The sequence below is a fragment of the Schistocerca nitens genome, chromosome 6 (assembly GCF_023898315.1).
Source record: "Schistocerca nitens isolate TAMUIC-IGC-003100 chromosome 6, iqSchNite1.1, whole genome shotgun sequence".
In the NCBI taxonomy this organism is placed as follows: Eukaryota; Metazoa; Arthropoda; class Insecta; order Orthoptera; family Acrididae; genus Schistocerca; species Schistocerca nitens.
The window spans coordinates 537868741-538445456 of NC_064619.1; the positions used below are offsets into that span (position 1 = coordinate 537868741).

The window sequence follows — 576716 nt, forward strand, 5'->3', positions numbered from 1 at the left end:
GCAAGCAGAACACATTATTATAACAAAATCTGACAAACGTCCTCACGAAAACAAAAGAATACATAGAAGAAACAGTAGAATTCACCAGCAAAAACAACATAAAAACTTAAAATCAAGCCCAACTAACAAATTTCTAAAAGATGTTAAAAACACTCAAAAACATGGAGTATTGATTTACGGACAGAGAGAAGCAGAGACTTGTAGAAAAATATCATCAAGCCCGTAACATGAGGGGTCGACCATAGGTCCAGAAAGAAAATCATCTGGTGCGTCTGATAGTGGATTTCAGAGCAGCTCCTAGACGCCTGCTAGCAAAACAAATGCAGTCACAACTGAACCAGTACTACAAACTAGAAAATGATGGAACAATAAGGCATGCCTCTCAACTAACAGAACATATAAGAGACATTAAAATCCCTGCGCTCCTTTGATGTAGAAAATAAGTACAGTTCCGTTCCTGTGAACAAATCCATAAAAATAATTGAAGAAAACCTGAAAACACACAATGAGCTACATCTTGAACACACGTATAAAACAATAAAATTATTACAGCGTTAATAACACAACTACATTATTTTTACTTCAGTCAAGAATACAACATACAAGAAGAAGGTGTAACCATGGGTTAACTTATGTCAGGAACATTAACCAACATTTTCATTAATCAAATTGAGAAATTAATATTTGAAGGCCTAATAACAATGAAAAGCTAATTATCATCTATTGGAGCGCATACATAGATGACGTAGTATGCATGGTAGATGAACCCAAAAACAGAATAAAGCAACTACACTGTACACGAAAACATAATGTTCACAATAGAAGAAGAACAAGAAAACTCACTCAAGCAGTACCATCAGCGAATCTTATCATTGATATAATTTCACCTTGAATTTTAGTCCCTATCGTGAACGTTACTTTCCGTCATTGCTTCTTAGGTGTGTAGCCTGAACAGTTGGGGCGAAAGACTATATTCGTCTTTATGTTCTTTTTAACCCGAGCACTTCGATCTTAGCCTTCTATTCTCTTTGTTAAGTCTGAGTTATTATACAGCCTATATATCAGCCGTTTGTGCCTAATCATGCGCATGTTAGGACTGTGTGTCTGGTGCCTTTACCTCTCATAAAGTCAAACTGATTGTCAGCTAACATCTCACTGATTTTCTTTTCTATTCTTGTATATATTGTTTCTGTCTGCAGAGATTGCAGCATAAGACGTTAATCTGACTGTGCGAAGATTCACTTACCTGTTCTTGTTTTCTTCAAGATTGTGTGGATTATATTTCTCCAGAAGCGTGACGGCTTGTCATTAGTATCATATATTCTACACACCATCTTATATAGTCGCTTCGTTTCCACTCCCACCAATGATTAAGTATTCCAAATGAATATTATCTATCCTCGTTACCTTCTCTATTTACTGTTATAGTAGATCCCCTGTATCTTCCGTCTCGAATCGCTGTCAGATAATTCGTCCCCCTTGTGAAAGTCTTCAGTGTAATGTTTCCATGTATCAGCTCTCTCCTCCACGGCTAATAGCGAAATTATCACTGCTCTTTAATGTTGACTCTCGCTTTAAACTTCTCCGCAGATTGAGTTTTTTGTGTGCTGAATCAGGTTCTCCGATGAGCATTCCCTTTCCAATTGCTTCATATTTTTCTTGCAGCCATTTCTCCTTGGCTTCTCTGTACTTCACATTTATTTTATTGCTAACCAAGTTATATACGAGGTTCATCCGGAAAGTAAGTAACATTTGTCAGCAATTTAAAAGGCAACTGCATAGGCTGAAAACCACAACATTGACGATTAATTTATGACTATTCAACATAATCTCCGTTCATTTCCACAGCTTTGGTCCAGCTTTTGACAAGTGCATGTATTCCAATATGGTGAAACACATGGTCCCGATTCCGAAGCCATTGATGCACAGACGTTTTTACGGCCTCCACATCTTCAATGTGAATCACACTATGAGCTTCTTTTTAGCGACCCAACGTATGGAAGAGTGACCGTGCCAGGTCAGGCCGTATAGTCGATGAGGCAAGGCTTCCGATCCCATTTTCACAATCTCTTCAGCGGTGTTTCACACACATTCGGTGTCTGAGTTCGTGAATAATGGTCATCACACTACTTTTAATTGAGGGAGAGAGAGCGACAGAGATAATCTGCAGTCTCCCTGTAGCCTCCGGGTGTGACCTCATCGACTTGCTGAATGTTGTGTGGAGGCACTGCAGTCACCATCCTGACACTCCGCATTTTGTCAGCCAACGGTGTTTGTCCTTCAGCTTCGTTACAACGACGAACCCATCGTGCTGATATCCAGTGCTGCATCACCGTACACATTTTTTCAGACATTCGTGAATCCACCTGGGAATTTCGTCTCCTGCCTTTAAGTATTCTAAGACAGAATGGTATCTAATACGAACATTCATGTCGTCCACTTTGCAAGCGACTACAGAACTGGCATCCAGTGACACAGAAAGCTACTGCTGCAGTCGAGTGCAGAAGAAGCTACGCGGAATAGAACCAAATTAAAATTTTTCACTTAACAAACCGTATTTAAGGAGAAAAAATAGCACACATTACTTTCTGATTGACCCTCGGGTAAAACTTATAAAATTCCACATATCGACTCGCAGAATGTTACCTTTTCCTTGGTTATTCAATCTCTTTCACTTAATTATCTCTCCAAAGACCTGGATGGGGTGCTAATATGTGATCTATTGTCAATGTAGAGGCAAACATGGCACTTTTTTCTATTAAAGGCCACATCTCATGTGGATACACCTTATGTAGTGGCTTCCACTGCCCTCTGCATCCACATATCGTTGATTATTGCCGATTCTTCTGTCTCTTATGGACAGCTTCCCACCAAAAAGTAAGAGGTTTCGCTGGAACTCTGTCCGCTACTACGCAATCATTTACTGCTTATGGTTTTTATTCAGATTTCAGGTAGTCGCTGAGTTCAAAATTGGAACCTAGTGCGTTTCGATTACTAGTCAAACTAGACCATACCTAGACTGAAATAAACAGACTATTAAATTAAGCCCTCCCTTGTATAAACAACCACACTTCATGTAATAGCACTGAAATGAATGGTAAAACTCGCTTAAAGTTTTCAACTATTACTGGTTATTAGGCTACAAGACACTGATGTTGCATTAGATTCGAAAATGTGGGCGGGTGAGAGATAGTCTGTCAAATTATACTAAAAAGACTGTAGATTTCTCTTGGATTGGTAGCAGAATCCTTACTAATCGAGTTTACCTGAGCAGCAGCGTGTATGACTTTGAGGTTTGGTTGCAGTCTTTCTTGCGAGTTATTATGGTAATAATTAGTAACCGAGCTATTTGAAAAGAGCGGTTTGCTCGTCGAAGCAAAGAAGCCTTCCCTAAACATCTGAGGCGCCCAAACTGTCGAACCGTGTTGCCCAGAAACTGACTGTGCCTGTCGCGAAAAAGCATCTTGTCTTCCCCATGGCGGTCCGAAAAAGCAGAGCTGCAGGTCACTTTGGGCGTTATTCAAAACTTCAGCTCCCAAAGAAAACAGACAATAGGTCGAGGGGTGGCACTAGTATGTCTCTCATACTCTCTCTGGAAGGGCCTCTCTGAAACTTTAAGTCTAACACACCGTTTCCAGTCAGATCACAGGTTAGCAACGTCGGATGTGGCCGTTACTTGCTTTAGTAGATGCGCGGGCATGCCACGAACTGTTGGTAGCTTTCTCTGTGCCTTCACGGCAAAGGCGAGGAGGGGTGGTGATGCACAGTTCCTCATCACCTGTCTTTGCATAAATGCCCGGGATTATGTTCCAAACCAGTCCACAGCGCCTCATGAAGAGAGGGAATGTGACTCTGTTGGTGGTGATCCGTAAGTCGGATGGGGACGTAAGGCCCGTGGCCCCGTTGATGCGATTCGAGACGAGTGAGCTATGTGCCGGCACTCTCTTCTCTCGTCATATTTCAACACAAACCTGAAACTACACTACACATGCTCACCTGTCATACATACCTACACTTAAAAATTACACTTAAACACAAAACTCTCACACTTCGCGAAGGTAGATGCCGAAGGAAACGAAAACATCTTGAAGTTAGACGGTTCAACGTGTCCTTTGGGCCCTAATTGCTAACCATGCCACAAGGCTTTACTTCGTTTTACCTTGCAGACATATCTTTGCGCCTGAAAGTATTCAGATACATATAAAGACTTGGTTTTATTGAAAACTACCAACTTGGCGATAGTGACTTATTAACCCCACTGGGAATCGACACTCTAAAATCATTTTACCTATTTATCAAATCTCGCACAAGTACAGTATGTCTCGCACAGTCTTTTATGGTACACGAACTGAAATGCTAGTTCGGACTCTCATAAATTACCGTTGTCTCTGACTTAATGTATGGCCTCTATTGCGTGTCTAAGTTAATTTTTAGCTTCAATTGCCAATTTTTTTTTGAAAGAAATAATTGTAAAATGTTATGGAGATCCCTTGAGGGTGTTCCATCGAACAGTTCACGTCCATACCGCTGAAGATTGTAATGCAAGGAAAAGTCAGAGGAGGCGATCCCCCAGGAGTGGATACCAAATATTTTAGAAGAGTGATGAAGATGAAGAGAAAGGAGGCAGCGGCTAAAGTATTTACATTTAAAGCAGATGCTGCTAACTAATGCTATTCACTTTAATAAATGAATCATGTTCGCTGTATTATATGTTGCTTATTTACCTCATAAAAAATGGTTCAAATGGCTCTGAGCACTATGGGACTCAACATCTGTGGTCATCAGTCCCCTAGAACTTAGAACTACTTAAACCTAACTAACCTAAGGACATCACAGGCCGGCCGAAGTGGCCGTGCGGTTAAAGGCGCTGCAGTCTGGAACCGCAAGACCGCTACGGTCGCAGGTTCGAATCCTGCCTCGGGCATGGATGTTTGTGATGTCCTTAGGTTAGTTAGGTTTAACTAGTTCTAAGTTCTAGGGGACTAATGACCTCAGCAGTTGAGTCCCATAGTGCTCAGAGCCATTTGACATCACAAACATCCATGCCCTAGGCAGGATTCGAACCTGCGACCGTAGCAGTTGCGCGGTTCCGGACTGAGCGCCTAGAACCGCTAGACCACCGCGGCCGGCATTTACCTCATACACAGAGTCCTCTTTGCTCTCTTCATAATAGCTTTTACCTGCCTCGATACTGCAACCATCTGACAAACGTGTTTTCTTCCATCACCCGTCCTCTCTTACATAATCCAAAAGAAATCTACAGTATTTTATAACAAACTTGTATTTTAGTTCTCTCGGAGTTTCTGATAGATACGTACCTGGATTTATGCTTCCGTACGTCGTAGATAATCGGACATCGGTTAACATATGAAATTATATATTCATCTCTTGTAGGAGAAACTCTCTCTCCTTTCAGAAATTGTTGCCACGTATACTAATCATCAACAGCTACTGGATTACGATGAGCACCCAGGACCGGACGTCTTGCCAGAACTGAGAGTCAGCTGTTGATTCACTTAACTTCGGTCAATCTTTATAGCTTATAAAAATGTATTGTGTCCATGAATGTTCAACATCTCTTCTTGAACTATTGCACTGACGTCATCCAAACCTGGTACATGTGTCACTTCCCATGTGGAAAGAAGCGTTGTGAATTTAAGAACCACCTACCTCTCAAAGAAGCATGGATGAAAAAAGGAGCATAACACACAGCTCGCAAATACCTGGATCATAATCATGCAGTATTTGAGAATGAGAGCATTTAGTGACTGGCAACAAACTTTACTCATAATTTCAAACCTTTACGAAATTTTTCTCCCGAACGCCCCATGCCCCTCTCTCACTAATGATGAAAAAAACTAATCCCTTACTACAAATATGTTGTTCATGCTGTAAAACTGCCGCAAAAGGCATAAGGCAGTATTTGAGAATGACAGCATTTAGTGACTGGCAACAAACTTTACTCATAATTTCAAACCTTTACGAAATTTTTCTCCCGAACGCCCCATGCCCCTCTCTCACTAATGATGAAAAAAACTAATCCCTTACTACAAATATGTTGTTCATGCTGTAAAACTGCCGCAAAAGGCATAACGTTCTAATGTATTACTTCTTAACTATTAACTCTGTTCGCAATACATTTTCGAGATACTATCGACATATAGCACTGAAAGTACCAGTAAAATTATATCGCTGTACCGATACAAGCTTCAGACGATTCGACGTTAACAACACTGTCATACGTGAAAAACTAAGTTTCCTTAAAACGGGATGAGAATTACCCACTCTATACTCCCGCACAGCTTGATAAAGAGAGCATTTAGCGACTTCCAGACAGAATTTGTCTACTGTTTTTCGCCATTACTTGCTCACTATCAAATATTTTACACTTAAATCATTTGTAATTTAATCAGAAATTTGCTTATTGCACAGGAGTTAGAGTCTTCAAAAAGTCGGGGGTTTATTGGTTACTTTCTGTCTTCAAAGATGCACTGGGGAATTAAGAACGGTCTGTATCTCATAGATTTTAAAGTGTTTGGAGAGGGTGACAATGACGTATAACTCAGGAACACCTGGAGGAATTTGTTAGGTCTATGACTGATTATTTCTATGAAAATACTAGATTTCCCGCTGTCCCTATGGGTAGGGCTGTGGACACGAAATGGTGACGTGAAAATATTCTGAAACGTCTTGCTGGTAGTTGTTTCCTATATCTATTGAATTGGGAAACTTTCAAAAACATGAAGAGTAGTTTGTTAGTTATTTGAGCTGTTCAGTGCGTCAACCTTATCGCGAGAGTGAACACAGCAGAGAGCCAATAATTTTGTCAGCGTGTTTCGGATGTCTGGGTGTATGGATAGATGTATACATTTTAAAATTGTTGGGTGCTAAACAGCTTGGTCATCAGCTCTCTTTCACGAGAGCCTAGTACCGTTGAATTAAGGTTACTCTTGTTAAAACTGTTGGATAAGCTGATACAAAGCCACAGCAATCGAAATTGCCCCATACAAGTGCCAATTGATCTAGCCTAGTCATGCCATTGTACATGTTAAAAGAAGTAATAAAGGAGTGAGTAGGAATGCTGGTTGATCGTGTAACTAAAAAGATAAGACATCCACTAACAACCATATCAAAAGCTCCTAAACTGAGCAGGAGCCCAGGCGCTACACAAAATGTCAGTAATTACCGTGCTACTGGTTTTTCATTGCCTAAAATAGCTGTTACGAAAAACCATCTCACCTATCAGCTATTTCTGGACCTAAAATCAAGTTAAGAGAATGAACATCACAAAAAAATTTGACGTCCTCTCTGGAGTCGTATAGATTAAAGCAGCATGGAATCAGACAGATATGTGTACAATATATGTCTATGTCACATCTGCCCATAGCCAAAGAACCGATTTCAACCAAACTTGATACAAATATCATTAATCATCCGGAAATAAATACTGTGGAGACAGAAACTAACTATCTCGTAGTGGGAGTGACAATGGTATGATGGACAGAGAGATGGGGGTGGGCGGGAGAAGATGGACAGAGAAAGTGAGATGAGATGTACAGACAGGGAGGAAGGAGATGGAGAGTGAACGGGAGGAGAAAGGGGGAAGGTGGAGGAGGAGATAGAGTAACAGAGGTCTGGAATAAAGAAACACCTGAGCTTTGCCGGTTTTCTCCGCTATTAGGTAAATAAAGGAAAGATTCATTGAAACAATACTAAGAACTCATTTGTTTTTTTGAGAACAGCTGAGTCTCAACCAAGCTTCCACGGTAGCCTCAGTTTTCAGAGTAAGATGAATAATATGGTTTTTAAATCAGTTCTTTTTGTATGTTTTGAACTTTGCACACATTTCTGGAAGTGGTTGTTGTTAGCATAACAAGAAATTATAATGTTATTCATGTTCAGAACATTATTTTGTGTCATTTGGAACAGTACATTTACCACTGGTAAAGTCTTCAGCTATTGACAGTTACATAATGCACCAAAAATTGTTTTCAGTCCTACAGTCGTCTGCGTGAGTCATGAGCTAAACCGCAAACAGCTCATTACAATATACCTAAAACTAAGTGTTGTGCAAAGCTTTTCACTTACCTCCGTGATGCAAGTACAAATCGTAGGCGGTTGTGTATAGTTGCTTCATCCTTTCTTGAGCATCAGCTTCCAGACGGTATTGTACTTACTTACTTTATACACAGGGTGGGGAAAATAAAAGTGGTCCGGACAACTGGACACAATTGGACGTGATTGTATGCGTATAACCACACCCAAACGAGATGGAGCAACTGTCCATACGGCCGGTCGAATCTTGTAGCACATTTACACAGTCTTTATGCCTGACATATTTGTTTCTTGAGGTCAGTCTAGTCGAGAGCCTAGCTGGCAACTCAGGTTACCGGTCAGTGTGCAGTTACTTTGTCTGGGGAGCCCTCCAATCTAAGATGTATCGCTACAACCCTCATAATCTTCAAGATCTGCGGTAAAACATTTCGGATGAGACTGCAGTAATTCCAAGAGTCCTGCTTCGATTCGCTTTCAGCAACTTGCTGACAGGGTTCCAAAGGCGCCAAGAAAGGAATGGTGGGCACTTTTAACATCTGCTGTAGTCAGGTTAGTACTGTATTTGGTTCCCTCTGCCGTGCTTCTTTGTACCTTGGAACTATACTCCCTGGGCCACTTTTATTTCCTCCTACCCTGTATTAATAGCTTGTATGAAAATGTACTTCTAAAATTGACGTTAATATGTGAAGGCTAGTAAGGCAACAGTGCGTTGTAAGTACGTAGACTACCCCAAAAGAAACTAGGAACGTAGGAACAATTCCCCAAAGAAAAATAAAAAATAGAATAACTGCATCTGCAGGTGAATTAATATGGAACACAGATCATAAGTGTGGACTCTCTGGTGGGTGAAAATCGACTTGAGACAAGATGTGGATCCTTTACAAAAATGCTGGAACCAAACACAGTATGCAGGAAAACTATTCTTTATCCTGAGTTACAACACTGCTGGACAGTAAATGCAGTGCACTGAAAATGTTCTTAAATCACTTAATAATCCTGTCGCAAATGGAAATATTTATAAATACTATTTAACATAAATGTTTCGTATAATGTAGAATCTGTGCTACTAACTGAACGAGAGGTAACATACTGTCTGTGTGGTTTTTTCTGGTGTATCACAAGAAACATTGTAGCAATGGCATTTACAACGGTTCTTATTCTGGGTGTCAGTTATAGGAGGATAATATTTATTGATCTATTCATTACTATATTATTCCACCTGTGTATGAAATATGCATGTTAGTAGTAACGAAAAGGGTTAACTGCGCCAACTGCAGCAATGTAAGTGCTCATTACAAAAATTTATTTTCAGTAACACAACATATTTGTACCATGTCTATCAACGTAAGTTACTGTTTTCAAATCACTGTCGTTAAATAATTAATGTCTTTTCGTCATTAGTTACGAAATAAGATAATAACAAGATCTTCCTCGTCAGTGTCCAGTGGTTAAAATGGCTCTGAGCACAATGGGACTTAACATCTGAGGTGATAAGTCCCCTAGAACATAGAACTACTTAAACCTAACTAACTTGAGGACATCACACACATCCATGCCCGAGGTAGGATTCGAACTTGCGACCGTAGCCGTCTCGTGGTTCCAGACTGAAGCGCCTAGAACCGCTCGGCCACACCGGCCGGCTTGTCAGTGTCAATGGTGTTTCAATTACTGTTGCTACGAGACAAATTCAACATTGGCAGGCCTACGACTGGAATGCATTATTGAGTGTCACTTCCAGGGGGTGTGTATGGTGTGATCATGGTGAGGACTAATAAATCCGCATGCCCGGGGCAATGGCTGGGCGGTGAGGTAGTGTTCAGCGGTGGCGGTGTGGTGCGTGTGCGACTGGTGGGGCGTACATCTCGGCTGTAGCCAGAGCTAGACGTCTGGTGTCAGGGGCAGTACGACAGTACTGTGCAATCTCAGAGTTGACTCCTCAAGGCTTGCACTGCAATTGCTGTCGAGCAATCTGAAACATCCCCTTAGATTAATTTATGAATTACTGTGCTGATAAGTCTCTTACATTATTTGGTTTTCAAACAGCTGAGAGCAGAACTGAACGTACTCAGACATTTCGCTCTTTACCTGTTCTGATCAACACTAAACTGACACACAATATTTTTAGCGCAACGCAATCTGACTTTCAATAATCTCTACAAAAGCATAGCCCTGACTAACAATAACCTATACCTTTCATGAATCAATTACCTCACAAAAATCTTCGTTACTCGAACTACTGCAATACAGTGAGCGCTAATACTGCCAGCTAAATAAAAGAATCTAACTACTGAAGGCACTAACTACTGAGAGGCATACTTAACAAATGAAAGATTTTGATAGAGAACAAACAATTTATTTACCTTAATAGTGAATAATGTTCAAAAGTCATTATATATATATATATATATATATATATATATATATATATATATATATACACTCCTGGAAATTGAAATAAGAACACCGTGAATTCATTGTCCCTGGAAGGGGAAACTTTATTGACACATTCCTGGGGTCAGATACATCACATGATCACACTGACAGAACCACAGGCAGATAGACACAGGCAACAGAGCATGCACAATGTCGGCACTAGTACAGTGTATATCCACCTTTTGCAGCAATGTAGGCTGCTATTCTCCCATGGAAACGATCGTAGAGATGCTGGATGTAGTCCTGTGGAACGGCTTGCCATGCCATTTCCACCTGGCGCCTCAGTTGGACCAGCGTTCGTGCTGGACGTGCAGACCGCGTGAGACGACGCTTCATCCAGTCCCAAACATGCTCAATGGGGGACAGATCCGGAGATCTTGCTGGCCAGGGTAGTTGACTTACACCTTCTAGAGCACGTTTGGTGGCACGAGATACATGCGGACGTGCATTGTCCTGTTGGAACAGCAAGTTCCCTTGCCGGTCTAGGAATGGTAGAACGATGGGTTCGATGACGGTTTGGATGTACCGTGCACTATTCAGTGTCCCCTCGACGATCACCAGTGGTGTACGGCCAGTGTAGGAGATCGCTCCCCACACCTAGATGCCGGGTGTTGGCCCTGTGTGCCTCGGTCGTATGCAGTCCTGATTGTGGCGCTCACCTGCATGGCGCCAAACACGCATACGACCATCATTGGCACCAAGGCAGAAGCGACTCTCATCGCTGAAGACGACACGTCTCCATTCGTCCCTCCATTCACGCCTGTCGCGACACCACTGGAGGCGGGCTGCACGATGTTGGGGCGTGAGCGGAAGACGGCCTAACGGTGTGCGGGACCGTAGCCCAGCTTCATGGAGACGGTTGCTAATGGTCCTCGCCGATACCCCAGGAGCAACAGTGTCCCTAATTTGCTGGGAAGTGGCGGTGCGGTCCCCTACGGCACTGCGTAAGATCCTACGGTCTTGGCGTGCATCCGTGCGTCGCTGCGGTCCGGTCCCAGGTCGACGGGCACGTGCACCTTCCGCCGACCACTGGCGACAACATCGATGTACTGTGGAGACCTCACGCCCCACGTGTTGAGCAATTCGGCGGTACGTCCACCCGGCCTCCCGCATGCCCACTATACGCCCTCGCTCAAAGTCCGTCAACTGCACATACGGTTCACGTACACGCTGTTGCGGCATGCTACAAGTGTTAAAGACTGCGATGGAGCTCCGTATGCCACGGCAAACTGGCTGACACTGACGGCGGCGGTGCACAAATGCTGCGCAGCTAGCGCCATTCGACGGCCAACACCGCGGTTCCTGGTGTGTCCGCTGTGCCGTGCGTGTGATCATTGCTTGTACAGCCCTCTCGCAGTGTCCGGAGCAAGTATGGTGGGTCTGACACACCGGTGTCAATGTGTTCTTTTTTCCATTTCCAGGAGGATATATATATATATATATATATATATATATATATATATATATATGCATTTGATATATTTGTTAGCGTTAATATAAATTTTTTTAACAAATATATATATATATATATATATATATATATATATATATATATATATATATATATATATCAGTTCATGATATACAGTATTACAAATTTACTCTTTCTGATGGACACACGTCCAGATCGTCCGCTCTAAAAATTCTGCCATCTCTCTCCCCACATCCACCACTGCTGGCGGCTCACCTCCAACTGTGCAACGCTATGCGCTGTTCACATCCAACTGCCCAACACTACAATAGCGAATATTACAACAATGCCTACCTCCCACAGACTGCACACAGCACAGTCAGTGATTTTCATACAGAGCGCTACGTGGCGTTACCAATATAAAAACCTAAACAGCCTACTTACATAGCCCCCATGCTCTCCACAAAAAATTTTACAAATTGTTTTGGGCACTGGCTAATACATATTTGTTAAAAAAAAATTTTTATATTAACGCTAACAAATATATCAAATGCACACACTTATCGATACAATGTTGGTCAAAAGCTAAAATTTTCTCACAGTCCATAAAGACAGCCATAATCATTCATCACAGTATTAATTACAATTTTATGTAACTCTGAGCAGTAAAAGAAAATGCACACGGATATAGTGGATTTCCATGCAGTATTGAAAAAGTAGTGTTGGCCTTCCAACGGACGACGGTGCTGACTCTTGACATGCAGACAGGTAATGGGCCACAACAGAGCAAACCCACACCAGAGTCAGTCGAAGTTTTGAAGAATATTGGTAGGTAGGTCATCACAGAGCAGACCCACTGTAGTCCTGGTAGAGAGTATGGTATTGGTGGGCCACCAGAGGTGCAGACCCACTGCAGTCCTTGTAGAAATAATGGTATAGGTGAGTCATCAAAGGTGTAGACCCACTGTAGTCCTTGTAGAAATTGTGATATTGGTGGGCCATCAAAGGTAGTAGTAGTAGTAGAAGGGTTTGGTGGGCGCACGACAGCAAGGTCTTCAGCGCCCTTGCAATAGCATAATGAGACGGGTGTCAAGAAAAAAAAGACTCAAAACATTTACATTAAACGGAACATAAAACACGGGGAACAATCATTGAAAAATATGTGCTCACCCACACCGAATCGTGTGATGAAGCAGGGCGTCAGCAGTAAAACATGGACAACACAGGAAGAAAAAGGTAGAGGGAGCTAAAACAATGTAGCAGATGGAAGTGGCTGTCTGACCGCAAGAAAAAAAGGGGAGGAGTCAGCCACTCTGCAATACACTAAAACCTCCAGCCTAAAAGTTTAGGCCAGAGTCCAGACACATCACAAAACTTAAAAACCCTAGACACACACGTCTCATCGTTAGCTAAAACACAAGGCAGATCCCCATAAACTTGTGCTTCTGCCCTTGCATCACGGTATAAAATGCAGTCTGTTAAAATGTGCCGGACAGAGATTGGCACACCACAAGCATCACAAAACGGAGGATCCTCCCGCCGTAATAAATAGCTATGCGTCAGAGGACAGTGCCCGATCCGAAGACGTATGAGGGCCACCTCTTCCCGCCTGAGCAGCCGGCAGGAGGAACGCCACGGCCGAGTGGTTGACTTTACCGACCGCAGTTTATTGGCCGTCACCGCCAGCCATTCGTCCTCCCACATCTCCATGCACTTCCTGTGGAGTGCAGCGATGACTGACTGCAAGGGGATAGGACACTGGACCACATCCTGCTCTCTGCAGGCCTCCTTGGCAGCCCGATCGGCCATCAAAGGTGTAGACCAACTATAGTCCTTGTAGAGATGGCCAGCAGCCATCTGTTGCAACTGTGCAGGTGCACAATCACCATCGAAGAGTCTTGTGGACAATATAGCAAGTCCATGAACCACCAATTGTGCACTTACAAAAATTTTTTTCGAAATGTCCTTAGAACCAGCAATGCTGTTTACCAGTCCCTTGCTGAATTATCAACACATGTGCGAGCACAAACAGTCCTCTTTTTTTGCACATATCGTGCATATACTATGACCAACAGAAATGTGTGCAGTGAAATGAATGCTTACAAGGTACTTAATTTGATGAACTGGTGTCAATTACAATTTTGTAACATGAGAATACAATAACAAATGTACAAAATACATCATTAAAGAACATAACAATACAGATAACATTTGTAGTAATACGGGCTTTACAAAAGAATCGAAATAACATATACATCAGTGTTACAGGAATTATGACATAAGTACGTACATAAAAGATCAGAATAACTTTTGAAACATCAACTTCACCCATGAGCATTAAAACAAAACAGAATAAATAATGTCTAAACATCTTTACAAAGTAAATAACATATTATTAGAAAAATTCTACAATATAACTCTTATCAGATAAACACATAAAGACAGAAAGAACACACATACACAAGGGTACACAAACGCATAGCGGAATAACACAAAAGGGAAGGACAGGGTTTATTTTCCTACAGTATTTTGCAAAACAAAACTTTCTTTACTTTTTGGAAATCTCCCTTCGTTCATCATTATTCCCAAAAAGTCCTATCTATATGTGCTTTCTGTAATCTATTCATATCCTCTTCCAAAAAAATTATTCTTCATTGTACAGTATCCTTTTTTTAAAAAATAATCTTTTTTCGTATGACTTCTCAATGAATTTCTTCCAATTCATTGCAACTCATTCTCTTATATAGCCTACTCCCTCTTAACCTAACTTAAATCTACTGAGCTCAGATGTATAAACTAAGGGACAAGGCAATGCAACAGCACAAAACAATTAAAACACACAGCAATGACAAAAATGCAAATTGACAAAGCAAGCAGCAGTATATCTAAATTAGCAAAGCAAATGCAACATTACAAACTCATTAGCACTATGCCTGGCTAACAGCAACAGTAAATGCAATAACTTATATCTAATCATGACATAGCTCAAGCAGAAAAATAGCACACTAAAGACACGAATGCAGATAAGGGAAACATCTATTCACATCTTAGTATGTATGTCATTAAAGTGGTGCACCATAACAACTTATTCTATCAAAAAAATTACCAAGTAGTTGAAAAGAATTATGCTTTTTCTGTTATTAGTCCCTTCTTATAGTTCTTTCCTTTCCAAGTGCTCCTTTCTCGAAGAATGTGGATCATGAAATTATTATTTAATAGATCTGTTGACAAAGTGTTCACATTAGCAAATGCATTTAATTTTATTTTACAAAACCAATGCTGCAACACAGCTGGAAACGAGATATCAAATGAAATAAGCAACTATGTAAAGCAAAGCATAAAAATATCATTCAGTAGTCTTGTGGCATTTCATAAGTTAGCAGAAATTCTCTCAACTCTCGTAGAAAGACACTTGTCATAATCAGGTGTGCAGATGTAAGAATATTTCCCATCAGTTTATAAGCATTTCAGTAACTAGCACAAACACGCGCTCCACAATATAATCATATGTTTCCAAGTGATGAGCGTGTCGTATTGGCGATGCCTTCTGTAAAGGAATGTCAATAGCAAGGTTAATGGCATCTTTTGTCTCCACCTAATGGCTTTTTCTCCAGGCGACTGGCACAGCTGGGTGCCCACAACACATTACATCAAGGTCACTTAGCTTTCTTACCGAAATATTTACGACAGCAGTTTGCACTACAGAGATAGTCCGATATAAAAAAATTTCACAGGTCGAGAATTTGCGTTACAAATGTGTAGAAACAAAATCTTATAAATATAACAGTGTCCACAAACTTTTCGGTGACATTGTGATACATTCACGCATGTACACACATTTCATAACTCTTAAAGTACGATTCTTGGTTTCCAACATCCTTTTCCACGTATGAGAGACCCTAACCACTATTCATTACTCCTTACCATATTACACATATACATATTCGTCGACACTTCTTCAACATTTCATCATAATAAATCAAATTCCTCATATAGCATCAGCTTATTGATCATAAACATACCTCAACAGCATAATACACATCATCGTCGGAATAATAACATCATAACACCACAGTCAAATCTCAAAAACGTCGTAGCTTTCTGCAATAATTTCGAAACCTAAAAAAAATTCTCTTCTCGTTTCAATACCTGAAACGTACTTCAAAAATCATGATCCCATACCAAACACATCATTCAAAGCTCTCATAGTATCACAATGGTTCTGAAAAAATATGGACAGTTCACAAAGTACAGACAAAATACAATTTCATAAGTGTGAAGTTATCCAGCTGTGTAATTACGTTAACATCTGTCATTGATGTTGTAAAAAAAATGTTTGTCTCTCTCAGTTAAATGATCAGATAGTTGTGTAATTATGTGTTAGAGAAATATGGTACCGATGTGTAATGTTGTATAAGCAAATACCATATTAGCTAGGGCTCCTAGCGCTCGCTACACACTTAGTACACAAAGTAGGCGTGTACGCTCCTGAGGATTAATGTAATTATACCCTCAGGTGTTACAGATTACAGCAATGGAATGAAATGTATCACGGAAAACCTTTGTTTCTTTTTGATTCAAAAATCTTTAAAAATAAATGTTTTAAGTACAAAAATAAACACTCAAATACATGTACTGCAGCGCTAAACTCTGCGTCTTGATGTAACATAATATCTGTAATTATTTAACGGTAAAAATGTGCCAAGTGTCGTAATTATCGTCGTCCATAAGCGAAGTTCTGTGTATGTCAATGTACTTACCTCGTAATAAACAAAAGTGAAATGCTATGCGTATAGGTATCGTAGTTATTACCTACAGTACCGTGATCAAGAAAGTACTATAGTGTAATGTATTGTTGTGCTACGAAAAAGGCTGTCTCATTGTAGCTATACCACAAAAGTTACTACTAAAACATGTTTTCCTTTCCAGAAGAATTCAGAAAAACTGTGCAGATATAAAACAGATACACTGCAAAAGCTACAATGTAAACTGTGTCACACATTAGTAGCGTCGTGATATAACAGTGTAGCTGTCAAATAAACTAACCACTGTGTCATCTGTTATCTCTCAGAAAGTACTTTAAATCCAAAATATATTTTCAAGTAAATCAAAATGTAGCATTAAAATCTCATTAGCAGTATATGTTATAAGTACGTAAGCCATATATTCGTTACGTAATCGTGCAACTAACAAGCAAGAATGTACAAATAACAACACTGTGTTGTCTGTTTACTATAACAATGCATTCGTAATTTCTGTTTAAGTAAGTTCTCTTGGTTCTTGACTGGATATTTAACTTCAAAACATTGGTGCATGTTAACAGTTTCTAAGTCTGACAAGGCGTACTAGCAGCGTCAAGTGAAAAATTTTATAGCAAAGACTAAGTTACAAAACAGATTATCTCTCAATAAACGGTTTTACATGTGAAATATAGCGTAAACCTTTACTCTTCCTAGTACTCAGAGTTTCAAATCGAACGCAATTATCTTGCGGTATACGTCCGTAAAGAATTTTGGAATTTTTCTCAAGGTTAGCTTACGTTATTTTTCTCAAGCCCAGCTGGCGCACGTGGCCGCCTGCGGTGGGGTCATTGTTTGTTACCTTTGTTGTCGCGCATCATTATTGAGATTTGGAGATCTAACTTCCACATATTCTCCTTGCTGAGAGGGCCCTGCCCTGCTTGAATCCTGCCAGTTCTGATGACATTTAGGTCTGTCGTTATGTCGGTAGTATCCACAGTTTATTTTTTGTCGGTCATATGGTGGAGAATTTCTCCGAGAATTGTAAGTGCGTGGTGGACAGTTGCGTCTGAAGTTATTCTGTCTCCCTTGATAATAATTAATTTGGTTCCCATATTGTCTGTTTCTCTGATTGTCTCTTTCATAGTCATTACACCGGAGAGGTGATATTTCCCTGTGATTATTATTACTCTACCAGTAGTTGTCATATAGGTGTTTTGGTCACGATTTACGTTGTAAGAATAACCTTGTCGTGTCCATTTATTATTTCTTTCATCGCGGAATTGTGACAGATGTGACCTGTATTTGTTGTGTTCCTGTTTTCGCGTCCCGCGATTGTCAGTTTCAATATCCAATTCATGTAACAGTCCCTGAAAAGCTTCAATGTCGTCTTTGCAACGTCCTGCCAAAATAATATGTTGTAAATGTCCAGGTAATTTGATTAAGCAAATGCGGATGAGTTCTGAGGGGCTGTATGTGTTTGACAGGTACTGATTCTTGTGCAACATGTCTTCAAAATATTTCACAATACTGGAAAATTCAGATTGTTTGCAATATTTCATCATTATGATGCTATGTTTTACTCGGTCTTGTGTAGCTTGACACAATATGTTGAGAGGAAGGCATGATAAAATTCTCCTTCACTGTGACAATCGTGAATGACCGATCGCAATCTTATAGCTGGTTCATTCTCTAAATAGCCACACATAAATTCTAATCTGTGCTCTAATGACCAGCTGGGAGGAAAAAAATGAGAGAATTGATGAAGCCACGCTTTTGGATGAATGTCGTTGCCGGAATTCTTAAATGTTTTGAATTTACGTGTAGTAATAAACAGCTTATAGTCAAAATCATCATGTCGGCGAGTCACATGTCGTTCATTGTTACGTCGTTTCGGCGGTTCCATCTCAAAATTCGGTGTACCTTGCCAATTTCTTTCATAATTTCCGAAGTGGTCTATGTTATTATTTTGTGGCTGTTCCGTATTTCTATGTCCCTCTTCCCGTATTGGAGCAAAAGTGTCCTCTGAAATTTGTCATTCTTGTATTACCTGTGTCAACTGATCTTGTACTTCCCGGATTTCTCTTTTGGACTGTGTATTGATTTGATTTTGATTTTGTTTGAATTTCCTAATTTGTTCGTACTCTTCTGTGTCATTAAGAACTACTGGTCTTGTGTCATTCAGATTATCATCTACCATCGTAGATAAATTATTTAGCTGATCCGAAAGTTCGACTACTTTCTCTGATAATGAACTAATTTCCTCCATGTCACTTTCTGAACCAATTTTCAGAGTATCTACTGTGTCCTTTAGTTTTCCTGAGATTTTGCAAGTTGTGTAACCGAATCGGTAGATGCAACTAGTCAGTTTTAGCTGGCAAGGTCTCGTGATCTTCATGAACAATAGTTTGCAGTTCTTTTATAGCTGCTTCTTGATTCTGTAATGCTTTATCATGACGGAAAAAATAGGTTGAAAATGCTGACAAATTTGTGTTTTTACGTCATTACAGACTTTTTGACATTTAGATTCGATTTTAAGTAACTCAGCAGTTAAACCTTCACGTGTTTATTCAAGCGTGGTGTCTAACTTTTGAAGATTTTGTTCCATTGTGTCTCAATTTTGAAGATTTTGTTCCAGTGTGTCTAACTTTTGAAAATTTTTTTCCATTGTGTCTATCTTTTGAAGATTTTGTTCCATTGTGTCTAACTTTTGAAGCTTTGTCCCATTTGTTTCTGATTTAGTTCAAGTGTTGTATCTAACTTTTGAAGTCTTTGTCCCATTTGTTGTAATAATTGTAATAACAATGCACTGGTGCCTGAATGATGTTCCTCAGTGCTATTCGGCAGTGCATTTGAACCGGCAATATTGGCATTTTGAAAGGCAGAAAATGTGTCTTGACTTATTTGAGGAAACGGTTAGGACGCAAAACCTGAATCTACAGTATTTGCGAGATTGTGTCCTGTCATTTCGGATTCCTGAGGCGAGCTGTTTTCGACCGATCGAACGATAATGCTTCCCTGTTCACTAATTCTTTCACTGTCTACACCAATATCTGCCGCCCACTCCATTTCCCTATGCACAATTACCAAATTACTACTTTGAATGTCTGTTAATTCATTACACGGTGGTGCTGATAAGCTACGCTCGTCGTCACTATCATTTCTCAATTTACTTTGGAGCCTAGTGTTACGTTCCATAACTATCAAGTATTTCACACTATAACAAGAAAAGCACAATTTGAAGAGAAAAAACAAGAAAACACATTAGAATAGCACTGAAAATAATATCTCGTAATTACACTCGCAGCTGCGAAATACTTGGTGCAAACCTATATGCATGCCACAACTGTTACTGTACAACAATGAAAAAGTGCAACTACAAAGGAAACTCTCTCTACAATTACGCTCTAGCAATAAACAATAGCTACAATAATTACACAAACTACAAGAAAAAATCTGAATTTCGAGTGAGGTATCCTCGGCTAAGGGTCGACATATGAAACGTACCCATAGAAAAATTTATGAATTACTGTGCTGATAAACCTCTTACATTATTTGATTTTCAAACAGCTGAGCAGAACTGAACGTACTCAGACATTTCGCTCTTTACCTATTCTGATCAACACTAAACTGGCACACAATATTTTTTAGCGCAACGCACTCTGACTTTCAATAATATCGACAAAAGCGTAGCCGTGACTGACAATAACCTATACCTTTCATGAATCAATTACCTCACAAAAATCTTCGTTACTCGAACTACTGCAATACAGCGAGCTCCAATACTGTCAGCTAAATAAAAGATTCTAACTACTGAAGGCACTAACTACTGACAGGCATACTTAGCAAATGAAAGATTTTGATAGAGAACAAAAATGTATTTACCTTAATAGTGTTCAAAAGTCATATATATATCACTTCATGATATACAGTATTACAAATTTACTTTTTTATCAGTTCATGATATACAGTATTACAAATTTACTTTTTCTGATGGACACACGTCCAGATCGTCAGCTCTCAAAATTCTGCCATCTCTCTCCCACATCCACCACTGCTGGCGGCTCACCTCCAACTGCGCAACGCTACGCGCTCTTCACATCCATCTGCCCAGCACTACAATAGCGAATATTACAACAATGCCAACCTGCCACAGTCTGCACACAGCACAGTCAGTGATTTTCATACAGAGGCAGAGCGCTACTTGGCGTTACCAACACAAAAACCTAAACAGCCTACTTACAAATGTAGCAGTGAAAAGTCTATTTTGGAATCTCGATGTGAGGTGGAGCACGTGCATGGTCTCTCTCCTAGTGCTCTGCAGGTCCATACACCCGACTGATCTCCTCAGATTCTTCATCATTCAAGCCGAAAGTTTCACATTTTTATAGTTGCCAGATTCTGCTTTCATTGCCACGGTATAAAGATTATACACGCTCGCCAGACAAGGTTTTACTGGAAGGCATACATTCGTTTGGTAAGTTGCGCATTCTCTGACACCTGCAAACCACTCTCCTTTTGTCATCTTCATCGACGATGGATTCTTAATTCTGCATTATCTTCATTCACTCCAGTCTAACAATATATGTAGGGTTCACGTCGAGACGACCCTTGTTAGGACATAGAATAGTCTGTGGTAAACTTTGTGTCTTTTTCGTGCTCTCGCTCTAAGCCCCTATTCTCTTCGGATGATGGATGTTTCGTTCATTCCACTGAATGGTCTTCTTACGTTTACTTGCCGGTATTTTCATACACAGGCATTCGGCAGGACATCTAGACTCTCCCTGTACTATTTTATATTACTGTGCAATTCATTTCTGAATGATTTGTCTCACTATGTCTAATTTGCGTCTCACACTATTTACAGCGTCGTGATTTAAATCGTTATCATCGAAAGAACCTGTTCATCTGGTAACGCATTATATTATTTAGAGAAGTATTCTCATATCATTAAAGGTAAGCTTGATGTTATTACGAGGACGGATGCTGAAAGTTTTTGGACGTGCTATCTTTATAATACTCATTGTTATGACTATTCATATTATTCGTGAATAAAAATCTCTCGGTGTACATGCCGCGTCAATTCAGGATAAAACTCCAAGCTTTCGACCACTACCTCCATGGTCGTCGTCAGGGCTAAAACTGACTGTCGTGAACTATTTTTTTTTTCTTTATTGATTTTCAATTCCCCCCGAAGGGGGCGGGCTGGCAGCAGCTTACTACGCTGCTCTACAGCCTACAGACTTGTTTAAAAAAGGAAGAAGAAAGAAACAAGGAAAAACAGGCGATAAAATGGTGATTTAAAGTGTAAAATGGCGTAAAAAGTCTGTTCGGTGATCTAACATCGTGTTAATGTATTGTAGTCTAATTTATGTTGAGCAATCAACTGCTGCTTCACAACACTCCCAAAAACTTATCAACTTGTTGGTCTGAAGTTTGTTACACTCAACAGCTCCCTCTAATACTGTCGAAATTATTCCATTATGTCTTAACAGATGTCCTACAATCCAGTCCCTTATTCTTGTCAGTGTTTTCCATATATCAGTTTCCTCGCCGATTCTCCAGTGAACCTACTCATTCCAAACCTTATCAGTTCACGTAATTTTCAACATTCTTCTGTAACACAATATTTCAAATCCTCATACACTTTCTTTGCCTCCTTATGTTTTCTTTCGACGAAGGCATGTATATCTATTACTGTTCGCGTCGGTTTGCTGTCAAATGTGATGAGAACAGCCCTATGACTGTAGTATTCACAGTAACTCACTCTCTGCCCTGTCTTCCTTTTCATAACGAACACCATTTCCTGGTGCTGTTGATATTACGCTATACTCATCTGTCCATAAATCCTTGTCTTCTTTTCATTTCGCTTCACTAATTGCCACTATGTCTAAGTCGAGCCTTAGCATTTCCCGTTTCAGATATTCTAGCTAACCTATTACATTCAATCTTCTGACATTGCACGCCCCGACTCGTTGGTTATTCCATCCTTTTCTCATCGTCACCTGGGCAGTCCCCTCCCGGAGATCCTAATGGGGATATAGTCCGGAAAATATTGCCAATGGAGAAATCACCACAACACTTTTTCAATTGCGGGCCACATGTCCAGTGAGTACAAATTATGTGTCTTTAATGCAGTGCTTCCCATTGCCTTCGCAGCCTCATACCGTACGTCATTGCTGATTCTTCCGTCCATAGGTGCAATTCTACCCAAAGGGCAAGAAAGTGCCCTGAATATCTACCGGCTCTTCCGCCATCTTCTGACAAGACCGTTTGCTACAAGAGGATGACATCACATGCTGAAAGTCTTTGGCTGCCGTTGCTGATGATTTTGATTCCAAAATTAAGCAGGGGCTCGATCCCGAAACTGAGGATAATTTTATTACGAACCAAAGGCGCTACTCCGAGACCACCGAATGATTATTCAGACGTTAGCCTGAAGTGATTTAGAGCAACTACGTAAAATTCCAAGGCCGACAGTAGTTCTAATGGAATGTTGTCTACTCCCGAGGCAGTCCTTCTGGTGAGCAAGATGTACGAGACAGGCGAAATACCCTCAGAATTCAAGAAGAATATAATAATTCCAAATCAGTTTAATAAACCACAGCTGCAAAATACTAACGCGAATTATTTACAGGCGAATGGAAAAACTGGTAGAAGCCGACCTCGGGGAAGATCAGTTTGGATTCCGTAGAAATGTTGGAACACGTGAGGCAATACTGACCTTACGACTTATCTTAGAAGAAAGATTAAGGAAAGGCAAACCTACGTTTCTAGCATTTGTAGACTTAGAGAAAGCTTTTGACAATGTTGACTGGAATACTCTCTTTCAAATTCTAAGGTGACAGGGGTAAATTACAGGGAGCGAAGGCCTATTTACAATTTGTACAGAAACCAGATGGCAGTTATAAGAGTCGAGGGGCATGAAAGGGAAGCAGTGGTTGGGAAAGGAGTGAGACAGGGTTGTAGCCTCTCCCCGATGTTATTCAATCTGTATATTGAGCAAGCAGTAAAGGAAACAAAAGAAAAATTTAGAGTAGGTATTAAAATCCAGGGAGAAGAAATAAAAACTTTGAGGTTCGCCGATGACATTGTAATTCTGTCAGAGACAACAAAGGACTTGGAGGAGCAGTTTAACGGAATGGACAGTGTCTTGAAAGGATGATATAAGACGAAGATCAACAAAAGCAAAACGAGGATAATGGAATGTAGTCGAATTAAGTCGGGTGAAGCTGAGGGAATTAGATAAGGAAAAGAGACACTTAAAGTAGTGAAGGAGTTTTGCTATTTGGGGAGCAAACTAACTGATGATGGTCGAAGTGGAGAGGATATAAAATGTAGACTAGCTATGGCAAGGAAAGCGTTTCTGAAGAAGAGAAATTTGCTAACATCGAGTATAGATTTAAGTGTCAAGATGTCGATTCTGAAAGTATTTGTATGGAGTGTAGCCATGTATGGAATTGAAACATGGACGATAAATAGTTTGGACAAGAAGAGAATAGAAGCTTTCAAAATGTGGTGCTACAGTAAAATGTTGAAGATTAGGTGGATGGATCACGTAACTAATGAGGAGGTATTGAATAGGACTGGGGAGAAGAGAAGTTTGTGGCACAACTTGACTAGAAGAAGGGATCGGTTGGTAGGACATGTCCTGAGGCATCAAGGGATAACAAATTTAGGATTGGAGGGCAGTGTGGAGGGTAAAAATCGTAGAGGGAGACCAAGAGATGAATACACTAAGCAGATTCAGAAGGATGTAGGTTGCAGTAGGTACTGGGAGATTGCAGAGCCGTAGTTACTGTAAAAATACTACCAAAATTTCCACTGTTGCTCGAAGGAACTCATTACGAGGAATAGTTTCAAATTACATGAAGTAAAAGGTATTTCGTTATTTTATTCATAACCAGCATGGAATATAACTTCTTCGTGATTGACCATTGAAATCTGTCTGCCTCCTTTTTTTTCCCCTAATGTCGCACATAGAAATTTTGAAAATACTTTGAAAGTCACAAGTAAGGAATAATTTTAGTTGATTACTGTCATTCCTCGAAACAACTCACGTGGTGAATAAGAAACTTCCACAAAATGTCTTGTACCTTGATGCAAAAGATTGTGTGTATGGAACCACTGTTCCGCTCATGCAAGGAGAAAACATGATAAGTCGGCAGTAATCGTCTATATAGCCCAAAATTAATAATTAGCAACATATTTGACTTAAAAGCCACAATGAAAAAGACTTGGAACTATCGTCAGGTGAAAAATGTTTGGTTTCGTCACCAGAAAAGCCTACTTCACTTTTACTGTGTAGATAAGATAATGATGAAGACCCTAGAAAAGGTGTAGCGTCGTCGGCTGGCTGAAAGGTACCATTTAAAGTGCAGAGTGTCTTTTTTGCATGACGTTTGATAGCATATTAAGCTGGACGTTACGAACAGCATGCAATGTTTTCGTGTGATCACACAGTGAGCGCCGGCCGTAGCGGCCATGCGGTTCTAGGCGCTTCAGTCTGGAACCGCGCGACGGCTACGGTCTCAGGTTCGAATCCTGCCTCAGGCTTGGATGTGTGTGATGTCCTTAGGTTAGTTAGGTTTAATTAGTTCTAAGTTCTAGGGGACTGATGACCTCAGATGTTAAGTCCCATAATGCTCAGAGCCATTTGAACCATTTTTTAACACAGTGAGCGTTACACGATTTCTCACGACGGTTTGATGCGGAGCCCATTCTACGACATTTTTGGTTCTGTACAAATGTCTAGTCAGATCCTGGGCAGATTACGATTGCTGTTTATTCGATGATTGCAACATCAGATATTTGAAAAGATAGGCTACATTACCGTTCCCTCTTCATGTGCATGTTTACAGTGAAAATAACGACTATAAGTGCTCTTCATCATATGTGCATGAATATGAGAACATAAATATTAGTAAATTGTCAAGTTACACAGAGAATTCTTGCAGTTGACGAATTGCTCTATGAATCTCGTACATACCTCAATAACACATTCAACGGGAATATAGTTGCTCGTGGGAACACGTTGAAGAACATGCATTGTAGTCTGTTGTAAGCGCACACGCTATAAAGGCTCATGTCTCGCCATTTTAATGTTCGATGGACAATCGGGAACCGCGGTGACTTCATTGTAATTGTTGTCTTTGAACACAAGTTTCATTTCTGTTGTTCTCAATGTGTATTTCTTTCAGTTACCTACTGCTCGTACACCGTAGTAATTCTTTGTATGTATTGTCAGACCTTTCATCGAGCTGTATTACTTAACAGCGACACATCATGTAACAGCTAGGCATATCAGTGTATTACCACGATATCGATCCTATAGTCTTCTCACAGCCACGATTCGCCTACCACAACTGCCACAAAAAAGAAATATCCAGTACCCTGAGGACTAGAGGAGTCCACAGCAGTTTGCCTATCCATCTGCTCAGAAACCATTCGTTTAATTTTCCATATTGAGATTGCGACAGTAACTCGCTAAGAGATGCTAATCGTATTAGCTTCGCCTAAAGGCAATACAACACACACAGAGTGTATGCAGGCTGATGATGACTGACATTCCTCAACGAACTTCCATCGAGTAGCAATAATCCAGAAATGTGTGATGGTTTCTTCTTTTCGGATGTCTCTTTCTGCAACAAATATTTCGCTGTGACTGTGCCAAACTATTGTGCATTATTTTCATTTGTTTCAGAGGAGCTGGATGTATAATTGGGTGTATTTATATTTTAAGTGTTATTGTGGTTGTGCGGCATGTTATTTGCAAATGCTTATTATTCCAGAAGATATGGGTTGTGTGCAATGTTTGTGGCGCAATTGAGGGTTGAGCGAGACCACATAATCGTAAAAATTGTATCATTTTGTAGATGCAAAAAAAAAGCATTTATTGTAATAAGAAAATGGTATTTATTTTCTACATTGGAACATACAATCATTAATCGCCGTCTTCACAGAGAGAGACATTACAATTCTGAACCACAATATAGACGGCATTAAAGGAGTACAGGTACACTTCACACCTTGACGCCCTTAGCCCTCAAGGCTTCTGCGTGCTTGGCGCGGTATTCTCCGGTAGGGTCGTACTTTGCCTGGAGCTTCGGCACGTACTCCGGTTTGCTGTTGGTGATGTGCACCATGAACTTCGTCATAGCCGTTTTCTGAGGTTCGGCACAGTCCGCGCAGTCATTTTTTATTGTCTCCTCAACCAACCCTGCGTCAAAAGATGAGATTCACATAGCCACTTAAATAATATTCTAATATTACCAAGCACAAGCATAAGTGAAATGACAGTTTGATGAAATGACAAACGTCTCTGCAACATACACATTAACTTTTATACTTTCCTTCTTGGGAAATAAAGCACGAACATGTTACCTCTTAAGTATTCAACAGACAGTGAAAATGATATTAACAGTATTATAGAACGAAATTGTTTAAAGCCAGGTACCTAACTTTGCATTTGCATTCATTGCTCTCCAATCATTTTCGATCAATATTAAATCATTAACAACCGCTGTGCAGTCAGATCACATACATACTTACTAGTACCACCTTCCGCAGCTCTAACTAGACATACATACAGAAGTGAAATAGTTTTTATCAATTTCCCAGCACAATGCACTAACTTATTTAGATTCAATGAGCACATTACAGTCACATCTTGATAGTTTCTTGTAATTTCTTCGGTTTCGTGACGAGGAGTTACGAATAATGTTTGGTGGACGATCAATAAGTGGATATCTTATAAAGTTGCTAAATAAAGAGTAATTCTAGAAATTACATCAGCAAAAGTAAGTGTCGTATTAAAAATGTTCCCTATGCATTAACAGCAGTTGAAAATGGATGTAGATCGGTAGATCGCAATAGCTATTCGGAGAGGAACAAGACAAGCACAGGAGAGACTAGCGCGGAGAGCCACTTCGAACCAGTCTTTGGACTGAAGATCACGACTAAAACACTTGTTATTTACCGAGGACTCCGCATAGCAAACTGTGACTGTTTTCTTTTTATTATTCGTGATATAACTGTGTAAATATTGCGTTTATGGCAAATAAGGAACACACAAACTAGCAACACGTCCATTTACATGAAGCATGTTGTGTGTATTGTATCTGAAGTAGTAATTGCCAATGATGCCTCAACACAATTAGCACTGATATCCTTAAGTGCGCATGATTAAGTTTGTTGAGAGTGTTTCACCTTCTAACTGGCAAATCTACAACCATTCTGCTCCTCTAGTAACCTTGACTGCTCTTCCTGCTTGAAGATACTCTCACTTTTTAGTAAGTTTGATAACCCGTTATGCTATCTGTAAATGTGTCATTCGACTTCCAAGTAGAGTATACAGAGATGTGTACGTGCTAGGTGTAAATCGCCGGCTATTGAAGAAGAAGTTTGAACACGAACATAATGTTGCAGTACAACTCAGAAGATTTTACATTCAAGGAAGTAACATGTCTCATTATGTAAAATATTCTTTGTTTTCGAGACGCCTTATCTCGAACAAAATTCTCGAGCTTACCGACAGCTGTCCTCACATGTAGGTCTTCGGAGTGAACACTACAGGGATGCGTTGAAGTGTAGCTTCTAGTACGATAGTGGCAAGGAAGGACACTACACAGATCTTTCTCACGACAAGAGTCCGATGACAAATTACCTCCTGAACCGGTTCCAGCCTACCATGTTGCTATCGGGCACCTGAGTCACAAACTGGTAATTTCACCGACTATTTTCTTGTAGCAAAAGAGATTCTCCAGTTTTGTAACTGTTTTTAAGCCTGTTGGTTGACAGCTGAACTAAGTAAACGTTTGGAACATTACCATAAGTCCAGCATCTTGTAATTAGGATTTACCTTTAGATAGTCCTTCCAACAATCTGTTCAGGAACAACACCTTCACGCCTAATACTTCGACATGGTTGTACTCGTCTGTCATTAAGTGAGCATGATTTGGTTTACGAAACAACACAATGGATGATTATTGAGGTACTCATATAAATAAGTAAAATGGCATCAACTCACTCTCTGTTGCCTTCTGGAGCTCTTGAAGGAAAACACTTAGCCTGAACTGAGCCATCGTTGTTGGTGGAATCGGCGATGATTCATACAGAGGCTCTTCCCTCCAAAGAGGAAATTATGTGCAAGCACAAAACAAATTCCATAACTTCGAGAAAAATTATTGTGGTGTTGATTGCAATGCGTCCCTGATTCTAGAACGGGCCACCACAGTGCACACTACTGAAAGAATGGGAAAATGGTTTGTCTTATTTGTGAGATTAATGTAAAGGTACTATTTGTATTCAAAATCTCGTTGTACACGAAGTCGTTCGAGACGAGGCACCAGTCAAACTGGAAAAGGACAGCAAACAAAATTTATCGTTCCGCTTATAAGGAACCATCCCATTATTAACTATAATCGATTTAAGTACATCACAGAAAGACTTAATCCGGATGGCCAAATGGGCTTTAGAATTCCGCTCTTTCCCCATGTCAGTCAGTTCCCTTAAAAGGTACACAATGTTTATCCTGTTGCAGCATTTTGTACGATACTCCGTCATAATGCTTGAGAACCATTTACCACAATTATCCATTCGATAGTTGTTTCGAATTAACATTTGGCTGAAGATTTTGAAAAAAAAACAATTTCAAGTTACCTTCCCCCACAAGCAGAACCGTTCACTGTCGCAAACTTGAGGGTTAGCAATGATTTGAAAGCATTATTTACACCGACCGAGGACCTCCAGCGGAGTCTGATACAAAAATTTTCACACATGAGGGCCACTCTAACACTCATCGGGATGTAAGTGAACTGTTCACTCTCAGATTTTTCTATTTCTGCATTTGTAGGAGACTTACTTTCTGTATTCGTGATAAAATTACGAGACAAAGAGACTCACAATGTCAAGCCGGAAGTAAATTCTATGGGCTATAGCCTGTATCACATTGTAAAAAATACCAACATTTCAGCCTCTACAGTCCAAAAGAATTATATGGAATCTCACTCCGGCCAGAAAAGCCTACAAAAATACGAAAAAGTGTGTTCAGCAGCCTGAAACGAAAGAATATGAAAATAAAAGAAGGGTAAAAGAACTGACGCACAGAATTACAGACCAATATCCCTCACTTCTTTAATACAGAATCCTTGAACATATTCTCAGTTCTAATACAACAAATTTTCTTGAGACCTAGAAGCTTATTTCCACGAATCAGCATGGTTTTAGAAAGAATCTCTCTTGTGAAACTCAGCCTTGTCTTTTCTCATTTGATATACTCCGAGCTAAGGAAGATTCTGGATTTCCGGAAGACATTTCACATACTATCCCACTGCAGACTGTTAAGGTAAGTTCATATGGAATCGGTTGCCAGATATCTGAGTAGCTCTAAGACTCTTAAGGGATAGAACCTAGCATGTTGCCCTCGACGGTCACTATTCATCAGAGACGAGGATAGCCCAGCAAGGTATGCTAGGACCGCTACTATTTTCTAAATACGTAAGTGATACGGCGATCTGCAGTTGTTTGCTCATCGTGTTGTGGTGTATTGTAAGGTGTCGAAGTTGAGTGACTGTGAGATACAAGATGACTTAGACAAAATTTCTAGTTGGTGAGTTGAATGGCAGCTCTATATGTAGGAAAATGTGAGTTAAAGCGGATAAGTAGGAAAAGCAAACCCACAATGTACGGATGCAGCGTTAGTATTGTCCTGCTTGACTCATTCACATTTTTTAAACATGTCGGCTTAATGATGCAAAACGATATGAAACGGAACGAGCATGCGACGGAGTCTTATCTGTGAAGAAGACCGTAAATTGGACGCTAGTGCGACCTATTCTTGAGTAGTATTCGAATGTTTGTGATCTGTACCAGGTCGGATTACAGGAAGATATCGAAGCAATCCAAAGGCGGGCTGCTAGATTTGTTACCAGTGGGTTGGAACAACACTTAAGTGTTATGTAGATACTTCGGCAACTCAAATAGAAATGCCTTGAAAGAAGACAGCGTTCTCAGACACTATTGAGAAAATTTTGAGAAACGGTATTTAAGGCTGACTGTAGAGCGCCTTTTCTGCCACCATCATAAATTTCGCGTAGAGACCACGAAGATAAGATACGAGGAATTGGTACTGATACAAGGCTTATAGACAGTCGTTTTACCCTCGTTTTCTTTGCGAGTGTAACAGGAAAGGTAATAAGTAATAGTGGTACAGGATACCCTCCACCCTGCATCATACGGTGAATTGCGATGTATGTATGCAGATGTAGATGTAGAAAAAGATGGGCGAATAACGACCATTACTCACAATATCAAGGTGGAAACAGAGAAAGATACATTAGTGTTATGAGGTGTATAAAGCAGGGTTCCATCCTATCCCTAACGAAGCTTATATTTTATGTTGTTGTAGGAATTAAACAAGTGAAATCATGTTTCAGACAAGGAGTGAAATCCAATAGAGCATTAATACAAGAAGCAAAGAGTTGGAGAAGACGTAGCCCTCCTGTCAGAAATAAACAGAAATGCAGAAGGACTGTTAACTGGAATGTATAGAACATTGGTAATGTAGAAACTAAACCATGGTTAAAGTGAGGAAGAGTATTCGGACGAAAAATAGGGAGTAATCAGCGTTGAATTTGAGAACGATATAGCAGAAGAACACTGTGTAACAACACGCAGCATGATAACATGGTGTGAACAAATCAAAGAAAAAGGAGAAGTCACATGCTTCAGCGATGAATCGTTTTTTGATATAAAACTGCTCCTAAAGCTAGATATTGTGTTGGTTTTTACGAAAACGATCGTAAAAGTGTAGAAGAACAGTATTGCATGGTAGTTAAGAAAAATGGGAAATACCGAAAAAAGTGCTGCAAGAATTTTTAAATTGACACTATAAAAAAGCGTTGCAAGTTAAGTAATAAAAAGCAAGATGATGTATTAGAAATAATTGTACAGGAAGTAAATCTAGCGCGAATCGTTATCGTAGGTAGGCAGATTATGGTGCCAACCAGGACTGGTTGATTAGTCGTCCAGACGGTGACAGGTGTAGGGAAGAGTGGTGTACCGTGGCACACTTTTCAGACTTTCTCCTCTAGCCAGCCCTGAAACAGGAGTTTAAGATATTTTCTTATTCTATTCTGAAATGATGGAATTCGTTTTATGTGTGATACAGTCTATTTCTGAGATCACAAAAATTACTCTGGAAAAGTAAGTTTTTTCCAAATATAGACATGTTCCAAGAGCTAGTACAAAATATTCTATTGTAATTTAAAAGTGTTACAATCGATAACACGTTGTTTATACGGTATTTGATTGTCTGTGTGTTAGGTTATTACTCTACTACACAATAACCAGTTAATGAAATCGAAATAAAGCAAAATATAGTCAGAAACTGATTACAAGCAATAAAATTTTTGAAATAGAAGCTTTCGGCAAGTAACACAGATTTTGATTTTCAAGATAGCGAAAATTTCTAAGACTGTAAAGAAGCCGGCCGGGTTGGCCGAGCGTTTCTAGGCGCTACAGTCTGGAACCGCGCGACCGCTACGGTCGCAGGTTCGAATCCTGCCTCGGGCATGGATGTGTCTGATGTCCTTAGGTTAGTTAGGTTTAAGTAGTTCTAAGTTCTAGGGGACTGATGACCTCAGAAATTAAGTCCCATAGTGCTCAGAGCCATTTGAACTAACTGTAAAGAAGCTCAGTTCATTTGCAAATGCGACATATTTCGTGGTAGACGAGCTCGTTCTGTTTTAGGTACAAGATGGTGCACGACGTACGAAGTGTGGCGTAACCGACCAGACGTAATATAACTAGATTAAAAAATATACAGAGCATGACTCACCATAAATCTGTGTAGTTGAAGAATTAAAAATATCCTCCAAATAGCTATAATATGTTATACAGCACTTAAACATGTACAACTCGTAATAGTTACAAGTACTCCACAAAACACAGACTCATGTCTCAAAACAAAAGAACAGTAGGAAATGCAGAAAATTTCATGTGTGCCTAGATACACTGCCCTCCAGGTGCAACAATGTCTCCTGCTCCTAGCTCCTAAACCAATATTAGAATATGAAAATGTTGAGTAAAGTACAACAAAAATATTGGTCCATGAAAGGAAGAGGTCAAATACGATGTCAGATCTGTCTAAGGACGACTCAGTAATAAATGCAAAATATGGGTGCAACCTCTCTCCATCTATAGAGGAACAATATCGGTGGCATCAGGTGACAAAGAAAACTGTGAAGTCAGAGACTGGTCTTTCGCAAACGACAGTCACCAGTAGTGATCAAGACATTGAAGATCAAGCTGGCACGGTACCTCCATGGTACACAATATCTGTGGACAAATCTCTATAAAAACACCGACGACTGCTTAATGTCTGTAAAGCAACAAACAGGGCTACAGATGCAGGTATACTGAATGAAACGCGTTTGGCTGTCGAAAGGACAATGCGTGAGATCTTCAGTGACTACAATAGAAGAAACCGAATGAAATTTTGGCCTTATGTAATGTCCAGGCTATTAGTGCCCGGACCAATAAAGCGAAAATGAGGGTAACATAGGGCATGCAGAAAGGATGAACTTTGTTATCATATACAAAGAAAGACACATTACTACTGCACCACTTTAATTCCAGCTCCACTGCAAAGATAGCTGATGTAGGTGTCACTATCAGTGGCGCTAAGAAACAACTGAAAACGCTAAAATTAAACAAGAAACGAGGGCTGAATGGACTACCAGGCAGATTGTATACAGAATTTTTTCCTGAGTAAGCTCGTAGAATAATTATAAAATACAGTATATCTCTAAAGCCAGAATCTGTGACTACTTATTGGAAGACAGCACAAGTCATAAGCGTCTATCAGAAGGGTAGCAGAGGTGATATACATAATTACTGTCTAGTCAAATTAAGGTCCATCTTTTGTACAATCGTAGAACATACTAGGTCTTGAAACACAATAAGGTATCTCGAAAAGAATGATCTCCTCCATGTCAGCAAGCATGGAGTACTAAAATGTCAGTCGTACGGCGCCCAACTCGTGCTTTTATCATGTGTTATGCCGAAAGCCATTTATAAAGGGCCGAGTGGATGCAGCAAGAGGTTTGACTTTTCAAAATCATTTGAGTCGGCACATTTATTAAGAAAAATAGCATCATATGGCGTAATAAAGAGAACTGTAACTGAATTAAGGTTTTCTTGGTAGGTAAGACATAGCATGTCTTGGATGGAGAGTTAACGACGGAGGTAGAAGTGTGCCCAGGAAGTGTACATTGACACTCGTTGTGCAGGTTGTATATTAATGATCAGGCAGGCAATATTAATAACTTATTCATGAATATGATACAGTTACCTACATTGAAGTACTGTCTGCAGAAATATCCAATCAGATCTTCATAAGATTTCAAAGCAGTGCATAAATTTGCATTTGCTTTAAACGTAGAGAAATGTTAAATTGCGCACTTCACAAAACTTGGCAAACTTGCATTCTATGTATACAACATGAATGAGTTACGTTTGTTATCAGCCATCTCATACAAGTAGCTGGATGTAACATTTTTTGTGCATATATTGTAGATGTATCACATAATTTCAGTCATATGTAAGGCAGGTGTCACATTTCTGATCATTGGTATGATAGTCGAAAATGCTTACAACTACCTGTATGTTGCATTTTGCAGTAATTCTCAAGCACGTTATAATTTACACATGCTGTTGGGGCGATCTACTGTTGTAATTTATAATACTAGAAACGAAGATTTCTTCAGGTGAAATAGTTTACTTAACGACCAGTCTTACAGTAAGTAGTGTCAGAGTCTTAGATCTCCCAGAAACACAATTATACACCCATCTCGTCCATATCCTGAGAAAATGCTCCAACTATAATAACACAGCTACACATTGGTCTGTGAAATTAATAAAACTTGCGTTATTAAATATCCATAGCACCAATAAGGAGAACATGAGCAAAAATCAGTGCATCAGTAAACATGATGAGTCTTCCTGAGCTGACATCAAAGCATCATCGTTACTGATGTACCTGTTTTTAGTCTTGTACTCTTTGTTGGTGTTATGGATACTTTTCTTTTGCAAGTTTTGTATATTTGACAAAATACTGTGGAACTGTATTATTATATTTAGAGCATGTTCCCAGTACATCGAAGAGACTGATATGTTATTATATTACCGGGAGACCTAATTATCTGAGAATGACAGGTAGTTACTATCGAAACTGGTCACGAAATAAACTACTTCACAAACTGCATGTTGGCTTCTAATATTATAAACTACAATTATGGATAGCAAGTAATACGAAACGTACTCAAAGAAGAAGAGCATTAATGTTCACAGGTATACTTGATTCATTGCAGATACTTCAATTATCCCGCGAATATCTACTTACACAGTTTGAACGCGACTCGAACAGGATGAAGTGGTACCATGCCGAGTGGCCTTTTCCAAGCACTTCACAGTGGTGTCGAGAGTATGTATTTGTAGATGTAGATGTATGCAGGGTGTCCCAAGAGGAATGGTCAGTAATCAGGAATATGAAAGGAACGATATTTACGATAATTCAGAGCAAAAAAGTCCAGTTAGCATGCACACCTAGAGACGTATGACCGCATACCTCATCTGCAATACTCTCTCTACTGCAAGCTGTTTGCATTCCATGTTTCGAGAGCTGGTAGCATGGAACAAAATAAGAAAGCAAAGCCTTGTAAACATGGGCTGTCGGAGTACTTACCTTAAGAGTAGTTGTTCATCTCTGCTACTGTGAAGAACAGGTGTTCACAACTTTTAAGGTAAGCATTACAGAGTCCATGCTTACCGGCAATTTTTGACTCGTTTTGATTCATAATACCTCCCTTACAGCAGAATCTTCACTTATCAAAGATAAAGAAGTGTTCATAGCTCTTCAGGGATGTATTTTAGAGTCCATGTTTACCAGACATTTTTTGCTTCGAATGAGCGTTACAGTCATATTTCTATATAGTGCCACGATTCCTCCCGTATGTAGATGGAGGTCCGCTTCAGAGAATGCTCTGGCTCACAGCACTATCTGCTCTGCTGTTAGCACGACTCCTATCAGCGTTTAATTGGTTAACAAATTTATTGCTTCGCACTTACGTCTCACAATTTTTCCATCGGCGGTACAAGAGCTGTCCGAGTCGTCGATGAGGCACTTCATAAGCGCCTCCAGCTTGGCGGAGTCGGCCAGCAGCGCGTCCATGTCGACGCTGCCCAGCTGCGACAGTGGCGTCTGGGTGGCCACCAGCGCCAGGAAGGCGAGCACGACCAAGAGAGTCAGGCGGGACATGGCGTGATGGAGGCTTCGTTGCGTCTGCACTGCCCGCGGCTGGCGCCAGCTCTTATACTCGCACGGACCCAACGACCTTGTTTAGTCAACGTGACACAGCAACTGCTGGTCTACTGTTGCTATTTTATTTTCATCGCATCCCAGTCCACGTTAATCACCTGTAGGTGATTTGCAAAGTAAGGGCCAAGGAGCATTCGCTCTCACTGTAAACAATAAAACAAAGTTAGTAGTGAAGTTTTTCTCTGTGAGATGAGTCACCCATCATCTGTCTTCTCTGTACTGAAGCCCGATGACCGAGAAAATTTCTGAGGAGATGGACTTTATTTTATTTTATTTTATTTATTTATTTGATGCATCAATCTTCTGACTGCGGTCCGCCATGAATTCCTCTCCAGCCCACTCTTTTCATTCCAGAATGGCAATTAGAACCAGCGTCCTCAGTCGTTGCTGGATATATTTCTATCGCTGTCCTCTACAGTTTTTATCCTCTATAGCTCCAACTACTACCATGGAGGTTATTGATTAATATCTTAATATGTGTCCTATCAACCTGTCCCTTCTTCTTGTCAGTATTTTGTATTTTCCTTTCCTTGCAGTGCGATGTCTTTTCATGTGTATCAACTCCTTTCCTTGCCTGCATGCTGGCATGTTCTGGCAGCCAGTTGCGATGCATCGCCGGCCGAAGTGGCCGCGAGGTTTTGGGCGCTGCAGTCTGGAACCGCGAAACCGCTGCGGTCGCAGGTTCTAATCGTGCCTCGGGCATGGAGGTGTGTGTTGTCCTTAGGTTAGTTAGGTTTAACTAGTTCTAAGTTGTAGGGGACTAATGACCTCAGAAGTTGAGTCCCATAGTGCTCAGAGCCATTTGAACCATTTGGTATGCATCTTTCACATCATTGTCCACCAGCCATGTATATTGATAACCTCACTCCATTTATGCCATCTCCATGGAAGCCAGCCGGCCGGGATGGCCAAGGGTTCTAGGCGCTACAGTCTGGAACCGCGTGACCGCTACAGTCACAGGTTCGAATCGTGCCTCGGGCATGGATGTGTGTGATGTCCTTAGGTTAGTTAGGTTTAAGTAGTTCTAAGTTCTAGGGGACTGATGACCTCAGCTGTTAAGTCCCACTGTGCTCAGAGCCATTTGAGCCATGGAAGCAAATGGCGTCACATAACTTCGTCTTTGCTATGATTACACTTTGTAAGTTTTCTTCAATTGCCCATAGAGGGTTATCTGCGTATAGACAGCCAATCTCAAGTCGCTATTCTCCTGCATCTACTTGATATAGCAGATATTTTTGTAATGTTGTTTAACGTATGACAAGATCTTTTCGGGTTATCAGCCGCGTCAAGGCGTCGTTCTGCAGCAACGTTTTGACAAGTTTCCTACTCGTCATCGTCAGGCGAAATGACAGGTTCATGTCCAGTTCGTACCTCTACAGCCACTGGACTGCAAGCTACCCTGTCTTGTCTGGAACAGTTTGACCAATGGACACGCGTCCGGATCGGGTGTCGCGGTCAGTGTTCGTGGTAGGGCAGGAGGGCGGTGTTGGGAGGGGGTAGGGATGGAGGGGGATCACCGACGGTGGCGATGGAAAGTGGGAGGGGCAGGGGGCCTCTCAACATGTTGAAAACTTCTGGTGTCCAATGCCTATTACAACGGCTGCATTCAACGCTTTCACGTAAGAGTGTTCAAGAACTTGCTAGCTCTACATCCCATTTGGAGCTCAGCTAGAAGTTCCTTCCCCAGTTTACAGGATCATCGTGCACCTGCATCTCCAACGCACAATACCTCTATATGTTCAAAATCACACGTATGAATTTCTTTGAGGCAGTGGTCTGCTTTTGGAGATTTGTCCATTTGGCTTAGGCGAAAGCTTCTCTTAAGTTGTGAGTGGCGCTTCGAAATACACCGCTGTGTCTGGCCGATATTTTGCTTGCCACATTCGCAACTGATTCTGTAGAACCCCAGTCTCTGCTGTGCTGGTTAGTTTATCATTCAGCAGACTTAGTGATTATTTTAGCCAACAAGCAGAAAATAGTTTTAATGTTGTTATTCTCCAATAACCTGGCAATCTTGGCAGTGGGTGTACCAGCACATGGAAGGAACGCCAGACGACTTACGTCCTCTTACGGATTATATTCTTTCTTCTTCTTGCCCGGCTGGAGAGCGTGTTTTATCTGTGTCTCCTAGTAGCCGTTCTTGCTAAAGGTTTCCCTGAGATGCTGCAACTCGGTGGGTAGACTCTCCTCGCGTATGTGTCGTGCTATATGGACCAGGCCTATGAGCTCAGGTTACCGCATCGCTGCAGGGTGACAGCTATTGACGTTTAGGAACATGTCCGCGTGTGTGTTTTTCTGACAGACAGAATGTCTCAGCGTGCCGTCAGTTTCTTTGTTATTAAGATAACGAGGAAACGCACATATCGCTTTCTTCTAACTCCTTCGTGAACTTTCATTGTCGTCTACGCTATTAAGGTCGTCAAAAAATTTCTGTAGGTTTTCTTCACCACGCGGAGACACAACAAATGCGTCGCCCAAGTATCGGTAGAATGTCTTTGGTTCCAGACGCGTGGCTTCGAGAGCTGTTAACTCTAAGTGTTCCATATACAGGTTCCCGATGCCTGGCGCAGGTGATCCCATAACTACGCCGTCTACCAGTTGGTAGAACTTCCATCGCATAGCAAGCAGATGGTAGTGAGCGCGTGGCGGAACGTTTGCACGTTGTATTCGACGAAATGGCTGCCTAGCATTGTGAAGGATCCTACCCGTGTAAAAAAGACATGACGTCAGAACTGACCACGAAATCACTCTTGTCCAGATGATGTGTCTCCTGAAGCACCTTAACAAACTCAGTTGGACTTTTGATATGGTGAGTAAAATGAGATGCAAGAGGGTTTAGTAGCTGTGGCAGATGTTTAGCTATTCCATGTCATGGTGAATTTATCGTGTACGTTGTTGGACGTAGTGGAAGTCCTTTTTTGTGTATCTGGTGCATAACCAAGGTGGTACTGGTGGTCTTGGGTAGAGCTTTTTGATCATCTCCGTGTACATTCCGGATTTGGTTAGGAATGAGGTGTTATTGGCTGTCTCTGTGGTGCAGGATCCTTTCCTACAGGCAAGTAACCCAGGTCGTGTATTTGCATGTCAATCATCTGCTAATAGCCAGTCGATTTTAGCAGCACCGTCGCATTGTCTTTGGCAACTGCTATGACGACTGATCTTCATCTTTTCGGAGGTCGCGTATCGCCCTTCTTCTTGCCCAGAGATATTGTTTTTTCGGCATTCTTGCTTGGTGAAGAACCCTGCAGGTCTCTATCACACATCTTCGGACCCCCAAATGGCTTGTTAGATGCTGCCCATGATCTCCAGTCTGGGAAATGAATTTGGACAGATTAAAGACGTAATCATTTTGACATTACGGATGTTGGCACCTCGTCCATTTCGATCGCACTAATAATTTTTCTCGGATTCTTAGTGTGGTTTTGCTTCATGTAAACCCTCGGAAGTAGTGGAACTTCTTGCGTAGTTTAAAGGCGTCTTTGCGCTTGAAAAGTGAAAGGGCGAGAGATTGTATGGCAGTCGCTGGTGGCCCGCAAGTAGAGTACGTCAAGTTTTGTCTAGTTCAAGCGTCGTGATGCTTGTGTGCTCCGTCGGTATGACCAAGTTCGTCAGGAAATTGGAGACAAAAAAAGCAACATTGAAACAAGGTTCGCTCATCGGCTAAAACAAAAAAATACACTTATTTCAGTGCAAAACTAGGACAGTGAACACCTGTAATCGACAGCATCAGTTGCGAAAGGACAAGCAATATATCGGCCAGACGATACAGCGCAGCTCAGAACATTTGAGAAGTGTTTGCTTCGGGCAAACGGCCAAATCTGCAGTGGCAGAGTACTGCATCAGCGAAGGTCATATGTAAGCCGCACTCTTTTCCCATCATTCAGGGCTAATCTCAATGCAAGAGATTCTCAATAAACAGGAGTTGGATACGAGTTAATTTCGCTGCGTTTTCAGTGTAATACATAGCGGGAATTCGCTTTTTAAACCATTGTTTTTCATTAGAGGGAGTGCTAATATCAATGTCTCTGACTTGTGAGTCTGTGCAGCGGTCGACATTGGTATGGTAGTATCCACACGCGTAAACACATTTAAACGCTAAATTTTATATCTCCCTTTCCTGTCTGCTGCCTATCACTTAAATTTTTTCTTGACCTAAAATTTACCAACTGTATCCGAAATAAACTTATCATCATGTTAAAATGGTAGCAAATGAATCAGCAGGATGATTCTTGAGTTAGTTGTTGTTTGACATACAATAAATTATACATATTCAGCATTGTCTGCATCTAAGCTATAAACCGCCCTTTCTTTCAAGATTTGTGTTAGTCTTGGTTCTATCTTGATATTTCGCTACGGCGATACAGCGTACCCTCCCAGTTCACTCTAAGCAAAATTAACATCGATCAGCCAAAACCATCACCTCAGGGATGATTTCCCAAAATACACAGATAATTACATATTCTGTGTCTTAGACAATGATAGATCTTAAGAATTTCAGTGTGATATTTATTACACATACTGTGTCAACTTGTCTTTGCTTTGATTTCCTTAACTACACTCGTAGTCGTTGATAAGGCTCTCCGTAGAGGGTCTGACAACTAAGTCATCAACATCATCCTCCGCTTTGGAGTCAGTTTGTGGTTGTTTTTGGTGTCCTCCAGATCATTACTAACAATGGTTTCATGCATCTCTCCGTGGTAGCAAATTTTCTGCTGCTATTTTCATTGGTACATAATTACTGCACTCTCCATCCATATTAACCAACTTACTGTAATCAAGTATTGGTCTCCATCTAGATTTATAGTCCTCGCATTTCCTTCCATTACCAGATTTATTTCACCATGCCCCTGGATGTGTTCTATCAACCTAGCTCTTTTCCAACTTGATTCAGTTACCCTTCAGTAGTGGTTTGCGCTACTACTCTGATCTTCAGTATTCTTCTGTAGCACGTCGTTGCAATAACTTTCATTCCTTTCTCGTTTGTAGCGATTATCGTTTACATTTTACTTCCACATCAAACTATTCGTCAGACAAATATTTAAGATTTAATGCTTATTTTCTTTTTCGATGTTGATGTATCACTGTTTTCCAAGAAAGATTTTATTTCTATCGCCAGTCTTCATTTCATACCCTCTTCACTTCTCTTGTCATCAGTCATTTTACTGCCCAAAAATCGCAAAATTCTTCAACCACTTTGGGTTTCTCATGTCGTAATTCAGTACCCCAGAATAACCACATTTAATTCGACTGTGTTCCTTTGCCATTATTTTTCATTATCGACGTTCATCTTATAAACTTTTTTTCAAAACTATTAATTCCGATCAGTAGGTCTGCCGTCCTTCACGGAATTACTATGTTACTGACAGGCAAACAATTTATTCCACCCTCTTCACACTTACCGTCGTCCTTCCACACTTCACTCTGATTCCTATTGTGTAACATTCCGCTCTAGAAATCACAGAGAAAACCGTTCACATTTGAAATGTAGAGTTTCTAAGTAATTTACTTTGTTGTTGCACAGCTGTCTATACGTTTGATGGAAATTAGAAGATAAATTTTAAATACTGATTGACCCACAAGTAATTTTGTCATATTTTCCCATAAAACTAAGGACACGATATAAAAGATTTCTCCACCGTAAAAGTAACAACAGATATTGTTGACACTGCGGAATTCGAAAAATGAGAAATTCTTTAAAAATGGCACATGATGTAAGCGAATTTAGTTCATAAATCAAAAGTCCGCTACTTTGCGTATGTCACCAGAACGTCACGCAGTGGGATAAGACTGTAGTTGAAACAGATTTGAAACATAACAGCTAATGTCGTTATTTATAAAGGATGACATAGAAAACGATATTCCATTCTCAAATTGGCAAACATTGGCTAGGGATAATCAAGTATAAAATAGCGTCTGAGGCAACAGGAGAAAAGAACAATGGGATTAGTGAAACATTTCCTGGAACTGATTCATAAAAAATAGTCCGCGCGAGGTGGATTTTGGTTCAGGCACTGGACCTGTTGTGTGAAGGAAATCACGTCTAACGCTTCCGATTTAAAGTTTTGAGGGTTTCCCTAATCAGTCACTAATTGCCTTTGATTTGTTGATCACCTTTATACGTCGGACTGTACAGTAAATAAGAAGCAACAAGATCGTAGAATTAACACAGTTGCAAGCGTTTTCATATCGTGTGGCCACCATAGCAGTGGGAGTGTGGTAGATCTCCCTTAACCTGATACCATTAAATATTTCAGCCACGGTTCGTACGTCAAAGTAAAGAACTCGGAACATATACAAAGGAAAAGTATTTCCTGGACGGTTAATATTTGTCCGTTTATCTACAGAAATACTGAAACAAACTGCTGTTTGAGTGACTTCAGATGGAAGCAACATATGTCTGAAGGTACGTTTACTTCACACACATTCAGATGACATAACTTCTGGTAACTTGGAAGGAAAATGAAATATTCATTTTCCAAGACGTTCAGTCACCTTTTGGCAAAGCTTAAAAATAACGAAGAAACCTCACATTTAGAATCTTTTGCAGAAGTTGAAAACTGCTATATTTTCTGTAAAAATAGTCTCGGTAACTTTGTACACTTTCGCTGTATTATTTCTTACGGCATCATTATTTAGGGGTCACACTGTGTATTTACAAGAAATATATTACTATCCTAAAAAGGAGATGTCAACGACCTGCTGAGTCTGTTCACCTTGGATGACGATGTTCAAGAGATTCGAAAAACTCACTGTGCATGCAGTTTCTTGCGAGGTCAATTCTTGCTAATAACACTCGTTCAAAATAACCTGGCCGGTTTATTCAGTTAACAAAAGACGGCGAAGGTTTGAATATGGGTAACACTTCGTATCGTAACTACACTGCCAACGTATTTATTTATAATAAAGATGAGTTTTCATGAAATCATTGCCTAGAATCATCACTATGGAAAAGTTCAGTATTAGCAAAAAGTTCCACTCCAAGGTACTGCCTTGACACACGAATTCCAGTCAGACTTAATGCCGCACTTCCGTCCTCTTGCTCGTAAGTGCACTTTTTACTTTTTTATTCCATAGATTTAACGAGGGCTATTTGTTGCCTTGCTTACATCGTCATAATGTGTTGTCCGCCACTGGCAAAATTTGGCTACCTTTGTCGAGAATGGCCTCTAAACCTGTTTCACCGACTAGAAAGTTGGCTATTGGATGTGTACTCTGCGTCTCCATAACCTCTCTCCTCCCCAACAACACTTCTCGTACCACCCTTCATACAACCTTAATAAAACGGAAGAGAGGACGACAGCCGATATAAATATAACTAGCATTAAATAAACAAACAGCTGTATTTTCATCTCTGATTTATTCCAGAGGCAACCGGATTCGGTATTTCATTATTCCATGAGATTGTTTACGTGTGTACAACCATGTTAATACGCTGGTGCGGATACTAGTTCACTTTTGCGTGATGTTTTGTCTAGAAATGTTCAAATGGTCAGCCCGCATCTCGTGTAGTGCGGTAGCGTTCTCGCTTCCCACGCCCGGGTTCCCGGGTTCCATTCCCGGCGGGGTCAGGGATTTTCTCTGCCTCGTGATGGCTGGGTGTTGTGTGCTGTCCTTAGGTTAGTTAGGTTTAAGTATTTCTGTTCTAGGGGACTTATAACCACAGCAGTTGAGTCCCATAGTGCTCAGAGCCATTTGAACCATTCAAATGGTCAAATGTGTGTGAAATCTTATGGGACTTAACTCCTAAGGTCATCAGTCCCTAAGCTTACACACTACTTAACCTAAATTATCCTAAGGACAACCACACACACCCATGCCCGAGGGAGGATTCGAACCTCCGCCGGGATCAGCCGCACAGTCCATGACTGCACCGCCTCAGACCGCTCGGCTAAGTCAACGCGGCTTTTGTCTAGAAATACTAGTTCACCACCATGTTATCAGACAGGGCCTAATAAGGGCGTCATGGAATACCGAAACCGGTTGCCTCTGGAATAAATCAGAGACGAAATTGGTGTATTTATTACTGGTTGCACTTCCCGTAAGTCTTCATATCTGATGTAGTCTCTCTCTTCTATTCTGTGTCCAGCCAAGGGTATCTCCTTTCTTTTATCGGTGTATCTCATGAGCCATTGTGATGATGATGGCACTGCAATTGCGTTCTTCATAGGTCGGGTCGGCTTAGTTCCGTGATCTCGGCTTGTTGCCATGGCTGCACATGCTCACTCCCCTCGAAGCTGTAGCTAGTATTACCATTATTCTAATGACCATTGTAGTCATAACTTTTCGATCATTCATATTATTCCATCGTCCGTCTTACAGGTGACACCGCCTAAAATGTCTACCACCATTATAATGCGATCTGTTGTTTCACCCATTGTCATGCCGTCTGTGAGGACCATTATAGTTAGAAACTAACGTTAGGGACTGATTCATTCTCTAATCGCCGTAGTGTGCTAATCCCATGTATTGCAGCATGTCCTTGAACCCATCCATATCGTAGCGACAGCATCTGATAGTTCGTGTTAGTGCTGCTGGGGTAACTTTTGAAAGCAGAACCTGACCATCTCTTGCGCACCGTATGGTATATCTAAGAACTGCTTCTTCTTCAACTTTTTCTCTACAAATTTCGCGGGACGAAGCCATGGCTCTTGGGAATCGTGACCCATAATTATTTCATGTTTCTCCCATGCATGCTTTTATCTTAGCCAGTAGTTGGCTAAAAATGCTTCTTTAAGACGTGCACTTGCACTTCATTTCTCTTGGTCCTATCTCCACTGCGGGTTCACCTTCAAATGAACTGCATTGTGCATTAATGAATACAATGGTTGGCTCAGATTATCTGACTGCTCAGTGCAAGAAAGCGGTTGAGCATATTTTAGTTCTCCTGAAACACATGGTACTTGTGTACTGACATATAGTGCTTGTAACTGACTTGCTCAGTCCTACGCCTTTCTGTCTGACTGAATGATTCCGTTCCACATGCCTCACAATATCCTTGCGATTCTGTTATGACCACTTTTCCTGCACCTTCACGTTCTAACCTAAGGACAGCACACAACACCCAGCCATCACGAGGCAGAGAAAATCCCTGACCCCGCCGGGAATGGAACCCGGGAACCCGGGCGTGGGAAGCGAGAACGCTACCGCACTACCACGAGATGCGGGCTGACCATTTGAACATTTCTAGACAAAACATCACGCAAAAGTGAACTAGTATCCGCACCAGCGTATTAACATGGTTGTACACACGTAAACAATCTCATGGAATAATGAAATACCGAATCCGGTTGCCTCTGGAATAAATCAGAGATGAAAATACAGCTGTTTGTTTATTTAATGCTAGTTATATTTATATCGGCTGTCGTCCTCTCTTCCGTTTTATTAAGGTTGTATGAAGGGTGGTACGAGAAGTGTTGTTGGGGAGGAGAGAGGTTATGGAGACGCAGAGTACACATCCAATAGCCAACTTTCTAGTCGGTGAAACAGGTTTAGAGGCCATTCTCGACAAAGGTAGCCAAATTTTGCCAGTGGCGGACAACACATTATGACGATGTAAGCAAGGCAACAAATAACCCTCGTTAAATCTATGGAATAAAAAAGTAAAAAGTGCACTTACGGGCAAGAGGACGGAAGTGCGGCATTAAGTCTGACTGGAATTCGTGTGTCAAGGCAGTACCTTGGAGTGGAACTTTTTGCTAATACTGAACTTTTCCATAGTGATGATTCTAGGCAATGATTTCATGAAAACTCATCTTTATTATAAATAAATACGTTGGCAGTGTAGTTACGATACGAAGTGTTACCCATATTCAAACCTTCGCCGTCTTTTGTTAACTGAATAAACCGGCCAGGTTATTTTGAACGAGTGTTATTAGCAAGAATTGACCTCGCAAGAAACTGCATGCACAGTGAGTTTTTCGAATCTCTTGAACATCGTCATCCAAGGTGAACAGACTCAGCAGGTCGTTGACATCTCCTTTTTAGGATAGTAATATATTTCTTGTAAATACACAGTGTGACCCCTAAATAATGATGCCGTAAGAAATAATACAGCGAAAGTGTACAAAGTTACCGAGACTATTTTTACAGAAAATATAGCAGTTTTCAACTTCTGCAAAAGATTCTAAATGTGAGGTTTCTTCGTTATTTTTAAGCTTTGCCAAAAGGTGACTGAACGTCTTGGAAAATGAATATTTCATTTTCCTTCCAAGTTACCAGAAGTTATGTCATCTGAATGTGTGTGAAGTAAACGTACCTTCAGACATATGTTGCTTCCATCTGAAGTCACTCAAACAGCAGTTTGTTTCAGTATTTCTGTAGATAAACGGACAAATATTAACCGTCCAGGAAATACTTTTCCTTTGTATATGTTCCGAGTTCTTTACTTTGACGTACGAACCGTGGCTGAAATATTTAATGGTATCAGGTTAAGGGAGATCTACCACACTCCCACTGCTATGGTGGCCACACGATATGAAAACGCTTGCAACTGTGTTAATTCTACGATCTTGTTGCTTCTTATTTACTGTACAGTCCGACGTATAAAGGTGATCAACAAATCAAAGGCAATTAGTGACTGATTAGGGAAACCCTCAAAACTTTAAATCGGAAGCGTTAGACGTGATTTCCTTCACACAACAGGTCCAGTGCCTGAACCAAAATCCACCTCGCGCGGACTATTTTTTATGAATCAGTTCCAGGAAATGTTTCACTAATCCCATTGTTCTTTTCTCCTGTTGCCTCAGACGCTATTTTATACTTGATTATCCCTAGCCAATGTTTGCCAATTTGAGAATGGAATATCGTTTTCTATGTCATCCTTTATAAATAACGACATTAGCTGTTATGTTTCAAATCTGTTTCAACTACAGTCTTATCCCACTGCGTGACGTTCTGGTGACATACGCAAAGTAGCGGACTTTTGATTTATGAACTAAATTCGCTTACATCATGTGCCATTTTTAAAGAATTTCTCATTTTTCGAATTCCGCAGTGTCAACAATATCTGTTGTTACTTTTACGGTGGAGAAATCTTTTATATCGTGTCCTTAGTTTTATGGGAAAATATGACAAAATTACTTGTGGGTCAATCAGTATTTAAAATTTATCTTCTAATTTCCATCAAACGTATAGACAGCTGTGCAACAACAAAGTAAATTACTTAGAAACTCTACATTTCAAATGTGAACGGTTTTCTCTGTGATTTCTAGAGCGGAATGTTACACAATAGGAATCAGAGTGAAGTGTGGAAGGACGACGGTAAGTGTGAAGAGGGTGGAATAAATTGTTTGTCTGTCAGTAACATAGTAATTCCGTGAAGGACGGCAGACCTACTGATCGGAATTAATAGTTTTGAAAAAAAGTTTATAAGATGAACGTCGATAATGAAAAATAATGGCAAAGGAACACAGTCGAATTAAATGTGGTTATTCTGGGGTACTGAATTACGACATGAGAAACCCAAAGTGGTTGAAGAATTTTGCGATTTTTGGGCAGTAAAATGATTGATGACAGGGGAAGTGAAGAGGGTATGAAATGAAGACTGGCGATAGAAATAAAATCTTTCTTGGAAAACAATGATACATCAACATCGAAAAAGAAAATAAGCATTAAATCTTAAATATTTGTCTGACGAATAGTTTGATGTGGAAGTAAAATGTAAACGATAATCGCTACAAACGAGAAAGGAATGAAAGTTTTTGCAACGACGTGCTACAGAAGAATACTGAAGATCAGAGTAGTAGCGCAAACCACTACTGAAGGGTAACTGAATCAAGTTGGAAAAGAGCTAGGTTGATAGAACACATCCAGGGGCATGGTGAAATAAATCTGGTAATGGAAGGAAATGCGAGGACTATAAATCTAGATGAGGACCAATACTTGATTACAGTAAGTTGGTTAATATGGATGGAGAGTGCAGTAATTATGTACCAATGAAAATAGCAGCAGAAAATTTGCTACCACGGAGAGATGCATGAAACCATTGTTAGTAATGATCTGGAGGACACCAAAAACAACCACAAACTGACTCCAAAGCGGAGGATGATGTTGATGACTTAGTTGTCAAACCCTCTACGGAGAGCCTTATCAACGGCTACGAGTGTAGTTAAGGAAATCAAAGCAAAAACAAGTTGACACAGTATGTGTAATAAATAACACACTGAAATTCTTAAGATCTATCATTGTCTAAGACACAGAATATGTAATTATCTGTGTATTTTGGGAAATCATCCCTGAGGTGATAGTTTTGGCTGATCGATGTTAATTTTGCTTAGAGTGAACTGGGAGGGTACGCTGTATCGCCGTAGCGAAATATCAAGATAGAACCAAGACTAACACAAATCTTGAAAGAAAGGGCGGTTTATAGCTTAGATGCAGACAATGCTGAATATGTATAATTTATGGTATGTCAAGCAACAACTAACTCAAGAATCATCCTGCTGATTCATTTGCTACCATATTAACATGATGATAAGTTTATTTCGGATACAGTTGGTAAATTTTAGGTCAAGAAAAAATTTAAGTGATAGGCAGCAGACAGGAAAGGGAGATATAAAATTTAGCGTTTAAATGTGTTTACGCGTGTGGATACTACCATACCAATGTCGACCGCTGCACAGACTCACAAGTCAGAGACATTGATATTAGCACTCCCTCTAATGAAAAACAATGGTTTAAAAAGCGAATTCCCGCTATGTAATCCACTGAAAACGCAGCGAAATTAACTCGTATCCTGTGGTGTCACTGCCAGACACCACACTTGCTAGGTGGTAGCTTAAATCGGCCGCAGTCCATTAGTACATGTCGGACCCGCGTGTCGCCACTGTGTGATCGCAGACCGAGCGCCACCACACGGCGGGTCTCGAGAGACGTACGAGAACTTGCCCCAGTTGTACGACGACGTTGCTAGCGACTATACTGACGAAGCCTTTGCTCTCATTTGCCGAGAGACAGTTAGAATAGCCTTCAGCTAAGTTAATGGCTACGACTTAGCAAGGCGCCAATTGTAACAGTGCATGTATCTTACGAGTCTCATTTGTATAGTCAAGAGAGATCTACCAAAGGAAGCATTAAAAGTTAAGTATATTCCAAAGCTACGTATTTTCTTTATAGCAGTCATTACGTATCCTGTTCCAGACTTGACGCCAGTCGGCGTGTGTGTACGCGTGCCTTTCGGCTTCCTTCTCAGTGTGGCGTAGCTACCTTGTTACGCCACAACATATCCAACTCCTGTTTATTGAGAATCTCTTGCATTGAGATTAGCCCTGAATGATGGGTAAAGAGTGCGGCTTACATATGACCTTCGCTGAGGCAGTACTCTGCTACTGCAGATTTGGCCGTTTGCCCGAAGCAAACACTTCTCACATGTTCTGAGCTGCGCTGTATCGTCTGGCCGATATATTGCTTGTCCATTCGCAACTGATGCTGTCGATTCCAGGTGTTCACTGTCCTAGTTTTCCACTGAGCTAAGTGTATTTTTTTGTTTTAGCCGATGAGCGAACCTTGTTTCAATGTTGCTTTTTTTGTCTCCAATTTCCTGACAAACTTGGTCATACCGACGGAGCACACAAGCATCACGACGCTTGAACTAGACAAAACTTGACGCACTCTACTTGCGTGCCATTTGGTGGTCCGAAGTTGTGAGATAGAGACCTGCAGGGTTATTCACCAAGCAAGAATGCCGAAAAAACCATATCTCTGGGCAAGAAGCAGGGCGATACGCGACCTCCGAAAAGATGAAGGTCAGTCGCCATAGCAGTTGCCAAAGGCAATGCGACGGTGCTGCTAAAATCGACTAGCTATTAGCAGATGATTGACATGCTATTACACGACCTGGGTTACTTGCCTGTAGGAAAGGATCCTGCACCACAGAGACAGCCAATAACACCTCATTCCTAACCAAATCCGGAATGTACACGGAGATGATCAAAAAGCTCTACCCAAGACCACCAGTACCACCTTGGTTATGCACAAGATACACAAGAAAGGACTTCCACTACGTCCATCAACGTACACGATAAATTCACCATGACATGGAATAGCTAAACATCTGCCACAGCTACTAAACCCTCTTGCATCTCATTTTACTCACCATATCAAAAGTCCAACTGAGTTTGTTAAGGTGCTTCAGGAGACACATCTGGACAAGAGTGATTTCGTGGTCAGTTCTGACGTCATGTCTTTTTTACACGGGTAGGATCCTTCACAATGCTAGGGAGCAATTTCGTCGAATACAACGTGCAAACGTTCCGCCACGCGCTCACTACCATCTGCTTGCTATGCGATGGAAGTTCTACCAACTGGTAGACGGCGTAGTTATGGGATCACCTGCGCCAGGCATCGGGAACCTGTATATGGAACACTTAGAGGTAACAGCTCTCGAAGCCACGCGTCTGGAACCACAGACGTTCTACCGATACTTGGGCGACGCATTTGTTGTGTCTCCGCGTGGTGAAGAAAACCTGCAGGAATTTTTTGACGACCTTAATAGCATAGACGACAATGAAAGTTCACGAAGGAGTTAGAAGAAAGCGATACGTGCGTTTCCTCGTTATTCTAATAACAAAGAAACTGACGGCACGCTGAGACATTCTGTCTGTCAGAAAAACACACACGCGGACATGTTCCTAAACGTCAATAGCTGTCACCCTGCAGCGATGCGGTAACCTGAGCTCATAGGCCTGGTCCATATAGCACGACACATACGCGAGGAGAGTCTACCCACCGAGTTGCAGCATCTCAGGGAAACCTTTAGCAAGAACGGCTACTAGGAGACACAGATAAAACACACTCTCCAGCCGGGCAAGAAGAAGAAAGAATATAATCCGTAAGAGGACGTAAGTCGTCTGGCGTTCCTTCCATGTGCTGGTACACCCACTGCCAAGATTGCCAGGTTATTGGAGAATAACAACATTAAAACTATTTTCTGCTTATTGGCTAAAATAATCACTAAGTCTGCTGAATGATAAACTAACCAGCACAGCAGAGACTGGGGTTCTACAGAATCAGTTGCGAATGTGGCAAGCAAAATATCGGCCAGACACAGCGGTGTATTTCGAAGCGCCACTCAGAACGTAACAGAAGCTTTCGCCTAAGCCAAATGGACAAATCTCCAAAAGCAGACCACTGCCTCAGAGAAATTCATACGTGCGATTTTGAACATATAGAGGTATTGTGCGTTGGAGATGCAGGTGCACGATGATCCTGTAAACTGGGGAAGGAACTTCTAGCTGAGCTCCAAATGGGATGTAGAGCTAGCAAGTTCTTGAACACTCTTACGTGAAAGCGTTGAATGCAGCCGTTGTAATAGGCATTGGACACCAGAAGTTTTCAACATGTTGAGAGGCCCCCTGCCCCTCCCACTTTCCATCGCCACCGTCGGTGATCCCCCTCCATCCCTACCCCCTCCCAACACCGCCCTCCTGCCCTACCACGAACACTGACCGCGACACCCGATCCGGACGCGTGTCCATTGGTCAAACTGTTCCAGACAAGACAGGGTAGCTTGCAGTCCAGTGGCTGTAGAGATACGAACTGGACATGAACCTGTCATTTCGCCTGACGATGACGAGTAGGAAACTTGTCAAAACGTTGCTGCAGAACGACGCCTTGACGCGGCTGATAACCCGAAAAGATCTTGTCATACGTTAAACAACATTACAAAAATATCTGCTATATCAAGTAGATGCAGGAGAATAGCGACTTGAGATTGGCTGTCTATACGCAGATAACCCTCTATGGGCAATTGAAGAAAACTTACAAAGTGTAATCATAGCAAAGACGAAGTTACGTGACGCCATTTGCTTCCATGGCTCAAATGGCTCTGAGCACAGTGGGACTTAACAGCTGAGGTCATCAGTCCCCTAGAACTTAGAACTACTTAAACCTAACTAACCTAAGGACATCACACACATCCATGCCCGAGGCACGATTCGAACCTGTGACTGTAGCGGTCACGCGGTTCCAGACTGTAGCGCCTAGAACCGCTCGGCCACCCCGGCCGGCTGGCTTCCATGGAGATGGCATAAATGGAGTGAGGTTATCAATATACATGGCTGGTGGACAATGATGTGAAAGATGCATACCAAATGGTTCAAATGGCTCTGAGCACTATGGGACTCAACTTCTGAGGTCATTAGTCCCCTACAACTTAGAACTAGTTAAACCTAACTAACCTAAGGACAACATACACATCCATGCCCGAGGCACGATTAGAACCTGCGACCGCAGCGGTCTCGCGGTTCCAGACTGCAGCGCCCAGAACCTCGTGGCCACTTCGGCCGGCGATGCATGGCAACTGGCTGCCAGAACATGCCAGCATGCAGGCAAGGAAAGCAGTTGATACACATGAAAAGATATCGCACTGCAAGGAAAGGAAAATATAAAATACTGACAAGAAGAAGGGACAGGTTGATAGGACATACTTTATATTAAGATATTAATCAATAACCTCCATGGTAGTAGATGGAGCTATAGAGGATAAAAACTGTAGAGGACAGCGATAGAAATATATCCAGCAAACGACTGAGGACGTTGGTTCTAATTGCCATTCTGGAATGAACAGAGTGGGCTGGAGAGGAATTCATGGCGGACCGCAGTCAGAAGATTGATGCATCAAATAAATAAATAAAGTAAAATAAAATAAAGTCCATCTCCTCAGAAATTTTCTCGGACATAGGGCTTCAGTACAGAGAAGACAGATGATGGGTGACTCATCTCACAGAGAAAAACTTCACTACTAACTTTGTCTTATTGTTAACATTGACAGCGAATGCTCCTTGGCCCGTACTTTGCAAATCGCCTACAGGTGATTAACATGCACTGGGATACGATGAAAATAAAATAGCAACAGTAGATCAGCAGTTGCTGTCTCACGTTTACTAAACAAGGCCGTTGGGTCCGTGCGAGTATAAGAGCTGGTGCCAGCCGCGGGCAGTGCAGACGCAACGAAGCCTCCATCACGCCATGTCCCGCCTGACTCTCTTGGTCGTGCTCGCCTTCCTGGCGCTGGTGGCCACCCAGACGCCACTGTCGCAGCTGGGCAGCGTCGACATGGACGCGCTGCTGGCCGACTCCGCCAAGCTGGAGGCGCTTATGAAGTGCCTCCTCGACGACTCGGACAGCTCTTGTACCGCCGACGGAAAAATTGTGAGACGTAAGTGCGAAGCAATAAATTTTTTAACCAATTAAACGCTGATAGGAGTCGTGCTAACAGCAGAGCAGATAGTGCTGTGAGCCAGAGCATTCTCTGAAGCGGACCTCCATCTACATACGGGAGGAATCGTGGCACTATATAGAAATATGACTGTAACGCTCATTCGAAGCAAAAAATGTCTGGTAAACATGGACTCTAAAATACATCCCTGAAGAGCTGTGAACACTTCTTTATCTTTGATAAGTGAAGATTCTGCTGTAAGGGAGGTATTATGAATCAAAACGAGAAAACAATTGCCGGTAAGCTTGGACTCTGTAATGGTTACCTTAAAAGTTGTGAACACCTGTTCTTCACAGTAGCAGAGATGAACAACTGTTCTTAAAGTAAGTACTCCGACAGCCCATGTTTACAAGGCTTTGCTTTCTTATTTTGTTCCATGCTACCAGCTCTCGAAATGTGGAATGCAAACAGCTTGCAGTAGAGAGAGTATTGCAGATGAGGTATGCGGTCATACTTCTCTAGGTGTGCATGCTTACTGGATGTTTTTTGCTCTGAATTATCGTAAATATCGTTCCTTTCATATTCCTGATTACTGACCATTCCTCTTGGGACACCCTGCATACATCTACATCTACAAATACATACTCTCGACACCACTGTGAAGTGCTTGGAAAAGGCCACTCGGCATGGTACCACTTCATCCTGTTCGAGTCGCGTTCAAACTGTGTAAGTAGATATTCGCGGGATAAGTGAAGTATCTGCAATGAATCAAGTATACCTGTGAACATTAATGCTCTTCTTCTTTGAGTACGTTTCGTATTACTTGCTATCCATAATTGTAGTTTATAATATTAGAAGCCAACATGCAGTTTGTGAAGTAGTTTATTTCGTGACCAGTTTCGATAGTAACTACCTGTCATTCTCAGATAATTAGGTCTCCCGGTAATATAATAACATATCAGTCTCTTCGATGTACTGGGAACATGCTCTAAATATAATAATACAGTTCCACAGTATTTTGTCAAATATACAAAACTTGCAAAAGAAAAGTATCCATAACACCAACAAAGATTACAAGACTAAAAACAGGTACATCAGTAACGATGATGCTTTGATGTCAGCTCAGGAAGACTCATCATGTTTACTGATGCACTGATTTTTGCTCATGTTCTCCTTATTGGTGCTATGGGTATTTAATAACGCAAGTTTTATTAATTTCACAGACCAGTGTGTAGCTGTGTTATTATAGTTGGAGCATTTTCTCAGGATATGGACGAGATGGGTGTATAATTGTGTTTCTGGGAGATCTGAGACTCTGACAGCTACTTACTGTAAGACTGGTGATTAAGTAAACTATTTCACCTGAAGAAATCTTCGTTTCTAGTATTATAAATTACAACGGTAGATCGCCCCAACAGCATGTGTAAATTATAACGTGCTTGAGCATTACTGCAAAATGCAACATACAGGTAGTTGTAAGCATTTTCGACTATCATACCAATGATCAGAAATGTGACACCTGCCTTACCTATGACTGAAATTATGTGATACATCTACAATATATGCACAAAAAATATTACATCCAGCTACTTGTATGAGATGGCTGATAACAAACGTAACTCATTCATGTTGTATACATAGAATGCAAGTTTGCCAAGTTTTGTGAAGTGCGCAATTTAACATTTCTCTACGTTTAAAGCAAATGCAAATTTATGCACTGCTTTGAAATCTTATGAAGATCTGATTGGATATTTCTGCAGACAGTACTTCAATGTAGGTAACTGTATCATATCCATGAATAAGTTATTAATATTGCCTGCCTGATCATTAATATACAACCTGCACAACAAGTGCAATGTACACTTCCTGGGCACACTTCTACCTCCGTCGTTAACTCTCCATCCAAGACATGCTATGTCTTACCTACCAAGAAAATCTTAATTCAGTTACAGTTCTCTTTGTTACGCCATATGATGCTATTTTTCTTAATAAATGTGCCGACTCAAATGATTTTGAAAAGTCAAACCTCTTGCTGCATCCACTCGGCCCTTTATAAATGGCTTTCGGCATAACACATGATAAAAGCACGAGTTTGGCGCCGTACGACTGACATTTTAGTACTCCATGCTTGCTGACATGGAGGAGATCATTCTTTTCGAGATACCTTATTGTGTTTCAAGACCTAGTATGTTCAACGATTGTACAAAAGATGGACCTTAATTTGACTAGACAGTAATTATGTATATCACCTCTGCTACCCTTCTGATAGACGCTTATGACTTGTGCTGTCTTCCAATAAGTAGTCACAGATTCTGGCTTTAGAGATATACTGTATTTTATAATTATTCTACGAGCTTACTCAGGAAAAAATTCTGTATACAATCTGCCTGGTAGTCAATTCAGCCCTCGTTTCTTGTTTAATTTTAGCGTTTTCGGTTGTTCCTTAGCGCCACTGATAGTGACACCTACATCAGCTATCTTTGCAGTGGAGCTGGAATTAAAGTGGTGCAGTAGTAATGTGTCTTTCTTTGTATATGATAACAAAGTTCATCCTTTCTGCATGCCCTATGTTACCCTCATTTTCGCTTTATTGGTCCGGGCACTAATAGCCTGGACATTACATAAGGCCAAAATTTCATTCGGTTTCTTCTATTGCAGTCACTGAAGATCTCACGCATTGTCCTTTCGACAGCCAAACGCGTTTCATTCAGTATACCTGCATCTGTAGCCCTGTTTGTTGCTTTACAGACATTAAGCAGTCGTCGGTGTTTTTATAGAGATTTGTCCACAGATATTGTGTACCATGGAGGTACCGTGCCAGCTTGATCTTCAATGTCTTGATCACTACTGGTGACTGTCGTTTGCGAAAGACCAGTCTCTGACTTCACGGTTTTCTTTGTCACCTGATGCCACCGGTATTGTTCCTCTATAGATGGAGAGAGGTTGCACCCATAAACATTCGAATACTACTCAAGAATAGGTCGCACTAGCGTCCAATTTACGGTCTTCTTCACAGATAAGACTCCGTCACATGCTCGTTCCGTTTCATATCGTTTTGCATCATTAAGCCGACATGTTTCAAAAATGTGAATGTGTCAAGCAGGACAATACTAACGCTGCATCCGTACATTGTGGGTTTGCTTTTCCTACTTATCCGCTTTAACTCACATTTTCCTACGTATAGAGCTGCCATTCAACTCACCAACTAGAAATTTTGTCTAAGTCATCTTGTATCTCACAGTCACTCAACTTCGACACCTTACAATACACCACAACACGTTGAGCAAACAACTGCAGATCGCCGTATCACTTACGTATTTAGAAAATAGTAGCGGTCCTAGCATACCCTGCTGGGCTATCCTCGTCTCTGATGAATAGTGACCGTCGAGGGCAACATGCTAGGTTCTATCCCTTAAGAGTCTTAGAGCTACTCAGATATCTGGCAACCGATTCCATATGAACTTACCTTAACAGTCTGCAGTGGGATAGTATGTGAAATGTCTTCCGGAAATCCAGAATCTTCCTTAGCTCGGAGTATATCAAATGAGAAAAGACAAAGCTGAGTTTCACAAGAGAGATTCTTTCTAAAACCATGCTGATTCGTGGAAATAAGCTTCTAGGTTTCAAGAAAACTTGTTGTATTAGAGCTGAGAATATGTTCAAGGATTCTGTATTAAAGAAGTGAGGGATATTGGTCTGTAATTTTGTGCGTCAGTTCTTTTACCCTTCTTTTATTTGATATTCCTTCGTTTCAGGCTGCTGAACACACTTTTTCGTATTTTCGTAGGCTTTTGTGGCCGGAGTGAGATTCCATATAATTCTTTTGGACTGTAGAGGCTGAAATGTTGGTATTTTTTACAATATGATACAGGCTATAGCCCATAAGAATTTATTTCCGCCTTGACATTGTGAGTCTCTTTGTCTCGTAATTTTATCACGAATACAGAAAGTAAGTCTCCTACAACTGCAGAAATAGAAAAATATGAGAGTGAACAGTTCACTTACTTCCCGATGAGTGTTAGAGTGGCCCTCATGTGTGAAAATTTTTGTATCAGAGTCCGCTGGAGGTCCTCGGTCGGTGTAAATAATGCTTTCAAATCATTGCTAACCCTCAAGTTTGCGACAGTGAACGGTTCTGCTTGTGGGGGAAGGTAACTTGAAATTGTTTTTTTTTTCAAAATCTTCAGCCAAATGGTAATTCGAAACAACTATCGAATGGATAATTGTGGTAAATGGTTCTCAAGCATTATGACGGAGTATCGTACAAAATGCTGCAACAGGATAAACCTTGTGTACCTTTTAAGGGAACTGACTGACATGGGGAAAGAGCGGAATTCAAAAGCCAATTTGGCCATCCGGATTAAGTCTTTCTGTGATTTACTTAAATCCATTATAGTTAATAATGAGATGGCTCCTTATAAGCGGAACGATAGATTTTGTTTTGGAGGGAAGAGCCTCTGTATGAATCATCGCCGATTCCACCAACAACGATGGCTCAGTTCAGGCTAAGTGTTTTCCTTCCAGAGCTCCAGAAGGCAACAGAGAGTGAGTTGATGCCATTTTACTTATTTATATGAGTACCTCAATAATCATCCATTGTGTTGTTTCGTAAACCAAATCATGCTCACTTAATGACAGACAAGTACAACCATGTCGAAGTATTAGGCGCGAAGGTGTTGTTCCTGAACAGATTGTTGGAAGGACTATCTAAAGGTAAATCCTAATTACAAGATGCTGGACTTATGGTAATGTTCCAAACGTTTTCTTAGTTCAGCTGTCAACCAACAGGCTTAAAAACAGTTACAAAACTGGAGAATCTCTTTTGCTACAAGAAAATAGTCGGTGAAATTACCAGTTTATGACTCACGTGCCTGATAGCAACATGGTAGGCTGGAACCGGTTCAGGAGGTAATTTGTCATCGGACTCTTGTCGTGAGAAAGATCTGTGTAGTGTCCTTCCTTGCCACTATCGTACTAGAAGCTACACTTCAACGCATCCCTGTAGTGTTCACTCCGAAGACCTACATGTGAGGACAACTGTCGGTAAGCTCGAGAATTTTGTTCGAGATAAGGCGTCTCGAAAACAAAGAATATTTTACATAATGAGACATGTTACTTCCTTGAATGTAAAATCTTCTGAGTTGTACTGCAACATTATGTTCGTGTTCAAACTTTTTCTACAATAACCGGCGATTTACACCTAGCACGTACACATCTCTGTATACTCTACTTGGAAGTCGAATGACACGAAACACATTTACAGATAGCATAACGGGTTATCAAACTTACTAAAAAGTGAGAGTATCTTCAAGCAGGAAGAGCAGTCAAGGTTACTAGACGAGCAGAATGGTTGTAGATTTGCCAGTTAGAAGGTGAAACACTCTCAACAAACTTAATCATGCCCACTTAAGGATTTCAGTGCTAATTGTGTTGAGGCATCATTGGCAATTACTACTTCAGATACAATACACACAACATGCTTCATGTAAATGGACGTGTTGCTATTTTGTGTGTTCCTTATTTGCCATAAACGCAATATTTACACAGTTATATCACGAATAATAAAAAGAAAACAGTCACAGTTTGCTATGCGGAGTCCTCGGTAAATAACAAGTGTTTTAGTCGTGATCTTCAGTCCAAAGACTGGTTCGAAGTGGCTCTCCGCGCTAGTCTCTCCTGTGCTTGTCTTGTTCCTCTCCGAATAGCTATTGCGATCTACCGATCTACATCCATTTTCAACTGCTGTTAATGCATAGGGAACATTTTTAATACGACACTTACTTTTGCTGATGTAATTTCTAGAATTACTCTTTATTTAGCAACTTTATAAGATATCCACTTATTGATCGTCCACCAAACATTATTCGTAACTCCTCGTGACGAAACCGAAGAAATTACAAGAAACTATCAAGATGTGACTGTAATGTGCTTATTGAATCTAAGTAAGTTAGTGCATTGTGCTGGGAAATTGATAAAAACTATTTCACTTCTGTATGTATGTCTAGTTAGAGCTGCGGAAGGTGGTACTAGTAAGTATGTATGTGATCTGACTGCACAGCGGTTGTTAATGATTTAATATTGATCGAAAATGATTGGAGAGCAATGAATGCAAATGCAAATTTAGGTACCTGGCTTTAAACAATTTCGTTCTATAATACTGTTAATATCATTTTCACTGTCTGTTGAATACTTAAGAGGTAACATGTTGGTGCTTTATTTCCCAAGAAGGAAAGTATAAAAGTTAATGTGTATGTTGCAGAGATGTTTGTCATTTCATCAAACTGTCATTTCACTTATGCTTGTGCTTGGTAATATTAGAATATTATTTAAGTGGCTATGTGAATCTCATCTTTTGACGCAGGGTTGGTTGAGGAGACAATAAAAAATGACTGCGCGGACTGTGCCGAACCTCAGAAAACGGCTATGACGAAGTTCATGGTGCACATCACCAACAGCAAACCGGAGTACGTGCCGAAGCTCCAGGCAAAGTACGACCCTACCGGAGAATACCGCGCCAAGCACGCAGAAGCCTTGAGGGCTAAGGGCGTCAAGGTGTGAAGTGTACCTGTACTCCTTTAATGCCGTCTATATTGTGGTTCAGAATTGTAATGTCTCTCTCTGTGAAGACGGCGATTAATGATTGTATGTTCCAATGTAGAAAAGAAGTACCATTTTCTTCTTACAATAAATGCTTTTTTTTTGCATCTACAAAGTGATACAATTTTTACGATTATGTGGTCTCGCTCAACCCTCAATTGCGCCACAAACATTGCACACAAACCATATCTTCTGGAATAATAAGCATTTGCAAATAACATGCCGCACAACCACAATAACACTTAAAATATAAATACACCCAATTATACATCCAGCTCCTCCGAAACAAATGAAAATAATGCACAATAGTTTGGCACAGTCACAGCGAAATATTTGTTGCAGAAAGAGACATCTGAAAAGAGGAAACCATCGCACATTTCTGGATTATTGCTACTCGATGGAAGTTCGTTGAGGAATGTCAGTCATCATCAGCCTGCATACACTCTGTGTGTGTTGTATTGCCTTTAGGCGAAGCTAATACGATTAGCATCTCTTAGCGAGGTACTGTCGCAATCTCAATATGGAAAATTAAACGAATGGTTTCTGAGCAGATAGGCAAACTGCTGTAGACTCCTCTAGTCCTCAGGGTACTGGATATTTCTTTTTTGTGGCAGTTGTGGTATGCGAATCGTGGCTGTGAGAAGACTAGGATCGATATCGTGGTAATACACTGATATGCCTAGCTGTTACATGATGTGTCGCTGTTAAGTAATACAGCTCGATGAAAGGTCTGACAATACATACAAAGAATTACTACGGTGTACGAGCAGTAGGTAACTGAAAGAAATACACATTGAGGACAACAGAAATGAAACTTGTGTTCAAAGACAACAATTACAATGAAGTCACCGCGGTTCCCGATTGTCCATCGAACATTAAAATGGCGAGACATGAGCCTTTATAGCGTGTGCGCTTACAACAGACTACAATGCATGTTCTTCAACGTGTTCCCACGAGCAACTATATTCCCGTTGAATGTGTTATTGTGGTATGTACGAGATTCATAGAGCAATTCGTCGACTGCAAGAATTCTCTGTGTAACTTGACAATTTACTAATATTTATGTTCTCATATTCAGGCACATATGATGAGTTTCTACTTGAAGACACTTATAGTCGTTATTTTCACTGTAAACAAGCACATGAAGAGGGAACGGTAATGTAGCCTATCTTTTCAAATATCTGATGTTGCAATCATAGAATAAACAGCAATCGTAATCTGCCCAGGATCTGACTAGACATTTGTACAGAACCAAAAATGTCGTAGAATGGGCTCCGCATCAAACCGTCGTGAGAAATGGTGTAACGTTCACTCTGTTAAAAAATGGTTCAAATGCCTCTGAGCATTATGGGACTTAACATCTGAGGTGATCGTTCCCCTAGAACTTAGAACTAATTAAACCTAACTAACCTAAGGACATCGCACACATCCAAGCCTGAGGCAGGATTCGAACCTGCGACCGTAGCGGTCGCGCGGTTCCAGACTGAAGCGCCTAGAACCGCATGGCCACTGCGGCCGGCGCTCACTGTGTGATCACACGAAAACATTGCATGCTGTTCGTAACGTCCAGCTTAATGTGCTATCATATGTCATGCCAAAAAAGACACTCTGCACTTTAAATGGTACCATTCAGCCAGCCGACGAGGCTACCCGTTTTCTAGGGTCGTCATCATTATCTTATCATCACAGTATAAGTGAAGTAGACTTTTCTGGGGACGAAACCAAACATTTTTCACCTGACGATAGTTCCAAGTCTTTTTCATTGTGGCTTTTAAGTCAAATATGTTACCGGCTTACTTTAGTACACAGAGCCAGGACTATTTCCGACAAGGACCACCTCGGTCCCGAGATTAACCATTTGACGACTGTTTTCAAAAGGAATGGTTATTCTGCCGGTGAAATTAAATCAGTATTGTCCAAGAAAGTAATACACGATGCCGGCCACATACAAGAAGAGGACCAACACATAGCCCGGCTTCCTTTTTGCGGTGCTACAACGAGCAAGATAGCCAGAGTCCTGAAGAGGCAACGAATAAAATCAGTTTTCCGACCACCTAGGAAAATTAAGGAAATGTTGAGACCAGTCAAAGATAGTCTCGGCTTAAGAGTGCCGGGAATTTATACTATTCCTAGCGAATGCGGCAAGAATTACGTGGGCCAGTCTGTAAGAACCGTTGCCGACCGCTGCATCGAGCACCAGCGCCACCTAAAATACAGGTATTTGGAAAAATCTGTGGTGGCTGATCATAGCCTGCTTAACAAGCATAAGATTTTATTTGAGAAACCAGAGTAATAGCCCACGCATGGAATTACTGGGGCTCTGTGATCCGGGAAGCAGTCGAAATTAGACTTAGCGATAATAACTTTAACACAGACAACGGCTATGCACTTAGCAACACTTGGAAGAGTGCACTGGATAAAGAAAAATCGCAGAGAAAAATTTCCCGCACTTTACCTCCTGTTTCAAGGGATGGCGCTGCAAGCAACGCAGGATAGAAACTACATCTAAGGAAGTAGAGGGCACCACTTCACTACGCGCCATATCGCTGTTGCTATGACGTATTCCAGCCAATCAGAAGCCGTCCTTGGCATATAAAAGTGGGAACCTCGCTAGTTCACGCGACGTCCGCCAACCTTCACCGCTGTGATCACGAAGCTTAGCCCCGTGATCGCGGAGGCTGAGGTGTTGGCGGAACTCAACTCCCGGCCCGACATTGAAATCCGCTCGGCCCGTCGCATCTTCAATGATGCCGGGCCGACTTTTCTCGTGCGGATATTCACCGAATCCACCTCCTCCATTGACCGCCTCCTCACCGAGGGAGCCCTCATCTACAATTGCCGTCATAAGGTGGACCCCTCCCGTTCCCCAGTCCAATCCTACCGCTGCTAACGCTGTCTCACCTACAACGACCACGTTACCTCTGCCTGCAAGAACCCCCCTACTTTTCCCCACTGCAAAGCTTCACACTTCCTCAAGAATTGCCCCAACCTCACCTCTCCCCCCTCCTGCAACACTTGCAACGAACCACATCCTACCTACTCCTCAAAGTGTAAAGCGAAACCTCCACCAGTCACCCCTGAGCTCACCGTCCCTGTCCGTCCTGTTGATGACACCATCCACCCCAACAACTCGCTCCGCCCTCCCCCTACTGCTGAGGACATCATCCGTTTCACCACCATTGTGCTCCAAAACATCCACCCCTTCCAGCACTCGCACACACTTTCCCAAATCGCCCTCGCTGCCCGTTCCATCTTCCATCTTACCACCTATGCCACATACTCCCACAATCAGGCCCACTTCACCTTCACCCCCCTCACCACCCTCGTCTAACTCTCCCCTCCTATGGTACACGAACCCTACCGTCTCCTGTACCACAACATTCGCTCCCTGCCCACCCACAAACTCCTCTTCCTCCACACCCTCCGTCAGCACCGCGTGGATGCCTTCGTCCTAAATGAAACCTTCCTTCAATTACGTATCTCCGTCTCCATGGCTCCATACACCCTACACCGCACCGATAACCCGTACCCTCTGGCGCGTGGCGGAGTTGCCAGAGGCCACCTCAAGCACCTCCCTGTCTGGCCCCAACCTCTCCTTAACAATCCTGCCGAGCATCTCACCCTCAGCCTCTTCTTCCCCACCCTTACCATCACCTGTGCCACCATTTATGTCCGCCCTCGCACCCCCAACTCGTACGATTTCCTGGCCCACATTGACCGCACCTTCTCCACCTACGTGATTGCCGCCGACCTCAATATCCACAGCCATGATCCTGCTGACCTCCAGCGGTGGCATCAGTTTCTCACCACTCTCCAGGGCGACTTGGTTCCCCTGCATCAGCACACCAGACCCGAATCCAACACCACTCCTGATGTGGTCTTTGCCTCTCCCAACCTCCTTGGGCGCATCACCGCAGATGTCCTTGACCTCATTGGCAGTGACCATGCTCTTGTTCTCCTCACTATCTATACTGGTCGCCATCCCCGCAACGCTCCTCGCCCTGACGTCCCTCCTAAACTTGTCCATGATTACTCCCGTGCCAACTGGGATGCCTACTGGGACTCCATTCACACCCAGGTTGACGGCCACGACCTTACCCTCCAATCTCCTGATGACATCTCTGGTGCTGCTGCCTTCCTGCACCAGACCTTGTCTGACGCCGTCGCCACCCATATCCCCACCAAAGCCATCCACCCTCACTGCCCCGCCCTCCCTCCACAGACCATCCTTCTCCTTCGAGAGTCCCGCCGCCTCTACCGCTCTTTTCTTCGCACTCGTGACCGGGATACACTTACTCGCCACCGGCAATTACAACGTCACATCTGCAACCTGCTTACTGCGAAGAAACGCCGTGCCTGGCGCCAGACATGTACACAACTCAACACCACGCTCCCCATAAACTCTTCCAAGTATTGGTCTGCTTTCCACCACCTTACTGGGAACCGCCCCACCCCCCAGTACCCTCTCCTCTTTAATGACCGTATCTTTCCTGACAACCTCAGTAAGGCCAACCACTTTGCCTCCAACCTCTCTGATGTTTTTTCCATCCCAGTTCCCCACTTTGGTTATTCCCTCTTCCCTGACGTCATGGACCGTACGAATACCTCTGTTCCTCCCCTTGCTCCTAGCTTCCAGTACTTTGGCCACACACCACCATCTGAACTTACTACTCCCATCACTACCCAGGACATCAGCCTCACACTCCGCACCAAACGCAACACTGCTCCCGGCCACGACTGCATTACCTACTACCACCTCAAACACTGCCCTCCCTCGTTCCTTTCAATCCTTGCCACCCTCTACAATGTCATCCTTGCCACTGGCTTCTATCCCGATCTGTGGAAAACCTCCCGTATCCTGATGTTCTCCAAACCCAACAAGCCTCCATCTGATGCCTCTTCCTATCGTCCTATCTGTCTCACATCGGTGATCAGCAAGCTCTTGGAATCCATCCTTTCCCGGCGCATCCATCACCACCTCCGCCAACACCACCCCCTCCCAAATACCCAATGTGCCTTTCGACCTTCCTTCTCTGCTGATGACCAACTCCTCCGCCTCACTCATCTCCTCTCCCTCCAGCTTAACTCCTGTCGCTCCGCCATTTTTGTCTCCCTTGACCTCGAAAAGGCCTACGAACGAGTCTGGCATCCCGGTCTCCTGTTTAAACTCCAAACCTACGCCCTTCCTATCAACTACATCCGTCTGGTGGCCTCCTTCCTCTCCCACCGCCCCTCCTATGTTACTATCCATAATGCCACTTCCTACACCTTCTACCCCTCTGCAGGTGTGCCCCAGGGCTCTGTCCTCTCCCCTCTCCTCTACCTCCTGTACACGGCAGATATGCCCCAATCCCCCCCAACCAGTACACCTCTTGTAATATGCTGATGACACCGCATTCCTCGCCCTCGCTCCTACCCTCCAACGGTCCCAACACCTTCTCCAGAATCACCTTGACCTTTCTGCTGCATGGTGTAACTAGTGGCTCCTGAAACTCAACCCTTCCAAGACCCAGGCAATCATCGTAGGTCATACCACTCGCTCCTTCCGGCTCCTGGATTTCTCCCTTACTGTCTGCGCCCGTCCTGTCCGCCTCACCCCCACCCTCACCTACCTTGGCCTCACCATTGACCGTCACCTCACCTGGATCCCTCATCTCCGCTCCATCCAATCCAAAGCCCACAACCGCCTCCGACTTCTCAAACTCCTCTCCGGCCGGACATGGGGGTTGCACCCCTCTACCATCCTCCACACCTACAAATCCTTAACCCGTCCCATCCTCTGTTAAGCCAGTCCTGCCTGGATATCTGCCCCCCCCCCCCAAATTCTATAAATCCCTCCAGATCCTTGAGCGTCATGCACTCCGCCTTGCCTTCCATATACGCCTCCCGTCCCCCACGCGGATCCTCTATGATCTCATTCCTTTCCCCCATCTGCTCCCATTCCTCGAACATATCCGCATCCTCTACACCTCCCGCCGTCTTGAACCCCCTCACCCCCTGGTTGCTCCTCTCCTCTCTGATCCCCGCCCCCTGCCACGTCTTCACCGTTGTGTCCCCCCTACCTTCCATCTCTACACCCTACATCTCCTTTCCCAAGGCGGCTTCCATCAACTCCCCCTCCCGGATGATGCCCTCTCTCCCTCCATTTATCCCTCCTATTAACTCTGATCCTCACTCCCCCTCCTTTCCTCTGTCCTTTTCCCGGGCTCCCTCTCCCCCCCCCCTTCCATCCTCTTTCTTCCCCACCTCCCCTCTCTTTGCCCCCTTCTCTCCCCCACATCCTTTTACATTTCCCTCCTCTCATTCCCTCTCGCGTCTGCCCTTCTCCCCCTTTATTAGTCCTCTCCCTCCTTGGTTGCCCCCCCCCCCTTTTCGTGTTTTTTCCTCTACTCCCTCCTTGTTTTTCCCCCTCCTGCAGGTCCCCCCCCCCCATCTGCCTTTGGCTTGGGAGTGTCATCTTTGTGATGCCACTTTCGTGCAGTGTTCTCCAGTGAGTGTTCTACAGTGCGTGTTTTACAGTGAGTGTTCCATGTTGTGTTTTTTGGGACTTGCTGGGAATGGCCATCATACTGTCGCTGGGTGTGCCTTTTATCTCTTGCGAACAGAAACCAGACTGTCGCCGTGTTTTTTAATTGTGTGTCTACTATGTTACTTGTCTGATTTCTGTGTATTTTATCTACATTGCCAACCCCTTTTGCTTTCTGTTTTAACTTTCCGCATTTTTACGCCATTTTACACTTTAAATCACCATTTTATCGCCTGTTTTACCTCGTTTCTTTCTTCTTCCTTTATTTAAAAAAAGTCTGTAGGCTGTAGAGCAGCGTAGTAAGCTGCTGCCAGCCCGCCCCCTTCAGGGGGAATTGAAAATCAATAAAGAAAAAAAAAATAGTTCACGACAGTTTTAGCCCTGACGACGACCATGGAGGTAGTGGTCGAAAGCTTGGAGTTTTATCCTGAATTGACGCGGCATGTACACCGAGAGATTTTTATTCACGAATAATATGAATAGTCATAACAATGAGTATTATAAAGATAGCACGTCCAAAAACTTTCAGCATCCGTCCTCGTAATAACATCCAGCTTACCTTTAATGATATGAGAATACTTCTCTAAATAATATAATGCGTTACCAGATGAACAGGTTCTTTCGATGATAACGATTTAAATCACGACGCTGTAAATAGTGTGAGACGCAAATTAGACATAGTGAGACAAATCATTCAGAAATGAACTGCACAGTAATATAAAATAGTACAGGGAGAGTCTAGATGTCCTGCCGAATGCCTGTGTATGAAAATAGCGGCAAGTAAACGTAAGAAGACCATTCAGTGGAATGAACGAAACATCCATCATCCGAAGAGAATAGGGGCTTAGAGCGAGAGCACGAAAAAGACACAAAGTTTACCACGGACTATTCTATGTCCTAACAAGGGTCGTCTCGACGTGAACCCTACATATATTGTTAGACTGGAGTGAAAGAAGATAATGCAGAATCAAGAATCCATCGTCGATGAAGATGACAAAAGGAGCGTGGTTTGCAGGTGTCAGAGAATGCGCAACTTACCAAACGAATGAATGTCTTCCAGTAAAACCTTGTCTGGCGAGCGTGTATAATCTTTATACCGTGGCAATGAAAGCAGAATCTGGCAACTATAAAAATGTGAAACTTTCGGCTTGAATGATGAAGAATCTGAGGAGATCAGTCGGGTGTATGGACCTGCAGAGCACTAGGAGAGAGACCATGCACGTGCTCCACCTCACATCGAGATTCCAAAATAGACTTTTCACTGCTACATTTGTAAGTAGGCTGTTTAGGTTTTTGTGTTGGTAACGCCAAGTAGCGCTCTGCCTCTGTATGAAAATCACTGACTGTGCTGCGTGCAGTCTGTGGGAGGTAGGCATTGTTGTAATATTCGCTATTGTAGTGTTGGGCAGATGGATGTGAAGAGTGCGTAGCGTTGCGCAGTTGGAGGTGAGCCGCCAGCCGTGGTGGATGTGGGAGAGAGATGGCAGAATTTTGAGAGCTGACGATCTGGACGTGTGTCCATTAGAAAGAGTAAATTTGTAATACTGTATATCATGAACTGATATATATATATATATATATATATATATATATATATATATATATATATATATATATAATGACTTTTGAATGAACACTATTAAGGTAAATACATTACTGATAAACTACGTTATTGTTTTCTGTGTGACTCATTTCATGCTGGCGTTCGAAGTTGACGTTACAGAGGAGTATTTTGGTCATCATTCATCAATTTGATGTTGATACTTACTACGTGATAATTTTTCTCTTATTATTATTATATTTTTTTTTTTGTTGGTCGCTCACCACTGTTACTTTGCGATGATTACATGGAATTATTACATAATGACACTGCTTGTATGAAGATTTTGTCGTAACGAAGGCTACTTTGTATGTTGATGTTGAGCTAGTGGTAACAACCTTCCTGAAGTTTACGTAAGGTCTTAGTGCTTAAGGTTGTATTACATGTATTGAATATGAGTATTTACTATGAGAATATGAAGATGAGAATAATGTTCTCGATGAATTTTATGTATTTGAAGAAAATGAGGGTTTATAAGAGTTTTTAAGATGATATTGGAAGTTTATGTGGAGAATGAGGTATTGTTAGATTGAAGTTGCAATTTTTTTTTTTTTTTGAGACTTTGAGATCTTGGACGCTACAAGTGATGATTAGCAAATACTGTGTGCTGAAGTTACGACGACAGAAATATTAAGTGTGAGCGATGTGGTTTTGCATTTACTAGGAATGTCAAAAATGGTTATATGACGAGTTTCAGGTTTCACTTTCATACTATTTAACAGTTAATTTATTTTCACAGCTTTTATGAACAAGTATCAACGATTTTATGATGTACCAATTTTACCAGAATTTACCTCTGTCAGAATATTTTCATTTCATGTTGCCAGTACAGATGGTGTAGTAATGTTCTCGTTGCCATGGGCAATCGAATATTCAGGTATTTTCATTATGAGTACAATACGAGTAATATGTTCACACATGGTTTATGCTACTATCCAGTTTCTCTTTACGGCAGTAACTTTTATTTTAACCCTTGTCTTTGAGAATAAGACCATTCGCGTTTCTGAAAACTTAACATTTTGTGTCTCCAATTTTAAACTGCTTATTAATGCTCAACTGTTTTTCAGATGCCATTAATGCAATAACGTGATAACTTGGGATTACTATAGGCCAATTGGAATTGTTTTTGGACTCGTTATTGAGGATCTACTGAGGACTTTTTTTTTTGATTAATCCTTTTTTTTTCATACCTACTGCACCAAACGTATTACACTTACTGCCTTTTACGATGTCTCTGTACTACCTTATATGTTGCTTCCTCTCTTATCATGTGTTTTTCACGCCAAGATATAAACAGCTGTTTCTATCTCATTGCTTATCATGTGTGTTATGTGTGACTTTGTGTGTTTCTGCACTTTTTTTTTTTTTGTAAGATTACCTATTTCAGGATTAGAGTAATGTTATGTCTTATGCTTTCTGCTGAAATCTTGTTATGTGTTGGCCTGCTAATATTGCCTTATGCTTTCTACTGAAATTTTGTTATGTGTTGGCCTGCTAATTTTGCCTTATACTTTCTGCTGCAATTTTGTTCTGTGTCGGCCTGATATTTTTGCTTTATTATCTGCAATATGCTTTCTGCTGAAATTTTGCTCCGTGTTGGCATGCTAATTTGCTTTATTATCTGACGTTAACTTCTTGCATTTCATTACAGCTATTTTCATACTTTGTCTACATATTTATTATTTGTATTTGTGCTGCACTGCTCATGGATCTTTTAATCAATGCTTTTGCCTTTGTGATGTTGATTATGTGGCCACATACTATGCATATATGCTTCTATTTATGCACACTTCTGTTTTGTCACACTGCTACTTGCTGACCATGACAGTACCTCCCCTTGACTGAGCTCAGTGTGTTGTCGATTCCTAATGCCTGTTCCCTAAGTGTGTTATTTTCATGCTATATCAATACAATATTACTGTGTTTTTATTTCCATGATACTCGTGTCTTTTCGTGCACCATAACTACCATTATTTGCGGCTACAGTAATTAGTAAGCTCTTTATTGTCACTGTGTGTTATTTACATAACTAACTTTGCTTTTTTTCTCACACATGATTTCCATGATTGACATGATTTTAACATTAACACGTGATAATACATTACCCATTTGTTCTTCACAACAGGACTAAATGGGGTCGAGTGTCGGTTGTTCTTTAACTGACACTCCATGTGGCGTTGGTGCCTCATATCCTTGAGCTCTGTTGAACTCATTCTTCCTTTCAGAGTTCTCAGTCTACTCTTCTTTCTGTTCTAAATATATTTTTCTGTTGTTTTTGTCAGATATCTGTGTACCAGTTCTCTGTTAAGTAAAATCACTATTTGTAATGCCCCATTTCATTGTACTTAGGATTTAAAATGCACGATTTAGAGGACCAACTATATGAACAAAAAAAAGGGGGGGGGACTGTTTGTAATGTCGCATTTCATGGTACCAAGGATTTAATTTGCAAGGCTTCGAGAATTACGTTTATGTTAAAAAGGAAAGGAAGCTTTTCAATACTAATTTGTAGGATCGAATTGATGTTTCCTAATGTGAGACGTTTGGAAGTGTTTGCACTGTGAATATTTTATTTAAATACCTATGTGAAGACTATTTAATAATGTACGTTTATCATAAAAATACAAATTTTTGGGATAGAATTGATCTTACTGTTTCATAACGAGAGGCTTATATTGTATGATGTAAATGGACGGTTTAATTTATCTGATGTGACTATGAAGTCAAATTACTGAGTAGGACTTTACGTAAACTTGTTGTGTTGAATCTTGTAAGGAATTTCTTCATGAACATTGATTACTGCTGCAATTGAGCAGCATGACCTTTCTAAATCTGACATAACTAGCATGTAAGGAGATTGTATGAAATTTGTTAATCATTGCTGCAATTGAGCAGCATGACTTTCTTGCAGTTCAATTGACATTGTATGTAAGAAGATTAGGTACAATTTATTCCCACTATATTTGTGCAGGATCACTTTACTGCACTTTATCAAAAAATAGTATGCAAGCATGTTTTAATACCTTTTAAAGGAATTTTTTTGTACATAGATTTTATTCAACTCAAGACTATTCTTGCTAGAGAGTTGGTAACATTAGTGTTATCTTACAGATATGTAACACATTTTTATGCAGTAAATGCACTGCAGACAATTGTTGTAAATTACTTTAAATATTAATTTCTTGTTACCTTAAAGGTATATAACACATTCTTTATGCAGCAAATGTCCACTGCATACAGTTCTTGTATATTACTTTAAATATTAATTTCTTGTTAACTTAAACATAATTAACACATTTTGCAGTAAATGTCCACTGCCTATTGTATATTGCTTTTAATATTATAACAGAGACTGAATTGTCACCTGAAAGACTACTAGATGTAAGTTTAAGAGAATGTGACAAAAGCCAGTTGGGCTACCTGTTCTTGTCAAATGTCTACTATTAGTAATTGAAGTTAACGATGTTAAGAGTACGTCAGTGTGGACTGCCACCTGACATAACATGCCTTCTATGACTGATAATTGTAACTGAATGTCAGAAGGTGTTGTCATCTGACATGACATATATTTCACACTCAATACTACCATGGCTCAGGGTTGGTAATCACCTGAGACCTCTGTTACAGGGTGAGTTATACCTTGATTTAACAGGCAATCGGTTGTTCAGTGTGTCCCATCACCTGATGCCCACTATTCTTCACATTTCTTGTACTACAGATCACTATTGGCGTCAGTGTGTTCTATCACCTGATGTGAAAAGATAGTACAATGTACATTAGTAGTGGTTCAGTGTGTCCCATCACCTGAATTCTTCTCATTTCTTGTACTACAGCTCACTATTGGGGTCAGTGTGTTACATCACCTGACGTGACATGCCGTGTACATGGACCTAATCGGTTTCTCAGTGTGCCCTATCGCCTGAGGCGACATATTTCTATTTTCTTGCACTACAGCTCAATAATAAGTCAGTGTGATCTCCCACCTGATGTGACCTGTCCTGTACAATTGGCCTAATTTAGGGCTAAGGGTGTCTGATCTCCCGAGGCCGTTTATTCACTATTATCAAAGACAGTCGACATGTATCTGAGGTTTACTCCAATATAATGATGGTAACTGAAAGTCAGTTTATGCTGTCACGTAACGTGACAAAGATGTAATACTTAAGCCTACTATTAATTAAAGTATCTTATTGCATATTTTATGTATTTTTTCTCATATTCTATATAGCTATCAGGTAAATTTGGATATGATTTGAGGTATTTTTCCCTCATATTTCTATACTTCTATGTGGTAACATTCAAGTTTATATGATCTAACTATTAGGTAAACTTTGATATTTTTCGAGGTATTTTTCCTTATATTTCTATGTTTCCATTTTCTAACACTTAGTATTGTGTGACATTGATAATTCACTTGTATTTCGCTATTATACGTATTTTTTCTCATACTCTACATAACTGTTAAGTAGAGTTTCATGTTATGTGAGGTATGTTCCCTCATATTTCTCTGCTTGTATTTGGTAACATTTGGTATTATGTAACAGGTATTTCAGTTTTGTACATTGCGATGTTCTTTGAGTCACTGTGACTTGCAAACCTGGACTGTTGGTAAAGTTTGATTCGATACAGGCATTCTTCAGATTTCGCGTAAGAAATTTTTACTAGCAGTTTGCAACTCCATTAATTAAAATGGAAAATAAAGGGTTGTAGTCAGCGGCTTCTACCGTGATTCGAACTGCTATGTCTTATAGTACAAGCACTGCAACGCACAAGGGAACCTCTGAGCTAACGACACACTGGCGGCCAGAGGCGGAATATAGTCACTGCGATGTTGCCTGAGCCTCAAAACGCAACCTTAAACACACGAACAGAGGAGGTGCAGATTTCTGTTTTAACGTCCCGTCGACAACGATGTCATTAGAGACGGAGCACAAGCTCGGATTAGGGAAGGATGGGGAAGGAAATCGGCCGTGCCCTTCCTAAGGAACCATCCCGGCATTTGCCTGAAGCGATTTAGGGAAATCATTGAAAACCTAAGTCAGGATGGCCGGGCGCTGGATTGCACCGTCGTCCTCCCGAATGCACACACAAACAGGTGTTACTTATGTGAAGAACGCCGTTCTTGGAGTCCAGAAATTAAATATACTTTCTAATTGTGTCATCTTGCAGTGGATTATATCGTACGAGTCTTCGATGTGGAAAACGAATGTCAAGTGAATTTAGCGAGGTAACGCCGACCTACACCCGGAAGTAAATGCACTATCAGAGTGTTGACAAATACTTGCTACGACGCTGCCATTTCTAGGCTCTCTGACGAGCAGCTCTTCAGCGAAATGCTTGCCGTGATTCTCCGATACGGTTCTTCAGAGTGGAGACGCGCGCGCACGTTTGGTTTTTATGCGGCGTTCTCCCCTGATGGTTTCTGACGTCGCCTTGTGGGCTATGTATACATATGAGACATTCAATTATCATTAATCCAGAATGATACAAGTTTCAGCTTCCGGCGTGGAAGAAGGCTGTTGACGCCGACATTATATCATTTCAACGTAGGGAGAGCAAAACGGATCATTCAATGTTTCTCATTCAACATAAAGCATGTGAGATAATTTTCCGTAACGTTCATAATCATCTAAAAATACAAACGAAGTAAAAATACACCGGAAGCTTATTCGAATTGAATATAACGCTTTGCACCTCGATGTCGAATTTGTCCACTTGCAATCTTTTGCAGCATACACATAGAATGTCATGATTACCACGAGAATGAAGAAATATGTTGGTAAGGATGGAAGCAAGAAGAGACGCAGTCAACAAATATTCTATTCCTCATGGCATTCATTTCATTTTACACGAAAGAAGAGGTAAAGCGGGAATTTACTTTCGTTAACACGAAAGATATGCTGCACATATTGATAACGAGGAAGTCTGCGTCTTCATACGTTTCCTCCTTGAAATCTGTATGCTCTATTATATACTAAGTAGCCCGATCATTGTTTCAGTAATGTTACCCTCTTGTTTGACCCCGTAACGATGAACAGATTCCAAATGCATGTCTCCCTTCCTGGGTTGTTTTTTGTGTTTTATTGCTTGGAATTCCTGAAGCAGACCACTGTGCCTTCCCCCCTCGTGGGTTAGGTCTCAAAACTAAACCGCTTTGTATCCAATGCCATAATTTATTCAGACAGCATCAGCATAAGACTATCAAACAAAGCCTTCCATTTACAGTTGCAGCACTCTTACCAGCACTGACCAAAGTGTAATCCACGGTCATGGTCCTAAATTACCAGCTGTCTGCTACTGTGGCAAAGTCCGTACTACACTGTCGATTCCGCAGCACCATTTTATCTGGTAACACTGTGTAGTTGCACAGTTGTGCTACCAGGTCTGTCCTCAGACTGTCAACTTTATGTATCTCACTTCTCCTGTAGCGTAGATCACGAGGAGCCGAAGTAAATGAGTGTATTCTGCATGACGTAACATTCAGTATTCCCTTCTTTCATAGCCACTCTTCATGTGCATCGATACCAAATAGGAATGCGAAAACTCTTGCGAGTGAGAGAATGACAATAACAATCGTAACAAGAACAAGCAAATAATGAATGATGTTTATTCCAACGCAGAACGAGAATGGCTTTAAATATAAAAATCTGTATCTATATCTATATCCATATCTATTGATCTTTGAGTTGGCACAATGCAAATATATTCTTAGCATTTAGTTACTGAATTTAGTTCTGGATGTTTGCAGAGAAAAGGAAAAGTTGGTACTTCTCGCTAGTGTAATATAATGTGAACCAGCAACTACCCTTTCCTTAGAACACGACTCAATCAGGTCCTCAAGTAGGTAGCAAGGCACTGCTGCATTCTGTTCCCTGACATTGCTCTGATGACGGTTAATGCAGACAGTTCCGATTATGAAATACAAAACGTATTGCAGGTTAGTTCCTAGGATAGTAACATTAAATTTGCGTTGTAGACGGCACATGAACGTGACGACTATCCATATTACTCATCAATATAAAAAGACAATATTTTGGGAATTTAGCAGGATTACTCAAAATGAATTCTGAAATTGGGTGACTGACTGCACAGGTGCTAAACGTCGTCAAGAGTATACGATGTCCTAATCGCATTAGGAATATGAAGAACGTCTTCGACAGCTCGCAACTTTCACATTGCTATCTCCACCCTACTCCAGACAGCCCTCGGTGGAGTTGCACTACGTTGCCGATGTTATGGAAGGCCTTCAAACCGACAACAGACCACATATTGAAAAATACAAGCGAATTCTCTTGCAGCGTAAGCTTATTGTAACTAATCTAAAAATTATTGGAGAGGAACATTGTCCTATTCAAAAAAAGTAAAATGTTACACACTGTTGACGTCAAACGGACATTATCTATGTCCTGTCTTGTGTCCTACTCATCTATAATATCAAGTGTACTATGAAAATGATTATATATAATGGATGATAGGGTAATGCATTGATACCAGATGGTGGGGGCCGGCCGGTGTGGCCGTGCGGTTCTAGACGCTTCAGTCTGGAACCGCGTGACCGCTACGGTCGCAGGTTCGAATCCTGCCTCGGTCATGGATGTGAGTGATGTCCTTAGGTTAGTTAGGTTTAAGTAGTTCTAAGTTCTAGGGGACTGATGACCTTAGAAGTTAAGTCCCATAGTGCTCAGAGCCATTTGAACCATTTGAACTATTTAACACAAAATAACATTAAAAATTAAAGTTATTCACGAGCAGCTAGTTGAGAATATGTATGAACATTAAATGACACGACGAACTGAAATAATATGACGAAGAGTTCAGCGCTCACTGGGAATAGAGCCCCACACATATCGTTGTTGACTACGCACAAAGAGACGTCAGCTACCGAATTTTTCTCCACCAGCTGCTCAGAATAGCATCTTGAACTTACAGTCATCTCGCAAATAGTTCTGTGTCTCACTGGGAGTTAAAAACGTCAGATATCGTTAGTGTTGACAACGAATGAAAATACATTAAAAATCAAAATTATTATCCACCAGCAGATAGGTGTTCTCATGATAGAGCTTGATAATACATAATTAAATCTTTAGTGCCGAGCCAGGATTCGATCCCATTCACGCGTAATATGTGAAGGTGTTGAGGAATCTGCAGTTTTGAACAAACAACAAATTGTAGCCGAGCTGTATTGCCACGAAGGGATCAAATTCCGCGTTAAGGGCGGTCTGAGTTGCATTCCCAGTTTAGAACCAATTTTATCGACATACAGAAGCTCAAATAAATGATGGAATAAGTGTCCTGTGACCATACATAGCGTTTGTGTCGTCACTTGAAATAAATAACTAATATAAGAAAGGTTACTGGTGATAGAGTTTCTACATGTCGCCACTCCAGACTTTATTGTGGTTCAACCTACCGTCTACTTGGTAAAGAAGGAATATCATCTTTAATGTGAATTTTCAGACCACGCAGCCATTATATCTCCTTCACTTGGTGTAGCCAGGAGAGAATGGAATCTGTCTCTCCCTATCTAAAATCATTGACGGAAGTGGGAACCGAACCCAGACCATAGGTATAACAACCTACCATCCGTCCAACAGACCACGAAATCCTCTTCTCTGCGAGTCATTTTTCTATCGTAACGCAGTTGCGCCACACTGGATGAGAATTCTGACACACAGGCTCCCTGTAGTAATTTGCAGCATGTTCAGTAAATTCATTTACTTGGTTGACCGAATCACCATGAACTAGCTGCCTCGGCTACCCAGTGCATACATTCGACTATTTTGTAATCACAGAAATAAAATCACGTAACTGCCACCTACACACAACTGCCAACAGTGTAGGATGCAGAAGTTTAAATAGGAAGTGTTCCTTTCCACTTGAGCTATTCTATTGCGCTATCTGTTACTAGAAAACGTCGTTCAGTCCAAAAGAAAAGCTGTAACTGTTTCTCTCAGAAGTCAAGACCTGGCCATATGCATAATCTCACAGTGCTGTGGAATCCAAAAGTTCTGGAGGAATAGTTGCCGAGCTCTGGAGCTGCTGTAGCTACGTGTCAGCTTGTAGCATAGATAAGATGTCACGAGTTCGAATACATTCAGTGCCACATTTTTTAAAACGCAATTCTGCTCTCTGCTGAAGGTATCAATCTAATGGAACTTTGAACATAATTCCCTTCACTTCTCAACCCAAAGTAGTCGCATGTGGAAAGAGGGCTAACTACTGTGACATTTTGTTCTATTCAGGTTTAATAGACAGCAGGCAGCAGATGCATCTCGAAGATGTGCAGGGAGAGCGCATCGTGCCATAATGTGTCAGAAAAGTATTTTCTACATTAGCCGTCGTGTGGTAGTGATATTTTATTCTTCCTCAAACTTTGTTTGGCAGCTTTAACTCAGAACAAGTTTTCTACATGCATGTAATCAATAAACTGCATGTGCATTGTCAGACTGTCATAGGTAACATCTGAGAATTCGCATATATCGTTGATGATTAATTTCTCTCTCATGTTTACTATTGTTTTAACAACACTAAAGGAAACCTTACGAAAATTGTGCACTGTATTATAAGAAATGAAATAAAACTAACCATGATATCCTTACGACGAAAGTATCTGTACACAAGCATGCCTCTATCGACACGAATTAGTAAAATACTACTCACTTAGATTTTGATTGGGTCTGTGTTTAATTGGTATGCTGTGTCATACTCAAGAGGTATGCAAATGTGGCATTTCATAAATATAGTTACGTATTCCTAGAAACCCAAAATTCGCTTGTCAGCAGCGGAAAGAGGCCTTACCTGTTGTGCAGCATTGTAAGTTTTTCAACATTGCACTATGAGCTGAAAGCATTTTCTTGCGATTTCCTTATTGATGTTTGATCTGACTGCTTGTAGCTCTTTCACAGAAGGGATAAAAACGTTACAGTCAGTGAGACTGGAAATGCGAACCGTAACAGACGCTTTTTCACAGGTCAGCACGTTACCACAGAGCTGGCAGAGACGTATGGGTTTTAGCTTCCTATTACGAGGGCAATAGTAACTAGAACTCGTAAACCGCTATTTGAAGGTCGAGATTAGTTGCGGTTTCCACCTGCAACGACTTTCCTGGGCTGAAAACCGTAAATTTTCAATCTTTTGTTACCCTTCAAGCGATAATAACTCAGATTATTCAATGGAAATGACAGGTAAAATCAAGTGAACTTTGAGGCTTAATTCCGTGCACACCAGGAAGTAACTCGTCGATCACAGAGTTGCCAAACATACGTTGCCTTGTTGCCAAATCTCAGTTACAGTACCAGCAGGAAGAAGACGAACCGATGTGATCCTACAGCGGTCTGGGAAGTGACCATAGCTGGTGTCTCCAAGTCACGGCTGCTACGGCCTGGAATACGTAATGCGTCTGATTCGCTTTCTGTAACTAGGTTTAGGGACTGGAGCGTAGTTACTAATAATACTCAGAACTGACTGCAAACTGAGCATCATAAATCAGTAACTCTCATTGTTGTTTTTATATTTCTTTCGTAAGTGTACTCAAAACTAAGAAAGTCATTCACAGGCGTTTTCGTGCCTCGCCGATAGTCGAGCACAACATACAAATAAAAATAAAAAAGAATGTGTGTGTGTGTGTGTGTGTGTGTGTGTTTGTGTGTGTGTGTGTGTGAGAGAGAGAGAGAGAGAGAGAGAGAGTGATAAAAAGCAATGAGAGAGAGTGTAAAAAATTGTTGTAAAGAAATGGAATCATGGTATTTAAAGAAATCTTTCATTAAAATGACACGTTCCACATCATTACGAAATGTCGTATTCATGATCTATGGAACAAGAGTTAATCTAATGTAATCTAATCTAATCTAATCACATCATATTGATGATTAGCCATGAAGAGTCATGAATTACCGAAAGTTTGGCCAATACCAGTAACCAAATCTAAACTTGAAAATAAAAGACGACAATTTTTGTAATAAACCGTGACTCCTATCAAGACCCTTTCGTCCCTGTTATCTAACCACGAAAGATGTCTGATATACCTCCATTCTGGAGTAACAAAGTGTGCATGCATTTAAAGATGAAGTGCATGATGTGAAGTTCTGTGACGGAGATACGAACCCAACACGTAATCCGATTGTTAACTAAGAAAAATCAAATGTTCGTATCGGTTTTTCTTACGAGCCGCTAGGTGTCTGAATCTAAAATAAGGATACAAACTTTTGTGCCTAAGCGACAATCGAACTGCACACCTACCGTGCATCCACGAATATAGCTTAAGTATCAGTTGCTTACTCATGAATAGTAAGATGTGTGCGTGTTTGACCAGAAATAACGACACCTGTTGCGATTGTTGGAAACACATGAACAGACATTGAAATTGCGCGTTAATTTTCACTAGCAGGTGGGTGTGCACTTGATAAAGCTAGAAATGAAATTATGAATATTTTTGTACTGGATCAGGTTTCAGACCCACATACTTACCTTTGGAGGAGACCTAGAGAAGATTGCAGTCTTGGGAAAAGGAACGAAATGACTGAACTATACTGTTCCGAGAGATTCAGGTCCTCGAAAGAGGAGATACGAATTCGAATCACAGTCCAGCACCAAATTTTTAAACGTCTTTAGTTCAATCAAGTACAAGTAAAATAAGAGCCCTGTCCCTTTAAATGGCTATCGGTTCATCAAATAAAATAAAATTTTCTAATGTAAGTAAGCTTACTGGCGACTGTATTTCTGTTTACCATGACTTCCGCTGTGTCATTTCCCAACGTAAACCGGCTCTGCCCAGTTGGTAATGAAGGAACGTGATGTTTAATGCGGATTCTGGATTATAACGTCTTTCTCTTGAGGTGATAGCTCGTTCCACCACACCATTGTGCCCACATTACCCAGCCCCAAGAGTGTGCTGTAACGGATGATGTGCTTAGCTTACAAAATTAGTCACGGTGGGAAAAATGCGAGTCTATTAAATGATCAAGTAGAAGCAAGCTTCTGACGCAGAGATTATGCTGTTCTCATGTCAGCAGAATGTAAAGACTCTTCTAGGCATCATAGGCTGGATGTGAAGCCATTTTGATTTTTCACAAATTCAGCAAATTTCTTAGTTCCAGAAAATCCACTGTGAAGTGTGAAGTTGCCGGATAATTCGATTATTACTGTTATTATTACTATCATTTTATCCATACCGCTGCTGGAACACGACCGTAGTCTTCAGGTAAAACGCGAGACCAGCTAATATGACGTCTGGCGACCGAAAGCACATATCGACAAAATATTTATCGCCCCTTTCCTCTCGGTGCTGAAGCTATGAGTGTAATTCAAGCGAATCTACAATATCATATTAGCTGGTCTCGCGTTTTACCTCAAGACTACGGTCGTAGTCAAGAGTAATGTACTAAGACTGGAGTCAAGACTTCCTCTGGGAAGTGCCGCAGTCTACATGTTGCTAGATCGAGAATATTGCCAGACATAGAATTCTGAGAGGAGCACAACTGTATTGTCCACCTTACGTGAACGACTCGGCGGTCAATTTTTTGGTCTGAGACTGTATCTACAACACATATTGCACGCTGAAGACCCAGAATTTAAAAAAAAAAAAAGTAGTTTATGAGAGCAACGTTAACCATAGCGTTCGAAGTATTCATAGTATTGTATACGTGTGTGTAAACGCCTTCCAATGACCACTCAAGAAAGACAAGGATACACAGTCTAGCTCCAATATTATAAATACGCCTCAGTTTGTGGATGAACTCAGACTTAGGTTGATAATAATTGTTAAAATTTAGCAGCACTGTACCCATTGGTGTTAAACTCGTTTTCAACCAATGATTCCCACAGCTACAGGGATACTACTTGTGATACCTCTTAGACAAAATACTTAAGCAGTGTTATCAGACGAAAAGATCAACCTGACACAAACTGTGGGAAGTTTGTTTTACAATCTTCGTACCTGGATATTCAGCTTTTTCCTATTTGAGATATCTGTGAACGTTGCTGCTTAAGACGATTTAAGCGGAAACTAAATTCCCTCAGATTCGACAATGTTTAAAGAAATCGTCTTATTGGCACTAAATCGTGGTTTGTGAATTGTTTACCGGCCGTACTCTGCCGTATTTTGCCGGTTGGAAGGCAAAAGCTTACTGACAAATTTCACACAGAAATTACTGTTACAGTGTACTTATGGAGCCAAATGAGTGAATTGCGTATTTTCCGGTGAGAAAGAGCACTGGCAAACAGTCTTCGCTACATTAGGTTATTTAAACTGGTGTCACTCTGAGCTAGAATTTATGGTCAGCGACTAAGTGTAAGGTCAACGTTTCGGATGCGAGTTTTGCGACTGTGAAATACTTTCCTACATTATAGAAGCGAATATTAAATTTGAACTAATATTGCGAAAATTTTGTACTTGGACAGCTTAGAATGAAAATACTTCTCTTTATTTCAAAGGGAAACAATAGATTTTCTAAAACACTGTCTGTCATACACAACTTGAAACAGGTCATGTCGACCAAATCATGTGGAAGAACTAACAGCAACGTATATCGGAAGGCAGTAAGATCTCTTGCCTTTTGGTTTGTCAGTACTCGATAGCCATTTCTAGGCGAAAGTAAATGAAGAAAGGCAGTGCATTTTTGTTACCAAGTAACGTCTTCGTCAATTACTTTAGTTTTAAAGTAATCTACGAGTAATTGCTGGTGTTTGATATTAACATGAAAAGGATTCCGTAGACAGGGAAAGAACCTGTTCTTGGGAAACTACATCTATAGTGACCAAAAGGCATTAAATGATGTTCAAGCACTTGTGTTCCAGCAGCGGTATGAAAAAAATGATATTAATAATAACAGTAATAATCGAATTATCCGGCAACTTCACACTTCACAGTGGATTTTCTCGAACTAAGAAATTTGCTGAATTTGTGAAAAATCAAAATGGCTTCACATCCAGCCTATGATGCCTAGAAGAGTCTTTACATCCTGCTGACATGAGAACAGCATAATCTCTGCGTCAGAAGCTTGCTTCTACTTGATCATTTAATAGACTCGCATTTTTCCCACCGTGACTAATTTTGTAAGCTAAGCACATCATCCGTTACAGCACACTCTTGGGGCTGGGTAATGTGGGCACAATGGTGTGGTGGAACGAGCTATCACCTCAAGAGAAAGACGTTATAATCCAGAATCCGCATTAAACATCACGTTCCTTCATTACCAACTGGGCAGAGCCGGTTTACGTTGGGAAATGACACAGCGGAAGTCATGGTAAACAGAAATACAGTCGCCAGTAAGCTTACTTACATTAGAAAATTTTATTTTATTTGATGAACCGATAGCCATTTAAAGGGACAGGGCTCTTATTTTACTTGTACTTGATTGAACTAAAGACGTTTAAAAATTTGGTGCTGGACTGTGATTCGAATTCGTATCTCCTCTTTCGAGGACCTGAATCTCTCGGAACAGTATAGTTCAGTCATTTCGTTCCTTTTCCCAAGACTGCAATCTTCTCTAGGTCTCCTCCAAAGGTAAGTATGTGGGTCTGAAACCTGATCCAGTACAAAAATATTCATAATTTCATTTCTAGCTTTATCAAGTGCACACCCACCTGCTAGTGAAAATTAACGCGCAATTTCAATGTCTGTTCATGTGTTTCCAACAATCGCAACAGGTGTCGTTATTTCTGGTCAAACACGCACACATCTTACTGTTCATGAGTAAGCAACTGATACTTAAGCTATATTCGTGGATGCACGGTAGGTGTGCAGTTCGATTGTCGCTTAGGCACAAAAGTTTGTATCCTTATTTTAGATTCAGACACCTAGCGGCTCGTAAGAAAAACCGATACGAACATTTGATTTTTCTTAGTTAACAATCGGATTACGTGTTGGGTTCGTATCTCCGTCACAGAACTTCACATCATGCACTTCATCTTTAAATGCATGCACACTTTGTTACTCCAGAATGGAGGTATATCAGACATCTTTCGTGGTTAGATAACAGGGACGAAAGGGTCTTGATAGGAGTCACGGTTTATTACAAAAATTGTCGTCTTTTATTTTCAAGTTTAGATTTGGTTACTGGTATTGGCCAAACTTTCGGTAATTCATGACTCTTCATGGCTAATCATCAATATGATGTGATTAGATTAGATTAGATTACATTAGATTAACTCTTGTTCCATAGATCATGAATACGACATTTCGTACTGATGTGGAACGTGTCATTTTAATGAAAGATTTCTTTACATACCATGATTCCATTTCTTTACAACAATTTTTTACACTCTCTCTCATTGCTTTTTATCTCTCTCTCTCTCTCTCTCTCTCTCTCTCTCTCTCTCTCTCTCTCTCACACACACACACACACACAAACACACACACACACACACACACACACACATTCTTTTTTATTTTTATTTGTATGTTGTGCTCGACTATCGGCGAGGCACGAAAACGCCTGTGAATGACTTTCTTAGTTTTGAGTACACTTACGAAAGAAATATAAAAACAACAATGAGAGTTACTGATTTATGATGCTCAGTTTGCAGTCAGTTCTGAGTATTATTAGTAACTACGCTCCAGTCCCTAAACCTAGTTACAGAAAGCGAATCAGACGCATTACGTATTCCAGGCCGTAGCAGCCGTGACTTGGAGACACCAGCTATGGTCACTTCCCAGACCGCTGTAGGATCACATCGGTTCGTCTTCTTCCTGCTGGTACTGTAACTGAGATTTGGCAACAAGGCAACGTATGTTTGGCAACTCTGTGATCGACGAGTTACTTCCTGGTGTGCACGGAATTAAGCCTCAAAGTTCACTTGATTTTACCTGTCATTTCCATTGAATAATCTGAGTTATTATCGCTTGAAGGGTAACAAAAGATTGAAAATTTACGGTTTTCAGCCCAGGAAAGTCGTTGCAGGTGGAAACCGCAACTAATCTCGACCTTCAAATAGCGGTTTACGAGTTCTAGTTACTATTGCCCTCGTAATAGGAAGCTAAAACCCATACGTCTCTGCCAGCTCTGTGGTAACGTGCTGACCTGTGAAAAAGCGTCTGTTACGGTTCGCATTTCCAGTCTCACTGACTGTAACGTTTTTATCCCTTCTGTGAAAGAGCTACAAGCAGTCAGATCAAACATCAATAAGGAAATCGCAAGAAAATGCTTTCAGCTCATAGTGCAATGTTGAAAAACTTACAATGCTGCACAACAGGTAAGGCCTCTTTCCGCTGCTGACAAGCGAATTTTGGGTTTCTAGGAATACGTAACTATATTTATGAAATGCCACATTTGCATACCTCTTGAGTATGACACAGCATACCAATTAAACACAGACCCAATCAAAATCTAAGTGAGTAGTATTTTACTAATTCGTGTCGATAGAGGCATGCTTGTGTACAGATACTTTCGTCGTAAGGATATCATGGTTAGTTTTATTTCATTTCTTATAATACAGTGCACAATTTTCGTAAGGTTTCCTTTAGTGTTGTTAAAACAATAGTAAACATGAGAGAGAAATTAATCATCAACGATATATGCGAATTCTCAGATGTTACCTATGACAGTCTGACAATGCACATGCAGTTTATTGATTACATGCATGTAGAAAACTTGTTCTGAGTTAAAGCTGCCAAACAAAGTTTGAGGAAGAATAAAATATCACTACCACACGACGGCTAATGTAGAAAATACTTTTCTTACATATTATGGCACGATGCGCTCTCCCTGCACATCTTCGAGATGCATCTGCTGCCTGCTGTCTATTAAACCTGAATAGAACAAAATGTCACAGTAGTTAGCCCTCTTTCCACATGCGACTACTTTGGGTTGAGAAGTGAAGGGAATTATGTTCAAAGTTCCATTAGATTGATACCTTCAGCAGAGAGCAGAATTGCGTTTTAAAAAATGTGGCACTGAATGTATTCGAACTCGTGACATCTTATCTATGCTACAAGCTGACACGTAGCTACAGCAGCTCCAGAGCTCGGCAACTATTCCTCCAGAACTTTTGGATTCCACAGCACTGTGAGATTATGCATATGGCCAGGTCTTGACTTCTGAGAGAAACAGTTACAGCTTTTCTTTTGGACTGAATGACGTTTTCTAGTAACAGATAGCGCAATAGAATAGCTCAAGTGGAAAGGAACACTTCCTATTTAAACTTCTGCATCCTACACTGTTGGCAGTTGTGTGTAGGTGGCAGTTACGTGATTTTATTTCTGTGATTACAAAATAGTCGAATGTATGCACTGGGTAGCCGAGGCAGCTAGTTCATGGTGATTCGGTCAACCAAGTAAATGAATTTACTGAACATGCTGCAAATTACTACAGGGAGCCTGTGTGTCAGAATTCTCATCCAGTGTGGCGCAACTGCGTTACGATAGAAAAATGACTCGCAGAGAAGAGGATTTCGTGGTCTGTTGGACGGATGGTAGGTTGTTATACCTATGGTCTGGGTTCGGTTCCCACTTCCGTCAATGATTTTAGATAGGGAGAGACAGATTCCATTCTCTCCTGGCTACACCAAGTGAAGGAGATATAATGGCTGCGTGGTCTGAAAATTCACATTAAAGATGATATTCCTTCTTTACCAAGTAGACGGTAGGTTGAACCACAATAAAGTCTGGAGTGGCGACATGTAGAAACTCTATCACCAGTAACCTTTCTTATATTAGTTATTTATTTCAAGTGACGACACAAACGCTATGTATGGTCACAGGACACTTATTCCATCATTTATTTGAGCTTCTGTATGTCGATAAAATTGGTTCTAAACTGGGAATGCAACTCAGACCGCCCTTAACGCGGAATTTGATCCCTTCGTGGCAATACAGCTCGGCTACAATTTGTTGTTTGTTCAAAACTGCAGATTCCTCAACACCTTCACATATTACGCGTGAATGGGATCGAATCCTGGCTCGGCACTAAAGATTTAATTATGTATTATCAAGCTCTATCATGAGAACACCTATCTGCTGGTGGATAATAATTTTGATTTTTAATGTATTTTCATTCGTTGTCAACACTAACGATATCTGACGTTTTTAACTCCCAGTGAGACACAGAACTATTTGCGAGATGACTGTAAGTTCAAGATGCTATTCTGAGCAGCTGGTGGAGAAAAATTCGGTAGCTGACGTCTCTTTGTGCGTAGTCAACAACGATATGTGTGGGGCTCTATTCCCAGTGAGCGCTGAACTCTTCGTCATATTATTTCAGTTCGTCGTGTCATTTAATGTTCATACATATTCTCAACTAGCTGCTCGTGAATAACTTTAATTTTTAATGTTATTTTGTGTTAAATGGTTCAAATGGTTCAAATGGCTCTGAGCACTATGGGACTTAACTTCTAAGGTCATCAGTCCCCTAGAACTTAGAACTACTTAAACCTAACTAACCTAAGGACATCACTCACATCCATGACCGAGGCAGGATTCGAACCTGCGACCGTAGCGGTCACGCGGTTCCAGACTGAAGCGTCTAGAACCGCACGGCCACACCGGCCGGCCCCCACCATCTGGTATCAATGCATTACCCTATCATCCATTATATATAATCATTTTCATAGTACACTTGATATTATAGATGAGTAGGACACAAGACAGGACATAGATAATGTCCGTTTGACGTCAACAGTGTGTAACATTTTACTTTTTTTGAATAGGACAATGTTCCTCTCCAATAATTTTTAGATTAGTTACAATAAGCTTACGCTGCAAGAGAATTCGCTTGTATTTTTCAATATGTGGTCTGTTGTCGGTTTGAAGGCCTTCCATAACATCGGCAACGTAGTGCAACTCCACCGAGGGCTGTCTGGAGTAGGGTGGAGATAGCAATGTGAAAGTTGCGAGCTGTCGAAGACGTTCTTCATATTCCTAATGCGATTAGGACATCGTATACTCTTGACGACGTTTAGCACCTGTGCAGTCAGTCACCCAATTTCAGAATTCATTTTGAGTAATCCTGCTAAATTCCCAAAATATTGTCTTTTTATATTGATGAGTAATATGGATAGTCGTCACGTTCATGTGCCGTCTACAACGCAAATTTAATGTTACTATCCTAGGAACTAACCTGCAATACGTTTTGTATTTCATAATCGGAACTGTCTGCATTAACCGTCATCAGAGCAATGTCAGGGAACAGAATGCAGCAGTGCCTTGCTACCTACTTGAGGACCTGATTGAGTCGTGTTCTAAGGAAAGGGTAGTTGCTGGTTCACATTATATTACACTAGCGAGAAGTACCAACTTTTCCTTTTCTCTGCAAACATCCAGAACTAAATTCAGTAACTAAATGCTAAGAATATATTTGCATTGTGCCAACTCAAAGATCAATAGATATGGATATAGATATAGATACAGATTTTTATATTTAAAGCCATTCTCGTTCTGCGTTGGAATAAACATCATTCATTATTTGCTTGTTCTTGTTACGATTGTTATTGTCATTCTCTCACTCGCAAGAGTTTTCGCATTCCTATTTGGTATCGATGCACATGAAGAGTGGCTATGAAAGAAGGGAATACTGAATGTTACGTCATGCAGAATACACTCATTTACTTCGGCTCCTCGTGATCTACGCTACAGGAGAAGTGAGATACATAAAGTTGACAGTCTGAGGACAGACCTGGTAGCACAACTGTGCAACTACACAGTGTTACCAGATAAAATGGTGCTGCGGAATCGACAGTGTAGTACGGACTTTGCCACAGTAGCAGACAGCTGGTAATTTAGGACCATGACCGTGGATTACACTTTGGTCAGTGCTGGTAAGAGTGCTGCAACTGTAAATGGAAGGCTTTGTTTGATAGTCTTATGCTGATGCTGTCTGAATAAATTATGGCATTGGATACAAAGCGGTTTAGTTTTGAGACCTAACCCACGAGGGGGGAAGGCACAGTGGTCTGCTTCAGGAATTCCAAGCAATAAAACACAAAAAACAACCCAGGAAGGGAGACATGCATTTGGAATCTGTTCATCGTTACGGGGTCAAACAAGAGGGTAACATTACTGAAACAATGATCGGGCTACTTAGTATATAATAGAGCATACAGATTTCAAGGAGGAAACGTATGAAGACGCAGACTTCCTCGTTATCAATATGTGCAGCATATCTTTCGTGTTAACGAAAGTAAATTCCCGCTTTACCTCTTCTTTCGTGTAAAATGAAATGAATGCCATGAGGAATAGAATATTTGTTGACTGCGTCTCTTCTTGCTTCCATCCTTACCAACATATTTCTTCATTCTCGTGGTAATCATGACATTCTATGTGTATGCTGCAAAAGATTGCAAGTGGACAAATTCGACATCGAGGTGCAAAGCGTTATATTCAATTCGAATAAGCTTCCGGTGTATTTTTACTTCGTTTGTATTTTTAGATGATTATGAACGTTACGGAAAATTATCTCACATGCTTTATGTTGAATGAGAAACATTGAATGATCCGTTTTGCTCTCCCTACGTTGAAATGATATAATGTCGGCGTCAACAGCCTTCTTCCACGCCGGAAGCTGAAACTTGTATCATTCTGGATTAATGATAATTGAATGTCTCATATGTATACATAGCCCACAAGGCGACGTCAGAAACCATCAGGGGAGAACGCCGCATAAAAACCAAACGTGCGCGCGCGTCTCCACTCTGAAGAACCGTATCGGAGAATCACGGCAAGCATTTCGCTGAAGAGCTGCTCGTCAGAGAGCCTAGAAATGGCAGCGTCGTAGCAAGTATTTGTCAACACTCTGATAGTGCATTTACTTCCGGGTGTAGGTCGGCGTTACCTCGCTAAATTCACTTGACATTCGTTTTCCACATCGAAGACTCGTACGATATAATCCACTGCAAGATGACACAATTAGAAAGTATATTTAATTTCTGGACTCCAAGAACGGCGTTCTTCACATAAGTAACACCTGTTTGTGTGTGCATTCGGGAGGACGACGGTGCAATCCAGCGCCCGGCCATCCTGACTTAGGTTTTCAATGATTTCCCTAAATCGCTTCAGGCAAATGCCGGGATGGTTCCTTAGGAAGGGCACGGCCGATTTCCTTCCCCATCCTTCCCTAATCCGAGCTTGTGCTCCGTCTCTAATGACATCGTTGTCGACGGGACGTTAAAACAGAAATCTGCACCTCCTCTGTTCGTGTGTTTAAGGTTGCGTTTTGAGGCTCAGGCAACATCGCAGTGACTATATTCCGCCTCTGGCCGCCAGTGTGTCGTTAGCTCAGAGGTTCCCTTGTGCGTTGCAGTGCTTGTACTATAAGACATAGCAGTTCGAATCACGGTAGAAGCCGCTGACTACAACCCTTTATTTTCCATTTTAATTAATGGAGTTGCAAACTGCTAGTAAAAATTTCTTACGCGAAATCTGAAGAATGCCTTTAAACATCAATCTTCGTCCGATTTCGACTTAGTAAATTAAGTTAATATCATGGATTTCTGCTTTGCAAATTCCAAGGTGCTTCACTGTAAAATAGACCCTGAAAAGATTCAAACCGACTGTCAACGATATAAATTTGAGCTTTGTTCGTCATATAGGTCTAACATGTCAGAAGGTTGTTTATGAAGTGCACATGTTCATTAATGTAGTTCCCTTCTTCTAAATTTTTGCAATAGCATTTAACTGTAGACGTTTTCTAACACCGGCGTTAGCAATTCCTTTCCGTTCTCTGAAACCTTCAAAACGACAAATTTTTCTGGTTTAAATCTGATGACCTTAACTATCACTTCCGATCAACAATAAATACTTCATGAACCCATACATGGAACTCCAAATGTGCAGTGTTCCTGCACTGCTACAGAGCATGCATTGCAAGGTATTCACACAGTTTATCGCATAGACTTACCATAAGGAATGAAACAAGAACTGTAATACACTTTGCACCACAGACGCTCACTCTGGCTTGACGAAAACATCCAAACATTGACCAAAAGTTGCACAAATAATTGAGTTTGAAAGGAAAAGAAACGAGGTATGAAGCATTTATAAATTCATCGAATGTAGTGAGGTGGTTTAATTTCGTCCCAGTCTATAAAATTAATTTCGGGCCATACTCAGCTCTTGCCGATTAATGTAATATAATACCCGCCTACTAATCAGGGCGTCTGTCTCCGTTGCTTTTGAGCGTGAATGGAAATTGTAGAAATTTTCTGTGGAGCAACATTTAATAATAAAGCGTTTTAAATCATCAAAAGCGATGAGTGGTAGCAGGCGCTTTCGATAAAGAACGGGGGAGTGCAGCGCCACTGCTGTCGCCACGGCCGCTGCCAGTAGCCAGCAGCCAGCAAATGGATCCCGGAGCTTTGCCGCATACGGCGTCCAGAGGAGGACAGTCTGCAGGAAATCTGCCGCAAAATCGTTACTGGATAAAAGTTTGATATCGGTGTGTCACAAAGAGAAATAGATTGAATCTGCGCTACCATTACATTCACGTCTTCAGCGTTCAGACAGAAGAGGCTATAAAATTTTTTTATGCCAGCTGCTCTCGATCCACTGACATTATGAACAGAAAGAACGCACGCTATCGCTAGACCACAGGCGTAATCAGCCTAGAGTTTCTCTATCATGGGACAAGTTTTCCTCCAGGAAGTGCCGCAGTCTACAGTGTTGCCAGATTGTGCAGATAACCGGACTTAGAGAATTAGCGAGTTGGCCACTTTTTTTGTCCCATGTCGCGATCGGCGCGGACTTAGCCTCTGAAGCGGCCGGCCGCCGGTCAAGTTTTATGTCAAAGAGTGTACATTAAAGTAAAGTTCCCATGAGTAAAGCTAATAATTTCATTTATTAGAGTAAAATAATCTATATGCCATTGCACAGTTGGAAAATTACTCAGATGAGGACAGAATTTTTATTAAGTAACAAACAGGGCCAAAATGAGTAAAGTTATCTAGAATGACAATTTTATGCCATTGCACTACGGCTGAGTTGAATATGTTTTATTATCGGCTGAACGGGAAGGAGTACACGAGCTAAGTCAACAGACACAGTAAGATGCAGGTGGGTTACTTTCATTTATTTTTTACCACAAAACTTTCATGCAGTCAGATGTGTATTTTGAGTATTAATTTTCCAACAATATTTTCATGCAGTCAGATAAAGTTCAGTTCAGTTAAATACGCAGTCAGATGCAAGTTTTATTAAAGACTAAAGCAGTCACATGCAGTTCAGTCTAGTTTAAATAGAGAATTTTTATTAACAACACTTTCACTATACGATTTGTCTGATTGCGTCTAATTTGTATAACGTTCTATTGACTGCATCGCGCTCCAAGCAGCTGTCTTCCAAAGAATCTTATCATCTGATAATGCAATTTAATTTCATGATATGTCTGTATTAGCCATACGCTAAATAATATATAAAATGCAATAAAATATTTATGATAGTATTCTCATATGATGAAAGGTAAGTAGGATATTATCACGAGGACGCAAATAAAAATTGTTTTTGTAAGCGCAATTTTTATACAACATATACTCATGGTACCAGCATTTCGTATTATTCGTGGTTTCATTAGGTGGAAGTTTTCGTACAGAGGGGAACTGTGTGTGTGATTTTCATGACAGTTCAGCGATCCAACAGCCTAACGCAAACTTGAACATGTTATTATCTAATTAATGTAGGCCAATGAAGCTTCGCTACATTCCTCAAATCTTACACTGAAGTGCCAAAGAAACTTGTATACGCATGCGTCTTGAAATACAAAGCTTGGTATCATATGGCGCTGTAGTCGACAACGCCCACATAAGACAAGTGTATGGGGCAGATGTTAGATCGGTTACCGCTGTTAAAATGGGAGGTTTTAAAGATTTAAGTGAGTTTGAAAGTGGTGTTATAGTCCGCACACGTGCGATGGGACACAGGAACTCCGAGGTAGCGATGAAGGGACGATTTTTCTATACGATCGTTTCACGAGTGTACAGTGAATATCAGAAATCCGTTAAAACGTCAAATCTGCGACATCGCTGCCACCGGAAAGGGAACCAGCAAGAACGGTAGAAACAACGACTGAAGAGGGTCGTTCACTGTGACAGAATTTCAACCCTTCCGCAAATTGCTTCAGATTTCAATGCTGGGCCACTAACAAGTGTCAGCGTACGAACCATTTAACGAAACATCATCGATATGCGCTTTCGGAACTGAAGGCCTATTGCACGACACGAAACTTTACGCCTCAAAAATGGCTCTGAGCACTATGGGACTTAACGTCTAAGGTCATAAGTCCCATAGAATCTAGAACTACTTAAGCCTAACCAACCTAAGGACATCACTCACATCCATGCCCGAGGCAGGATTCGAACCTGCGACCGTAGTGGTCGCGCGGTTCCAGACTGTAGTGCCTAGAACCGCTCGGTCACCCCGGCCAGTCTTTATGCCTCGCCTGGGCCGGTCAACATTAGACTGTTAATGAGTTGAAACATGTAGCCTGGTCAGACGAGTCTCATTTAAAATTGTATCGAGCGGATGGACGTGTACTGGTATGGAGACAACCGCATGAATCCATGGGCCCTGCACATCAACATAGGACTGTTCAGCTGGTGGAGGCTCTGTAATGGTGTGGGGCGTGTGCAGTTGGATTGATGTGGGAGCCCTGATACGTCTAGATACGACTCTTACAGGTGACACGTACGTAAGCATCCTGTCTGATCACCTGCATCCATTGTGCATTCCGACGGACCTGGGCAATTGCAGCAGGACAAAGCGACACTTCACGTCCAGAATTGTTATAGAGTGACTCCAGGAACACTCTTCTGAGTTTAAACACTTCCTCTTGAGCATATCTGGGATGCCTTGCAACGTGTTGTTCAGAAGAGATCTCCACTCTCTCGTACTCTTACGGATTTATGGACAGCCCTACAGAATTCATGGTTTCAATTCCCTCCTGCATTTCTTCAGAGACTAGTCGAGTCCATGCAACGTCGTGTACCGTACTTCTGGTGCTCGCGACGGCCCTACACGATGTTAGGCTGGTGTATCAGTTTCTTCGGCTCTTTATCGTATAAACGTGTTGGTCTGAAGGAACAGCATCCGCTGAATACTTTATATCTGCTTTAGAATTCTAGCATACTAATAAAATAGAAACCATAAAAAATAAAAAGTTAAAATTACTAGTCTCCAAAAGCTTCACACCAGAGTTTTCCTACAAGGTTAGTTCTAGAAGGACAAAACGGGAAAAATCGGCCTTACCATTGCTGAATGAATTGCCCATACATTAGACTGAATTGATTTAGAGCAACTACAGAAAACTAAATTCAGGATTTTGACATAGGGAACCATGTTGGAACCATGAGAATCCAGAGCCATAACCACTACAAAACGCTCTCGAGTCGTACAGTGTCACTACGAGGACTGATGGCGAGGAACAGTTTCAAGTTCTATGAAGTAAAAGGTATTTCGGTATTTTATTCAGAAGTAGGATGGAATATAAGCTTTGGTGACTGAGCACAAAAATCTCTCTCTTAGTTTTGGCCATAAAGTAGAAGCACATAGAAATTTCCAAAATACTATTAATGCCAGAAATAAGGAATGTACTTCATTTGATTACTACCATTACTCAGACAATCACATAGTGAATACGAAATTTTCATCGGAAGTCCTGTACCACGGTACCAAGAGACTGTGCATATGGAACGACCGCTTCATTTACCCGCGTAAAATACACATCCAGCAGTACGACACTGCAGTGCTTGTGTTATTCTCATTACGATGCGAAGTTCCTTTGGACATGCATGCATGCCCAAAGGAACATGTACTCCAGAGAGTACAGCCGTTATGAAATACATGAATTCGCAATTGTGAGTAACGACAACCATCCACTGTAGAATGGAATGATGACAACAAAAATATGTGTCGGACTGCGACTCGAAAGCGAGTTCATGCTTATCACGAGAGGTTGCCTTACAATTTGACCGTCCGTGCACGAGGTACAGCCAGACCCAAACTTTCATATGTCGTCAGCGATGCGTGATGGACTAGCGTATTTATTTGCCGATATTGGGCAAGCGATTTTCAAGTACAACGTCTGACCTGTATGGGAATATACATAATGTATGTACGAGTACAGGTCGTAGACGCATAGTTGACGACTTACGGAAATTTGGGTCTTGCCGTAAGGCGTGCACGGATAGCCAAATGGTAAGGATACCGCTCGCGATAAGTGAGAAAACCGGGTTCGAGTCCGATGCAGCCCAAATTTTCACTATCGTCATTTCATTCAACAGCTGATGGTTGTCCTTATTCGCAAAGCAGTAGTCAGCAGTAGGCTTCTACATCTTGCACAAATTAATAACTAGCAACACATTGTCCAGGATAATGATGATCTCTGCACATATATGTCTATAAAAGTACAAAACCCCTTTTTTGCTTGACATTTGATAGAACTTCGCACAGGCGTTACACACAGGCTTTAATAGTTGAGTGTGATCAGGCAGTAAACGTCATACGATGGATCACTTCAGTTTAATGGGGAGCCCATCCCACAAGATTTTTGGTTATCTACAAATTTCAAATTAGATCGAGGTCAGACTGCAGGTACGGTTTGTTCGGTAATTGCAACATCATTCAGTTTGACAAAATGGATGGACCACAGTACCGATGCCTCAGTTGAAGTTAAGTGCAGTGGAAATAAGGTCCGTCAGTGCTGTTTAATTGAAACTCGTGTAATACTTCTGGATATCAGAACAAAGATTTAACCTGTCAGGTTACAGAGAGACTAGCGGACACACTTCTTGCAATTCGCAAACGGTTACATGAATTCCGTAGAGACTGCAATAACAGAATCCATGAGAGTAACGTTCATCTTAACCCAGTGAGAAGAAAGATTCAGGCTATGCAACAGTGTATAGGAGCCATTACTCATGCTAATACTCAGAAGTGACCATCACATCTTGACTATCGATATTCTAGTGCAGTATGATGATTTTTAGTCTGAGTATGTGGCATAACTAGTTATCCCAGACTATTTAGAGTTACTATGAACGAATCCACTTCACATCTACACAGGTGGATCCCTAATTTGAAAATCCGAGAGGCGTATAGCGCGTGTGTTTTATGTAAAGCAAGATCATCGTGTTGCTTTAGGTAAAAAAAAAAATACTGTAGTATCGAAGGGAATGAAGATCTGCTAGCCTCGCTACTGAAAAACGATTATTTAAGTCCCATTAGCAGAATTTAAGGCACGTTATCAGGGAAAGAGCGCTGTTTGTATGGTCTGAAGATTAGAACTTCGCATATTGTTCGCAGAGAAGGTACGCTGAGGTGCAAATCATGAGGAAGAATCTAGCTTCTGTGTAATGTGTCAGAATCAAGTAATTTAGCACGATGAAATTTGGGCTGTACATAGTAAGAATAGCTACACCGTAGCACAGAAGGTAACTATAATACAGAAGGTGACGGAAAGAAATACGCAATGATACGATCTGAAGTGACACATTTATTCAAAGGCAATAATTACACGAATTACTATGATCCTCTGTAGATTACAAAGGCGGGACACGGTTCTTAGCAGAGTGCGTGGTCACCGTGCACGGCAGTGCGTTCTCTGTAACGTGATCCGTTGCGGCCACGAGATTGGTAAGGAGTTGTTGAGATAATGTGTAGCGCGGTTGACAACTGCTAGTCGGTCTTGGCGCATTTGGACGTGTTACGGCGCATCTCCCCAACGCTTCCCACATGTGTGATCAATCGGATTTAAGTTGTGAGGACGGGCAGGCCAGGCCAGACGCCGAACGACTTCTCGTTCCGAGAATTCCTTCATATACCATGTTCCATGTCAGGGCCATATGAACCCCTGGAAATCAGTACACGAGAGAGGACTGCAGTGAGATTGTACCGTGTCCATACGTCTGGTACACAATGCTACACCTTCACAGCCAACACGATCATTTTCGACAATTCTGGACGCACCGTCGTATGGTGAGAGATGGTAACACGTAATTCAACCAGGAAAACTGTCGAACATCATGTTTTGGCGGTTATTGTGCTGCGGACTGGCGAGACATAATGTTGTACGGTCGTACTGAGTTCCAAAGCTTTGGACAGGATACACTCACCAGTCAACGTTCTTGGAACACTGTGGTCCTCCACGTAATTGTATCTTTTCAGTGGTGGTCTAGGCCTTTTAATTTTTGTGGATGAAAATACACCACCGCATCGAAGAGCGTAGGTGGAGCAGCTCTTGGAACGACAGGATATTCGTTTAGTGGACTGGCTTGCCGTGCCCCCCGACTTAAATCCTATGCAGTTCGTTTGTGATACGTTGGGGGGATGTATTGCAGGACATCCGCATGAACCAAAGGCCATCCAGTAGTTGTAAGCTGTGCTGGTGCAGGAATGGAGCCACAAGAAGTTACCAACGCCGTGGCCAGATGGGGGCAAGTTCAAAAAATGGTTCAAATGGCTCTGAGCACTATGGGACTTAACATCTGTGGTCATCAGTCCCCTAGAACTTAGAACTACTTAAACATAACTAACCTAAGGACATCACACACATCCATGCCCGAGGCAGGATTCGAACCTGCGACCGTAGCAGTCAAGCGGTTCCAGATTGAAGCGACTAGAACCGCACGGCCAGACCGGTCGGCTGGGGGCATGTTGTCTAACATGTACCACCGTCCGTGGGGACCACAAACCCTATAAATAGCCATGTCTAGTCTTTTGTAATGTGCAAGAATCAACATGAACTGTCGTCACTTTAGTGTAATTACATTCTTTTAATAAAACCGCCATTTCTGTTCGTATCATTGCGTATTTCTTAGTTACTTCTGTACTACAGGGTAGCTGTTTTTTTCTGTGTGTGGTCCATGTTTCAGCGAATTATGTTACCTGATTGTGACACAAAAGCGAAATTTAGTTTCGTCAATAAGTTTTGAACACCATTATACTGCACAGATATCCAGCCTACAGTCTCGTCACAGCCATGGTTTGTTCCTTTAACTGCCATAAAAAAGCACATCCGCTATTGTTACGACTAGAGTCGTCCACATAGATTTCTCAACCAATTGGTAAAAAATATGTTTGATTTTCCGTGTGGCGGTTACGACAGTAGTTCCCCGAGTGATGATAAACCATATTAGTTTTGCTTGAAAGAAGTACATTATACATAGAGACACGTTCTCACATGAGTTAATGAAGACTAAAGTTACTTAACTGAATTCCATCGGGTCTGTACTGTATAGCAACAGTCTAAAAAGTATGGTGCTGTTTTCAGATTTATCTTTGTTCCGAACATTTCACTTGGAATATATCACGTTATTGTGGTTTATTTTCGTTTATTTCTAAAGGGCTCAGTATGTAACTGGGTTTATCTTGAAGTTATAAGTTTTACTGTAGCTCAGCGTTATGTTATTTGCAAATGGTTAAATCCGTTACTCCACTAGACACGCCTTGTGCACACAGTCTGAGGCTTAATGAAAATGAAAAGAATTTATTGAAAGCAAAAAATTACAAGTATTTCCTACGTTAGAATATTCAAAATTTTATCAACGTTTACATAGAGAGACACATTACATGTACAATTGCCAATATAGTATGAATCTTGATGGCATTAATGGTGTCTAGGTGCTTCTACGAATTTTAAAACTTGACACCCTTAGCCCTGTAGGCGTCTCCGTGCTTGGCGCGGAATTCTCCTGTAGGGTCGTACTTGGAATTCATCTTCGTCACGTACTCTGGTTTCTCGTTGCTGATGTACACCATGAACTTCAAAACATCCGCTTTCTGAGGTTCAGTACAGTCGGCGCAGTTATGTTTTACTGTCTCCTCAGCCAAGCCTACGTTAAAAGAAAAAGTTCACATCAGCATTTTAATAATATCATAGTACTACTATACACATGTGTAGATGAAACTACAGTCTGAAGAGCTGATAAACTCTTTGCAGAATACATATTTCTTTTCATGTTTTCCTTGTGGCAAATACAGCAAAAATATGCTACCTTTTACATATTCAACAAACAGTGAAATTCATATAAAAGTGTTAGACAAGAAATCAGTGTAAAGTCAAGTACTGTAATTTAGATTTGCATTCATTGCCCTCCGAACTTTCTGCCTCAATAGGAAAGCGTTAGTTACATTTGTGTTATCGATAACTGCCACAATTTTAAATCTCTCATTACGTTACATAACAATGAGCAGGGAGTTTTGTAGCAGTTTCAAAATAAAGTATCCCGTTAGTTTATTTCGTTCCACACATTTAAACCACGAGGGGTAACCAAGTCACTACTATATACAGATTTTGTCCGTGACTTGCTGGCAGCAGTTAACAATTACATGTTATAACGGCAGAACGTTATCAAATAATTTATCAAAATAAACGGTAAACAGCTTGGTTCCTTTCCAGTAGCCACTGCAGCAACTTATCTGGATTCAACAAGAAAATCACGACCACATATTTATAGCTTTTCGAAATTTCATCGGTACTGTCATGAGAAGTTGTGAATAACGTTTGACGGAAATCAGCGTAGGTGAGTACATGTTGAAGCTCATAAAGGATGAGTTCTAGAAATCACACATGCAAAAATTAAGTATCGTATTTCGAATTTTCTCTATACATGGTGTAGCAGCTTCCAATGGATGTGGGTTGTAATAGCTATTCGGAGATGAAAAATCTTGCACAGATTAAACCAGAGTGGAGAGTTTCATCAAACCAGTCACTGGACTGAATACCTCAACAGCAACAACAACAACAACAACAACATGATATTTATCAAGGACTCCTCATAGCAGACTACGATTTTTTTTTATTTTTGTTATTTGTGATTTAAGTGCGTAAATATTGACATTAAGACGTATATGTAAATATAAGAGACGTAAAAGTAGCATAACGCCCTTCAGTATAAAGCTTCCTGTATATATAATATTCGAAGTAGTAATTGGGAACAATACTTCACGACAATTATTCACTACAATCCTTAATTTGGCATGTCTTAACAGTCTACAGTATTTCATTTCGATATACCGCCAGGAAAGTTTCCGTAATTGTACTCATAAATAACTGGTATTCTATCTTTACAGAACTTGATTTTTATTTTTTGTATTGCTAAGTATTTTCGAGCACCTTGCATAGGAAGGTTTATGATTATATTTTAAGCGCGTACCTGTATAATTAAAATCTGTTAAACACTAAGAAATAGGATGAAGGTGAGTTACACTCCGCATGTCCTTGCGTGAAATTTTGTGGTAAGTTCATATGGGACCAAACTGCTGAGGTCATCGGTCCCTAGGCTTACACACTACTTAATATAACTTAAACTAACTTACGCTAAGGACAACACACACACATCCTGCCAAAGGGAGGACTCGAACCTCCGACTAGGGGACCCGCTCAAACCGTGGCAAGGCGCCCTAGACCGCACGGCTATCCCGCGTGGCTGTCCTTGCGTAAAAAGAATAACACGTGACTGTAGAACGAAGGAAGTTATTTCCAGAAAAAAGCTGTCTTCTCGTGTATTTCCAGTCCGAAAGGAATGCACTGAAGCGAGAACTTCTATCCTGGAATTTGCAAAGGAGGACACTACTCAGTTCTTTCTTAGGAGAAGGGTCGGCTTGTACATTACCTCCTAAAGCACCTCTCACATAGGTTGTCACGTGGCTATGAAGCATATGAGTCAGAAACTGATGTTTGCCCGACTAGTTACGTGCAACAGAAGGGATTCTCCAGTTTTGTATTTACTTCTAAGCTTGTTGGTAGAAAGCTTAACGAAGTAGATGTTTTGAACTTTACGATAAGTATAGCGCCATGTACTTAGGCTTTCCCTTGTTCAGTAATCCTTCCAACAACCTGTTCAAGAACAACATTTCCTTTTCTTACGCTTCCTATTTTGACACAATTCTACTCGTCTCTCGTTACTTAAGCATGATTTGGTTTTCGTGACGGCGCAACGGATCTTAATACAGCTCTACCTGGAAATTAGTAAATATGGCATCGGTTCGGTTCCCATTGCCTTGTGAGGCTCTGGAAGGAAATTAGTGTTCCCAGATTGACAGCATCGATGTTAGTGGATTCGCTGATGATTCATACAAAGGAATTGCTCGCTCAACCAAAAAAGAACTGATTTGTAAGCACAACACAATTTCCATAAGTCCAAGAAAAAGTGTTGGAATTGATGTTGACCGATTATGTGTCTCTATTCGCAAACTATTCACAAAAAAATTGACGACCTGTCTATATTTTCAATCACATAAGACGATCCGTTGCTTCCGATAAACTCTTGCTATAACCAGACCGTTTCATCAGATCCGTATAAACTCTAACAGAGAAGTTGCCTTCGCTTCAGTGAACATCATTAGTTGCCTTTCGCTTACGCAGTCAACTACATTTGACAGAGTTAACCAGAAGTTGGCAAGCTAGTGCACACACGCTGAGAAGGTGGTCGACTTAAATACATCGCACGTGCACTAGATTTACATATATTTTGTCTGTGACATATGTATAACTAACATTTTCAGGCGGTTTTAGTAAGTCATAAGCCAAATGTTGGAACCGGAAATTCCAAGTTGGGACTCCCTACGTCACACTACTAGTTCACCTGATATTTGACTGAAAAGTCCATTGTAGGGAAGGAAAGGGGAAAAATCTTTGTCTGATCTTTGAGGTTTTATGCTTTCAATTAAATGCATTGTAAACAATTACTGACGAATTATAAGTAAAAAGGATAGCAAAGAAAATCTGCCGATCCGGCCACTTACGTAAATCACGGAAAGACTAAATCTGAATGGCCAGACGAGATTCTTAATTCTGCTAATCCCGAATATGAGTCCATTTCCTTAAACGACCCACAGAGTGTATCCCCTAACACTGTTGTATACGACACTCGAGCATGATGCTTCAGAACCACTTATTAAAATCATCCATTTGATAAATATATCCAATCAGCACCTGGTTGAGTATTATGAATGAAAATGCCGTGTGGCTAGGACCTCCCGTCGGGTAGACCGTTCGCCTGGTGCAAGTCTTTCGAGTTGACGTCATTTCGGTGGCTTCCGTGTCGATGGGGATGAAATGATGATGACAACACAACACAACACCCAGTCCCTGCGCGGAGAAAATCTCCGACCCAGCCGAGAACTCACAATGTTAAGGCCGAAATAAAACCCTGACGGGCTGTAGTCTGTGTGATATTGTAAAAATACCAACGTGTACCCTGTAAAGTCTACAAGAACTTTACTGAATGTGATTCCGATCGCGAAAGCCCACGAAAATGTTGAAAAGGGTTTCGGCAGCCTGAGACGAATGGATTTCAAATAAAAAGATGGACGAGGAATCTGCATACTTACAAAATCAAACTGGAAGGCTAAGAAAGATGCATTACTACTGAGGAGAGTGCAAGACAGGCCCCCATCCTATCTCTAACGATGGTTACATTTTATGTTGGTGAAAAGTTAAACACATTGTAGCTAATTTCAGAAAAGGAATGAAACCTCGGAACAAATACAAATGCAAAGAGTTAGAGAAGACATAGCCATCCCGACAGAAATAAACGGAAACGGAAAAGGACTTACGTGGAATGTATAGAATAAGAGTTAACTTTAAAAGAAACTACGATTAAGGTGAGGAAGAGTAGTCGGGCGGAAAACAAGTAGTGTTTAGCGCTGAATTTGAGGAAGAAACCGTAGGAGAACGCTGTGTAATAATTCCCTCTAAACAGTATGAACAAAACATAGAATAATCAAAAGTCATTTGCTTCAGCGATGAATGGCTTCATCATATAAGAACGCTACCAAGGTCAGATATTGGTCTGATTTTCACGAAAACGATCGCGAAAGCCTACGGAAGTAGCATCGCATTGTATGATAGTTACCATTAGGATAATGGGAAAAAAAGGAAAAAAAGAAACTGGAAGAACTTTTAACTTGACGTTATAAAATGATGTTGCAAGTTAAAATTATGAAGTGACTCTACCGCACATCGTCGTCGTAAGTAGACAGGTTACTGAGAGATACAGGACGGGTTGATTGGGCGCCCAGGTGATGACAAGTGTAGGGGAGAGTAGAGTAGCCTGGAACCCTTCTCAGACTTTCTCCTCTAGCCAGTTCAGTATGTTTTGTTATTCTATTCTGAAATGTCTGCATTCACTTTATGTGAGGAACTCACTGGAAAAACGGGTAAGTCAGTTTAATTCGAAAATGAGTATATGGTCGGCAGTCGGCACTACAAGGCAGTTGAAATGACTTTTAAGAAAAAGTGGTAAGTCATCGATATGTAAAATGTTTTAGTTCTACTGGTGAATGAAAGAACGTTCTAAGCTGGTCTTTTCACGGAAAGAATGGGGCAAGTCCAAGGTATGGTTCCACTGTTAGCAGTACGCATGCTACGTTAGTTGGGTTGCTACTCAAATGCAACCGGTTGTGTTTCTTAGTCTTTGTTGTTGCCCTTTACTAGCATTGTTTGGTTTGAAACGTGACAGTAGTGTGGTTCTTTTCGGATCTTTAAAAGGTGTGGATCATCTCAAGATAAAGCTAAGGAGCCATCTGTTAATCAGTCTTCGTAGGGACCTCAGAGAAACGTCTCTTTAGCTAGGCAGAGACTACAGATGCCCATTGTTCCAATATTTCAAACAAATAAAACCACACGAATGAGAATAGCTTATCAATAATTTAAATTTGTTAGGTAACTGCAATTATCGATATTTCTATTTAACCCAGCTCCATTTCTGTGAGATTAATTGGTCGTAGAAGGCCTAGTCATGACTGCTGCAGTGCAAGATACTGCTCTTTCCGATACAGTGAATGAAACAAACGAAATGGTACCATGAGAGAAAATCTTATTTGCTGACAGGTCTTCACTGCTTTTCCTGAATTTATCATTTTGCAATTTCAAACTTCATCAAATGTCGAGCAGTGATGTAGTATTTCATACGTATGCTGGAGAAGTAGAAAATAAATTGTCAATGAAGTTGGCAATTTTTTGCATAATTATGTGGGTAAAATCCTTGATCCAAGGGTATGGGTTGTAACATTATGATTCTTGCTCAGGACGCAATTAAAACTTATACGGTATTTACACCTTCATTGCCTCGTTCGTACCATTAAGAGATTAGACAGTGTCAAAACAATATTTCAACAAGAGGGAACTCTTACGTGGAATTCGATAAAAACTTTGATTTGATAAAAAAAGTTATTGCAACATTACCAAAAGACTGATGTAATGCTTTTCTAACCGCAAGAGTAAATCCAAGGTCTTAAAAAGTCATTGCAGTTTAAAAAGAAATTTTACGAGATTTTAAGACCTTCTTAAGAGCTTATTACAAATTGAAGTGTCGTTTCAAGACACGACCGCTCTGAGATACTCTGGTTGTGAAGGAAGTAAGCTGTTTAAATAAGTGATTCCTTACAGTGGATCCTGGACATCAATAGATTGGGTGCATTCTCTAAACGTAGGTTTCCCTTTCCTTAGTCCACCTTCTAATGTAAGTCGTAGTGTTAGTATTGCTCGCGTGTTCCCACATTTCTCCGGAATCCAAACAGACCTTCCCTGAGGTTGGCTTCTACCAATTTTTCCATTTTTTCTGTAAGGGATTCGTATTCTCGTTTTGCAGCCACGATTTATTAAACTGATAGTTCTGTAATTTTCACACCTCTCAACAACTGCTTTGCTTGGAATTGGAATTATTAGTTCTTCTTGAAATCTGAGGTATTTCGCCTGTCTCATACCTCTTGCACACCAAGTGTAAGAGTTTTATCATAGCTGGCTCTCCCAAGGCTATCAGTAGTTCTGGTGGAATATCGTCTACTTCCAGGGCCTTGTTTCGTTCAGAACTCTGTCAAATTCATCTGCAGGACCATATTCTCATCTTCGTCTACGTGAATTTTCCTTTCTGTAATATTGCCTTCAAGTTTATCTCTCTTGTATAGACCCTCTATATGCTCCTTGCACCTTTCAGCTTTCCCTTCTTTGCTTACGACTGGTTTTCTGTCTGGGCTCTTGATATTTATACAGCTGCTTCTCTTTTCCCCAAATGCCTCTTTAATTTTCCAGTAGGCGGTATCTATCTTTAGTGAATTATGCTTCTAAATCCTTACTTTGTCTTCCAGCCGGAATAGTAATTTTTAACTTCCTGTCAATCTGATTGCTTATCATTATATAATAAATCTGAAACCTTCAAGTGTCTCCAGATCTCCTCCACGTATACATTCTTCTTTCATGATTCTTAAACAAAGTGTTAACGATGATTATATTACGCTCTGCACAAAACTTTGCCTTGCGGCTTCCTCTGTCATTCCTTTCCACCAGTCCATATTTACCTAATATTTTTCCTTTTCTTCCGTTTCCAACTGTCGAATTCCAGTTCCCTATCACTGTTAAATTTTCGACTCCCTTACCTATCTGAATAATTTCTCTTGTCTCGTTATACATTTCTTCAATCTCTTCATCACCTGCCGGGCTAGTTGGCATATAAACTTGTGCTACTGTGGTGGTTGTGGCCTTCGTGTCTATCTTGGCTACATTAGTGAGTTCACTATGCTGTTCGTAGTAGCTTACCCGCGTTCATACTTTCTATGCATTTTTAATCCCACTCCTGCATTACCTCTATTTAATTTTGTATTTATAGCCCTGTATTCACCTGGACAACCTGTCACCGAACTTCATTAATTCCCGCTGTATCTGACTTCAACCGATCCATTTTCATTTATACATTTTCTAAGCTACTTGCCCAGTTAAGGGACCTAACATTGCACACACACCGATCTCTAGAATGCGAGTTTTGTTTCTCCTGATGACTACATTCTCCTGAAGAGTCCTCGCCCGAGCGGGGGACTATTTTACCTCTGGGATATTTTACCAAGAGGACGCCATCATCATTTAACCATACAGTAATTCTACATGTCCTCGAGAAAAGTTTCGGCTGTTATTTCCCCTTGCTTTCATCCGTTCGCAGTACCAGCACAGTAAGACCGTTTCGGTAGAGTTTCAAGGCCAGATTAGTCAATCATCCAGAATGTTGCCCCTGTAACTACTGAAAAGGCTACTGTCCCTCTTCAGGAAAAACATGTTTGTCTGGCCTCTCAACAGATATCCCTCCGTTGTGGTTGCACATATTGTACAGCTATCTGTATCGCTGAGGAACACAAGCAACCCCATCGACGACAAGGTCTATGGGAGGGGGGTTTCCATTTCATATGCAAACAAAGTGTTGGATGATCCCAGTAGTAATCCATTCATATTGTACTCGTAGGATACAACTTTACGCACTTTCTCTACATTTGAAGCAAGAGTCAGTCTACGCACGACCTTGAGATCTTATCGATATCTGACTGGACATTTGTGCGGACAAAACTTCACTGTAGATAACTGTATCATATCCAAAAAGTTTGAGGTAAGTTTTCTTATTGTCTGCAACGTTACTAATATACAACCTGAACAACAAGCGTCTCAGTACACTTCCCTGCGGCAAACATTTACCTCTGTCGAAAACTGTCCATCCAAGTTAACATGCTGTGTCCTGTCTACCAATAAAACACTAATTCAGTCACAATTTTCTTTGTTACCCCTTATGATCGTATTTTTCTTAGTAAACGTACCGAATCAAAAGCTTTTCGGAAGTCAGACTTACTGCATCCACTTGATTCGGTTTGTTCATGGCTTTCAGGATGCCATGTGCAAAAAGCACGAGTGGGATCTCGTACGACTGACATTTTCGTAATCCATAATTGCTGATATGGAGAAGATTGTTTTGTTCGAGAGGCCTCATTATGTTTTAGGTCAGAATATGTTCTAGAAGTGTGCAACATATGGGCGTCAATTTAACATTAATGACAGTACAGGAAATTAAGTCAAATAAAGAGAATATATATTCCAGTGTGCGAGAAACCCAGGCTAGGATGTCGAAGAACTGAATGAAGTAGGCAACCGGGGGGAAGGGGGCGGCGCTTGATGTTAAGTTCCGTTGGTGGCCGATCATGTGACACAGAGCTACAGGCTCTGCCTCCTCAGAAATACACATGTTCCAGTCGATGTCTGGATCACAAGAGAGAGAAGCAAGTGCACTCTGCTTTGAAGGACCCTGAGCGTCCAGACACGTGACCTGTCTTCCTTACACGCTATTGGCTAAAACTGATGAAGTGAACTCGCTAACATTTTCAGCAGAGGGCTTGCACGTGGCTCTTGTCAGCAGCTTTAACCGCACAGGGCTGCCTCGGTTCTGAAAGGCAGGCAACTTGTGTCACATAGGCACAGCCGAAGGTGCTCTGGGAGAATACTTGTAGAAACTTGACTTTGGCCTTTGCAATAAAATTTTTAAACCAGTTTCCTAAAATATTCCTTGAATGGCTGCCACCTTGTAAACTACATCTACTCTTACATGTGTAACTACATCTACATATGTACTCTGCTAAGGGTTCTCATCATGGTACCGTATATTGTTGCTTGACCCCAATTCAGTCGCCTTTATACTTTGTATGTAAATTTCTGCAGGATAATTGAAGTCAACCTTGAACCATCTGCCGTAAGTCCTTTCAGCATTTTCGGTGCAGCTTTCCCGCTAACCAAACATACTTGTAACCTTTCGTGCTTTCCTTCTTTGAGTAAGTTCTGTACCCCTAGTACTTCTATTTGGTATGGGCTCCATGCACTTCAGCAGTACTCCTAACTGGAACGCACAAGTGTCTGTAAGTAGTCATCTCTGTCCAGTGACTGCATATTCCTAGTATCCTCCCAGTGACCCGAAACCTGCCTACCCCCTAAGATACGACTGAGCTTATGTGATCATTCCATTTCATATCAACACGTAGCTAGAACCAGATGTATGTGTTGGCTGATCCCAACTGTGTCTCATGTTATATTGTAGTCAAAGGAACTATTTTATTGAGTCCTGTAAAACATGCAATTATACACTTCTGTACATTAAAAGAAAGTATCAATCTAAGAACCACATTGACATCTTATCAAGACCAACTGGACATTTGTGCAGACAGTACTTCATTGAGATAGTTGAATAATTTCCAATAAGTCTGACGTTAGTTATTTATTTTTTCCGTCAAGTTATTAATATACAACGTGATCTACATTGTCCTCAGTACAATCTCCTGGGGCAGCTTCTACCTCTGTCGATAACTGTCTATCCAAGATAACACACTGGATCCTGCACACAATGATATCCTGAATTCAGAAACAGTTTTTTTTTTGTTACTTCTTGTTATCGTATTCTTAATAGACGTACTGAATCAAATGCTTTCCGGAAGTCAGAATTACTGCATCCACTTGATTGCCTTCACCCATGACTTTCAGGATGTCGTGAAAAAAGCTCGACAGACATTTCCGTAATCCATGGAGAACCTCGTTCTTTTCGAGATACCTCATAAGGTTCGAATTCAGAGTAAGTTGTAGGATTCTACAACGGATGCGAGCCAGTTCGACTGGACAATAATTACGTTGATCACTTTTGATACCCATCTTGTAAACACTTGTGAACTGTCCTTTCATCCAACCAGTAGGCACAGATTTTGGGTCGAGGGATCTACATTTCAATTATACTTAATGTTGGAGCTTACTCAGTTGCAGATAGTGTATACAGTGTGACAGATATTCCATCCAGCCCTGGTTTCTTGTTTCATTTAGTGTTCTCAGCTGGTACGCAGTGCCACTGACACTATTTTCTATGTCGTGTGTGCAGTGGTTCAAGAATTAAACTGGCGTAGTAGTCATGTGTCTTAATTGGATACAATCATTTGAAAACGATGTTCATCTCTCTGCTTGTGCTCTGTTAATTTCAGTTTCGGTTTATCTGTGTGGGCGCTAAGTGCCTAGCCACTGTCAATCTACGTATAAGACCAGTATTTCCTTTGGTTTTGAGATATTCAGTAAGATTCATTTCTGTTAGTCATTGAAGACATCACGTATTGCTGATTTGCACATATTACGCAGTAGTTGGTGTTTCTATAGAAAATTTTTCACAGATATTATGTATCGTGGTGGTACTCTGCCAGCATAATCTGTACGGTGTTATTCACTACAGGCACCATTCTCTGCCATTGTCTAATCTCTGATTTCACAGTTTCCTTTGTCTAACGACACATGTATTGGTCCTGTATACATGGAGAAGGGTCGCACCCAGTTTTTGCATCTATTGTTGTGTCATCTTTCAAAAGATTTGTCACCGTCTTTGACTTCTTCCTTTCGTGGACTAAGAAAATTACAGCGTTTTCTAGTCTTTTTGTTGTGAGACATCAGGTTGTGCTTTCTGCAGCGTTTGTAAATACTACGCGTTCTACATCTTTAAATGTTGCGTAATGTATTGAAGCTATTTGGAGGATATTGTTCAATATTCAGTTTCAGTATTTTATTGCGAGTAAAATTCTGTATGTATTTTAAAAGTAGTTACATAACACGTGGAAAGTTTAGCCACACTTTGTCGGTCGTGTGGTATCCTATACCTCTAAACGGAAAAAGCACTTCTATCATGGAACTCGCCATATTTACATTCTTAACAATTTTTCCTGGCTTGAAATTGGAAGCTTGTGCTAACTGCCGTGAGTTTCAAAATATTTTTAACATGTAACTGGGTTTTTCCTTCTTCATTCTGTTTCAGACTATTTCACAGTAGAGTAATAATGTAACAGATAAACAATTAAATACGAGTATAGAAACAGTTTTAAGTTTCAATAGAATATTTTGTACTAGTTACATGACCACGTTGTATCTAGGAACATCTTTTTTAGTTTTGTAAAAACTTGCAATTCCGGAGTGATTTTTGTAATTTCGTAAAAATACTGCATCACAGCTGGAGAGCCCACGGAAGAAACGGAGAAGTCACGTTGTGCCCATTTCTCAGTGGAGTCAATTTAATCTTTCAAGATTACAAAAAATTCATGAAACACTCCAATCGAGCGTAACCAACAATATTAAGATGCCAAATTTGGCGACTGTGCAGGATGAGCGTTAGAAGAAATAACAACTGCAATTATATGATAAAAGAGATACTACACGCAAAGCAAGTACAGCATTATTACAAATGATTGAAGCGATTTCACAGCGCTACAATAACTTTATTATTTGAGATATTTTCACAATGCTTTGCACACACATACAAAAACTCAAAAAGTTTTTTTTAGGCATTCACAAATGTTCGATATGTGCCCCTTTAGTGATTCGGCAGACATCAAGCCGATAATCAAGTTCCTCCCACACTCGGCGCAGCATGTCCCCATCAATGAGTTCGAAAGCATCGTTGATGCGAGCTCGCAGTTCTGGCACGTTTCTTGGTAGAGGAGGTTTAAACACTGAATCTTTCACATAACCCCACAGAAAGAAATCGCATGGGGTTAAGTCGGGAGAGCGTGAAGGCCATGACATGAACTGCTGATCATGATCTCCACCGCGCCGAAAATTCAAAGCGTTTGACTTTGTCATCGGGTGTCAGGGCTTGTAGCAATTGTAAACGGTAAGGCTTCTGCTTTAGCCTTTTCCGTAAGATTTTCCAAACCGTCGGCTGTGGTACGTTTAGCTCCCTGCTTGCTCTATTCGTCGACTTCCGCGGGCTACGCGCGAAACTTGCCCGCACGCGTTCAACCGTTTCTTCGCTCGCTGCAGGCCGACCCGTTGATTTCCCCTTACAGAGGCATCCAGAAGCTTTAAACTGCGCATACCATCGCCGAATGGAGTTAGCAGTTGGTGGATCTTTGTTGAACTTCGTCCTGAAGTGTCGTTGCACTGTTATGACTGACTGATGTGAGTGCATTTCAAGCACGACATACGCTTTCTCGGCTCCTGTCGCCATTTTGTCTCACTGCGCTCTCGAGCGCTCTGGCGGCAGAAACCTGAAGTGCGGCTTCAGCCGAACAAAACTTTATGAGTTTTTCTACGTATCTGTAGTGTGTCGTGACCATATGTCAATGAATGGAGCTACAGTGAATTTATGAAATCGCTTCAATCATTTGTAATAGTCCTGTACATGTTTACCACGAAAGGAACGTGGTAAGTCTATCACTTATGGGTTGGCTTTCGTCCCTTTTTTTTAACATTGGAAGTTATTTAATTTTTTTAGTCCTGGATTTTGGCTTATTATGTGGTAGACTGGAACAGAAATTTCTTACATCATTACCTCACAACTGTTTATGTTCTTGAATGTTGCGTATTGTGCCATATGGCATTGGCAGGAGCTCTGAAAATATACTCCTAGAATTAGTAATTTGCAGAACTGCCGTGTTTACCTTAGAAAAGAGTTTCATACTGTAAAACACTTATCATTACATGCTCTATGAGGCCACAAGAAAATATCAGTGTCCTGCGATTGATACTCAGGTTGCACGTCTAATTGTAGACCAAGAGAATGCACCAAATCTACTGGACTCAGAGAAAGCATTTGACAATTTTGACTGGCATACCCTTTTTGAAATTCTGAAGGTAGCCGGGGAACAATACAGGTATCAAATGGCTGTTTACAACTTGTACAGAAACCATACGACAGTTACAATGACTTGAGGGGCATGACAATGATAGGGAGTGACACAGCTTTGTAACATGTCCCTGATGTCAGTCAACCTGTACACTGAAAAATCAGTAAAGTAAACCAAAGCAAAACTTGGAGTAGGAATTAATGTTCACAGAAAAGAAATAAAAGCTTTGACATTTGCCGATGACTTGTAATTTTGTCAGACACGGCAAAGGATTTGGAAGTGCAGTTGAACGGAATGGAAAGTGTCTCGAAAGAAGGATATAAGGCGAATAACAACAAAGGCGAAACAGAGATAATGGAATGTAGTCGAATTAAATCAGGTGACGCTAAGGGAATTAGTACATGAGTTTTTGGTATTTGGGCATCAAAATAACGGATGATGCCTGAAGCAGAGAGCATATAATATGTAGTTTGTCAATGGCAAGGACAGCATTTCTGAGAAAGAGAAATTGGTTGACATCTAATATAGATTTAAGTTTTAGGAACTCTCTTCTGAAAGTATTTGTCTGGAATGTAGCCCTGTGCGGCAGTGAAACATTGGCAATAAAAAGATTAGACAAAGAGAGAATAGATGCTTTCAGAATGTGGTGCTACAAAGAATTTTTTTGGAGATTAGATGAGTAAATCACATAACTAATGAGGCACAGAAAGAATTGGGGAGGCAAAAAATTTGTGCCTCATGTTGAAGAAGGGATCAGGACACATTCTGAGACGTCAAGGGATCACCAGTTTAGTATTGGAAGTATTGTTGGTAAGTGTGGGGTGGACAGGCGGGGGGGGGGGGGGGGGAGAGGGATCGTAGAGGGAGATCAAGAGACGAATACAGTAAGCTTATTCAGAAGCATGTGGGTTGCAGTAGTTGTTTGATGATGAAAAGGCTCATCAAACCAGTCTTCGGACTGAAGACCGCAACATCATTAACATGACATGAAACCATCACAAAAGCTCAAGCTCAATTGTATATGAAGCAATTGGTAGATTTCTTTTCATTAGTAGGATATTCGGAATATGCTTAAAAGCACTTGTGGGTTCCATCTTGAAATATTGCTCCCATACCAGGCACAAGTAGTAGAGGGTTGAGAATGTACAAATGGTCACAGATGTGTTTGATTTACGGAGCGAATGTCTACTCACACATTAAACGCGACTGGATCGAAATGAAGCGGTTACATACTGCATCAAGATCAACACCCTTTGCTATGCTCTTCACAGTGGGTTCCAGAGTACATATGTAGGCATAGATGTACATCCGAGTGAGAATATGCTCGACCCCACAGTATGGTTCAAATGGCTGTGAGCACTATGGGACTTAATTTCTGAGGTCATCAGTCCCCTAGAACTTAGAACTACTTAAACCTAACTAACCTAAGAACATCACACACATCCATACCCGAGGCAGGATTCGAACCTGCGACCGTAGCAGTCACGAGGTTCCAGACTGTAGCGCCTAGAACCGCTCGACCACCCCGGCAGGCCCCCACAGTATGCCTTGCCCCACTGTTAGCAGGAGATCTATCAGATATTGATGGGTATCGAATACACTGCTTTGCACTTACGTCTCACAATTTTTCCGTCGGCGGTGCAGGAGCCGTCCGAGTCGTCGAGGAGGCACTTCATAAGCGCCTCCAGCTTGGCGGAGTCGGCCAGCAGCGCGTCAATGTCGACGCTGCCCAGCTGCGACACAGGCGTCTGGGCGGCCAACAGCCCTAGGCAGGCGAGCACGACAACGAGCGTCAGGCGGGACATGGCTGCTCCGTAGGTTGAGTCTGGCGCGGATGGCGACTGCTCTTATACTCGCACGCGCTCCACCACCTTGTTTACTAATCGTGACGAAGCAATCACTAATGCACTTGCAGCCGGCTATTTCTAGTCCTTTTTTAAATTGTTTTTCTTTTTTTTTTGTATCCGACGTCACACTAATGAGACTGTACGTTATTCGCGAACAACGAGTCAAGAAATATTCTTTGTGACACCAAACAATAAAAAACAATGTTTCAATTCTGCAGCCTTCATCTGTGAGGATAGTAGCCAGTCATCTGTTTTCGTTGTACTGAAGCCCGAGGCGGATGACAACTTCAAACAACTGTTCAAATTCTACATCGCACTCATTGTTCGGTGTGGTGTGATTCTATCCTATTACATTTGCATTTTCAGTCTGGGAAAAATGGCAACGTCCCTTTGTGCGCGCTCTAACTCCTCTAAATTTATCAATATAATCTGCGGTGGCAGGAAAATAGTCGCACAATCGTCCTCGAATACAGGTTTTACCTAACAGAGTTCCGCGAGGATTAAGTTGTCTTTCTCGTTCTAAACTAATATTCTCATTTACGTTACCCGACCATTTCTGAATATCATCGAAGTCTGTCTATGCTCAGGTCCATTCGACTTTTTTTTCTTTTTTTCGTCATGTGGCCCTCAATTAATTCCTCTCTTGCGCTAACCCTTCCATCTTCAGCACATTACACTACATCTGCAATTATTTGCCGGCCGGGGTGGCCGAGCGGTTCTAGGCACTACAGTTTGGAACCGCGCGATCGCTACGGTCGTAGGTTCGAATCCTGCCTCGGGCATGGGTGTGTGTGATGTCCTTAGGTTAGTTAGGTTTAAGTAGTTCTAAGTTCTATGGGTCTGATGACCTCAGAAGTTAAGTCCCATAGTGCTCAGAGCCATTTGGACCATTTTTTGCAATTATTTCTTGGATGTATTCCACACTTCCCCTACAGTTTTTACCCTGTACAGGCCCCCCTACTACCATGCAGGTTATTCCCCGATGTCTTAACACATGCCCTATCATCCTGTCCTTCCTCTTGTGTTTCCATAAATTCCTTGCTTCACCGATTCCACGGAGAACTCTCCACATTTCTTGTCAGTTCATCTCTGTAGCACTACACCTCAAACGCTTCAGTTCTCTTCTCTTCTGGTTTTCCCACTGTTCATGATTTTTCACTACCGTACAGTTCTGTGCTCCAAACGCACATGCATTGAAATTTGTTCCTCAAATTAAAGTCTTTGTTATATGCCAGTTGATTTCTATTGGTCATGAATACTCTCTTTGCCTGTGCTGGTTTGCTTTTTATGTTCTCCTTGCTTCATCCACCATGGTTTATTTCCTTCCAAGGTTGCAAGCAGCATTCCTTAGGTTCGTCTTCTCCATTATACCACTTCTGACGTTAACTTTCTCGCTATTCTCATTTCTGCTCTTTGTCACTACTTTTATCTTTCCCCGTTTTACTGTCAATCCACTTCTATACTCATTAATATATTCATTCACTCAACAAATTCAGTAATTCCGATTCGCCTTCACTGACAATAGCAATCTCTTCAGCGAATCTTATCACTGATATCCTTCCACCATGAATTTTAATCCCCCCCCCCCACACACACACAGCCCATAAAACCTTTCTTTTTCTTCCAGTATTACAGTTCTCTCTTGATTTTTGTTCATTTTACGTTTCTCGTTTTTCCCTATAGTTTACTCCTGGTTCTCAGAATTTCGATCATCTACATGACATGATTAAGACTCCAAAAACAAAAGCTAGGATTAGTCACACTGTTGCCTTGTAAACGATTTCATTTACAAATGCGTTGCACTTTCCTATAACTATTCTAAGAAATCAAAGTCTTACATTCGCCTTCCTAATACTGATTTGAATTGGTAACCTTATTTCATATCGCTTCTTTGTAGTGTTACACTTAAATAACTGTACAATTTAAATAGGTCAAAATGTTTACCAGTAATCTCGTAATTATATACCATCGGGTCTTTAGTTTCGCTACAGACATTTTATTACAGTTATCCACATTTTAAGAGAGCTGTGGTACATCAAAAATGTGAAAATTTTGTAAATGTTTTTCTGCATTTTCCTACGATCGTGGAAAGACGGACCTACAGTGCCTTGTGGGCAGCAGCATCGGCAACGAACTTTAGAGCTGTTTATCCTGTCTTATATTTTTATTTATATTAAGTACGTTCTAGGTTCTATTACTTTTCATTGTCGAACGCACGACTCTGCTTTTGTTTCTGTGTTAAATTAGGCAACCAAATATATCTGACACTGTCAGATTAGGAGAATGTGATCTTAAGCAGATAACCAAATATAAAATTATAAAATTTCAAGAACTTTCTATAGAACATTTTAAGGTTTCCAAAATTTTTCTAAATAATATCTCAATCCTATTTAACATTTTTATTTTTATTTTTACAAAGCGATGATCAGTTTTGGTGGGTTAACTAGCACCTTCAGATCTGAGAACAGACAAACCAAAAGAAAAATTGACTTAACAAGTCATAGAAAAATTTCTGTTGGCTTACTTTTAAAAAATTTAGAGGTACTTCACATACCATATGCAGTACACTATGTGATCAAAAGTATCCGGACACCTGGCTGAAAATGGCTTACAAGTTCGTGGCACCCTCCATCGGTAATACTGGAATTCTATATGGTGTTGGCCCACTCTTAGCCTTGATAACACCTTCCACTCTTTCAGGCATACGTTCAGTCACGTGCTGGAAGCTTTCTTGGGGAATGGCAACCCATTCTTCACAGAGTACTGCACTGAGGAGAAGTATCGATGTCAGCCGGTGAGGCCTGGCACGTAATCGGCGTTCCAAAATATCTCACAGGTGTTCTATAGGACTCAGGTCAGGACTCTGTGCAGGCCACTCGATTACAGGGGTGTTATTGTCGTGCAACCACTCCGTCACGGGCCGTGCATTATAAAAGTTGCTCGATCGTGCTGAAAGATACAATCGCCATCCCCGAATTGCTCTTCAACAGTGGGAAGCAAGAAGGTGCTTAAAACATCAAAGTAGGCCTGTTCTGTGATAATGCCACCCAAAACAACAAGGGGTGCAAGTCCCCTCCAAGAAAAATACGACCACACCATAACATCACCGCCTCCGAATTTTACTTTGGCACTACACACGCTGGCAGATGACGTTCACCGGGCATTCGCCATACGCACACCCTGCCGTCGGATCACCACATTGTCTACTGTGATTCGTCACTCCACACAACGTTTTTCCACTGTTGAGTCGTCCAATGTTTACGCTCCTTACACCAAGCGAGGCGTCGTTTGCCATTTACCGGCGTGATGTGTGGCTTGTGAACAGCCGCTCGACCATGAAATCCAAGTTTTCTCCCCTCATGTCTAACTGTCATAGTACTTGCAGTGGATCCTGATGCAGTTTGGAAGTACTGTGTGATGGCCTGGATAGATGTCTGCCTATTACACATTACGACCCTCTTCAAAATCGGCGGTCTCCGTCAGTCAACAGACAAGGTTGGCCTGTACGCTTTTGTGCCGTACGTTGAGCCATGGTAAAAATTGCTGTTTTGAAGAGCGCGCCGCAGCGCGTAGTGTGAAGCAGTTGCCCTCCGTTTCTGGTGCTGGCGCCGATGTGGCAGTCGCAGCTTTGGTGTCTCCCTCTGGTGGAAAAGGGAAAAGGTTGCCTGTTCACGTGCATTTAAGGGGCGCTATAAGCTCGCCAGTGGTTAATCCCTCCAAGACCCAGGCGATCATCATAGGCTGCACCACCCGCTCCTTCCGCCTCCATGATTTCTACCTCACCACTTATGGCCGTCCTATCCATTTCATTCCTACCCTCAAATACCTTGGCCTCCCACTCGACCGCCACCTCACCTGGACTCCCAATTTCCTTACCATCCAAAACAAAGCTCACAACCGCCTCTGCCTCCTGAAACTCCTGTCTGGCCGGACGTGGGGTCTGCATCCTTCCACCATCCTTCACACCTACAAATCCTTCATCCGCCCCATCCTCTGTTATGCCAGCGTCGCTTGGATATCCGCCCCTCCCCGGTTCTATAAAGCCCTCCAAATCCTCGAACGCCATGCGCTCCGACTCGCCCTCCGCATCCGCCTTCCGTCCCCCATGCGCATCCTCTATGACCTCATCTCCTTCCCCCACCATCTTCTTTTCCTTGAACACATCCGCACACTATATATTGTCAGCCGCCTTGATCCCCCTCTCCACCCCCAACCAGTTGTCGCTCATTTACCGTTGTGTCCCACCCTCTCTCCATCTCCACACCCTCCACCTCCTTCCCCAACACAACTTCCACCGTCTACCCCTCCCAGATGATGAGCTTCGCCCTGACATGTACCCTTCCTACCAACTCTAACCCCATCTTCCTGCCTCCTCCTCAGGGCTCCCTCTCCTCCCCCTCCCTCCTCCTGAGCGGCTTCCCCCTCCTACTCCCCCTCCATCTCTTGTGTCTCCTTTCAGTGTCTCTGCACTCCCTCCTGCCCTGTGTTCCCTCTTCCTCCCCCACCCCACGTGTCTCCTGCCTCTTTGTGAACCCACTGATGCCCCTCCTCTCTTCATCCCGTCACTTCCCCAGCTGCCCCATGCGCTCCCCTCCTTTTCCATCCTCTCTGACCTTTCCCTCGGCAGGTCCCACCTGGCGCTTTTATTCTTCATCGTGTGTGCTTCAAGTGGGTTTTAAGTGTGTTGTCCCGGAGTGTTTTTAATACTGTGGCCGACTTTTAACCTGTGCCTGCACATTCAGTGTCTTCTCTGTGTTTTAAGAATCGCCAACTGTGTTTTTTAACTTTCTGGTGACTTTTTTGACTGTCCCCCATGAACGTCTCCATGTCAGTGTATGTTTTACCTCCATTTTCTCCCCTTACTCTGTTTTATGTTCCCCTTTTTTATCTCCTTATGTATGTATCATTTTATTCTTGTTTTAGTTGTTGTGTCACTCGGCTGAAGAGCGGCGGATTGTGCCGCTGACAGCCCTCCCCTGCCCATATGGGCAGGGGAATGAAATCACAATAAAGAAAAAAAAACCGCCAGTGGCAGTCAGTCAGTTGGAGGCAGTTGGTCAGCCAGGGCAGTCCGTCAGTCTGGGCGAGTCTGGACAGTTGGTCAGCCAAGTTAATCCAGGTCTGTCTCTCGTCCGCATTGGTGAGGCGGTTAGTGTCTGTTGATTGTCTGGAGCGCTATTATGTGTTAGGCTGCCACTCTACTCGAGTTTGCTCAGGCAATGGGCATTGGCGGTTGAATCGCTCGGTTGGTCGGTCGCGCACTGGGACACAAGATTACTTGTTCGCCTGGAACGTCGGCGCATGTGAGGTCGCCACGTGAGTCCAGTGGCCGCGCCGTATAGCGAGGTATAGTGGCTTCACGGCCAACACGAGAGCAACAGGAGTCAACCCACGACATCGGGCAGGCCGGGGCGAGCTGCGACACCGTGAGACGGGGGATCGGCGCGCCTTCCTGCGGCCGTTGAAGCGGCTGGCAGAGGAATGTTCGGGAGAGCGTTTTGGGGGTGCTGCGCCAGATCTTCGACAGAAATCTCAGCTTACTAGAAGTTAAGTGACTGGAGATATGTTGTGTCATTTAGTTGTTAAATTCTACTTGTTTTCTTGGTCAGTCTCTCGTCCCCAGCTTGCTTGTCTGTCTCTCGTCCGCATTTGTTAGGCAGTTAGTGTCTGTCAGTCTGTCTCTTGGTCTGTCGTACGTTAATAGCTGCCTCTGTCATGTTTGTCGGATTCGGTTTTAACGAATTTATTGCTTAAAGGCCGAATTCTTGAAATATGTTTTTATCTTGCCTATCATCTTGCGAGGTGGTATATGTGTAATGTAGAGCATGTTGTACATTTTATGTAAGTCTGCATTTTTTGGGTTTTATTTAGTCATTTTTGGTTATAAGGTTGCCACCCTTCCACCATAAGAGTCCTTAAAAAATTTAAAAAAATTAATTGCACTTTCGTGGCAAATAATTTGAGGGTTGTACCATTTCCATTCCTCTTAGAGGGTGCATAGTTTACATGTTTGTATGAGCTGTTAAAATTTTTGTTTAAAGTAATCTGGTGTGTTGCAGATTTGCACCAGTGTACTCTTTCAGAGGTTGTTGTGAGTGGTCATGACTACGACCGTGTTGAGAGGGAGCAGGCAAGCTTCTCAGCCCAAAGGCTCCTACTGTTCTTGCCTCTAAATAAAACTGTAACTTGATATTGGGAGGGTGCTTATCTGCTTATAATTTCAAGTCTGTTTTGAAAAGGCTTTTAGGAATAAAATTCACATTTGTTAAATTGTGACTTGATATTTCGAGTGTGCTTTTCTGCTTATACTTTTAAATCTGTTTTGAAAAGGCTTTCAGGAATAAAATTCTCATTTGTTAAATTTTGACTTGATATTTCGAATGTGCTTTTCTGCTTATAATTTTAAATATGTTTTGAAAAGGCTTTTAGGAATAAAATTCATATTTCTTAAATTGTGACTTGATATTTCGAGTGTGCTTTTCTGCTTATAATTTAAATCTGTTTTGAAAAGGCTTTTAGGATTAAAATTCATATTTGTTAAATTGTGACCTGATATTTCGAGTGTGCTTTCTTCTTATAATTTTAAATCTGCTTTGAAAAAGCTTTTAGGAATAAATTCACATTTGTTAAAGGTGATTTTCCATGAGTTACTTCATGGCAACTACTTCCATGTTCATCTAGAGTGATTAAATGTGTCAATGTTCTTGATGAATCACCAGTAAATAAAGTAATTCCTTAAGAAAAGATTTTGAAAGTAAATTCACGGTTCATACGTGTCCCTTCACGTTCCCATTTCACTATCATATCGGAAACAGTAGACCTAGGGACATTTAGGAGTGTGGAAATCTCGCATACAGACGTATGAGACAAGTGACACCCAATCACATGGCCACGTTCGAAGTCCGTGAGTTCTGCGGAGCGCCCCATTCTGCTCTCTCACGATGTCTAATGACTACTGAGGTCGCTGATATGGAGTACCTGGCAGTAGGTGGCAGCACAATGCATTAATATGATAAACATATGTTTCTGGTGGTGTTCGGATACTTTTGATCACGTAGTGTATCTACCACAAATGCAGCTAGCCGTGTTCTACGCCGTTGCATCGTCCATAACATACTTATTTTAAATCCTCAGGAAAAATCTGATATATTCCACCTAAAAGAACGCAAACGCAAATTTATTATGTACTGACAAACGAATAAGAAAATTACTGTTCCGATGAAACGCTAATTCGTTGAACATACCACTCTGTGACTGACATTAATACAGAGACTGTATACCTTTGTAATTTTTTTTCTTTTAATACAGTGAAACATCTATCCAATTATTTTCGTTACGGTCAATTACTGCAAACAGAGCTTTGTCTACGATAAAGGCAACAAATAAGAAATGTTGGCCTTTAGTTAACACTGCGTAACAGTAATGAAATTATTCAAAACAGTAATACGTAAAAATTTCTATTGGCTTACTATTAAAAGAGCATGGAGTGAAAATACCATATATAGTATTCCTAATGAAGCCGACAATGCCACGCCGTTGCTAATTTTTATGGGGATTGGATATACATCCTATACTCCATATGCCGAGAGAAGAGCTCTGACAGTTGACGCGGCCTTGGCGCATGTACTTCTCGCATCAACGACGGCCAATCAGATAGTGAGCTTTTGTTTAAGTTACCGTGGCAATGCCCCAGTGTTACTGTAGTGCTGGGCGACAGCTGCTTTCAGTCAGTTGCGCCACGTGCTACATTCAGGTTTGTGTGTATACATGTGCATTTCACTACTTCTGTGAGTTTCTTGCCTTGTGAATAAGTGGAAAAGTGTGTATAAGCGGAAAATGGGTTTCTGTAGTGCAGAGAAGAGGCCTTTTGGGAAAGGAGCTACGCAGAAATCCCAAGTACGCGAATTTATATACAGATTGCGTGTTTACTTTAAAATGGAAAGGGACAATAGTGGTCCTTTGATATCAGTGAGTAAGTTGGTTGATAGAGTGGCAGAATCATTGAACATCTCCACAGCGACAGTGAAGAGAGTCACAAATGATAAAGAGGCTGCCAATTCAGCTGCGAGCCCTGTTATTGTGACGCCTGGAACGTCAAGGAAGAGAGCGTGTCATGTGACTGAAACAGACAACTTTGATGCAAGTGCTATCAGCCAACACATATATGCATACTACAGCAGGAAGTAGTAACCGACACTTAAAAAGCTGATGGCATCACCGTCGGACAGTGGTTTGTTCACTTGCAGAACAACATGTCTCTCCATTGTTTTGAAAAAAGATTGGTTTCTTTTGGAAAAAGTCCTCAGGACGAAAGGTATTATTGGAACGCGGAGACATTGTAGCATGGAGATGTCGTTTCTTGCGCGAGTTGCTAACAGTGAATCCGGAAAATGTAATATAGATTGACGAAACATGGATCAACGTGCGTCATGCACATTCCGTGGCATGGACAGACGACACGGGCCACGGAACTATGAGTGTGCCAACTGGTAAGGGAGGGCGATTAATTATAGTTCATGCTGGCTCTATGAACGGTTTTGTGCCTGGTGCTACGGTGATTTTCAGCCAAAAAAAAAAATCTCTACTACCATGAGGAGATGAATGCAGATACAAAGACTGGTTCGATTTTCGTCTGCTACCAGATGTCAGTTCTGGTAGTGTTTTTGTAATGGACAATGCGCCGTACCATTCTGTACAATTAAATAAGGCACCAACGGGTGTTGAAAGGACAGGCGAAGTAGTCAGCAGGTTAAAAGATAGTAAAATAGGCTTTGAACGGAACATGCGGAACCCGGAACTTATGGTGTTAGTGAAACGATACAGGCCGCAGAAGACGCATTGTGTGATTGATACTTTAGCAGAGAACCACGGTCACAAAGCTATACGTCTTCCACCGTGCCAATGCCATTACAACGCAGCTGAACGCATCTGGGCTCAAATAAAAGCAGATGTTGCGGAGCGAAACAAAACCTTTACACTGTGAGACACAGAGAGTCTGGTAAATGTGGTTGTCACACGAATAACACCAGAAAGTTGGAAGAACGTCCTGAGCCACGAGTGGAAGGAGATAAAAAGGTCAAACATAGAAGAAGGTGTAAGAGATGAATCCGTTCATAATATTGTAATTTCAGACGATGAGGACAGCAGCAGTAAAGGTACCGAAGACTACGTGGTCGTGTGGCCGTGACGAGGGATAACCAGTCAGATGACGATTATCTTCGGGTTTCCGTTCTCCCGCGCGAAAGATAGAGGTAACGTCCTTAATCGATGTTTTACATGTAACATTTGTTCAATTTGCTTTACCGTGTTAATGTTGGTTGGTTGGTTGTTTTGGGGAAGGAGACCAGACATGGAGGTCATCGGTCTCATCGGGTTAGAGAAGGACGGGGAAGGAAGTCGGCCGTGCCCTTTGAAAGGAACCATCCCGGCATTTGCCCGGAGCGATTTAGGGAAATCACGGAAAACCTAAATCAGGATGGCCGGACGCGGGATTGAACCGTCCTCCTCCCGAATGCGAGTCCAGTGTCTAACCACTGCGCCACCTCGCTCGGTTTGTTAATGTTGAAAATCTGATTGTGTGTAATTTTTATTTTGGCTGGAACCATAGTCAAGGTAATTTTTTTAATGATGTTATCGCCGTTTGACGGTAATAATTTTTATTTTCCTGTTACACCATCCACAGTTCGGCCATAGGCCATTTTCAAGTACAGTAACTTACACTACTGGTCATTAAAATTACTACACCACGAAGATGACGTGCTACAAATACGAAATTTAACCGACAGGAAGAAGATGCTGTGATATGTAAATGATTGGCTTTTCTGAGCATTCACACAAGGTTGGCGCCGGTGGCAACACCAAAAACCTGCTGACATAAGGAAAGTTTCCAACCGATTTCTCATACACAAACAGCAGTTGACCGGCGTTGCCTGGTGAGACGTCGTTGTGATGCCTCGTGTCAGGAGGAGTAATGCGTACCATCACGTTTCCGACTTTGATAAAGGTCGGATTGTAGCATATCGCGATTGTGGTTTATCGTATCGCGTCATTGTTGTTCGCGGTGGTCGAGATCCAATGACTGTTGCCAGAATATGGAATCGGTGGATTCAGGAGGGTAATACGGAAAGCCGTGCCGGATACCAATGGCCTCATATGATTAGCAGTCGAGGAGACAGGCATCTTATCCGCATGGCTGTAACGGATCGTGCAGTCACATCTCTATCCATGAGTCAACAGATGGGGACGTTTGTAAGAACACAACCATCTGCACGAACAGTTCGACGACGTTTGCAGAAGCATGGACTATCAGCTTGGAGACCATAGATGTGGTTACCCTTGACGCTGCATCACAGACAGGAGCGCCTGCGATAGTGTGCTCAACGACGAACCTGCATGCACGAAAGGCAAAACATCATTTTTTCGGATGAATCCAGGTTCTGTTTACAACACCATGATGGTCGCATCCGTGTTACCGACACCGAGGTGAACGCGGAAGCGTGTATTTATCATCGCCCTACTATCGTATCACCCGGTGTGATGGTATGTGGTGCCATTGGTTACACGTCTCGGTCACCTCTTGTTCGCATTAACGGCACTTTGAACAGTGGACGTTACATTTCAGACGTGTTACGACCCGTGGCTCTACCCTTCATTCGATCCCTGCGAAACCCTACATTTCACCAGGATAATGCACGACCGCATGCACCTGTACGGGCCTTTCTGAATACAGAAAATGTTCGACTGCTGCCCTGGCCAGCACATTCTCCAGATCTCTCACCAATTGAAAACGTCTGGTCAATGGTGGTCGAGGAACTGGCTCGTCACAATACGCCAGTCACTACTCTTTATGAACTGTGGTATCGTGTTGCAGCTGCATGGGCAGCTGTACATGTACACGCCATCCAAGCTCTGTTTGACTCAAGGCCCAGGCGTATCAAGGCCGTTATTAGGGCTAGAAATGGTTGTTCTGGGTACTGATTTCTCAGGATCTATGCACCCAAATTGCGTGAAAATATAATCACATGTCAGTTCTAGTATAATACATTTGTCCAATGAATACCCGTTTATCATGTGCATTTCTTCTTGGTGTAGCAATTTTAATGGCCAGTAGTGTATTTATATGTCAAAAGACATCAGACTGGTATGAAATACAGCGAAATCCGAACCATATAACAATAAAATAAAAATTGTCGCAGTCAAATGGCTGCAACATCATTAAAGAAAATATTTATGTGTATGTTTGTGTAAGGTGACAAATACTGGTAGCGCATCTGAAAAAAATATTCCATCAAGGAACACATCGGTCAGCAGACTGCTGCCCCTACAGGAATGCTGCAATGAATGACGCGGCATTGTTAGGTTCTGAAGGAGCCGAGTGTTGCCGATGGCCGAAGGGTGGGCTGGGAAGGTCTGTCATCCCCATCCCCCGCCACTAGCTCGCTGCCCGTCCGTGTCGAATACTGTGAACGGCGCTGCTAGCTGTCAGCTCTTCCCTCTACGTAAGGAGTATAAACTCCTTCCACCCTCTCACTGCCCTTCTCCTCCCCACCCCTCTCTTTGTCAATCTCCTCCACCTCTTCCCTTCCCCTCTCTGTGCACCGACTACTCCCTTCCTCTCTCTGTCCACGTCATACTGCACCCTCTCTCAGATTCAACGCCCTCCTTCCACTTCTATTTCCATTTACACCCCCCCTCTCCCTCCCCTGTCAATCACCTCCTCTCCCTTCTATGACATTAGCCTTGTTTATTCTTGTTGTGGGCGAAACCTGGATTGGAAATGGAAGTCGCTTAAAATGAATGTGTAAATCTATTGGGATCAAGAGATACCTTCAACTGGTGGACCTCTTAGGGTAGTAGCTTCAATGACAGCATTTTGCATAGTTTTAATCTGTGAATCGGTAGGATTACAAAGTTTCAAACGACTCAGGTTCCGTCGTAGTATTCTAATCTTAAGCTGATAAGCCATAAATACACGCTTCCCATTTTCTGTAAAACCGACGGCGAGGAATGAAAGAAAACAGTACATCGCTCTGTATATAAAGTTATATACAGGATGTACATATAGTCTGAGAACACTTTCAATTATTTATTACACAAGAACTAAACATTGTTCAGATGTCATACATATTGCATTTTAAAGAGGAGCTCTGAAAGTTTTTCTTACAAACTTTCGATATGCGAACCACGAGTGACCCGGCAGACGTCAACACGGTAATCGAATTCTTGCCACACATGTCCCAGCATGGCATCGTCGACTGTGGCAGTCGCTTCCCGTATTCTCTCCCGGAGCTCTGCTACATCACGTGGTAGAGGCAGTACATACACCAGATTCTTAATGTGTCCCCACAGAAAAAAGTCACACGGAGTGAGACCTGGTGATTGGGGAGGCTATATCATGATACAGGTCTCTCCGCATCTGGACTCGCCATGTTTGCGACTAGCGCTGACTATCGACAAATTACCAAACTACGCTCTGGCGGAATACATGAAAAAAAAAGACTTTCAGGGTTTCTCTTCAAAATGACTTATCTATGATATCTGTACAATGTTTGGTTCTTGTGCAAAAGATAATTGGAAGTGTTCCCGGACTTTATGTACAACCTGAAACTGACTGTAAGAAAGAAAACCAAATCTAATATTTCCACGGGGTAGTACAGAATAAGAAAAAACACTCGAGCGATGTTTATAGGAGCATCGTGTCAAAATTTGAATATCGTGACAAAGTGTGAGCAATATGTGCAGAAGCATCGAGTCAAAATTTGAAGCTAATCGGTCAATAACTTTGAGAGATTTGGTAACATCGTTTCCTTTTATGTATTACATATCGGTAAAAATTTAAAGCAAATGGATCAAAACCTCGTGAGACCTTTACTAATAACATTTCCCTCTTATACAGTATACAAATACTTATAAACCACATACACTGGTGTCCAAAATTAAAGCAAAAAACCGAAATTTTGCGAGAACGCGTTTATTTGGCCACGAACCATTATAAACAATATGAAAAATACAGAACGTAAACAACTGCAAAAAGCCGAAATTATGCCACATTGCGTCTATTTTGCCACGAAACAATATAAACAGGTGATAGTAAAGCTGAAACAATATGAAGAGTACAGAACGTAAACAACTGCAAAATACATAATGGTAGACGAAAACGTGTAACGCTTTCACCAACTAACCGGATTTACACACACATTCCGACAATGCACTCAGTATTTGGTGTGACTACCGCTGGCAGCAATACAGGCCTGACAAACGACGGGGCATGATGTGAATGATGTCATCAGTCTCATGTTGAGGTAATAACTCCTATTCTTCCCGCACAGTTGCCCGCAACTCTTGGAGAGTGCTTGGTCGATGCTGACGTGATGCAACCCGTGTCCCTAGTGCATCCCAGACATGTTCTATTGGATTCTAATTGAGAGAGGGAGCAGGCCACGCCATGCGTGCAATATCTTCCGTTTCAAGGAAAACAACTACCCGTGCTCTGGTCGAGCATTGTCTTCCAGCAATACATAGTCTGGACCCACAGCACATCGCAACAACCGCACACGAGGTCCAAAGACCTCGTCACGATAACTGTCAACAGATAAACCTTGCCGTTTCAACCTTACAATTTCATGAAGAGGTGTTCGAGTGGTCAACAAAATCCCTGCCAACATTGTTAGGAATCCTCCTCGATGTTGTTGTGGTTGTTGTAGTCTTCAGTCCTGAGACTGGTTTGATGCAGCTCCCCATGCTACTCTATCCTGTGCAAGCTTCTTCATCTCCCAGTACCTACTGCAGCCTACATCCTTCTGAATCTGCTTAGTGAATTCATCTCTTGGTCTCCCTCTACGATTTTTACCCTCCACGCTGCCCTCCAGTACTAAATTGGTGATCCCTTGATGCCTCAGAACATGTCCTACCAACCGATCCCTTCTTCTAGTCACGTTTTGCCACAAAATCCTCTTCTCCCGAATTCTATTCAATACCTCCTCATTAGTTATGTGAGTGTAGCCATGTATGGAAGTGAAACATGGACGATAAACAGTTTGGACAAGAAGAGAATAGAAGCTTTTGAAATGTGGTGCTACAGAAGAATGCTGAAGATTAGATGGGTAGATCACATAACTAATGAGGAAGTATTGAATACGATTGGGGAGAAGACAAGTTTGTGGCACAACTTGACTAGAAGAAGGGATCGGTTGGTAGGACATGTGTTGAGGCATCAAGGGATCACCAATTTAGTATTGGAGGGCAGCGTGGAGGGTACAAATCGTAGAGGGAGACCAAGAGATGAATACACTAAGCAGATTCAGAAGGATGTAGGTTGCAGTAGGTACTGGGAGATGAAGAAGCTCGCACAGGATAGAGTAGCATGGAGAGCTGCATCAAACCAGTCTCAGGACTGAAGATCACAACAACAACAACAGTTATGTGATCTACCCATCTAATCTTCAACATTCTTCTGTAGCACCACATTTCGAAAGCTTCTATTCTCTTCCTGTCTAAACTATTCATCGTCCATGTTTCACTGCTATGCATGGCTACGCTCCATACAAATACTTTCAGAAACGACTTCCTGACACTTAAATCTATACTCGATGTTAACAAATTTCTCTTCCTTCAGGAAAGCTTTCCTTGCCATTGCCTGTCTACATTTTACCTCCTCTCCACTTCGACCATCATCAATTTTGCTCCCAAAATAGCAAAACGCATTTACTACTTTAAGTGTCTCATTTCCTAAACTAACTCCCTCAGCATCACCCGATTTAATTCGACTACATTCCATTATCCTTGTTTTGCATTTGTTGTTGTTCATCTTATAACCTCCCTTCAAGAAACCATCCATTCCGTTCAACTGCTCTTCCAAGTCCTTTGCTGTCTGACAGAATTACATTGTCATCGGCGAACCTCAAAGTTTTTATTTCTTCTCCATGGATTTGAATACATACTCAGAACTTTTTTTGTGTTTCCTTTACTGCTAGCTCAATATACAGATTGAATAGCATCGGGGAGGGGCTACAACCCTGTCTCACTCTCTTCCCAACCACTGCTTCCCTTTCATGTCCCTCGACTCTTATAACTGCCGTCTGGTTTCTGTACAAATTATAAATAGCATTTCGCTCCCTGTATTTTACCCCTGCCACCAGTCAACATTGTCAAAAGCTTTCTCTAAGTCTACAAATGCTAGAAACGTAGGTTTGCCTTTCCTTAATCTTTCTTCTAAGATAAGTCGTAGGGTCAGTATTGCCTGACGTGTTCCAACATTTCTACGGAATCCAAACTGATCTTCCCCGAGGTCGGCTTCTACCAGTTTTTCCATTCGTCTGTAAAGAATTCGTGTTAGTATTTTGCAGCTGTGACTTATTAAACTGATAGTTCGGTCAACACCTGCTTTCTTTGGGATTAGAATTATTATATTCTTCTTCAAGTCTGAGGGTATTTCGCCTGTCTCATACATATTGCTCTCCAGATAGTAGAGTTTTGTCTGGACTGGCTCTCCCAAGGCTGTCAGGAGTTCTAATGGAAAGTTTGTCTACTTCCGAGGCCTTGTTTCGACTTAGGTCTTTCAGTGCTCTGTCGAACTCTTCACGCATTATCATATTTGCCATTTCATCTTCATCTACATCCTCTTCCACTTCCATAATATTGTCCTCAAGAACATCGCTCTATATACTCCTTCCACCTTTCTGCTTTCCCTTCTTTGCTTAGAACTGGGTTTCTATCTGAGCTCTTGATATTCATGCAAGTGGTTCTCTTTTCTCCAAAGGTCTCTTTAATTTTCCTGTAGGCAGTATCTATCTTACCCCTCGTGAGATAAGCCTCTACATCCGTACATTTGTCCTCTAGCCATCCCTGCTTAGCCATTTTGCACTTCCTGTCGATCTCATTTTTGAGACGTTTGTATTCCCTTTTGCCTGCTTCACTTACTGCATTTTTGTATTTTCTCCTTTCATCAATTAAATTCAATATCTCTCCTGTTACCCAAGGATTTCTACTAGCCCTCGTCTTTTTACCTACTTGATCCTCTGCTGCATTCACTATTTCATTTCTCAAAGGTACCCATTTTTCTTCTACTGTATTTCTTTCCCCCATTACTGTCAACTGTTCCCTTATGCTCTCCCAGAAACTCTGTACAGCCTCTGGTTTAGTCGGTTTATCCATGTCCCATCTCCTTAAATTCCCACCTTTTGCAGTTTCTTCAGTTTTAATCTACAGTTCATAACCAATAGATTGTGGTCAGAGTCCACTTCTGCCCATGGAAATGCCTTACAATTTAAAACCTGGTTCCTAAATCTATCTCTTAAATTATATTATCTATCTGAAACCTGTTAGTATCTCCAGGTTTCCTCCATATATACAACCTTCTTTCAAAATTCTTGAACCAAGTGTTAGCTATGATTAAGTTATGCTCTGTGCAAAATTCTACCAGGCGGCTTCCTCTTTCATTTCTTAGCCCCAATCCATATTCACCTACTACGTTTCCTTCTCTTCCTTTTCCTACTGTCGAATTCCAGTCACCCATGACTATAAAATTTTCGTCTCCCTTCACTACCTGAATAATTTCTTTTATCTCATCATACATTTTATCAATTTCTTCATTATCTGCAGAGCTAGTTGGCATATAAACTTGTACTACTGTAGTAGGCGTGGGCTTCATGTCTGTCTTGGCCACAATAATGCGTTCACTATCCTGTTTGTAGTAGCTTACCCGCACAACAATTGTTTTATTCATTATTAAGCCTACTCCTGCATTACCCCTATTTAATTTTGTATTTAAAACCCTGTATTCACCTGACCAACAGGCTTGGTCCTCCTGCAAACGAACTTCATTAATTCCCACTATATCTGACTTTAACCTAACCATTTCCCTCTTTAAATTTTTTAACCTACCTGCCCGATTAGGGGATCTGACATTCCACTCTCCGATCCGTAGAACGCCAGTTTTCTTTCTCCTGATAACGACGTCCTCCTATGTAGTCCCCGTCCGGAGATCCAAATGGGGGACTATTTTACCTCCGGAATATTTTACCCAAGAGGACGCCATCATTATTTAATCATACAGTAAACCTGCATGCCGTCGGGAAAAATTACGGCTGTAGTTTCCCCTTGCTTTCAGCCGTTCGCAGTACCACAACAGCAAGGCCGTTTTGATTAGTGTTACAGGGCCAGATCAGTCAATCATCCAGACTGTTGCCCCTGCAACTACTGTAAAGGCTGCTGACCCTCTTCAGGAACCACACGTTTGTCTGGCCTCTCAACAGATACCCCTCCTCCTCGATATCAGTCTCTTTCCACATTTCCTTTTGTGTGTGTCAAAGTTCATTGAGTAGAAATGCCAAATAACTAGTGCTGCTTCGTGCTAAGAAGCTTAGCGTGCTTTGTAAAGGAGATAGCTTTCTTTGTTCTATTGACACTGACTGTAAATTCAAAGACCTTCAGCTGCGCATTATTTAAATATTTTACACAAATTCATTGAAGTACCAGGGATTACTTTCAATACCGATGGCAGATCTGCAGTACTAATTACTGAAATACGAGTACCTTTGTTTTATCAAATTCCTTTCAAAAACACGTGGTTTTGTGCAAACAGTTTTACCTTTGCTAGTTACTGATTTATCTTTTCCTGAAAGTTTATTCAAAAGGAAAATATTCATGTACATACAACTTGAACTCTTCAAGTAAATGAAGTGTTTTTGCTTTCTCAAGTTTCATGCGAAAGACACCAACTAGTTTCAAACATACTTAATTTTTCAGTTGAAATATCCACATCATTTTCAAACTATTAGAACTCTCAGGTGGATGGTTTAGTTTCTCAACCTGTGTGTATTACTCTGTCACTATCTGTGATGATATTGGAAAAGGCTAAGCAGGTAGGAACCGATGCAGTAAATTATCAGCTATGGTTTAGTGTCTCACTGTGTCTTCTGACATTGATTTTCTTAACATTACTTTGTGAGCTGAGATTAGATTACGGTCGAGAGACACTAAAACTATTTCATCAGGTAGCTTCTTAGGTACTGTGTTGATATGAGGGACTGGCTGCATGTTTCTCATTAACAGCTCTTGTGAATTCATTTTAAAATCTTATCAGGCAATGGTATAAATATAAAAAATTAAACCACTAAAACTAAATGACAAATAATTGCACAATATCAAAGATAGTGTCAATAATTCTTCTGTACGAATTTGACATTAATGAAAGAGTATAGACCGTTATCACTTCCTTAACGATTGTGCAGAAAGGTTTGCACTAACCTTCAAGTTTTATTTTCAGTATACTATCAATAAAAATAGAAATTGGATAAAGTCCAAGCTTTCAAACAAGCAAAACTAAAAATTGGATACACGGTATGCTTTCAAATGTAAGTTAACAGGCTGTCTTATTGTACGATCGTTTTATTCTGTACAGTGGTTCCCCGAAGCAGTTTATAGTGCAGCACTGTAACTTATTATTTATTATTGATAGCATAATTTATTCGCATTTTTTATTAATAATTTTGATATTATTATTATTAGTTTCTCGCTTTTCCTCCAGCTTTCTGTGAGTTATGTAATGAGTCATTCCACTACTAATTAACTTTGGATTACGTCATCTCATAGCACCCAAAGAACTAGAATTAAAACTACAAATTTGCATTAGCATTTTAACTGTTTTCAAAATGGTTCAAATGGCTCTGAGCACTATGGGACTTAACATCTATGGTCATCAGTCCCCTAGAACTTAGAACTACTTAAACCTAACTAACCTAAGGACAGCACACAACACCCAGCCATCACGAGGCAGAGAAAATCCCTGACCCCGCCGGTAACTGTTTTCTTTGTGGTTTAGACCGGGTTATTACCATTAGAAGTTTCAAAAAAAAAAATAAAGGAAACAAGTTACGTGAGTTGCCATTCTACATGGCATTAGTCACATATATGAACCAACTAAATTTTAGGATGCCACAATCAGCGTTCTTAAGAATATGTGCATTCTGTACTGCTACAGCGTCATTTAACTCAATTACGAGACACTCAGAAGCGAGACTAGTGATCGCACTGAAAGCCACATGAATATACCAAGTCACCTCATCAGCAATTTTGTAATTACAGGCGTCCATTTGTTAGCACACGTGGCTTGTCACGATTACATCTGCTTTTTCTAATACTCCCCTCTTTTGTGTCGAGATAGTGTACGTCACTACGGTTACATCATAGTTAATTTACATTTTTAGTAACCGGAACGCAAAACAGGTTTTTATACACGTTCTGCTTACGTAACTAATTGCAGTGTGGAAATATTTCAGGTGAGACTAATCTTATTAAACAGAAGAGGACCAGTATTCTCCAAGAAACGTAATGGCCTCATAAAGAATTTATTCAGTCACAAGTATTATTTAAAATTGTGAAAATAATGGACATTTTAAAGTAACTGTGATATACTGTACAGTGTATATTCGCCATATGTCATTAATATTATTCACAGCTTTGTCATATAAGAGAACGCAGTACTTTATACCTAACCTGTTCCATACTTTAGATTATTCATTTACATCATAGAATTACCAGGGTCTTACCTAGCTTCAGGCTATCTTCTGGTTCTACGGTAATGTTCTCGTACATTTCGTTATTCCCAGTTTATGGCAATTTGTGTTATTCTTATCCTCTTCAGTCTGCAGACTGATTCGATGCAACTCTCCTAGATTATCGAAAGTGAGCTATCCTCTCTATATCATCATAACTGTGTCAGTCCACATCCACTTGTACCTGCTTACAGTAGTCACGCCTTGGTGTCCTTCTACACTGGTTACCCATCCCCCACAACCACACGCAGTGCCCTACATTGACGACCTGACTATTCCTTGATGCGTCATAATAGCGTTCATAGTAGGATATTAAAAGCACACCATCAGGCAGTAACTGTAATTTCTTTATTACCTCTTATGTCAATTAATAGTTAAAGGTATGCCATTTACTAATGTGTAAGTCATTGTCCATTGCGTGGATTACTTTTTGAATATGAATTCTGTCAAAAGATGCCCCCTCTGCATAACACATTTATCTAGGCGGCGTTGGAAGCTTTCCATAACTCGGCGTAACGTATTCCTTGGAACATTTCCGAAGGCAGTTATGATTCGATGCTTCAACTCAGGAATGGTGACACAACGTGTTCGGAACATTTCTTGCTTCAGGTAGCCCCAAAGGAAAAAAATCACCACATGAAAGGTCAGGTCAGCGAGGCGGCCAGGAAATGTCACCAAAACGGGAAATTACTCTTTCGGAAAATGTCTGTCGCAAGAAATCCATGCAAATTCTGGCCACAATTCCTGAGTTGAAGGATCGCATAATAACTGCCGTCGGTAATGTCCCAGGGAACACGTTACGCCCAGTTACGGAAAGTTTCCAACACCGCCTAGATGAATGTGTTGTGGAGAGGGGGCATCATTTGACAGGAGTCATATTCAGAAAGTAATCTATGCAATGGACAACGACTTACATATTAGTAAATGGCATACCTTTTAACTATTAATTGACGTAAGAGGTAATAAATAAATTAAAGTGTGCCATAAACTTCTTCCCTTTCTGTTTCTATACAAAACCACGCTGCTTCTTTTCATTATTCTTTACTCTGCCACGCAGTGTAATAGCATTACATTGTCAGACAATAATATTGAAATTTTTATATTTGTCAGAACTTCTTGTAGTGGATCTTTCCCGTAGACAGAACAGAATATTTATTACCTACTCTGAACGTCAACTTAGAATTCAAAAGTGTTTCCCCACCATCATTTCTTATGCCATTTAATATCGCTGCTTATAAGGCAGATTTGTTCTGCGTACGAAGGTACAGTTTCAGATGTCCAATGTTTAGACTGATTTGAAACTCTTCTTCTGTAATTACCTCTCGCCTATATTTTTACTTCACTTCAGGTTATGTTGATCTCAACTTTTCAACACGGATAGGGAGCATGGATTGTAGTCTGAATTTGTTAATGTTTACATTTTTTAATTTCTTTAATGACCACTGGATGCCGTAGAAATAAAAGTTAATATTCTTTGTTTTGGTCTTCCTATGACAATGACAATTCCTTTTTTGCCAAAGCTCTTTCGCAGTTACATCATATGAAAGTTGGTTTGTTTCTCTGCTAAATCAGAATATAAATCGTGTCCCTAATTTGACATTTTCTGTACTATTATCTATGGTAACGATCTCTGCGCTACAGCGTTATTTATATGGACCGAAGAATTGGAGACTATGGTAGAACCGAGAGACCATGTGACATAACCAAAAATAATAAATTTCCCTTCTTTGTACCAGATGGGCAGCGGAGCGAGGACTGGGTATCAAAAGGGAGACTAACACTTTCAAATATTATTAAAAGTAAACTTTAATTACACTTCTCCGAATTTTTACGTCCAAGCAGACGAATTTATAGGAACCATTACCTCCAATCAGTCAGACTTGGGAACGTAAGATCAGTTAAACATTCACACAATATTAGTGAGGCCGCATATATGTAACCAACTGGATTAAACCGACTCCTCAGGTGATAGCAGTAATCCTTTACAAATGTCTGTCCCTTATGTCAACACGTAGTACAAGTTTTCCGCATCATAATACCTTTTCTCACCAACCGATAGCATATGATGTATCAGACCAACAAATTTAGGCAACAGTGCGAAATTCAGAAAGATTATGGTGATGTGAAAACATTACTTTGAGACACAGAATGACATCGCCTGCTCTCAGTCACTCGATAGCACCACTTCCATCAATGTTAGGATTCATGGAGTGAATAATTTGTGCACTTTTAATAAAGACACCCAGTGCCGAACGTTTGTCAACGCACCAAAGGTATTGGCTTTCACTGGCTACGAATTTGGTGTCATATTACTCCGGTAAGGAACCTTAATAATCTTCCAGCTTCTCCGTCTCAATTCAGAACTATAACACATTTCCACAGCACATTAAGCCATCAATCTAGTTAAGCCGTAAACATAGAAACTATTCGCCAGACAATTACTCCCCTATGCCAGCATTACTCGCATACCGGAACATCACTGCGTCGCAGCACCGGCATCCACCGCGCGACTTCTCGCTGCTTTCACATTCCTCCCCTTTACGACTTCGGACGGAGCCAACAGCATCGTTCAAGAAGGGGATAATTCGCAGTAGCGCCACTCATTGGCCCCTCATATAGTGAAACAAATAGAAAAGCGTCTCTCTTCACTTTAAATTAATCTGATCAAACCTTAGATGGTACAGAATAATCAGTAACAGTACAATAAACAATAACAGTGTTAGTAATTGAGATATGGATGATTGGTAACAGCTTATTTCTAAATTTCACAATGGTTTATTTTATTTAACTCTTATTCATTTACTTGCAAGGGTGTTAGCGTGAGGTAGCTCGAATTGTAATATTAGTTTACACATTTGATAATATAGATACACCGTAGATATCAGCTATTTCCAATTTTCGTGGTAGCAGTGACATGAGATGAAGAGCAGGCGTTACACGCAGGGGCTTAAAAAATATTATTCGATTCCGAGAGGAAAAATCGTAATTTTTTAAATAGGTTTTCATTACATTTAACAATAATTTGTTCTTCTTTAACGATGGTTTTTTAAGTAACAGCGATAGCTGTGAATTGCATTGTAGCTTATTCAGCAACACTTTTTGCTTTCTTATATCTCTCCATTCGTTCTTACTGGCATTCTCCCGGTCATAATACATTTCACCGAGAGGCTTTTCAACAAAGTTGTGTTCACGAAATTACGTTGTGTCTTTTGTTTGCCTCCTATTCCATAATCTCGTAGAACAGACAATAACTTCCTCCTAGGAACCCGGTCATATGCCTTTTCTAGATCTATAAAGCATAGATGCAATTCCCTGTTCCACCCGCAACACTTCTCCATTATTTGCCGTAAGCTAAAGATCTGGTCCTGACAACCTCTAAGAGACCTAAACCCACACTGATTTTCATCCAATTTGTCCTCAACTAATACTAGCACTTTCTTTTCAACAATACCTGAGAAGATTTTACCCACAACGCTGATTAAAGAGATACCTCTGTAGTTGTAACAATCTTTTCTGTTTCCATGTTTAAAGATTGGTGTGATTACTGCTTTCGTCAAGTCTGATGGAACCTGTCCCGAGAACCTGTCCAGACTCCCACGCCATTTCAGTTATCCTGTGTAGCCATTTAAGACCTGACATTCCACTGTATTTGATGAGTTCCGACTTAATTTCATCCAGCCCGGCCGATTTATTGCACTGCAATCTACTGACCATTTTCTCCACTTCCTCAAATGTGATCCTATTTCCAACATCATTCCTATCCCATTGTACCTCGCAATCTGAAACATTACTGACCGTATTTTCACCTACATCGAGCAACTCTTCAAAATATTGCCTCCATCTGCCCAAGGCATCAACAGGATTCACCAGCAGTTTTCCTGACCTGTCCAAAATACTTGTCATTTCCTTCTTACCTCCCTTTCGAAGACTGCTAATTACACTCCAGAATGGTTTTCCAGCAGCTTGACCCAAAGTCTCCAACCTGTTTTCAAGGTCTTCCCAAGATTTCTTCTTGGATGCTGCAATTATCTGTTTGGCTTTGTTTCTTTCTTCAACGTAACTTTCTCTGTCTACCTGAGTTCTAGTATGTAGCCATTTTTGATACGCCTTCTTTTTCCTTTTACAGGCTGCCTTGACTGTGTCATTCCACCAAGCTGTTTGCTTCATCCTACCTTTACACTCTACTGTTCCAAGACATTCTTTAGCCACATCTAGTACTGCGTCCCTGTACCTTGTCCATTCCTACTTTCGGCCTCACAGTACTAATTTCGCTGCAGATTAAATAGTGATCAGTGTTATCAAAGAATCCCCTGAATACACGTGTGTCCCTCACAGCATTCCTGAATTCCTGATCTGTTATTATATAGTCAATGACAGATCTGGTTCCTCTGCCTTCCCAAGTATACCGGTGAATGTTCTTATGTTTAAAAAAGGAGTTTGTGATTAGTAAGCCCATACTGGCACAGAAATCCAAGAGTTGTTTCCCGTTCCTGTTGGCCTCCATATCCTCTTCAAATTTACCCATAACCTTTTCATACCCTTCTGTTCGATTTCCAGTCCTGGCATTAAAATCAGCCATGAGCAGAACACTGTCCTTGTCCTTTACTCTAACAACTACATCACTGAGTGCGTCATAAAAACTATCCATCTTATCTTGATCTGTTCCTTCACAATGCGAATATACTGACACAATCTTAATTTTCTTGCTAGACACTGTCAAATCTATCCACATCAGTCGTTCATTTACATACCTTATTGCAACTACGCTGGGTTCCATTTCTTTCCTGATGCAAAGCCCTACACCTCATTCTGCTATTGCTGATTTCACTCCTGACAGCTGGGCCTTGTATTCTCCGACTTCCTCTTCTTTCCCACCCCTTACCCGAATGTCACTAACAGCTAAAACGTCCAACCCCATCTTACTTGCAGCCTCTGCCCGCTCTACCTTCTTCCCAGAGTAGTCCCCATTGATATTAATAGCTCCCCATCTCGTTACCATTCGTTTGCCGAGTCAACAAGAAAATTATTTGTTCATTACATTTGGATACACTCAGTTCAGACTGTATTAAAGTGTCTGATCACATGAAAATCTGTGGATCTGCATGCAACTCCTACTCGGTAATTATTAGCTAACGAAACGAAGTCTGAAAATATTAATATTTTGCCATCACTATATACGATACATCAAGCATAGGCAGAAGTCATCCATTTAGTAGAGTTCACTACATTTTCCAGTAATTCGGAGACTCAGAATAATTGTTTTACTCATCCAAGGGAGCATAAATAGTAGACTAACTTCTATCTGACCACGTGACTTGGTCCAATAAACTGACTTCAAACTATACCACACGCCCTACTCGCGCTTTCGTGAGTCTGTCAACTTGTTCTGCACATTGTACTTCGACCCTAGACTGTTTGTGTCGATCTGTTCAAATGGTTCAAATGGCTCTGAGCACTCTGGTACTTAACTTCTGAGGTCATCAGTCCCCTAGAACGTAGAACTATTTAAACCTAACTAATCTAAGGACATCACACACATCCATGCCCGAGGCAGGATTCGAACCTGCGACCGTAGCGGTCGCGCAGCTCAAGACTGTAGTGCCTAGAACCACTCGGCCACTCTGGCCGGCTGTCGATCTGTTAGTGTGCCTTTTGACTCATGGGTGATGGCTGTTACATACTGGTGAAAAATGAATTTTATATTCTTAAAGTTATAAAGCTATATCAAGGCTCATGTACCGCGCACGTTCAACCGCAAATATCATGTAATAGTTAAAAGTATTTTGATTTTACATGGAAACTTAATAACAAGGAATTCATCAAATAAGAACTGATATGTTTTTATAAGCAAGCAAACAATCCAGATATCCTTCTAGCTGAATTATAAATTGTCTCCATTGCTCATATCGTAAATGTTCCACAAAAATTCCTCAAAGACATTTGTTGCCTCTTTCAGGTGGTTGCTGATCGCTCCTGTTCTGCTCAGACCGTGTCCTGTATACGCTGGCCGTTACCACCTCCTGCACTCTACTTCTGTTGCTGCCCGTGCAGCTGCGGTGAGTGTTGACGGAGCTGAGGGTAACAACGCCCAGCTGCGAAATAAGGTCCCCAGTCTCCGTGCTAAAGCCGTCGAGTGCGGAATACACTGTACGGGAATATTTTGCTTTCTATGAGTTTAGCACACTGCTCCAATCCTGACTCAGTTGTAGGCCGCCGTCTTTATTAAGAAGACCATCTCGGACAGTAGTTTCTTTGACTTTATTCATCATGTACTTGTAGAAAGAAGAAGACTGCATAAGTATCTTGGTTTTGTTGTAATCTGTTACATGGCCACGGCTGATTTGGTGATCTGGCGTAATACATTGTGTGTCTATGTTCGTGGCACTCGTCCTGTTCCATGCATACAGCCTTAATGTATGCCTTGCCGCACTGTCAGAGAATTTTCTATACTCCTGGTTTGCGAAGGGCTAGTTAATCCTTTACTGTGCCTGTGGGTAGTAGTGTCAAGGTCTCAAGGGCCGTAGCTCCAAGAATCTGCTGACTTTTCTGGCGGTATTCCTGTTATCTGAGCATAGCCCGTCTAAAACGTGCGCTTTATGTGCGTGTTGCCTTACCAATTGTTTCGCAAAATTGTTTCCAGGTGCTTGAGGACAGCCGGATGGATCGAGCCCTGTGAACTAGTGTACGTAAAATGCCCTCACGCAGATTAGTGTGTGTATGTTTTCTGTACACATTGTGTCCCGGCTTACAATCTGGTTTCTGTTCAACTGGATTTCAAGGCACGGGAGGATTCAATTTCACCTCCATGAAAAAACTTTACGTTGGAGTAAAGCGAGTTGAGGTTATTGAGAAATTCACCTTCGCTGTCCCGTCTATGTGACTAAATGAAGAACGTGTCATCTACGTAACGGGAGAAAAAGGTTGGGTGCAGCTGGACTTTCTCCAGTTCCTTCTTCAAGAAATCTTCCATGCACTAATTCGCACAGAGGACACTTCGTGGCGACGAAGTTCATTCGTTTATAATATTTTCTATAGAACGAGAAGTTCAGGTCACCACTAGCTCGAAGAGTCTCGTCAGACTGCGCCAGAATTTATCAATTCCATGGATTCTTTTGTGGTGCTGTTGTGAATAGGAACACTGTTTCAAACGCACCAATAGTCCACTATCACCGAGGCGAATTTCTTGCAGATTCTGTGCAAAATGAATGTAGCTGCGGATGTGGTGCTGCCTTTGATGGACTATGGTAAACCGTCAAATGTTTGCCAAGCCGCCTGTTGCTGGCCCTATATTCCTGATCGTGGGCTGCAGTGGGACACCTTCTTTCGGGACTTTTCGCAGCCCATACAGTCATTGCAGAGCCGCACCCCGTGATCGACGTCCCTTGACAGTTTCCGCACCGAAGGTCATGCGATGAGAACTATTTCGCAGCACTTTCGATGCGGAAACTGTCAAGGAACGTCGATCAGGGGGTGATGGTTTTCGTCTGAAACTGACTTGTCGGATTTCCTTCTGTTTGCTTGTACTACACCTTTCCTAAAATGTAACGCTCCTGTGTTCAACGTATGAGCCGCGCGGTCTTGGGTGCCTTGTACGGTTCGAGCGGCTCCCCCAGTCGGAGGTTCGAGTCCTCCCTCGGGCGTGGGTGTGTGTCTTGTCCTCAGCGTAAGTTAGTTTAAGTTAGATTAATAAGTGTGTAAGTATAGGGACCGATGACCTCGGCAGTTTGGTCCCATTGAAGCTTACCACAAATTTCCAACGTATGTTAATTTTTTATCCTTCGACACCACAATCGTGATTACTTTGTGCATACATTCTAGGTAATAAGCAAGAATATTACAGTACGTAAAGGCGACCGTTGTTGATCTTAGATGTAGATAAACCAGTTGTAAATAATTTTGATCCAAACTAAATAACCATTCATACAGGGCTATTACAAATGATTGAAGCGATTTCATAAATTCACCGTAGCTCCATTCATTGACATATGGTCACGACACACTACAGATACGTAGAAAAACTCATAAAGTTTTGTTCGGCTGAAGCCGCACTTCAGGTTTCTGCCGCCAGAGCGCTCGAGAGCGCAGTGAGACAAAATGGCGCCAGGAGTCGAGAAAGCGTATGTCGTGCTTGAAATGCACTCACATCAGTCAGTCATAACAGTGCAACGACACTTCAGGACGAAGTTCAACAAAGATCCACCAACTGCTAACTCCATTCGGCGATGGTATGCGCAGTTTAAAGCTTCTGGATGCCTCTGTAAGGGGAAATCAACGGGTCGGCCTGCAGCGAGCGAAGAAACGGTTGAACGCGTGCGGGCAAGTTTCGCGCGTAGCCCGCGGAAGTCGACGAATAAAGCAAGCAGGGAGCTAAACGTACCACAGCCGACGGTTTGGAAAATCTTACGGAAAAGGCTAAAGCAGAAGCCTTACCGTTTACAATTGCTACAAGCCCTGACACCCGATGACAAAGTCAAAACGCTTTGAATTTTCGGCGCGGTGGAGATCATGATCAGCAATTCATGTCATGGCCTCCACGCTCTCCCGACTTAACCCCATGTGATTTCTTTCTGTGGGGTTATGTGAAAGATTCAGTGTTTAAACCTCCTCTACCAAGAAACGTGCCAGAACTGCGAGCTCGCATCAACGATGCTTTCGAACTCATTGATGGGGACATGCTGCGCCAAGTGTGGGAGGAACTTGATTATCGGCTTGATGTCTGCCGAATCACTAAAGGGGCATATATATATATATATATATATATATATATATATATATATATATATATATATATAAGCGAGGTATCTACGGCTGCCGCCGCCTCTCGCACCCGAATCTCCATCGTTCACGGTCACTGCAGTCCACTTCATTAAGACGTCTCGCCGCCATTGCTCCATTGATTGACGTCGTCTTTCCAGCATCTCGCAGGTCTACCGCGCTTTCTTCCTTGATGTGGAGTCCATTGCCATACCCGTTTTGGCCATCTTGTGTCTGGCATACGCTGTAAGTGACCATACCAGGCGCTTCCTTTCTATGTACTCTAGGATTGTGCTGTTGACATTCATAACCTCTCTGATCCTATCATTTCCACAACTCCGTCTCCAGAAATCCATCTCGACAGCCAGCAGGCGATCTTTCTGCCTCTGAGTTAGTTCCCACAACTCTGCACCATATGTTGTGATACTTTCAATAATTTTGTGGTAGATGGTATGTTTTGTTCCGCGCATTATGATTTGTTCCAGAGAATACCATTTAGTTGCTTTATGGCTCGCTTGCCCTGGCCTATTTTATTATTTACACCATCCATACTTCTACCATTGGACGAGTGTCACTTCCAAGTACTTAAAATTATGATACCCTTTACCAGTATCAGAACCGAGCTGTAAGTCGTTAACAGTACTTTCTCCCACTTTCAGATATTCTGTTTTAGATACGTTTATGACAAGACCCCATTTTTCGTATTCTTCTTTTAATTACATGGAAATTAAGTTTTTCCGGACACATGTCCATATAACATCTTTTCTTTATTTGTGTGTGAGGAATGTTTCCTGAAAGTTTGGCTGTACGTTTTTGTAACACCCTGTATGTCACTCTTAGTTCAATGTGGCATCGTCCAGTATTGCCCAATAGTCATAAGGTATGCTTGTTGTAACTGAAGCTATTTGCGTAAAATAGTTCTACTGGACAACCAGTGGCAGGCGGCACATGCACAGGGTCCTTTGATTGGTAGTAGAGCTAAGGTAATAAAAGTCTGAGAAAGTAGGCTGCAGCACAGCGTTGAGTGATAGTGAATCACGGACGGTGGAAAAACTGGAACAGAAGGAAATCGAAGCGTTTGAGATGTGGTGATACAGAAGAATGTTGAAATGTAGTTGATTCATGAGGTGTGTAATGTGTAGGTTCAGTGGAGAATGGGAGTATACGGTAAACACTGACAAGAAGACTCGACAGAATGACAGGGCATCTGTTAGGACATCATGGCATAACTTCCATGGCCGCCCGGTGTGGCCGTGCGGTTCTAGGCGCTTCAGTCTGGAACCGCGTGACCGCTACGGTTGCAGGTTCGAATCCTGCCTCGGGCATGGATGTGTGTGATGTCCTTAGGTTAGTTAAGTTTAAGTACTTCTAAGTTCTAGGGGACTGATGACCATAGATGTTAAGTCCCGTAGTGCTCAGAGCCATTTGAACCATAACTTCCATGACAGTGGAGGGAGCTGTAGAGGATCAAAACAGTAGAGAAAGATACAGACTTAAATACATCCAGCAAATATATGAGGACTTAGGTTGCAGATGAGGCTCAGAGGAAGAGTAATTCGTGGCGAAACACATTAACTAGTCATAAGACAGACGAACCGCAAAAAAATTTATAACCCTAAGGGAACTGAAACAGAAGCAAGACATCAAACTTCTAAAACGTACCTTCTTTTGCATGCTAAGGAGTACGTTCTTGTTATGTGTGAGTACGTAGGTCTAGCTATGGACTGTTGACATGTGCACGAACCAACAGCAAGCCGTTGCCGAGCCGTCCTATGAAAGCATTCGGCGTGTGCCATCGGTCAGGCGGAACACTGCTCGCCAGGACCCACAGTTGGGCAAGTTTGGATATCTGGGACCCGACCTCGGCGATCCTCGTGTTCCTGTAATCCTATTAACCATGTGCATGTCATTGCGTGCGTAAACCGCTAGTTTTCTCGTTAGTATGAAAATAACCAACTGTTGAACGTTACATACATGATTTGAAGCACACGCTAACGAATTACTGGGCAGGATGACAGGAGTGAACTGTTCAAGCGTGTCTTTTCAATTGTGTCCCAGACATCACCACCAGGTTGTAGCTTAGAAGCCATAAGACACCGCGTTGAGCAATTGCGCTTATCCAGTGAAGATCAACTGTCCTCTAACGCTTGTGGTGTTTGGTCAGAAGAGTGATACAATATGTCTCCATACCACACAACTTCTTTTCAGAAGTAATTCAAGTGATTTCAGTGTCCAGCAAACGTTCACATGTTCGTATTTGTACATAGAAATAATGTGATATAGGAGAGGTCTAGTTGAACAGAAAGAGTCACCTATATCAATTGTTTGGAGGCAAGGCAAACATTCCCATTTACATGAGAACCATCACGTCTCTTGCATTTGTATCCTGGAAAAATAGTGCTATCACATTTACTGTATCTACAGCAAGACTTACGTAAAACAGATCGATCATTTAATATGAACTAAACGTTTATGTTCTCATTGTTTTGATAGTGAGAAGTGTTGTATCATAACTTGCAGTACTATGAATGCCTACTGTAAGAGATAATATCACACATATGGAAAACAGTGAATGACCCAACTTCATATTTGCAGAAAACACATAATCAAGGCTCTCATAAATGGCTCTGAGTACTATGGGACTTAACTTCTGAGGTCATCAGTCCCCTAGAACTTAGAACTACTTAAACGTAACTAACCTAAGGACATCACACACAGCCATGCCGGAGGCAGGATTCGAACCTGCTACCGTAGCGGCCGCGTGGTTCCAGACTATAGCGCCTAGAACCTCTCGGCTACTCCGGTCGGCTAATCAAGGCAATATGCCAAGTTATTATATCTCGAAAGTCAAATTGATCTCTCTCTCTCACTTTTTTTTCCAAAATACTGGAGTTTGAAATTGGGCCATTATAATTTTCCAACTTCCGTAAATTATGTTTTACGCGTCTATTACCCTCGAGCAAACTCTGCTCTCAGTACTAACTACTGTTACTGGTATAATAGTTTCACTTGATTAAGATCTTTGAGCTGCAAGCGGCCTCCAGCCACTGAGGACTAATCATGCTGTTACGGTCCGCAAGGCTTACAGATTCGAAATGGAACAAAGTTATCGTGTTCAATCTATTCTGTTCAACTCTGTTCTGGAGTGAAAGTGTGCTTTTGCTTATATGTGATGTGGTGTGCTAATTAGTGTGACTGTAATTGAATTAATGTCCACCCCCGGTAGGTGAGTAGTCAGCGCGACAGAATGTCAATCCTAAGGGCCCGGGTTCGATTCCCGGCTGTGTCGGAGGTTTTCTCCGCTCAGGGACTGGGTGTTGTGTTGTCCCTAATCATCATCATTTCATCCCCATCGACGCGCAAGTCGCCGAAGTGGCATCAAATCGAAAGACTTGCACCCGGCGCACGGTCTACCCGACGGAAGGCCCCAGTCAAACGACATTTTTTATTGAATTAATCAGAGAAAAACACACACACACACACACACAATGTATTTATCTCTGCCTTATCTCTGTCTCTCTCTCTTTTAATACAGAAGTAACGTTTCCAAGGACGGGTACGTGACACTGCTAAATTCATAAAGCACTTGGAAAGTAAAATGATATTTCGATACAATCTCGGATAGAAGACGAGTCTCATTTGCAAACAGAAGATATATTTCTCCTTTCATCAAAATGGTTCAAATGGCTCTGAGCACTATGGGACTCAACTTCTGAGGTCATCAGTCCCGTAGAACTTAGAACTACTTAAACCTAACTAACCAAAGGACATCACAAACATCCACGCCCGAGGCAGGCTTCGAACCTGCGACCGTAGCGGTCTCGCGGTTCCAGACTGTAGCGCCTAGAACCGCACGGCCACTCCGGCCGGCTTCCTTTCATCAATAGGAAACATTAAATAAGTGCTTTCCCTGTAACCTAGAAGACAACCATCTTTATAAAGAAAGCATACAAAGAACATTAAACATTTACAGACGTAACTTGTCATACTTTTCACTTGTTTGCAACATAATCAAAATTATAGTTATTGTTGATCAGCAGTAAATCACTAACGCGTTCCGGATTTAATTGGCTGCGTCGATTTGTTAGTAACATTCCGGCTTAACTAAAGCATCTTTCACTAGGTGCGCTTGTTGTTGGGATACATAAAATACGTCTTGCAACTGCAGCCAGGCCTGGCAGCTCTGTTTCATGTCTGCTCCACCACTTTAACATGTCATCATCATCTCCGGGGTGCATTAAAATGCAGAGATCTACTTCATCTGCTGCGGATGACCTGATGTTCCTCCATTCCTTGAAACGATCTCTCTTTCTGGGTGGTGATGACACAGTACTTGAAGGATCTATGATAATAAACCAAAGAGACAAGAAATACAGAACTGATGTGGAAATCATCGAAACGTTCCCGTAAAAACGAGGTGTTTTACGCTAATGAAGAATTATATGAATTATAACATTCCCGTTTCTCTATAATACACTATCCACTAACTATACAAAAACGATTATGTTAATGATTGCATGTTGTACCTGCGTAATTAGCACACATTTGTCGCACATTGCTAAGAATTTCCTGCTCTTCATTTATTTCAAGCATATTAAGATCACGGAAAGACGGCCAAAGAAACATAGCAATTTTATGTCTGGAAGTGATCACAATCTTCTCACAAACGAATGCCAAGACTCGATTTTTAATCCCTTGTACCTACTGTTAAAAAATACATATCTGTTAGTACACGTCAATTACACTAGTTAATTATAAATCTATCGCGTATCATAATGAAACAGTGCTTTTAAATGCAGTAATTATTCATCTGACATTCAGAGTCACTGACTGTGCAGATTTGTTGCAGTTTGTGAAACCATAGAACTAACTGGATTGTCGGTTCTTTTTCACCTTCTGATTCATCTGTGGCCTCTTTAAATGGTCTCAGGAAATGCGCAATTTTTCCTGCAAGCTCATTATCATATACTTGCAATCTGTAAGTGGAGTCCTTTTCCGTCAGCAAAGCAGCAACTTCGTCATACTGAGTGTGTAAGGATTCCAGCATAGTGTACAAGCTGTTCCAGCGTGTGCAGACCTCTTGTTTCAACAATGATTTCAAAGACGAGCAGAGGCCTCTTTTCTTGATGTACCTTAGAATGCATTTTTGCAGTATTTATTGTTGATGCGACGTTCGGGGCATGATTTAAGAAGAATTTATTTTCATCGAAAGTATGGCTAAGTGCTGTGTTTATACAATGAGCAGCACAAGGAATCCTTTCGTGATTTTCCAAAGCCTTTATTACATTGGCACCCTGGTCGGAGACAAAAACAAAACTGTGCAACATGTCCGGCAAAATGTCCCAATCAGCCATCCTCTCTTCAATTTCTTTCATAATATTTACTCCCGTCTTCTTAACGTCTGGGAATTTTGTTGCAAATAAAACATTGTTTACAAGAGACCAATCTGTGTTTATGTAATGTGTTGTAAGCGTCAAATAGTGCATCTGATTATCAGAATCAGTCCACATATCAACTGTCGCAGCACATGTTTTATTAATAACTTCCGCAATAACAGAAGGCATTATGCTGTTTCGTATTGCATCAGCTTGTTCTTTGACATGTCTGCTTATAGTAGAGGGATGTGGCATGACATCTGCCACATTAACTTCTCCATAATGCGCACCTAGATGTATTAATTCTTGGCCTAGTTCTCTGAAACCTTCAGCGGAAACAACATTAAAAGGTCTCATATCTTCAGCACACATTGCAACACACATTTCTGTAATACTATTTTCTATTACTCCCGGTATCCGTGAAGGAGCTGTATCTTTGTGAGGTTTCTTGCAACTGTGTTTCTTTAAATGAGTGGTTCCAGACTGGAAGCACAATAATGTGGAGCAGTTTATGCAAGATACGTACCCAGTAGACGCACTGTTTTCGTCTACTACCAACAGAAATGTACTCCACACTTGGCTTTTTACACCTTCCCGTTTCTTCAATCTGTAAATATTGGATTCAGTCTTACGTCTTACTGCACTGGCTTCCTCGAGCTGCATGATTACAGAGAGAAACACGCCACAAATGAGAAGCCCGTACTGGCTGCAGTCTCACACGGATAATGACACATGTAGTGTGTTTGAAGTTACGTGCTACGTGTTCGGTCACGGCATCTATGCTCGGTCACTAGGACTAGTGCGGGCAGGCTATCCAGTTAGTGTGTGCTCGCCCCATCTCGTATTTTGTGCTCGCTTACTGGGTCGCGCAACACACCACCTTATGTCTGTTCTGGAAGACAAGGAAATGTTTTGTCTGTAATTACGTGCGTGGTGAGCCATAATGAAAAAGTAATAGTCCATGGGTACTCAAGCAGAACGAACAGCGGAGTGGTATGTGGCTACGATTTATGTCGGACACTTTCAGTTTCGTTTTCATGTTGTGTTTGATTCGTCATCGAGTTTAACAAGCTGAAATTGCATCCACCAAAGATTTCTTGCACTTTGCATGTTTCAAGGCTACCTTGGATAGCAGGTCTCTTATGACAGTGATGAGTGTACCAAGTGATTCTTATAATATCAATCTTATTGTTCTATGTTAAAGATCTACCCTTTTAGGATTTAATAATCATAAGTTGAAGAAGAGTTTAATATCTATATTTACATTTTGTTCCTTCATCAACTTAATTAAATTAAATTTACTTTTCCATTGCGGTGGCAATGAGGCTTGCACGACTGCCTTTTACAGGAATAATCAGGGAAATAATCTTGTGGCTTCAGTTAAATCATTACTTCGATAAGAACCATTTCTCACATCGTGTGAAATGTACAGACGGAAAATAATTCTTCTACCTCAATAAACTGTTTTCAGTTTCCAATAGGTAAGTTTACCTCGAGAATTCCAGAGCAGCAGTTGTTCTGCTATATTGATTCAACGTATTATGGAAGCGTTCTGTTATCATGTGCGAAAATCAGATTGTTGTAAATTCTAATTTAGTACACAGTTATGGTAAGTCTCTGGTCTACACAAATACTTATGAAATGCAAGGTTAGGTTCAGCGAAGATAAATTGGCTCAGTTGTATATCTACATTTATATCGACATGAATACTCTGCAGTTCACACTTTAGTGCTTGGAATAGGTTTCTTCGAACCACCTTCAGGCTATTTCTCTACTGTTACCCCTCTAACAACACGTGGGAAAAAATGAGTACTTAATTTTCTCTCTACGACCTTTGATTTCTCTTATTGTAATATGATGATCATTTCTCCCTATCAAGAACGGCGACAGTAAAATATTTTCAAATTAAAGAAGAAAGTTTGTGACTGAAATTTCATGAAATGATCTCGATGCAGAGGAAAACGCCTTTGTTTTAATTATTGTCACAGCAGTTCGCTTGCCATATCGGTGGCTCTCTCTACCCTATTTCGCGATAATACAGAACGGCCTCCCTTCTTTCATTTTTTCGATGTCCTCCGTCAGTCCTCTCTGGTAACGATCTCATACCGTATAGGAGTACTCCAGCAGAGACAAATATGCATAGTATTGGCCTGTAGCATTTTTAAGTGTTCTGTCAACAAAATGCAGCCTTTTGTTTGCCTTCCCCACAACATTATCTGTGTGATCGTTGCAACTTAAGCTGCTCCTAACTGTAACTAGCCGAAATGACAGCATTTACGTTTGTGTGTTGCTTGCTGTAACCGAAATTTAACGTGTTTCTATTTGTACTCGTGTGAATTACCTAATACTTCTTTATTCAGACGCAATTACCACTTATTGCACCATACAGAAATCATATTTAAGTCAGTTTGTAACTGTTTTTGATTCTGATGAGATTGCTAGACGACAAATGGCAGCATCATCTACAAACGAATCGAAGAGGGCTGCTCTGACTGTCTCCTAAATCCGTTATGTAGATCAGAACCGCTGAGGGACTATTAACGTTTTCTTGGGAAACGCCGGATATCACTTCTGTTTTAGTCGATGATCTTCCGTCGATTGCTACGTACTGTGATCCTTCCGACATGAAATCAAGAATCCAGTCTCACAACAGAAGCGCTACTCAATAGGCAAGGATTGTGATTAGTCCCTAGTGCGGAATGATGTCAAACGGCTTCTGGAAATCTAGAAATATGGAATCTATTCGAGATCTCATGCCGACAGCACTCATTACTTCGTGTGAATAAAGAGCAAGTTTTGTTTCACACTGTATTTTCTGAATCCCTGTTGACTGTGTTTCAATAGAAATTTACCTTCCAGGTTCGTACATGGGATGCGAGTACGTTCCAAAATCCTACTGCAATCGACGTATGTGACCTGTATCTCTAACTCAGCGGATTACTTCTGTTCCCCTTCTTGAGTAGAGGAGAGTGAGTGAATCACGGACGTGGGATAATGTCGGACAAGTATATTGGCTATGTTGGAGAAAGATGGAAGATATTTCCAGGTGTGCAATCGTAGAGTCGAGTATGAGCGTATTTGTGAATCGACGCCGCGCTTGCTTTACAAGGTAACATTTACTTCGTATTGTTTCAGTAATTTCATGTAACGTGCGAGTAAAATCGAGTATATGTATAACATTTTAGGTATAACTTAGGAACGCGGTATCGTTTTTGAGAATTAACGTCTAATTAAACAACGTTTTACATAATCGCCGTATCAAGCGATTATAACCTTAAATGAAAACATTGTTTTGCGTTATCCTACGTGTTCAGAAATGCCAGAAGTTTTGAGTGGGGTAATACCGACCGTCCGTAATCACTCCTACACAGTTACTCACATTCGTTTCAGATGCTACAAAATTATAAAAGAAAGATAAAGACCAAATACAAATTACACGACTTAGAGAGAGTCATTGAGGATTGTTGTTGTTGTTTTTATGGTCTTCAGTCCAGAGACTGGTTTGATGCAGCACTCTATGCTACTCTATCCTGTGCAATTTTTTCATCTCCGAATAACTACTGCAACCTACATCCTTCGGGATTTGCTTAATGTAATGCCTTGGTCTCCCTCTACGATTTTCAACCTTCATACTTCCCTCCAATACTAAATTGGATGCCTCAGAACGTGTCCTACCAACCGGTCCCTTCTTCTAGTCAAGTTGTGCCACAAATTCCTTTTCTCCCCAGTTCTCTTCAGTACCTCCTCATTAGTTACGTGATCTACCCATCTAATCTTCAGCATTCTTCTGTAGCACCATATTTCGAAAGTTTATATTCTTTTCTTGTCTAAAATACTTATCGCCCATGTTTCACTTCCATACATGGCTACACTCCATATAAATACTTTCAGAAAAGACTTTCTGCAACTTAAAAAAACCTGTACTCAGTGTTAACAGATTTCTCTTTTTCAGAAACAGTCTCCTTGCCACTGCCAGTCTTCATTTTATATCTTCTCTACTTCGAACATCATCAGTTATTTTGCTCCCCAAATAGCAAAACTCATCTACTACTTTAAGTGTCTCTTTCCTAATCTAATTCCTTCGGCATCACCTGGTTTAATTCAACTACATACGATCATCCTCGTTTTATTTTTTTAGTGTATATCTTATATCTTCCTTTCAAGACGCTGTCCATTCCGTTCAACTGCTCTTCCAGGTCCTTTGCTGATCTCTGCCAGAATTATAATGTTATCGGCAAACCTCAAAGTTTTTTTATCTTCTCCATGGATTTTAATTCCTACTCCGATTTCTTTTTTTGTTTCCTTTACTTCTAGCTCAATATGCAGATTGAATAACATTGGGGATAGGCTACAACCGTGTGTCATCCCTTCCCAACTACTGCTTCTCTTTCATGCCCCTGGACTCTTATAACTGCCGTCTGGTATCTAAACAAATTGTAAATAGCCTTTCCCTCCCTGTATTTTACAGCTGCCACCTTCAAAATTTGAAAGTGAGTATTAGAGTAAATATTTCCAAAGGCTCTCTCTAAGTCTACAAATGATAGAAACGTAGGTTTGCCTTTCCTAAATCTATCTTCTACGATAAGTCGCAGGGTCAGTATTTCCTCACGTGTTCCAACATTTCTACGGAATCCAAACTGATCTTCCCCAAGCTCGGCTTGTACGACTTTCCATTCGTCTGTAAGGTATTCGTGTTAGTATTTTGCAGCCATGACTTATTAAACTGATAGTTCGGTAATTTTCACTCCTGTCAACGCCTGCTTTCTTTGGGATTGGAATTATTCATTCTTCTTCCAGTCTGAGGGTATTTCGCCTGTCTTATAAATATTGCTCATCAGATGGGAGAGTTTTGTCATGGCTGGCTCTCCTAAGGCTATCAGTACTTCTAATGGAATGTTGTCTACGCCCGTGGCTTTATTTCGACTTAGATCTTTCAGTGATTTGTCAAACCCTTCACTCAGTATCATATATCCCATTTCATCTTCATCTACGTCCTCTTCCATCTCCATAATACTGCCCTCAAGTACATGACCCTTGTATAGACCCTCCATGTACCCCTTACAACTCTCTGTTTCCCTTCTTTGCTTAGAATAGATTTTCCATCTGAGCTGTTGATATTCATACAGGTGATTCTCCTGTCTCCAAAGGTCTCTTTAACTTTCCTGTAGGCAGTATCTCTCTTACCCCTATACATTCTTACATTTGTCCTCTACCCATCCCTGCCTAGTCATTTTGCACTTCCTTTTCACCTGCTTCATTTACTGCGTTTTTATATTTTCTGCTTTAATCAATCACTTCAATATCCCTTCTGTTACCCAAGGATTTCTACTAGCCCTCGTCTTTTTCCGACTTCATCCCTTGCTGCCTTAACTATTTCATATCTCAAAGGTACCCATTCTTCTTTTACTGTATTTCTTTCCCCCTTTCTTTTCAATCGTTCCCCAATGCTGTCTCTGAAACTCTCTACAAACTCCCGTTCTTTCAATTTATCCAGGTCCCATCTCCGTAAATTCCCACATTTCTGAAATTTCGTCGGTTTTAATATACATTTCATAACCAATAAATTGTGGTCCACATCAGCCTCTGTAAATGACTTACACTTTAAAATCTGGTTCACAAATCTCTTTCTTACCACTGTATAATCTATTTGATACGTTCCAGTGTCTCAAGACCTTTTCCATGAATACATCCTTCTTTCATGATTCTTAAACCAAGTGTTGGCTATGATTAAATGATACTCTTTGTAAAATTCGACCAGGCGGCTTCCTCTTTCATTCCTTACCCTCATTCCATATTCTCCTACTACTTTTCCTTCTCTTCCTCTTCGTGCTATCGAATTCTGTCCCCATGACTATTAAATTTTGGTCTCCCTTCACTGTCTGAATAATTTATTTTGTCGGATAATACAGTTCTTCAATCTCTTCATCATCTGCGGAGGCAGCAGGCATATAAACTGGTACTACTGTGGTAGGAGTGGGCTTCGTGTCTACCTTGGCTACAATAATGTGTTCATTATGCTGTTCATAATAGCTTACCCGTGCTCCAATTTTTTAATTCATTATTAAACCTACTCCTGCATTACCCATATTTGATTTTGTATTTATAACCCTCAACAGATGTCTTGTTCCTCCTGCCACCGAACTTCACAAATTCTCACTATATCTAACTATAACCTATCAATTTCCATTTTTAAATTTTCTATCCTACCTGCCCGATTAAGGGGTCTGACATTGTACACTCCTATCCGTAGAACGCCAGTTTTCTTTCTCCTGATAACGATGTCCTCTTGAGTAGTCTCCGCGTGGAGATACAAATGGGGGTCTATTTTACCTCCGGAATATTTTATCCAAGAGGACGCCATAATCATTTAACCATACAGTAAATCTGCATTCTATCGGGAAAAATTACGGCTGTAGTTTCCCCTTGCTTTCTGCCTTTCGCAGTACCAGCACTGCAAGGCCGTTTTGGTTAGTGTTACAAGGCCAGATCAGTAAATCATCCAGACTGTTGCCCCTGCAACTACTGAAAAGGCTGCTGCCCCTCTTCATTAACCACACATTTGTCTGGCATCTCAACAGATACTTCTCCGTCGTGGTTGCACCTACGGTACGGCTGTCTGTGTCGCTGAGGCAAGCAAGCCTCCTCACCAACGGCAACGTCAATGGTTCATGAAGGATATCAAGAATAAAACGAGTTGTCTAGGTCAAACCGAGGCCTAGGGATAGCGTCTTTGATTAATATTGGAAAAGTCCTCCGTCCCGGTTTCGAAATCTGTACGGCTAAAATTTTGATTAATAATCAGCATTTGCGGCCGTAGATTTGCAGCATAATAAGTCACACTCATTCTATCAACGGCCTTATGAAAGAGGGCGGAGAAGCATACAGAGTTTCAGGGCACTCTGTTGTCTTTCGGGTGGGGACCTGCCCCTAAAGGCGGGGGAATCAGCAATGACCAACGATATGAGGATGAAATAGGCAGTGGAAACCACTGTATTAAAGACACATAACGTATATCCACAGACATATGACGTGTAATTGAAAAAGTATCATGATGATCTCTCCACTGGCAAAAGATTCCGGAATAGCCCGATTCGGATCTCCGGGAGGGGACTGCCAAGTGGGGGTGACGACGAGAAGAAGATTGAATAATCAACGAAAGAATAACGTTGTATGAGTTGGGGGGGGGGGTCGAATGTCAGAAGTTTGAATGTGGTAGAGAAGTCTGAAAAGGGAAATGCAAAGGCTCAAATTAGATATAGCAGGGGTCAGTTAAGCGAACTGGATAGAAGATAAGGATTTCTGGTCAGATGAGTGTAGGGTAATATCAAGCAGCAGAAAATAGTATAGCGGGATTAGAATTCGTTATGAATAGCAAGGTAGGGCAGAGAGTGTGTTAGTGTGAACACTCCAATGATAGTGTCGTCCTTATAAAGATCGGCAGCAAATCAACAACGATAACGATAGTTAAGGTGTACATGGCGACGTTGCAAGTTGAAGATGAAGATATAGAGGAAGTATATGAGGGTATAGAAAGGGTAATACATTACGTAAAGGGAGATGAAGATCTAATACTCATGGGGGACTGTTGGAGAAGGAGTGGAAGACAAGCATACAGGAGTATATCGGCTTGAGACGAGGAATGAGAGAGGAGAAAGGCTAATTGAGTTCCATAATAAATTTCGGCTAGTTACAGCAAATACTCTGTTCAAGAATCATAAGAGGAGGAGTTATACTTGGATAAGATTTCAGTTAAATTATATCTTGGTAGGACAGAGATTCAAATATCAGATACTGGATTGCAAGGCATACCCAGGAGCAGATATAGACTCAGATCTCAGTTTAGCAGTGATGAAGAGCAGGTTGAAGTTTAAGATATCAGTCGGGAAGAATCAGTACGCAAAGAAATGGGTGCGCAAATACTAAGGAATGGAGAAATACACTTGAAGTTTTCTAATGCAATAGATACAGCAATAAGGAATATCTCAGTAGGCAAAACAACTGAAGAGGAACGGACATCTCTAAAAAGGGCAAGCACAGAAATTGGAAAGAAAAACGTAGGTACAAAGAAGGTAACTGTGAAGAAACGCTGGGTAAGAGAACAAACAGTTCAGTTTATCAATGAAAGAAGGAAGGATAAAGCTGTACAGGAAAGTTCAGGAAGAGAGAAATACAAGTCGCCGAGGAATGAAATAATTAGGAAGTGCAAGGAACCTAAGACGACATGCCTGCATGAAAAATGTGAAGAAGCGAAAAGGAAATGATTGTCGGAAGGACTGATTCAGCATGCGGGAAGTCAAAATAATCTTCGGTGAAATTAAAAGCAAGGTTGGTAACATTGAGAGAGCAACGGGAATTTCACTATTAAATACAGAGGAGAGAGCGGACAGGTGGAAAGAGTATATTGAAGGCCTCTATGAGGGGTAAGATTTGTCTGATGTGAAAGACGAAGAAATAGGAGTCGATATAGAAGAGATAGGGGATTCAGTATTAGAATCAAAATTTAATAAAGCTTTGTAGGACTTACGATCAAATAAGGCAGAAGGGGTAGATAACATTCCATCATAATTTCTAAAGTCATTGGGAGAAGTGGTAACAAACTGAATATTCACGTTGGTGTGTAGAACGTGTAAGTCTGGCAAAATACCATCTGATTTTCGGAAAATTATCATCCACAGAATTCCCAACACTGGAAGAGCTGCCAAGTGTGAGAATTATCGCACAATCAAAAAAATGGCGCTGAGCACTATGGGACTCAACTGCTGTGGTCATAAGTCCCCTAGAACTTAGAACTACTTAAACCTAACTAACCTAAGGACAGCACACAACACCCAGCCATCACGAGGCAGAGAAAATCCCTGACCCCGCCGGGAATCGAACCCGGGAAACCGGGCGTGGGAAGCGAGAACGCTACCGCACGACCACGAGATGCGGGCTATCGCACAATCAGTTTAACAGCTCATGCAACCAAGTTGCGACAAGAATAATATACAGAATAATGGAAAAGAAAATTGAGGATGTATTAGATGACGATCAGTTTGGCTTTAGGAAAGCTAAAGGCAACAGAGAGACTATTCTGACATTGCGTGTGATAATGTAAGTAAGACACTTTCATAGGATTTATCCATCTGGAAAATGCGTTCGACGATATAAAATGGTGCAATATGTTCGAAATTCCGAGGAAAATATGGGTAAGTTATAGGGAGTGACGGGTAATATACAATATGTACAAGAGCCAACAGGGAATAGTAAGGGTGGAGGATCAAGAACGAAGTGCTCGGATTCAAAAGCGTGAAAGACAGGGATGCAGCCTTTCAAGCCTACTATTCAATCTGTGCATCGAAGACGGCGGAAATAAAAGAAAGGTTCAGGAGTGGGATTAAAATTCAAGGTGAAAGGATAGCTATGTCACGGTTCGCTGGTGACATTGCTGTCCTGAATGAGAGAGAAGAAGAATTACATGCCTTGCTGATTGGAATGAACAGCATAATTAGTACACAATACGGATTGAGAGTAAATCGAAGAGAGACGAAGGTAATGAGAAATAGCAGAAATGAGAACAACTAGAAACTTGTCATCAGTATTAATGGTCAAGAAGTATTCGAAATAAAGGAATTGTACTATCTAGGCAGCAAAATAACAAATGACGACTGAGCAAGGAGGACACCAAAAGGACACTAGCACTAGCAAAAAGGGCATTCCTGGTCAAGAGAATTCTACTAATATCAAACGTAGGCCTTAATTTGAGGAAGATGTGCGTTTGGAGTACAACATTGTAGGGTAGTGAAACATGGGCTGTGGGATCACCGGAACAGAAGAGAATGTGGTGCTATAGACGAATTTGCACTGATAAGGTACGGAATGAGGAGGTTCTGCGCAGAATCCGAGAGGAAAGAATATGTGGAAAACACTGACAAGGTGAAAGGACAGGATAATAGGACATCTGTTATGACATCATGGAATGACTTCTACGGCACTAGAGGAAACTGTAGAGAGAAAAAACTGTAGATAAAGATAAAGATTGGAAAAAAATCCAGTAAATAATTGAGAAGCAAGCGGCAAGTGCTACTCTGAAACGAAGAGGTTGACACAGCAGAGGAATTCGAGTCGGGTAGCATCACACGAGTCAGAAGACTGATGATTCATAAAAATAAAATAAAATAGGAGAAGTAACTGCTGCTTACTCTGTTCCAAAAAGTGCTGTACACGACCATATCAAGAACGAACTTATACAGCAACCAAGCCCTGGACGTAAGGCTACATTTTCCGAAGAACAGGAAAGGGAATTAGAAGAACATATCTCAAAGTCCAGTAAAATATTTTATGGGTTAACCACAGAGATGGTGCGCAAAATAACATTCTAATGTTTCTGAAGTAAATAATTTGAAGAATAATTTTCGTGTAAAAGTGTCGTGAGATTGTAGCTGTGGAAAATAAGTGCATCCCGGAGAGTGATTTTTTTTTTTTTTTTTTTTTTGGTACCTAATGACAGTTGCTTTCCAAAACTGGCATAACACTGTGAGACAGTTTTCATTTGTTACTCGTGTCTGAAGGGTAGTCCAGTTTATAAATGGTAATGAATGGTAATGAATGGTAATGACTGTATGGTATCGTTGGCCGGTAAGCCCCATACGGGGAAATTCGGCTGCAAAGTGCAAGTCTTATTTCAGTCGACACCACATAGGGTGACTTGCTCGCCGGTGATGAGAATGGAATTATGATGACGACAACACAACACTCAGTCCCCGAGCGCAGAAAATCTCCAACCCGGACGAGAATCGAACCTGGGCCCACTTGCATGGGAGGCGAGCACTTTACCACATTTAATAAATGATTATGTATGACAAGAAGTGTGCGAACTGAAACAGGAGAGGGTCGATAATTTATGAGAGATTTTGAAACTTTGGACAGTCAGCATTTTCTCATTTAAGTTTAAACGTACAGTGATACTTGTTTTCGTTACACATGCATGTTTATAAGGGGAATGGGTAGAAAGTAATTGTTGTGAGATTAATTTGACCTGGAATAACATTCTTATGTTAAACTCTTCATTATGTTAATCCTGGCCACATTTTCTAGTGGGATTTTGAAATATACGTCCTCTGTCTGAGAGCTGGTTTTTGCAATCTTAAACTTCATTCTTAATTCACGTTTGTGTTTATGGTGTTTGATCTTCAAGGTTTGGTTTTTGGATCACTGAACATATGTTTGTTGTGTAGAATATAAATGGACATGTGACAAATATTTTCTTGGGATTGAAAAGTCTATTATTGGAGAAGAAATGCATGTCTGGAACTTTAGTGCTCTTATAGAAGAGTTGATAGTGTTCTAGACTAGACACTGGCACAATTTAATGGCTCATTCAGTTTTGATAACTTGTGGTGTTGAATTGATGACAACAACCCACCACCCCCCCCAGATGAACTATAACGCTCTTGTGCTAGGAGCTTGACTGAGAAGACGTTGTCAGATGTGAGAGATATTTTGGAGACTGTGATTACAGTACATTTAATTCTTTATTTGTAGATTTTGAGCAAACATTTGATGGGACCTAAATTCTGACTTGCGTGCATAGCACCTGAGGTGTTGAGTCTAGCCTTAGGGACTATTGAAACAATTCAGATTCTTGAGTATCACTAGACAGTGTTTAGGTTGAAAATTTTGGAGTTTTTTTTTTAGTGATCTCCATTCTATGATGATGCTTTAGACGTTCTACGGTTTTCATATGGCTTTATTTAATGCCGTAATTTTGGTTTTGCTGGAGAGAGGTTATGGGCTATATTCCTAATTTTTTTCACAATTAAATGGTTTGTGTATGCTTATTAGGAAGTTTTAAGGATAATTGTGCATTTTGGAAACTGTAAGGATTTTTTGCATCTTGATGTCTTGTAAATTCGTCTTCAGGTTGTAATAAATTTTTAGTGATTTTAATAGTCTTATGATTTCGTTTTTAGATTGTAACTCGATTTTTAGTTTCATTGATAGTCAGTAAATAATGGCGAATTGTAAATTTTGTGGGAGAGGGACCAGAAGTGTCCGTTTTGAAAGAAAAGAGAAGAATCCCATGTTGTAGAACATTTTGATTCAGTCATCTCAGTTGCTGCTTCTCAAGGAAGCGAGAATGTATTTGATAGTTGTAACTTCCTGGCAGATTAAAACTGTGTGCGGTACCGAGACTCGAACTCGGGACCTTTGCCTTTCACGGACAAGTGCTCTACCATCTGAGCCCGGTACTCACAGCTTTACTTCTGCCAGTACCTCGTCTCCTACCTTCCGAACTTTACAGAAGCTCTCCTGCGAACCTTGCAGAACTAGCACTCCTGAAAGAAAGGATATTGCGGAGACATGGCTTAGCCACAGCCTGGGGGATGTTTCCAGAATGAGATTTTCACTCTGCAGCGGAGTGTGCGCTGATATGAAACTTCCTGGCAGATTAAAACTGTGTGTCCGACCGAGACTCGAACTCGGGACCTTTGCCGGGCACACAGTTTTAATCTGCCAGGAAGTTTCATATCAGCGCACACTCGGCTGCAGAGTGAAAATCTCATTCTGGTATTTGATAGTTATTCAGCTATTATGCCTATTAGTCAAAGAGGGTTTGTTTTAGGCAGATTTGAAATCTAGAAACCAGCTATCTTGTCATGAATGAGAATGTAGTTGTTTCCAGCCTTGTTTAGCCACTTTAGTCCAGTATTGATACTTTAGTGCATATTTCTTCTACTTCTGTAGCAAATGCTGGTCAATTAACATCGACTGTGAAACTTAGGGGCTTATTTGCGCAGTATTTACTGACTGTCGAGTGAGAAGTCAGGGGTATTGTCTCTTTATATGCATTACGGAGCTTCTAGGGAAAAAGCGTTCAAGGCCGGAGAAAAAGCAAGTGTGCACTCGATATGTCTGCCATGCGCCCCATCTGAGATGTAGAGGAGGCGATGCGTGGGACTGTCGAGCCTGCAGGGTGCCTTCGTCTGCAAGTTGTAGCTCACGTCGGCACCGTCGATGCCTGTTGCTTGGATTCCGAGGCCATCCTAAGTTCACACAGGCTGCTGGTGGAAGTGGTGAAGGCTGTCGGCTCTGCAAGTTGCCAATTGATCGGCGCCTTCGTTTTGGAACCGAGTGGAAGGTCTCAGTCAAAGGCTTCATCGACTTTGTGACGCTCTTGGCTGCTGATTTCTGGACGTGCATGAGCTGGTGGAGAGTTAGAGGACTCCTCGTAATAGCTGAAATGTGCACTACACAAAGAAAGCAGTTACTCGGGTAGCAGAGTATTGTGCAGTGCACATTGGAATTTTCTAAGCTAGGCGATAGTTTGAGGTACCCTGCTGAATACCAGTCAGATAACAAGCAGATGGCGAATTCAGACTCCGTTTAGAGATAAGACACTTTTACTTTCAGTATTTTATCCGATAACTGTCGAATTATTCGTAGCAAAGTTCCAGAGTTTGCTGCCCTTCAGGACATTTCTTGTGCTCAAATTATTCTCGAGTCACGTGTAACAGATCTAGGTGAAATAAAGTTAATTGTTGGATGTTTTTACCAGACACCTATTCCATGGTGACAGTTTTACGCCATTCAAAGAGAGTTTACAGTCACTAACGCGGAAATACCCAGATCATGAAGTATTAGTTGCAGGCGACTTTAACTCACCGGGTATAGACTGAGACGTCTATAGATTAAATGCACAGGTTACAGACAGACGGTCTTGTGAAGTAATTTTGAACACGTTTTCAGACAACTGTCATGAACAGTTACTTCGACAGCCCAGCTGCAATGGAAATATTTTAGATCTTGTACCTAAAAACAGGTTTGACCTTATCGTCGGCGTCATTATAGAGACAGGGATCAGTGACCATGATGTCATCATACCAACTATAGTTATTAAATATAATAAATTAATCTAAAAGTCTAGGAAAGAATTTCTGCTAGAAACAGCTCGTAAGCAGTTGTTAGCATCCCACTTACACACTGAATTGACATAATTTAGTTTCATTATAATGGACGTACAGGAATTATAGGCAAAGTTAAACGGATTGTAAGTCGTGGTCTGGAGAAGTATGTGCCGAGCAAGTGAGTTAAGGTCCGAAAAGACCCGCTGTGTTTGAACAGCGAAATGCGGAAAATGCTGCGGAAGCGTCAGCTGTTGCGCTCTCACTTCAAAAGAGAAAGCACGAAAGACGCAAAGCAAAAGATAGTAGAGATTTGTGTGTCTGTAACAAGATCATTACGCGAAGCATACAACTTCAACCGCCATACCTTAGCAAATGCTGTTGCCGAGAACCTAAGAAAATTCTGCTCGTAGGTAAAACCACTAAGCGGGTCTTAGGCTTCTAATTGACTAATTTGATGTGGTAGCAGATGATAGCAAAAGGAAAGACAAAGTTTTCAATTTCACATTCGAGAAATCGTTCACGCAATAGAATCGTAGAAACACATTATCATTTGACCACCGCACAGAGTCCCATATGGAGGACATGGTTATAGGCATCCCTAGCGTGGAGAAACATCTGGAAGAGTTGAAATAAAATAGGTCTCCATGTCTGGCTAGAATCCCAGATAACTTTTACAAATATTACCCATCGAAATTGCCCCATACTTAGCTCGCCATTATTGCTGATCTCTAGCTCAGTGCAAAGTTCCATGCCACTGGAAGGAAGCACAGGTGAAGGGTAAAAGAACGGTAAAAGAACGGACCTGTAAAATTACTGACCAATAGCCTTAACTTCAGTTTGGTGAAGAATTCTTGAACATATTATCAGTTTGAAAATAACAAATTTCCTTGAGACCGATAAGCGTCTGTCTACGAATCAGCACGGTTTAGAAAACATCGCTCGTGCAAAATTCAGCTCACGCTTATATCACATTATGTCATTAGTGCTGAAGAACAGGAAAAATTCCACATTCCTAGATTTCGAAAACCATTTGACACGATGGCTCACCACAGGCTGTTAACGTAGGTACGAACATACGGAATAGGTCTCCAGATGTGTGAATGGCTCGATGACTTCCTGAGTAACAGAAAACAGTACGTTGTCCTCGACGGCGAATGTTCATCATGGACAAGGGTATCATTAGGAGTTCTACAGGGAAGAGTGATAGGACCACTGTCAATTTCTTTATACATAAATGATTTAGTGCACAAGGTGAGCAGCAAACGTGCTGCTATTTGCTGAAGGTGTCGTCCTTGGGTGATTGTACGAGAATACAAGATGGCTTAAACATGATTTCTAGTTGGTGTGATGAATGGCAGCTAGCTCTATGTTTATAAAAATTTAAATTACAGCAGGTAATTAGGAGAAACAAACCCGTAAATCTCGAATAGAGCATTAATAGTGTGGTGCTTAACGCAGCACGTCCGATGTGACGTGGAGCAAGCATGTAAAGACTGTAGTAGGGAAAGCGAATGGTTGACTCTGGTTTTTTGGGTCAATTTTAAGAAAGTGTCGTTCGTCTGTAAAGGAGACGGCATACGGGACACTAGTACGACCCATTCTTGAGTACCAGTCGAGTGTTTGGGATCAGTACCAGAAGGGATTAAAGGAAGGCGTCGAGATAATTCTGAGGTGGGCTGCTAGTTTTGTTATTGTTTTTTTTTACCTTTTTTCCTTTATTAAAACAACCATATATGTACATAAGCACAAAAACAAAATATTGAAGTGCTGGAACTGATTCAACACGAATTGTATCCTACAATAGACTGAAGAACACATTTCAATATAGCGCTATTTGTAAGCTTACAAAATAGAACATAAATAGTAAACTGACAATAGCCTCTTCAGTCCAGACAGAGACATAGAAGCAAAACGCAAACATATATATAATTGATTGTCTTAACTGGAATGACAGTTCTGTCATTTGATTCATAACCGTCCAAACTCAAAGTCATTTGGAGCACACAAGCGGATAACAAGAGATGCACAGGAACATAAATTAATGAAAACGTCATAATGAAGTTAATAACACCATTGAGAAGTCGGGAGTAGTCCTAGGAACTGGTATAACCCCTTATTCGTTGTGTATTTTGTTCGCTACATAGTCTTGCATGTGACTTGTGTCCTTACCGGCATCGAGAATTACCCTACGCCTTGTTTTTCAAAAATTATGTCTAACATGTTAGTAAACACCTTCCTGAAATTTGGGTAACGTTTCATCTTCCAGCGTGCCGTTCTCATGTAAGCCTCGAAACTAATGAGATTATCTTCACTATTGTGGATGATGATTTATGTCACAAACTGACCTAACATCCACATCACGGTGTTGTTCTTGGTGGCGGGAAAGTGTTTCGCGTCTGGCCAGAGCAGGATGTCGGTGCAGTGGCTGGCTGGGCTGCTTTTTTTCCAGTTAATGAGATGACCGCCACAAGTGAAGCGATGGCGTAAGGTGTCGACTAGACCACAGCGGACGCATTTATCACTGTCACTTAAACCGATTCTATGCAACCTTTCATTAGTGGGTATAACATCGTTTACCACATTATACCATGTGGACGCCACTTCGGCAATGTGGACAGTTAAACTTATGTTGCCCCAAACTGCCTTCCAATGAACACTCGAGTATTTAAGTTCAATGGGATTCCGGACTATTGGAGATGTCCATCTTTTTAATAACAGGTGCGTCGTCGGTATATCCTGCGTGAAATAATGTCCATCAATATAGCTTACTTCAAGAAAAAACTGCTTGACATGTCGTAGTTTGTAATGTATTTTACCTACATCAATGGGTGGATGCATATCGGTGGGTTGTAAGGTTCGGAAGAGCCAACTGGTTACGCTGAGAGGTTCCTTGTCCAACAAATGGCTGATTCGTTTAATATATAACGCAGTACACTTTCGGTTAATGTCAGGCATGTTTAGTCCGCCGACCTGTCTGGAAGACGTCAGCATGGTGTATTTCACTTTGAACAGATGCCCTTGCCAGATAAATCTATTAGAGAGTTTCATCACGTGTTTGGCCTGCATCTTGGGGACTGGAAATAGTTGGGCCATATAGTACGCATTACTGAATATATAACTGCTAAGGAGTCGTATGCGTTGGAGAATGTTAACGGACCGCCAATTGTTTTCATAGATGGCACCTTGCATTTTATTGGTGACCTGCTTCCAATTTTTTGCATTCATTTTTAGCGGGCATTTGTCGATAATCATCCCCAGAGTGGTGTCGGTTCGACCAACACACAAGTATTATGGAGATGCTTCTGGAACTCAAATGGGAATCCCTTGAGGGGAAGCGACGTTCTTTTTGAGGAACACTATTGAGAAAATTAAGAGAACGGGAAAGCTGATTACAGAATGATTCTACTGACGACGACATACATTTTGCATAAGAACCATAGATGGGAGAAATTGGGGCTCATAAGGATGTACACAGACGGACGTTTTTCCCTCGCTCTATTTGCGAGTAGAACTGGAATGGGAAGAACTAGAGTGGTACAGGGTATCCTCTGCCACGCAGCATATGGTGGTTTGTAGATTATGTATGAAGATGTAGATCATAAAAGCATACTACATACGTGGTTGATGCAACTGTATTCCTAAATCTTTTGTTGTAGATCAATAAGCTCAACTGGAAAACTTAGAAACTAATAACACACTATATTTTAACAGCAGATTATTTGATTAGTGTAAAATTACTTAAGAGGAACAGGGAACTTGTAATAAGAACAACAAAAATAACTTAGCTAAGTATTTGTAAGACAATCGAAGCTGCTTAAAGGGATTTGATGACAAGATAGAGGAGGGAGTAGAAGCAAGTTATAACAGCCCAATTACAGAAAACCCAATAAACAACCTTTTGTTGTAAAGGAAGTAGGAAAATTAGTCATCCTGACAGTGATTGCAGCTACTGACGACAAAATTTACACTTGTCATAATTTGATCAACAGGAATGTCATGTGAATGGTGATATTTATCATGAAATAGAGACTGAATGAAAGAATATGATAGGATACGCAACAAAAACATCAAAGAAGGAATTGCAAAATAATTAATAACGAAGATTAAAGCCCAGATGGTAAATTGGCCAAAGGTAACATTTATCATAGAAGACAGTTGTAGCCGCATCGAAAAGGAACTTCGATGTGACTACAATGTAACTCGGAAATGGAAATGTTAGCTTCAGTTGCTATCTAGTCGCTCTCTAGTACTATTGCGATAGTAGCATGCATGTAAGCGCTACTAGATTGTTTTAAGCTAATCGAAAGTTTGAAAGTTTTGCGATATAGACTGAAGTGTTATTCAGAAGTCATACTAAAGCAAAGTCATCTTTACCGTTAACAAGATGACAGCATACGGAGATCCGTGACGAAATTAAATCTTGTGAGATTTGTTATGGGACTTAGCCTTCGTGATACTGAATACGCACGAACATTCAAGGACATTTAAAAAGAAAGATCGCCGACAGAAAAACGATTAGTAGTCTCGAGTAGGTAACAGACAAATGCAAACACGAAGAACGCACAATTGCGCCGAACTGTCAGAAGTTTGTTACGTTGTTCATTTGCTACGTTGTATATATACATATAAAATTTATATATATATATATATTTATTTAATTTATCAGCATGAATTTTTCTTTTCTTAGAGCATGATTCCTTCTCTCAGGGATATTATCTTTTCTTATCACTTTTACTTACTTGCATAAGTAAATATTAAACGGGTTCTTCAAGGGCCGCTGTTATTCATGTACCAACTTCAGATTTTGGACGTGATGACTAAAATATAGTTGCCGTTAAGTGAATTGAGTGTAATTTTGTTAATTTCTATTTATTGATTGGAAAGCAAGGCTCGAGAGAATTTCGATTGTTGCCGTGGAGCGGCCAAGATAAAAATTACTGAACTCATGGAATCTGTATAATTTAAAAAATAAACTTTAACGTAAATTAATTATCTGTTGCAATTTAGAAAAGTTCTTACAACGAAATCTCTCGCATTTACAGTTACTGTTAACACTTTGAAAAATAAATTAATACTTCAGCGCGTAATGTCCGACCAGAGGCAGCAATGGAAGATAAGCTTCCTTCAGCGCAAATTACTGAAAAAATGCGTCTTAAAAATAATTAGCCGCTGCGACTATTTGAGGCGGGAACTACTACAAATAAATTCATTTTGTGATAACAATAATTAGTTTATTTTAGCAGAATACAGAATAACTTACATAAAAGATGTGTAGTCGCTCAATGGCTGCCTTCCGTATCGCGAAACAAAACAGTGTGTCCCCCATAAAGTACGTCCTTCCTCCTCGGCCGTACAATCGCGTCTCTTTTCGATCCTTTTTTATTTTCATAGACATGTTTTAAATAAAGATGCTATTTTTAATTTATCGTTGCATATCAGTAGTTTCAAGAACATTAACTGAATCTTTTATACTAATTATGTTCATAAAATTCAAATACGTAAATTACAAATAATTTTTGATTCACCCTTAACAATATTGTTCACTGTTTACAACCGATAAAAATGTCAATATTTATGTGACGTAGGCCTACCGTCACAAGTTGTCGTCAACGACAGGATTACTGATGGAAACGAAAGCAATTCCCAGAGTGACAAATCGGTGTGCGTGCTCAGCATAGGGACAGTTAATTTATAAGGAACAATAAAATTGGATTCAAACTTTAATTCTTCGTGTCGCCTAGATAATCGAACAGGCATTAACATGTGTATTAGTGACAATTAATTGACTATTAGAATATTATGAAGTGAAAAGTGACTTCATGGTTATTTAACAATGAACAGTCATTGACTTGTCCCAAGATTACGACGCATTCTGAACATTGCTTAAGTATATGTTATCTCTGGAATTACGTCGTGTAGTTATTGAACACGCGACGTAGAGATGTCTTGACGACGGAATAACAATTTATTAACTTAACATCCTCGCAATTCCATGATGTGGCCACGACTTAGGTGATGAATTGAAGATTCAAGACTTTATATTATTAATATTCAACATCCATTATCTAACCGGGCATAATAAAAAGAACTACAGTTAGCCAGTTCGCGCAATCTGAAAGTCTGTCGCGGACTCACAACAAAAGAAAACTGGTCACCATCATTTCAGGTCAAGGGAGTCATCGCGTCATCGAGTGGTGTAATTGCCGCGTTTATCAGTGTAGAAGCAAGAGCGGCCTTCACATTCTGACTCGCTGCTCTACCGAAATATAGACATTAATCACGAAAGACGGTTTCTGAAATACGATCAAACCACGTGAGGAGTTTGTGTTTTTCTACTAGTTATAGGGAGGCGTTCTCGTGAGCGACGGACGCCGTTCCACGTCATACCGACTGGGACAACCATCACCACTGAGTCGTCTCAACTCTAAGGAGACGCCACAAAGTGCAGGGAAGTTTGATGTTAATATTATTACTTACAAGGAGAAATACATGACTCAGAACAAACTTAGAACAAAGGTGTGAACTAATTAGTGAAGAAGTTATTGGGAATTTACTGAATTGGGTATGCAATTAAAAACAAACTACATATAAAATTGATGGGAAGATTTTTGTCGTAGAAGACAAACTTGCTGCTACTGAAAAAGATCTGGTTCATTTAGAATTAGTTGTTAATGAATTAATTAAAAAGTTACAAATTTATTTTCAAAATTTAAAGGAAGAATGTGTGAAGATTAAAACAGATTTATCAGAGAAACTTGAGAGGTTAGCTTGCCAGTAATTTGTTATTCAAATTAAAGTACAGAATTCAAATTATACCACGCCATTACAAGATTTAGAGAAGCATTCTGACTAATTAAAGCTCAGTTCTGAGAAGAGATTAAACAGTTAAGAAGTATGACGAGTTGAATTTTTCTGTTGTGCAATTGGTAGTTAATAGAGGTGTACTGGTACAATTCGCGCCAGAATTGATGAGTTACAGGAAGTATTGTAAATATTTTGAGAGGGTTATATAGAGATTAACAGGCGAAGAAGGGACTCTGCAGAAGAATTAATTCAGAGATTATCAAATGTCGAGGAGAAAAAAGAAAAGGTGTTGGTGAAGTTCATTTTTACAGTTGAGTTCATGTGTCTGATGATGATGTGGTTTGAAATCGTGAAGATGAGACAAGTATTGTGTCGCATTACAAAAGAAGGAGAACCCATCAAAGTCACTAAGATCTTCATTGGGGGAATGTGTGCCGTGATGGCTTGTTGTGAAAATTCGTTCAATATGTGTATTACAAATAAATTTCTGCAATAGTTGTTGAACTACGGACTAGACGAAATCTTCTTAAATCTTGCTTCAACGTGAGTGTCTACTAAATCAGTATTGTGACAACTTGGAGTAACAATAGGAAATTATTCTACATTGGCTACACAACAGATGATAGATTAGTCATCAGCGTCTGCCTCTATGCGAGACTACTTCGGTCTCTGATATTCTACCGACTGAACTAATGCCATTTCATTTTCTAGTGAACCATGTCTTGGAAGGTTTCCAAACCTGACTACAATTACGCTAATGATCATAATAGTCATTGTATATTCAGTATCTGTTGAAGCTGTTGTAATTTACCATGTTCGAGTCATTGATACTCCTTGGAGCCGAGTTATGTGCAGGAATCCCTTTACTGTACTTCAAATAAATAAAATAAACCAAACAGAAAGTTATCGATGATAAATCTTCATACATAACAAAAATATGCTGTTCTGAGGCATGGTGGATCGGGATGGTAGGTCCAAAACTGCTCGTATTGAAGAAATTGGATTTTTTTTTATTTTTTGCTCTCAGTTGCATGAATATGCAGTACTTGCTACCGTGGTTACAGTTTCAGGCTGGCATACCCATTCTCACACAAGCTTTGTGGTTTGACAATCTGACTGTCAGACCAAATCCAGTAACCAGGGTAGTATAAATGATATATATAGGCGATTAAGATCGACTAAATAAAAAATTATCAAATTTTCTCATAATAATGTTTGTTCTAACCCTCAAAATGACCTCCCTACTCAACTTTACCTATACAGACAACTGCGTCACATCTTCGTGTGAAGTAATTGTATAACGATTAGAATTCACGATATCCAGTAATTTATGGAGCTATACGACAAGATCGGTTATTTGGATAGAAGTGTATGGAGCCGGAAGATGGCATAGTGAAATAAAACAAAATAATATCTTAAAGTATACAGCTGTTGGTGAATTTGATTGACATTGACAATTACTTACCAGTCGACGTCCCCTGGCCATGATGGACCAACAAAGGCTATGTATGCTTGCTCATTTATACATCAAACGGTACACGATTTTCCAAATTAATCGAAATGTTTTATAAAAACTGTTACCACCAAACTAGTAGAAAATCTTGTACCCTCCCAGTGTCTGATTTTTGTTATATTCCTTTCTTATCTGTCAAAAAATTTCAAGTGTTTCGAAATTCATCACCAAGCTTCATTGGAAAGAATCTGACTTTTCACTTGCGCCTGCTTGGCCCACTGAATATTGAATCTGTGGTTGCTTACTTCGAAGGTGAACCTCCTCTACACGTGGGCACACTGATTAAACTCGTCCTAGTCTGCAGCTTGCTCTGAGGCAGAACAAGGCACATTAAACATGACCTAATAATGTAAAACTTAAGCAATTCTTGTTTTAGCAATCCTACATAATTCTTTGGACACATGTTGCGAAAATCAATTCTTATAAAATTCTTACATTCGTGTGAAGTTGATTTGCATCTGTTTTACTAAATTTCTTTAACATTTATGTTGCATTATTATCGGTGTTCGAGTGAACCATGACTTGGAAGGTTTCCAAACCTTACTACAATTACACTAATGATTACAATAGTCATTGTAGAAGAAGTAATCAGCTTATTTTTCCTGAAGGCCAAAATAAAGTAGGAAGTATGATCATGAGCAACATGATTCGTGATGTGACAAGTATAAAAATGATGGAGACACTGAGATGCACGACGAGATCACAATGAGAACGATAATTCTAGGAGAGATAGAGGCAGTGGACTGGTAAAGTTTTTGTAACTAGAGAGGTACGAGAGATAACAGCAGAGGCAGTCACTGGCACTATAGTGATCCAGGTTCATGTAATGTAGAAGTGTGGTGAGCTCATCTGCGGAATAATGTGCATGCAGAGAGCCTACCGACGCACAATTGACAATTGCCATCTGCAGCCAGTTCCTGTGCTGCAAATATGCTTAACAATAGCCATGAACAATTATGCATAATACATTTCAAACACGTGAGGAATATTTTGTTTGATGCAAGACAGGACAATGTAATATTTTATTGTGGTGAGACCAGTGATTGAGGTGGATGTTAATGGAATTATTTGTTCCTGATTCGGGAAGATAATTGTCTGTGGCAAGGTAGCATTTCAGAGGTGTGAAAGTGTAGGTTCTTGGCCTATTCTTCCTTTGTAGATGACTAAAGTGAAGGGGACAGTTCTTGAGAAAAAATGTCGAGGTGAAGAGACAGGTGTGTGCTGAATTTTTGTGACAGAATAAGAGATTTCTTACGAATTTTGTAATTGTGTTGAGGCTGGTAGTTAATGCTGTATTGTGAATTAACGAAGAAGTGATGGACTTAGGGTGTGATGAAATGTTGTTGACTTGCAATGGGTCTACCTTGATGTTACGTTTTGATGAATGAACAGTATGGGAGCAGAGTCTGAATCACTCACTTTGTTAAACTTCTCACAAGGTCTATGTTATATCTTGAATGGACATCTGTCGTGACTGAGAATATGGCTAATGCAATTCTATTACTAGACTGCCAAAGAAGAGTTTGTACTGAACAAGAGATATGGAGATGGGGTGACTGTATTGAGGAGGCAGGTAAGCTATTGAAGGGAAATTTGTTTTAAGTATTGTATCGTTATTCTTCTATTTTTTCCAAACGCTCTACTACTATTAAGAAATTTCTTCATCAGTTTAATGTTAAACAATAAGATATTTTTAGGGCATAACCTACAACTATACCAGTAATTTACAAAGAGAGAGCTGAAGCAGAAACTGAGAAGTCATTGCAGTAAGTAGTGATTGTACCTGCTGTCGGTAGTGCCACAAAAGGAAATGGTATTAGGTTGGTGTTGGATCCCAGGCAAATTAATTCTTTTGCTGTGCTAGAAACTGATACGTCATTGACATTATATGAGTTATGGCAACATTTGATGTTATTAGGATTCTGTCTCCAGTTGATTACGACAAGATACTGGCAGATTGAGGTGTATCCTTCATATTGGAAGATCACAGCATTCTTATGTTGTGGCTGTTGCTATCAGTTACGCAAATTACCCACCAGTTGGAATGTTTTTATGCATTGATCACAAGTTTTAATGGTATTCTTCCATTAGATTTAAGAAAGACGTAGCCCACATATGCTGGTGTCACATCAATTGATTGCAGAGGAAATTCAGAAGAAACTTAATGAAATGAGCGTATGGCATCATTGCACGGGAGGACCCTATTTGGGGAAGTTCGTCCGCCAAGTGCATGTCTTCTTTTCATTTGACGTCTCATTGGGCGAGTTGTGCGCCGGTGATGAGGATGAAATGATGATGAGGATAACACAACACCCAGTCCCCGAGCGAAGAAAATCTCCAACCCGGCGGGGAATCGAACCCGGGCACACTTGCATGGCAGGCGAGCACGTTACCATAACAGCTAAGCAGGCGGACGGAACTTAATGCTACTGTTAAGTGTTTTTCAAGTGTTCAGTGAAACTGGTAACTTGGAAAAACCCGAATTTGGAGGGAAGCATGTGAAATTTCTTGGATTTATTATGAATTCATCAGAGATTTAACCTACTCCAGACGAAACAGAGGCAATTAAATGCTTCCCTGATCCTAAGACGAGGAAGCTCATTCGTAAATTTTTAGAGTTGATCAAATTTTACAAAAAAATTATGATTTTGACTTGTTTGGCTATGCCACATTTGTGTACAGTGACAGGCTAAGATCTCCTTGGGTCTGGGACGTCCAGGCACAGACCGTTTTTGACAGTATAAAATGGATTCTTATGGAGGCTCTTCTCGTTTCTCATTAAGTAAGGATTTCTGTACGTGTTCAACAGTTATAAGATGAGTCATGGTACTGCGTTATTCTAGGAACTTGAAATAATTGGAATGGTGAAACGTCGTACTAACAGCTTGGCGGACCAGGTGGTCACTAGCTATGAACATAACTAATATTTAACTGAGCATGAGGATGTAGCCATTTTGTGGAGACTTGTGAAACTTAGGTGTTATTTATTTGGTCAGACAACTGACCACAGAATTCTGGACTTTCAGTTAGTGTGAAATTGACTCATAGTTGCTTAGCCAGATGGGCACTGTATCTGCCACAGTTTAATTTCACAATTGCACATGTTCCCAGCAAGGTTAATGTCATTGCTGATGGTCTACCTAGATCTTCTCTATGTTTGAATCATGGCAACAAGGATGCTCTCATAGAAGAGAATTTCAGAATCACGTTTTTGCAGAATGTACCACTTATTGATTTCATTACGACTTTTCTTGAAAACACTCCTGAGTAGCAATGCAAGAACCCATGATAAAAAGAAGGAGATAACAACAACACTGATATTAGAAAATTATGCATTCTTTAATCATTTTCTGATATAGTCAACCGTGGTATCTGACCATGGTCCACAATTCATACGAATATTTCTGAGTATGTCATGAAAGAACTGTGGAAATTATGCAGACTTTACTGTCAAAAGTGACTCAAGTCGTAGATTTTTCATATTCAAAAATTTGAGAAATTCGTTAATGAGTTACAATATGATTCAACCTCCCTACCAAGCATCCAGTTCCTGAGGAACCGGCTTCCACAGGCTAAATTCGAGGGACAGTACTACGTCCAATGATCGCTTAGTTGAGACATAGTGATGTGATGAGACTGACTGTGTCAGGAGTACAGAAGATTAGCAAAGTCAATCACAGAGTGACAAAGACATTGATAACGTCCCATAAATTATCTAGCATATGGCTTTCGGTAATGTACATATTTTCTCAGATGTATTTAGGAGTGAGGCATTTTGTGCATCCAAAAGCAGTACACCCTCAGGTGCATGAAAACCCAAGAGTCCATTGTATTTGTACGTGAAAATACTTAGACAGTAAAATGTGAAGAGCAACGTCTCAAATTAATGAGCATCGTGCACATAGATTATGGTAATACTCGTATGTTCATGACTGTTTCTAATATGTTATACATTTTCAAATGGTTGAGGTTTTGTAAGTATTTTGTGACTGAAAACCATTTTCTCTCCAGTTCAATAAGAATAGTTGCATAAAATACAATTGTAACTTCATCTCACAAACTTCCTTTTCATAAAGAACCACCACAATCAGGTAGTAACCTGAGGTGCAAACTGTTTCATTTAACAAATTTTTCTCTGTACTATTCAGTGCAGCACGTATATTTGTGAGTATAGTTAGGTCATTAAACAAGTCCGCGAGGCGTTCGAGGAACGGCTATAGGTATTAATTCCAGAAACGTGTCGCTGCAAGTGCTGCTCTGACTGAGGACTGTATCTGGTTAATAAGGAAGTGGAAGTGAAGTCGACTGGCGCGATGAAGACAGAGTTAAGTCTGTCGCTTGAAGAGAACGATGCGGGTGCCTTGAAGCGCTGTGAGCAAGTGGCAGACACCCAGCAACAGCGATGGACTGTTGATAGTTTGCTGGTGCAAGTTCATTATTACTGTGCGTAATGAGAAACAGTTTACAAATGTGAAGTGTAAATAAAGCAGTGCAAGAAATACTGCAGATTGGCAAAAACTGACAAGTACAAGTGTGAATCGAAGTCTTTCGATGATAACCACTGCTAGCAAGGAGGGAAGGAGCAGAATGTGTAAGTAAACACCAACAACCAGTGAAGATGCCTCATAAATAAAAGGAAAACGGTTCTAGTGTGATTTAATTAGACTGCAGTCAGCTCAAGACGGATAACCAATAGTAACAGATTTTAACAGCTGCTGCGGAAGATGGCCACGCAAAGGTAAAAACAGTACAACTTCCTCACAAAAATTAAATTGTACTGTGTAAACCCAAGGACGATATAAACAGAAAAGCCAGAGACGTTTTAATACAATTTGCTGTGTTACGGGAGTGAAACAACTGAAACTAGGTTAGCGAAAAACCGTAAATGTGTACAGTAAAGGTAATTTATCTCTGCGCAGCTGTGACGGGTAGAAATAAACCATAAACTCGTAGAAACAGCAGCCTGAGAATCGACGGTATTTTGCAAACACGGAGACAGTTTCTACAACACTCACACCAATGTGTACGTAGTAAAAATGGTTCAAATGGCTCTGAGCACTATGGGACTCAACTGCCGAGGTCATTAGTCCCCTAGAACTTAGAACTAGTTAAACCTAACTAACCTAAGGACATCACAAACATCCATGCCCGAGGCAGGATTCGAACCTGCGACCGTAGCGGTCTTGCGGTTCCAGACTGCAGCGCCTTTAACCGCACGGCCACTTCGGCCGGCCGTGTACGTAGTAAACTCATGAAGGATCGCCGGTGTAAATTACCGCCAACAACAACCTGCTTGCCTACAGGAACTGATTGTGAGAGAGCGTATTTCAGTGTTTGAATTTAAACTTTTCTCTGTACTCGAGTGATAATATATATCGGAAAGACACCTGTGTGCACAGAGAAATTATTTTATTTTGAAGTGAAAATATTGAATAATGAACCGCTGTAGCAGCAAAATGAACCAATTTAGTTTTGACCGATGTGATTTGTGAAGACAATGCCCAGTACCAAATTTGGGTCTGTAAACAACACCAGTTCCCACACCTACAAGTCGTGATCATATAAATTAACTGCGCATTCGTTGTCAACAAACTGTTCAAGAGCGATATTTTTGTTGGCAGGTTAGCGATTTACAAACAGTTTCAAGCAACTGATGCTGCTGTTTCATCTTTTTACAAACAAACTCGAGCGTAGATGGAGACAGTGGCAATAATACTGCAGCACACCTTTCTCGCTGCGATCGTCAGTTGTCAGTGCAACCTACGATATCTGAGACGGCCATGTGCTGCCGTGTTCCTATCGCCAAAAGCTTGTCCGAGGTTGTGGGGGTGGCCTCCCACTTCTCTGCGCCACGCCCACATCCACTGCCGCCAAAATCCAAAACAACAACAAATGCACAAGAAACCAAACTGTATCACCTGTTTACTGTAAACCCATCAACTGTCGGGACTCAACGAGCCTACACAGCATTCTGTAACACAAAAACAGACAACTCAAAATTGTGTAAATTTTCATAAACCATCAAAAAGACTCAAATGAAAGATCTCTCAACGAAAGAAGTTTGTTTACTTGTCATTTATTCAACATATATATACCTGTAAAGTCACACTGTATGTACGTCTATGTAAATTATTGTTTTCATTTTTCACATGTATAAATTTACAATACATTAATTGGTGAACGAAAGCAGTACCGAATATTTAAAGGTGACAACATCACCTACAAATTATAATCCTACACTACAATCAAAAGGATATCTTTTCAAAATCAACACAACATAACGAACATGTCCAAAAAATTTGTCGAAGCTTTCAATGTAGTTTGTATGCACAATATCTTCAAGCTTTTGAGGAGCCGTTGCAGCATTAATTGAGGAATGTCGTTTCTTTTATGTGTGAATTATTCGAAAGTATTTTCTTTTTTGCATATGTGCGCCTTGTAATTCTAGAAATGTTTTAAATTGAATATAAAAAGTGTAATGAAACTTATAGAAACGGAATACTGCGCACAAAAAATTACATGAACTGTATATTAAGATCAACGATATCGGGGAAATCAGCCTGTGGCTGAAACGAATCACAGACTGTTTAATTTCAAATGTTTTAGAAAAAGTGAGGAGTGAAGATCTTCACAGAAAACTTGACTTCCTTGTCTTGTCTGCTTTGATCTGAGAAGACGTATTCTGTGTGTCTCTGTAGTAACGTATGGATTTCATTTATATTCATATATGTTTAGATTCTCTAAGCTTCTTGTTATAATTTATAACTAAAAGTTCTCTCAGCAGTTATTAAGGTGTACGTGAATATTTGTTTCAATGCTTGCTGGAACTGCAAGCTCAGCAGATGACACCAAAGAGACACCGTTGCCGAATGCATTTCGCATTCAGCCATTGAGATTATTTGCTGGCCGTTTAATAGTGTCTTACGGTTATTTTGAGCAAGATCAAATTACGTGTGATCTGACTATTGTATCCAAACTGTGAATCTCTTTTTCTGGCGACTTTCTGATCCATTCTCAATAAAGCTGATGGTTTTGTAAATTTGCTACGACTGGTGAATGGTGATAACTTCATGAACCGATTTTATTCTGAAAACGCTGCTTTCTTTTTGTATGCGTATGTGAAGCAATATAGGGAATATACGCAGCTATCGACAATGAGAAAGGAATTAAATTCATTTAAGCAGTTTATTATTACAAATTTTGCTACTTTATTCAAACACCGGAGCAAGAATGTCAGTGTTTTACTAATTCCTCTATATAACAGATTCCAAATCTGTTCTCCAATTCCAATTTTATAATTTGGCAACTTCCATAAACAATGGCTGTCAACTACACATTAGCAATCCTTGCTGTCATATCAGCAATCACTGATCGATTTTGTGAATACTCATTCCTGTTTCTGCTATACTAGTTTTTCTTGACTACATTTTTGAGTAGAGAGCGAGGCTCAGCCAATGAGGATTGAAGTTGGTGTTACGGCCCGCATGGCTTCCAAGTATGAAGGGAAACAAAGTTTTCTCTTCACGGTGCTCCGTTCAATTGTTTGTCGGGAATGTGTGCTTTTGCTTGCATGTGATGTGGTGAGCTGATGAACATGGTTCAAATGGCTCTGAGCACTATGGGACTCAACTGCTGAGGTCATTAGTCCCCTAGAACTTAGAACTAGTTAAACCTAACTAACCTAAGGACATCACAAACATCCATGCCCGAGGCAGGATTCGAACCTGCGACCGTAGCGGTCTTGCGGTTCCAGACTGCAGCGCCTTTAACCGCACGGCCACTTCGGCCGGCTGATGAACATGGCTGCAACTGAATTATACTGAGAAACAAGGGGAGTGATGTATGACAGCAGTCTTAGGTTTGTATTCATGATGCTACAATGAGAGACGTACCCAACATTTCGCCAAGTGTCTACTCTGAAAGACAGGATAATGTTTTTCAATAATTGCGAACTTTTTGGGCTAAACTGGAGAAGTAATATTTCTTGGGTACTAAAGCCTAACCGGTAACAAAGTCGTATTCGTGGTCAAAAGTAAATGTGAGGCGGTAACTATTTTGTTTTCGTAACTGAGTTTAGCAAGCTAGTATTTCATTCACAAAAGGTTTCTTGCACTTTGTATCATTAACGACTAGCTTGAACACCAGGTAATTTTAAGATAGTGATATGTGTACCATGACATTCACGTAATATTAGTCATATTGTTCTGTATTAAAAGCCTTCATTCTTGGGGTTTAGGAATCACGAATAGAAAGAGAATCTCATATCTTTATTTATATTTCGTTCCTTTCATTTAATTAAATGAAATATACTTTTCAGTGAAGGTGCTGTGAAGTGTTTTGGTTGAGCTCTTTAGCAAACTCCTAATATACAACAAGTCTGATTCCCAATGACTTACGGGGTTGCACACCACAAGATAATGCTAATTTAAGAGAAATAATAGCGTTCAATGGACAACGCCTTATTGAAGGAAATCCACTAGGAGTGGCCCAGTTAAGCATAAAACTACAGGTACCACAACTCACTTCCATATATTAACGAATAGTGTTGTCTAACTGCAAAACTAGTGGTCACTGTAACAATTTGGTGTACTATCAGAAAACATGAAACTAAAGAATTATCCACTGAATTAAGCTGTAAAACACTCAATAATTGAACAAAAGGTTGTAATTATGAAATATAGCGTTGACACAAGTGAGTGGACATGTGAAAGCATAAGGATATATCGCGAAACGTCTAATGCTTGCAAAACTAGTTAGTGGTTTACAGAAAGAATCCCAGAAAAGCATGTACGATCAGCAACAGAATCGCCAAAGTGCAACTAAAGAGCTAGTACGTCATAGCTGCACAAATGAAACCTGAAGTAAATTAATTCATCTCGGGTCACCCTCGACTCAATGTTGGCAATCCCGGATCATGCTTACCACTCGTAAACAGTCTGAGTATGGAAGGCGCCAGCGGTAGTGGCTCGAAATTCTGAGTCCAGTTCAGCGTCTGCACACTGGTCTAAGATGGCAACATCGCTCTCTGTAATTCTCTGCAACAACTTATCGATCTACTGGCAGGATGTGTCTACTGTTCGATACCCCAACAGTAAATCTGTTCTGACTTCAATCTCTTAGACTTAGCTATTTCATCCAACGTAGGAATTATGCCAGACAATTGCAGCAGATCTTTCATCTTCTGACCAATAATAATTTTATAAACATTTTTAACAAATTCCCAGTCCTGCGGATTTTGTCATGGTTAACCAATACTGGCGTGGCATGGGAAGGACAGCAGGAAGTCTCTTCCACTACATAACTTTCTGACTCCATCCTACTAAAAGGCTTGCCCATAGACACGCATGGGAAAATGCGCCTTGTATCGAAATAATTATTGTAAGCCAGTCAGAGCCCTGTTACTCGGACAACGGCCGCTCCCACTGTCTCAAGTTCTTAGTGACAGAACTGGCTTTCAGATTTTCAGCTCTCCAAAGATAATTCCTTCTAGCATCTTACGCAATGCAGTTTTTTTACGGAACGCAAGCTGTCCTCAGCATGCCTGCCTTGCAGAGATGGGACACAGTGAGTTCCCTGTCCCGTACCTGCATAACCAGTTTATGAAACCCTGGTCCTGCTGAGTTAACTTCCATCTATTGAGGCAGCTACAGATACCTCCCAACACTGCAGAAAATAACTGGTCCCCCTTACTGCAATAAAAGGAGTAGGAGAAGTAATCAGCAGTGCAATCGATGACAGCAGTGAATATTGCTCCATGGGTAAATGTCTGCACTATATTAACCATTGGGACGACCACACTAAATTATAAAATGGGTTCTGTGACAGGTTTGTCTGCAATAAAATATTTCCAATTTTGGCCACCAGGTGCAAATCTGGCGCTGTACAGCATTTCTTGTGCTATAATTGAGAAAATTGTATATGAGGTCATTAAAAATAAAATCAACATTAGGTCTTTCTCACTTGTTTGAGCTTCTCTGCCCACATCTTATTCCTAAGCCATGGCATATAGAAATATTTCTTCACTGATCTGATAGAATTACACTTTTATGGAGATATCTGAGACTTAAAAAAAAATGGAAATGGGCGTATGGCATCGTTGGCCGGGAGGCCCCGTCCGGGGAAGTTCGGCCGCCAGGTGCCAGTCTTATTTCAATCGACACAACATTGGGCGACTTGGGCGTCGGTGATGAGGATGAAATGATGATGAGGACCCAGTCCCCAAGTGAAAAAAATCTCCAAGTCGGCCGGTAATCGAACCCGGGCCCGCTTGCAGGCGAGGCGAAGCCCGTTACCACCCAGGTAAGCAGCCGAACATCTGAGATTCAACTTTATCTTTAGTAAGGATATAAAATGAAGTAATGAATTAAAATTGTGCCAAGGCTGGGCCTTGAATCTGGGTCTTCTGCTTATTAAGCAGATGTGCTATCCATTACACCACCCTGGCCTTATGGGTAACAGTCCCACATGGATTCCCCTAGTCCAAAGCCCTCCTTAACCCAACTGAAATTTGTGTGTGTGTGCGGGGGGGGGGGGGGGCAGTGGACTAGTAAAATGTTCTTCACAACACCTTTTAACTCCTTCGAAGTTTCTGTTTGAGAGAGCACTGGACTATGGAAATCGATGTAGCTCTTTTAGCCACAGTGTCAGGGTGGTGTAGCGGTTTGGTACGTTTGCATAATAAGCAGGAAAACCATATTCAGGTTCGGGCCTTGGCACAAGCTTTCATCTTATGCATTCACAGCAGCGCCGGCCGCAGTGGCTGCAATCTGGAACCGCGCGACCGCTACGGTCGCAGGTTCGAATCCTGCCTCGGGCATAGATGTGTGTGATGTCCTTAGGTTAGTTAGGTTTAAGTAGTTCTAAGTTCTAGGGGACTGATGACCTCAGACGTTAAGTCCCATAGTGATCAGAGCCATTCACAGCAGCAGATATGCACCTGGTGACCAAAATTGACAATAATATAAATATTTTTTTTTTTTTGTCATCAGTCTACTGACTGGTTTGATGCGGCCCGCCACGAATTCCTTTCCTGTGCTAACCTCTTCATCTCAGAGTAGCACATGCAACCTACGTCCTCAATTATTTGCTTGACGTATTCCAATCTCTGTCTTCCTCTGCAGTTTTTGCCCTCTACAGCTCCCTCTCGTACCATGAAAGTCATTCCCTCATGTCTTAGCAGATGTCCTATCATACTGTCCCTTCTCCTTATCAGTGTTCTCCACATATTCCTTTCCTCTCCGATTCTGCGTAGAACCTCCTCGTTCCTTACCTTATCAGTCCACCTAATTTTCAACATTCGTCTATAGCACCACATCTCAAATGCTTCGATTCTCTTCTGTTCCGGTTTTCCCACAGTCCATGTTTCACTACCATACAATGCTGTACTCCAGACGTACATCCTCAGAAATTTCTTCCTCAAATTAAGGTCGGTATTTGATATTAGTAGACTTCTCTTGGCCAGAAATGCCTTTTTTTGGCATAGCGAGTCTGCTTTTGATGTCCTCCTTGCTCCGTCCGTCATTGGTTATTTTACTGCCTAGGTAGCAGAATTCCTTAACTTGATTGACTTCGTGACCATCAATCCTGATGTTAAGTTTCTCGCTGTTCTCATTTCCACTACTTATCATTACCTTCGTCTTTCTCCAATTTACTCTCAAACCATACTGTGTACTCATTAGACTGTTCATTCCGTTCAGCAGATCATTTAATTCTTCTTCACTTTCACTCAGGATAGCAATGTCATCAGCGAATCGTATAATTGATATCCTTTCACCTTGTATTTTAATTCCACTCCCGAACCTTTCTTTTATTTCCATCATTGATTCCTCGATGTACAGATTGAAGAGTAGGGGCGAAAGGCTACAGCCTTGTCTTACACCCTTCTTAAAACGAGCACTTCGTTCTTGATCGTCCACTCTTATTATTCCCTCTTGGTTGTTGTACATATTGTATATGACCCGTCTCTCCCTATAGCTTACCCCTACTTTTTTCAGAATCTCGAACATCTTGCACTATTTTATATTGTCGAACGCTTTTTCCAGGTCGACAAATCCAATGAAAGTGTCTTTATTTTTCTTTAGCCTTGCTTCCATTATTAGCCGTAACGTCAGAATTGCCTCTCTCGTCCCTTTACTTTTCTTAAAGCCAAACTGATCGTCACCTAGCGCATTCTCAAGTTTCTTTACCATTCTTCTGTACATTATTCTTGTAAGCAGCTTCGATGCATGAGCTTTTAAGCTGATTGTGCGAAAATTCTCGCACTTGTCAGCTCTTGCCGTCTTCGGAATTGTGTGGATGATGCTTTTCCGAAAGTCAGATGGTATGTCGCCAGACTCATATATTCTACACACCAACGTGAATAGTCGTTTTGTTGCCCCTTCTCCCAAGGATTTTAGAAATTCTGATGGAATGTTATCTATCCCTTCTGCCTTATTTGACCGTAAGTCCTCCAAAGCTCTTTTAAATTCCGATTATAATACTGGATCCCCTATCTCTTCTAAATCTACTCCTGTTTCTTCTTCTATCACATCAGACAAATCTTCACCCTCATAGAGGCCTTCAATGTATTCTTTCCACCTGTCTGCTCTCTCCTCGGCATTTAACAGTGGGATTCCCGTTGCACTCTTAATGTTACCACCGTTGCTTATAATGTCACCAAAGGTTGTTTTGACTTTCCTGTATGCTGAGTCTGTCCTTCCGACAATCATATCTTTTTCGATGTCTTCACATTTTTCCTGCAGCCATTTCTTTCTTAGCTTCCCTGCACTTCCTGTTTATTTCATTCCTTAGCGTCTTGTATTTCTGTATTCCTGATTTTCCCGGAACATGTTTGTACTTCCTCCTTTCATCAATCAACTGAAGTATTTCTTCTGTTACCCATGGTTTCTTCGCAGCTAACTTCTAAGTACCTATGTTTTCCTTCCCAACTTCTGTGAAGGCCCTTTTTAGAGATGTCCATTCCTCTTCAACTGTACTGCATACTGCGCTATTCCTTATTGCTGTATCTATAGCGTTAGACAACTTCTAACTTATCTCGTCATTCCTTAGTACTTCCGTATCCCACTTCTTTGCGTATTGATTCTTCCTGACTAATGTCTTGAACTTCAGCCTAATCTTCATCACTACTACATTGTGATCTGAGTCTATATCTGCTCCTGGGTACGCCTTACAATCCAGTATCTGATTTCGGAATCTCTGTCTGACCATGATGTAATCTAATTGAAATCTTCCCGTATCTCCCGGCCTTTTCTAAGTATACCTCCTCCTCTTGTGATTCTTTAACAGGGTTTTCGCTATTACTAGCTGAAACTTGTTACAGAACTCAATTAGTCTTTCTCCTCTTTCATTCCTTGTCCCAAGCCCATATTCTCCTGTAACCTTCTCTTCTACTCCTTCCCCTACAACTGCATTCCAGTCGCCCATGACTATTAGATTTTCGTCCCCCTTTACATACTGCATTACCCTTTCAATATCCTCATACACTTTCTCTATCTGTTCATCTTCAGCTTGCGACGTCGGCATGTATACCTGAACTATCGCGGTCGGTATTGGTCTGCTGTCGATTCTGATTAGAACAACCCGGTCACTGAACTGTTCACAGTAACACACCCTCTGCCCTACCTTCCTATTCATAACGAATCCTACACGTGTTATACCATTTTCTGCTGCTGTTGATATTACCCGATACTCATCAGACCAGAAGTGCTTGTCTTCCTTCCACTTCACTTCACTGACGCCTACTATATGTAGATTGAGCCTTTGCATTTCCCTTTTCAGATTTTCTAGTTTCCCTACCACGTTCAAGCTTCTGACATTCCACGCCCCGACTCGTAGAACGTTATCCTTTCGTTGATTATTCAATCTTTTTCTCATGGTAACCTCCCCCTTGGCAGTCCCCTCCCGGAGATCCGAACGGGGGACTATTCCAGAATCTTTTGCCAATGGAGAGATCACCATGACACTTCTTTAATTACAGGCCACATGTCCTGTGGATACACGTTACGTGTCTTTAATGCAGTGGTTTCCATTGCCTTCTGCATCCTCAAGTCGTTCATCATTGCTGATTCTTCCGCCTTTAGAGGCAATTTCCCACCCCTAGGACAAGAGAGTGCCCTGAACCTCTATCCGCTCCTCCACCCTCTTTGACAAGGCCGTTGGCAGAATGAGGCTGACTTCTTATGCCGGAAGTCTTCGGTCGCCAATGCTGATTATTTATCAAAATTTAGGCAGTGGCGAGGATCGAACCCGGGACCGAAGACGTTTTTGATTATGAATCAAAGGCGCTACCCCCTTTTTTTTATTGTTCGTTTCAATTGTTCGTGGCGGACGTCTCCTGACGCCCGTTGAAGTTCGTTATTGATCCATTCACTCAGTTTTTTTATTACAGAGGGCAGCGAACCCTCTGACCGAACACGCTGAGCTACCGTGCCGGCAGACCTAGACCACGGGTAATATTTACCAGCGTAAATTTGTTCCGCATTACTGCATTAGAATATCAACCAGGTCTTGCTGCCATACGATAATTACAGCCCACACTGGACCTCTGTGAGTTACTGCACTTTAATTATAACGGCCTGGTGTAATTCAGTGAAGTAGGTTGAAAAGTCGGAATGAATCCGTCCACATTTGAATACTTTAGGGTCATTTACGTTTTTTGCGGTAGTTATAAATTCCCTGAAATTAACTGTCAAGTGAAAAAATATCTCGTGTTAAGATAATTCAGAAATAGATGTTTACCCGGTTTCCTCAAGTCTCTGCAGGAGATTATAAGTTTTTGTCCTTCTGATAAGCTCTTTCTGACTCTTGTTTCCCGCTTTGTTCCCAACCATTAGGAGAAGTAAAATTAAGTGTTACACTAAATATAAGGGTAGTTCCCGTTGATTGGTTGGGAGGAGACATTCAGTACTGCTTGTTCTTTGTAGTGTTCTGTTAAGTGAAGTAATTTGTTATGACTGGTGCTACTTTTAGAATTATTGTTATACTCTATCATTGTTACCTGCATTTCGATATTTTTTGGCTTAATAAACCCAATATTTCGTTATTTTATATAAATAGTTCTTGATATTTAACGTGATGATCAAGTAATGTGTGTCATAACGAACATATACTGTAAGATATAAAGATAGATAAATATTTATGCAATGAATTGTCAGCTAATCGTGGTATACTTTGGTGGAAATACCATTGGATGAAAACAAGGTAACACAGAGTTTCAAATAACGTTCGAAACAAACGGTTTTATTTCACTTTCAGAGCAGTCTCCCACAAGTACAGGGATTTTACACAGTCTTCGATGTGTGCCCGCCTGTCGCTAGGAGTGGGCGCCTTCACTCTCGCCCCCTTGCCTTTGCGCCCTCGCGCTCAGACGATGATGCCCTTCTCCCTCCACCGGTCACCGTACTTGGCGAGCGCTTCGCCCTTGGGGTCGTACTTGGCCAGCAGCTGCTTCATCTCCTCCGGCTTGTTCTTGGCGATGTGCGCCATGAACTTGGCCACAGCCGCCTTCTGATTGTCCGAGCACTCGGCGCAGTTCGTCTTCAGCATCTCAGCAATCAGGCCTGTAACATACAAAAAGCTCGATGTCGTAAGCGGGTCTTCTTAGCAACTTTGCTGTGAAACTGTTAATGAGCCAAAGAATTCTGCATTGGTTGTAGTTCTTGATTTTTATAATGTGGGAAACATGAAGAGGAGGGTCGTTGAAAAACGAAGTGGACTCAGTGACAGGACATACAAAAACCACAGAAAATACGCATCTTGTGACGTGAACTACACTGACGAAAAAAGTCACAATACCAAAATGTAATTAATATAGACTACTGTAATTTTGGGAATACAATTCTCTAGGTAACGTATTTAAGTGACTAACACTGTTAGATGAGAAGTTAATTTACGTATGAGATAAGCCATTGCAAATGTGAATTGCTGGTACAATAATAACCAGTATAACCGCAAGAATGTTAAATGCATGCACGTAAAAGTGCGTGAATGAGTTGTATAGGTGCCATATGTCAGTTTGTTGTGTCTGTTGTCCTTAGTCGGTCAATACGGGGACGGTTTATGCTGTTTATGGATGACGCCGGAGTTGCCGTCCGGTGATGTTCCATACGTATTCGATCAGAGAGAGATCGGTCGGTGATCGAGCAGGCCAAGCCAACGGTTCGACACTCTACAGAGCAGGTTGGGTTACAACAGCGGTATGCGGGCGAGAGTTACCCAGTTGCAGAACACCACCTGGAATACTGTTTGTGAGTGGCAGCTCAGCAGTCCGAATCACCACACTGACATACAAGCTTGCCGTAAGGGTGTGTGGCACAACACGAGGTTCCTGCTGTCATACTAAATAGAGCACCAGACCATAATTCCAGGCGCAGATCCAGTGAGTTTAGCACCCAGATTGGTTGGCTGCAGGCTCTCAACTGGTCTCCTTCTTACCAACACATTGCCTTCACTGACACCGAGGCAGAACCAGTTTTCATCAGAAAACACAACAGACCTCTACCCAGCCTTCCAATGAGCTCTCGCCTGCCCCATTGAAGTCGCAAATGCCGGCGGTTTGCTATCAGTGGAATGCATGCTATATGGCGTCTGGCTCGGTGCTGTCCTCAGAGGAACAGATTTGTAACAGTTCGTTGTTCCACTGTGGCGCCAACTGCTCCTCGAATTGCCTCTGCAGATGCAGTACGACGCACCAGTTCCATACGTCGAACACAATGGTGTTCCCTCTCGGTAGTGCCATGTGGCCGTCCCTGACCTTCCTGCGACTGTTCATTTCCGTGACCACCGATGCCACCAGTCGTGTATAGTGGCCACATTCCTGCCAAGTCTTTCTGCAGTATCGTAGAAGGAGCATCTAGCTTCTCGCAGCCTTATCACGCGACTCAATGGGTTGTTGACAGTGCCGTCTTTGTCGCCTTAAAGGCATTCTAGACTATCATCACTACGTCCAGTCTCAAAGATAACTAACGCTAACGGCCGTTACAGCGTGTATTTAAAGCAAACAAGATTTGCATCCTCATAAAGGCGCTACTAGCGCCTCTCTTACAGGAGTGACGCGAAATTGGAATAGATATAGAAACACGCCCACTAACTTTCGTTTATGTTGCATAACTCCACCTTCGTGCTAGGATGTTTCTCCATTGGTAGTAGACGAGGAAATAATATTAAAAAAAGAATTTCAAATGAACTTAAAAGATGAAAATTGACAGGAGAAATCTTCCAGTAGCTGATACCCATGTTAAACGAATAAGCAGGTTATCACTGAGTACTTCTGCAAATCAGGAGAAAATGCTCTCTACAGCTCCCTGCAGTACCATGGAAGTCATTCCCTCATGTGTTAACAGATGTCCTATAATCTTGTCCCTTCTTCTTGTCAGTGATTTCCACATATCCCTTTCCTCTTCGATTCTGCGCAGAACCTCCTCATTCCATACCTTATCAGTCTATCTAATTTCCAACATTCATATGTAGCACCACATTCCCGATGATTCGATTCTCTTCTGTTCCGGTTTCCCCACAGTCCATGTTTCACTACCATACAATGCTGTGTTCCAACCGTACATTCTCAAAAAGTTCTTCCTCAAATTTATGCCTATGGTTGATAACACTAGACTTCTCTTGGCCAGGAATGCCCTTTCTGTCAGAGCTAGTCTTCTTCTTATATCATCTTCGCTCCGTCCGTCATTGGTTATTTTCCTGCCCAGGTAGCAGAATTCCTTAAATTCATCTACTTCTCGACCATCAGACCTAAAGTTAAGTTTCTCGCTGTTCTCATTTCTGCTACTTCTCACTACTTTCGTCTTTCTTCTATTTACTCTCAATCCATATTCTGTACTCATTAGACTTTAAAGTGTACGATGAATGAAACTGTTCTGTCCAGCATGAATATAATTGTCGTGTATAACATCCGCATAAAGTAAATGATGTAGAAATAATTAATTGGAACTAGTGTTACTAGAACAAATGAAACAAAGGGGTGTAAATTAACCATTAAGCAGATTCCTTGCTTTGGAACTAGCGCGCTTTCTTATTTGAATTAGGGTGCAGAAATTAGTTACTTTCTCAGATGACACTGCGTAATTTTTTATACTTCTTACTGTTTTCTCAAAAATACGCTTGCTGTAATCGTCGAGAGAACTCATTTTGTTGTTAAAAGAGCAAAACATAGTTAAATGAGTTCTCTCAATGTGCGATTAATATGCTGCAAGACCAGTAAGCAGTAAACGGGCCGTATTAATGATAGAACTATATACTATCTTACAGTTAACAGGTTATCCACTTTTGCAGTAGGAAAGAAAACTTAGAAGACGTTAAGTCAATAGGTTAGGTGGTCTATTACGGTTAATTGATAACTTTACGAAATAATATGTCTTGATGCACGTCGTTGTTTAGGATACCTGTTGTTAACAATTTGTCTGGAATTGAAAGCAATAGAGATATTCACAAATACGATACAACATGGAAATATGAACTGCGGTGTTTTCTGACGAGTATGTGATTTTGCTTCCGAAAGGACAGGAATACACAAGATCCAAACAGTGACTTTTCCACGGAGTTAAACAACGTTCAAGCTTGTAATCGTCAGACGTGACAATGGTTTTCAGCTTTCATTCCCTATCGCGGAGGTCAGGGCAGGCTTTTGTAGAACCTGGTTTCTTTCAAGCTCTGCTACAGAGCTGGAAGTGGACCAGAGGGGTTCGAAATTAAAAATATTCGAAATGCAATTGCCTGTTCCAGTATTTTGGTTCGTGTGTATGTGTATGTGTGTGTGTGTGTGTGTGTGTGTGTGTGTGTGTGTGTGTGTATTATGTAACACAATCATTCCTTTTCTTCGTTCCCCTCTCTCTTCCAACACGGATGAAGCACTGGGTGAAAGATTGTAGGTAATATGTGGAAAGCACGGGTTTACTTTATTTCTCTCGTGATCCGGTCGCGAGAAGCCCAAAAATTTAAGACTTAGACTCTGCGCAATACATAACGCCATTCATGATGGAGTTGAAAGAGAATTTGTGTTAATCTTTCACGTTGATTAAGCACACCGATCAGAAAGCACGCAGCTCTTATTTGGATCTTATTTAGTATTGATCCTAGAGCGTGCACTGGTACTCAACGACTGTTTTTTTTTTTTTTTTTTTTTTTTTTTTTTTTTTTTTGAGCTACCTCCATTATGGGTGAAATCTACACTCCTGGAAATGGAAAAAAGAACACATTGACACCGGTGTGTCAGACCCACCATACTTGCTCCGGAAACTGCGAGAGGGCTGTACAAGCAATGATCACACGCACGGCACAGCGGACACACCAGGAACCGCGGTGTTGGCCGTCGAATGGCGCTAGCTGCGCAGCATTTGTGCACCGCCGCCGTCAGTGTCAGCCAGTTTGCCGTGGCATACGGAGCTCCATCGCAGTCTTTAACACTGGTAGCATGCCGCGACAGCGTGGACGTGAACCGTATGTGCAGTTGACGGACTTTGAGCGAGGGCGTATAGTGGGCATGCGAGGGGCCGGGTGGACGTACCGCCGAATTGCTCAACACGTGGGGCGTGAGGTCTCCACAGTACATCGATGTTGTCGCCAGTGGTCGGCGGAAGGTGCACGTGCCCGTCGACCTGGGACCGGACCGCAGCGACGCACGGATGCACGCCAAGACCATAGGATCCTACGCAGTGCCGTAGAGGACCGCACCGCCACTTCCCAGCAAATTAGGGACACTATTGCTCCTGGTGTATCGGCGAGGACCATTCGCAACCGTCTCCATGAAGCTGGGCTACGGTCCCGCACACCGTTAGGCCGTCTTCCGCTCACGCCCCAACATCGTGCAGCCCGCCTCCAGTGGTGTCGCGACAGGCGTGAATGGAGGGACGAATGGAGACGTGTCGTCTTCAGCGATGAGAGTCGCTTCTGCCTTGGTGCCAATGATGGTCGTATGCGTGTTTGGCGCCGTGCAGGTGAGCGCCACAATCAGGACTGCATACGACCGAGGCACACAGGGCCAACACCCGGCATCATGGTGTGGGGAGCGATCTCCTACACTGGCCGTACACCACTGGTGATCGTCGAGGGGACACTGAATAGTGCACGGTACATCCAAACCGTCATCGAACCCATCGTTCTACCATTCCTACACCGGCAAGGGAACTTGCTGTTCCAACAGGACAATGCACGTCCGCATGTATCCCGTGCCACCCAACGTGCTCTAGAAGGTGTAAGTCAACTACCCTGGCCAGCAAGATCTCCGGATCTGTCCCCCATTGAGCATGTTTGGGACTGGATGAAGCGTCGTCTCACGCGGTCTGCACGTCCAGCACGAACGCTGGTCCAACTGAGGCGCCAGGTGGAGATGGCATGGCAAGCCGTTCCACAGGACTACATCCAGCATCTCTACGATCGTCTCCATGGGAGAATAGCAGCCTACATTGCTGCGAAAGGTGGATATACACTGTACTAGTGCCGACATTGTGCATGCTCTGTTGCCTGTGTCTATGTGCCTGTGGTTCTGTCAGTGTGATCATGTGATGTATCTGACCCCAGGAATGTGTCAATAAAGTTTCCCCTTCCTGGGACAATGAATTCACGGTGTTCTTATTTCAATTTCCAGGAGTGTATTTACTTATATTATTCCGATAAACGTACTGCATGTTTATGTGATATTTCTGTTTAAAGCTATTCGGACAGGTACTGCCATATCCAACTATTCGTAATGAGCCCAGGGATCACGTAAGCAAACGATGTCGAGTCTGTTATTCTGTTTACATTCGTGGTATTACTTTTAGCTACGTTGAGAACCAAGTGCAAGTCCGCGAACCAGGTGCTGGTCATACATCGCAAGACGTAAGGCCTGAGTGCTTTATTCCTGAGGTACACTAGCCGCTTCTTTCGTTTCTAAGGATCTCTCCATATCGAGAAGGAAGTAGTGGGCGGTGTGAGTGGGTGTCTTAGAAGGACTGTGACCAAGGGATCTTTCTAGTCGTCCCTAAAGGCAGATCGAAATTTAGAATGATAATCCGTCTAAGGAAACACGGTGTTTCATACGAAATAGTACTGTTTCTAGACTCAGATTAATATTAGTTCTTCCGGATGGCACATTCCTTAACACATACATATTCTTGACTTAAAAGATTGGCAGTGAGACGCTCTTATCAGACAGTGTTCATGTGCCTGATGAGCTTAATTAGAAGAGATAAGAAACCAAATGAATTGTTCAAAGAACTGATGGGTTTGGAATATGCAATCTTAACTGCATTGTAAATGAAACAGAAGTGGGCGTTTGAAAGCATTCAGTACTAACTCTGAGGCGTTTCGCTGAAAATAGTAAGACATGGAAAAATCTAGAGAAGGCTTTCATCTAATAGGTTAGGTCAAATGTGTGCTATTTCCATTCACAGCATAATTTTCATCGTAAATATGATCTACGTAACTGGTGACTAAACCAAACGGAGGCCAAGTCACTTTTCTAGCAGAAATAGCTCATAAGGAAATTATTGCTCCTTTGTTTCTTCAATCACCATCTGTATATAGAAAGCTTTTGAGCCTCGTTTTTTGTAGTACGGTACTAGATATGTGATATCCCAAGTTACGACCCTGAAAGTGTTTTTTACAAGTACAGTGGATTGTGAAGAAATAAATGTGATTCAGCCTTTGCTGCAAGAAAATGTAACATCCAGTAGTTGAATCCTTCATCGAAAGGTAATGAATGCGGTAATGGTCTGGAAGTGGTGTCCAACGGTCCACCGCATCGCACACTCACCGTAAGTCAAGGTAGAACCCATCATTTAGACGAGGCTTCATTATTTGGAAGTCACCATCAGCGTTCAGCAGGATCACGTACAGTTGTGCAAGACACTGTATCCGAAAAATGCGTTTTGGTGAACTCCTCGTGCCGTAGGTATTACGAATGCTCATCTGCGGTGATTGAGTAATCGCATAAACATCTGCAGGAATTGTGCAGAAATTGGGAAACACCTCTAGAAATGCTTGCTTGAACCTAAATGCGATTGCTGGCCGATACTGCAGATTGCTCTGTTGCATTTGACCGCGAGCGGCTCTTGCGCATTGTCCTCAATAAGTTGCAAGTGACAGCTGAGTTCAGAACAGTGTCCTGTGCAGTTGTGATTGCATTATGCCGGAGTGACTAAATTCGAAATTGGACAAATTGCTGTTGCTCGTGTGGTGGACACTTCCGTAACCAAGTGAGCCGAAGTGTTTAATGTTTCAAGTGGCACCCTATCGAAGATTTGCACCGCATGGAAGGAAAGCGGATAACATCAGGCGCTAAGTCACGAGTAAGAAAGTGTATGCTGGCTGCTCGTGACAGACGGTCCCTGAAGAGGTTTTTGAAGAAAAACAAGAGGACGACAGCTTCAAAAGTTACTGCGAAAGTGAATGTGGCACTCGTGAACCCTGCCAGCACCAAACAACACGAAGGGAGCTCCGGAAGCAGGGAATTGCAGGACGAACTAGAATTTCAAATTCACTCTTTAGTGATGCAAATGTTCGTAAGAAGTAAACGTGTACCGAGGCAATAAAACCTAGACAATGGAGCAATGGAAGGAAGTCGTTTGGCTGGATGAGTTTTGTCTCACACTGTATCCGCTTCAGGTCGAGTTTACAGCCAAAGAGTCAAAAGGCGGGATTCAGTTATGAACTGGAGAGCCATATCATGGTATTCCACGCTGACCACAAGTACTATATTAGGTCAAATTATTGCCTTGGATTATGTAACTATATTGTCAGATCAGGCCCATCGCGCGGCACAACGTTTGTTCCTCAGTGGTGAGACTGTGTTCCAAGACGACAAGGCCACATCGTTCAGGACTGATTTTTTGAGCAAAAGGATGAAATGTCGCATCATCCCTGGCCGTACAGTCAACAGATTGCAGTTTTATTGAGCCTTTGTTGCCTACATTGAAGAGCAAGTGTGTGATTGCTATAGACCACTATCAATGTTACTTGAAGTTGCCGCTATTTTGCTGGATGAATGACGTTAAGATGCCCTTGCGAATAATACAGTACCTGCATGTATCCGTTCGGAGAAGACTGGGACCTGTTTTGAATGACAACTGGTTTCCTACGTCGTATTAGGTGTAGAGAGTAAAACTAAAGTGGGGAAACAACAGCTGTATCTATTTTCCTCTCGAACATTGTAGAAGTGTATGATTGTATATGGGTAATGCCGTGCATCTTACCATCGTTGCTGTTGCTAAATGTAGTGTGTGTGACGAAACGTTTTATTTCCGGGATAATTTTCGCATTCTTTCTGTCTGAGAAGACTTTTTGAATTAAAGAAAATATTCTAAAGTGATTGACTTGATGGCAAGGCGCACGTCCAAACAACAATATTTTGTTGTGTGCTTGGTACTCCCATAACTATGTCCTTGTATAACCACGACTCTTCACTTTACACATACTTACCACAGTCAGCAGTGGCATTATAATGAAGACACCTGACACTAAGGCCGTCAAAGTTTTGTCGATTAAACAGGGAGCCACTTGTGTAGATAAAAACACGTATAGCTGTCCTGCTTCATTTTTCATTTGAAAGAGTCAGGTCTTCAAGCATTTCTGGATACTAGATCTGTTATCTTTCTTTCCACAAATCTGGGTCGGATGAGTTCCGTTTGACTCTGTTTCCAACTTGTGGCCAACTCTACATCCCAAAAGTGAAACATGTCAAGTTTCGGCGAGGAATTGGGCAGCCATATCATGGTATTCGAGGGGCCCCATAAACTAGACCACCGTTGCGAGCTACATCGATTCATACAGAGAACTGACAACGATTCTTAAAATTTCAGAATGAATGGAAACAAAACATCGATGAATTTTAACGAGACTTCTCCAAAGATTAAGTATTATAATGGAGCCTATATACTAAGTCCATAGCTAACTTGTTTGAAACTAGCAGAAATACGCATCTGGCGACACAACGCTGTGTCTCTGGCGTCTCCATGTGTTACCCCTCAGTGACAGTATCATGGTCAACAGGACAATGTTCGTCCACACATAACATGTGCTTCTAAGATCCGTCTGTTCGACTCTGAAGTACTCCCGCGCACAACAAAATCCCGAGATCTGTCCCCAGCAGAACGTGTGTGATACCAGCTCGAACGTCTGGACACATTGTCAGTATCCAGGATACTCAGGAGCAGTTACGAAAGTTATTGTCCGCCTTGCTTCATCAAAAGATTCGACGGTTTTTTGAGACCAAATCAGCGCATCGTCCAGGCCGGAAGTACTGGAACGTCACACTGATAAGTGGGTTCGTACTGTTAAGTTCTTTGTTCATTCGGTTCGATTTTGTGATCATTGGCATGATGTCAGATACTCTTCTGGACGCTTTACATTTTTGTCAGATTGTATATTTTCACAGTGGTACACAACAAGTAATGTTGTGTTTTGTGGCCTTGAATCCGAAGGCTTGTTTGATGTTGCTCTCCGTGCTACTCTGTCCTGTCCAAACCTTTTCATCTCCGAATGACTAATGCAACTTACATCGTTCTGAATCTGCTTATTCTGTTCATCGTTCATCTCTTGGTCTCCCTCCACAATTCCCCCCCCCCTCCCCCGCCCCAGAGACACACACGTCTCTCCAGTATTTAATCGGTACTCCCTTCATGTTTCAGAATGCGTATATCAACCGATCTCATATTCTCGCCAGGTTACGTCCTAAGTTTATTTTCTCACCAATTCTATTCGGTATCTCCTCATTAGTTACGTGACCTACCCATCTACTCTTCAGCTTTGTTCTGTAGCATCAAATTTCAAAATCTCCTATTTTATTCTTCTCTAAACTGTTTATCATCAATGTTTCACTTCCATACATGGCTACACTCGTTACAAATACTTTCAGAAAAGACTTCTTAACACTTAAATCTATAATCGATGTTAACAAATTTCTCTTCTTCAGAAAAACTTTTCTTGTCATTGCCAGTCTACATTTTATATCATTTCTACTTCGGCCATCATCAGTTATTTTGCTGCCCAAATAACAAAACTCATAAACTACTTTAAGTGTATCGTTTTCTAATCTAGTTCCCTCAGCATGAACTGATTTAATTCGACTATATTCTATTACCCACGCTTCGTTTATTTTGATCCTACATCCTCCTTTCAAGACACTGCCCATTTCATTAAATTGTTTTTACAAGTGCTTTGCTGTCTCTCACAAAATTACAGTGTCATTGGCAGACCTCAAAGTTTTTATTTCTTCTCCTTGAACTTTAAGTGGTACTTTTCATTTTTCTCTGTTTCCTTCACTGCTTGCTCAGCTTACAAATTGAATAAAATCGGTGATTGGTTGCAATCCTGTCTCAATCCTTCTCAACCACTGCTTCCCTTTCACGCCCCTCGAATGCTTTAATTGGCTTCTGGTTTCTGTAAATAGCCTTTCGCTCTGTATATTACCCCTGCTGTCTTCAGAATTTCAAAGAGAGTATTCCAGCTAGCAATGAAGTAATAAAAATACATTTATTTCTGTTCAGCTAATCGCGTATAACATTCGAAAAATGTGACCACCCGAAACCAAGCAATAGGATTCCGAGGGAACGAGGCAGTTCTATCAGATGTCTTCATCAGTCAGGTACCAGCTGAGTAATTATCATATACACGTTAAATTATGTTTCATGCAGTTATGAGAAAAACAGAAAAGGAGAAAGTTTCGAGTATAATTGCCAATACCTACTATCAAGAGAAATGGAAATACTAGGCAGAAAATTTTGAAGGGGGATTAAACCTGAGGAAGACGAAATTTAAACTTTGAAATTAGCCGATGACATTATAATTCTGTGAGGGACGACAAATGTCATGAATGAGCAGCTGAACAGAATGTTTGATGTCTTGAGAAAGAGGCTGCAATAGGAACATCAACAAATGTGCAGCAAGTGTAACGTAGTGTAGTATAATTATATCAGGAGATTTTCAGATTTTGATTAGGTAATGAGGAACTAAAAGTAGCAGACGAGTTTTGTCATATGTGCTGCAAAACAGTTGATGGCTGCCGAAGAGGAAAGCATACACAATACAGACTGGAAATAACAGCAAAAGCATTTCTAAAAAGAGGGAATTTATTAACATCGCATATAAAGCTGCCTAAAGTTTTTGTTCTGTTGTTCTGTGAATTGTTTCACCAGAGAGGTCAAGTTTTGTCAGAACTATCAAATTTTTACTGGGTGAATACCACCTGTGCGTAATTTTTAAAGGTAATATACTATAATTTATTGATATGGGATGACAGATTACATTATAAAATTGTAGACATGTGGTATTTACCATGATAAAGTTGAAAAGTTCTGCCAAATAATGAACTCTCGGTTGAGCTAGTCGCAGAATAATAAAACAAAAGCTTCATGCAGCCTCAAGTGATTATTCACAGCAAAATGGCTTTGCTGCACGTGTTTGAGATAAATTTAAATATTAGGAATATTTTTTGAGGGTATTTGTTTGGAGCATTACCTTGCACAGTAGTGAAATGTGGATGAGAAATTGTCCGGCAGTAAGATTTCGAAATATGGTGCCACAGAAGAATGCTGAAGGTTAGACGGTTAGATCGGTTAACTAATGAGAAGGTACTGAACCGAACTGGAGTGGAAACATTCTTATTGTATGACTATTGAAAGAGATCGTTTGATAGGAGAAATGTTGAGACATCGAGAAATAATCGTTGTGGTAATGAAGGGAAACGCGGAGTTAACAATTGTGGAGGGTGATCGATGCTTGACTTTGCAAGAATGTTCGAATGGATGCTTTAGTTACACAGAGACGAAGAGGATTGCTAGGGGTAGATTAGCGTGGAGAGATGAATCAAAGCAGTCTTCGGGCAGAAGACCTCAACGAGACCCTGCTGGAAAGCTACTTACCCTTGATGACCTTGGCGCGGGTGTTGCAGCTGTCGTCGGTGTCGCTGAGGAAGCACTTGACGGCCGCGTCGACCCTCTCCGGATCGGCGAGCACGGCGTCGACGTCGATGTTCTCCAGCTGGGAGAGCAGCGGGTTCTCCGACGCGGCCAGCGCCGCGAGGGCGCAGAGGAGAACTGCCAGTGAGCGGGCCATCTTGCCGAGCGTCTGCGGGCTGCCTCGTCGGTCTGCAGGCGACTCGGCGGGCAACGCTCTTATAGCCGCCGCCTTGACCCCCACCGCCGGCGGCGGCGGTCGCCATTCCGAGAAACGAGAGCGTGCCAGGGGCCAGCAACCTCTACTAGCGGCGGGAGGCGGGAGGCGTGCAGACGCCGATTTCCGAAGACTGCCGCTCCGCCGCCGGGCTCGCAATGAGGTCTCCGGAAACCCTGCCACAGCCGTAGACTCAGGAGGGTCTATTGCAGGGGCGGGCAAACGTTGAACGCGGCTCATGAGCGCACAGCGCTGCACGTGTGCTGCTCGCGTGCAATCGTCGACCGGGGCAGCGGCGACAGCCGGCAGGTTGCGGCAGTGTAGTGCCAGGCTAAGCCGCGGACGTTGATGCGAAGCGACCACTACGTAGTGAACGTTCTATTTCAAGAACCGGAAAATGCAGAGTGAAACAAGGAAACGGAGAATTGGAGATTTGCTATTTTTTAAAAAGTAATGGGAGAATCATTTTTTCTTTGTGCAAAAACGTGAAAATCCGATATGTTTAATATGTGGCAGTATTCTCGCTGGTCAACGGAAGTTTAGTATTCAAGGCCATTATAATAAATTTCACAAGGACGAGCACAATGTATTGTCAGATTCTGAGCGGATGGGGAAATTGACTGAGCTTAAGAAGAGCGATCTGACGATACCAGATGAATCTGCCGTAGTAGGCCGGCCGGAGTGGCCGAGCGGGTCTAGGCACTACAGTCTGGAACCGCGCGACCGCTACGGTCGCAGGTTCGAATCCTGCCTCGGGCATGAATGTGTGTGATGTCCTTAGGTTAGTTAGGTTTAAGTAGTTCTAAGTTCTAGTGGACTGATGACCACAGCAGTTAAGTCCCATAGTGCTCAGAGCCATTTGAATTAGTCGTAGTTGCTGTTGTCACGAGAGATCTGCGACTTCCTTTCGTCATGTCTCTCATGTAACTGATTTAACATGTTATGAAGCACTGTTTTCAATTTTTCAGGACGGCAACAATAATAGCCCAGCAGTATGTGCAAGTTACAAGACTGCGCTTAATAGAGCGAGAGCTGGAAAACCATTTACTGAATTAATAAGTCTCGGTTAAGAGCAAACATCAGTGATGAAAATTTACGTAACTGTTTGCGTTTGTCTGTATGTAGAAATTTTGTTCCAGATATTAAAAGTACTGTGATAATTAAATAAAAAGTATCGTAGGTAATAGGTACTATTTCAAACCATGATTTCTATCAAGCAATCCTACTAACCTTATTCATTGACTCAATAAAGAAAGCTAGGAAACAAAACGCATTACAGAGGGAGGAGCGGAAGGAAGGGATGGTGGGGATGGGAGATAAGCGGGTGCACAGCTTGCCCCTGTGTGCACGCAGAACACCTGTTAACTGCAAGCGTGCAAGTGCACCGCACACGTGCAGGATTCCTGCCCACCCCTGGTCTATTGCGTCGGTGCATCAGTTCGTAGCGTCTTTCTACAAGTTCAGTAAACACAGTAGATACAAGTAACAGACTTTATTCATCAATAATATAGTCTCCTTTACTATTTACAACAGTCTGCTTACACAGGGGTATCTTTTCGACCAAACAACTGTAGAAATCACGTGTTTTTGAGGCGAAGAACTCGTCGAGCCATGTTCTGAGCGTGGTTCCATCCGGAAAGGAAGTTTCGTGAAGGCTGTTGGACAGAGAGCGGAAAACGTGAAAATCTGAAGGCGCAAGATCTCGTGAACAAAGTGGGCGCGGAATGTTTTCCCAATCCCACTCCTATATAGAGTTTTATTTCAGCCTAGCAGAATGCAGGAGAGCCTTATCGTGGAGGAGCGTCACTTCACTTACCCTTCAAAAAATGGTTCAAAGGGCTCTGAGCACTATGGGACTCAACTTCTGAGGTCATTAGTCCCCTAGAACTTAGAACTAGTCAAACCTAACTAGCCTAAGGACATCACACACATCCATGCCCGAGGCAGGATTCGGACCCGCGACCGTAGCGGTCTCGCGGTTCCAGACTGCAGCGCCTAGAACCGCACGGCCCTTTCGGCCGGCACTTACCCTTCCTGGTCGTTGGTCATAAACTGCGTCTGCAAGACGTCTCAGTTGACAATAAATGTCGGTACTGACGGTTTCAACCTCGGGGAAGCAGTTCGTGTTACACCAGACCATCACTGTTAGACCAAATGCATAACAGCCTTTGTGGATGAGCGAAAGTCTTTGAACGGGGAGCTGCTGCTTTGTTTTGACACAACAATTCCCTCATTTTCCATATGGCAGCATATAGACACCGTTCGTCGTCACCAGTATAGATCCAGCATAGGAATGGTAAAATGCACGAACGAGAAGTATAAAACTTTAGGGATGTATAAACTGTATCAGAGATACCAGAGCTGTTCAAATGGTTCAAATGGCTCTGAGCGCTATGGGACATAACATCTGAGGTCATCACTCCCCTAGAACTTAGAACTACATAAACCTAACTAACCTAAGGACATTACACACATCCATGGCCGAGGCAGGATTCGAATCTGCGGTCGCGCAGTTCCAGACTGAAGCGCTTAGAACGGCTCGGCCACATCAGCCGGCACCAGAACTGTAACTATAAGTGTAGTCTCTAAGTGGACGAAGACCATCGACATAAGTGATTATATAAAACATTGTACAACGGCCCTCGATCTCATTTTTTATCTCGTTTTTTGCTTATTTTGCTCGCTCGCTTTGTTAGGTCCTTCGATTCCGAATTGCGCCGGCTTTGATCGATGTTAATTTATTTGGGTTTTCAACGTTACTCCATGTCTGGAGAATAATGTTTAATCAGATTCTGGGAATAATTAAATGTATATTACTCATATAAATGTATTACGTTCACAGACAATATCTGTTTTTTGGTTTCCCCGTCATAACAATTGAGTAGTAGCTGTGATGGCCATATGTAAGTGTGTGTTTCAATTACTTTGAAAATATATTGTTAAATGCATTTTATTTCATTTAAAATACCACTCCTGTATTTACAAATTAGTAATTGTGGAATAATTGATTATGGAAGTTCTTCTTTTGGTCCGCATAACTTTAAAGAGCCAATTGATGCGCAGCTACCTTTTGTCTTTAAATTCCGATAAAACCTGCAATCATTTTTACATACCGAAGTCCAATTATGAATTACGTATTCTTTGCCAAATGAAACACCATTACATTTCATAGTCAGTTTATGGATTACCAAAAAGACTCCGTTCGAAGATAACTGTGTGCCGTAGCTATTTTAAAGTTGCTATTGAAACTGTATAGTGATTTTACGTAAAAAATTAACAATAGAATCAAAGAAACTATATTTCATGAAAAGGGGTCCCAGTTTTTCTTAACGTTGCCGCCATTGCTCATTATTTCAAGTCAGAATTTACAGAAGGTTCATTTCAAGAGAGGCCGTAACGTAAACGCGGTACGTATTTTTGAAGCTACTCTACTGTATGCAAATGCTGCACGGTGGTGGAATAATCACAGTTCATACGATTTACCACTTCTCGCGTACAGTAATGTGGATCATCGTAGTCCGAAAGTCTTGCCGGCTGGTGTAGCCGAGCGGTTCTAGGCGCCCTACGGTGGCAGGTTCGGATCCTGCCTTGGGCATGGGTGTGTGTGATAACGTTAGTTCAGTTAGGTTTAAGTAGTTCTAAGTCCTAGGGGACTGGTGACCTCAGATGTTAAGTCCCACAGTGCTCTGATCCATTTGAACCATTTGAACCCAAAGGTCTTCGTGAATATGGAGAATCACTAATGTCAAAACGATTCTCCTTAAAACGAGAAAACTATTTTCTTGTCGTGCTCTCTCCAGTGCAATTATCCCCGTACACGGCGCAAATATTTCTGGCTGCCTCCGCTGCTGCCACCGGTCTATTAAACTCAAATAGAACAAGGCAGTAGCCTTTCGCCGCTACTCTTCAATCTGTACATCGAGGAAGCAATGACGGAAATAAAAGAAAGGTTCAGGAGTGGAATTAAAATACAGGGTGAAAGGATATCAATGATACGATTCGCTGATGACATTGCTATCCTGAGTGAAAGTGAAGAAGAATTAAATGATCTGCTGAACGGAATGAACAGTCTAATGAGTACACAGTATGGTGTGAGAGTGAATCGGAGAAAGACGAAGGTAATGAGAAGTAGTAGAAATGAGAACAGCGAGAAACTTAACATCAGGATTGATGGTCACGAAGTCAATCAAGTTAAGGAATTCTGCTACCTAGGCAGTAAAATAACCAATGACGGACGGAGCAAGGAGGACATCAAAAGCAGACTCGCTATGGCAAAAAAGGCAATCCTAGCCAAGAGAAGTCTACTAATATCAAATACCGGCCTTAATTTAAGGAAGAATTTTCTGAGGATGTACGTCTGGAGTACAGCATTGTATGGTAGTGAAACATGGACTGTGGGAAAACCGGAACAGAAGAGAATCGAAGCATTTGAGATGTTGTGCTATAGACGAATGTTGAAAATTAGGTGGACTGATAAGGTAAGGAACGAGGAGGTTCTACGCAGAATCGGAGAGGAAAGGAATATGTGGGCCGGCCGGTGTGGCCGTGCGGTTCTAGGCGCTTCAGTCTGGTACCGCGTGACCGCTACGGTCGCAGGTTCGAATCCTGCCTCGGGCATGGATGTGTGTGATATCCTTAGGTTAGTTAGGTCTAAGTAGTTCTAAGTTCTAGGGGACTGATGACCACAGATATTAAGTCCCATAGTGCTCAGAGCCATTTGAACCATTTTTTGGAATATGTGGAAAACACTGATAAGGAGAAGGGACAGGATGACAGGACATCTGCTAAGACATGAGGGAATGACTTCCATGGTACTAGAGGGAGCTGTAGAGGGCAAAAACCGTAGAGGAAGACACAGATTGGAATACGTCAAGCAAATAATTGAGGACGTAGGTTGCAAGTGCTACTCTGAGATGAAGAGGTTAGCACAGGAAAGGAATTCGTGGCGGGCCGCATCAGACCAGTCAGTAGACTGATGACCAAAAAAAAAAAAAGAACTATATATCCGAAATGTCTGATTTCTCCACTTGGCACTATGTTCTAGCGTCCACAGCTGCTCTCAGTATCTCTAAATGACAAAATGACAATATGTAAAGGCAAATAGGATCATTGAACTATCCATAAACAATGACAATCGATAAGTAAACCAATAGGGACCGGAATACGAACATCCATAACAAATACGCTACGAACTTATGCACCAACCTTATACAAGCATACCGGACAAACCGTCTTACGGTGTGTGACGGAGACTGCCTCTAGTGTCATTTGCCCCTTTCCTTCTCCATTCGCAAATATTTCGTAGCAGTAATAATAATTTTTTAATAAGTTTGATTGTTCTCTTACGATTTAGCACAGTTAATGTAACATTTTTAATTTGTGCAATGTATATGTTTTGATACAATAATGGCTAAAAGAATTAATGAAAGAGACATCAAAATATAAACATACAAATTATTAATTTGCAAAAAACAAGTGTTTTTGTGTCACTCATCCGAAATCTGTTAAGTTCCATATCCGCGATTCTTGGTGATGTGCGCTGCTCGAGGATCGTTGCCACTGTGTTTTTCTGGATAGGCGACTCTGTGTAGTGTGATTCCTCATTCTTACGGCTGCTTCAGCTTTGCTTTGCTTTGCTTTGCTTTGCTTTGCTTTATTGCTGCGACTTCATGTTTCTAGCAGCCCATCGATTTTTTTTACACCTGAATGTGCATTTCAATACTGTTGGAGTACCTTACCTTGCCCTATCGTACTAAGTTGTCTGTAAAAATTTGTCTATGCATCTATTTGTTAGTCTAGTGAAATCCTGTTTCCGTATTACGAGCGTTGTCGAGGCGTTCAAAATTTGTTTCATCGGCGTGCCGTGTATCGTGGTGGCATGACGACATATAGACACCATTTTCCTGCGTTACTAACTGTAATTTAAATATCTTCTTGTAAAGATTTTTGTTGTATTTGGGATATGCATTTTAAAACTCTTGTTACTGCATGTGCCATTACTCACTTATAGAAACTGAAAAAGAGAGAAACACGGAAAATACACAGAAAATTCAAAGAAACAGGTACACCTGCCTAATATCGTATACGGCCTCCGCAAGCACGCAGAAGTGCGGCAGCACGTCGTGTCATGGACTCCACTAATGTCTGAAGTACTGTTGGAGGGAATTGACACTATGAATACTGCAGGGCGACCCATAAATCCGTAAGAGTACGAGAGGGTGGAGATCTCTTCTGAACAGCACGTTGCAAGGCATCCCGGATATGCTCTATAATGTTCACGTCTGGGGAGTTATGTGGTCAGCGGAAGTGTTTGAACTCGGAAGAGTGTTCCTGGAGCCACTCTGTAGCAATTTTGGACGTGTGGGGTGTCGCATTGTTCTGCTGGAAATGTCTAAGTCCGTCGGAATGCACAATGGACATGAATGGATGCAGCTGATCAGACAGGACGCTTACTTACATGTCACCTATCAGAGTCGTATTTAGACGTACCAGGGGTCCTCTATAACTGCAACTGCACACGCCCCATACCATTACAGAGTCTCCACCAGCTTGAACAATCCCCTGCTGACATGCAGGGTCCATGGATTCATGAGGTTGTTTCCATACCCGTACATGTCCCTCCAGTCGATATAATTTGAAACAGAACTCGTCTGCCCAGGCAACATGTTTCCAGTCAGCAACAGGCCAATGTCCGTGCTGACGGCCCCAGGCGAGTGATGAGGCTTTCTGCCGTGCAGTCATGAAGGGTACATGAGTGGGCCTTTGGCTCCGAAAGCACATATCCATGATGTTTCGTTGAGTGGTTCGCATTCTGACACTGAAATCTACAGCAATTTGCGGAAGGGTTGCACTTCTGTCACGTCGAACGATTCTATTCAGTTGTCGTTGGTCCCGTTCTTGCAGCATTTTTTTCCGGCTGCAGCGATGTCCGAGATTTGATGTTTTATCGGATTCCAGATATTCATGGCACACTCGTGAAATGGTTGGTCAGGAAAATCCCCACTTCTTCGCTACTTCGGAGATGCTATGTCTCATCACTCGTGCGTCGACCATTGCGCGACATTCAAAATGACTTGAATCTTGACAGTCTGCCATTGTAGCAGCAGAAGCCGATCTAACAACTGCGCCAGACACTTGTTGTCTTATATACACGTTGCCGACCGCAGCCCCGTATTCTGCCTGTTTACTTACACTATGTGATCAAAAGTATCTGGACACCCCCAAAAACATTCGTTAGGAGCACTGTGTTGCCACCTACTGCCAGGTACTCAATATCAGCGACCTCGGTAGTCATTTGACATAGTGAGAGAGTAGAATGGGGAGCTCCGATGAATTCACGGACTTGGAACTGGTCGGGTGATTGGGTGTCACTTGTGTCATAGATCTGTACGCGAGCTTTCCACACTCCTAAACATACCTAGGTCCACTGTTTCCGGTGTGATAGTAATGTGGAAACGTGAAGGAACACGTAGAGCAGAAAAGCGTACAGGCCGACCTCGTCTGCCGACAGTTGAAGAGAGTCGTAATACGTAATACGTAATAGGCAGACATCTCTCGAGGCCATCACACAGGAACTCCAAACTGCATCAGGATCCACTGCAAGTAGTGAGAGAGTTAGGCGGGAGGTGATAAAACTTGAATTTCATGGTCGAGTGGCTGCTCATAAGCCACACATCACGCCAGTAAATGCCAAACGACGCTTCGCTTGGTGTAAGGAGCGTAAGCATTGTACGATTCAACGGTGGAAAAACGTTGTATGGAGTGACGAATCACGGTAGACGATGTGGCAATCCGATGACAGGGTGTGGGAATGGTGAATGTCCGGTGAACGTCATCTGCCAGCGTGTGTGGTGCCAACAGTAAAATACGGAGGCGGTGTTGTTATGGTGTGGTGGCGTTTCTCATGGAGGGGGCTTTCACCCCTTGTTGTTTTGCGTGGCACTATCACAGCAAAGGCTGACACTGATGTTTAAAGCACCTTGTTTCTTCCCACTGTTGAAAAGCAATTCGATGATTCCATTTTTCAGCACGATCAAGCACTTGTTCGTAATGCACGGCCTGTGGCGGAGTGGTTATACGAGAATAACATTCCTGTAATGGACTGACCTGCACAGAGTCATATCCTGAATCCTACAGAACACCTTTGAGAGGTATTGAAACGCCGACTAAGTGCCAGGTCCCACAGACCGACATCGATACCTCCCCTCAGTGCAGCACTCCGTGAAGAATGGGTTGCCATTCCCCAAGAAACCTTCCAGCACCTGATTGAACGTATGCCTGCGGGAGTGGAAGCTCTCATCAAGGCTAAGGGTGGGCCAACATAATACTGAATTCCAGTACTACCGATGGAGTGCGCCACGAGCTTATAAGTCGTTTTCAGCCAGGTGTGCGGATACGTTTGATCATATAATATATCTCTGCATTTGAATACGTATGCTTATACCAGTTTCTTTGGCGCTCCAGTGTAGGTAAATTAAAACTGCTGCTAGACGATGCAGTTCCCATAAGTGCCCCCTGTCCTAGTCTTCCTTATACCTTACTGTCTCAGTTACGTGAATGAAGTTCAGCCATGCACTAATTTGCAATATGTTCTTAACTGGAATAAATAGTCATCTGGCTGTCGTGAAGGACGCAATGCATAGCTTAGTGGTATGTACCTATTCTCATTAGTTATCTTTGTAATGTGGCAATGTTTTGTAATGTACAAGTTACTTACTATTTGGTTTCTATTTTTTAGGGTGTTTTGACATTTAGCTTACCCTCGATACTAGTCATCAAGTACTTAAGAACATTAATACTGTAACACGCAATTTATTGCATAATTTGGTAAACCATACAGTTGCTGACGTAATGCCTTCCTGAATACTGGAAATTGCTGAAGACAATAAAGTACCAAGGATAACTTTCAAAGAACTTACGAGGGGGAGTCAAATGAAAACCTTAAATTTGTAATAACAAATCGAAATTTCGAGCCGTTCTCCTGTAAGTTGGTAAGCGTGCTACAAACAGCGTGCAGAATGGCCTGTAGGTGGCAGCATAGTGCAGATGCACACATACCGTAACAGTATCAGTATAAAGATGGCCGCCCCACTTGCGACTTGCACTAGGGAGGAACATCGTTCTGTTATTCGGTTTTTGCGTATTGAAGGTGTGAAACCTATTGAAATTCATCGACGAATGTGCAACGGTGATGTAAGTCTACAAAAGGAGTAGGAAGTTCGCAAATGATGTGACTTCAGTGGAAGATGCTCCTCGTCCAGGTCAGGTACAACGAGTTGACTCCACAGAGCATTGCAGTAGTTGAAGCCATAGTGAAGGAAAACCGCCGAGTGACACTGAATGACATTGCAGCATGTTTACAGATTACTTATGGGTCAGCACACCACATTGTGGATGATGTGCTCCAGTTTCACAAAGTGTCTGCAAGATGGGTGCCAAGGCAACTGACTACTGAAATGAGAGAACGATGTGTTGATGCTTGTGAAGAACTTCTGCGGCGCTTTGAAAGAGAAGGTGATGGCTTCCTTGCAAGAATCGTTACTGTGGACGAAATCTGGGTTCACTTCCATTTTGAGTGTCTTCCTCATCCACCATGCTCACCATATCTTGTCCCAAGTGATTTCCACATGTTTGGACCATTCAAAGACGCAATGGGAGGAAAGAAGTTTCGTTCTGATGAAGAGGTACGCCACGCGGTGCATGAGTGGTTGCACGGACTACCAAAAGAATTTGTTTCTAAAGTAATTTATGCACTTTGTAAACCCTGGAAGACTTGCATTGAGTGTGGGGGAGTTTATGTTGAAAAGTGATATAGCTTTGTACCACATCTGCACAATAAATAATATTTTAAAAAATATTTAAGGTTTTCATTTGATTCACCCTCCTGTATTTGTATTAAAATGTAAACTGTTATAATAATGAAACTTCCTGGCAGATTAAAACTGTGTGCCCGACCGAGACTCGAACTCGCTTCGGTAGCTCAGATGGTAGAGCACTTGCCCGGCAAGTCAAAGGTCCCGAGTTCGAGTCTCGGTCGGGCACACAGTTTTAATCTGCCAGGAAGTTTCATATCAGCGCACACTCCGCTGCAGAGTGAAAATCTCATTCTGTTATAATAATCTTTCAGTACATTGAAAAGAGAATTTCATGCAGTATTGTAGAATATGGTTTGCATTAACATTAATGATTATCATTTTAACCAATTGTGTTTTGACTGAACTTAAGAATCCGTGGATGAGTAACATTTTCGAACTTACCATAATTATCTCTTCCGAGTATATACAAAATGTTCAAATAAATTTCAGATATGACATAGGAATGCTAATAACTGAAACTAATATTGGTACAGCGAGGTCTTCTGCAAAAATTGAGACACCCGCGAAATTACACTAAAAAGTTTCTGTAATTTCATTTGAGAAAACTGGTATCGATGGATGCATTGTTGATTACAGAACATGAACCTGGGATCATTACAAACAGTACGATGGTTATTATAGATGAATACAGTAAGCACATTAAGATGTAGCTTGCAGTAGTTGGATGAAGAGGCTTTCACAGAATAGAATAGCATGAAGAGCTGCATCAGACCAGTCTTTGGACTGAAGACCAGAACTGAAACAACAGCCATCATTATCATATTTCTCCACATCCGTGCCCCTTCATATTTCATCCATGATTGTGTGCTGCTTTCTCCTCAAGATGTTCCCTGACAGCTTGATTGGCAGCCGCTACAGTGTCTCCTCTGAACCCTGTAATCTTTCCTTATGTGCAGATTTGTGAAAGAAGAAGTGTATATTATCCGAGTGACTGGTGTAGCAGATCTACGTGACCGACTTTCGAGTTCGCAGAACTGGTCTCGCCAGAGACAGCTCATTGCCTAGGCCAGGGTGATCCAGTTCGAATTCCTACCGGCCACGTGACAGCTAGAGCCCCCGGGCTGTTTGCAGCATAGGGGTCTCGTGCGCTGTTCGAATACGGCCTAGTGAGGGAGATATGACTTACGGAATGTGCCTGCAACAGGCTGCATTTGGTATAAAGAAAATTAATTTAAGAAAAAACGTGATTCGTATTTTCTGTCTGAAAGAAGAAATTTCTTTTTATTCGAAAATGTCGAATCACTTACGGCCAGACCCTGAGCTGTCCCAAAACCGGAACGCTTTATGCTGTTGGATCACGAAACTGCAATTTCTCTAATTTTTTTTCCGTTCATGACAGAAATATGTTGGTTGCACTTACAAGAATGTTGGCCGAAACATAGGTATTACATCGGTTTCTTTCTGTTCTACAATTCTTTTACATGTAATTCTTCAAGCCTTCCCGGCTGACTGAATACTGTATGAAGTTTCGATATTACAGCGGGGTCACGTTCACTTCTTGCCACAATATTTCGGCTGGCAACTGTCTGAAGAAGATGACTGGACAGTTTTGGGACTGCAGCCGGATCATGTTGACTTCTTGCAATATTACTTCGGCTTGCAGCCGTCCAGATATCTTTAGGTGAGTGTCCGCCACGGCGGACACTCACCCGTAGATGGCTGGACGTTTGCCAGACGAAATATTGTGCCAGGAAGTCAACATGATCCGGCTGCAGTCAAAATGGTTCAAATGGCTCTGAGCACTATGAGGCTTAACTTCTGGGATCATCAGTCCCCTAGAACTTAGAACTACTAAAGCCTAACTAACCTAAAGACACCACACACATCCATGCCCGAGGCAGGATTCGAACCTGAGACCGTAGCGCCTAGAACCGCTCGGCCATAACGGCCCGCCGGCTGCAGTCCCGAAACTTCATAGAATCTTCCGCATGTACATCAGGATAACACAGTAACTGTTCCATAGTACTATGATAACTGAGCTTTAGTACCGCAGAATTTTGTAAATCAGCTACGTTTATTTGAATTTCCAGACATGTCTTCGTTCTGGAGTCTCATTTCATTTCGTAGCAGGACTCATTTGGGTGTCATACGCACCACCCTTTACACACAACGGTACGTCGACGATATGCTACACCTCGATTTGTTGCCCTTTATTGCAAGCCGTCCTGTGGTTACATTCCAGTAAGACAAAGCCCGTCCGGCCCGTACATGGCGAGTCTTTCTACTGCTTGTGTCCGTGCTTGCCAGTCCCTGCCTTGGCGAGCGAGGTCGCCAGATCTTTACCCGGTTGAGAACCTTTGGAGCAATATGGACAGGGCCCTCTTGACAATCTAAGGTGCCAATCGGACAGAATTCCTCAGGAGGACGTCCAAAAACTCTACCAATCAATTCCAAGCCGAATAACTGCTTGCATAAGGACTAACGCGTTGTTGACTTGCTCAGTTAGTGAAGCTATTTGTCTTGAACAAATCAACAATTTTTTCCTGAAATTCTGACCATTCGTTTGTCTGTACATTTACATTATATCTATCGATTTCCATTCCATTCAGGCAGTTACTTAGTGATGCGACAATAGTTTACGTCAATAATCCTCACCCCGTCTTACTGTGTGGTGGAGGGTACTTGTGTCTCAGTGAGACACACATCCTACTCCAGTTACGAATGGTCCGTGTTGGGATGTTGGACAACCTTCATGTGAGCTCAATCTGTCCTGTACTTTCATGCCCTATTTGAGAGATACGTGTAGAAGTATGAGAAATTTGACAGCTCTTCTACGAACGTAGGTTCTCGTAATTTTAATAGAACACCACGCACCTTGTGTCTTGTAGAGTGTGCCACTAGAGTTGAATCAACATCTCCGATAAACTTTCGCTCATACTAAACAAACTTTTTCCTCAGTCAATCCTACCTAATAGCGGTCCCATACTGAGTAGCAGTACTCAGCTATTGGTCGAACGAGGGTTTTGTAAGCTATTTCCGTCACAGGTAAGCATTCTCCCAATGAATACCAGTGTGCCGTCTGCCTTTCCTAGTTTAAGCTCTATGTGGTCGTTGCACTTTAAGCTGCTCCGTAAAAATGCTGTCAGATATTTAATGGCCGTGATTTTTTTCCAGTGACTGGCCGGCAATAAAATCAGCAATGAAACAACAACCTTGCTTTCCCGCTATTAATGCATAGTGCGTTGCATTTCTTTACGTCGTGGGTTAACTCTCCGCCCAAGCATTGATGTTTTTCTGACCTTCTGTGTTTCGCTGCTATTTTACAGCGTAGAAGCTTATTCATATACGATAGTATAGTGTGTTTAAACGCCCGCCTCCCTTGCTGAGTGGTCAGCGCGTCTGACTGTCATGCAGTGGGCCCGGGCTAGATTCGCGGCCGAGTAGGCGCTTTTCTCCTCTTGGGCACAGGGTGTTGCGTAGTCCTCATCATTACTCCATCATCATCGACACGAAAGTCGTCAACTAAGACGACTTGCAACATGGTGTGCTTAAATTTTATTAATAACATACTCTTTAAATAGGTGATGTAGAATAGGTTGAAAATATCTTAAGCACTATCTTAGCCACACCAACGCGTTTTCCGCACTGTTTAAAATGTATGAACGGGTGCTTTATGAGCACCACAAAAAAATTTATGATATGCACTTTTCGTTAACTGTCATTGATTGTCATTCACACTATGCTTTCTAAAGCTATGCAGACGCGTGAAAAGGGCCCTGAAAATCAGAATATGACATTTGTTGCGAATGGTCACGTTCACTACTATGACCTAAATTTTTGTGTTAAGTTTTACTGAAGAATTTAAAACAGTCTCGGAATCTGACATAAAAAATTAGAAACATTAAATATTTTTTTCGAAATTTTAAAATATAAAGTATCAGACTAGATTAAAATATTTTTAAAAGGTGGGCACAAAGTAACCCCTGCCCCCGGTACTGTGAGGGTTAAACTGCCTTTTGGAGCTTCCAACGTCATCTACTACGTTATACGTCAGAAGATTCCCTTTAGGTCAACAATATGTTTTCCATAAGGAGCGATCAAAAAGTTTCCATTAGAAGGCTGTAGAATCCAGAATCGGTGTGCCAGTCTGGCAAACACGTCGTGAGCACTGAGGCAAGCATTCCACAGACGCACCATGTTGAAGATACCCGCTTGGTAACACACTGTGTCCTGCTGCGTAAAGAAGTCCGTAACTGCCCACTGCACATCTTCGTCCGACAAGATCTGTCGACACATTTGAAGACCTTTGTTTAAGGGACCGAAGGCGTGGTAATTGTATGGTGACAGATCAGTACTACAGGGTGAGAGATCGGTACTACAGGGTGGGTGCCTCCCTCTTGATTTAGCATGACTTCTGCTTTACATAATTTGCGGTATCAGGACGTCCGTCGTGTGTCGAATCGCGGCCAGCTCGGATCTTGGCACACCAATCCACAACGGTGGTTTCCGATACACATGCTGCACCACGATCTTCGTGATGCCGCCAAATTCCACGCCGGGCAAGCTACCATAAGCCAATGGACCATTTGGTTTGCACACGGTGCTAAAAACACGTTCATTTTGAGAGTAGTAAAACTCTGTCTTGATCTATGTAAACCAGACCCAATAAGAAGAGTATCTGCAGGATCCTTCTCTTTTTTCTTCACTGTTAGAACGCGGGTCAACGTAGGATATTTCGGAAGCAGTCGTGTCCTTACCTTTTCATGTGTATTACGGTTTATAACTTCAACCATCGTGACTGATCGACCTACACCACTGCCACACGAAGAACCCAGATTCCACAGTTAATGAATTTACATTATAGCATATTGCAAAGAGAGTCAATTCAGTCTCAAAACGTCAACTGAGGTGATACTCGAATAATGAGAAGTAGTTGCAGTTTCAAGCATTGTGCAATACTTTCGTCCAGTAACACCTTTCGTAAAGGTCGAAGTCGAGGACAGCAGTCAGCCAAACGTCCACAAGGAAAATAGCCCTATCAGCGGACTTTCACATAAAATCCAAATAATGGTATCACAAATCATATATACGACGTTAACTAATGCAATGAAGGATCAAGATAGTGTCTGGTAGAGAAGACTGTATTCGTCAAAATTTATTCACTTCCCGTCACCAACCAGTTTTTGAACTTCCGAAACCTGCGAAACCTGGAACAGGGAATCAAAATACCAGAGTTAATCCTTTTTCGGACGTAATTCGTCAATGTTTCATGACTGGAAAGAAATGGTTACGCATCTGTTCGTTATTTTCAATGTAAGAATAGTAGCGCCCCACATTTTCCAAGCAACTGGTTACTCCTAAAACACAGGCTGTACCAGAACGTCCCAGTATACGCTTCCGGTTATCGTATTTAGTGATGTACCGTCGCGCTTTTCACTCTAAACCTGGCCGCTGCTAATTTGCTAATTACCTTTGCTTTCAGTGACTGAGTACCCCTGCACTAAACATATTTGAAACTCAATAAATAAAGCTTAAATTAGTTTCTAGTTGACATTAAACGGAAATTAGTTAGTAATAAATTTAACATATGCGAAGACTGGATGTGAAATGGTAAAAACGAATATCAGTCTCGTTAATTGTGCGCCTTATGACTGAACACTGGCAGAAAGCAGTAAATTTAGTTTATCATCTTGCAAAGCTATTATCCCGATTTTGTAAGCCCAAACAGCACCTATCTGAATCACATTTACTTCAGACCAACCACAAAAACACAATGTTCTTTACGTACGTGTTGTAACCTTACGACTTTCCGCGATAAACTGTCTTTTCACACTCTTTGACGCTTAGGCAGTCGTAACGTTTACATGTAATAGCTATTTTAATGCTGTGCTTCCGAGAACACGTTTGTCGCACGCCTGTAACTTCACTCTGAAGGTTGCAGAGGCCATTTTCATTTATTGCGATAATACACGCTTAACAGTTTCTAAGATCTCTGGCGTTGACGTCTCTGCTAACAACCGATGTAGCGTTTCGAGAACAGTTTTCACATTAAAAACCACTTTCTTATGTTTTATATCAAAGGAAAACAATCAGCTGTGACTGCACAACTGTAAACGACAGTTAACACCACGAACAGTTCTGAGATTCTGTCGAAATTAAAACACAGTTCACGCAAGCTGTGTTTTCCATTGTCCTCCAAATCATGGCAGTGAGAATGTAGAATCGATGAAAACGGAACATTACTTCAAAGAATAAAAATATGACGCCTGTGATTAATGCTTTGCGCAGAAGTAAAAAGCAGAGTATTTAGCAAAATGAAAATGAAAATGAATGTAGAATATTATTGAAATAATTTCCATTCCCACTGAATAAAAACTGTACGGTTATAGCAGTATTTAAATGACGTGATACATACAGTAGGTTTTAGCTTCTGCTAATTTAATCCAGTATAGTAGAAATTGGCGAAAAAAATTGAAATGTTTCTCAGCATTTAAAAACCCAGCCCATATTTTACCACCCTTTAAACAGAAAGACCGCATTAATCTCTGACCATAATGCAATAAACTGACTGAGAAAATTTATGATGTGAAATCAAACACTTTGAAGGCATTTACAGTTGGCAGTAGTCCATGTGAAGTTACTTTTTCTTATGACTGCGTAACAGTAATCTTCTTTCGGCGTTTATGCCCGTAGCCAAAATATTCCAGTTACAAGAAGTGGCCAGAAACTCTCGGTTAACTCTTCCATTTACGACGCATCTTGCACGTGCTACATGCCATACATTGTCCTGCTACTAACGCCTTCCGATTTTATGAAATGGTTGAAATGGCTCTGAGCACTATGGAACTTAACTTCTGAGGTCATCAGCCCCCTAGAACTTAGACCTACATAAACCTAACTAACCTAAGGACATCACACACATCCATGCCCGAGGCAGGATTCGAACCTGCGACCGTCTAAGATGTCTAAGGAAAGAACCAAATACCAACTGATAAGTTGCGCCTAGTCAACGAACATAGTAAACGTAAACCTATGCATATCGCAACGTTGAATGCACGTATTCTTTTCCAAGCCATGTTGTTGTTGTTGTTGTTGTTGTGGTCTTCAGTGCAGACACCGGTATGATGCAGCTCTCCATGGTACTCTATCCTGTGCTAGCCTCTTTATCTCTCAGTATCTACTGCAACCTACGTCCTTCTGAATCTGCTCAGTGTACTCATCCCCTGGTCTCCCTCTACGATTTTTACCCTCCACGCTGCCTTCCAATACTAAATTGATGATCCCTTGACGCCTCAGAACAAGTCCTACCAACCGGTCCCTTCTTCTTGTCGAGTTGTGCCACAAACTCCTCTTCTCCCCAATTCTATTCAATACCTCCTCATTAGTTATGTGGATCTACCCATCTAATCTTCAGCATTCCTCTGTAGCACCACATTTCGAAAGCTTCTATTCTCTTCTTGTCCAAACTATGTATCGCCGACGTTTCCTTTCCATAAGTGGCCACACTCCATACAAATACTTTCAGAAACGACTTCCTGACACTTAAATCTATACTCGACGTTAACAAATTTCTCTTCTTCAGAAACGCTTTCCTTGCCATTGCCAGTCTAATTTCCTCCCTACTTCAACCATGATCAGTTATTTTGCTCCCCAAATAGCAAATCTCCTTTACTACTTTAAGCGTCTCATTTCCTAATCTAATACCTTCAGGATCACCCGACTTAATTCGACTACATTCCATTATCCTCGTTTTGCTTTCGTTGATGTTCATCTTATATCCCCCAGTCAAGACACTGTCCATTCCGTTCAGCTGCTGCTCCAGGTCCTTTGCCGTCTCTGACAGAATTACAATGTCATCGGCAAACCTCAAAGTTTTTATATCTTCTCCATGGATTTTAATACCTACTCTAAATTCTAGTTTTTTTTTCCTTTACTGCTTGGTCAATATACAAATTAAATAACATCGGGGATAGGCTACAACCCTGCCTCACTCCCTTCCCAACCACTGCTTCCCTTTCATGTCCCTCGACTCTTATAACTGCCATCTGGTTTCTGTACAAATTGTAAATAGCCTTTCGTTCTCTGTATTTTACCCCTCCACCTTCAGAATTTGAAAGAGAGTATTCCAGTCAACGTTGTCAAAAGCTTTCTCTAAGTCTACAAATGCTAGAAATGTAGGTTTGCCTTTCCTTAATCTATTTTCTAAAATAAGTCGTAGGGGCAATACTGACCCTCACGTGTTCCAACATTTCTACGGAATCCAAACTGATCTTCCCCGATGTCGGCTTCTACCAGTTTTTCCATTCGTCTGTAAAGAATTCGTGATAGTATTTTTTCCAAGCCATAAAGCTGGGAAATGCGACCGCACAAAATGGAAAATATGGATCTGCACGTCATAGAATTTCGTGAGGTCCGCCGGACATGTATGTGCTATATCTCTCACTCGAGATGCTTGATAAGCAGGAATAAGATGCAGGTACACAAGAACAGAGGTTTGTTACGACGATAGCAGGGAGATTTAATAACAAAGGAGAAACTCTTCTCGGTAAAAATAATACTTGTCAGACAATAATAGGTATATGCCGGGTACACACAGTGGATAAACGTAGTGGGACGTGAAGGCTGTGCCACTGATGATGACGGAGGCTGAAAGTCCGGCATGTTGACCGACAGTGACATCTCGAGATATCGCTGCGAAGTCATAGGTCCCGATGCGATGGCTTCCGACCGGGCTCTGACTGATGGGCTGCTAAGAGCCTGCGCAAGAATTGGTCCAGAGACCCTATATAGCCGGAGCACGGAGGAATTCGTGCCGATCCAGTTCCGCACACGTGACACGGCGGATGAAACATGTCCCTGGTACGGAGGACCTCTGGTGGCACTTGTGCTGCCGTCTGTCGTCCTTGGTGTAATCGACACAATCCTGGAGCCAATATCTCGTACATATACAACCCCGTGATGCTCCACTGTCTGAGGGGTTATCGAGCTATTTAGGCGAACGTCGGGTAAGTAACATTTTGAGTCATCAGTCTTCTACCTGGTTTGATGCAGCCGGCATGAATTTCTCTCCTTCACCAACCTCTTCATCTCAGAGTAGCGCTTACAACCTACGTCTTCAACTACTTGCTGGATGTATTCCAATCTCTGTCTTCCTCTACAGTTTTTGCCCTCTACAGCTCCCCCAAATACCATGGAAGTTATTCCCCGATGTCTTAGTAGATGTCCTATCATACTGTCCCTTCTCCTTGTCGTTGGTTCCTCCTCCTTGTCATTGTTTCCCAAATATTTCTTCCCTCTCCGATTTTACGCAGAACGTCCTCATTCCTTACCTTATCATTCCATCTAATTTTCAACAGTCATACGGGGCATCACATCTCAAATACTTCTATTCTCTTCTGTTTTGGTTTTCCAAAAGTCCAAGTTTGACATCTATACAACGATGTATTCCAAAAGTACTTTCTCAGAGATTTCTTCCTCTAATCATGGCCTATGTTTCATATTAGTAGACTTCTCCTGGCCAGGAATGCCCTTTTTGCCAGTGCCAGTCTGCTTTTAATGTCCCCTTGGTCCGTCCGTCATTGGTTATTTTGCTGCCTAGGTAGCAGAATCCCTTAACTTTATCTTATTCGTGACCATCAATCTATTGTCCAGTTTCTCGCTATTATCATTTCTGCTATTTCTCATTAATTCCGTCTTTCTTTCATATTGCGTAGTGGTTAGAATGCTCATTCCATTCAGCAGATCCTGTAGTTTTTCTTCACTTCCACTCAAGATAGCAATGTCATCAGTCAATCGTATAATTTATATCAATTCACCTTTTATTCTGATTCCACTAGTGAACCTTTCTTTTTGTTTCCATCACTGGTTCTTCGATGTACAGATTGAACAGTAGGGCTACATCCCTGTCTTGCACCCTTTTTAATACGAGCACTTCGTTCTTCGTCATCCACTCTTATTGTCCCATCTTGGCTGTTATACGAGCAGCACAGACCATCGTTCATAGTCACTTAGGCCTTACTAAGAGATGTGCCCGTATGGTGCCACAGTCCCTGATAGAAAGCCAAAAGGACGCGACAGTGGACTGGTGTCGTTTCATGCTCGAAAAATTCGATGGAGGGAAGTCCCAAGACACCTACAATATCGTCACAGGTGATGAAACGTGGGACTACCATTATGACCCTGAAACGAAGAGACAGTCTTCTGTGTGGTGCTTTCCAGGGGAGGAACCACCCACAAAAGTTCGACAAAGTCGGAGCTCTCGAAAAAAGATGGTGGCAAATTTTTTCTCGAAGATCGGGCATCTCACCTCTGTGACCTTGAACACACGTCGTACAGTCCATGCTGAATGGTACGTGAACGATTGTCTTCCAAAAGTCATCGCCACATGGAAGTCACAGTATCAAAAGTCCAAGAGTGGGCACCTTCTGCTGCATCACCACAATGCATCTGCGCACAGGGCTGCCAGAACGATGGACTTTCTGGAGAAGGAAAAAGTGCGAGTGTTACCCCATCCCCCCTATTCACCTGACCTGCCCCCTGTGACTTCTTTCTCTCCCCTAAAACTCTAGGGCAGCGGTTTTATCAGATGAAGAGGCCTTTGCAGCGTACGAGAGTGCACTAAGTGACATCCCAAAAGAAGCTTGGACTGACACATTTTCTAAGTGGTTTCAGAGAATGGAAAAATGTATACATGCTAATGGAGAGTATTTTGAAAAGTTGCAAAGTTTCTTTTTCCAAATAATTTTTTTTTCAAACATTCTGCTAAATACTTTCGGAATATCCCTCGTATATATTGTGTATGATCCGTCTCTCCCTATAGCTTACCCCTACTTTTCTCAGAACTTCCACTTTACTTTGTCGAACGCTTTTTCCAGGTCTACAAATCCTACGAATTTGTCTTGATTTTTCTTTGGTCTTCCTTCCGTTATCAACTGCAACTTTAGAATTGCTTCTCTTGTGCCTTTACCTTTCCTACAGCAAAACTGATTGTCAGGTAACACACTCTCAATTTTCTTTTGCATTATTCTGTGTATTATTCTTGTAAGCAATTTGGATTCATGAGCTGTTAAGCTGATTGTGTGGTAATTCTCGTAAATGTCAGCCTTTGCAGTCTTCGGGATTATGTGGATGATATCTTCCCGCAAGTGAAATAGTATGTCGCCAGATTCATACATTCTACACACCAACGTACAGTTTTGTTGCTAATTCCCCTAATGATTTTAGAAGTTGTGATGAAATGTTATATATCCCTTCTACCTTATTTGACCTTAAGTACTCCAAAGCTACTTTAAATTATGATTCAAATACTGGATACCCTATCTCATCTTTCTTCTATTATCGCACTAAACAAATTTTCCCCCTCAAAGAGGTCTTCAGTGCACTCTCTCTATCTGTCAGCTCTCTCGTCTGCAATTAACGGTGGAATTCCCGTTACACTCTTAATGTTACTGCCCTTACTTTTAATTTCACAGAATGTTGTTTTGACATTTCTATATGCTGAGTCAGTGCTTCCGACAATCATTTGCTTTTCGATTTCTTCACATTTTTCATGCAGCCATTTCGTCTTACCTTCCCTGCACTTCTTAAGTATTTCAGTCCTCAATGGCTGTACTTCTGTATTTCTGAATTTCCCTGAACATCTTTATATTTCCTCCTTTCATCGACCAACTTAAGTATTTCTTGTGTTACCCATAGTTCCTTTGTATTTACCTGATATGTACCTATGTTTTCCTTTCCAACTTCTGTGGTTTTCCGTTTCATATATGTCCATTCCCCTTCAAATGTAATGCCTACTGAGCTATTCCTTATTGCTGTGTCTGTAGCCTTAGAGAACTTCAAGCGTACTTCGTCATCCTTTAGTACTTCCGTCTCCCACTTCTTTACGTAATGATTCTTCCCGACTAATCTCTTAAACTTCAGCCTACTCCTCAACACTATGTGATCTGATTCTATATCTCATCCTGGGTACGCCTTGCAATCCAGTATTAGATTTCGGAATCTCTGCCTGACCGTGACGTAATGTAACTGAAATCTTCCCGTATCACCAGGTCTTTTCCAAGTATACCTCCTCTTCTTGTGATTCTTGAACAGTGTATTCGCTATTACTATCTGATATTTATTTCAGAATTCAATTACTCTTTCTCATCTCTCGTTCCTTATCTTAAGCCCATATCCTCCTGTAACCTTTTCTTCTGCTCCTGCCCCTACAACTACATTCTAGTGTCCCGTGACTATTAGATTTTCATCTCCCCTTATGAACTGCATTACCCTTTCAGTATCCTCATATACTTTCTCTATCTCTTCACCTTCAGCTTGCGACGTCGGCATGTATACATGAACTGCCGTTGACGGTGTTTGTTGTTGATTCTGATAGGAACAACCACACCATTGATTTGTTCACAGTAACATACTCTCTGCCCTGCCTTCTTAGTCATAACGAATCCCTTATACCACTTTCTGCTGATCATCAGGCCAGAAATCCTTGTCTTCTTTCCCTTTACTAAAATGTAGACTTTCACGGCCGGAAATATCATGTCCATTATAATTATCCGGGCTGTTATGTCGTGGTCGGTTGATGAATTCTGTGTCAGTTCTGTGTTCTGTGTTCAGTCAGTCAGTAGCGAGCCAGTGGGTGTGTTGGATGTTCCATCGAGCTACGGACCCCCTTGAAGATCTCTCCCGCAGTCGGAGACGAAACGTTGGGAACCGACACAGAATTCATCAACCGACCACGGCATAACATCCCGGATAATTATAATGGACATTCTTTCCCTTTCACTTCACTGACCCCTACTATATCTATATTTATCGTTTTCATTTCCTTTCCTGATTTTCTAGCTTCTCTAGCGCATTCAAACTTCTGACTTTCCACGCCACGACTCGTAGAACATTATCTTTTTCTCATGGTCACTTTCCCCTCGGCAGTCCCCTCCCGGAGATCCGAATGGGGTCTATTCCGGAATCTTTTGCAATTGGAGAGATCATCATGACACTTTTTCAATTACAGACCACATGTCTGTGGATACACGTTATGTGTTATGTGTCTCTAGTGCAGTGGTTTCCATTGCCTGCTGCATCCTCATTCCGTTGGTCATTGCTGGTTCTTCTGCCTTTAAGGGAAGTTTCCCACCCCAAGGACAAGGGAGTGCTCTGAATCTCTATCCGCTCTTCCGCTCTCTTCGATATGGCCGTTGGCAGAATGAGGTCTTCGGTCACCAATGCTGATTATTAATCAAAATTTAAGCGGTGGTGGGATTTTCTATTACCTATCAAAGATGTTACTCCTAGTGCGCACCACGGGTGCAACAGACTTTAAAGACATCTCTGCTATCAAATAAGCAGAGTTGTGAGAGTACGAGAATTAAGGTGGAAGCCAGAAATAATGTCACCGACAAGAAAAATGGTAGTACGCGGGGCTCTTGTCCACAAGCCCTGAGAACGACGCCACTAGCTACAGGGTGCAGTGCTGTAGTGTATGTGTGCCCAATCTGGTACAAATCCACCCAAGCAAACATAGCTGAGCAGGGAGTAAACGAAACGTGTAGATTTCTTACACGTCATTTGAAACTTATGACACTCGTAAAAGACTGTCACCAGACAAGTGTAGGGACATCAGATATTCGTCGTTAAGTAGCTGCCAGCATGGAGAGAAAAAATCAGTCCTCCTAGGAAACCATCTATTACAAGGGCACTCTTCCTAACAACGGAAACTACAGTAAGGAAACAATTGTGCATTTATCGATTTGAGAATAACTCTACCCGGCGTCTCACTTCGGAAAACCTCCCGACAGCACATTAACAGAATTGGATCTTATGGAGGTCGTCCAAATGTCTTTTTTCTAGAGCTGGTGGATCCAGGAGTAATCTATTGAAATGCTACCTCCCTGTGGATACTACAAACTGGAATGCGGAGAAGCACAAACCATGGAACACCTGCTTGACTATGAACTATGCCCCTCACCTTCCACAGAAGAATATCGTTTGCCTGCGACTCCGAGCGCAATTGAAGTTACAAGATCTTTTTTCCGCGGTATTGTAGCTTTATAATTCTTTCTTTCATCTGTTTTCTAAATTTGGTAGTTATTTATTGTATTTGTTCCTGACCCGAATAAATAATAATGAACTCCTCGATGATCGTCGGATTTATATAAGGAGACGACATTCAAACTCTAAGACAGTAACTACTCAGTGCTACTGGGTAACTGAGCGTGAGAAACAGTTGTCTCGGTGCTGAGCTGCAGTTTTCACTGAGTGATGGTATTCCTCAGCTCTAATGGCATGCTTCCATCAGCAACGACGTATAAGGCGATACCACTCATACCTGTACGATACACTATTGTTCCATAGATGCATAGACGACTTAATGAAATCTTGTCGACCTTCGAACCATGTCAAGTGGTTCAAGCACTTCGACATTTTGCTCAACAACTCTCGTTTTATTGTCATGTGGCGCCTACTGATTGTCACGTCTTCAACGGCAGCGTCTTTTTGTAGATGCACTACCGGTCGTGACATCACTTTTGTCCAGTCTGTCACCCTATAAGGCATATTTCTCGCTTGAGGTCCGTTCAAAGTAAAGCCATCACCAACATCAAAGCGGCAAGCACAACCACAAGCTTCCATAACTCCGCTGCAACGCCGGAAAAAGAAGCTAACGAGCCACTTTCGTGGCGTACATTTAGCCTTAGTAATGGCTCAACCAGAAATTACAGTTCGCCGTCGCAGCCTACTGTCTAAGACGGAGTTCACTGCCATTAGTAATCTCTAAATCTTATACTTATTTTTTAACTGTAACTGAACCAAATTACTCAATTGGAAATACAGATATTATTAAATAAAATTAATTGCCCATTTTCCGTGGTTGTTGTGAACGACTAATTCTCCGGAGTAGCGTCTGCATCGCTGAACTGCTCCACAACCTCCCAAAGAATTGAACCACCTACATCAAGTACTCTAGACCATGGCGTCAATAATTTATGAAATTTATTACGCCACATCAAACGATCTGTTATTCGATGTGCTCCTGAAATTATTGCGACACCGGAATACAGCGATAGGCTGGTGCACTGCAATTGCTCATAATTATACACTGATGACCCAAAACATTATAACCACCTGGCTCAACAGCTCGTTTGTGCGTCTTTGGAACAAAATACATCAGTGATTCTGCGTATCACGGATCCGACAGTTTGTTGGTAGGTTTGTGGAGATATGTGGCATTAGATAACTAAGCTTAAGTAATGTATTTCTCGTAAACAGCGGGCCGCCGATTCGTGTGATGGTACCCGGTAGCGACCCAGATGGGTTCCGCAGGATTTATATGAGGCGAAGGCCGCCGAGACATCAACTAAGTTCACTACAATGCACCTCAAACCACCGTAGCACGGTTTTGCCTCCGAGACACGGACTGTTATACTGCTGAAAGATGACATGCCGTCGGGTAGGGCATCCAGCATGAATGGATGCAAGTGGTTCTCAGCCATCAAACATCTCTTCGATTACATTCATAGGTCCCAGGCAAGCGCAGGAAAATGTCTCCCATAGCACGATACTGCTCCCACCAGTCCGCGCCCGCGCCGCGCTGCACGTTTCGAGCCACCGTTCACCGCGATGACGGCGTTTGTGGAAGCAATCAGCGACCAAGTGTATCAAAAATATGCTTCATCCGAAGAGTCAACACTTTTCCACTGATCGACGGTCAAATCCCTATGGTCCAGAGTCCACTGCAACCGTAACTTCCGATGTCGCAAGGTCAACACGTAGGGGTGGTCCGCTGTGGAGCTCCGTGTTCAACAATATACGATGAACGGTTTGCTACGAAACAGTGTTGCGTGCACTAGCATTGTGTTCTTTCGGCAGAGATGCCACAGATTACCATCTATCCTACTTTAGAGGAGACAAGCCTCCGAACCTCACGTTCTGTTAAGAGCCGTGGATGTCTAACCATTTAGCGCCTTGTGTAGTTTCATTGTCCTTATATCTCTTTCAGTAGATATTCACGACAGTAGCACGTGAACATTCGACCAGCTTCGCCATTTTAGAGATGCTCGTTCACAGGCTCTGCGCAAAAATAATCTGCTCTTTGTCAAAGTCACTTATGTCAATGGATTTCCCCACTTGCATCCCACATCTTTGTTAGGATGATCCGCCGTTCGTGTCTATCCCGCTCACATACCTTTGCTACCGCTTCGAGTAGGCAACGCCACCAGGCAGCATTCAACGTCGCTGTGGGCAGTGGTCATAATATTTTTCCTCATTAGTGTACTTTTTCTTTGAACCTAATTCCTTAACTAGGAAAAGTAGGAGGAGATTTTGTGTTTAACGACAGCAAGGTCATTAGAAACGGAGCACAAACTCGGATTAGGGAAGGAAGGGGAAGGACGTCGGGCGTGCCCTTTCAAAGGAACCATCCTGGCATTCCCCTGAAGCCGTTTAGGGAAATCACGGAAAACGTAAATCAGAATGGCCGGACGCGGGTTTGAGCTGTCGTCCTCACGAATGCGAGTCTAGTGTGCTAACCACTGCGCCACCTCGCTCGGTAGTTCGTAGCTAGTAGCAACATTTTGAATGATTCTATACCAAATGTCATTATCAATTTTGGATTTATTTGCTGCACTACAGCATTACGCTATTTTCAAGTATCTAGATACATTTATTAACGCATGGTCATCAACATCTGTGACGACGTCTACTGGCAGGCTAGTGTCTTACACGTCTGTCTATAATGGGTGTCCTTAGTCTCGTAATTGTCAGTGCCGGTATCAAATGTATAACTAAAATTGTACAGCTTCACAATCACGAGATTCTACCTACCAATAGTTTGGTTGTGTCGTTTCTGTTTATATAGATAGTATCTGCACTCAAAAGTACAGGGTCAAGGCCATACGTTATGCACAGCATGTGGCAGATTTTAGATGACCCTACGTTTAAATTGACTATTAGCCGACCACTATGCATAGTTCGCATATGATCGATGCTTGCGAACTCTGTACATGATCGGATGGTTCTTCGGTTTGATAACGATACTGGAACTATTCATGTGTTTCCATTTATGCCAACTCTGCTCTCTAAGTCAAATAAAAGCTCCGAAGCAGCAAACACATCCTTACAAAACAGCAACAAAATCACTGCTTCAACATTACCGGCGAGTACGAGATGGTCCGAAAAGGTCGTCTGGAGAAGTCTACCCCAGTAGTAAATCATCTACTAAAAGTGAATCGCTTGAAATGCTTTTGACGATACCTAATACCCAAATCAAACTGAATATATTTTCTGGAAACTTCCTGGAACATTTAAAGGGTGTGTCGAGGTGGAATTCAACGCAGAAGCCATGCCTTCATGGGCAACGCTCTTTCTCACAGCTTTATTTCTGCAGGCAGCATGGAGAGACCTAGGTGGTCCATAGAGTTGTTTGTGGTAGGGGTTATACTAACAAGGTATCTAGCATCATGTGAGTAATGTTTGAAAGTCAAGCTGTCCATACAGTTTCGTTAAAACAATGCCAACAATTCAAACCACATGGAAAGTTCTGAGCGAAGATTGGCGAAGTTTTACAGAAGCTGGAAGTTTGACGCGGACTTTTAAAAGTTTCCGCACCTAAGCTCTAAATTTCCACACTAAAACACTGTCACTAAATCTGGGAGACAATCCAAAGACATTCTGGTCGTATGTAAAGAACACCAGCGGCAAGACAGAATCAATACCTTCACTGCACGGTATCGAGGGTACTGTATGTTATCGATGTTAGTGCCACAAAAGCGGAGTTCCCAACACAGTTTTTCCATTCCTTCACTAAAGAAGACGAAGTAAATATTCCAGAATTTTCATCAAGAACTGCTGTTAACATAGCAGGTATCCCAGTAGATATCCTTAGCGTAGCGAAGCAACTCAAATCGCTTAAGAAAGACACGTTTTCAGGTAAAGACTGTATACCAGTTCAGTTGCATTCAAAATATGCCGATGTAACAGTTCCATGTTTAGCAGACATATACAACCATTCACTCGACGAAAGAACCGTATCTAAAGACTCGAAAGCTCCAGAGGTCACACCACTATACAAAAAAAGACGTTGTCCTCTCACTTAGCTTGCACTTGTCGCGAACCTCTTGCACAGCACAAAGTCCCAAGCGAGTGGAAAAAGGCTGAGGTGACTCCAATATATAAGAAAGGTAAAAGAACAGACTCGCAAAATTACAGACCAATATCCCTAACTTACGTTTGCTGCAGAATCCTTGAACACATCCTCAGTTCGAATATAATAAACTTTCTTGAGACAGAGAAGCTTATGCCCAAGAATCAGTATGGTTTTAGAAGGCATCTCTCGTCCGAAAGTCACCTCCCCCTTTTCTCATATGATATGTTGCGAACTGTAGGTGAAGGGCAACAGGCAGGTTCCATATTTCTAGATTTCCGGAAAGCACCTGACATGGTTCCCCGCCGCAGGCTGTTAATGAAGGTGTGAGTGTAATGAATAAGTTCACACTGTTATGAGTGGCTCAAAGACTTCTTCAGTAATAGAGCACAGTATGTTGTCCTCGACGGCGAGTGTTCATCGGAGGCAAGGGTATCGTTAGGAGTGCCCAGGGAAGTGTGATAAGACCTCCGTTGTTCTCTGTATACATAAATGATTCGGCGGACGGGATGGGCAGCAGTCTGCCGTAGTTTACTGATGATGCCGTGGTACACGGTAAGGTGTCGAAGTTGAGTGACTGTAGGAAGAAACAAGGCTACTTAGACAAAATTTCTAGTTGGTGTGATGAATGACAGCTAGGACTAAATGTGGAAAAATGTACGCTAATGCGGCTGAGTAGGAAGGACAAACCAGTAATGTTTGGATATTGTATTAGTACTGTCCTGCTTGAGTCGTTTAAATATCTGGACGTAACGTTGCAAGGCGATATGAGATGCAACGAGCATGTGGTTGTGGTAGGGAAGGCGAATGTTGGATTTCGGTGTATTGGGAGAAATTTCGGAAAGAGTGGTTCGCCTGTAAAGGAAATCGCATTTAGGACGCTGGTGCTACCTATTCTTGAGTATTGCTCGAGTATCAGTCGGACTGGAGGAAGGCATCGAAGCAATTCACAGTGTGGCTGCTAGAGTTGTTACCATTTGGTTTGAACAACACGTAAGTGTTGCCGAGATGCTTCGAACACTCAAATGGAGATCCCTGTAGGGAAGGCAGCCTTCTTCTCCAGAAACACTTTTGAAAAAATTTAGAGAACCGGCATCTGAAGCTGACTGCCAAACGATTCTACTGCCGCCAACATACATTGCGCATAAGGACCACGAAAATGAGATACTAGAAATTAGGGCGCATACGGGGATATATAGATAGTCGTTTTCTCTCACTTCATTTGCTAGTAGTGATACAGGGAATCCTTCGCTAGGCAACGTACGGTGGCTTGCGCAATATCTACATAGATGTAACTGTAAAACGGAAACAGGTATAATATGCTGAATTATAGATCCATATCACTGGGGTCGATTTGCACTAGAACATATACTGTCCCCGAACATCATGAATTACATCAATAAAACAATATATTGACACACAGTGAAAACGGATTCCGAAAATATCGCTCGTTTGTAGTACAATTAACCCTTTATTCTCATAAAGTAATGAGTGCTATCGACAGGTGATCTTAAATTCATTCCATTTTTCTAGGTTTCCAGAGGGTTTTTGACACTTCCTTACAAGAGACTTCTAATCAAATAGCCTGGCTATATAGTATCATCTCAGCTGTGCGACTGGATTCGTGATTTCCGGTCAGGAAGGTAACACACAGCTCGTAGTAATTTACTGAAAGTTCTCGAGCGGAAAGTGTGATATCTGGCGTGCCCCAGAGAAGTGTTAATGGCCCTTTGCCGTTCCTAATCTGTGTAAATAATTTAGGAGACAGTCTGAGCTGCCCTCTTAGCGTTTTTACAGATAATATCGTTATAATAAATTCAAAACTGATTTCAAAAACAATCAGACGTGGTATCTGTACGATGCGAAAAGTGGCAACTGCTCGTAAATAATGAAAAGTGTGATCCACACGAGTATTAGAAGAAATCCGTTAAATTGCTGTTACACAATAAATCGTATAAATCTGAAAGCTGTCAGCTCATTTAAGTACCTATCGACTACAGTTACGAACAACTTAAACTGGAACGATCACATATATATATTGTTATGGGTAAGGCGGATCAAAGACTGTGTTTCGTCAGCAGAACAGCCAGAAGATACAACAAATCCAATAAAGAGGCTGCCTACACTACACTTGTCCGTCCTCTGTTAAACTATTGTCGTGCAGTATGGAATTCTTACCAGATAGTATTGACGGAGGATATCAAATATGTTCAAATAATAGCTCGTTTTGTACTACCGTGAAGTGGGAATACGTATAAAATACCTGAATTGGGGTGTCAATGGAGAAAACACGGGCGTTTCTTGTCGTGGCAAGGTCTTTTTACGAAGCTTAAATCACCAAATTTTCCCTCCGAAGGCGAAAATATACTGTCGACGTCCACCTACATAGAGATAAATGATCATTGTGGCAGTTAGAGCTCCCACGGAGAGACTTAGCTGTTCGTTTTTCCTGCACGCTATTCGATAGTGGAAAAGTATAGAAAAAGTATGAAAGTGGTTCGATGAAACCTCTGCTAGGCACTTAATTGTGAATTGTAGAGTAATGAGGTAGGTGCAGATGTAGGACCACCGTTCACCGGAATATAAGTCCGTTGTCTTGCTATGTTTCATACTTCTAGACCCAACTCTGACGCCAGATGACGTCTTTAGTTGAATTAAGCTTCTTCTGTTAAAGACTAATTCTTCGTCACCTTACTCTTACTGCCTGAACAGTTTTCATTTACAGACTGGATTAATACTGCTTCGAAATGAAGAAAAACATTATTGAAACAGAAGTAATATCCTTGTGTGTAAATTTTGTTCTTGCAGAGTCATACTGAACACTAGGAATCCCCTTGCATTTTGGACTTTCGTTACCGCAGAGTCATGCTGTACATTTGTATTCTCCTTGCACTTTCAACAAGGGACAGGTTTCGACGGGATTCCCTCCGTCGCTAGTCATGACCTTCGTACTCTCGTTCCGAGCAAGCGATTTCGCTGACTCACGGCGTATGCCATTAAGGTAAAAAATTACGTGGCGTCTCAGTCACCACAAACTGGTTTCGGTTTGTTCGGTGTCCCCCCCCCCCCCTCCATTTCGTGTGGTATGTAATTTCTGACTGCGGTTTTTTCAAAGTAGTAAATCAATCCCCTGAAAATCCATAGGGACCTTAGGTATAATAAATGCTAAAGTAGACTCATGGTTTAAACAATGGCATAGTATGCTATAAATTCAAATGTCAAATATTGACTCACAAACTGCATTCCACCACCGTCCTCTGTATCACGGCAACGGCATGGCCGCAGTGGATACACCGATTCCCGTCAGATCACCGAAGTTGAGCGCTGTCGGGTGTGGTCGGCACTTGGATGGGTGACCATCCGGTCCGCCTTGCGCTGTTGCCATTTTTCGGGGTGCACTCAGCCTCGTGATGCCAGTTGAGAAGCTACTCCACCGAACAGTAGCGGCTCCGGTCAAACAAAACCATCATAACGACCAGGAGAGCGGTGTGCTGACCACACGCCCCTCCTATCCGCATCCTCAGCTGAGGATGACACGGCGGTCGCATGGTCCCGGTGGGCCACATGTGGCCTGATCACAGAGTGCTGCTGCCGCTTCTGTATCACAATGTAAAAAACACAAACGTGCCCTTTTGTTACATAGTGAAAAAAGCGCTTCATTTTTCCAGTTTGGTATAAGATGTAAGGACTGCTATTTAAAACATTAGCTACATTTAGAGTTCTCTGTTTGGAAATCGTATGTCTAATTACAAAGGAGTCATCACATATAGATGTAAGGCAAAAAAAAAAAAGAAAAAAAAATGTTTTTCTGTACCAAAAATTTCACGGACTAGATGACGAAGACTGGTCAATCACGAATCTTACTGTCAATACTGAACGAGGTCTTAGTTGAGGTAAATAGTCATTGTTATCTTTAGACAGTTTCATGCGTTCTTTTATCTCTGACTTCACATAGGATGTACACCGATCAGCTAGAACATTATGACCACCTGCCCAATAGCCAGTATGTTCATACTTTTGGCACGGATAACAGCGGCGATGGGTCGTGGCATGGAAAAAATGAAGCCCCAGTAGGTCGCTGGAGGGCGTTGGCACCACATATGCACACGCAAGTCACCTAATTCCCGTAAATTTCTGGGAGAGGGTGATGAGCTCTGACGCCACGTTAATCACATCCCTGATGTGTTCGACTGTGGTCAGAGCTGGCGACTTGGAGGAGGGGGGGGGGGGGAGGGGCAGCACATCGACTGTAGATCGCCACTGTGTTCCTCTAACCATCCATCTCACTCCTGGCCTTATTACATGGTACATTATCTTGCTGAAAAATGTCACTGTGTCGGGAAAGGTGATCGTCATGAAGGGATGTACGTGGTCTGCAACCAGTGTACGATACTCCTTGACCGTCATGGCTCCACTGGACCCACGGAAGCCCACGTTAATGTTCCTCAGAGCATAATGGAGCCGCCACCAGCTTGTTTCCGTCCAGCAGTACAGGTATAAAGCAGCTGTTCCCCTGGGAGACGACGTATTCACTCCTTCCCATCGGTATGATGAAGAAGGTATCGGAACTAATCAGACCATGCAACGCTCTGCCACTGCACCCGTGCCCAGTGCCGACGGTCAAGTGCCCATTTCAGTCGTAGTTACCGATGTCGTGGTGTTAACATTGGCACATGCATGGGTCGTCGACTGCACAGGCCCCTCGTTAGGAGTGTTCGGTACACTGTGTGATCGGACACACTACTACTCTGTCCATCATTTATAGTCTGATGTTAACAGCGCCACAGTTCGACACCAATCCTGTTTTACCAGTCTGCCCAGGCAGCGATGTCCAACACTTGTAATGAGGGGTGGCAGGCCAACCCGACGATTTCTGGACTTGATTTCATCTTGGTTTACCCACGTGTCGAAGACACTCTTCAGAGCACTCCTTGAGCACACGACACGTCGTGCAATTTCCGAAATACTGGTGCCGATCTTCCGGGTCATCGCAATCTGTCCTCGGTCAAACCCAGATAGATTGCGCGCCTTCTCCGTTCTACAAACGAACAGCACGCTCCCTGATATTACAGGCACCGTGCGCGTGTCTGACTAGCAGTCATTTCGCGCCAAGTGACGCTGCTATGACCTGGACGACTTTATATCAGTAGTAGGTCTGTGATCATAATGTTCTGGTTGATTGATGTAAATGTTATCAGTATTACATGTCAAACGTGGAGTTGCGTATGAGATTTTTGTGCACTCGCACTAATAAATGTAAGTAAGAATCCATCGCATTTGACCCTCTCATCTGTAGCTTAAAAGTCGTTGCGAATGAGTTTTCATGTTGAAATTTCCTGAAAGATTAAAACTGTGTGTCGGACCGAGACTCGAACTCGGGACCTTTTAGAACGGGGAAGGCGCGCAGTCTGTCGGGGTTTGACCAAGGACAGATTGCGATGGCCCAGAGGATCGGCACGAGTATTTCGGAAACTGCACGACTAGGTTCGCAGGAGAGCTTCTGTAAAGTTTGGAAGGTAGGAGACGAGGTACTGGCAGAAGTAAAGCTGTGAGGACGGGTCGTGAGTCGTGCTTGGGTAGCTCAGTTGGTCAGAGGGCTGCGTGCTCTCTGTAATAAAAAAATAAAAATAAAAACTGAGTCAAGTAATCAACGATCAACTTGAACAGATGTCTTGTGACGTCCGCGTAGACCAAACGCAACGAACTAAATCAGAAAAAAAGTTGGTAGAGCACTTGCCTGCGAAAGGCATAGGTCTCGAGTTCGAGTCTCGGTCCGGCACACAGTTTTAATCTGCCAGGAAGCTTCATATCATTGCATCTTCATATCCGCTGCAGATTGAAAATCTCATTCTAGTTTGCATGTTGTCTCATACTGTTCTTTACTTTTACCAATAATAATTTATGAATAACAACTGAACAGTTTTTTAACATAATACATATTCACATCAAGTACCACACCAAAAACGTTTTTATTATTCGCCACATTTTAAAAGTTTCATGTTATTTTATCACACTAGTCTTTTTCTTTTGTAGGATAACTAGCTGTCCAGCCCGACTTTGCATTGGTAGCATTAATTATCTACAGCCAGACGACTTGACTGGTGTAGTGTATTTTGTTTGCGTGTCACGATTAAATTATTCAAAGAACAGCGTTAAGTAAGTCAGTAGCATCACTTTCATTTAACTTACGCGATTTTGGCAGAACTCGGCAGGAATGTTGCCTGGAGGCATGAATATTATGTGTTTCATATAGGGTTTTCCTTTGGACTGACGTCTCATGGCAATAATGGTAGCACATCGTGATGCAAGTAGTACGTTTAGAGCCATTGTAAATATTGTATGTAAATCATGAGCGTATGTACGTGTGAGTGATTCAGTGTGTATCAGAGGCTGGCTGAGGTGATAGAAAAAAAAAGAAAAAAAATTTAAAAAATGCATGAGATACATGTTTCTCCAGTGTTACAGCACTCCTCTTGTGAAGCTGAATACACGCTGTTAAGCATTGTGAGACTCATCTCAGCAGTTCTTTGAGGTTGACTCTTTGTGGCAGATTTTTTTGTCGTACCACGCAAAGAATCGTATCCACATCTAGGTTTCATTCAAGGAAAGCAGAAAGCTAAAAGTTAAGTCATCCCTTGCGCTGCTTGGAGAACGGACTGCGTGTGAAAGAAGCAAAGTTGGTGAAGTAATTCTTCGGGAAACGTTTAACGTGAAGCATAAAAAATAAAACACCTCATATCTTGGATCCGTGTGGATTTTCGCTATACAACCGTTCTCAAACGAATGGATGGGCTCTGTTGGTTAAAAATATGTTATTATTTCAAAATGTAAACCTCACTTCATTTGATAGTTGGTTTTCTTTTCGTTTTTGGTCATATTTTTAGAACACTTAAAAGCTACATAATTCACTGTCCGTTGTTTGAAATATTTTCAGTGAGTCAAGACTGAGAATTGTGATTTCCAGCTTGAGGGAAGCTGAAATTAGCCGTCTCAAACTCTCGTCATATTTCGAAATGCGTCGCCAGCAGAGATTCAGTTTTCTGCATAATTAGAAAGTGTAAAAGCAAATAATATCTTTCGCCCCACAATGCAAGATAATCGTCTCCACATCTGTATTTGACTGAAGGAAAGCACAAAGCAGAGCGCTGAGTCACATGCTGCGGTGCTGTAAGACCTTCTCCACATAATCGAAGCAAAAATGCACCCTACTTTGCATTTTACTTTAGGCATAAAGAATTGAATACCACATGTTTTGGATTCGAGTGTTATTTTCGCCGTACTGTTGTTTCGAAACGATTGCAATAAACTGAATGCCACTTAGGAGAATTGCATGCTCCTAACCAGTTTTCCCACCGGGATAAGGGGAGCTACAGTGTAACGTGGGATTTGAAACACGTAACCATGTTTCGTTTCTGGTGAATCTCCACATGACTCAGAGGTGAATACTAGGTGAAAAGGAAGAGTGAAAAAAAGTAAAACAGATGGGTTTCGATCCTACAACCTTTCGCTTTCGAGCTGGACACTTTACTGCTTTTTTTAACCTCTTGTTGTTTTTGACGATTCCTCATGTCGTTGAGAGTTGAAGGACAGCTTCAGTTTCTAGCCATGGCTTTACCGCCTTTTCTATTATACACTGCAACACTATTTGTCTATATTATTACGTGTCCATATGAATCAGCCAGAACTGAAAGTTGAGTCGTCTCTCAAATAAGAATTTCTGTACAGTTGTGCAATAGAGCATGCCACCATTAGCCTCCGGCACCAACACCCTGCCTCAGCGAATTCCCTGGTGGTAAAACGTAAATGTGGGCATGTTGGCAGAGGATTACTGAAAGCTGGCAATTGCTGACTGCACCAGTACGCAGATCGCATGTACTGGCGAAACGCCATGTGATCGTCTCCACCATTACCAGCTACCAAGAAGTGTTCAAAATGACCAAGGAGTCACATTGTTACATTGTTTTCCGTTTTTGGAGAAAACAAAGTTGCAAGCCGCAGAACAATGTCAGTAGTGTAGGTGGTGTCAACAGATATGGTAAGGATAGCCAACTATTTCGGGAGACAGTATTAGTTCGACAAATGTCCACAGCAGGTAAATCAATACTGCAGGGTACCTATAAGAGCACGTCTACTCCATTTGTCCATGTCACTGACTCCAGTTCGATGCGGACAGTCATTAGCTGGGATCAAATTATTTACGTCTGTATACCAAGAAGACACCACTGCCGTGGAATGAACCGGGAGACTAACATTATTCCACAGTGTCTTTCAGCAGATCCGTGGTAACAATAGTTCTTTGGGTTTGGAACAAACTGCCACCTCGCAGAGAACAAGCAACAACCGAGCAGGGTCGTAGGTACCGGCCGCTCCAGTACAAGGCAACTAAACAGCTCACGGTAAGGTAAAACTCTCTAACGCGCCGTAGTTTAAAATTCAGGAGACCAACGTCAACAGGTGGAACCAGTCTGCGAGGACGCATAGTGTTAACAGCGGAGCTGGTAAAGTATGTGACTCTTGGGCAATAAATCGAAACCATGCGACGACTGTACAAAGCAGAAGCTTTGATCTTGGTAACAGGGAGGTCGAAACCCCGTATGATAGGTGGTTTGGTCGTGATCACACAGCGCAATCTAAATATGTCCGCAAAAACCACCCAGACGATTGCAGAAGTTTTTGTCATCATCGTAGGTGATGGGAACAATGCCTTGCGATAGACATAAGTATCCAAAATGCGAACTTTTTGGAGAAGCGTAACTTGATGCCACTCATGTTCAAGTATGTCTGCTATAATTTTCCAGTAAAGTGTCGCCGTTTTAAGACGACAACGATCGATGATGACTCCTAGTGACGTATGACAGTCTACAGCTGTAGCCCACAGGACAGCAACATTATAGAAACCCCGCAGTGTAAGAAATTTAGTTTTGCACTCATCCAGCTGTGCACTAGAGACTCGACAGTTACCATCTAACTCCTCCAGTAACAAGAAAAACTCCTCACTACGGAGGAAAAGAACCACCACATCGTCGACATACGACCGTACCGTGAGGGAAGCGCCGAAAGCGTCACTCCCCGTAAATGAAGTGAAAGACGATGTAGCAGCGGTTTCAGCGAAAGCACATTGACATCGAAAGCGAGGTGCACTGGACCACAGAGACTAATGGCGATAGGCTGCGTCAGCCGATTATTAAGAAGTACATTTGCTGCGATCGGGCACAATGTACAGAAGTGACAGCAGCAAGTGAAATCGTATCCTGGTACTCCGGTATTGGTGACAAAATCGAATGACCAGAAAGGCAACTCTGATGTTCCCCAGTACCATTCTCCAGCAGAGAAGATAACCTTGTACTGGTTTCTCTCGCAACTGTTTTATGATCATAATAGAGCTAAGTGAGAGGACGAAAGGAATCCAAAGTGACACGGCCAGATTGTTTCGGCATGAATGCTATTTTACGCACATTAAAGTCAACAGGTACATGTCTCCCCTGCATACTCTCTTGCAACATTTTAAGCACCTCATCTGCATGAAAAGCGGCCAAAAATTCTGCGTGCTGAGCTGGCATGATTCTCCCACTTAGGGCTCCGTGAGCATCATCGGGAAAGGGTCTCACACAATTACTCACCGCACATAGTTCCGCGTAGTATTGGTGCAGAGCGCGAACATCACCTTTGTCAGTCAGTTGGCGGCCTGCAGCAACTGTGAGAGACGTAATGTAGGAGCGACGACGTCGTCGCTAATCTCAAAGCAGGCTATACAATAATGTCAGCTCACCTTCAACAAGCGACCGAGGTTTAGGTTGGGGCCACACGAGTGGAATATTTGCGGAACGTCAACTGCGCGGTAAATGGACGCTTGGAATTTAGCCTCTTGCCATCCGGATCGCCCATAGCAAGACGGAAGTCGCGCGGCGGTAGCCGCAGTGCTGTGGGTCACGACAATCAATTGAGACGTTCACACGAGCCGTGCGATGGGTGTGCGAAGGACGATGGTCAGTCCTGGGAGCGGAGTGGCCGACCAGCTGACAAACAACCAGTGTTGCGTTCTCCTTTCTGTGCCTACGAAGTGTCTGCCACAACGTATCTTCTGAACATAGAGGAAAACGACACAGAAACTTTAGTAATGGAGGTGGAAACGAGGTTTTGTATTTGGGACCTAAGAACCGAGGAAGACACGGATGAAAACAAAGAAGATACAGAATGACATGACATCCTCTATGAATTATTTCCTGATAATTTTCCCCTAAAAAAGCTATTGATACTTTTTCACTTCTTCTCTGGCATAAATGAGCAGTCGGAATTGCAACATAATTAAGGATTTAGTTTTCTCGAGCTCTTTATGAATTGTTATTCAGAAATTCGTTAGCAATTATTAGTTGTTGGCATGTTACATCTTGCTGCTGCTAACAAAAGCTAGCAGAAAGCCTATTACAGTTGCAGGGCAGGGGGAACAATATCAGTAGTATCCTCATCCTGCGTGTAGCGTCTCCTACTTGGGATCACTTGTGCATCCGTGCAACGGGCAGTCATAGGAGAACCTGTCTTCAGTCATATCGGCGGAAAATCACCCACAGGGAAATTCAGATCAGTCCAGTGGGCTTCATTAGCACAAGATTGCCCAGCCCCTGATTCCATTGGGGACAACGTCCGCCACTGTTAACTTACGCCCTTGCTCAAGGGAAGATCACAAAACAAAAGCCCTTCTCGGACAGTTGGTACGAAGATGACACTCTCGTTACACAAAAGGCACGTCCACGCCTGGCTACTGTAACTAACGTGTATACACGGTAACCACATACTTTTAAATGAGATGGGATTTCCTGTTTCGCCCGTATTTCCGAGGAACGAATCCCGCTATAACGTTGAAATCTATGCTGATTGAACCATCGTTCAAAGCGAATGTTTGGACCTCATCATACTTAAGGTAAACATTATATACCTGGAGAAGAAGGTTACACACTCGAACATTCGCGTACTCGACGTCAGCGTTCGCAACGAGGTTTGTGTTGAAAGCAGTATCCATATGACGGAAATGACTCTGGGATCCAGATTTAAGCAGTAATTTTTCTGCTTGTAAAGGATTCACAAACTTAACAATGAAAATATACTATGTGATGTCAAAATACGCTCTGTGTATCTGGTCAGAAGTCAAACCAAAAGTATCTACCAATCAACAGAGGATTTTCAGAGAACTGTGGTGCACATGATAGGTCGACTTATCAAAAGAAAAAAATCGCTGCACCTCTACACTAAACACACCCGGGTGCCACGGAAACAGAAGAAGCAGACAACGACTCTACCAACGACATAGGGCATCACTCGATCACAATGTTACTGCAGTTGGGAGTGGGGTGCTTCAGTCGGTTTATCATGGGTCAGCGCATAATCAGGATTGACAGTATCCGCACAACTGACCTTAAAGTATCGACAGTGTCATGCGTTTTACTTAGTCACCAACGCACTCGGTTACCGTAGCCATTCCGTATTTCCGATAATATCGTGGTTTACTAGTAGGCCTATACAGTCACAAAACACAGTTCCTCAGGTAAATACGAGAGCTATTCTGCTCCTTGCCGCCCCGACTCAGACATCCGTCCTAGCGTTGTACCACCTTTACAATACCCCCGTCACACAAGATAGCCTCCTGTGCTTTCCGTCGCTTCTCTACGCTCGTCTGCCGTTCATTGTCTGTGCATGAATGTTGTCTTCATAGCCAGCGGATCATGTGAGCAGAGATGAACATCAGAGAGCGCCAAGTCCGGGCTGCATGGTGGGTGACCAAACGCTTCCCATCGAAAACGCTGCAGGAGCGTCATCATTGCCTCTGCAGTGTGCGGCCGAGAATTTCTATGTTGGTTGCATGCAGTGAGGCGAAACCTCTCAGCGGGAACCCATACGTGGCGGGACACTATTGTTTCCAGTAGAGTGTGAGATGCCACGCAGGACGAACCAAGCATCGCGCGCGGCCTTATAGAGTGGGCCGATCACTGTTCGGCAAGGCTTGAGCCACCAACGGCCCCGTCGGCTGCTCCACTTATGATGACCATGGCAGTGGTGGATGGACCAAGGCTTATGACGAACCAGGCAACAGACACGGTACACGAGGAAGCGCAGAGGACAACGTACCGCCAGGCCCCACTTGAGAAAGGTCAGCCTTCACTTCACTCTCTAAGACACAGGTCGTGATCAGGAACCTGGCAGTCTGAATCGAGCAGGATCATTACTCTGAAACCATACATTCCTTCTTCCGAGACAATTCTGTCGACGGCGCGAGACCACCGTACAACCGCCCAGGCAGACGACTCCGAGATTATGCTGGCGGTCAATTTCGCCGCAAGTTCAGGCCAGGAGAAAGTTTTGAAATATGTTCTCACGGTGGTATAGAGTGAGCATTCAGGCTGATAAAGTGAATGTTTACCATTTACCTGAAGCTTAAGCCTTTCAGTTGACAAGTCTATGGAATGAATTTCGGGGTGGTTAAGGGGCGACCAATAAAATCAAATATCATATTCGGCTCACTAATCAGAGCTCTGTGCAAAAGACTCCTTATCTGTTATTCCCTTCTAAAATGGAGAAATTTATATTGTGCCCTACTGCTCCCAACTCTCATTTTCTGAAAGGGTTGACTCTTATCCCAGAATGAGAGCCGATTAGTCATTTCGGCAACTGAGGGTAGGAAGTAGTAGGGCGTAGTAGAAATTTCTCCATTTTGGGAGGGGATAACCTATAAGGAGTCTTTCGCACAGGCTTCTGATCAGTAGGCCGAATATGATTCTGTGTCACTGAAGCAATGGCATTTGTCATCGAAGTGGTTATTCTTTGCGTTTAACGCAGCAAGCCATGAACCACATAAGACCATGTCTGCCAAGTTGGTATTCGCATTTTCCATGAATTCCCCACTGTCCGAGCTTTCGTTCCCAAAAGATGACCTACCTGAGCAACTAAATCCGAAGGACATCAAGCGAAAGTGGAATGCAGCTAAGAACAATTCCATCTGATATATTACCTGGAGAGGGTTAGGTAAAACAAGGGCAGGCAGGTCGCCTTAATCGCTGTGAGGCACCAAGCTTTTCTGAATACCTGTCAGGGACAGAGTCAAGGCACCCAGGGGATCACCGAGAAGTTGATACTCAGGTTCTAGGGCTCTTACGTGGTGGTTAAGAGGCTCACACAAGTGAACTTCTTGCTCAAAGATACCAATTTTGGAAAAAGAACTATGGTACACCTGAGCCAGATCAAGAAGGGTTGCACAGACGATGCACCTAGATCTTCAGATGATGCAGACTAAAACTGGCCTTCATCCAATCCGCCTTAAGGAGAGGAGAAAGCCGGCGAGAAGGAGGAGATAAGAATATAACGACAAGCAAAAAACATCCGACTGTTGGCATGGCAGACGGTGCCACGTCTGTGGCGAGATCCCTTTCACACTGCCAGTACTTGTAGCGAACGTCAAATAAACTGCAGTAATAATAATGATTTCAACGTCGTCAACCAACAGATAGAATAGTGACATAACCACCAGAGAGACATCTGTCTCTCCCTTTTAATAGCGAACGCTGACAGCCAGAAGTTTCAGTGTGGTGCAGACGTGTCAGGCACACAGAGAACCATGCCACAGAGACACACATGAGCTTCCTATAGCCAACTGAGCGAGTTTTAAAGGGGTCAAATTGTGGCATTCTGAGTGGCAGGATGTTCCTTTCAGAGAATTGCGACATAAGTTGGACATGCTACGTCAGTTGTGCAAGGATTCTGGTATCACAGGTCACGTGAACATTCCCACACCCATAGACGGGGTTTTGGACGTCCACGCAGCACAGACTCCCGTCAGGAGCGTCGTATTTTAATGGCAGCAGTGGCAGATCGTACAGTTACTACAGCACATATAAGAGGGCATGTTAGCCCAAACGTGTCCATTCGAACTGTTGCGAATCAGTTATTAACATTGGGACTAAAGTCACGCAGACCTCTAGCCTATCTTCCATTCACGCCACAGCACCGAAGTCCAGGGCTCGAATAGTCCCGTCAGAGGACCACTTGGAATGGCACGCCGTGGTCTTCTGCGGTGAAATAAAATTCTGCCCTCACACAATTAACGGTCGTTTGCGTTTACGACGTAGACCTGTTGAGCGCTGTCACGTGGAATGCGTTCGTCCAAGCACGCGAGGTCATATGGTCTTGGGTGCAGTATGTTCCAACTCTCGTTTACCTTTGGTGTTTCTGGAGAGGATGATAAACAGTGCTCGGTACGTGCAGAATATTGTTAGACACGTTCCTTTGCCATACCTGCAAGAGGAACGTTATTCGTTGTCACTGTAGGATAGGCTCATCCACACATTGCCCCTGAAACTCAGCGTGCACTGGCCAACATGATATCCAGGCTTGTCTCCAACCTAGCGCGTTCGGGATATGATGGGACAAGAAGTGACTCCTGCGACTCGTCAGCCAACAAATCTTAGAGAACTACGTGAACATTTCGAGCTGGCGTTGGATCGACTGGATGTTACAGTCAGCGCCTGTATTGCCACCTATGGACGCTACACCACGTACTAATATGGATGTTTGAGCATGGATTGGCAACTAGTACCTCAGAAACACTTGCGCTATTGATCTATAAGTGTATTTATTTCATGTACTCCATATCCACTGTTGCCCAAAAAATCTTAAGTGAACTGGAAACCCCGAAAAGAGTAAGAGTGTACTAACTTTTCTTTCCGACAGCGCAGTTATTCCCCTCTCGAATTATGGTCGTTGCTTGGAGGTGGCAATAGCGTCACTTTCACAATTACACTTTAATTAATCATAATTTAGACAATTTGTGTGAAATACTTCTAAATTATATTCAGATCTTTAATTATATTCAGATCTTTGCTCGTGTATCACTGTATCTACCAGTGAAAACCACATCTTAATCCCTCCAGCAGTTCGTAAGATTAGCCTGCATGTAGAGAAGGACACGACTTCTCGTATTTATAGTATGCTCATTATTTTCAGTTTTCGTCTTAAGTGTATGACAAATAGTCCATGGTACTGGAGGGAGCAGTCGAGGGCTAAAGCTGTAGAGGAAGACAGAGACTGGAACATAACCAACAAATAATGGAGGATGTAGGTTGCATGTGCTACTCTGAGATGAAGAGGTTGGCACAGGAGAGGAATTCGTGGTGAGCTACATCAAACCCTTCGGAAGACTGATGACTCAAAAAAAAAAAAAAAAAAAAAAAAAGTCACAGCACGTTGCAGTATGCCCAATATTTCAGATTGTATTGTTGTTCTTTGTTCTCGAGTATCAGAGTCTTTCCAGTCGTATCAATCCAGCTATATGTACATTTGTATTGGTTGCCCAGTCGATCATTGCCAGTTTCTCACGGACAACATTCTACATGTCACCTTCATGTCCACATGTAACACTATGATTAATGTATCACCATTTCTATGTGTAATGCAGTCGTTGGTGTGGCCAAGGTGCATTTTACTGTACTTTCCTTAGTCACTAGTTTGTCACTGACAGTGATATACCGTTTAGCGTTCACTGCGGACTAGAGATGAAGGATGTGGACGTTCCTTCAAATCACCGTTTCTATGTGTAATGCAGTCGTTGGTGGGGCCAAGGTGCATTTTACTGTACTTTCCTTAGTCATTACTTTGTCACAGACAGTGATATACCGTTTAGCGTTCACTGCGGACTTGAGATGAAGGATGTGGACGTTCCTTCAAATGGTTTCCATTTCGATTGAGGATATTTTTCTGCGAGGCGTCTACTGTTGGCTGATCACGTCAGGATATTACCGACGTTATGGACGTCGTCAGAATATAGACGGGGATTACTGGTCATGAGGTCATCATAGCAACTACAGTTATGGAAGTTAGAAAATCAATCAAGAAGACTAGGAGAGTGTTTCTGCCCGATAGAGCAGATAAGGAGTTGCTATCATTTCACTTAGACAATAAACTGACATCACTTAGTTCCAGTATGATGGACGTAGAGGAATTACAGGCAAAGTTTAAACATATTGTAAATGTGCTGTTCAGTAGTACGTCCCTAATAAGAGGCTTAAAGACAGAAAAGACCTATCGCTGTTTAACAACGAAATTCGGAAAATGCTGAGAAAGCAATGGCTGTTGCACTCTTGGTGCAAAAGAGAACGCGCAAATGAAGCATAGTGTAAAGGGATGGCCGCAGAGGGTGACGTGGTCAGGGTTGTAGGGCGTGGCTGGGTAGAAGAAAGTGGCTCTTTTTAGCAATATTCCTCTGTACTGTTGGTTCTTCCAATACATTTTCCGGTAGCTCAGCCCCACCACTCCTCTCGTGGTGGAGACGTGCTGATGCATACAGCCCGGGGAACGCGACGTTGCGCGCGGTCAGTGGCTGCGCAGGCAGTAGGAGGTTAGCGGCGCGGCCCAGCTCGCAGACGCGGCGGCTCATGACGATGCCGGGAGTCGCCGATGCAGCAGCGGGCAATGCCCCCCCGCCGACCAGTCCCCAGAGACAGCGTCACTGATGAGGACGACGTGACAGCGACCGAACGCCCAGTCGGTCGAACCGAATACCGACGCCCACCTCTGATGCCCTTAAATAGTGTAGGCCGCTGCTGAATCCGCCGGTTACGCGGCTGCGTCTTTATTAGAAGGTTCTCGATGAGTTGTCTAACGCAACCGCGCCACACGCGGCCCGCTCCTGCGTAATTCTGCTAATGCTGCGTTCTGATGGCTGCCGCGCACGTACACACATACCGATGGTCGTTGCAAAACTGTGTCACCTGCATAACGCGCCTGCCAGCCTTCGTCCGCCGTCTGCCGTGAGGCTGGCGCATCGCGCACTGAAACACACTAAATCACAATTTCGCACCGTATTTCCTAAAAATAACCCCTTGTCCTCTACAGTAGAACAAATACCACCGTCATAAGATAGAAAAAGATCTGGTCAAGAACCCGAGAAACATCTTCTCCTGTGTAGAAGCGCATCTAAACTTCCATCCAGTCTCTCGTTGACCAGCATGGTGTGGCAGGAGAAGGTAGCAAACGAAAGCCGCAGTTTCAAATTTCGCATTAAAGAATCGTTCACGCAGTAGAGTTGTACAAACATAGTGTCGTCTGATCATCGAACAGAGTCCCGTTCGATGACACTGTAATGAGCAATCCTGGTGTAGAGAAACAACAGAGAGTTGAAAACAGATAAATCTCCATGTGGGGATCGAATCCCTATTTGGTTTTACAGAGAGTACTCCACGGTATCGGCCCCTTTTTCACGAAGAATTTATCGCGAATCTCTCGTCCAGCGCAAAGCCCCAAGCGACTAAAAAAAAGCGGAGGTGACTCCAGTATATTAGAAGATAAAAAAACGGACCCTCAAAACTACAGACCAGTATCCCTAACTTCTGTTTGCTACAGATTCCTTGACATATTCTTAGTTCGAATATAATAACCTCTCTTGACACTGTGAAGCTCATGTCTATGAATCAGTATGGTTTTAGAAAGCATCACTCTTGGGAAACTCAACTTGCCCTTTTCTTACATGATAAACTGCGAAGTTTGGATGAAGGACAACAAATAAGATTCCATATTTCGAGACTTCCAGAAAGCATCTGACACGTTGTCCAACTGCAAGCTGTTAACGAAGGTACGAGCATATGGAATAAGTTCTCAGATATGTGAGTGTCTCGAAGAGTTCTTAAGTAATAGAAGCCAATATGCTGTCCTCGACGCCGAATGCTTATCAGAACAAGGCTATCGCGCGGAGTGCCTCAGGGAGGTGTGATAGGACCGCTATTGTTCTCTACGTACATAAATGATTTGAAGGACAGAGTGGGCAGCAATCTGCGGTTTTTGCTGACGATGCTGCGTTGTACGGTAAGGTGTCGAAGTTGAGTGACTGCAGTAAGATACAAGACGACTAACACAAAATTTATGTTTGATATAATTAATGGCAGCTAGCTCTAAATGTGGAAAAATTTGGATGAGTAGGAAGAACAAACCTGTAATGGTCGGTTACAATATTACTAGTGTTCTGCTCAACACAGGCAAGTTGTTTAAATATCTGGGCGTAATGCTGGCTCGGATCGCCCTGTGGTCGTCGAGTTGACTCAGTCTTCATTTGCAGCTGTGCCTCTGCATGTGGATGCGCGCCCTCTACCTGGTTTTTCACCTGGTGTTACCGGGCGGACTCAGGGCATACGCTGGGACGCTGGCAGGAGCTCGACCCAGGCCTCAGTTTCAGCTCCCGCCTCCTCATTGCTGTCTGCATCCAGCCCTCTCTCCTGTCATCGCTCACTCATATACACTGCATGACACCGGTAAGGAGGTTCGGGGGATTTGGTAACACGTATCGATACCACCCCAGAGGTACCACTGTTGGATTGCAAGTTACTGTCAGACGCCGATAGATATAGAACGGGATCCAGATGAACGAATGAAGCCCGCCCACTGAACCAGGCCTCCACAGCGCCATAAAGAAGGGTTTGCGGCGTCCCACTCACACTTGGAGTCTCTTCGTTGATACTATGAAGACAACACCTAGTGGTGACTTGGACACCATTGTTTAACCTATACTGCAGAATGCCTCATCCTTCATGCTACTGTGGCAGCGGGACTTATTTCTTGCTCCTTATTTGTAATTAGTCGTTGTACACTTGGAGAAATACAATTTACGTAAATTTTCTATTTGCTGTAATAACTTGTTCTCTGATCATTTCTATTCCTGTTCACCTTTCCTACGACGACAGTTGCCACACCACTCTTTAGCCCACCTCTCTTTACCGATGTGTATGAAGTTGTGCACAACAGTTCCTTCTCTGACCCAACACAATTGTGATATGCAGTACCGTTAAGAATTAAACTAGCAGTTCCAATTTTATCCTCTTTATCGTGATTAAGAATGTCTTTAAATACACAGGTATACAAAAGCCTTCAGACGTTGCCTGAAATTTGTGCGGTAAGACAGACGTATTAAACATTGAAAGGTTTACTAAATTTCATGTGAGCCACTCGTCAGTACCTGACTACTTTCAGAAAAAAATAAAAGAAAAGTGCTTAAACCAAAGACAAAGTAACATGTAAACTGAAGGGGAAGCAAAATGTAATATTATTATTTTTCATTTACCTGTGCTTGTTTAGAATTTTCGCTCACTATCATCACTGGACTACTTGCAGCACGTACTTAAACACGGTTTCGTTCTGTTTTAGGCCCCTCGAAACGTTTTGTCTGACATATAAGGTACTACTTTAATGAAATGAATAATATAATGTGATACACCGCAACTGTCTGTCGCTGAAAGGGTTAATGTTCTAAACCTATAGGGTTTTACTGTCTGCGGGTGAAGATGTCTCAGCCACATTCGCTTTTGGAGTGGTACGACATTTTTTTTTTAAATGTGTGTGACAGAACCATTTGGCTTGAGTTTACAATATTTCTAACACTAGTTTCTATGAAGTTCATTCAGTCATTCTTTAGTAATATTATGAGATGAATGTAGTTTGGCATCCACATGGACGAATTTCATACTACAAATTGACAGGTCTAGAATTTTATTTTTAATTGGTAGAACGTTCTTTCCGGTACTTGCAGTGTCTTTAATTTTTGTACGACCTGGTGCAGGTGGAAGGAAAAGTTGCATTAGTCTGGATCTAGGCTAGATCACAGAACTTTCAAGAAGTGCCTGCTCCGCCCAGCTCCCACGTCCACGGTAAGCAATGCCATAGCGCCTGCGATATGAAGATGCCAAGTACTTTGTACAAGTAGTTGCCTGTGGGGCACTAACCGGTCTTTGGAGAGATGCTATTTTTAGTGCTGATCTCAATCTACTTATGTATCAAGTTTTTCTGCGGATCTATAAAGAAGTCTGTCTAACTGTCAGAGCAAGTTAAACGTCCTGACTCATAGTGGTAGACCTTGCATGGTAACGGCTTTGATTGGGTACCTTTTGGGACTGAATTCTGGGGTAAGACCCCTTAATTGAATATTTGTTTTCTCCTTTTACTATTTATTGCTGTTTGTCGTTCATTATTTCATGCCCCCTTTAGTGTATATCTGGATAAACTGAGAGGAGCTAGTTAAATGCTACCTTGTTCTACGAGGACAGTTTGAAACGTTCGCGGAATCAGCAGAAAATGTCAGCACCAGCGCACCAAGATTTCCAAGTAATAATACGTCAGTCCTTATGAGTAACCATGTGAAATGTTAGTGGCGTGAGTAGAGATCTGTGGGTCGGACGTCACTCTGTTGTTGTTCCCGTGTAGCGATTTGTGAAGGCAGAAAATATCGAGATTCGAGCAGTGATTGAGTAATTCGTAAAGAAAGGTATGAAAGCAAAGTACATTCATGCTGAGTTTCAGAACACACTGGGTGACTCTTCTCCCTCATATTGAACTGTTGCCACGTGTACAAACGAGATAAATTTCGTCGGGACAGCTTAGATAAAAATCATCTACTAGTTCAGCGCAGCAACTCCTGCCGAAGGATCAGAAACCCATGAGAATGGACCTGATTATTTGGGCCGGTTTGTGACCACAGGTGAAACGTGGGTCATTACTGCACCCCAGAGACAAAATAACAATATAAGAAGTGGAAAAAACGTCGGTTCACCACCAGCAAAGAGAGAAAAGGCAATACGGTCCACCGTAAAGGTCAGGATGTCAATTTTCTAGGATGTAAAGCGATTTTGCTGATAGGTTATCTTAATGCTGGTCAAACAATTACGAAACAATACTGCCCTAACCTCTTGCGCCAACAACAGCAAGAAAAACGTGAAAGAAAGGCCAGAATTGGCAAGTGACAAAGTCATCTTTCATCAAGACAATGCATTCCCACACACAAGTGTCGGTCCATGGCAAAAGTATATGAACTAAGACACGAAATGTTGCCATGCCCCTCTTATTCGCATGATTTGGCTCCATCAGTCTTCCATCCCTTCCCCAAGCTCAAAATTTTCCTCGGTAGGTGGAGATTCCCTCCAAACGAAAACTAACTAAGGCGATGGGTATTTTGGAGGCTTATAGGAATCTAATTTTGGAGTTGGGATGATGACACTGGAACATTTCAGATCAAGTGCACTGGTGTACAGGGAGATTACATTGAAAAAATTGTAAGGTGGATAAATTTCGCACCTTACAAGCACTCATCTACATACTTTGCCGTGATTTACAACAGAAATTAGGTATCATTTGATAGGATAAATATATGAATATTTAAAGTAGACGGAAATTGTCACATACACCTTGTAAACAGTTGTTAATGCTTATTGCATGAAAGGTGATGGAGTGTCTTTTTTATCAAAACGGCTTAATGTACGATTGCCTACACTAGTAGAGGTTGGAACGCCAGTGGAAATGAAACGGCAGGTGTAACTCAAGCCCTGGGTGGAAAAACCAGCACAGTCGTGTTGGTCGTACTTAACACAGGAAGTAGCCATAACCGGACGGTCGGGGCACCTGAGCTCTGCAGAACACTGAAGTGGTGCCTGGCTGCTATTGTAGCTAGCTTTAAAGATAACCGGAAACTCTGAAACTCTTGGACGCAGTAGAGAGGAACAAGGAAGCGTTACTTCGGAAATCACGCAGGCTGGGTTATTTCCGAGGATTCTTACTCTGAGAAGCGTACCATTGTATGAATTCCTAATGAACGGGGATAGGTATTTCCTCGCAAACTTTCTGCGTTGGACGACAAAAGACGAAAATATGGTTGTTCGGTGGGCAGAAGAATCTGTAGAGAGGGAGAATATTCCGTGTTTTCGAGAATATGATTCGCCTTCTACAGTTACGAGGGAGGGGAGCCGAGCTTTGCTGGGAAGCCAGCAGTGAAGAGAATGAGGTCTTCCGTTTAGAGCGCCCGTGTTTGACCGTCACTCCGTATCGGCTTTTGTTGGTGCAGACGGACTTGCTGTCTTTGTTCTCAGGAGATTTTATAGTTAGAACGGTTAGGCACTGTACTGTTGCGAAGTTATACGATTCTGGACTTCGCCTCCGGGTAGGGAGTCGTCGTTGAGTACTCAGCGTTCGGTCATTGAGAGCAATTCTTCTGTCTATATTCACATAGAGACGTTTTCTGGATTCCGTCCTTGTGACTGGGAGTTCGTGTTTCTTGTCTGTAGAAGAGAAGACAGTATGAGAGTATACTAGTAAGAGGACCGCCTTCTGCCTTTCTCGTGTCTGAAACTGTTTATTTTGTGGCTGGAGTTCTTCCATCGTCGCAGACGTGTACGAGAACCATCACTCCGACGCACCGGACGCAGTAAATATGGCGATATTGCTAATTGCTTCGACTTATTAGGGCTATAAGGCTAAACAGCTGTTGTTGCTTTTGTTTCCACTGAGGTTGCACACCATTGTAGATTATCTTTGAAAGTAGTGTCTTCTAGTGTTTGGTACCTAGATGGTGTCAGTCATCTCACGTTATTTATATTAGATCACGAGGCCATAAAAAGGGGCAGATTTGGGAAATTGATCAGTAATATTAGTTATAAGAAGAAACAACATTTGTCATTTAGTAGTTACTAGTTCCCTTGATCTTTCATTTATGTTTAGGTTTGTAATTTATATGTTAAATAGCAAGATGGAGGAAATAATATCACAATTAAGAGATCCTAAGATTTGCTTCAGGGGGTAGTCAGGCAGGGCCTAATCTTGATGTTCACGTTCAGTATTTTCCGTTGCACACATCCATTTTACACCTGCCAGGGGTAGCATCTTGGAAAATAAGAAAACTTAATGAGGTAATTCATTTCTTTCTATTTCACTCCATGAACTTTTCAGACTACCCTGATATTATATATTAAGGTGTTGTATATTAAACCACGCCCCCTCATTATAAAGTTAGTTGAATCCACATGGGCATTTTTTAAAAATGTACTATGTTGTGTTAGGTTTTAGATGGAGTTATAATAAAATAATTGCTGATTTCTGTCGTTTTCCTATTTGTGTATGCGCTCTGAGCTGATAATACTGATTAATTACTCCATTTTGTTAGAGTTTACACCCACGTCATCCCTAGCCATATTCCACTCTCACCTTTCCCTTGCGATGCTCTGTAACTTCAAAGTAGCACTTAATTAAGTTGTGTACAGATTGGAATACAGGAGACATATTGTATAGTTGCACTTTATTTCACAGACGATGATACACAAGGAGTCTAAGAGTTGTTCAGCACTAAAGTCGGTGCGAATTACTGCATTTTCAGACGCTGATGCCCTTCTGCCTCCAGCCGTCGCCAAACTTCGCCAGAGCTTCGCCGTTGGGGTCGTATCTGGCATGCAGCTGCCTCATCTCCTGTGGCTTATTCTTAGATATGAACGCCAGGAATTTTGTGATGTCGGCCTTCTGTCCTTCTGAACACTCACCACAGTTGGTCTTCACCATCTCCGCAATCAGACCTTCGAACCAAAAGCATATTTTAAATCAAATTAAAATGTTTTCCTTGTTCACAACATTCCCTTATCGACTGAAGAGCAACGCATTTCACCGTATGTAATGTTTACGTTGGTGAAACTATGTTAACATATGCAGAACTATTTTAGCTGCTATTGAGCTAGAATTTCCAAACATTTTAAGCACTAAAAGGGTATTTAAAAATACGATCACTATAATCAAAGAGAACCGCTTTGTAAATGTACGAGGGCTATTCCGAAAGTAAGGTCCGATCGGTCACGAAATGGAAACGACTATGAAAATCCGATAAAGCTTTGCACAGATGGGTTGGGTAGTGTCTCTAGTATAACCCCCGTTAGCATCACGTCGCTCTTCTCATTTCTGAGCTCGCAGTGAGTGCGTAAAGATGTCTAGAAAATAGTGTCCGCCGCCAAGTACGGGGGCCTGGTGAGAAATTTCCCCTGAAGCTATGCAGCTAACATTACATAACTGTCGTGCTGTTTCGTCTTCAAGACAATTCTCAGCCGCATTCTGCAGGGGCAATGAAGATGCTCCTGCATCGTTTTCAAATGGAAATGTGAGAGTACCCACAATACAGCCCGTAATTGTCTCCCTCTGAGTTTCAGCTCTGGTCACATGAACCGCTGGTTATGAAGACAACATTTCGGCACAAGACAACGAGCCGTAGGCCAGCGTAGAGAATTGGCGGAGAGCACTGGCGGCTGCCTTCTATAGCGAGGGTATGGGAAAGTTGGTACAACGCTACGATACACGTCTAAGTCGGGTCGGCGACTATGGAGATAAGTAGCTGCAAGGTGTATCTAACTGTTGCAAATAAAACATTTTTGATTTTTACCGTGGTTTCCATTTCGCGACCTATCGGACCTTACTTTCGGAATAGCCCTCGTAATTTCGTTACAGAGAGCAGCTTACGATTTGCACCCGAACAGACTCAGCAAATTTGGTTGTAATGAGACAAAAGTAGACTGACCGGCATCAAGTATCACAACATCGAAAATAGCTCCGTCGTAATTCTGATCTGGGAAACCTTGTTTAGAAGTCTTTTGATTCTGTGAATCATTTCGGTGAGATAAGTCATTGCCCTGCCTTTCTCAGAATGAGACACCACTCTGTTCACTGTAATCCCTATGCGATGTGACGTAGAGCTGTACCTAAAAATGAACTTGTTCCACTAAGAGCCCATATGCGATTAACGAATGGCAAAAGTCACAAACAGTCACGTTGTTCAAAACGTCTTATGCCCATTCAGAGCGGGATATTTTCCTCGTGTTTAATGGCCGTGTGATACACCTGTATTAATCGACCCAACTGTAATGGAGCTCTGGTTAGGACATGTACCCATGTTCCGGAAACTCGGAATCCAAATCGCTGTGTAGCTTACTAAAATTAGGTTTGCAGTGGTTTCCCGTTTCACTTTCGGATCTAGAACACTGTCTTCCCTATCATTACGCAGTGTGAGGTAATGACCCGCATTTCCAAGAGATGTTAAACTCTAGTGTTTCTTCCAATTTTCTCATAAACAATATTACAGGTGAAATGCTTGTAAACTTATTTGTTAGCTTACGCAAGAATTGCTTGCAAACACTGAAATACGTCTCACTTGTGTTGGTTTGAAATAACATTGGACAGACTGGGAAAGTTGAACGAATAAAGGTAGTTTATATGATGTCATTTTCAGATTTTGTCCTGAACCACTTTTACTGTGGAGTTGTAGCTTCGGTTTATGCACCACTGACAGAATTACGATTCGATGTCATACTATGGCATAGAAATAGGTTACAAAAGAGAACGGCATTGTAGGGCTGTGCTACTGTCGATGATAAAGGCGTCAGTTGATGTTATCAATAACACAAGGTACATCAGACGTAGGTTTGTGTGATTTACATGTCGTACAAGGGCTTCGTTATTTTTAGTCTCCTTCTATCCTGTAATATCACATCGAATCTGGTGGCTGGCAGTGGCACGTTACCCGTAATTGCAATAGCACAATAAAAACAAACAGTTACAACCAAAAGCAGAAAATGACGCTGTGCAAGCACATTACTGGACGATACAGAATGAGAACTGGAAAGCATAAATGGTCATAGGTACGTTTTACTGACAATTGTCAGTGAAATGTTGAAAAATCTAAATAAGAAATTCATATAGATAAATTAGTGAATTCACAAACACCTTTCCAGAAAATAATTCATGACCTTTCTTCAGCAGTTATTCATTGTTCCTTTGAAAAGGTGAATTTTAACTCTATGGCGTATGCAAGCAGTATGTCTCCCCAGACTGAAACTCTGCATTTGAACCGGAATGGAACTTGAAAGACATACTCGTAGCTAATCGTTAAATGCGCATTTCCTAATTACTAATTTCTTTATTTTGTTAAATCTTTATCTTAGCATTATGTCAAAATAAATGAATTTCACAATTTTTACATGTTGAATTAACTACGTAAAATTGCTAACGGCCGCGCGGGATTAGCCGAGCGGTCAGGGGTACTGCATTCATGGACTATGCGGCTGGTCCCGGCGGAGGTTCGAGTCCTCCCTCGGGGATGGGTGCGTGAGTTTGTCCTTAGGATAATTTAGGTTACGTAGCGTGTAAGTTTAGGGACTGATGACCTTAGCAGTTAAGTCCCATAACAATTCACACACATTGGAACATTTTTTTGTTAACACAACAGAAAAAGTTACCTTAAATACCTGTGGCAGAACCTTAATACACGGTAATAATAGAACCCCAAACTTTATAGTGATTTGAAAGGTTTAGTATTAGAAAGCGAAGTTTTGTGGTTCACGGCAAGAATAGCACAGATGTCCTTTTCATAGGAGTCTGCGGTAATAAAACTTAGGTGAGATTCATTATGTTGGCGACAGCTGAGGAGTTAATTTTAATGTAAAGTACTGGACCTGTTCTTCAAGAACAAAGTAAGTGAAATGCAAAGAAACTGAAGAAGGTGGTACGCTTATACACTCCTGGAAATTGAAATAAGAACACCGTGAATTCATTGTCCCAGGAAGGGGAAACTTTATTGACACATTCCTGGGGTCAGATACATCACATGATCACACTGAAAGAACCACAGGCACATAGACACAGGCAACAGAGCATGCACAATGTCGGCACTAGTACAGTGTATATCCACCTTTCGCAGCAATGCAGGCTGCTATTCTCCCATGGAGACGATCGTAGAGATGCTGGATGTAGTCCTGTGGAACGGCTTGCCATGCCATTTCCACCTGGCGCCTCAGTTGGACCAGCGTTCGTGCTGGACGTGCAGACCGCGTGAGACGACGCTTCATCCAGTCCCAAACATGCTCAATGGGGGACAGATCCGGAGATCTTGCTGGCCAGGGTAGTTGACTTACACCTTCTAGAGCACGTTGGGTGGCACGGGATACATGCGGACGTGCATTGTCCTGTTGGCACAGCAAGTTCCCTTGCCGGTCTAGGAATGGTAGAACGATGGGTTCGATGACGGTTTGGATGTACCGTGCACTATTCAGTGTCCCCTCGACGATCACCAGTGGTGTACGGCCAGTGTAGGAGATCGCTCCCCACACCATGATGCCGGGTGTTGGCCCTGTGTGCCTCGGTCGTATGCAGTCCTGATTGTGGCGCTCACCTGCACGGCGCCAAACACGCATACGACCATCATTGGCACCAAGGCAGAAGCGACTCTCATCGCTGAAGACGACACGTCTCCATTCGTCCCTCCATTCACGCCTGTCGCGACACCACTGGAGGCGGGCTGCACGATGTTGGGGCGTGAGCGGAAGACGGCCTAACGGTGTGCGGGACCGTAGCCCAGCTTCATGGAGACGGTTGCGAATGGTCCTCGCCGATACTCCAGGAGCAACAGTGTCCCTAATTTGCTGGGAAGTGGCGGTGCGGTCCCCTACGGCACTGCGTAGGATCCTACGGTCTTGGCGTGCATCCGTGCGTCGCTGCGGTCCGGTCCCAGGTCGACGGGCACGTGCACCTTCCGCCGACCACTGGCGACAACATCGATGTACTGTGGAGACCTCACGCCCCACGTGTTGAGCAATTCGGCGGTACGTCCACCCGGCCTCCCGCATGCCCACTATACGCCCTCGCTCAAAGTCCGTCAACTGCACATACGGTTCACGTCCACGCTGTCGCGGCATGCTACCAGTGTTAAAGACTGCGATGGAGCTCCGTATGCCACGGCAAACTGGCTGACACTGACGGCGGCGGTGCATAAATGCTGCGCAGCTAGCGCCATTCGACGGCCAACACAGCGGTTCCTGGTGTGTCCGCTGTGCCGTGCGTGTGATCATTGCTTGTACAGCCCTCTCGCAGTGTCCGGAGCAAGTATGGTGGGTCTGACACACCGGTGTCAATGTGTTCTTTTTTCCATTTCCAGGAGTGTACTTTGGCGAGAGACTGAAAGAGAGAGACTCACTCTTGGCGACCCTGGACCTGAGGTTGCAGTCGTGATCGGCGTCGCTGAGGAAGCAGCTGACGGCGGCGTCCACCCTGGCCGGGTTTGCCAGCACCTCGTCCACGTCGATGGCGTCCAGCTGGGAGAGCAGGCGGCTCCGGGCTGCGACCAACGCCAGCGCGGCGGCGAGCAAAACGAACGAGCAGCGGGCCATCACTGAGAAACGTGTATGCGAGTCTGCGACGCTTGCGAGTTGTGGTGTGCTGAATGCGCAGAGCGCCTTCCTTTTAAACAGACGTTCTGTCCCCAATGTTTCGTGAGCGGGACGCTTATTCCGCGAAGAACGAGGTCGTCGTATAGACTTGTGCCACAGGGTCAACGTGCAGTGATCACAAGTACAACGTCCAAAGTGCAAGGATTTTATCTTTTCTGGCGAATTTCTAGACAAAGATTCTTCTTTAAAATTACAAACACCAATTGCCTAGTGGTTTGAAATAAGTGACATAGTTATTTATTTACTGCATACATAAATGTTCTACATTCTGCGAAAAGTTACTAAACCTTGTGGGAAAAGATGGATAATTTGGAACATGCAGAAGAAACGAGAGCGAACGAAGATATGGGACATCGGGAGCTAAGTGCTCGACAGGGCGTTAGGCAGGTTTGCAGCTCACCCTGCACATCGAATAAGCAATGACGGAAATAAAAGAGAGTTGGCTAAGTGGAATGACATAATTGATAAGGCTACCTAATGATATTCCTATCCTTTATAAGAATGAAGAAGGACGACCAGACTTGTAGAAGGGAATGACCAGTGTACTGATCTTAGGATGAGGACTGAATGGACTGAGCGTGAGCCAAAGGAAGAAAACAATTGTTAGGAACAGTAAAAAAGACATTATCGACAAGCGTCAGAATTGGGGACCATGGGATCATGTACTTTGTTACCTTCGAGGGAAAAAAAGGCGGACGAAGAACGAAGATATACTACTGGCCATTAAAATTGCGACACCAAGAAGATGACGTGCTGCAGACGCGAAATTTAACCCACAGGAAGAAGATGCTGTGATATGCAAATGATTAGATTTTCAGAGCATTCACACAAGGTTGGCGCCGATGGCGACACCTACAATGTGCTGACATGAGGAAAGTTTCCAACCGATTTCTCATACACAAACAGCAGTTGACCGCCGTTTCCTGGTGAAACGTTGTTGTGATGCCTCGTGTAAGTAGGAGAATTGCGTACCATCACGTTTCCGACTTTGATAAAGGTCGGATTGTAGTCTATCGCGATTGCGGTTTATCGTATCGCGACATTGCTGTTCGCGTTAATCGAGATCCAATGACTGTTAGCAGAATATGGAATCGGTGGGTTCAGGAGGGTAATACGGAACGCCGTGCAGGATCCCAACGTCCTCGTATCAGTAGCAGTCGAGATGACACGCATCTTATGCGCATGGATGTAACGGATCGTGCAGCCACGTCTCGATCCCTGAGTCAACAGATGGGGACGTTTGCAAGACAACAACCGTCTGCAAGAACAGTTCGACGACGTTTGCAGCAGCATGGACTATCAGCTCGGAGACCGTGGCTGCAGTTACCCTTGACGCGGCATTACAGACAGGAGAGCGTCCGATAGTGTACTCAACGACGAACCTGCATGCACGAATGGCAAAACGTCATTTTTTCGGATGAATCCAGGTTCTGTTTACAGCATCATGATGTTCGCATCCGTGTTTGGCGACATCGCGGTGAACACACATTGGAAGCGTGTATTCGTCATCGCCACATTGGTGTATCACCCGGCGTGATAGTATGGGGTGCCATTGGTTACACGTCTCGGTCACCTTTTGTTCGCATTGACGGTCCTTCGAACAGTGGACGTTACATTTCAGATGTGTTACGACCCGTGGCTCTACCCTTCATTCGATCCCTGCGAAACCCTACGTTTCAGCAGGATAATGCGCAACCGCATGTTGCAGGTCCTGTACGGGCCACTCTGGATACAGAAAATGTTTGACTGCTGTCCTGGCCAGCACATTCTCCAGATCTCACACCAACTGAAAACGCCTGGTCAACGGTGGCCGAGTAACTGGCTCGTCACAATACGCCAGTCACTACTCTTGATGAACTGTGCTATCGTGTTGAAGCTACATAGGAAGCTGTACATGTACTCGCCATCCAAGTTCTGTTTGACTCACTGCCCAGGCGTATCAAGGCCGTGATTACGGGCAGAGGTGGTTGTTCTTGGTACTGATTTCTCAGGATCTATGCACCCAAATTGCGTGAAAATTGTAAGGGGTCCGCAGGCCCTTACTACTAAGTTTGCGCTCACACAGGTCGACAGGGCAACTATCGAGTAGTGTGTGCAGGTCGCGAGAGCTAGAGGGGGTTCACCGGAGTGCCGAGTGCTGCTTGGGTAGATTCCCGCGAGGCGGGAAGAACTGGGCGGAGAGCAGTGAGTGTGGAGAGTGCCGAGTCAGGGTGTGGTAGGTTCCCGCGAGGCGGGCAGAGCTGTGCAGAAGCCAGCAGTTGAATTAATGCAATTTATCGACAAAGGGAGTGGCCATCGCCGCGGTTTAACCCCTTTGTGTTAGTATTATACGGGAAAGTGAGAAAGTTTAATTACAGAGTGATTTCAGTGATATTAAGTGCCGCTATTGAACTTCCGCGTCTACCGCGCCGGCATTATTTGGATTACAGTGATTGGATGTTGCGTGTGACGATTAAGAATAACTAAAGAAACCTGTGCTGAGATTAGCCGTCATTAACAGTGTATTGACGAAGGCAGTGGCTGTCTCCTTATTTTGTGCTTTTGCTAAGAATATAGATCTTGTTTGTGAAACTGTGTTGTGTCCTTCTTACCACCAAACAGTACTTATTACAGTATTTGCGGAGGACAATACGGAATGTAACATCCCCTGAGCAGTCCAATCCGATTGCCAGCCCATTAGGTACACGGTCACATTAATTAATTATCTAAATTTGGGCTGCTATTCAGATCCCAAACGAGCGGGAACAATAAAATAAATAAAAGGGTTCTGTTACACCCTTGGCTTACCGTGAAAGGACAAGTGCAATTTTCGGACGAGTCGTACTAATCTTTCAATGTGGAATCGGGACAGTGCATGAACGTTAAAATCGCGATAAGGAACAGTGCATTTTTTGAACAATACGAAGTAATAATATCGCACGATTGTGACTAAACTGTTTTTCTTGCCATATTAAATAGCCAAATAGCGTCAATAAACTGTGTTGTAAAGTGCAAATGCGAAAATCCGCGCGAAAAACTGTGAAAAGTGGACGCTAAAGAAAGACACGTGTGAACAGTAAAATAGCAAAACGAGCCAAGACTTCGTCACACAAGTTGTTAGAAAGGTGTTTAATGATAACATGTTGACTGAAATTGCTTTTTGAACGGTGAAAATCGGGCGGTTTCGTGTGGACCCATAAACTGGTAGGCTGACGATAATGTATTGTGGCGACGCAATTAGTGAGTGACGTCACGTAGACCCGTGTAGCAGTTGCACCAAAGAGCTTCGATCCGCGTGGTGATTTCACACGACACCACGGCGAGCGACGCGACTTCGAGATACCGAGCGCAGTTCCGGCATCTAGCGGCCGAACTACGAACTACGCCCGCCTGCAGAGCCACGGAGCGGCCGACGGGGAACTACGTCGCCTTGCAGCTGATCTTCAACTTCACGCGAGCTCCAGCGGCGGCACAGCCACACCCACCTCAAACGTCAAAACATCGCGACTCGCGGTAACGTCGGTTGGTGAGTGAAGACGATGGGCTAACATAACAGTAAATTGCAGTGTGCAGTATTCGCGATAAATAAACAATTTTTAACTGATATTTACATTAGGAAAAGTACTCAATTGCAATAATTTCCGAAAAGTTGCGAAACATACTTTGAAGGTAGCATGATTATTTATGCACACTGCACTATATAAATGATAATTATTTTGATGAATTTGCATTTATAGATTTTGTGAGTGTTATGATTATCTTGTTTAAAACATTTTTACATAAACTGTGTATGTGGAAATTGTTACTGGAAATTTAGGTTTTTGAGGGCTGTTATGTTCAGTACTCATGCATGTTGTATCATTTTGGGAATTAACTGAAAGGATTGCAGGGACTGTTTGATTAGTTTCATGGTAATTAGGAGTGTTTTGGGTTATTGGAGGTTATTTTGTATTACTTGCCTGGGCATTAAGAATAAACCAAACATGGCTTCTGAAGATAAGCAGGTCTGTGAGGCAGTAGTTGAAAGGAAAGGGATAGGACAGGAAGATAGAGATGATTCAGGATTCATTGATTATGGAGTGTCATTAGATAGCCCACTAGCCCATTCAACTAATTATCCCGAGACACCGGGACAAACGACGAGAACTAGTCCAGTTTCAGAGGATGAAGATAAGTGGTCGATGTTGGTAGACTTGGTAAAGGAATATTTACAAGAAAGGGAAGAAATGGTACGAGAATTCAGAGAATCATTAAAGGAAGAATTCCGAAAAACTAAAGAAAGTTACAAATCATTAGAAAAGGGTTTACAAGAAATTAACGCATCGTTAGAGAAGAGTTCACGAGAAACAAGAAAATCATTAAAGGAAGATTTACAAGAAACTATAGTACGAGAAATCAGAACATCGTACACAGAGATGGAATGTAATCTGAGGAAGGAAATGCAGGAGCTACAAGAACGACTGAAGATGGACGTCAACGAGAAAGAGAAGAAGCTACAGAAGAGTATAGACCAAGTCCAGGGAGACGTGGAGAAGGTGGAAGGAAAATTAACAAAAAAAATAGAAGACGATATTGAAGAAACGAAGGCCGAATTGGGAGAAAAGATCACCGAGGCGACGCAGATGCAGAAACAACGCAACGATGTGGTTAAGGAGATAGGAGATAGGCAAAACCAATTGCCTGTCAGTCTGAGAAATGCTGTAGCCATGCAGCGAGAAGAAGATGACCAGTGGGTTGCAATCGAAGGTGGGGCCTTCACTTGTGGAATCAAAAGGAAGAAAGGGACTACTAATTATGATCAGTTTGGAGGAGGATTATTGAAGAAATGCTGGCCCAAAAGTCGTCAGTGTGCAGCACTTGAGGACCCACTACGATGCAGACCACTTAGTAATTGGAAAGGAACGTCGGAAGAATTTGCCAAACATTTGTGGAAATGGAACGAGATTTTGGAACAACCCCTGAATGATAACGTCATGGTATCTGTGATAAAAAGAAGATTGAATCAGAAAAGGGAAGGAACTGTATCTAGGAGCCTAATCAAAGGTAGAGAGGCCTTAATGAAGATACTGGAGCAGTTGGAGTCTATTAGATCACAGGGACACAATAAAGCTAATGATCGAAACAGAGAAGGGAGTAATGACCCAAGGATTCATATTAATTATTCGTCTGATTACCGAGGAAGAGGCGGAGGAACCGAAAAACCAACTGACATTCCAGATGAGGTCCGGTCAAGAGTGAGGGCTACCAGGACCAGAATAAACCTGCTAAGACAGGGTTAGGACAATTAGCTGTAAAATGGACATTTGAAAGAGGGAAGGGTTTAATTTACATTTGTGTTTTGTGATGTATTACAATTAGAGTTGCATATTTCATGTCGAAGATTGTCTCAGAATGAATATAAAACCTGTAATAGCTAAATGGTAGTGTAGTATTCATATGTCCTGTGTTTAGATAATAATTTTTGAATGTATATGTTGTGTGGTTTCATTAGATATTGGACCAGAGAGGACTATTGCTGGTTGAGAGGAAAACTTGTAAATTTAGACAATGCCATTTATGTGATGTAATAACCTTTTGTAGAAATTATTGTGGAGGCAGCCCACTACTGGAGTCCAGGACTATTTGGCAAAATGTAAATTCATTAATTATTTGTATTGTATGTTCAGTTCAAATGCAGCCATGTTTTAAATCCCTTGCCGATTCTTTTTCGCCTGCGGTTCAAAAGAAGTTTTTGAGGGCGGGGATGTAAGGGGTCTGCAGGCCCTTACTACTAAGTTTGCGCTCACACAGGTCGACAGGGCAACTATCGAGTAGTGTGTGCAGGTCGCGAGAGCTAGAGGGGGTTCACCGGAGTGCCGAGTGCTGCTTGGGTAGATTCCCGCGAGGCGGGAAGAACTGGGCGGAGAGCAGTGAGTGTGGAGAGTGCCGAGTCAGGGTGTGGTAGGTTCCCGCGAGGCGGGCAGAGCTGTGCAGAAGCCAGCAGTTGAATTAATGCAATTTATCGACAAAGGGAGTGGCCATCGCCGCGGTTTAACCCCTTTGTGTTAGTATTATACGGGAAAGTGAGAAAGTTTAATTACAGAGTGATTTCAGTGATATTAAGTGCCGCTATTGAACTTCCGCGTCTACCGCGCCGGCATTATTTGGATTACAGTGATTGGATGTTGCGTGTGACGATTAAGAATAACTAAAGAAACCTGTGCTGAGATTAGCCGTCATTAACAGTGTATTGACGAAGGCAGTGGCTGTCTCCTTATTTTGTGCTTTTGCTAAGAATATAGATCTTGTTTGTGAAACTGTGTTGTGTCCTTCTTACCACCAAACAGTACTTATTACAGTATTTGCGGAGGACAATACGGAATGTAACATCCCCTGAGCAGTCCAATCCGATTGCCAGCCCATTAGGTACACGGTCACATTAATTAATTATCTAAATTTGGGCTGCTATTCAGATCCCAAACGAGCGGGAACAATAAAATAAATAAAAGGGTTCTGTTACACCCTTGGCTTACCGTGAAAGGACAAGTGCAATTTTCGGACGAGTCGTACTAATCTTTCAATGTGGAATCGGGACAGTGCATGAACGTTAAAATCGCGATAAGGAACAGTGCATTTTTTGAACAATACGAAGTAATAATATCGCACGATTGTGACTAAACTGTTTTTCTTGCCATATTAAATAGCCAAATAGCGTCAATAAACTGTGTTGTAAAGTGCAAATGCGAAAATCCGCGCGAAAAACTGTGAAAAGTGGACGCTAAAGAAAGACACGTGTGAACAGTAAAATAGCAAAACGAGCCAAGACTTCGTCACACAAGTTGTTAGAAAGGTGTTTAATGATACATGTTGACTGAAATTGCTTTTTGAACGGTGAAAATCGGGCGGTTTCGTGTGGACCCATAAACTGGTAGGCTGACGATAATGTATTGTGGCGACGCAATTAGTGAGTGACGTCACGCAGACCCGTGTAGCAGTTGCACCAAAGAGCTTCGATCCGCGAGGTGATTTCACACGACACCACGGCGAGCGACGCGACTTCGAGATACCGAGCGCAGTTCCGGCATCTAGCGGCCGAACTACGAACTACGCCCGCCTGCAGAGCCACGGAGCGGCCGACGGGGAACTACGTCACCTTGCTGCTGATCTTCAACTTCACGCGAGCTCCAGCGGCGGCACAGCCACACCCACCTCAAACGTCAAAACATCGCGACTCGCGGTAACGTCGGTTGGTGAGTGAAGACGATGGGCTAACATTACAGTAAATTGCAGTGTGCAGTATTCGCGATAAATAAACAATTTTTAACTGATATTTACATTAGGAAAAGTACTCAATTGCAATAATTTCCGAAAAGTTGCGAAACATACTTTGAAGGTAGCATGATTATTTATGCACACTGCACTATATAAATGATAATTATTTTGATGAATTTGCATTTATAGATTTTGTGAGTGTTATGATTATCTTGTTTAAAACATTTTTACATAAACTGTGTATGTGGAAATTGTTACTGGAAATTTAGGTTTTTGAGGGCTGTTATGTTCAGTACTCATGCATGTTGTATCATTTTGGGAATTAACTGAAAGGATTGCAGGGACTGTTTGATTAGTTTCATGGTAATTAGGAGTGTTTTGGGTTATTGGAGGTTATTTTGTATTACTTGCCTGGGCATTAAGAATAAACCAAACATGGCTTCTGAAGATAAGCAGGTCTGTGAGGCAGTAGTTGAAAGGAAAGGGATAGGACAGGAAGATAGAGATGATTCAGGATTCATTGATTATGGAGTGTCATTAGATAGCCCACTAGCCCATTCAACTAATTATCCCGAGACACCGGGACAAACGACGAGAACTAGTCCAGTTTCAGAGGATGAAGATAAGTGGTCGATGTTGGTAGACTTGGTAAAGGAATATTTACAAGAAAGGGAAGAAATGGTACGAGAATTCAGAGAATCATTAAAGGAAGAATTCCGAAAAACTAAAGAAAGTTACAAATCATTAGAAAAGGGTTTACAAGAAATTAACGCATCGTTAGAGAAGAGTTCACGAGAAACAAGAAAATCATTAAAGGAAGATTTACAAGAAACTATAGTACGAGAAATCAGAACATCGTACACAGAGATGGAATGTAATCTGAGGAAGGAAATGCAGGAGCTACAAGAACGACTGAAGATGGACGTCAACGAGAAAGAGAAGAAGCTACAGAAGAGTATAGACCAAGTCCAGGGAGACGTGGAGAAGGTGGAAGGAAAATTAACAAAAAAAATAGAAGACGATATTGAAGAAACGAAGGCCGAATTGGGAGAAAAGATCACCGAGGCGACGCAGATGCAGAAACAACGCAACGATGTGGTTAAGGAGATAGGAGATAGGCAAAACCAATTGCCTGTCAGTCTGAGAAATGCTGTAGCCATGCAGCGAGAAGAAGATGACCAGTGGGTTGCAATCGAAGGTGGGGCCTTCACTTGTGGAATCAAAAGGAAGAAAGGGACTACTAATTATGATCAGTTTGGAGGAGGATTATTGAAGAAATGCTGGCCCAAAAGTCGTCAGTGTGCAGCACTTGAGGACCCACTACGATGCAGACCACTTAGTAATTGGAAAGGAACGTCGGAAGAATTTGCCAAACATTTGTGGAAATGGAACGAGATTTTGGAACAACCCCTGAATGATAACGTCATGGTATCTGTGATAAAAAGAAGATTGAATCAGAAAAGGGAAGGAACTGTATCTAGGAGCCTAATCAAAGGTAGAGAGGCCTTAATGAAGATACTGGAGCAGTTGGAGTCTATTAGATCACAGGGACACAATAAAGCTAATGATCGAAACAGAGAAGGGAGTAATGACCCAAGGATTCATATTAATTATTCGTCTGATTACCGAGGAAGAGGCGGAGGAACCGAAAAACCAACTGACATTCCAGATGAGGTCCGGTCAAGAGTGAGGGCTACCAGGACCAGAATAAACCTGCTAAGACAGGGTTAGGACAATTAGCTGTAAAATGGACATTTGAAAGAGGGAAGGGTTTAATTTACATTTGTGTTTTGTGATGTATTACAATTAGAGTTGCATATTTCATGTCGAAGATTGTCTCAGAATGAATATAAAACCTGTAATAGCTAAATGGTAGTGTAGTATTCATATGTCCTGTGTTTAGATAATAATTTTTGAATGTATATGTTGTGTGGTTTCATTAGATATTGGACCAGAGAGGACTATTGCTGGTTGAGAGGAAAAATTGTAAATTTAGACAATGCCATTTATGTGATGTAATAACCTTTTGTAGAAATTATTGTGGAGGCAGCCCACTACTGGAGTCCAGGACTATTTGGCAAAATGTAAATTCATTAATTATTTGTATTGTATGTTCAGTTCAAATGCAGCCATGTTTTAAATCCCTTGCCGATTCTTTTTCGCCTGCGGTTCAAAAGAAGTTTTTGAGGGCGGGGATGTAAGGGGTCTGCAGGCCCTTACTACTAAGTTTGCGCTCACACAGGTCGACAGGGCAACTATCGAGTAGTGTGTGCAGGTCGCGAGAGCTAGAGGGGGTTCACCGGAGTGCCGAGTGCTGCTTGGGTAGATTCCCGCGAGGCGGGAAGAACTGGGCGGAGAGCAGTGAGTGTGGAGAGTGCCGAGTCAGGGTGTGGTAGGTTCCCGCGAGGCGGGCAGAGCTGTGCAGAAGCCAGCAGTTGAATTAATGCAATTTATCGACAAAGGGAGTGGCCATCGCCGCGGTTTAACCCCTTTGTGTTAGTATTATACGGGAAAGTGAGAAAGTTTAATTACAGAGTGATTTCAGTGATATTAAGTGCCGCTATTGAACTTCCGCGTCTACCGCGCCGGCATTATTTGGATTACAGTGATTGGATGTTGCGTGTGACGATTAAGAATAACTAAAGAAACCTGTGCTGAGATTAGCCGTCATTAACAGTGTATTGACGAAGGCAGTGGCTGTCTCCTTATTTTGTGCTTTTGCTAAGAATATAGATCTTGTTTGTGAAACTGTGTTGTGTCCTTCTTACCACCAAACAGTACTTATTACAGTATTTGCGGAGGACAATACGGAATGTAACATCCCCTGAGCAGTCCAATCCGATTGCCAGCCCATTAGGTACACGGTCACATTAATTAATTATCTAAATTTGGGCTGCTATTCAGATCCCGAACGAGCGGGAACAATAAAATAAATAAAAGGGCATGTTACAAAATGTAATCACATGTCAGTTCTAGTATAATATATTTGTCCGATGAATACCCGTTTATCATCTGCATTTCTTCTTGGTGTAGCAATTTTAATGGCCAGTAGTGTATTTAATGCATATATAAATGTTTTACGTTCTGCGAAAAGTTACTGAACCTTCTGGAAAAGATAGGTAATTTGCAATATACAGAAGAAACGAGAGCAAACGAAGATACGGGACATCGAGAGCAAAGTGCTCGACAGGGCGTTAGGCAGGTTTGCAGTTCACCCTGCACATCGAATAAACAATGACGGAAATAAAAGAGAGTTGGCTAAGTGAAATGTTATAATTGATAAGGCTACCTAATGGTATCCTTTATAGGAATGAAGACGGATGACCAGACTTGTAGAAGGGAATGACCGGTGTACTGATCTTAGGATATTGACTGAATGGATTGAGCGTAAGCCAAAGGAAGACAACGATAATTAGGAACAATAAAAAAGAGATTATCGACAAGCATCAGAATTGGGGATCATGGGATCATGTACTGTGTTACCTTCGAGGAAAAAGAAGGTGGACGAAGAACGAAGATATAAGGAGTAGGCTAGTAATGGAAAAGAGGGCATCACTTGTCAAATGATATGTACTAGTACCTAACATGCATGTTACACTGAGAAGTAGTTTTCTAGGAATGTACAACAAGTATACATCATTGATAAGAAGGAAATTATCGACAGTGACAAATTCAGAAAAGATCAGACTGCTTGAGATGTGCTGTTTCAGAAGTACTCTGAATATCTTAGTCGACCGGTAGGTGAGAATTAGGAGGTTCTTCGCAGAATCGTCGAGGTACGGAAAATAGGAGAAATTCAGACATACAGAAGAGGCAAAGGGGAATAACTTTCATCGACAAGAGCGAACACAGAGGGCAAAAATTCTAGATGGAGATTGTCGTTGGAGTACACACGAAAAATAAGCGAGATGTCAGGAGTTAAGTGCTATTCTGAGATGAAGAGACGGAGCAGGAGACGACCTCGTGGCGTGCGGCATCAAACAAGTCGAAACTTACGACTAACAAAATCTGCATTGTTAATAGTAAAGTAGAGTGTAATACTTCCAGAGATAAAACTGGTGACTCTCTGAAAATGTTTCTCGAGGTGGAAAAGAAACGTTGGTAAATAGTCTGATACATCTGTGGTGTCACCGCCAGACACCACACTTGTTAGGTAGTAGCCTTTAAATCGGCCGCGGTCCGTTAGTATATGTCGGACCCGCGTGTCGCCACTATCAGTGATTGCAGACCGAGCGCCGCCACACGGCAGGTCTAGTCTAGAGAGACTCCCTAGCACTCGCCCCAGTTGTACAGCCGACTTTGCTAGCGATGGTCCACTGTCTACGTACGCTCTCATTTGCAGAGACGACAGTTACCATAGCCTTCAGCTACGTCATTTACTACGACCTAGCAAGGCGCTATATTCAGTTACTATAATTACTTCAAGAATGTATTCTGAACAGATAATATTGTGAATCATGTACCGTCAAGAGCGACGTTCATCATTAATGGATTAATGGATTAAAGTATCAAACTAATTACGTCCGCTTTCTGATTTCTCATTCCTTGTCATGATCCAGACCTCACGTCAGTATGGTTCTTCCCTCCTCACGCCAGCCTGCGTGAGCTAAAACGCGTGCATTTCGGCCTCCCACCGTAACACGGTGTTGGCTCTTCTGCTAACACAAAAACATCTACTACGGCGTCTCAGCAACAACGCTTTACGCGAAATAAACGCCGCCCGAATGCCGCTATTGTGTTATCAGACTGTTACTTTTTTAATTAATACTTTCAAAATATAGTGTTTAATTTGAAACAAAATCTAGACTAAATAATTGAAATGTAACACGAAAACAGTCACTGAACAGTTATTCATCTGGTTCAACCATATCCCATCAGATAATTATAATGACGGTTTGAACCCTTGGTTACACCCCTTGGCAATAAGATGTTAAAGTTTCTGAAAGCTGTAAGACCATGCTGAAAAGGCCAAATCTTATTGCTAAACTTACTTCTTGGACCGTTTCGTAGTAGTATCTGCCACGATTTGGCAGGTACGTTACTTCCTGCATACTACTTTGCAACGCCAAGTGCGCCTCGCTCAGCCTGTCGTTACGCTGTGATCATTATCGAAAAGAAAATTACGCTACTGCTTTACACAATGGGCAGGCCTTAATGTAGGTAGTCTTACTCTGTGCATCCATACTTTGACGGAATAACAATTATTATGGATTCCACATGGTGTAAGAAATGAAAGCGTCAGCGTTTAATATATTAGGAGCCATCATAGACAGACCACTTTCAAGAAGAGATCCATGTTATTGTATTCTTGGTTTCAGCACTGTGGGGAAAAGAACTTTCATAGCGCTCGTATCGATGTCATAATACATAATAATGTAAACTGGTGGCTATAAGTGTAAGGCGGGCTGACGAACTGGGACCCGATGTGTATTTTCAACTTTTCGTGGCGTAATGAGTAGTCCTTTGTATTTCGGCGTGCAGGCGCGAAATAAAATTTATTCCACTGATACGTCGGCCGCGTATCGTCCGGCCATTTTCAGAGTAAGTCGCAAGACTACTCTGCAGATGGTCGGATGATACTCGGCCGAAATATCAGTAGAAGAAAATTTAATTTGCGCGGCTGTACACCCTAAATATAGTGGGGGACCTGGTGTTCTTACTCAAACCCTGTATCCCACAATTGTCATTGGTTCGTGGAGCTGTGCGCAGTTTGTATTGTGTACCAGTGCAGCAACGCTGATGACCACATCACAACGCGCACAACTACGAAAGTATCGAAAAGACAGCCGTGTTATCTGCATACAATGAAGTTGATGACAGTGACACAGCTGCAGATGAAGAATGACTTACCTGCCGACATTACTCGGATGGATATTTTTCGTACTGAAAATAGAGAATAACAGGTGAAAGTAGTTCTTCCTGCCAACAGTTTCAGGTCAGTGACTCCCGATTAATACACCGAAGCGCCAACGAAACGCATACAGGCATGCGTATTCAGATGCAGAGATATGTAAACAGACAGAATACGGCACAACGGTTGGCAACGACTACATAAGATAATAAGTGTCTGGCGCAGTTCTTAGATCGATTACAGCTGCTAAAATGGCAGGTTATCAAGATTTAAGTGAGTTTGAACGTGGTGTTACAGTCGGTGCACGAGTGATGGGACACAGCATCTCCGAGGTAGCGATGAAGTGGAGATTTTCCTGTACCACGATTTCACGAGTGTACCGTGAATATCAGGAATCCGGTAAAATATCAAATCTCCGACATCGCTGCGGCCGGAAAAAGATCCTGACAACTGGAATGCTGCAGATTTCAGTGCTGGGCCATCAACAAGAGTCAGTGTGCGAGCCATTCAACGAAACATCATAGATATGAGCTTTCGGAGCCGAAGGCCCACACGTGTACACTTGATGACTGCACGACACAAAGCTTTGCGCCTCGCCTGTACCCGTAAACACCGACAATGGAATGTTGATGACTGGAAGTATGTTGCTCGTCGGACGAGTTTCGTTTCAAATTGTATCGAGTGGATGGACATGTACGGGTATGTAGACAATTTCATGAATCCATGGACCCTGCATGTCAGCAGGGGACTGTTCAAGCTGGTAGAGGGTCTGAAATGGTGTGGGTCGTGTGCAGATGGAGTGATATGGAACCCCTAATATGTCTAGATACGACACTGACAAGTGACACGTACGTAAGCATCCTGTGTGATCACCTGCATCCATTCATGACCGTTGTTCATTCCGACGGAGTTGCGCAATTCCAACAGGACAATGCGACCCCACACACATATAGAATTGCTACAGACTGGCTCCAGGAACACACTTATGAATTTAAACACTTCTACTAACCACCAAACTCCCGAGACATGAACATGATTGAGCATGTATGGGATGCCCTGCAACGTGCTGTTCTCCAACCCCCCCCCCCCCCCCCTCGTACTCTCAGGGACTTAGGGAGATATGTACAGCCCTGCAAGATTCATGGTGTCAATTTCCTCTAGCACTAGGGATTAGTCGAGTCCATATCACGCTGTGTTGAGGCACTTCTGCGTGCTCGCTTTGGCTCTACACGATATTAGGCAGGTGTACCAGTTTCTTTGGCTCTTCAGTGTATCACTACTCTGAATGCGGAAATATGAAAGCTGGTTAACCACTCCAGATCTTATTTAAATAATTTTATTTCGACCTCTGTCGACTTATAATCCCTAGACACAAAGCGTTGACGTATCTGTCACTAAAGAAGGACAATATATAGGGTATTTTTTTGTTTCTGATTTGATGTTTTTCGTTCTCTCCCATGGAGGAGGGGGCATAGTTACTGTAAAGTTCTTTCCAGTCAAACTCCAACGAGTTGGGAATGATTTAGACGAATTCCTAAAAGGAAATATTTGCCTGAAGTTCAAGGGGAAAACCTCACAGGAAACTTCGTCGCGACTTGGATTTGGAGCAATATTTAATTTGTTCCTGGGATAGTAACTTTCAATAAGTCCTGTGATATACCTCACCATGATGTAATTTCTGTCTTGGTCTTTTAAAACCTAACATCCCATTTTTATAGTTAAGGAATTTAGCAAAACGATGGAGAAGTTAAAATTTAATTGCCGGATTGGAATTTGAAGGCTTTTATCTTTCGAATGAAAATATAGTGCCTACGTAAAGATCCACGTCTGTAAAATACAACGATATTACTAACACATCATCACTACGAGATTCTGCAATATTTTCCTCTTTATCCTAGGAATGACTTAAATAATCTTATCTTTGCGTATATCGTTTCCTCCGACATTCAGGGTTGTCCGTGCGACTATTCCTGCGTTCTTTAATATCCCTCGTGCGACAAAATCAGATTAATCACAGGTCCTTAATGTGGGTAACGAAGGCTTCAGTACCGGAAGAGTGACATTCAGGATCATGAAAGATATTTATTTGTCGTTTAGAAACCAGTCATTGCTCCTCGAGGCACGTCAATCAATTTTTCTCCATTTTTCAAGTTTTTAGAATGAGCGATGTATTTTGAGATAGCATTGTTGCAAAACTGTGGATTATTACTTTTTTCTGAAGAATATTGAAAAATAGTTGAATTTTTAAAAATATGCCTTTAAAAACAGAGAAAAGAAAAACATATTCAAAGTCTAGGAAGGTATTTTTGTAACCGCTGACTTCTCTTGTAGTTGTTTCACTAGCCTGGATTGTCAATTACTTAATTTAAAACCGCAACTAGCTCCATTCGGTTTTGGAGTCGATGATTTAGCAACACGCAGTCAAAATCATTTGGACAACTAGAAACTAACCTGAATGGTGATCTACGTGCTTTTCATGAGTTTTATACTGAATGACATGTGGAACCAAATTGTCCCAAATCCGAAAATATCACTAACCATCAGAGCAATAAGGAAGCTAGCAGGCAGTTCAACGGAAAGCCAATTAAAATTAAAGCATCTCTAAATACTTAGGAGTTAAACTAAATTGTACACTTTCCTATAGGCACCACCTAGAAGAAGTGGAACAAAAACTGAAATCCAGACACTCTGTACTAGTCAAACTAGCAGGCAGCTCATGGGGAAGCGATGCAACACCTTGAACACGTCAGCGTCAGCAATGGTATATAGGCTGGTATTGCTGAATACTGCGCCCGAGTATGGGCAATGAGCGCCAACACGAATAAACTTTATGAGGAGCTCAATGAATCGATGGGTATCAAAACTGGCTCACTGAAATCGACCCTCACAACCTGGTTACAAGTGTTAGCTAATATCCAACTACTAAAAATCATCCGCAAACCTGCAAGTAAAACAGAGTGGAAGAAAATATTAAACCATGCAGTCTCCCAATTCAACGTTATTTACACACAAAGGATCGACTGAGCTCAAGGAAGGCTCTCTGGAAAACCATCCAAAGATTTTGAGGAAAAAAGGCACACTTTTGTGTGTTACGCGGTTTATAACGATATCTTTTACTATATGATGTATTATCGTGGTGTATTTTTACTTTGTGATGTATTATTGCCTTCACCATGGAGCTTGTCAATGTCGCTTTCTACTTCTTTGCACCATGTGTTATCCATTTTTAACCCACTGAAGTTAGTAAACAATCTTTTTGTCAGTGTGTTTGGTTTCATCCTTTTGCATGTGGCCATAGAAATCCATTCTCTTATTTCTAATCATGTCTATGATTTTTTAAATTTATCTATGAATTTACTATTACGACGTCTTCGGTACTGTGTTTGCTATTTAACTGGTCGCAAAATTTTCAAAAATGGTTCAAATGGCTCTGAGCACTATGGGACTCAACTGCTGAGGTCATAAGTCCCCTAGAACTTAGAACTACTTAAACCTAACTAACCTAAGGACAACACACACATCCATGCCCGAGGCAGGATTCGAACCTGCGACCGTAGCGGTCGCGCGGTTCCAGACTGTAGCGCCAGAACCGCTCGGCCACCAGCGGCCGGCGCAAAATTTTCATTATTATTTTTCTTTTTGTGATTTCTAATGATTCCATCATCGCCAATTTTTGCAGAGTTAAACATTCTGATGAGTAAAGTGCTTTTGGACGAGTTACGGTAGTGTAGTGTGCAAGTTTACCATCTGTGGGTATTAATGTCTTATATATGTCCACAGTGAAGTAATATGCTTATCTTATTAATTCTTTCTTTCATAGGTTCTTTCTCTTAATTGTCTTGTTCAATTACTCCGGCTAGATACTTGAAGTTGTTAGTTTACTTAATTATTTGATATTTAGTTTTCACTTTGTTTGGGACTGCCTCAACGTTCATCATAAATTAAGATTTTCTCAACACAGATATGTAAGCCCGGTTCTTCAGCTTGTTCTTCAAGCCATTCGTTTTGTCTAGTGGCCGTTTCCGCTGATTCTCAACAAAATAGCTAGGCCATCCGCAAATGCTAAGCAATATATCTGCATATTTCTCTTTTGCAACCAAATCTAACCCCTTCCTTATTTGGCTTTGTCATAACAATAATCTTCATTCTCCTATGACTTTTTCTAGTATACAAGAGCAGACGGAAACACTGTCCCCCTGCCTCACTCCAGTTTAGATGTCAAAGCCTTGCAAAACCCACTTCTTTAAGCTCTACCCTTTTGATTTCAATTATGCTGAAAGTTATGTCGATAATATAAAGTTAGAGTCCTTGGCGTTGACCTTAAAGTGTGGAGTTTGCATAAATATGAATGCAGTTGATGCTATCTGGCTGGTACAAAACTTATTAACACTTCTTTTACTGTTATTAAAAGTGTCTGTCAAAACACTGGTTGATTGCATGTAATGTAATATAGTGATGGTGACGAATAGAAACCCTTATTAGTTAAATACTCAAATTTATTCACAAATACATTTATTAAATAACATAGAGAACATGGATGGCGCCTCCGCCTCCCGCTTTTGACGCCACACTGCCCGACATCAGGATGTGCAGTCGTGTAGGTGGAGAACAGCTTGCCACCCTCCAGGATGGTCGTTTCAGTCCCTGTTCAAAGAACTCACTGCCCAGGTGGCTAGTCCTTGCTCTAGGCTGGTCCCCTTTGGTCATAGCATGCCCTACTTGCCATCCAAATCCTACGTGAATTCGCACCAAATAAATTAAAAAATCACTGAGCCTGTCAAGGTGTTAGTAAAGTAATGAAATTTAAATTAAAAGAACGCCCTGCTGCCAGTCACTATGATTGCATCTCGTCAATGAATGTTCTCTTTACAGTATAGCCTATTGTCAGTCTCTGAATCACAAAATTTTGGTGAAAACGGCATGAGAAAGTGTCTGCCGCATTTCATAACACCCCCTGTTCTATTAAATTCTTTGTGTAGAGGGTGACTCTCTTAAACTAGGTCGTGAGGCAGCCTCAGGGAAAATTTTGTTCCCAATGCCTTGACTAGTTTGTTCAACCTCTGGTCTGCCTGGAGGGCAGTCCAGCATACCAAGCTTCAAGAGATACTGCTTAATGTGTCGTATGATTATCAGTACCACAGTCAACCAGTCAGATTCAAAACCAAGGAGACAACCCAAACGTTACATTTACTACTGCGTAGTGTGCAGATGGCACGTTCTTCGAGATGATGCCAGCATAACAAATAAGGACTGATGATCCAGCAAAATGGTTCTAAGCACTATGGGACTTAACATCTGAGGTCATCTGTCCCCTAGACGTAGAACTACTTAAACCTAACTAATCTAAGGACATCACACACATCCATACCCGAGGCAGGAATCGAACTTCCGACCGTAGCAGCAGCGCGGTTCCGGGCTGAGGCACCTAGAACCACTCGGCCACGATGATCCAGCAAACAAACGCAAAACAATTCTAGACTCACAGCTCAGAGTTAGTATTACGTTAAACAGCATATCGTAAAAACTTACTCTGCTTGACATTTATATTTGTTTCTTGCCGATTCACATTACAAGAGCAACTAAATGTATATCATTGATACTTGTGCATAAAAATGTGTAGCGCGCAAAGTGTAATTTCTGGACTGAAATTGGTAACATTTGTCACGAAAGTTTGTGCATTTCCATCGACAGATGTGATTGAATTTATCGTGACATTGGCCAAAAAATAAAACATTGGAACCCAAAGTTGAACAACATGACTTTAGGCTTGCTAAATATTGAACATTATGAATAGAGAAATTTCTCATGACTATCTATGTTTCTAGATTACTTAAATAGTTCTGTGAGTATTGAATGTAGTGCAACTTATCTATTGTGTATACTCAATAGTTGCATGATATGTGGAAATATGGTGTGTCTTTGTGGCAGCTACAGAAACAACATAGACATAAACATGGGTGTGTTTTGGTAGTATTGTTGTAATCTAACATGTGAAATTTGACACACTTCAAACAAAAATTTACAAACTGTTCATAGGCGTGGAATTCATAACACAATAACATCAATAAGGAAATCTGTGGTAGGGTTTTATGGGACCAAACTACTGAGGTCATCGGTCCCTCAGGTTATGCACTACTTCATCTAACTTAAACTAACTTATGCTAAGGACGACACACACACCCATGTCCGAGGGAGGACTCGAACCTACGACGGGGGAAGGCGCGAGGACAGATCAATAAGCAAAATAAGCATTCTACAAGCATTCAAATAAAGATGAGCCTGATCTTCCTTTTAGGAAACCATTCACTATAAGTCACATGTGTACTGGTTCACAGAGACACGAGTGTTGCAGCGGGGTTACTTAATGTCCAAAGAACTCGGGAATGATACGTAAAAAAAAAGTCTGTTGCCGCCATCTCGTGGGCATTTGCAGTGAGGGCAAGCCGTTATGCTGAGACAGGCAAGGCAGAGGACAACAGGCGGGGCTTCCTTCTCGTTCTTGACAGTTAATCGAAGAGTGAATAGTGCTCCATGACATCCCATGCTTGACTGATCATAGTTAACCTTCTCCAACATCGGAGATTCTGGACCACGGGCATCCGTCCTCAGTGTCAGTCTGTGTGTGTGTGTGTGTGTGTGTGTGTGTGTGTGGAGGCTGCAGGTATTAGTCGCTAATATCGCTTCAGCTATTCTTTGACAGTGATCATTGTGCTCGCCTGAGCGGATCAGGAATTTTATGTACTAGATGGCTGACCATCCACTTTTTTCAGTGAAACAGAACTAGCTGATGTACCAATGTACCAGTCACAACAGTTCTTACAGGTTGCGGGAATCTTTTTAACGACGCTCTCCGCCATATCAGACCGGTTTTTGCCTCGGCCTTCACGTCGATAGCCTGCTGGAGGTCAGTGCACCCAGAGAAACCACTCCATTGTGCCTTGCATCACCCCATTTCCTTCAGCGCCCCACTGCTGGACGTGTGACATCTGGAGCCGCTTAATCTTGTCCGCGACATCCTGACGCGGTCCCAGCTTGCATGTTGCATGCTGTAATGTCACTGGCTTCCGCTGCGTTTCCCTAAGGCTGGGTACATGGAGTCCCTCATTTTTCAACACGTGCTAAAAACATTTTTCTGTTTGTCTGTTTGTTTTCCGTGATGGAAATACTTATTCAAACAGTGGAAATAAAGAATGCAAATGACCACATTCGGTCCAAGGCTGTTTAGTTAAAATGTAGTCCGCCCCTGGTAGCTAAGTGGTCAGCGTGACAGAATGTCAATCCTAAGGGCCCGGGTTCGATTCCGGCTGGCTCGGAGATTTTCTCCGCTCAGGGACTGGGTGTTGTGTTGTCCTAATCATCGTCATTTCATCCCAATCCACACCGAAGTCGCCGTGTGGCGTTAAATCGAAACACTTGCACCAGACGGGCGGTCTACCCGACGGGAAGCCCTCGTCACACGTGTTTTTAGTTAAAATGTATATTCAAACTGAATTATATAATATTAATGGGAATTGAATAGTAATTCCTGGCGAGTTCTAAAATTCTCAACCTATTTTTCTTTAATCAAAATATCCACGGGTGTACTGCCGGTCTACAGTGTCCAACTGGCACAATATTTCGGCGATCATACATGTCGCCATCATCAGGTGAACTGACGGACTGAGCTCCTGTGAACGTGCCGGCACGGAGATCCGTACACTATGGCTGCTCAGGAGGGACTGGGTTCGGTCGCGGCGGCGGCCGATTTAAATACCCTCCGCCCGCGGCGCGCTCACTCCGCCGTCCGCGCCCCGCGCCATTGTCGCGCGGTGGAACAGATTGCGACGGCGTCTGAGATGACGTCAGTGTGATGGCTCTGTCCGCCGTGGTCGTCACAACTATACATTTGCTCGATTTACTCTTGATTAACCCAATCGCTGGTTCCCAAGCCTTGCTAAGATTATAGCCACAGTCACGGTTTATGAGGTCGTCATTGGTGCGAATTTCGATGGCCTCTCTAACAACGCTGTCCCAGTATCTTGACGTCTGTACCAGAATCCTCGTGCGTTGATACTCCATAGCGTGATTTTCCGACAAACAATGTTCAGCGACCGCCGACTTGCTCGGATGACGACCTCATAAACCGTGACTGTGGCTATAATCTTAGCAAGGCTTGGGAACCAGCGATTGGGTTAATCAAGAGTAAATCGAGCAAATGTATAGTTGTGACGACCACGGCGGACAGAGCCATCACACTGACGTCATCTCAGATGCCGTCGCAATCTGTTCCACCGCGCGACCGTGGCGTGGGGCGCGGACGGCGGAGTGAGCGCGCCGCGGGCGGAGGGTATTTAAATCGGCCGCCGCCGCGACCGAACCCAGTTCCCCCTGAGCAGCCATAGTGTACGGATCTCCGTGCCGGCACGTTCACAGGAGCTCAGTCCGTCAGTTCACCTGATGATGGCGACATGTATGATCGCCGAAATATTGTGCCCGTTGGACACTGTAGACCGGCAGTACACCCGTGGATATTTTGATTATCAAATACGCCGGGAGAAACTCAAGAATATTTTTCTTTACGTTAATGGTTTTAATAATTAATTGACTGTACGTGCTATGCCACTGATGGCGACAGAATTTATGATTATTTCAATAGTTCATATTCCAATTACGAATGCAAAGCCTCTAATTAAACACTAATTATAAAAGCAGTCCTGCTCAACCTTAACATGCTAGTAATCCCACTTAATCCTAACATTCAAATATCCCCAACAAAGTTGACATGCAAATAAACTAATCCGAATGCATGAAATACGTCCATATCTTGGGTAGCCGTAAGTCCTGGATGACCTTCCAACTGAGGCTCTCTCCATCATGAAGTTCTCCTACCTCCTGTAGACAAAATCTCACACACAACTAGATGATGTACCAACAGACCAGCCACAACAGTTCTTAAAGGTTGCGGGAATTCTTATATTGAGCAATTCGCAAATCCAAGTGCCATTATTACCCTGTCCAACAGTCTTTCATACTCTCGTGCCCATAATTATCCATTATGCTGTTCTTTTACTGTCGGAATATTTTCCTCAGTTATTATTCAATGCATCCTGTTCAAATTCCCCTTTTGTTCTGATCTCAGTGGTCATTCCATCATCCATCATTTTGCTTCTGCAGTAAGCTAAATAACGTAGAAGCACACACTCGTATCATGACATCACTGGATTATCAATTTACCACAGAAACCTCTATCAAAACCATTCTAATCTGATCTCACATACCTCTCCACCTCTTGTATCTCAAATTTTTAGACATGTACGGTGTAATCATGTTGAAAAGAACAAGGAAAAGGGTCCTTGGAATAAAAAAAGACACACATACACATTACATTACACAGACTAACAATGAACAAATACACTATCATAGAAAGAAAACAGCCCTCGCTTCACTAACGAATTAACCGTGTTTCGACACTGCTAGGAGTGTCTTCCTCAGAATTTAAATCAAAGAATGGTCTATAATACGGTCACAGAATAATGACTAAAAACGTATGATACAGTGTATAAGTACAGAATCATTGTCAAAGATTGGCAGTACTTATACGTAATTTATAAAATCATAAATATGCCAAAAGGGCATTAGCCACAAAGAAATTTAAAATAAAAAATTGTGATGGCGAGCCACTAAGGGCTGCTCGTTACTTGCGTGGTTACAGGTTGCAGCCTCTTTATGCACCTTAGGGAGGCCATATAATCTAGGTGGTACAGCACAGTAAGAATTCAGACTCTTGATAGTCTCCTGTGACAAACAACTTTTCATGAGAAAAACTAATAACCTCCTGAAGAAAATGTCCATAAAGAGGCTGTCCCGTTGAGGCCTATTGTTTCTAATATTGGTGCTCCGACATATCGTGTAGCTAAACATCTTGCTAGCTTGTTGAGCCCACTAGTAGGTAGATGTGAACACCACATTAAGAACTCTGCAGATTCCTTACGTCAATTGCAGGGATTCCGTTTGAATGACTCTGATATTTTAGTCAGTTTTGATGTGGTTTCTCTTTTCACTCGCGTTCCTCTCTTTGATTCGTTGCAGTTAATTGAGGTTAAGTCTAGTGTCGGGTTAACTAATTTCTTTCGACATGTGCTGACTTCCACTTACTTTTTATTCAATGGTCAACACTACGAACAGACTGATTGAGATGCAATGGGAAGCCCGTTGTCACCTATTGTTGCCAATTTGTGTATGGAGGACTTTTGGCAACGTGCATTGGAGTCAGTGACCTTGAAACTTTTTTTCAGATATGTAGACGATGCTTTTGTTGTTTGGCCTCATGGTAGTGAGAATTTAAATTGGTTTTTGGGACACCTGAATTCAATCCACCCGTATATTCTGTTCACTGTGGAAGTGGAAAAGAATGAATGCCTTCTCTTCCTTGATGTGTTGGTCAGAAGGAAGACTGATGGTACGTTGGGACATTCTGTTTATAGGAAGCCTACTCACACTGACTTGTATCTGCGAGCTGATGGTTGTCACTATCCAGCTCAGCGTGAAGGAGTACTTCTTACCTTGGTTCACAGGGCCCACGTTATCTCAGATCCAGAAAGTTTGGCAGCTGAGCTATCCCATCTCGAAGTCACCTTTCGTCAGAATGGTTATAGTGAGAGGCAGATCAAACGTGCGTTGCGCTGTCGGCCTTCTGTGCAACGGGTGAGTGACGATAGCAACGAAGGCCCTGTTGGCGTCCGTAAAAGATGATCTTGGTTTGCGTAAGGCTGGTGTCTATCGTACTCCTTGCAGTTGTGGCATGTCGTATATTGGTCAGACAATCAGGACTGTGGTAGACCGGTGTATTGAACATAACCGTCTCACACGCTTATTACAGCCGAGCAAATCCGCTATTGCAGGACATTGCCTTGACACCGGTCGTCCTATGGAATACAACAACACGGAGATTCTGGCTTGCACATCCAGCTATTGGGATAGTGTTATTAAGGAAGTTGTTAAAATCAAACTATCAAGCAACCTTATAAACAGAGATTGTGGATTTTGTTTAAATGCTGCTTGGAATCTGGCTCTGTCTCTCATAAAAAAACAGAGGGACAGAATTAGTGCTACCTCACCTGTTGATTAATAGTCACTATCGATATTTATGATGTTGGTTATCTTTGGTTGTGTGTTGACTCTGCGGTTACTTGTTTGTGTGTGGTATCTTCCTTGTTTCTCCTCTGTGAACTGAGGTATTAAATTCCCTTGCACATTGCTTCTTCCTTGCAGTTGTGCCTTGAGAATGGCAGGGTGTGCTCCTGTAGAAATATCGGCGGTGGTCGACGACGTCACCCGACAGCAAACCCGTAAGTTATTTGAACAAGACAGAACTGATTAACAAAACAACTGCTGGACTCAAGTAATGCCAATAACGTACAGAATCTGTCCTTGGCTACAGTAGGGATACGAGATAGCCGATAGTGCTATTGATAAATCCATAGTAGAAATCTATCAATGGTCTTGTTGAATATTAATAGTGTGATTCCATTTTTGTCGTATGAAAATCTAAATATAGGAGGGATGAAAAATTTTCCGTCCGAAGAGCGTACAGTCCAGAAAGGTATGCCACTGAGACAAATCGCCGTGGGCATCGACGCACCCGTTTGCAAAGAGGGTGTCTTGATGCGTGAAGCAGTCGGAAACTGCCTTCTGCACATCATCGTCGAACGGGAATCGTGGACCGTACAGGTCTTTTTTTAAGGAACCAAATGCGTGATAATCGGTGGAGAAATACTGGGGAGGGTGCTCGAGTGGCCCCAACTTGAGGTGGCATAGCTTCTGCAATATGAGGACGTGTGTTATCAAGAAACACAGCACTCGTTGTCACATCATTTCAAAACAATGGTTTTCGACAGACTTGCTGCCCCATAGACATACTTTATTATCCGATGAATGTCTGCTTGTGTTTTTACTCAGGCAGCCAAGAAAAGAATAACAGTATGTTCGTCCAGTTTGGACGTATTGGTAATCACGCCGCTATAGTTCACGCTGTTGTGTGATGTCCTTAGGTTAGTTAGGTTTATGTAGTTCTAATTTCTAGGGGCTGATGACCATAGATGTTAAGTCCCATAGTGCTCAGAGCCATTTGAACCATTTGAACCATAGTTCACGTCTCCGCATTTACCGCAGTGACGTTGGAAACTCGCAAGTGCCTCACTAATCCTTTGTCCATATGTCGCACTTACGCACCCATATAACAGTCCCGCTACCCTCCATATACGTTGTATCAACGCGCTCAAGCGGAATGTTTTTGAGCGCCCCTTGTATCTTTCCACGTCTCTACGTAGCGAGTAGGTCGTATGTAATTTTATCTCAGTGGTAAGGGTGGCGGTTCGTACAGCCTGGACCACTCGTTTGGCTACGTCAGTGGTTAAAGATCCGCTTCACGGTAGGACATATACAAGGAGATGGAGACCTATGGGCGACACAGCCGGCTGATATTGTCAAACTCATGAACAATTCGAACGAGATTTCTGGTGAAAATACACTCCTGGAAATTGAAATAAGAACACCGTGAATTCATTGTCCCAGGAAGGGGAAACTTTATTGACACATTCCTGGGGTCAGATACATCACATGATCACACTGACAGAACCACAGGCACATAGACACAGGCAACAGAGCATGCACAATGTCGGCACTAGTACAGTGTATATCCACCTTTCGCAGCAATGCAGGCTGCTATTCTCCCATGGAGACGATCGTAGAGATGCTGGATGTAGTCCTGTGGAACGGCTTGCCATGCCATTTCCACCTGGCGCCTCAGTTGGACCAGCGTTCGTGCCGGACGTGCAGACCGCGTGAGACGACACTTCATCTAGTCCCAAACATGCTCAATGGGGGACAGATCCGGAGATCTTGCTGGCCAGGGTAGTTGACTTACACCTTCTAGAGCACGTTGGGTGGCACGGGATACATGCGGACGTGCATTGTCCTGTTGGAACAGCAAGTTCCCTTGCCGGTCTAGGAATGGTAGAACGATGGGTTCGATGACGGTTTGGATGTACCGTGCACTATTCAGTGTCCCCTCGACGATCACCAGTGGTGTACGGCCAGTGTAGGAGATCGCTCCCCACACCATGATGCCGGGTGTTGGCCCTGTGTGCCTCGGTCGTATGCAGTCCTGATTGTGGCGCTCACCTGCACGGCGCCAAACACGCATACGACCATCATTGGCACCAAGGCAGAAGCGACTCTCATCGCTGAAGACGACACGTCTCCATTCGTCCCTCCATTCACGCCTGTCGCGACACCACTGGAGGCGGGCTGCACGATGTTGGGGCGTGAGCGGAAGACGGCCTAACGGTGTGCGGGACCGTAGCCCAGCTTCATGGAGACGGTTGCGAATGGTCCTCGCCGATACCCCAGGAGCAACAGTGTCCCTAATTTGCTGGGAAGTGGCGGTGCGGTCCCCTACGGCACTGCGTAGGATCCTACGGTCTCGGCGTGCATCCGTGCGTCGCTGCGGTCCGGTCCCAGGTCGACGGGCACGTGCACCTTCCGCCGACCACTGGCGACAACATCGATGTACTGTGGAGACCTCACGCCCCACGTGTTGAGCAATTCGGCGGTACGTCCACCCGGCCTCCCGCATGCCCACTATACACCCTCGCTCAAAGTCCGTCAACTGCACATACGGTTCACGTCCACGCTGTCGCGGCATGCTACCAGTGTTAAAGACTGCGATGGAGCTCCGTATGCCACGGCAAAGTGGCTGACACTGACGGCGGCGGTGCACAAATGCTGCGCAGCTAGCGCCATTCGACGGCCAACACTGCGGTTCCTGGTGAGTCCGCTGTGCCGTGCGTGTGATCATTGCTTGTACAGCCCTCTCGCAGTGTCCGGAGCAAGTATGGTGGGTCTGACACACCGGTGTCAATGTGTTCTTTTTTCCATTTCCTGGAGTGTATTACTCTGACATTTATTGTTCCTTAAAAGTGAATGCATTTACAGGAAGACAACCTGGAACACTGTGTCGGTTCCAGACTCAACTCATCTTGATTAAGAACAACAATAACGGCTACAACATTGGGTCGCCGCCGAGCCAGCCGCGCGCGCAACAACATGGGAACGGCCGATCGCACGGCTTTCGCGATTCGCTTGCGTCGTCACATTCGAAGTCATTCAGGTATAATGTGATCTAACCGACGTCCGCCGAATATTAATAGAAATAATAGGAGATAACAACAAATATCATCTCGGTTATCAGGGAAATGAAAATGGACGAAATTACAGGAAAAATAATAATTCAAACCAGAGCCAGAGAAATGAAAACAGTGCTTACCCAAAGCATAGTCAGGAACCACCCCGTCCACTGACAGTGGTTGGCCCAATCATTGTGGTTCTGTGCATATCACAGAAGTCACGAATGAAGTTCCACCCGCTGTTCGTGGCGAAGGTTCAGCAAACTACATTCGACCTCAATAAGCCGTCCAGTGTTGGTCGTATCAAAGTGTGGGAGCAATGTAGGCAGTCAATTGAACATGTTGCGCTATAATGTAAGTAATGATATTAGAGAGGAATTGTACAATGGTCAGCATACAGATTCGAATGAAATGGAAGAAATGATGCAAGCAATTTTAATTGCTGCTGTAGGGACAATCACTACCACGATAATCCTGGATACTAATGCCTCAGTGAATTTCATCAGACAACAATTATTTAACAGAATTAACGAAGTAAACAAAGTACCAATATACCCTGAACAGAATCGTCGGATAGCAGGAGATTTTGGTGCAAGATCACAGCCACTCGAATGGCAAACTCAGGTAAAAGTTTTTAAAGGAAATGGAGTGACTGTATGCTTGTTCATAATTGTAAAGAATCTGTTTGACACATTTAGTATTTTATCCCTTCTCAGCAACTGTAGTTGTATGTAACGAAATAATAAGCAACTTGCTGTTTAAAAGAAATTTAATTTCCTTACCGGTTTCGGGTATTTAGTGTCTTCTACAGAAGGTTATACCTATCGCACTATTTGGGAGTGGCAACAATAAGATGCATGCAGCAAAATGTCGTGGTCATGACACTATGAAACACGTGACCACAGAATTTTGCCGTATGCCTCTTACTGTTGACACTCGCAAACAGTGCGAGAGGTACCTTCAGAAGAAAAGCATAAAGTGCCTGAAACCGCTAAAAAAATAAAATTTCTTGCATGTAACTGGTTGCTTTTTATTTCGTTGCAAGTCTGATAGGTACTGGGTTTTTAAGGAATAAGGACAGATGTTATCATGGAATATTATCGAGCCTTCATACTCTCAGCATTGTGGTCCTTCTTTATGTGTAATGAAACCTAGTAGAGGTATACATCTGGTCCTAGACACACGAGCAATTAATAAAATTATAACAACAGTATGTACTAAACCTAGGAATTTAGAGTTAGAAAATTTTCATAGTGTGCACCATTATCTAGTCTCGATCTGAGATCTTCCTACTTGGAGATCCCATCTACCATAATGCGTTGTTTAACCTGCCAGAAACTATTAGTTTTGTGTTTTGCCTTTCGGCCTAACTGTGAGCTGTGGTGTATTTATTACAGCGCTGGACACTGTGCTTGGACCTAATGGACGTAATGTTATATGTTGATATGATTTTAGTTGATACTGCCACATGGAAAGTACACCTGTATTTGTTAGGTAACACTATTATGAAATTGATAGTTGCTACTCACCATATAGCAAAGATGCTGAGTCACAGATAGGCACAACAAAAAGAAAGTGAGCTTTCGGCCAACAAGACCTTCTTCAGAAAAAGACAAAACACTATTCTATCTCTCTCTCTCTCTCTCTCTCTCTCTCTCTCTCTCTCTCTCTCTCCCTGCACACACACACTCACACATACGTAACTCACACACGTATGACCATAGTCTCTGGCTGCTGAGGCCAGACTCAGTGTGTGTGCGCGCGCGCGCGCGCGCGCGTGTGTGTGTGTGTATGTGTATGTGTGTGTGTGTGTGTGTGTGTGTGTGTGTGTGTGTGTGCGTGTGTGTGTGTATGTGTATGTTGCCTCTTTCCGACGAAACGCCTTCTTGGCCGAAAGCTCACTTTTTGACAGTCTTTTTGTGTGCCTATTGCGATTCGGCATCTCTGCTATATGGTGAGTTGCAACTACCCTCTTCATAATATTGTTACATTCCATCTTGGACTTTCCAGTGATTTGATAGATTTTTGTGGAAATTTTTAGACCGGGGTCACAGTTAATCTACAAAAGTCGAAGTTTGGCAGAGAGTAAATTATGTTTCCGGGTCATATTATTTCGCCATCATATATGGTATCCGATGCCACCTAAACAAGTGCAAACAAGAATTTTCCTACACTGTACACTAACCAACAGTTAAAAAGCATTCATTGGTTTATTTTCTTTCTTTCGTCGATTTGTGTACAGTCAATTACTGAACAGCCCGTCACCCTTAGGATTACTAAAGAAAAACACAGTCAGACAGTTGTGAAACAGACTCTGATGCTTTTAAAGGTGCCTTTATGAATCCCGGTATCCTACGTCATCCTCACATGAAGTTACATTTTTTGTATAGCCAGTGTCTTATCCTTTACAGGAATCAGATCTGGTAAGCTTAAGATGACAGAGAGAAATGGTGAAGCTGAGATTCAAATTATCGGTTTTGCAAGTAGCTACAGTGCATGAAGCTGTTGCTGTCATTTTGAATTTTAACTACCTTAATTACTATATTTATGGTAAACATATCGAAAAGTACTGTGCTCACCAGGGACTTGTCCGCCGCGGCAGCTGAGTGCTCAGCGCGACAGATCGTCAATCCTAAGGGCCCGGGTTCTATTCCCGGTTGGGTCGATTATTTTCTCTGCTCAGGGACTGGGTCTTGTGTTGGCCTAATCATCATCATTTCATCCCCATCGACGCGCAAGTCGCCGAAGTGGCGCCAAATAGAAAGACTTTCACCCGGCGAACGGTCTACCCGACGGGAGGCCCTAGCCACGCGACATTTATTTACCAGGGACTTAGGTTTGTATTAAAAAGTAAGTTACTGTGCCCAAGAATTGCTATCTGGATAGCATTTCTTCGGCGCTGCAGTCTGGAACCGCAAGACCGCTACGGTCACAGGTTCGAATCCTGCCTCGGGCATGGATGTTTGTGATGTTCTTAGGTTAGTTAGGTTTAACTAGTTCTAAGTTCTAGGGGACTAATGACCTCAGCAGTTGAGTCCCATAGTGCTCAGAGCCATTTGAACCATTTAGCATTTCTTCACGAATATGACCTTGAGATAATACAAAAAATGGTGCAAATGGCTCTGAGCAGTATGGGACTTAACATCTGAGGTCATCAGTCCCCTAGAACTTAGAACTACTTAAACCTAACTAACCCAAGGACATCACACACATCCATGCCCGAGGCAGGATTCGAACCTACGACCGTAGCGGTCGCTCGGTTCCAGACTGAAGCGCCTAGAACCGCTCGGCCATACCTGCCGGCTGAGATAATACACATACAAAGTAAGGATAATGTAGTCGCTGACGATTTATCGCCTTTTCACAGGAGTAACTGAACTTTCTGATATCACTGAACAAACCAAAACCTACAGAATACTTTTAATGCAAGACGCCCACTACGTCTGGTACTATTTAGATAATGTTAAATAACGTGGCAACATCGCGGGATTCCTTAGGTCGCTTAAGTTAAGAACACTTCTATGAGACAAGCCGTCAGAGATAATTCAGCAACAGTACAAGGTTCGTGATGACGGATTTTTGTACCGACGCAACGTCAATAGTAATAACCGGTGTGTATGTATCTCTGGTATATGCAGAGAATCTCTGGTTTGGCATACTCTTTATGTCTGCGGTCACTACGGTGCTACTAAATGCTTGAGGAACTACAATTTATACTGCTGTTTTCCAAATATGCCTTTATACATTGAAAAGCTTTTAAAAACCTGTCTCGTGTGCTAGAAGGTTAAGCCAGCAAACAAATGCTGTAACAGTGAACGACACTCAATACTTCCATCACAATGAGTGTGTTTCGTGTCTATCGATACAGCTGGGCCAGCGCCGACAACACGAGGGGGTGTCAGATATTTATTAGCTTTATATTACATTTTCTCTAAATATGTTCAGCATAATCCTTGACGTCAACAGCAGGATGTTCTTTAATTAAAAGTATTCACAGACAGCACATACCCACAGTTGGCAACTCTGCTGCATTCCTTAAGTCAGTGCATCCAACTTTACATGTAGAAAATGGAAACATTTTCTGAAAGACAATCACATAAAGGTCGTTTCGATATGCCGCTTTCAACCGCAAAGCAATCTCATTGAACATATTTTTGGGGAATTTAACCGATATGTAAGAACGTATACAAATAAACGACACACACGCAGGGTCGAACTCATAGAACCAAATAGGAAATAACATTCCAATTCACCCCACTTCCTACACACCTGCTAAATTACTGAGCAACAACAAAGAAGCAAATGAATGGATAAATCTCTTGCTACATCTTGAGAAATAAATACCTTTACAAGAAGAGGTAAAAGACACACTAATAGCACTGACAGAACACGCCAGAATTCGGATTCAATCACCCGATGGAAAGTTAGGACGAATCCAAACATACACCCTTAGAAAAACTAAAATTCCATTCATAATTTTCAGCTCTGCATAAACACAATAGTAGATGGCAGTTGCTTTACACTGGCCCATATAAAATCGTTAGCATAAATAACACTGGCAGTTATCCTTTGGCTTTTCAGCGATCAGAGAAAAATAAGTTTATCTGCCATCCAGGTTCTGAAGAGATATTTGCATAGTTAGACAGCAAGTATTGAGGCTGAGAATCATCATAAAAATATTTGTTTGCTACCGGCAGATTATGAAATCTTTTGAAGGATTCAAGTTTCAGTACATGTAACTACACTCCTGGAAACTGAAATAAGAACACCGTGAATTCATTGTCCCAGGAAGGGGAAACTTTATTGACACATTCCTGGGGTCAGATACATCACATGATCAGACTGACAGAACCACAGGCAACAGAGCATGCACAATGTCGGCACTAGTACAGTGTATATCCTCCTTTCGCAGCAATGCAGGCTGCTATTCTCCCATGGAGACGATCGTAGAGATGCTGGATGTAGTCCTGTGGAACGGCTTGCCATGCCATTTCCACCTGGCGCCTCAGTTGGACTAGCGTTCGTGCTGGACGTGCAGACCGCGTGAGACGACGCTTCATCCAGTCCCAAACATGCTCAATGGGGGACAGATCCGGAGATCTTGCTGGCCAGGGTAGTTGACTTACACCTTCTAGAGCACGTTGGGTGGCACGGGATACATGCGGACGTGCATTGTCCTGTTGGAACAGCAAGTTCCCTTGCCGGTCTAGGAATGGTAGAACGATGGGTTCGATGACGTTTTGGATGTACCGTGCACTATTCAGTGTCCCCTCGACGATCACCAGTGGTGTACGGCCAGTGTAGGAGATCGCTCCCCACACCATGATGCCGGGTGTTGGCCCTGTGTGCCTCGGTCGTACGCAGTCATGATTGTGGCGCTCACCTGCACGGCGCCAAACACGCATACGACCATCATTGGCACCAAGGCAGAAGCGACTCTCATCGCTGAAGACGACACGTCTCCATTCGTCCCTCCATTCACGCCTGTCGCGACACCACTGGAGGCGGGCTGCACGATGTTGGGGCGTGAGCGGAAGACGGCCTAACGGTGTGCGGGACCGTAGCCCAGCTTCATGGAGACGGTTGCGAATGGTCCTCGCCGATACCCCAGGAGCACAGTGTCCCTAATTTGCTGGGAAGTGGCGGTGCGGTCCCCTACGGCACTGCGTAGGATCCTACGGTCTTGGCGTGCATCCGTGCGTCGCTGCGGTCCGGTCCCAGGTCGACGGGCACGTGCACCTTCCGCCGACCACTGGCGACAACATCGATGTACTGTGGAGACCTCACGCCCCACGTGTTGAGCAATTCGGCGGTACGTCCACCCGGCCTCCCGCATGCCCACTATACGCCCTCGCTCAAAGTCCGTCAACTGCACATACGGTTCACGTCCACGCTGTCGCGGCATGCTACCAGTGTTAAAGACTGCGATGGAGCTCCGTATGCCACGGCAAACTGGCTGACACTGACGGCGGCGGTGCACAAATGCTGCGCAGCTAGCGCCATTCGACGGCCAACACCGCGGTTCCTGGTGTGTCCGCTGTGCCGTGCGTGTGATCATTGCTTGTACAGCCCTCTCGCAGTGTCCGGAGCAAGTATGGTGGGTCTGACACACCGGTGTCAATGTGTTCTTTTTTCCATTTCCAGGAGTGTATATTCTACGAAAAATCTTGAACGCTGGTACTCTGGGTACACTCGATCGAAGTGTTATTCGTATAAAAAACTAAAGAGTAATCTGATGTCTAAACATTCTTACTGTGTTTCCATTATTTTGTTTAGTGTGAGAAGATATGCATTATGTTATGAGATAGCACTCTCATTTTAACTGTTTCTGTTATCAAAATAACTAGCAGTAACTAGAAACAAGAATTATAGGTGAAAATGATTTAATGTTTCCATGACACTAATGAATAACCAACGTGAACATTTTTAACAATCAATTTATCTTAAAATAACTGAATAATGTGCTCCATGGATAAAGAAAATAGGCATGAATTATACTGCGATTTTATGTTGAAGATTAATATGAATTTATTTCTACATACCAGTTTATAAGTTTTTTCTACGCAGTGTAATGACGACGAAACTACTATACGCCTACGAATACATGTGACATACAACTTTACGGCGAGAGCCGAAAAGACATTTTTTTATGTAAACAATTTACGTTAAGCAGTACTTTAAATGCATATACGTGGTTCTTATCGTAATTCATGCAAGGATGGATTTATGTAGGAAAAGCAACTAGTAATATCTAGTGGACGAAGGTTTTGGTGATGTTAACTGTATGTACACCGTCCTCTGATGCTCCATGTTTGAGCTTTTCTTTGTTTTGACATAGCTCACGTGTGACTTAAACACGTTTTGGTTTTGCTTGCTGTGCCATGTGCAGATGTTTCTTACGTGATATGCCGTATGTCTGAATTCGAAATAGTGTAGCATCGCTATCGTAACGAGTATTCAGAAAACCAGATCGATCTAGTTGCTGTTTACTCACCTTTACTTGATGTAGTGAAATTAAAGTCTTTGGTAAAGGACAGGCATACACTCACAAATGCAAACTAAAACTGTTGATGTTCCTAAGTAGAACATACAGTGTGTGTGTGTGTGTGTGTGTGTGTGTGTGTGTGTGTGTGTGTGTGTGTTTTTGTGTTTGCGTGTTTGTGTTGAGCCTAGGCAGGCTCGAGTGTTTAGTGTAACTTGCTTGTGAGTAAGACATTCAAGGAAAGAACTTAATCTTTGCTTGCCCGAGCTGTATCTGGTGATCAGTTGACTATTTGAGAACTATGGTGTGAGGTGCTGGGTGCCAATGGACTTTCCGAAGCGGCATCATCTTGAATCTCTCCCTTAGGAACGCACTCCACAGCTACACTCGACTCATTACTTGGCCGAATATACACTCCCGGCGACAATCCAAACTACGTGCCCAGACTTGACTTTAGAGCTGACTGCAGATCAGGTAGCGCCGTTTCAGAATCATACAGGAAAAGAAACTCCATTATAAATGAACAGAAACGAAATGGCATCAGCTCGATGTCTGTGCGCTATAAATGAAAAGAAAAAAAATAATATAAGGAAAAGCACTGTGCTGTAAAGGAAAGGAAAAAAGAACATCAAATCGATCGCTTTACAGTATTAATGAACAGCAAGAACAGAAAGAAAGTACTGCGCTATAAATGAACAGAAACGAAACGACATCAATTCGGTAGCTCTGCACTACAACTAAATAGCAAAAATGTCGTATGGTAGGAAAAGCACTGCCCTATAAATAAACAGAGAAAAGAGCATGAATTTGGGGGACTGCCAGTCCCTCCCTTCAAATTCAGAGAAAATCACTATATCCATATGTGTGAAAAAACACTCCACTATACTTTCAACTACCCAGATTCAACTAATTTTGAAAACTAGTAAACTTTTGGGAACTTCTCTGCTTCAAAAACGGGACAGAAAAATCACCAACAAATGTACAGAAAAAAGAGCATCAAATGAACAACAAAAGAACATAAAAAAGGCTCACTTAGGTGATACGTTTGTTTTTACGTTTAACATGCGATTGTTTTGCTGTTCATCTTTTTTGCTGTCCATTTGGCGCTCATTTGTTTTTTGTGTTCGTTTTTTGCTGTCCATTTGATGCTCATTTGTTTGTTGTTCATTTCTTGTTGTCCATATGATATTCTTTTCTTTGCTGTTCCTTTTTTGTACATTTCTTTGCTAATTTCTTGCTGACCATTTCTTAAAATACAGAAAAACTCGTTTCAATTTAATAGTTTTCAAAAGTAGTTGAAACTAGGTAGTTGAAAGTATAGCGTAATACTTTCGTTTTTTTTTCTATACGAAAGTAAGGTGCAGTACGTTCTTACCTATATGAATATTGTGTTTTTCTGTGAATTTGAGGGAAGTTGCTGGCTGTACTTCGATTTGTTTTTTTTTCTGTTCTCTTATAGCGCAGTGCTTTTTTCATATCTGATTTTTTTGCTGTTCATTTATAGTGCAGATCGATTTCATGCTCATTTTGCCTACTCATTCATAGCACAGTGCTTTTTCGTTATACAATTTTTTTCTATTCATTTATTGTGCAAACCTGTCGATTTGAGGATCTTTTTCTGGATTCATTTATAGCGCAACGTTTTCTTTCAGGTACGATATATTGCTGTTCATTTACAGTACAGAGCTATCTATTTGATGCTCTGTTCTATTCATTAACAGCGCAGTGCTTTCATTCCTTTATGATTTTTTTAACTTCATTTATAGTGTAGAGTTAGCAATTTGCTTCTCTATTCTTCTGTTCACTTATAGCGCTGTTTTTCCTGTATGGTTTTTCTCACAATTCATTTATAGTCCATAGCTATCGTTTTGATGCCCATTTACAATGCAATCCTTTTTTCCTGTGTGATTTCCATTTATAGCGCAGAGCTATTTGTATCACGCTCTTATTGTCTGTTCATTTATAGCGTAGTGTTTTTCCCTGAACGCTAAACGCTACCACTTCTGCCTGTTTTCTGTTTTGTGTCCAACTTCCTACCTTGTAGTGCCCTTCATAGTTCCAAATAGCCTTAAGCGTAACAACGTACAACTCATTATATCGTCAATATATGACAATTTATACCGCAACGCTTTTTTTCTATACGATTTTCTTCGCTTCGAGATCTTATAATTAAATTTTCCCCGAGACGTTTAAGTCTCATCTTTATCTACGATCATGATGGAAGTAGAAGTAGTAAGCAAAAAGACCCGGGTTCGAGTCCTGCCAGTGGCACAAATTTTAATTCATTTTTTCTGCCACCATCACTGCCGTAGATGTTTTCGCTGTTGGTTTTGTAACAGTTCTGATACTAAATGTTACTGGGTTTTCTCTTTTGATGCTAGTCAATTGTCAGCATGAGCATCACTGCAATGGGCATTTAATTCTAAAGCATTATGTCAGGGTGAAAATACTAAATAAATTAATTTTTCTCTCTTAACAACATGTGGGCAGGGTGGGTTCTTCCTTGGTTCGGGTATGAGGTAGAATGAAACAGCATTTCTACATAAGATAACTTTTATTGAAGACTTGTACAACTGTTTCCTTACTCGATGTTCTGGCTCGGAGAGCGGCAGCTGTGTCGTTAGCGAAGCCTTCTGCTGCGGCAGCGGCGGCGTCTGATTACGCGTGGCAGTGTGTATCTCGTGTCGCCGTCTCGCCCAGCTAACTGGAGACGCTCAGCGCGAGGTGGCCCGTTTAATTATTGCGAGCGAAGCCGTGCATCGTTTGGTGATACCTTGGATGTGGCGTCCCAGTGTTTCTCTTCTCTAAGCGGCCGCGTGTGTTGTGTGTCGGCCAGAGGAGCGGCGCGGCGGGGGAAGGCCAGTCTCCCGGACTCGAACAACGGACTCCCGCTTGCCAGTCTTCGGCTGTCAGATCTTCATCCCAGGTCACAGGTGACTGCTGATGTGAGGCCGTCTCCTTCCCGTCCTCACGAGTCACCCGGGTACGTAAAAATCTGACTTCAAATACCTTTTAACTTCTGTCTTCTGGCGCCGAGGCTGCTGCTTGCTATTCCATTACAGCGGCGGACTTGGTGCGTCTGTGTATGATGTAGTCTCTTCTTGCATGACGCTCTTCAGCACAGAAACTGACTGAAAACTACTGCTACTCTCTTCTCTTTTCTTCCTTCTTCGTCTCTTGGGCCCACTGCATCTCGCGTATTTATTCACTTCTGTCACGTTGAAAAGCTTCTCGAAGAATCTTCTTAACGTCGGTCATTGGCTCTTGGAATGTAGGCGAGGGCCTTTGGTCACATGTGACGACTGAGAAACACGTGAGCCGGTCACTGCCTCTTCTGTCACGTTGAAAAGCTTCTCGAAGAATCTTCTTAACCACGGTCATTGGCTCTTGGAATGTAGGTGAGGGCCTTTGCTCACATGTGACAACTGAGAAACACGTGAGCCGGTCGGGCGATGCCCTGACGGCTGAATCGACAGCGTCCGCTTATGTGGAACTTGCTGACTTCATGGTCATTGCCAGTGTGTAATTCTTCTAAACTAAACTAAGTTTTTCATTTATTTTGTAATTTCTCTAATTTATTTACTTATCTTAAGTACCACTCAACAGTTTATAGCACAGTGCTGTCGATTTGATGTCAATTTCTTTTCTGTTCATTTATAGCGCAGTGCTGTATTTTCTTGTATGCTTTTTCCACTGTTTTTTTTTGGTCTATATTACAGTATCTAAAACTAAGTACCAAAACTGTAATGAAGTGATTCTCTTACCTATGTGAATAAACTTAATACTCAGGATAATGAATTTCTTGTCATAGAATTTCTAGTTTAATTAATATTATAGCTCTTATTCGTCGTGAGGCGCTGCAGCCGGTTTTTTCCTAATATTTGCTTTCTTGAAATTTCAGCTACATCCTTAGTTTTAAACATTGAGTCCAAAAAAAGACTGATTTTTCTACCCCCAAGTGCGTTCAAGTGTCCAAATTAGTTGTGAATATTAATGTTTACTTACAACTTCATTTTTCTTGTCCTAGCTCATTTTTATTTGCTTCAGAATTTGTAGACGAGACGACGTGAAAGTCTCTAACAATACCCTGTTTATGACTGACCACGGAAACCACCTGTACCCATTATGTTATGTTCTTATTTCAGTCTCGTCGTTATAATAATTTTTTCTCTCTCAAAAAAACTTAGAGAATTTTTTTATTATAAACCAGAAAAGAGAAAAGAAAATGTATTACGATTCTCTTTTCTTGTTTCCCTGGTTTTCATACAGTCCATAATTTGCTTTTATACAATGGTGTGGTCTAAACACACACACACACTAAGAAATTTTTTCCTCAAACTAAGACCTGTCTTTTATATTAATATTTGTTTTAGCAAGGAATGCATACTTTGTTTCTTTTTTTCTTATAGCCTCCTAGTTTCGTCCGTCATGCGCTTTTTTCTTCAGGGTAGCAGAGCTTCTTCACGTCGTCTACTAATTGTCTCCCCATTTTTACGACGTCGACCAGCTGAACACCTGAGAACATTAAAAAAAAAAAAAAAAAAAAAGCCACTAAATGTGTTTGCGTCTCGAAACGAGAGAGCAACAATCTACACATGACTTCGAACGGTAAGCTATTTGTTTGCACGAGTGGCCATAATTTGCGAACCAGCAAGTAACTGTGACTACCAGAAGAGAATACGAAATATAAGGAATATGAGTATGAGGAATGCAGGAGAAATCATTAAAAATACATATCCCAAGTTTCCAGCGATTTATTAAATCCGTGAAATGCAGGTGCTGAAACTGATGGCATAGAAACAAATGGTGCTGATGCTGTTGGAGGAACTTTCTCCCATTCTGCCACGCTTGTCACCAAGTGGGTCTACTATGTCTTTAGTATGTCGGACTCTCTCTAATTTGCTGTTGCCGCATTCACAGTATCAGCTACTGCTACCACAGTTCGTAAAACTGTGTCCAAGGTGGGAAAATAGCACGCAAGGATTTGACATTCTGATCTCTCGTGTTGTAGCGTGACACCATCTAGGCAGGTCACTATCATACGCCACTTATCATGGGGGAAACAAATGGATTCCCAGGTGATATGTTCGCCGCGGCCTGTGTACTCGTGACAGTCGGAAGCGGAAGTAATGTGTGTGAGAAAATGATATCGGTCGCACTCTCCGAGTCAATCTGCATATAGCTGGAGTAGCGGGATACTATATCAAATTTCCTCAAGAGCATTTCACGAAAATTAGTTTTCTTCCCTATAACAACGTTCACAGAGAATGTCCATCAAATTCTCGTGCTGATTGTGTCTATCGGTAAAATATAAAGCAGCATGCCTCACAATTGCTACCCTAGTGCTGGTCCTACAGGTTTTCAAGTGAAACTGCAGTGCTTCAGTGTTTTATTAAAACAGCTTCAGCTTCTTAGTATGTGTTTCTAAAACATACAAATTTTCTGTTTTTTTTAACTGTCCATCTATAATTTTTAATTTAAAATTAAATACCACAGCAAATTTTGTTTATATTTGTCACTGCAAATTTTTTCAATTCTCTTGGCTGAAGAACGGAGAATTGTACTGCTGACAGGTCACACCCCGAGCCCACAGGGGGCGAAGGGCGTGAAATAACAATAAAGGAAACCAAAGAAAATGCTACAACATTTTTATTTAATCCTATTTGATGAAGATCCCGAACACTTGATTAATACTCAGCTTCACGAAGTCCCTAAGGCAGAAAGGACACCACCTGCCAGCCGGGGTGGCCGAGCGGTTCTAGGTGCTACAGTCTGGGACCGCGCGACCGCTACGGTCGCAGGTTCGAATCCTGCTTCGGGCATGGATGTGTGTGATGTCCTTAGGTTAGTCAGGTTTAAGAAGTTCTAAGTTCTAGGGGACTGATGACCTCAGAAGTTAAGTCCCATACTGCTCAGAGCCATTTTTGAACACCACCTCGACGAGTCACAGAGGACGTTTCAAAATAATTTCTTGCCCACCATACGGAACACCCTGGTCCCAGTTTCGCAACTGTAACATTGATTTTCAATACAATACCAGCACCATTTGCATTTTCATTTTTTTCATTTACACATAGTCTGTAGTTATAGTGTCTGTATATACTACATTAGACTGTCCTTCAGGCTTGCACACATGTCTGAAGGGAAAGACAGTGTTTGACAGTTCACAGCTATTTTATTACGAAATTGGGTCGCAAATTGCTAAAGCAGTTTCACGTCAGCTGTACCTTTTATTAGCGACACGTGAAAATTAGTGCCGGACTGGGACTCGACCCCTGATTTGCCGCTTACAGCAAGCAGTCGCCGTCAGTTTAGTCCACTGAAGCGTGTATCCCAACGATTTGCACAGTTTCTGTGTTTTTCGCTGTCTCTGAAAGTGGGCTGTGGGAAAACCAGAAAAGGAGAGAATCGAAGCGTTTGAGATGTTGAAAATTGATACATAAACCTTTTATGAGAATGGTGAAACGGAACGGAAAAAGATAAGACTTCAGCAATCCGTCAACTACAACAGCATTAGAGACTGAGCTCAAGTTCGAAATGGTGAAGGATAGGAAGAGACATCGCCATGTCCTTTTCAAACGAACAATTTGGGTACTTGTCGTAAGAGATTTAGGGAACCAACGGGAAACATATCTCGATGGTCGGATGGGAATATGACCCGACATCTTCCCAGATGCGAGTGTAGTATGTCTCTACTCTCATTAATCACGAATTGCTGTCAACTGAGGCTTGTTTTGTGATGATTGCTGTCAAACGCAATTTTCTTGGTATGTAGGCTGGTGTTCCACATGGCGATTGTGATGGTGAAAGTTACAATACACAGATACGAATGTCACTGTTAGAACATTTTTTCATCGGCAGGAGGCATGCAGAGACAATAACTGCTCTTTTCTTAGGGTAAACTACACTACTTGCCATTAAAATTGCTGCGCCAAGAAGAAATGCAGATCAAAAACAGGTATTCATTGGACAAATGTGTTATACGAGAACTGACATGTGATTACATTTTCAGACAGTTTGGGTGCATAGATCCTGAGAAATCAGTACCAAGAACAACCACCTCTGGCCGTAACAACGGCCTTGATACGCCTGGGCATTGAGTCAAACAGAGCTTGGATGGCGTGTACATGTACAGCTGCCATTGTAGCTTCAACACGATACCACAGTTCATCAAGAGTAGTGACTGGCGTATTATGACGAGCCAGTTGCTCGGCCACCATTGACCAGACGCTTTCAATTGGTGAGAGATCTGGGGAATGTGCTGGCCAGGGCAGCAGTCAAACGTTTTCTGTATCCAGAAACGGCGGTAAAGGACGTGCAACATGCGGTCGTGCATTATCCTGCTGAAATGTAGGGTTTCGCAGGGATCGAATGAAGGGTAGATGCACGGGTCGTAACAAATCTGAAATGTAACGTCCACTGTTCAAAGTGCCGTCAATGCGAACCAGAGGTGACCGAGACGTGTAACCAATGGCACCCCATACCATCACGCCGAGTGATACGTCAGTATGGGGATGACGAATACACGCTTCCAATGTGCGTTCACCTCAATGCCGCCAAACACGGATACGACCACCATGATGCTGTAAACAGAACCTGGATTCATCCGAAAAAATGACGTTTTGCCATTCGTGCACCCAGGTTCGTCATTGAGTACACCAACGCAGGCGCTCCTGTCTGTGATGCAGCGTCAAGGGTGACAGCAGCCATAGTCTCCGAGCTGATAGTCCATGCTACTGAAAATGTCGTCGAACTGTTCGTGCAGATGGTTGTTGTCTTGCAAACGTCCCCATCTGTTGACTGAGGGATCGAGACGTGGCTGCGCGATCCGTTACAACCATGCGGATAAGATGCCAGTCATATCGACTGCTAGTGATACGAGGCCGTTGGGATCTAGCACAGCGTTCCGTATTGCCCCCCTGAACCCACTGATTCCATATTCTGCTAACAGTCATTTGATCTCGACCAACGCAAGCAGCTATGTCGCGATACGATAAACCGCAATCGCGATAGGCTACAATTCGACCTTTATCAAAGCCGGGAACGTGATGGTACGCAGTTCTCCTCCTTACACGAGGCATCACAATAACGTTTCACCAGGCAACGCCGGTCAACTGCTGTTTGTGTATGAGAAATCGGTTGGAAACTTTCCTCACGTCAGCACGTTGTAGGTGTCGCCACCGGCGCCAGCCTTGCGTGAATGCTCTGAAAAGCCAATCATTTGCATATCGCAGCATCTTCTTCCTGTCGATTAAATTTCGCGTCTGTAGCACGTTATGTTCGTGGTGTAGCAGTTTTAATGGCCAGTAGTGTAGTAACAGGTATACCTTGTACTCAGCAGTTATGGGCTTACAGGTGTGACTGAATGTAGTACAGCTAATCAACTTGTAGAACAATGTCCTGAAAGTTTACGAAACACTGATTTTGTGTTTATTGACCACAGGTACTGTTACAGCAGAAAGGGTTTACAGTCATAATGTAGAATTTTGTTTTATTTAACATACAACGATTCACAGAAAGTAAAGAGTAATGATTCCTCTCTCTTACAGTGTGGGTGAGAGACGTCTTCATCACACACTGATGCCCTTCTGCCTCCAGCTGTCGCCGTACTTGGCGAGAGCCTCACCGTTGGGGTCGTATTTGGCGAGCAGCTGCTTCATCTCTTCTGGCTTATTCTTCGAGATGAACCCCAGAAATTTGGCGACACCGGCCTTCTGCCCTTCTGAACACTCGCCGCAGTTGGTTTTCACCATCTCGGCAATCAGGCCTGTTACCAATAAACATACATATGTAACACTCTTCGTACCCCACTTCATAATTTCGGTAGGATATTAAATGATAACGTTGCTCTGATGTCAGTGCAATAACAAAACAGGTAATAGATATTTGATAGTAAAGTTTAACTGTTAGTGCTATTTACAGAAAACCTTTAACAAAATTGACTGGACTATACTCTTCGAAACTTTGAAGGTAGCAGAGATAAAACACAGTGAGCGAAAATTTGTTTATAACTCGTACCCTCTGCAGTTATAAGACATGAAAAAGATGCAGTGCTTGAGAAGGGTTGAGGGAAATCTGTACCCTATCCCTGATATTATTCTACCTACCCATTGAGCAAAAAATACCAAGAAGAAATTTGGAAAAGTAACTGAAGTTCATGGGGATGAAATAAAAACTCTTAAGTTTGCCTATGACGCAATTCTAGCAGAGGCAAAAACGGACTTGGAGGAGTATTCGAACGAAATAGATATTGCCTTGAAAAGACATTGTTAGATTAATAGAAACAGAAGTAAAACACGGATAATGGAATACAGTCGGATTAAACCAGACAAATCTGAGAGAAATAGATTAGGAAACGACGCAATAAAAGTAGTAGCTGAATTTTGCTATTTGGGCAGCAATTTAACTGACGATTGCCAGAGTGTGGTATAAAATTTAGACCGGCAATAGCAAGAAAACTTTTTTGAAGAAGGGGAGTTTAGTAGTATGATATAAATTAGTGCTAGAAAATCTTTTTCTGAATCTACATTCATGTAGTTCAGAATTGCATGGGAGTGAAATGTGGATGATAAACAACCCATACCAGAAGATGAAAAATGGTTCAAATGGCTCTGAGCACTATGGGACTTAACTTCCGAGGTCATCAGTCCCCTAGAACTTAGAACTACTTAAACCTAACTAACCTAAGGACATCACACACATCCATGCCCGAAGCAGGATTCGAACCTGCGACCGTAGCAGCAGCGCGATTCCAGACTGAAGCACCTAGAACCGCTCGGCCACTCCGGCCGGCCAAGAAGATGATATAATCTTTCGAAATGTGATGTTAGAGAAGAATGCTGAAGATTAGATGGACAGATGAGGAAGTACAGAATGGAATTGGGGAAAAAACATTTTATAGCACGGTTTCACAAAAGGAGGGAGCGATTGATAAGAGACATCCTGGAGGGAAGTATGGACATAAAAATTCTAGAAGGAGATACAGCCACAAATACACTAAGCTGGTTCAAATGGATGTAGGCTGAAGTAATTAAATAAAGATGCAGAGGCTTGCACAGAACGTATTAGTGGAAGACCTACAATCAAACCAGTCTTTGGAATGAAGACAACAACAATTACAGCGAAGCTTAAATACGGATAAACAAAAGACGCCTTCGACAGTAAATGTAAGCTACCCCTTTTAGAGATAACGAACGCAACAAATTTATTTTGTATAAATCGATTTCTGTCGATACTGTTTCTTTAAATTGGTGCCACATCGTTAATTTAGAAGGAACGATAATTGTCTCTCGGGAAGGCGTCAAGCGAATTTTTGTCTGCTTTTTCGAATAGATACACTTTTTCTTTCTTTTTGGTGGGTTTAGCATTTTGTGAACAAGAATGTGGCTTCACGAATCAACTTATTTTCCCCATGATATATCAGGCTTTTTTAGTCCTTAACTCAGAAGAAAGCACTGAAATAATAATTTTTGCAGAATAACCTGTATATAGTAAAATTAGAGCTAACAAAACATAAATCAGTTTTGTACAAATACACTGTACCATTGTGGCATAGTGGTTATCGCATCTGCCTAGCGAACAGGAGACCCATGTTGATATCCCGACCTTGGTACAAATTTTTATTCGTCATTACACTCAGCGTAAATACATCACAGATGTTTGGGTTGGTTGGTTTGGGGAAGGAGACCAGACAGCGAGGTCTTCGGTCTCATCGGATTAGGGAAGGACGGGGAAGGAAGTCGGCCGTGCCCTTTGAAAGGAACCATCCCGGCATTTGCCTGGAGCGATTTAGGGAAATCATGGAAAACCTAAATCAGGATGGCTGGACGCGGGATTGAACCGTCGTCCTCCCGAATGCGAGTCCAGTGTCTAACCACTGCGCCACCTCGCTCGGTACAGACGTTTGGGATTTGCAAAGGACTGGGGAAGCATATTACTTCAATTGATTCAAATCACCTGTGCCTGGATTTCAGGCAAGATTCCCCTTTTCGTTAACTGTTGCGGTGCTAGTCCAAAACAATTGGAGAGGATCTGATATGGTGTTCGAGTTTAGGTGGAATACTAAGTGGGCTGAGGCATGAATGAGAATTTGGATTGAGGATGGAGGGCTGGAAGGGTAGTCTGTGCAGTTGTGCAAAGCTGCAGCGTCAGGAGGCGTAGTGGTTAACGCATCTGCCCACTGAGCAGGAGACCGGATTAGAATTCTGGCTTTGGTACAAATTTTCATTCGTTGCTTCAGTCTACATATATACATTATAGATGCCTTAGACCTGAAAAGGTCTCGGGAACCGCATTGTTTCATTTGATAATAAATGAATGTGATTGTTAATAATTATATTACTTTCAAATTAACGTCTAAGCGAACTACTGCATCTAATGCAAGCTTTAAAATGAATTTTTATGTATTCTTGATACAAACTTGGCTTCCAATAAGCGAAACCATCAGATTATTTTGGAAGCGCATTGTGCAACTCTGGTATTGAGTTTTGGTACCTTAGTAAGCATCAAAAATCGACGTATCTGGGATAAAATCGGAGACAGCCCTTCAGTTTGGTTCCTGCTTCTCTTCAATTTCATTATCTAAGAGAAAAACACTATCTTTTATCAAGATCATGTACAGAACACCCCATTAAGAGACTTTGTGAGCCAGTACACGGAAGGAAGACAGGAATTTAGCACCAGCAGTGAACGATGTCATCGTCCAAACAGCTTTCGAAGTAGTGAAAGGAAGCATCTACACTGTCCACTTTTGAAAGTCAAAATGGGATTAAGTTTTTTCCTATTTTGACAGGAAATTCTTCACAAATTTCATTGGAATTAAATATTTTACTGCCTTATCATGAACTGATTAAATATTTACCAAGCTGTAAAACCTATGGCTATGCATTTGAGAACAGTTTCAATAAATATCAGATAATTTGGATACAACATTACTAGTTCGTTTTATGATTGTTTGTGTAGTTACGGCAGCAATGCAATTTGCAACGAAAGCGTTGGTTTGTTGTTGTATCGTACAAGGTCATCCAGGAAACATGGAAGTACTGGCATTGATCACCAAAGAGTTTCTGTGTCAACAGCAAAACATATTTTATGAAAATGTGTTTGTAGTTTGGAGGAGAGAGACTCACTTTTAACGACTTTGGAGCGGACGTTGCAGTCTTGGTCGACGTCGCTGAGGAAGCAGCTGACGGCGGCGTCCACCCTGGCCGGGTCTGCCAGCACCTCGTCGACGTTGATGTTGTCCAGCTGCGAGAGCAGGCGGTTCTCCGCCGCGGCCAGCGCCAGCACGGCGACTAGGACAACAAACGTGGAACGGGACATGGTGGGTAGTTGGGTCTGGCTGGATCAGAGAGGCTGTGCAGTGTGCGGAACGAGTGGACGGCGGCGCTTTTTAAACCACCTGGACCCAGCCTTGGTGCGGAGGCACTGCGAGTTTCCTGAACTGTTACTCCGCGCTAGAGTGCTGCGTCACGAGGTCAACAGGTCGTAATTGCTTGTGCAAAGTCCAATGTGCGATAATTCTACCGTTCCTCCGGATTTTCCAGAGTTTATATCTTAGAAACTATTGAGGCCAACCGCTCTCATAATTGTGCGTACAAAGTCCGATACGTGACACTTATGCCGTTCATCCGGACTCTTGCAAGATGTCTTTTTTAGAACGAACATGCAGTTTACTAAACTGTAAAATAAAGAGGCATCTTATGAATGACTTGCAATTACTCACTTTTTTACTGCCGTTGTAGACGTATCTCAGCTGCCTAACGTATTAAAACATTTGTTCAGCAACATTTCTAGTGTATTAAATATATTGTGACAGATCACTTTCTTCCCCTTGTTCTTTGGTCGGTCAGAGAGTAATCGGGTTTGCGGAGAGAAGGAAGGACGGTAGAACATCTACGCAATCAAAACTGCACTAGACGCCAAATTCTTCATCTGCCGCATTTCTTTAACAGGAATCCATTTCAATTTCATTCGCCTTGACAATTCCAACATCACTTACGTCGTCGTGTGCTGCATATTCACCTTCACTCTCCTGACCAGCATTGATTATTATATTCTCTATCCTTTCTATTATGCTATCTCTGAGTCAATATCCATTTTAAATTCACTGCACTTGTTTGCAAATTTTCAACCAATCATTCTGGATAGTCTTACATAAAGACATTACGGTTATATTTTTTTGGGTGGTTAAAGTAATGGAATAAATTTTTTCTGCAATTTTTCATTTCATCTTATTCCATATTAACTCCGTGGTTTTCAAAACACAGTATCGTAGTATGGTGGGAGCGTCGGAACAACATATTCAAAACGGCATCTTCTTAACGTTTGGCTCATTATAACGCAGAATTTGCAAAAGCTCATTTCTCGTTAAGCATGATTTAGGGCAGACTTTCTTATGTATGAGTCATTAAGTTACCCTTTTCGCGAGTTGCAGTTTTGGGGGCTTTAATTGTGTGGACTGTATGATACAAATGCGTTATGAAGAATAACAATACTAGCAACTGGGATATTAGGAATAAATTTCTCAAAAATGGTTCAAATGGCTCTGACCACTATGGGACTCAACTGCTGAGGTCATTAGTCCCCTAGAACTTAGAACTAGTTAAACCTAACTAACCTAAGGACATCACAAACATCCATGCCCGAGGCAAGATTCGAACCTGCGACCGTAGCGGTCTTGCGGTTCCAGACTGCAGCGCCTTTAACCGCACGGCCACTTCGGCCGGCAATAAATTTCTCTTCTAACCATTTGTGATATACTTCCTCATTCATAACATCTCGATGTGATTTAAAATCACAATTAAATGTGCTTCCTCTAGGAATCCTGTTCCTCGGCCAGCGTGCACAAGTACTCTTTGTCCTGCACTGCTAATAATAATTACATCTGGAACTTTCTCATTCTGCAAGCAGTTTTTCATGGTACAAAGAGTATACATCCACCTTTCATCCGTGAATACCACTTGTGTATTTGACACCTTTCCATTATTTCTGATTGTCGCCAAGCATTACGCATTCTTTGCAACAAAGTTGGAATGTTCAGTTAGTATATTTCTGTTATTTCCTACGTTGTTTGAAATTAATTCCCATCCCTTCCAAAAATTTTTGAAATTTTTCTATTCCCCCTTGAAATTCTGCTCAACTTTCTCAAACTTGGGATTTTATTCTTCTGCTCGTAATACTTTAACATAATGCTTTATAGAACTCATTTATAGGAACTACTTTTGTGGAATGCCTTTGTTTTAGGAGTTTTAACTCTTTTTCCTGTTTCTTCGGCTTTCTTAAAGTCTTTAAAATGTATTCTACTCTTATTTCTGACTTCCAAACAGTTTTTGCCACCCACAAGATTTTTTTTTCGGTAGAGGCATCACTAACTTAGACCGCCTTTTTTCTTCGTGGCACAATTGTGTAAGTCTGAGTATATACTCTTTTTCACCTGAACGTGCCCATTTCCGCGACATCTTCCTCTGTTTCCATTCCCAGGGGTATTCACGGTTATGGATCAAGCCCACTGCGCTATGATCTGTATATCGCGAGGATGATGATGATGATGATATTTCGCTTGTGGGGCGCTCAGCTGCACGGTTATCAGCGCCAGTATAAATTCTCTGCCTTTACAGAGGAGTCTCGCCATTTTCACGAATGATGATGGAAGGATGAGGACAACACACATACCCAGTCCCCTGACCCGGCCGGGAATCGAACACAGGACCCCGTGATCCAGAACCATTAACGCTAGCCACCAGAACATGAGATGCGGACATTTCGCGTGGACACGTTGAACCACTTCACAACTGATCTGAAAGTATTCGCAACGCTATGCGTTTTCCTTCATCACCACTGTACTTGTTTACTATGATGTCATCTCGTCTTTCCGATAACGACCACGGGAGCTAAGTGTAATAATATCGTGATTGGGTAATAAATAGCTTTCTGCTACATTCCTAACACCCCACAGGCATAGTCACACTAACACCACTGGAACAAATTATAGCGAAGAACGGTTTAGTCACATTACAGTGCACCCTTTACAGTAAACAGGAAGATTATTTTTCTTTGAAGCGCACTAGGTCATTTCAGCATGTATCAACTACACTGGGAAATCGCGTGATTTTGCAATTCATAGACAGTATGATTACCATTCGAACCCTTGTTTGCACACAATGGCACTAAATTGGCAGTGTTTCTGGAATAAGTAGTAAGTGATGAACGCTAGAGGGCGAATTATTTTCCGTAGCGGAATTCTTGCATAAATGCACTCAATTTTCTACTAGCTTTACGCCCGCGTCTTTGCCCACGTACGCCTGTGTCACATATACTGCGTACATAGATGATTCATCGCTGTTTTACACCATAAGACTCCAAAGAGGTTGTTAAATTTATCTGTGGTATTCAGCCGTGTCGTCCATATTCTTAGCTCCAAAACACATCGACGAAATTATTGGTTCGTTACAGTGCTCATTCCCTCAGCCTGGTCGACACAAGGAACACCACAAACAAAGAAAAGTTGCACTTCATACTTTTAAAGTAATCAAAGTCGATTAAATACAGGAAATAAAAACCAACAGTTCGTCTCTGTAGACTCGTATCTGCACCTTCATCTTTTGTTTTAAGGGACAACTTCTTCGTGTTAAATCAAGACGAAATGCTACAAAAACCTAAAATGCTATTGGTAGCATCTTCAAAGGCTTGAAAGCTCTAATTTAGTTATTTATAATTGTTTATAATCAACTCATATAAATAAAAGAAAAATTGCACTTCATACCTTTAAAGTATTTAAAGTCGATTAAATACAGGAAATAAAAACCGACAGCTTGTTTTAGAACTTTTGTATGTATCACCCCAATATCAATCCCTATGGCAAGTACGATTATCTCACTCCCGCAGTACATTTATACAAAAAATGATTCATTTATATACCAAATTTGCTTGAAATTGCTCTAGGCGTCCTCGAGTTTTGCTTTTACGTAGCACTCATTTTCAGCCACATGGACGCTAAGGGCATCTTAATGACACAGGTATTTTTCTTTTTTTATTTCCAGGCTCCATGAGAGATGTGTGTCCAGTTTGGGAGGAATTGCTTCAGGCTTTACAGAGATGGCCCGTTGTGTCCCCATCTAGCAGACCCCTCCTTACTCCCCGACACCGCTCTGCCGCAAAAACACACCCATCTACGAGCGAGGTGTTATAAGGTATGTCTCCAATAAAACTAGCGACCCCAGAAACTATGTCTACGATACTAATATCTGTCGTTACCGAATATTTTTACATATCATACCTTCTCAGCCCCACACTGGACCGTGTGTGTAGTAGGTAGGAGTGTATCACCAGACACAGTATTTTTAGACAATTAATTCAAATAATGAGTCATATATATAAAAAATTAGATTGAAGGTAGTCCATACCTTTGTGTGTCCCCACACCTTTCCCCATTAAATGTAGGTTGCTCTTACTCACACAGTGCTTATTTCCAGATTGTAATTGATTTGTGTACCAAGATTACTTGAAATCAGTCCTGTAGTTTAGGAGTAGTTGTGTAACATACATAAACATACATGTTAATAATACATACAAGATTATTAGCTCAGAATTCCAGTATTCTCCGGGTACTTCTTTATTCCATTCCTCTATTAGTCCATCTCCTCCTCCCTTTTCTCTGCCCATCTCCTCCTGCTCTATTCCAACACTCAGCTCCTCCTCCCACTCTCCCTCTTCATCTACTCTTCCCCCTCTCCTCTCTCTATCAACCACCACCTCAACTCTCTTTCTATCCATCCCCACTGTCTCTATCCATTTACTCCTCTCCTTCCTCTCTCTGCCCATTTCCTCCTCCACCTTCTCTCTGTCCATCTCCTCCCAACTAAACCTATCCTGTGCATCTCCTCCTCACCTCTCTCATGCCTGTTTCCTCCTCCCCTCTCTCTGTCCATCTCCTCCCAACTAATCCTATCCTGTGCATCTCCTCCTCACCTCTCCCTTTGCCTGTTTCCTCCACCCCTTTCTCTGTCCATCTCCTCCCAACTAACCCTATCCTGTACATCTCCACCTCACCTCTCCCTTTGCCTGTTTCCTCCTCCCATCTCTCTGTCCATCTCCTCCCAACTAACCCTATCCTGTGCATCTTCTCACCTGTCCCTTTGCCTGTTTCCTCCTCCCCTCTCTGTCCATCTTCTCTATTCCTCAATCCACCTTCTTCCTCTCCTGTCTGTCTGTACACCTCCTTTGCCCTGCCTTCTCTGTCTATCAATCTTTTATCATACCCAACCCCACCTCAATGAGACATTGTGTCATATCCCTTTTTTTCAAAATTAATTGCACTGTCGATCATTCCAAAGATGGAACAACGCTACGTTGTAAGCTTTGAAACAAAAGACATTAATTTCTTTGGCGAGGGATTTTGTCTCCTTCGCACTCACTCACTCACACTCTTGTCTTCTGTATCGTTGTGGAAACGTGATGTAACGAGGAGGTACGGTATTTTCTCGTGCTTGTACATTTTATGACACTATATGCGTTCAATAGGAATGCTAATATTTACTAACACTTTTATTTTCCTTGTCCTAACTCATTTTTTATTTCTTTTAGGATTTCCAGACGACTTGCAATTCTTGATACGGTGATGAAACTGATCGGCCGCCATTACAGCCGCCTATATGCAAATTTGTATGATCAGTCATGGAACCTCCCTTCATTGTTTTTTCATAATTTACAAAGTCCGATTACCATTTATTGAATGCATTTTTATCAAAGCTTTATTACTGATACTCTGTATTAATTATTGACCACGGAAACCAGATACGCCGATCAATGTTTCTCTCTCAAATAAGCATAGAGAAATCTTCTATTATAAGTACGTGGAGAAACTTTATTATAAATGGCGAGACCTAGACAGGACGTGTAAATTCTAATTATTTTCTTTTATGTTTCCTGGAATTGAGCCTCACCGCTGTGGGATGAAAGCATTGTGATTCTGAAACTGAATAAAAAGATAATGTACGAGAAAAATTGGACGCAGTAACCTTACATGAGGAAGCCATTGTGGAAGACGACGCAGCAACATCGCTGTTTCAGGTACCGACATTAGGCGTAGCAAGCTTTCTCCTTCAGTGCCTATGATATTAATTGTAGGAACTGGAGGAGAAAGCTTGCTACGCTTAATAGTATTCGTCCACCAATGCTTGATTAATGTATATTTGCCTTTATGTATGTATAATGATGTGTCACAATATGGCCTGTGTTTGCTTAACTTGTGTATAATGGCGAATGTCCAAATTCATATGTAATTAAGGCAGTTACTATTTATTCCCAGCTTAATTCTGTAGATACCTCTTCAAATCTTGATCTTCTACAAATTTTTTCAAAATTATTTTCTTAAATATGTTTGTTAAGGTGAAAATAAGAAAACTGAACAAATTGGCTTCTTGCGATAACAATGATGTTGAAATGAACGCTGAACTCTCTTGTTTCCGATCCCGAATCAGAATTATGTATGAAACGGAGGTAGATATTTTACTTGAAAATTTCCTGCGTGAAGACAATGTTTACGCAGACAATGAAACACTAGGTACATGCTTTGAAACTGAGGAGGTTTCACGTAAACCAGACGTTCGAATGGACAGTGCTTCCCGTGAATCTGAATTGCAAACTAACAATCCACCTATTGATCCAGTTATGCTATTAATGAAAAAACTTAATGAATTGTCAGCTAAACAACAAGGCTTTTTGACTGAGCAAGAAAAGTTATGTGAGGATTTTAAGATTTATTACTAAGAGTTACGTAAAGTCCTAGAAATTTTCAAACAGGACAAAAAAGACAATTCTATGAATTAGTAACTTCAACTGCTAATTTAAATAACTTTTCACTGCAGTGCAATCGTTTGGAAAGTGACGTACCACAGTTGAAAACAGCTTATTGTGATAGTCTAGTAGTCATATCAGGTTTGAAAAAAGAACAGAAATAAATACGTGGTACCGTAAAGTAATCAGAAAATAAAGTGAATACTCCTGTCGAAAAGCAGGGGGCCAAAGTGGAAAAACGGTTGAAAGATCAATGCAATGGCTGACAGAAAAAGATGTGGAGACAAACGATAAACTGAATTCCGAATTCGAACGAGCTGTGAATGAAACGGTCAATATCGCCGTATCGAACTGTAACAATTGTGGGACTTGAATAGCTCAGACAAACTTTCAATAAAGATATACCGGAATGGCGTGGCCAGATGACTACGCAGATTTCTATCATGCAACAAGAAATATCTGCAGTCAAAGGTTTAATTCAAAGCACAGCACGGACTGCAAACCAAATTCTCAATGAAAGTACTAATCGCAATGTTTTACCGAAACCGCACGGTAATGCTGTGGCTTCTAGTGGTTTGTTACCGAACAATTTACCGTACAAAATTCCGGCAACCTCTATGTAGCACAATGTCTTGCTTGAAGACAGGATTCTCAAACACAGGTAATTCAGGCCTTATATCACAGAAAAGAAAAGTCTACACCCGATTGTATTCATTAAGTCTTTCAAAGGGGTGTTACCGTCATCCTGGTCGCGAATGAACCAGTCTCGCACAAAGATGTGCTGAAAATTGTGAAGGCAAAATTACCATTAGATATTAGTGAGAAGTTAACACATTTACAGTAAGACGACACAGAATGCTTAATGTCGTTTCTAGATTCAACTGTACCTATACATGAAGATGTGAAGGCCATTAAGAACAAGACTAACGGATATAACAATCCTCCGCTACCGAGCCGGCGGTTCGCACACCGTGGAAACCAGAGTCAGAGAACTGAAAATAGTAACTTCCTGGCAGATTAAAACTGTGTGCCGGACCGAGACTCGAACTCGGGACCTTTGCCTTTAGCGGGCAAGTGCTCTACCAAATGAGCTACCCAAGCACGACTCACGCCCCGTCCTCACAGCTCCACTTCTGCCAGTACCTCGTCTCCTACCTTCCAAGCTGTGAGGACGGGGCGTGAGTCGTGCTTGGGTAACTCAGTTGGTAGAGCACTTGCCCGCGAAAGGCAAAGGTCCCGAGTTCGAGTCTCGGTCCGGCACACAGTTTTAATCTTCCAGGAAGATTCATATCAGCGTACACTCCGCTGCAGAGTGAAAATCTCAAACTGAAAATAGTATTTACACAGCATAGTCAGGTAGCAGCCGGACAGCCTGACAACGACAGGCCCTATCAAGGTCATCATCATAGAAGTCACGAATGAACCGCTACACGCTGTTTATGTTGAAGGTTCGACAAACTAGATTCGATCTCATTAACCCCTCCGATGTTGATCGTATCACAGGATGGGGGCAACGTTGGCGGGCACGTGAAAATGTTGCGCTATAATGAAGGTAATGATATTAAACAAGAACTATGCAATGATCAGAATACAGAACAGAATCAAATGCAAGTAATGATGCAACCATCTATAAACGCTACCATAGCAACAACCCTTACTACGATTATGCCGTATACTGGTGCCTTTGTGAATGTCATGTCATCAAAATTATTTACCAGAATTAAGGAAGTAACCAAGGTACCAACATATCTGGTGCAAGGTCGCAGCATAGCAAATGACAATGCCCATTCCTAATTGTGAAGAATTTTACAATTGACTGTTTGGTAGGCATTGAGTTTTTAAGGAACAAGGATGCAACGATAGACATGAATGGAGAGCGAAGATGTTCAAGTCAACCTAACCTGATAAAGATTTTTAAAGACTAAGTGTGCACCTCTTGACGATACATAGATTTGGTGTAGTAAGAACTGTACGAACAACGCTACTGGCATTGATGATGTACCTAAATCACCACATCTTCATGAGCAAAAACGATAACAACTGAATGAATTACTAATAACACATTTACATGTATTCGATGAAAACCGTGGATTGATAAACACTTATGTCTGTCATATGGACGTAGTGCCATATTATACTTTCTGTAGATCATCCCCATCCCATAGGCGAAACTTGTGGCTGTAGGACGTGACGTTAAGAGGACATTATCATGGGATATTATAGAGCCTTCACACTCTTACTATTGTAGTCCTTTATTAACTGTAATGAAGCCTAATGGAGACGTACGTCTGGTCCTAGACGCACTTATAATTACAGTATATACACAACCCGAGAATCTGGAGGAGTATTTACAAAAGTTTCTCGGTGTACACTACTTATCTAGACTCGATTTGACATAGTCCTACTGGCAGATCCCGCCCAATAGCAGAGTCTAGGTAATACGCAGCTTTTGTTTACTCTGGCAAGAGCTACCTGTTTTGTGTTTCTTGGCTTTCGGTATAAATGTGAGCTGTGGTGCATTTATTACAGGGTTATAAACTGTGCTCAGAACTGATATGGTAGACAACGTAACGTTACATGTCGATAAGATTTTAAATTTTGCTGGCAAATGGAAAGAACACCTGGATGTATTAGACAGAATTTTGTGCAAATTTTCGCAGAGTGGAGTGACAGATAATCTACAGAAGTCGATGTTTAGCAGAGAGGAAATTATGCTTCTAGATCATGTTATTTCCCCATCAGGAATAATACTAGTTCCTCACAAAATTAATAAAGAAGAACATAGTTTGTTTTTGGTCAGACAGATGTCAAACAGACTTTGATCCTATTAAAGAGGCACTTGCGATTTCCGATATCCTACGTCACCCTGACATGAGAGTAGACGTTTGTGTTGCCACTGACACATCCTTTACAGGGATAGGGGCTTGTCTGTTTCAGATACCAGAGGGAAATGGTAAAGCTGAGGTTTACATGATCAGTTTTTCGAAGTAGGGCCTCGTCTTCATGTGAAAATGGATATTCGGCTACCAAAATTGAAGCTCTAGTTGTCATTTGGGTTTTTGAGAAATTTAATAATACATTTATCGTAAACATATCAAGGTATACGGTAATCACCAGACACTTAGCTTTCTGTTAACACTTCAGTTCTTGCACCCTAGAATTGCTAGATGGACAGCATTAAATGCTTGAGGAAACTGAATTAATACAGCTGTTTTCCTATCATGTGCATGTACACTAAACAATTTTTGAAAATCCTGCCTCGTGTGTCGGAAGGGTGGGCCAAAAAACAAATGCTGTAACACTGAACTGTATTCAAACTACCAACACAACCAATGCTCATTAGCATACCTAACCCTGGCAATTATCTTTTGGCTTTTCAAGACACAGAAAATTAAAGGTTTATACTATGCACAAACCCAATAGTAAGTGGCAGTTGTTTTACACTAGTCGATACAAAATCATTAGCATACCTAATCCTGGCAATTATCTTTTGGCTTTCCAAGATCACAGAAAATTAAAGGTTTATATGCTCTCCAGGATCTGAATACATGTTTACATATCTAACAACCAAGTTTTCAAGCTGAGAATCATCATAAAATATATCTGTTTACTGCCGGTCGATTATGAAATATTTTGTCAGATCCAAGTTTTTCTACATGTAACTACATTCCATGAAATGCCATTAACGTTGGTACACTGAGGACACTCGATTGAAGTATTACTTGTATGAAAAACTAAACAGTAATCCGATGTCTAAACATCCATTCTCTGTTTCCATTAGGATTTAATTGTTCGTTTATGTTATCAATAAATTAGCAGTGGCTGGAAATAAGATTTGTAGGCGAAAATGATTTATTGTTTCCATGACATAACCAATTTACACTTTGAAAAAATAGTTTAGTTGAATAATACTCGAATACTTTACTCTATAAAAAGTAAAAGTGGCATGAACTACATTGATTTTAGTAGCTACTACGATTTTATGTTGAAGAGTAACATGAATTTAATTGTACATACTAGTTTTTAAGTTTCTTCTATGCACCGTAACGCCGACTAAACTGCTGTATGCTCATAACTACGTATTACATGGACTTTTACGTCGAGCTCCGAAGAGATTTTCTTTATGTAAAACTTTAACATTGTACCAGTATCTTAAATGCATATATTTTGTTCTTATGGTAATTCATAAATCGAAGATTCAAAGCATATTTAAAGTATTATTTTGATAAAGACAATATTATGAAAATTCTAATTGTTACTCACCACCAATTAAATGTAGACAAGACGAGAATAGAAGATTTCGAAATGTGGTGCTACAGAAGAAAGTTGAAGGTTAGATGGGTATATCACCTAACTAATGAAGAGATACTGAACAGAACTGGGGAGAAGAGGAATTTGGTGGCACAACTTGACTAGAAGAAGGGATCGATTAGTAGAACACGTTCTGAGGCATCAAGGGATCACCAATTCAGTATTGGAGGCAGCGTGGATGGTAAAAATCCTAGAGGGGGGCAAGAGATGAATACAGTAAACAGATGTAGAAGGATCAAGGGTACAGTAGTTTCTTGGAGATGAAGAATATCGCACAGGATGGAGTAGCGTGGAGAGCTGCATCAAACCAGTCTCTGGACTGAAGACCGCAACAACAAACTCAACACGCCGAAAGCTTACCTGCTGACAGTCTTTTTATTGTGCCTATCTGCGACTCAGCATCTGTGCCATAGCATTTATCCTTTCCTTAATACTATCGTTATTCCATCCTGCGTGTTCCATTGCAATATATTGACAACCTTACGTAGAATAAGAAACTAATAATATCTGGTGGATGAGAGTTTCGGTGAAGTTAATTGTACGTACACAGTCCAGTGATGCTCTGACTTGCTCACGTATGACCTAAACACATTTTCGGTTTTTCTTGCTCTGCCGTGTGCAGATATTTCCTACGTGATAATATAGGGTATCTCTGAAATGCAAACGAAAACAGTTAATGTTTCCAAGTAGAATATGCAGAATAAGTAAATTTGTTTCTTTGCCGAGATCCTACGAGACGAAACTCTGAATTATTATGCCATGTGCAAATTATGACAAGCTACAGACTGAATGTAAGATACGGGAACTAAAGTGAAAAACTGTGGGAAACCATTTTACGAGTGTGTGTACCTACCGTAATGTGTTCGTGAAAGTAAAGACAGTCTGGCGTATTTGGTGTACGTTGCTACCTGTGAACTAAGTATTTCGCGGACACTCAAAGAAAGAACAAACGTTTTGCTTACCTGAACAGTATACAGTGAGCAGCTGACTATATCTGGACTAACATGTTATGTGAGATGCTGAATGGAAGTGGAATCTTCGTAGTGGCATCATCTTGCATTTCTCAGTCGGGAGCACAAACTACACTCATCCTAGAGAAGGGTCAACTCAAGCTACCAGACAGTGTTAACACGGCTTGAGGGGATGCCAAGTCAACCCGAATTACACTGTTAATAACTCGAGCTGTGTTCACGTGGTATGGTTCGGCCACCGCTATCGATGACGGTAACACGTGAGGTTGGAGTTTACCACCGTGGCGCCTACCTAACCCGCACAGCTCGGGTTTGTTAACTGAACTGAATCGTAAACAGTATAAAACAAATAAACATTAAGAAAACTTAACTGATCTCGAAAATAAACACAGAAACCATTTTAACATTAAATCTCTAAACTTTGTGTTGAACACAACAATTCTTTATTTTTGTGTCTACAGTTTTTCTTTCAGCACGACCTTCGTGCGTTGTGCTGAGGTATCATTGAACCTATTTTCTAACTGTTCCAAGATTTCTCAACCTGCTGAATGCCTGAAACTACCACCATGACATCTCGGCCATCCTACAATCCGGACTTCATGCTTGGTTCCTACTTCCCGGGTCGGTGGTCACCCTGCATCATCACTTGTCATAAGTGATCTCTACGCTGACGACGGTTCTGCATCTAGGCACATAATATCTTCGATGCAGAACCACTGTAAAATCTAAAACTACAGCCCTTATTCTTTAGATTAACCCTTAGTTGTTGCCAATGAAACCACTACGTACTGAGAACGATATATATATATATTTTTTTTTGGTCATCAGTCTACTGACTGGTTTGAATGCGGCCCGCCACGAATTCCTTTCCTGTGCTAACCTCTTCATCTCAGAGTAGCACTTGCAACCTACGTCCTCAATTATTTGCTTGGCGTATTCCAATCTCTGTCTTCCTCTACAGATTTTGCCCTCTACAGCTCCCTCTAGAACCATTGGAAGTCTTTCCCTCATGTCTTAGCAGATGTCCTATCATCCTGTCCCTTCTCCTTATCAGTGTTTTCCACATATTCCTTTCCTCTCCGATTCTGCGTAGAACCTCCTCGTTCCTTACCTTATCAGTCCACCTAATTTTCAACATTCGTCTATAGCACCACATCTCAAATGCTTCGATTCTCTTCTGTTCCGGTTTTCCCACAGTCCATGTTTCACTACCATACAATGCTGTACTCCAGACGTACATCGACCGAGCGAGGTGGCGCAGTGGTTAGCACACTGGACTCGCATTCGGGAGGACGACGGTTCAATCCCGCGTCCGGCCATCCTGATTTAGGTTTTCCGTGATTTCCCTAAATCGCTCCAGGCAAATGCCGGGATGGTTCCTTTGAAAGGGCACGGCCGACTTCCTTCCCTAATCCAATGAGACCGATGACCTCGCTGTTTGGTCTCTTCCCCCCAAAGAACCCAACCCCCAACCAGACGTACATCCTCAGAAATTTCTTCCTCAAATAAAGGCCGGTATTTGATATTAGTAGACTTCTCTTGGCCAGAAATGCCTTTTTTGCCATAGCGAGTCTGCTATTGATGTCCTCCTTGCTCCGTCCGTCATTGGTTATTTTACTGCCTAGGTAACAGAATTCCTTAACTTCATTGATTTCGTGACCATCAATCCTGATGTTAAGTTTCTCTCTGTTCTCATTTCTACTACTTCTCATTACCTTCGTCTATCTCCGATTTACTCTCAAACCATACTGTGTACTCATTAGACTGTTCATTCCGTTCAGCAGATCATTTAATTCTTCTTCACTTTCACTCAGGATAGCAATGTCATCAGCGAATCGTATCATTGATATCCTTTCACCTTGTATTTTAATTCCACTCCTGAACCTTTCTTTTATTTCCATCATTGCTTCCTCGATGTACAGATTGAAGAGTAGGGGCGAAAGGCTACAGCCTTGTCTTACACCCTTCTTAATACGAGCACTTCGTTCTTGATCGTCCACTCTTATTATTCCCTCTTGGTTGTTGTACATATTGTATATGACCCGTCTCTCCCTATAGCTTACCCCCTACATTTTTCAGAATCTCGAACAGCTTGCACCATTTTATATTGCCGAACGCTTTTTCCAGGTCGAAAAATCCTATGAAAGTGTCTTGATTTTTCTTTAGCCTTGCTTCCATTATTAGCCGTAACGTCAGAATTGCCTCTCTCGTCCCTTTACTTTTCCTAAAGCCAAACTGATCGTCACCTAGCGCATTTTCAATTTTCTTTTCCATTCTTCTGTATATTATTCTTGTAAGCAGCTTCGATGCATGAGCTGTTAAGCTGATTGTGCGATAATTCTCGCACTTGTCAGCTCTTGCCGTCTTCGGAATTGTGTGGATGATGCTTTTCAGAAAGTCAGATGGTATGTCGCCAGACTCATATAGTCTACACACCAACGTGAATAGTCGTTTTGTTGCCACTTCCCCCAATGATTTTAGAAATTCTGATGGAATGTTATCTATCCCTTCTGCCTTATTTGACCGTAAGTCCTCCAAAGCTCTTTTAAATTCCGATTCTAATACTGGATCCCCTATCTCTTCTAAATCGACTCCTGTTTCTTCTTCTATCACATCAGACAAATCTTCACCCTCATAGAGGCTTTCAGTGTATTCTTTCCACCTATCTGCTCTCTCCTCTGCATTTAACAGTGGAATTCCCGTTGCACTCTTAATGTTACCACCGTTGCTTTTAATGTCACCAAAGGTTGTTTTGATTTTCCTGTATGCTGAGTCTGTCCTTCCGACAATCATATCTTTTTCGATGTCTTCACATTTTTCCTGCAGCCATTTCGTCTTAGCTTCCCTGCACTTCCTATTTATTTCATTCCTCAGCGACTTGTATTTCTGTATTCCTGTTTGTACTTCCTCCTTTCATCATTCAACTGAAGTATTTCTTCTGTTATCCATGGTTTCTTCGCAGCTACCATCTTTGTACCTATGTTTTCCTTCCCAACTTCTGTGATGGCCCTTTTTAGAGATGTCCATTCCTCTTCAGCTGTACTGCGTACTGCGCTATTCCTTATTGCTGTATCTATAGCGTTAGAGAACTTCAAACGTATCTCGTCATTCCTTAGTACTTCCGTATCCCACTTCTTTGCGTATTGATTCTTCCTGACTAATGTCTTGAACTTCAGCCTACTCTTCAGCACTACTATATTGTGATCTGAGTCTATATCTGCTCCTGGGTACGCCTTACAGTCCAGTATCTGATTTCGGAATCTCTGTCTGACCATGGTGTAATCTAATTGAAATCTTCCCGTATCTCCCGGCCTTTTCCAAGTATACCTCCTCCTCTTGTGATTCTTGAACAGGGTATTCGCTATTAATAGCTGAAACTTGTTACAGAACTCAATTAGTCTTTCTCCTCTTTCATTCCTTGTCCCAAGCCCATATTCTCCTGTAACCTTTTCTTCTACTCCTTCCACTACAACTGCATTCCAGTCGCCCATGACTATTAGATTTTCGTCCCCCTTTACATACTGCATTACCCTTTCAATATCCTCATACACTTTCTCTATCTGTTCATCTTCAACTTGCGACGTCGGCATGTATACCTGAACTATCGTTGTCGGTGTTGGTCTGCTGTCGATTCTGATTAGAACAACCCGGTCACTGAACTGTTTACAGTAACACACCCTCTGCCCTACCTTCCTATTCATAACGAATCCTACACCTGTTACACCATTTTCTGCTGCTGTTGATATTACCCGATACTCATCTGATCAGAAATCCTTGTCTTCCTTCCACTTCACTTCACTGACCCCTACTATATCTAGATTGAGCCTTGGCATTTCCCTTTTCAGATTTTCTAGTTTCCCTACCACGTTCAAGCTTCTGACATTCCACGCCCTGACTCGTAGAACGTTATCCTTTCGTTGATTATTCAATCTTTTTCTCATGGTAACCTCCCCCTTGGCAGTCCCCTCCCGGAAATCCGAATGGGGACTATTCCGGAATCTTTTGCCAATGCAGAGATCATCATGACACTTCTTCAATTACAGGCCACATGTCCTGTGGATACACGTTACGTGTCTTTAATGCAGTGGTTTCCATTGCCTTCTGCATCCTCATGTCGTTGATCATTGCTGATTCTTCCGCCTTTAGGGGCAATTTCCCACCCCTAGGACAAGAGAGTGGCCTGACCCTCTATCCGCTCCTCCGCCCTCTTTGACAAGGCCGTTGGCAGAATGAGGCTGACTTCTTATGCCGGAAGTCTTCGGCCGCCAATGCTGATTATTTATCAAAATTTAGGCAGTGGCGGGGATCGAACCCGGGACCGAAAACGTTTTGATTATGAATCAAAGACGCTACCCCTAGACCACGGGTGCAGTGAGAACGATATATAAAAACGATATACACTCCTGGAAATTGAAATAAGAACACCGTGAATTCATTGTCCCAGGAAGGGGAAACTTTATTGACACATTCCTGGGGTCAGATACATCACATGATCACACTGACAGAACCACAGGCACATAGACACAGGCAATAGAGCATGCACAATGTCGGCACTAGTTCAGTGTATATCCACCTTTCGCAGCAATGCAGGCTGCTATTCTCCCATGGAGACAATCGTAGAGATGCTGGATGTAGTCCTGTGGAACGGCCTGCCATGCCATTTCCACCTGGCGCCTCAGTTGGACCAGCGTTCGTGCTGGACGTGCAGACCGCGTGAGACGACGCTTCATCCAGTCCCAAACATGCTCAATGGGGGACAGATCCGGAGATCTTGCTGGCCAGGGTAGTTGACTTACACCTTCTAGAGCACGTTGGGTGGCACGGGATACATGCGGACGTGCATTGTCCTGTTGGAACAGCAAGTTCCCTTGCCGGTCTAGGAATGGTAGAACGATGGGTTCGATGACGGTTTGGATGTACCGTGCACTATTCAGTGTCCCCTCGACGATCACCAGTGGTGTACGGCCAGTGTAGGAGATCGCTCCCCACACCATGATGCCGGGTGTTGGCCCTGTGTGCCTCGGTCGTATGCAGTCCTGATTGTGGCGCTCACCTGCACGGCGCCAAACACGCATACGACCATCATTGGCACCAAGGCAGAAGCGACTCTCATCGCTGAAGACGACACGTCTCCATTCGTCCCTCCATTCACGCCTGTCACGACACCACTGGAGGCGGGCTGCACGATGTTGGGGCGTGAGCGGAAGACGGCCTAACGGTGTGCGGGACCGTAGCCCAGCTTCATGGAGACGGTTGCGAATGGTCCTCGCCGATACCCCAGGAGCAACAGTGTCCCTAATTTGCTAGGAAGTGGGGGTGCGGTCCCCTACAGCACTGCGTAGGATCCTACGGTCTTGGCGTGCATCCGTGCGTTGCTGCGGTCCGGTCCCAGGTCGACGGGCACGTGCACCTTCCGCCGACCACTGGCGACAACATCGATGTACTGTGGAGACCTCACGCCCCACGTGTTGAGCAATTCGGCGGTACGTCCACCCGGCCTCCCGCATGCCCACTATACGCCCTCGCTCAAAGTCCGTCAACTGCACATACGGTTCACGTCCACGCTGTCGCGGCATGCTACCAGTGTTAAAGACTGCGATGGAGCTCCGTATGCCACGGCAAACTGGCTGACACTGACGGCGGCGGTGCACAAATGCTGCGCAGCTAGCGCCATTCGACGGCGAACACCGCGGTTCCTGGTGTGTCTGCTGTGCCGTGCGTGTGATCATTGCTTGTACAGCCCTCTCGCAGTGTCCGGAGCAAGTATGGTGGGTCTGACACACCGGTGTCAATGTGTTCTTTTTTCCATTTCCAGGAGTGTATAAAAACGTAAAAGGCAACGCAACTATAAAGTGAGCAAAAGACAATAACCATGTAAATAAAATAAAAACTAATATTTGATGTCTCTAACCTTACAATCATGTGAAAGGAAACTGTATAAAATGGCTTGTGAAATAGACTAGTGAATTGTTAGAGTAAATATGCCTTAGTTGGAATCTAGTATGTGTATTACAGACAGCCAACTGCAACCATCTAACTACATGTTGAATGCTGTCGCCAAGTTAGGCTATGAGCTACGTCATTCAAGAAGGTTCTGTAAAACCCCTTATTTCAAAATCGATTATTAATTAGGTGGAATAACGCTACGTTGTGGCCTTGGGACAAACGAAGTAAATTTCTTTATCGTGCAATTTTGTCTCTTTCGCAGTCACTCACTCTCTCGTCTTCTGTCTCGATGTAGACACATTATATAGTAACGATGTGCGATATTCTCATGCTTGTTCATATTTTGACAATATGACATATTATGACGATATGACAATATGACATTAAAACGGAATACTTGTGGTGTCACCGCTAGACACCACACTTACTAGGTGGTAACTTAAATCGGCCGCGGTCCTGTAGTACATGTCGGACCCGCGTGTCGCCACTGTGGGATCGCAAACCTAGCGCCACCACAAGGCAGGTCTCGAGAGACTGAGGAGACCTCGTCCCCAGTTGTACGGACAACATAGCTAGCGATTGGACGTGCTAAGCCTTGCTCTCAATTGCCGAGAGATAGACAGTAGAATAGCCCTCTGCTAAGTAAATGGCGATCACCTAGCAAGGCGCCATTTGTATCAGTGCCTATAGCTTACTAATATTCAAGAGAGATGTATTCCAAGGACTAATTAAAAGTTAAGTAACAAGCATCTACGTACTTTTCTTCTTATTCATTTATAAGTTCTCATGTTCCAGACTTCACGCCCGTCTGCGTTAGCCTTGCGTGCCCTATCGGCTACAGCATTGTGTCTAGGCTGTATGGTCTAGACACAACAATACTAATGTTTACTAACATTTTTAAAATCCTTGATCTAATTCATATTTTATTTGTTTCAGAATGTGTAAGACGAGACGACGCGGAAGTGTTGATACTGTGATGAAACTGACTGGCCGCTATTATAGCCCCCTTTATGCAAATTTGCGTGATAAAGCAAAAAACATGCTTTCATTATCGTTTCATGATAATGATTTGCTAAACGCATTTTTATGCACGCCAGCATTGGCAATTCTGACATTCATTTCTTGTGCACGGTCTTGCATCACGCTACTAATCACCGACCAAGGAAATCGGCTACGCCGAGCATTTTATTTTCTTTATTTTAAAGTCTCGCCGTTACAATAAATTTTTCTTTCTCAAAAAGCTTTGAGAAATCTTTTATCATAAATCGGAGGTGAAGGTTTTATATAGTTCGTGGTTTTTCTTTCCACACAGTAAGTAACACATGCAACATCTATGCCTGATTCTCTGCTATTTTATACCACGCGACTGCATAAAAGATATTAAATTTAGCAGTTGTTTTCAACTGTGTGTCTTGATCTTATATCCCGAAACAATCTGACAAAATTATAGGCTTGTTGCAGTGCTAATTCCCACGACCTATTAGAAATACTGAACAACACAAACAAGTGATGAAGTACATTTGATACTTTTAAAAGTATTTCAGATAAACTAAATACGGGAAATAAACACCTGAGTGCGCTTCTGTTTCAGTTTCCATTGACCTGGGGCCTGAAATCTCATTTTTCAGACAGGTATGTGACTGCTGTCGGTGTAGAATTCCATCTCACTACTATCCTAAGGATACATTCTTATACGTTCTCGAAATGTTACATGCCATAGAATATAATTAAAATAATTTCACTTCACTGGTACTAATACTAAAAATATGGTCAGCAATAAGAACTCACAAAAGAAATTTGCGACGTCACAAAAAAGCTAACAATGAGTGGTCATCTTAGCTTCGAGCCATGCAAAATCAACAGTACTGCGAACGTGACTCTTACGCGCAATGTAAATAATACATTTAAAATTTTCAAACATTATAAATAACAAATAAATAAAGGTCATTAACCATCTACTGTAAGATTCATCTCACATAACCAAATGAGGTCGAAAAATAATGCCCTTACCTCTGTTGTAGCGTTGCAATTTTTGATAAACGAATTTTTTTCATAATTTGATATTTTCTTTAGAGTTTTTGCTTTTTCTTTGCAGAATTTTTAAAAATAATTCTCTTCATTTTCTTCTCCTTCAGACATTGTAAATTTCTCCCTCGTGTTTTATGTATCTGATCATAGAAACGAAAGCCAGATGTTGAAATTTCAATTGTTTGTAATATGTGTCCTGGAAGAAAGGCGTACCTTCTCGGCCGCATTTTATAGCAGCCTTAGAATTGATTTTTAAAGTATTCGAGTGCAAAGGATAAAATTAATACAAAACTTCCGTACCTACAAGTCGTCGTATCGAGTAGGCACACTTCAAAATTGTTGGGACTGAAAATTAATACAAATATATAAGATGTTCCCATCGCAAGTTCTTATTCGAATCACCAAATCTAAACATTGGTTCCTGTCTTTACTTTGCAAAATTTTTAAAAATAATTCTCTTCATTTTCTTCTCCATCAGACATTGTAAATTTCTCCCTCGTGTTTTATGTATCTGATCATAGAAACGAAAGCCAGATGTTGAAATTTCAATTGTTTGTAATATGTATGTTATTGTAATTCTTATGCAAATAAATGCTGATGGAAATATAATCGGATTTCTTTTTGTATCAAAGCAGGTTCTTTATGACAAATATGAAAATACTTAATGGTAGTGTGCGACTGCTGAACAATCGTTTCAATCAATAAACAACCCGGCCCAAACTTTTTATCCAAACTATAACTTTAAATTTGTCGAATAAATACCGTCCAATATATATAAATACATTTCGTTAAGCACAATTGAACTGAGAAACTGTTATTATTGACATAAAGTTCCCGGCGCTGCACTTACATCCACACAGTCCAGAGCCTAAAGATAAAAGGTAGATTCTTCCAGAAAAGAAGCAAGCGATGTGCGTTCCAAAAGGCACAATTATTTAAAAAATATGATATGTATTAGTAGCTTCTACGGCTGTAATCTTGTAGTACAATTCCTTACTACACAGTGGCTTGTTTGTACAGATTTTTCTCTTTATACACGGTCTTGTACGAATTTTTCAGGTCAACGAAAGAAAAAATTAAATCCTTTTTTTTTACTTTGGTAGTTATCTTTATAGATTTTTATGAGCTCAATCCTAATCTAGCCTTAGTTTTCTTGTATCACCCATAGTTTTCGAGCAACATGCTTTTTACTATATAGTATAAAAATCCTATGCTGTATGATAAATGGGGAAATTAATGAAACGCTTTGTTACAACACAAGCATGGTTTGTATTTACAGTAAGCTACTTAAAACAATGATATGTGTCAATAGAGGTTTCACTTGTCTGTTGGAAATGGTTTGTATTTTCTTTCTCTTCTTTCATTGAAGCTTCTTGTGTAGCTTTTTCTACGATGAGTCGCTTGCTGAACTTCTCGGTGAAGTGACCAACAGTAGTCCCCCATCATGTTGGTGTTCCAGCGGCCTTGATAGCGATTTTCCATCACTTGAATGTCTTGGTGAAAACGTTCTCCTTGCTCCCCACTAACATCTCCTATATTTTCCGGGAAGTAATCATGGTGACTGTTCAAAAAGCGAACTTTCAGGCTCATTCAACATCCTAAAATTTTAAACTTCTTTAACATTGTAGCTATAATAGAAACATATTCTGGGTCTTTTTCATGTCCTAAGAATTTTGTAACGACTTGTTTGAATGATACCCATGCTTCTTACTCATTTAAGGCCATTGTGGATTCAAAGTTAACATCAAACATCAATTTTCTAATGTCAGGTCCGACAAAGACGCCTTCTTTTAGTTTAGCTTCTGAAAGGTGTGGAAACTTTTGACAGAGATACTTAGAACATGGTCCATCTTTAAACAAAGCCTTTTTAGTCCTAGCGTTATATGTGGAGGTGGTAGGAGTATGTTTTTAGGATCTACAAGGTTTTTGCGTAGAATGGTCTTCTCACCAGGTTTTAAGGACTCCCTTTCATGAGACTGGGAATGTCTTAGCATTACACTAAATCAACTTCTTGTTGAAAAAACTTGGAACATTGCTGCTCTCTCTTTCTATACTTGTATATCCTGGTTCCAACTGCCATTAAGTTCTTTTCTTTTAATCTAGAGCCAAGCAATTCTGCTTTTTGTTTCGTTCAGCCCAGATCCCTAACCAAAACATTAAGCTCGGTGCGAGTAAACAATTTGGGCTCTAGACTTTCTGTATTACAATGGAATTCATCATCATCCGGTTCATATAAATCAGATTGTACATCAGAAAATACTTCTGTTGGAATAGAATTTAAATCATCTGTTGGTACAGGAACTGGCAGATCTTCACCATACCCTGCTGGTCGGATGGCGGATGGAAGGTTAGGGTAGCTTATTACCTTCTTGTTTTTCGCGTTATGACCAGTAATATCAACACTGCAAAAGTAGCAATCATCATAATGATTTCTTAGCTCCCTCCATATCATAGGAACAGCAAATCTAAAGGCTTTTTTCTACTTTTTGGACCATTTTCTCAGATCTTCAACACACACATAACATACCTTATGAGGCGCCCAAGATTTATCTTCATCATTAAGTTTCGATCGAAAGTGTGATAGATAAACCTGTTTCACAAAGTCTGTAATGTTTCATTGGTGTTTTTTAATCACAGATTCACCACAAATATAACAAAAACTGTCAGCAAAGTTTTTACAACTACGATTAGACACTGTACTGAGCACATGCACAGGAAATCTGAAACCCAACGATCTATGTCAAATTCAAAGGGAACATGCCTGGGCCGCTGGTTTCTCCCAGGGCCTACCCCAGGGTGTTTCTTTCAAATTCCGTCTCACATACTGTTCATTTAGAACGAACAACCACTCTCACCACAAAAATTTCGCAGTATGTAGACGATGTACGTACGTGTTTTATTCAACTGAAAAGTCGTATCTCCACGCCCAAACGGAATTCCCCACTACTATGGAACACATCGATAATTGCTGTCTAACCATTTGGCTGTAGATTTCTGATGAGAAAACGGTAATGGTACGTTTTTACAAATCGAACTCTGCTCACGTTGTTGGTCACGCCACATGTAGGAAGTACACTTTCCAGATAAAATCTCATGCACGATTTCTCGGAATGATATTGCACATCCGCCGTAAGTGGACACCTCACATGCAATCTAAGAAGTGCGAAGAATAATGAAAAGTAATTTTCTTTCTCAACCGTGAGTGGTGTACGCTTTAAAGTATTCTGCTCACTGTCTACCGAGGGATTATTCCATCCAGATTAGACTATGGCTTTATACTGTATCGCAGTGTACCCAAGATTTATCTAATCAAATTACATTCACTGTAAATCCGTTCGTATCTGTCACAGCCATGCGATCGATGCCTACAAACGCCCATTTAGAGGAGGCGGGAAAGTCCCTTAAGCATTAGACGTCACATGCTGCCAGATAATTTTTTCACTCAAGGCGTGGCCCTTTTGGAACGTCCTGTCTATAAAAGTAGAGACTGGATTCATCAATTACGGACTTCCTCCAATAGAAGAAGTAAAAGTCAGGCCGTCTGCCCTAGCTTTGACACTTGATCTCCTATTGTCCATTCTACGCGATGTTCTTCGTAATTACCAGTATATGTATTTACAGCGAAGAATAGCGAGTTTAGAAGCAATCAAGTTTGTATCTTTAACCTCCTTCTTGAACGTATTGATCGTGTCCGCCTCCCAGAGTACTTTCAAAAATATTCAACACCAGAGATGGACTAAAACAAACAACTGTTGTACATAGGATATAGTGCTGTAATATAGCCGTTGTAAATGGAGAGGGCTGACCGTCAATTTGCTGACGTTCACTACAACGAGGAAGCTGATGTTTAAATGAAGCAAGCTGCGTCTATAAGAACAAGAAGTCTGCAATGTGTCGCAGCAAATGAAAGGACGATGTCATGTGGCATTAAAATCTCAAATTCCTACCGATCTGTGGTTTACAAAGCCGCATTTGGATAAATCGAAGATCTACATTAGCATTCGACTGTGCATTAACAGTGCTCTTTACATCTATACAGAAAATATTCCTTTTTTTTCCAAGACATTCGAATTTATAAAGTGGTTAGAAATTTCCTTACTAGTGTAAGGGAAAAACCTGTAGATTGTAATGGCACTCGCACTTTCACCACTCTCTGCAGAGTATGATTAAATGTAAGAAATACTGAAAACCGATAACATAAAAATGTCTAGTTGACTTATCATTCAGTTTGTTAAAAAATTGCCGTGGAAAAAAGCTATGATGGATTGCGCCTCCAATTCCGTAAATATACATTTATGTATTTCCTCTGTACAATTACGTATACTACGTAAAGATGTGTTTTACAAGGCTAAATAGACTACAAACCCTGGAGGCCAAATAAAACAAAAAGAAGGACTGAGATTCTTTCACATGGGCTTGTAAAGTCAACAATTGAATCTAAAATCGCTATCTTACTGTAAAGGCAGCGTCAAGTATTGATAAGCCACCTTTGATTTTTATGGCTGGCTTACTCTCAAATATTCTGAAGGTTTCAGGGTCGATATGATATTCATCTGGGGAAAGCGTTTCATGGATTGCTGTGAATTCAATAACGAATTTGTCTAGGGTGAGTGTAGTGCCAGCGGCCTCGCCGCAGTGGTAATACCGGTCCCTGTCAGATCGCCGATCTTAAGCACTGTCGGAGTTGGTTAACACTTGGATGGGTGACCTTGTCAGGCTATTTGATTGAGAAGTAGCTGCTCCGACCACAAAAAGTGACAACGACCGGGAGAGTGTAGTGCTGACCACATACCCCTCCAAATTAGCATCCACGGACGCTTTCGGCTGAAGATGACACGGCGGTCGGTCTGTACCGTTTGGTCTTTCGAAGCCCGTTCGAACTGAGAGAAAGAGAGAGAGAGGTGAGTGTAATGGATGTATGTATTTATGGTGCTGAAAGTTGGATTGATTTTAAAATGGAGACTATGTTGAAAGCCACTTGTGCTACGAGCGGTAGTGTCAGTGCGTTTACCGTCTACAGAGGTGAAGTGAGGTAAGGAAATTTGAAAACCGATTTGTCTCGACAAGCACATATCAGCTGTCTGTTTTGCCCAATGATTACTGGGGGTAGCGATGGGGAGGGGGGTGGGGGTGGGGAGAAACGAGGGCTGGCTCATTCCAGTCGAATTACAAGACAATATTGAAACACTTTTGTTGCATAGCATGCTATCGGAGGTTTATGAAACATCATTTTTACCTATGGTGTTCTGTAAATTTATGCAGTAGAGGTAAAATATATGACAAATGTAGCCAAAATGTATGTTTTCATTTTATTTTCCTTGTGAACATACAGACAATACAATGTAAGTGAGTCTTTTCATCTTCAGACGGTAATGCCCTTCTGCCTCCAGCTATCACCATACTTGGCGAGAGCCTCGCCGTTGGGGTCGTATTTGGCGAGCAGCTTCTTCAACTCTTCTGGCTTGTTTTTCGAGATGAACGCCAGGAACTTGGCGACGTCAGCCTTCTGCCCGTCCGAACACTCACCGCAGTTGGTCTTCACCATCTCTGATATAAGACCTGCCACCAAAATCAATATAAGATAAAATATCGTAAATGATCAGGAGAAATTTCAAACTTATTTTTGTTATTTGAATATGCTTATGACATACTTCAGGTATTTCATTTCATCTAAAGTCTATAGTGGCTCAATAATGTGAATCCATAAATCAGTTATTATATTCTTAACCTTAATCACGTATCTTCCCAGCGTCGGCATATTAAATATTGGATTGGCATTGTTAGTGCTACAGAGAGACTGTATGCCTTTTCTGCCACCAATTCCCCCCCACCCCCACCCCCCGTTTTCCCACTCTCTCGGCACGAATTTGTGTACCCCAACTATCTGCATCTACACTTAAAACTTTCGGGCTTATAGGCCGTGGTCGAAGTATAAAACTCTCTCCTGACGTTTCATCTCCGACTGCGGGAGACATCCTCGGAGGTACAGCGGCGAAACGTCAGGAGAGAGTTTTATACTTCGACCACGGCCTATCAGCCCGGAAGTTTTAAGTGAAGACAATACCGGCCGTGAAAGCTTACGTTGTAGTATCTGCATCTAGTGTGATCCCGTGTGAAAGGGTGGGAACGTTTTCTAAATGTCTGCGAATTGTCTCATTGAGATGGGACCAGCCCAGAATTCACCTACCTGGGTATGGGAAACTACCTTTAAACCTCATCCACGCTGGCCGACACTCCGGTACCATGTCGTTAGAATGCCGGACGGATAGGATCCGGAGCTGGCGCGTCGCCTCCTATTCCAGAAGTGGTGTGACAGAGCGAGATGACATAGTGGTTTGCACACTGGACTCGTATTCAGGAGGACGACTGTTAAAATCCGCATTCGGAAATCCTGATTTACATTTTCCGTGATTTCCCTAAATCGCTTCAGGCAAATGCCGGGATGTTTCCTTTGAGATGGCACGGCCGACTCCCTCCCCCACTCTTCTCTAATCAGATGGGACCGATATCCCCACTGTTTGGCCCCCGCCCCCAAACCAACCAAACATCCCGATGAGCTAACGCGCACAGCTATCCGGGCAGCTTTGCTTACATAAATCAATATGTGGTTGACACTTAAATGATATTTCTAGATACATGGCTACTCTTAAGGTTCATTAAATATTTTTATTTTTTAACCAAATCGTGTTTGCATTTCAGTATACCAAAATTTTGGTCGAGAGTTCACGACTTTCTAATTTATATTTATCTGAAGTGATATTAACATTCGCCTGTGGTAGCATGTCAAAGACAGGTAAATGAATTCGTTGGTGAACTGAAGTTTTGGCGGTTCTAGTTATAATTTCCCTCCTCCTGTTATAGGTGTGTACTGACGGCTAAACATAAACTTTGCAAAGATGTTTCGTTGTATGTTCTAATGTCGAAAAATGATTCTATTCCAAGTCTTTTTGATTGTATATATTAATTTATCTTTTTTCTTACAAACAATAATGAGCTTTCCTGATAGTGACGTCATAGGCATGATACTCAATGAGGATTATAAAGCATTTGTTGCTTGCCGTAAAATTCAGGGAGGGCTAGACTGTCCCTGACATAGTATTGAATAATCTGAAGTTTTAATCGGGTATGTAACATCATTGGATTCGAACAATCTGTGTTTCAAAATATGTTTTTTCTTAGTCTACAGAGTATATATGTGCATATATTCAGTGTCGAAAAGTTAGAATTTTAAATGCCCTTAAAAAAATTAAAATGCTAACTCTGCACTTGCAGGCACGCCCACATTATTAGACATTTGAGAAATGGTTATGGCGGCTGTCGTTCTTTCAGATCTGTAATAGGTAATATACTACCCAAGACTCGCATAGAAAAGCTGGGATATGTTGGTCGCAAACAAAAGAAGTTTGGAGTTAAGTTTCGCCGCTTGCTAGAGGGAGGACAGGTGAAGCGCTTGGAGGGTGGAAAACCACTATAAGGGAAAGAAAGGCTTACTCTAAACACATTTTTCTCTCTAGTTGTTTTATGAGAGAACTATTAGAAAAAATACAAGCAATTAATAGGCAATGAGTCCTGCTGAGTGGGTAATTTCTCTTCACATACCATCCAGCCACCGGCCAAACACCAACGCTTAAATCTGTGCCCGAAACATGACTGGTGTGAGTACCACATAAGAAATGAAACATATTCACATAAACACTCACTACCAGAACCTATTATAAATGTAATTAATCCTATTTTAAAATTTCTTGCAACGTCTCATATACTGAGGAAGTGTCTTCACTGGAAAACACAGAATACCGATAAAAGTCTAAATAATTTAATTCGGATTACTTGTTCCAAGAGCACATTGTGAAGTTACGGCTAGAAAAGTTTTACGATGAAGCTTTATAATACACTGAGAGGATTGAAGTTCTGACGAGAGTTGGTGTAAATGCAGATGTGTACACAGTAAAATCAGTTAACACCACCGATGAGAGTAGGCTCCAGACAGTTGACAGAATCTACAATTAGGGGCCAGACAGATTAAGAAAGGTGGAGGATAGAAATCTAGAAGATGGGGAATATCAGTATGGAGGACTTTATAATACAGATAAGCCTGTAAATAATGAAATATATGAAATGAATTTTTAAACTGCATTTTGTCGGTGTTACATGTTTTGCATCTTTATGAAAGAGTCTATGATTGAAAGCTAAGAAGTTTTCAGGAGCGGTTCAAAACATGTAGCTGTATCATTGGAATTAAAAAAATATAACATCCTTACATTAAATTCTGATTTATACATTGAATGTTAGCAAAAATAGTTAATTTTGGTAGTGCAAAATTCAAAACTTTGTAAGTAATTATAAACATAAATTACTGATTGCAGTTTAGTTATGTTATAGCTTCCTTACGAGCCTACCATAAAATTTTCAAGTTGTTTGCTTAATTAGAATTTTATTTATGGCTTCTTATAGAACGGAAATAAAAAAATTAACATTAATTTGAGTGGCGAAGTGCTTATCCTGGGTCTTTTTCTATTAAAATACAGCTACTTTTCCTTTGAACATACAAAAGTTCAGATGTCTACCTTACCAACCATGGCGGTAAACATTTCTGCTTGGGACCAATGACCTCAGCAGTTTGGTTCCATAAAAACGTCCCACCACCACCACCAATTCTGCTTTCAAATTAACTTCTATGTGTTCTGCTACATCTCCTTCCACGTTCATAATTCGTCCTACAACTTCGTGTCCATCCCTTCAGTTGACTTTATCGTCCTTCGACTATGCGAAAAGCCTTAGGGTCATTCTGATTTGTCTAGCTTCCTGAATCGACTGTTCTTATTGACAGGGTTGTTGCTTTGAGTGAAACACGGCCAGGTAACTATTCGAAAGAAAACAGAAACGCACTACCAGAAAGAACGATATGGTTATCAGTACTGTCTTCAACTCAAAGAAGAGAAAGATGCTATAGGTCTGAAAAGAGGATACTTTTTTATGATGCTGACAGAAGTTAATAACAAATTACTCTGAGATAGAATGTGTTACTGTTTTATCATGACTGTAGAAATATTAACAAAGTCTTAACGGTTACAAGCTTCAGACTGAAATATATACCAAATGCGTCTGAGAGAAAAAAGACAATTGAACAATAGAAATATGGTGATGTATGAATACCAAAGGTAGTATTTCTAACGTATGAATTCATTGTCTCGCGGAGATGTGAATTATTAAAATCTTCTCGAGATTCCTGTCGCATCAGGTGGTTAAAATCGGACGAGATTTCGACTCAGCTGTCCTCGGCCATTCTCAAGTACGCAGAGATCCGTTGAAATCTCTTCCGATTTTAACCGACCGATTCGTCTGAAAGCCCCACGGTATTATATTAATAACCTTTCTAATTATTTATAGTAATTTCATGGTTTTCTATGTAAAAATCTGAAAGTTGAGGTTTTATGTTGTGTTACAGAAGGCTGCCAAACGACGTGAATGGAAACTACTAGAAAAGGACCACCAAAAACTATCTGTTAAAAAAGCAAGCAAAATAACGTGGTATGTTTGTAGTGAGTCTCACTCTTGACGACTTTGGAGCGGACGTTGCAGTCGTGGTCGGCGTCGCTGAGGAAGCAGCTGACGGCGGCGTCCACCCTGGCCGGGTCTGCCAGCACCTCATCCACGTCGATGTTGTCCAGCTGCGAGAGCAGGCGGTTCTCCGCCGCGGCCAGCGCCAGCACGGCGGCCAGGACAAAGAACATGGAGCGGGCCATGGTGGGGAGTTGCGTCAAGCTGGATCGGAGAGGCTGCCCAGTATGCGAAAAGCGTGGACGGCGGCGCTTTTTAAACAGCCCTGATATGCAGGGAACGTGAGTTCCGAGAACTGGAAGACTATGCCAGAGAGCTGCGTCACAAGGCCAGCAGGTCGCTCAGCGCGTGTGATGACCGACATGCGGGAATTCCGTCGTTCGTATCAACTTTCTAGAAACGTAAGGAAGTCTTAGAAACAGTGAAGGTGTTTGCTATACCAAAAAAAAAAAAGGTCGTATTACCTTACACGAGGCAAGGTAAACATCTGCGTTGTGGCCCCTAGATGGACCAGTCGCCGGTGAACCATTGCTGTGTCATTCTCTGCCACTGATGTCATTGTATGTGGATGGAAGGCATGCGGTCAGCTCTGCCGGTCGTTGTCAAGTGTTTTTTTTTGTTTTTTTTTTTACCTTGAACCCCTAATGACCGATCGAATAACTTCTCAGCTGTCCGCAAGAGGTTGAGTGCTCCCCGTACCAGTTCTCCCATCAAGGAAAAAATCCCTGTCAGAACCGGGAATCGAACCCGGTTTCTCCACTTGTCAGTCAGTAGAGCTGACCGACTCAGCTACATAGTCGGACACCTTACACTTCTGAGATGCAACGGTCGAATGTCACAGGAGCCAAAGAAGGCTGTAAATTTTCTGTAATTATTCAAATTTAACGTTGACTCTAGAATATGTGCAGATGAACCTCAGTTTATTGTTCTTTAATTAGATTAATATCTGAAACTACTTTCTAAATGAGCGCAATGTTTACTACAGCAACGAATTTCTGGAGCTTACGTTACGTTTGATACATTAAATATGAGTCATACGCTACCCAGCCTCCTTACCTAACATCCTAATGCACCCTTATTTGTTTGCTGTTGAGTCAAAGATGGGTGATTCGAGTTTGGTGGCACAACTAATTTCATCACAATTATTGGTCAGTGAGGGAGGAAATGCTGCTGCACATCATTCGTGATACATTTAAGATGCGCCAAAATTACTGGATTCATTCGAAATCATTTCGCTTTGTATATCACAAAGAGAGCATGTTAGGCAGTTGATAGTAAGCCATTCGTCAAAGAGAGTCATTAATTTTGGGAACTTTCTTGGCGCTATTACTGTGAAAGATACTATGTGTCGTTTCCGGATTTTACTCTTGTCATTTCTTTGAGTCCATACTAATTCAAGAGAAACGCCAAACGCCGCACTACATTGCGCTAATGTTGACCACGGTCATCCACACTGCAGAAATACAAGTTTAAGACCTCATAACAGGTCGCACAAAGGCAAAAGCACACAAACCGCCCGCTTTAGAACATTGCCTCTGGCTCCCATTACCTAAGTTAAAGATTGCTTTGACGCGTAGGAGTCTGGTTGGCTGGCTACAGGGGTAGGTCTCAGATTACAAATACGAAGTTTCATATACGCTTCATATACGCCTGACACTAAGATTGGCTTTCTCTTCTGACAACATCTTACTTGCGTGAAAATAAACTAGACGTATGGTTCATATTACACGTTGAACTTCAGGTCAACGCTGGATTGACCACATACTTCGATTTTCGCTATAACTTCATGGCTGATTCACTTCTCAGGGGTTAAAAACGCAATTATTTGCAAGGCTACTGTGGTGTCACCGCTAGACACCACACTTGCTAGGTGGTAACTTAAATCGGCCGCGGTCCTGTAGTACATGTCGGACCCGCGTGTCGCCACTGTGTAATCGCAAACCTAGCGCCACCACATGGCAGGTCACAAGACACGGACATGACCTCGCCCCAGTTGTACGGACGACATTGCTTGCGACTAGACCTACCAAGTCTTCCTCTCATTTGCCGAGAGACAGATAGAATAGCCTTCAGCTTAGTCCATAGCTACTACCTAGCAAGGCGCCATTTGTATCAGTGCTTATAGCGTACTAATATTCAAGAGAGATGTATTCCAACAAGAGAATAAAGTTAAGTATTAATAATCTGCATACTTTTCTTTAGTGCATTAATAAGTCTCCTGTTCCAGAACTTCAAGCCCGTCTGCGTTAGTTTAGCGTGCACCTAGCTACCTCATTGTGTCTAGACTGTATGAACTAGACACAACAGCTACCATGTAGTAAGCGAACCAGTCTTAAAGTTCTACACCAATATGCACTCCTATGTTGCTTGCAACGGATCTTATTCAGCCTAGATCGTTTTTTATATATTTAATTTCACGTGACACAATTAAGTTGCTGATAAGTTCGTGAACTGTCCGTATAGTCTCTATCTCTAAGAAAGACATGAAGAAAGTCTACTTCAACAAACTATTGGGTATTATACGTCTGTGATGGGGCCGTTTGTTTACCTGAAGAAAATGACAACATCCGTTACGAGCAGACTGGAAAATTGTAAAGGTAACGACCCCAGTGCCTGCTGCTGTGAAGAAGTCTGTAGATTCTGAGGAGGTATATTGTAATGTTGCTATAAGATACTTCCAGAAGTAATACATTTATACACAAGAGTTGAACGGAAATATAAATGTTACCTAGAACCATGAATGTATTTGGTGTATAATTCAATTCACAGGGCTGCAAGTGCAAACTAGCCATCCGAATGAATAGTACGAGGTTCACTAATCTTCGAGAAAAGGCGAAAATGGACACCTGATTTAAGCTTCGTCCACGATATCTGAGGTGGCGACTTCTGCTTCAGACTTGTCGCTTAGCCTTTCAGCGAGGACACTAATCACATTAACGTACGCTACGGCTGTCACCTACAATTTTTCTGGGAGTCATTGGTGTATGTAGAAGTGTACTCATCGGTTTTGCTGACCTGTAACAACATATGCCACATACCACCTGCCACCCAGTAATAAGATACACTTGCGTGCCTGAACTAAGGCCTATCTACTGATTTCCCATATTTGTCTCTTAACATCAAATAACTGACATACTGACTAATCAGATCCTGAGATGAGAAATATCATGATCAATAAGTTTATTTAACCTATTACACTACTGGCCATTAAAATTGTTACACCAAGAAGAAATGCAGATGATAAACGGGTATTCATTGGACAAATATATTATACTAGAACTGACAGGTGATTACATTTTCACGCAATTTGGGTGCATAGATCCTGAGAAATCAGTATCTAGAACAACCACCTCTAGCCGTAATAACGGCCTTGATACGCCTGGGCATTGAGTCAAACAGAGCTTGGATGGCGTGTACAGGTACAGCTGCCCATGCAGCTTCAACACGATACAACAGTCCATCATGAGTAGTGACTGGCGTATTGTGACGAGCCAGTTGCTCGGCCACCATTGACCAGACGTTTTCAATTGGTGAGAGATGTGGAGAATGTGCTGGCCAGGGCAGCAGTCCAACATTTTCTGTGTCCAGAAAGGCCCGTACAGGACCTGCAACATGCGGTCGTGCATTATCCTGCTGAAATGTAGGGTTTCGCAGGGATCGAATGAAGGGTAGAGCCACGGGTCGTAACGCATCTGAAGTGTAACGTTCACTGTTCAAAGTGCCGTCAATGCGAACAAGAGGTGGCCGAAGCGTGTAACCAATGGCACCCCATACCATCACGCCGGGTGATACGCCAGTATGGCGATGACGAATACACGCTTCCAATGTGCGTTCACCGCGAAGACGCAAACACGGATGAGACCATCATGATGCTGAAAACAGGACCAGGATTCATCCGAAAAAATGACGTTTTGCCATTCCTGGACCCAGTTTCGTCGTTGAGTACACCATCGCAGGCGCTCCTGTCTGTCATGCAGCGTCAGGGGTAACCACAGCCATGGTCTCCGAGCTGATAGTCCATGCTGCTGCAAACGTCGTCGAACTGTTTGTGCCGATGGTTGTTGTCTTACAAACGTCCCCATCTGCTCACTCAGGAATCGAGACGTGGCTGCATGATCCATTACAGCCATGCGGATAAGATGTCTGTCATCTCGACTGCTAGTGATACGAGGCCGTTGGGATCCAGCACGGTGTTCCGTATTATCCTCCTGAACCCACCGATTCCATATTCTGCTAACAGTCATTGGATTTCGACCAACGCGAACAGCAATGTCGCGATACGATAAACCGCAATCGCGATAGGCTACAACCCAACCTTTACCAAAGTCGGAAATGTGATGGTACGCATTTCTCCTCCTTACACGAGGTGTCACAACAATGTTTCACCAGGCAACGCCGGTCAACTGCTGTTTGTGTACGAGAAATTGGTTTGAAACTTTCCTCATGTCAGCACGTTGTAGGTGTCGCCACCGGCGCCAGCCTTGTGTGAATGCTCTTGAAAGCTAATCATTGGCATATCACAGCATCTTCTTCCTGTCGGTTAAATTTCGCGTCTGTAGCACATCATCTTCGTGGTGTAGCAATTTTAATGGCCAGTAGTGTACATAGCTATACTACACTACAGAAGTGCCTGAAATTGTGGTAAATCCGTTATTATTCGAACTAAATTACTTTTTAAGTCATCAGTCTTTGGAGTGGTTTGGTATTGCATTCCATCTGTCCTTATCTTGTGCAATTTGTTTCATCTCTGTCTATTACTCTTAACGTATGCTATAAAAAATTTTGACTTTTCCAGTCTCAGTTCGCCTCAACTAACTTTTCTACCTTATTGTCCTACTGGCCCTTAAGCACATATTAAAGCAACTGTAGAGCGTCTACATTCCATCTAAGAAACTTGTAAGAATATAATAAGTTACTTTACTTGATTAGTATATAATTTGAACATCCCTTATTTGCTTAACGAACCACAGAGTAGATACAATCAATTATGATCACATACGTTGCTGTTAGCTATCTGTTATCTCACAAGCTTCTACACACTGCTCAAATTGATTAAGAGGCTTTTTGGTCTATAAACCTTTCTCACAAAATAGTATTGAGTTTCAACAAAGATAATTTCAATCTTTTATACTCTCATTTATTAGTGCAGTCTTTATGGAACACAGGTGTAGGTGGTTTTGTACAGTGAAACGATGGACTCACAGGAGATGTGTGCTGAGGGAAATGAAAAATGTTATACCATGTACATCCGAAAACACTGATGCACCAGTATTTCCACAGGTGTTGGATATGTTGATTAACATTTCATCTCAAAGCGGGCTTATTTTCAGTATTGTGTGTGAAAAAATAGCAGTCCTACAGGTGAAGAATAGCTGAGTACTTATGAATATGGGGTGTGTCTAACGTTAATGCGATCTTTCAGGTGGAGATCGCGCACAGCACGCAAAGTGGAAGAGCTCTTGCAGCTTATCACCATATTTCAGAAAAGGTCAAATCATTTGCGTAATGGACACGGGAGCGTCATCCCGACAGGTCAAACAAACAGCTTTAGTCCAATGACTGCAAAACGAGTAGTGACGATATACGGTTAGGACAACATGGCACGAGTCATTGCCAAAATACTACTCAACGAGAAGATCGTAAAACTGTGAATCTAGCCTTGACGAATAACTAAAATTTGGCAGAATGTTAAAAGTAGAGTATCCCACGAGCCTCGTGAATAGATTATTGGTAACCAGGTTGAAATCTCGAGCTACCGTGCTTCGTTTACCTCAGCTACCATACTGCAGACAACAAATACTTAAACATGGTGTACAGCCAGAGTCAACTGGAACATTGAGTGGCATTCTGTGGGGTTCAGCGATGAGTCAGATCGATGCCAACATGACCATAAATGGGCTGGTCTGAGGACATAGAAACCAGCGATTCTCTCCAACACTTGCTGTCATAGTGAGGGGAGCTATTGAACATGACAACAGGACTGATTGTTGACACATAGTTGATTGCTCAACAGCATGTGGCAAGAATGGTAAACGACGCGCTCATACCCTGTAAAACCATGGTAGTAAATGGCATACTCCAGCAGGATAAGTAACGCCACAAACTGCAAATGCCTCGAGGCATGTATGGGTGCTTAATGAGCTTGCTTGGTCCCCTGATTTTGTCACCCACGGAGCATGTACGAAATTTCTGGAATACCATGGGAATACAAACACATATACGCTTTCATATCAACCTCCAGCCAGAAGTCTCAATGAACAGGAAGCAGTTCTATTGTGGAAGTGGAAACATAAGAAATAGCACATTATATCGATGTCAAATTCATAAAATCCGATATAGACACAGCTTTAACGTTTTCAGAAGAGAAACAGCTTCAGATGTGATACTGTTCAAAAAATCAAACCATCTAAATTCTCAATAAATGGCAGCCATTTGACAGATGTTACATAGACTATGCACAACATCTCTTATGAGAAATAACTATGAACTATGACCATCAACATAAGACAAAACAACGGATACAACACTACGACTGTTCACGTGTTACAGACCACCATTATATTGTAACCTCCCAGCAGAAAATGTTAAATGAAAATGGAAAATGGAGCCAAGTGTAAGCTCCCCACAAAATATTGTTAAATGAATTTTTCTAATTTTGTAACCTCTGAACAAAATTGGCTCCCATTTATAGTCTGTGCGCAGAAATGCATTCACATTTAATGTTACCACAAAAATTCGATTCTCATGTAATGTCAAGTTCGAAACAGAAAAATTCCTAAAACCATTCGCGACAAGCAACAACTAACGATAAACTACTCTCTGGTCAGAGATTCTGTCATGCCTCGCCCATCGCCGGCAAAGCATACGTCTTACAATATGACGATACAAACTGAAGGCAGCAAAAAAATAGAAACAATCAAGGGATATGAACACACAACAGCAATATATAATGCATACTCACATAATGTCTTATCCTCCAACACAGCCACAAAATGGTACACCGTAACTAGCACCAGCAACCCACACACAAAATTAGCAACAACTCCAAAAACATAAAACTGACGTGACCTTCAAGACAGAAAGTGTAATAAGAAATAAATTAATAACAGTAACAGAGAAGAAAGGAAAATACGATAGTTCAGATATATATCAATTAAAAATATAATAGCTGCAATGTATATTGAGATAACTCCAAGAAACGTCAATTTCACATACAAATAAAAGGCACTGAAGAGTGACTATACCGTTCCAGATATGCAGAACAGCTAAGAACAGAAAATCACCACCACACTGAGACAAAACTGAGCATGGAAAACATGTGGCATAACAACAAAGGAAAGACACTGTTCATTCTGCAGGAAGAGAATTTCATACAGATAGGTACAAATAAATAGGAGGATCTACATCTACATGCATACTCAGCAAATCACATTTAAGTGCCTGGCAGAGGGTTCATTGAACCACCTTCACAATTCTCTATTATTCCAATCTCGTATAGCTCGTGGAAAGAATGAACACCTATTTCTTTCCGTACGAGCTCTGATTTCCCTTATTTTATCGTGGTGATTGTTCCTCCCTATGTAGGTCAGTGTCAACAAAATATTTTCGCATTCGGAGGAGAAAGTTGGTGATCGGAATTTCGTGAGAAGATTCCGTCGCAACGAAAAACGCCTTTCTTTTAATGATTTCGAGCCCAAATCCTCTATCATTTCTGTGACACTCTTTCCCATATTTCGCGATAATACAAAACTCGCTGCCTTTCTTTGAACTTTTTCGATGTACTCCTTCAGTCCTATCTGGTAAGGATCCCACACCGCGCAGCAGTATTCTAAAAGAGGACGGACAAGCGTAGTGTAGGCAGTCTCCTTAGTAGGCCTGTTACATTTTCTAAGTGTCCTGCCAATGAAACGCAGCCTTTGGTCAGCCTTCACCACAACATTTTCTTTGTGATCTTTCCAATTAAAGTTGTTCGTAATTGAAATACCTGGGTATTTAGTTGAATTTACGGCTTTTGGATTAGACTGATTTATCGTGTAACCGAAGTTTATCGAGTTCCTTTTAGCACTCATGTAGATGACCTCACACTTTTCGTTATTTAGGGTCAACTGCCACTTTTCGTACCATTCAGATATTTTTTCTAAATCGTTTTGAGGTTTTTTTTATCTTATGATGACTTTATTAGTCCATAAACGACAGCGTCATCCGCAAACAACCGAAGACGGCTGCTCAGATTGTCTCCCAAATCGTTTATGTAGATAAGGAACAGAAAAGGTTATATAACACTACCTTGGGGAACGCCAGAAATTACTTCTGTTTTATTCGATGACTTTCCGTCAGTTACTTCGAACTGTGACCTCTCTGACAGGAAATCGCAAATCCAGTCACATAACTGAGACGATATTCCATGAGCACGCAATTTCACTACGAGCCGCTTGTGTGGTACCGTGTCAAAAGCCTTCCGGAAATCCAGAAATACGGAATCGATCTGAAATCCCTTGTCAATAGCACTCAGCGCTTCATGTGAATAAAGAGCTAGTTGTATTTCACAAGAACGATGTTTTCTAAACCCATGTTGACTGTGTGTCAATAGACCGTTTCCTTCGAGGTAATTCATAATATTCGAACACAATTGTAAGTAGGCTGTTTAGGTTTTCTTATTGGTAACGCCACGTAGCGCTCCGTATGAAAATCACTGGCTGTGCTGTGTACAGTCTGTGGCTGGTTTGCATCGTTGTTGGCCGTTGTAGTGTTGGGCAGTTGGCTATTACCAGCGCGTAGCGTTGCGCAGTTGGAGGTGAGCCGCCAGCAGTGATGGATGTGGGAAGAGAGATGGCGGATTTTTGAGAGCGGGTGATCTGGACGTGTGTCCATCAGAGACAGTACATTTGTAAGACTGGATGTCATGAACTGCTATATATATTATGACTTTTGAACACTATTAAGGTAAATACATTGTTTGTTCTCTATCAAAATCTTTCATTTGCTAACTATGCCTATCAGTAGTTAGTGCCTTCAGTAATTTGAATCTTTTATTTAGCTGGCAGTAGTGGCGCTCGCTGTATTGCAGTAGTTCGAGTAACGAAGATTTTTGGTGAGGTAAGTGATTTGTGAAAGGTATAGGTTAATGTTAGTCAGGGCCATTCTTTTGTAGGGATTTTTGAAAGTCAGATTGCGTTGCGCTAAAAATATTGTGTGTCAGTTTAGTGTTGATCAGAATAGGTAAAGAGCGAAACGTCTGGGTGCATTCAGTTCTGCTCAGCTGTTTGAAAATCAAATAATGTAAGAGGTTTATCAGCACAGTAATTAATTAATTTTTCTAAGGGGATGTTTCACAATATATGTTCTAAAATCCTGCTGCATATCGACGTTAACGATATGGGCCTGTAATTTAGTGGATTACACCTACTACCTTTTTTGAATAGCGGTGCGACCTGTGCAACTTTCCAGTCTTTGGGTACCGATCTTTCGTCGTGCTAACGGTGGTATATGGTTGTTAAGTATGGAGCTAATGCATCAGCGTACTCCGAAAGGAACCTAATTGGTATACAGTCCGGGTCAGAAGACTTGCTTTATTAAGTGATTTGAGTTGCTTCACTACTCCGAGGATATTTATTTCTACGTTACTGCCGGCCGCGGTGGTCTAGCGGTTCTGGCGCTGCAGTCCGGAACCGCGGGACTGCTACGGTCGCAGGTTCGAATCCTGCCTCGGGCATGTGTGTGTGTGATGTCCTTAGGTTAGTTAGGTTTAAGTAGTTCTAAGTTCTAGGGGACTTATGACCTAAGATGTTGAGTTCCATAGTGCTCAGAGCCATTTCTACGTTACTCATGTTGACAGCTGTTCTCGATTGGAATTCTGGAATATTTACTTCGTCTTCTTTTGTGAAGGCATTTCGGGAGGCTTTGTTTAGTAACACTGTTTTGGCTGCACTGTCTTCGATAGTATCTCCATTGCTATCGCGCAGAGAAGGCACTGATTGTTTCTTGCCGCTAATATACTTCACATACGACCAGAATCTCTTTGGATTTTCTGCCAGGTTTCGAGACAAATTGTGGAAACTGTTATAGGCGTCTCGCATTGAAAAAGCACTCCGTCTTCAGGCCACAAGTGGCTCATCGGCACCCTCCGACCGCCGTGTCATCCTCAGGTGAGGATGCGGATAGGAGGGGTGTGTCGTCAGCACACCGGTCTCCCGGCCGTTATGATGGTTTTCTTTGACCGGAGCCGCTACTATTCGGTCGAGTAGCTCCTCAGTTGGCATCACAAGGCTGGGTGCACCCCGAAAAATGGCAGCAGCACATGGCGGCCCGGATGGTCACCCATCCAAGTGCCGGCTACGCCCGACAGCGCTTAACTTCGGTGATATGACGGGAACCGGTGTATCCACTGCAGCCAGGCCGTTGCCCCGTCTCGCATTGAACACCGCGCTAAATTTCGAGCTTCTGTAAAGGATCGCCTATCTTGGGGATTTAGCGTCTGTTTAAATTTGGCATGTTTGTTTCGTTGTTTCTGCAACAGTGTTCTAGCTAGTTTTGTGTACCAAGGAGGATCAGCTCCGTCGTTTGTTAATTTATTTGGTATAAAGCTCTCAATTGTTGCCGATACTATTTCTTTGAATTTAAGCCACATCTGGTCTACACTTACATTATTAATTTGGAATGAGAGGAGATTGTCTCGCAGAAAGGCGTCAAGTGAATTTTTATCTGCTTTTTTGAATAGGTATATTTTTCGCCTATTTTTCGAGGATTTGGGTATTACAATATTCAATCTCGCCACGACAGCCCTGTGTTCACTGATCCCTGTATCGGTTTTGATGTTCGTTATTAACTCATGATTATTTGTTGCTAAAAGGTCAAGTGAGTTTTCACAACCGGTTACTATTCGAGTGGCCTCATGAACTGCTCGAAATAATTTTCAGAGAATGCGTTTAGCACAATTTCAGATGATATTTTTTGCGTACCTCCGGAATTAAATGCTCGAATTTTCCCTAACATATCGAGGGTGAATTGAAGTCACCACCAACTTTAATTTTATGAGTCGATAATCTGTTTGAAATCAAACTCTAAGTTTTCTTTCAACCTTTCAGCTACTGTATCATCTGAATTGGGTGGTCGATAAAAGTATCCAATTATTATTTTATTCCGATTGCTAACAATGACCTCTGCCCATACTAACTAACAGGAAGTATCTACTTCAATTTCGAGACAAGTTAAACTACTTTTGACAGCAACAAACACGCTACCGCCAGCCGTGTTTAGCCTATCCTTTCGGAACACCATTAGGACGTTCGCAAAAATTTCGGCTCAGCTCATATCCGGCTTTAGCCAGGTTTCAATGCCTGTAACGATTTGAGCATCAGTGCTTTCTATCAGCGCTTGGAGCTCTGGTACTTTCCCAACACAGCCACGACAATTCACAACTGTTAAAGCAATGGTTCCTGTATCTACGTTCTTCGTGTGTTGAGCCTGCACCCTTTGTGACTGAAGTCCTTCATGTGTTTTCCAGGGACCCTCTAACCTAAAAAACAGCCCAGTCCGCGCCACACAGCCCCTGCTACCCGTGTAGCCACCTCCTGCGTATGGTGGGCACTTGGCCTATTCAGCGGAACCCGAAACCCAACCACCCTTTGGCGCAAGTCGAGGAATTTGCAGCCTATACGGTCGCAGAACCATCTCATCCTCTGATTCAGACTCTCCACTCGGTTCTGTACCAGAAGTCCGCAATCGGACCTGTCGACTAAGCTGCAAATGGTCAGCTCTGCTTTAATCTTGCAAGCAAGACTGGCAGCCTTTACCACTTCCGTTAGCCGCTCGAAACCAAAGAGAATCTCTTCTGATCCAAAGTGACACGCATCATTGGTGCCGACGTGAGCAACCACCTGCAGTTGGCTGCAGACTGTGCTCTTTATGGCATCCAGGAGGACCCGTTCCACATCTGGAATGACTCCACCCGGTATGCATACGGAGTGCACATTGGTTTTCTTACCCTCCTTGTCAGCCAAGTCCCTAAGGGGCCCCACAACGCGCCTAACGTTGGAGCTCCAAACTACCAATAATCCCACCCTCTGCGACTGTCCAGATCTTGCAGGCTGAGTGGTTTCCTCTGAAACAGGATAGGCGACAGCATCAGGCTCAGTGACAGTGTCAGTCACAGACAGCACCTGTAACTTGTTTGTTAGACAAACCGGGGAAGCCTTACGTGCGGCCACCTGGGTTGTCCAGTCTGGAACCGCAAGACCGCTATGGTCGCAGGTTCGAATCCTGCCTAGGGCATGGATGTTTGTGATGTCCTTAGATTAGTTAGGTTTAACTAGTTCTAAGTTCTAGGGGACTAATGACCTCAGCAGTTGAGTCCCATAGTGCTCAGAGCCATTTGAACCATTTGAACCTGGGTTGTCTTTCGCCGCTTGCTTCGCCCCGGGGCGACCTCCCACTCGACCTCAGGTGAGGGGTCAGCCTCAGTGGCAGCAGTAACTCGGTTTGTCACCGGTGATGACCGATCGGAGGACTCCGACTTGCTGGACGTCCGTTGGATCCCCACGGCCGGCCCACAACAGTGGAAGCCATCCACTGCAGCCTCAAGCTGTGTAACCGAAGCCATCACAGCCTGAAGCTGAGAGCGAAGTGTCACCAACTCGGCTCGCATCCACACACAACAATCGCAGTCCCTGTCCATACTAAACTATTCAGATAAGTGGACTATCAGCACGTGTTGTGCAGATCTACTGTGGACCCTGACGAAAACAAACGAACTATGTCTAGTAATACGCAGATATTCAAAAACCCATCTACCGAAGCACTCAGGTGAAACTAAATAATATGCCCCTGATTAGGAAATTTTAATATGTCACAAATCGGTTTACTTTCTGACGCAAACGAAAACGCGAGAAATGTCGCCATTAGATATTAAATTTACACGCAGAAACTCAAGAAACTAAACTATTAAAGCACACAGATGGCATATGTTTAGGAACTCGTAAATGACACAAAAGCGGTTACTTCCCTGTTGCTGCCTGACTGATAAGCTAAATGATTAAAACAGCAACAGGAGAAGGACAATATTCTCACCAAAGTTTAATTTACCATTTAAAAAATCAAAAGGAATAATGGGAAAACAAAATTATTAATTTAATGATAAAACTATTTTGTAAAAAATGAGAACATGGGAAATAAAAAGGAAGGACTGAATTTCAAACGTTAAACACACACACACACACACACACACACACACACAGAGTGCCTCCTTCCCTCAAACCGCCCTCCATCGATCCCCACTCTTACACTCTACAGTTCTGATAACCGCTCAGCCAAATTTACAGCAAATGAGCAAGATCATGTGCAGTGTGCAATCGGACAGGTTATGTGTAGTGAAATGTATAAATGTGCCCTGCCAATGGTAGACCTGTAAAAATCTTTGATAGCTTCTCACACTATGATGCACTGTGTGCATCTGCTGCTAACAGAAGATGGTTGGTTGTTGGGGGAAGGAGACAAGACAGCGAGGTCATTGGTCTCATCGGATTAGGGAAGGACGGGGAAGGAAGTCAGCCGAGCTCTTTCAAAGGAACCATCCCGGCATTTGCCTGGAGCGATTTAGGGAAATCACGTAAAACCTAAACCAGGATGGCCGGACGCGGGATTGAACCGTCGTCCTGTGTCTAACCACTACGCCACCTCGCTCGGTGCCAACAGAAGAACCCAAGATTACTTAAAAAGGACAGAAAAAACGAAATAAGTGATAAATCAAAATTATACATTCGAAAGCAGTTAGTTAATGTAAATGAGCTACCAAGGACCCCTACAGGTCTCCTAACAAAATACACTCCTGGAAATTGAAATAAGAACACCGTGAATTCATTGTCCCAGGAAGGGGAAACTTTATTGACACATTCCTGGGGTCAGATACATCACATGATCACACTGACAGAACCACAGGCACATAGACACAGGCAACAGAGCATGCACAATGTCGGCACTAGTACAGTGTATATCCACCTTTCGCAGCAATGCAGGCTGCTATTCTCCCATGGAGACGATCGTAGAGATGCTGGATGTAGTCCTGTGGAACGGCTTGCCATGCCATTTCCACCTGGCGCCTCAGTTGGACCAGCGTTCGTGCTGGACGTGCAGACAGCGTGAGACGACGCTTCATCCAGTCCCAAACATGCTCAATGGGGGGCAGATCCGGAGATCTTGCTGGCCAGGGTAGTTGACTTACACCTTCTAGAGCACGTTGGGTGGCACGGGATACATGCGGACGTGCATTGTCCTGTTGGAACAGCAAGTTCCCTTGCCGGTCTAGGAATGGTAGAACGATGGGTTCGATGACGGTTTGGATGTACCGTGCACTATTCAGTGTCCCCTCGACGATCACCAGTGGTGTACGGCCAGTGTAGGAGATCGCTCCCCACACCATGATGCCGAGTGTTGGCCCTGTGTGCCTCGGTCGTAGGCAGTCCTGATTGTGGCGCTCACCTGCACGGCGCCAAACACGCATACGACCATCATTGGCATCAAGGCAGAAGCGACTCTCATCGCTGAAGACGACACGTCTCCATTCGTCCCTCCATTCACGCCTGTCGCGACACCACTGGAGGCGGGCTGCACGATGTTGGGGCGTGAGCGGAAGACGGCCTAACGGTGTGCGGGACCGTAGCCCAGCTTCATGGAGACGGTTGCGAATGGTCCTCGCCGATACCCCAGGAGCAACAGTGTCCCTAATTTGCTGGGAAGTGGCGGTGCGGTCTCCTACGGCACTGCGTAGGATCCTACGGTCTTGGCGTGCATCCGTGCGTCGCTGCGGTCCGGTCCCAGGTCGACGGGCACGTGCACCTTCCGCCGACCACTGGCGACAACATCGATGTACTGTGGAGACCTCACGCCCCACGTGTTGAGCAATTCGGCGGTACGTCCACCCGGCCTCCCGCATGCCCACTATACGCCCTCGCTCAAAGTCCGCCAACTGCACATACGGTTCACGTCCACGCTGTCGCGGCATGCTACCAGTGTTAAAGACTGCGATGGAGCTCCGTATGCCACGGCAAACTGTCTGACACTGACGGCGGCGGTGCACAAATGCTGCGCAGCTAGCGCCACTCGACGGCCAACACCGCGGTTCTTGGTGTGTCCGCTGTGCCGTGCGTGTGATCATTGCTTGTACAGCCCTCTCGCAGTGTCCGGAGCAAGTATGGTGGGTCTGACACACCGGTGTCAATGTGTTCTTTTTTCCATTTCCAGGAGTGTATTATAGCATAGCCTCCGGAGAAAAAAAGAGTATAAATTAAATTATCGATATACAGCAATGGAAGCACTATATGCGCTCTCAGAATAGTAATGTGTACTATCTTTGTCATTTGGTGCAAAACGGATGAACATTTTTTGTTTTATTGTCTTCTTGGTTCTGATGTTCTAGCTGACGGATGCTTATTGTTCACGGTCTGTAACTAATACAGTTATCTGTAGTAATGCTAGTAATATTTGAATACATACAAAAATAATCATTCAAAATTGTGTTTTTGTCAGTAGCAAGTACCTTTCCTGCTCATGATTTAGTTACATAATAATTAAATGTTGCCATGGCCATTTTGTATTGGCTCATTGTTGTAGCGACGCCATCAATAATAAAAATGATATATGCTATTTTAATAGTCATTTAATGCTAAAAGTATTAAAAAGAATCATCTCAATAAATACAAAACGGCGTCATGTAATATTTTCCAATTCATATTTGGCCAGGGGTACAGTTTTATTAAGAGTAATGTTTATAAATATGTACGCTGCCATTGCACTTAGGCAGCTGTCCTGGAGCATCAAGCCTCACAGAAAAAATAGTGAAGCATTGTGTTTAGTTGGCTTATCGCGTAATTTTAAAGAAAGATTTTTTTTAAATCCTTCGTAAGACGGATGTCTTCAGGTTAGAATACGTATGATATTTCTGGCGATAGCGCCCTGACGAAATTTAGCCGTGGCTTTCAACAAACATAAAGGAGATCTTTTAACAAAACATTTCATTCAATTATCAGAATATTCTCTTTCATTCAAAAAAAAAAAAAGCTACGCGATAACAGGCGTGCAATGTGGGTCTCGATGTTCCAGAAAATTTATGTATGCGAAAAGAATGTAAGAGTATTAATGCTTGTATATATAGTCATGTGTACGAGGATTATTACTTTGGATGTTAAAGAAACTGAAAAAAATGGCTCTGAGCGCTATGAGACTTAACATCTGAGGTCATCAGTCCCATAGAACTTAGAACTACTTAAACCTAACTAACTAACCTAAGGACATCACACACATCCATGCCGGAGGCAGGATTCGAACCTGCGACCGTAGCAGTCGCGTGGTTTCGGACTGCGGCGCCTAAAACCGCTCGGGTACCACGGCCGGCTAGAAACTGTAGACCTGTAACTCACCCCTGATTTGAATAAGAATAGAACCGACAATAAAAGCGAAGGTAAGGGCTTCTGAAGATATCTCTTGCTTTCGTTTGTCGAGTTGTTTGCCAGCATTCATGGTTCGTACCGCGTGGTAGTGTTTCGCAGACAGTAATTCAAGTAGACAAGAAAATTTATATTTGCTGTAAATTTTGTCTAGAATTAGAAATTGTACATTGTATTATTATTATTTTCGTGGTGATTGGCGTGTGAAAATAGTGGTGATAGAATAATTTCTCGTCCAGAGTCCATGAGATTACGTAGTAAGAGTAGGAAAGAAGTTGATATGGAAGCAGATTCACAAGAGGGTAGTGATAACGAATTGGAGGAAATCCCCATGGGATCTACATCCAATAGAAAGATGTAAGAAAATATTACAGGTCATGAAGTAGAGACTGCACATCAGCGCGCAGAGATAGAGCGTAGCGTTGATAGCAGCGTGTTGTCAACTGTTGCGGGTGAAACAGCCGCGCCAGGTTACGACGCCGAAACTGCAGTTTTAATGAAGTTAGATCGGTTCCAGAAACAGTAGGAGGAGAGAGAAAGAGAGAGAGAGGAAAGGGAAAAAGAGAGGGAAAACAGAATATATGAACAGCTTAAAAGCATCGAGGTCATGAAAGCAGACATAGCCAGTTTGAAACAAACGTACCAGGAATTGTCAAATTTGGTAGCTAGTCTAACAACAGACGTACAAAATCTGCAGATAGAGCAGAATAGCATGAAAGAAGGTATTCAAAACATAACCGAGAGGGTAGAAAATATAGAGATAGGAAATGAGGAAAGAATACAGAATTGCCCAGCGGAACATACTAAAAAGGTCGTAGAAAAAGTAGAAAGATGGATAGATAACAAAGAGAAATAGATAGACGATAAAATACAGACAGAAGTGACACGCGCAATTCGTTTAGTCACTCGGCTAGTCAGATTAATCAGACAGGACAGGAAAGAATAAATAACATGAGAATGGAGGGCTGTTATATACCAGCTTCTCGTGTTTCACACGAAAATCCGCCGTTCTCTGCCACCTATAATACAATTTGTGGGGTACAGGCAGGAACGTGTAATCCTAATAGTGAACAGTTGAATGGTACGGGGGCCGTGCCTGCTGTGTCTTCAATAATGATGGAGGAGAGTTTAATTAAACACCGCTAGTTTCAAACCTTCTCCACCAACAAGAAAAATGTTCACCCGATTGCATTCATAAAGAGTTATCGAAACATATTGCCCAGAGTGTGGACTGAGAAACAAAAGATACAGTTTATTGTTTCGCACATAGTAGGAGATGTTGCTCTATGGGCGACAGATGCAACTGAATCTAGCTGCACCAGTGAACAATTTGAGAAAGCATTTTTAAATAGGTACTGGTCACCTTGTATTCAGTAAAGGCTTAGAAAAGAAGTATACGTCCAGAGGCATATAGTCCTAAACAAGGAAGCCTAAGAAAGTATTTTGAAAAATATATTAACAAAACGCGATACTGGGACGAACCGATCTCAAATTGTGATGTGATCAGGTTATTAAAAGCCAGACTTCCACCCAATATTACAGAGAAACTAATCCATGTACCAGACAATGATTTGGATAACTTCTTGTCTGTCTTGGATTCGATAGACTTAATTCAAGAAGACTTGAAGTTGCAAAGTAGCAATGGAAATGGTTACGAGTATAAAGAATAAAACAACAATAGACCAAATGGTTGGAATAATTGTGGGAATTGTTCTAATGGACAAAAACACAATGGTAAACCTATGAACGGTAATCAGTCATTTAACAGTCATGCCAATGATGACAAAGTTAATAACAATAGACAGGCTTGGGGAAACAGTTCACCTCACTACAGACGAAAACGAAGATATGAGGAAAGATTTAGCCCAGGAGACGGCAGTCAACAGCAGATGCTAGACGCAGGCCTGCAGGAAAAGAATAGGTCTGCAATGCACCGGTATCCCAGACAGAACACTCAGACACTCGTAAAATAGCAATAATAGGAACGAACACGGTCAAGCAACCCGGCTAGGCAGAAGCAGAATCAAAGTGTGATACTAGTTGATGTGACGAATGATAATAGTCCTACATTAACTGATTCGACAAACTAAAGACCGCCGCAATTAGCTCTCTGTTGTTGGCCGTGGGACTGGGGGAGAGCACACAAGAGACTAAAGAGAAACAGGATGTAGTCAATATGTTAAGATATAACAACGGTGTTGGAATGAAGGAGGAACTTTTATCTGAGAATAAGAGATGTAACCAAGTAGATAGTGAGTTGATACAGGCTAAAGTTCTAAGTATACTGGTCAATATCATAACTGATACAGGAGCTACAGTCAGTGTGATGAGTAATGATTTCTAAAGAAATTGTGCCAATTGCATAAAGTGCCAGTGTTGTTAGTTCAGAATTGCAAAGTATCGGGTACCACTGGTACCCAAGCACAGGTAGTGAAGAGCGAGGTACAGGTGGACGGATTTATGGGAAATGGAGCATTCAATTGCACGTTCTTAGTTGTAAAGGGATTGAGAGTCACCTGTATTCTGGGTTGGGAGTTTTTGAGAGAAAGGAATGCCTATATGGATCTCTCTCAAGGTATCTCCAGTTTAGAGAATGGATAAGTAAGAATGAAACTGGAACTGCTGCGCACAAAAGCTATACACGGTAAATATTGTCAGAATGTTAGAGTCAAACGTAACCTGCCAAAAATACTGCATGTGCAGCAGTGTTTTAGGGGCGAGATTATATCCATCACAGTGGAGTGAATGTTAGTACCACAGAGTCCTGTCAATCAATAAAAGAGAAAGTAGAGGAATCCACATATCTGACACCAGAGCAGCAATTACAATTATCTCAGCTATTGAAGGCACATATAGAAGTATTCTCTGAGAAACCAGGGGTCATCAGAGGCTGTACGTATAATATTGATGTGATGCCACACAATACGTTTTGTAGTGCTACTTACTCAGTTACATGGTCCTAAAAGGAGGCAGTGATACTAGAAATACGTAAGATGGGGGAATAATTGAGGCGTCAGTGTCACCTTACAGCAGCCCGTTACTTGCAGTTACAGAAGATAGTGGAAAAATACGTCTTGTGTTACATGACCGTGACATTAATAAAATTATTGTGCCAATAAGGACTAGGCCAGAGAATTTGGAGGAACAGTTGCAAAAGTTCTTTGGAGTGAAATATCTTTCATCCATTGATTTTCGATTTTCATATTGGCAAATCCCCTTGACGGAACAGTCAAGAAAATATAGAGCTTTCATTTTCGCTCGTCGGAGTTACCAGTTTAAAGTACTTCCATTCGGTTTGAATACTAGTGCTGGGGTATTCATAGCAGCTCTTGATTCGGTGTTAGGCCCAGAATTGCTTGATAGAGTCACCGTATACGTCGATGACATTTTAACTGCAACTCTCACCTGGGAAGAGTTTATGGAAATGATAAATAAAATATTCAGCAAATTCGAACAGGGTGGAGTCACTGCCAATCTAAGTAACTCAAAATTCGGTAGAGAAAAAATTAAATTTCTGGGACATGTCATTTCATCTCTAGGCATAGTGCCAGATGAGAGGAAAACACAAGTTATGAAGAATTTTATAACGCCTGGGACAAAGAGGCAATTGGTGGCGTTCTTGAACTTCGTGTCTTTCGTTGGGCGTTTTGAGTTTGATTTAATAGTAAAGAGCAATGTTGTTACATCTGCTCAGCCTGCGAGAGGGACTTCAATCGAATAAAGCAAGCGTTAATGAACGCAGGTATTCTGTATCATCCCGACATAGAGAAATATTTTTGCATTGCTGCTGATGCGTCCTTTACAGTGCTAGGAGCTTGTCTGTTCCAAGTGTATGAAACAGACGACGAAACACCGATTAAAGTGATTAGATTTGCGAGTCGTGTCGAATGTGAACGATCTTACTCAGTATCGGAACTTCAAGCTTTAGCGTCGACCACCAAACGTTAAGTTTCTTATTATCATGTACACTGTTGCACTCACGCTTAGCAAGATGGGCTTCAGTGTTGCAAGAGTATCACTTCCAAACTGTATATATTAACTGGAAGGATAACATTATTGCTAATGCCTTGTCCAGGTTGCCAGAGTGCATGTCTGAAAATGCAGATTTTATCGAACAGGCATCAGTGTACAAAGTACTGTTAGTTAAAGATCAAACATACAGACGTAATTTTCTTCACATGTGTTCACGTATGTCAGAACTGTAAAATGCTGACTGTATGTGGAAAAACATAGTGCAAATGGTTACTGAGAATCCGTAATCGGAATTAGCCAAGCTATTTAAGATAGAAGATAGCATTTTGTACTATAAACCTAAGAAAGAGAAAGAACGGTGGTCCGTATGTATTCTGGAAAGTTGGGGGCATTTTGGCATAAACAAGACTATTGCTAAAATCGAACGGTTTTGTTATTACCCAAATTCAAGCAGGTATGTTCACCGAATTTTGAGAACATGTCTCATATGTCAGAAAACAAAACCGAGCAACCGTTCAACAAGAAACGAATTACATGCAACCGTACCGACCCACCGTTACAACTAGTTTCTTTGGATTTAACTGGACCACTCCCCACAGCATGGGGAGGGTGCAAATATATATTGGTAGTTTACGATGTGTTTTGTAAGTATCTGCAGATGTATCCGCGCAAATGTTCTGCAACTACAGCCATTGTTAACAGAACAGAAAAGGACTATATATCCATAATAGGTAAACTGGAAGCTGTCATTTCAGATAATGCTGCATATTTTACTGGTTACAGGTGGAAAAATTTTCTGAGAAGCAATAGCACAAAAAAGATACTGATAGCTAGGTTCCATCCGGAAGCCAGTCCGGTAGAACACATATTCAAAGAGTTTAACAGATTCATGCGGACATACGCGCCAAATACACATACAAAATGGACTGAATATGTAAACCCATTTGAGAACATATTTAACCATTTACCACATTCTGCCACCCGATAGACGCCAGCAGAATTGATGTTGTCTGAGGATGAAAATGACGAGTGGGTAACTTCATTGCCAAAGTTAAACTATCGACAGCCGACTAGAGAAGAGAAGTTCATCAAGGCTTTGAACTCGTTTAAAAAATGTGCTGAAATTAGGAAACGGAAGTACGACAAACAGTTAATCAAAGTACAGGAGTTTGAAGTATGACAGATGGTACAGCTAAGGAACCACCCGAAAGTCTCTCCCATAAATAAAAGAAATAAGAAGTGGCAATTATTGTATAGTGGACTGTATGTCATTGAAAGGATACCGTATGGTTGCAATTATTTTCTAACTGATCCTGAGAATAAAAATCCACTGGGTTTACACCCACATAAGGACTTGAAAATTTTTTATAAATAATATGTGTGTATGCAATAAATGTAAGCTTAGGCTTAATAAGTATTTCTTTTCGTTAATAAATTTTCACTGTATTGGTAGTCAATATGAAAGTTTTTTTCCTAGTATACAGTAAAAGTTTCATGTACTTAATCTCATAACACAATTTGTTAGAAATATGTAATGACAAATGCAATGACATATCTAGAATTTTGAAAGGGACTAAAGAACTTATTAATTGGTCATGAGCATAGTACACCTAACGGTACAAGCCACGTATCAACCGAAAAAAAATCCAATACGTAGAAACCAAGTAGTTTTATGTACCGAACTTACAAAATAAAATGTCACTAACATACGTTCACGTTTTGAGTGAACTGGACTGTCAAATTCAGTGATTTAAAAAATATCACGGAAGCAGAGACATATTCAAGAGTCATATATATATATATATATATATATATATATATATATATATATATATATATATATATATATATATATATAACAAACTGAGTTATATCCTAATATGTAACAAATTGAATTATTGTATAAACCAAACCAGTGTCGAAAAGTCCAAAAAATGGTCTAATTGGCCAAGCATGTGTAACAGGAAGCTGCTCATGCTACCAATACATAATGTGCATTGTAATGAGTTATAATGTACATTCGAATACATTATGTGTGTATTTTGTCATGTAAATAAAATGTTAAAGTTTTTATGAACAATTTAATGTGCCACAAGAGACTGTAAAGAACAGAGTGTGCGCATAGATCCGAATGAACATTGTGTCAATAAAATGAATTCAGTATAACCAAAAGTAACGTCATTCACGCGAACTATAGTGAAACCAACAGTGTTCATGAAACAATATAAACGGTACAACGCCATAGACGTTGGTTTTATTATAGTGTATAAAGGTTAAATGTAGTAAATGGCTTACAGACTGTGGCGAACTAATAAGTGTTTTTCGGACAAGAACGTTGTTTAACGCAGTCGAAGCACAGCTGATCTAAACGGACGTCAGAAAATTAATATCTCACCGATGATGAGAGTGGTGTTAAGTCAACAATGGGAATCCGCCCGAGCAAGCGAACAGAACAGCTATCCGTGCAAGGATATCCGGAGATACCTGTTTGTGACATTATAAACAGTGTGGTGTGTGACAGAAGTAGTGAGATTGTGTAAACAGCCTACTCTGGGGGACAACAACTGTGTGAAGCTAAAGTTAACGTATGACAAACTGTGCATCTGAACAGTGGCATACAGCAATACGAGACGGAAATATAAACTACAGCTATCCTGGAGCATAAAAAATAATTAAGAATTGTATTTAATTGGCTTATCGCGTAATATTAGAGAAAGATCTTTTCTAATCCATCGTAAGACGTATGTCTTCACTTTGGAATACGGTATGATATTTCTGGCGATAGCGCCCTGTGGAAATTTAGCCGTGGCTTTTAACAAACATAAAGGAGAATTTTTAACAAAACATTTCATTCAGCTATCAGAATGTTCCCTTTCATTCAAAAAAAAGTTACGCGATAATACGTATAATTAAATAATTGTCTTTAAATTAAAGACCTTGAAGATGCCTAGCATGCACAGGGGAAACATGTTTGGTTCGGAATGAAACAAATACTCAGTTGCAAATGATGGAAGCTTTCGTGTCTACGTTATAAACATAATTGAAATAGGAACTGAGGGAGAATGATTTGAAATATTAATAAGAATGTTTGTTTCATCTGATGTGACGTTACAGGCACCAGTGCAAATTGTAAACCATGGGTAAATAGTTCGCTTCAGAACAAGTCCTTAATAGAAAACATGTAGGCAGTCAAAAGCTCGCCTCAGCAGCATGAACTTCTAACAAATAGTGAAGCGATGGTACGCCACTGTAATATGGCCTTCCAGATTTTGAATTTTCATCACCCACGAATGCTGAAATGATTTATTTAAAAAAGAAAAAAAACACTACCAAATTCCTCTTCCAGCCTTCCCAAACATAGCTTGTGCTCCGTCTTTAATAACCTCAACGTCTAAGGGACGTCAAATAATAATGTTTCGTCCTTCCATCTAACTTGTAAATTGTTAATTTTATCAAACTTAATTTGATAAGCATGCATAATACAAGAAACTACGTAAATCCCCTGATCACCCGAACGCTCGCCAGTGTGCCGCGTTAATTTCCAATGTCTGATGGAGTGAGAGTATGTGAAAATGTTGGGAGTAATCAGCTTGTCGGATGGGAAAGCCAAATCTGACGGTACGTACAGTTCTGTTCTAGAGGAGTAGGCTACGCTGTGAGCTGAGCCAGCCTTCGCAATGATTTTACACTCACGCTTAAGCGATACAAACATAACAGCACACGCGCACATCACAGTCAGCAATATGATGAAGGTACACACATGAGACTCCATAACAGGTCGGTCAGAGGTAACTGCAAGAACGTCCACTAACACAGTCCCTAGGACGCCAGAGGGCGGTTCTCTCACTGTTCGCAACATCCATTGCCTTAATATGGGATATAATTGGACTTTGACTTTTGAAATACAAACCTGAGGCAAGCTAAAGAGTCAGTATGGGAGAGGATTACTACTGTCTCAATCGTGGAAGGTTTGTAGTCTTTCGGAGAAAGGCTATGGCCCGTTCCAATAAACAATTTAACACTCGCACCCTTTAAATCTATGTGGACTGGTCTAACATTAAAGTCTAACGTATACGGAGACAATCATTCGCCGGCCAGAGTGGCCGAGCGGTTCTAGGCGCTTCAGTCTGGAACCGCGCGACCGCTACGGTCGCAGGTTCGAATCCTGCCTCGAGCATGGATGTGTGTAATGTCATTAGGTTAGTTAGGTTTAATTAGTTCTAAGTTCTAGGGGACTGATGACCTCAGCTGTTAAGTCCCATAGTGCTTAGAGCTATTTGAACCATTTTGACAGTCCTTCCCCTGTGGCATTCACGAGTGAACTGGAAAGGTTATTGTGTCGCACGCAGTACCTTCTGTTACTTACTGCTGCGTAGGGAGTATGCAGTCCATTTAGATGTAGATAGGTCGATTATTTCCATCGAAAAGCCGTTGACGACGCACTCAATACTCATTTCTGTCTGCGAGACAGACGCAAATGGTGTGTATTTTAAATTTAACACAAATCAAAAGCACTGAACAAGCCGTATAGCCGGGAGCGCTAACACGTCTCATTCCAGGACACGGGAGCTGAACCAGTTACGCATCGAGAGGGCTTCGCAATTTAATGCAAGGGCTGTGTAGCCGGCCAGTCTGTATGTTGCTTTTAGGCGGTTTCCCTCATACAGCTAGGTAACCACAGGACTGGTATCCACGTTACGGTTTAGATACATGTTACGCAAACACATGGAAAGCATTATCACACTTAGCCATGAGAGCTACACTAGAAGCAGACAGATGGGGTCAACACACTTCTTCCCGGTTGGAATGGTGGCAGCAGGAAGGATATACTGCCACCAAAGAAGGCCCCTAACACTGCCAAAACCGACATGTAACAATGCGAATCCATTCAGGCGTGCGAAAAGGCAAAAGGAAAGGAAGAAGAGGAAGAATAAGAACAAGAAGAAATAGGAAAAGAAGAAGAAGTCACAACTAAAAAGATTCTACGTGTCTTCAATAGGCTCTAGATGAAAATAAAATGGGTTTAATAGGCCAACGCTTTTGGCTATAACCCAGCGAGATTTATAATTCCACTATTTTTAGAATGTAATAATATTAACAACGATAATATTAGGTTGGTTCATGAGTTCGTAGCGTTTTTGTTTTGCATGTTGGTATTCTGGTTGCTATGGGTTTATTTATAGATTGTTATCTTTTATTTCTAGTTCACTGTTGCTATTTGAGTTTACATATTGTCATTTGGAAATAGTGAGTGGAACAATGGACATTAGAAAATGGAGAAATTGGAACATTTCCGACATATTCTTCTGCTTGATTTCAATAAAGGGGTGACAAGAGTGGAGGCAGCTACAGGCATTTGCGCCGTGTGTCCTCATACAGTGGACAGAGCACAGCAAGGAAATGGTTTTCTCGTTCAGGAAGATCTTCGGGGTTTGATAAAGATCATTTAAATGCATCGATCCACAACAATTTATGTCAATGAACTCGAGAACTGACAAATGTCATGAACTGCTATCATTCTACCATCCTGCGACATTTGCATCAACGGGGTAGTTTCAAAAATCGGATTTATGACTACCGTATGCTCTAAGCCAAAATCACGAAAATCAGTGGGTGGCCATATGTATATCTCTGTTTTCTCATCACCGCGAACCATTCCTGTCCTGTGACGCGAAATTGGTGTCTTTGTACTAACGTAAGGAGGAGAAAGGAATGGTTGAGCCGAAACAAAGCAGCACTCCCCATACAAATACCTTAGCTCATCGACAAAAGATAATGTTACGCACCTGATGGAATTACGAAGGTGTTCAAAAATGGTTCAAATGGCTCTGAGCACTATGGGACTCAACTGCTGTGGTCATAAGTCCCCTAGAACTTAGAACTACTTAAACCTAACTAACCTAAGGACATCACAAACATCCATGCCCGAGGCAGGATTCGAACCTGCGACCGTAGCAGTCGACGAAGGTGTGGTGTAATACAAATTTCTTCACTGCTGACATTTATTGTCAACAACTGAGACGTCTTGTAGACGCAATCCAAGAACAACGGCCAGGAAGACGGTTTGAAATCTCTCTCTATCGAATAATTTTCAAGGAACTTCCTTTACGAATGAAAATGCTCTCCGAACATGACGAAATCTTCGCCGCAAAACCATGTGATATTTACAGTCGCAGAATCGAAAAGTTACTCCAGCGGGGGCACACTGTTGTAAATACTGAGGGAGAATGTACAGGGTGTTTCCGTAAGGCCGTGCAAAAATTCAGCAGGACATAGAGGATGGTCCACTGATCACTTTGAGATAGGGAGCATGTGGTCGGAGAAGCCAGCTTAAGGAGATAATAGGAATAAAATCACATTTGTATACCTTTTTATTTACGTTAGTTACAGTTAACTGCAAATACCAACGCTGACACAATGAACGTGCCATTTGTACTGTACCTTACAAAATGTGCTGAAACTGGCGGCCATCAACCACAACGCAAGTATGACATCGGCGAATAGGATTCTGACGCACCCTGACAAGTATCCGTGGTATGTTTCGAAACACATCAGTGGCAGCTACAATTCTGGCAACTGAATCTATCTCCGTATTCACAGGGGTCTCATATACAAGTGCCTTTAGCTATCCCCATAGGAAATAATCAAGCGTACTCAGGTCAGCCATGGAATAGCCCCTTCCAATCCAGCGACCAGGAAATACAGCCTTGAGATGGTTGCGGACATCCATACTGAAGTGAGGCGGTGCACCGTCATGTTGTGTCCACATACTCTCACAAACAGCCAAGGGAACGTTCTCCAACAACTCAAGTAGAATTCTTTGCACGAACCTCAAGAACAGGTGTTCATTCGGTAATCCAGGTAGAAGGTATGGCCCAATGAGTTTGTCGCTTACAATGCCGGCCCAGGTATCCACAGCAAAACGCTGTTGATGGTGTAACTCTACTACAGCGTGAGGGTTTTCATCCCAAACATGGCTATTCCTGCTGTTGGAAATACCATCACTATCACATGAGGCCTCGTCAGTCAACAGCACGGTTTGGCGGAAATCTTGTCGATCAATTTGTTGTTGGAGCAACCACTAACACAATGCGGTTCTTGGTGCGAAGTCACTCAAAAGCATTGCATGGACTCATTGTGGGTGATATGAGTGCACTTGTTGTTCGTGGAGTACTCGCCACACGTTAGTATGTGAAGCGCTCATTTCACGTGCAACACGACGAGTACTTCTACTGGGATGATGGATGGATGGATGGAGAGGGTTGCATGGGCGCACGACGACAAGATCTTCAGCGCCCGCTCAGTAACAGATTGAGACGGGTGTCAAGAAAAGACTCAGAACATTAAGATAAAACAGAACGTAAAACACAGGTAACAAGCTTGGAAAAATATGGGCCTACCCACACCGCAGCGTGGGACGAAGAATGCCGCCAGCAGTAAAACATGGACAACGCAGGAAGAAAGTGGTAGAGGGAGCTAAAGCAATATAGCAGATGGAAGTGGCTGGCTGACCGCAAGGAAAAAGGGAGGAGCCAGCCACTGTGCAGTACACTAAAACCTCCAGCCTAAAAGTTTAGGCCAGAGTCCAGACACATCGCAAAACTTTAAAACCCTAGACACACACGTCTCATCATTAGCTAAAGCACAGGGCAGATCCCCATCAACTTGTGCTTCTGCCCTTGCATCACGGTATAAAATGCAGTCTTTTAAAATGTGGCGGACAGAGATGTGCACACCACAAGCACCACAAAACGGGGGTCCTCCCGCCGTAACAGAAAGCTATGTGTGAGAGGACAGTGCCCAATCCGAAGACGCGTGAGGATCACTTCTTCCCGCCTGAGCACCCGGCAGGATCTACGCACGGACGAGTTGTTGTCTTCACCAACCGCAGTTTATTGGCCGTCACCGCCAGCCATTCTTCCTCCCACAACTCCATGCACTTCTTGTGGAGTGCATAAATGACAGACTGCAAGGGAGTAGGACACTGGACCACATCCTGCTCTCTGCAGGCTTCCCTGCAAGCCCGATCGGCCTGTTCATTGCCCCCTATTCCTACATGACCAGGCACCCAGCAAAAGGACACCTCCTTACGCCGCCGTTGGAGCAAGTACAGTTAGTCATATATCAGATGGACCATCTCCTCAGTTGGTTACAGATTCTGGGGTCCACTACAACATGTTCCCTCACGTCTTCTTCAAAATTGGATTTGCGAGTGGTCCTCATGTCGCTAGGTCCCTCGTTCCAACTTTCCAATGAATCAGTCTCCCGCATTCGTCGATCAAGAGAAATAAACACTCGTCGTGACGAATGATGCCTGATAAGAAATCGCTCCCTATGCAACTTTCAGCAGCGACAGCGTTGCAATGTACTTCTTCATACACAAGGTGTGTCTCAAGTGAGTTCTGTGAAACTGCACCGGCACTGCTCCGTTGCATTGTATTGTAGATCTCTAAACAGTACTGAGTAATGGGTGAGTCTGACGGTGATTCATAGCACGTTCTGCCATGGGACAATGTAAATACGTTACAACAGAGCCACCTTATGTACAAATAAAGCAAACAACACCTGCATCTTGACTTTCAGTTATCGGGCTCATCCTCCTTGTTTCCTTGCAGGAAATAAAGAATGTACATGTAAATAAACAGCACAGCACGTGTAAACTTGTATGCATATTAGTTGTAAATAAACTCGGAAACAGAAATGCTAGACAAAGCGGTGGCCAACTTTACTTCCATATCTCCTTAAGCTAGCTTCTCCGACCCAGGTTCCCTATGTCAAATCTCAAAATCTTCGGTGGAGCATTTTCTATGTCTTGTTACGTTTTGGCATGCTCTTACGCTTGATGACTAAAGTCTCTGTTGTGTGAATCTGTTATATTTATTAAACTCACGGAAAAACGCAACGAACTTATTCACCGACCCAATAATTATGAAATGATAATAATTACAGATAAAACAAAAAGTCTCATCCTTCATAGCATGTGAAGATTAATTATCCGTCATCTCTGGGTAGCCATTCTGTAAAAATATTAATGCTATTCCAAAATCTTTGCTTTGTCAGTTGCATATCTTAATTCAAGAATAAGCTGTGTCAGCGTGATATTCTACAAATATCACAACAGCAAGGAATTGACGTGATTACTATGAATATTTAATTCCTAAAACGGAAAATTTTGATATTTCATAGTGGTGACGCACCAGAGAAATAACACATTTCTCTCAGAAAGAGCGTAATTTGCGATCTTCGTACTTTGCTCGGAGAAGCCGGTTTGCTACAGGTTTTCCCTGGACTTTGTCCTCGGTCTTTGCTACACAGAAACTATTACAACAGCGCAGGAAACGGCGTGCAGCGGCGGATAAGGACACTCCTAATTGGTAGAGACGTATTGCGATTCTGTGCCTTTCTTCATAGTCCTTCGCGGTCCGTGGTGAAGTCATGAGGCACAACTATTCCTTACCAGCCTCAACCTGGCTAGCGCAAGTTAGATGTACACTGTCCAGTTTTCTCTGCTGGTCAGCCATATGGGCGTCTTCCTTTCGGTGAATAGATCTTGAGTTGGAAGACGTTACTGGGATGAAGGTCATCAGTAACTCTCCATTGAGAAGAATCTGCGAGGGCTGGCGGATAGGGCAAGTAGTCTGTCACTGATGATCATTTTGTAACAGTGCAGAAATCCGTATGACTGTCGACTTTGAACGTACACAGCTTCTACGACACCATGAGGATCTCTTAACGAAAAGCCTTGGGTGGAGAATGATACTCCTACACATTCTGAATTTATGTCTTCCAGTGAGAGAAACTGCAAGCGCCTTGTAGGCTAACATCTCTTGTGGTGACGAGTTCTGGCAGCACAGAGTTGTGCTTTGTCCCACTAAGTCAGCTGCAACTGCCTGAAAGCAGTAACCAGCAGGACAAGAGAGAAGACATAGATGTCCACCTCCCCCCTTTGGTCCTATCATGTCATCCTTGTTTTGGTGGATATAGCTTCTTAACATAGAGATGTCAGTATGTTCAAAACGTATTTCATGGAAAGATAATCACAGGGATTTTCTCTGTAGCAGTTTTAGTACTTCCACATGTGACCTTTATCACTACTACAATATAGGAGCAGTGTTAGTTCCCTATGACGGACTTCATAAACAACAACGTGTCTATAAATGTAACTGCTTCATCAGATAAAACTAGTGCTTCTTGAGTGATCTGACAGATAAGAACCTAGATTCTTTGTTAATCTTTAGACGAAACAAGAAGCGTGGTGATGTGTTTGGCATTTCATAGTTGCTGAAATTTTCTGTCGACCAAGGGATCTTGATAGAACATTCGCCTAGGAATTAGCAAGACGAGTTGCTACTTATGTCGCCAATTTTGTCTCAGGCTATGGGGATTTCCTTCGCCTAATCAGCTCTTCCAGTCAGCAATATGGCTTGATTCAGTGCCTGGTGTGACAGTTCTTGCTTTATCGCATTGCAAAGTGAATCAGTTTCTTGTTCCTATTTCTTATTCCACGTAATCGTGATTTCGTTATAGGAAGATAGTATAATGGCGGAAAAAATTAGTACATCCTTTTAGAGATTTCCAATTCACTCAAGATTTACTGTTGCAACAGTGCATATTGGGTACATGAAATGATTACATTTACAGATCAATATCACAAGCGCTTCTGCGGTACCAGGTATCGTCCCACGCTGAAACACGCCTGTTAGTGCGTGGTATAGCCTCCGCGGGCGGCAGTGATGGTACTGACGGCGGAATCAAGTCGATTGTACAGATGGCGAACACTGTCTTGTCCCATCATATGCCACATGTGCTCGATTGGAGACAAGTCCGGAGATCGTGCTGGCCAGGAAAGTTGTTACACATCTTGCACAGCACATTAAGTTTCACTAGCAGTGCGTGAGCGAGCATTATCCTGTTCGAAAAACACCTTCTTTCTTGCAAAACAACAGGTCTAGCAACATTCTGCTAGTACAGAGGACTGTTTAGCGTCCCCTCCAGAAACACCAAGGGTAAAAGAGAGTTGTTGCTTATAGAACTCCAGACAATAAGGCCAGGGGTGGGGCAGTCTGTCTTCGACATATGCACTCTGCGAGGAAGTGGACATCAGGTCCACATTATATGTGCAAACGACCGTCACTTCCATTCAGGCAGAATGTTTTCATCGCTGAAGAACGCGGTGCGCCGTGCCATCTGCAAAGTGTTCCTCTGACCGTTCCAGTCGAGGCGTGCACGTCGATGCTGCGGTGTGAGCGGAAGACGGGCTAGAGGTGTGCGTGCCTATAGTCCCACTGCTAATAACCGGCTACCAACAGTTCGTGTTGACACGTCTGGGATCACAAGCTTTCTTATTTGTGCTGTGGTAGCTGTACGATCTGCCACTGCTGTCTTTACAATGCGACGACCCTGGCTGGCGCCGCGCAGGGTAGCCGCGTGGTCTGTGGCGCCTTGCCATGGTTCGCGCGGCTTCCGCCGTCGGAGGTTCGTGTCTTCCCTCGGGCATGGGTGTGTGTGTGTGTGTGTTGTCCTTAGCGAAAGTTAGTTTAAGTTAGATTAAGTAGTGTGTAAGCCTAGGGACCGGTGACCTTAGCTATTTGGTCCCATAGGAACTTACCACAAGTTTCCAAAATTTTCTGGTTGGCGTATTGTGCTGCATGTACCTCCACAATATTGTCTGCTGGTGCGACAATGTTACCGTGATCAACTTGTGTAGCAGCTTTCCGAAAGCACCATCTCTCCATTTGGAAGGCCACAATTTGACCCCTTTCAAACGCGCAGTGTTGGCTGTAGGAAGCACGAGTGCGCATATGCTGCGTGACTGCCTGCTTGCTTCACACGTACACACCACACTGAGCCTTCTGGCTGTGAGCATTTCCTATTAAAGAGTAGCTACAGATGTGCTCTGATAACTATGGCACTAAGTATCTCTTGGAGGACAACGTTGAAACCATTATCAATGCATCTACTATCCTCTAAGTGGCACATGCCGTTATCGGATCAAAATCGACGTCGTGTTTCCATGTGTACTAATTTTTTCCGGCAGTGTATTTTATTTTTATTCGTTTGCGATAAAGATGCACTCTTTCCTGTTTTTTGAAGCCTCTAAGTGAACCTGCCAGAAAATGGTAAAACATTTGTCTTGATAACCAAAATATTTTTATTATATCATCATTTCAGATCTTTTGCATGGGACATGAGATATAAGACAAGATCTGAAGGAGTACGTTGGAACGCCATAGTAACAACACATAACGTTCCCATTCCAATAAATGCAGACTAAATTATTACTTATTACTCCGTAACAACATCAGTAACCAGCAGACATGGACAGTTCGACAGTGCACAAGAAAAACAATATTAGCAGTAGGTAGTGTAGGTGAAAGTAACACCTATGGTATCAAAAATAATGTACACTCTTTAGATTCAATTGTGCAGGTTGCCTAGTCAGTCTAATTGATATTTAAAATTTTCATGTTATTTTGATTTTGATATTCTCATGTACTGTTCAAGTATAATATATTATGGTCTACAAGGTGAGTAGGTTCGTCACTTCAGAAGAGGTTGTTTTTGTCTGTGGAACCATATCTGCTGACAACTTGCTCGTTATGCACCCGTACTGGACAGCTAATGAAAACAGTAATCACAGCAGATGTTAACTGCTAGCTACCGCCTGGAGCCTCCAGGCTAGAAGGTCTCTCCTGCTCCAGTATCCAGCTGCCAGTAATGTGATTCCTTTCTAACTCCCCCTTTGTGTTGTTGCGACATGACTGGCTAATCATATCACAAACGAACCTAGACGAGCCAATTTTTACTGCATACACTAAACCAACTTTCTTTTTGTTATACATTTGGCGGGGGAGGGCGTAGGAGTGGGGGGTCATGAGTCTTCTAACTGGTTCAATGCTGTCCATTACGAATTCCTCTCTTCTGCAAACCTCTTCATCTCACTTTATATCCTTAATCATTTATTGGACATATTCGAGTCCTTTACCTATGTTTTTACCCTCCACAGCTCCTTCTAGCACCATGGAAATTATTCCATTATGTCTTAACAAATATATTATCATCCTGTTCGTCCTACTTGTCAGTGTTTTCCGCATGTTTCTCTCACCATTTCAAAGCAGATTCAGTGGTAAACCTCGTCATTCCTTGTCTTATAAGTATACCTAATTTCCAACACTATTCTGTAGCACTCTTAGTGCAGGATTTGTGTGGAGTGGGGTTTGGGTGTGGGTTGTTCAAACATTCAACAACAAATAACACGGAGCACAAAACAAAATTAAGAATTTGTGTTTGATTACGAACTAATACTACGAAAAACATGTTAATACCAGAAATAAACCTTATTCACCCAGATATCGAAATAATAATTCTTGCTTAAATGGGTGACAATAATATGTAAAAACGACAACTAATTCTATATATAGGGGGTATCTGAAAATCTGAAATGAATATAAAAATGAGAGGGCTCGTAGAATGCGTCATAACAAGAACATTTCGCACAGCAACCCATGTCTGCACCCCTTAGCCTATGGCGCTAGGTGCTGTTAAATATCGTAGCATAGGTACAAAATATGCCATAAGAGCCGCCATGGTAACTGGTCTGCTGGGCAACATTCTTGATGTATGAGGCTTGTCCAGAAATGGACAGCACAGTGAAAACCCGATGAAACTTTGCACAGATGTATTGGGCAGTGTCTCTAGCTTGACCGTCGATCGCATCAAGACGCTCTTTTCAGTTATGAGCGCACTGTGAGCGAGTAAAGGTGCCTAGAACAACGGTGTCTCCCCCCAAGTAGGAGGGCCCGCTGAGAGGCTTCGCCTTAATGAATGCAGCCCACCTAACACGACTGCCAACCACTTCCTCCTTCATGGCAATTCTCAGCCTCACTCTGCAGGGGCAGGGAAGACGCTCATGCAGCCTTTTCGATGGGAAGTGTTCGAACACACACAACACAGCCCTAATTGGCTTGTCCTGAGTATCATCTCTGTTCATATGAAACGCTGGATACGAAGGCAATACTTGGGTGCAGGCTACGCGCTATAGACCAGCGTAGAGAATTATCGGATTGCACAGGCGGCTGCCTTGTATGACGATGGTGTTGGAAATTTGGTATAACGCTCCGACAAATGTCGAAGTAGGAGCGGAGACAATGTAGAGAAGTATCTGGGAAGCGTAGCTAACTCTTGCAAATAAAATGTTTCTGGTTTTCAATGTGGTTTCCATTTAGCGACCGATCGGAACTTACTTTCTGGACAAACCTCGTATTTGTGGTATAAAGCTGAGTGAGAGGTGGGAGTGAAATTTTTTAATCTTTATTTGAAAACGGTTACAAAAATTTCACGAAATTACGCCACCCAGCTTGAATGCACACCGTGCAACGACGCTGGAGTGACTGTCGCACTCTTTCAAACGTTCCTGGCAACGTGGAAATTGCACTGGAGGCTGCCATAATGCGCGCTGTCAGCTCTTCATGAGTCTCAACGGGTGTTTCATAACATCAGATTTCAGGTGGCCCCAGAAGAAAACATCAGTGGGCATCAAGTCGGGGGAACGTGTAGCCCAGGCCACCGGCCCACCGCCCCCTATCCAGTTCTCACCAAACACGTACCAGCAACTTAATCAGAATTCCTCGTAGAAAGATTAAGTATCTGCTTTCAGTTTCCGGGGGAACATGTATGGAACAACCAGATCATCGCCTATCACGCTGGCCCAAATGTCGACAGCGAAGCGAGCTTGTTGACCACGAACAAAGATGGCTTGCGGATTTTCCCGTGTCCACCCGTCACGATTGTGGCTGTTGAACATAACCTCTCGTTAAAGGATGCCTCATCCGTAAAAAGTGTATGCTTCGGAAAGTCCGGTGGAACGGCGTACTTTTGCTAAAACCATTGGCAAAATACAGTTCGACGTGGAAAATTGTCTGGGTTAAGAACGTGAACGTTCTGAAGGTGGTAGGCGTGCAAATCATCTTTATGCCATACTCACCAAATTGTGGAATGGCTTACACCCATTTCCCGTAACAAAACGCCGCGAACCGTTTGAGGGTGTTTTTTCCAGCAGTGTTAACACCTCCTCTTCAAGCCCTACCTTACGCACTGTGCGTTACCGACCGCGTCCGTCATGCCAACCGCTTCGTCTTAGAGTAACACTTGCAACCAACGTCCTCAATTATCTGCCGGATGTATTCCAATCTCTGTCTTCCTCTACAGTTTTTGCTCTCTACAGCTCCCTCTGATGCTATGGAAGTCATTCCCCGATGTCATAACACATGTCCTCTCATCCTGTCCCTTCTCCTTGTCAGTGTTTTCTTCCTATTCCTTTCTTCTCCGATTCTGCGCAGACATTAATTTTCAACATTCGCCTGTAGCACCACACCTCAAATCCTTCGATTCTCTTCTGTTCCGGTTTTTCCACAGTCCATGTATCACTACCATATAATGCCGTTCTTCCTCAAATTGAGGCCTATGTTTGATACTAGCAGACTTCTCTTGGCCAGGAATGCCCTTCTTGGCAATTCTAGTCTGCTTTGTCCTCCTTGCTCCGTCCATCGTTGGTTATTTTGATGTACAGACAGCAGAAGTCCTTAACTTCACCTATTTCGTGACCATCAATCCTGATGTTAAGTTTCTCGCTGTTCTCATTTCTACTACTTCTCTTTACTTTCACCCTTCTTCGATTTACTCTCAATCCATCTTCTGTACTCATTGTTCATTCCATTCAACAGATCATGTAATTCTTCTTCAGTTTCACTCAGGATAGCTATGTCGTGAGCGTATTGTATCATTGATATCCTTTCACCTTGAATTTTAATTCGACTTTTGAACTTTCCTTTATTTTCGTCATTGCTTCCTCGATGTACAGATTGAACAGTAGGGGCGAAAGGCTACATCCCTGTCTTATACTCTTTCTAATCCGAGCACTTCGTTCTTGGTCGTCCATTCTTGTTATTCCCTCTTGGCTGTTGTACATATTGTATATTACCCGTCTCTCCCTAGATCTTACTCCTATTTTTCTCAAAATTTTAAACATCTTGTTCCATTTTACCTTGTCGAAAGCTTTTTCCAGGTTAACAAATCCTGTCAACGTGTCTTGTGTCTTGATGATCGTCATCTAGCGCATCGTCGATTTTCTTTTCCATTCTTCTACATATTATTCTTGTCAGTAACTCCGAAGCATGAGATATTAAACTAATTGTGCGAAAATTTTCGCTCTTGCCCTCTTCGGAATTGTGTGGATTATGTAGACTCATAGATGATGCTAGACTCATACATTCTACACACCAACGTGAATAGTCGTATTGTTGTCACTTCCCCCAATGATTTTAAAACTTCTGATCGAGTGTTATCTACCCCTTCTGCTTTATTTGATCTTAGATTCTAATTCTAATGCTGAATCCCCCATCTCTTTTAAATCGAATCCTGTTTCTTCTTCCATCGCATTAGAAAAATCTTCTCCCTCACTGAGGTTTTCAGTGTACTCTTTCTACCTATCCACCCTCTCCTCTACATTTAAAGTGGAATTCGCCTTACACTATTAATTTTACCACCCTTGCTATTAATTTCTCCGAAATTTATTTTGGCTTGTCTATATGTTGAGTCAGCCGGCCGGATGGCCGAGCGGTTCTAGGCTCTACAGTCAGGAACCGCGCGACCGCTACGGTCGCAGGTTGGAATCCTGCATCGGCATGGATGTGTGTGATGTCCTTAGGTTAGTTAGGTTTAAGTAGTTCTAAGTCCTAGGGGACTGATTATCTCAGAAGTTAACTCCCATAGTGCTCAGAGCCAATTTATATGTTGAGTCAGTCATTCCGACAATCATTTTTTTCGATTTCTTCACATTTTTCTTGGAGTTATTTCGTCTTAGCTTACCTGCACTTCCTATTTATTTCATTCGTCGGCGACTAGTATTTCTGTATTCTAGAGTTTCCCGGAATATTTGTACTTACTTCTTTCATGAATCAATTGAAGTATTTCTTCTGTTACCAAAGGTTTCTTCGCAGGTACCTTCTCTGTACCTATGTTTTTCTTTCCATCTTCCGTGATTGACATTTTTTTAGATGTCGATTCATCTTCAACTGTACTACCTACTGAGCTATTCCTTATTGCTGTATCTATAGCCTTAGAGAACTTCAATCTCATCTCGTTATTCCTTATTACTTCTGTATCCCACTTCTCTGCGTATTGATTCTTCCTACCTGAAATATCCGCAACTATGCCGACTATAGCATTTGCAAATTAATGTCATAAAACTTCGACCCAACTTCTCGTTTACACTGATGTCACAAATACAGTACACCGAAATTGTTGCCCTGCACACCCGCTACCACGACGACTCGGACGGCATGTCGTGTGCCTTGGCGGCGCCTAGCGCGGTACGCTAAGGGATGCGACGTGGGTTGCTGTGTGAAATGTACTTTGTAGAACCCACTCTACCATTTTCATTTTCTGCATTCATTTGTGCTACACCCTCTATACACACAAGTAGGTATCAACTAAGATGACAACTAAGAAGAGTCCGTGACAAACTTACCAATGGGCACACAAAATTACTTTGAATAGCAAACACAAGCAGCTGTCTCTGCCGAGATCTGCACCCCTCTATTATCAACCTACACTTTGCTCCAAAGTAATCTTAAATGGCCGCGCAGGGTAGCCGTGTGGTCTTAGGCGCCTTGCCATGGTTCGCACCGCTCCCCCCGTCGGAGGTTCGAGTCCTCCCTTGGGGGGGGGGGGGGGGGGGCATGGGTGTATGTGTAGTCCTCAGTGTAAGTTAGTTTAAGTTAGATTAATGAGTGTGTAAGCCTAGGGACTGATGACCTCAGCAGTTTGGTACCATAGAACTCACCACAAATTTCCATTTAATCTTAAAGGACAACACAACTATACCGATATAACTACTAATCCTACATAGACAAAGAAAATGTAGTACAATACATAATAACTTATCACTAGTGCACAATTTTGGAATCACATGTTTCCGTGTACAGTTTTTACACAGTGAAATATCTCTCTTATACACCATGGCCCTAGCGTGCAATTCCGTAATCCTCTTGATAAAGCTCTTCACGGCCTCGCCGTGTTCCAGTAACACCACAACAAAAACAGAAATACTTCATCTATCTACGCACACACTGCACCACTTCATTTACTCATCAAATACTATCAGTAAGTGACATTAAGAGATGTTGCTCATAAAACAAAACTTCAATTTGCATGTACACTGTTTTGTGATAGCTATCTTTTTCACTATTCCTCCTTTTTGCGTGTGAACTCCCGTTTTCTTCTGGACACTAGAAAAAGACAGCATCGACTGACCCAGCTCAACGATGTTTGCGTACAGCTGGCTACGAACTACGGTGACCACTGAGACTGCTGCAGTTCCGCGGCGCTCGGTCCTATAGCACTCTCTCCTCTCCAGTTTCTCCTGTCTGTTGGCCATTAACTGACAGTCGTTCGCTCCGCCACGTCTCCAGATATCGGCATCAGAACCCATGCACAGCAAGTCTGCTCTCGCAATTTTATTCACAGACCACCAGGAAACTCCGCAGAGGTGGCGGAAAGTACACATAAGCCACAATCCATGACATGCACCTCATCTCAAACGCTTCGATTCTTTATTTCACGTTTTTCCCGCGGTCCATGATTCGCTCCCATATAATGTTGAGCTCCATATGTCCATTCTCTAAAATCTCTTTCCCAGGTTAAGGTTTAAGGTCGATGTTTAATACTAGCACACTTCTATTGGCCAGGAATTGGTGCTTTGCCAGTGCTAATCTGCTTTCGGTAGTGAAAATCTATGTCCTATAATTCAACGTTCCCAAAAGGATGCCGGGACCGTGTCTATCCTGAGCAGGGTCCTGGATGACGGACGCCTCGCCCAACGACTCACCGTGCTTTTATTCACTGCCAGGTCTCCGTACACATTTAGCAAGCGGCTATGAATATCCGTGATGCTTTGGTTTTCCGCCAAAAGAAACTCAACGCCAGCTCTCTGCTTGGATCGCACCTCCATTACTGACGCCATTTTGAAGACTTTAATTAAACTACAAGTACAGGATCTGAAACGGGAATATTCCGCGATGTCCCACATCAAACTCTGCATTTTTTCGACAGATTGGTAGAAGAAAAACATGTTTGCGATATCAATTGAAAGCCCCTCGAATTTGTAGCAAATAGTTACTGCAACAGTAACGTGTGATGCTAATTTCCCGACGAGGTGACAGGTAAGGCAGTCGTGCTGCTCTCTATGCGGCCGCAGGTATACCGGCGCGCCCCGTCGGGCTGCCTGCGGCGTCAGCGGGTTCCACGCAGCTGCGCAGATGCGCAGTAATCTGCTGCCTGCCGTAGTGGAGCCTAGCTGCCACGAGCCGATAGCACCTCACCGCGTCCACATCGACATCCAGGAGAAAAGTGAAAGTGTCGTTGAAGCACTGCTGCACAGCTGTCAGCCCGCTAGACGAAGGTGTTGAATGGGCGACAGTATTTTCAAGTACACATTCCACAGAGAAGTCTTTCTAACTGTCGCCCTACGCACCTCTCCACTAAAGTTTATTAGATGAAATACCTACTCGCAGATGTAAGATACTGCAGGAGAGGCAATAGTGATTCACTTCAGGCTTTTTTGGATTAGATAGTGCGCCCTTCTCTTGAGAACATGGAGTTACAGAAGCAGATGCAACCAGATCAAGAGCCATTATATGATCAAAAGCGGTCTCCCTTTACCGATCTAACAATTCGGATGAAACAGCTGCTAAGCCGCATTTCGAATCGGTATCCAACTCATACTGCGTAGTTATACTTCAAGTGCTGCTACTCATAGAGGTCCTGTGTGTACGGCAGCGAAACTTCGTTTCTTTGCTAATGCGTTATTTCGGAAGTTATTTAGGCTGAAAAAAATGTAGTTCAATTTTGCCCATCAGTTACAAATGTATCCCTGTGAATCCAAGAAAGACTTATGTAAATGGTTCCGTGTGTAATGGATTAGGAACGGGTCATGGGAAGAAAAGATGAAACAAGTGAGAAAGGCAGAATGTTGCTTTTATTATTAATTGCCGCTTACTCAATCTGCTCAATATGAGCACCAAAGACATCGACCAGATGTTTTACCGGAAAATGAAATGATTAACAGTTACTTGCAGCGGAATATGAGAAACATGTTCCTATATACTTATCTTCAGGTCAGGAAGGACCGAACGTGTCTCTGATAAAAGCGTTCTTTTTGATATCCCCAAAGCATAAAGTTCAAATGGCTCTGAACACAATGGGACTTAACATCTGAGGTCATCAGTCTCAGATACTGAGAACTACTTAAACCTAACGAACCCAAGGAAACACACACATCCATGCCCGAGGCAGGATTCGAACCTGCGACCGTAGCAGCAGAACGTTTCCGGACTGAAGCGCCTAGAACCGCTCGGCCACAATGGCCGGCATAGCATAAAGTCACATGGATTCAGATCAGTGGATCTCTCAGGCCAGGCATTTGGGAAACCTATAGAGATAAAACGTTCTTGGAAGGTTACATTAAGCGGATCTTTCACTGGACGCTCGACATGAGTTGTTGCCTCGCCTTGCATGAAAGCAGTGATTTACACCTAGTTGCGCTCTTCCAAAGCACGACTCATGTTGTTAAAGGAGGTCTTGAGAACGTGCAGATGTCACGGCGAACCTGACGGAATGGATAGGGAATAAAGGCTCTTGTGAATTCACACCTCAGTCACATACGGCGAGAGCGATGGCAATTAGTGAAGAACATGCGGATTAACAGGACCTCATATTAGGAAGTTTTGTGTATTCACTCTACCCTGTAGTGTAAAATTTGGCTCTTCATTTCTCAGAATATTCCTTGGCCACATCTCAACAGCTTCGGTCCGTGCCAGAAACCAAAGAGCAAATTCAGAACGCTGCTGCGACTCATGTGGTTTCAGTTGCTGCGCCGTCTGGATCTTGTCTGGGTACCAGTGTAAAACAGACCGCAAAGTTTTCCGTACTGTTGACCGTGGGCTGGACAACTGGGTGACACTGCACGATCATAAGCACTATCCAGATGACGTGCTGCACAGTGAGTTGCAGCAACAGAAACCTATCACACTGTGATACGACGCCTTCCTTTTCTAGGTGACATATGAAGCTCACCCGTGTTTTCTAATTTCGTTATCGTCTTCTTTAAACCATTTAAAGACAATGGGCCCCTTCTCGTGTCTCTCAGTTGGCGGTATTCTGTCAACGTAGCACTACAATTTCTGCCGTTCATATACAACAGTTTCACTAACATCCCACGGTCCCTCTTCTCGCTAGTCATACTGCCATATTCTCATTACGGTTTGTCAAATGACAGTGTGAATGTCACGCCGTCAAATAAACAGCGTGCAGAGCCAGATTTGCCACTGGAGGCCACAATGGGAACTAATTCGTTTTCCAGCGTAAATCTCTTCGCTTTAACGCATTTGCGTATCTGCCAAGTTTCACTTCCATACGCCCACAATGGATCTCCGTTAGTAGCGGCACTTTAATTATGAACACCCGGTGCAATTATAATTGACAATGATTCCAATCTATCCTCAACATGTTGGTGAAGATATATTTTAAACCTGGTGGTAGACACAAAACATCGTCCCAAATTATACTAAACACTTTGTCCGAGAACTATTTTGAGCAGTTAGTTCAGAAGCACGCCCAAAATGTAAATACTAAAAAATCATAGCAACAAATAGTCCCGAGTAAATAGAGAGCATCTCGAAAGATACATGAATTCGTGACCATACTCTCGTTGTAGCGAGAGTGAATACCGTAACATCCAAATCCATCAAACATAAAGGCAAAATATATCTCTTAGGAAAAAAAATGTGATAAAAACTTAAAAACTTACTTTACGCCTTCCTAATAGACAGTCTACATTTCTACCAGACTTCGAAAGCATAGAGCAGAGATGTCTCGCGGCTTACATTCATAGTACTGACGGCAACTGAGACTTATACCAAGCAAATCCGCCCCCGGTAGCTGAGTGGCCGGCACGGTAACTCAGCGTGTTCGGTCAGAGGGTTAACTGCCCTCTGTAATAAAAAAAAACTGAGTTAATATATCAACGATGAACTTCAATAAGTGTCATAGGACGTCCGCCCCGAACAAATAGAACGATCAATATCGAATAAAATGAGATTTTTTTTTAAAGTGGTCAGAGCGACAGAATGTCAATCCGAAGGGCCCGGGTTCGTTTCCCGGCTGGGTCGGAGATTTTATCCACTCAGGGACTGGGTGTTGTCGTAATCAGCATCATCTCAACTCCATCGACGCGCCAAGTCGCGAATTGGCGTCATATCGAAAGACTGGTACCCGGCGAACGGTCTACCCTACGGGAGACCCTAGTCAAACGACATTTATTTATTTATACCAAGTAAACGGAACAGACAGGACAGATGCCGCACAATACACAAAACAGCTCAGGATCCTGTTGCAGAAGCAAAGGAAATGTATGCAATATTTAAAACGATATCAAATCTCCAAGACCGGCATTGTTTTACACAAGCTCTAAATGTATTACGAACTTCAATGCGAACTGATTTTAATAGTTTCCACAACTAAACTCTCTCTCGAATAGTGGTAGAAAATCCAAGAAAACTGTGGTCATATGTGAAGTACAGCAGCGCAAGATACATTCAGTGCCTACACTGCGTGGCAACAATCGTAATGTTACCGCTGAAAACGACACTAAAGCAAAGTTTTTAAGTACGGTGTTCCGAAATTCCCTCACCAAAGAAAATGCAGGAAGTATTGCAGAATTCGAATAAAGAACATCTGTCATCATGATTAACTTACAAGAAGATAGTGTCCAGTCCAGATTATATACCAGTTACGTTACTTTTGAAGTGTGCCAATGGCATAGCACCATTTTTAGCAGTCATATACAACCGCTCTCTTAACAGAAGATCTTTACCTAAAAACTGCGAAGTTGCGTTGGTCACATCGATACATAATAAGTAAAATATTAAGCAACTTTCAATAAGCCGAATATGCACGTGGCAACCCTTTCTTTTGCATCATCACCAAGTGTGACAGTTTTCCAGCTATTAACTTCATACGTCCAGGAGCTCATGCTTGTGAGAACATGGGTTGATGACACGGAGTATCCAAGTGATGCGTGTTACTTCAGATTCTTGTTTCTGGCATGACACTCTATCCTACACGTAGCAGTTGTGAGGTTATGCAACGGTGAAGCTGCTGCATAATTTATTTTTTGTTGCACAACCCGTTTTGGCCAGAGACTGCTTCCCAGTACAAATTTGGTAATAACAGGAATTACGTATTTATATCATAAATGTCAAAATATAATAGACTACATTGAGGGGACAACGGTCATGGGATATCTCTTAATATCGTGTCGGACATCGTCTGGTCCGGCATTGTGCAGCAACTCTACGTGGCATGGAATCACCAAGTCGTTGGCAGTCCACTGCAGAAATATTGGGCCAGCTACCACTGTAACTATTCACAATTGAGAAAGTGTTACTGGTGCAGGAGTTTGTACACGAACTGGACCCCCGATTATGCCCCATAAATGTTCGATGTGATTAATTTCTGGAGATCTGGGCTGCGAAATTACGCACTGGAATTGTCCAGAATGTTTTCCAAAGCATTCGTGAACCATTGTGCCCCGGTGAAATGATGCATTTTCATCCCTAAGAAATTCCTCCTTTTTTTGGGAATATGAAGTCCATGATGACGAGATGGCCTCCAAATTGGCGAATGCAACCACTTCCATTCAATGATCGGTCCAGTTAGACAAGAGGACACAGTCCATTCCACGTAAACACAGCCCACACCATTATGGAACTACCACCAGCTTACACAGTGCCTTGTTGACAACTTGAGTCCATGGCCTCACGGGGGCTGCATCACATTCGAACCTTACCATCAGCCCTTATAAACTGAAATTTTGACTCATCTGACGAGCATACGGTTTTCCAGTAGTCTACGGTCCCAGGAGAGAAGTTGCAGAAGATATTGAGCTGTTAGCATAGACACTCGCGTTGGTCGATTGTTGCCGTAGCCCATTAATGCCAAATTTCGTTACACTATCCTAGTGGATTCCTTCATTGTACTTACCACACTGATTTCTGCTGCTGTTTCAAGCAGTGTTGCTTGTCTGTTATCACTGACAACGCTAACGTCGCTGCTTTCCATCGTTAAGTGAAGGTACTCGGCCGCTGTGTTGTCCGTGGTGAGAGGTAATTCATGAAACTTGGTATTCTCAACACATTCTTGATACTGTAGATGTAGGAATATTGAGCTCCCTAACGATTTCCGAAATGGAATACCGAAGTACCTAGCTACAAGTACCATTCAGTATGGTCATAATCACATCGGAAACCTTTACGTATGAATCACCAGAGTACAAATAACTGCTCCGCCAATGCACTGCCCTTTTATACTTGTGTACGCGCTGCTACCGCCATCTCTATATGTACATATCACTATCCCAAGGCTTCTGTGACCTCAGTGTATTTACAAATATTTTGTCATGCAGAAATAGATGCATTGAGTGTCAATTCACTCCACGCATTTACCTCTGCATTACTTCTACTGTTAGCTAAATTTGTACTCTAAATGCGGTGTACTGGGCACGTAGTTTCGCATTTCGGCAGAAGCAACCTGTTTTGGATTACCCCACAGATGTCTAGTAGTGTACTAACGCCGGCAGGTGTGGCCGAACGGTTCTAGGCGCTTCAGTCTGGAACCGTGTGACCGCTACGGTCGCAGGTTCGAATCCTGCCTCAGGCATGGATGTGTGTGAGGTCCTTAGGTTAGATAGGTTTAAGTAGTTCTAAGTTCTAGGGAACTGATGACCTGAGATGTTAAGTCCCATAGTGCTCAGAGCCAGTTGAACCATTTTAGTGTACTAACGCAACGCAAAATTGAAGACATGATGGCTGCCTTGTTCATAGAGCTGAAATTTTTAAAACAAGAATCGCTCTCAGTGCTTTTTTAACTCAATAATAAAGAGTACAGTTCAGAAATGCAAAACAGACGTGGCACAAAGTCTCGCAATGGTGAAACGGAAAAACACTCTAGATTGAGATAGTTTCATAGCCGAGTGAATATTGTGGGAAAAATATTCACGTTTCCTGTGAATTTGGCGCTATTTCTCAGTTCACAACAGATGGGAGTATGCTTCCACCTAAGAGGCACTTATTTCATTACTGGCGTGATAGTCTGAAGAGCATATTAACCACCCTTTACGATCACTAAACAGCGACATTCAGCCGAAATCGAAAACATCTCAACACCAGAAGTGCACAAGTCACGTTACAGGGTCAGAAAAGACGCAACGTAACCGTTTAGGGACTGAAACGCCACATTTTTCATTACATAAAATCTGCTGGATCACTGGATCCAAAATCCGCCTCGATTGCTCCCATCGACGCGAAAGTCGCCGAAGTGGTGTCAAGTAAAAAGACCTGCACCAGGCGACTGGCCTGCCCGACAGGAGTCACTAGCCACAGGACATTTCACTAGATTCAAAGGTCTTGGTAGTGCCTTCTAATGGCTCTGAGCACTATGCGACTTAACTTCTGAGGTCATCAGTGGCCTTGAACTGAGAACTAATTAAACCTAACTAACCTAAGGACATCACACACATCCATGCCGAGGCAGGATTCGAACCTGCGACCGTAGCGGTCGCGCAGTTCCAGACTGTAGCGCCTACAACCGCACGGCCACTCCGGCCGGCAGGTAATGCCTTCTAAACGACTAGTGAGAGGTAGGCGACCCGTAGCCCTGAAGTGCACACGACCGTATAAGCAGAAGTACTATTAAAAAGCAATTACAAGGTAAATGCATGCTGAATAAAAGCTACTTGAAACTCATTCCAGCTTCCATTTTCAGTACAGATATAACTGATGGGGCATTAAAGAAACCAGGTTCATTTACAAGTATCAGGTGCTCCACAGTAAAAGACCTTTTTATGTTTCAAGGTAGAAAATGGTGCACTGCTGAAGAAGTATGGCGTCACTATCCCTCGTTACAAAATTTTTTCTAAAAATATGAAGCGTTCGGCTCACCATAAAAAATAAAAACGTGAGTATTTTCTGTGTTAACCCTATGACGCAGTCAACTTTGTTGTTACGCGTTTGGAAACAGGTCCAACTTACCTTAAGAATTAATAATATATTACGAATACCTTTAGTCGTGCAGAACACGAAATATTTACAGATACTGCACAAACAGCAACCTCATTTCGAACAATAAAAACTGCAGAATGTCGTGGAACTTACTTATGGCGTTCTCTAGGGCGCATTTGATTATAAAATTAGTCACTAGTCTGTAAAAAAAGCATCATTTGTTCTTAGGTATATCATTCAACCTATTTAATTTTCCGTTTTCCTTTAACACGTGTACTACTTCTGTGTTAACCCTGTGACACAGCACCTTTGTTGTTATGCGTTTGGAAATAGGTCCAACTTATGTATTAGGTATAACATTGTAACATCGCTCCAAATGAAACTCACCCACTAGAGTCTAAATCACTGTAAGCTTTCAATTTTTTGGTAACCACTATGTGGTTTAAGCCACGATGCTTTTACTTCACGTTTTACTGATCTCTGATGCATTACATCCGCTCTACGAGGTGTCTCTCCTAAGAGTCGTCAAGTGCATTTTCCCGGACGTTTCAGCAGATATTTGCAATTCCGTTTTTCCATTGTGTAGCCGGAATCAGCCCAAAGAATTGCCGCTCGTTACTGCTTTCGTGCGATACCCAGTGTCAATAGAAAGCGTCGGTTTCTTTCCCCATTACAAAGGAAATTATTTTTAAATCGGTATTTCACGTGCCCATTAGGTAGCGCGCTCCCAGATTAGTCTAGTACATATGAACTGGATAGCAAAACACGAAAAGTAAACAGCAAACCAGCAGCGACCCCGTAGAGCTGCATTCATGGTCGTAGCAGGCAACACTGGCGGTGCTGTCGCTGCAGCAGCGGTTCTGGTTATTCATCGAGTTTTACTGTCCCTGTTAATACATACCGATAAAATAAGTGTCGCACTAAACTAACATGGGACCTCTCTACTGAATGGGCATGTAAAATTGGCTTTAAAAATTATTTTGTTTGTGACGGGAACAAACTGACGCTTTCCGTCAACACTAAGCGTCGCACTAAAGGCGTGATGAGCACCGTCCGTTTGAGCTGACTCCAGATACACGATGCAAAACCGAAGTTGCAAGTATCTGTTGAAACACCAGAGAAAATTCAGCTGAGCATTATTAGGAGAGACATTCCGTGTTGATATCGACAGAAACCAGTTTAATTTGTCTGTGCTAAGTTAAGCTTCCACCTCAGTGGAATGTGGAGTGTGGAGAAATCAGGAAGCCCGGCGGGGTCAGGAATTTTCTCTGCCGCGTGATGACTGGGTGTTGTGTGATGTCCTTAGGTTAGTTAGGTTTAAGTAGTCCTAAGTTCTAGGGGACTGATGACCTGTAGATGTTAAGTCCCATAGTGCTCAGAGCCATTTGAACCATTTTGAACCAAATCAGGAAGGAGATCTTTGTCGCTACCTTCAGGAAGGACGCTAGAAGCGGAATGTCTTCTATAAAACAGTGCAACTTTAGGCATGCCAGGGGACGGATAATTAGCTGCTACGGAGTAAAAGAAATCAACAAGGCTATGTGAAGGCATATCGTAGCGTTCTCCATCTTCGAACACACTCGTTACACTATTTATTTTTCAGTTTGCAGCGCTGTTGTGCTACAGCCGTTAGATCACTGAAACTGGCAGCCGCCGTAAACATAAAAAGTTGACAGGACGTGTATCAAGATGTACCGATAATAAGTAGAGACCCGAAGCTCAAACGGTAGTATCCACAACTTATAGACTTCATGCAACTTCTCGCTGTTGAAAAACTTTGCAATCTAACAGCCATTGTGTTCAATAGTTAAAATTTAATCTGACGTTCATTGTAAGTAATATTTGCAAATATTTTAACGTGCGTGACTTTAAACCTACTAAAAAAAAATAAAAGGAAAAAATCCGTGATGGCTCTCGGAAGGGAGGGGGTTTAGAACCCCCACCCCGTTCCACATTATGAATGAAGAACGGGAAGAAAATTTGTTTAGATGCCTCTCTGCGTGCTGTAATTAATCTAACCTTGCCCTCGCCATCGCTATGGGAGCGATATGTATGGGGCTGTAATATGTTCCTAGAGTTATCATAAAGCCAGTTCTTGAAACTTTGGTAGCAGAATTTCTCGGGATGGTTTCCGTTTGTCTACAATACTCTGCCAGTTCAGTTCTTTCAACATCTCAGTGGCGTTCAGACAAACATGTGACCATTCGTCCTGTCCTTCTCTGTATACGATCAATAATCCGTGCTAGTCCTATATGGTGCAGTTCCCACATACGTGATCAGTATTCTAGGTTAGGTCGCGCGAGCGATTTGTAAGCAATTTCATTTGTACATTGATTGCATTTCACTAGTAGTCTACCAATAAATCGAAATATCCTACTGCTTCACCGATGACTGAGTCCATGTGTTAGTTCCATTTCGAGTTCCTACTAAACTGTTACATGGATGATATAAGACGTTCCTCTGCAGACTAGGAGGAACCTGTGGTAGCAACGTGATGACTGTCCAGTCCATACTGAATGAAGTACTACAGCATGTTTTCACAAATGTTTCCAGTTCGTTGGATTGGGAACAGAGGACCTGTAACATGGCTGGCCCGATCCCTGGATTTAACTGTAGACTTTTGCTGTGGGGAAAGCAACAGCCCTTTCGTCCTCTTCTGCCATCAATTGTTTCCTTCCGCTACGTTGTCTAGGTGCTACATTACCACTTTTACGTAACTGGTTGAAAAGGTTGATAAATAGTTGCCGATATGGTTGACGTCTGTTGGAGTACCTTGCCGCGTATACCATACAAGAGCGAAGCGCATTCTACCTACACTTCCCATACACCATCAGCATGTTGGCTTCTTCTGCGTTGGTAAATCCCAGTGTTCACTCACGAGCTACTGCTTGGACTGTCACACACTAACCGACTAGCAAGTCTCAATGCACTCAGGGAACGCACAAGCACACTGTTAGCAAACATAACAACATCATACCTAGCAACCACGTAAGTTGAATGCACTAAGTGTTGGTGTGGAAATTTTGCGAAATACGGCATCTCTTAAAAGACTCGCACTGCACTCCGGCAACAAACACTACTGACATTCTAATATACGCTACATTTAGTTTGTTAATGTCGATAAGCATTGTTCTATTTAAAAAGCTTATGTTTCCACAAAAAAATCCACTCTTCAAATATTATTAGAATCTCCAGAATGAGATTTTCACTCTGCAGCGGAGTGTGCACTGATATGAAACTTCCTGGCAGATTAAAACTGTGGGCGGGACCGAGACTCGAACTCGCGACCTTTGCCTTTCGCGGGCAAGTGCTGTACCACATGAGCTACCCAAGCCCGACTCACGCCCCCTCCACACAGCCGCACTTCTACCAGTACCTCGTCTCCTACCTTCCAAACTTTACAGAAGCTCTCCTGCGAACCTGTGAGGCGTGAGTCGTGCTTGAGTAGCTCAGTTGGTAGAGCACTTTCCCGCGAAAGGCAAAGGTCCCGAGTTCGAGTCTCGGTCCGGCACACAGCTTTAATCCGCCAGGAAGAATCATATCAGCGAACACTCCCCTGCAGAGTGAAAATCTCATTCTAGAAACATCCCCCACGCTGTGGCTAAGCCATGTCCCCGCAATATCCTTTCTTTCGGGAGTGCTAGTTTTGCAAGGTTCGCAGGAGAGCTTCTGTAAAGTTTGGAAGGTAGGAAACGAGGTACTGGCAGAAGTGGGGCTGTGAGGACGGGGCGTGAGTCGTGCTTGGGTAGCTCAGCTGGTAGAGCACTTGCCCGCGAAGGGGAAAGGTCCCGAGTTCGAGTTTCGGTCCGGCACACAGTTTTAATCTGCCAGGAAGTTTCATTATCAGAATCTGTTTACTGTCTGAAAATACGAGCCCTTGACTGCAAATCCATTCTGTGAAAACCGAACATCAATAGCACTTTCCATTTACGCAATATCTGCGGTGCAAGTTTTAGATGATTTTGCAACTTTTAGATGTGAACGAGCATAATATGGCTAAAGTTTCTGAAAAGAATGGTGAGTTTGCAGCTGACGATATAATATTATAAAAAATACGTCAAATGGTTCAAATGGCTCTGAGCATTATGGGACTTAACATCTGAAGTCTGCCCGCATCTCGTGGTCGTGCGGTAGCGTTCTCGCTTCCCACACCCGGGTTCCCGGATTCGATACCCGGCGGGGTCAGGGATTTTCTCTGCCTCGTGATGGCTGGGTGTTGTGTGATGTCCTTAGGTTAGTTAGGTTTAAGTAGTTCTAAGTTCTAGGGGACTGATGACCATAGATGTTAAGTCCCATAGTGCTCAGAGCCATTTGAGCCATCTGAAGTCATCAGTCCCCTAGAACTTAGAACTACTTAAACCTAACTAACCTAAAGACATCACACACATCCATGCCCGAGGCAGCATTCGAACCTTCGACCGTAGCGATCTGGCGGTTCCAGACTGAAGCGCCTAGAACCTCTCGGCCACCAGCGGCCGGCTCAATATACATCCCGTTGCTGAAAACCACAGGTTAATTTACAATTGACTGTTGAATACTACTCAAGAGATCAGTACACCCGCCCGAATTTAGATACATTTAGTACGAAATACACGTTTAAATTGTATTTCAACTTTTTGTACCTAAATTTTCGAAATGAATTATTGTGGCATACGTGATTTTACTGGAGGACAATGGCAATGCGGGGCGCCGGCTTACATACTTGAGTGTAATTAAATAAACGTGCGAACTGCACAGATTTTTCCATTTACCTGATTTTGCGTCCCCTTTAACACTAGGGTACCAAAGATGAACACCGCAGCTTCTCACAAAAACGAGTGAAATGTCAGAGCACAACAGACGCACATCCGTATGGCGCGGCTAGTTAAGCCACCAACGAATTTTCCATGCTATATTCTAAATATTTTGTTGATTCTTACTTACTATGTGTAATTACTAAAGAGCTTCATTTTCCTTCTTGCGTAGCCCGGGATCCTAGTGTGTTACAGCTCGTAGCACTTGACATCCTATATTTCGTAAGCAAGTTTTGATAACCACTAACAAAATATTGTACATGAAACAAACTTATTAGCTTAATTGACATTTACCTTCCTAAACTGACTTTTTATACAATGAAGGTCATTACCATGTAATTGTTGCATAATAATTGTTTTTTGTGTTTCTGTGGCATCGGTTTCATCCCTGTCATAGAAAGTCTTCCAGTTAACTTGCAGTTTTTGTAGATCGTGTTATTTAGCTGCTGCAGATTACGAGGGCTACGACCTTCATGTCTCGCTATTCGTCCACGAGACTCAGAGGGCCATAGTCACGGGTTCACAGGTAGATGCCGTGTTTCTTGACTTCCGCAAGGTGTTCGATACAGTTCCCCACAGTCGTTTAATGAACAAAGTAAGAGCATAAGGACTATCAGACCAATTGTGTGATTGGATTGAGGAGTTCCTAGATAACAGAATGCAGCATGTCATTCTTAATGGAGAGAAGTCTTCCGAAGTAATTTCAGGTGTGCGAAGCCTGTCAGCAACAAAACAACACGAAAGAAGCTCCATATGCACGGAATTCCAGGGCGAACTGGAATTACGAAACTACTCATCAGCGATAAGAATACCCTCTACAGAAAACCATAATTCTGAGACCATGAAACCTGAGCTATGAGCAATGGAAAAAAGTAATTTGGTCAGATGAGTCTTGCTTGATATTGTTTCCAACTTCTGGACGAATTTAGGTCGTAAGAGTGAAACAAGACTGGGATTATATGATGGTTTTGGCAGCCATATCGTGGTAATTCATAGACCCAATGGTTACTCTGCAAGGTCACATTCCTGCCAAGGATTATTGACCATTTTGTTTGATCAGGTCCACCCAATTGAGACGTGTGGCGAATCGACATGTCGCGTCACGTCTCAGTAGCGTTCATCTTTGGCCAGAGGGCGTGACTGGGGCCTTGGAAGGCCGCGCTGGCAGCGGCCTCTCTCTCTTCAAGTTCAGTTGTGGGACTGTGAGGTTGGTCGAGGAGCAGAGCCGGGAATGGGGTCGCAGTTTCACTCGGTGTTAGTGCTAATGACCTCATATTCTGGATCCGTGATACGTCGCCGCAATCCATCCTGGCGCACGCGAGGCGTTCTGCCCGTGGCAACTGGGACGGATCAGAGTGGAGCAGGCTGCGAGGAGTGAGCCGTCTGCAGTTTACCACCGTAGCGGCGGTCTTGTGGAGAGTGGCTAGCAGAGAGAGAGTCCTACCACTGGGGGAAGGCGGCTCTCACACCCACATCAAATTGTGTTTTGCAGCAGCTTGCCAGATTTTATTACGGGTGAGCACGCTATGGAACTTTCCCGGTGATTAACTTCGTCGTGACGCACGTTATAGTTTAATGAATCTGTTATGGATAAAAATAATTTACGTGTAAACAGGTAGTTATTAATATCTTGGTTGCAATCGATTAATTCAAGTATCCGTGAACTCTAGCGCCAACGGTTAAAATGTGTGGTTCTCATTGGAGGGAGTATGTGCTTCAGTAAAGGCATTTCTGAAAAATGAATAATAATAATAGTAAATGAATAATAATAATAATAATGAAATAATTTTACTCTCTTCACAAACGCTTAATTTATTAGGTAATGTACGTTTCGAAGCCATACTTCATTTTCAGGGGTGCAGTGTAATCTACTCCTCAAGTTACAGAGTGGTGTATATATGATTTTCTGGGAACAGACAAGCATGTTTTAGACAGTTGCACTGTATGCGCTGCAACTCATTCTCCTTAGTATTTTTGGTTTTTCTTATAATGTTTGTAAGAATTGTTCTCTTTTAAATTTTGTGGTTCATAAAACGGTTCTTCAGTGCACGCCCTCCCCCCCCCCCCCCCCCTCCCCTAGTGCTTCGATTGAATAGGCTATCTGGTCAAGGTACTTTGTATGAGAAATTGGTGAATTACTTCTGTTTCTTTCTGGCGTGTTGACGGGAGCTGGTTTTTGCTCGGCACAGGAACTTAGGATGCAGCAAGTCCTAACTGTTGTTTATCCGGTGAAGCGGTTTGTGAGGCAGCGTGTGTTCCCATTTACCTCACTTCTTAAAGAATCTGAATTTTATGAAGCTATTAATTTTGACGTTGCATGAGCGCCTGTTCATTCATTATTTAATTGTTGACTTTGGTATGTTACACTAATCTAGCCTGTACCCTATAGCTCAGGTGCGTGTGCACTTGCATTCATTTGAATCGTTTGGGTTCAAAAACAAGGCTAAGTACCATCTTAAATTTCTCGTCAAGTGATAATCTTTCAGTTCCTGCTTAAACGCATGTGCGTTCTTTAAATGTCAGGCATCTTGCTGCCAATTTTGAGCGTGTCCATTTGTACCATCTGACTTTGTTGGTAATGATCTTGATGTGCGCGTTTTGCTCGCAGTTTCGAACATACATGCGCTATTAGAAATTACTGAGACTTAACTAAGTTTAACTCGAATTTGATTATTTTTCGAGGAAAGAGGCTTTTAGAGGAAAGAAACTTTTGTGGTTAATGGCACTATCTAAGGTGTAAATTTAATCAGTTGTTATCTCACGCACTTTAATAATGTCGTTTTACTCCTGAGTTTTACAGTGAGATGGGTCTCAGTTCCTCGACCAGTCTAGCATGTGAAGCGTCCCTGCTGGATGGTAGCGTCGGATTTGAAACTTATTCCGTTGGACTTCAGTTACATTTTTCATTCTATTGTAATGTAATTATATATTTGTCAACGAACTTGGTTATTTTAATAAAGTGTACGTAAAATTTGTGTCACGAACGTTCAATCAAATGGTTCAAATGGCTCTGAGAAATATGGGACTTAACATCTGAGGTCATCAGTCCCCTAGAGCTAGAACTACCTAAACCTAACTATCCTAAGGACACCACACACCTCCATGCCCGAGGCAGGATTCGAACCTGCGACCGTAGCGGTCGCGCGGTACAAGAGTGAAGCGCCTAGAACCCCTCGTCCACACCATCAGGCGAATGTTCAATCTCTCTTTGCAAAGCTGGCTGCGTTTCACAATGTTTGTTCCTCAATGCTGAAGCTGTGTTCCAAGATGACGGGGCATTGTTAACAAAGCTCACATTGTCCAGGATTAATTTTGTGCGCACGAGGATGATTTGTCGCATCTCCGGCGGCCACCACAGTCACCAGATTTCATTATCATTGAGCCTTTTTTGATGTGCTTTTGTGGTATGAAGAGAAGGATGCACGATCATTATCGGCGTTAATCATCGTTACCTGAGATGGACTCTACTTTGCGGGAAGGATGGCATAAGATTCCCTCAAATATGCAGCACCTGTTTTTATCCATAAAGAGCTGAATGGAAGCGGTTTTGAATGCCAGAGCGTTTCCTACAACGCACTAGGCATGGTAGTGTGTTGTGTTTGTAGTGTTTCCATATTTTTGTCCGTCCCCGTACCTATAATTTTGCTTTTAAATCTTTCGAGTGAAATTTATTTATTGGTATGTTTGAAAATGCGCCGTTTTCTAATGTTCGAATTACAGCAGTTTTGGAGAGCCGCAGCTGAGGCCTTGTTGGAAAAAATATTGTTTCATTGCACAGATGAGTTAAGGGGTTACGTTGTTGAAAAACACATACTATTTCAAAAACTCACCAAATCCACAGTTTTGGAGATATGGCAATGAAATTTTGTGCCACGCCTTACATGAAAGTAGCATATTTACACATAAAATTCTTTGATTGTATACATTCAACTTTTTTCTGAATGAAATTTGAAGTTTTACTTTCAAAAAATAACGTATGTTCCTTTTTCTCAGAAAATATTCAAGAGATTTCTACAAAAATTTCTCTGTTTCATATCTTTATATGTTGTAAGCTTCTCTCATGAGGTTTTTGGAATGGGTCAAATAGGAGAATTTTCATAATTTTTAATTATAATTCCACAAGTACAATTTTAAATTCATGCAAAATTCCAAACACTTTGCCCCATATCTCAGCTTGCAATGAGAATTTCAAAAATTGCTCTCGAGACGACGTTTATTAGGTATACAGAAATATGTTTACAAAATTTCATAATTCTAGCATCCATAGAATCTGAGGAAAAGGTACATAAACTTTAAAAACAAACTTTTTAGGAAACGTAGTTTAAAGTTCAACCTAACTTTTTTCTTATGTCTGAAGGCACCACATTTGTACTTTTGGCCGTCTTTCCTTCAAGGATTCTCTTCTGGTTTCTTGTTCTCTGTCTTCTTTTGTTTACCAGGTCTTTAACAGACTTTTCAGCTGCAGAGACGCTCTGTAAATCTATTTTTCTCAGGATGTCATGAGTAAAATTTCCCATCTTGAAGCCCATTATTTCTAATATTTTCACCCTACCGAAGTTCCCATCATTAAATACAATAACTGCATCATAAGTTGCAATTCTAACAACTGTAGCAGATGCAAATGTCTTTTTAGGGCATCGTTTCCATATGAGTGAATTTAGACACTCATTTGGATTTTGGGTTTTGCCATGAATACAGTTTTTGAGAACTGCAGGATCGGCCAAAGATGATCTATAAAACCTTCTAGATGTATCCCGCACACGTTTGGTTGAAAGTAATACACAGAATCGTTGTTAACTGAGCTGATATTGAAGTGCTGCTTTAAAACGTGGGCGTGGTGGTGAGGCCTCGTCACACTTTTAATTAATTTTCAGGAGATTTCAACATTGAAACGTTGGGAACTTATTGTCCATCAGCTGTACTAACAAATAAAAACTAAATCGAAAATTTACAGTTTTGGTCAATTTCATCAACGTTCCTCCTTAACGGAACTCTTCCGCAATCCAGACAAATGTTTTGTCAATTTCCTTCTTGCTGCATCTGCAGTTCCCCAACATTTTTCCTACATCCCACATTATTTTTTGCTAATAGTTCAGTTAGCAGTTACACCCCACGGAATATTTTTTCATTGCTTATCTGTTCCTTTCATTGTATGTTTCATCGCAGATTATTTATCCTATTTTTCCAAAAACTTGGTAAAGGTGCTTTATAGTTTCATGCATACTGAATTGAAGCAATGATAACCATCCTCTCTGGTGTTTTATGCTTGTATATTGCATGTACAACTGAAGCATGTTCAGTACGTTGACCCGAGAGAGTGAGGGAACTCATCCGTATCCCTTAGGACAGCCTCTAACGCCAGCTGCGAATGCCCTGGGGTAAGTGTAGCGGGCTGCTGCGAAATTACACAGCTGCACTTCGCATTTCGCTAACCGGTTCCGACGCGATGAAACCGTTGCTGTTTACTTTTTAAAGAAGAGCACTAAGTGGAGCACGCGGCCTCCGCAAGATGATTCCGTGAAGTTTTTGGAGCAGACAAGACGTCAAGGACGAACAGCGCATACAGCCATGTAAACTACACCAGGACACAAAGGCTACTTTAAACAGGATATGTGCAAGTGAATAGATCAAACATCAGTAATAGAGCATGAATAGAAATTCCACTGATTTTCTTTTCTTTTTTCACATCACCTAAACTGGCCCAAAATTATCCGAAATATATATCTGATCATCATGCCCCATTTGTATTACTCTCATTGAATCTTTTCCCTCACTTCCCAAGGGTTTAACACAGTTGAAGATAAATTATGTGACGTTATGATCACCAAAAAGTTATTTACCAACCTTCAAGAGAACCGTTAGTTGTATTCCATCACACTTTCCTACTTTCTGATTCTTCCGTTCCGTAATTCTGACTTGTACATCCCGTACTTCGTACAGCTGCCAAGTCATGCTTAGCTTTTAATCTTTTTAGCTCTATATTGTTTCTGCCTGAAACCACTACTTTAGCAATTTTTCTTAAGCACCAGTGCCTTTCTCATGAAGCCATCGATGCAGTGTCGAGACAGAGACTTCTGGTGGCGCATCGAGGTACTGCTAAGAATGCAGTGCATATGTAGCAGTCACCTAGAGCGTTCAGAGCAACATTCGGCGCGGAGACTGTGCTCGTGACTGCAGGAGACTCTAAAACGCGCTATTTTTTTTTTTTTTTTTACAGTGGTCAAATGGAGATCACTGACAGTTTGTACTACTACTTTTATGAGTATTATGGAAATGAAACCAGTAGTAGGCATCTAGTTGTGATACAAAATTCTGCTTGTTATTTTATGAGTTCATGAAAATTTGGAGAGGTGAGATTCTCTTTAGGAAAAATGCGAATCGCATGAAATGATGGGCGGTTTGAAGACTGTACGACCCGTGGTTGAAAGGTGAAACAGCCACCTTAAAATAACTCGTTGTTTAGCGTTTGCTAATTTCATGTTATATTCGTTGTTTACTATGATGTTAAGGTTAATTTCGTGAATAATTTTACATTCATATGCTAAAGTACAATCACCTCCTTAAAACAGTTCACTGTTAACGTTTGACCAATTTCTTCTTGTATTCGTTTTTTATTATGATAATAAGTCAATTATGTTGAAATTTAAAAAAAAATCATACTGTTGAGACTGAAATGATTTTTAGCCAAATCGTATTCCACTATTGGATCTATATAAAATATTGTGCAGTTATGAAGAGCATGATTGTCTTAGAAAGAAATGATGGCATTAAATTACAATTTCAGGAGGATGCAGAACACAAGTTACTGCTTTACCCACTCCAAATTTCCAAGCGAAACTAGCTGTCGATGACAAGAGCATTAAAAACAACAAAAACTCTGCTTCTTTACTTTTGTGGTCATTGGAGTGGTTTTCTTACCTTTAAAGAGCGGAACCCAAAAATATTTAAAAAATATAACAAAAAAATAGTCCATTCATGATAACCTGTGGTCCGATCAGGAATCAGCTAGGATGGTTCATATGAAACAGTATACTACGCAGAATTTGTAATGACTAGAGCTGAAATTTCAACTGAGCTTGCGTCCTTTAGCAAAGTACTAGGACTGCAGAGATTTACGTGTATAGGAATAAAATATTATTCATATAACTTCGTTTTTTCAAAGTGGTAATTCAACGTATATGACTATCACTCTTGTGGCTACACTATGTGATCAAAAGCATCCGGACACCTGGCTGAGTTCGTGGCGCCCTCCATCGGTATTGCTGGCATTCAGTATGGTGTTGGCCCACCCTTATCCTTGATGACAGCTTCCATTCTCGCAGGCATACGTTCAGTCAGGTGCTAGAAGATTTCTTCGGGAATGGCAGCCCATTCTTCACGGGGTGCGTCACTGAAGAGAGGTATCGATGTCGGTCGATGAGGCCCGGCACGAAGCCGGCGTTCCAAAACATCCCAAAGGTGTTCTATAGGATTCACGTCAGGACTGTGTAGGACACACCATTACAGTGATCTTATTGTTGTGTAACCACTCCGCCACAAGCCGTGCATTATGAACAGGTGCTCGATCGTGTTGAAAGATGCAATCCCCAGCCTCGACTTGCTCTTCAACAGTGGGAAGCAAGAAGGTGCATAAAACATCAATGTACGCCTTTGTTGTGATGGCGCGGCGCAAAACAACAAGGGGTGCAACCACCCTCCATGAAAAATATGACCACACCATAACACCACCGCCTCCGAATTTTACTGTTGGCACTACACACGGAGGCAGATGACGTTCACTGGCATTCGCCACACCCACATCATGCCATCGAATCGCCACATTGTGTATCGTGATTCTTCACTCCACACAACATTTTTCCAGTGTTCAATTGTCCAATGTTTACGCTCCTTACACCAAGCGAGGCGTCGTTTGGCATTTAGAAGCGTGATGAGTGGTTTATGAGCAGCCGCTCGACCATGAAATCCAAGTTTTCTCACCTCCCGCCTAACTATCATAGTACTTGCAGTGGAACATGATGCAGTTTGGAATTCTTGTGTGATAGCCTGGATAGATATCTGCCCATTACACATTACGACCCTCTTCGATTGACCCTCTTCAGCTGTCTGTAAGTCAACAGACGAGGTCGGCCTGTACGCTTTTTTGCTGTTCGTGTCCTTTCACGTTTCACTTCACTATCATATCGGAAACAGTGGACCTATGGATGTTTAGGAGTGTGGAAATCTCGCGTACAGACATATGACACAAGTGACACTCAATCATCTGACCACGTTCGAAGTCCGTGAGTTCACGGAGCGCTCCTTTCTGCTCTCTCATGATGTCTAATGACTGAGGTCGCTGATATGGAGTACCTGGCTGTAGATGGAAGCACCTAATATGAAAAACGTATATTTCTGTTGGTGTCCGGTTACTTTTGATCACATAGTGTACATAGGAGGATGACTGTTCTAAGTGTATGGGTGGTATAATGCTATATTTATGATTTTAGGGAGATTTATCAAACCACACACTGTCGTCACTTGTGTCACATGCTTTCATTCAAATTTAGAATTTTGGCACAGTCTGATGAGTATGTATATTATGCCATTACTTTTTCCCCCATTGCTAACCAAATGCTAGTGATGAAAATTTCCTCTATGACTAGGACCAACTTCACCGCTATCGGCCTAAACTAGTGCGCGTATAATTTAAGTCGATTTCCGTGTCCAACGAGTAGGCATTTTGAGTAAAGAACTGGAGCCTCAAACGGGAGACGAGAGGTTGAAATTCCTCTTCAGCTACTCAGCCTTGTTTTAATTGAATTGCACATATCACTTACTGCCGGAATAGAGCTACGGTCGAACTGCTTCTTCGCCCAATCAGAGCATTTGAACAATCTTCAATGTTACGTTAATCCACAGTTCCCTTCCTTTGTTCATTCAATTTGTATATATTTGGTAAAACGTTTCTGAATATTGTAATCATTTATATAACAGTTGTTGAGTGATGCTTGTTTACTGGCACTGAAATAAAGGAGTATCCGAACACATGCTACAAACATCTTGCGAGAAATGATGTCACAACAGAAAAGTCATTTTCTCATTTATTGACTTCGTTGTTTCACAGAAGCGTACTTCCGAGCAGCAGGCAGTAAGGAGGCAGTTCTCCTTCAAATACCGTCACATAGTCAATAAAACTGTAATTAAAGCACACAACGCCGTAACTCGAACCGCTTCCTGGAAACATTTCCCTCTCTTTACACGAATCGTAGACTGTGATTATTCAACAGTAGGAATGTTTCATAAAACTTTAAACGTTTCATTTCTCTTTGGCAATAATACACCCTTGAGCAAGACTTTAACCGCTTAACCACGAATACGCTAGGAATTGGAAAAATTATCGCTGTTGTAAGTGAACGAATACTTCTTACGTCGTTTTTCGATCATCAGCACGATTTATTGAACGGGACTGTACATAGATGTTAACAAAATGGAGCTCATGGAAATGGGCTGAAATACCAAGCCGCAAAGATAGGGTAGCGTATGGGGTGCAGAGGAAACCTTCCTTCGCGTTAAGACTGTACCTGCACCTGGGCTGCTGTTGATTATGTCTTCATGTACTGGACTGTGTACAAAGTTGCTAGATGATACTTCTTGGAGGAAAATTCACATCGGTATTGGCTATTAGGAAGTATTTGGTGAAATAATAACGTTAACGGCAGAAGCCACGAGGCTGAATTGATGTCGTAGTTCTGTGACAGGTATATTTTGAACGCACTCAAAAGGAGCGATAGTTTCAGTGCCGGTTGCAGCTCCGCGATTTACATCTACATGGATACTCTGCAAATCACATTTAAGTGACTGGCAGAGGGTTCATCGTACCACCTTCACAATTCTCTTTTATTCCAATCTCGTATAGCGCGCCGAAAGAACGAACACCTACACCTTCCGTACGAGCTCTCATTTCCCTTATTTTATTGTAGGACGGTGTCAACAAAATATTTTCGCATTCGGAGGAGAAAGTTGTTGATTGGAATTTCGTGAGAAGATTTCGTCGCAATTAAAAACGCCTTTTTTAATGATGTCCAACCCAAATCCTGTATCATTTCTGTGACACTCTCTCCCATATTTGGTGATAATACAAAACGTGCTGCACTTCTTCGAACTTTTTCGATGCACTCAGTCAGTCCTATCTGGTAAGGATCCCACACCGCGCAGCAGTATTCTAAAAGAGGACGGGCAAGCGTGGTATAGGCAGTATCCTTAGTAGATCTGTCACATTTTCTAAGTCTCCCGCCAATAAAACGCAGTCTTTGGTTAGCCTTCCCCACAACATTTTCTGTGTGTTCCTTCCAATTACAGTTGTTCCTAATTGTAATACCTAGGTATTTAGTTGAATTTATGGCTTTTAGATTAGACTGATTTATCGTGTAGCCGAAGTTTAATGAATTCCTTTTAGCACTCATGTGGATGACCTAACACTTTTCGTTATTTAGGGTCAACTGCCAATTTTCGCACCATTCACATATCTTTTCTAAATCGTTTTTCAATTTGTTTGATCTTCTGATGACTTTTTTAGTGGCTAAACGACAGCGTCATCTGCAAACAACCTAAGATTGCTCTCCCAAATCGTTTCTATAGATGAAGAACATCAAGGGCCTATAACACTACCTTGGGGAACGTCAGAAATCACTTCTGTTTTACACGAACACTTTCGTCAGTTACTACGAACTGTGACCTCTCTGACGGGAAATCACAAATCCAGCCACTTAACTCAGACAATATTCCATAAGAACGCAATTTCTCTACAAGTCGCTTGTGTGGTACAGTGTCAAATTCCTTCCGGATATCCAGAAATACGGAATCGATCTGAAATCTCTTGTCAATAGCACTCAACACTTCATGTGAATAAAGAGCTAGTTTTGTTTCTCGGGGACGATGTTTTCTAAAGCCATGTTGCTGTGTGTCAATAGACCGTTTCCTTCGAGGTAATTCATAATGATCGAACACAATATATGTTCCAAAATCCTGTTGCATATCGACGTTAACGATATGGGCCTGTAATTTAGTGTATTAGTCGTACTACATTTCTTGAATATTGGTGTGACCTGTGCAACTTTCCAGTCTTTGGGTACGGATGTTTCGTCGAGCGAACGGTTGTATATGACTGTTAAATATGGACCTAATGCATCTGCATACTACGAAAGGAACCTAATTGATATACAGTCTGGACCAGAAGACTTGACGTTACTCATGTTGGCAGCTGTTCTCGATTCGAATTCTTGAATATTTACTTCGTCTTCTTTTGTGAATGCATTTCGGAAGGCTGTGTTTAGAACTCTGCTTTAGCAGCACTGTCTTCGATAGTATCTCCATTGCTATTGCGCAGAAAAAGCATTGATTGTTTCTTGCCGCTAACATACTTCACATACGACCAGAATCTCTTTGGATTTCCTGCCAGATTTTGAGACAAAGTTTCGTAGTGGAAACTGTTATAGGCGTCTCGCATTGACGTCCGCGCTAAATTTCGTGCTTCTGTAAGAGAACCGCCAATCTTGGGATTTTGCGTCTGTTTAAATTTGGCGTGTTTGTTTCGTTGTTTCTGTAACAGTGTTCTAATCGGTTTTATGTACCAAGGAGGATCAGTTCACTCGTTTGTTAATTTATTTGGTATAAATCTCTAAATTGCTGCCGATACTATTTCTTTGAATCCAAGCCACATCTGGTCTACACTTACATTATTAATTTGGATTGAGTGGAGATTGTCTCTTAGGAAAGCGTCAAGTGAATTTTTATCTGCTTTTTTGAATAGGTATATTTTTCGCTTATTATTGGAGCTTTTCGGGATTACAGTATTTAATGTCGCTACGACAACCCTGTGTTCACTAATCCCTGTATCGTTTTTTGATTCTCGTTATTAACTCAAGATTATTTATTGCTAAGAGGTCAGGTGTGTTTTCACAACCGTTTATAATTTGCGTGGGCTCATCAACTAACTGCTCGAAATAATTTTCAGAGAATGCGTTTAGCACAACTCCGGATGATATTTTATGCGTACCTCCGGAATTAAACTGGAAGGTCGGGAAAGAGATCCTATTGTTATTTTATTCCGGTTGCTAACAATGACCTCTTCCCATACTAACTCACAGAAAGTATCTACTTCAATTTCGTGACAAGTTAAACTACTTCTGACAGCAACAAACCCGCCACCGCCAACCGTGTTTAGCCTATCCTTTCGGAACACCGTTAGGTTCTTCGCAAAAATTTCGGTTGAGCTTATATCCGGCTTTAGCCTGCTTTCAGTGCCTATAACAGTTTGAACATCAGTGCTTTCTATTAGCGCTTGGAGCTCTGGTACTTTCCCAACACAGCTACGACAATTTACAACTGTTATACCAATTTATGTTCCTGTATCTACGTTCCTACTGTGTTCAGCCTGTTCCCTTTGTGACTAAAGCGATGTCCTTAGATTATGGTGGAAACTCCCAGGGGGTGGCAGCAGTGCCCATATTTGTCAAGAAAGTTGTCCTGTTGTGCAGCACGCTGCGAACTGTCATTTTCGACCGCGGTCGTATAGGAATCAAAGCGCCAACGGAAGGGACGGTTTCATTGACGCCCTTTGTGCATCCCCTGAGGCCTTTTGGTGTCAATTCTGAGCGACGGTGTGTGTGAAAGGTTTTCCTCGGCCACCCATAAGAAAACCACGTGATTTCAACGCTGACTGCCGCGATTCTGACCTCCAACTCAGAGGCGTCAAAAGAGGGGGTGATATGAGAGTAAATGGGAGGGTGTGGTGACCTTCCCATCGTGTGACACGTTCACTGTGGCGTTGGGCAGAATTATGGTGAAATTTGCTGCCAATGTAACGTTACTTGCTCAGGTCAGAGCTTACATACTCTTCAGTGCCTGGTCTTTATTTCGCCTGTGTCGACTCTTTGTTGTTTGAAGCGCTGCCGAGCCCGAGGCTGAGCTCGCAGGACGCCACTCTTTTACACCGTTACAGAAGAAAGTTGCAGGCTCCTTTGAGCTAAATTTAAAACACGCGTTGCAGCTGGAAATAATTACGAGGTTTCGAAAATATGACCCCTAAATTTTGTGCGCAGTGTAGTTAGGAGGGAATTTTCCCCCCGGCCATTTGCAACGTGCTATACGCCCGCTGCAGGTGAACCTGTAGAATATGTTGTCGGAGAGGTTACCTTTTGGCACATTTGGGCTGTTCAGAGTTTCATTCGATGTAGGCTTTTGTTTGTGCTGAGGGTATTATCAACGACTTTAGACCAAGCTGTTTTACTTTAACATGAACGTATATTCAGAGATTAAGTTTTCTCATACATTTTTCCGTTTTATATTTGACAACTTTCCCTCAGATCTATTATTTCCTTCGATTTTATGCATATCCGTATCTCTTTATTTGCCATCCTTAGTTTTCTTGCACTGTTGCGTTGGAAATAAGTTATATCTGTTTAGTATTCTCTTACATGTCTGCAGGGGTCATCAAAATTCTGGAGCAGTTATTCGGAAGATCTGTGCAGAGATGCTGTGCACGGTGTTATTTAATGAGTGATTTATTCGCTTACGGTACAAGGCCTTGCATTTCTGTTGGATATTTACGCTGCCGAGTCCGGTTCTATTTGTGGGCAACGTGCAAGTTATTGGCATCGCTTGAAATATTTCTCCTTTCCACGAGAATCTACCTCCCAACGCTGTTAGGTTGTTTGTCGTTTGCTACGGTATCGAAAATATTTGCCCCATGTAATATGTTTTAAGCATAACATACAAATTTATTGGTAACGTTCTCAGAAGTTAGTTATTTTCTCGCCACTGGTTTCTGATTGTCAGTCCTCTTAGCTTTTATATTACTTCTTTCCAATTTGTGACAGTCACATTGCGGAGACATGTGCGCCATTTTACCCCTAAGGTTTTGTGTTTGGTAACTTATTGTGCACGTCGTACCTGTAGGAAGTTTACGTATCTTAGATTCAATATTTTACTTTTTCCTGCGTCTATATCTAAATATGCTCCAGACGCTAAGCAGTATGTCCTAATTTTTGTGTCAAGAAGGCTTACCTCATCAGCTCTTTTTATCAGGACATCAACATCATCCGCTTACCCTCTCAGTGCTATATACCGTCCAGAAAAATTTTACATTGTCAAAGGGATCTATGCCGAATCGCCGTTGAGGAGTGGGACAATCTGGACCAACAGTGCGTTGATGAACTTGTGGATAGTATGCCACGACGAATACAGGCATGCATCAATGCAAGAGGACGTGCTATTGCGTATCAGAGGTACTGGTGTGTACAGCAGTCTGGACCACCACCTCTGCAGATGTCGCTGTGTGGTGGTACAACATGCAGTGTGTGGATATCATAAGCAATAAAAAGGGCGGAAATGATGTTTAGGTTGATCTCTATTCCACTTTTCTGTACAGGTTCCGGAACTCTCGGAACCGAGGCAATGCAAAACATTTTTTTGATGTGTGTAAATTCGACAACTGACACACCTTCCGCCTGGCCATCTGGCCTACTTCATTGACTGGTACATCCTCTCGCCAAAGGAGGACGGTTCTGCTGTGTTCTACTGTCGCTACGTTTGTGTATAATCCGATATTTACTTCTTGGAACAGGATAATGTCAGTTCCTGAATCGTACAGAAATACTTTCAAATCTGATATCTTTAATTCAGATAGAATCCTTTTAATGTTTAAAGTTCTAAAAGTACATGCTTACGCCATTTAGTATATTTCATAAAACGAAAACAACCAATTATGGAAAAAGGGAAGCAAAAGAGCATTAAAAATAACGTGAGAGTTGCTCTACTCATGATATCGTACATTCCTTCTTTCTAATTGACTTTATTCAATATTTGGTCAGTTCAATTCATTCTTTGCTTGATATTCATCTATTGCTGTTCCCTCATATTTGTCATCCGCCCAATTACAGATTTGTTCTGATATTGTATACTGTGATTTGGCAGCTAAAATTTCATCTATTCTAGGAGTATCACCCACACTTCTTGTTTCTTGGCTTGACCCGTGTCTGTGTGTATCGAATTTCTTTTGGCAGCCGTCCTACGATAGTACCGAACATTCCCAATTGCTGCTTCCCCTTTTTTTCTTTCCGTCATTGACCTCAGCTTCTCTCATACTGCAGGAGCCGCTCTCACTGTCACAAGATGTGCTTTCTGTTTTTATTTGTTGTAGACATCCCTTCCTGCAATTTCTCTGAGGATCTTAATAAAGGATATTCTCTTTCCTCCATTGACACTATTTTTTCATCACTGCCAGTTCATTGTGTTGCGTCGGCTACTGCGAGAGTCAGCACGGGCACAAACAAGGAAGCAGAAAATTTGTGATGGCCCGTGGCGAAAATACAAAACTATCTGTAGTTTAAGATTAACTGACAACTTTATTTCTAAAAAGTAATGAAACTGAACCGTGGGTTTAATTTCAAAGAATATTCTTAAGAATCTGTTTTATTTACTAGCGATTCATCAAGAATATTAACACATTTAATCACACTATGTGAGACTGGAAGTAGTTGCCAGGGAGTAACTCGTGAAATCACAATCAAATTGCTTTTAACAAATGGAAATATTATTCCTAAAAGCCTTTTTTTAAAGAAATAGATTTAAAATTATAAGCAGAAAGGACTCTCTAAATATCAAGTTACAATTTATTCAGGGACAGAAAGAAACAAATTTTTGAGTGTATGAGCTTTCGGGCTGAGAACCTTGCCACTCCCTTTTGACACGGCCGTAGTCACAACCGCTCACAACAACCTCTGAAAGACCACACTGTCGCAAATCTGCAACACACCAGATTACTTTAAACTAAAAGTTTTAACAATTCACACAAGCACACGAACTATGCACCCCGTAGGAGGGATAGAAATGGTACAAAAAACTAAAATTAAAAGATTAACTTGCCACAAGGGTGCAACTTGATTTTAACTTCTAAGAAAGTCTTATGGTGGAAGGGTGGCACTTTATACACTAAAATGACCATTTAAATAAAAGCCCATGAAATGCAATCTTATATAAGATTATACAAGGTTGGCCAAACGAGTTAACATGCTCTACAGTACACATATACCGCCTCTCAAGATGCTAGGCAAGATACAAACACATTTCAAGAATTAGGACGTTACACTCCAAGCAATAATTTCGTTAACACACCGAATCCGACAAACATGACAGAGGCAGCTACTAACGTACGACAGACAGACACTAACTGCCTAACAAATGCGGACGAGAGACAGACGAGCAAACTGGGAACGAGAGACTGACCAAGAAAACAAGTAGAATTTAACAAGTAAATGAAACAACAAATGGTTCAAATGGCTCTGAGCATTATGGGACTTAACATCTGTGGTCATCAGTCCCATAGAACTTAGAACTACTTAAACCTAACTAACCTAAGGACATCACACACATCTATGCCCGAGGCAGGATTCGAACCTGCGACCGTAGCGGTCACGCGGTTCCAGACTGAAGCGTCTAGAACCGCATGGCCACACCGGCCGGTAAATGAAACAACATATCACCAATCACTTAACTTCTAACAAACTGCGATTTCTGGAGAAGTCCTGGCGCAGCACCCCCAAATCGCTCTCCCGAACCGTCCGCTGCCAGCCGCTTGAACGGACGCAGGAAGATCTCCCGTCTTTCCTGGTCCGCAGCAACCGACCGACTGCCCGCTGCTCCGTCCGCGACTGCTGCTCCGTCGCGACTGCACTGCTGGTGCGTCTCCCACTCACTTCCAGACACACGACGGCGGAAATACTGGCTCGGACACAACCATGCAGAGGAAACATGCCCACTGGAAAAACGACATCCCTGCACGAGGAAAGGACGGAGCCAAGCTCCACCAGATGGTAACTGAAGGGGCCCAGAAGCGCTCAGAGGACCCGTTACACCACGGCGTCGCAGATCGCACCGTCCAGACTGATGTCGTGGGTTGACTCCTGTTGCTCTCGTGTCGGCCGCGAAACCACTACCCCTCGCTATACGCCGCGGTCCACTGGAATCACGTGGCGACCTCACATGCGCCGACGCTCAAGGCGAACCAGTCCTCTTATGCCTCAGTGCGCGACCGACCAACCGATCGATGCAACCGCCAATGACCTTTGCCTGAGCAAACTCGAGCAGACTAGCGGCGTAACGCGCAGACTCAGATGCAGGAACTAAGCGCCGACCGGGTGACCACTCGCTGAGTTCTCTTACTGGCGGAGTGGAAAGACTCTCATTTTGCCGGCTTTAAAGGTTGATCCGAACGACAAAGACACTAGCACTCCGACCGACAGACAGACACTAACTGCCCCACAATTCGGACGAGAGACAGACTAGCAAGCTGGGGACGAGAGACTGGCCCCAGACTGACTCCAGACTCACCCTGACTGACCAACTGGCGAGCTCATAACGCCCCTTAAATACACGTGAACAGGCTACCTTTACGCTTTCCCGACACCAAATCTACGATTGCCACAGCGGCGCCACCGCCAGAAACGGAGGGCGACTGCTTCACACAACGCGCTGCTGCGCGCTCTTCAAAACAGCAATTTTTACCACGGCTCAGAAACATGCAGGTACTTTTTTCTCTATTTTTAATAGCACAACGCAGGCTAAGTAGCGTCTTCCTATTACTCAGTACTCGTGCTCTCGAAGTCTGTGATGCACTTGGTGTTGACAAGCTATGGGCAGTCGATGCTTTAGTACTGAACATTCTTCTCCCCACCTTCCCCCTTCCCTCAAAAAGCCCACCGTCGTCGTGTAGGGAGCCATCTTACGACATCGGGGATGGGGGAGTGGGGGGAGGGGAGGGTGGCACGAAGTTGAGTGAGGTGAGGAGCCGGGAGCCGCAACAGGGACCGACGCCGAGTCCCCGGCCACGCCCCAACATTCGTCCTGCACTCCGAGACGAACATCGGTCGGAAACCCCCCGGAGAGACGCCCACGCTTTCCCTGATCCGGTCCCGACGAAAATCGGAGAGGGAGGCAATGACGACGACGGCGGCGCCGGATCCACGGCGGGCGCCGGGAAGCTGAACTGCCGCGGCGGCAAAGGCTAATGGTCCAACTCCATCGGTTCCGCAAGCGGTGCCGAAGAGGCAAACGGGGCCGACCGCGCGGGCCACAAGACCCCGGCAGGATGCGAATCTGAGGACAACAAATCTGCGGAAGATCCTCGCAATCGACAAGCACAAGCAGGACCACGAATTATACACATGGAAGCGCCCAAATATCTAGAAATCATTCCTTTCTCCCTGCGCCTAGTGCGACCAAAAACTCTGAAAAGAATAGAATCATTAGACACAAACCAATACTTGAAACTTCTTGGCAGATTACAACTGTGTGCCGGACCGAGACTCGAACTCGGGACCTTCGCCTTTCGCTCTTGGTAGAGCACTTGCTCGCGAAAGGCAAGGGTCCCGAGTTCGAGTCTCGGTCGGGCACACAGTTTTAATCTTCCAGGAAGTTTCGTATCAGCGCACACTCCGCTGCAGAGTGAAAATCTCATTCTACAAACCAATATTGTTTAGCGCCGATGACGCCGTGCGCTGCGGAGGGTGCAGCAGGCGAGCAACTGGAGCAGCGTGCGATGGCGCTGGCCACTTAGAACCTCCGCCGGCGACGGACCTTTTGCGGAACAGGGATCGGTACCGTGAGACGAAGAGCAGCAGCGCTTGCTCCCGTGTTTGAGAGGCATCTAGTTTGTTCATCTGTTGCAGGAAGGTGCACACAAATCGTTCAGATTCTCTGTTCGACTGTGGATGGGACGGAGCGCTGGTAAGGTGAATGATATCGTGGGCTGTACAAAACTGTTCAAAGTCCTTAGCATAAACTGTGGTCCGTTGTCTGTAATCAACACTTCAGGCAAACCTTCCAAGCAAAAAACAGATGACAAACCCTAAATCGTACCATTTGACGTAGTCAAGTTCATGGGCACTGCAAATGGATATTTGCTAAGAGTCGTCAAGTAAAAGCCAACAAGCTTTCCAAAAGGGATCGGCAAAGTCAACATGCACTCGTTGTCGCGCCGGTTGAGACTTTAGCCAGGCTGAATACGTTTGGGGAGGGGCACAAGCGCGACACTGTGACGTCATATCTTCAATGTGGGCGTCCATGCCCGGCCAAGTACAGCGCCGACGCACTGACTGTTTTATGTGTACAGTTTCCCAATGTCCTTGATGGAGCAATCGCGACACATCTTTTTACAATACTTTACGAAGCAATGATGGAAATAAAAGAAAGGTTCAGGAGTGGAATTAAAATTCAAGGTGAAAGAATATCAATGATACGATTCGCTGATGATTTGCTATCCTGAGTGAAGAAGAATTACACGATCTGCTGAATGGAATGAACAGTCTAATAGGTACAGAGTATGGATTGAGAGTAAATCGAAAACAGACGAACGTAATGAGAAGTAGTAGAAATGAGAACAGCGAGAAACTCGCTATCGGGATAGATGGTCACGAAGTAGATGAAGAAATTGTGCTACTTATGGAGTAAAATAAGCAGGACGGACGGAGCAAAGAGGACATCAAAAGCAGACTTGCAATGGCAAAAAGGGCATTCCTAGCCAAGAGAAGTCTACTAATATCAAATGTCGGCCTTAATTTGAGGAAGAAATTTCTGAGAATGCACGTCTGGAATACAGCTTTGTATGGCAATGAAACTTAGACTGTGGTAAACAGGAAGAGAAGAGAACAGAAAGCATTTGAGATGTGATGCTACAGGCGAACGTTGAAAATTAGGTTGAATGATAAGGATAAGAAACGAGGATGTTCTGAGCAGTATCTGAAAGGAAAGGAACGTGTGGAATACGAGGTGTGGCTAGAAAAAAACCGGACTAGTACTGATGAAACAATAAAACGAATGCAATAAGGCTGAAAGTCGCGTGGCCTGTCACGTGACTCTCGCTCCGCCTCCTGCTCGAGTTTCATCTGCCTCCTGCACTCAGTCTGCCCGTGGCGTCTGTTTTAAGTAGTTGACGTTTTGTCTGTGCGTCGGAAAATGTTGAGTGTACAGAAAGAACAGCGTGTTAACATCAAATTTTGTTTCAAACTAGGAAAATCTGCAAGTGAAACGTTTGTAATGTTACAACAAGTGTACGGCGATGATTGTTTATCGCGAACGCAAGTGTTTGAGTGGTTTAAACGATTTAAAGATGGCCGCGAAGACACCAGTGATGACACTCGCACTGGCAGACCATTGTCAGCAAAAACTGATGCAAACATTGAAAAAATCGGTAAACTTGTTCGACAAGATCGCCGTTTAACAATCAGAGCAGTGTCTGAGTTAACAGGAGTTGACAAGGAAAGTGTTAGGCAGATTCTTCATGAAAGTTTCAACATGAACAAAGTGTGTTCAAAAATGGTTCCAAAGTGTCTCACAATTGAACAGAAGGAACGCCGAAGAATGATTTGTTCTGACATCCTGGAAAACATTGAAAGTGATCCCACCTTCTTACAAAATGTTATTACTTGCGATGAATCGTGGTTTTTTACTTACGATCCCGAAACTAAACGCCAATCGATGCATTGGAGAACTCCTGGTTCTCCACGACAAAATCGAAATTCAAGGCAATGATGATTGTTTTTTTTTTTGACATCAAAGGGATTGTGCACATTGATTGGGTACCAGAGGGACAAACAGTGAATCAGCATTACTACATTAGCGTCCTGGCTACCCTACGTGAGCGAGTACGGAGAAAACGGAACGATTTGTGGAGAAAAAAGTCATGGATCCTTCACCAGGACAATGCCCCAGCTCACAGTGCGTTGTCAGTGAAGACGTTTTTGGCAAAACACAACATTCCCATCTTAGATCATCCACCCTACTCACCTGATTTGGCCCCCTGTGACTTTTTTCTTTTCCCTAAAGTCAATCAGCTTTGAAAGGAACTAGATTTGAGACTGTTGAAGCAGTAAAAGAAAAAGCGACGCAAGTAATGTATAGACTAACCGAAAATGATCTGCAGCATTGCTATGAACAGTGGAAAATTCGTATGGAGCGGTGTAGAGACCGAGAAGGAGAGTACATTGAAGGAGATAACATGAAATTGTAAATAATTGTAAATAAATGTTTTTTCCAGCATCAGTCCGGTTTTTTTCTAGCCGCACCTCGTACACTGACAAGGAGAAGGGACAGAATGCTAGGGCATCTGTTAAGACATGAGGGAATGACTCCCGTGGTACTAGAGGGAGCTGTAGAAGGCTAAAACTATAGAGGAAGACAGATATTGCAATACATCCAGCAAACAATAGAGGATGTAGGTTGCAAGTGCTACTCTGAGATGAAGAGATTAGTACAGGAGAGAGATTCGTGGCGGGCTGCATCAAACATAAGCAAATGCGATTTTCCAGAGTGATTCTGCAATAAAATAACACCGTGCTGGACAGGGGCTACGCCGACGAGAAAATTATTGGCGCACAGAAGTGTTCTGAATGTTTTCAATGAACGAGGCCAAGCAGTAGAACTAAAGCTACAAGTCAGGGTCTGCTTCTCTGTCCAGTGTGAATCAGGATCAACAATGTAACTCACCACTGGATATCTTACTATTCATTGAGTGGCAGCCTATGAAGGGTTACTTACTTTCACTAGCAGGAGCTTCTTTTGTTCCAGCCTTCTACGATGGCATATCCTGTCCACATTGGCTCTTCTCTGAATAGTTTTGCCTATTATTCGAAATAGATTTAGGCCCATCTAAATTTTAGGAACAATTCCTTCGCTGATTGAATTTATTAAGGTGGCAACGAATAACGCTATGGTATTCTGTGGGGCAGTCAGAGAAAGCTACGTACCGTTAGCTAAACTTGAGCCAAGCACTTTGGATTTTAGGAGCGTAATCATCAATACTACAAATGTGACACTATTTTCAGATGTATTGAAAATAAATTATAACGGAAATAATTTCAAATGATAAAATATTTATTTTTGACTAATATTTCGCATGTTAACAGTAATCTTTTTGTATTTGATAGATGGACAAAACATTCCTGGTACATTTATATAAGATCCTGTGGCTTTCTCATACGAGAATAACAAGCCACGTTGGCCTTCATCTGTAGAGTCCTGTGGGGTAGGAAATTCTGGGGAGCACGTGGTCACTGTTCAAGTTTGTAACACAGACATTCAGATGCACTAATTCACTCGGCAAACAAAATATCTACAGTATTTATTAGTGGGAAAAATTGTCTGCACTTCGTGCAGGATTTTGGTGGCTGCATATATTTGCGTGAAGCGCTTGGAATCCAATCGATTCATCTTGCCGAATATACACTCGGTACAGTTTTATTGATAGTTTAAAATGTCCCACACAAATAAAATAATATGGAAAGCAGTAACTTTTAAGGCTTGGGCTGCGCTTTGAATCTATAGACCGCGTGGAAATCACACTATTATGACCCTGATTAACTGAACCAAAAATTGTAACCAGAACGTCAATGGTAATTCAAAAAATAGCTAGGAGAAGAAATTGTTGAGATTAACAAATTATTATTAACAGATTCAAATGCCTTTTGTCCCTTGTTCGACACAAACGTTCTGCAGGAACTTCTGGTCGCTTACCTGTCTTTAGAACAACTCCACCTGTAACCGTCGCGCGGAGCTCTCTCCGAACCGCCCGAGGTGGTGAGGGAGGCCCATGACCAACATCTGCTAGGAAAACGTTTTGCATTACTCATTTTTGGCCAAGCCCTCCTGTTCCTGCTCTCTGCCTTCCACCGACACCGTTTAGGTTGGCAGAAGATTAAGAATCCCACCACTTCTCTGGTTCGTCAGCTGCCGCATTCAAATCATTCATACTTGACCACACACTTTCAGGAATGGTGAAAAATGGAAATCAGGACACAGGACGTGCATATAAGAATGAAAAAAATGTGTAGACCCATATTTCTTCTGCCGGCCGCGGTGGTCTAGCGGTTCTGGCGCTGCAGTCCGGACCCGCGGGACTGCTACGGTCGCAGGTTCGAATCCTGCCTCGGGCATGGGTGTGTGTGATGTCCTTAGGTTAGTTAGGTTTAAGTAGTTCTAAGTTCTAGGGGACTTATGACCTAAGATGTTGAGTCCCATAGTGCTCAGAGCCATTTGAACCATTTGAACCATATTTCTTCTATAGGCATGCGATTGTTGGGGCTGAGATTAATTAGTTGCATCACTCATTTTTTAATCATGTAACGACACCTATTGTGATGTTACAACAGGACGGCGAGAAAGGGCGTCATCATTTGCATGCTTTGACGTAGTCCGAAACAATATTTCGTGCTAATACGGTGACAATAACAAAACCCAACGTTGCAGCTTCTCAGCCGTCCGTGGCGGAAAAGGTTTGGCCGAATGAAACAAAGTCTGAAGTGGTGTTTGCTCCGACCCTAGATAAAACTTCCGGCCAAACAGATAATGGCGAAACTTTATCACGCCATAGGTAATAGCGAGCGCTTTCTTCTCGATTTGGGAACAGTCACAATCAGTTTTGGTCAATAACGTGCAAGCGAAAGCAAACAGCTAGTCCTGTGAAACAATTCTGTGCGAGACCTCAGCTCCGATTCCGTACGAAGAAGCTTCTATTGCCAAAACCACACGCTTAGCAGGGTCGAAATGAACAAGGCATCTGTCACTCAAAACTGCATTTTTTAATTTCTGGAATGCATCCTGACACTCTTTGGTGCAAACAAAAGTCACATTCTTTCGGCGCAAACGATACAACGGAGCCGCGATCGGAGCTGCGTTGGGTTAAACCGGAGATAAAACGTAAACTTCTCACGAACTGACTGTTATTCCGTCACGATCCGCGGGAGAGGGAGATACCGAATAGCGAGAAAATGTGAGTGAGGGATATGAACACCTTGGCTATTAATAACACGGCCTAAGTACTGAACTTCAGACTGAAAAGAAAGGCATTTTTGTCCAGGTAACACTTCAAACCCGTAGCTGAAAGCACTTGAAAAAGCGTACAAAGATTACTGATGTACTCCTCCGGTATATTCCCTGACACCACAATATCGTCCAAATAATTTGAACAGAACGGAACTTTTGCAGTAAGATGTTGTAAGTAGCGCTGGAATATAGGAGGCGCGGAAATCACTGCCAAAGGGTAAGCGCAAAAATTTGAACAACCCTAAATGTGTGTTGACCACAAACACTTTCTGGGACTCCTCATCTAGCGGGATTTGCAAATACGCATAGCGCAAGTCAGTTTTTGAGAAATATCGATCCGCACCAATCCTGTCCATTAATTACTCAGGGCGAGGCAGCAGATAAGTATCAATTATTGTTTGTGGGTTCATAGTGGATTTAAAGTCAACACAAAGACGTCTTCCAGAGGGATTTGGTAAGATTAGTAAGGGAGAAGCTCATTGCGTAGCCTGGAGAGGAGCAATAATACCACTGTCTTGCCATTCTTTCAGTTCACCTACAGCTTTGTCTCGAAGTGCATGATGGACGGGACACGCCCGAGAAAGCTTAGGTTGCGCATTGTCCTTGATTGCTACGTGAGCCACAAAATTATTTGCTCTGTCAAGACCTTCAGAAAATAAAATAGGAAACTCCTCAGTCAACTAACACTGTCTTTTGGGATGAAAGCAGAAACAGTCGTATATTGTCCTGGATACGAAGAGTAAAGAAACAGAATGAATCTAACCCAAAAATACTTTTACAGTCTTACGAACGCAAAATGGTGAATGTCACTGTTCTGGTGTGAGACTGGAATGTGGCAGGTGAACTACATGTACCAAGCACTGGAATCTCCTGAACATTATACGCAGTAAGTCGCGTGCAAGATTTTGTCAACTGCGGTGAGCCCAACCGTTAATGAGTGGCACGATTAAGCATTGTAACGGGAGTACCAGTGTCTAACTGAAGTCGCACACAGCGTCCAGCAATGTCTAAGTCCACAAACAGTTTGTGTGTCTGTCTTGCACAGCACTTGGGCAGGATGAAGGCACATCCTGAATTCGGTCATTACTAGTACGGGTAGCCGGTTTGGAAAAAAACTACGTTCACCGAGTGAGAAGGTGCTCCGCACTTAAACGAGAGTGAGCGTGGGTAGAATTCTCTTTCTGTTGCAAGCACACAGACTGTACAGATTAGATTAGATTAGATTAGTACTTGTTCCATAGATCATGAATACGACACTTCGTAATGATGAGGAACGTGTTAGGTTAATAAAAGGTGTCTATACAAGATATTACATTACACAAAATATTACATGACACTTAATTCTTTTTTGTGGCTGTTGGGGAAATTACCCAGTTACTATATCCAAAATTCATCTGATGAGTAGATGGAGTTGCCATTCAGAAATTCTTTTAATTTCCTTTTAAATGCCAAATGGCTATCTGTCAGACTTTTGATGCTATTAGGTAAGTGACCAAAGACTTTTGTGGCAGCATAATTTACCCCCTTCTGAGCCAAAGTTAGATTTAACCTTGAGTAGTAAAGATCATCCTTTCTCCTAGTGTTGTAGCCATGTACACTGCTATTACTTTTGCATTCGTTCGGATTGTTAATAACAAATTTCATAAGTGAATTATATATATATATAGTGAGGCTACAGTGAAGATCACTAGCTCTTTAAATAAGTGTCTGCAGGATGATATTGGATGAGCTCTAGCAATTATTCTGATTACACGCTTTTGTGCAATGAACACTCTTTTACTCAATTATGAGTTACCCCACAATATGGTGCCATACGAAAGCAGAGAATGAAAATAGGCGTGGTAAGCTAATTTATTGAGATGTATATCGCCAAAATTTGCAGTGACCCTAATAGCATAAGTAGCTGAACTCAAACGTTTCAGCAGATCCTCAGTGTGTTTTTTTTTTTTTTCAGTTCAACCCCTCATCAATGCATACACCTAGAAATTTTGAATATTCTATCTTAGGTACCGATTTCTGATCGAAGTCTATATATATATTAATGGTGTCATTCCATTTACTGAGTGGAACTGTATATACCGTGTTTTGTCAAAGTTTAATGAGAGCCCATTTGCAGAGAACCACTTATTGATTTTCTGAAAAACATCGTTTACAATTTCACCAGTTAATTATTGTCTGTTGGGTGTGATAGCTATACTTGTATCATCGGCAAAAAGTACCAGCTTTCTATCTTCGTGAATATAGAATGGCAAGTCATTAATATATATTAAGAACAGCAGAGGAGCCAAGACCGAACCTTGCGGCACCCCATTCTTGATTGTTCCCCAGTTTCAGAAACACCAGTTTTTTGCACATTATGTGAACTGCTTATTTCAACTTTCTACACTCTTCCAGTTAGATATGATTTAAACCATTTGAGCACTGTCCCATTCATACCACAGTACTTGAGCTTATCTAGAAGTATTCCATAATTTACACAATCAGAAGCCTTTGATAGATCACAAAAAATCCCAACAGGTGACTTCCGGTTACTCAGAGCACTTAATATTTCTTTAGTGAAAGTATATATAGCATTTTCCGTTGAAAAACCCTTCTGGAAACCAAACTGACATTTTGTTAAAACTTTATTTTTACAAAGGTGTGAAGCTACTCTACAATACATTACTTTTTCAAGAATTTTGGATAAGGCAGTCATAAGAGAGATTGGGCGGTAGTTGTTGACATCAGACGTATCCCCTTTTTTATGCAGAGGTTTAACTATGGCATACTTCAGTCTATCTGGGAAAATACCCTGCTTCAGAGAGCTATTACATATGTGACTAAGAATCCCACTTATTTCTTGGGAACAAGCTTTTATTATCCTGCTGTAAATACCATCAATTCCATGTGAGCTTTTACTCTTGAGAGAGTTTATTATCTTCCTAATTTCAGAAGGAGAGGTGGGTGGAATTTCAATTGTATCAAATGGTGTGGGTAAGGCCTCTGCCATTAACTGCCTTGCTTCTTCTAATGAACATTTAGATCCTATTTTCTCTAGAACATTTAAAAAATGATTACTCACAATGTTTTCGACTTCCGGATTGTTGTTAATCAAGTTTCCATTCGCTTTGATTGTGATGCTGTCATCCTGTACTCTTGGTTGCCCTGTCTCCCTTGTAATAATATTTCAAATTGTTTTGATTTTGTTATCAGAGGTATTAATCTCAGACATGACGCACATGCTTCTGGACTTTTTAACAACCTTTCTTAATGTAGCACAGTAGTTTTTATAATATTTGGCTGTTTCTTGGACATTACCCTTTCTTTTTATTAGATACAGTTCCATTTTGTGGTTACAAGATATTTTTATTCCTTTAGTAAGCCAAGATTTTTTGCATGGTTTCTTATAATTAGATTTAACTACTTTCTTGGGGAAACAGTTTTCAAATTCTCTTAGAAGTGTATCATGAAATAAGCTATATTTTAAATTAGCGTCGGGTTCCTTGTACACCTCATACCAGTCTAACTTCTGAAGTTTTTCTCTGCAATTTCTAATTGTTGAGTCATTAATTGAATGCACAACTTTGGAGGGTAGTTTTGAATTACTGAATGGAGCTATGTCATATACTGTAACTAGCTGAGCATCATGATCAGAAAGGCCATTCTCAACAGGACAACAATTTCTGTTTTTAAACCTATCTTGGTCTGTAAAAGTGTTACCTATCAATGTGCTGCTGTCCTTTACTACCTGAATAGGAAAATTAATGACAGATGTCAAATTGAAAGAACTGAGCAAGACTTCCAGGTCATTCTTCCTATTACACACTTTCAGTGAATCAACACTGAAGTCCTCACAAACAATAATTTGCTTTCCCTTATCTGACAGATAGCACAACAAGGAATCCAAGTATTCCAGGAATAAATGAAAGTTTCCTGAAGGGGACCTATATACTGTTACAATTATAAAAGAGCCCTCCTTCAGTTTAAGTTGACAGGCACATGCTTGTATATGTTGCTCTAGACAAAACTTTTTTGTATCTAAGCTTTCTACAAAGTGATAACTTTTGACATATATGGTAATTCCTCCTCTCACCTTATTCTCTCTACTCATATGTGCAGCTAGTTTATAACCTCTGATATTTACCTTTTCCATATCAGACACAATGTGATTCTCAGACAGGCAAAGTATATCTATTACATTATAAGATTCAAAGTCATCTAAACAAACCAGGAGCTCATCTACTTTATTCTTCAATCCCAGGATATTTTGGTGAAAAATGATAACATTATTTTTTACTTTACTTTTGTGAGAATCTACTTTTTTTCTTTAATTCACCAATATTTTGGTTAAATATGGGAACATTATTATTTACTTTCCTGTTGTTAGAATTTTGTGAGTTTTGGACCTCTTTAGCACCTGCCTGCCTGAACTTCTCATTGGACACTGATATTAGTCTAAAAAAGAGGTACATCCATGAGTACTAGTGTCCCCCCATATGGATTTCGCTAACAGCACTTCTAGTTTACCCTTCGCTTTCCTACTGAGGTGTAGGCCATGCCTTGTGAAATGCCCCCTATCAATAGACTCGGCAGGAACCAATCCAATGTCTGACAGAGTGGCCGCCCTACGCAACTGATCCAACTCCATATTTACCCTCCTGACAGAGCGGTTCAACTGAGGCTGATCATGCTGCACGAAAGTAGGCACCAGCCCAACATTGGTATGGGTCGTTGCCGAGGCTATTTTCACCAGGTCACACTCAATACTGTAGCCCTGTTCCCTATCAATACTGTTTCCCACTCCACCCACTATCATCACATGATCCTGCTTTGTGAAACCCTTGCACAAGGAACCTATATTCTCTACCACATGGCTAAGACATGCACTTGGTTTGAAAACACCTAATTTTTCCTGCAAAATCTGGCCCACATCTCTTCCATGGCTGCTACCTAGCAACAGAACTTTCCTCTTACTTTCTACTTTTTTTGAAACAATTGGTTTCCTAGTGAGATTCTGTTGCATCTTAATTACATCTACTTCTACTGGAGCCTCTTCCTTAATTAACTGTGCTAGCAAGGCAAATCTATTGGTTGTGCCAATTGGGAAACTGTCAGACACTGTCCTCTTTCTGTGGCCCCTGTTCCCAGCTACTACTTCCCACCGCTGTTTACCCTCCTCCCCCCTTAACCTCTTCAGTTCCTCCCTCGCTCTGTCCAAATCAGCCTGAAGGGCTCTTATTTTCTCTTCCTGTTCAGCTATAATCCTATCTCTTGAGCAAACCCTGCAAAAGAATGGAAGAGTCTCGTTTGCTTCCCCAATTCCCACGCCGCTGCAATTTCCCCAATGAAACCACCTGTCACAACAGCTGCACAAAACCCCTGAACTAACTTTCCTACTGTAGCTCACACACTTAGTATCTATGGTAGTTTGGAAATTAGTTAAGAGATTTATTAAGTGATAACGATAATATATTAAATGCAGATGCAAAAGGACACTAAATATGTTTTGGAAACTAATATGTAAGTAAACTATTACCAAATGCACTTAAATTTGTGGTATAACGCTAAATATGCACCATAAAAAATTAGGCCTAAACAGCCGAATGTAACCAAAACGAACTTTTTCCGGTAAGTTGAAGAATACGTCAATAAAAGAAAAACCTGTAATGGAAAGCTTGTAGATCGCACTAATGAAAATGCACTTAAGATTGCGGTATAACGCTAAGTATGCACATTTGGAAAGTAAGGCAAAGTCGGGAAATATAAACAAAACGAACTTTCCGCGATTACTGGAACAATACGCAAATAAAAGAAAAACCTTTAATGGTGAGCTTGAAAATCACCCTAATGAACGTATTTAATCAGTTAAACTACAGCAAATGCACTTACAATAGCGGTATAACGCTAAATATGCACACTCGAAAAATTGGTCCTAAGCAGCAGTAAGTAAATAAACGAACTTTTCGCGATTACTAGAACACTACGCAAATAAAAGAAATACTTTTAATGGTGAGCCTGAACAGTACACTAAAGAAGTAATTAGTTAAAAGTGTTCAGCTACAATCAATAACAACCTAAATTACTTATCTTTCACGAGAGCTCTGTCTCCGTACGTGCGGCCTTGTGCAGGGCTACCAACCCAATGACCTGGCTTCCCACAAGCAAAGTAAGTCGCGTTCCGCAAAGGGCAATGTTGTCTTTTATGCGTGGAAAAAGAGCAGGGACATGATTTCACAGCAGGCATACGTTGACATTTGTCTGACCACGGCATAGTGACCCATTCGTCCACAGTGCTCAGTCGCAACGCTGTACCTGTTTGTCACTTTGCGTTACTCTGCAAATAGGAGTTACCTCAAAGTTTTCCACGGCACTATCACACGAATACTGACGTTCAATAATTTGTAAGACTTGATTCAAATTAGGATCAGAATGTTTGAGAATTTCTTCACGAATCCTAATGTCTGGAACATTGTACATAACTGCATTACGAATCATTGCATAACTATAGTACTGTCCACAGCTACTTTGATAACGACACTGTCAAGTCAAACCCTGTAGTTCAGTGACCCACTACCGGTATGTCTGTTCTGACTTTTTCTGCAATGAAAAGAACTTGTAATGAGCTGCAGCAATCTGTACGTGATCCTCGAAATAATTAGTCAGGGCGGAAGCTAAATCTTCATAAACTAGAAACTCTAGCGTACAAGTCGGGAATAACAACTGAGAAAGGCGGCAAACTCCTGTGCCGGCCGATGACAAGAAATGAGAAAAATTCACAATACCTTGAAATTAATGTGTAGCACAATGAGCCTCGAACTGAGCGTAGTACTCGCTCCATTCCTCTCATCGTTCATCCAAGGCTCAAAAAATGGCTCTGAGCACTATGGGACTCAACATCTGAGGTCATCAGTCCCCTAGAACCTAGAACTACTTAAACCTAACTAACCTAAGGACATCACACACATCCATACCCGAGGCAGGATTCGAACCTCCGACCGTAGCAGCAGCGCGGTTCCGGACTGTAGCGCCTAGAACCGCTCGGCCACAGCGGCCGGCCTGCAACAATTGCAGTGACTCTTCCACACGCCCTAAGTACAGAATTTACAGGAATCTTGAACGAAAGTTCCAATATTTTAACTGTTGTAGCACCGAATTCACCATGAGTAACTAGCACGTCACTAACTGTACCATCACCATGATTAAGTTTTAGAGCTCCATAACAATTTTAGAGAATAGTATCAAATCACTCTGGACTACTCAGTTTCAATAAAAACGCGTTTGCGACAGAAGACAAATTTACTCCCCTTTTCTTGTTATCCAGCTTTTACTTCAGAAGCTCTCATGTTTTATTTTAAATCCAAGTTAGGTAATCATCAAATAAATGCAAAATATAGGGTTTCCGCCCATAGATGCGGCACACTTAAAACTTGTTTTGTCACAGGCAGCCTTTGGTGTCGGGCGTCACCCAGCATTGCCACCACGTGTCTACTTCGCACCGTAGCTGAACCGCGACGGTAGCTGAAATGCCGTAATAAGTGAATATAAATATTTTGAGCAATCTACATTGTGAAACTCCCTGGCAGATTAAAACTATGTGCCAGACCGGGACTTCAAACTGTGACTTCCGCCTTTCGAGGGAGAGTGTTCCACTGATTCAGCTGTCCGAACACAGCTCAGGATCTGGTCTCACGGCTTTACTTCCACCAGTACCGATAGCATCCACGCTCCTATTTTATAGTCGATTTTTATTATTTTTAAAAAATGTGATATCGTGAGAGACAAGTGTATTGTCAGAGAAACAGTTTGGTTTTGCTAGTGTAGAGATGGTGTAAGAGTATCTTCACATGCCACAGAAAATAGGCAGAAAACAATGATATCTTTTAATTATAAGAAAAATTATTATTATAATCACTGATTTTTTGTTGCATTCTTTGTTCTTGTTCGAGTAGCCATGATGCTAGAAAGACGCACTTTAATTTGCCGCCTATGATAAGCTCTGGTATTATTACTATTATGTAAACTACCTAAATTAATGGAGAAAAATAGAGAATAATGTCACTCAAGTTTATCTCATATTTTCTGTAAGAATACTACTAATCTTGATCCTCTGCATTCCATTTTTGCTTCGCTGTGGAAGAGCTGCAACGTCGTCATTAGCTTAATATATTTATATGATTTTATTGGCAAGAGTTATAGTTTTATTTCAGATTGAAAATGCTGAGAACAATTATGTAATGCTGATTAATGTTTCTTTTTTTTCAAATCGAATTCAGTCAGTTATTTTCATGTAATCGGAACAGGTCGATTCTGTGATATACCGATGTTTATTTATCTGCCGCCATTTGATGAAAGCTTTATGCAGCAAGTTTAAATTACCGAATAATTCAGACATATATATTTTCCATTGTAAAAAGAATCCAGGTAAAAGTAACTTGATTGTATATCAAAATCTATGCTCTGAGAAACTATTTTAAATTCTACCAATCTTTGCTGGTGTCGGAGTATAAAACTTTCTCAGCTAAAGCTCAGAAATCTTTTGAGTAAAATTCACCGATCCCAGTGTTGTGTGTCTCCTTGTTATAAAAGTGAAGTGATATTCTAGAGTGAACTAAGTTGAATGAAAGTAGCCAACGAACCTAATTGAATAATTTTAAACTGATACACTTCTTTACAGACAACGTATGAAAACGGTTGTGTGTTTGAATTTAGTTCACGTTCTCGCTCACGTCATATTCTAGCCGGGTAGTGTAGTAATTGAATGAATGCCCTTACGATGACTTTTGCTGTTCTCTGGACTTTGCTTCTGGCTAGATATTCACTTTGTAAACTCTACCATCATCGACCGCAGCAACCGCCTGTTTGTGCCACCGGTCTTTGCATCATCGGCTATGCGATTTATCACAAACTCTGTTCTATATACACAGAGTGGGCTAGAAAGCCTTGTTACCAACTTTCAGTTACAACTCAGTTATCAGTCAATAACATGACCATCACTTCTGGCAAATAATTTGCGACTGAAAGCCTTGTCGCAAGACTTAACAGAGCTAAAGTTTACTTTGATAATTCGTCCATGAAACAAACTGTTATCTTTTCCTGGAGTTATCCAGAGTCTTCACAAGGTCGGCATGTTAATCGGAATTTGACAATGTTAGCTTTAGAGTGTGGTGGGATATCTTTCCTTTCCCCACACCTTTCACATTGGAACAGAATTTGTAAATCCCGATTGTCTGCCTCTAGTGTTATTCTATGTGAAAGGGTGCGAGCGGTTTAGAAAAATTTGTGAAACACTTAACTGAGGCGAAACTGGAGCACCAGCCCAGTAGTCACATAATCAGGCGTGAAAAACCGCCTATAAACTGCAAACAGCTAGGGCGGCACACTAGCCATGGTCGTTAATCCGCCGTACAGAATCGATACTGGGGGCTGGCGCTCTTCCCTGACACCCAGAAGCGGAGTGCTATAGCGCACAGCTATCTAGACAAATCAGAATAAAACGGTAATATTAATAAATAAATTAATAAGGAGCGTGGGTAAGTAGCAGATGTCAGAGATTAGATATGGTTAATTATTACCCTACAATCAAATGGAAATTTGTAACAGATGACTAAGCACTGTTAAAGCTACATAATATAAGTACATGGAGAATAACACCGACTTTCGGTTGAGGTATTCCACCATTGAAAAAAGAGTCGTCTCTTCTACTTTTACAAGAAAGATCTTGGATGGATAGGTGAAGTTGGTGGTTTACGTACTAGAGCTCAGAAAGTTCATTAGCCGTTGTAATTGGGCTTCAGGAGGTAGAGATCCACTGCTCATAATCTGATCCTTCCGGAGGTAGCTGAACAAGCTTCTTTGCTTAAACACATACGAGTATATTGCACAATAAAAGATATACAACGCTGCTTCGATGCATTATTATAGAGCTTTTCCATCAATGGGTGTCTGTGAGTTTGTGGTCTTCTGTCTATGTTCATTCAGTAATTCCTGTCGCGACGGGTACAGATGATTTGGACTTGTTTTTCTTGTTCAGTTCCAGTCTGTATCGTGCTGTTGTACGTCTTTGTTGCAGGCGAAAATGTCTGTCATAAGGGCTGGCCAGTCGGGATATAAGATTTACTTGTGGAGCATATCTGGGATCTAGTTTGCATTAGATGGGAGAGCGACAAGGTTTCAACCTTCTCCGTGCAATAAGGACTCTTTCAGACCTCTGCACTTCCCTTGTCGAGAATGGCACCGACTGACAATGTAACGTATTCACAAAATACGTGGTATATCCCGTCACTGAAAATTTCTTTTACAGGAATATCGTATTTTCATGTTTTTGACACTGTATGTGTCGAATGTGATTAATGTTTGTTATGTTGTGTTGTCTTCCCAACAAGCAGTTTAGGAAAAGTGGTGATATTTATTGATTTTGCATAACTTTTCATAGAGATATTAAGGTAGAAATGTTACCTGGTATATTCTACCCATTATGGCTGCCGTACATATTGATCTCAAGAACATCGATTGCGTAATGACTAATTATTTTGGTCAGAGATCAGTAATGCTACCTCGTGTATCACTCTAGATCTACAAAACTATATTTAAGATATCTCAAAAAGAAAAGAATAAAGTAATAGTACATATACCTCGAATGCGTTTTCGGAAGACGCGATTTCTTCTACATAGTTACTGAACTGAGTTTGTGTCATTTAAAGCTCGAAAGAAGTAAACGCTTTGCCCGATTGAAAGCATTATTATGAAGAGAAAAATGAAAATTGTTTCTTGAAGGTTCTGCGAATGTAACTTAAACTAACTTAGGCCAAGGACAGCACACACACCCACGCCCAAGGGAGGACTCGAACCTCCGACAGGGGGAGCCGCGCGAAACTGCAGCACGTAAAGTCTACAGGAAGATACAGTGTGTAATTGAGCTTCTTGCTGCTAGATAAAATGTGCGTGAGAATTCCTAAGGGACCAAACTGCTGAGGTCATCGGTCCCTAGACTTACACACTACTTTAACTTAACGCTATGTAACACTCACATCCATGCCCGAGGGAGGACTCGAACCTCCGCCGTGAGCGGTCGCACGATTAGTGACATGGCGCCTTTAACCGCGCGGCCGCTGCTAGATATTTCCTACATATTTTCTTCATCTTCGTGTCCAGGAAGTCCTGATTCGTTTTTTAAAATTATAATTCAGAAATTTTATCTTTGTATCATAGATAGGTTGTACTATTCCACCATTCTTCCTTACAACCTGAAGGCCTATGCCACCCAAAATAAAAGGCGGCACTTTGTTGCTGGAGAAGTGAACGATATTGTTTTATTACTTTATGAACAACCCATTCTATATCATGTTTCATTATCTGTTGTTACAACTGAAGCTGGTGATAGCAACGTCCTGTATTTTAGCGTTATATCTGGAGATGGAGTGTTGAGGCTGAAACCGGTAATAACAGTTAATAAAAAGGTGATCTGTTGTGTGTGGCTCATCAAATAAATACATAATCAGTGCTGAATGTTTTCTTGACTCCAATGATTGTTAATTTCTCATGTAAACTGCGAACTAGCATAAAAACCCTGATCCTATATTTTCACCCTTCATAACACGGACACACACACACACACACAGACACACACACACACACACACACATTGATTTCTCTTTTAGTTAACCGATATGAATTTGTGACTGTGGTCAGCACGCTTTAGGCAGCTATTCGCTGAGGTTGCGTGATGGCACTAGCAATTTCGGCCGGGTGGCGTTAATTGCTTCGCCGCCTAGCCAGTGTACTGCAGTACTCGAATGGTTGCAGCTGACGCTGTCAATTTCAAAGCATAAAATGGCTGCGTTGTGATAGTCTTTCGCTGGAAATAGTAGTTTGCGATTCGGGTTTCCTTATGGTCAAGAACGATCACGTATTGCACTTGCAGATAAATGATTAGTGCGCAATACAGACCTCTAACAACACTAAGCGTAAAGTTTACAAAATAACTCTTTATGTTGAACACAGTTTTTGTGTGCATCCTTAAGTAGTGGCTCTGGCCAATCCCAAATCGTACCAGATGACCAGTCCACAGTCCACACACGGTACCGTGTAATCGCGTCCTTCTATACGTGAACATCAGTGCAATTACAAACCTTCGTCATCAAACAGTATTTTTCAGTGTCATGTTTGTGTTTGCATCGAAAACTTCTCAGTTTCACTACGAACTATTTAACGTTTTCCTGGGGATTTCGTGAGATTCTATGTGAGGTCACAGCAATCGCGAGATTCAACAGACGTTGACCATAATCTTTGTAACTCGTCGTATAAAATGTAAACAAAATACACACACCAAGACGGCAATAGTTTCCATATGAATAAGTACTGGGATGCACTAACGAATGGATTTCAAATACAATTATACTGTTAAGACAAGCGGTCAGGATTAGAGTGCACGTTAATTTAATTGAAGGCAAGTGGAGGGAAGTCTACCTGACACGAGCTTTACAAGAAAACGCAGAAGGGAAAGAGTCGTCCAAAGTTGCAGTTAACGTAAAAACCAAAAATATGCACAGTATTCTCAATCCTTATGACTAAAACTTCGAAAAAAGAGCGGAAGTAGATGCTCAAATTACTGTAAAGCAATGTAACATTTACTAACACATGTCTCTGAGAATTTCTGTGAGAATAGGGAAAATGTAGTTAAATGGAAAAGATTCTGTGGAATGATGGGTCTCATGTTGTAAGGTGCCGGTTGAGCTATTTAGCATACCCCTGACAAGCTGTAGATCCTATCTCTAGTGACCTACAGAGATGGGAAGCTCCCTTTAAGATAATGAGAATTTACATCAAATAAGTTCGTGCAATGGAGAACGGCTTGTTAAGTGATATTGCTAGGAGTGTTCAAATTAACGTTGAAGTGTGGGTATCTAACTTTACAGGAGCATATTGAGAATGGGATCCATCAGCTACGAGAAAAAACGTACGGCGATTATAACAATCTGGTTTAGTATTGCTAAGAGACACAGTAAGTGATTCATCCGCTGAATGAAGAACACAAGCACTTGACAAGTGGACAAGGGATTGCAAATACAAACTATAGCCTTTGCACTGGTGGGCGATAACATAAAATAATTAGATAAAGCAACGTTGCAAATATGACCAACGATTCTGGGAAAGGTTAATGGTTTAAATAAGAGTCTTGGAAGTGTGTGAACGACCACCATTATTCTCGCCTAAGTGCATGATGGGTGCAACCAGCTAGGTGTGACAATTAGATCTGCGAAATAAAACCCTGATGCAAAGGTGTGCGAGGCCAAAAGGAACCTGCAATGGTGACTGAAAATGGTAACTTCAATTCGGCCTCAGTATTCTGCTCTAAATAAGAGACACCTCGCTCTGCAGCTCGAAGACACAATATTCTGCCTCAAGCTCTGGAAGCAGTGATGTCTGTGGCACCCCCCAAAGCAAGTGTTCTCTGAAGCTGCGTAAGCAGAAGACAACATTATAAAAAATGTAAATAGTGGTCTTTATAATCAAAAAATAGACGAAATGAAACTCTGACACCATGAGGACTCCACACAATAGCTAGCTAACATGAATGAGATTGGCATAGACAGACTGGGCTTCTAGGGCTTAATAGTGTAAAATGCATTGCACACAGGTCTCTTCTGCAGAGAAAATATAAACAGTACACCTCCTAAGATTTAAAATACTTGAAACTTACGTGAAAGTTAAATGTTTACAAACAAATACTGTTTCATGCAGTGCAGTAATAACGTTCTGTATGCGATTGGCATTACATATTTTGAATCATAGAATCATCACACTTCTTAGAAAGAATTTACACAAAGCTTCTACAGGGTGACTTATCTGCCTCTACCACTGTCGTTCTATGCAACCCAAAATCTTATATCTGGCCTTTAAAAATCGTGTGAGAGATTTTCGTATTCTCTTTCTCTCTACGTGTGATTAGTCCTACGGAAGAAACGAACAGGTTCCTTTTATGTAGGAAATTTAATGTGCCTGAATTTTGTACTGGAATGCGTTTTCACTGGAGGTCGTGATTTTCGAGTTATTCAAGAAAAACATAGGAAGGTGACTTTCAAATGCACCTCCACCTCCACACTCATACCTCAGCACTCGGAATTTTCAGCACGTTGTTCGTAGCACTCCCTCTTAACACTGTACAAAAATTTCCGACTGCACGAACTATTCCCGATATACAACCATTTTTGGTCTCTGTTGATTGGGCTATTACGACACAAGTCGGCTATTTCGTTAACGTTACTCATGTCAGCGTGCCTGTGAGGGTGATAAAACAAAAACAGCTCTTGTAAACGTTACTCTAAAATTAATTACGTTGACAATTCGACACAAACTTATCCTTACAAGCATAGCAATTTCGTAGTCAGAATGCTAACGAATACGACGTAACTGTTTATTTTATGAGTTAAAACTCACAAAACTATTAGGTAAAATTTACACAAACGTCAGTTTTACAATTTCTAAGTTCTCGACTAAGTCACTGCCATTGTAAAACCTGCCAATGAAGACCAAATGTCTGACGTGAGAAATACTTCTGGCAGTAGTAATTTTTTGTACGGTGCTAGGAGAGAGTGCCGTGAACAACATACTAGGAATCCTGACTGGTGGAGGTGAGTGTGGGAGTGCCGGTGCGCTCGAACGTCACATTCGTACGTTTTTCTTGAATAACTCGAAAACTATAGACCCTAGCGAAAACGTATAATAGTAGAAAACTTAACTGCATGAAATTTCCTGTGAGAAACATCCTCTTCAACTTGTTTCGTAAGATTAATAGTGTGTGCATAGGGAGCGAGATAATATTATAATCTCTCGTATGCTTTTGAAGGCCAGATATTACACTGTGGGTTGCATAAAACGACAGCGGTAGGGCAGGGGAATCAGTCTGTATTTTCAATTCCAATTCAAGAGGATTAACAAGACAGTTAAATTAACAAAATAAACAGTGTACCAGCAAGTTCATTGATTATGAGGTCACAGATTACATGCATAAAACACATCTTTAAAAACAATTATTACTGGCTCTAGTTTCTTAGTTAATATGTATTGTTCTATTGTAAAAACTCACTCTAAGCGTTGGCATCACTTGCTTGTGGAAGAAATAAGTAGAAAGTTCGATTTCAACTTATAATAGGTCCTCGGCTCGTGGTCTTGCGGTAGCGTTCTCGCTTCCCGCGCACGGGGTCCCGGTTTCGATTCCCGGCGGGGTTAGGGATTTTCTGTGCCTCGAGGTGACTGGGTGTTGTGTGTCTTTCATCATTTCATCCTCATTCACTCGCAAGTCGCCGTAGTGGCTTTAAAGAACTTGTGGAGTGGCGGCCGAACCGCCCCGCGAGGGGCCTCCCGGCCACCAAAGCCATACGCTCATTAACTGGTAATAAGAACTTCATAAACTCCTTTGTCAATATAGTTATCATCATCATTATCAAAAAACTATTAAAGCATCATAAAACGACAAAAGTATCATCAACGTCATAAAAAATTAATGCACATATTTCATTGTAATCAAAATTAGTACTGAAGCATCTCGGGATTTGCACCGTTGGCGAAGACATCACGTTTATGATATTGTGTAGTTGACCGTATACTTTTTCTTCGCCAGTAATGTGCAAGCATACCGGGATCGCGAGAGCCAGTGGTACGGCTGATTTTAAGTACTGAACAATGCGGCTTTTTTTCAGTTCCTAGAAGTCTACATTGCGTCTCTTCTGACTCTGCAACAAAAACGCGCTTCCAACAAGGTTTAATGTGACTTATGCACTTCTTGACACTCACATGTTTCTTGTTTTGGATGCAAGATGCGATTTAGTGCTTGCAGAAGATTGTGTAAACATTCTTAAATTTGTCACTCTGTAATGAAAAATGTGCCTCTTTGGAGGTAGCCTATGCGCATTAGCCGTGCAGGGAAGAACATCACCAGATTCAAGGGGATCACAGACAGTTTTTCTCTTACAATAATCACGCAATTCAGAAACTCTCCCAGTCTAAAGTGTTTGACCGTTTAGCCAATGCGAGACGTTGTGATTTTGCTCAGCTAAAGCCTGTCTTATACCAGTGAGGTCAAAAATATTTCTGAGAGCACTAACTTTATCTTTAATTTTGAGTTACTTTAGAACCCTTTTATCAAATGTCCGTGGAGATACTCTGAAACAGTTTGCAACGGATATCTGAAAGCGATATCACATAATAGAAACAATGGAGTGTTTAAAATCGAGTGTGATGCCGGAAAGAATGAAAAAGGAATGAACATAATCCACAGTTCGGAGAATCCATGTTCGTCAGTCCACATACTCAAAAGCGTGAGCTTCTGGAGACTGACATTAAATGTCTTCTAATAAACAACTTCAGACATAAGGTGAGTACAGCTATAAGCGTTTTCCATTAGACTCGGTATCTACAAACCAATCAACATAAAAAACCTATTCACTGATGGCTGTTGCATCCTTGCATTCCGGGTTGGACAGGTCAGCAGCTGTAAAGAGGTGCTTTAGGGACACTTAGAACAGTCGTCTAGACGTTGAGGTGACGATGATGGGGTAAGTGTTGACAGCTCGTGTGACAACCATTGCTGCAACTTGGTGGGACTGCCACGAACAAGGCCAAATGGGTGTGGTTTTGTGGAATGTGCTGAACCCACTGGCAGACGGCATGTGATGGCATGCTGTAGGCGTGGGGTTGCATTCTGTGTACCAACTAATGTTGCATAGCCCGACTGACTTCTGACACGTAATTAAAATGAAACGTTGTCACGAAATTACAGCCTCCGTTACAGACCGAAAGGTGGAAGAATCTCACTCCTGTCAACAGATTCTCCAGGGTCAGTGTGGCTCGTTGTCACGATAGTGAAGGATGTGGGCATCTGAGGGAAACTACATCAAATAAGAGTTAATTAAACTGTAACTTCATATATTCCTTAGATAAAATCTGCAGCTACAAAAAATTTGTACACCTGGATTTTGAGCCGATGACGGCATATGCCACTTGGGTGATAGTAGATGTACTTATAATGGTTTCAAAGTCGTCCGCGAACAGATAGCGTAGTGGCATAGCTACCAGATCGCCATCTGTGTCTAACCATTAATAGGGAACGCTCACAAGCAGAAGGCTCAGTGTGGTGCAAACATGTGAAGCAAGTAGGCAACCACGCCACAGAGATGCACTCGTTTCCCTACAGCCAGCTGAGAATGTTTCAAAGGGGTGAAACTGTGGCCTTGCAAGTGGGGGATGGTCCTTTCGGAGAACTGCCACCTAAGTGGGAGGCTGCACCAGTTGGGCAACTATGCAGGAATAGTTGAGCACTCGTGGATTCTCACACTCATTGATGAGGTTCTGAACATCCACATAGCACAAACGTGTGCCAGGACCGTCGTATTGTAAGAGCAGCAGTGGCAAATCGTACAGCAGCCACAACACAGATAAGAGGGCTTGTGAACCCAGTCATGTCTACACTATCTGTAGCGAACCCGTTATTAGCAGCAGGACTAAGGGCATGCGCACTTTTAGCCGGTCTTCCACTCACGCCGCAGTTCTGCCTGCTCGCAATTGATGTTCATTTGCATGGATGACGTAGACCTGGTGGACACTGTCTCGTAGAGGGCAACCATCTAAGACGCACGGGCCCCACCCAGGCCTTGTGTTCTGGGGTGCGATGAGCCACAACCCTCGTTGACCTTTGCTGCTTCTGGGGTGGACGCTAACCAGCGCTATGTACGTGCAGACGGTTGTTAGTCGCGTTCTTTTGCCGTTCTTGCAACAGGAAGGCGATGCTTTGCTCCAACAGGGTGATGCTCGCCCACATACACTGTCCGTGAATCTCAACGTGCTGCACAAGACGTACAGCAACTGCTCTGGCCAGCACCATCTCCGAACGTGTCTCCAATCGAACACGTGCGGGTTATGATGGAATAAGAAGTGCTTCGTGCTGCTCGTCAACCTATGACACTTACAGAACAACATGAAAAAGTCGAGAAGGCGTGGCATAACGTATTCCAGGACAATGTTCACCATCTGTACGAATGACTGGATGCCAGAGTCAGTGCCTGCACTGCCGCCCGTTGAAACCACACCACGTACTATTATGGGTGTCTAAGCATGGGTCTACCTGATCCTTCAGAACTCCTCGTGCTACTAATCCGCAAATGTAATCATTTAATGCACTCCGACAGCACTGTTGCAACGATAAATCTTGAGTGAACTGGAAACCTCTAAAAGGATGTTCTTCTCCGACAGTGTATGTAGGGATGTGCCCAGGTCGACCTGCGGGGCCATTGGTCATTAAAAGCAATCACTAAAGGACGTTAGCCTTAGTATCAGAAAAAGATCGACATGTAAGGGGAATAAGACAGATTTTTTATGTTAGTTGAAAGCCACTGTCAAAGAGCTTGTCAAATTCTGATCCAATGCTCTAACATCGGCCAGCATCCAGCACGTGATTTTTCTCCCATTCTCCCTATTGGCTACTCACACCGATGCAAAATGAATTGCTTGTCAGCACCTTCCACAGGAACAAACTGCCTTTGCTGCAGCGACGGACCTATCCACCACATATGTCCATGTAGGTGAACATTGCAGACGAAACTTTAAGTGAATATTAGATATAAAAATACCCCCTACACTGGCTGTGCGATCTCCTCAATAGTTTCAAATAATTTGTTACATTGCGCGCATAACTCACCAAGTTCCTTTAATGGAATTGCTGTTGAAACAAGAAGATGGTCTTGATTTTGGAAACAAGCACAATGGCGTCTAAGCAAAAATGTTAGTAGTTTCCAGAATGAGATTTTCACTCTGGAGCGGAGTGTGCGCTGATATGAAACTTCCTGGCAGATTAAAACTGTGTGCCCGACCGAGAATCGACCGACATCTGGAAACATCCCCCAGGCTGTGGCTAAGCCATGTCTCCGCTATATCCTTTCTTTCAGGAGTGCTAGTTCTGCAAGGTTCACCGGAGAGCTTCTGTAAAGTTTGGAAGGTAGGAGACGAGATACTGGCAGAAGTGAGTACCAGGCGTGAGTCGTGCTTCGGTAGCTCAGATAGTAGAGCACTTGCCCGCGAAAGGCAAAGGTCCCGAGTTCGATTCTCGGTCGGGCACACAGTTTTAATCTGCCAGGAAGTTTCATGTTAGTAGTTGTCCAAGGGTTTATTAATATCAGGCTTAGTTGCTTAGATACATATTTATACTTAGCTTGGACTACAATATGACCCCACATCCGGTTCAAATGGCTCTGAGCACTATGGGACTTAACATCGATGGTCATCAGTCCCCTAGAACTTAGAACTACTTAAACCTAACTAACCTAAGGACAGCACACAACACCCAGTCATCACGAGGCAGAGAAAATCCCTGACCCCGCCGGGAATCGAACCCGGGAACCCGGACGTGGGAAGCGAGAACGCTACCGCCCCACATCCGGGATCAACTGTCCATTGTAAGTCACCACTATGAATAGAGGATACCGCAGCAGTGAGGAACTGATGCACTAGTGTGTGTCCACGTTAAAGCGAGACACAGCCCGCATCTCGTGGTCGTGCGGTAGCGTTCTCGCTTCCCACGCCCGGGTTCCCGGGTTCGATTCCCGGCGGGGTCAGGGATTTTCTCTGCCTCGTGATGGCTGGGTGTTGTGTGATGTCCTTAGGTTAGTTAGGTTTAAGTAGTTCTAAGTTCTAGGGGACTGATGACCATAGCTGTTAAGTCCCATAGTGCTCAGAGCCAAAGCGAGACACAGCTGTATATGTCAGCTGGACTTTAATTTCCACCTGCGGCACGAGCATCTGCATACTTTGTGGTGCTTTTCTTGTCACCGGCATGATAGTGTACAACGTGCTGATGACTGTTGTTCGTAGATGACTGAATCTGTTGCATGCGAAGTAGGTGGTGTCCGGGAACAGGCGGTAACGTCGTTGATACCTTCAGCCACAGCCAAGACACAAACTGATTGAACTTTTATGGGGCTCTTTGACAACGATGGAGAATAAATTTTCATATGAACTTCTGCTCACTTTGGGATACACTGACGACGAACAAATTGCTTGTGCTTTCTGCTCGTCTGTCAACCGCGAGGGTTATGCATTACTAACTACTGCTCTCACTACTGAATACCGCTTCATCGAACTACTGGACAATGAGGTGCTCTGTAAAGTGGATGATGGTCTTAATAGGTTGTAATTAGTTCATCACTGAACACTGTGCCGACTACTACCGAAAATGTCGGTAACAGAGGCATTGTGAAACGCCGCTTGCACTGGTGTTGTTATTTTGTATACACTGACAGTTATTAGCACATCTACTCATAAACCTTCACACAATGTTACTATCAGTAGGAAGATCTTTAACAACATCACAAATTTATGATTCTGTGTACAATATGCCACACTGTTCCCAGGAATAACTCACTTATAAGTCAGGCTCCCTCGGGGCGTATGTTAGATTACGTTGCTTAACAAGTTAATTAAACTGAAACCTAGTTGCCCCTCTGTGGGTTTTCTGAGCGTAATGGACAGTCAGTAGACCACAAATATCAGAAAAGCTCAAGCTGCTGGGGTCTGAGAGTGGGTATGGTTTTTCCACCTCTTTGAGCAGTTTATTACTATAAGGCAGGAAAAGCGTACTTGTTATTCAGGGTCAGTTATTTGTCTTGCCTTGTACTGAAGAACAAAATTTTTGCACCTCTTTGTGCAGTTTATTACTATAAGGCAGGAAAGCGTACTCTGCTATTCAGTGTCAGTTGTCTGTCTTGCCCTGTAGTAAAGAAGAGAATTACGTTAACAGACCTCCCAACAGCTCTTGCTTCGACGAAGTAAGCAAGGATTTGAGGTGGTAGTGACTATATTGGAGCTGCAGACTCGCTGTCGTTGTAACTGCAGTTCCTGCTGTAATTGTTAAAATTCCCACTGCTGTTCCTGCCGCTAATATTGCTGCTGAAACTGATACTGTGAAGGCGTTAGGAACTCAGGTCCATGCCCCTCACACTGAATAGCTGCACAGTGAGAAACTCCTCATCGCCATTTTTCTATACTGCTCTGAGTCGGTAGAATGCAGTTTATGAGCATTCATATCGGTGGTGACACAGACCCTGCTGGGGCAAAAAGGTGGTTCCTTGTGATCGATGACGGCACAGTTCACAAAGTGAACGACAAGCCAGAAGCAAAGTCCTGGGAGTATAGCTATGAGATTTGCCATAAGCTTGTGCAATCAGTCTCGGGAGTGATCCGAATCGGAACATGCAAACACAAGCAAGATCCATCACTTTAATATCAATGGCGTGTATCACAGGCTGCAGATAACACTTATTATTGCTGGACAAGTGCGGCTCTGCGGTATTTAGAGGCAACCTATCGTCAGTGAACGGGCAATTGCGGCAGTGGCGGTGAACTACGCGGGAACAAGCTGCGGCTGTGGTATGGAGCCCACGTATCTCTGACCTTTCCTCCATATCGATACTCGGAGTGGGTGGGGAATTTGAGTCACTGTCTGATACTGAACAAGGTATACACATGAAGGGCAGTCAAACGAAAACCGAAGACCAGCCATAACGGGGTCATGCAATTGTTTCATTCAAAAGTAATCACCACACTCGTTAAGGGGGGTAGGACGTCAAACGGGCCGACTTCGAGGAGAGGCGCCGTAGGACATTTTAATTTGCACTGTCTATACTTTTACAAATAAATTCATAAAACTTTGTCAGCATGTACAGAAAGGATTCAGGATTCACACTCATAGCAGTGGAAGTTCAAAAACACGAAAAAATAATATTTTTTAAATGTGAAATTTGATATTTTTCACTTACTGTTGGCTGCATTTGTTGCTATAGGAACACTTTTCTTCATAAGTAAGAGAGATTCTTCAATGAATTTTGCACAGCTTACAAACCATACTTACAGGTGTATGAAATTCTAGAATTTATTTAATCTATGGAAAAATGAATAGGCTGTTACGTTTTAAACTTCGTGTTTAGAGAAAACTCGAATTTTATAGTTAACTATCTCAATTTTTACCACAGTTTTTAACAGATTTGGGAAATTATAGAGTTTCATGCACCTGTAAGTATGGTTTGTATGCTGTGCAAAATTCATCGAAGAATCTCTCTTACTTGTGAAGAAAAGTGTACCTACAGCAACAAATGCAGCCAATACCAAGTGAAAAAATGATGAAATTTCACATGTAAAAAAAAGTTGTTTTGTTATGTTTTTGAACTTCCTCTGCTATGAGTGTGAATCCTGAATCCTTCCTGGTCATGCTAACAAAGTTTTATGAATTTATTTGTGAAAGTATATATGGTGTAAATTAAAATGTCCTTTGGTGCCTCTCCTGCTCAAAGTCTGCCCGTTTCACGTCCTACCCCCTTAAAGCATTTGTCCTACTAGAGGATGAAACGATGAATTCCTGTCTCGTAGAACGTGGTCGGCCGCTGACGGAACCACAGCCGCGCCCACTATTGCAATTCCTCGTCCGACTGAAACCAACAACCACGCATGTCTTCTTCAGGTCGCCAAAGATGTGAAAAACATACGGTGAAACATCCGAACTGTACTTAGGATGTTGCAATGGTACCCAGCCAAATCGCTGAAGTATGACTTTCGTCAGATTGGCGGTGTGGGGTGGGCATTATCGCGCAACAGGATGATTCCACGCGATAGCGTTCCAAAAGGCCGAGGCCAACGGCGGAAACATCCCACATCTCCACCACCAAAGAAATCGAAAGTCGTTTTCTCAACTTTCACTAAGATAATTATGATGATGCAGGGACGTTATGCTCGTCGAGTTCCTCGAGCGTGGAACCTTGCTCAGAGAGATGAAGACATTTCTGACAAGATGTGAAGACATTTTGCAGAAACTGCGACACACTGTAAAGCCAGAACACCCAGGAATGCTGTCGGGAGGAACCGTCCTGTTGCACGATAAATCCCGCCCCTACACTGCCAATCAGACGAACACCACACTTCAGCGATTTGACCGGGAAAACACTGCGACACCCTCCGTATACCCCGGATGTTTCACCGTGTGGTTTTCACATCTTTAGAGGCCTGAAAAGGAGACATGCGTGGACGTCGATTTCAGTTGGACGAGGAAGTGCAAGAGTGGGTGCGGATGTGGATCCGTGAGCGGCCGACCGCGTTCTACTGGACAGAAAATCATCTCCAAGTGGGATAAATGTCTTACCACGTACGGTAATTACTTTTGAAAGGAACCATTCGATGGTCCCTTGTGTTGGGTGTTGCGTTTTCATTTTTTCTTTATATTACTCTGTTATTAAGACCTGAAATTGTTATTTCTAGTTCAAATGAAATAGTTGACAGACAGAACAATAAAAGTGTATCTGCAGTACCTAAATAAGCACATTACGCGATTCATTAACGAATCGTGACAAAATCGAAATAATTTTTTGTACCCGTTAAATAAATGAATCTGATGTTTCAGTACCATCGCTTATTTCAGAGAAAGAGACATTTCTACATCCGTAGCTCTTTTCAGCACAACTGCGGTAAAAACCATGAAGGACAAAGTATATTGTGTTAACTTCTAAGTCTGTAAGAGCTCTGAAGAATTTTTTGCCAGATGTATGAGAAGATTAAAGAGGGAAATTGTACTTCAATTTCGTTTCCATAAAGTGCCGTAAAAAAGTGTTGCGTCTTGCCTGAAGGCCACTGCCTGGCTATAAAGACGACGAGCCGGCCTGCGGCAGCATCTTCCGCGCTTCCGCCTCTGCAGCCGCGACATGCCCCGCTGCTGCTTGCTCCTGTTCGCCGTGGCTGCCTTCGCCATCCTGGTGGAGAGCCGCCCCGCCGACACTGACACTGGGTCAAGCAGCCCGGCGGAAGCGGGGGGCGACACTGGGAACAACGGCTTCCACTTCAGCGGTGCGGTCCGTGAGTTCTTCACAGGTGACTAAAGCACTGGCATTCGCCGATAGTGCGTCGTGTTTTGTTGAATTTGCTTACAGCCTGAAACTTTTTTAAATTTCTTTTGTAGTGCTAAACAAAACCAATCTGCAGACCCAAGTGTCTTCAGCAGACCGTTTTCATGCTTTGAGGTGGGTATTTGCTGTCGGAAATTCATGTAATAACAGAAACGCATGTTTGCCTTGAAGCATCCCTTTAGAAAATTTTATGAATTACTGTGCTGGAAAACCTCTTACGTTATTTGCTTTTCAAACAGCTGAGCAAAACTGAACGTACTCAGACATTACTCTCTTTACTTATTCTGATCATCACTAAACTGACACACAATATTTTTAGCGGAACGCAGTCTGACTTTCAATAATCCCTACAAAAGAATGGCCCTGACTAACAATAACCTATACCTTTCATGAATCACTTAACTCACAAAAATCTTAGTTACTCAAACTACTGCAATACAGCGAGCGCCAGTACTGCCAGCTAAATAAAAGATTCTAACTACTGAAGTCACTAACTACTGATAGGCATAGTCAGAAAATGAAAGATTTTGATAGAGAACAAACAACGTATTTACCTTCATAGTGTTCAAAAGTCATTATATATATATATATATATATATATATATATATATATATATATATATATATATATCAGTTCATGATATCCAGTATTACAAATTTACTCTTTTTGGCGGACACACGTCCAGATCGTCCGCTCTTAAAATTCTGCCATCTCTCTCCCCGCGTCCACCACTGCTGGCGAATCACCTGCAACTGCGCAACGCTACGCACTGTTAACAGCCAACTGACCAACACTACAACAGCAAATTCCAACAATGCAAACCAGCCACAGACTGCACACAGCACAGTCAGTGATTTTTATATAGAGCGCTACATGGCGTTACCAACATAAAAACCTAAACAGCCTACTTACAACCTTTATCTTAGACAGTGCAGTCCATTTGTGATTCATGAGCCTATTAAGTTCGTGCATAAAGGGAAATAATTTCTCTTAGACAGTCCAGTCCATTTGTGATTCATGAGCACATTAAGTTCCTGCATAAAGGGAAATAATTGGCAGTCTCCTTTAGACTGAATTTGGTGTTTACAAATGGTGCGTCGGGGGGAATGATCGGTATTCAGAGATATGACAGAAACGGTTATTATGAGGATAAAGTCTAGTAACAATGGCTTCTAAATTGCATAGCTTCAGAGGTATGAGCACTTCTTCATCTCCGTTACCGTGGAACAAATCTCTTCTGTTTCCATCTCTTTGCTTCTCATCTTTTGCGAGGAGGTGTGTATGAAGCAAAACAAGAAGAAAAGTCTAGTAAACGTGGCCTCTAAAATGCATACCATAAGAGCTACGAGCACTTGCTCATCTTTTCCACTGTGAAACACATCTCAACTCCCGAACAAGTGCTCGTAAATCTTAAGGTATGCAGTTTAGAGGCCGTGTTTATTCCACCTTTTTGCTTCGAATTATCGTTCATGTCATATATCAGGCCTTCTGGGATACCCTGAAAGGTCTGACTATTCTCTAATTGGACAGTGAAGGAGCTAAGATGTGGCCCTCGTCATTATTCTGCAATCCACTGGTGCGGTGGCTAGAGGAAACTACACAGCGAACCGGTATCACTTAACATACTTCGAACATTTTCTCGGGGGTGGCATAACAATATACACTCCTGGAAATTGAAATAAGAACACCGTGAATTCATTGTCCCAGGAAGGGGAAACTTTATTGACACATTCCTGGGGTCAGATACATCACATGATCACACTGACAGAACCACAGGCACATAGACACAGGCAACAGAGCATGCACAATGTCGGCACTAGTACAGTGTATATCCACCTTTCGCGGCAATGCAGGCTGCTATTCTCCCATGGAGACGATCGTAGAGATGCTGGATGTAGTCCTGTGGAACGGCTTGCCATGCCATTTCCACCTGGCGCCTCAGTTGGACCAGCGTTCGTGCTGGACGTGCAGACCGCGTGAGACGACGCTTCATCCAGTCCCAAACATGCTCAATGGGGGACAGATCCGGAGATCTTGCTGGCCAGGGTAGTTGACTTACACCTTCTAGAGCACGTTGGGTGGCACGGGATACATGCGGACGTGCATTGTCCTGTTGGAACAGCAAGTTCCCTTGCCGGTCTAGGAATGATAGAACGATGGGTTCGATGACGGTTTGGATGTACCGTGCACTATTCAGTGTCCCCTCGACGATCACCAGTGGTGTACGGCCAGTGTAGGAGATCGCTCCCCACACCATGAGGCCGGGTGTTGGCCCTGTGTGCCTCGGTCGTATGCAGTCCTGATTCTGGCGCTCACCTGCACGGCGCCAAACACGCATACGACCATCATTGGCACCAAGGCAGAAGCGACTCTCATCGCTGAAGACGACACGTCTCCATTCGTCCCTCCATTCACGCCTGTCACGACACCACTGGAGGCGGGATGCACGATGTTGGGGCGTGAGCGGAAGACGGCCTAACGGTGTGCGGGACCGTAGCCCAGCTTCATGGAGACGGTTGCGAATGGTCCTCGCCGATACCCCAGGAGCAACAGTGTCCCTAATTTGCTGGGAAGTGGCGGTGCGGTCCCCTACGGCACTGCGTAGGATCCTACGGTCTTGGCGTGCATCCGTGCGTCGCTGCGGTCCGGTCCCAGGTCGACGGGCACGTGCACCTTCCGCCGACCACTGGCGACAACATCGATGTACTGTGGAGACCTCACGCCCCACGTGTTGAGCAATTCGGCGGTACGTCCACCCGGCCTCCCGCATGCCCACTATACGCCCTCGCTCAAAGTCCGTCAACTGCACATACGGTTCACGTCCACGCTGTCGCGGCATGCTACCAGTGTTAAAGACTGCGATGGAGCTCCGTATGCCACGGCAAACAGGCTGACACTGACGGTGGCGGTGCACAAATGCTGCGCAGCTAGCGCCATTCGACGGCCAACACCGCGGTTCCTGGTGTGTCCGCTGTGCCGTGCGTGTGATCATTGCTTGTACAGCCCTCTCGCAGTGTCCGGAGCAAGTATGGTGGGTCTGACACACCGGTGTCAATGTGTTCTTTTTTCCATTTCCAGGAGTGTATGACGAACGACTGCCGGTAATCCTCCATGTGTGTTTGTATTTTTCCAATTTTATCATTATATTAATTGAATGGTCGAAATGAGATAAAGCAATATGACTTTGCGATGTCTCGGATGTCCTTTCTTGTAATTATAGAAGCAAATTTTTTTGTGATGTAAATTGTCTTTAGTGTAAAGTATAATATTGCAGACACTTTCCTCCCTCGAATTACCTAGACAAATTAGTAAAAAGTTGCACAGTAATTGGTCGATATCACCCCCCATTATCTGAACACTGTAGAGTCAAAAACACACAGGAATTGCTTGGTTGAAAGTTTTATGAGGAGCACCGCAGTATAACTTCGGTTTCTTTGAGTTTCTAAAATGAATTCTAGTTTGGTATCTTTTCTGTAACTATCAATTGTATATGATCGGCGCACCTCAAATCTTTTGTAATGGGTAGCCTATTCAGCCTGATTCTGGTAAATGAATGGTTATATTACGCCTGTAACCTATCCATCCTACAATGCAACATGTATTTAGGAGATTACCCAACAGGACTAACAGTACAAATACAAAAACAGGCTGCACTAATGGTCACGGGTTTGACTCATGAGAGAGCGTGACGGAGATGCTAAAAAACCTGATCGGGTACACACTAGAAAATAGATGCAAACCCTCACGTGAAAACCTACTTCTTAAGTTTCAAGAACCAGTTTAGAGCGATGAATCTAGGTATTTGTTATACCCCATATGTACCATTCCTGTAGGGATCTTAAAGACAAGGTTAGAGTAGCATACGTGTAAGCAGTCATTCCTCCTGCACTCCATACGTGAAAGGAACGATAAGATGCCTCAAAAAGTGGCAGAATGGGTAGTTCACGTTGCCATGATCTACGCGGTGGTTTGCCACTCTATAGATGTGAATGTAGATGTATGCACAGTTATTATCGTCTGTTTAGGTTTATCACATTACATTCGTTAATTTCAATGCTCAGCTTTATTATTTGCATCGTAAGTTGATTATTTGAACGTGTTGCATAACGCAACGATGTTATGATAGAATATTCCAAACAACTGCGTTTCACTATGATACTGCCAAAGCTGTAAGCAAACCAATCGCAAATTCTTCGTAAAGCCACAGAAATATTTTGTTTCTGAAAGGTGAAAGCTCAGTTGTTGGGATCATAGTTCCATTTCCGTATGTAATTACATTTTATGTTCTTACTTTAATATCTCAAGTACATAGTCTTTCCAGTATCAGACAACCAGTATCGGATTAAACCACAAAGCGTCACGGTTCCATACCAAGTGTAACTAGACAACAACTTGCTGGATGTTTTTAAGACTATAAAGGATGTTGGTCTCTATCATATAAAAAACTTGGTCTAACAAAAAGACGAAAGAGTCTTCTTCTATCAGAGGTGGTGTAATCCATTGTGGCTGTTCCGTAATCTTAAAGATATCGGAAAGTAACTGAAGCCAGTCGTGAATCCTGCCAGTTGTGATGCATACATAAATCTTATCTTTTGTCAAAATGTTGTAGCCCAGGACTAATCATGTTTAAAATAGCAGATGCTGTGAAACTGAGTGTAAAGAAACCTTAAATTAAGCTAACTTATGTATGTGATACACGAGGGTTGAAACTTCAATAGTGGCAACTATTTAATCACAACCGATACAAAAGAGTTACATGTTTGCAGTTGTTACTGTCCTCCAAAGTACTCACCAGCTTTGTGTAGAACCCGTTGCCAGCGATGTGGAAGGCGTAGTGTACCGTTAGCGGTCTACTGCCTGTCGAATCTCTGGAACAGTTCTGAAGCGAAAGCCACGAAGGGGTCCCTTCATCTTCGGAATCAAATCAGTCACGAGGAGTTAAGTCCGGGGAGTATGGCGGATGGTACAGTACTTCCCAGGCCCATCGACCGAACAGAGCAGCCCCAGCTTGCGCTGTATGCGCCCGGGCATTGTCGTGCAAAATGATGGGTGGGTTGAGCAGAAAGTGTCGTCGCTTCTTTCACAAAGCTGGTCGCAGATGATGCTCCAAAAAGGAACAGTAATACTGTGCATTGACGGTCTGCCGTGGAGGAACGTAATGCGTTGGGATAACACCATCACAGTCGTACACGAGAATCACCATAACTTTAGACCGCTCCATTCGCTCCATCAACAGAACAGGCTCTGCTAACGGTATACTACGCCTTCCACATAGCTGGCAACGGGTTCTGCACAACGCTGGTGACCACTTTGAAGGACAGAAACAGGTGCAAACATGTCATTCTTTTGTATTGGTTGTGAATAAATAGTTGCCACTATTTGAGTTTCAACCCTCGTATGTTTTGGAAATGCAGGCTCGAACTGAATGTCCTTAACTTCAAGTAAGTGGTAATACCGTTATTCAGATTTAACGTTCATAATATTTTTCCCACGAATTATAATCTGCAATAAAGAAATCGTGAATAATTTTGGTGCTATGACTTAGCATATGTTCATGCCTATTCACTCAATTGTGTAGCTAATAATTCCTCCAATCGAATAATTATATCGTATAACAAGCGGAGGGCGCATACCTACTTTTCTTTCAATTTCATGCCACTAAGTGACGTTGTACGAAAGTGATTTTTATATTTGGAAGAACAACCATTTAAGAAACAGTGAAGTAAGGAGATTCTATACCGTAATTTCACAGCTATCTACAGCAAAGAGTTGACAGGCGTTACTTATTATTCCTGGTTGAACTGTTATGTTCATATTAAGGACTACACATTGCATGTACGTAAAAGCGTGTTGCTGTTGTAGCGTATTCAGCTTGCATCACCAAAAACTTGCACAGCGAATATTGCGGACATGGAAAGCGCTATGGACAGAATTGATTGGTAATCAAGGGCGCGTATTCCTAGCCAATACACAGATCGCAGTAATACCTGCAAAGTGTATTTTTTGTGCAAACATACGCTTTTTAAATGGAAAAACATCCTATTGATATTAGCAGATTGAAAGTAGAGTAAATTAGAATGTCAGTGGTGTTTGTTGCAGGAATCTAGTGCGAGTCTTTTACGAGATATCCTATTCTGAAAAGTTTCCACACCATTCATCCTGCATTCTTGCTAGATACGATGTTGTTATATTTCCTAACAGTATGCTTGTGTATAACGTGTGTTCCTTGAGAGCATTGCGACTTGCTAGTCAGTGTTATAGTCCAAGCAGAAGGTCGTGAGTAGGCGTCAGGATTCTCTTACCCCTTTTTTTCGTATCATCAGTCTTCTTACCGGTTTGATGCTGCCCGCCAAGAATTCCTCTCCCCCAATCTCTTCATCTCAGAGTAGGACTTGCAACCTACGTTCTCAGTTATTTGCCGGATGTATTCCGATCTCTGTCTTCCTCTACAGTTTTTGCCCTCTACATCTCCCTCTAGAGTTCCGTGGAAGTCATTCCCTCAAGTCTTTACAGATGTCCTATCCTCCTGTCCCTTCTCCCTATCAGTATTTTCTACATATTCCTTTTCTCCCCGATTCTGCGCAGTATCTCATCATTCCTTACCTTATCAGTCCACCGAATTTTCAACATCCGTCTGTAACACCACATCTCAAATGCTTCAGTTCTCTTCTGTTCCGGTTTTCCCATGTTTCACAACCATGCAATGCTATACTCCAGAAGTACATTCTCAGAAATTTCTTTCTAAAAGTAATGCCTATGTTTGATATTAGCAAATTTCTCTTGTCCAGGAATTCCGTCATTAGTTATTTTATTGCCTAGGTAGCAGAATTCTTTGACTTCATCTACTTCGTGACTATCAATCCTGATGTTAAATTTCTCGCTGTTCTCATTTCTGTTACTTCTCATTATTTTCGTCTTCCTTCAATTTTGTGGCCGTGCGGTTCTAGGCGCTTCAGTCTGGAACCGCGCGACCGCTACGGTCGCAGGTTCGAATCCTGCCTCGGGCATGTATGTGTGTGATGTCCTTAGGTCAGTTAGGATTAAGTAGTTCTGAGTCCTAGGGGACTGACAACATCATACGTTAAGTCCCGTAGTGCTCAGAGCCATTTGAACCATTCCATTTACTCCCAATCCACATTCTATACTCTTTAGATTGTTCATTCCATTCAGCATATCATGTAACTCTTTTTCACTTTCACTCAGGATAGCAATGTTATCAGCGAATCGTATCATTGACATCCTTTCACCTTCAATTTTAATTCCAGTCCTGCACCTTCCTTTTATTTCCATTACTGCTTCTTCGATGTACAGATTGAATAGTAGGGAAGAAAGACGACATCCCTGTCTTACACCCTTTTTAAACCGAGCACTTCATTCTTGGTCGTCAGTTCTTATTATTCCCCCTTGGCCCTTGTACATTTGACCCATCTCTCCCTACAGCTTACTCCTATTTTTCTCAGAATTTCGAACATCTTGCACCATTTTACTTTGTCAAACGCTTTTCCCAGGTCGATAGATCATATGGACGTGTCTTGTCAATCGCAAAGTCATAATTGCCTCGCTCGTGCCTTCACCTTTCCTAAAGCCAAACGTATCTTCATCTAGCACATCCTCAATTGCCTTTTACTTTCTTCCGTATATTATACTTATCAGCACCTTGGATGTATGACCTGTTAAGCTGATTATGCGAGAATTGTCGCATTTTTCAGCTCTTGCAATCTTCGGAATTGTGTTGATGATATTTTTTCGAAAGTCAGTTGGTATGTCGCCAGACTCATACATTTTACACACCAACGTGAACAGTCGTTTTGTTTCCACTTCTCCAATGATTTTAGAAATTCTGATGAAATATTATCGATCCCTTCTGCTCGACCTCCTCGAAACCTTCCAAAGCTCTTTTAAATTCTGATTCTACTACTGGATCCCCTATCTCTTCTAAATCGACTCCTGTTTCTTCTTCTATCATATCAGATTAATTTTCCCCTCAGAGAGACTTTCAATATATTCTTTTCTTCTAGCCGCTCTCTCCTCTGCATTTAACAGTGGAATTCCCGTTGCGTTCTTAATTTTACAACTCTTGCTTTTAATGTCATCGAAGGTTGTATGGACTTCGGACAGTCATTCATTTTTCGACTTCTTCTCGTATTTCATGCAGCCATTTTGTCTTAGCTTCCTTGCACTTACTATTTATTTCATTCTTCAGCGACTTGTATTTCTGTATTCCTGAGTTCCCCAGAACATTTTCGTACTTCCTTCTTTCATCGATCAACTGAAGTACACTGCTGGCCACCGTAAATGCAACACCAAGAAAGACAAGAGGTAGCACAACAAGATTTATTTTGTAGATAACATGTTGACCAAGTATCAGATGATTACGTGTACAGACGTCTGTGACATGTGGTTCCTGCCAGAATCAGTAGCCAGAGTAGCCGCCATTGTTGGAGATCACCGCTGCCACACATCTCGGCATTGAGTCAAAGAGACGTTGGATGTGTTCCTGGGTTACAGCAGCCCAAGCAGCTTCCACACGTTGCCAAAGATCATCTGGTGTGGCAGCTGGGGATGTAATCTGGGTCACTCGTTGAGCAACCATGAACCACATGTTTTCCATCGGCGAAAGATCCGGAGAGCGAGCCGGCCAGGGAAGCAATTCAATCTGGTTATTGACGAAGAACCTTTGGACAATGCGTGCCACGTGTGGTCGCGCATTATCCTGTTGAAATATGGTTGTGGCTGAGGCCTGAAGGCAAGGAAGGACAACTGGCTCCAGCACCTCGGATATGTAGCGCCGGCTATTTAAAGTACCGGCAATGCGTACTAGAGGCGTGCGAGAGTAATATCCAATACCGCCCCATACCATAATACCCGGTGCAAGACCAGTGTGGCGGTGCATAATGCAGCTGTCCAGCATCCTCTCTCCACGGTGTCTCCACACTCGAATCCGACCATCGTGGTGCTGCAGACAGAAGCGTGCCTCGTCAGTAAAGACAACGTCATTCCATTCTGCCGTCCACATCCGTCGGTCATCACACCATTGGCGATGGAGACGTCTGTGGTTCTGCGTCAATGGTAGACGAAGCAATGGACGTCTTGCGGACAGACCACTCTGCTGTAAACTGCGTCGAATGGTACGCGCAGACACTGGATGATGCGTTACAGACGCAATGTGCTGTGCTATGGTTCAGGATGTCACTGAGCGATCCGTCACTGCCATGCGCACAATTTGCCTATCAGCACGTGCAGTGGTGCACCGAGGTGAATGCGATCGACCACGTCGGTCCGTCGTACCCTCCTGCATCCAACGGTCACATATCCGCATTACAGTTGTTTGGTTTCGTCCAACACGACTAGCGATTTCTCTGTATGATAATCCACAATCTCGGTAAGCCACTATCCTTCCTCTGTCGAACTCGGATACTTGATCAAAAGATGTTCGCTGTTGTCTACGAGGCATAACTGATCGTCTTGTGAAACAACCACAAGGTAAACACACGTGCCGAACGTACACTCGTCGAAATCGCCAAGCCTTAAATGGCGCTATGAGGTGGCGCCACAGGCGCGCGTGATGTGCGTCTGCGCTGAAATTCTAATCAGTTGCATATCTCATCGCTGCAAACCCATGGTGTAAATTTCACTTGATTCGGATGCTTCCTTCGGGGTGTTGCATTTACGGTGGCCAGCAGTGTACTTCTGTCACCCGTGATTTCTCGCAGTTATCTTCTTTGCACCCATGTTTTTCTTTCCAACTTCTGTGACGGGCCTTTTTAAAGATGTACATTCTTCTTCAACTGTACTGGCTACTGAGATATTCCTTATTTCTGTACTGCTTAGAGAACTTCAAGTGTATCTCGTCATTCGTTAGTACTTCCGTATCACACTTCTTTGCGTATTGATTCTTCCTGACTAATGTCTTAAGCTTCAGTTTAACCTTCATCACTATTATATTATGATCTGAGCCTATATCTGCGCCTGGGTACTCCTTACAACCCAGTATCTGCTTTCGGAATCTCTGTCTGACCATGATGTAATCTAACTGAAACCTTCCCGTACCGCCTGGACTTTTCAAAGTACACGCATACCTCCTCCTCTTGTGCTTCTTGAACAGAGTATTCGCTATTACTAGCTGAACTTTATTGCACAACTCAATTTTTCTCCTCTGCCCTCTCTCATTCCTTGTCCCAAGCCCATATTCTCCTGTAACTTTTTCTTCTACTCCTTCCCCTACAACTGCATTCCAGTCTCCCATAACTATTAGATTTTCATCTCACTTTACAGAGTGTATTACCCTTTAATATCCTCATGTACTTTCTCTATCTCTTCATCTTCACTTAAGACGTCGGCAAGTATACCTGATCTATCGTTGTCGGTGTTGGTTTGCTGTCGATTCTGATCAGAACAACCCTATCACTGAACTGTCCACAGTAACACACTTTCTGCCCTACCTTCCTATTCATACCAAGTGAGGTGGCGCAGTGGTTAACACATTCGGGAGGACGACGGTTCAATCCCGCGTCCGGTCATCCTGATTTAGATTTTTCGTGATTTCCCTAAATCGCTTCAGGCAAATGCCGGGATGGTTCCTTTGAACGGGCACGGCCGATTTCGTACCCCAGCCTTCCCAAACCCGATGAGACCGATGACCTCGCTGTTTGGTCTCTTCCACAGAATTAACTCAAATTCCTATTCATAACGAATCCTGCTCCAGTTATATCATTTTCAGCTGTTGTTGATATTATCATATACTCATCTGACCGGGAACCTCGTCTTCTTTGCTTTTCACTTCATTGACCCCTACTATATCTAGATTCAGGCTTTGCATTTCCCTTCTCAGATTTTCTAGTTTCCCTACCACGTTCGAGCTTCCGACATTCCACGCCCCGACTCTTAGAACGTTACCCTTTCGTTGATTATTCAATCTTTTTCTCGTGGTCACCTCCCCCTTGGCAGTCCCCTCCAAGACATCCGTATGGGGAACTATTCCGGAATTTTTTGCCAATGAAGAGATCATCATGGCACTTTTACAATTTCAGGCCACATGTCCTGTGGATAAATGTTACGTATCTTCAGTGCAGTGGTTTCCATTGCCTTCTGTATCCTCATGCCGTTGATCATTGCACCGCCTTTAGGGGCACTTTTTCCACCCCTAGGACAAGAGTGTTCTCAACCTCTGTCCGCTCTTCCGCCCTTTTTGATAAATTCGTTGGCAGAATGAGGGTGACTTCTTATGTCGGAAGTCTTCGGGCCGCCAATGCTGATTATTGATCAAAATTTAATCAGTGGCAGTATTCAAACCCGAGACTGAGGACGTTTTGATTACTGATCGAAGACGCTACCACTAGACCGCAGATCAACTACTTTGGATTTATCAGTGCAGAAAAAGCAAACATGCTCATTATGTTTGAAGAGTCTAGGGTGAATGTGGTTCGTTCCTGTGCGGTGTATGCGGAAAGATGTCACAGAGATATCACAGTAAACGTCAACCATCTCGGTAATTATTTATCATCTACTTCAACTAGTTATGATAAAGCGGTAGTGTAACACCTAGACAACGTAACAGCAGGAAACAACTGATGACAGAAGAGGGAGAAATTAGTGTTTTTGCTACTATTGCATTTCATCCGCACATTAGATCCCGCACAATCACACGAGGATGTGGCATGCGTCAGGCAAGTGTCCTAAGCCTTCTCCTTGGCCATAGGTTCCATCCCTATCACATCACTCTCCATCAAGAGCAGCATGGAAACTTGTCAGTTTCCGTACATGGGCATTAAGACAGGATACTTCAGATGCATCATGTATCTTGCTTAGTGATGAAGCCACATTTACCAATCGTGGCCAGGTATGTTGCTCACAATTTATAGAGATTGCTTAAACAATTGTCTCCCACACTTTAACATGAAGTAGTGCCAGACAAAACATGATGAACGAAAACAGTATGGGCATCTACTTAATAGCATGTTGATCCATCATTGGAACTCAATACAGCAGCGATTCTGCGTGGTGTGGATTGGACTAGACCTTGGTAGTCTTCCGGAGGTACGTGGCACCAAACGGCTAGATACAGGTCGCATAATTGCTGTACATTATGAGCCGGTGGTATGTGGATGAGGAGCTGGAGTCCTATAAAGTCCTACACGTTTCCAATGGGTTAGGATTATCCGAATGTGGTGGCCAGAAACTTGAGTTCACTATCATGCTACTAAAATCGTTATAACACGATTCTGGCGTAGTAGCCCAAATGGCTCTGAGCACTATGGGACTTAACATCTGTGGTCATCAGTCCCCTAGAACTTAGAACTACTTAAACCTAACTAACCTAAGGACATCACACACATCCACGACCGAGGCAGGATTCGAACCTGCGACCGTAGCAGTCGCGCGGTTCCGGACTGAGCGCCTTGAACCGCTAGACCACCGCGGCCGGCGGCGTAGCAGCCCCGATGATCACCGAAGATCACTGGAGACATACTGAAGATCAGTGGAATACCAATCTGACTGTCGCTCGCCATATGGCCCGACAGCTGGTACTGATAGTATGGTGTGCCATTTCTTTTTATAGGAGGACCCCTCTGGTTGTCATCTGTGGTACCCATTCATCACAGCGGTACTTTGATGATATTCAGCACACCTGGCTTACATTCCAGCAAGATAATGCCCAACCGTACACAGAGAGAGCTTCTGTTGCTTCTTTTTGCTTCTTTTTGTGCTTGCCGAACTCTGTCTTGTCAACTGAGAACGTTTACGGCATTATGGCTCTGAGCACTATGGGAATTAACATCTATGGTCATCAGTCGCCTAGAACTTAGAACTACTTAAACCTAACTAACCTAAGGACAGCACACAACACCCAGTCATCACGAGGCAGAGAAAATCCCTGACCCCGCCGGGAATCGAACCCGGGAACCCGCGCGTGTACAGCATTATGGATGAACCCCCCAACTATCTAGGGAAAACCCTCCAGTTGAACAGAATTTGGCTTTGAGCAACTCTTTCAATGAACGCGAATCCCAACAACTGGTTGCATAAGGGCCGCAGATGTGCGAACGCATTGTTGGCTTCCTCATTTTGTGAAGCTCTTTCTCGTGAATAAATTACTCAATTTTTCCGATTTTACACCCTTAACGTTTCCTTAACGTTTCTGGTGCCTGCAACGCCACCAGCCGGTCTTGATCCAGAAAGAAATACTTGTTGAGAGATGGGCCGTTTAATGTGTGTCCACAATGCTCTGTACTCAACAGTGCATGGTATCTTGTAGTTGACTGCTTTATTTCTGGTTGTGTGGACAGATGTAAATTCTCATGCGATACTGGAAGCAAGGCATTAGGTTCACTGAGTATTGTGTATTACATATCGGCACACCTGTGGGTGACCGACTGTTAGGGCCCTACACTTTACACGGAAAAAGTAATGCATGCTATTTGTTACCAACGCTTGGGCAACAAACTAGCCGCGCTGTCGGGTACGGCAAAGATAAATAACGGTCTGTATGTACGATGAAGCAAAACCCAATTTTCTACCTAACATAAATGTTAAATCAGTGATGGATTAATCACACATTGATTGGTCACATATTGAAACTTGTAGAATATGAAAGAGACATTTAATGTAATTTTTTTAATTTTCTTTTGTAGGTGCCTAGCTCGGCTGGATTGTTTTTATTATTTATTTCAGCATGACATATCAGATGATGGTCGTATAAACTTAAAACGGTGATAAGTAAAAGAAACATTTTTGCAACCAAAGAATCTTTTACACTGTACAATTTATTTTCATCGGATCGCTGTGGCTTTCACTGCGATTATTCCATGTTTCATGAACATTATTGGTTATCATTGGTTATTATTAGACAATGGAATTCAAAGCTCAACAGCTGCGAGCTAGACGTTTGGGATCGTCCATTAATTACGCAAGGAATTTTCTGAAACGTATGGACCGTCCTCCTCCCCTCTAAGTGGCGTATGGCGAGATGTGATTGGATCTTTCCCCATCCCCCCCTTCACGTGAGGCTTACTCCATATCCGGGTAAATATACGTAAAAATGGATTTTTTTGTCTTTTCCTTTTGTTAAAACACTTTAATGTAACCGTTTTATTTAGAATGAGGACTGTACAGTTTTTATAACAGTAATTAATAACGTTAAACATACCAACCTTTAGTAGTGTTCAGGCGGGCATACGGAGACGTAAGTATAAACAGGCTCCACGTAAATAGTATTAACTGTTTTGACGGATCCTTAAAAAAATTACCTTTATATTGGTATACTACAGAAATTGAACGTCGTTGAACCTTTACTTACTTTGCAGTTGAAAGACAACGTTATTTGTGCTTTCCTTTGAGCCATATGATTACGTACCTTTTCAGTCTCCTAATTTATATAATCACAAAGAGAATACTTGTCGGTGAACTTCAGTTTAGCTTTCTTCCGCAAACCATTACCTTCTTCCTCGCAAGTGCGTTTCCACTTGTTTGTATGTCGCTTAACCTGCGCATATCTCTGACTGACACAGTGATTTCGACCAGCGTGGCAGAGAATTCTCCGAATGGAATCTGATACTTGCACGACACTTGCTTCACATCAGTGGATCCCAGGAACGCACACGTGTACAGCATCCAGTTCAGAAAGGCCATAAAAATTGGTGGACACTTTTAATATTGACTGTTGTAGCAATACATATTCTCTAGCTTAAAAAGCTGAAGTGACATTTTCATTGCCCCCATCCCCCACCCCTCCTTAAATGGCATTCGGTGACATTTTGCCGTACTCCTCCTCATGCCCCCAACCCAATTTAGAGTGCACTTAATTAATATGAAAATGTCAAATCTAAATCTAGCACCCTTCAGCCGCCTACTTTCCAATGTTATTTTATGGGGCTACCAGTTTCGGCGATATATGACACCATCTTCAGGCCCCCATCCTACACATAGGTCAGGGGGCCTGAAGATGGCGTAATATATCGTCGAAACTGGTAGCCCAATAAGTTTGAAAATAGACGGCTGAAAGGTGTTTGATTTGATATTCTGTACTGAACAGCCAAGTCCCGCAACCATCTCTGAAAAGGTGGACATACAGTGATAATTAATATAACGTTCCGTTTCTCAAACACTGCCGTTTCTCAAACACTGCGGAACAGAGGAATGGCTGGATGGCGAGTGATGAGTGTGACGTGACGTGACGCGTAGCTGCGCGGCCAGCGCCGCCCTCGGCAAGAGGCTCAGAGCGCACCCTTCCTGCCCGCAGGTCTCCGCTCGGGTAACGCCACGCACGACTCGCAGCAGCCGCACCACTCGCCGCTGAGCGCTCTGCGGGAAGCAGCGGTGGGCGCGATCCAGCGCGCGAGGCCGCCAGGAGCCGAAGGCGAAGGCGCCGGCGGCGGCGAGGGGACCAGCGCCTAGCCTCACCCACTGTAGTCTTCCTTAACGGCAATAAAATGGACTGAATTAAATCCTCATGTTTGTTGTCAATACCTTTCTTGTCGCAGGTTGGTAAACCTCAAAAACTGCCACTTATCACTCACATATTAGCTCCTTTTTTGTAATCCTGTGTAAAAAAGTATAATCTTTCTCTTGCTCATTGCAATACTGCCATATCTTTGGCACCTCTTCTGCTGGTCTTCATAGTTTCCCTCATCTCTATCCCTTTCTTTTATTCGCTACTTTTTACTGAGTCCTCGATATTTAGTTAGACTCTCGGGTTAGAAAGCCGTTTCCGAGTGTGTGCCTTCATCAATCAGCATTTCTTAATAATTTCTTTTGCTTAAGTCTCGAGGGACATTGATAAGTTTACTTAAATATTCTAGTGTAAATATGGCCGTCAGAATTTTCAGTAACGCCTATAATCAGTTGCTCCAGTGCATATTTGAAACACCACATAACAGAGCTACTGTATAAACAGCACAGAAAGGTATCTACAGGAAATATAAACACCATACTGCGAATGTAGGAGAAGCGAAGTGCCACAGTATTTAAAATACCAAGGACTCCACATGATATGATACCGTTCGTGGATGCTTTGTGTACAATCGCTACACTTAAGATGGGAAACAGAAGTGTCAGGCCACGTCCTACGTGTGCGGCTCAAGCGACCAGTAGCGCGACATCTGGGTGCGTGACGTTCTTGCTACAAGCAGCAGCGTGGTGCTAGAGCCTTTCTCGAGAGCAGGGACACCAAATTAGCTTTAGCACGAAAAAATGCGATGAGGGAGCGTTGTGTGCAAGTTTTTGCAAAAGAAGGAATCGTCATAGAGAATTTCATTTTATATCTTCAGTTAGTAAGACTACTAGACAAATTCTACGAATATACAGGGATCAGCACAAATTCGATTACCTCATCAAGGAATTAAAGACACGTGTTTATAATGTGACCACGAACGTTCAGCTGCCAATAAGTGGCGAATAATGAGTCAAAAGATAATCAAGGAATAATAGGATTGCCATGGTGTAGCGTAGCATCTTCTGCTATTCATCTGAGTCGTCGTGGGTCATTGTTACGGACCAGTTTCCGTCTTATATTTTCACTAACTCAAATTGAATCCTATCACCTGTTCTGTATACCAAGTTTTGTCTATATTCTTTACACTGCATCTCGAACTATTAAGGTCGAACTGCTAGGGTCTTGCCGGAGTACTTTAACGTGTACACACCTAGCCCAGAATATCACTCACACTAAATTCCTAATACAAGACATCGAGTAACCAAGAAATGTTACTGATATTTGATTGTTAGCAACCTAATTCAGCAGCAATCAATGTCAATCCCAAATGTTTCAGGTAACTTAAATAGTCTGCACAAATAAAGCGTACAAATGTTTTTGAAAGGAAGGTCAAATGTTTTTTGATATGATGTATCTAAAAGTCAGTAACATAAAACAGGCTGGAGAAACATTTTGATGCAAATCATTTGCTGTACTTGATTTCGAGCGTCATCCATAGGTACATCAAATGTTTCTGTAATTCATTTTATTTCTTTTTGACGCACCATTTTAAAAGATGTCTGACCGATTTCTTTTTAATTTCGCTTTTTATTTTCAAGTTTAATTCACAAAGCGTCGTCTTGATGAACCTCACTTTTTTCCTAGCGTCTTCTGTTCTCGAAATATACTATATTTAATACTGGATTCGAAGGAGGCTTTGCTGGAAAATATCAACAAATGTACCTCTGTATATAAAATAGCTAGGCCTTGAAAATATGAACTTCTTGGCACTTCGTTTACATAGCAGCAGCTGTTACTGAGATATTTCTGTTTTCCCTCGACTCACTGTTTTGATTATCTTGATTAATTTCAAATAATTATATACTTTTTACCGAACTGGACCTCGTGATGACCAATTTGGTACCCCCATTTGTCCATTTCCCACTCTTCGTTTGGCTATGAAAAATCAGACAAAAACCCATTGTATAATTTATAGGAAGCCTTCTTTTCGCTCCACTCAGACATTTGACCAAAATTTTGAGTGTCAATCACACTAAAAAATATATCATCTTTGCCTTGTGTCATTTGCAAAAGACGTCGTTTCGATATCTTGAACCGTTTATTTCTACAGCCACGTGATTACCGATGTGCAGGGATATGAAAAAGCACGCGACCCTTCAGCCAGATGTAAAATTCAAAATCTTGATAGATAAGAGAGATATTCTGATATCAACTTTCCAATTTCGAAATGTTGTTACATTTCATAAGAATAATGTACGACCTAAATGAACTATACACGAAGTCTAGCTACTCTGTGTTTACCTCTGTAATATCTTAAAAATTTCGTGCAGTCATTCACTTATTTTCGTGCAGCACAGTCACTATAGTCAATAACGAAACGAAATTCAGTCCCGTATCGATCGAAGACATCAAGCTGTCGGACGCGGAACAATCAAATTCTTTCACCAAATAGTTTTCTTTAAATCGGGTGACCAGTATTTCATACCAGTGTGGGCTGCAACTCCAAGAGACAAACACGTTTGAATTCAGGTGTACCTGTTGGAGCAGACCACAATCAGTAGCACAGACATCATCAACTTAGCACAGTTCCGTAGCTGTACCTGCAGTCGTGTCTGAAGCTATCATGCGCTACTTGCGCTTCTGTTGCCCACGTCAAATCCCCTTTTAGCCCTTCAATAAACAGCTTGTTAGTGTAGAAACATAAATCACAATCAAATTAAAATGAGACACATGGGAAAAAGTAAGTAAACTTTTACTATTTCAATAATAATTAAAACGTCTACCTTATTGTGAGACAACATAGTCAATGCAATCATAGAAAAACTTTTTCTGTTGAGTTCGGAAACGTGATTGTATCCAGACTAGCACCTCTTTGTCTGAAGTAAATCGACGGCTACGAATGTCTTTCTTCACAGTTCCAAAAGTCTGGAAATCGCATAAGGAGAAATAACGACTTAATGGAGGATGTGTAAGTTTCCCATCGAAACTTCTGCAGCGTAGTCAAAACAAACTTGGCAACATGTTTAATAAGTAGCATTTGAGTCCAGATTAAATCAACACAAAGGAAATTAAATTTCTCAAACAGCACATACATCTATGTTAGCTGCACAGAGATCTTAGTTAAATAACAAAATTAGGCAACCATAGGAATAAAATCTTGAACTAAATACAAAACAATACAATTTGCCCTTGTACATACCATCTTCCCTGAGAAATTCTACAATCCTGTAATACCTGACAGATAAAGCAGAACAAATTCCTGAGACAATATCAATAGAATAGCACAAAACACAACAGCTGAAATTAAAGGTGCTTATGAGAAATCAGAAACAAGAGACCTCACAGATACATCCTCGTTGTCAAAACTTCAACGCACACATTTTGCCCACGAACAATGAATTTCACTGACTTTCAGTGTCATGGGAAGCAGATGAATGGTTGTTAAAGAAAGGCCTTAAATATAACATTAACAAATGCAGACATTAGGGACATCATAATGAAAATAGAACATATTGTAGAACAAGAAGGAAAAAACCCAAAATAGTGATATACATTCGGGACTAATCAGACAAATGATATTAAAAAAAGTAAATGCCATAATAAAGAACAAGAAAACGCGCAGAAACAAACGAAATAACAAAGAAGTTTTAACAATTAAATCAACAAAACTACAGAAAAGGAGACAATAGCTGCAAAAGCAGTCAGAACTAGCCCTGTGGTGCTAATGGATATACAAGAATATGTGAATCAAATTATGGCAAATTATTAAAAAAAATATTGAAAATCTAAAGTCTGATCCAACTATTAGGTAGCAAAATAATCTCAAAAACACCTTAAAATGTCAAAAACATATTCACAAAAATACAGAAACAAGACAGAGTACAAATAAGATTCAGCAGCACCACTGCTCAGAAGCCAGACCAAAATATATTAAGACAATAACCCTTTGAGACCAGTTACTAGTTTCAACTATGTTCCCACATGCCATATTGGAAAGTTTGCACACTAGTTCTTAGCTACAAACCACACAACAACAGAAGTATTATATAACTAATTAGCATTAATAAAAGAAAGTTAAAACGCACACAACTCTCACTAGCTGCAAAACTAATTTGCATTGAAGTCCAAGATATGTACAGTTTAATCCTATTCAGTGGCACAGTCAACATAATTGAGAACAAAAATAGCAGGAAACTGAGAAATTACAAATATCTCTACAGCTGAATTGAGACAAATCATAAATTAACCACACAGGAAAAGTATATTAAGTTTAAAAGTTTATCTATTTATTAAAAAAGGCCTCCAGTGGAATGCCCAGTCTCATACACACCAGCAAATATCTCAATCAGTCACGAATAAAATAGAATTTTTGCGGAAGTAATAACAAAAAATATAACATATACTCCCACATATATGTACACATTATATGCTTCCTATATGAACCACAGGTACATGTATACAACTTACACATTCAAATATGTAACATATAGCACTAATTCTGATTCACTCCAAAAGTTACAAAATGATACAACAGACATGGCTTCAGCTTATTCAGAAAAAAATACAGATACAGGTATGATAATATGCAAGAAAATAAACCACCCATACTCTTCAAAAATAACAAAGATCTGTGTTATACTCTACAGATACTGAATAATACCTATAAGCAAAAAAATATCTTAAGAAGTGCTAAATGTGAACATTAATATAGCACAAAAGAATCAATACTACAGCAAGACACTGCACAAATTTCAAAACACAATTGACACTAAATACAAACAGAAGACACCAAAAATAATAACAATTCAGATGTATTAACACACAACTGCAGGAAAGAAAAACATGCTACAGTGCAAACACTAAATGGCACATCATAAAACGTATTACTACTGTACATACAAAATTAGTAATACTTTTAAAACCCATAAAAGACAAGTTTCACGATAGAAAAAAGTTAAAAATAGTGCAGGAAGGGAAACATAAATGCATTACAGTAGTTCAGAGATGTATAAATTAAGATACAATAGCTGCAACTGTAAATATATTGGATGACCAAAACAAAATTTAATATCAAGTACAAGTAACATATAAAAACACTGAACGCTTATGTATATACACACCATCTAAAGAAAAGAAACTTTTCACCACAGTGTGAAGTAATTGTCCGTCAATTTGTGTCTGTGTTGTGTGGGATGAGTTTCTTTGTATAAGTGTGCAGTTTGCTTGGCAGTTATGTGCTACTATATCTCGATTGTTCCGATTTTTAATATCTTCTCTTACTTTTTTGTTTTAATGGCTTTGTGAAGCTTATGCACTATCTTAATGTTGTATCAACTCTTTTCTGTTATATTGATGACCAATAAAAGGCCAAGACAGAGAATGAAATATTACAAGTTTGAATGTTGTGGAGAAGCTAGAAGTTCTGACCAAGGAACTAGAAAGGCTCATTCTAGATATGGTGATGGTCATCGAAATGAAATGGAAAGATGATGGGGAATTCTGGTCAGATAACTACGGGGTAATATCAACAGCAGCGTGCAATGGTATAACAGGAGTAGGATTCTTAATGAATGGGAAAATTCAATCCAGTGATGCAACTGTTCTCATCGAAATCAACAGCAAACGACAGTCAGCAGCAGTAGCTCAGGTGTACATGCCGACATCACAAGCAGAAGATATATGACGATGTTCAACTGGTAATGCAGCTTGTAAAAGGAGATGCAGTAGTAGCAGAAGGAAGGAAAGAAAATTATGGGAAGATGGGGGCTTAGTGGTATGACTGAGAGAGGAATAAACATAATTGAGTTATGCAGTAAATTTCAGCTAGTAATACGGAAGTACTCAGGAATGATGATATGTCTTTGAGCTTCTTTGAGGCTCTAAACTAGAGGTGGGCGATGTGCTACATAACTGATCTAAACAAAAAGATGCTTATATGGATTGAGTAATCAGTAACTCATTAAAAAAAGGAGTGGTAGCTATACAGATTCTAAAAGACTCAGCAGTGACGTAAGAGACTGAAATGAAGATTCTACAGCACGCTGATTCTGCAGCACCCCATTCCACAGACTGAATTAGTGACTATGGCATAGACCAATCGACAGAAATACGCGTTAAAGGCAATGTGTATGTACTTGTTTACATAACCTACTTTTGTAGCAGGTTGTCAGCCATGCAAGAATAGAAAACAAGGGAAGGTCATTTCCTTAGCATGCTGCATCAATGAAGAAAACTCTTTCTCGCCTTTTGTTTCTGCTTGCACGAGTATGTCATGCTTTCCAGTTCGACACTTCGACGTTTCACTGTGAGAGACAATGCTCTGCAGAGCACAAGTGCTCGGGAGCTCACTTAGGAATGCGCAGATGGCAAGAAACTGATTCACTGTTCCTGATTCATGAGTCACTCCACTATTTGCACTCTCAACTTTCACTGATTCAGTTCCTGATGGCTCCTTACTGCTCCCTTACCATATCTGAATTTGTACACTTAACATTAGTCATATGTGCTCAAATAATCATCTTAGATGTGTGTTTGTAGTCAGTATTAGTTAAATGTGCTTCCATATTTGCATTAATAGCAACATAAACGGTAGTTTCTATAGTCTTTCAATACTTCAGAAGCCTAGAAAGATATTTTTGCACATTTAACATCTTAAGTTCTGATCAATGAGATTATAATATTTGTGAAACACACTTCTTCTCGCTAACAACGACAGTAAAAGTCCGGGAAAGCAAAGTATCGCAGACATATGAGCTTGCATAAGGCGTGCGGAAACCTGGCAGTGAACAAAAGCATAGTGAGTCGTTGGGTGAGGCGTCTTTGATCACCATGACGAGATCGCACCCGTGTGCCGGCTAGGCGCACAAAGCTGCGACTCCTGCAATGTTGGAACGTGTGGACTCTATTATTCGAGGTGATCGACGATCACAGTCAAACATATCGCTACCCAATTAGATGTCTCTGTTGGTAGTGCTCTCACATTAGTGTACTAGTTGGGGTACTCAAAGGTGTTCACTCTCTGGGTTCCTCGTCGCCTAGCGCAAGACCACTGAGAGCAACGAAGGATCATACTTGCGAAGTTCCTTGCGCGTTGCAAGGTGATCATCAGATATTTTTTGACGAACATTGTCACAGGCTATGAAAGATGGGTTCACCACTTCGGACTGGGAACAAAACAGCAATCCGTGGAGTGTCACCACACAACCTCTCCTCCCGAGGAAAAGTTCAAACCCGCACCCTCAGCCAGTAAAGACATGGCGACGGTCATCTAGTACTCTGAAGGGGTTATTCTGATATCCCCCCTCATGGAGCAACGACCAACTCCAATGTGTAGCGTGTTCCGTCGCATAAAAACGGAAACTAACTTCTCTTACTTCAACACAACACCTCAAATAAGTGTGCACACCGAGAGGAACTCACAAAACTTCATTGAACTGTTCTTCCTCACGCACTCTACAGCTCGGATCTCGCACCTTCCGACTTCCATATGTTCAGCCCAATGCAGAAAGCGAGCCGCGGAAAGCATTACGGCCATGATAGGGAGTTTTTGACACAGCAAAATGTTGGCTCCGACGTGGCATAGTAGAGTGGTATCATTGGGCTTACAGGCCGTCCCAATACGGTGGCGTAAGGCCGTCACATTGAACGGAGGTTATGTTGAAATGTAGGGTTTTTCAGCCAAAAGACTGGGGAATAGTATGATGTATTGGAATCCTGAATAAAACCAAGCTGCTTTTACAAAAAAAGTGTGATGTATTACTTTCTGAACGCCCTCGTACATCGGCATAAACATGAATGTACTGTTCACGAGAACTGGCATTTACTTGAGTTCGAAAAGTTCGAGGAGGCGAGGATGGGGGCTATTTCCACCATAAACGAGATAAAGAGCTGCTGTTACCAGACTCTAACAATCCAGATCATACAGTTTTCAATAATTTTATCGTAACTTCGAAACAAAAAATTTTAAATTAGAAAGTACTACGGTGAGCTCTTGGTTTCATACTTGAACAAACGGGACAAGGTGCTTCTTTATTTCATAAACTTTATGTTTTGTTTACTGATACACGGGCGTTTTGAAGTTTTTTAACGAAGTAGTAAAGTTTAAAATTTGTCCAAATTATTTAATAAAGAGATGTTTTGAAACAAATAGCCACATAATAAATAACGGAACATAACAATATCTTACTTAACAATAATACACTTCAAAGGATATGTGGTTACCACTCTAATCCACAGACTCTACCTTGACAGCGGCGTTGCAAGCTACTCATCATATGTGTAAAGATTTCTGTCGGCACTTGACCCTGTTTCTGAGAAACATCTGTCCGGATGTGTTTTGGGGTCTCTGACGGGCTGCAGTTCATCTTCTCAACATATCCCTGGTATGTGACTAGCAGTCAGATCCGCTACGCTTATCATCCCATACGCTGGATGCCCTCGTCTGTACGAATTTCGGTCCAATGCAGACCAGCATATTGAAGAAGGTCTGTACCGATTGCACCCCAGTTTGTTTGTTCTCTCTTACTAGCGCAGCCGTAATACTCGGTAAATCCATTCAAGAGGCCTATTTGCACCCGACACGCAAATACTGATCTAGTTCCACGTTTTACCCAGGGAAATGTAAGTCGACAGTCAATATGCAAAGTGATAGACTTACTCCCTCATTCATGGTCCAATCTCGATGATGCTAACCGTACAATCAACTCTCTCTCCTCTACTCTCAGGTAAGAGAAACAAACACCGTAGTGTATCTGACACACACATGAAACGATTTGAACTACCGAATCCGTGAAACTGAAACTTTTCGCACAGCCGTAATGTCTTAAAACGTTTTTTATATATATGGTTTTCATTTTTATTACCTTGTACTGTGCAACAACAAACGAATCCTGTGTGTGGGATCAATCACTTGCCTGCCACTTTATGGAACATTCAACGTTGCCGAAAATGCAGCATGTATGAGAATTAACAATACAGTTCGTATATGTAGACTGCATGTATTTTTAAAATTATGATCGGCTTAGCTTGTATATAATCATCTTCAGATCTGAATATTTCGGTTACAAAAGTAAGTCCTCAAATTCATTACCAAATATCATTCTGTCATAGAAGTATGTAGTTCTGTGACATAGAATGTATGTTTGATGATGAGCATTGCTTGTAGCTGACATATTCAGACCTTAATACGGTTAGATGGAACCGAAGCGATCGCAGTTTTAAAAATGCTTATGGTGTAGATGAACAATAACATTTTTTGTGCAGTCTTTGATTTCTGAACCGCTCCGAAAGGAAAACAGTATGTTTTTGAATCAGAACTACCTCAAGCTGTCAGAGTATGGCGCCCTCATAGTATTACGCTGAAACTTTCAACTGCTCGTAATGAAAGCATGAACACAGCTGAGGCATTATGGATCCAAAATACTGCTTTACATGGCATTTGAATCATATACCTATTTGAAGCAGGGAGTACTTCTTGTCTAGACAGCACCATTCGACTATTGATAAAACGTGACCTTCATTTAAAATGTTTTTCCACCACTTGTCATAAGTTTATCTGCTTTCCCCGATGTTGCTGAACTTATTGCACTAGTGTACAAATTAACAGAAGCGTTGTGAGCAACGAACGAGTAGTACCATAAATCACTCATGGAATCACTGTACTGTATCTTCTCACGTTCCGTAGAAAAATTAAATAGCAAAATGGAAATTTTTTGTTCTTCTATTGTTCTGTTTAGCAACGTGTGCAATATGCTCCATATATGTGTGGTTTGCAGGAATAGTACGTTAATGTGTTACAATAAAAAACGACGAAGAAAGGAGAATAGTTATTATTCAAAGGGTAATAAAAATAAATAAGCGAAATCAAGATGTTTGTTTGATTGGCAAATCACACTCTTAATTTTATCAGTGTTTAACCATGTGAATTTCTCGGTGAAGGTAATACTAGACACTTAGTTTTGGGATACCTATAAGTGAACTCAAATACATAGTACAGTGAAGCATCCTCTTCACACTGATTTTGCCTAAAGCAATATGTTGGAAATAGGTGGTATGTTCCACTGAATCCGATTTTCGCAACCACTCGAAATGAACCAATGATTTACGTGAAAGGAACGTGTGAAACGTGGATACTACGTGCACAGGTAGTTCAAAAATGTGCATGTCGAAGGAACTAGGGAAACATGCGTTTTGGAGATGATAAGGAGGGATAAGAAAACAATAAAAAATGCAACCGAAAATACGGGAGCTGCAGACGTGAGAGAACCCTTACGAAACTAAAATGGAGAAGAACCAATCATGTAGTGAGGCGAGATGATGAGGGATGGACTTAAGACATTCTGTATTGGACTCCTCGAAGTAATAAATTGCTTAGACGATAGAAGACGGATTGCGGACATAAATAAACAAGCTGGACAAACTTGTATCCTAAAAGCCTAAAATCGTAGAGCGTAGGAAAGTCTGAAAAGCCCAACCAAAATTTGTTATTGCGTAGAGAAAGTTTTGTTCCTCAATTTATTCGTAGGTCTGGAGAACGATGCGGGGAGGACCTTCAGTGTCACTACATACAGCGTGCAATTGTGTTACGTTACAACGCAAAGCTAGTAGTAATGCAACGTCGGCCGTGTAACAACGTTACTCGATAAAATTATTTGTATTTAACAATAATCAACTGAAAATATTTAAGTTTTCATGCACTGGGCTTTCGGAAAAAATGGTGAAAACTCGTACTGATGTGTTAACTGTTTATCTTTAATTACCCACGAGCAGTTCATAATTAATTTGTATGTACCATTAGGAATGCTCCTACGGGGTACTGTTGTGCATTTATTATGAATTGTAAGTACGGAATGTAAAGATGGAAGAGGGTTAAATATGTCACCATCGTGAAGCCTATTCCTTCCTCCGAGCTGAACGTCCCCAACCGACACCTCCCTGCTGTACAAGAGAAGCAAATTTCTTCCACAAGCGAGACTACACAGCTACCATTGGTTCGAGCGTCGCCATATGAGTCTCCATATTGGCGATGAATAAGGTGGGTAAAACAAGTTGTTGAAAAGGGACGACATAGGAAAATCATAACTACAGTCTATGCCTCCTTATTACCAATAAATCTTGACGAGCTTGAACATATTCTTCAATAAAAATATTGGTGGTACTGAGCCACCTTTCCAAGAAATAAATGATTATGTTTTAATAATGTGGATGAGGGTGTATGGATGTTCGTCACGGCACAGTCTCATGCACTTTAGTGAAAATATGAGTTAATGTGTTTGAATTTGTTACTCTATGGGCAGAAAATCGTGTACCGCATTCGTCTACCGCATTCTCAACAAGCAGCAGAAGTGTTTCCATCACAAACATTCTACACAAAAGCCATATAGGCATATCAGCACCTCTACACATATGCGCCATGCTTAAACGTTAGAGTGGAATTGGCCAGAATATCACAAGCACGATTTAAAAATTCAATTATTTGACCACAAGCACAAAAGTCACGAATTAAACACACAAAATGAAGACTTATCTCAGTAACTAACTGAAACCAATAAAAATTGAATTCATGTTATACGCTATGTTTTAATCGAATGAGGATGTAGTTTCTTATCCTAAAATATTTACTATTTCTCCTGAAATACTCTGTCTCCCGTCAGTCCAAAATATTTCCAGACTGAATTGGTTAAAAATAGAGGCGCTTTTAATGCTTGAGATGTTCGACGTAGTATCCCACCACCCGTATACAACATACTGAATGTTCTCACAAACGTGTGAAAGTGTCAGAAAAGTCCTTCTCAAAGTGATATTCCTTCATCCGAATATCTGCACTTCGTCGTTTCATGGTAGGTCTGTATTCTACATCTACATCTACACTTATACTCCACAAGCCACTCAACGGTGTGTGGCGGAGGGCACTTTACATGCCACTGTCATTGCCTCCCTTTCCTCTTCTAGTCGCGTATGGTTGGCGGGAAGAACGACTGCAGGACAGCCTCCGTGGGCGCTCGAATCTCTCTAATATTACATTCGTGATCTCCTCGGGAGATATAAGTAGGGGGAAGCAATATATTCGATACCTCATCCAGAAACGCACCCTCTCGAAACCTGGACAGCAAACTACACCGTGATGCAGAGTGCCTCTCTTGCAGAGTTTGCCACTTGTGTTTGCTTAACATCTCCGTAACGCTATCACGCTTACCAAATAACCCTGTGACGAAACGCGCCGCTCTTCTTTGGATCTTCTCTATCTCCTCTGTCAACCCGACCTGGTACGGATCCCAGACTGATGAGCAATACTCAAGTATATATTGGTAACACCAAGTCTCGTCAGCCATAGCGTTTCTTTCTAAAAAATAACTATCTGCGTTTCGCATTTCAATCACGTTGCAGCAGTTGCCAGCCGTTGCTGATTTTGTCCAGGTCTGAAGGTGAAAGGGAAAAACTATAGACACACTTCTTCAGAACATTCTGAAGAACGACTCAAACACTTAATTCAGAAATGTTTGCTCCATTGCTATTTGTAACACAATAACTTTGACACAGTGCGACCACGTGTCCAGTGGGGAGAGTGTTGTACATGGAGGATAGTATACCTCGGAACACATGGTGTTTTCTGGTCGATGTTTCAATCTCGTCACTCATTTTAGAATCAGAATGAAAGGATATGCGCTAAAACTGCCATAAGCAAGCCCCGGAACTTTCTACTGCTTTGTCGTTGTGAGACATGAGTATGTTTTGTGCAACGTGTATTAAACCTATCTGGAGCATATTGTCAATTCTTCAGTTACATGGTTTTATGACGAGTACAGTTCTGTATCTTTTTAGAACTAGTTACGTGACGGGTGGACAATGAAGCCATACTTCGTCGGTCGTGTACTATCTTGTACCCTCAAACGAAGGAAGACCTACCTTAAACACGTGACATTTGGAAATGTTTGTTTAATTTCTGAACAATTTTCACTGTCTCGAAAGTGACAGTTTGTCAGTTGCCTTTATAGGCATCCATAATTGTGAATGTGTTGCCGGTGCAGAAGTTTGTGCACAAACAGATCTCTCGCTTATGTCTCATAAATGTTCGATGGGATTCATGTCGGCGATCTACATGGCCAAAGCTTTCGTTCGAAGTGTGCAGAATGTTCTTCAAATCAGTAGTGAATGGTTTTGGCCTAGTGACAGTTGTTTGGTAACATGAAGTCCATGAATGGCTGAAAATGGTCTCCGGTAGCCGAACATAAAGATTTCCAGTCAACGATCGGTTCAGCTGGACGAAATGACCCAGTCCATTCCATTTAAACACAAACTACATCATTATGGGGCCTTCACTAACTTTCACAATGCCTTGTTGACCATCTGGGTCCATGACTTCGTGGGGTCTGCGCCACACTCGAACCCTAGCATCAGCCCTTAGCAACCGAAATCGGGACTCATCTGACCAGCCCACGGTTTTCCAGTCACCTAATGTTCAATCCATATAGACACGAGACCAGGAGAGGTGCAGCGGGTGATGTCGTGCTGTTAACAAAGGAACTTGTTTCAGTCGTCTGGTGCCATCGAAAGCCAGATTTCACCTAAATGTCTTAACGGATACGTTCGTCATACTTCCCACATTTATTTCTGCGGTTATTTTAAGCAGTGCTGCTTGTGTGTTAGCACTGACAACTCTACGTAAATGTCACTGCTCTCGGTCGTTAAGTGAAAGCCATCAACCACTGCGTTGCCCGTGGTGAGAGGTGATGACTGAAACTTGGTATTCTCGGCACTCTCTTCAGACAGTGGATCTCGGAATACTGAATTACCTAACGATTTCTAAAATGGAATGTCCCATGCGTCTAGCTCCAAATACTATTCAGGGTTCAGAGACTGTTAATTCCCGTCTTGCGGCCATATTTACGTCGAGAACATTTTCACATGAATCACCTAAGTACAAATGACAGCTCCGCCAATGACTTCCTTTTTATACCTTGTCTACGCGATACTACCGCCATCTGTATATGTTTTTATCACTTTCCCTTCACCTCAGTCTACAGTGAATGGCATAATTTCAAAATGAAAGTAGGAAATGTATGAAAATTCTATTTCAATGTTGTCTGAAATTTTCTCCAACGTAAGCTCTCCTCTACTTAACTCTGCGCCGGCCGCGGTGGTCTCGCGGTTCTAGGCGCGCAGTCCGGAACCGTGCGACTGCTACGGTCGCAGGTTCGAATCCTGCCTCGGGCATGGATGTGTGTGATGTCCTTAGGTTAGTTAGGTTTAAGTAGTTCTAAGTTCTAGGGGACTGATAACCACAGCAGTTGAGTCCCATAGTGCTCAGAGCCATTTGAACCATTTGAACTTAACTCTGCTTCCTCTGAGCTGACACATCGAATGCACATCTTATGTTTACAGTTGGGAGTTCAAGCCACCACCGTAGTTACTGCGCTGACGTTTATGGGCCAGGAACGATATCAGTGTCGGAGCTTTCTGGTCGGACGTTGTAGAGTTACATGCGTCATCTAATATACACGGCGAGGCAGCTAAGACAGGTCACTCAAAACATATTCAGAATGTGTAAACAGTCCGTGGCGCGGACTGTATCGTATGGGAAAAAGGGGAGAATTTTTCCCGATACTCAAGTAATTTTTAACATTTATAGATGCCGAACCATGACACTGTAAACTGTTTTTTTTTCCTTTTCTTTTTGGTGTAGGAAGCTGCCTTTGAAAATGAAATATGTGGAACTTGATCAGAGAGTGACAATATAACAGCGCCGCAAACCACCGTCCCTCGGTCATCAGAAGAGGCCCCAGAAACATTTGCCCTACTATACGAAATGTAAACAAACACTTAAGTAATGTACAGTTCTTGTGTTTGTTATTTTGTTTGTTATATCAAGCACTCAAAACGTTCACATTGAGCATTGACGTTCAATAAAACGATTCGTCACAGACAGTATTGCACGCTCAATTCCATCTATACTTATCATATCCCGGACACGTGTTAGGCACGGCGCCATAGTCCTCATATTAGTAATGCATACTCCATCTGACCAAAAATATTTGGACACCTTTTAGTGGAAATTAATACAGGCTGTGTCCATCATTTGCCTTTACGACTGCTCGAACTCTGCTCGGGAAACTTTAAATGAGGTACTGAATGTCTATGGACCAATAGCAGCCCATTTCCAAACCAGAGAAGGGAGTGATGTTGGATGCCAGGATCTGCAATGTAGACCTTGTAATTCATCTCAACGACGTTATCCTGGGTTCAGATCATGACTGTAGGCAGGCCAGGAATGTTATTGTCCACAAACCATTGCCTTACAGATGCTGGTTTATGACAATGTTCATTGGCATCGTCTACGATCTGTTCCTGTGCTGTACGCAGTAAAATGTGTTCATATCCTTCCAAATTTAGCGTTTTCTTAAGCGCAATATGCTGAGCACATTCTCCCCACGAAAAGTCTCCCAAACCGAGACACCGCCTTTGTACTTCACTGTTGACACTACACATCATGGCATTTACCCAACTCAAATCATTCCTTCAGCTAGTCACAGCGTACAGCGTGATTTATCACTTCATATCCCTCGTTTCCATTCATCAACTGTCCAATGCAGCCGCTCTCTACGCCGCCTCAAGCGTCGCTCAGCGTTGACTAAAGGTATCTGTTGGTTGTGAGAAGCTGCCCGATCGTTGTATCACTTGCTTTCTGACTACTTATGGACAGTCATTGTGGTAGCTGGACATCTGGTAGCATTTAAGAACTCACGAGTGATTCATTCCGCTGATTTCATGTGATTTTTTACAACGACCTCCTCAATGCTGTTGGTCAGTAGACGAGACTTGCCAGGTCTTGGTTTTACTGTAGTTCTTCCTTCGCATTTAGGCTTGAGAATCACTTCACTAACAATCGACTTGGGCTTGTTTGTACGTGTTAAAATGTCCCTGATGGTTTTGTCACTCACGTGAAAACCATGACTGACCCACGTTCGAAGTCACTGAGCTATCTTGACCGTTCCATTCTGCTGTTACTTTTCTACTGGGAACACAATACTCCTCGCTTCTTTCTATACTGATGGTCCGCCAAACGTAATATCTAGTAGCCAATTCCGCATATTACATGCATGTGTCCAAATACCTTTGTTCAGACAGTGTATGTGCTAGGAACCGTAGAAACTTGTGGCCATTTTATATCACATCAATAAAACTAGGAACAATTCTGCGTTTCTTACAAAGCGCTCACTAAACGTTGACAAACCAAGATTGTTTTTGATTTACTTTTCTCAGCCAGCGAGGATTTTCAGCTGACCAATAGTATATATTACGAATGTTGATTTGTCGATGATTAGTAATCGGTGGTTCAACGGCAAACAAATCAGTGGATAGAAACGCTGCATCATTTTGCCATTTTCGTAGGCACCACTCGGAAAACATATAAGGAAAGAAGATCCTCTGAAATTAACTGTGAGACTGCTTCTCAGTTAACATCACAAATTCCATTCGTTCTATCTCCTCAGGGAAGGTAGCCTACTCATTTCGTTCTCTTTCTTTATTTGGACTATGTGGAAGTGTGCCTAAATCTTTCGTTACCCGAGTCAAGTGTTCTTCTTTACTCCATTCTTATCACGCATATTGTGGAGGGAGATGCGGTGCCCTGAGTACCTTCTTGTGAGTGAACAGGTTGAAAACTACGAGTCAAAAATTGAATCAGTTTAGACTGTATGGCTATTCACTGGCCGTAAGACACATGCGCTACTTGAATAGCTGCTTGCTACTGACATAGTATCGAGTCCTACACCACCTGCTTGAAGCCCAGCAGCTAAATTCGGAACAAATTATTGATATAATATGTGATCCTGCAGTCAAAATTATCTGGCATCAGGAAATTTTTCGAATTTAATACAACTAAAAAATAAGTAAATCTGGTAATCGTTGTATCCATCCAGACAAATGAGGTTAAGTTACACAAATGGTTTAGGGTTTAATGAATTGATAATTTATTTAGCTGGTTTAACACTCAAATAATCGAATGATGGTGCAACAAAATACGCATATAGAGCACAAAATAAATTTGCAATAAAAAAGGAAATGCAGTAAAGATTGTTTATGTGCATCAAAAAGTGGTAGCAGATTCACTAAAATTTCCTAAGCATCAGTAACGTGTGAAATACGAAGTTATGTTCTACTAAACTGTTCGCAAAACAGTCCACAGATATTTAAAGTCTAGTATGGTGCCTAACGTGGCTAAACTCCTGTAATCATGAGTGCATTCTAGCAGACTAACCCCTTAAGGATCCTCGAATGCAGCCAGAGTCATTTAAAGTCCAATGCTGCATATCGTCAGACATCCGAAAATAGCTGAAGTGCTGCCGGTCTGACAGATTCTAAGTTGAACACAAATCCAATTTTCTTTCAAGTTAAACCTGCAGCCACTTGTTGCCCAAAAGTTAAGCTCCAAAACTCCGCGAACATACCCCCAACACACAGGTTACCTCAATGAGTGCTCATAACAGAATGAACAAGAGTGGCTGTTCAGAGACCGCTTTGTCTAAGCCTGTCAAAATTACAAGAAACAACACAGTGTACAGAATAGACCACAGTTTAAAACATAAACAATTTATAGATATAAGAAGCACTATCAATACATAAATGACAATATAAATGGTTTGCTCAATAGAAGCGTTTTTATGTACTCTGTTCAATAGGGGAGTCAGATTTTACGTACAAGATACCACTTTCAAGTGACTTGCACTTTATTAGAGGCTGAAGTAACATTTAATTAATTAATAAAGAAACTGTACATATAATACATGGTGAAATATTGGTAGCTGGTGACATGACCTGTTATTCAACACCTTGGCTGTAAAGATCACTCAAGGTGCCTAACAGCTATTAATTTGTAAAGGTTTGTGGCTCTGAGCACTATGCGACTTAACTTCTGAGGTTATCAGTCCCCTAGAACTTAGAACTAATTAAACCTAACTAACCTAAGGACATCACACACATCCATGCCCGAAGGAGGATTCGAACCTGCGACCGTAGCGGTCACGCGGTTCCAGAGTGAAGCGCCTAGAACCGCACGGCCATACCGGTCGGCTGTAAAGGTTTGTGCAATATTGTTCATTTACGGTGCTTATTGAACTTCTATAATTTTTACTATAAACTGTTAGTAAAGCGGCCATAAGCCCATCTCAGTGCCTTGATTATGCTGATAAGCTTAGATTTGCAACACAACTATTCTGTGAACTACAACATAATTTCAAAGCGTTTTGTATTCCTCATTATCCACCGTATTGCAGAATCAGTCATCTTAGGTGCCATCTGCAACATCCCTACCACGCCGCCAAGGCTAACCGGCTTGTCCCTTCTCCAAGGCCTGGGGAAATCCGCTCCTTTTAGTGGTGACAACGCGGCACGCTTTCTCGTCTCGAAGCGGCCGTGCCTACACTTACCGTTTCGTTGAACCGTCCTCGGTGACACCTCTACAGCGTGTACGGTAACTTACAGTCTGGGAAAAAACAGTCAAACTACGTACGTCATTTTACCGCCAGAAGGAGTGCTACACTGCAAGAATCGTACACAGTGGTACAGTAATTATGAAGACGATAACTAAGGCTAGTTATACAGAAATGTCATACGAGTTACTTTTGGTTTAAAAGCAACAGCATCCATTACTTGTAATACTTCTTAGCACTGTAAATTGAAAGAAATTTCATTATATAAATTATCCCTTTCTCTTGTAAATGATACTATAAAGTAATTTGTACCTCACAAAAATACACTGATTTCTGTGTAGCTGAGCTCACAATATTTACATGTATGATTGTTATTGTGGAGGACATTATTAGGTACTGTTTAATCAATTCTCACGAAAATAATTAGCCAGATTAACGTTTTGATGCGTATCACAAAGCTGTGAGTAGATACTGCTGGTATTTGTCTGCTGCACAGTGAAAATGCAATTAGTTTCATTATAATGACTGGAGTTTGTAACTAATTCCTTAAATATAACAATACTGACTTTTTTTATTTTGTAGGTATGCGCAAATGGGTAACAACTTTGTCAAATAATTAATAGAGCAATCAACCACCATGAAAGTCATGACATTAGGTTCAGGTGATATGCAAGACCGAATTTTAACAACAGTGGTTCTAATATAAAGACTGAGAGAATTTCTTTTTACTTTAACTAAAAACATAGACAATAATTGACTGCATGTAATTCTTCTTTCCTCCTTATTTACATCTTCGAGAATACGCGCACTTTCTTTAAAACGTTGTTCTGAACATCGATGCTGTAGTTACAGATGGCAGCTGGCTCAGCATCTGATAGTAAGAATATGTAACGAACGTCTCATTGCGCCACAGGATTCCATAATAAAGTTGTACACTGTCTGTTCGAATGAAGACATAAAATAAAGCATTGAGCCAAAGTGTCGATTCCTTTACAGCACTAGTGGGCATTTTTCCCTGACGATTATTGTTGCCAGCAATGCCTGTAAGTTGCGTAAGATTAGCAAATTACTTCTAATTTGATGCAGGTCCCTTGCTAACTTGCTAAGAATAAAGGACAACTTTTTTTAAAGAAAATCAGTCTTCTGACTTCCTATCGTCCTGTCTCTTCTTTCCGTATATTTTTTACTCGCCGATTCTTAGGAGAATCTCCTCATTCCTTACCTTATCAGTCCATTTAATTTTCAACATTATTCTGTAAGATCACATCTCAAATGCTTCTATTTTCTTCTTGTCTAATTTTCCCACGGTCCATGTTTCACTAGAATACAATGCTGTGCTCCATACGTACATTCTGAGAAATCTCCAAATTAAGGCATACGTTTGATACTAGAAGACTTCTCTTGGCCAGGAATGCCCTTTTTTCACTTGTAATCTGCTTTTCATATACTACCTACTCCGATGGTCATGGGTTCTTTTGCTACCTTTTTTTTTTTTTTTTTTTTTTTTTTTTTTTTTTTTTTTTTTTTTTTTTTTTTTTTGGTCATCAGTCTACTGACTGGTTTGATGCGGCCCGCCACGAATTCCTTTCCTGTGCTAACCTCTTCATCTCAGAGTAGCACTTGCAACCTACGTCCTCAATTATTTGCTTGACGTATTCCAATCTCTGTCTTCCTCTACAGTTTTTGCCCTCTACAGCTCCCTCTAGTACCATGGAAGTCATTCCCTCATGTCTTAGCAGATGTCCTATCATCCTGTCCCTTCTCCTTATCAGTCTTTTCCACATATTCCTTTCCTCTCCGATTCTGCATAGAACCTCCTCATTCCTTACCTTATCAGTCCACCTAATTTTCAACATTCGTCTATAGCACCACATCTCAAATGCTTCGATTCTCTTCTGTTCCGGTTTTCCCACAGTCCATGTTTCACTACCATACAATGCTGTACTCCAGACGTACATCCTCAGAAATTTCTTCCTCAAATTAAGGCCGGTATTTGATATTGCTACCTAGGCAGCAGAATTCCATAACTTCATGTACTTCGTAATCAACACTCTTGATGTTAAGTTTCTCGCTGTTCTCGTATCAGCTAGTTCTCATTACTTTTGTCTTTCTTCGATTCATCCATATTCTGTACTCAGCAGAATGTTCATTCCATTCAGCACGTCCTGCAATTCTTCTTCTCTTTCACTGAGTGTTGCAGTTCGTCAGCGAATGTTATTGTTGATATTCTTTCACCATGAATTTTAATTCTACTCTTGAACCTATCTTTTATTTCCCTCATTGCGTCTTCGACATATCGATTGGACAGTAGAGGAGAAGACCACAGCCCTGTCTTACCCCCTTCGTTCTTCGTCTCCTACTCTTACTGTTCCCACTTGGTTCTTGTAGATATTTTGTACTACCCGCCTTTTACTATAGGTTTCCTCTATTTTTCTCAGATTTCGAACATCTTGCACCATTTTAAATTTTCAAACGCTTTTTCCTGGTCGACAAATCCTATAAACGTGTCTTGATTTCTCTTCAGTCTTGCTTCCATTATCAACTGCAATGTTAGTATTGCCTCTCTCGTGCCTTTACCTTTTCCAAAGCCAAAGTGATCGTCATCTAACAGATCTTCACGTTTCTTCTCCATCCTCCGGATATTATTCTTGTCAAAGCCTTGGATGCATAAGCTGTTAAGCTGATTGCGCAATAATTCTGGAACTTGTCGGCTCTTGCAATCTTCAGAATTTTGTGGATGATGTTTTCCCGTAAGTCAGATGGTATATCGCCAGACTCACACATCTATGTGAGTAGTCGCTATGGTGCCACTTTCACCAATGATTTTAGAAATTCAGGTGGAATGTTATCAAACCCTCCTGCCTTAGTCGAACTTACAGGGTGACAATTAGTGAACTATATGAAATAAAATGGTCGTAACTTCTGAACCGTTTGTGTTAGAACGTTCAAATTGCACGGTTGGCCGTGGGGCATAATAGGATGCGTATGCGCACGCGGCTTGTTGTTGTCAGCCACTTTCGTTTGGGTGGGTTCGTCAATAAGCAAAATCGGCGGGTGACTGTGTGGTGTGCAATGTCCAGTCAGAGAATTATCGGTGCGACATTCCTTAATGGTAGAGTGACTACCGAACGGTACGTAAAGGTTTTGGAAGATGATTATCCAATGTGACCCAGAGTTCCACAAGATATAGTTCATGCAAGACAGAGCTCGACCCCATCGAAACCTGCCAAAGCTCTTTCAAATTCTGATTCTACTACTGGATCACTATCTCTTCTAGTATCGACTGCTGTTTCCTCTCCTATCACGTCATCAGACAAATCGTCCGCCTCATAGACGCCTTCAGTGTACTCTTTCCACCTATCTTTCCTTTGCATTTTACAGTGGGATTCCCATTGCACTCTAAATGTTACCAACCCTGATTTAATTTAATGAAACTTTGTTATTATTGTATGCTGAGTCAGTTGTTCCGACAATGATTACTTTTCCGATTTCTTTACATTTTTCCTGCAGCCATTTCACCTTAGCCTTCCTGCACTTCCGATTTATTTCACTCCTATGTGGCTTGAGTATCTAAATTCCTGAATTTTCCTTAACATTTTCGTATTTTCTTTTTTCGTCGATGAACTTGAGTATTTCTTGTGATACGCATGGTCTCTTCGCATTTACCTTCTTTGTAGCTATGTTTTTCTTTCCAACTTCTGTGATTGCCGTTTTTAGAAATGTCCATTCCTCTTCAACTGGACTGCCTACTGAATTACACCCTAATGCAGCGTGTATAGCCTTATAGTTCAAGTGAATCTCCTCATAATTTAGAGTTCTGTATCTCATTTTTTGCTCACTGATTTTTCTGACTAGTCTCTTAAACTTCAGCCTACTCTTCTACGAAATTGTGATCTGAGTCTATATCTCTCCCGGGTACACCTTAAAATCTAGTATCTGATTTCGGAATCTCTGCTTCACTATGACGTAATCTAACTGAAATCTTCTTGCGTCTCCAGGCCTTTTCCAAGTATACTTCCTCCTCATGTGAGTCATGAGCGGAGATTCGCTATTACCAGCCGAAATTTATTGCAGGACTCGATTAGTCTTTCTCATTCCTAGTACCAAGCCCATATTCCCTCGTAACCCCTTATTTTACTCCTTCCCCTTCAATCGAGTTCCAATCCTCCGTGACAGATTTTCATGTCCCATTACGTACTGTATTACCCGTTCAGTATATTCTCATATACTTTGTCGATCTTTAATCTTCGGCTCTCGACGTCGGTATGTATACCTGAATTATTGTTTTCGGTGTTGGTTTGCTGTCGATACCGCTGAGAACATCCCTAGCACTGAACTTTCACAGTCACTCAACTTCGACACCTTACCGTACATCACGGCATCATCAGCCGACAAGCGCAGATTGCTGTCCACCCTGTCAGCGGAATCATTTATGTATATAGAGAAAAACAGAATTCCTATCAGACTGCCCTGGGGCACTCCTGTCGATATGCTTGTCCCTGATGAATTCTCGCCATGGAGGACACCATACTGCGTTCTATTATTTAAGAAGTGTTCGAACCACTCATACATCTATGAACTTATTCGATATTCTTGTACCTTCGTTAACAGCTTGCAATGGGGAATCGTGTTAAATGCTTTCCGGAAATTTAGATATATGGAATCTGTTTGTTGGCCTTCACCCATAGTTCTCGGTATATAATGTGAGAAAAGGGCAAGCTGAGTTTCACACGAGCACATAAGGTTCTCAGTCTCAAGAAAGTATATTATACTCTAGCCGGGAATATGTTCAAGGATTTTACAACAAACAGAAGTTATGGATGTTGGTCTGTAATTTTGCGGGTCCGTTCTTTTACCTTCTTCTTATACTAGAGTCACCTGCGCTTTTTCCAGTCACTTAGCACATTGCGTTGGGCGAAACATTCACAATAAATGCAAGCCAATGACGTAGAGCACTCTTTTTAAAATTTAAATGAGATTCCATCCGGACCTGGAGATTTATTTGCTTTCAAATCTTTCAGTTGTTTCTCTACGCCAGGGATGCTTATTACTATGTCGCCCATACTGGAGCCTGTCCTATGGCCCAAAGACACTATGTCCATATGATTCTCCTGTGTGAACGATTTCTTGAACGTGAAATTTAAAACTTCAGCTTTAGATTTATTATCTTCAATTGGCACACCATGCTGGGCAACAACGGACTGAATGCAAGCTTGGCGATTTTATGTCCGACCATAATTCTGTCGGGTTCTCGGGTATGATTCGCGCATGTATCTTTTCGCAGGCGCTAGTATCTCTGCTAACATTCGCTAGTCGTAATTTGTGCGTTCCCTTTCGATTCGAGAGTGCAACTGCCCCTGCTTCCTCAGGATCCTCCAAATTTCGTTATTAAACCATGGCTGGTGTTTTCCATCCTTCATCCACTTATTAGTCACGTAACTCTCCAGACTACGATTTACAGTCTGCTTGAACTTTACCCTTAATTCCTCTACATCGATCTTACTGGAACTGTGATGCCAGTTCAATGTCTAAGTGAGATGATAATAATTGCTTAACCGCTCTATCTAGCAGAAAACACCTCTATCTAGCAGAAACACACTCCTAGCCTTCTTGACTGGTTTATCAACCTCAGTAATCACAGTTGCCAGAATGACATCATGATCGCTAATCGCCGTTTCTATACTGACATTGTCGACGAGGTCCGGCCTATTTGTAGCTACAAGATCAAAGACATTTCCATTGCGTGTGGGCTGTCGAGCTAACTGCTCAGGACTTGTTCTCAGGAAACGTGTTCAAACGTGTTTCTCACGAGTATTGTCCGTACCCCCCGCAATGAATCCGTAGATATCCCAGTCTATACTTGGCAGGTTTAAATATTGGTGATGTATTGTGGTTTTGGCACGTTACTCACAAAACATGGTGAGTGATTACGGCCATGTGGAAAATAGCGTTTCGGTCTGTTTGTCAGTGAAATATTATTTTTTTTTTATTGTGGGTCGTTGGGCGGCTACTCCCAGCTCATATGCCCAAAATTATTAACTCTGAACGGAGGGAGACGGGGGAGGACGTATTGTGAACAGTTGTTACAGATTCAGTTAAAGTAGCACCATTTTTTCTCTAAGTTTTAACAGTGCTCGGTTTGAATAAGTGCAAATATTCAATGACGCTAAGCATTTGAGTTAAACCTCCATCAGTGGAAGCAGACAGAAAGTGACACAAACTTGTACTGTAGTCAACAGTAGTCGCAAGTGGTTCGGACTGTGCGCCTAGTGGAGAAACAGCGACGCTGCCCAGAAGATTGGGCGCTGGCAAGTTTCCCTTATACAGAGCGAGCAGAAGGGACGTATGGAAATGCAGTGTGAAGCGAAGGCAGCGTTGCGGCGAAGGCGAAGTGGGGCACCTCTGTGGCGCACACTCCTAGTTTCGACGTGCTAACTTGCGGCTGCACCGCGTCGCCTGCAGAACGCTTCTCTTGACACATCGTGGCAAAATCTCTACGAGCGGAGATGCAACCACTAGTTCTGCAAGAAGTAACTTCCGCTCAACACTGTAAGCGTACTCCCACGTCGCACGCCAAGCCCTTTAGCACCTAGTACAAGATACTGAAGCACATTAAAGCTTCTGAAACTGTGTGTCTCGAAGAGTGAGGAATTACATTACTCTGTCCGAAAAATTATCAGACGAGACATCCCATAGTAAATAAAATTATGGAATGAATTCACTACAAAAATATATTTTTACTTATAGTTTAATACTCAGAAATTTATTTAAATGTTCTATAATTGTTGTGTATCTGATTTAAGATAGAAAGGACGATATTTTTCTTAACCGAGCAGCTTAATAACAGACAAAGTGATTGTAATTTATGTCGACTTACAGTATCTCTAGTCACCCTGAAGCTGTAACATTCCTGCACGGGATTGTAGATCAATTCGTGATAACATTTCTCCGCTAAAAGCACATTCCAATTAATCAGCCATTGTCGGTAGTGCATGCCTATATTCAAAACGTCGTCTTAACTAGTCCCATTTTTCAACGAGAACGGGGGACTAAGTGGCATAGTACTTTGGGTAGTTTCCAAGAATGACTGCCTGTCGAAGACGCAGGGTCCAAACGATACACATCGAACGTGCGATCCTAAATCGATCACGCGACACTGGTGGCGGGCGTTATTTTCATTTATTTGTGATCATCATTTTTATCTGTTTTCCGTCGTTCCCTTAGTTGCTCTAAGTTACACACCTCCGCCAGTTAGTGGCAAAAAGCGAATCGTTCCCGTACCTTACACATCACATGGACTTTCACATGCCGACAACACCGACAACGAGTAAGGAAAGTCGTCTCCTTTCCAATTACAAGTATTTTTGTAACGCTCTTCTTTTGTCGTTGCTGTATTGACCATCGTAATTTATGTATGTATGTATGTAACATACTAATACCGCCAACACCAGATTCGAGTGATCGATTTAGGATCGCACGTTCGATGTGTATTGTTTGGACTCCGCGACTTCGAGAGGCAATCATTCTTGGAAATTACCGTACTTTGTTGCCTACAGACTGTCTTATATAGAAATTTTCATTAACACTTGCGGCGCAGTAGTATAGATTTTGGAGAGCTTCCTCCGCATATCAGACAACTATTTTTAATAATGTGAAGATTTTGGTGTTCATCGGTCTAGGTTTCTTCCTGAAGAATCAGTACCGGATCCAAAATACGGCTGGAATCCATCTCTGACAGAACCGGGGAATACAAATACGGACACAAGCCCATCGCAGGGAGTCGAGTCAACCACCCAGCAACCATCAACACTGATCCACATGTCCCCTTCTCCATGGTTGCCAGCAATGAAGAACCCACCACCACCAAGTTGGAAGCTCCTACTTATTGCGTTATTCCTATCGTATATGTGTTCAGTATTTTGGTACTGCACTATAAAATTTCGCCGAGCAGTTACCTGTCTTATTCCAGCTGCCTCCAGTATTTTGATATATTGATTTTTATACGCTAGATTTCCACCGATTCAGCTTATATCTTAACTGGTTAGTTTTTCTGAGTGTTGCTGTTTACCCTCTTTCAACAACCTATACTATATTTGTATGAATTTTCTGTCTTTCAATTGCGGCTTCCAATCACATTTTATTTCTAGAAAATGCTGTCTGATGTTCTGGCTATTCGATCGTAAGCATACTTGAGGCTATGCTGCTCACAGTACAAAGATCGAATTATTAGCATCTGATGTTTTACTTTTACAGTAATTCATCATCTTAGCAAGAAACATTTCATAGGGAAGAAGGTAAGTCATCATGTTCCACACTAGAAGAATTTAATCGACGATACTGACTGACTATTATTTCTTTAGATCTAGATGAGGTTCTGTTCCACTGGTGGCACGAAATAGAACTTTCGAGAAAGGGTGCGGCATTTAGCCATTAGTACTATGGTGCTAAGGTTCTCTAAAACTTCGTATACTGTACTTCCTTTCCTTCCCATAATCAACTAATAACAAAAAGTAAGGAGAAAAGTTGCTCCACGGCTTACAGACCACATTAAGTACGTTATGAGTATCAGAGACGCAGAATACAGGATATACAAGCGGCACACGACCACCGATAACTGTCTCACCTACGTGCAACTACGCAACCGAGTTAGTCTGCATGTGAGGAAAGCTAAGCGTAAGTACGCCCACTCGCTAACTGCCTACTTTCACACACGTGCGTCCTTCGGAAAAGTCTAAAAGGTCTAGGAATTGCTCCTATTGAGGATCTAGAGCGCAGACTATCGACTCCCTTAAGTATCAGTCACTGGTACAAACAAAAAATATTTTTCTGCAGCCCCTGAGTCCTAACACAGCCAGGACTAGAGGACCATTTGCATTCTACCAGTGTCATCCAGTCCAAGGCTTTATAATACATGGTCCACGAACAACTTACTAACCACTTAACATCAAATAACCTTTTACGTGAACACTAGTTTGGCTTCTGGCGAGATCGCGGAAAGATAACAAATCTTTTAAATGTGACTGATGAACTGAAACAAGCTATGGACAAACAACAGGCGACTATTATCCATTTTTTTGTATTTCAGGAAAATTTTCGATTCTGACGACTTCGACACTCCTTCCTAAACCCACAAGTCAAATTTTTATTCAAGTGCTGTACATTGTTTCCACTCATAACATTACACCCTGCCAACAGTGTGTAATAACAGGAACAAAAGGTCACAACACAGCGATGTAATATCAGGGCCCCCCAAAAAGATCAGTGTTTTTCAATTTAATAAACGTTTCCAACGGCCATACACTTTAAGATATTTTATTTTATTTTGAAAGCAACCCGTTTCGGCAATTCATTTGGCCATCTTCAGGCCCCATATGCTTTTCCCAAATCAACGAACTTATCATATAACGCCATAAAACTGGATATCGTGAATTCTAATCGTTACGCAGCTGATCCATATGAAAGCGTAACAGCAACATGGCAAAATGAATTGCCGAAACTGGTTGCTTTCAAAATAAAATAAAATCAAGTGTACGGATGTTGGTAAAGTTTATTGAATTAAAAAGTACGTACCAGCCGATGTCCCCTGGCCGTAATGGACCAACAGAGAAAGATCAGTGTTGGTTCCATCATTTTTCTCAGTATATGTTAATGATATGTCAAGTAAATACTCCCACCGCAATATCACCTTTACAATGACGACGTTCATTTATACCATACCCGTGAACAGCCATCCAGCATGTAAATGATTTTATTGCCTTATCAGAGCGGGCACAGAACAAATGTTTGAGACTCAGCCCATCTTATAGGTAAGCAACTTTAGTCATTCACAAAATACTTATTTCCATCCAGTACTTTCTCTGCCTCGTGATGGCTGGGTGTTGTGTGCTGTCCTTAGGTTAGTTAGGTTTAAGTAGTTCTAAGTTCTAGGGGACTGATGACAATAGATGTTAAGTCCCATAGTGCTCAGAGCCATTTGAACCATCCAGTACAGAAAATCTCTTCCCTCTTAATCCTAAACAGCACAGAAACAACCTTTTCTTCTTCTGAAAAGAATTTGGCGATAATACTAGACCATCACTTACGAAACTGGAATGAACACATAACTGCAGTGTGTAAGATGTTGTCAGCGTCACTTCATTCACTATGGAAATACAGAAACGTTTTTCCTATTGCGCTTAAAAAGAAACTTATAGTTACTAACACACCCTATTCTTGCCTATGGTAAGCTATTCTCCAAGGACTTTCATGTGAAAGCTTACACAGGATTGATATAGTGATGAAAGCTCGTGTATGTATTTCGAGAATATCATTTCTTCCTATGAACTATTATTATGCCTACTTGCCTATTAGTGTCGAGACTACCGTATTCCACGACTGTTCTATCGTCTTCCTAGTCATTGCAATCCCTTTTATTCATCTTCAGCTCTTAGACTATTATCTGGATAGCGCAGCAGATTTACTCGTTCAATAAAATTCCCTCAGTACGATCACGTAACACTGTCATATTCTCTAAATAATTGCCAAATTTCGAACAATCTTCCTCAAAATATCAGAGAAATTAAATTCCTTCCATATTTCAAAAAGCAGCTAATTGCTCACCTTGTGTCAAAAGAGCCATCTCACCCATATCTAGTCTGCAACTCACTCTCATCAATAGCCCCTCCCATATAACTTTTCCCTCGCCCTTGTCGGCTGAGTTTCCCAATTCAATTTCTGTTCTTTCCTAGCAGTCAGTGACACTGCTATTTCAGTCTTCTCCTCTTTCTTCATCCCTTCGATTCTGATAGAAGTAAACATGTGCTAAGTTAATCTTTATCATTCTTAATGCCCTTTCTTATTAATGATAATAATTGTTATTTTCATTAATAATAATAACAGTGTCAATTATTATTATTAATATTATTTCTGATATTATTATTATTGTTGTTGTTATTATTTCTGCTGTTATTATTGTTGTTGTGAATTTTTTTGTGATGTGATTTGCATGTGTCGTTCCAGGCCAGATATAAAGACAGGACCTTAAGGCCCTAATCTGGTCAGGCTAAATGAACAATAAATAAATAATTCCAAGATATAATTGCATGCTCCAAATACCAAATATAAACACACCACGACCAAAGAGAAAAAGATCAGGAAATATTCAAGAAGGGAAGAAGAGATTTTAGACGCTCTTCAATGAGTATTTTTGTAACACGAAAAGAGACCTTTCAAAAGCAAGAAATGTGAATCTAAATTTGGCCAAAGGAAATATTTACATGTTTCCACACACACAGAGAGGAAAGTTGATATCTCAAAACTATGATCCTTCAACCAAAATAAAATTATTATAAAATATGTAAAGACGCCAAGTACAAAACACAAGCCGGTTATTTATCAAAATACACAAGTAGAACTGACAGGTCTCTTATCATGTATGAAAATTCGATATTTGCGCTGAAATATAAATATTATTTGTGAAATCACATAAATATTTCGAGTTCGTAACGCACTTTGCACTGCTGATGTCACTTAATTGTTCTATAAGATTAAAAAAAAATTACAATCGCCTTTTTTATAGGTGCGACTGATATGACTTAGAGGCTAGACTATCCTGACCGGATTATTGTACCAAACTTTAATAGGCACAATACGCTTCCAGATACTTCGACCTACCTGTATTAGCTCACTTAATGGCACTACAAATATAATTTATATCTTAGTTGATGACTTTAGTTCACTCTTCGTACCGCATATTGAACAAACCACAAATTGGAAAGCACACGTAGCACTATTCGAGGTGTAATCTACAAGTTAAAGCGCACTTACTGTGAAGAAGAATTCGATCTTTGTTGCAAAGCAGACAATGTCATTCCCACATCTGGATTATTTCTGTTATTTGTGAAAAGTCAGCCAAAAAGGCTTGATTTTGCAGAACAAACCGTTTATCATCTTCTGCCGATAATGCTAAATTATACTGTCACATATGGGAGACTACACGAAATTTTGCGCTCCATACATCACCATCATTATTTGCTTCAGCAAAAGAGCAACAAATTGCTGCATACATCATCACGTTACTGCAAAATTGTAACAAACTGCTTAATACATCACAATTTTACAGCAAATAAACAAGTATTCAGAACTGAAACGTTATTCTGGAACATAACCTGACAGTTGGTGTAAGGTATTCGATCTTAACGCTTTGACTGCTCTTCTGGACTTTAAACATGTACTGCAGGCTGCTGCTACGTTCTCACAGTGCTCCAGAAACGTTAACGTGTAAATTTGATCCTTAGATCAGCTGCTCTTGACATATTTGTATGCCATCTGCCGCCACCTTTGTGCTCCTAACGTAATGAGTTGGGCTACCACTCAGCTCTCTGTGCGCTGAGGACACGTTAATGCATGGGAAATTTCTGCCCTGAGTTCTCAGTTGCTCCCCAATGTTTGACCTATGTGATTTTGCTGCAGTGATCTTATTTGCGTTGTTGTTTTCAACTTATTTTTCGATTGACAAAGTGCCATGCCATTCTCGCTGTACAGAGGAATGAATGATGAAGATGGTAACAGGATAACAGAAACGGAAGTGTAGTATTGGATGCCTCCACATAAAAACCATTTCAGTGGTGTTGTCGGAAAGACTATATATAGCTGCAAAGCATTCCAAAGGTTCTAAATAAACCATAGGTCTCAATGTAGACTGAAAAATAAAAACATTTGACACTTAGCAATTACATCCTATGACATAACAACAAATAATGAGTGCAGTGTCACAGTTATATTTTTTGACAAGATATAAAATGCTGTGAAGAACACCGTTATTTCGAAAGAACTATAGTTACTTCCATAACTTGATGGATTAAAAAAGTTTCGAATATATATTGTAAGCCAAATAAGCACCTATTCATATGCTATCATTTCCAAAGGGACCTCGATTTGATATCTTAAATCACTTATGAAATACAACAGGTGTCATGACTACATGTGTGTGTGTGTGTGTGTGTGTGTGTGTGTGTATGTGTGTGTGTGTGTGTGTGTGTGTGTGTGTGTGTTGTGTAATCATAAAAACTGAAACCTCGAGAACAGTGATATATATCGCTCTGCTCATAACAACAATTTTGATATGTAAGCAACGTTTGATACACAGCAATGAATGTCCTAAAATTAAACATATGCAAAGTATACGCGATGTGTTTCATTTCTGCAAAACGCTTAAAATTTTGCGCTTTACTTCATTAGTTGCAGCTCTTTAACAAAGATGACTAACTAAAAGAAATTCAGACCTTTACTGAGCTAAGATATCAGGCTGCAAGATGTGAGAGAATGAAATTTTTCCACTGAATAGTTTTCTTAAAACAGGACGACAGGTAATTGATAGCGGTGATCATGTCAGCTCAAGCGTGTGACCAACGTTTTGTGTAATGAAGCTGTGAAGCAAGCATAGGACACAGAAATCCCATTGCACCACTTCTCATTACATCGCTTTGCCATCTCTCCTCATGTGGCAAAACGTTCAGTTTGATAAAAAAATTAAAAAAATCATATATATGAAATTATTGAAGATTTTTCATGAACCGGAATCAACAAAAATGTTGCGAAAAATTATTTAATGTTGTTCAAGCTGACTGCCGATTCATTAAAGCGATATCACAGGTAGATTCATCCTTTCATTGAGTTAGTACAGATATGAGTATATAGAGGACAGCTGGTATTACAGAAGAGTAACTACGAAAAAACACTGAGATGAATACAAACCGACACGTTGCTTTCAGCATGAACTTCGAGGAAAGATGTAATTCTTATACGTGCAATAATATTTACATACCTGTGTGTTTCTCTATGCAGTAACTTGTCAGAGTAACTGTGTGTATTTTGTATCTGAGGTAGCGAAACCCATAGTCACAGCACAAGCAGTCACACCAATCGTTCGATGACTATTCAGCACATATGAGCCAAACCAAATGACAAAATTAGTACACATAGCCGCTGAAATGTTGTCTCCCACCGCAGGTAGTAGTATAAAGCAATAACAAGTCTTTGCTTACCACTATATGTAGCGAGTACATATTTAACATTCAGAGGGTTAAAACCGTATTCTAACACTAATAACTGAAGGTGTATGTGTGCATTGGGTGGCAGAAACTGACGTTAAAACAATAACTGAAAATGTATGTGCTGTGGTTGTCAACCACTGGGCCTTAAGCTGTGTTGTAACACCAGTGGCTAACATCGTGTATCTGCAGTGGGTGTCATCCACTAAGTTTTCTTCATTTTCTCGATCTTAAAACTGTACTTTAACAACAGAAGCTAACAGTGTATGTACCATAACACGATACTGAATGTTTGTTACTGGATCTCAAATCGATCCCGAAAATAAAAGATTGTAACAGATTGCCATGTACATCATCATTTTCATTCGAAATTATAACAAATAGTCTCCTAGATCACCACTGTTACATTACATTATAATGGACTCGTCCATATTTCATTATGATTACACAAAATGCAACAAATTGCCCCAACACCACTGACAAAACAAGTTGAGATTTGTCTCAGCAAGCTGCAATTTGTTTCAAGAAGCAAAAACTTTTAGTTAGCAGTTTGAGGCTTTTCATTGCCAGAAAGTCAAAAGTCGTTCCAAGAATGGAAACAATTAGATTTATTATGTCCTGGGTACAAGCCTGTACGATATACATGACGTGACAAGCCATTTCCCCACTACTATGAAGTTATTGTGACACCACGTGCAGGTTTTCGACCTTGACTGCACGATATTATATTCCAGGATAGCAGACCTCATGTTTTGCTAGTTGAAACGTGTCTTGGCTTACTGCCATCGACAAATCTCTTCTTCCTGACTGATCAGTTTGGCTTGTTAGAACAAGGCACAACTTTCTGGCACAAGTCTCCACTTGTTTAATTCGTGATGCTTGGGAGAAATTGTTTCAAGCTGATGTAACAATAGTGATCTATGGGTTAATTTGATACGATTCAAAATTCAATGTTATAATGGTGATCCATATGCTATTTGTTACGATTCTCTGTGACAGTGGTGATGTATGACTCACTTTGTAGGAATTTTGATTGGTGTTAGTGGTCCGCAGGTTGATCTGCACTTTCAGATTAATGCTTACACTCTGTCAGCCTCTGGCGTTTTAAGACCCTATAAATGTGGTAAAACAAGTGGCTCACACCTACTGCACATGCACACTGTCAGCTACTCGTGTTAGAATACTGTTTTGAGATCCGGTAACTGATACCCAGTGTCAGGTTAAGGAATTAGATTATTATTTCAAGGTGGAACTTCTGTTTACACTTCCAGAAAAAAGTGTTAGACCGTTTTAGAGGTTTTAAATTCACTCAGTATTTATTATTTCAACAGTGCACATGGAGTACATGGAATTATCACATTTACCTATCAAATCCACAAGCGATTCTGAGGTACCAAGTATCCATACATGTTGAAACATATTAGTAAATGATGCAGTCTCCATAGACAGTGATGCAGGTGTTGACTCCCATGTCCAGTCAATCGTACAGATGGCGAATAGTGTCCTCTGATACTTTAGGCCACACCTGCTCGACCTGTTCAAGAAGTTCTGTAAGAGTTGTTGGTTGACAGTTCGCACGAGTCACTTTTCGTCCCATTATATAGTACACGTGCTCGATTGGAGACAAGTCCGGAGATCGTGCTGGCCAGGGAAGTTGCTGTTCACCTTGCCGAGCACGTTGAGTTTGACGGGCAGTATGTGGACGAGCAGTATCCATTTGGAATAACACATCACCTTCCTGTTGCAAGAACGGCTAAAGAACGGGTCCGAGCGCTAGGTATGGTTCTCTCCTCAAACCTCCCCCCCCCCCTTCACCCCCCCCCCTTCCACCGCTCCCCTACACCAAAGGTGAATGAGAGTTTTAGCTTATTCTACCCTACAATATAAAGCTTGGAGTGGGGACAGTGTGCCTTGGACGAAAGCTCACCAGGTCTATGTCATACATGCAGATGACCATCACTTGTATGCAGACAGAATCTGCTTTCATCGCTTAAGATCATGGGGCGCCATTCCATCTTCCAAGTGATCATTTGACGATATCAGTCGAGCTATGCACTTCAGTGCCATGTCGTGAGTGGAAGACGGGCTAGAGGTTTGCAAACCCATAGTACGACTCCTAATGCCCGGTTCTCAACAATTCACGTTGACACATTTGGGCTCACAAGCCCTCTTATCTTTGCTGAGGTAGCTATACGATCTGCCACTGCTGGACTTAACAATATGACAATCCCGACGGGTGTGTGTGATGTTTGGAGTTCCAGGACATCGTCTAGGGGTGTGAGAATGTTCACGTGACCACTGGTACCAGCCTCATTGTACAATTGTGTCAAATATTCCTAAAGGACCATCCTGCCACTAGGAATTCAACCCCTTTCAGACTTGCTCATTTGTCTGGGAAGCACGACTGTGTCTCTGTGGTATGGTTGCCTGCTTGCTTCTCACGTTTTCACCACACTGCGCATTCTGGCTGTGAGGGTAGATGCAGATGCCACTTTGGTATTGCACTACAATACCTGCTGGCGCGCGGCGATGAAACCATTATCATTACATCTACTATCCCCCAAGTGGCATATACGATCATCAGATCAAAATCGACATCGTATTTTCAGATTTTCTTCCTGGTAGTATATTTGTATCAACTATCTCCTTTACCTGCTTAGTTTTCGAGATGTAACGTGATATGGGAAATAAAAGGAAAAGAAGGTTGCCAAGTATGTAGAAAATCAAATGATTCAAACTTTGTAAGCTTTAAAAAGTTCGCAGAGCAACAATGTTGTATAAAAACTTGGGGCCGGCCGGAGTGGCCGAGCGGTTCTAGGCGCTACAGTCTGGAACCGCGCGACCGCTACGGTCGCAGGTTCGAATCTTGCCTCGGGCATGGATGTGTGTGATGTCCTTAGGTTAGTTAGGTTTAAGTAGTTCTTAGTTCTAGGGGACTGATGACCTCAGATGTTAAGTCCCATAGTGCTCAGAGCCATTTGAACCATTTTTTAAAAACTTAGGGAAATATCGAGTTTAATAACTAAAGATCCCCTCCTGGTTATTGGGCGAAGCATATGAACCAAGGTTAGTTAAGTGAATCTGGAGAATTAAGAGACAGTGTTTTGTATTTGGTGATTCAACTAATAGAAAATGCCCAAAAGCTAGTTGCAGGGTTCAAGCTGGAAGCCCCCTTTAAAGGTAAGAAACCTGGCAAGAAGTGGATAGAATTAGTTTTGCAAGGGTACCCAGACATTACATAAATAATTCAAAAGGTAATGACTGCATCAAGATACAGTGTCACTGATAAAAGAACAAGCATGATTGTATGCCATACATAGTAACATCAAGGGATTACAAAGAGTACTATGAAAAGGAGCATATGCATGTACAACTACTAATAGTGTGTTTGATAATAAATTGCAGAATGTACAAAAATGATGTTAAGTAAATGAAGTTGTTCTTTTATTTGTGTGAATGTAAATGCTTAAATCAGCAAACCATTTTCACAGCAAAGCTTCTTTTTTTTATTCACTTCTTGTCACGCTAGTGGAAAAATAACTGCTCAAGCTACAATTCACTTTAAATACGGTATGAAGAATAGCAGCCGGCCGCTAGTGGCCGAGCGGTTCTGGGCACTTCAGTCCGGAACCGCGCGACTGCTCCGGTCGTAGGTTCGAATCCTGCCTGGGGCGTAGATGTGTGTGATGTCCTTAGGTTAGTTAGGTTTAAGTAGTTCTAAGTTCTAGGGGACTGATGACCTCAGATGTTAAGTCCCATAGTGCTCAGAACCATTTGAACCATTTGAAGAATAGCATGCATTTTCTAAATGTGGTTACGTATGGCTAATTTTTTACAATTTTATTGCAGCATTGGGCACTTTGTTACAATTTTGCTGTAACATGGTGATGTATGGAGCAGTTTGTTACAATTTTGCTATAACATGGCGATTATGGAGAGCTGAAGTGTCTCATAGCCTCCATGTGTCACAGCACAATTTAGCACTATCAGGCAAAGATGACTAACGTTTAGAACTACACAATAAAGTTTTTACTTTAGCTTGGGGTTCACTCTGATGTCTGACTGACTTCTTTGCTGTTTTAGGTAATATAAAACGAGATTCTGACAAGCAATACAGACAGTTTGGATGTGGGAATTACATTGTTTATTTTGGAACAAAGATCAAACTATTACTCTTCGTAAGTGCACTTTAACCATGTAGGTTACATCAGGAATAGCGCCACGTGTGTAAAGCAATGTAATAAAACATTTTTTATGATAACACAGTCAATTTTTGGTTACCCATTTGTAGTACCAACACCGAATGAACTCATTAACAATTTGTAAATTATACCAGTATTGCCGACAAGTGAACTGTGTATATTTGAACACCTAACACAGATAATTTAGACGTGGAAATATTGAACTTGAGAGTGCATTGTGTCACACACACACACACACACACACACACACACACACAGGGTGGTCCACTGATCGTGATCGGGCCAAATACCTCACGAAATAAGCATCATACGGAAAAACTACAAAGAACGAAACTCGTCTAGCTTGAAGGGGGAAAGCAGATGGCGCTATGGTTGGCCCGCTACATGGCGCTGCCATAGGTCAAACAGATATCAACTGCGTTTTTTTTTAATAGGAACCCCCATTTTTATTACATTTTCTTGTAGTACGTAAAGAAATACGAATGTTTTAGTTGGACCATTGTTTTCGCTTTGTGATAGATGGCGTTGTAATAGTCATAAACGTATAAGTACATGATATCACGTAAAATTCCGCCATTGCGGACGGTATTTGCTTCGTGATACATTACCCGTGTTAAAATGGACCGTTTCCCAATTGCGGGAAAGATCGATATCGTGTTGATCTGTGGCTATTGCGATCAAAATGCCCAACGGGCGTGTGCCATGTATGCTCCTCGGTATCCTTGACGTTCTATTTAGCGACGAAGCGTCATTCACCAACATCGGTAACGTATACCGGCTTAATATGGACTATTGGGCAACGGAAAATCCACGACTGCTGCAACAAGTGGAACATCAGCGACCTAGGCGGGTTAATGTATGGTGCGGCATTATGGGAGGAAGGATAATTGGCCCCCATTTTATCGATGGCAATCTAAATGGTGCAATGTATGCTGATTTTCTACGTAATGTTCTATCGATGTTACTACAAGATGTTTCACTGCATGACAGAATGGCGATGTACTTCCAACATGATGGATGTCCGGCACATAGCTCGCGTGCAGTTGAAGCGCTATTGAATAGCATATTTGATGACAGGTGGATTGGTCGTCGAAGCACCATACCATGGTCCGCACGTTCACCGGATCTAACGTCCCCGGATTTCTTTCTGTGGGAACAGTTGAAGGATATTTGCTATCGTGATCCACCGACAACGCCTGACAACATGCGTCAGCGCATTGTCAATGCATGTGCGAACATTACGGAAGGCGAACTACTCGCTGTTGAGAGGAATGACGTTACACGTATTGCCAAATGCATTGAGGTTGACGGACATCATTTTGAGCATTTATTGCATTAATGTTGTATTTACAGATAATCACGCAGTAACAGCATGCGTTCTCAGAAATGATAAGTTCACAAAGGTACATGTATCACATTGGAACAACCGAATAAAATTTTCAAACGTACCTACGTTCTGTATTTTAATTTAAAAAACCTACCTGTTACCAACTGTTCGTCTAAAATTGTGAGCCATATGTTTGTGACTATTACAGCGCCATCTGTCACGAAGCGAAAAAAATGGTCCAACTAAATCATTCATATTTCTTTACGTACTACACGAATATGTAATAAAAATGGGGGTTCCTATTTAAAAAGCGCGGATGATATCCGTTTGACCTATGGCAGCGCCATCTAGCAGTCCAACCATAGCGCCATCTGGTTTCCTCCTTCAAGCTAGACAAGTTTCTTTCTTTGTAGTTTTTTCGTTTGAAGCTTATTTCATGAGATATTTCGCCCGGTCACGATCAATGGACCGCCATATAACAATTAACTTACGACAGTAGTGCAACATATGTGTTTTGTACTTGAAATCTTTATGTATTCTGATAAAGAATACAGTTATATTTCACTGCAAAGATCGAATTTTCGTTCATGATTAGAGATCTGTAATTCTACTTGTGCTTTATGATGAGCAGCCTGTGTGTGTTTCGTACTTGGAGTCGTTACATATTTGGTAAATAATTTTCAAGTGATCACATTTTTGAGATATCAGTCTTCCTCTCTGTGTGTGGAGCCATGGTCCTTGGCCAAGTTTGCGTCTGTATTTCGTATATCTCAAAGGTCTATTTTTGTATTACGAAAATATGTTGTGTAAGTGATACAGCTCATTAAAGACCTTCTCAAAACGTCTCCTTCTCCCATATAATGGTGCTTGGTTTGTCTTTGGCCATTTTGCGTGTTTACATCCCGTATTTCGAGCAATACAATTAAATTTTGGTATTACTTGGCAGTTGTTTAGGAAAGAAAGTGAAATACTGACTGACGAAACTTTTAGAGAGCCTTGGAGCCATTGTTCCCATTAGCAAGTAATGCAGCCTTCATTGAAAATTCGTTATTGTACCACAGTGGGACATAACCTAATGTAGGCGTAAAATAAAACTAACAGAAAGCAGTATAGCCAGTGAGTATCATTGATTGTATTTCTCTAGTGTATAAAATGATGCATAATCTACTCACCCCCCCCCCCTCTAAGCTGACTTTTGACAAGGTGAAGCATTACCGAAAAACTTTTAAAACAGCAGGTGCTCATAGTTCTACCTTTACATCCCAGTAATGTAGCCTTAGTTACGGTTATGATCGAAATGCCAACACAATGTGTTTCGACGAATATTTTACATCTGGAAGTAACATTTTGATACAAAAATTCTGTGGATGAAATGTGCTATTTTCACATATATTTCAGATGCAGATTTGACGTGGAAATACTGAGCTACATTCTTCATATGTTTTGGGAGACATTTTAGACGTGAAAATAAGATTATGACTCTTGACATAATCGTTGTGTTGCCGGAATGAATTTTTACATACATTTAAGAGGAATGGGTTACACCATATACAGGGTGAGCTAGCTAAGACTGGACACCTGAAATGTATCCAGAATCAATATATAAATCTAAAAGTGGTTTTCGCCAAGCAGTAGCGGACAGGTGGTGAATTTCCTATAGTTCGCAAGCATTTTCCTTCGTTTATAGCCTCCGTTAGTTTTTTTTATATAGAACTATATACTTTTTATGTGGTATTTGAAGGAAGCTATCAAGAGAACTTCGACGACATAACATGTATGGTAGTTTATCAAATAGTTTCGAGATAACAGCTCCACAAACCACTGTCCACCCGTCAGGAGAAGAGGTTTTACAAACTTGTGCGATGTTATAGCAAATGTAAGTAATCACGTAACTCAGGGACGGTTCGTGTGTTTCTCGTCATGGCTGTCACACAGAGTGCTCAAAATGTTGACCTTGAGCATTTCTAAGCGCAATTAAGTGATTCTGGAGAAACAATACCCACGGTCGAATTTTGTTTAGAGTTAACAGCAGAACAGGCCCGTGTTATAAGGCATTTAATGCCTTCTGGTGTTGTCGGTGTTTCCTAACAGACCTCTTGTTTAAATTTTCACCATAGATAAATCTATATAATTGTTAAGTTTGATTCAATGCTCTGCAAATACTCTCTAAAGAGTATCTGTCATAACATCTGTAGAATAAGAGAGACATCCGTCATCATAGTACCACACAGATTGCACTATGTCTACAAGGATGTCTTCCAGTTACTGCAAAAGCAGCATATCTTAGAAATTCGAGCTGCCTGAGTCTATTCCGGTTCCCATCAATAATACAAAGACCAAAGCTACGGGCCTTCAAAAACACAACATTGATAGACAAACAAGAAGATAAAAATAACGCACTTGGCCTATCAACGTCAGCGTGGATTTTCAGTTGACGATTAGTGCATATTTTGAAGGCTAAATCGGCCACGTTTGATATTTCACTTTTCAACGATAACATTCGAAGAACTGTAACCAGTTTCGTTAGACATTGGCATGAAGCTGTAGATGCATGGAAGTGTGAAGAGGATGACACGCTATGGGATGTAGTGCTCCCAGAACACTCGTTTGGTTGATCCCTCTCGTACTTCCGAGACATCTCTTAGTGACATTTGCATTGTGTATTACTGTCCCCTAAACTGCTGGTTTCATTTCTTTCAACAGTTTTTCTTCTATTTCCTTTGTGTGTTTTATTCTCCACAGTTCCAGTTTCTAGAAGTTTTTTTATAGTGTTTGCAAAGACAGATCGCGAGTGCTTGACACTATCTAGTTAGTCTTTGCCATACAGCCGCATAGCTTTACTAAAAGTTTTCGACATTGCATATGTTACCCGTGGAATACCCGTGGTCTAGGGGCAGCATCTCTGACTACAGATCAAAATATACTTGGACTTGGCTTCTAAGGCAGCCACTACTTAAATTTTAAATAAAAATCACTAGCAATGACGGCCGAACACTTGTGGCGTAAGTAGTGAGCCCCATTCCGCCAACGGACTTTTCAAAGAGGGCGGAGGAGCGGACATCGGTTCAGGGCACTTTCTTGACCTTGACGTGAGAAACTGCCCCTAAACGGCAGAAGCATCAGCAGTGATCAACGGAATGAGTATGCAGAAGGCGAAGAAAAGCACTGTGGTAAAGACATGTCATTTGTACCTGTAGAACATGTGGCCTGTAATTGAAAAAAGTGTCAGGATCATCTCTCAACTGGCAAAAGATTTTGGATTAGTACCTCTCTGCCAGTCGGAGCATGGAAAGTCGAAAGTTTCAACATAGTAGGAAAGTTAGAAAATCTGAAAAGAGACATGCACAGTCTCAGTCTAGATGTGCTGGGGGGGGGGGGGGGGGATGGGCGGGGGGCAGTGAAGTTAAATTTAAAGAAAATAAGCATTTCTGGTTAGACGAATGTAGGGTGATAACAACAACAGCAGAAAATAGTGTAAGGGTGGTGGGGGGGGGGGGGGGGGGTGGGATTCGTTATGAACAGGAAGATAGGGAAGAGTGTGAGATACTGTGAACATATCAGCTATAGGATTGTTCCCATCAGATTCGACAACAAACCAACGATAGTTGAGATACACATGCCAACGTTGCAAGCAGCAGATAGATGAAATATATGAGGATATTGAGAGGTAAAAGTGTGTAAAGGCAGAGTGAAGTCTAACAGTCATGAGGTATTGAAACGCTGTAATAGACGAAGGAACAGAAGAAGTATTACAAGCGAATATGGGCTTGGCAATAGGAACGAGAGAGGAGAAAGACTAAGTGAGTTCTACAAACAGTTTCAGTTGATAATAACGAATACTCTGTTCAACAATCAGAAGGGGAGGAGGCATACTTGATAAAGACCGGGAGACATGGAAAGGCTACAGCTGGATTACGTCATGGTCAGACGGAGATTACGAAATTAGATAATGGATCTTAAGGTTGTAAGTGGACTTCTTCTGTGTTGGCTTTGCTGTGTAGCGCTTTGCATTGGATCTGTGACTGTGCTTTCTTTGTAAGAGACTCTGTGGCTGGTTGGACTTGTTGCAGGAAGTTAATCGCGAGTACTGTTGGGCAGTTGGAAGTTAGTCGCCAGCAGTGATGGAAGTACTGTTGGGCAGTTGGAGGTGAACGGCCAGCAGTGATGGATGTTAAATGTGAGAAGTTAGCATTGATGGAGGGTAGAGGTCTGAAGTGTTACCGTAGGCTAACGATCTGTACGTGTTCGACTTGGAGATTATTATTCATGATTATATGCTTTTGTACTAGATGTCATTGACGATTTATGTTTGTGTCTGAACTGGATGTCACATTATTAACGGCGTTTGATTATTATTTTTATTTTTGTTCATTTATCTCCCCATGTCCGTACAGGATGACTATGCGAATATTTCCAACGTGCGTTTTCTGATTTATGTCTGGTGAATGAATTAAAAACAGGGTAATATCACTGTGTCAAACTTGCCTCCACACAGTGCTCATGGTATTCAAAATTTCTCTGTTTCGAAGGTCTCTACGATAGACGTCATCTAAAGGAATGCACCAAATCCTTCTGAGGAAGAAACATATAAATAAAATACAACAATTAATTTAAGGATTGATACAAGAATGAAATATAAGAATACGAGAATTTAAAAAGATTGTAATCGCTGAAAATAACTTACACACAATTGTAATAAATGTATGCCACTTATGGTGAAACCTAGCTGTAATTTTAAAATTAATATAACAACCTTACGCCCTTGTATATCCTAACTTGATAAGAATCATTTGTAATGTAGTGACGATCTACGGACATGGGTTCATAAAAGAAAAATAAATAAATATATAAAAGTAATAATCGAGTTTCAAACATGGGGTGCAAAACTGGAACGCCGTCACACTAGCCACTGCTCAAACATTTCGGCTGAGATGATCGCGCGCTAAAAGCCATATAAAGCACCTGGAAAACTTTCACCGCCGTTTTCTCAGAAACGGTCTACTATATACGGATAAGCCGAGACGCGTGTTTGCTTAGTTTGAGTCCTCTTCCACTTAGCGAATTTTCTGCGAAATTGGCATATGGCACTTGTGGTGTTCTCCTCATCGGTCGAGCTGAAAACAGAGAAATGGAGGGTCCAGGAAAAGACCAAAGCATTTCCTGACTGTGGAAGAAGCGCGGGGAACGCAGATTCATCAGAGAATGGCACAATTTACTAAAAGATTGCATGTTCGTGTAAAGGTCAAGCTCAAGAGAGTCAAGGAGGGGTGGATGTCGTTGGTATCAGTACTGATTGATACTGTTATTACGAGGGCAGTTCAATAAGTAATGCAACACATTTTTTATCTCGGCCAATTTTGGTTGAAAAAACCGGAAATTTCTTGTGGAATATTTTCAAACATTTTCGCTTCGTCTCGTATAGTTTCATTGACTTCCGACAGGTGGCAGCGCTGCACGGAGCTGTTAAAATGGCGTCTGTAATGGATGTGCGTTGCAAACAACGGGCAGTGATCGAGTTTCGTTTGGCGGAAAACCAGGGCATCTCAGATATTCATAGGCGCTTGCAGAATGTCTACGGTGATCTGGCAGTAGACAAAAGCACGGTGAGTCGTTGGGCAAAGCGTGTGTCATCGCCGCAAGGTCAAGCAAGACTGTCTGATCTCCCGCGTGCGGGCCGGCCGTGCACAGCTGTGACTCCTGCAATGGCCGGAGCGTGCGAACACACTCGTTCGAGATGATCGACGGATCACCATCAAACAACTCAGTGCTCAACTTGACATCTCTGTTGGTAGTGCTGTCACAATTGTTCACCAGTTGGGATATTCAAAGGTTTGTTCCCGCTGGGTCCCTCGTTGTCTAACCGAACACCATAAAGAGCAAAGGAGAACCATCTGTGCGGAATTGCTTGCTCGTCATGTGGCTGAGGGTGACAATTTCTTGTCAAAGATTGTTACAGGCGATGAAACATGGGTTCATCACTTCGAACCTAAAACAAAACGGCAATCAATGGAGTGGCGCCACACCCACTCCCCTACCAAGAAAAAGTTTAAAGCCATACCCTCAGCCGGTAAAGTCATGGTTACAGTCTTCTGGGAGGCTGAAGGGGTTATTCTGTTCGATGTCCTTCCCCATGATCAAACGATCAACTCTGAAGTGTATTGTGCTACTCTTCAGAAACTGAAGAAACGACTTCAGCGTGTTCGTAGGCACAAAAATCTGAACGAACTTCTCCTTCTTCATGACAACGCAAGACCTCACACAAGTCTTCGCACCCGAGAGGAGCTCACAAAACTTCAGTGGACTGTTCTTCCTCATGCACCCTACAGCCCCGATCTCGCACCGTCGGATTTCCATATGTTTGGCCCAATGAAGGACGCAATCCGTGGGAGGCACTACGCGGATGATGAAGAAGTTACTGATGCAGTACGACGTTGGCTCCGACATCGACCAGTGGAATGGTACCGTGCAGGCATACAGGCCCTCATTTCAAGGTGGCGTAAGGCCGTAGCATTGAATGGAGATTACGTTGAAAAATAGTGTTGTGTAGCTAAAAGATTGGGGAATAACCTGGTGTATTTCAATGCTGAATAAAATAAGCCCTGTTTCAGAAAAAAAATGTGTTGCATTACTTATTGAACTGCCCTCGTAGTACTGATATAATTGCTGTCTGAAACACTACAGCGCATTACCAGCAGGTGGATGCCCGCATTATTGAAAACCAGCGAGTTAAGGTGACACCCACTGACTCAGGGGTCAGATTGAGCGTCGGAGTTGCAACGGGCATTAAGTGCTCACCGTACGCTTGTGCCATTTCTCGATGAATCTCCCATTCTCGCACTCCTTCCGCTGTAAGCAACGCACTACACCCTTCTGCTCTACTTCTGAAGCCACCCTTTCTCTATTTTCAACAACACTGACTGCAGTGGACGGCCGACAATGCATGTTCTGGCTCTATTGTCACCTGGGTGTGCGCCCACTTTCCTCTAGCGGCGAGTTTGGTATACGCTTTCTCCCGTAGGCAATGGCAGTACGATCCCTGCGGTGCTTTTTCTTTTGTAGCCACCGGTTCGTTTCTTTTTGAAAATTCGTATGCACCCACGTGCACTTTGATGTTATACCATCGGCTGAAGGTCGTACAGCGGCAGTGGCAAGCACATGACGTCACAAGCCAAGGCCCCTTTATATGACGTCTTCAAGCGCCATCTCCTCTCCTCCAACCAAAGCCTAAAATTTTACCAGCCATTAAAACGAAACAGTTAATTAATAAGTAAACCCCAGAACCATCATCTCAGTCACGTCCTAAAATATCTGAAGAATGTGAATATTATGTTTTGATTCCAGTAGGAAGCAATTGTGCCCAGAAACTATATTTATTTCAAGTAGTAAAGGGTATAGCAATTACCCGCAACTGATTTCCGTATTCTCTACTACTTGAATCTGAATATGTATGTGTCATGTTCAAAAGTATTCGAAAAGTCAAAATAACCTAAGAAAATTCTCAAACCGGGGTCTTCTTTGGCGTGTACCAGATTCCTTGTTAGTGTGGCAAGTCGTATATTGGTCAAACGATGCGTACCGTCGAGGATCGATGCTGTGAACACCAGAGGCACACTCGACTAATGTATCCGAGCAAGTCGGCGGTTGCTGAACATTGTTTGTCGGAAAATCACGCTATGGAGTATGAACGTACGAGGATTCTGGTACAGACGTCGAGATACTGGGACAGCGTTGTTAGAGAGGCCATCGAAATTCGTACCAATGACGACCTCATAAACCGTGACTGTGGCTATAATCTTAGCAAGGCTTGGGAACCAGCAATTGGGTTAATCAAGAGTAAATGGAGCAAACGTATAGTTGTGACGACCACGGCGGACAGAGCCATCACTCCGATGTCATCTCAGACGCCGTCGCGATCTGTTCCACCGCACGACCGCGGCGCGGGGCGCGGACAGCGGAGGGAGCGCGCCGCGGGCGGAGGGTATTTAAATCGGCCGCCGCCGCGACCGAACCCAGTTCCCTCTGAGGAGCCATAGCGTATGAATCTCCGTGCCGACACGTTCACAGGAGCTCAGTCTGTCAGTTCACCTGATGATGGCGACATGTATGATCGCCGAAATATTGTGCCCGTTGCACACTGTAGACCGGCAGTACACCCGTAGATATTTTGATTATCAAATACGCCAGGAGAAACTCAAGAATCACATTGTTTAAAGTGTTTGCTAGTATGTATATTCCCGAACAATTAACGTATATATTCTGAAATGTTTGAATGATACGTTTCATATTCTTTCAGTTCTCAGGAATTAATCAAGTGACCTCTGACGATAATGTCCACTATGAATTCTCCTTTGGTCACTAAAAACTGTTATCCTTGTTTGTTCCTACGTTATGTACAATATTTCAGTTTTTTTTTGTACACAGAATAGTCCCATATAACCTTACTTTCACAGTTAAAGTATCAAAATACTTAGCAGACAACTATCATACCACACGCGGTGACCTGTAAATGAAAAAGAGCACTCGAAAAGATGAGACTCAGTACAGGAACAAAACGCCAGGGGGGCTGCTGCAGTAGACTCACTTGTCTAGTCAACTGAGTCAAGGAAGTCAGTCATGTAAAAGGGGCTCGAGAGTCGGGAGTGTGACCTGTCCGCCAGTAGATCGGTTAGTAGAGCAGTGCCCTCGCTGGCTGGTGAGTATTGTGACCCCGTTGGAGGCTGGAGCTAGTATGGGCTGTGCGGCGTGGCACCAGCTGAGGATGCCTAGCTGTCGTTTGGTAGTCGACACGGCACCTTGGAAGGGACCGGCCGTGGTGGCCGTAGCGAACGGTTGCCGAATGTGACCCGTTAATAGAGATATTATTTTGTGGCCGATCTGTGCAACAGACGGAGCCCACAGGCTCTGTCTCTGGTGCTTGAGGATTGTGGATGGTTCCCGATAAATAACTAATGGCTTTGACGTGAAAGTACAATGGTGAGCGTTATGTCTGCATGTAAATAGTTTTCACTTATGTTGGGATAAGTGTTTCACTTATTTTAGTTAAACAGGACGAACGACTTCGCATCCAAGTTTTCTACATTTCAAGGGCTCAAGGCGCCGCATGCTTAGGAATTTATGTACTAACAGTTTGTTTAACGTAATGCTTTAAATCGTTCAAGTGCTGCTTCAGTTACTCATATAACTTTGAAATTTTTGAAAGCATTCTTTCAATGGAGAGCGAACAGTGATCGGCGTAAAATAGTAACATTCAATAAATGGTCTCGGTAACAAAAAAATAAACATTTATTGCAATCGAGATTATTTTACCGGATTTTAGTATTCGGGTAACGTTAAATTTTCCGTAACCTTCCTTCAGGACGATAAAGAGTTCAATTGCTTTGATTGGTGTTCATGGAGTGATTGGGATGAGGCGAAAATCAGAACCATTACGCTTCAAATTCTATTACCCTTAGTTTTTAAGAGTTGTTTCACGGAAATTTCCGTAGAATTGGCGTAGTTAAAGAATTTTAATTTCTTTACAGATCACGGCTCTTATGCCTTCAGTTGTTTTAGTAAAGATTATTTGGTTCTTCTATTATAGCCAAGTTTTATTAACTGGAGATTTTTAATTACGACATGGTTGGCCGAGCGACGTCGATCTTTAGAAATAGTACTCGTATTGTCGTTTTAAATCGGGGCGTTATTGACCGCTTCGTTTGTTGGTCCTCTGTTTCTAATTATTTAGTAGTGTATTAGATTTTCCCTGAGCCTTGTGTTTGTCAACGTATTTGCGAAGGCAGCTGTCACGAAGAAGTGTCACTTGAATTTCCTGTTAATTGTGGAAGCTATGAAATGCTACACTTGTTGTTGTAACTTACAGATTTATTGTAATTTATTCTTAAATAAATGTGTGCAATTTATTGTGTTGCCTCTGGGTTTGCGTCCACGATCTTTCCGCGTCCGATTGAGCGCTAGTTGCAATTTAATTCACTGGTATTGAAGCGGAACAGCTCAGATATTATCCTAAAAGCGTTGTCATTGCAAACCAACTGAGTAATTTCTATAAAACAACAATCTCTATTCCGATCTTAGAATCGCGCTACAAAATTTCAATTTCTAATGTTCCAATTCTTCAGATGTCATAGTGGTTCATCTTTTGAAAAAATCTTCCCGCGTAATCTTCTGCGTGGTACTAGTTTTTACCTCCGCAATATATTTTATTTGTAGATTTCATTTCCTAGTCAGATTATTTGAGAACGTTACTTTCCTGTCCCTGAAGCAAAGCTTTCCGATTTTCTACACTTTTACGCCGTCGTTAACATAGCTTCCGCAAGAAAGAATGGTCGTACCCAGCAAGCGCGTGGATATTTCGGAACATACATTTAACCTCTTTCTTCCGTTGTCTTAACGCTTTCGTGTCAGAAGTGATCCGATAACTGCATCACACAAAATTATGGAAAGTTAATTTCCTCTCAGATCAAAATCGATTCGCTGTGTGGTTTTCACAGATGTGATCTGGCACTAATGATAGGGGAGAATAATGAAGCATGCAGTTATAGCTGCCAGGCATGCAATGCTAAATATATATGAAAATGATGACCTGATTTGCTTGCTACATCCCTATGTGAGACGGAGATTGTGGCTTCTGTGTGCATCGAATACCACACCTCAAAACACCTCTGACGGACTATCTCTGTTACATTACTGACGTGCGTGACTGCAATATATGACGAGTGAGTTGGCGGAGTTACTAGTTCACTGGACTGGTTTTCACCTAAAACAGTGAAGGAGAACATTGAGATGGTGCTTAAAATAGAGGAGATCCTTTTCCTTACTCCTGCGTTCTCCAGTAGAAATTGTGGTCCATACACAAATATCTCGTTGCTGACAGGGCGTTAAATAAATTCCAGAGGACAGAAAGGTGAACGTAGGGATCCTGGTGAATATGGCATCAAATCATTTTTCCTTTGAATATTGTCTGCCTTATTTCTTAATATTCTTCGATACAGCATTTGACCATCATTACGTTTGCTGTTATAATACTGTTTAGTAATCTTGTTTAAAAAAATAAAACCTTTTCCTTTTATCTCTCGTAAGACTCACTCTTTCTGTATATTACCAATCATTTTTCACCGTACCAGCGTTAAGGAAACAAGGAAACATTACTGGTTAACGTCTTGCGAACGACGAGCCCTTTACGGGAAGAGCGATGGAGGATTGAAACCATTGCCCGGGCAAGGATGAGGAAGAGGGGAGAACGGAAAAAGGAGTATTAGGAAGTAAGGTCCCGTCAACAACGAGATATTAGAGATGAACTAAGAATTTGTTTTTTGGAATCCTGGGGTCGGCCGTACTCCTTTCAAGGGAACCATCCGACCATCTGTCTCAAGCGAGAAAAATCTAAATAGGGTGGCTAAAGAGGATTTAAAATCCGTCTTCCCAAATTCGAATACATAGGCTTAAAAACTGTGTCGCTTCGCTCTGTCCTGACGTTGGGTGTTCAAATATCAGATTGTCCATATGTAAATTTCTCTTTGTTAATACCTCATTAATTTACTCCAGTCACTGTAAATGAGTGATACACTGTCTTTTCCACACAAGTACTTAAACGCAAGGTAACTGGCGATGACAGTGCCTATAGGTGGCGTTCATTTCTCAAATGGTTCAAATGGCTCTAAGCACTATCTGACTTAACTGCTGAGGTCATCAGTCCCCTAGACTTACAACTGCTTGAACCTAATTAACCTAAGGACATGACACACATCCATGCCCGAGGCAGGATTCGAACCTGCGACCGCAGCAGCAGCGCGCATCCGGACTGAAGCACCTAGAACCGCTCGGCCTCAACGGCCGGATTCATTTCTCATCGAACGATGTCGGACTAGAATTAAAAGAACTGACACCAACTTAAATTCTGTCTTCACGCTTTCCTCCTCACTCATTTAGCGACAACAGTCTGCAACAGCGGGGAAAAACACGGAACATCATCAAAAAATCTTTTAAGTATTTCTCATCATCTAAGTGATTTCTACCACAGCGTGGTATTCGTTAGTATGGATTTTTTATTGTATTTCTGTCTGGGCACATCCAGTATGTTTAAATTGGTTACATGCAAACCAATGAAAAATCCGTGTCACTTGTTAACATCAAGTCCAATCGATGAAACTTCCTGGCAGATTAAAACTTTATGGTTCAAATGGCTCTGAGCACTATGGGACTCAACTGCTGAGGTCATTAGTCCCCTAGAACTTAGAACTAGTTAAACCTAACTAATCCTAAGGACATCACAAACATCCATGCCCGAGGCAGGATTCGAACCTGCGACCGTAGCGGTCCTGCGGTTCCAGACTGCAGCGCCTTTAACCGCACGGCCACTTCGGCCGGCAAAACTTTATGCCGGACCGAGACTATGATTGGGCATTTTCTCGTTGCCAAGAATCTGTGACCTCCCATCCGTAATAATGATGCTGGAAGCACGTGCTACTGCGAATTAGCCAGATCGATAACACAACAATCGTCCTTCTTCAAAGTATGGTCAAAAGTTTGACGGTAACATAAAGCGTCTGTGTCAATCACAAGCTATTGTAGTACTGACAAGTCGAAAACTAAATAATGTTACTTAAAATCCGTCTTGATTGCAATTTTTTTTTATTCATATGACCGGTTTCGGTTCATTCAGAACCATCTTCAGATCTGTAAAAATAATGATACTAATTTACTATTTCACGGAAGCAAACCTTTTTCATCCTATCTAATCAACATCAAATGTACCAGAACGTACCTGATATTTCAGTTACAGGAGTAACCCGTCCAAATCCAACAACTTTCACATGCTACGTCACATAAAAGTGGTTGGCAGAGTGCACGTCATTTATATTAATTATAACACTATTACCGACAGGTGGCGTCTGGTACATTTGTTACATTCCATTTGCACATACTGTAACCAGCAGATCTTTTTTATATTAAAAATACTTAATTAAAATATGTAGATGTCAAGGTTAAAATCTGTACTTGTCAAATTTAAAAAACAGTAAAATTATCATTTTTATACGATCTAAAAATCATACGGCGATTTATATATCTATGGTGCTGGTGTGAACTTGTTTTCCTCTACGGTCTGCTTCCGTGGTTCCCGCCGTTTCGGTGTTGTGCCGCGGTGCGCTCAGTCGTCTGATGTCCATCGCCGCGGGCAAGAGGGTCGTACAGGAGGGCCCCGTCAACGACGCAAGGCGCTGCACGCGTCTTCCGGCTTCTCCACCGCGCACCATCTCTCATCCCTCGGCCTGGATCTTCACACGCAACAGTTGTCATCTTAGTAGGTCGTCATAAATGCTAAAATAGGCGTTATGACTGAATTCGTTTTGCTCGTTGAGGATTAAATCCGGATCTTTATTTTTGTGGGTGTATATTTCAATCTCTTCCAAAATGTTAAGAAACCGTCCCTTATGAGCTCTATGCAGGATGTCTAAATTGTGTTCAATGTTCGTGACTGAGTGCTTTGTCGCAGCCATATGCGTAATAGTGTTATAATTAATATAAATGACGTGCACTCTGACAACCAATTTTATGTGACGTAGCATGTGAAAGTTGCTGGATTTGGACGGGTTACTCCTGTAACTGAAATATCAGGTACGTCCTGGTACATTTGATGTTGGTTAGATAGGATGAAAAAGATTTGCTTCCGTGAAATAGTAAATTAGTAAAATTATTTTTACAGATCTGAAGATGGTTCTGAATGAACCGAAACCGGTCATATGAATAAAAAAAAATTGCAATCAAGACGGATTTTAAGTAACATTATAAAATCACTGATTGCTGTTATCCCATAAGACATTATGTCTGCTTTGCAAAATCGACAATTAAAGGTATTTTTCCAGTATACGTATGAAACCACAGTGTGTCATGGACGATCATGAGTGCCACTAATTATTGATAGTCCAGCCACAGTCACTGACTGAAGAAGGTGCAAGTGCCACAGCCATATGCTTCCTTCGGCAGACTACTACCACTGCAGTAAACAGAAGACGACACTATACGTGGAACGGTCGCGTCTTTTCCAGAGTACAGCAGGATACCGATTTCTCTCGGTCTGCAGGTTTAGCAGCAATAGTCTAAGGTACTACGGGCTGACACTAGCAGATCCACCAGTGAAACCGTCTTGGTAGTACACTGAAGCGCAAAAGAAACTGGTATAGGCATGCGTATTCAAATACAGAGATATGTAAACAGGTAGAATATGGCGCTGCGGCCGGCAACACCTATATTAGACAACAAGTGTCTGGTGCAGTTGTTAGATCAGTTACTGCTGCTATAATGGCAGGATACGAAGATTTAAGTGATTTAGTCGGCGCACGAGCCATGGGACACAGCATCTTCGAGATACCGATGAAGTGAGGATTTTCCCGTACGACCATTTCACAAGTGTCCAGTGAATATCAGGAATCCTGTAAAACATCATATCCCCTACATCGCTGAGGCCGGAAGAAGATCCTGCATGAACGGCACGAACGACGACTGAAGAGAATCGTTCAACGTAACAGAAGTGCAACTATTCCGCAAATTGCCGCAGATTTCAATGCTGGGCCGTCAATAATTATCAGCGTGAGAATCATTCAACGAAATATCAAGCTTTACGCCTCGCCTGGCCCCGTCAACCTCTACATTGAACAGTTAATGACTGGAAACATCTTGCCAAGTCGGAGGGTGTCGCATCAAATGGTATCGAGTGGATGGACGTGTACGAGTAAGGAGACAACGTCATGAATCCTTGGAATGCATGGTGCCAATTCCCTCCAGCACTACTTTAGCCATAGTCGAGTCCATACCACGTCGTGTTGCTGCACTTCTGCGTGCTCGCAGGGGCCCTATAAGATATTAGAAAAGTGTACCAGTTTCTTTGGCTCTTGAATGTATTTTCTGTTAGTTAAGTAGCCTACTTCCGTTCGGTCTCGTTGCGATGACGACCACCATCTACTGAATGAAGAAATCTCAGAACTTGTCTGTATTTAAAGTTCGCTAACAAGATGCAGTTTTCGATATAGATACTGGGAAGATGTCGGTCCCAGAAATTCCAAGACCATATAAAATTCTCTACAGTAGTTCTTCAGATTTGCTCAGACATTCGAGTACGGGACTTCAGCTTATATATATTTAAATATATAAGACCTCGTAATATATTTTTATTTACTTATTAAACCATGACTGTTTTAAATTTTTTTTGTTACTGTACTTGTACTGTGAACCCTTGCTTTTTGCTAAATTTCTTACTTCTACGTCAATTGGAACTACCTTATGGGTTTTAGTGAGTTACTTGCAAATATAAAAATAGGTGACATGAATGGCCGAATTTTTTGGGTGGATTGACTTAGAAGCCTAAAATTCGCCAAGAGACCATAGACCTTAGTATCTGACTCAAATTTTAATTTGATACGTGAGCCTATTCAAGAGAAAAACGGGCCGTAACAGACAGGCAAAAAGGCAGACAGGTGAAATATTACAAAAAGTATTTGATCAAGTTACATAGTCACAAATTAAGAATCTTGGGATTGTTTTCCTTACCTGGACTTGCTTCTTGCCATTTTCACGATTCTAGGTCAACAGGAAGTACCAAATAGTTTTAGACGATTGAGTTTTCTAGTGTCGAAATATGTCGAATAAACAGCTGTATCCCTTGAATGAATTGACTTAGATCATTAAAAATTCTGCATTGTCAGGGGGTCATGAACATTACTATGTGACGTTAATACGTGACATAAATCTGAACTTGATACGTCCACCTGTTCTTTGCGGTCGTTCAGAAAGACAAAATGGCTCAAATGGCTCTTCTGAAGTCATCAGTCCCCTAGAACTTAGAACTACTTAAACCTAAATAGCCTAAGGACATCACACACATCCATGCCCGAGGCAGGATTCGAATCTGCGACCGTAGCGGTCGCGCGGTTCCAGACTGTAGCGCCTAGAACTGCTTGACCACCCCGGCCGGCTCAGAAAGACAGACGGACAACAAATCGATGCTTATGGTTCCGTTTTTACAGATTGAGCTGTGAAACCCTAATCAAATGAAATATTCAAAAAATCATTGCATTCTGTCTTTGCCATTAACACAACATACATCAAATCAATTTCGTATAAATACTTTCTGAGTCATTAGTGTACTGCAGTCGTTGCACTGTTCATGTCAGCGTGACGACATTGCTGGTTGAACACTCACGTTCCCGAGTAGCATTTTGCGAGCGTTCTTAACAGACAAGTGACAACCAAAGCCAACTGCTTTAATTGTCCAACAGTTCGAAGATCATATGTAATGTCACAATCGCATCCAATCTGAGTATAGCTTGATTTTTAATAGTAGGAACTGATGATTCCTGAAATAATAATAAATGTGGTCTAACAAACTTTTGTTCATAAGTATGTGGTTTCCTTGATAGATGTCATTCACACCATGCAGTACCGTGTACAGCCTTTCTAGCAGACGACATATCACCATGTGGTCTAGAGGCAACAATGCACACGCTATAACATGATCTTCTCCGCTCAATCAGATGTAGCAGCATACATTTGAATGGCGTCACAGAAAACATAAATCCATCATAAAAATGGTGCCACGCCGCGTACCGACTTTACAAGCAAAATAGCTTTCATATTAGTGCAACGGTATATGACTGAAGGGTTTCATTTAGGATTCCAGTGGGTTGCGCTGCTGGGCTGCCCGCACGTTCCATCTACCGGAGCAGTCGTTGTCGAAGAGTTCTCACACCAGAACCACTATTCAGAAGTCGTGTGTTTCTTCGTACCGTCATAGACATTTCTTCCATCAGGAGACTCAATGTGTTCACATACTCCTCGCCTGTAAAAGGACGTAGAAGGGCGATCGGTCCCAAGAGGCCATAACCAATGGTCCCCACGAAAACGTCATGCTTGAACTGACAGTCATAATTAGTTGCTAATGTATCAATGATGTTGTGAAGACACAGGAAAAAACTGCGCAGGATTCTACACGACCTGCGCTCTAGTGTGGAAACCATGCATTCCTGAGGATATATTTATTAAACTTTGCTTATTCTTTATTTTCTCAGCTTTATCTTTTCAGAAGTTGGTCTCCTTAACCTTCTGTGCTAAGCTGAAGCAATTAACTGTAGCGTTATGCTTTTGTGTATAAACTTCGAATTTTCAAGAGACGTAAGGTTTACTGAGACATCACACGAGAAAAACATTTGCGAGCGAGAAATGCCAAAGCATCTCTTTCACGTGGGTATTCAGGCAGAAGATTCTTTGTACCGATGCAGTAACATGAGCTTTGTAATAACAATAAATCGTCCAGAAACTCACACATTAATAGACATAAATAAGACTATAAAACAATAAGCAAGAAACATCTAAGAAACCTCCTCAGTTCGACATTTTTATGTACAGAAACTCTTCTACGACGAACTTAACTTCATAAAGACCAATTCTGTGAGAGTGACGTGACTATATTGCTGAGAATTATTGATCGATTACGTGTGTCTAAATGTGTTTCATAATGTCCCTACGGATTCTGCACGGCGTTGTAGAGCTTGTCAACCAGCCCTAGGAAGAAAGTGAATAACCGAGAATGGGTCAATATTTCAGAATAGAAAGCTATGAAACCTACTCCTTTTCTTACCTGTAATTTTCCAATTATTATCGCCGACTTTCACAATACTTTTTAATTTACGTAGCTAATAGGTCGGTGCACATTAAGGCTTTAGTCTCTCCTGCGATCCCTTTCCTTCTGGTCTTTCCTCGTGTTAGACAGCACGCTGACATACCGTGGACATTTTTTCAAAACAGCCAAGAAGGTGTAACAACGAGTGCACCTGGTGAGGAAATGCAGAGGACCGGCATATGAAGAAGGATTCAAATGCGCTTCACTGCATTTAACCGGGATGCAAGATGAGGTGCCGGAGAAAATATAGGCAAACACAACATGCGCACGTGGGGCTTTTACACTGTCAGTATATGTGATCCACATTCTCAATGATTGTCGTAACAGACGTTACCCTGGTGGTATTAGGAGTCCACATAGAGCGTCCTACGATGAGCTCCACTCGTGTGAGGTTTCCGATGTTCGTGTGTAGTCTGTGCGGTTGAACGTTTATATAATGTAAATAGTTGCATATATGTACTTTTGCTGCAAAGAAATTTAGTTTTTGTGGCTTACGTATACAATAATAATAACAAAGAATAGGCCTCCGGTGTGTTCTGCCAGTCGTAAAAGGCGACGAAAAGAACAAACCGCTAATAGGGCTAACCCCCCTTTTAGTGTGATTAGTTGGTTCAGGACGGAACTAATGAAACCTCGGACAAGCGCTGTCATGGTCGGGGACGACGCTTGAACCCTATGCCCGTCCACAATGGTAACGACAATGCTAGCCACATGGAAAATGATTTAAATCCAAATAAAGGTGTTTTGCAGGATATGCTTCCTGCAACCACTCTAGAAGGAAAACAAAGACAGAGGATGAGATGGTCAGATCAAGTTAACCGACACCTCATGTTCTGTTATTACCAAGCAACAAACTTAGGAACCAACACAACTGGATACAGATCACAAGTATACACAACATTTATTACCAGATACCCAGAATTAAAATTTTTAACAGAACAACGACTAGCTGATCAGATTCGTGTAATAATCAGAAATAACAGGATATCCCAGTCAGAATTAGAAAACATCAAACAACAAGTACAACAAATACCGGAACAAAATAATGTGCAATCAGAAGAAGAAAATACAGTCATCGATTCAAACATCCCAGAACAAACAAACAAAGAACAACACGCATCAATTAAACAATCAGAGGAAAACGAAATCTTAACACAGCCACCAGAACAGGCACAAATAGAACACGAAGTGACACACATGTTAGATATAGAAGAAAAATTTCAGCTGACATATATAGAATACAAAGACACAAATACAGACATTAGACCATTCTTGCATAGACCACCAAATAACCCACAAGTCGAAACAACAATAACAACTATCAACACATTCATACGCAACAAAATAAATGAAAACACAACTATGGAAGAGTTACAACTACTGGTTTATATAGGAGCACTCACAACACTAAATATACACACTAGGCAGAGATCAGAACCAACCAACACACAGAAGAAACCCACAAAACCAGCATGGCAACACAGGCTACAGACCAGAATAGAAAAACTGTGAAAAGACATCCGACAGCTAATACAATTTATAAGAAACGAAATATCAGACAAAAAACGAAAAAGGTTAGGTAAAATCTTACAGCAAGAAGCGATAGAGCAATTAGATGAAAAGGAGCAGAAATTATAAGCATTGGCCAAACGACTTAGGATATACAAAAAAAGTTAAAATAGAAGGAAACAAAACCAGACATTCAACACAAACCAAAAGAAATTTTACCAGACAATAGATAACACACACATTAAAATAGACAATCCACCAAACATAACAGACATGGAACACTTCTGGAGCAACATATGGTCAAACCCGGTACAACATAACATGCATGCACAGTGGATACAAGCAGAAACAGACACATGCAAGATGATACCACAAATTCCTGAAGTGATAATTCTGCAACACGAAGTCACCCGAGAAATTAATTCTACGCACAATTGGAAAGCCCCTGGAAAAGATAAAATAGCAAATTTCTGGCTAAAGAAGTTCACCTCAACACATTCACATCTAACTAAATTGTTTAACAGTTACATTGCAGACCCATACACATTCCCTGATACACTCACACATGGAATAACTTATCTGAAACCTAAAGATCAAGCAGACACAGCAAACCCAGCTAAATATCGCCCCATAACATGCCTACCAACAATATACAAAATATTAACTTCAGTAATTACACAGAAATTAATGACACATACAACACAGAACAAAATTATAAATGAAGAACAAAAAGGCTGCTGCAAAGGAGCACGAGGATGTAAAGAGCAACTGATAATAGATGCAGAGGTGACATATCAAGCTAAAACTAAACAAAGGTCGCTACACTACGCATACATTGATTACCAAAAAGCTTTTGATAGTGTACTCCACTCATGGTTACTACAAATATTGGAAATATACAAAGTAGATCCTAAATTGATACAGTTCCTAAACATAGTAATGAAAAATTGGAAAACCACACTCAATATCCAAGCAAGTTCAAATAATATCACATCACAGCCAATACAGATTAAGCGTGGTATATGCCAAGGAGACTCATTAAGTCCTTTCTGGTTCTGCCTTGCTCTGAACCCACTATCCAACATGTTAAATAATACAAATTATGGATACAATATTACTGGAACATACCAAAACAAAATCACACATTTGCTATACATGGATGATCTAAAACTAATGGCAGCAACAAATAAACAACTCAACCAATTACTACAGATAACAGAAGTATTCAGCAATGATATAAATATAGCTTTTGGAACAGACAAATGTAACAAAAATAGCATAGTCAAGGGAAAACACACTAAACAAGAAGATTACATATTGGATAACCACAGCGACTGCATAGAAGCGATGGAAAAAAGCAGATGCCTATAAATATCTAGGATACAGACAAAAAATAGGAATAGATAATACAAATATTAAAGAAGAACTAAAAGAAAAATATAGACAAAGACTAACAAAAATAGTGAAAACAGAATTGACAGCAAGAAACAAGACAAAAGCTATAAATACTTACGCTATAGCAATATTGACCTACTCATTTGGAGTAGTGAAATGGAGTAACACAGACCTAGAAGCACTCAATACACTTACACGATCACAATGCCACAAATATAGAATACATCACATACATTCAGCAACAGAAAGATTCACATTAACCAGAAAGGAAGGAGGAAGGGGATTTATCGACATAAAAAACCTACATTATGGACAGATAGACAATTTAAGAAAATTCTTTTTAGAAAGAGCAGAAACTAGCAAAATACACAAAGCAATCACTCATATAAATACATCGGCTACACCATTTCAATTTCATAACCACTTCTACACCCCTTTAGATCACATAACATCAACAGATACAAAGAAAGTAAATTGGAAAAAGAAAACACTACATGGCAAGCACCCGTATCATCTAACACAGCCACTCATCGATCAAGACGCATCCAACACATGGATAAGAAAAGGCAATGTATACAGTGAGACGGAAGGATTCATGCTTGCAGTACAGGATCAAACAATAAACACCAGATATTACAACAAGCACATTATTAAAGATCCCAATACCACAACAGATAAATGCAGACTTTGCAAACAACAAACAGAAACAGTAGATCACATCACAAGCGGATGTACAATACTAGCAAATACAGAATACACCAGAAGACTGACAATGTAGCTAAAATATACATCAACAACTTGCCATACAACATAAACTAATAAAACAACACGTTCCCACATACAAGTATGCACCACAAAATGTACTGGAGAATGATGAATACAAATTATACTGGACCGGAACCATTATAACAGATAAAACAACACCACATAACAAACCTGACATCATACTCACCAATAAAAAGAAGAAATTAACACAACTAATCGAAATATCCATGCCCAATATAACAAATATACAGAAGAAAACAGGAGAAAAAATTGAAAAATACATCCAACTGGCTGAGGAAGTCAAGGACATGTGGCATCAGGATAAAGTTGACATTATACCAATTGTACTATCAACTACAGGAGTCATACCACGCAATATCCACCAGTACATTAACGAAATACAGCTACATCCAAACGTATATATACAACTACAGAAATCTGTAATTATTGATACATGTTCAATTACCCGAAAGTTCCTAAATGCAATGTAACATATACCGTACAGTTAAAAGGAAGTGACGCTTGATCAAGGTCCGCGTCACTTTCCATTTTTAACCAGACTTAATGTCTGAGAAAGTGAAGAAATAATAATAATGATAATATAATAATGAGCTCATGGAACTTAAGTCCTCTTTTGTATGAATGCCTGGTATCTGCTCTTTCAGACATATCCGAAATAACAGACACCACGCATTAGTATAACTTATTCGCCTAGATGGGCAATGAATCGTCAACCCTTAGTGCGGATGACTTTTACATTCGGCCTCTAAAATTAGCAAGCATGGAGGACATGGCTGAGTACTGCGCATATATGGCGCTAGGTGGGTGCGGGACTCGGCTAAGGCAGTCCGTGGCGAACGCAACTCCCTCGGAAGTGACAGATCCCGATTTCGAGTCCCCGACTAGCACACTTTTTCACCCGTCGCTGCTGATTCCGAACAAAGTCGCAGTTGAGCTGAAATCATGAGTTTCTTCCCCTTCCTTTATATTCTGCCCCTCCCCAGTCAATTTACATAAAATTAAGCCTTATTGTTGCTTATCGTCTGTGCAACAGTGTTGAGTGGTACTTAAGTAAATAAATTAGTGAAATCAAAGTGAACTAGAAATTAGAATATAAATGAAAAACTTGGTTTAGTTTAGAGAGTTACATACTCGCAAGCAGCGGGCCGAACAGCAGAAGAGACAATGACCGTGAAGTCAGCAACTTCCACATAAGTGGGCGCTGTCGATTCAGCCGTCAGGGCATCGCCCGACCGGCTCACGTGTTTCTCAGTTGTCGTATGTGAGCAAAGGCCCTCGCCTACATCCCAAGAGCCAATGACCGACGTTAAGAAGATTCTTCGAGAAGCTTTTCAACGTGACAGAAGAGGCAATGACCGGCTCACGTGTTTCTCAGTCGTCACATGTGATCAAAGGCCCTCACCTACATTCCAAGAGCCAACGACCGACGTTAAGAAGATTCTTCGAGAAGCTTTTCAACGTGACAGACGAGGCAATGACCGTGATGTCGTTCACCTCCAGTAAACTGAAGTGAATAAATACGCGAGACGCAGTGAGCCAAAGGAGGAGATGAAGACGGAGACGGGGACGGAGACGGAGACGGAGACGGGGAAGGAGACGAAGACGAGAGACGAAGGAAGAAAAGAAGAGTAGCAGTAGTTTTCAGTCAGTTTCGGTGCTGAAGACCGTCATGCAAGAAGAGTCTGCATCATGCACAGACGCACCAAGTCCGCCGCTGTAGTGGAATAGCAAGCAGCAGCCGCGGCGCCAGAAGACAGAAGTTAAAAGGTATTTGAAGTCTGATTTTTACGTACCCGGGTGACTCGTGAGGACGGGAAGGAGACGGCCTCACATCAGCAGTCACCTGTGAGCTGGGATGAAGACCTGACAGCCGAAGACTGGCAAGCGGGAGTCCGTGGTTCGAGTCCGGGACACTGGCCTTCCCCCGCCGCGCCGCTCCGCTGGTCGACGCACAACACACGCGGCCGCATAGAGAAGAGAAACACTGGGACACCACTCCCAAGGTATCATCCGACGCACGACTTCGCTCGCAATAATTAAACCGGCCACCTCGCGCTGCGCGTCTCCCGTCAGCTGGGCGAGACAGCGACACGAGATACACACCGCTACGCGTAATCAGACGCCGCCGCCGCCGCCGCCGCCGCTGCCGCAGCAGAAGACTTCACAAACCACACAGCTGCCGCTCTCCGAACCAGAACATCCCGTAAGATACAGTTGTACAAATCTTCAATAAAAGTTATCTTATGTAAAAATGATGTTTCATTCGACCTCATACCCGAGCCAAGGAAGAACCCACCCTGCCCACATGTTGTTAAGAGAGAAAAGTTAATTTATTTAATATTTTCACCCTGACAGAATGCTTTAGAATGCTCATCCTGACAATTGACTTGCATCAAAAGAGAAAACCCAGTTACATTTAGTGACAGAAGTGTCACATTTAGTAACACAACTGTTACATTTGGTAGCAGAAGCCGTTATAGTTGTTACATTTGGTGTCAGAGAAAAAACCCTTGGCTCAATATGAGGTGTGAATGACAGTCACTAAAGGTCCACAGTTAGTATCATTTAATGTGTGAAAGAATAGGGGTTTGCATAGCAGTCGTAATATTTTCTTTATTTAGAAGTGTATTCTCTCTCGTGATTTTAAGAGTTTTGTCGAAAATATTTAAACATCTTTTGAATTCAGTGTGGTAATATTGTGTAACTACTAGTTTGTAAAATGATGACACGAAATCGTACAAAGTCAGAGTCAGCACCACAAGCGGTTTCTACTGAGGAAGCTATTCAGAGCTTAGTTAATCAAATAGCACAGCTTAAAAACGATAATAATGCATTATTTAAACAGTTGAGTGAGGTTAGGCAAACCAGTTCAATCCCTCCCACCCTAGATTCCTCAGCAGCAGCCTTAGTAACTCCTTTTTCAGGTAAACCTGGCGAAGACATAACAGCCTTTTTTGATGATTTAGTAGCAGCTGCAAAGTTAGGATCATGGTCAGATGAACAGCTCTTACAAATGACAAAGTTACGATTGACAGGAGAGGCTAAAGCACACGTCTTATACCATGAAAAATTAAGGAATGCTCTAACATTTGAGGAATTGAAGAAAGGATTGCTTACACGTTTTCAAAAACAGAACAGCTGTAGATTTTATAGGGAACAGTTAAACACTATCACTCAGAGGCAAAACGAGTCGTTAGAAAGTTTTGTAGATAGGATTAGAAAAGTTAATATTAACACCTATCAGTTGACAACTAGTGATGAAGCAAATACAGTTATTTTACAAGAGGCAGAAAATAGAGCTCTGGATACATTTTTACGTGGGTTGCCTCCTGAAACGTCCCGTCGTGTCAGGGCAGAGTTTCCTAAAAATTTAGCAGAAGCTGTATCTGTGGCGACAGCTTTCGAAGAAATAGACATTGCCACCAGATACAAGGAGAAGCGAAATGTATTTTCAGCAGGAGTACGATGTTTTAGGTGCGATCGACAGGGACATATAGCAAAAAACTGCAGACAACCTCAATGCACTAATTGTCAAAGAATAGGTCACACATTCAAGGAATGCAGGTCTAAGAAAGTTTTTGGAAATAGAAATCAGTTAAACTCCAACGGGAATGTCGGAACCGCCGCCAGGCGTTCCCAATAAAATTTCATGCCATTAAGGCTAATGTGAAGGCGGAATGCTGGTTATCTGCAACCATACAGGATAAAGAGGCAAGGATACTAGTGGATACAGGCGCAAACGTATCAATAGTAAGTAATGAATGTATTGGAGAAAAGAAATATGACCCTCCAAGGTATAGATTGAGTGGAGCAGGAGGAGGTACAGTGAAGTCATTAGGATGTACATCATTGATTTTCTATATTCACGGTGTACAATTTCAAGGAGATGTAGAAGTGGTAACAAAGGTAACTGACGGGTACGACGCGATCCTAGGACTGGATTTCCTGAATAAACATCACGCTAAAATCGACCTCAGACAGCAAACTGTAGAACTTAGCGGAATAGTGTTTCAGCTAGGTGACACCGCTGCAAAGGGCCCGCTGCCGCAAGATTTCCCTAACCGGAAGGCGAAATCAACTATACTGCGTGCAACGTCCTTGAAGGTTGATTCGCGGGATCAGATACCATCTGGCTCAGGAAAACTTGTCTGGATGACCGTTGACCCCGAAGTACCTACAGATACAGTATGTCTAATAGAGCCTTTAGAGGAAAATGAGGAATTAGATGTATCACATTGTTTTGTACGTAGAAGTGTTGTACGGGTTCAAGACGTTGAGGGAGAAAGAAAAGTACCGGTACATATTGACAATTTCGGAGTGGAGGACAAAGAGTTGCATAAGGGAATATTAGTAGCTACAGTCAGTACTTTTGAAGAAGAAGATTTCATTTGGTCAGATATTGATAATGGTCAGAAACCAGACGCCTATAAAACCGCATTACGCCAGAAGATTGAGCATTTGAAAGGAAATGATAGAGACACGATAGAAGCAGTTTTAGTTGAGTTTCAAGATTTATTTAATGCAGAAGGTCCACTGCCAGCAACAGATATCACACAGCATAGGATCCCAACAGGAAATAGCCCCCCAGTTTATAGGAAGCCTTATAGAGTTGCGCATCACTTACAGCCAGTACTGGATGAATGTATAGAACAGCATCTAAAAGATGGAATTATAGAATATTCTGATTCGCCTTATAATTCAAATATTGTAATTATTCCAAAGAAGTCTCCCGACGGTACGAAACGATATAGATTTTGTTGTGACTACAGACACCTTAACAAACAAACTATCTCAGATGTTTATCCTCTTCCAAACATTACAGATATCATTGACAGTTTGGGTAATAGTAAATACTTTTCAACAATCGATCTACGTAGCGGATATCATCAATTGGAAGTTGCACCTGAAGATAGGCATAAAACAGCATTTTCTACCCCTGGAGGCCATTGGCAATTTAAAAGAATGCCTTTCGGTTTGAAAAATGCACCAGCAACTTTTCAAAGACTACTCGATGGAGTATTGCGAGGACTCAAAACTCAACAATGTTGTGTATATCTAGACGATATTATTGTATTCTCCAAAGATATTAATGAACATGCTGTGCGTCTGTGTAATGTTTTTCAGAGACTTAGAAAAGCTAAATTAACATTAAATATGGAAAAATGTACTTTTGCATTGACAGAGGTTACATACCTAGGGCATGTCATTAGTGAAAAAGGAATTAAAACAGATCCTCGATTAATTTCGGCAGTTAAGGACTTCCCAACACCACAACGCGTTAAGGAAGTACAAAGTTTCGTTGGTCTCGCATCGTATTACCGAAAATATGTTCAAAATTTCGCTGAAATTGCCCGACCCTTAACCCAATTATTGAAAAAGGGTGCAAAATTTCATTGGTCTGAAGATTGTGAATCAGCATTTCAAACTCTTAAAGATAAGTTAACACACAGTCCAGTATTAGCCTACCCAGATTATAATAAAGAATTTATTTTATCCTGTGACGCAAGTGGTCATTCTGCAGGAGTTGTTTTGAGTCAGAATATTAATGGCGCGGAACACCCCATAGCCTACGCTTCGAGACAACTAACAACAGCAGAAAGAAATTATTCCACAACGGAGAAAGAGTTGTTAAGTGTTATTTATGGTATCAAATACTTTAAATGCTACTTGTACGGTAGGAAATTCAAGGTCATTACAGACCACGCAGCTTTAAAATGGTTGCTTGGATTAAAGGATCCATCTAGTCGTCTTACCCGTTGGGCCCTATGTCTTTCCGAAATGGATTTCGAAGTTATCCATAAACCAGGCAAAAAACACACGAATGCAGATTGTCTAAGTCGGAAAATAGCACTTTTGGAAGCAACAGGCCGAGATACTGAGGACTGGAGAAAGGCACAAGATGAGGATACAGAATGCAAAAAATACGCAACTCAAAAACAATTTTGCTTTGAAGATGGTGTATTATGCCGTAAAACAAAACTTGGACCGCGAATTGTTGTTCCCCAACACCTTAGACAAGAAATAATGGCAGAGGCCCATGATCATATCCTTGCAGGACACGGTGGACAGCGGACAACCGAAAGACGTGTAGCAGAGCGATTTTGGTGGCAAACCAGAAAGCAGGATGTTGCGCAGTACGTAAGTAATTGCATTGCGTGCGCACAACGAGCTGAACTTTCTCGTTCAAAAATACCCTTACAGAGGCTCCCCGAGGTTTCATGTCCATATAAAATCTGCGGAGTGGATCTCTACGGGCCATTTCATAAAACACCGGCTGGTAATAAGTATGTCCTTACAATTATAGATCACTTTTCACGCTATCTAGCTATGGTGAGTCTCCCAGATCAGCAAGCAAATACAGTTGCCCAAGCTTTAGTTAATAACTGGATACTTAAATTTGGCGTACCTGAAGCTATTATCACAGATCAGGGATCTAATTTTATGTCGGAATTAATGAAACAGCTATGCCACTTACTAAAAATACGTAAATTACGCACAACTCCGTTACACCCTCAGTGCAATGGGCGCACAGAAAGAGTTCATCGGACAATTGGCAAGATGCTTAGTTATTATATTAACGAACAAACATTCTAATTGGGATACGTATTTACCAATAATCGTGTCGGTATACAACGCCAAAACGCATGAAGCAACTGGCATGTCACCTTATGAAGTGGTCTATGGCAGAAAAATGCCGTCCCCTTTTGATGTAATCAGGCAGAAAAACGGAAAAGTCGGAGAAACAGTAAGAGATTTCAGTCCAATGGTGAAGGATGTATGGAAAAAGGTTCAAAAATCTAATACAAAGGCTTTGGAACGACAGGAACGATTAGGTAATGCCCAAGCTAAATATCCAAATTACAAAATCGGTCAGTGGGTTATGCTTTCAACTCCTTATATTGCGAGAGGAAAAAAGAAGAAATTTGTAACAAACTACAGAGGTCCTTATCAAATTATTGAGATCACGTCACCAGTCAACGTTAAATTGCAACTGCCCACCCGAACTACCATTGTCCATGCAAGTCGTTTAAAACCTTTTAAGGGCGCTCCAGATGTAATTCCTTCAACAATAGTGTCTGCTTTTCCGAAGGGTGGAGGAAGTTCCCGTAAAAGAAAAAGAGTTGCCACGCCAGCACAACATACAGACATGGCACCATACAATCTTCGATCAAGAGTGCGAATGTCCTAGTTGAATCTTAGTAGACTGTAGTATACATATGTAAATAATTAATAAATGATAATGGTTTATTTTTTAAGAAAGAAAAGTTGAACGTAAAGACATGTAGATCTTGTAGTTAACAATGTATTCCTTCTTTTCTTTGTTTTTGTTTTTACTAGGTTGGTAGGTTCATAACCATGTTGTTTGCTTTTTTCAGAAAACGCCATGCAAGCATTTCCTACATAAAACCTATCCTACGTCAATGACTCCCTTGACAGTTCCCTTCTGAAGCCATTAGATATGTTCATAAACTCACAGCAAGGCAAAATTGATGGCAATGTTATGATGCTACATGTTTTAAAGTTAAAAAGTGAAAACAAAAGTAAAAGTATAAATTTAGGAACGGGTATATCTGGAACCTTTGTGTTGGTGTTTCTACTTTGTACAGTTTTCTTTTATCTAAGACGAAAAAAGAAGCCAAATAATAATATACCACTTCATCAAATCCCTGTTACCTGGATACCACACTCTTAACTGGTGTACTTCAGTAGTTATTTTTCAGCACTAGTGTATTAATTTTGTTTATTGTACTTCATTCTTTATTAAACAGTCTCATGTTAAAATAAACAATACTGTAGAATAGATATTCTTGCATTAGTATAGGGTACATTAAACAGGTGTTGCTATGTTACTTTCTAAGTGAATAATCTATTTTTGTTCATTCATTGTCATAAAGATTTGTTACACTTATTACAACCATTTATGTGTGAACTATGTGATTTATGAGCGTACAGTGCTTTAGTAAAGTGATAAAGTATTTTCAACATACTTAATGTGAAGCGTGTGTAATCTTCTAAGTCGAAAGTTTTCATTGCTTATTTAGTGCTTTTGCCGTGTGAAGAGTGGAGGAATGTTGAGTGGTAAATTCGAGGGCGAATTTCTCCGAAGGGTGGAGGAATGTTGAGTGGTACTTAAGTAAATAAATTAGTGAAATCAAAGTGAACTAGAAATTAGAATATAAATGAAAAACTTGGTTTAGTTTAGAGAGTTACATACTCGCAAGCAGCGGGCCGAACAGCAGAAGAGACAATGACCGTGAAGTCAGCAACTTCCACATAAGCGGGCGCTGTCGATTCAGCCGTCAGGGCATCGCCCGACCGGCTCACGTGTTTCTCAGTTGTCGTATGTGAGCAAAGGCCCTCGCCTACATCCCAAGAGCCAATGACCGACGTTAAGAAGATTCTTCGAGAAGCTTTTCAACGTGACAGAAGAGGCAATGACCGGCTCACGTGTTTCTCAGTCGTCACATGTGATCAAAGGCCCTCACCTACATTCCAAGAGCCAACGACCGACGTTAAGAAGATTCTTCGAGAAGCTTTTCAACGTGACAGACGAGGCAATGACCGTGATGTCGTTCACCTCCAGTAAACTGAAGTGAATAAATACGCGAGACGCAGTGAGCCAAAGGAGGAGATGAAGACGGAGACGGGGACGGAGACGGAGACGGAGACGGGGAAGGAGACAAAGACGAGAGACGAAGGAAGAAAAGAAGAGTAGCAGTAGTTTTCAGTCAGTTTCGGTGCTGAAGACCGTCATGCAAGAAGAGTCTGCATCATGCACAGACGCACCAAGTCCGCCGCTGTAGTGGAATAGCAAGCAGCAGCCGCGGCGCCAGAAGACAGAAGTTAAAAGGTATTTGAAGTCTGATTTTTACGTACCCGGGTGACTCGTGAGGACGGGAAGGAGACGGCCTCACATCAGCAGTCACCTGTGAGCTGGGATGAAGACCTGACAGCCGAAGACTGGCAAGCGGGAGTCCGTGGTTCGAGTCCGGGACACTGGCCTTCCCCCGCCGCGCCGCTCCGCTGGTCGACGCACAACACACGCGGCCGCATAGAGAAGAGAAACACTGGGACACCACTCCCAAGGTATCATCCGACGCACGACTTCGCTCGCAATAATTAAACCGGCCACCTCGCGCTGCGCGTCTCCCGTCAGCTGGGCGAGACAGCGACACGAGATACACACCGCTACGCGTAATCAGACGCCGCCGCCGCCGCCGCCGCTGCTGCCGCAGCAGAAGACTTCACAAACCACACAGCTGCCGCTCTCCGAACCAGAACATCCCGTAAGATACAGTTGTACAAATCTTCAATAAAAGTTATCTTATGTAAAAATGATGTTTCATTCGACCTCATACCCGAGCCAAGGAAGAACCCACCCTGCCCACATGTTGTTAAGAGAGAAAAGTTAATTTATTTAATATTTTCACCCTGACAGAATGCTTTAGAATGCTCATCCTGACAATTGACTTGCATCAAAAGAGAAACCCCAGTTACATTTAGTGACAGAAGTGTCACATTTAGTAACACAACTGTTACATTTGGTAGCAGAAGCCGTTTTAGTTGTTACAACAGGTACATGGATATCGGTTGCTGACCCGATTCTATTCGTCTGTCGGCTAGGTGGAACACTTTCTATAATTTGGTCGCTCTTTGAATTTAATTCTTTCTCAGTCGGCCTTAGGACCAGTCCTAACCGAATTCCGTAAATTTTTGCAAGTAGTGTTAATCATCTTTCTATTTCATTTCCAACTAATCATCGAAATCTGGCACAGTCTATACTAACAGCTTTTAAAATTTTTTAAATGCGTTTCGTTATCACTTTGGCCTCACACGAATTAGTCATACGTCCTTAAACATTTCAGTATGAGCATTAATTACTTGCAGTCTCTTATATCCCTCCGTAAGTCGTACCCTCTCGTTCTTTCCCATCTTGTAGTGTTCTTGTTCTATTCCATATTCGAGCGTCGATTTAACTTAGATTTATTGAAACAGATCTGCTGTGCAGTGCAATTTTCTACCTAGTCATCCACAGAGCTGGCATTTGATCCTGCCATATCATTATAATCCATAAATATTCGCATACTACGGACGCTGCCTGCAAGCCTGGAGTTACGAGTTCCTACACTGAAAATTTTACCCTAAATCACTCTTTCTCACCAACTTTCCCAACTATATGGAGTAATACACAAAAAATAATTCGAAGGTAACGCAGCTCCTGTGACGCGAAATTTTGAAGCAGGCATTTCAAGCACAACTGAATCTGTTGAAATAGGCAAGCTACTGTGTTAGATAGTTCTCTAGTATTCTCTATAACCCATTGCACCATGATGTTTCATCGATGCTCCACGAAACTAGTAAATGTTGCAATAACATCTGAACCTATATCATTATCTATATTCTTGTAACAGCAAAAAATTACAGAAAGGACTTCCTGCTGTAACATGTATGCGGTATTGCGGTTTCTAGCAGTTCCATTCAAGAACGTACACTGGGAGGAATGGCAATTTAAAAATTTTAGAGGTAGTGATACAGAGCTGTAGATGCTTGCGCAGAATGGATTAGCATAGATAGCTGTATCAGAGTCTTCAGACTGGAGTCCACAATATGTCTCTATGCAGACCGTTGCTAGCCGCTTTTTTCTTCTCTGTCTTTACGGTTCGATTACATGTAAGTTTCAAGAACATCTTTAACTTACACCCTGAAAACCGACTTTTGGAATTTTATAAGTAGGTTTTAGTCATATAGTAGACATCTGCATGACGATGTTCTGCAGAATTTCTGTCGAATTGCCCACATACGAGTAAATCTGTGACGGCAAACGCCGCTGCCTTCGTATGCTCTCTGTGTTCCATGTTAGTACGGCCTGATAACGCGCTGCAATCACTTGAGCAGTATTGTAGCCTAGGCTGTAAACGTATTTGGGCGCGTAACTTCATTGTTGTTCTCAGGTGTTTGGGTAGCTTAACTGATTCTAGCTGTGGCTCATGAATCGTGTACTCAAACCACTATTTTTTGGAAGCTTCATAACTTTCCGTCTCTACATTCAGTGTTTTTTATCGTTCTTTGCAGGAACTTGGTAGTTTATACAGAAAATTCTCGAGAGTATAAAAAATTTATACACCTCAAGTTTCTTGCACATGTGGCTGGATGTAGCGCACGAGTAATCTAACGGCGTCCGTCATGTTTCCAATACTGTCGATGGTTCAAATGGTTCAAATGGCTCTGAGCACTATGGGACTCAACTGCTGAGGTCATTAGTCCCCTAGAACTTAGAACTAGTTAAACCTAACTAACCTAAGGACATCACAAACATCCACGCCCGAGGCAGGATTCGAACCTGCGACCGTAGCGGTCCTGCGGTTCCAGACTGCAGCGCCTTTAACCGCACGGCCACTTCGGCCGGCTACTGTCGATGTGCATCGGCGAGACAGGAGTTCCTAATTAATTACTTCTCGCCATCGTCGCATATCGTTGGCACCAGTTCGTAAATTTGACTTTACCTTCCATATTCTCCAACAACAGTACTCTTCCGTTCTTATCATCCTTCGAGAGGTATGCTTTAAGTCTCCGATGCAACATTTGACGTATGTCATGAACATAAACTTTGCTTTAATACACAATCTTTTCTACAGTCTAAATTCTCGTTTTCAAGAATCATAGGCACATGATAGTTCATAGGTAAATGACGAGTTTTGAACAAAAAGAGATACCAAATACTTTATAACTTCCTTCACTCGTGTACGTATTGCTTTCATTCACACTGTTGTCAGCGCACATGGTCTGTTTTGAGTAGGTAACATAGCCGCGCAGGATTAGCCGAGCGGTCTAAAGCGCTGCAGTCATGGACTGTGCGGCTTGTCCCGGCGGAGGTTCGAGTGCTCCCTCGGGCATGGGTGTGTGTGTTTGTCCATAGAATAATTTAGGTTAAGTAGTGAGTAAGCTTGGGGACTGATGACCTTAGCAGTTAAGTCCCATAAGATTTCACACACATGAACATGAAGTAGGTAACATAATTAAGTACATCTACATTGTGACTACGGAAAAGGACAAAAATTGTGTAAAATTTCCAGTGACTAATAGAACACGTGACTCAGCATTTGCCAAGTGCCTAAGCACAATACCTCTCTATAGTAACTATAAATATATTGCCTGCCTTCCATCCTATCATTTGTTGCTCACTGAAGGTATTACAGTACACACAGAGAGCGCTTGCCCTTCCTGGCCGATCGCAGCTCCTGGTCACGGCTAACCAGAAGTAAACACGGGAATTCCCTGAGAGAAGCTGTTGGTACGAAATCTGCTGTGGGAGCATGACAAGGTGAAATTTGGCACTGACTTTGCGGTTTCCAGCTCGACTTTGTACCGGGCAAGACACCTCACGGGCCGCCCTCTGGACTCTGAAGGCATTACGTAAGCAACTGCGTCGCGATGAGGACGCCAGGTCACGATGCTGCAGCCAATTACAAGCCGTAATTGGCTCCTCTGCCCGCAGTCCCTGGGTCAGTAACAGATTGCTGCTGTCGATCTTCGAATCGAAATACTTCTAATATATTCTGCCACTGTCATGATGCGTTGTAGTATTACGCCAAAGAATAACAGAAGTCGGTAAACTAACCTCAAGAGTTGTTGGTACTACTACTATATGAGAAAAAGTATGCGGACACCAATTAGTGGTAAATAATTTGCGCTATATCCTCCCCTCCCCTTTAAGACGGCTTGGTGTCTGCTGGGGACAGTTTCACTGAGGTATCTGAATGCTTCTGGAGCAATGGCAGCCCATTCTTCCTCAACAGCCGATATCAGAGGAGGTAGTGATGTTACACGCCGCGTTCTAGAGCGAGGTCGACGTTATCATTCCAACGGTGTTCCACTGACTACCGCTAGAAGCTCTGGGCAGGCCAAATCAGGAATATTATGTTCGACAAACCGTTGGTTTGGTTGGTTCTTTATGACATCGTAAATTGCCGACTGTTCTTCTGCTGCACGTAGTCCTCAATGCTGTAAAGCGCCATATGAGGACCAGACCGTAACCACGAAAATAACGTCCATACTTAAACACTACGTCCTCCGTACTTCACTGTTGGCACTGCTCGTTATGTTAGGTAACGTTGTCCATGTATTTACCAAACCCAAATTCATGCATCGGATTCTCACAGGGTTTTGCATGGCTCATCTCTTTAAATCACTTGTTTCCAATCATTCCCTGTCCAGTAGCGTCCCTCTTTGCGCCGCTGCAAGCATCATTTGACACTGATTACATAAATCTGTGGCTTATGGGCAGCAGCTCAATCTTTGTACTTCATTCATCCATGCTACACACAACAGTTCAGAGCACTGTGGCAGAAGAAACAACAAAAACATGCCAAGTTTAAAAAAGCCCGATATCTTAAGACTAGCGATGTTTTACTAAAGCTTGAAACTTAGTGCGGTCTTCAACGCGATATGCTTTTAATAGTTTCCACAACGAAACTCTGACTCGAAATCTGGTAGAAAATACAAAGAGAATCTGTTCGTATGTAAAGTACTCCAGCTGCAAGAGACAACCAACATCTTCACTGCACGGTACCAGTGGTAATGTTACCGATGACAGAGCTACTAAAGCGGAGTTTCTGATTACTGTTTTTCGAAATTCCTTCACCAATATTCCATAATTCGTATCATGAACGGCTGTCAACAAGAGTAACTTAGAAATAGATGTCCAAGGTGTAGCGAAGCAACATAAATCACTCAATAAATGTAAGACTTCCGGTCTAGATTAAAAACGAATTAGGTCCCTTTCAGAGTACCCTCATACAATACCTCCATAGTTACCAATCATATTTAACCACTCGCTCAACAAAAGATCCATACCTTACGACTGCAAACGTGCATGGGCTACACCAGTTCTCAAGAAAGGAAATAGGAACTAGAGACTCATTTCAACGGAAGAAAAGATTTATTGACATATAGCACAGATTCATAAAATATTGGACTTCTGAAACACAACTAGTTCTTTAATCACACGAAGTAATTGTCCTGTCGACAGGGATCTCATATTTATTCCAAATTTCTAGATTTCCAAAAATATTTTGACATATTTCCTCACAAACGGCTTTTAATGAAACTGTGTGCCCTTTTTAGTATTGTCTCAGTTGTGCTACTGGATTCGTGACGTCACGTCAGGAAGGTCACAGATCTTGGTATCGAAGGAAAGCGATCGAGTAAAACAACTGAAATCTGGTGTTTCCCAAGGAGGTGTTACATACACTATGATGATCCTGTTCTACATCAACGATTTAAGAGAAAATCTAATCAATACCTTTAGATTGTTTGCATATGATGCTCTTATATACAGTCTAGTAAAGTCGTCAGAAGATCAAAACCAACTGGAAAACAATTTAGATAAAACAATTGTTTGGTGAGAAATGCGCAAATTGGCTCTAAATCGCGAAATGTGTAAAGTCATCCATATGAGTACTAAGGGAATACATTAAATTTTTGGTTGCACGGTAAATCACACAACTCTTCACCTACCTCTAAATTCACATACATACTCAGCAAGCCATCGTATGGTGTGTGGCGGAGGGTACCCTGTACCACTAGTAGTCATTTCCTGTTCCACTCACAAATACAACGAGGGCCAGGTGACTGTCTATATGCCTCTCTATGAGCCCTGATTTCTCGTTCTCATCTTCGTGGTCCTTACGCGCAATGTATCTTGGCGGCAGTAGAATCGTTCGGCAGTCAGCTTCAAATGCTGGTTCTCTAAATTTTCTCACTAGTGTTTCTCGAAAAAAACGTTACCTTCCTCCAGGGATTCCAACCAATATTGCATGATATGTGTATTTACGCTCAATTGATCCAAGGCTTTCCTTGAATAGCTTTGGAACTGTCACAGCAGAATCGGGTGTCCGGTAAAGACATCCAAAAATTAACTTAGTTTCACCTACACCTGTTATAGCGACCAGATAAATTCACTGTCACGTTCAACGTCGACCTCACTATAGACAATATTTTTGTCAGCTGCAATCAACAGTCCTCCTGCCATGGTCTCTAATCTGTCCTCCCGATACACGTTCCTCGACTCACTAAATATCTCAGAGCTTTCCACTTCGGGTTTGAGCCAGCTCTCGATTCCAAGAATAATTTGAGCACGAGAACTTCCCTGGAGGGCAGTAAATTCGGGAACTTTATTACTTCTACAGTTTACTAATAAAATTTTGACAGTCGAAGTGCCTTTATTCCGTACGCCGTTTGACTTCCCTTGTTGTTTATCGACTGGAGAGTGTTCATCAGAGCGTATCAAATTTCTGCCTGGCCTAAAAAAAACCTCATATGCACTCCACAAGTACTATGCTACCCGAGTAGCTTCTTCCTTAGTGTAGTGCATCCCTGACCCATCAATGCGAGTCCTACAAATCCCCACATGATGATGCAGCTCTAGAAATCTGCAGCCAAAACCGTCATAGAGTCGACCAAGCCTTTGACTGAGACCCTCCACTTGCAACCAAACCAAAGGACTCCGATCAGGTCTTGGAACCATGCTGTAAATTGCGAGCTCTGCTTGCACCTCGAGCGCAAGGCCAGCAGTCTTAACCACCACACCAACGCAGCCGCATGTACCAACTGAGGATCGCCTCAGGCCCATGCGACAGGCGTCGTTGGTGTCGACTTGAGCCCCAATTTTCAGACGATTGCACCCTGCACGCTCGACAGTCGCAGGCAAGGCCACCTCCAATACCGGGATGAGACATACCGAGTGCATAATCTAAAAACTATAAACACGACTAAATACAATTACGAACAACTTAAATTGGAAAAATCACTGGGACTACAACCACAAATAACTAACTAACTAATGAAGAGATAGTGAATCGAATCAGTTAGTGGGACACAACCTCTGTATGGTGCGAAAAGTGGGAATCGTCTCTGAATAAGGGAAAGCGTGACGTTATCCGCATGAGTACGAACAGAAATCCTCCAAATTTCGATTGCACGATGAATCACATAACTTTAAAGGCTGTCAGTTCATCTATATACCTGAATATTACAATCACGAACAGCTTAAATCGGAACGATCACATAGAAAATTTTGTGGATAAAGGAAATTAAAAACTGCGTATTATTGGCAGAACAAAGATGTAACAGGACTACTAAACAGACTGCTTACACTACGCAGGTCACTGCACAGTATGGATCTGTACCAGATAGGATTGACGAAGGATATGGAAAAAAGTTCAAAGAAGGGCATCTCGTTTTGCACTATCGTGAAACAGGCGAGGGAGTCTCAAAGATATGATACGCGAGATGGGATGGTGATCATTGAAACAAAAGCGTTTTTCGCTACGGCGAGACCTTTTACGAAATTTCGATCATAGACTTTCTCCTCTGAATGCGAAAATATTTTTTGACGCCAACTCGTATAGGGAGTACTAATCAACGTAAAATAATAAGAGAAATTAGAAATGTAAAAAGTGCTCCCCCCCCCCCCCCCCCCCCGTTCCCCCGCTTTATTCCAGAACGGAATGGTAGATGAACAGTCTGAAAGTTGTCCGATGAACCCTCTGCCAGGCACTTAAATGTGAACTGTAGAGTAGACATGTAGATATAAACGTAGTTTCCTTTCGACCCCCTACGCACGTTGTTCCTGCTCCTCTTATGCTGACAACACGATACTTCAGGCCTCCTTGTAAACTTGGCGAATGCGAGCTGGTTCCCCTTATTCCGTCTCAGTTACACTATGTCAGCGATTGCTGCGCAAAAACTTTCTCCACGTACGCGTAACCATGATTACTCTATCCCGCAAACATTGGGGTTACACTCGTCTGGTGTGAGACGTTCTCAGGGGAGGTCCACTGGGGACCGAACCGCAGGTTAACCCTGGGTTCGGTGTGGGGCCGCGGTGGGGTGAGCGGACTGCTGTAGCCTGTTGTGGGGTTGTGAACTACTGAGGTCTACGGCGGGAACGAAGCCTCTCCGTCGTTTCTGTGTCCCCATTTCAATACAATACAATACTCCTGAAGACAGACATTCGCTGGGGATATTGTGTCACAGACACAGTCCCTTTGTTCAGAAATGTCACTAAACCCACCCAAAGATGTAAACAACCATGCATGTGCAGCACCTATTAGACCGAAGGGGTCCGACAACCGATCTGTTCTCGTCATTCCACCAGGAAGGAGATACAGGGCCTGTAGTTCAACCACTCCTAGACAGACAGTACCGCGGTTCGATCGCGTCCGCATTATTACTTTGTGCTAGGAAGGGCTCTCAACGAAGGAAGTGTCCACGCGTCTCGGAGTGAACCAAAGTGTGGTTCGGGCATAGAGGAGATACAGAGAGACAGGAACTGTCGATGACATGCTCTCTCAGGCTGCCCAAGGGCTACTACTTCAGTGGATGACCACTACCTACGGTTTATGACTAAGAGGAAACCTGACAGCAACGCCACCATGTTGAATAATGCTTTTCGTGCAGCCACAGGAATTCGTGTTACGACTCAACTGTGTGCAATAGGCTGCATGATGCGCAACTTCACTCCCGACTTCCATGGCGAGGACCATCTTTGCAACCACCACACCATGCAGCACGGTACAGATGGGTCCAACAACTAGCCGAATGGACCGCTAAGTTTGGCATCACGTTCTCTTCACTGATGAGTGTCGCATATTCCTTCAACCAGACAATCGCCGGAGACGTGTTTGGAGGCCACGCAGTAAGGCTGAACGCCTTAGACACACTATCCAGCGAGTGCAGCAATGTGGAATTCCCTGCTGTTGTGGGGTGGCACTATGTGGGGCCGACGTACGCCGTTGTTGGTCACGGAAGGCGCCGTAACGGCTGTACGACACGTGAATGCCATTCTCCGATCGATAGTGCAACCAAATCGGCAGCATATTGGGGAGGCATTCGTCTTCATGGACGACAATTCACGCCCCCATGGTGCACATCTTCTGAATGACTTCTTTCAGGATAACAACATCGCTCGACTAGAGTGCCCAGCATGTTCTCCAGACATGAACCTATCGAACATGCCTGGGATGGATTGAAAAGGGCTGTTTACGGACGACGTGACCCACCAACCACTCTGAGGGATCTACACCGAATCGCTGTTGAGGAGTGGGACAATATGGACCAATAGTGTCTTGATGAACTTGTGGATAGAATGCCACGACGAATACAGGCATGCATCAGTGCAAGATGACGTGCTACTGGGTATTAGAGTACCGGTGTGTACAGCACCTCTAAACCGGTCGCTGTAAGGTGATACAACATGCAATGTGTGGTTTTAATAAGCAATAAAAAGGGCGCAAATGATGTTTAGGTTGATCTCTATTCCAATTTTCCGTACAGGTTCCGCAACTCTCGGAACCGAGGCGATGCAAAACTTTTTTTTATGTGTGTAGTTTCCACTTGAATTCAGCTCCACTCTCCAGTAATTCGCAACGTCTACAACATATACTTTGTTAAAAGGTGATTGCGAGGAAAGAAGCACAGGTGACTCCAGTATACTAGAATGGTAAAAGAACAGACTTGCAAAATTACAGGCTAATATCGCTAACTTCGGTCTCCTTCAAAATCTCTGAACAAATTCTCAGTTCGAATATAATAAACATTCTTGAGAGTGAGAAGCCTATGTCCAAAATCAGCATGATTTTAGAAAGTATCTCTTGTGCGGAAATCATGTTGCCCTTTTCTCCCATATATGCTGAGAACTATGGATGAATGGCAACAGGCAGATTCTATATTTCTAGATTTCCAGAAAGCATTTGACAAAGTTCCCCTTTGCAGGCTGTTAACGAAGGAACGAGCATATGGAATAAGTTCACAGATATGTGAGTGGCTCGAAGACTTTTTAAGTAATAGAACCCAGAATGATGTCCTCTATGATGTATGTTTATCAGAGACAAAGGTACCGTCAGGTGTGCCCAGGAAAGTGTGATATGACCGCTGTTGTTCGCTATGTACATAAATGATTTGGCGAACAGCGCAGGCACCAATCTGCGGTTGTCTGTTGATGATGCTGTGGTGTACGGTAAGGTGCCGATGTTGAGTGACTGTGAGAAGATACAAGACGACTGTTAGACAAAATTTCAAGTTGTGCGATGAATGGCAGCTTGCTCTAAATCTAGAAAAATGTAAGTCAATTAGGATGAGTAGGAAGAAAAAATCTGTAAAATTTTATTACAGTGGTACTAGTGTCCAGTTTGACACATTCAAGTCGCTTAAACACCTGAGCGTAACATTGCAAACCGATGTGAAATGGAACGAGCATATGGGAACTGTGGTAGGGACGGCGAATGGTAGACTTCGGTTCATTGGGAGAATTTTGGGAAAGAGTGCTTCACGTGTAAAGGAGAACGCATATTGGACGCTGGTGCGACCTATTCTTGAGTACTGCTCGAGTGTTTGGAATCCGTACCAGGTCGGATTGAAGGAGGACATCGAAGCTGGTAGATTTGTTACCGGTAGATTCGAATAACACACAAGTATTATGGTGATGCTTCGGGAACTCAAACTGGAATCACTGGAGGGGAGGTGGTGTTCTTATCGTAGAGCATTATTGAGAAAATTTAGAGAACTGGCTTTTCAAACTCACTGCCGAACGGTTGTGCTGCCACCAGTGTACATTTCACGTAGGATCACACAGATAAGATTAGGGCTCTTAGGGAGGCATATAGAGAGTCGTTTTTCCGTCGCTCTATTTGCGAATGGAACAGGAAAGGAAATAACTACGGTAGATACAGATGTAGAATTGCACAATATGAAGAGCTTTCAGTATTAACTTTTATGTTCACTATTGTGACCAAAGATATACTGGAGTTCGCATTTAGATTTTATCATTTGCCTCAATTGCATGTTAGTGTTTTTGTTAATGTTACAGCAATAACGCTTGCAAAGATTGTTCCATAAATCCTACTCGTTCGTGATCACATGTCAGTTTCTTATTGCTTTACTGCTATTGGTGTTTGCTTTAACGAGAAACTACCGCTCTACCCTCGGAATGACCACTTTCCTAAATGAGGAGAAGAACCTCTTGCTGGAGATTATTCGTGCACATTCGACATGCCACATATTCCAATTAGACGGTCGTTCACATTTCTACCAAAACAGTTCAAGTATCCCGTCCATCAGACATCTAACCGCTGAAGACCTATGAGACAATATGTAGCTACAGCTCAGAATCCACAAAACACCATTTAGTTTCATATTTGTCATTATCCGTCTCTACGACAGAGATCACAATATGACAAAAAATACAAGCGTAGTGTGTACGACAAAACGATCAACAGGTTATTAAGTTGTTGGTCCTAATATAATACTTCTACTCGTTAGTAAATTAAACATACTTAAATTGCATACTATTTCTCATTTATACACTGTTCATATAACGTCATTTCTTCTCAGTTGTCGAACATTATGTCTCTATTTAATTAGTAGATATCAGCGTCGAATGTTAGTGTATAATATTGTCCTTAAATTTTAGGTCCGTTTGTAGCAATGACGTTTCTCTTCTCACTTCTCCTTCAGTGCCTGCTGCGTCCGACTCTGAAACATGATACTTCGCAGATTTTTTTTTTTCAAATAAAAGTGCGAACAACTGCGAAGCCGTTGTGGGGTTTAAGTTTCCATCTCAAATTACAATGGAAGCTACGACGCATAACGATGTGTTTAGAAATAGGTCAAAATGTTGCTTAACAATAAAATTGATAGGCTGTAATGAACTACTGTCTGTTACTGAAATGAAGTGAAAAGTTAAAAAATCGCAAAAACCTCTTGCACCTGTGTAAATAATTTCGTATTGCTAACAATTATAAATACCCACAACATTGTACAACGATGGTACAAAGCCTGACAAGCATCATTATCCCCGTAATGCAAATTACGTAATATGCAGTAATCTGAAACACAAAACAAAAATGTGACATTAGCCATAAAATGTAAACAGTTAAAATGATCCAACAACATGTAACGCCTATGCACAGGAAAGCGGGTCTTTTTCGTTATGGATGCAATATTCACCAATCGCAACATTTTGTATTCACTAGAGGTAAGAGCAAAATCTCGCGTTAGAAGATGATATAGCACAACTGTAGTGTAATGCATCACTTGCGCGCTGAGAACGGAGTTTAAAAATAGAGCAATAAGCATGAACTTTCACTTTCCCTAGTGTTCACAGGTTTATAGGTTCCAGGTTTGCCTTTGTTATGAAAAAATCCTTACTAAAGACCCTTGATTAAAATTCGTTTTATCGACATGTATTAACAGGAAGATTAAAACACAATGAGTAACCTGTACTGCAGCAGCGACTGAGCAGCACAGATGCATGGTGGCAGCAGAGAGTGCGGGCCATGGCGGCACACGAGTATCTGCTGGAGTACCGGTCATTCTTCGGGTTGTAATTTTCCTGTTAATATATAGCGATAAAACTAATATCGCGCTCGACTAGTTTCGGATCGCACTATCGACCGGGTACGTAAAATTCTGCTTTAAAACTCATTATGTGTGTAATGGGAAACAGACCGAAGCTTTCCGTCGACGGTGGACGTCGCACGAAAGGCGGGATGAATACACGCTGCAAAAACAAAATTACACATATCTCCCCAAACAATAGAGAAAATTGGCCTGATGACCTTACGAGGGGCGCCCTATATTTCGCCAGTGCTAAAGTTTCCATTAGACATCAAGGTAATGAGAAATATAAAATTGAGAAAGGAATAAGACGAGGAGATTTTATGTCACTAATGCTATTCTCATTACTTCTAGGTGAAGTCTTCAGATCCTCATCCTCTAAAAGTGGAGAAGTGAGTGTTAGTGGAATATACCTATAGTTTTTTCTGAAGACATTATGTTGTTTGCTTCTCGTACAGATAAACTTCAAAAACGAATGAAAGAACTTAATAGATACACTTGGAAAACATAGCTGAAAATCAAACATAATAAGACAAAAATAACGCACACAGAAAAGAAAATACTACGAATTGATCATGCAATCATATGTTCAGTCACCTATTATTTTTATTTATTTATTTATTTATTTTTATCAGGGGTTTGAAGGCAACGGCTAGATGGATAGTGAAGGATTAAATAAAAGAACAAAGTAGCCAGTATTCGGTAAACTATATAGGTTTCACGCAATGAACCCTCCGAGTGCCTAGAGAGGAAATCTCACAATCAGAGTGTATTAGTAATTCTTACTTACGTCAGTGACGTATGTTGAGCTTAGAGGGTTGATCAACAAAATATTGACTGATGCGTGTTGGGGCTTACTAGGGAAAGGAAAGAATACGTGGTTTCACGCCGCGTAGGCAATGAGATCGTGAAAGCCGGAGACCTAGTCAGTGTTACAGAAAAAACGAACCAATGAATCATAGACCAGCCTGGATTGTACCACGTAATTACGTCTGCAATTAGAGTGAAATGGAGGTAGCCGCGTCTCGTAGCCAGGTGTACCAAAGAAGTCTTGGCTGGGCTTCAAGATCTGAGATAAGACCAAGTAGATGAACAGGTAAAATACGGGTTGACGGCGTCATGAAATTTGCAGGAGGACGATGGAAGTATACGGCGCAAGGCTAAAGATGCAAGCAGAAGTCTTGAGGAGGCGTTTACTCGTAGCAGGTGTCAAATAATTAATGAGGAAGATTATAATGACGATGAAGAAGGAAAGCCTGCATTCGAGAGCTAATGCATAGGCTTGTTTCTCGATACTGATTAATTTTGTTGTTTTGGCATTTATTTATGCATTATATCTATGATGACATTAAAAAAATCATAATTTTCAGTTAGTCGGCTATGAGAAACACTATAAATAATTATCTAAGTGGTTGATAATTCGTATTATTTTCAATAAAACACTTGGAATCTACTTAATCTAAAGGAAAAGCGAAGAACAACTACGTGCACTACTTTATCATAGTCCTGGTTCAAAGTAGGATCCACGTTTGCCACGGATAACTTAAATGATTCCATGCCGTATTCAGCTGTGAATTTGACGGAAGTGCAGTGTTGCACAATTTCGGGATTACACAGAAAGTCTTACAGTTTTGTTCCAGTGCTACTACCAAGTTCTTAATCGTCTTATTGCCTGCCAATGTAGTCATGGTGGCACAAGACAGACGCATATGCAATAACAAAAGTTGTAGTTTTAACATGTACATGCAAAATTTTACCGTATACTTATCACGTCATTGTAATTCGTGGATTATACTCGCTATAGGTGGAATATCACTGAGGTTCCCCCAGTGTCCCTACCCCTACATACACGCTATTAGATAGACACGTATGTTAACACCTTTCTAAATGTGCAGTGTTCCCTTGGCATAACATTTTGTAACAGTTTCCTACTCAGCCTGTTCCCACTAACTGCTGTTAGATCTAGCCTATACCTCGAGTGTGACTGTGTGTTTTACCATTATATGTAAGTTTAATATAGTGACGTGCAACCATACCAATGCTGTTAGTTGGGGTGTTTAAGTCGTACGTAATAAGTTTGCACTCAAATGTACGAAGCTAAGTGGCGTGTGTCATTTATAACATACTCAACAGATCCATATGGCAATATTTCTGATCACAGAATTTTTGGCCGAACAGCCCACGAATGTATATAGTGGTTTGTTACGTAAAGCGTAATCTGTATTCTGTTAATTCACTACTTTTTATTTTAACTATAAATGTTCTACTCAAGATCTTGCGTTCTCTGCAAACAAAACTGAAAAAATTGTTACCAGTGTACACAAAAGTGACTTAAGGCAGAAATTCTGGATTGTGCTCGGTAAACTACAATACAACAGTTCAAGACGCATGGAATCAATAATAATATTCGCTAATTGTTCATTCGCTGTAGTGTCCTTCATTCTATTTCAAAACATATTTTATTTTAACGAAACAATCCAAATTCAGTCTCCAGATCGCTTTTCTTTCTTTCTACATGACGGTCTTCGGGCCATCTCCCCATCTTCAGATCCATTAGAAAACATTTAAATTATAATTGATTCAAATTACAAATTGTTTAAGACTTATGTTTGGGAAGCTTCAAATCCTTAAGAAATTAGTAACAATACAACAGTTCACTAACATACCATGTGTTACAGTTACAGCGTAACCTGTCGAACATGGAACTGAAAGTTCCCTTTCCTGCTGCAGGTTTATAAAGTAATTTTTAAGAAACCTGGAGGCGCAGCACTTACAGCGCTGAAGAGCGCCCTCTATCTGTAAAGACTAGTTTGATATAATTCATAAAAAATATTCGTAAGTATAGGACGACATAGATGTGAAATGTAATAGCATTAACGTACACTCCTGGAAATGGAAAAAAGAACACATTGACACCGGTGTGTCAGACCCACCATACTTGCTCCGGACACTGCGAGAGGGCTGTACAAGCAATGATCACACGCACGGCACAGCGGACACACCAGGAACCGCGGTGTTGGCCATCGAATGGCGCTAGCTGCGCAGCATTTGTGCACCGCCGCCGTCAGTGTCAGCCAGTTTGCCGTGGCATACGGAGCTCCATCGCAGTCTTTAACACTGGTAGCATGCCGCGACAGCGTGGACGTGAACCGTATGTGCAGTTGACGGACTTTGAGCGAGGGCGTATAGTGGGCATGCGGGAGGCCGGGTGGACGTACCGCCGAATTGCTCAACACGTGGGGCGTGAGGTCTCCACAGTACATCGATGTTGTCGCCAGTGGTCGGCGGAAGGTGCACGTGCCCGTCGACCTGGGACCGGACCGCAGCGACGCACGGATGCACGCCAAGACCGTAGGATCCAACGCAGTGCCGTAGGGGACCGCACCGCCACTTCCCAGCAAATTAGGGACACTGTTGCTCCTGGGGTATCGGCGAGGACCATTCGCAACCGTCTCCATGAAGCTGGGCTACGGTCCCGCACACCGTTAGGCCGTCTTCCGCTCACGCCCCAACATCGTGCAGCCCGCCTCCAGTGGTGTCGCGACAGGCGTGAATGGAGGGACGAATGGAGACGTGTCGTCTTCAGCGATGAGAGTCGCTTCTGCCTTGGTGCCAATGATGGTCGTATGCGTGTTTGGCGCCGTGCAGGTGAGCGCCACAATCAGGACTGCATACGACCGAGGCACACAGGGCCAACACCCGGCATCATGGTGTGGGGAGCGATCTCCTACACTGGCCGTACACCACTGGTGATCGTCGAGGGGACACTGAATAGTGCACGGTACATCCAAACCGTCATCGAACCCATCGTTCTACCATTCCTAGACCGGCAAGGGAACTTGCTGTTCCAACAGGACAATGCACGTCCGCATGTATCCCGTGCCACCCAACGTGCTCTAGAAGGTGTAAGTCAACTACCCTGGCCAGCAAGATCTCCGGATCTGTCCCCCATTGAGCATGTTTGGGACTGGATGAAGCGTCGTCTCACGCGGTCTGCACGTCCAGCACGAACGCTGGTCCAACTGAGGCGCCAGGTGGAAATGGCATGGCAAGCCGTTCCACAGGACTACATCCAGCATCTCTACGATCGTCTCCATGGGAGAATAGCAGCCTGCATTGCTGCGAAAGGTGGATATACACTGTACTAGTGCCGACATTGTGCATGCTCTGTTGCCTGTGTCTATGTACCTGTGGTTCTGTCAGTGTGATCATGTGATGTATCTGACCCCAGGAATGTGTCAATAAAGTTTCCCCTTCCTGGGACAATGAATTCACGGTGTTCTTATTTCAATTTCCAGGAGTGTATTTTAAAACAATTTTATAAAACTTTTACAAAAAATTTTAACTTTGCTTACAAGGTTGCTAATTGGGGCCAAGTTTGTGACTTCCAGGATGGTTTCTGTCCAGCACTCCTTCCGTTGTGTCTCTAATGATGTCGATATCGACAGGACATTATTGTAATACCATACTTGCTTTCAGCATCTAGGTGTTCAGGAAAAGTGGCATCGGTCAGGAGATTGCGCAACCGGTGCCCTCACGGAACACAAAGTTAAGATTTGCATACGGGTGTTACAAATAAGATTATGAGGTGTGACATGACTGTCATATAATTGTAAACACAATGCATGATAATTCATCAGCGAAGATGTATTCGTTGCTCTCCTTAACTCTTTAGGAGGTGTATATGGCCTGTAAATTATAGAGCGCAGCCATCAGTCGTCCTTCTTTTTCAGGTTTTATTACGCAAATCCAGATTTAGGCTAGTTCCTAGCATTACCAGTGCACTATCTTTTAATCTCGATGCATGTTAGTTCCCTGTTGTTCGGGCGTCAGTCACAGTTCTTTGAATTTAGACTGATGCTACTTGGAGCGATACAACACTATGCCTCACTACGCCAGCATGACAGAAATATTGTCGTCAAGGCACTCCAGTGTCGTACTAAAACTATTCATAAAATTTTAGAAGAAATCTCTTGTGCGGTCTAAACTACGATAAACAAAGGCTTTATTGCGAACGACGGGGTCTGTTTCAACGTCTCCTGGGTCCCCGCAGCCCTGCTCTGACCAAGTTTAATATTATACAGGTATGAAAGTCAGTATGAGGACGCCAAGGAGAAACTTGGTACTGGTCGCGACATGCTTTTTACTGCATGGAACAGTTTGAGCTCTAGAGTGACTCGACTGGGCACCGCAGTGGACTGAAAGGAGCACAGCACTATCATCGCTGCAGGGCCGTGAAAAAACCAAAGTTACAATGCTTAAACGTGATACAACAGTTTTTCAGGCTACTGGATTATATGTGCTGTCGCCCATATAACCTCTCTGCTTGTAAACGTGGTACGTAATTTTTTGCGAATAACCGAAATGAATAATTTTGTCATCTAATGTCTTGGACAAGAAGAGTAATAACTAAAAGTGGTTAAGGTTGATGTGAATAGCCACAGCCGCTTTTAAAAATCTTTAATTTTATCCTCATTACGAGTTCAATGCAACTGTGTCCAACTTCAAACCTCTGTAAGCGTGTTTGTTATACCGTCTATATCTACAGAAATATGTCGTTTGTTCCGGGGCTGCATGAGATTACTTACGCAATTAGCATCACGTTATATAATGTTTTGATAACTTTTGGAAAGCTAGATTGAAGAGTACCACTACATTACATGGGTAGTAAAAATGTCTAATGCGTTCATTGTTATTAACTTTAAGCCATTCTGCTATAAATCGCCAGCATCTAGCGATACTCAGATACGTAGTAAAAATGTCTAATGCGTTCATTGTTATTAAATATAAGCCATTCTGCTATAAATCGCCAGCATATAGCGATACTCAGATACAAATTAAGAGTACGAAGTCTGTAAGCTGAGTGAGCCCACATCGTTTAGACAATATTCGTGCAAATTATGTACACAATTCAAAATATCGAAGTATACCAAATGAAGATATGCTGAATTATACAAGCTCCACTGATCGATGTTGCACTCTTCTTTGGTCGTATGCATTTTTGTGAGAAAACATGAAATGTATAACGGGAAACACCTTCCGTGAAGTTGGTATTCATACATGACATATGAACACCGGCGTAGGGATTTACGAGGTACTATGGCAGACTACCCGCTGTAAGAATGGCTGCCTGCACCTATCCGGTGATTCTACAGATCGGTAAATTTAGCACTTCTTTGTAATCAGTTCTGAAAATTAAACTCTGAGCTATCATGTCTAAGTGTATTTTTGCGACCTTCAAAGAGAAAATGGGAACTTCCCGAGAACACGGAAAACCGAGTTACGTGTTTACCGGGAATCCGCGATGCGACTTTTGATGGGGGTCAGATGCGAATTTGCTGCTGCTGAGTACCAGCTGAAGAGTCAGCACCTACAAGCAGCAACGATGCCTCTGTGATCAAGAGCAATTGCAGCTGGCAGAGGTCGCAGCCTTTGACAAAAAATACCTAGAGAGGCAGCAGTTAGCAACAGAACACCACAACGATTAATTCTTTTTCAGCGTAGGAAAGCCGGTTACCTACAAGTCGGCTACAAAACAGAGCGCTAAATGCGAAACTGGTCCCAGTAACGCTGCTACCACCGTGCGACAATTAAGTCTGGTCGGTCACAGCCATGTTGTTTTTGGTGTTCAGGGCGAAAGTGCATCCTGTGACCTTCGAAGCACCGTCCGTTCTGGGCTGATTGCCCTATTCTCTGGTTCAGTCGTGCGTAAGCCTTTTCATCATTTGCTACCACCGGCATAACGCAGGATACAACGAAGTTAAATCACACCGTGGCACTTGTAGATAGCCACCCTCAAACTGAGCGGCGTGAACACGAAATCCATAGTGGTACGAGCGTCCGAGAGGTAGCACGGCGCTTGCCATCCACATACACGCAACAGCTGCTGCATTAGGAGTGCCTAGAAAACAACATACCGTCCCAGTCCCTGCGGCACCTCCACCTGTTGGTGGATTTAGAAGTGCCCGATGAGTTTCTGCATGTCACCTTTGCCAAAATGCAACGAACATTACCGTCAATTTCACATGAACTGGAGTTGAATAAGCAATATTGCTTTCCTGCCACCTCGAATTACTAATCCCCACTATACTCAACTTCAACCGATTCATTTACCTTTCTAAATTCTCTAAGCTACCTACCCGATCAAGGAATTTAACAGCAGAACGTAAGTTTCGTTTTTTCTGACGACGATATCCTCCCTAGCAGTCCCCGTCTGGAGATCCCACTATTTTACGCCCAGAATATTTCACCCAAAAGTATATCATCATACAGTAGAGCTGCATGCTGTCGGGAAAAAAAGGCTGTATTCTTACAGCCGCTCTCAGTACAGACATATCAAGGACATGTTGGCTAATATGACAAAGGCAGATCGGTCAAGCATTCTGATTGTTGCCTTGCAACTGCTGAAAAGGCTGCTCATACTCTTCGGAAACCTCTGGTTTGTTTGGCCTCTCTAAAGATACCCCTCTACTATGGTTGCTGCTACGGTACAGATATCTGTATCTTTTAGGCAAGCAAGCCACTTCGGTAAGGTTCGTGGATAAAATATATGCTAGTCTGATCTAGGCAAAAACTGGAGCAATTGACAAAACAGTGTTACAAAAACAATATTATTCGTGGCCCGGTTGTCTTGGCGTTGTATATATGTTAAACTACACCGTGTTACTAGCTGGAAAACGCGTTAGAACACTTGTCCCTTGGAAAAGATTTGCCACTTGGCATAAAGTTTTTGCAATACATCAAATAAACACTCTCAGTTTATCCCTTGAAACTCTTTTATTTCCACTCTTAGACAACAGCTTGAAAGTTGTGATCACATATGTACCATATTGTCCAGAAAGATACAGGCAGAATAATGTATCATTTACAGCCGCTCATCTCTGTGATGCCCTATCGTACGTAGACAGCACGCAGGGATGGAACTTTTAAGGCCGTCATTGGAATGTCTAATTAACGTTAACCACCTTTATTGTTCGTCAGATAACAGAATCTCAGTGCATCAATGTCATTGGTTACACGTCTCGGCCACCTTTTGTATGCATTGACGGCACTTTGAACAGTGGACGTTACATTTCAGATGTGTTACGACCCGTGGCTCTACCCTTCATTCGATCCCTGCGAAACCCTACATTTCAGCAGGATAATGCACGAACGCATGATGCAGGTGCTGTACGGGCCTTTCTAGATACAGAAAATGTTCGACTGCTGCCTTGGCCAGCACATTCTCTTGATCTCTCACCAATTGAAAACGTCTGGTCAATGGTGGCCGAGCAACTGGGTCGTCACAATACGCCAATCACTACTTTTGATGAATTGTGGTATCATGTTGAAGCTGCATGGGCAGCTGTACCTGTTCTCGTCATCCAAGCTGTGACTCAATGCCCAGGCGTATCAAGGCCGTTATTACGGCCAGAGGTGGTTGTTCTGGGTACTGGTTTCTCGGTATCTATGCACCCAAATTGCGTGAAAATGTAATCACATGTCAGTTCTAGTATAATATATTTGTCCAATGAATACCCGTTTATCATCTGCATTTCTTCTTGGTGTAGCAATTTTAATGGCCAGTAGTGTATTAATGTTAATTCTAAGGGACACTTTCTTTAGGTTTTTATGTACCGCTATTCTAAGGTAGAGCATTTGTGGGCAGACAACAACGGCATTGGTTAAGGGCATGTCATGTACCAGACTGTGCTTGGTTTCCCACTGCCACTGTGGGACTTCCAGCAGCGCGCGCCTATTGGTAGCACTCTCGGTCGCTGTCTCTCATGTGGCAGTGGCCCAGGTGGTAGTGGCTCTGATGGACATTCTTAGGCGCAAGCGAGGTCTCGCGCCACTCGCTCCTGTTGAAGTGCCTCTTACGAGGCGTAGCAGTGAAGAGAATAGAAGCGAAGTCTCACACTGGCAAGATCCCTGTCCTATCCTTCTTCAAAGTTTTATTTGAGTCCGTCCATACGTCTGAAAACAACAACATTGATCAACTTTTCCCTAATGTTAAACAATTTCTTTTATGTTTCAGTAGGTATGGAAAAATTTACATCCTAAACTACATAAACCCTGCCGAGCGCGACCCGAAATACAGTGACTTTACCAATACGAAGTGTTTGACCATTGTAGATACAGACAAAAGGGGCGATCAGACGACCATGCATCAAGAATATAATCATAATAAACACAGGTCCGGTCATTAACGATTTCCCCAATATGAAATATTGCGACTGAATATATATGAACACCTGAGAACACAATCCCCGAGGATCCAAACTGCGGGTATCGACTTGACAACAAACAGCCACGTCTCATCAACCCTCGACGTCTGCATTCTTTCAAATATCCCAGGCGTGTTCGGAATGGATTGATGACTGTCCATAGAGTATTACCGAATTGCATCGACACTATCAGCAGGGCTGAAGTAAACGAAAGACATAAATGGTTCAAATGGTTCAAATGGCTCTGAGCACTATGGGACTTAACATCTATGGTCATCAGTCCCCTAGAACTTAGAACTACTTAAACCTAACTAACCTAAGGAAAGCACACAACACCCAGTCATCACGAGGCAGAGAAAATCCCTGACCCCGCCGGGAATCGAACCTGGGAACCCGGGCGTGGGAAGCGAGAACGCTACCGCACGACCACGAGCTGCGGACAAAGACATAAATATACCCACTCAAAAAAACATACAGTTTCAACTCGACAGATGTGGTAGGCCACGCTATTGACGAGCCACGACAGATACGCTTGTTACCGATACTCCATTTACGACTACTTACGTTTCAGGAATATTGATAAAATCAAATGAGAGCAGTTTATCCCTTCATAATGTACCCTTCACTTGTTTTGAATTAAACGTAGCTGCAGATATTAACAATGTGGTAATACTGGCATGACTGCATTTGTTCATAGGTCGTACATGGGTAGTAGGATTGTTTGTTTCCTTCATTGTCTTCTACTCATAGAAATCATGTGTACCTTTTCTGATTGTCACGCTTTTCACGGAAAGTATACTATTTCCTTGGCGTGGTGGTCGTTTCGGTGCTCTGCTGCAGTCAAACTGATGCGAACCATTCCAGAAGAGTGCTAAATAATGTCCTCTCTTTTTCTGTGGCTTCCTGACCCGGCCATTATCCAACCGCAGGAAGCGGCTTGTCAAACATGCTAACGCGTTGCTTCCCAGCATAATGTAAACACGCTAGCAGCAAATGTGTGGGTCATCCGCCTCCAGTTCCCATAACGACTGCGAAATCACAACACTGGTTTACGATCTATCAGTGGACTTAGGAAGCCTGTGATGGCTAGCTGAATGAGCCAAAACATCATGACTACCGGCTTATAGCTTGTTTGTCCGTCTTTGGAAGCCGGCCGCGGTGGTCATGCGGTTCTAGGCGCTCAGTCCGGAACAGCGCGACTGCTACGGTCGCAGGTTCGAATCCTGCCTCGGGCATGGATTTGTGTGATGTCCTTAGGTTAGTTAGGTTTAAGCAGTTCTAAGTTCTAGGGGACTGATGACCACAGATAAGTCCCATAGTGCTCAGAGCCATTTTTCGTCTTTGGAAGGAAATGCGTCACTGATTCTGAATATCATGTTTCAAATGGCTCTGAGCACTATGGGACTTAACATCTATGGTCATCAGTCCGCTAGAACTTAGAACTACTTAAACCTAACTAACCTAAGGACATCACACAACACCCAGTCATCACGAGGCAGAGAAATGAGTATCATGGATGCGACAGTTTGTTAGTAGGTTTGTGAAGGCATGTGGCATTAGATGTCTACGCATAGGTCACGTAATTCTCGTAAACAACGGGCTGCTGCTTTGCGTACAAGGTGACGGCACCCGGTAGTGTCCCAGATGGGTTCCATAGGATTTACATCAGGCGAATTTGGTCGCCGAGACATCAACGTGAGTCCACTATGAATGCTCCTCAAACGACTGTAGCACGACCCTGGCTTCGACAGAAAGACGACATCGTCATCGTGGAAGACGTCAAAGAAGAAGAGATGCAGGTGGTTCGCAGCTTCCAGCGTGTCTTCGATTACTATCACAGCTACAATGCAAGGGCTGAAAAAGTCTTCCATAGCATAATACTGCTCTCACCACCCTGCGTCAGAGGCGCTCTGCACTTTTCGAGCCGCCGTTCACCTCGATGGCGGCGTTCGTGGAGACTGCCATCGACATAGTATAGCAGAAATGAGATTCACCCGAAGAGCTGACACATTTCCATTGATCGACTATCTTATCCCGATGGTCCCAAGTTCACTGCGATCGTAATTGACGATGTTGTTGGTTCAACATGTGGATACGTATGGGTGTTCTGTTGCGGAGCTCCAACTTCAACAATGTTCAACGAACGGTGTGCTCCGAAACACATGTGCGTACACCAGCATTGTGCTCTTTTGGCAGACATGCCACAAATTACCATCTACCCTGTTTTGTAGAGCTGACAAACCTTCGAACCTCACGTTGTGTGAAGTGTAGTGGACGTCCAACCATTTAGCTCCTAGTGGTAATTTACTGCCTTCTACATATTCCCGTAAATTCTCACGACAGGAGCACATGCACATTTCACCAATTTCACCAGCTTTGCCGTTTTCGAGATACTCGTTCACAGGCTCTGCGTAATAAAATTCCACCGCCTGTCAAAGTCGCTTATATCAGTGGGTTTCCCCATTTGCATCCCATATCTTCGCCAGAGCAATCCCCCATCCGTGTCTTCTCCGTTTACATACTTTTGTTGCAGCGTTACGTGCCCACAAAGCCACCAGGCTACATCCAACGTCGGAATTGGCAGTGGTCATGATGTTTGGCTTATCAATGTACACTCAATTTCAAACGGTACGGCTATTGTAGCAGACTCTGAAGAACATACCCATACTATACTGTGTGTACTTAATCTGTGGTCTCCAATGTAATAACATTTTCTGCGCTAGAGGAAAGGAGAAAATCGTGTATAACTTCAATCCTCCAGGAATTAGGATCTTCCAACCTCTTTTGGGGTGTAATATAGCGCCGTATATTTCGCAAACACGGCGTAAAGACGATTTTCAAACCGACAAGGAAGATCAAAGAGTGTCTTAGATCGACAAACGAGAAAAGGGACCTACTTGCAATGTCGGGAATATACCGTATACCATGCACATGCGGAAAAGTTTATGTCGGAATGACTGGACGATCAATCAACACCAGGACCAAAGAACATAAGCGACATTACAGGTTGGGGTAGGTGGAGAAGTCGACCGTGGCAGAGTATGCACTGAGTGAGACCGACCACGTAATAAAATTCGCCGACACGGAAGTTCTGGCTGCAGAGAAACACTATCTCACGCGCTTGTTCAGAGAAGCTGTAGAAATACAAAAACACGCGAACAGTTTCAACAAGAAAGAGGAAAGCCTTAAGGTAAACGGATCCTGGCTTCCCGTACTGCAGCGAACGACTGTCGCAGGTAGCAAGAGGAGAACCGCACCGGAAATGACTGCGGAGAAGCCCTCGGACGTTGGCGCGGCAGGTACTTATAGTCTGCGGCAGCGAGCTCGGTTCCAGTTCACCACCGGCAATGGAAGGTGAAGTTTTGACAATGCCAGCCACTCGTGCTGGCGAAACGTCAGTAAAATCGTTAGATGAACGTCGGCCGAAGAGCCCGAAACAGAAGACAATAGTCAGTTTGCCATTTAAAGGAGTGCTAGCTACGCACAACAAATAGACATGAAGCCATGCTTAATGCGTGGCTAGAGATCAAGGCAAGTAGTCTGTGCCTGGCGTTCGAGAGCGGGCCGAGATAATTTTCCCTATTTCCTTTTTCTATGTTATTATTTTATTTGTTTGTTCTACAGAACTGGCTAATCAAATTTTAAGAGCCGTTACTGGGCAAGTGGTCACGTAGGTTAGTTCTGCTTGGGTTCATTTTGTGCCGTTCATAATTAAAGGTTTATTTGTAACCGGTTGGGCAGATATGTTTCGTGTATCTGATGCGCCAGAATGTTGTCTGCCGCTGATGTGTTTATGTTTCAGATGTTTCGGGGTATCACGGTGGAAGAGAGAAATTTACGGACCTGGATCGGTGTCCATGGTTACGTTGTTAGTGCCCTGCAATTCCATTTTCCGGTGGAGCGTTGTGGTTTTCCGGAAGCTTAATTGTACCTCAAAGTTAAGTATAGTTCTACTTCACCTTCTGGTCCTTGAATCCCCTATATCTGTTAGAACTTTTCGGTCTGCTCACGTCCATCACTAATTTTCAACTTAAAATTGAAACGGCCCCATTTAAGACTATTTAATATGCTATTATTATTTTCCGGGAATGAAATGTATATGAACCACATACCTGCAAGTAATAGTAAAGAGAAGCCTAGTTGAGTATGTTAATCTGATAATACTTTTAATTTGTTAGAATTGCTTAAGATCAGTCCATGGACCATGTCTTAGTTGTTGGAAGCAGTTTTAGAATTTGATATGAGTTATGTGAAACCCAGTTTCTATGTAAGTCATGAAGCATGTTTAAAAGGTTGGTGTGATTAAGTTATGTCAGTTAAATTTCATTAATGGTGGTTTTATCAACATTGTTTTAATTAGTGAAAACTGATTGAGTAAATTTTGAAAGAGCTGTGTATATCGGACTTAAATGCATTAATGTTTTAATCTGAGTCCTGCTGGTGGTTCTGTAGGGCAGGTTCCTTTTATTATAATCGGGTAATTTCATTAAGAGCATGTGTTTGTAATAAAGAAGTGCATGGCAACTACAAACTAGTTACGTGTTTAATTTCGATGTGTCGGAAGGAGTAACATATTATGCAACACACTTATTTGTGAAAGCAGGTTGGCTTTATTCATGATTCCGATACGCCATATTACTTCCCACTCTTGTGGCTATATAACCCAATTTTTCAATACATCTCCGTTCAACGCGACGGTCTTACGCAATTTTACTGGGAAGACCTGTATCCTCTCGTGGTACCACTCTACTGGTCGACGTCGGAGTCAACATGTTGCTGCACCAATGACCTCCCCACCATCCACGTCCTACTTACCTCGGAATGCATCCTTCATTGGTTCATACAGTTAGTCTTCCGTTAGGCGGCGAGGATCCCAGTGGACACACGACTTTGAGTACGCCAATTGGTGGACAGGTGTGTCAGCACTACCAACAGAGAAATCCAGTTCAGCAGAGTGGTGTCTAATTGTAATTCGTCGATCATATCAAATGAGAGTGTCCACTCGTTCCAACCTAGCATGAGTCACGGTTGTGTGCTGCCGGCCGCGACCTTGCAGATCGTTACAGGTTTGCGCTACCTTGCGTTGATGACAGATGTATCGGCGAACGACTCACTGTGCTTTTGCCCACCGCCAGATCTGGATTGACATTTTGCAAGTGCCTATGAATATCTTGGATGCTCTGGTTTTCCGACAAAAGAAACTCAATGGCAGCCGTATGCCTGGAACGCACCATAGACTTGGATGCACCTCTACTGCGGACACTATTTTGAAGGCTGCGTATAGCGGCTCCACCTATCGGAACTTCAAGAAACTACAGGTGGTGAAGCAAGAACATTCAGGAATGTCCAACAATAAATACTGCATGTTTTCAACCGAAACAGCTGGCAAAGATATGTGTTGCATTACTTACTGAACGCCCCTCGTGTTTTTTGAGGGCTGATTTATCGCAATTTCAACCTTTTGATCGTTCAAGCGATTACAGATACTCTTTTAATTAAGGCTGACTACTGCTGTGTTTTTAGCAACTGTAACCATTTGAAAATAACTGTAAAGGCGACATCCAAAAGTGTAAATTGTAATAAATGTACAGTCAATGGGAAATATGAAATCATTCAGAAAATATAGGTTTCAAACAGAGTTTTTTTGAATTTTATTTATGCCAGTTAATATTTAAACATAGAAAGCGTGAAAGTAATGCCATAAATCCAGAAGATTTGAAGTTTTGTAATCAAACAAAGTGTTTTAGATGGCGTCAAAGTTGACTAATCATTGTTTATATTTATTTCCTATTTATCAAATTAGAGAAGTATTAATGTGGCAGCTTTGGTTGGTTATTATTATTGAAATCCTACAAGATTCTTTCACTCCTGATTTATTTCCAGTTTCAAATATTTAATTTTCAGTTTTGTCCTAACAGTAACGTAACCTTACGTTGTCGAAGATCGACGGTGGTGCAGAACCTGACACAGTTTATGACACAAAAGGTGATTAGAACAATTGCCTGTGTCAGAAAATTAAACAGACGGGCATAGAGGATTGTTTTATCTTTCATAACATTAAGATTTTAGATTTCAGGCCACGGTTTAATTAATTTGTTGTGAATATTTTCTATATGTATTTTATAATTCGCTGGGTATCGTATGTGAGACTGTAATTTTAGATCTTTAAATCAAAAAGGTGGCATCTACAATCATGTTAATAAGATAAGGAGATTTGTTTTGGGTGTGCTATTGAAGAATGCTTATCACCTGCATGTAAAAGTACTCTACCTTAAAAATACTACTACGTTGTTAGTTACCAATAGTTCAAGATAAAATCAGTCTTTTCTGCTTCCTGACAAATTTAGTTTTTGGGTATGACGCGTTTTCAGTATCATTGAATGAACAGTGTGGTCTAGTGGTGAAGATCATGCCTAGTAACCAGGAAGAGCAACATATGTTTCAGATTCCAAGTATAGATCACCTTTCCCTCATAGGATTATTGTGGGGAACGCGAGTCACCGAAGCGGCAACCAATTGAAAGATATGCACCACGCTCTTCAACCAACGAAATTGTTGTAGGTATATAAATAATGACAATTTTATAGTCTTGTCTCCTCTTGGAACTACTGTTTCGGACATACATGCCAGCTACCAGTACAAGATACTACAAGAAAGCCACTAATGTTTAGAAGAAGGATGAAGACATTTATATATTAATGTAACCAAATTTCCTGTAGCCTAAAATTTACATACGAGCAAATCCATATCAAGGAATATTTCTCCCGTGGTTTGGGGACGTTCTCACCTTTCACGTTTTAATATATACAGGAAATCATTATTACACAAGATACATGAAGAGATAAAAACGAAAATATAGTAAGCGACGTAATTATGCACACCCGAAGACCAGAGTAAGTAATAGTAATGAAGTCATTTCAGTATTTTCAAAGTGCGAAAATTTCTTTCTGTTCCCAAAAGTTCTTTAGTAGTATCCTCTGATTTTTTAACAATTTTTTAGTCCACATTGTTGGTCATGTACGTATACATTACAATGTGTACATCTGTCCTCTTTTACCCGGTGCTTCCCGTTCTTCAGCGTAGCGGAACTGGGTTATCGGTCACTTTCATACAGTCAGACACACTACAGTCATCCTTTATGACTAACAACATAATTACAGAGCTGTGTCATTATAACGTGAAATTAATCTTCCTTCGTAATGTCCAATGCCCTCTAAATGGGAAATAATACCTCAAAGCTTGTCGCTCAAAGATGTAACGGTTCATTTGGTGCTTAACAACCTATTCATAACTTTAAAAACATTCTCCATTGGCTGCAGCTTTTTTTTTTTTTTTTCAGAGTTAACTGTTGTGGTCGCATCTGATTACGGACCCGCAAGTCTCGAAATGTAAAATTTTAAAACCAGCTGATACTAGTTTAAGCTCCTCTAAAATAAATGGATAGGCATCCCTTCACATAATGGACACGGCAAACAGTGAACTGTTCATCAAGAAACTTTATCTACTGCTTAAAATATTTATAACTCGTGATACAACTGCAGAAGTTATGAAAACAGTAATTTAAGTACTCCAATTAACCTCGCCAATTGGACACTGTGCAATATTCCATATACTGTAAACAACAGTCCTTTGCATCAAATTAATTTTTCCTTAAAAACTGAAATTAAATGGGCAACAATCGTTTATGAACGGAAACAAATCTTTTTTGAGTAACACATTTTCCGCGTAAATGAATTTTAAATTGATAGTCAGCGCCCGCTTTGTTTTCATTACAGTAAAGCGCTCGCAACGATGGCTCTAAATTGCTCTCGCAGCCAACCTGTTCATCGCTTTGCATCGAAGCGGAATGTCAGCCGACCTTTCTGGAACTATTTACAAAGGCTGCAACACACGTGTTCTTCGTGCTATGAAATGCTGTTTATCTGATATATTATTAACACTATCTTCACAAGTTTACTACGAAAATGACGAATCAAGCGCTTCTTTCAACTCCCAAGTGTAGGCGTGTAGTATACACCAGTTTTGTCTTATCTTATTAATTGATTTATTCATCATGTTCTGTACAGCCCGTCCAGACTGCGAAAGTTCAGAGGTCTAGAAATGTTTCCCTTCTTCCACTGCTGCTGCACCACTGTGTGAAACTTTACACTCACTTCTTAAATTTCTAAAATATGAGACCGTTTTTCTTGCATATCCAAGTCTGACAACCACTGTTTCTTGCAGAGTTAGCTGCAGGAGGTTGTTACCTATCAGGATGTCTTTCATATCTCTGAAATAGGGTAGTTTCTCTTTCTTACTTCTGTTTCATATTTCTACTCCTTTACAGTTCTCACTTTTATTTCGCGGTTAACAACGCGGTCAGCTCATTGTATTCGGAATATTCTTTGTTAGTGCTCGTGTTTCCGCCATTTACAGAAGAACTGTGCAGAGACAGCTTTTAAGTAGGCGTACCTCCCGACGTACGTGCGTTAACATAGTTTTACTGTGCACATGTGTGATCAACAAAACACATAACTTCCGTTGAACAATTTCTCATTAATGTAACAGATGCTTATTTTATTTCTAGGACCACTTTTTGTTTGAAAGAAAGGCTGTGTCCCAAGAAAGTCAGTAAATTAGCGCTGTCGTTTTTTAATTTCAAGTATATTTTATCTTACTACGAGGGCTACTCCAAAAGTAAGGACCGATCGTTCGCGAAACTGTTGAAAATAAAATCAAAACTGTTTTATTTTCAACAATTTTCTACACCTTCCAGCTACTTCTGTACATAGTCGCCACTCCGACATACACATTTGTCGTAGCACTGTAACAACTTTCCAATAACCCGGTTATAGAAGGCAGCCGCTTGCGCTTTCGGTCACTTCTCTACGCTGGTCTGCAGTTCGTTGTCGGAGCCAAAATGTTGTCTACATAGCCGACGGTTCGTGTGAGCAGAGAAGAACATTAGAGGGAGACAAGTTCGGGGTGTACGGTGGGTGATCAAATACTTCCCATTAAAAACGCTGCAGGGGAGTCCTCATTTCCCCTGCTGTCTGCGGCCGAGAATTTTCATGAAGGAGGAAATGCATGTTAGGTACGTTACGTGGGGCTGCATGAAGTCACGAGGAAACCTCGCAGCGGGCACCCTTACTTGAAGGGAGACACTATTGTTCTAGGCATTTTTACGTGATCCACGTGTGCTCAGAATTGGGAATAACGACGTAACACGCTCGCCAGATTTACTAGAGACACTGCCCAACACATCTGTGCAAAGTGTCACCGGATCATCACTATCGTTTCCATTTGGTGACCCATCGAAACATACTTTCCGAATACCCTAGATATGTTAGGTCTAAAGTTATGGTGATTCTCGTATACTACTGTGATGGTGTTATCCTGACGCATTACATTCCTCCACGGCAGACCGTCAATGCACAGTATTACTGTTCGTTTTTGGAAACGCTTGTTTCACGGTGTCAGAACGCTCAGTAGTGAGCACAGCGACTTGATGCTATTTGAAATGTCCTGTGATGACCGAAATCAGTAATTTAGCTATGATATTTTATTTGATTGTGCTGGAAAATCAATAATTTTAAAAATATATTTATCAGTCACAAACGTCTCCATGACGACTAAAATGTTATTCTTCCCAAAATAACTAGCTTGATTTATCCGTTTTCAATCACGGTCGTCAAGCACTGCTTTTTACATCCTCTTGGTCAGCATGAATTATGTAGTATTCCCCAGTTAGTCTGTTAGATTTTACAAGTAATGCGTCAGAGGTTCCTTTTGTATCCCCGAAAATACTGATCATACCCTTTTAACAGACATAAACTATTACCTCGATATTCGTGTAATGCAATCAGATTCCGTCCACTGCTTTAATAGGTGTTACGTTTCCACTTTGCAGCTATGGAGTCATATCTCATCCATAGCAGAAAACCGGCGCAAAAATGAAGCTGAAGTCTTCTTAAAGTGGGTCAAATGTCAGTTTTGCGCCTTTCTCGAACTTAATATTTCTCGTATGTTCTCCTATATTTAAAAATCGGTGCTGACTATGGCGTCAGCTATGACATATATTTATATTCAATTCTCCCTTGCCAAATTACACCGTTTCTAAACGCTTTAATCCATAGTTTCAGTTTTGGGACTCCCTAAAAGAGACGTTTGTCCACGTTTGAATTCAGCGACCTGTTTCTTGGTTTTAAAGCAAGGAACAGATTCCAGAATGAAATTTTCACTCTGCAGCGGAGTGTGCGCTGATATGAAACTTCCTGGTAGATTAAAACTGTGTGCCCAGGAAGTTTCATATCAGCGCACACTCCGCTGCAGAGTGAAAATTTCATTCTGGAAACATCCCCCCGGCTGTGGCTAAGCCATGTCTCCGCTATATCCTTTCTTTCAGGAGTGCTAGTTCTGCACGGTTCGCAGAAGAGCTTCTGTAAAGTTTGGAAGGTAGGAGACGAGATACTGGCAGAAGTAAAGCTGTGAGTACCGGGCGTGAGTCGTGCTTCGGTAGCTCAGATGGTAGAGCACTTGCCCGCGAAAGGCAAAGGTCCCGAGTTCGAGTCTCGGTCGGTCACACAGTTTTAATCTACCAGGAAGTTTCAAGGAACAGATTATCTACAAACGTTCACCAAATCTGGATGGATTTTCGTTCGAGGATTTTATGGCGGCGTGAATTTCACAGCACTCGTCGATCAGCCATTGAACGGGACACAGTCAAACGCCTGCTGTTGAAAGACACTCAGACCAAGGAGATAAATTTGCTAACTGACTTGTGTTACTGAGTCACATGTGAAAACACAATAAAAACTAAGTTCGTCAACACGAAATCCATCTTTTCTCACACCGACAAATTTTCACCTTATCCCAGTATAATTACGTAGAATGAAACCATTCTGGACGTCAGCAAAGCCATTCATAAATTCTACAGAATGAAAACTTCTGTAAACCCTGTGTTACACGAATAAACAACAAACTTTGTAATTTATACTTCATGGTTCGTTTATTTTTCTCAGTGCCTGTTAACATAGAGGGCTCACATCAGGTGCGCGGTACGGTGCTTCTTTCGTTAGCGAGTCGCAAGAGTTATGTCACATCCATCTTGATTACTAAGATAAGCACATATTGTAACAAACAAATATGTAAATTTGTAATTAATCACAACTTGTTTATGCCTTTTGCACGATATCAAGCAGTGCATAAAGCTTCAGCCGTGGTTTATGGTGCGAAATCTTATTTTCTGTGACACAACTGGACGTATTTGGTGGCGTAAACTGGACTACTAATGCTAAAACTCTTTGTGAAAAAGCCGTCTGTGACTATCAGAAATTTTATCGGAGTGCCTTATGCTTAGACTAGGTGTTTGGACTTATTATAATTGTAAGAAGCGAATATTTATATACAAACAAATATAAACTTGCGAAAAGTCGATTACTCATATCCGCAGCAGCAAACGACATGCAATGTAGTCGTATTGCAAAGTATGTAGAAAACAGAAGTATTAATAAAATGCAGATTCCTTCAGCAGACAGTTTCCTGAATTGCGACCACAGCCTCGATTTGAATATAATTCGTTTGACTGCCATTATTATGAATTGTCGCAGTACAAACATTCGGGCAGCACTAAATACAACTTCTAAAATTATAATCACTAAATGGATCTCTAACAAAGTTATCAGTTACAAGGAATCTGGACTGTGCGTGGCATAGATGACATATAATTGAACTCTGCAATAAATTTCATCTAATAATAGCCCATGCACTGATCAAAAATCCATGGAAAGGAGATATGCTTGGAAAAGGCCTAGAGGCACTGGAGGAGGTATTGGAGGATTCCAACTAGATCACAGCATGGTCATACGGAAATTCCGAAAACATATATTTGATAGAAGCAAACAAAAACATAAATCGCAGTTTACTAATAATGAAGAGTAGACTGGATCTTGAGACAATCGTCCGGAAGATTCAGTGTGTAATCAAGTGGGGTACTGAAGTACCGACGAATGATGAGAGGCGTTGGAATTCGATAAGGATGTGGATACTGCGATAAGGAATACCAGGACAGGCAGTTTAGTTGAAAAGGAGTGGACATTCCTTAAAAGGAAGAACGAAAGTAAATACGAAGAAACCTTTGGTAACAGAAAAATCACAGGGGTTGGAAGAAAATATAGAAACATCGGGAGAAATGCATGCATGAACATAAACGCAGTTGCTAGCCAACCCTGTAGGTTGGGCTCTCGTATCTGACCACGGACGGCACATGTAAAATGTTCTCAATGCGTTGCATGCGGCAGTCGTAATCAGTGTTCGAGTGTATATGTGAGTTCATTCGGTTGCATCCATGTGGATTTAAACGTGGGCAAATTGTTGCTTCTCGTATGACAGGTGCTTCCGTAGCCAAGATAGCCGAAGTGTCTCGTTTTTCAAGAGGCACAATATCGAAGAGTTATACTACATGCATGGAAAGCAGAAAAAATATAATTCGCCAAGTCACAATGCGGACAAAAGTGTGTTAACTGATCGTGGCAGACGGTCGTTGAAGAGAATTACGACGAACACTAACAAGTCGAAAGGTGCAAAACCGATTGCAGAACTAAATGTCACACTCGCGAATCTTGTCGGTCCAAAAGAAAATCAGGAGCTCTTTAAGCTGAGAACTGCAGGACGAACTGGAATTCTAAAGCTACGCGTGTTGCAAATACCCTTAACAGGATAACTTAGTACTGAAGCAATAAAACCTGTACTATTGAGCAATCGAAGAAACTCATCGGTCGGTTGAATTTTGTTTCGTATTGTTTCCAACTTCTGACAGAGTTTACGTTTGGCGTATGCTGCCTCAAGCCTACGATGCAGGCTGCTTGCTGCCAGGAGTGAGACATGACGCTGGTTCGATGATGATTTGGGTAGTCGTATCGTGGTGTTCCATAGGTCCCACTGTTACTCTGCAAGGCATGGTAATGTGTTGCTTCTTTGGTATTTCCATATTTTTGTCAGCCCCCAGTACTAAGAAATGATCGTGTGGCGTTGTTGGCCGGGAGGCCCCATCCAGGAAGTTCGGTCGCCGAGTTGAAAGTCTGATTTCAGGTGACGCCATACTGGGCGACTTGCGCGTCGGTGATGATGAGGACAACACAACACCCAGTGCACGAGCGGAGAAAATCGCCAGCCCAACCGGGAAAAGAACCGAGGCCCGCGGCTTGCTAGTCAAATATGTTATCACTCTTTTTTATTCCTACCCGACGCTCAAAGGGAGGGTTGGGGGCAAAGTGGGCAGGTGTCGCAATCCGAGGCCTGACCACCATGTCCAGTTCCCCACCTCCAGGAACCACGGAAAGCGTAGGGAGCGTGGAGTAGAGGTACAATGAACATCGTTTATTTATGTTTTTCTTTTTCGTCCTTTTTTTATTTTTCTCTATTTTTGTCATTAATACCACCGAGAACATCAGGAAACCGGCGTCACGTGGAGGAGGAGGGCGCAGCAAGACGTCAGACCAATTGAGACTATCAATGTACAGTTTTTCCGAGAAGAACGTTCCGATGACCAGTGAATATATCATTTGTAAGTGTGGAAGAGGCAGGGATCGGCCCTTCATGACAGGAACACCCAAGCTGTGGGATGGGTTAAGGAAGACACTGTAGAGGAAATTGGAGAAGAATTGTCTGTGTTTTGGATTGCGGACAACTGCATAATGGCGTTCATTAAGGTTCAAATGGTTCAAATGGCTCTGAGCACTATGGGACTTAACTTCTGAGGTCCTCAGTCCCCTAGAACTTAGAACTACTTAAACCTAACTAACCTAAGGACATCACACACAGCCATGCCCGAGGCAGGATTCAAACCTGCGACCGTAGCGGTCGCGAGGTTCCAGACTGTAGCGCCTAGAACCGCTCGGCCACTTCGGCCGGCGTTCATTAGGAACTGCCGAAAGTCAAGGATACTTTTCTCGCCATCAGCAAACAAGTAGCGTGCTGCGTGTCTACAAATCCACCTCACTGAGTTCGTCTTCGTTTGCGGGAAGTATCCCGCGTCCGGAAAGAGGAGCAGTTGAGTAGGTATCGATGAGAGTGATTAGGGATAACATCTGTCTCGCCAAGAACCAGACACTTCTCGCCGATCTGCACACCAGGCGGTGGTCGTCTGCGAGGTGAATCCTGTGAAGGCGTGACCAGCACACATACTTCCCACTGACACTAAGGTACCATGCAGAATGGACGTCTGGTTCAAGTAGCGTACACCTATCACCTAACGGTACGCCAGTCGACGTGGAGAAGCTTCCCCTCAACCATATTCGGTGATATGTGCTGCTGAAGGTAACCATAGACCGCCTTCGTGGACGTCAATTGCGCCAGCCGTATCACAGTACGGACGTAGCTCAGTTCAGGGAAAAATTGTAGGAAGTAAAGGAAGGGCGGCAGGACTTCCGAAAGTTGGATAGGTGCTGAGAGAGAGTGTGGTGTAAGGGCCTCCAGCTATAGGTTGGTTAGGTACATAGGACTACGGCGCCACAACATCATGTGAGAGCCAATGGAACGGCTACCGCTCTGTCAGGCACATGATAAAGACCTAAACCGCCCCTGCACCGCGGGAGGGTGAGGGTTTCGTACCTTATCTTGAACAGTAAGCCGTGGCAAACAAACGAACCCAATGCCGCTAGTTTGCGGCGGGCCATGAATGGCGAAATAGGCGGATACGTGACGCCAAATATACATTTACGTATTGCAGAAGATCGAGTGCTTGTAAACGGCGATCTAAGAGCCCATCTCGTAGTTGGGAAAGTAGACGTCGGCAGTTGAGGCAACTGTCCGCCGAAGACCATTTGCGAAATCGAATGCTAAGCGTCGGAAGCATCAGATACACACAAAGGAGCAGCACTGTCCGCGGGAAGTCCCCTACCTACAGCCATGACGCTAGATTTGCGGACGTTAAGGCATTACGACGTCGACGATAGTGTCAGTGTAATCCATATTGCGGAGCACCCCTTCCAGGAAGTCGTGATCGACTCGATCGAACTCCTGGCTGAAGTCAAGAGCTGCCAAAAGTCCAGGCATACGACAGGCTTGAGCAAGAGCGATTATGTCCCGATAGCGGCAGAGGGCAGTGTGGACGTTATTGGTACCTCCCAAAGAAAATTGACTGGGGGAAACCAGGTACCGAGTTGTCCGTTTAAGTCGTACAGCCAACATCTACATCTACATCTACATTTATACTCCGCAAGCCACCCAACGGCTTGTGGCGGAGGGCACTTTACGTGCCACTGTCATTACCTCCCTTTCCTGTTCCAGTCGCTTATGGTGCGCTCTCGAATCTCTCTAATTTTACATTCGTGATCTCCTCGGGAGGTATAAGTAGGGGGAAGCAATATATTCGATACCTCATCCAGAAACGCACCCTCTCGAAACCTGGACAGCAAGCTACATCGCGATGCAGAGCGCCTCTCTTGCAGAGTCTGCCACTTGAGTTTGCTAAATCTCCGTAACGCCAACAGCCGGGTAAGGATCTTGTATCGCTGTTGAGTACCGTCAAGGGGCTGTAATCGTATATGCGTGAGGTACACCGGGGCCTGGGAATGGGAATTAGGAAGCCATAAAGGAAAACGTCTGGAATCGGCACGAAAGGTGGCATAAGATCGTGATAAATTTCCGTCCAGCTGGCGCCAGATGGGGACGAAATGTCCGATAAAATTCCAGTGGGAGGCCGTCAGGGCCAGGTGGCCTGTTCGTAGAACCCACATGGATAGGGTCATGGATTTCATCCTCCGTGACGTTAGCAATCAGATCCATCGCCGCATGCACGGGAACCGAGCCCAAGAAGAGTCTGGAGACCGCCATAATGTTGGCAGGGCGCTGACGTTGTTCAGAGTACAGCGTTATATAGTGTGCATGGAGGGCAGACCCGATATCCCGTTGGGTATCAAAATACTGCCCATCATCAGTCGTAAGATCATTAATCAAAATCCTCCGACGGTGGCGTCGATCTCGCACTAACCTATCGAGTATGTGCTCCCTATTCATAGCTCCTTCAAGGTGGCGGAGAGAGAGGGATGTGAGCTGTGCTTTGGCACGATTCGTCATCGACTGGCGCTCTGGCGAATAAGGCATCATAGAATATTCCCGGAGAATTGTGAAATAGAATCCCTGAGTCGGTCGATGCCACGCTGCAACCGCCCTTCCGTAATCAGTCAAGGCCATGGACAGAGCAGGTTTTACACAGAGCACCCACCACAACAGGGCTGACAGATAGGCATCACGGCGTCGACGACAAGTGCCCACGTGGTCTCGATGAGCTGCCGGCAGTCGGGTGAAGTAAGGTGGACCGTGTTCAGTTCCCGTGGTCCACTACCACGCCACACCCTTTGGCGTCAGAGATTGATGGTGCAGATATAAGCGTCGTAGTCATGGAACACAGTGGCCCAGACTTTAGCAGCCTACATCCCACTGACAATATCACGGAGATGTAAACACGATCGAGTCGGCTGGAAGAATGACTACTGAAATGTGTGAAACCCGAACGATCACCATGAACATGCTCCCAAGAACCCACTAGGCTGAGGCGCTGGAGACTGATGTGGTAGTTGGTCTTTGGGTGCCTGGGTGCAGTTAAAATCGATTCCCACTATCAGTGCATCCTAGTGACCAAACAAGAGAGGCGTGTCTGTCTCTGAGAAGAAGGTGGAACGTTCACGGCGGTGACTCGAACCAATGGCGCATAGACACTTACTACCCTGATGCCACTACACGTGAGAGCCACAAAAAAATGGTTCAAATGGCTGTGAATACTATGGGACTTTACATCTGAGGTCATCAGTTCCCTAGAACTTAGAACTACTTAAACCTAACTAACCTAAGGACATCACACACATCCATGCCCGAGGCAGGATTCGAACCTGCGACCGTAGCGGTGTCGCGGTTCCAGACTGAAGCGCCTAGAACCACTCGGCCACTCCGGCCGGCTTGAGAGCCACACCTCTGGCCTCAGGGAGATAGGCAGCTGCATCAGTGAGGATACCGTCACGTAAGAGAATCGCCACCCAATTACCAGTAGGGGAAGCACGAAAGACATGTGCCGTAAAACCATGGCGAGCACAGAGAGTTCCAACATGCACCTCCTGAAGGACAGCTAAGTCAACGTCCACGACATACAGAATGTCATGGAGTAAAGTGTTTGTGGCGTACACAAATAGTGTTGACATTCACCGTGGCTATGCGATAAGTCTGGAAAGCTGCCGTTGCCAAGAGGACAGGCGGTTCAGACACGGGGGAAGCACAAGCATCTCCCTGTTAGGACGTTACGGAAGGGCACATCACTGTGATGGAGAGGGAGCCGATCCCACCAAGGGGGTCCATCATTCTATACACATCCTGAATGTCCATCCTCAGCATCGACGTCGTCCGCCCAGGAGACAGACATGTCACAGAGCCGGTTCAGTGGAACATTATCAGAGGTGCGCCCACAGGTAAGCCAGTCACAGAAAGGGAGGCAACCGCATCAGACGCAGGCGGGGAAAGTCGGCGTCCGGAGGTGGAGGCAGGGAAGGACGTCGCGTGGTCAGGTGTCACGTCGTCAGACGATAGCAAACCATCAGTAGCAGGGTCGTTATTCTGAGCAGACATCCGATGGACGCAGTCATCAGAATGGGTACGGCGTTGTCTCTTGCGTTTCCTCGGCGACCGTCGCTTCCTAACATGCTGTTCGGTGTCGGACGGAGGGCGGTTATCGTACAACATGTGGCCAGATGGCAGAAAAGCGGAGGAAGGTACAGCTCCATGGTCAAAAACCATGATTTCGGGACAGACAGCTTATGTCTGCTGACGATCGTCGTTCATTTATATTGCCTCCGGCAGGGGTGTAGGAAAGACAGGCAAGATGTCCATCACGTCGTCGAGAGCAGCCGACACCAGTACCGACTGATTCCTGTTTCAGAGGGGTCGTAGCACGCGGCACCGCCTAAGACAGAGGTAACACAGCCACAGGAGGAGATCTGCTGTCGGAGCCTGAACCACTCTACGTCGGAGACATTCGAAATGGACATGACTTTCCTGGCCACATACTGAACAGGAGCGCGGCTAGCCGTCGTACATAACGACAGCCCTGCAATCGGCAATAACCAAGTAGGAAGGAACGTGTCTCCATAGTTCAATTTTTATCTGACGAACACCACTGAGGAAACGGTATGTTTCGAACGTCTTCTACGTTTCAGCCACCTGACTGACCCGTTGCCTTAGCGTTTAAAAGCGGCCACTACAGCGTCCGACGGTGCTTTAGACGGGAATTCGAAAACCCGCTACGTTCGAAGGCCAAAACTAGCGTGATCAAGCCGACAGTCCCTATATGCCTGTCAGAGTATCGAAACTTGAGATCGCTAGCGTGACATCGCATAACGTCGGCGCACAGCTCGTCATTCGCCAGCCTTGTGTACAAAGTAGTACCGAGGATCGAAAAATGCATTCCGAGATCGTCTTATGGCGGGAGGCGCATTTCATCCCGTATGAAACGTTCAACTTCATTTGCCTTCGGTCGTTCGTGATTGAAACCCAGGTAAAAGGTTCAGGATAGGGAAGGATCAAACATCAACACGTGGAAAGGAGACCCATCAGATAGTTCGTCGTTTTCACCACATTAACATTTATTTAAGGAAAACATACTAATCAAGTAAATCCCAGATTAATAACAACATCAAAACCATCAGAATTATAGCGACATATAAAGTAACAACCTACTGAAATTTACCAATATAAGCAAAAGGAAACAGTGTTACTTAACCACAAAGCAACTGAGATCATAACAGTAAGAATGAAATTTGAATCACAATTTACAAAAGTTCATGAGTTAATCCCGTCAAACTCCACAGCCTACAACCCTACCAAAGAATCACTTACAGTAGCACTGTATAATGCCTCTTCCTAAACACCTTTTCTATTAAGGAATGTTGACAATAGGAGCTCTCTCGTGCTTATCCCACGCAACCCTGACTGCAAATTTGAAAGTAAGTCTTATGATCCGTCCTGCTGTGCTATCATTCATGAATAACATGATGTTAGGAAGAACTCCGCTCACAGCTGGTAAGATTGTTGTTTATTAAAACATGATCGGTTTCGCGGCTTTAAGCCACATCACCAGGTGAACCTACGTGGTAAAAGGCAAAGTACAGTGCCACCACTTTTTCTGGATATTAAAATTAGTAAAGGAATGTCTAAAATATACCCACAATGTTAAAAGATCATAGGCATACCCATCGCTCCTAGTCAAAAGGTACTATTTAAAGAATGTCGTCAACATTAGGGCGAGCGAAAGGTAATGAAGAAGTGCCCATTCTTTAACATTTGCCTGTATCTAAAAAAAGAGAAGAAAATATTTTATAGTGAGCCGATGATAAATTTTTTGAAAAAAGAGACCAGATTGATGATAAAGAATTGTCACTGCTAACATCATTAGTCGTGGCGCATGCAAATTACAAGCAATAAACTGAACAAAAGAAAAAATATGGCGTAGGAATTAATGTTCAGGGAGTATAATTGCAGTTGAACGGAATGGACAGCGACTTGAACATCAATAAAAGCTAAACAAAGATAATGGAATGTAGTCGAATTAAATCAGGTCGTGATGAGGGCATTAGATTAGGACAGGAAAAAACTGATGATGAATTAAGTATAGAAAATATAAAATGTAGGCTAGCAATACCAATAAAGACGTTTCTGATGAAGAGAAATTTGGTAACGTTGAAATTAGATTTACATGTTAGGAAGTGTTTTCTGAAAGTACTTGTACGGCGTTTAGCCACGTATGGACGATAAACAGTTTACAGAGGAAGAGAATAGAAGCTTATGAAATGTGATGCTATAGAAGAACGCTGAAATTAAATGGATAGATCACGTAACTAATGAGGATGTACAGAATAGAACTGAGGGTAAAAGAAATTTGTGGCACAACCTCACTAGGAGATGGGATCGTTTGTAGGACACATTCTGAGACATGAAGGTATCACCTATTTAGTATTGGAGGGAAATGTGGGGGATAAAAATTGTAGAGGAGGCCAAGAGATGGATACAATAAGCAGATTCAGAAGGATTTAAATTACAGTAGTTATTCGGAGATGAAGAGACTTGTATCGGATAGAGTAGAATGGAGAGCTGCAGCAAACCAGTCTTCGAACTGAAGACCACAGCATCATCAACAACAACAATAACATACACAAAAAATGTAAAAATGAAAATTAATGAGCAAAGTAATCATGAAGATATTTTCCAGTCAGTGTAGTACCAAGAAACGACTGTGATTTGCTACCGATTCAAACTGGTATCTTATTATTACTTGATATGAAAGTAATCATTATTTAAAATAAATTTCAGTACCTATAGTCGTAATTTAGTAACAAACGCAAGATCCTCTACTCAAACAATTTTATTTGGTCTTTTGCAACATTCATGTGAATTATATTCATAACCTTCAATAGTGAAATTTTCATGGCTTTGTAACAGATCTGTTAATTAATTCCAATTGAGCTGACTTCACTCAAAATTAAAATTAATTTACTCCTATTTCCTGGGAGAGCATTCTTTTAATAACATAACCTTGTTACCTGTTAGTCTGTAACGAAGTCGTTCAACAGAAATCTGCGACAATACATTTATTCATTTTGGTAAGCATAACAAACTCTCATATCTTGTAAAGTTAGAGCCTGAATAACAATCTGAAATACCATTATATTCTGATAATTTATTCACATGTAAACAAAAAAACACATATTGGGATGCCTTTAGAGAAGTTACTTAGCCGTAGAACAGTTCAGTGTATTTTCGAGGGCAATAATGGAGATTTTGTTGCTGCCACACCGACACACAAATCCTTGGCAGCATAATCGGTAACATCATTCTTATTATTGAAGTAGCTTTCTCCATAAAATCAATACGTTGGCAATCCAAGCCATCACGCTATTTTCGGAGATCAGAATTTTGTGTATCAAATTTGTCATCGACCACCGCCATCCACAAACTCTGACGGACACACACACACACACACACACACACTGCCGCCTCCCCCTAACTAATATCGCCTCCTCGTTCAATAACCAATAATATTATTTCCTACTACACATTCTGCTATTTTTATATCATTTAAATATTTGATAATGTAACTGTAAAATATAGCTGAGAAGTAAGAAATTACAAGTTTGTACAGATAATGCAAAAACTGAGATACATTCACACGATACTAACAGATGCCACTTGCTGTTACTTTTATAATACATTGGGGCTTATACTGATAATCTTCAAAGAAAATTATACGATGAACTGAGAACGAAGGGAAATAAAACTTGATTTTGTGTCATTTCCTCGAATTTACTGTGTCATTACAGAGTTAATTATCTAAACCCATCAATTAAGTAGCTACGCCCTGGACATTGGTGTTTTAGAAGCTATGGTTTGATACTTACCTACCAATTTCAATATGATTTTTTCAATATTTCCTTATGAATATGGAAGGAAACGACAAAAAATGGCGGCTGCTGTGGCCGAGCGGTTCTAGGCGCTACAGTCTGGAGCGGCGCGACCGCTACGGTCGCAGGTTCGAATCCTGCTTCGGGCATGGATGTGTGTGATGTCCTTAGTTTAGTTAGGTATTAGTAGTTCTAAGTCTAGGGGACTGACGACCTCAGAAGTTAAGTCCCATAGTGCTCAGAGCCATTTTTCTTTCTTTCTTTTTTTTTTTTTTTACAAAAAATGAAGATGGCAGTCACGGAACTTGTTCGAAGAGAATGTAGAGACTGGTCTTCCCATGGCTTTATGCTGTGTCATCATTCTTTTCCAAATGCATTAAAATGTATGATGCAGATAAGTATGAGGCGTCGCAAATAATGAGCTGTTACGTCCATCTTAGTATCAAAGCGTTTCTCGTGTTTCCTGGTTCAAGTTTCTATATAGTCATCATAATTTAGCCCTTCTGTAGCGCGCGTCGAAGGATCATTACAGCGTAACTGTGGTGGTCCGCGAGGAACAGCACTTAGGTAATAGCAACTGTAAGCGACTTGAGAGCTTCAAAGCTGAAGGACGTCACCTCTCTCTGACATATCGCACTGAAATAGTCAACCGAAACGACAACGCGGTAGACGTTAATGCATCTTCTCAGACGAAATATCAGTTAGACGGTATGCAAGTGAATAATTGTCAGTAGCAGGTTTGGAGCGCCTATCTCGTTATTCGAAATACGTTACGGACATCGGAAACCACAGTTCAGACAGACACTGTCATAAGACAGCAGGGTACCTACAGGTCCAGATTTACCAAATATTCTTCCTGTTTCTGGTAATATTAAAATTATATTCATGAATATGGACAGTCTCACTCTGAATTATCATTCTACACGTTGCTTACACACTGAGCACTAGGATATATCCACAGAAAGTCGGTTGCTTTTCTTTGTATAAACCTTATGTATAGACTATGTGATCTTTCAATGTTCTTCTCAGACAAGTATATGATGCAAGAAATCCCACTTTACTTATTATTATTATTTTACTTATTTTTCTCAATAGAGAGTGTGTTGTTGGGTATTACTTCTAGCTTACTGAGCAGTAGTCCTGATGATGTACGTGATTTTACAACGCTTTATGCAAGATATGGATGATTCCGGACAGTACTGTCTTTACTAGTTCGTGTCAGCTCTTCAAGTTACTGGGTATTAACCCCTGGGCTTCAATACTTACGAGGATGACATCATTTTTTATTATCATTATTATTATTAAAGGGACAAGTCATAAAATAGTGACATTTGAAAAGAAACAGTGTTCTAAAATAAACAACGTTTCTCTACATCTCTCCCTCGGACTCTACGCACTTGGCCCATCTCTTGACGGACTTCCTAATTCCACTCTTACAGACGTTTTCTTGCATCTTCCTTATCTGCTCTTGCATAACCACCACGATCTCTTCATCAGACGAAAACTCACGCTGATGCTCCTTCATCGGAATGCATGCACGTCCGAAGAAACATTGTATCGCATTTCTACACAGGCACTACAATATCGTATTTATCCGCCGATACTAAGCAGTGACTTTCAATTAAAAAGCCACCCTACCCCCCACCCCTTTTGCGGAAATTACGTACATAATGTGTACGAATGCAGATTGTGACGCATGAACAGCGACATATGAAAGTTTGGTTCTGGCCGTGAGTCGTGCAAGAGTTGCCAGATCGGTTAAGACGCCAACTCGCGTAAAACGGGAAATCTGGGTTCGAGTTCCGGTCCGGTACGAATTTTCGGTGTCGTCATTTCATTGTACAGCTGACGGTCGTCCGTATTCGCAACTACAAATAGATTCCGTGTATATCACAACCATCTAGCAACACACGATCAATCCGCACTTCACACTATTTACATGGTTGATCTTCCTCCTGCAGCTATGTTTAAAAATATTTATTTCTGACTATAGTTAATTTATTAGACTGGGTAAGGAATTCACAAATTTTACACTGATTTATTTAAGTCTTAACTGCTTCAAACACATCAACCATACCAGAGCTGACATTTTTTCTTTTATTTTAAGGCAGAAGTGTAAATTTGGACGAATGAGTGAAGGATAAAGAATTAGTTTATGGAAACGAGCCAACATCTTACCCAAGCATAAGGAGAAAGACATAATTTATTGCGATCACAAGACCATCATTTTCGGCTATTTTCTGGAGCGCAGTTGTATCATACATCGGTACACTGCGCTAATCTCGAAACTTAGAAAAGCCCTTAGAACGAATAGCCGTATAAGGAGCCACTCTTCAAGTGATTCAAATACAAATACCTGTGGTGGAAAGCTGCCTTTATAGCAACCTGAAATGGTAGCGACCTGCTTTCTAACAAATTGTCTTTACAGCAACATGTTTTAATAGCAGGATCCATCTTAAGATGCATGCCTTAATAGCAAGCTGCTCTTTATAGAAACCCATCACTATAAAAAACAGCCTTTATATCAGTCTGCGTCGGACTGCATGAAATTTCTAATATATAAGCTCGAACTCTGTTACCTTAGTAATAAATCTGATTACTGTATAAGTACACTTCCATGAACACTGAATCGAAAGAACGTTTCAGACTCTATGATAGTGACTATCCAGTTACTGAAAACTTCCGCATGTGGTCCGTAAAGTAGTGCACTTGGCTCTGGGCCAGTTTCGTGTGTGTGTGTGTGTGTGTGTGTGTGTGTGTGTGTGTGTGTGTGTGTGTGTATGTGTACCACAAAGACGAGGTTATTAGTAACCTTGTTAAAGTAGTTTGAGACTAATGTGTTTACAAGTGTTAAAACTAAAAATGCCTAAAACATATCACTCATATCATTTATAAGTATAATCAGTCTCCACCATTTCCACTCTTATTGGCCTACACAGTCATGCCCAGTCACTAAGAATACTAATTTCTTTAACTCTGACAATGTTGAAATGTGTTATTAAAAGTATAAGAGAACTGTACCATAGAACTTTGAAGAAAACCTGAGATACATCTACATCTACATTTATACTCCGCAAGCCACCCAACGATGTGTGGCGGAGGGCACTTTACGTGCCGCTGTCATTACCTCCCTTTCCTGTTCCAGTCGCGTATGGTTCGCGTGAAGAACGACTGTCTGAAAGCCTCCGTGCGCGCTCTAATCTCTCTAATTTTACATTCGTGATCTCCTCGGAAGGTATAAGTAGGGGGAAGCAATATATTCGATACCTCATCCAGAAACGCACCCTCTCGAAACCTGGCGAGCAAGCTACACCGCGATGCAGAGCGCCTCTCTTGCAGAGTATGCCACTTGAGTTTGTTAAACATCTCCGTAACGCTATCACGGTTACCAAATAACCCTGTGACGAAACGCGCCGCTCTTCTTTGGATCTTCTCTATCTCCTCCGTCAACCCGATCTGGTACGGATCCCACACTGATGAGCAATACTCAAGTATAGGTCGAACGAGTGTTTTGTAAGGCACCTCCTTTGTTGATGGACTACATTTTCTAAGGACACTTCCAATGAATCTCAACCTGGTAGCCGCCATACCAACAATTAATTTTATATGATCATTCCACTTCAAATCGTTCCGCACGCATACTCCCAGATATTTTACAGAAGTAACTGCTACCAGTGTTTGTTCCGCTATCATATAATCATACAATAAAGGATCCTTCTTTCTATGTATTCGTAATACATTACATTTGTCTATGTTAAGGGTCAGTTGCCACTCCCTGCACCAAGTGCCTATCCGCTGCAGATCTTCCTGCATTTCGCTACAATTTTCTAATGTTGCAACTTCTCTGTATGCTACAGCATCATCCGCGAAAAGCCGCATGGAACTTCCGACACAATCTACTAGGTCATTTACACATATTGTGAAAAGCAATGGTCCTATAATACTCCCCTGTGGCACGCCAGAGGTTACTTTAACGTCTGTAGACGTCTCTCCATTGATAACAACATGCTGTGTTCTGTTTGCTAAAAACTCTTCAATCCAGCCACACAGCTGGTCTGATATTCCGTAGGCTCTTACTTTGTTTATCAGGCGACAGTGCGGAACTGTATCGAACGCCTTCCGGAAGTCAAGAAAAATAGCATCTACCTGGGAGCCTGTATCTACTATTTTCTGGGTCTCATGAACAAATAAAGCGAGTTGGGTCTCACACGATCGCTGTTTCCGGAATCCATGTTGATTCCTACATAGTAGATTCTGGGTTTCCAAAAACTACATGATACTCGAGCAAAAAACATGTTCTAAAATTCTACAACAGATCGACGTCAGAGATATAGGTCTATAGTTTTGCGCATCTGCTCGACGACCCTTCTTGAAGACTGGGACTACCTGTGCTCTTTTCCAATCATTTCGAACCTTCCGTTCCTCTAGAGATTTGCGGTACACGGCTGTTAGAAGGGGGGCAAGTTCTTTCGCGTACTCTGTGTAGAATCGAATTGGTATCCCGTCAGGTCCAGTGGACTTTCCTCTATTGAGTGATTCCAGTTGCTTTTCTATTCCTTGGACACTTATTTCGATGTCAGCCATTTTTTCGTTTGTGCGAGGATTTAGAGAAGGAACTGCAGTGCGGTCTTCTTCTGTGAAACAGCTTTGGAAAAAGGTGTTTAGTATTTCAGCTTTACGCGTGTCATCCTCTGTTTCAATGCCATCATCATCCCGGATAGCGTGTCTGATTGATGCCAGTCACTAACAAAATTAATTTTGTAATTCCGTCAATGTTAAAATGTGTTAAAGAAAAACTATATATATATATATATATATATATATATATATATATACAGCAAGTTGAGCCAGCCATCTTGGTGACACATAAGACATTCTCCCTAACGGATTATGGAGCAAGTAAAGTATATTGCAAAATCTTAGAAGGCGTACTACATTCATCTTGCTGTCAGCTGAAACAGATGACAGATCAGTCGGTAGACTAACCTCTGCCCACTCGTTTGAATATAAAATACAAAAATACAATCATTTAAAATGCGGTGTACTGTAAACTGCACACCACAAGCACCACACACTGGAGGATTCTCCCGGCGAAACAGGAAGAGACAAGCGTCATTGAGCTGTAGCCTATCCGAACGCAAGTGAGACGTATTTCATATGTACTCATTGGCCGGAAGGAGATAAGCAAGGCCGAGTAGTCGGTTTCATCAACCGCAACATTTTCTCCGTCACTTGCAGCCACTCTTCTTGCCACACTGCATGACTCTGCACCTCAACAACTATGATATAGCATGTAGTGGACAGCATATCCAACCCCCAGAGGTAAAAGATGCGCTTCCTTGGCTACCACATCTCTTAATTCATTAACTTGAATTTCCTTGTGTCCTGGTACCCAGAAAAAGACACTTCTTTCCCCAGCATTTGAAGGCAAAAAAGGGGGTCCTGGATGCTCTAGACACATTTGTCTACTGGGTGCTTTCGTTTAATACATTGAAGGACTCTTAGGGAGTCAGAGCCGATGAGGAATTCTTTAGCGTAAGTACGTCCCATCCGCTCCAGTGCCATCATGACTGCATCATAGACACAAAAGACGTTTTGGTATAAGAATCATGAAATGACAAGGACACGCTCAGGAAAACTAATTAACATCCAAATGAGTCAACCAGCTTAGATCCATCTGCAAATACAGCTTCGAAGCTGTGGTGCTTATTTAAAATTTCAGTTAAACTCTAATTGAAAACATACGGAGGAGAGCACTGTCTTCTGTACCAAACATAATCTAAAATTATTTTAGGCCTTTCTATAGTCAAGTTGACAGTTGGCTCCACCTCTGGGTCAGTGTTGGTATTTAATTCACACAAAGTGTCACAAGGTTCTGCTTTGCACGTACTCTAAAAGACCTCATTGCTCGCTATTAAAAATGGCTGCTATGGGAGGACAAGCAACGGTTTGGTACGCTGGTGAATCTGGAACAGCGGTTAATCTGTAAACCTGAAGCCCCATAAGAAGCTACCATAAAGCTGGATGACAGGGCACAGGACTGGTCCTATAGGCACCTGTGGCCTGCTTGATACTTAATCAAGCATCTTGCGGTTGCCCGCTGATCCACAAAGCCTGCAACCATAATCTAGAGAGGATCACAGAAAAGCTTCACGTAGCAGGAACAGACATGCACTGTCTGCTCCAAGTAATTAATTCACTTTTAAGTCTTCAGTGCCTTCAGCTGTCTTGTCTTTGGCTAGGTGTGGTATCCAAGAAAATTTTTAATAAAATAAGAGGACCAAAAACCACACCGAATCATTGGCATTCAAAATTATGGCCTTCATTTTCAGATCAGTTGCAATAAAAAGCGCCAAGAATTGTCAAGAACAACACATTTACACGTATATGTAGAAAATCTAAAATTATTAGCAGTCCTGTCCTCCAACTTCTAATGGCATGCTGGAACAGGAAAATTGTTGTTGCTGTGTTGAAAGTGGAACAAAAGCTTACAAAATCGCCCAAAAATATGGAAGACTGTACTGGACTCCTTATTGTGAAAGTTATACCATTTATAGTGTTATGATGATGACGAACGAATTGTCGCCAATGTGAATGACTGGTGGCCAATGACCAATAGTAACATACAAATCCCCTCTTTGCATATACAGCAGGTTTGTCACTGAAGTCGATAAGGAGTTGGCTGCATGGTCTGGATCTACAAATAAATTAGAAGTCGTTGGTAAAAAATAATTATTGTACTTAACTGGTGGTACGGAAGTCTTCATAGTCAGGAGGAATATAATTACAAACAGAGAGCTACAGAGGCGCCACATAGGCCATACTTTAACTAAGCGCCTTGTTAGAGGTTGCTTCCAACCAGCTGAAGGCTATGCTACTTTCCTACTTGACATCCCGAGCAAGAGTGGCCGAGCACACGCTAGAGACTTGTTCCAAGACGCGGAGCGGCGCTAGTCTCGACTCGCGGGTCCAGCGATACTGGTGCGGACCGCGGTCGATAACTGCAACCCCTAACAACTGTGGTATCGAACGTTGATACCACAGACATCAACTGAGATCAGAGTTACAACTAAATTACTGTCTTTGCGGGATCCCACTCCCCTGCTCAAATGTGTCAGACAGTACTTCACCAGCTCGGTATCTAAAGAGCCTTGGCAGAGGAAGAACCATCGAGAATAGGCAGCCTTCCGTGGGAACCCCATAAATGGAGCTGTCTCAGAATGTTCTGCAAACATGATGTCTCCGTAGCAAGACTCGCTGCATAGCTGTCTGCTGCACTGTCAGGTTGTCTAAGCTGGATCTATTTCTGCTGACCTCACACTGAGAGTAGCTAAGGAGAATCTGGGTCTCAGAATTCCAGATCGGGGAACTATTTGTGATACCCTTGAAGGCCTTTCCTACACAGCTAATTTCCTACACGTGTTGATAGCTACTCGGTCTTGTTAGGTCGTTCCCACGTTTCAGAAGGACGCAAAAAAATCACCTTCTTCCGTGAGTTGGAAAATTGTTCTGACTACCACATTGTATTGTTCTAGAAAGATTTTATTCGAGTTATCTCGAAGATACTACAGCATCCTGTTCTTCATTTGGCCATGACCAGGGATAGTATTACGAGCCTTAGACAGTGCCGAATCCAACTTTTATATGGCGAAGGAACAGTTATAGGAAGCAGTTATGCAGTGGCCACATTGGACAACCTTCACCTTGGGTTTCAGGTTACATATCCAGTGTCCAGTTACACCTGTGACAAATGGGCGAGGTATATTGGTCAGCATGGGGAATCCCCATCCTATCCACATCCAGAACCAAATCGCCTGTATGCATTTCGCAACAGGAAAGTACTCCGAATTAGAAGTAATATAGAGGTTTACTGACACTCACTCATTAGGTTTGTTACCAAGTTCTCTTTAAACCTGTGGTATAATTTAAAGTGTGTTTGTTTAGTAGAGTGCTAAACAACATGGAAATCGATTTGTCAGCCAACTTACAGCACTTTACTTGCTATGTTGGCGGTAGTACTAGGACTGGGTAATATGTATATGATTTTCGATTTTCAATTTTGAATTCACAACTACAGCACACAAAAGCTCGACTTACCCAGTGGTTTTTGTTTACTGGTGTTGACAACCGCAACTAAGAAATCATTTGCTGGTGGTAAGCATTCTGATCTTATTCCTATGCTAAAAACATTCCAAGCATAGGACGATGAATGGACGAATGGTCGAGATAAAATGTTATTAACTACAGTGTTTGATCCTACACACACACACACACACACACTCACACACTCAAAACGTTAATACAGTTGAGAGAGGTGACAATCACAAATACTAAGATTGACTGATGTGGCATTGAAAACCAGCATGTTCTAGTCCTTAGCTAGCAGAAAATAAACGTGACAAATGTCAAAGATGTGCAGTACACAGACATATACCAATTAAAAGCGTATTGATTCTCAAGAGGGGATGTGAAGAATTCTGTGATTCTCATAGTGTGGTAGAAATTTCTTGGGCAGGACAAAGCTCTTAGTAGAACCACAAGGACAGGATTTATGGACAATGTACGTATTATAATAATAAGTTGGTCTTGTGATAATGAGGTTACTTCAGCTTGTGACTCCTACGGATAGAACACATATTGATACTACTGGTGAAAAAATTGCATTAAGCGGTTGGTGGGCTTGTGTCATTTTCGAGTTGTGTGTTAGGTGCTGAGAGCCCAACGCTAAAGCAGGCCTATAATTATGATTTTACAGTTCCAAAACGTTACGCTAATGTCAGCTGGTGGAGTGATACCAACGATTACCTGTCATGATTGATATAGTCTATAATTATTTATCGCCTACATGCCAAGTTTCGGGAAATTACGTTTTCCATGCTATATTACGTAAGAATCCATTAGATTACAAAAATGTTTCTCATCAACCTGAGACCCTTACCTGGTGTGTAATTATCGCACAATCTGCCTCTAACGTATATTCCCCAAAAATTACACATGGGCGTGAGAGTTATAAGAGGAAATCAACATATTCAAGGATTACAGAAACCTACCAAATTTAAACTTAACGTCCAACGCCTTCAACCTGATGATTTTATTGTAATATAAGAATAATGCGAGGAACGTAAAGTCGAGCAGCGTTACGTATTAAGACTGTTCCCTAGCCGTTACAAATTGTCTAATACGCACATGTACGTATCCGAACAACTGCCAAATGTAACCGTCAAACACATAAACGCTGCTAATCCTGCACACATTTATCATATTTTTCGTGTCTTTTTAATGTCACTGTAAATTATGTAAATGAATAATACTCTCTCGGTTAGTTTCGGTTCAAAAATGTGAAATTTGTTTAGGCACATTGAGGAACATTTCCGCTTCAGCCCCTATAGTTTCGTGAATTTCTGCTAGATGGCGGCGGTATACGTAGCCTTCAAAATGGCGTCTGTAACGGAATTGCATTCCAAGCAGAGAGTTTCTTTTGGCGAAAATCCTGAGCAACGCAAATGTTCTTAGGCGCTTACAGAATGCCTACGGAGACCTGACAGTGAACAAAAACACTTTGAGTCGTTAGGCGAGGCGTCTGTCATCATCGCAACATGGGCGCGCAAGTGTGTCCGATCTTCCGCGTGCTGGCCGGCCACACACAGCTATGTGACTCCCGCAATTCGAAAATCTCGTTCGAGGTAATCGAGGGATCACAAACAAACACTTCGCTGATCAGTTGAAGGTCTCTGTTGGTAGTGCTGACATGCTCGTCCACCAGCTGGGGTACTCAAAGGTGTGTTCTGGCTGGGTTCGTCGCCGCCTAACTGAAGACAATAAAGACCAACGAAGGATGATGATCTGTGCGGAACTGGTGGAAGGGGTTATTCTGTCTGGTGTCCCGCTCCACGGTGAAACGATCAACTCTGCAGTGTGTTGTAGTAACGATTTCAGTTTGTTCGTCGCCACAATAATGTGAACGAGCTTCTCCACGACAATGCAAGGAGTCACACAAGTCTGCGCACCCGAGAGGAGCTCAGAAAACTTCATTGGACCGTCCTTCCTCGTCCACCTTACAGCCCAGATCCTACATCTGTTTGGCCCAATGAAGGCTGTACTTTCCGGGAAGAAGTACGTGGATGACGGGGCGGTTACTGATACAGCAGGACGGCCTCTCCGACGTCGACCAGCAGGGTGGTACCATTCAAGCACACAGGCAGTCCCCGTAAGGTAGCGTAAGGCCGTCGCATCGAACGGAGATCACATTGAAAAATATGGTTTTGTAGCCAGAAGATTGGTCAATAATTTGGTGTATTGGAATGCTGAATATAACCGACCTTCTTTCAGAAATATTGCTTATCGAATCCCCCTCGTATATGTAATGCTGAGCGGAACTCCAGGTCGCTTTACGCTTTCAAGTTGGTTACATGATTATGAAGTCTCTTGCGGTTATGACTCGAAAATGTTTACTTCTATACATATTTCGCAAGCACCGTATGGTGCGTAGTGGATGGTACCTTGTGGCACTCGAAAATAGAGCGAGGGAAAAGAATGACCGCCTATTTTCCCTAAGTATAAGCCCTAATTTCTCTGAACTAGGTGGTCCTTACGTTCTTATGCTAACTGTACGTCGGCGGTAGTAGAGTCGTTCATTCTTTACATAATTTTAGTCATCACTCATCTCACTGGTTTGATGCGACCCATAAGGAACTCACGAATTTTTCCTTACCTGAGGCAACCATTCATTCCAGTGTAGCACTTGCATTCTGCGTCCTTAATTACATTTGCTGAATGTATTTCAGTATCTGTCTTTCCTTACAGTTCTTGCCCTCCATAGTTCCCTCTACTGTTATGGACGTTATTCCCTGTGGCCTCAACACATGTCCTATCATCCTGTCCCTTCTTCTTTTCAGTATTTTCCATACTTTCCTTTCTTCGCCGATTCTTTGGAGAACCTCCTGATCTCTTATCAGTCCGAGTTTCAAAAACGCTTAGATGCTATTCTGTTTCGGTTTTTCAACTGGCCATGATTCATTACCTTATAAGTCTGCTCTGCAGACGTACTTTCTCAGAATTTTTGGACCATATCAAGGATTTGTCTTGCCCAGAAATCCCCTCTTTGCCTGCTGTGTGTTATTTTGCTCAAAAGTTATCAGAATTCCTTAACTTTCTCTACTTCGTGACCACAAAATTTGATGTTAAGCTTCTCGCTATTCTCCTTTCAGCTATTTCTCATTACTGCTGTCTCTTTTCAGTTTACTTTCGATCCATTGTATTGATTAGAATGTTCAACAGCTACTCTAATTCTTCTTAACGTTCACTGAGGATAGTAATGTTATTAGCGAAACTTATCACTGATATGCTTTCAGCATGAATTTTAATTCCACTTTTGAACCTGTCTTTTATTTCTGTCGTAGCTTTTCCGATGCATAGATTGAAGAGTAGGGCCGAAAGACTGCATCCCCAGCTTCCACCCTTTTTAAACTGAACACTTCCTTCTTGGTCTTCCACTGTTATTTTTCCAACTTGCTTCTTGCAGTCTGTTAGAAATACCAGTTCTCTAAATTTTTTCGCTAGTTTTTTCACGAAAAGAACGTCGTGTTCTGTCCAGGGATTCACATTTGAGTTCACAAAGCATCTTCGTAATACTAACATGTTGATCGAACCTACCTATACCATGTCTAGCTGACACAGCATTATATGACTGATTTACAAAAATTGGTCATCAGTGCCTTGTTGAAACTATTAAACTTGTCGCCTAGGTGTCTTTGGTGTCACCGCCAGACACCACACTTGCTAGGTGGTAGCCTTTAAATCGGCCGCGGCCCATTAGTATACGTCGGACCCGCGTGTCACCACTGTCAGTGATTGCAGACCGAGCGCCACCACACGGCAGGTCTAGAGAGACTTACTAGCACTCGCCCCAGTTGTACAGCCGACGTTCATAGGAATGGTTCACTTACAATCACGCTCTCATTTGCCGAGACGATAGTTAGCATAGCCTTCAGCTACGTCATTTGCTACGACCTAGCAAGGCACCGTATTCAATTGATATTTATATTGTGAAGCATTTATCATCAAGAGCGATGTTCTAAAATTATGGATTAAAGTTAAGTATTCAAGCCACTACGTTCTTTATTTATTAGACTCAACTCCTTTAATTGTGCCAGCCGCGGTGGTCTTGCGGTTCTAGGCGCTCAGTCCGGAACCGCGTGACTGCTGCGGTCGCAGGTTCGAATCCTGCCTCGGGCATGGATGTTTGTGATGTCCTTAGGTTAGTTAGGTTTAAGTAGTTCTAAGTTCTAGGGGACTGATGACCACAGATGTTAAGTCCCATAGTGCTCAGAGCCATTTGAATCATTTTTTTTCCTTTAATTGTTCCAGACCTCACGCCAGTATTTCGGCCTCCTCTAGCAACACAGTGTTGGCTCTTCTGCCAACACTTCATATGGCGACGAAGATTTAACGGTCGTATTGCTCTAATTTACATGTGATGGCTTCGCCACAATCTCCAGATGTACTGTCCAAATTTTATCGCTTGCAGAATCAGCAGACGCAGGCCTTATTGGATGCCCTTGAACAGCTCGTCCAGGGTCAACGTGCAATGCAAAACGATGCGGCGGCCGCCGCTCCACCGCTACCGCAGCCACAACACGCAGTTGCACCACCTTTTCGTCCTTTTGATGCGGCACTGGAAAGCTGGACGGAGTGGTCCCGCCAATTTGGATTCCATCTCGCCGCCTACGGAATTCAAGGTAACGAGCGGCAGCCTTTCTTATTGTCCTGTGTAGGCGTCCAGACGTACCGTGTCATAGTGAAATTATTTCCCCAACGCGACGTAGCAACCCTGTCCTACAAAGAACTTTTGTCTGCATTAGATGCATATTTCAAAGAATCTGTCAATGTAGTTGCAAAAAGGTATACTTTCTTTCGTGCCAAACGTACGGCCGGTCAAACTAATCGGGAGTGGGCTGCAACTTTGCAAGGCCTTACTAGGGATTGTGCTTTTGAGTGTGAATGTGGACTCCCTTATTCAGATACTATGGTGCGTGATGCAATTGCACAGAACTTTTTTGATGTTCGTATAAGGGAACAGATTTTGAAACTAGTCAATCCCTCCCTTCAACAAGTGATGGACATATTGGATCGGCAAGACACACTTGACTTTGCTCAGGAATCATTTGAAACTTCGCCAGCTGTGTGTCACATTAAACGGCCCGCCGGGCACACTGCACGGAACAGTAAACAGCCCTCGCGCCCGTCCGTGCAGCCACGTGTGCCGCGCAAGCACGCACATGCAGTGTTAAAATCATGCCCGCGGTGTGCTACTAGACATTCGCGTGACAATTGCCCGTCACGCCAAGCTGTTTGCTTTTTCTGTAATAAACAAGGACATGTTCAGAGTGTTTGCTAGAAAAAGTTCAGATTGGACACTCACAACCGTTCCAGGCACTTTGCTTTGCACCAGAATCGGAACCGAACCAAGAATACTCAGGCTCGTGAAACTTCGTCCATGGACATTCATGCAGTTCATTCCACTCTGCCCAGTGCCGCTCTCTCTAACGGTGACTGTGTTCGTCCCACAAAAAGTGTGTGTCGACGTCGCCGGAAATCACGTCAATTAGCAAGTGATTTTGTACCAGTGTCTGTTCACGTTGCATGAGACAGTCGCTCTTGTCGTCAGCAGGACAATAAACTTTTTGTAGATTTGGACTATCATGGCAACGTAATACCATTCCAGCTCGATACCGGAGCTGAAGTTTCATTGCTCAATAACGACACGTACAAACAGCTGGGCAAACCTCCGTTGTGAGCTGCAAATGTTAAGCTAACTACATATTCAGGACAAGCTATCCCTGTGTTAGGACAGTGCAGCCTTCTGGCAACATACAAGGGACAAACAAAACTTGTGTCATTTTACGTCCTTCGTTCTTCTTCTGCAGTGAACTTGTTTGGTTTAGATTTATTTCAGTTGTTTAACTTGTCTATAGTCAATCAGGTCCTATCAGTGAACCAGACTGTGCCCTCCGCCAGTGTTTCTCGTCTATGTGAAGAATTTGCAGACATTTTTGCACCGGGCCTTGGTTGCGCTAAGAACTATGAAGCACATTTGGAACTGATAGTAAACGCGCAACCAAAATTTTTCTGAGCACGCAATGTTCCCCACGCATTGCGTGATGAGGTCGCAAGAACCTTACACGATTTGGAATCACAAGGTGTAATTGAACGTGTGCAGGCTTCTCTCTGGGCATCACCCTTAGTAATTTTGCCAAAACCTTCCGGAAAATTGAGACTTTGTGTGGACTTCAAAGCTTCAGTGAATCCACAACTAGTGATTGCAACTTTTCCTTTACCCCGCCCGGAAGATCTTTTTGACAAACTGTGCCCGGGTAAATATTTTTCGAAGTTGGACCTAGCAGATGCGTACTTGCGAATACCAGTGGACGAAGAATCCCAGCGCGTTTTGGTGGTTAACACGCATCTTGGTTTGTATAGATTTAAAAGACTGCCATTCGGGTGTGCATCCGCCCCTGCATTGTTTCAGCAATATCTACAAACTGTTTGTGCGTCGGTCCCTACTGCAGCAAACTATCTGGACGATATTGTGATCTCCAGAAAGACTGAAGAAGAACATTTAGCCAATCTCAGAACATTATTTCAGGTCTTGCGACAAAATGGTCTTCGCTTGCGGAAGGACAAATGTGTGTTTTTTGCTCGTGACTTACACTATCTGGGCCATGTAATCAATGCCCAGGGCATACATCCCAGTCCAGAGCACCTCCGTGCCATACAAGGCTTGTCTTCGCCGCAGAATTTGAAGCAGCTACCGAGTGTGCTGGGAAAAATAAATTACTATAACAAATTTGTGCGCCAGGCCTCTTCCATTTCAGCTCCGCTTCATCGCTTACGCCGTAAAGGTGTTCCGTTCGTCTGGACGACGGATTGCGAACGCGCCTTTCGCCAGTTGAAGTCGGCGTTGCTTTCAAATACTTGCCTTACGCCATTCGATCCCCAGAAACCCCTTTTGTTGATGGTAGATGCATCGGATTTCGGGATCGGTGCTGTGCTTGCGCACAAAGATGGATCGCATGATCGCCCTATGGCCTTTGCGTCCAAATTGCTCTCGTCTGCGTAAAGAAATTATTCACAGATTGAGAAAGAAGCTTTGGCTCTCGTATTTGGTGTTACTAAGTTTCATGATTTCTTGTATGGTAGTCACTTTACAATCATCACAGACCACAAACCCTTGAAATCGCTTTTTCATCTGAACAAGCCTGTACCTCCACGTACAGCGTAGAAATTCATTCGCTGGTCTATTTTCCTCTCGCAGCACCGCTACGATATCTTGTATCGGTCCACTGCTAAGCACGGAAACGCCGATGCGTTGTCCCGTTTGCCTGTTGCTGAGGATCGAGCATTCGATTCTTCCGAACTTGCTTGCATGTTCATTGATGCGGAAACCGATGACGTGGTCGAATCGTTTCCGATTGATTTTCGTCGTGTAGCTACTGCCACAGCTGCTGACCCTGTCCTTGCTACCGTTTTGCGTTTTGTTGCTACGAAATGGCCGTTGTCAAAGTCATGGATCGAGGATCCGTTGGTTCGCCGATTTTTTGCTCACAAGGAGAGACTTTTTGTTCGACGTGGTGTTTTGCTGTTGCGTTCTGATAATGATCATTCCAGGGTCGTGGTCCCACGTTCGTTACAGTCCTCTGTCTTACGGCTTCTCCACCAAGGACATTGGGGTATAGTGCGAACGAAACAACTTGCTCGTCAGCACTGTACTTGGTTCAGAATCGATGCTGCGATTACGAATATGTGCTCTTCTTGTATGGCGTGTGCCGAACAACAATCCGCACCACCGCGGAAATTCTTTGCATGGCCGAAAGCCACTTCCCCTTGACAACGCTTGCACATCGATTTTGCTGGTCCATTCTGGAATGCTCGATGGTTGGATGTGGTCGATTCCTTCAGTAATTTTCCTTTTGTTGTTCGGATGTTTTCCACGACGTCGTCTGCCACCATCAAAGCGTTATCCGCTATCTTTTGCATTGAAGGTCTTCCCCAGACTATTGTTTCCGACAATGGCCCACAATTCATGTCCGCAGAATTTCAGTCATTCTGCAAGGCCAATGGTATTCAACATCTGACATCCGCGCCGTTTCCGCCTCACTCAAACGGTGCCGCTGAACGATTGGTCCGGACTTTCAAGTCACAGATGTTGAAGTTGAAAGAGTCTCATTCTCAGGAGGACGCGTTATTGCTCTTCTTGTCTTCGTATCGCTCTCAGCCCCGCGATGGTCGCTCGCCGGCTGAGTTGCTCCACGGTCGTCCTCATCGAACCTTGATGTCTTTGCTGCATCCACCGCATCAGGTTCCTGTGCAGCGGCAGCCACATGTTTTTGCTCCAGGCGACGTTGTATACTATCGCAACTATCGAGGTTCACGGCGTTGGCTCGCAGGGCGCATTCTTCGCTGCCTCGGCCGCGCTATGTATCTGGTTTTGGGGGCCTCTGGTGAGGTGCGTCGGCATCTCAATCAGCTGCGCCTCTGTCGTCGCACGGGTTCTGCCGCTCCCCGTCTGCTTTCAGCGACGGTGCCGTCAGGTCAGCGCCCTGGGGACCGATCTACTGACTCGCCTCATCCCTAGGTGTTACCGACGCAGCCTTCCCTTTTGCCCTATGGGGACGCGCCGCTGCCGCCGCCGGTCCTCCCGCCGGCGCCGCCCGCAGTGGACGCGTCGCTGCAGCCGCCGGGCGCCTCCCTGGGTCACGCGCCGCCGATCGCTTCCCGTGACCAGCTGTCCTCCGACATGGAACTCTTGCCCGCTCCGGACCAGATGTCGTCTTCGCCTGTCGGTTGCACCGCTCCAATGGATGTCGACTCTTCGGCCCCTCCTGTCTCTCTACGGGCGCATACACCGCATGTTGGCGTGCACCCTGGACTAGGTTTTCAGGCGTTTCCTAGCTCCCCTCGGACCGAATGGCCGGGTGCGGGTGGCACAGCCTCGCCTGTTGTTAGGCTCCCCACCTCGTCGCATACGTCACCATGGGGTCCTCCCCACGGCGGGCGGAAGCCTTATAACACAACCGTACGCCGATTTGCGGGGGAGGAATGTGGTGTCACCGCCAGACACCACACTTGCTAGGTGGTAGCCTTTAAATCGGCCGCGGTCCATTAGTATACGTCGGACCCGCGTGTCACCACTGTCAGTGATTGCAGACCGAGCGCCACCACACGGCAGGTCTAGAGAGACTTACTAGCACTCGCCCCAGTTGTACAGCCGACGTTCATAGGAATGGTTCACTTACAATCACGCTCTCATTTGCCGAGACGATAGTTAGCATAGCCTTCAGCTACGTCATTTGCTACGACCTAGCAAGGCGCCGTATTCAATTGATATTTATATTGTGAAGCATGTATCATCAAGAGCGATGTTCTACAATTATGGATTAAAGTTAAGTATTCAAGCCACTACGTTCTTTATTTATTAGACTCAACTCCTTTAATTGTTCCAGACCTCACGCCAGTCTGCGTGAGCTCATACGCGTGTATTTCGGCCTCCTCTAGCAACACGGTGTTGGCTCTTCTGCCAACACTTCAGTGTCTTTGTTAAAATATCTCTCTGTGCAAGTTGCTTACCACGGAATATCGATGTAATTTGTTTCAGCATCACAATGGGGTGAGTGGTTTGCTTCGCTTTTTTTGATTTGTGCATTTAGATAAAATCGACCAAACTTGTCAACAAGAGTGTGGTGCATTGGGTCTTATGAATAAAACGGAGAAAATTCTTTATACTCGGAATTTCAGAGAACATTCTCAGGTTCGCATGACTCAAACGAGTCGGGGAATATACTTCATCCCAGATAGTTCGCAGAGTAAGTAAAATGGTGGGGGAAGTTGCTCAAAACAATGAACCTTCTTCGATTTCGTATGAATAAAACTGATAAGTTTCTCACAGCTGAACAACATTCTCTGTTTTTTTGAATTGAGGTCTGTAGCACGCTTCGAGCTGAGTAAGTTGTCTCTAATTGTTACCGAGTGATTTTAGAGAAAATCACAGAATTTATAGTTCTTGAAAGATAAGAAAAGATATACGTAGTAGGAAGGAAGAAACTGTAGAAGTTTGTATAGATTTAACACTGAAAATGTTACTTGGCTAGCGAATTAGTTTCTTTCTGAAAATCATGAAAGAAGATGCGGCACCCTTTCCAGCAAATTTAAGGTGAGAATATTTTTTCGTTGTTTTGCGGACCCAGGCTTTCAGTCTGGTATAGAAGAAGACTTATGAATACACCAGACAACTGTGTCATTGACATTGTCATATGTTCTGTAGCAGGTTGACAGAAAAGCACCGTTGTGGATCCGATTTCCGAGAAATGTAAACGAACCAGAAACAGCTAAAGTCAAGTGGCAGTCCAGATATTAGTTTCCATGTGCGGTAGGGGTCCTCGATTGCCCACACATACCTATAATGAAACCTTCTGCACAAGGAGACGAATAAATTTACTTCTACAAATGTGCAGGCGACACGTGATTACCGTGAACTGTTCGCTAGTGCTGTTACTTCGCGGCCTGAGTCTGTACGTGATGGTAGGATATGGAGAAACCCAGATATATACCGTACATTAGGAGTGAACAACTGGAATGCTTAGTTTTAGGAGACAAAGGATGTGGCATTGCGCCATTGTTAATTATGCCGTTCCAAAATACCGAGAGGGCGGAGAGCAGACTTCACTTTAAGGAAAGGGTGAAACTCGAATGGTGCTTTGGACAGGTGAAAAGGCGTTTTACAGTGGTGCGAAACATAGCAAAACAAATAGGGGATAAGGCACCTCGTGACGCTGACAACAATCTTCCAGTACTAGGAGAAGACGAAGCAGCAAACTTACGCGTACATGGTACAACTAGAAGATGGAAACTTGTTAATGAAATTAGTCAGCTGTAATGGACTTTGCTTCAAACATGGTATAAATAAGTCTAATTCGTGTATTTTTTTTGTAAGTGAAGAGATATTTACTTCTTCACATACAAAAAAATACCGTTGTGATGAAAATAAAAAATATAAATTAAAAACATTGCTCTGTTCTCACATAAGGAAATGCAATTTAGTGTTTTTCTTCCTTCCTCGTCAATTTACTGTTATTAAAAATTGTTTGACCTGTAACATTTCGAAATGGAACAGCAGATGTCAGAAGCGACAGAAAGTAAGCACACAAACTGTTTAACCTGAAACATTTAAAACTGAACAAAATACTCTTTATGTTCCACATCACCAAAACTTGTTTCAAGGACGTGGTGAAGGTATTGGCCAGATACCACAGAAAATAAGTGCACCACTGTTCAACCTGTAACATTTAAAATTAGAACAAGTTACTCTTTACGTTCCACTTTACAAAAATGATTTCAAGAGTGCGGTGAAGGTATTTGCCAGATACGGTACTACAGAAAATAAGTGCACAAACTGAGTAATCTGTAACATTTAAAAGTGAAAGAAGTTACTCGCTATGTTCCACTTTATCAAAAATTGTTTCAAGGGTGTGGTAAAAATATTTGCCGTATATGACAGTAAATACGTGCACAAATTGTTCAATCTGTAACATTTAAGAATATAACAATATTTTCCAATATTACAGTAAACAAGTGCACAAATTGTTTGACCTGCAGCATTTCAGAATGGAGCAGGTTACTCTTACTGGTTCACTGGAAATACACTCCTGGAAATGGAAAAAAGAACACATTGACACCGGTGTGTCAGACCCACCATACTTGCTCCGGACACTGCGAGAGGGCTGTACAAGCAATCATCACACGCACGGCACAGCGGACACACCAGGAACCGCGGTGTTGGCCGCCGAATGGCGCTAGCTGCGCGGCATTTGTGCACCGCCGCCGTCAGTGTCAGCCAGTTTGCCGTGGCATACGGAGCTCCATCGCAGTCTTTAACACTGGTAGCATGCCGCGACAGCGTGGACGTGAACCGTATGTGCAGTTGACGGACTTTGAGCGAGGGCGTTTAGTGGGCATGCGGGAGGCCGGGTGGACGTACCGCCGAATTGCTCAACACGTGGGGCGTGACGTCTCCACAGTACATCGATGTTGTCGCCAGTGGTCGGCGGAAGGTGCACGTGCCCGTCGACCTGGGACCGGACCGCAGCGACGCACGGATGCACGCCAAGACCGTAGGATCCTACGCAGTGCCGTAGGGGACCGCACCGCCACTTCCCAGCAAATTAGGGACACTGTTGCTCCTGGGGTATCGGCGAGGACCATTCGCAACCGTCTCCATGAAGCTGGGCTACGGTCCCGCACACCGTTAGGCCGTCTTCCGCTCACGCCCCAACATCGTGCAGCCCGCCTCCAGTGGTGTCGCGACAGGCGTGAATGGAGGGACGAATGGAGACGTGTCGTCTTCAGCGATGAGAGTCGCTTCTGCCTTGGTGCCAATGATGGTCGTATGCGTGTTTGGCGCCGTGCAGGTGAGCGCCACAATCAGGACTGCATACGACCGAGGCACACAGGGCCAACATCCGGCATCATGGTGTGGGGAGCGATCTCCTACACTGGCCGTACACCACTGGTGATCGTCGAGGGGACACTGAATAGTGCACGGTACATCCAAACCGTCATCGAACCCATCGTTCTACCATTCCTAGACCGGCAAGGGAACTTGCTGTTCCAACAGGACAATGCACGTCCGCATGTATCCCGTGCCACCCAACGTGCTCTAGAAGGTGTAAGTCAACTACCCTGGCCAGCAAGATCTCCGGATCTGTCCCCCATTGAGCATGTTTGGGACTGGATGAAGCGTCGTCTCACGCGGTCTGCACGTCCAGCACGAACGCTGGTCCAACTGAGGCGCCAGGTGGAAATGGCATGGCAAGCCGTTCCACAGGACTACATCCAGCATCTCTACGATCGTCTCCATGGGAGAATAGCAGCCTGCAGTGCTGCGAAAGGTGGATATACACTGTACTAGTGCCGACATTGTGCATGCTCTGTTGCCTGTGTCTATGTGCCTGTGGTTCTGTCAGTGTGATCATGTGATGTATCTGACCCCAGGAATGTGTCAATAAAGTTTCCCCTTCCTGGGACAATGAATTCACGGTGTTCTTATTTCAATTTCCAGGAGTGTAAATTTGTACTGAATCATTTGATTAAGAGGATATGGAGTTGTGATGATGATGTATTTTTTTTTTAAGTTAGTTCGTGCAACAAGCAGAGCTGACGCCGGGAAAGTGACTTTCAAGTAAAATGTTTTCCTGTACGGAAATCTGCGTAATAGATGTACGAGTGCAGGTTGACGACATATGTAAGTTTGACCCTGACTGTGAGTCGTGCTCGGGTAGCCTAAGGAAAGGCAACAGCTCGCGATAAGCGACAAATCCGGGTTCTAGACGTGGTCCGGCATAAATTTTCATTGTCGTCATTCAGTTATACAGCTGAAGGTTGTCCATGTTCGTAACTGCGAATACTTTTCATGTATAAACTACTCCTCAGTTTTATTACCTATTCTTCCGTATATTATTCTTACTAGTAGCTTGAATACATGAGCTATTAACTCGATTGTGCTGTTGTTCTCGCATTTATTTGCCCTTCTTATTTTGAGAAACGTGTGGATGAGAGTTTGTCCTAAAGTCCGATGGTATGTCAGTAGTCACATACACTGTATTTCAACTTAAATAGTCGATGATTTCCGTTTCCCGCAATGCTTTTAGATATTTTAGAAATTCCGAAGGATTGTTATCTATTCCTTCTGCTACATTTTTTAGTTTTTTTAGTCATCAGTCTTCTGCTTGGTTTGGTGAGGTTCGCCACGAATTTCTCTCCTCTGCCAACCTTTTCATCTCAAAGGAGCAGTATCAATCTACGTCCTCAAGTACTTCCTGTAATTATTCCAATCTCTGTCTTCCTCTACAATTTTTATCCTCTACAGCTGCCTCTAGTACCATGAAAATAATTTTCTAATGTCTTTACAGATGTTATATCATCCCATCAGTTCTCCTTGTCTGTGGTACCCATTTATTTCTTTTCTGCGCAGAAGCTCCTCGTTTCTTACCTTATCAGTCCATCCGATTTTTAAAATTCTTCTTTAACACCACATCTCAAATGCCTCGATTCTCTTCTGTTCCGGTTTTCCCTTAATCCCTGTTTCACTACCATATAATGATGTGTTCTTCCTCAAATTAAGGCCTATTTTGATACTAGTAGACTTCTCTTGGCCAGGAATGCCTTTTTTCCCAATGCTAGGCTGCTTTTGATGTCCTCCTTGCTCCGTCCGTCATGGGTTATTTTGCTACCTAGGTAATAGAATACTTAATTTCATCTACCTCGTGACTGTCAGTCCCTATATTACATTTCTCGCTATTCTCATATCTGCCACTTCTCATTACTTTCGTCTTTATGCGATTTACTCTCAGTTCATATTCTGTGCTCATTAGATTGTCCATTCCATTCTGCAGTTCTCCTTCACTTTCATTCAGGATAGCAATGTCATCAATGAATCTGATCATTCATATCCTTTCACCTTTAATTTTAATTCTACTCTTGAACCTTTCTTTAATTTCCATCATTGCTTCTTCGATGTACAGACTGAACAGTAGGGGCGAAAGACTACGTCACTATCTTATACCTTTTCTAATCCGAGCACTTCGTTCTTGGTCTTCCACTCTTATTACTCCCTCTCGGCTTTTGCTTATGTTGTATATTACCAGTCTCTCCACATAGCTTACACCTGTTTTCCTCAGAATTTTGAACATATTGCACCATTTGACATTGTCGAACGCTTTTCCGTGTCGACAAATCCTATGAACGTTTCCTGATTTTTCTTTAGTCTTGTATCCATTATCTACCGCAACGTCAGAACTGCCTCTCTGGCGCTTTTACCTTTCCTAAAGCCAAACTGATAAACATCAAATATATCCTCAATATTATTTACATTTCTTCAGTGCATTATTCTTGTTATTAGCTTCGACGAATGAGCTGTTAAGCTGATTGTGCGATATTTCTCGCACTTTTCAGCTCTTTCAGTCTTCGGAATTGTGTGGACCTTTTTTTTCTGGAAGGCAGATGATAGATCCCCAGACTCATACATTTTACACGCCAACGTGAATAGCCGTTTTGCTGCCACTTAGAAATTCTGACGAAATGTTATCTAGCCCTTGTGACTTATTCGATTTTAAGTCTTTCAAAGCTCATTAAAATTCTGTTTCCAACACTGGACCCCTATCTGTTGTGTGTCGACTACTTTTCCTACGTCTATAACATTAGTCAAGTGTTCACCTCATAGAGACCTTCAATGTACTCTTTCCACCTATCCGCTCTCTGCTCTGCATTTAACAATGGAGTTCCCGTCGCACTCTTGATGTTACCATCCTTGCTTTTAATTTTACGGAATGTTGTTTTAACTTTTCTGTATGCTGAATCAGTTCTTTCGACAATCATTTCTTTTTCGATTTCTTCACATATTTATGCAGCCATTTCGTCTTAGGTTCCCTTCACATCCTATTTATTTCATTCCTAAACGACTTGTATTTCTGTATTCCTGAATTTCTCTGAATTTTTTTGTACCTCCTTTCATCGATCAACTGAAGTATTCCTCCTGTTACCCATCGTTTTTTCGCAGTTATCTTCTTTCCAAATACTGTGACTGTCCGTTTTAGAGAAGTTCAGACCGTTTCAACTGAACTGCCAAATGCTTAACGCAATATCTATAACCTTAGAGACTTCAGCCATATGACTTCATTTCTTAGTACATCAGTATCCGACTTCTTTCCATAGTGGTTCTTCCTGACTAATCTTTTAAATTTCAGCCTAATCTTCATCTAAATTGTGATCTGAGTCTATATCTGATCTGCTCCGGGGTACGCCTTTCAATTCAGTATTCGATGTCGGGCTCTCTGCCTCGTCATGATGTAATCTAATTGAAATCTTCTCCGATCTCCCGGCCTTTTCCACGTATGTCTCATCCTCTTGTGATTCTCGAACAGGGTGTTCGATGTTATT

The 576716-nt window shown here is 42.1% G+C and overlaps 7 protein-coding genes across 9 annotated transcripts; 2 read left to right on the forward strand and 5 right to left on the reverse strand.

Annotated features, from left to right (window-relative positions):
* Nucleotides 1-26529: 26529 nt before the first annotated feature.
* LOC126263168 (ejaculatory bulb-specific protein 3-like) lies at nucleotides 26530-35996 on the reverse strand. The gene is made up of 2 exons (XM_049960215.1): nucleotides 35767-35996; nucleotides 26530-26857 (listed from the first exon to the last, which is right to left on the reverse strand). The coding sequence occupies exons 1-2, from the start codon at nucleotides 35954-35956 to the stop codon at nucleotides 26661-26663; spliced, it is 387 nt and encodes a 128-aa protein (XP_049816172.1). The 5' UTR covers nucleotides 35957-35996; the 3' UTR covers nucleotides 26530-26660.
* A 16946-nt stretch (nucleotides 35997-52942) lies between these two features.
* Nucleotides 52943-59872, forward strand: LOC126263169 (ejaculatory bulb-specific protein 3-like). Its single transcript, XM_049960217.1, has 2 exons — nucleotides 52943-53171; nucleotides 59533-59872. The coding sequence occupies exons 1-2, from the start codon at nucleotides 52982-52984 to the stop codon at nucleotides 59727-59729; spliced, it is 387 nt and encodes a 128-aa protein (XP_049816174.1). The 5' UTR covers nucleotides 52943-52981; the 3' UTR covers nucleotides 59730-59872.
* A 37408-nt stretch (nucleotides 59873-97280) lies between these two features.
* LOC126263170 (ejaculatory bulb-specific protein 3-like) lies at nucleotides 97281-112034 on the reverse strand. The gene is made up of 2 exons (XM_049960218.1): nucleotides 111817-112034; nucleotides 97281-97642 (listed from the first exon to the last, which is right to left on the reverse strand). The coding sequence occupies exons 1-2, from the start codon at nucleotides 112004-112006 to the stop codon at nucleotides 97446-97448; spliced, it is 387 nt and encodes a 128-aa protein (XP_049816175.1). The 5' UTR covers nucleotides 112007-112034; the 3' UTR covers nucleotides 97281-97445.
* Nucleotides 112035-137570: 25536 nt separating this feature from the next.
* Nucleotides 137571-441359, forward strand: LOC126263080 (uncharacterized). Its single transcript, XM_049960071.1, has 3 exons — nucleotides 137571-137657; nucleotides 425659-425899; nucleotides 441174-441359. Exons 2-3 carry the CDS (start codon nucleotides 425734-425736, stop codon nucleotides 441326-441328), a joined length of 321 nt encoding a protein of 106 aa, XP_049816028.1. The 5' UTR covers nucleotides 137571-137657; nucleotides 425659-425733; the 3' UTR covers nucleotides 441329-441359.
* LOC126263078 (ejaculatory bulb-specific protein 3-like) lies at nucleotides 183143-195098 on the reverse strand. Its single transcript, XM_049960067.1, has 2 exons — nucleotides 194780-195098; nucleotides 183143-183490 (listed from the first exon to the last, which is right to left on the reverse strand). Exons 1-2 carry the CDS (start codon nucleotides 194970-194972, stop codon nucleotides 183294-183296), a joined length of 390 nt encoding a protein of 129 aa, XP_049816024.1. The 5' UTR covers nucleotides 194973-195098; the 3' UTR covers nucleotides 183143-183293.
* Nucleotides 246132-250954, reverse strand: LOC126263448 (ejaculatory bulb-specific protein 3-like). The gene is made up of 2 exons (XM_049960542.1): nucleotides 250762-250954; nucleotides 246132-246328 (listed from the first exon to the last, which is right to left on the reverse strand). Exons 1-2 carry the CDS (start codon nucleotides 250952-250954, stop codon nucleotides 246132-246134), a joined length of 390 nt encoding a protein of 129 aa, XP_049816499.1.
* On the reverse strand, nucleotides 293650-327099 carry LOC126263079 (ejaculatory bulb-specific protein 3-like). Of its 3 annotated transcripts, none has more exons than XM_049960070.1 (2): nucleotides 326847-327099; nucleotides 293650-294009 (listed from the first exon to the last, which is right to left on the reverse strand). In XM_049960070.1, exons 1-2 carry the CDS (start codon nucleotides 327037-327039, stop codon nucleotides 293813-293815), a joined length of 390 nt encoding a protein of 129 aa, XP_049816027.1. In that variant the 5' UTR covers nucleotides 327040-327099; the 3' UTR covers nucleotides 293650-293812. The 3 variants fall into 3 exon arrangements, with proteins under 3 accessions (XP_049816027.1, XP_049816025.1, XP_049816026.1); XM_049960068.1 differs by lacking the exon at nucleotides 326847-327099 and adding an exon at nucleotides 297371-297615; XM_049960069.1 differs by lacking the exon at nucleotides 293650-294009 and adding an exon at nucleotides 322580-322852 and having other exon boundaries at nucleotides 326847-327098.
* Nucleotides 441360-576716: the final 135357 nt, after the last annotated feature.

Coding starts and splice junctions, on each gene's coding strand:
- LOC126263168 (XM_049960215.1), bottom strand. CDS start 35,956: ATGTCCCGCCTGACTCTCTTGGTCGTGCTCGCCTTCCTGGCGCTGGTG. Junction 26,858..35,766: donor CGATGGAAAAATTGTGAGAC/GTAAGTGCGAAG, acceptor CTTTTGACGCAG/GGTTGGTTGAGGAGACAATA.
- LOC126263170 (XM_049960218.1), bottom strand. CDS start 112,006: ATGTCCCGCCTGACGCTCGTTGTCGTGCTCGCCTGCCTAGGGCTGTTG. Junction 97,643..111,816: donor CGACGGAAAAATTGTGAGAC/GTAAGTGCAAAG, acceptor CTTTTAACGTAG/GCTTGGCTGAGGAGACAGTA.
- LOC126263079 (XM_049960070.1), bottom strand. CDS start 327,039: ATGGCCCGCTCCATGTTCTTTGTCCTGGCCGCCGTGCTGGCGCTGGCC. Junction 294,010..326,846: donor CCGCTCCAAAGTCGTCAAGA/GTGAGACTCACT, acceptor TATTGGTAACAG/GCCTGATTGCCGAGATGGTG.
- LOC126263078 (XM_049960067.1), bottom strand. CDS start 194,972: ATGGCCCGCTCACTGGCAGTTCTCCTCTGCGCCCTCGCGGCGCTGGCC. Junction 183,491..194,779: donor CCGCGCCAAGGTCATCAAGG/GTAAGTAGCTTT, acceptor TGTATGTTACAG/GCCTGATTGCTGAGATGCTG.
- LOC126263169 (XM_049960217.1), top strand. CDS start 52,982: ATGTCCCGCCTGACTCTCTTGGTCGTGCTCGCCTTCCTGGCGCTGGTG. Junction 53,172..59,532: donor CGACGGAAAAATTGTGAGAC/GTAAGTGCGAAG, acceptor CTTTTGACGCAG/GGTTGGTTGAGGAGACAATA.
- LOC126263080 (XM_049960071.1), top strand. CDS start 425,734: ATGCCCCGCTGCTGCTTGCTCCTGTTCGCCGTGGCTGCCTTCGCCATC. Junction 425,900..441,173: donor GGTCCGTGAGTTCTTCACAG/GTGACTAAAGCA, acceptor TCCTGCCCGCAG/GTCTCCGCTCGGGTAACGCC.
- LOC126263448 (XM_049960542.1), bottom strand. CDS start 250,954: ATGGCCCGCTGCTCGTTCGTTTTGCTCGCCGCCGCGCTGGCGTTGGTC. Junction 246,329..250,761: donor CAGGTCCAGGGTCGCCAAGA/GTGAGTCTCTCT, acceptor TTTGGTTCGAAG/GTCTGATTGCGGAGATGGTG.